At 50.1% G+C, this 560,528-nt stretch overlaps 22 protein-coding genes and 1 pseudogene across 43 annotated transcripts; 10 read left to right on the forward strand and 13 right to left on the reverse strand.

The window, feature by feature from the left end:
- Nucleotides 1–25,436: 25,436 nt before the first annotated feature.
- Nucleotides 25,437–43,214, forward strand: Map3k10 (mitogen-activated protein kinase kinase kinase 10). The gene is made up of 10 exons (XM_032894099.1): nucleotides 25,437–26,646; nucleotides 30,940–31,120; nucleotides 34,558–34,706; nucleotides 35,069–35,244; nucleotides 36,193–36,439; nucleotides 37,942–38,058; nucleotides 40,371–40,524; nucleotides 40,643–40,755; nucleotides 41,080–41,760; nucleotides 42,610–43,214. The coding sequence occupies exons 1-10, from the start codon at nucleotides 25,965–25,967 to the stop codon at nucleotides 42,930–42,932; spliced, it is 2,823 nt and encodes a 940-aa protein (XP_032749990.1). The 5' UTR covers nucleotides 25,437–25,964; the 3' UTR covers nucleotides 42,933–43,214.
- A 164-nt stretch (nucleotides 43,215–43,378) lies between these two features.
- Nucleotides 43,379–45,750, reverse strand: Ttc9b (tetratricopeptide repeat domain 9B). The gene is made up of 3 exons (XM_032894100.1): nucleotides 45,124–45,750; nucleotides 44,366–44,548; nucleotides 43,379–43,581 (listed from the first exon to the last, which is right to left on the reverse strand). The coding sequence occupies exons 1-3, from the start codon at nucleotides 45,542–45,544 to the stop codon at nucleotides 43,466–43,468; spliced, it is 720 nt and encodes a 239-aa protein (XP_032749991.1). The 5' UTR covers nucleotides 45,545–45,750; the 3' UTR covers nucleotides 43,379–43,465.
- Nucleotides 45,751–57,827: 12,077 nt separating this feature from the next.
- Nucleotides 57,828–108,298, reverse strand: Akt2 (AKT serine/threonine kinase 2). Of its 3 annotated transcripts, none has more exons than XM_032894102.1 (14): nucleotides 108,121–108,298; nucleotides 91,065–91,195; nucleotides 80,342–80,470; nucleotides 77,775–77,886; nucleotides 67,950–68,103; nucleotides 67,460–67,591; nucleotides 64,646–64,711; nucleotides 63,842–63,910; nucleotides 62,751–62,873; nucleotides 61,164–61,292; nucleotides 60,843–61,057; nucleotides 60,329–60,416; nucleotides 60,144–60,246; nucleotides 57,828–59,233 (listed from the first exon to the last, which is right to left on the reverse strand). In XM_032894102.1, the coding sequence occupies exons 2-14, from the start codon at nucleotides 91,108–91,110 to the stop codon at nucleotides 59,154–59,156; spliced, it is 1,446 nt and encodes a 481-aa protein (XP_032749993.1). In that variant the 5' UTR covers nucleotides 91,111–91,195; nucleotides 108,121–108,298; the 3' UTR covers nucleotides 57,828–59,153. The 3 variants fall into 3 exon arrangements, with proteins under 3 accessions (XP_032749993.1, XP_032749994.1, XP_032749992.1); XM_032894103.1 differs by lacking the exon at nucleotides 108,121–108,298 and adding an exon at nucleotides 93,974–94,094; XM_032894101.1 differs by lacking the exons at nucleotides 91,065–91,195; nucleotides 108,121–108,298 and adding an exon at nucleotides 80,556–80,645.
- Nucleotides 108,299–122,425: 14,127 nt separating this feature from the next.
- On the reverse strand, nucleotides 122,426–143,871 carry C2H19orf47 (chromosome 2 C19orf47 homolog). 2 transcript variants are annotated; one of them, XM_032894105.1, is made up of 10 exons: nucleotides 143,753–143,871; nucleotides 141,190–141,241; nucleotides 138,273–138,360; nucleotides 138,074–138,188; nucleotides 137,008–137,089; nucleotides 132,280–132,417; nucleotides 129,861–130,010; nucleotides 125,642–125,712; nucleotides 123,848–124,202; nucleotides 122,426–123,185 (listed from the first exon to the last, which is right to left on the reverse strand). In XM_032894105.1, the coding sequence occupies exons 1-10, from the start codon at nucleotides 143,795–143,797 to the stop codon at nucleotides 123,088–123,090; spliced, it is 1,194 nt and encodes a 397-aa protein (XP_032749996.1). In that variant the 5' UTR covers nucleotides 143,798–143,871; the 3' UTR covers nucleotides 122,426–123,087. The 2 variants fall into 2 exon arrangements, with proteins under 2 accessions (XP_032749996.1, XP_032749995.1); XM_032894104.1 differs by having other exon boundaries at nucleotides 122,913–124,202.
- Nucleotides 143,872–146,757: 2,886 nt separating this feature from the next.
- On the forward strand, nucleotides 146,758–169,564 carry Pld3 (phospholipase D family member 3). Of its 4 annotated transcripts, none has more exons than XM_032894106.1 (14): nucleotides 146,901–147,021; nucleotides 155,290–155,364; nucleotides 157,963–158,162; nucleotides 158,724–158,809; nucleotides 158,915–158,989; nucleotides 159,077–159,219; nucleotides 159,658–159,841; nucleotides 161,891–162,005; nucleotides 162,083–162,210; nucleotides 164,095–164,295; nucleotides 165,886–166,025; nucleotides 167,948–168,113; nucleotides 168,878–168,977; nucleotides 169,075–169,564. In XM_032894106.1, the coding sequence occupies exons 4-14, from the start codon at nucleotides 158,783–158,785 to the stop codon at nucleotides 169,260–169,262; spliced, it is 1,467 nt and encodes a 488-aa protein (XP_032749997.1). In that variant the 5' UTR covers nucleotides 146,901–147,021; nucleotides 155,290–155,364; nucleotides 157,963–158,162; nucleotides 158,724–158,782; the 3' UTR covers nucleotides 169,263–169,564. The 4 variants fall into 4 exon arrangements, with proteins under 4 accessions (XP_032750000.1, XP_032749997.1, XP_032750001.1 ...); XM_032894110.1 differs by having other exon boundaries at nucleotides 157,963–158,140; XM_032894108.1 differs by lacking the exon at nucleotides 146,901–147,021 and adding an exon at nucleotides 153,843–153,859.
- A 773-nt stretch (nucleotides 169,565–170,337) lies between these two features.
- Nucleotides 170,338–180,220, reverse strand: Hipk4 (homeodomain interacting protein kinase 4). The gene is made up of 4 exons (XM_032894111.1): nucleotides 179,535–180,220; nucleotides 173,102–173,458; nucleotides 171,671–172,519; nucleotides 170,338–170,819 (listed from the first exon to the last, which is right to left on the reverse strand). The coding sequence occupies exons 1-4, from the start codon at nucleotides 179,997–179,999 to the stop codon at nucleotides 170,640–170,642; spliced, it is 1,851 nt and encodes a 616-aa protein (XP_032750002.1). The 5' UTR covers nucleotides 180,000–180,220; the 3' UTR covers nucleotides 170,338–170,639.
- A 3,772-nt stretch (nucleotides 180,221–183,992) lies between these two features.
- On the reverse strand, nucleotides 183,993–199,200 carry Prx (periaxin). The gene is made up of 4 exons (XM_032894112.1): nucleotides 199,081–199,200; nucleotides 195,710–195,866; nucleotides 188,544–188,740; nucleotides 183,993–187,965 (listed from the first exon to the last, which is right to left on the reverse strand). Exons 1-4 carry the CDS (start codon nucleotides 199,105–199,107, stop codon nucleotides 184,195–184,197), a joined length of 4,152 nt encoding a protein of 1,383 aa, XP_032750003.1. The 5' UTR covers nucleotides 199,108–199,200; the 3' UTR covers nucleotides 183,993–184,194.
- LOC116892426 lies at nucleotides 190,234–190,540 on the reverse strand (annotated as a pseudogene).
- A 12,845-nt stretch (nucleotides 199,201–212,045) lies between the features above and the next one.
- On the reverse strand, nucleotides 212,046–215,458 carry Sertad1 (SERTA domain containing 1). Its single transcript, XM_032894113.1, has 2 exons — nucleotides 215,198–215,458; nucleotides 212,046–213,109 (listed from the first exon to the last, which is right to left on the reverse strand). Exon 2 carries the CDS (start codon nucleotides 213,104–213,106, stop codon nucleotides 212,396–212,398), a length of 711 nt encoding a protein of 236 aa, XP_032750004.1. The 5' UTR covers nucleotides 213,107–213,109; nucleotides 215,198–215,458; the 3' UTR covers nucleotides 212,046–212,395.
- Nucleotides 215,459–223,737: 8,279 nt separating this feature from the next.
- Nucleotides 223,738–227,841, reverse strand: Sertad3 (SERTA domain containing 3). Its single transcript, XM_032894114.1, has 2 exons — nucleotides 226,373–227,841; nucleotides 223,738–225,015 (listed from the first exon to the last, which is right to left on the reverse strand). Exon 2 carries the CDS (start codon nucleotides 225,010–225,012, stop codon nucleotides 224,419–224,421), a length of 594 nt encoding a protein of 197 aa, XP_032750005.1. The 5' UTR covers nucleotides 225,013–225,015; nucleotides 226,373–227,841; the 3' UTR covers nucleotides 223,738–224,418.
- Nucleotides 227,842–234,978: 7,137 nt separating this feature from the next.
- Blvrb (biliverdin reductase B) lies at nucleotides 234,979–252,726 on the reverse strand. Its single transcript, XM_032894115.1, has 5 exons — nucleotides 252,511–252,726; nucleotides 240,162–240,326; nucleotides 239,930–240,019; nucleotides 238,274–238,402; nucleotides 234,979–235,241 (listed from the first exon to the last, which is right to left on the reverse strand). Exons 1-5 carry the CDS (start codon nucleotides 252,587–252,589, stop codon nucleotides 235,084–235,086), a joined length of 621 nt encoding a protein of 206 aa, XP_032750006.1. The 5' UTR covers nucleotides 252,590–252,726; the 3' UTR covers nucleotides 234,979–235,083.
- A 1,447-nt stretch (nucleotides 252,727–254,173) lies between these two features.
- Nucleotides 254,174–345,508, forward strand: Sptbn4 (spectrin beta, non-erythrocytic 4). Of its 5 annotated transcripts, none has more exons than XM_032894117.1 (37): nucleotides 254,204–254,283; nucleotides 257,735–257,921; nucleotides 266,915–267,066; nucleotides 268,189–268,362; nucleotides 273,191–273,282; nucleotides 274,579–274,659; nucleotides 277,217–277,332; nucleotides 282,066–282,178; nucleotides 282,392–282,579; nucleotides 282,672–282,789; nucleotides 283,067–283,225; nucleotides 284,568–284,870; nucleotides 286,500–286,650; nucleotides 292,733–293,666; nucleotides 295,035–295,172; nucleotides 298,299–299,049; nucleotides 300,430–300,632; nucleotides 305,325–305,415; nucleotides 308,983–309,129; nucleotides 311,375–311,638; nucleotides 326,750–326,974; nucleotides 328,041–328,130; nucleotides 329,756–330,034; nucleotides 330,126–330,256; nucleotides 331,427–331,631; nucleotides 332,471–332,851; nucleotides 334,213–334,457; nucleotides 335,404–335,542; nucleotides 335,642–335,726; nucleotides 336,365–336,561; nucleotides 337,433–338,052; nucleotides 339,479–339,551; nucleotides 340,098–340,390; nucleotides 341,847–342,020; nucleotides 342,167–342,209; nucleotides 344,431–344,595; nucleotides 344,688–345,508. In XM_032894117.1, the coding sequence occupies exons 2-36, from the start codon at nucleotides 257,750–257,752 to the stop codon at nucleotides 344,587–344,589; spliced, it is 7,686 nt and encodes a 2,561-aa protein (XP_032750008.1). In that variant the 5' UTR covers nucleotides 254,204–254,283; nucleotides 257,735–257,749; the 3' UTR covers nucleotides 344,590–344,595; nucleotides 344,688–345,508. The 5 variants fall into 5 exon arrangements, with proteins under 5 accessions (XP_032750007.1, XP_032750008.1, XP_032750009.1 ...); XM_032894118.1 differs by having other exon boundaries at nucleotides 344,693–345,508; XM_032894116.1 differs by having other exon boundaries at nucleotides 254,174–254,283; nucleotides 344,431–345,508.
- A 356-nt stretch (nucleotides 345,509–345,864) lies between these two features.
- On the forward strand, nucleotides 345,865–359,093 carry Shkbp1 (SH3KBP1 binding protein 1). Its single transcript, XM_032894122.1, has 18 exons — nucleotides 345,865–346,012; nucleotides 346,240–346,293; nucleotides 346,422–346,467; nucleotides 346,570–346,643; nucleotides 347,089–347,147; nucleotides 347,411–347,491; nucleotides 348,718–348,879; nucleotides 349,431–349,521; nucleotides 349,614–349,804; nucleotides 350,530–350,645; nucleotides 352,134–352,221; nucleotides 352,307–352,423; nucleotides 353,544–353,714; nucleotides 356,280–356,435; nucleotides 356,866–356,962; nucleotides 357,870–358,048; nucleotides 358,465–358,579; nucleotides 358,677–359,093. Exons 1-18 carry the CDS (start codon nucleotides 345,927–345,929, stop codon nucleotides 358,906–358,908), a joined length of 2,115 nt encoding a protein of 704 aa, XP_032750013.1. The 5' UTR covers nucleotides 345,865–345,926; the 3' UTR covers nucleotides 358,909–359,093.
- A 2,633-nt stretch (nucleotides 359,094–361,726) lies between these two features.
- Nucleotides 361,727–395,791, forward strand: Ltbp4 (latent transforming growth factor beta binding protein 4). The gene is made up of 31 exons (XM_032894123.1): nucleotides 361,727–361,761; nucleotides 365,951–366,089; nucleotides 366,520–366,629; nucleotides 371,137–371,328; nucleotides 371,631–371,878; nucleotides 371,960–372,062; nucleotides 372,416–372,490; nucleotides 372,599–372,721; nucleotides 373,246–373,410; nucleotides 373,820–373,969; nucleotides 374,097–374,258; nucleotides 374,713–374,844; nucleotides 374,938–375,063; nucleotides 375,756–375,881; nucleotides 376,292–376,534; nucleotides 377,037–377,162; nucleotides 377,250–377,369; nucleotides 378,516–378,641; nucleotides 379,033–379,155; nucleotides 379,299–379,430; nucleotides 381,211–381,342; nucleotides 381,432–381,557; nucleotides 386,548–386,694; nucleotides 390,267–390,533; nucleotides 390,808–390,879; nucleotides 391,670–391,798; nucleotides 391,989–392,135; nucleotides 392,977–393,129; nucleotides 393,949–394,329; nucleotides 394,731–394,883; nucleotides 395,380–395,791. The coding sequence occupies exons 1-31, from the start codon at nucleotides 361,746–361,748 to the stop codon at nucleotides 395,532–395,534; spliced, it is 4,599 nt and encodes a 1,532-aa protein (XP_032750014.1). The 5' UTR covers nucleotides 361,727–361,745; the 3' UTR covers nucleotides 395,535–395,791.
- A 22,917-nt stretch (nucleotides 395,792–418,708) lies between these two features.
- Numbl (NUMB like endocytic adaptor protein) lies at nucleotides 418,709–443,390 on the reverse strand. Its single transcript, XM_032894125.1, has 10 exons — nucleotides 443,207–443,390; nucleotides 439,921–440,005; nucleotides 437,139–437,278; nucleotides 435,079–435,153; nucleotides 434,913–434,987; nucleotides 432,889–433,029; nucleotides 427,160–427,349; nucleotides 424,592–424,897; nucleotides 421,756–421,878; nucleotides 418,709–420,154 (listed from the first exon to the last, which is right to left on the reverse strand). Exons 1-10 carry the CDS (start codon nucleotides 443,228–443,230, stop codon nucleotides 419,475–419,477), a joined length of 1,839 nt encoding a protein of 612 aa, XP_032750016.1. The 5' UTR covers nucleotides 443,231–443,390; the 3' UTR covers nucleotides 418,709–419,474.
- Nucleotides 443,391–444,195: 805 nt separating this feature from the next.
- Nucleotides 444,196–467,370, reverse strand: Coq8b (coenzyme Q8B). Of its 2 annotated transcripts, XM_032894126.1 has the most exons (15): nucleotides 467,196–467,370; nucleotides 466,802–466,909; nucleotides 466,551–466,670; nucleotides 466,359–466,425; nucleotides 463,239–463,316; nucleotides 461,012–461,119; nucleotides 460,768–460,853; nucleotides 458,381–458,521; nucleotides 458,209–458,290; nucleotides 456,501–456,594; nucleotides 450,258–450,399; nucleotides 450,060–450,167; nucleotides 448,529–448,594; nucleotides 445,404–445,490; nucleotides 444,196–444,931 (listed from the first exon to the last, which is right to left on the reverse strand). In XM_032894126.1, the coding sequence occupies exons 2-15, from the start codon at nucleotides 466,904–466,906 to the stop codon at nucleotides 444,629–444,631; spliced, it is 1,587 nt and encodes a 528-aa protein (XP_032750017.1). In that variant the 5' UTR covers nucleotides 466,907–466,909; nucleotides 467,196–467,370; the 3' UTR covers nucleotides 444,196–444,628. The 2 variants fall into 2 exon arrangements, with proteins under 2 accessions (XP_032750017.1, XP_032750018.1); XM_032894127.1 differs by lacking the exons at nucleotides 466,359–466,425; nucleotides 466,551–466,670; nucleotides 466,802–466,909; nucleotides 467,196–467,370 and adding an exon at nucleotides 466,303–466,321 and having other exon boundaries at nucleotides 444,199–444,931.
- Nucleotides 467,371–470,681: 3,311 nt separating this feature from the next.
- On the forward strand, nucleotides 470,682–492,409 carry Itpkc (inositol-trisphosphate 3-kinase C). The gene is made up of 7 exons (XM_032894128.1): nucleotides 470,682–472,172; nucleotides 479,878–479,980; nucleotides 481,683–481,896; nucleotides 484,049–484,253; nucleotides 486,060–486,161; nucleotides 486,689–486,760; nucleotides 491,057–492,409. The coding sequence occupies exons 1-7, from the start codon at nucleotides 471,036–471,038 to the stop codon at nucleotides 491,258–491,260; spliced, it is 2,037 nt and encodes a 678-aa protein (XP_032750019.1). The 5' UTR covers nucleotides 470,682–471,035; the 3' UTR covers nucleotides 491,261–492,409.
- A 1,113-nt stretch (nucleotides 492,410–493,522) lies between these two features.
- Nucleotides 493,523–502,767, reverse strand: C2H19orf54 (chromosome 2 C19orf54 homolog). Of its 4 annotated transcripts, none has more exons than XM_032894130.1 (7): nucleotides 502,680–502,767; nucleotides 501,422–501,874; nucleotides 498,359–498,427; nucleotides 497,914–498,038; nucleotides 496,758–496,887; nucleotides 496,593–496,663; nucleotides 493,523–495,693 (listed from the first exon to the last, which is right to left on the reverse strand). In XM_032894130.1, exons 2-7 carry the CDS (start codon nucleotides 501,760–501,762, stop codon nucleotides 495,356–495,358), a joined length of 1,074 nt encoding a protein of 357 aa, XP_032750021.1. In that variant the 5' UTR covers nucleotides 501,763–501,874; nucleotides 502,680–502,767; the 3' UTR covers nucleotides 493,523–495,355. The 4 variants fall into 4 exon arrangements, with proteins under 4 accessions (XP_032750021.1, XP_032750020.1, XP_032750023.1 ...); XM_032894129.1 differs by lacking the exon at nucleotides 502,680–502,767 and adding an exon at nucleotides 502,147–502,536; XM_032894132.1 differs by lacking the exon at nucleotides 501,422–501,874 and having other exon boundaries at nucleotides 497,914–498,088; nucleotides 502,680–502,763.
- On the forward strand, nucleotides 498,007–511,648 carry Snrpa (small nuclear ribonucleoprotein polypeptide A). Of its 3 annotated transcripts, XM_032894135.1 has the most exons (8): nucleotides 498,007–498,109; nucleotides 502,643–502,799; nucleotides 503,236–503,330; nucleotides 505,763–505,935; nucleotides 506,957–507,133; nucleotides 509,223–509,396; nucleotides 509,794–509,882; nucleotides 511,274–511,648. In XM_032894135.1, the coding sequence occupies exons 3-8, from the start codon at nucleotides 503,258–503,260 to the stop codon at nucleotides 511,431–511,433; spliced, it is 846 nt and encodes a 281-aa protein (XP_032750026.1). In that variant the 5' UTR covers nucleotides 498,007–498,109; nucleotides 502,643–502,799; nucleotides 503,236–503,257; the 3' UTR covers nucleotides 511,434–511,648. The 3 variants fall into 3 exon arrangements, with proteins under 3 accessions (XP_032750026.1, XP_032750025.1, XP_032750027.1); XM_032894134.1 differs by lacking the exon at nucleotides 498,007–498,109 and having other exon boundaries at nucleotides 502,524–502,799; XM_032894136.1 differs by lacking the exon at nucleotides 498,007–498,109 and having other exon boundaries at nucleotides 502,628–502,799; nucleotides 503,239–503,330.
- A 5,447-nt stretch (nucleotides 511,649–517,095) lies between these two features.
- Mia (MIA SH3 domain containing) lies at nucleotides 517,096–519,353 on the forward strand. Its single transcript, XM_032896185.1, has 4 exons — nucleotides 517,096–517,758; nucleotides 517,844–517,977; nucleotides 518,541–518,651; nucleotides 519,163–519,353. Exons 1-4 carry the CDS (start codon nucleotides 517,479–517,481, stop codon nucleotides 519,184–519,186), a joined length of 549 nt encoding a protein of 182 aa, XP_032752076.1. The 5' UTR covers nucleotides 517,096–517,478; the 3' UTR covers nucleotides 519,187–519,353.
- Nucleotides 519,354–520,174: 821 nt separating this feature from the next.
- On the forward strand, nucleotides 520,175–534,118 carry Rab4b (RAB4B, member RAS oncogene family). 4 transcript variants are annotated; one of them, XM_032894144.1, is made up of 8 exons: nucleotides 520,175–520,353; nucleotides 522,291–522,371; nucleotides 522,603–522,717; nucleotides 525,403–525,465; nucleotides 525,555–525,709; nucleotides 527,158–527,253; nucleotides 527,355–527,485; nucleotides 534,011–534,118. In XM_032894144.1, the coding sequence occupies exons 1-7, from the start codon at nucleotides 520,338–520,340 to the stop codon at nucleotides 527,468–527,470; spliced, it is 642 nt and encodes a 213-aa protein (XP_032750035.1). In that variant the 5' UTR covers nucleotides 520,175–520,337; the 3' UTR covers nucleotides 527,471–527,485; nucleotides 534,011–534,118. The 4 variants fall into 4 exon arrangements, with proteins under 4 accessions (XP_032750035.1, XP_032750034.1, XP_032750033.1 ...); XM_032894143.1 differs by lacking the exon at nucleotides 534,011–534,118 and adding an exon at nucleotides 529,947–530,595; XM_032894142.1 differs by lacking the exon at nucleotides 534,011–534,118 and adding an exon at nucleotides 530,896–531,282 and having other exon boundaries at nucleotides 520,176–520,353.
- On the forward strand, nucleotides 532,913–541,123 carry Egln2 (egl-9 family hypoxia inducible factor 2). Of its 2 annotated transcripts, none has more exons than XM_032894139.1 (6): nucleotides 532,913–533,001; nucleotides 534,011–535,107; nucleotides 539,413–539,532; nucleotides 539,899–540,035; nucleotides 540,231–540,298; nucleotides 540,593–541,123. In XM_032894139.1, the coding sequence occupies exons 2-6, from the start codon at nucleotides 534,241–534,243 to the stop codon at nucleotides 540,646–540,648; spliced, it is 1,248 nt and encodes a 415-aa protein (XP_032750030.1). In that variant the 5' UTR covers nucleotides 532,913–533,001; nucleotides 534,011–534,240; the 3' UTR covers nucleotides 540,649–541,123. The 2 variants fall into 2 exon arrangements, with proteins under 2 accessions (XP_032750030.1, XP_032750031.1); XM_032894140.1 differs by lacking the exon at nucleotides 532,913–533,001 and adding an exon at nucleotides 533,216–533,373.
- LOC116892442 (cytochrome P450 2F3-like) lies at nucleotides 541,113–545,090 on the reverse strand. Of its 2 annotated transcripts, XM_032894137.1 has the most exons (9): nucleotides 544,631–545,090; nucleotides 544,202–544,364; nucleotides 543,735–543,884; nucleotides 543,326–543,486; nucleotides 542,413–542,589; nucleotides 542,197–542,338; nucleotides 541,903–542,090; nucleotides 541,492–541,633; nucleotides 541,113–541,399 (listed from the first exon to the last, which is right to left on the reverse strand). In XM_032894137.1, the coding sequence occupies exons 1-9, from the start codon at nucleotides 544,817–544,819 to the stop codon at nucleotides 541,218–541,220; spliced, it is 1,494 nt and encodes a 497-aa protein (XP_032750028.1). In that variant the 5' UTR covers nucleotides 544,820–545,090; the 3' UTR covers nucleotides 541,113–541,217. The 2 variants fall into 2 exon arrangements, with proteins under 2 accessions (XP_032750028.1, XP_032750029.1); XM_032894138.1 differs by lacking the exon at nucleotides 543,735–543,884.
- Nucleotides 545,091–560,528: the final 15,438 nt, after the last annotated feature.

Consider the following 560,528-nt stretch of genomic DNA (forward strand, 5'->3'; position numbering starts at 1 on the left):
TGATCAAGGCATGAGGCTCAACAGACCAAAGTGGAGTTCCTCATTCCATGTGACAAAGCCATGTTATGACTCTCCTCCAGGAGTTCATTTTCCTAGCTCCTTCCCTGAAACATAGCTCACTCTCTACGTGGCCCCAGGCTAATAGACTCCCTCCTTCCCACCCAGTGTCTTGGAATCAGAAACCCATCTACTAGCACACATTGTAGATTTCCTGATAGTCACATGGCATGGGGCGTCTCCCTGTAATAGGTATAGGAAGGGACCCTCGAAGCGCTGGCAGTGGTGACACATGCCTTAATCCCCGTGCCTGGGAGGCAGCATCAGGCTGATCTGAGTTCCAGACCAGCCTGGTCTACAAAGTGAGTGCCAACAGCCAGGGCTACACAGAGAAAACCTGTCTTGGAAAAAGAAACAAAAGAAGTTTCCTTCAATTGGCCAGGTGAGCCTGATTCTCCTACAGCGGCTGCCTCACTGGTCTCTCTGCAGATTTAATAACCCTTCTAATAAGCTTCTCCGGTTGCTTTTTAGAGATAGAGTTTCACTGGATAGCCCTGGCTATCCTGGACCTCACTTCGTAGACCAGGCTCACTTTGAAATCACACAGACCAACCTGCCTCTTCGTCCCAAGCCACCACCACCCCTGCATAATAAACTTAGTTTAAAAAGACAGTGTTCTTCCCTTAAACAGCAAACCTGCAACTTTTCAATAATGACATTAGCAGGGCGGGAGAGACAGCTCAGCAGCTGATCTTCCAGCAGACCTGAGGAGGACCCAAGTTCAACTCCCAAGACCTATGCTGGGCAACTTACATTGTGTACCATGCACCCGTAACTCCAGCCCTAGAGCGTCTGAATCTCCCTCTCTCTCCCTCTCCCTCTCCTTCTCCCTCTCCCTCTCCCTCTCCCTCTCCCTCTCCCTCTCCCTCTCCCTCTCCTTCCTTCCTTTCTCTCTCTCCTTCCCTCTCTCTCCTCCTCCTCTTTCCCTCCCTCCTCTCTCTCTCCTTCCCTACCTCCCCCTCTCTCTCTTTCTCTGCTTCAAGCTCACGCCTGCTTGCATGACTAGTGCTCACATGGAGGGCTGTCAGGCCTGACACAAATAAAAATAAAAAATGTCCTAAAAATTAAATTTTCTGAAAGCCTGGACTAGAGGATTTCCCCGCCCTAACCCCACCACCTTAGAGACAGCTCATGGTAGAGAGGAAGAACCACCTGCAAGGTGACATGAGCTACACGCTGCACAGCGGGCCTCAGCAACCAGCTCCCATGCTGCTGGGCTCTAAAGGGGGGTGGAGTGGTTAAAGATATAACCAGTTTGCCCTGGGAAGTTATAGAAACTTCTTTGGATACTTAATGAAAGTAAAACCCACCCCACCCAGTGAGCATTTTAAATTAAACATTTTACATTAAAATAGGTGAGGGGTTGGGGATTTAGCTCAGTGGTAGAGCGCTTGCCCTAGGGAAGGCAAGGCCTGGGTTCGATCCCCAGCTCCGAAAAAAAAAAAAAAAAAAAAAAAAAAAAAAAAAAAAAAAAACATAGGTAAGTCAGCTCTCTTCTTTCTCTTGCCCTGGGGGAATCGGACACAGCACTGGGCTGCTAGGGAGAGGGCTTCACTGGCTGAACTGAAGCCTCTGGCCCAGGACCTCACTGACTTCCAGGTGTGGGAACGACACCCTCTTATGGGATCCCTTAGGACCAGTCAAGCTCTCTGATGTCTGGGGATCTGGACAGTGTCTTTGAAGCAGAATCACCAGATAATCTGCTCCTGAATATTCGACCCACTGGACGAGAGAAAATAAAATGGACGAGAGAAACGTTTACTGCTTTGTCATTTTTAAATCTAGAAATCTGCTGTTGCACGTAATGGCCACCAGGTGGCAACAGGAGTCCAGGAATAAAAGCCAAGAGAAGGGGGTTCATTGTTGGCCAGTCGTACACAAGTCCATCTCTATCCACAAGTCCATCTCCATCCCGGTACAGATAACATCAAGCAAAAAAGACGGAGGTGGGGGTAGAAAACGATAAAGAGGAAGTGATTGTCAAGGTTTGTGTCTGTCTGCCTCCTGCCCACCCCCCCATTCCCAGAAGGGAGAAGGAAGAGCAGGGATTAGGGATGATCAAGATTTCGTTGTTTCTCATTGTTTCTAGGACTAGAGATCTCTGCTAGGAAGTTCCTCTGTCAGTTCAGCAGGCAAATCGTGGGAAAATGAAACAAAATTAAAAAGCAGTAACAAAGATAGCGCCACCACTGTTAAAGCAACATAAAGAAGACAGAAAGACAGCTAAGTAGACAAAGGTGTTTGCAGCCAAGCCTGACCACCTAACTTCCATTCCTGGCTCCAGGTGGAGCAGGAGAAAGCACAACCCAGGAAGTTACACACACACACACACACACACACACACACACACACACACACTTTTCTAAAAAGAGGATCCAGACTTGGTAGAACACACCCACCTGTAGTCTCAGTACTCAGAAAACAAAGCAAGGGAATCAGGAGTTTGAGGCCAGCCTGGGATAAGTAGACTCCATCTCTAAAAACTTCAAAGAAGGGCTGGAGAGGTGGCTCAGCGGTTAAGAGCACTGACTGCTCTACCAGAAGCCCTGAGTTCATTCCCAGCAACCACATGGTGGCTCACAACCATCTGTAATGGGATCTGATGCTCTCTTCTGGTGTGTCTGAAGACAGCGACCGTGTAGTGATGTATAATAAATAAATAAATTATTCTTAAAAAGCTTCAAAGAATACTAACAACAATATTAATAACAAACTTAAAGTAAAAATACAGAGAAACATGGAGAAACCCATGAAAAACCAGCAAGATAGCTGGGCCGTAGTGGCACACGACTTTTGCCCCAGCACTCTGGAGACAGAGGCCGGCACAGCCCTGAGTTTGAGGACAGCCTGGTCTACAGAGTGAGTTCCAGGACCTCCAGGGCTACATGGAGAAATCCTGTCTCAAAAAGAAAAAGTGAGCAAGATACATGAGAACTCACACACAGACATGCGAACACTCTGTGTATACGTATGCATAATGAAAAAGCACCTATTCCGCTGGTCATGGAAGTGCCTGCCATCCCAGCGTCCCGGAGCTGGGAAGACTGAAGTCAAACAGCCAGGAGGTCAGGGCCAACCTGAGCTATCTGTCTCAGAAACAAAGAAGAAAGGAAAGTGGGGCTGGAGAGATGGCAGTATTTAAGAGTGGGCACTGCTCTTACAGAAGACACTAGTTTGGATCCTGGCCCTCATATTGAATGGCACAACTTTCTGTCACCTCCTGGAAATCCTGTGCTATAACCTGGAATGTGTATGCAGAAACCCACACACAAACAAATGAAGACACACATAATTGAAAATAAAATTACAAGCCTTCTTTAGAGAGAAAGGCAGGCATATGCCTGTGGTAGGGCAGCGTATGCCATTAATCCTAGGCAGAGCTCTGTGAGGTTAAAGTCAGTCTACTCTACAGAGTGATTTCCAGGACAGCCAGGGATACATAGTGAGACCCTGCCTCAAAAGAAAAAAGGGGGTGTGGGGTGGAGACATCCTCATGAAGACGGGGCGGGAAGGAGGTATAGGATGGGGAACAGTCAGAGGATGATTCGGGAGGGGAATAAAATCTGGAGTTCAGAAACTTTTTTAATTTAATTTAAAAAAGAAAGGAAGAAAGAAAGAAAGGAAGGAAGGAGAAGGAATGACAAACAGTAAAGATTTCCCTGGTGATTGCCCAGAAAAAGTCCTAATGCTGGATGACACTGTTGGCAAAGCCATTGGAAGGCTTTCTTCATCCCGTCCTCCCTGCAACTCTAAGAGAAAGAAACACTGTGGTTGGAAGGCAGGGTTCAGAATTGGAGCACAAGCTTAGAATCCCTAGTGAGGGGCTGGGGGTGTGGCTCAGTGGTAGAGCCCCTGCCTAGAATCCCCCAGTGAGGGGCTGGGGCGTGGCTCAGTGGTAGAGCCCCTGCCCAGAATCCCCCAGTGAGGGGCTGGGGGCGTGGCTCAGTGGTAGAGCCCCTGCCTAGAATCCCCCAGGGAGGGGCTGGGGTTGTGGCTCAGTGGTAGAGCCCCTGCCTAGAATCCCCCAGTGAGAGGCTGGGGGCGTGGCTCAGTGGCAGAGCCCCTGCCTAGAATCCCCCAATGAGGGGCTGAGGGCGTGGCTCAGTGGTAGAGCCCCTGCCTAGAATCTCCCAGTGAGGGGCTGGGGGGGCGGCATGAGCAAGATCTTGATTTCCTTCCTTCCAATTCATGGGAGGGGAGGAATCTGAGGATGTTATGAGGGAAGTCAGTCTCTACTTGATTCTGGTGGAGAGAAGAGTGAGCTGGGTGAGCTAACAGGGAGGCATGTCTGGGTGGCTGGCAGATTCTATTTTTGACTTGGCCGTCGTTCTAAGTGGTTCACCTTAAAATAAAACAATTTGGGTTTTTGCTGAATTTCAGGAATTACTATTTTAAGAACTTCCTGGGTTTGCTTTAACCAAGAAAGATAGTGCTTAACTCTGCTTTTTACTTTTACTTCTTTTACATTTTTATTTTATGTGGAATTATGTTTCGCTTGTATGTATATATGTATGTATGCATGCATGTATGTATGTATTATGAGGGTGTCCAATACCCTGAAACAGGAGTTAAAGAGAGTTGTGAGCAGCCATGTGGGTGCTGGGAACTGAACCTGGTCCCCTGGAGGAGTGGCCGGTGTCTTTACCACTAAACCATCTCTCAGACCTTCGACTTGTTTGTTTTAAAAATGAAGATTTTTTTTTTTTTTCTTGAGTCAGGATCTCATAAACCACCTCAGGCAAATCTGGAACTCACTACGTAGTCCAGGCTAGTCTCTAACTTGCAGCAAATCTCCTGCCTCAGCCTGGCAAGTGCTGGGATTACAGGTGTGAGCCACCATACCTGGTAAAGGGTTTTACCACATGAAACCAGTTTCTAACAGATCGGAAGCAGGGATGTGCTGCTAGGAACCGCTCTTCACCGTCGGCCATCTCTCCAGCCTGCCGTGCAGCTTGGAATTACAAGGCAGGCTGTTTACTTTCTTGAGCTTCTCACATCCCAACCGTCTCAAAATGGCTTCTTTCCTTTTCCTTTTTTTTCTTTTTAAAAGATTTATTTCATGTATATAAGTACACTGTAGGGCTGGAGAGATGGCTCAGCGGTTAAGAGCACTGACTGCTCTTCCAAAGGTCCTGAGTTCAATTCCCAGCAACCACATGGTGGTGGCTCACAACCATCTGTAATGGGATCCAATGCCCTCTTCTGGACCTGTGGAAGAGCAGTCAGTGCTCTTAACCGCTGAGCCATCTCTGCAGCCCACGTGATTTCTTTTCATCTTGTGTCTGAAAAATTGCCATGTGTGTATATTGCACATTTTCCTTATCCGTTCCTCCTATGACAGGCGTGCTGGGTGGCTCCATAGTTTGACTTTTGTGAAGAGTACGAACTCCTGTGCCCTCATCATCCTCCAACCTCAGCATGGTTGTTCTCCTCTCCTTCCTCCCTCCCCCTGCCTCCCTCCCCTCCCCCCCCCTATTTAATCCCCCTCCCCCCCTCACCTCTTCTCCCTCCCATTCTCCCTCCCCATCTCCCCCTCCCTTCCTCCCCCCCCATCCCCCTCCCCCCCCTCTTCTCCCTCCCCTTCTCCCTCTCCCTCTCCCTCTCCATCTCCCCTCCCTTCCTCCCCCCCCTCATCCCCCCCCCCTCCCTCTTCTCCCCTCCCCTTCTCCCTCTCCCTCTCCCTTCCCTCTCCCTCCCCTCCTCCCCACTTCTCTGCACTCATCCTCTTTTGCCAGGGTCTCATTTATCTCAAACAAGCATCCAGCTGGCTATGTCGCCTACGATGACTTTGATCTGCTGATCCTCCTGCCTCCACCCCAGGGAGTACTGAGATCCCCCATGCCTACTAGGAAAAAAAAAAAAACACTTTTCATGCCACCTCTCCCCTTCCTGCCCTCCCTGACTCTTGCTGTCTTGCCTCTTCCTGTGCTCCTCAGAACATCCCTCAGGGTTAACCCACCCAAGGCTCCCCATTATGCAGAGTTGTCTCAGAAAGTCTGAGGTCTCCTCAGGTCACTGTCCTCAGACTCGCTCTCCAGTAAAGTACTGAAACAAAGGCTGGAGGTGTGGCTTTGTGCATGAGCCCTTTCCTGGCATGCACAAGACGGCCCCCAGGGCCCACAGTAGCAAAGAGCCCTCAGAATCTGCAGGACACCCTGCAAAGGGAAACCCAGAAGCATCAGCCGAGATGCAGCCAAGGTCTGGGCTGCTTACGTCCTTGTGCCAAACGAGGCTGTGATATGGACAGAGCTGGGCCTACTCCCACAGTCCCTGTGTCAAATCATAGCACCCTGTCCAGGTTAAATTAGTGTCTGAAATTACAGCCTTGGGGGCTGTGTTCGGCTGCCCCGTCTGCTGTACTGCAGCCCCACAGACTGGGCGGCTTCCTCAGCAGAAAGGCATTCTCTCACAGTTCTGAAGTAGACAGTCAAGGGGTCCTCAGGCTTGATGGCCCCTAGAGCTTCTCCTAGGACTGTAGATGGCTGTGTCACTGTTCCTTAGACAGACTCCTCCCTGCAGAGCCTTGGTTATGTTGTGAGTTAACAGCCAGCCTGGGCAACTTTAGGCTTACCCTGTCTCAAATGAAGATATTTTAAAAGCAGTCGGAAATGAAATCAGTAGCTTTTGTTCTACTCATTTGAAAGCAAACATACTAAACCTCCAGGGGATGTGGTCGAATGTTGCACAGACACATGAATACATATTAATATTTACGTTTAATATCAATAATGATGAACATAGCTGGGCATGGTGGTGCACACCTTTAATCTCAGCCCTGCCAGGCAGAGGCAGGTCAATCCTTGACTTCAAGGCCAGCCTGGTCTACAGAGGGAGTTCCAGGACAGCCAGGGCCACACAAAGAAACTCAGTCTCAAAAAATAAATAGATATTTGTGGTGTGTGTGTGTGTGTGTGTGTGTGTGTGTGTGTGTGTGTGTCCCAGGCACTGATGAATATATAAGAACTGATTTTTTTTTTTTTTTGAGACAGGGTTTCTCTGTGTAGCTCTGGCTGTCCTGGAACTCCTCTGTAGACCAGGCTGGCCTCAAACTCATAGAGATTCATCTGCCTCTGCCTCCTGAGTACTGGAATTCAAGGTCAGAATTCCAAAAATTAAACAACACAGCCACAATCCCACTCATCAATGAATGGGCCACTGAAATAAACAGACAATTCTGAAATGGAGAAACACAAATGACTGAAAATAGTTTCCAGATGTTCAACATCCTTAGGCATCTGGGAAATGCAAATATAAACCACATCAGGATTCTGTGGGACCTCAGTCAAAAGAGTTATGACAAAGGACCACAAAAACAACAAATGCCCGTGATGCTGTGGGAATTAAAAGGCCCTGGAGAGGGGAAAAGGACATGACCTAAGTCGTTGTGAAGAAATAAAAAAGTAATTTTAATAAACTAATAATAAAACAACCAGAGGAAATGATCATTAATGCGGAAAAGTTGGGTTTGAATTTTTGTTTTATTTTGTTTTGCTTTATGTTTTGTTGTTGTTGTAATGTAGGGGGAGAATACTGATGGACTCTTGGGTAGCCCATGCTAGCCTCACACTCACAATGCAGCTGAGGAATTTGAACCTGGGTATTTGTGATGAAAGGTAGGAGTTTCAAGGTTGCCCCGCTAGACAAAAGTTTAGGGGGTTGGGGATTTAGCTCAGCGGTAGAGCGCTTGCCTAGGAAGCGCAAGGCCCTGGGTTCCGTCCCCAGCTCCGGAAAAAAAAAAAGAGTGTCTGCTGCTCAGTCACGAGGACCAGCATTCAGATCCCACATGACGCATGCTTCCCAACCCTAAATAAAATAATATTAAAAAAAAAAAAAAAGTTTAGAGCAGAAGAAAGAAACTGGTCAGGCCCTGGAACTGCAATTACACCAGCCGGTTCAGCAACTCTCCCAGGAACTAGCTGACCATAAAGTTAGATTAAAATCTTAAAGAACAATCTTAAGAAACAGGAAGCTTCTCCCAGGAACTGGCTGGCCATAAAGTTAAAAAATTTTGAGAAACAGGAAGCTTCTCCTTGTGATTTTTCACTGGTATTCTCGACATTTTCCAATGATGCCATCCCTTCCCCCTTAGGTTGTGGTTTCTGTGGGGGTTTTTTCCTTTAAATACCCCTTTTCCCAGCCACTCAGGGTCGAAATCCTCTGCCTCTGTGTGGGATACGAGTCTCAATCCCAGTGCACTGGTTCCTATCAATAAAGCTCATGTTTTTACAGCAAGGACGGTCTCTCATGAGGTCTTGGGTGGTCACGTCATTCCGAGACGTGAGTGAGGGTCTTCCTGCCCTTGGGGTCTTTCATTTGGGCGCTCATTCAGGATCGGCAACCACCCTCATCTCCAAAGACCCACTTGGAGGTGAGATAGCGTCTGTGTCTTTGTGTTGTGTCTTTGTGTATCTGTGCCAGCTAAACTCTGGGTCTGTATTTGCTCACGAGTTCTGGTTTTGCAGTTGCTCTCGTCTCGGGTAGAGTAGGAGGCTCACATCTCAGGAGAGACGGCGGGTGTGAGTGGTAGATGTGCCAGGGGATCACCAACTGTGTTGCACTGGGAGACGTCCCAGGACATCTGGGGGAAGCCCAGGGATGCCTGAGAGATTCCCGTCTGGGTACCTTTTCAGAAATAGATAGAAGCTTTCCTCACCAAGCAAGAGACAGCCTCATTAGTCATCAAGAAGATATTGGAAGAAATCTTCCCCCAGTTTGGAGTTCCCAAGGTAATCATGTCAGATAATGTCCCCACTTTCCTTGCCAAGGTAAGCCAGGGTGTGGCCAAGTATTTAAAGATCGATTAAAAATTACATTGCATCTACAGACCTCAAAGTTCAGGACAGGTAGAGTGAATAAATAAAACTCTAAAAGAGACCCTGACCAAATTAACCATGGAGACTGGCGCAGACTGGGTGACACTCCTTCCCTCTTGCTCTCTTCAGAGCAAGAAATATCCCTTCCAGATTCAGCCTTACCCCCCCCCTGAGATCTTATATGGGGCCTCTACTCCTCTGAATATACTAGATGATGTTGTTAAACCAACATGTCATAGTAATAATGATTTGTATGCCAGGCTAAAAGACCTACAGGTGATACAGAAAGAAATCTGGTCACAGCTGACAGCAGCCTGTGCCCCAGGTACCCCTGAGACATCTCACCAGTTCCAGGTTGGAGACTTGGCTACATATGACAACACTGAGCCCAGACACTGAAGCCTCGCTGTAAAGGACCGTACCTGGTGCTGCTGACCACCCGGACAGCTGTCAAGTCTCAGCCCTCACCAGCCACGTACTAGCTGTTGGGGATGGAAGCTGGGACCTAGAGGGACACTCAGATTTTTAAAAGCTCCCTAGACTTGCACATCAGATAAGTGGTTACATCAGAGAAGTGACTGGGAGGTTGCTGTAATGCTCACTTGAGGAGTGTGCTTTAGAAACAAGAATTTCATGTTTGCCCTGGGTTCCATTGAGATAGGTTTCTCAATCATAGGCATGGGGGTAGGCTTGATTTCTATTGCAAATGGTGTAACATCCCCATACTATGAAGACATTACATACATTAGTACTCTTAACACTTCTTGGGACTGTGCCTCAGGGATCACAACCTGTATAAGTTTAGAAGTTCTAAAAGGCAGTCATGACTTTTGTGTTAGGTTCAGATAGTGTCCAGATTGGAATCCTGATGCTAAAGACTTAGTAAGACACAAAAGAGAGTTGAGAATTACTCTGACAAATATCTTAGGGCTGAGTTTAGGTGCTGCAAGGGCAGCTACAAGGACATCTGATGTTGCCCTACAACACAAGGCTTATGGAGGATTCAGAACTGCCATTGACTTAGACATAAAAAGAGTCCAAGAATCCCTAACCTCCCTCTCAGGGGTAGTCCTTCAGAATAGGAGAAGATTAGACCTGATATTCCTTAAAGAAGGAGGTCTGTGTGCTACACTAAAGGAAGAATGTTGTTTTTATGTAGAACATTAGGAGTAATTAAAGACTCCATGAGTAAACTTAGAGAAAGGTTAGACAAAAGAAGAAGAGACAGAAAAGAACAACAAGGATGGTTTGAGAGATGGTTTAACAGATCTCCATGGCTGACTACTTTAATTTCCTCATTAATAGGGCCCCTTTTGATTTTACTTTTGCTTCTTACATTCGGGCCATGCATCCTTAGTAAGTTAGTAGGTTTTATTAGAGAAAGAGTGAGTGCTGTGCAGATTTCGATGTTACGCCAACAATATCATGCTTTAGGAAGACAAGAAAATCAATATTATGAAGACACTGAAATTTAGTTCTATGATTAGAACTAGCCACTAGAAGAAGTGAGGAATGAAAGGTAGAAGTTTTAAGGTTGCCCCCCTAGACAAAAGTTTAGAGCAGAAGAAAGAAACCGGTCATGCCCTGGAACTGCAATTACACCAGCCGGTTCGGCAACTCTCTCCCAGAAACTAGCTGACCATAAAGTTAGATTAAAATCTTAAAGAACAGGGGTTGGGGATTTAGCTCAGTGGTAGAGCGCTTGCCTAGCAAGCGCAAGGCCCTGGGTTCGGTCCCCAGCTCCGAAAAAAAAAGAAAAGAAAAAAAAATCTTAAAGAACAATCTTGAGAAACAGGAAGCTTCTCCCAGGAGCTGGCAGACCATAAAGTTAAACAATCTTGAGAAACATGGAGTTTCTCCTTGTGATTTTTCACTGGTATTCTCGACATTTTCCAATGACCCCATCCCTACCCCCTTAGGTTGTAGTTTCTGTGTTTTTTTCCTTTAAATACCCCTTCTCCCAGCTACTTGGGGTTGAACTCCTCTGCCCTTTCGTGGGATACTAGTCTCAACCCCAGTGCACTGGTTCCTATCAATAAACCTCATGTTTTTACAGCAAGGACAGTCTCTCACGAGTTCTTGGGTGGTCACGTCATCCAGAGACTTGAGTGAGGGTCTCCCCACTCTGGGGGTCTTTCAGTGATTCTAAACACGTGCCAGCATAAGTAAGATATAGTAAGGAACTGCCTCAATGGGACATTAGTTGACTGCAAGAGCAAGAGAGCCTGAGTGCAGATCTTTAGACATAGTATTGGGGGGGGGCGTGTCTGTGAATTAACAGCTTGCCCAAAACTAGAGAGGCCAGGACGTTGAGTCCCCAGGGCTCCAAGGCCTGCCATTCTAGGCAAATCAGAGAGTTCCAGAGTCATCAAGTGACTGTGAGGTGGAAACTTAAGGGTTCTTGGAAAGTCAGTTGTGTAGGATGGTGTTTTGCTGGGCAAACACTCGAATATTTCGCTGAAGTGGACACAGGTAAAAGGCTAAGGCAGACTCATGAAGGAAAGTTTAGCTGAAGCAGACACAGGAGAGAGGATGCTCTGCTAAAGCAATTTCACCAATAGGTGAAAGGTGAAAGGTCCTTTCACCTTTCCCAGTGAAAGGACGTGTGATGAAGGAGTCTTCACTAACAACACTCATGTATTGATCAGCCTTGCATTGCATAGTTTAACTGCATTTGTTGGAACTCCATAGAGAGAAATGTGCCAAAAAAAAAAAATCCTTCTGTGGTGTGCCACGACCTCTTGCTGCTTCTGTGGACTTAGGCTGATTTGCAGAGTGATGTCAGCTGAGACAGACACATGTACTGAGGCAAGAACCAAGGAGGACCTGTGGTGTTTGTAGGGATATAAATAGGACTCAATGGAGTATGAGGAGGACTCACTTGCATAGCTAACTTTGCAATGCTTCTTGGTCTCCAGTCTTTGCTGATTTTTGTTTCACTGAGAAAGGCATAGCTGAGAACTTCTGGTGTCCTTGCTGGTCCTAATCTCTCCTGCTGACTCATGCTGATTCAGCTAAGGCCTGGCTGCTCCTGCTAGGTCATGCCACCGCTGAACTGAACTGCTGGTGTATACATGAAGTGTTTGTGAGTGGCTCAAGAGGCCGCTGCTGACCTTCAAACTGAAGCGCTGATTTCCTGACAATGCCAATGGGATTTGCTCCAAAGAACCATTTGTAAACAGGTCCATTCCCCCTGTATCATAAAAACCTTTCTTTCTCACTACCTCTGGTGGGTGGTGGGCTAGAAGGAGGTTAAATCATTTAAGAACCATCATTAAAAGTAGGCTTTGAAAAAAATTAAAGATACACGACTGTGTTAAAAATGAGAATGACTAAGGAAGACATCCAGTGTCATAGTCTGTCCTCCACAGGCAGATGCGTGCAGGCTCAGGTTGCACCCACACACAGGAAAGGGAAGGAAAGGAGAGGAAAGGAAAAGGAAAAGGAAAAGGAAAAGGAAAAGGAAAAGGAAAGGAGAGGGAGAGGGAGAGGAGAGGAGAGGAGGAGGGAGAGGAGAGGAGAGGAAGGGAAGGGAAGGGAAGGGAAGGGAAGGAAGGAAGGGAAGGAAGGAAGGGAAGGAAGGAAGGGGGGAAAAGGAAAATAAAGGAAAAATGTTACAGTAAAAATACTGCAGAAAAGATTTCAAATTGGGCATGGTGGAGCTGCCCAGCACTGGAGGGGCTGTGGGAAGAAGATTCTGGACTCCAAGGCAGCTTGGATGACAAGACTACCTCAAGGAAAGGAGTTGTTAGAGAAGTAGAACCCAGGAGTCCTGAATTGAAGTTCTAGGGCAGTACTGGTCACTGCTGCAGATTTCATGAGCCCTAGATACTGAGGAGATGCTAACTCAGTAAAGAGACATTTTTAATAAAAATCTATTTATTTACTTATTTTACATGTAGTTCTCTGCCTGCATATACCTTCAAGCCAGAAGAGGGCATTAGATCCCTTTAGATGGTCATGAGCCACCATGTGGTTGCTGGGAATTGAACTCAGGACCTCTGGAAGAACTGCTAGTGCTCTTAACCACTGAGCCATCTCATTTTTATACATCTGTTTTGTTTTGAGACATAGTCTCATGTAGTCCATGCTGTCCCAATATTTAGTACGTGGCTGAGGATTACTTCCGTTTTCATAACATGTTGTCCTCCTCCTCCTTCTCTGTCTTATTCTTATTCTTATTCTGAGACAGGATCTGGTTCCATAGCCTGGCTGTACTGGAACTATGTAAACCATGCTAGCCTCAAACTCACAGATAACTGTAGGCTTAGGTTTTTTTTTTTTTTTTGTTCTTTTTTTCGGAGCTGGGTACCGAACCCAGGGCCTTGTGCTTCCTAGGCAAGCGCTCTACCACTGAGCTAAATTCCCAATCCCATAGGCTTAGGTTTTTTTAAAACTACTTTTAATAACAGTTCTCAAACTCTTCAACCACCCACTGCTAGCCCGCTGTCCAAAGGTAGGGGAGTGGGATTGAAAGGTAGAAGTTTTAGGGTTGCCCCCTAGACAAAAGTTTAGAGCAGAAGAAGGAAACTGGTCAGGCCCTGGAACTGCAATTACACCAGCTGGTTTGGCAACTCTCTCCCAAGAACTAACTCACCATGAAGTTAGATTAAAATCTTAAAGAACAATTTTGAGAAACAAGAAGCTTCTCCCGAGAACTGGCAGACCATAAAGTTAAACAATCTTGAGAAACAGCGAGTTTCTCTTTGTGATTTTTTTCACTGGTATTCTCGACATTTTCCAATGACACCATCCCTACCCCCTTAGGTTGTAGTTTCTGTGGGGTTTTTTTTCCTTTAAATACCCCTTCTCCCAGCCACTCGGAGTCGAACTCCTCTACCCCTGCGTGGGATACGAGTCTCGACCCCAGTGCACTGGTTCCTATCAATAAACCTCGTGTAAATTACAGCAAGGAAGGTCTTACGTGAGTTCTTGGGGGGGGGGTCACATCATCCCGAGACTTGAGTGAAGGTCTCCCCTCTCTGGGGGTCTTTAATTTGGGGGCTTGTCCGGGATTTGTGACCACCCTCATCTCCAAAGACCCATTTGGAGGTGAGATAGCGTCTGTGTCTTTGTGTTGTGACTTTGTATATCCGTGCTGGCTAAACTCTGGGTCTGTATTTGCTCGAGAGTTCTGGTTTTGCAGTCGCTCTCGTCTCAGGTAGAATCGGAGGTGCGTGTCTCAGGAGGGACGGTGGATGTGAGTGGTAGACATACCAGGGGATCACTGACTGTGTTGCCCTGGGAGACATCCCAGGAGGTCTGGGGGAACCCCAGGGACGCCTGGGAGATTCCTGTCTGGGTACCAGTGAGGACATGGTAGTTCTGTAGTTCTCCTGGATTGTAGAAATCTGAACACCCTCCCAGCCATCTGTATTTCCAGAGTGGTCTTTGTCTGTGTGTCTTAAGTCTTTGTTTTGTGTTGCCACTGGACTGAAGTTAGGGCTAGAGCACACAACTTGTCAGTTGAGGTTAAGAAGGGACCATGGCAGACTTTTTGCTCTTCAGAGTGGCTGGCGTTTGATGTCGGCTGGCCTCCAGAGGGCACCTTTGACTTAACCATTATTTTCGATCTGCTCCCCTTCATCTGTCTGTGGTTGGGAAGGAATAGTGATGTGGAATCCGCTCCCCTTCATCTGTTTTTGGTGGGCTCATGGATGCTCCCGACTGAATCAGTTTGGTTTTGTGGTGATCTTGCGGTGGCCGCTTGTTTTTTGTTTTTGTGCACACTTCCGTTTTTGTCTGTTAATCTTTTGTCTTTCTGTGTGACTGAATGCTATTTGTCCCCTCTTCGGCAGACCTCTATTTTCTGGACTCTCTTCTTATTTTCTCACCATCCCACTTGAGATGCTTGTTAGTAGCTGTTACAGGTCCTCCTTACCACCAAGGAAATACAGAATCCTACTAGAGGCCAACAAAAAATGTTCCAGACATGGATGGAAGGCTCTCACTTCTGCCTGTTGACTTCAATATGCCTGAAGGTAGGGAGTGCCAGGTCTACCGTCAAACTCCAATGGTGGGTGTCTGAGGGTCTGGAAAATGCCCCACCAATCTGGTTAAGGTAAGGGAAACAGTCCAGGAGCAGACAAAATCCCCCTCAGCATTCTTAGAATGTTTGATGGAGGTTTTCTGTCAGTTCATGCCCTACAATCCTACAGCAGAAAAACAGAAGGCCACTGTTACTGTGGCCTTCATAGACCAGTCAGCTAAAGATATAAAGGAAACGTTGTAGAAACTTAAAGGGTTAAGCTAAGTCACTGAGAGAGTTAGTGTAAGTTACAGAGAAAGTTAAAAAAAAAAGGAAGACAAAAAGAGCAGAAAGGTAAAAAAAGAAAGACAGAAAGAAGAGGAAGCTAAAGAGCTAAAGAGAGATAAAAAAAAAAACAGTATATAAAACTTATACTGGCCACAGTAGTTAGAGAGACTAGGAAGATAGTACCTGGCAACAGAAGAGACTTCCTGGCTAAAGACCAGTGTGCCTATAGTAAGGAAAAAGGGCACTGGGTCAGGGACTGCCCCAGGATATAGGGGAAGCCCACCCAGTGTTTTGTGGATACAGGGCCCCAACACTCTGTGTTCCTACACCCCAGTGGGCCAGTGTCCATCAAAGACCTTGGGTACAGGGGGCTACCAGCAACAAACAATACTTATGGACTGCCCGAAGAACAGTGGACCTTGGCGTGGGCCGGGTAACCCACTAGTTCATGGTCATCCCTGACTGACCCTATCCCTTGCTCATGAGAAATTTGCTTTCCAAAATGGCTTGTGTGGGCTGAAATGGCTGGGTGAGGCCATGTGTATACATATCTGCAGACTGTGTATGTGGAGCTTAAGACCTGTCCCAGTGCAACAGTACCTGATTCTGGGAGATGTGTGGCTTAGTGCTGTTCTGCCTGGAACACATCGCTCCTGCCAGCCAGGCACTAACAATTATCACTCAATCCAGGACTTAAACTGTGGTAGAGTGGCTGGTGTCTTGCCTTTGAATAGAATGTCACAAAAGATGGGACCACTGGTCAGCTGACATGGACTAGATTCTCCACCAGTTGGGGATAATCTGGTCACCTTGCTTCCCGTTCCTGACCTGGAGCCACCAGGTCAAGTACTGGCAGAAGCCCCTGGGTGGAGGGAAGACCTCTGCGACTGACCGATTGACCCCTGCTGAAATCCAAGGCTACCTTGTCTACAGACAGGAACAGTTCTCTTCATCAAGGTCAGAAATGAGTGGGTGCTGTCATGGTGGACAACACAAATGTCATCTGGGATGGACAAACCTCTACCCCCCCGCACATCAGCGCTGCAGATGTCTTTGCCAGCTCTTGGGCATCCAAGATCATCAGGATGCCCTGATGAAGCCAGCAACTGTGAGTATTATTCATTGCCCAGGACATGAGGAGGGAAGAGATTCAGTGGCATGGGACAATAAAAAAAGCAGATCAAGTGGCTTTGAGAAATGGCTATACAGGAGCCTATCCTGGTTGGAGGCCTACAAGAGACAGCCACTGGGAACTGGGATCGGACTAAGGGATGGCCTCACTTAGAATGTACAACAGAAGAAAAGGCCCAAATTACTTAAAAGAGAAAGGACAATGGCACACTTGAGGGGAAAGTTATACTCCCCAAAGAACAAACAAAAGATTCACTTTGCCAAATACACAAATGGACTCCTTTAGGAGATAAAAAGTTTATCCAAATAGTTAAGATATATGTAATAGACTTTAAGATTTTAGCCAGAGAGACAGTAAAAAAATATAAGGTATGTCAGCAAGTAAATGCTTAACAAACAAACAGGACAAAAAGACCTAAGAAGTTTAGTGAGGAGTCAAGTAAAACTTCACTGAAAAAATATGGTTACAAATATCTCCTAGTGCTTGTAGATACCTTATCAGGAATAAATAGAAGCTTTTTCTACCAAACAAGAGATGGCCTCAATAGTCATCAAGAAGATACTGGAAGAAATCTTCCCCTGGTTTGGAGTGCCCAAAGTAATCGGGTCAGACAACGGCCCTGTTTTCGTTGTCAAGGTAAGCCAGGGTGTGGCCAGATATTTAGAGGTTGATTGAAAATTACATTGCCTCTACAGACCTCAAAGTTCAGGACAGGTAGAGTGAATAAATAAAACTCTAAAAGAGACCCTGACTAAATTGACCATGGAGACTGGCGCAGACTGGGTGGCTGGCACTCCTTCCCTCTTGCTCTCTTCAGAGCAAGAAATATCCCTTCCAGATTCAGCCTTACCCCCCTTGAGATATTATTTGGGGCCTCAGCTGGCCTCAGCTCCTCTGAAAATATTAGATGATGTTATTAAACCAACATGTCATAGTAATAATGATTTGTATGCCAGGCTAAAAGACCTACAGGTGATACAGAAAGAAGTCTGGTCATAGCTGACAGCAGACTACGCCCCTTTTGAGAGATCTCACAAGTTCCAGGTTGGAGACTCGGCTACATACGACAACACTGAGCCCAGACACTTGAGCCTCGCTGTAAAGGACCGTACCTGGTGCTGCTGACCACCTGAACAGCTGTCAAGTCTCAGCCCTCACCAGCCACGTACTCGCTGTTGGGGCTGAGAGCTGGGATCTTCAAAAAGCTCCCTAGACATGCATGTCAAATAAGTGGATACATCAGAGAAGTGACTGGTAGGGTTACTGTAATGCTCACTTGAGGAGTGTGCTTTAGAAACAAGAATTTCATGTTTGCCCTGGACTCCATTGAGATAGGTCCCCCAATTGCAGGTGTGGGGGTAGGCTTCATTTCTATTGTAAATGATGTAACATCCCCTTACTATGAAGACATTGCATATGTTAGTACTCCTAACACTTCTCGGGACTGTGCCTCAGGGATCACAACCTGTATAAGTTTAGAAGTTCTAAAAGGCAGTCATGACTTTTGTGTGTAGGTTCAGATAGTGTCCAGATTGGAATCCTGATGCTAAAGACTTAGTAAGACACACAAAAAAAGTTGAGAATTACTCTGACAAATATCTTAGGGCTAAGTTTACGTGCTGCAAGGGCAGCTACAAGGATATCTGCTGTTGCCCTACAACACAAAGCTTATGGAGAATTCAGGGCTGCCATTGACTTAGATATAAAAAGAGTAAAAAAGACTTTTTAGCTTACCTCCAAGAATCCCTAACCTCCCTCTCAGAGGTAGTCTTTCAGAATAGGAGAAGATTAGACCTGATATTCCTTAAAGAAGGAGGTCTGTGTACTACACTAAAGGAAGAATGTTGCCTCTATGTAGACCATTCAGGAGTAATTAAAGACTACATGAGTAAACTTAGAGAAAGGTTAGACAAAAGACAGAGAGACAGAGAAGGGCATCAGGGATGGTTCAAGAGCTGGTTTAGTAGATCTCTTTGGATGACTACTCTGATATCTTCCCTTATGGGACCCTTCTTAATTTTGCTTCTGTTTCTGATTATAGGTCTATGTGTGTTAAATAAACTAGTTACCGTCATTAGAAAAAGAGTAAGTGCTGTTCAGATTTTGATATTATGCCACCAATATAGTGCTTTACAAGGTCAAAAAAACCAATATTATAAAGATACTGAAATTTAGTTCTAGGATTAGAACTAGCCACTAGAAGAAGTGGGGAATGAAAGGTAGAAGTTTTAAGGTTGCCTCCCTAGACAAAAGTTTAGAGCAGAAGAAGGAAACCGGTCAAGCCCTGGAACTGCAATTATACCAGCTGGTTTGGCAACTCTCTCCCAAGTATTAACTGACCATAAAGTTAGATTAAAATCTTAAAGAACAATCTTGAGAAACAGAAAGCTTCTCCCAGGAACTGGCAGACCATACAGTTAAACAATCTTGAGAAACAGGGAGTTTCTCTTTGTGATTTTTCACTGGTATTCTCGACATTTTCCAATGACGCCACCCCTACCCCCTTAGGTTGTGGTTTCTGTCGTTTTTTCCTTTAAATACCCCTTCTTCCAGCCACTTGGGGTTGAACTCCTCTACCCCTGCGTGGGATACGAGTCTCGACCCCAGTCCACTGGTTTCTATCAATAAACCTCATGTAAATTACAGCAAGGACAGTCTTACGTGAGTTCTTGGGGTGTCGCGTCATCCCGAGTCTTGAGTGAGGGTCTCCCCACTCCTGGGGACTTTCAGGATGTGAACCTGTTTAGAAGTAATTCTTTAGGATAATTCCAATCTCAATTTGTCAGGATACCAGCAGTTTAGTAGTGTTGGGATAGCAAACATGAATCAGCAGCAGTGGCATGATCCAGCAGAAACCACCAGGCCTCCACTGAATCAGCATGTGTCAGCATGAATGATCAAGACCAGCCAGGATGCCAGGAATTCCCTGACTCTCTAAGCGAAGTGAAGATCAGCAAAGATGAAAACTCGAGACCAAAGAAGCGTTGCAAAGCCAGCTGTGCAAGTGTGCTATCATTGTCTGTTGAGTCCCATTTATACTTTCTCCAAACATCCCACATGCTCACACAGGGTGAGCCTGTCTTAGCAAAACACCATGTGAGTCTGTATGACCTGACATATCCAGAAACTTCCACTTCAGAGAACTTCCTGCCTCTGTCATGCACGTTGCTAGGATTAAAGGCATGCCCCAAGCCTGGCTGAACATCCGACCCTCCTGTCTCTACTTACCAAGTGCTGGGATGACAACCATGTGCCACCATGCCCAGTTTGAGAGATGATTTTATTTCTGAGTCTCTCCCTGCAGCAACATGAGCTGGAGGGACTGACACTCTATGAGTTGAAGTAAGAATGTACAATGGAAATCCTCAGCCAACCTGAAGAAAACTGAGGTCCACTGCAAACCAAGGAGACCATTGGACAGGAAAAACAGAGAGAAATTTGCTTAAAAGCCCTAGATTAGAAGGTGTGCCTACCCTAATCCTGTGATCGCCAAGATCCCACAGAACCTTCAAACCACATCGTAAGCTTGAGTTGTCACCAACCTGAGAGCTTCTAAATGGGCGCCCGTAGTTGGACTGCCAAATTGCAACAATTGGCTTGGGATATTTTAGAATATCATTTTTGTAACTAGCTAAAATTAAAAAACTTGTGGCAAAATAATTAAATGCTCCCCCTTCTCTCTCTGACAAGGTTTCTCCGTGTAGCCCTGGGTTTCCTGGAACTCACTCTGTAGATCTGGCTGGCTTCAAACTCATACAGAGATCTGCCTGTCTCTGCCTCCCAAGTGCTGGGATTAAAAGTGTGGGCCACCACGGCCTTCCATGCTTGTATCTCTAACACCTGGCAGCAGAAGGCAGGAGGATCGGTAGGCATTCAAGGTAGTCCTTTGCTACAAAGTGAGTTCAAGGCCAACCTGGCCTACACAACACTGCCTCATGAACTCCTCCAAAAGTATAAAGGGGGAGAAAAGTACAAATAGAGGCATAGCAGTAAATACAAAATCAGAGATACAATAGGTATTTTTCTAGGAAACCATTCAGGACTGGGTAACTGCTGCCTGTCTAGCCCGACATTTTATGCAGTTACAATTGTTGGAAGGAAACGTCCTCGTGTGCTGTTACTAGAAAGCTTTCTCGTGTTCCAGTTGGTTGCTGTGGTGTCCTTGGAAACCAATCACAATCCCAGCTGAGGTCAGTCAGAGCTGCTTTGTACAGTTGGCCACAATAAACTTGGACCTGAGCCCTCCCTGGGAGCTGGCACCCTACTTGGTAGGAAGAGACCTATACATGGGTAACGGACATCCCAGTTGACAAGTTGGAACATGAATGTTAGGCAAGTCCTACCACACTTGAATACCTCAACCATTGAGGACAGGATAAGTGTCGAATAAAGATATGTTCCATCCCAAAATCTGGATTGGTGGAATAACTTGGCACAGATGTTTCTAGCTTAAAAGCTCCGGAGGATTCTGCAGTCAGGATCCTGGGGCAGATGCTCATTAATTCTCCCTATCTGACTGAGATTGGTGTGCATATGGTTTGAGGGGTGACTCCTGGACCGCAACAGAAACTACAAATTAAAACAATTTGTTCCGAGAGAAAGAAATACATCTGGATAAATTGATAGCCACAGGTGGAGTTGGAATTGTAGGCAAAGACCTACCGGAAAGGTAGGAAAAGTTCAGCTACACAGAAATGAAGACTATGGGCCAGTTCCGTTTATTAGAAGGTATAGAGAGAAGGCTTAGTGTTTAAGAACAGTTGCTGCTCTCTTAGAGGACCTAGGCCTGGTTCCTAGCACCCTACCAGGCTACTAACAGTCATATGCGATTACAGTTCCAAGAGATCTAACATCCTCTTCTGACTTCCATGGACACCAGGCACATCTGTGAAGCGCATGCATATATGCAGAAAAATACTCACACACATAAAACAAATGTGCGAAACACCACTGAATAAAATGTCAGTACATCAAATCCAGTGATGATGGAGAGAGGAGACTGATTCAGATTCAACAGATCAAAGCCATAAACCCCAGAAATAATAGGTTAAAAGCTCCTAAAATGTAAACATCACTGACTGTGCTGGCTAGTGCCATGCCAACTTGACGCAAGCTATAGTTACCTGGAAAGAGGAACCTCAGTTGAGAAAATGCCTCCATATGATCTAGCTGTAAGTGCATGCCTTTAATCTCAGCATTTGGGAGGCAGAGGCAGCCAGATCTCTGAATTGGAGGCCAGCCTGATCTACAGAGCAGTTCTAGGACAGCCAGGGCTACACAGAGAAACCCTGCTCACCCCCCCCCAAAAAAAAGAAAGAAAAGAAAAAGGAAAAAAATAAATGAAAAATAAAAATAAAAAGAATCAGACTGAGCAAGCCATGAGGAGCAAGCCAGTAAGCAGCACCCCTCCATGGCCTCTGCGTCAGCTCCTGCCTCTGAGTTCCAGCCCTGTTTGAGTTTCTGCCTGGCTTCCTTCAGTGACGGACTACAGTGTGGAAGTGTGAGCACAATAAACTCTTTTCATCACAATTTGCTTTGGATCATGGCGTTTTGTTGCAGCAATAAAAACCCTAACTAAGACAATCTTCTCAACTAAAAAAGAAAAAACACAGGGATTGGGGATTTAGCTCAGTGGTAGAGCACTTGCCTAGCAAGCGCAAGGCCCTGGCTTTGGTCCTCAGCTCTGAAAAAAAAGGAATTTTCAAAAAAAATCATAAATTAAGAATAAAGCATCGGTTCTCAACATGTGGGTCTTGACCCCCTTGACAAACCCCTATCTCCAAAATATTTACAACATGATTTATAACAGTAGCAAAATTACAGTTATGAAATAGCAACGAAAATAATTTTATCACTGGGAGTCACCACAATGTGAGTAACTGTATTAAAGGATTATGACACTAGGAAGGCTGAGAACCACTGGAATAGAGCCTAATAAATTAAACAAAGAAAGGCTGGGGTGGAGCTTGATGGTTGAACACCTACCTAACTGTACCCCACTAGTGAGGGATGGTGAGTGTGGCTCAGTGGTAGAGCCCCTGCCTAGAATCCCCCAGTGAGGGGTTGGGGGCGTGGCTCAGTGGTAGAGCCCCTGCCTAGAATCTCCCAGTGAGGGGCTGGGGGCGTGGCTCAGTGGTAGAGCCCTGCCTAGAATCCCCCAGTGAGGGGCTGGGGGCGTGGCTCAGTGGCAGAGCCCTGCCTAGAACTCCTGCCTAGAACCCCCCAATGAGGGGCTGGGGTGTGACTCAGTGGTAGAGCCCCTGCCTAGAATCCCCCAGTGAGGGGCTGGGGTGTGGCTCAGTGGTAGAGCCCCTGCCCAGAATCCCCCAGTGAGGGGCTGGGGCGTGGCTCAGTGGTAGAGCCCCTGCCTAGAATCCCCAGTGAGGGGTTGGAGGTGGTGCTCAACAATAAAGCACTTGCCTAGAACTCATCAGAGAGGGTTGGGACTTGGTTCAGTAACAAAGCAAAGGAGCTCTATGGGATTGATTAATTCTATCCCTATCCACCCTATCCTCATGAAAACATCTGTGGTGGTTTGAATATGGTTGGCCCAGGGAGTGGCACTGTTAGGAGGTGTGGCCTTGTCGGAGGAAGTGTGTCACTGTGTGGGTGGGCTTTGAGACATTCCTCCTAGCTTCCTGAGGATGTTGAGTCTTTTCCTACCAGTTTTCAAAACAGAACTTTCAGCTCCTCCAGCACCATACCTGTCTGGACACTGCCATGCTTCCTGCCAGGATGATAATGGACTGAAACTCAGAGACTATAAACCAGCCCTAATTTTGTCCTTCATAAGAGTTGTCTTGGTAATGATGTCTCTTCACAGCAATGAAGACCCTAAGACCGCATCCGCTGAGAGCTAAAGCCAGGCAAAGTTTCTTTCCTCACTCAAGGCCAGGTCCCTGTTTGGAGAGAGCCTGTTCCAACCACCTACATGTTTAATTGACACCGAGTCATTCCTAAGGGGTTAACAAACAGACTAAAAATGTCAGCCTAACCCAAGCATGTTGGTTATTGTCCAATTTTCAGTAAGAAGTTAATGTCTTAAAGCATCATGGGCAAACACCTCACAGTTAAGGGCAAGTCTTAGTAATAAAAGATTTGTAGTGGGGCATGGTGGCCGAAACTTTAATCTCAGCAGAAGGTAGAAATAGGCAGATATCTTTAGTTTGAGGCCAGCCTGGTATACACAGCAATTTCCAGGCTAGCCAGGGCGCCGCACCTCTCTCTCTCTCTCTCTCTCTCTCTCTCTCTCTCTCTCTCTCTCTCTCTCTCTCTCCCTCTCCCCTCCCCTCTCCTCCTTTGTGTGTGTGAGTGTGTGTGTGTGTGTGTGTGTCCACACAAATACATTCAATGCTAACCAAACTGCACATGTAGAAGTTAAGAAGACAAGTTGCAAGAGTCAGTTCTCGGGGTTGGGGATTTAGCTGAGTGGTAGAGCGCTTGCCTAGGAAGCGCAAGGCCCTGGGTTCGGTCCCCAGCTCCGAAAAAAAGAACCAAAAAAAAAAAAAAAAAGTCAGTTCTCTTTCCACAAGTTCTGGGGGTCAAACTTCAGCTTGGCCATCTCATCAGTCAACAAGCATTCTTGATAGACCTCTAGTTTCCTTAAGTGGAGACCAGGAGATTTGTTAGTCAGCTACAGGAGTCATATCCGTTCCCGTGACCCTTCAGTGTCAGTGTCTCAGAGTCTGGCTATGAGAGTCCATAAAATTCTTCTCTTCCCTCCTCTCTCCAGAGTCTCAGACCATTCAGGAGCATCAAACTGGAAAGACCCAGAATTCCACCCCTTAATGTTTATACTTCTTGAATAAGCCACTGACATTACACACGACTCATTTTCTGCATTCTATATATGGAAAGGCAGCATTTACAAACATGGTGTTGAGGAAAAGTTAGAAAAATATATAGGCAGGTAGAGGCAGAAATGGCCTTCCTGCCAGGGTTGTTTTCCTTTCTTATGAGAAAGGTTGGAAGGACAAATGTTAGGCAAAATGTTAAGATGAGAGAACCCAGCACTCTTATAAAATGCTGAACACAGAGCCACAGAGCTCTTGTAAGGACTCCCAACTCAATGATAGGTCAGCCTGACTCAATAAAGCTACACACACACACACACACACACACACACACACACACACACACACACACACACACACCTTTGTCTTCTCGGACAGTTAGTCCTTTGCCTGTCCCACAAATGAACTTGACTATACCAGAATCTTAGTTACTGTAGGGGGAAGCAAAGATGGGTCAGTGCTAAAGAGCATATACTGCTTTTGCAGAGAACCTGAACTTGGGTCCCCAGCACCCACGTGGGTGGCTCACAGCCCCCTGTGACTGAAGTTCCAGGAGATCGGATGCTTTACACACACACACACACACACACACACACACACACACACACACACACAATTTAAAAATAAAACCAGTGGCAGTGTTTTGGTTTTTTTTTTTTATTTTAAACTGCTTTTGACTCTTGCTTTGCCATTTATAATTTAGCAATCTTGAATAAAGAGACTTCGTTTCTCTGGGTCACCTGTCATCTGAGCAAAGCCCCCTGCACCCCCCACCCCCCCAAACTGAAGCTCATTATAGGAGGCAGAAGAGTTTGAACAACTTCAGGCTGCAGTTGCCAGTGATCCCAGAGCTGATGACTCAAGCAAATGTGGCTATGAATTCTCCGAGACAGTACACTTCACCCTCCAGCTTGCCCCTGCTCATAGAGGACGCTCAAGCCTGCGCCCTAACTTGCACCAGTCACCCATTGCTCTCTGATGCAGGTGGTTTCAAGGAACGCGATGGTCCACGAACGAACTACATTTCCCAGCACTCACTTCCAGTCTGGGACCCGAGAGACTGTCCTGCGAACCTTGTCCGAAGCGCTTTAGGAGTACCGGTCCGTAATCTCCATTCATTCAGTTCCTATGTTTCTCTTGGCTAAACGAGTCAGCTACCGTGAACTCCAACATGAGCCGGGCTCCTGCAGGGCTTGTGGAAAGCGTTGGTTCATTCTCCCCCGATAGGAGATAGGGTCTAAGGACCCGGGTTCGTGTAGCCTGGGACGAACCCAAGGCCTCGTAGCTTGGGACTACAAGTCCCAGGCGGCATCGCGGCAGCGGCATCCACACGTCACTGGACACCGCCAAGAGCCCCGGGGGGGAGAGGGACTTAGGGGGCCGACCGGGAGCCGGCTGAGGAGGATGGGGGCCGCCCACCCGTTCCTCGCGTGAGGAGGCTGAGGGGCGCGCCACCCCATCCCGGGGGGGCCGCCCCCGGGGCTCCGCCATCCCCGCCCGGCCCTGTGGTCGTGGCTGGGGATGCGGAGCCGGGGGCCGCCGGTGGAGCTGCGCGGGGTGAGAGGCGCGGGGAGGGGCGGCCGCTTGCTGCCCTCGGCCTCGGCCTCCGCCGGCGGGCCCCGCTCAACGCGGCCCTCCTTGCGCCCTGACATCTTTGGGGACAGGTGAACCTATAGCCTCTCCTGCACAGCCAGATCCGAGGGAACGGTCCTGTCTTTTGAAAAAGGTGTATTTTAGGTTTTTTTTTTTTTTAATTCCTTCGCTTCAGTGGAGGCCCTCCCCCAAGCCATGGTCCTCAGGAGCCCCCCGGGGTCCGCAGGGACTGTCTCCCATCCCGGCCTCCCGGCTCCGTGCTCAGCATTCCGCGGGCAGCCTGCGTGAAGCGGCCTCCCGCAGCCCCCGGCCCCTCCCCCATGGAGGAGGAGGAGGGGGCGGCGGCCAGAGAGTGGGGCGCGACCCCCGCGGGGCCAGTGTGGACCGCCGTGTTCGACTACGAGGCGGTGGGCGACGAGGAGCTGACCCTGCGGAGAGGCGACCGCGTCCAGGTGCTTTCCCAGGACTGTGCGGTGTCTGGAGATGAGGGCTGGTGGACAGGGCAGCTGCCCAGCGGCCGTGTGGGCGTCTTCCCCAGCAACTACGTGGCCCCCGCTGCACCCGCCGCACCCACAGACCTCCAGCTGCCACAGGAGATCCCCTTTCACGAGCTGCAGCTGGAGGAGATCATCGGTGTGGGGGGCTTTGGCAAGGTCTACCGCGCCTTATGGCGTGGAGAGGAAGTAGCGGTCAAGGCCGCCCGGCTGGACCCTGAACGGGACCCAGCAGTGACAGCGGAGCAGGTGCGCCAGGAGGCCCGGCTCTTTGGAGCCCTGAAGCACCCCAACATCATTGCCCTGAGGGGCGCCTGCCTCAGCCCCCCAAACCTCTGCCTGGTGATGGAATATGCTCGGGGAGGTGCATTGAGCAGGGTACTGGCAGGTCGCCGGGTCCCCCCTCATGTGCTGGTCAACTGGGCTGTGCAGGTGGCACGGGGCATGAACTATCTGCACAATGATGCCCCTGTACCCATCATTCACCGGGACCTCAAGTCCATCAACAGTAAGTGGTATCCTCTCTCCCAAAACTCTTCCGCTGAACATTATGAGGCCAAGCCCAGGTGGTTGGAAAGAGCAAGGGACACCAGATGGCCCTGTGCATGGGGCAGGTAGGGGCTGCAAGGCCTTTCAAGGCCAGGTGAGGGGGGCTTTGGTTGTATTAAGAAGTAAAAGGAGGCTCAGAAAGGTTGGAAGACAGACTGTGTTTCGTGGTATAGTCACAGTGTGTCTATGATTGTGTATCCATGGCACTATGACAGTCCCTGTGTTCATTGCCACTTGCAGAGTCTGTCCTCATGATACCACCACCTGGTCATGGCATCAGAGTCTACCAGGCAGAGATAAACGGAAGCTGGCCTAGTTGGAGCCAGGCTTCCCAAGCCTTTCACCATTAACCTTTGTGATATTGTCAATGGTAGGGGGATCGTTCTGTGCACTTTACCTTGTTTAGTGGTCTTGGGACTCCACCCACAGAGGTCATTAGTACTCTGCAACCCTGCTCCCAACCATCAAAACCAAAAATGTCTCCAGACACTGCCTTAAATGCCCTGGGATAGGGATAGAATAGGGCAAATCAAAACTGCTCTTGAAATGCTGCTGGTTCCCCAGCAAACCGGAACAGATGAAGAAGGGGTTGGGAAGAGTGTGGCTGATGGAAGACGCTTCCAGGTTACTTTGCCAGTCACAGGTTCCACAAAGCTGACTCGTTGGTTGAGTCAGCCATGGGCCAAGTAGATGGGAAGGGTCCCTAGAAATCATACCTAAACCAAATGCATCTCAAGGCATTAGCAAATGTCAATGGACCCACTGGTAAGTTAGGCCCTCTCCAAGCATCAAGACACCATGGTTTCCCTGAGAGCCCTCATAGATGAACCATTGCTTTCTTTCTAGATGATTCTGGTATGTGCTAGATCATGCCGTGTGCTAGATACTTCTAGGTGTACATCTGGGCAGACTTTGCCTCCTTGGCTCTCCCATCCTTGGGGAGCCTCATTTCACATCTTTCATTTTCTTTTAAATTGATGGCCTCAGTCTTGCATTTGGTATTTACAAGGCCAGAGCACATGCATGGGCGCTCCACAGCAAATGAGGCCTGCACGTTCCTTGCCTTCAAGTGGGTCATTCTTAACCCAGGAATGTGAGACCCTCCCTTTGCCTTCAGTGCTTACCCCTTAGCCATTACCTGTTGGTTTACATTTTCATGTCTGTTTCCACTCAGCTGTTGTGTTTAAGCTCGTTACTAATTGCAAGCTTAGCCCCTAGAAGAGAGGGGCTGGGTGGTCTTCATCTTCTATGCCTGGCATTCATGCATTCCACAGAGAGAGTGACCAAGTACTGTTGGCCTTCCATGGCCTGTGCCCAGTCTGGGAGACTCAAAAAGATAGATGCAGGTGGTCCCTGCCTGTACAGATGCCCACATTCTAGTATTTATAAAATGCTGGGTGAGTAGAGGCAGGGCCACTGGCATGAGGGGATCCTAGGCCCTTCCTCACCCAGAGGATGCATAGAACATCTCTGACACAACCTACCTAAGGTGGCTGGGCTCTCAAGGCCTGGGCTTCCTCTGGGGCAGTCATGGACAAGGGCTCCTGCAACAGTTCCTACACCCCAGCCCAAGAAGTGCCTTGTCTGATGTCATTTGTTCTTTGCTTCAATAATTCTTGTTTTTTGAGATTAATTATTATTGGGGTTGGAAATACACATCACCATGCATGTGTGGAAGTCAGAGGAGTCATGCCTGTTCTTCCACCATGAGGGCTCTGGGATGGACTCAGATCATCAGGTTGTAAGTGCCTTTACCTGCTCAGCCATCCTGACAGCCTCTGGGTAATGGAGTTACAGATGTGTACTGCCATGCCTGACTCAGTTTAGTCATTCTTAAGCACCTACTGTGCTTCATCCTTGCTCTGGGGTCATGGAGGAGACTGGGACAGCTGGGTGTAGTGGCATGCCTCTGATCCCAGGATTAGGAAGCTGAGGCAAGAGGACTGCCGTAAGTTTGAGACCAGCCTCTGAGCTACATGAGTCCCAGGCTAGTTTGGGCAACCGTGTAAATCAGTCAGTCAGGGGCCAGTCTGATGGCTGTCTGGGCAAAGGCACTTGCTGCCCAGCCTGGCAACTTCAGTTTAATTCTGGGACATGTCTGGTACAACTCAAACACAAATACATACACACACACAAAATAGATAAACATATTTTTTTTAAAAAAAGAAGGGACAGGTGTGCTTTTGTAACCCTAATCCCAGCACTCAGGAGGCAGAGGCTGGCAGATCTGTGAGTTCAAGGCCAGTCTGGTCTACGTAGTGAGTTTCAGGACAGCCAGGGCTACCTAATGAGATTCTGTCCAAAAAAGAAAGAAAGAAAGAAAAAAGAAAAAGACCAGGAAGAAAACCCTACCCCTCACTAACATGTAGTTTATATATAGTAAATAAAAATAGATGGTTGATTGATCATTCTACCTATAGATATGGGATGATAGATACATATAGATATACAGGGTCCATAGGTAGAAGAAAGAAAGAGAGGGAAAAAGGAAAATAAATACCAGTTTTCAGACACTCCAAGGGAATTGTGGTGAATACGTTATATTCGATGGTCAAGAAAGGCAGCATCTGGGGCACAACAACTGAACATAAAGGAATCAACCTTACTAAGAGAGATAGGGAAAGCAGAGCGAGCGTGAGGCGGGAAGAGCGTGCCTCTGTGGAGAAATAGTAAAACTGGTGAACGTGGAGACTGGCATAGAATCGCAGTGCTTTGGGGGCTGCACCATGGAAATGGCTGCAGATTTGAGGTCAGACTGGACTACAGTGGGAGACGGTCTTTTCAAACCAGCAAAACCCAGGCCTGGAAGCTGGAGAGAGAGCTTTGCGGTTAGGAACACTAGCTACTCCTGCAGAGAACATGGCTAACATGACTTCAGTTCCCACCACCCGCATGGCGCCTCACAAACACCTGTGACTCCAGTTCCAGGGGATTCTATACATGATGTCTCCCTGGGCACCAGGCAGCACATATTGGACATGTAAACCTTCAGGCAAACGAATGCATATGTGGCCGAGGCTGTAGCATAGTCTTAAAGTGTGTCTCACATGCACGAGGCCTTGGGTCAATGCCCATTACTCAAACATGGCACAAACATTCAAAGCATCGACCCTCTCAGCATTAAGACATTGGGCAGGATGGCAAAGCTGGTTCAAGTCTTCACACTGTTATCAGGAGAGCCACATGATTTTCATCAGGTGACTTCTCTAAGACTTAGTGTGCTAGGCAATAAAATTATGAGTCCATTCCTAGAAAGGATGTAATCCCAATGTAGACACTAATCATCACTGGTATCATTGTTAGATGACCCACTGCCTCCAGTCAGCTAGAACTATGCTGTATGCTTGGTTGTATCAGTCAGTCTTGATCACAGTAATGCTGCATAACTGACCGTTCCCCAAACCCAGTGTGTGGGAACAGCTCCTTGTTACTGTCTGTGCTCTTATAGCTGGTGGGGAACAAAGTAATTTAGCAGGGCTTGGGTAGAGGGGATCTACTCCCAAGTGTCTACCATCTCCTTTGGACCAGCAGGCTACTTAAAGCACATTATCATGGTGGTGGCAGGAGTCCTAGAGGCCAAGATCGTGCCAGAGGCTTCTCACAGGCTAAGCTTTGAATTGGCCTGTCATGTTCATTTCATTCCTTCGGTTTAGAGACAAAGTCTTGCCTCCAATATATTATTCACTTGCCTCAGGCTGCCAAGTTCTGGGATTATAGGCATGTGCTTCCATGCCCAACTGTGTCTACCTTCTCCTTTAAAAGTATATGTGTGTGTGTGTGTGTGTGCATGTATATGTGTATGTAAGCACGGTTTCTGTGGAGTTCAGTAGAAAGCATCAGATCCTCTGGAGCTGAAGTTACATGTGGTTGTAAGCTGTCTGGTGAGGGTGATGAGAATACAATTCAAGTTGTCTGCAAGATCAGCACACACTTAATGGCCGAGCTGTCTCTCTATCCTCTTTTTCTTGGCCAGTATAAGTAACATGATTCTCCCAGAGTTAGAGCCCAGGGTTTCACCCTCTGCCTGGTTAGGGAAAAGAGCAGCCATGTGACTACCTGACAGAATGAAGACACAGGGAGGGGCAGTGTTGACTGTGTTGCAAAAGGCCACAAGAAGTCACTTCTGCTGACCAGGGCAGGAAGGAACTGTGCAGAATGGGGACCCATAACCTATTGAAGAGAAAGAGGAAGGCAGAGGCCTAGGGCACCAGCCTGTCAGGTCTTGATGACCCACCTTTCTTCCTACCCCCAGTCCTAATTCTGGAGGCCATTGAGAACCACAACCTCGCTGACACGGTGCTCAAGATCACAGACTTCGGCCTTGCCCGAGAGTGGCACAAGACGACCAAAATGAGTGCGGCTGGGACCTACGCCTGGATGGCTCCTGAGGTTATCCGCCTCTCCCTCTTCTCCAAAAGCAGCGATGTCTGGAGGTGCTGAGAGGCTGGCGGGTGTCCTCAGGGATAGGGAGAGGAAGGAGGTGCTGGCGGGAGGGACATCTGTGGGGGGATCCAGTGACCAAGCGGTTAAGTGTTCCTGGGGCTCAAACAGATCCTGAGTAAAAATTTGTACCTGAATAAAAAATTTCAGAAGGAAGAGATGCTAGCACTAAAGAAGGGCTTCTGAAGCATGGTCCACTGCAAAGTCATTGAATTGGGAAGTTGAGGACCTGGATGCAGCCATTCATTCCTCCAGCTACACAGATGTCTAGAGATACAACAGTCAGCAAACAGAGAACCCTTCCTGTTAGCATAGATCGTTATCTACTCAGGAGGCAGAGACAGGATGATTTCAAGTTCAAAACCTGCCTGAGCAACTTAGAGCTTGTTTCAAAATCAAAATAAGAGGTTAGTGGATGTAGCATAATGGTAGAGCACGGCCTGGAATCCATCCTCTAGCAAAGGGTTAGAGGCGTGGCTAAGTGGCAGAGCCCCTGCCTAGACTCCCCCAGTGAGGCAGGAGAAGAGCATCCACCTAAAGTTCCCCAGTGAGGGGTTGGGGCGTGGCTCATTGAGTGCATACTTGCATGGCTTGCTGTAGTTCCCTGAGTAAAATCCTCAGTAACACAAAATAAATAAAATCCCTACCATCACAGATAGTAACAAAAAAACTAAAAGAAAATTGTAAAATAGGGGGGCCGATTAGATCAGTAAAGTGTTTTCCATGAAGGTCATGATAGCCAGTTTAACCCGCAGCATCCACATAAAAGCTGGGTGTGGAGATGTGCTCGTGATCCCAGCAGCACCGAGGAGGCAGAGACAGGGATCCGGGCAACCTGCTGGCCAGCAGTCTAACCACAAGCTACAGATCCCAGAGAGAGAACCTGTCTTAAACAAAACCAAGGAACCTGGGTGTGGTCGCAGGTGCCACCTTTAATCCCAGCACTCGGGAGGCAGAGGCAGATAGATCTCAATGAAGCCAGCCTGGTCTACATAGTGAGTTCCAGTACAACAAAGGCTACACAGAGACTCTATATTAGAAACAAACAATAAAACCACACAATCCAAGTGGACAGATCCTGAGAACGACAGCTGAGGTTTACCCCTGGCCTCCATGTGCACACACATGTATATACACACTCATGCAAACAGGCGCGTGCCCGCGCATGCACACACACACACACACACACACCCCGACTTTTACACTATTGCTAGGTATGGTGGTATACACCTAGCATCAGACTACAGAGGCAGGCAGATGGAGCTGTGTAAGTGTAGAGCAGCCTGGTCTACACAGCCTTCAGTGGAATTCCAGATCAGTCAGGGATACATAGTGAGCCTCGGTGTGTGTTTGTTTGAAAAAAAAAAAAAAAAGGAAGAAAATTGTGAAATAATTGTAAGGATCAGGAAAGTATTTGTGCGTGAAAATAAATGAAGGTGGGATAGACAGGGAGGTACTTCCTAGTCCTAGAACCACTGTGTAAGCTGAGTTCTCAGTGACCAGGAGCCAGCTGAACAATTGGGGCACCACAAAGGAGGCACTGAGGTGAGCAGTTGGGTGTTACTCTTAGGTGTAGGGTGCCAACCACGCCCTCGTGTGCTCATTGACTGTCAGTCGCCAGCCAGGTTGCAAGTCGTTAAAGTCGCAAAGTAATGTTGAGGCAGAATAAATCAGACCAGAGTTCCCACTGGCTCTGTAGCATGGGCACTGTTTGGTGAAGGTCTCAAGTGATCATGTGTGTTGCTGAATCTTTTGGAAAACGCAGGTGATACAGTGACCCCACCTCATGGCTCCTTCCTGAATGTGTTCCCAAATAAGGTGGTGATGTTACAGGTCAGGACACTAAGTGCCATGTCTCCCTGCCGCCAGCTACCAGTAGCACTCCTCAGTCAGCGTAACAGTCAAACTGCCCCTGTAGGTTTCTAGGGACATGGGAGTGGAGGACATCATGCTACCTTCTTTTGAAAACCAGTAATCTTGGGCTGGAGAGATGGCTCAGCGGTTATGAACACTGACCACTCTTCCAGAGGTCCTAATTTCAATTCCCAGCAACCACATGGTGGCTCACAACCTTCTATAATGAGGCCTGGTGCCCTCTTCTGGTGTGCAGACATACAATCAGGCAGAACATTGTATACATAATAAATCAACATTAAAAAGAATATCTTGTCTGAGGAGAGTGACAGTGTACATACATAAAATAAATAAATCTTTAAAAAAAAAAACAAACAGTAATCTTCATGATCCAGAATGACTGCTTGAGCTCCAGGCTTCACGCCCACATTCCAACCAGAAAGGAGGAGGGGAGAGTGGGTATCCCTTGCCATTAAGGATGGCAAGATGGAATCATGCCAGCTCTTTCTACCTTGAAACTTTGTTGTAAGGATAACTAAGCCTGCCTAGCAGTGTCTGGCCTGGGGTAAGTACTAACACATGGGAAATAGTCCTAACTAGTATTGACAGGTAAGTACTGTGGGCACACAACTAAGGCATCAAGGAGGGCTTCCTGGCAGAGGGGGTACCCTCAGTTAGGACTTGAAGGACAAAGCTATAAAACACAAAGGAAGAGTGTTCTTGACAAAGGGGACAGGGTATACGAAGGAAGAGGCTGGGTGTTTAGAAGTGACACTGCAATGATCACTGAAGGAATGAAGGACTGCTCTCCCAGGCATGTACTCAGGAGGCAGAGGCAGAGGACCTGTAATTTGGGGTCAGTTGAGCATGGGCTATCTAGTGAGCTCCAGGTCCACCTTGGCTATGGTGAGACCATGTTGCGTTGGAGATGGAGGAAGAGGAGGAGGGGCTGCTGTTGCTGTTGATGCTATAGTCCAGTGTCTGAGTGCTTGCCTAGTGGGTATGTATGAGGTCCTAGATTCAGCCCTCAGCATTTATTAAGATCTGATTTTAGGGCTTACAAGATGGCTCAGTGGGTAAAAGTGTTTGCTGCCAAGGTTGACTACATCTGACTTTGTTCCCTGTGACCCACATGGTGGGAGAGAACACATTCCTGTGACTTACCTCAAACCTCCATGTGTGAGCCATGCCCCTGCTCCCACAATAAAGCAGTTTTTAAAAAGACAAAGAAGTGATGAGTTCATTAAAAAGGATGGCTCTGGGTGTGGTGATGCTCCCTTTGAAGTTCAGCACTCTGGAGGTTTAAGGCCAGGCTGTTTGACATAGTGAGCTCCAGGACAGCCAGTAGGCATTTCCCAATAGGCATTGACATTCCACTTTGACTTTGATTTGTCAGAAAAGTAGACAGAAGATGTCAGGAGACAACCCTGTCTACCTTTTGAAGAACAGGCCTGTGGAGGTCAAATCAGGCTCATGTGGGCTCACCAGCTAGGCTGAAGTAGGAGCAAGGGAGGGCTGGAGTACAGGTGAAGACTGGGGTGGGCTGTGGCATCACCCTCCCTCTCCCCGCCTGCAGCTTCGGGGTTCTTCTTTGGGAGCTGCTGACCGGGGAGGTCCCCTACCGAGAAATCGACGCCTTGGCCGTGGCTTACGGTGTGGCTATGAACAAGCTGACGCTACCCATCCCCTCCACGTGCCCCGAGCCCTTTGCCCGCCTACTGGAGGGTGAGCCAGGGCCCTGTGGAGAGGGTAGGCTCAGCTTTGGGGACAGGGTCCCTTGGGCCACACCTCTCCCCTTTATACCATCCTTGCATTCCAATGGGCCCAGGAATGGGGGAGAAGGCTCTGGAGCCCAAGCTGTCATCCCCACCATTGCCTCCATGGCTCCCATACCCATTTTCTGGCCAGACCCAGAGCTCCTGAGGGCATCTGATACTGGGGTTCCTGTCTGAACCTGGATCCCTCTGAGCAGGTCCTGGTGTTCCTTCCCATTATTTCCCTTGTTGACAGAAACGTAGCTGTGTCTTGCCTTGCTCTGAGCATGGATGCTGACCCTTGCCCCATTCTCCCTCCCCTCCTCACCCCAGAATGCTGGGACCCAGACCCTCATGGGCGACCAGATTTTGGCAGCATCTTGAAGCAGCTGGAGGTCATCGAGCAGTCAGCCCTGTTCCAGATGCCACTGGAGTCCTTCCACTCACTGCAGGAAGACTGGAAGCTGGAGATTCAGCATATGTTCGATGACCTTCGGACCAAGGAGAAGGTGAAGGCAGGAGACAAGGATGGGGTGGAGATCCTAGTTCTGATGCCTTGGGCAGTTCAGAATCCCTTTCCCTGAACCCTCCCCATCCTCCTTGGGTCCATGCAGGGTATTTTTGCATGTTAAGACAGCTCTCTGTTAGCGGACTGATAAGAAAAAGGCCCCCTGTGCTGAAGTACTTACAGGGGATACTGCATGCTATAAATGTTAGCATAAACTGAGAGGGTGGAAAAGGAAAGGAACAGACTTGCAAGGTGTAGGTGACTGACAACGAGAGGTAATGGGTAACAAGGGCACTGTTCTTTGCTTTGGGGCATGTCTGAAGTTTTCCACTACTCTTTGCTTTTGTGTATGCTTGTTTACCAAAGGACAGTTCACTTAACAAACAGAAGAGCTGAGAACTGGAATAGGACTAGGGGTGTAGAGGGCATGGAACGCTTGCCTAGCAGACTCAAAACCTTGGATTGTATCATAGCACAATATAAACCAGGCATGGTGTGGTACCTGTTGCTCTCCAGGGTGTAGTGAGTTGGAGGCCAGTCTAGGTTTCATAAGACCCTGTCTTAAAAACAGAAAGGAAAGAGAAAAAGCACCCTTTTGGGGTGCTAATTCAGTCCTTGCCATGGCATTCATCTTTTTTTCTTTAAGATTTATTTATTATATATAAGTATTCTGTAGCTGTAGGCATCAGATCTCTTTACAGATGGTTGTGAGCTACCATGTAGTTGCTGGGAATTGAACTCAGGGCCTCTGGAAGAGCAGTCAGTGCTCTTAACCACTGAGCCATCTCTCCAGTACCCCATGGCATTCATCTTAACTAGTAAAGCCCAAACTGGAGGGATGTGAACCCAAAGCCTGATGCCCACAAGACCCAATTGTCCTGGGACCATGGGCCGGGTCCCGCACCTAAGCCCTACCTCCGGGTCGGTCTGCCTGCCTCCCTCCCACCAGGAATTGCGCAGCCGCGAAGAAGAGCTGTTGCGGGCCGCGCAGGAGCAGCGTTTTCAGGAAGAGCAGCTGCGGCGGCGGGAGCAGGAGCTGGCGGAGCGAGAGATGGACATCGTAGAACGTGAACTGCACCTGCTCATGAGCCAGCTGAGCCAGGAGAAGCCCAGGGTCCGCAAACGCAAGGGCAACTTCAAACGCAGCCGCTTGCTCAAGCTACGGGAAGGCAGCAGCCACATCAGCCTGCCCTCCGGTACCTCCCAGTTCCCTGAGCGCCCCGAGAAACTTCTTGGGGGCGGGGTATGTCTCCATAGAGGGTTGCTTGATTCATTAGGACAATTATACGTGCTTGGCAAGATTGTTTTCCCACCGAGCTGCACTCTCGGCACCTTAAAGTTTTTTTCCTGTTGCAAGTGTATCCATCGCATAGAAAAGATGACCCATAAAGCCAGGAATGATAGCTCACATTTGTCATCCCAGCATCCACCCTGAGACATCCAGGGGACCACCACGAGCCCAAGGCCAGCCCGGGCCACCCTGGATACGGGTTAAGGCTGTCTCAGAAACAAAAGACTGGTTCCCTACCTGACACAGAAACCACAGCGCCAGGCTACCCACAGTACAGCCAGTGGAGATACAGCCACGTGCATAGCGTTAAGTATTCTGGCAGCCACGTTGAAACGTGAAAAAGAAGCCAGGTGCCATGGCACATGCCCATAATCCTATCACTTGGGAAGTGGGAGCAGGAGGATTAGAGTTCAAGGCCTTCTTCCTTGAATAAGAAAGACCAGGCTATATATCTCAAATCACGACACAAAAGAAACTGTGAGACAGTGGGTATGTTTTAATTAGCCCAATATGTCTATGTAAGCAATACTAAAAAAACAAAACAAAAAGCCACTAAAATATGTTCTTGTTTTTGCACTGAATCATTGAGATCCAGTGCGTTTTATATTTATAGCATATCTTGATATAGGTGTTAAATTTCCATGTCAGGCATGATGGTGCCTGCCTATAATGCCAGCACTGGGGAGGCAGAGGCAGATGGTCGATTTCTGGACAGCCTGGGATACAGAGGTCAGGGCAGTCTGAGCTACATAGTGAAACCTTACCTAGAAATAAAACAGGTAATGGGGCTGTGGCTCTGAGGGGGATAGGGGTACAGCTTGCTGGTCAAGCACTTGCCTAACGTCCTAACAGGTGCAGGGTACTGGGTTACTTTCCCCAGCACGCCCCCCAAAAGATGGGGTTTGGGGGGCTGGGCATGTAGTTCAGTGGTTGGGTACTTGCCTAGCATGCAGAGGCCTGACCTCTGACGCTGCAAATATTCATGTGTTTTTAGGTTTATACTAGGGTTTTATAGACGTTGAAGTAGACTCACCTGCCTAGTTTGTGTCCAGTGTCTTTAGTGCCTCCAACAACCAAATGTGGTATCTTCCTTACGTGTCATCAGGCGTGAATATTAAATTCCTCTCCCGAGGTTGCCCCAAGTGCCTCATGGTCACATGAAACTTAACTGCCACAGGGGTGGAGACTCAGGCCTGCATTCTTGGTCAAGCACAGTTTGGGCCCCTCTAAGTCTATTCGTCCAGGAAAAGCAAGACTCATTTCTAAGAGGGTTCTGGCAGCCCTGGTACATGATGGGTCTGGGGAGCACCTTTGAGATCCAGCTGCTGCCATCCCCGCTGTGCGGACAGCGGGGATCTCCCTTGCTTATCACAGTGCAGTACTTAGGATGCCTCCTTCTGCTTTCAGGATTTGAACACAAGATCACTGTCCAGGCCTCCCCCACCCTGGACAAGAGGAAAGGATCCGATGGGGCCAGCCCTCCTGCCAGCCCCAGCATCATTCCCCGGCTGAGGGCCATTCGCTGTGAGTACACAAGGCCCTCACAGTCAGTGGGCACACCTCAGCTCAGTGCTGGCATTCCTGGTGCTCAGCAAGGGCAACAGGTAACAAAACACAACAAGGTCATTTCCAGGAAGGGAATAGAAGGAAAGACGTTGGGGCTGGGGGTATGGATAGCTCAGTAGTAGGGCCTGTAATTGTGTTGTGTCCCCAGCACCAAAAATTGAGAGGTGGGGAGTATTAGGGTTCTCCAGAGAGATTGTATTGGTAGAATACATGGCCATGCTTTAAGACAGGTTGGTCACAGAGTTCAGACCCTGGGGTGTATGGTCCGTTCTGCAAGCTGGGAGCACAGAAAAGCTGCTGGCCTAATTCACACCCAAACCCAACTTCTGAGGACCTGGAGATGCTGGCTCCACAGGCAGGACCCCCGCCTTTGTTCTGTGTGAGCCTGGAGTAGACTGAGCAGCTTCTGCGAGCCCTCAGCCCAGGAACGTGGGTGTCACAAAAAGGCTGACACTACCCAGCCGGGGGCCTGAGGTGAGGTCTGCCAGTGCCCTTGGTAGTTGAGAGTGTGCATGCCCCTGACAGAAGGAACAGCAAAGACACGGCTAGGGAGAAGGGCAGCACGGTTCCAGCCCAGAGGCCAGCTCGGCACAGCAAAGAGGGATGGGATGTTTCATGGAAAGGGGGCCACAGGGCCAGAATATGCAGCCACGGAGACACGATCTGACTAATTTTTTTAAAACGTCATTATTTAACAAAAAAGGTTTTATTATTTATTTTTATGTCTTGGGTATGAGTGTTTTCCTATGACCACACAGTATGCATATAGAGTGCCTGAGGAACCTGAAGAGGGAGTCATATTCATTTTTTAAAGATTTATTTACTTATTATATATAAGTACACTGTAGCTGTCCTCAGACACACCAGAAGAGGGCATCAGATCCCATTACAGATGGTTGTGAGCCACCATGTGGTTGCTGGGATTTGAACTCAGGACCTCTGGGAGAGCAGTCAGTGCTCTTTACCCCTGAGCCATCTCTCCAGTCCCAGGGAGTCACCTTCTTTACAGATGGCTTTAAGCTGCCATGTGGGTGCTGACAACCAAATTCTGGGTCCTCTTCGAGAGCAGCCAGTGCTCTTAACCTCTGAGCTGTCTTTCCAGCCCATTACTTTTTAAAAAGTGTTTGGCAGTGCGCAAGGCCTCGTGGCATCATATATGTAAAGCACGCGCTCTATCGCTGAGCTTTGCCCCTGCCCTTGCTGCCATTTTGAGAGAGGGAGAGAGAGAGAATAGATGTGAGTGTGTGTGTGTGTGAGTGTGTGTATGTGTATAAATGTATGTGTGTGTAGATGGTATACATATGCCTATATCTGATTATGCATAGGGACTAGATGAAAAATAGGTGATTTACCTTAAAAGTTGACTTGAGAATAACGGAAGAAACCAGTTCATGCTGGATCAGCCCTTCTGTTTTTCCTGTATCCAGATCCTTGGGGGCTCACTTGAATGGGAGCTGTCTAAATGTGGTTGTTACCGGGGTGGAGAAATCTATACCATTTAAAGACGGGAAGTACAGGAGCACGGCACAGGCGCATTCTTTGGAGGTGTGTGTAGTCCGTGCGGCTGAGGGAGCAGAACTGCCGTCCACACACGGGGAGCACGCAGAGCCCAGTCCACATAAAATCCCAAACTACTAAACTTTTCCTTTACATGCCTGTCTCATGGTCTGCTGTAGCCCAGGGTGGTCTGCCACTGTGTAGCTAAGGATGACCTTGAACTCCTGGACTGCGGATCCTTCCCCCTCTACCTCCCTGTTTCCGAATTATAGGCATGTGCCTCAACCCAGAACCCAGGGATTCTAAGAGGCGAACACTAGAAGCTAACTTCCTCCTCAGCCTTTTGTTTTCATTTAAGTCTTACTTTGTCTTCCAGGTTAGAATGTAGCTCGTTATTTTTATTGCATTGGTAAATTAATGTGTATGCACGTGGATGGGTGCACTTGTGCAACGGATGCATGTGAAGGTCAGAGGACACCTTGGTGGGAGTTGTCTCTCCACATCAGGGTGCACTCGGAGCATGGAGGAACAGAGCCAACTCCAGAACTCAGGGCTGTGCTCATCAGAATGAAGCTGAAGGCTTAGGTAGGGGAGTGAGGATGCAGGGCTCTGGAGATGAATGCGAAAGCTTAAAGCGGGGCCTGTAGCTTTGCTGAGTTAAGCCACGCCCTGATAGCGGAGCACCTTAGAAGGGATTTACGTAGGAGTCGCTGTCAGACGGGCTCCTAGGCTGATAGGGGCTCCATGACTTGCTTATCACTTCTCTCCTGCAGTGACCCCCGTAGACTGTGGCAGCAGCGGTGGCAGTGGAACATGGAGCCGCAGTGGGCCACCAAAAAAGGAAGAACTGGTTGGGGGCAAGAAGAAAGGCAGGACGTGGGGTCCCAGTTCCACTTTACAAAAGGAGCGGGCCGGAGGAGAGGAGAGGTACGGGTGTATAGCTGCCCGCCCGCCCGCCTGCCCGCCCGCCCGCCCGCCTGCCCGCCCGCCTGCCCCTATACCGGCCTAGCCCTTGCCCTGACCCTATCTCCCTGTGCCCCTGCAGGCTCAAGGCCCTGGGGGAAGGAAGCAAACAGTGGTCCTCGAGCGCCCCCAACCTGGGCAAATCCCCTAAGCACACCCCCATGGCCCCAGGCTTCGCCAGCCTCAATGAGATGGGTAAGAGAATGGGGGTGCTCTGGGGAGTGATGGGGACAGGAGAAGTCCTGGCCGAGGGGACATCACCCCAGACCGAGGTGAGACGTGCCCAGAAGAGAGAGCAGCTACTGGCCTCAGATTGGCTCTCAATTTCAGAAGCAAGGCTCTGGAAGGAGAGACTTTTGGATGACAGTGGCACCTAGAGAAGGGGGCGGAGGGTTGCTATGATTGGAGGTCATTGGAGGAAATCCTTGCCACCAACTCTAGGGGAAGGGGAGGAAAGGAAAACCAGTTCCAGGTGAGGAGATAGAATGTCAGCTGAGTGACGGACCTCTCCGATTGCAGAAGAATTTGCGGAGGCAGATGAAGGCAACAACGTGCCCCCTTCCCCCTACTCCACCCCGTCCTACCTCAAGGTGCCTCTGCCCGCCGAGCCCTCTCCTTGTGCTCAGCCGCCTTGGGAGCCGCCGGCTGCGACCCCCTCCCGGCCGGGACACGGAGCTCGGAGGCGCTGTGATCTGGCTCTGCTGGGCTGCGCCACGCTGCTGAGTGCGGTGGGCCTGGGCGCCGACGTTGCCGAGGCACGGGCCGGGGATGGTGAGGAGCAGCGGGGCTGGCTGGACGGTCTCTTCTTCCCACGGCCCGGCCGCTTCCCTCGGGGTCTCAGCCCAACAGGGCGCCCAGGAGGTCGCCGCGAAGAGACAGCCCCAGGCTTTGGCCTGGCACCCTCGGCCACCCTGGTGTCTTTATCTTCTGTATCTGATTGCAACTCTACGCGCTCATTGCTGCGCTCTGACAGTGATGAGGCTGCCCCCACTGCGCCCTCCCCGCCGCCTTCTCCGCTCCCGCCCTCACCTAGCACCAATCCTCTTGTGGACGTAGAGCTGGAGAGCTTCAAGAAGGACCCCCGGCAGTCGCTCACGCCCACCCACGTCACTGCGGCCCACGCTGTGAGCCGTGGACACAGACGGACACCATCGGATGGGGCTCTGAGACAGCGGGAGCTTCCAGAGCTCACCAACCACGGTGAGTGGGGCCTGTACAAGCCACCTTTCACAGGCGACTGACCCGGGTCTTCTTCCGAGCATCCCCTGCCGTCATTGCGGGGTTGGGGGGCATTGTGGGGCTTGGGGATAAATTGGGAGGTGACTATAATGTCAGCAAAGACGGGGTAGGTGACTTGAGGGCAAGTGGAAGCATTGGTAGCTATCAGCACTGTCTCTGCTTTTTAGCCTGCAATATGGTCAGGATGGCGGCAGGGTCAGGAATTACTTGTGCCCTGCAGGCCCCGGGTTCTGGTTTACAGCAGCTGTGGTCAGGTTTGAATCTCTGCCCCAGCCAGGTGCTGCTTGGATCACTTCAGAGACAGGCAGGGGCTGGGAGTGGTGAGGAGCACACACTGTGAAGCAGTCCTGAGCATTAGCAGTTTGGGGCCAACCTGGGCCACACTCGGAGTTAGAGAGTAGTCTCGGCTACCTGAGGCTGCCCCTAAGATGGGAAACCGAGCTGGGTGCCGCTCCTTTGGTGGAGTGGTTGATCGTCTTAACGTGTTGGGTGTGATCCAACACCACATACAACTGGATGTTTTCACACCTACAATTCTGGAGTTCAAGGTCATCCTCCGCTACACGGGTTCCAGCTTGTCAGAGAAAATTTTAAAAGGTCATCTTCCAGAAGAATGGGCCATTGGAAACTGAGAGCTTGTTCAAGGTCCAAGTACAGGGCTGCTGATGGCTGTGGCCTTACTAGAAAACGGGGGCAGCAAGATCTGAGGATTTTATAAGAGCCAGTAACACCACTTTCCAAGGATGAGTGTTGGCGTAGAAATGGCCCCTTTACCCCAACCCTTCACCGCATGTGAACCTCTTTCCCCAGGTCCTCGAGATCCCTTGGACTTCCCTCGACTGCCCGACCCCCAGGCCCTGTTCCCTACCCGACGCCGGCCCCTGGAGTTCCCTGGCCGTCCCACCACCCTCACCTTTGCCCCAAGACCCCGGCCAGCTGCCAGCCGCCCCCGTCTGGACCCCTGGAAACTGGTCTCCTTTGGCCGAACACTCAGCATCTCGCCTCCAAGCAGGCCAGACACTCCAGAGAGCCCTGGGCCTCTCAGCGTGCAGCCCACGCTGCTGGACATGGACATGGAGGGTCAGAGCCAGGACAATACAGTGCCCCTGTGTGGGGCCTATGGCTCTCACTGAGACCTGCCCATCACCACCCGCCTGGGCAGCCATGAATGTAGCGCCCCAGGCCCCGCCACAGCCCACCATTTGCCAAGGTGGGGGAGGCCCTGGGCAGGATACTCACTCTATTTATTGGGGAAGGGGGGAGGGGAGGACACTTAAGTTATTCCTTTGTACCCCAGGTTGTGGAGCTCTGGGCCCAACCTGCTGTGGGGAGAGGGTGGGCAGGGATACTCAGGGACAGGACATTGTGGGGGATTTGGCACAAAACGCAGCATTAAAGGTAACCCCTGCCCCCTACCAAGCTTGGCTGTGTGTGCTTCCCCAGCCTCGGCTGACTTACCCCACAATGGGACACCTCTAAACCCTACTTTTCCTCCCTGGGCCTCTGGTTTTATGAGGAAGTGACACCAAGGTATAGATCTGCTCCTTCATCCCCACAATAAGACCACACAAAGGCGACACCAGTAGCAGGTGCTTTACCAGTAATCGGGTCAGGGGGAGTTGCCTGGTTAGGTTGGAGGGAATAAGGTGGAGGCTGCCCCTTGGCCTCAGCCCACGACATTCCGAGCTGGGCCTCCAGTGCCACTATCACTGTCTTCCCTCTGGAGGCTGCAACGGTTCATCTTCAGCTGAGTCAGCTGGATGTAGCGGAGAACATTGGTGTCTGCAGGGGAGGGATGGCAACATTATCTGGGTGTCCTGAGACAGCAGCTGATGTCCTCAGGACAGTCGGTGACTCCACTCCCAGCACCTCAGCTGTACCAGCCACCCCGAGACATTCACACCTCCTACCTCACACGTGCAGCAGCAGCAGCAGCGTTCTGTCAGGAGAGGCTCCTCTCACACCTCCACTCATCCCCAAGTGACAACTGTTCACACCAAACCACTTCACAGGAAAGCTAATCTTGCCTCTTCGCTCCCACAACTCTGCATCTAGCACCTGCTGTGTTCCCTCCTCATGGGCTTGGGTCATGTCTACACACACATGGACACGAGTCCCCTGGCTGGTTCCCCCCAAGGGCAGAGCAAGCATGAGTAGATGAGTGGAGGGCAAAAAGTGACTGAGGAGCTGAATGTGACCGGGAGGGAGCAGAGGAATATGGGTGTGGGGGAGAAGTAGTCAAAGCCATCATCGGTGAGTGGATAAGGGATAGGTCAATGTATTGGGGACGCAGTGTTTGTCTTGCATGCATGTGGCCCTGGGTTCAGTTTCCCAATGATGAGAATTGGTTGGGGAAATGTCAGAGGGACAAGGTGAGTACACCTTTGGGGAAAGTGGCTGGCTAATGGGTGCGTGTATGAGGAGTCTTAGGTAGCTAGAGAGAGCTCGTCCAGAGCTGGTAACAGCATTTCCCTGGGATAGCTTGACTCTGCCCTGGTCCTCCTGCCGTGGTTTCCTCTGCTCTAACCCCCTGCCCTGCCCAGCCCAGCCCAGCCCTGCCACTCACCTGTGGGCTCTCGGCTGCGGGCCTCCTGTAGGTAGCGCAGCGCACGCGCATAATCGCCCAGGTGGTAAAAGGCAATGCCGGCACGATAGGTGGCCTTGAAGTTGCCCTGCTGTTTCTCCAGCACCTTGAGACAGTACTCACGCACACGCTCATAGTTCACTAGCTCCGACTGCAGGAGGCAAGCTGTGGGGGTGCAGAGACCCTGTACCCTCAGACACAGCCTGCATTCCCTAGGATTCACATGACCTGGAATAACCCGGCCTCTTTCCCTAGGCCTAAGGGATTGCTCTGGCCACCAGGGGACACTAGTCAGCTAGCCCATTGGTATAAGATCTATTTGCGCCTCCTCTAGAGGGCGCAGGACAGACACGTCTGAAGCAATTAGCTGGAGGTTTCCCCAAGCAAATTACAGAAGTGAGGGTCCAAGAACGAAATAGCTAGTGCATGCTAAGCCTTTTAACCTTGGCTCATGCATGGCAGACCGGGGGAAAGAACGAGTCAGGGAAGTGGGGCTTGGAAGACCAAGTCAAGAGCCCATTATCCAAGCCCCTGATTCTTCCATCCAAGAAGCCCTGTTCATCTATTCCCAACTCCTGTCCTCATCAAGTTCTGAAGTCTTTTCCACCAGACCACAGCCCTGACTCCTTCTGCTTCCAGCCACCACCCCCAGGTCCTAAGGCCTCCTGATTGCCCCTCAACACCCACCTGTCTCACCCGTGTCCTCTGCGCCCCCACCCACATCCCCGACGGCCCCGTACCAGTGAGGGAGTCGTAACATTCAACCTCTGTGTTCTCCACCAGGCGCCGCTGCTCCTCGCTGAGGCGGGCGGGCCCCGGGCTGGTGGGGGGTCCCGGGGAGGGGGCGGGCAGACCGCCAGGGCGGGCCCCCTGAGCAGCCTTCAGCTGCAGCAGTGCCCGGTGGTACTTGCCAATGGCTTCTCGGAACTTCTTCTCTCGGTAGCAACGCTGACCCTCCGCCTTGAACGCCACGGCAGCCCGCAGGCTGCTGTCGAGCGCCGCGGCCAGGCCCCCAGACGGCTCTGGGGCAGGACCCGAGCGAGCAGAGCCATGGCGAGGCGCTGAGCCGGGGCCCGGCGGGGAAAGGGCGGGAGGCGGGCGCGGTGGAGGCTCCGGGGCAGCGCTGAGCATCAGCACCGGGGACAGCGCGCCGCGCTGCATTGTGGGAAACTCCTGCGGCCGCTGCAGCAGCTACCGCATCGCCCCCCGCGGGGCCGGTCCCCACCCTTTCTCCGCCCCCACATCTCTGGCTGCCGTCTCCGGCTGCCCCCTATGGGTCTAGAAAAACCCCTCCAAACTCTCCCTCGCTCACCCTCAAATCAGCCTAGGTCTGGTCGTTCTGGCGCCTCTCCCTTGTCCTCACAGTCCTTAACCTCCTACCCGCCTGCATGCTCTCCGGGAGATTTCTAGAAGAAAAAGGCTGAGCGGGCAGACATCAGTTTGGTGGAAAGCTGGTTTTCAGCCCACTAGTCATTTGGCACGTTGGATAAGAATACAGGATAGGGAGTCAAGCTGCCCAGATTCAGACACTAGTTTCTCAATACTCCATGATCCCCTCAAATTACCTATAATACTGTAGTGTGGGACAACAGTAAACACGTTGGAATAGATTCTTTATGTAACAAACAAATAGCCATTGCTCATTTTCTGTTCTGGGGGGTGATGGGTCATGGTAAAACAAACAAAAACAAGAGTCAAGCGGGGCGGCACCTGACTGTGATCACACTCGGGCATCTGAGGCAGGAGGGTGGAAAGTTAGAAGCTAACGTGGCGCTAAGGAGGAAATTCCAGACCAGTCATGGGCTACAAAGAAACGGTGGGTGTGGGAGAATGGAGTAAGGAGAAGGGAAGGAGAGAGAGGAAAAGAGAAGAATTATTTAGATTATAGCTACATCTCCTAGGTCCACAGTCTAGTGGGGAGACAGACCTGTGATAGCCCAAAGTGGGTGGTCCTGGGAAGCACAGGACAAGGACCATGGCTAAGATGGAGACGTCCAGAGGAGGCATCTGCCCTGGGTGAAGTGGGACTGGGGACTTCCTGGACGAAGGGCAACTCTGAAACCTGGCCATTCTGTCCTTTGCCTTCATTCACTTCCAGAAAAGCCAGTGAGGAGGTGACAGGGTCCCCACCAACAGCCCAGAGCCACCAGTACAATAAGGACAGCCAAGGAAATGTTGCTGGGCTGTGGTGGTGTAATCCCTGCACTCAGAAGACAGAGCCAGGGCTGGAGAGATGGCTCAGTAGTTAAGAGCCCTGACTGCTCTTCCAGAGGTCATGAGTTCAATCCCAGCAACCACATGGTGGCTTACAGCCTTCTTCTGGTGTGTCTAAGACAGCTACAATGACTTATATATAATAAATAAATAAATCTTAAAAAATGAAAAATGGAAAAAAAAGACAGAGGCAGACATAACTCTGTGGCTTCCAGGCCAGCCTGGTCTACAGAGTGAGACTCTGATTCCAAAAAGAGGGGGGAAAGGAAAGAAATCCTTTCATTATGGGCCAGCAACCTAGTTCAGTAGGTGAAGGCAGTAGCCATCCAAACCTGACTGTGTAAGTTCTGTGGAACCAGTTCCTGAAGGTCATCTGACCCCTTCCTACAGATACACGCGCATGCGCACACATAAGCGTGCACACAAATAAAAAGGTAAATTAAAAACCCTCTCAGAGTTTCTTTTCAAGATACTCATATGCAGGCAAAAAGAAACAAAACCACAACAACAAAAGGGCTGGGAGAGCTGGAGAGCTGGTTCTGTGGTTAAGAGCATGGCTGCTCTTCCAGAGGACTTGGGTTCAATTCCCAGCAACCACATGGCAGCTTACAGCCACCTGTAACTCCAGTTCAAGGGGCTCTGACACCTTCACAAGACATACATGCAGTCAAAGCACCAGTGCACAGAAAATAAAAATAGAAAATTTTAAAAAACACAACCTTGCTATTGGTCGAGGGCGACCTTGAACTTCAGATCCTCCTGTTTCTACTTTTCCAGGATTGGCATTACATATTACATATGTTGGGGTACAGATCCCCATGCCTGGAGTTTATGCAACACTAGGGAGCTGATCCAAGGCTTCACGTACCAACTAAACTATATTCCAGCCCTCAAACAGAAAAGACTTTCCCAGGCTGATGGCCTTCCCAGGTCTGCGTGTGTGGTGTTGGGTTTCTACAATCAGTTAAAAGTATCGAGTTAGGGGCTGAAGAGTGGCTCAGGGGTAGCTCCTGCTGCATTTGCAGAGCAGTTGAGTGCAGTCCCTAGAACCCACGTGCTGGCTGACAACCACAGGTAACCTCAGTCCCAGGGAATCCAATACTCTTTCCTGGTCTCCAAGAGCACCTGCATTTACATGGTGGACACAAACTCACTCAGACACACAAGAATAAATAAATCCTTTATAACATTAAATTATCCAAGAGTGCGACACATGCTTGCAACCCCAGAACCCAAGGAGCGAAGGCGGGAAAACTGAATTTGAGGCTAGCCTGGGCTACTTAGTAAGACCCTATATTATGTATATATGATGTATACATATATACATATATGATGTGTTCATACATGCATATTATTTTTTAAAGATTTATTACATATAAGTACACTGTAGCTGTCTTCAGACACACCAGAAGAGGGCATCAGATCCCATTACAGATGGTTGTGAGCCACCATGTGGTTGCTAGGATTTGAACTCAGGACCTCTGTAAGAACAGTCAGTGCTCTTAACTACTGAGCCATCTCTCCAGCCTGCATATTATTAGTGTTTATGGATGGGATCATAGATCTTCAGTTTTACAAAATTTGTGAAGCCAGCAATGCAGGTCGAGGCAGTGCTCTTCGTAAATAGGGCGGGCCCAGTTTATTCACCTGTCCCATCCTCAGCAGTTCCTTCCCACCTCTGAAAGGATTCCAGTTTGGGGACGGGGGTGAGGGGAGGTTTCCCGAAAGATCAGCCCTCGGGAAGCCCGCCAGTGCCCCCTGGCGGAAGAGGCTAGAATTTGGCTCTTCCTTTCTTCAAGAGATTTGCTGTGATTATCCAATCAGAGGAATAAGCAAGAAGCAACCAGTCAAAAACGAGTGCGGGACTGAAATTCCACCAATAAGGATGAAATTCGACCAGTAAGGCTCTCCAAATAAAATAAATACTTTTTGTTGAATTAAAAACTACCAAGGTACTTCGGGATTTTGTTTGTTTTGTTTTGTTTATTTTTGAGTCGGGCTGGGTCTCCGGGAGGTGTGGGATGCAGGATGTGAAGCAAGAGAGTGGTTGCCAAGCTTGGGCCGTGAGTACTTGAGAAAGGCAGAGGTGCGATGCGGGTCGCCGGAGGGGCGCGACTAGGAGCGCAACGCAGACCTCGGACAGCTCCAGGGGCTCCAGTTCCAGGGAACTCCCTGGAGAAAAACGAGAGAGTGAAACAGAAAAGGGAACTAGAGGTTTGAGCTAAAAAGACAGATTGATATAAATAAATCCCTGGAGTTGGGAGTGGCTGAGGCAGATTGGGACTAGAGGATACCAAGGAAGGGCTGTTGCACCTTATTCTTCTCTAAGGATGCGGCTAGAGGGAGCCAGAATCCAAGGGAAGGTAAAGTGGACACTCACCCTACCCTAAGTATAGGAAGAGAGGAGGGTTGAAGGAAGGTGGAACCACGCCCCCAGCCCCTCACCCGGGGATTCTAGGCAGGGGCTCTACCACTGAACCACGCCCCCAGCCCCTCACTGGGGGATTCTAGGCAGGGGCTCTACCACTGAGCCACGCCCCCAGCACCTCACCCGGGGATTCTAGGCAGGGGCTCTACCACTGAGCCACGCCCCCAGCCCCTCACTGGGGGATTCTAAGGAAAAGCACCCTGAGGCCAGGTTGAGAGTTCCCAGGAATGCACAAACATCCTCAGAGAAAGACAAATTAATTCCTAAAACTAATAAACAAAATACCTCATTTTTACCCACTCAGAAAAAAAATATGTGTTCTCTTCTCATAGATGATGAGGACAGTAACTAGGGAGGTACTACTCGGTGCCGGAGCACCAAGACACTCTGCCCTCTGCCAAGCCCGTCACCTGTGGAGCTCTGGGCCATGCCTGGAACTCACTCTGGATGCCAGGTTCAGAGCCACAGCTGCTTGGTGACCTGGTTCCTGTATTAGGCCGCGGTAGCCTCAGCCTCTAACAGGGACACCTTTGGAAAGTAAGCGGCAAAGAGAATCACCTGGGTGAGTTGCGGGAGACATTACACAAGGCCTCTACACACTCGCCCTGCCCACTGTGTGTGCGTCACGTCCCTACCCTTGAGCCCCTGGGAGCTGCTCCAGGCCAGCGCAGCCAGCAGCCTAAGGCAGAGCAGAGCGCCTAGGTGATACAGACAGAAACTGAAGCAACTGAAGATGGGGGCTCCACACGCAGAAGTCCTACCCAAGAGAAGGAGCCAGCAGAGGGAAGCAGACTGTGGATAGAGGGGGGAAGCATTACGGGAGCCTTAGACACCTCTGCTCTGGATTGGGGCGGATGGGTGTGGTCCTGGTCTGTAAAATGGGACCGTTGATATAAGTCTGCAAGTTGTAGATAAAACCTGCTTCTGTGTTCTAATGACCGGTTTGGCACAGTTATGTATTCATTTCCGTGCTTTCCTTTCTTTCTTTCTTTTTCTTTCTCTCTTTGGTATTTATTCTATGTGTATGGGTTTTTTGATTAAGTGTGTCTCTCTGTACCATGTGCGTTCCTGGTGCCCATGAAGACCACAAAAATGTTTTCTTGCATAGAATTAGAGACGGTTGTTACCACTTGTACTGGGAATCGAACTCAAGTCCTCTGGACAAGCAGCTCTTCACCGCTAAGCCAGTGCTCTCCAGCACACTCCCCTCTTAAAGACATGTCTTCATGCAATCCAGGATATTCCTGAACTCAACAATCGTCCTATCTCAGCCTCTCGAGTGCGTGAACTACCGCAGCTGGCTTCTACATCCTCTTTATCCACAGACGGGAGTTCTCTCAGGCCACTGAGCAAGAAGCAGCTCGCTCTACTCCAGAGGGATTATCTGATCTCGCTCTGCAGACTCTAAAAATGCCAGCTGGGCTCTGCGCCTAGGCCTCCTTCCCTGTTAAGAGGACACGCTGGTACCTACCTCATACAGATTTCTGGGGGTTCCACGAGAGTATTATGTACTTGCCACAGTGCTTAAGGCTAGGGCCTCACCCACCTCTCAAGGCCACCCTGGAAGCATCTCAGACCACAAACACACTTCTATTTTGCAGGCCAGAAACAGTCAGGTCCCACCCACAACTGCAGGTGGATTTGCACTCCGTGGGCGGATAGCAATGTCTTCCTCCCAAAAAATAAATTATTATATTCTAGTTAGCTCATGTAAAAGACACGCAATCCAGGTATTTTATCTAGAAGCTGTAAACCTAGATTGGGCAGGCTGGGAGCTAGTCTAACTTACATCCCAGCTTATGTCCCTTGTCACTTGCTGCTTCTCCTGGCCATGTGCTCATGGTCCATCTCCTCTCATGGTCACTTCCCCCCTCTCCATGTCCTTTTTTTTCTCTCCTTCTCCTATCTGCCACCTCCAGCCAGGTAATTGAAAACCTGCCTACCTCTATCTATCACCCAACCACAGGCTTTAGCCTTTTATCTACCAATTAACTTGGGGAGCAAGGCTTAACACAACAAAGGCTGCATCTGCTTGTCTTGGAGCAAGAAGATCTTGGGGTGCAGAATTTAACATTTGAATATAAGCAGCACCAGCCCAGCCTCCAGACCCTCCAGACCCAGGCACTCCTAGAGAGGAGCACAAGTGACCACCAGGGTCCCTGACAGGGACATGGGCCCAGCCCTCTCCCCTGTACACACACGAACCAGCAAGGCAGAGTCCTTGCAGGCATGCGCGGCACTTAGAGAAGAGCAAGAGCATCTTCACCCGCCACAGCCGGGCTCTCTTCTGAACTCCACCTCCTCCAGCAAGTTGGCTGGACCCTCTTCAACCATAATCTATTCAAGTCCCCACCTAGATGGAAAACCCTGGACTTTTTCCAGATAGTGTCCCTTCTTCTCTCTCCAGTGTGGAAGCTCCAGGGCCACCTGACCTCCTGGCATCTCCCCCTTGGTTTCCAGACTTTACCCTCAGCAGCCAAGCCTCTGTAGAATAAAACCCTCTTTGTGTTTACACTGAGTCCAGGATATCATTCTTCAGCGAATCACAGACCCTCAACCCTCACACCCTTATCTCCATGGAAACCACTGTCTATGCTAATTCTTTGCATTTATTCTCTCCAAATGCTTTTTTAGAAAGACAACAGCTTACTAGGTGTGGTGGTGCACACCTTTGATGCTAGAGATTGGGCGGTACAGGTGGATCTCGAAGTTTAAGGCCAGCTCAGTCCACATAGTAAATTCCAGGACAGCAGAGAGGCCCTGGGTCAAAAACAAACAAACCACAAACAAACACACACAGAGAAAGAACAAAAACAGTGGCTCTCTACCTAGCCCAGGCGGCTGGAACTTGACATTTCTGTTTACTTCTGAGCGCTGGAATTAGAAACACGCACCGACGTCTGCATACTCACTGACTTCTAACAGAAATGTGAGCGCCCCAGGTGGGCCTTTTTGTTATCCCACCCCCACCTCCTGACACACACCATCGCTATATTTCCAGTGCCTAGAATACTACCTGGCACATAGTAGGTCCCCCACAAGTGTTTCTTGAATGAATGGATGCACAGCCTGGACTTGATTTAAAGACAGTAGTTCCAGAGATGGTGGTGTTGGAACTGAACAGTCAAAAAAGAGAAAGGGCCAGGAATGCAAAGGGGAAACTATGCCAAGTTCCAGGGAAACTGATGCCCTCTTCTGGCCTCCATGGGTATGTACATGGGTGTACTACACACAGGTAAAACACTCACTCACATAACATACACATAATAAAGAACAAATTCTCTTAGAATTAAAGAACTCTTTTTTTCCCCCAAAAACAGGGTTTCTCTGTGTGGCCCTGTAGACCAGGCTAGCCTTAAACTCGGAGATTCACCTGCCTCTGCCTTCCAGGTGCTGGGAACGAATTCTGTTTTTTAAAGACTCAAAACCAGACTGAATTTAACCACTTAATCAAACTCTCTTGGGGGTGGGGATGTTAGGGGTGGGATCCGGGGCATTCCACGCTGTGAGCAGACTACTGTTGAGCCACACTTCCCGCCCCCTCAGTACTCGATTCCAGACAAATGCTCTAATGCCGAGTAGAGCTCCAGACAAGATAGGCTGCAGAATAACAGAACTGCCTGACCATAAATGCAGACCAGGAAGTGGGCCTGTGCCAAGCCCAAAGCAACAGTCTGCTCTGTCTGCTTTGTGCTGGGGATCAGATTTAGGTCCTCCAGCTGGCGAAGTGCTACAGTCCCAGCTCGAAACTTTGTAGCGATATTATTATTATTATTATTATTATTATTATTATTAGTAGTAGTAGTAGTAGTAGTAGTAGTAGTAGTAGTAGTAGTAGTAGTAGATTTTTAAAGACAGGTTTTCTTTTTGTATCCTTGGCTGTCTTGGAACTCACTCTATAGACCAGAGTGAATATGTCTGGCCTCGAACTCAGACATCCACCTGCCTCTGCCTCCTGAGTTCTGCAATTAATGGTGTGTGCTGACACTGCCTGGTTTTAAAAGACTTTTTTCCAGAGCATGGGTGTGTGCAGGTGTGTATTGTGCATCATGTGTGTTCCTGGTGTCTGTGGAGGTCAGAAGTCAGCATCCAAGCTCCTGCAACTGGAATTATAGATGGTTTTGAGCTGACAGCTACTCAGGAAGAGCGGTCAGTGAACTTGACCCCCGGAATATTTTGGGAAGTTTTGTTTTGATGTGTGTCAGTATGTGTTTGTGTGTATGTGCCTTTGTGTGTTTATATGAATTTCATATGTGAAGGCACCAGCAGAGGACAGAAGAGGGCATCGGTTCTCCTTAAGCCACCCTGTGTGGGTACTGGAAACCAAACCTGGGACTGAGCAAGCACAGCAAACGCTGCTAAGAACGCTCTCTGGCTCCCGGGATATTTTTAAAAGGCAAGGGCATTGCACACGACTAAGATTTGATAAAGGTGTGGAAAGGAAACAGGGTGACAACAGTGACTTTCTTTTCCTACCTTAGAGTGAAACAATGTTCTTGTCTCTGGACAAATACTGAAACGTGGAGAACCGAATGTGTCCAAGTGCGGGAGAACAAAGAACGGAGTGTTCTGTATCCTCCTGCAACCTTGGAGATTGAACCCAGAGCCTTGTTCACTCTGAACAAGTCCTCTACAGGGAACCACATCCCAGCATACGTGCTGTTTTTACTTCGGGATTCACAGAAAGCTCTATGATATCCAATCCCCCATCTTCCCCATTATTAACATATTGAGAAAAGCATAGATCTGTTACTAGCTAACCTGGCTTCACTCACCTTTCTCCCATGTGATGTCTATATTCTTGTTTGTCAACCTGACCACGTCTAGAATTGACGAAAATTCTAGTAGCTGGGTACACCAGTGAGGGGTTTTCTTCTCCTCCTCTTCTCTCCTTCCTTCCCTCCCTCCCTCCTCTTCCTCCTCCTACTCCAGATTTCCGAGACAGGGTTTCATTCTAGTTGTCCTGGAACTTGCTCTGCAAACTAGCATGGCCAGAAACCTGTTTTCCTGTGTTGGGGTTAAAAGTATGTCCACTGCCACCAGGTTTAATCTGGATCCTTCCGGTGGGAAGCTCCACCTTTAACCTAGACCATACCTCCGGCTAGCACCTATACAAAGGACATGCAAGAGGGAAGCTTTTGCTTTTTGCCCGCTTGCTCTCACTGTGGCCAGCCAGTTCATCCCTTCACTAGCAATAGAGCTGACTTCTTTAGGATTCCAGCATGTTCTGAAGAGCAGCTGAGACAGCCAGTCTTGTGGACTAAACAACTACTGGATTCTTGATTCTTGGCCCTTCTGTTGGTAGACAGCCATTGTTGAACTAGCTGGACCACAGTCTGTAAGCCATCCTAGTCTCAGTGTCTCAGTGTCTCTCTCTCTCTCTCTCTCTCTCTCTCTCTCTCTCTCTCTCTCACACACACACACACACACACACACACACACACACACACACAGACACCCCAGTTCAGTTCCTCTAGAGACATCCTTAATACACCCAAGCATCATCTTTCTGACCCTGGACTCCACCCAAGGGACTGTTGTGATCAGGGTTTCTCTTGGCTGTCAGGTTGTCCTTCCCCTGTTCAGTCATCAGTACTGGTCAGAAATCTGCCTGATCTTGGTTTCCCTCACTTGGCCTTGGTTACATATTTGGGAAGGGATGATGGCAGAGATAAAGCACTGTTTTAATGAACACACCAACACACTCTGCTGGCAAGACTGATGGCTAACACTGACTGATGAGGACACTGTCAGAAATGTTCATCAAATTTTTATTGCAGCCAGACACAATGGGGCACTGTGATATGGGAGGCAGAGGCAGGAAGATCGGGAGTTCTAGGTCATTTCAGGCTACTCGGTGATTTTAAGGCCATCCCGGTCTGCATGAGACCCTATCTCAAAAGTAAACAAATCCCACGGCTGTCGACTGGGCACAGCGATACAAGCCTGCGACCCTGCACACTGCAGGCAGAGGTGGGTGGACCTTGAGTTCCAGGCCAGTCTTTGCTACACTGCAACTACACTGCAAAACAGTCTCAGGTTCCCATTACAAGATACCTGACAAGGACAACTTAACAGGACTTAGCTCATGCCATTAGAGGTCTCACTCTGTGGCTGTATGGCCCATCACTGTGGGTCTGCAGCAGAAAGAACACAGTAGGAGAGCATGAAAAAAACAGAGCTGACTGCTTCCCAACAGCCAGGCAGCAGAAGGGGGCCATGACCGCTGACAGACCTCCTCCCTATACATTTCTATGGGCTATTTTTGGTGCTGGGCATCAAATCCACAGCTTTGTACGTGAACACACGTTGTCACTGATCTTCAACCTCAGTCCTACTTTTTGTGTGCACACATCTATGAAGGCTGAAGGGTATCTTCAATCATCTTTCATCTTATTAAAATTAATTCATGTGTACTGTCTTTGTGATGTGTATGCTGGGCACCATGGAGGCCAGAAAACAGCATCAGATCCTCCGCAACTGGAATTACAGATGGTTCTGAGCTGCCGTGTGGGAGATGGAAACGGGACCTAGTCCCTGAAGAGCAGCGAGTGCTCTACCTGCTGACCCATCCCTCCAGCCGCTCACTCTGTGACACAGGTCGCTTGCTGAACCTGGGACTCTATTGCTTAGCTGGAATGTCTGCCCAGCAAGGTCCAAAGATGCTCTGGTCCCCCTGTCTCCAGCGTTGGGATGATGAGCACAGGTCAGTTCTGCACCTCCATTAAGCAGGTTTTTATCTCTGTCTGTTCCAATGGGATGTCCAGAGAGCCAGAGGGCATCGGATCCCTTGGAGGTGGAGTCACAGTGGTTATGAGCTGCCCAGGACAATTCTGGTCTCCTGTAAGAGTTCTTAGCCACCAAGCCACACTTGGGGACTAAATTCACCTTCATGCCTGCATGGCACACACGTTGCCAACCGGGCCCCTGAACTGTGGGGGTTACTCCAAGCAGGTTCTGGAATGTTATGTTTTCTTCACTCCATCCCCATCTCTGAAGTCTGAGGAGGTCTCATCACATAGCCTAGGCTAGACTTAGCCTTGTAGTCCCTCTCGCTTTACCTCCCACACCACCCACCTGCCCCGTATTGGGTCTACAGGCATGACTATCACTCCTGACCAGTACCACTTCTCAGTTTCCCTTCAGACCAGAAAACACTCAAAACTAGCCAGCACATTCCAAGATCATGGGACGGAGGCCATACATTCCTAAGTACAAAGATGGCAAGATGGAGCCTTGTTTTTATTTCTTCTTCTTACAGCACTCATGATAGCAGTAAGGAAAGGGGGAAAGGAACCAGAAACCTAAGTAAGGTCTTAGTGATGGAAGGAACACGCCCATGCAGCCTTGTGAAGTAACTGGGAGCACAGGCCAGTGTCCCCTGATCCCCGAGAATACACTAGTGTTCTCCATTTCCCCAAGGACTCGGCAGACTGAGGTCATCTGCAAACCCCCTAAGGTATGTCGGCAAAAGGACATACCCAGGCTCGGCCTCAGCTGGCAAGAGTGAGAAATGTACAGAGGGCAAGGCCAAGGGTTCACGTCAAAGTCCACAGTGAAGCCGCCCCAGACCCTGATTCCTGATGCTTTTTTTTTTTTTTTTCTTTTTTTTTTTCAGAGCTGGGGACCCGAACCCAGGGCTTTATGCTTCCTAGGCAAGCGCTCTACCACTGAGCTAAATCCCCAACCCCTCCTGATGCTTTTATTAACACACAAACTGGGGAGAAAACAAAACCCTGTGAAACCTTTGCAGTGAGATCTAACCACTTCCAATGAAATGGGTCGTATGAAAACTCAAGGACGTGTGCTCACTACAGGGACAGCTATGGGCACCTCACATGGAGCTGCTGAAAACCTGAGGTAGGCAGGAATGTGTCCCGCTGGGAAATGAATCACACAAGGTGACATAAGAAACTCTTCCATCTGTAAGCAAGGGGCCGTGACCCGGGGGAATACAAAGCATTTCTTCTTTTTCTGGGCTTAAGAGGGAACCTAGGGTCCTTCTAATGCTAGAGCCAAACACTAGAGCGAGCTGTGACCCAGCCAAGTTTCACCTTCTCCACCAGAGCCACGGGGCCCTGCCCAGCCTGGACCTGTGTGTCTCCTCTGCAGCTGCGACAGATGTGTAAACCAGCCTTGGCTTTCCCACGGCCCATTCCCCAGCTCTCACGTCTCCATGGCTGCGGTGCCCCACTTCTAGGAAAACCTGGAATAAACCCCTGTGCACCAGATGGGTATTCTCTGTGTCTGGTACCTACCTGGGTATGGGAAAGGAGGAAGTAACCCAGTGAGCCCCACAACCCCTCAGAGGTTCAGCACAGGGTTCAGTTCTAGACCTGTGCAGCTGTAACCGAAGTTCAGATATTCCTGCTGGGAGTTAGCACAAGTGCTGTCAAGTCACGGATTTTATGATGGCATCTGGGGACATTAAGGCTTCCTTGTTCCACACAGAAACTGTTCTAGGGCTCAGAGGCCAAGTGAATGAACCACCCTTCATACTGCCACAGTACATGCTTCCTGTTTAGAGCCGCCCAGACATCACCTGCCTCAAATCCAGCAGCTTCTACGGGCCTGAGCCCATCCCTACCCAACAGAAACCACCCAGTCACCTTCCCCCTTCTCTGTAGTGCCACCCCCTCTCCCTGAAGCTGGGATCCACCACCCACTCCCCATGGCCATCTGTTCCTTCCCCATGGCTCCATGGACCCCAGAATGAGGCAGGGCAGGTGATAGACGGTGCCTGGTACTCTGCCACTCTAGTACCAGGATAGGAGAGGGTGGCTAAGGAAGTGTGGACTGGGCCCTGGTCTGAAATGAGTGTCTTTATTGCTTGTACCGTACAAATATGAGGAGTAAGGAAAGGCCAGTAGGGATGGGAGAAAACTCTCAGATAAACAGACACACATAAGAAGTAAAAAACAGATGACCCCTATAACCATCCCCGGCCACCCCACCCTACTGCCTTTCTGAAATCCACCTATTCTGGGGGTGTGGTGGGAGATCAAAACCAGGAAAACTCATTTCCAAACACCCAGAGATATTGAGGAGGGAGAGACAGGGCTAGAGCAGCAGGCAAATGGCTGCACTCGCTGCACCCCATGGGATTAGACGCTCAGGCTGGGGTGGGGCCTGAGCCACTCACACAAGTGCTGCAGACAGCTGTGGGCACCAGCATCCCAGAGCCTGAGATGCTCACTGCTAGGTCAGGGTGCACACCTGCACCCACAGCACTGACACAACTCTCAAACATTCACTTTAAGGCTCCAGAACAGGGGCTCTGGAGATGAGGCGGCCTCCACCCCACTGTGTATCAGAGACACCTGTCCCCATCTCTGTCCCCTCAGACCCCAGTCAAGTCCAAGGGGCCCAATACTGTCTCGGTGTGAGATGTGTAACAGCCAAGGTTGGCTTCCCTCTGCCCCAGGCAGAGAACGGAGCCATCCGAAGGGGCCCAGCGGGAGGCAAGGCTGGCTAGAAGGAAGCCCTGGTAAGGCACTGGGCTGTGGGCAGGAGGGCTGCCCCGGAACCTTCCTCCTGCTTTATGGAGACTCAAGAGAGCAGCTTGGGAGGAAGACGCAGTGCAGGAGGCAGCTCCTGCTCCTGGATTCCCCATGAGGATCCTAGGACTTGGCTCCATTTTCCATGGAACCAAACCAGATCCCTTAGTTTCCGAAGGCTTCTGCCTGTCCCTGGACATTATTGCTTTTCTGCCCCGGGTCGGGTGGCAGCAGACAGACTGCCCAGACGACAGCATAGAAGGCATCTGGGGTGCTGGGGTTGGGGCAACTTCTAGATGTGTCCTCCGCTGGTTTGCCTCCAAACCCAGATGACTCCATGACTCCCCACTTCACTCTCTTGGAGGCTGGTGATTAATAACCTCACTCTCCATCCTCCCAACGGCCTGTCCTTGGGCAGGTTCCCAGCACTCCTCTGGGAGCAGAGGGGAGGCCGGAGGAGAGGGCCGCCAGGACCACTAAGTCTGAGCAAGAACTGAAGAAGAAACTGGATATGGGATGAGGGGACAGGGAAGGGAACGCAAACCAAAGGCAAAATAAAGTTTTTTTTTTAAAAAGCCACCCAGGCAGTGGATGGCGGCCATGCTTGTGTCCTGTGGTGGCAGAGGGCTGCTCACTCTCGGATGCTGGCTGAGTAGGAGAACTGGGGGAAGTGTGTCCGCTGGTCCAGTTCCAGCGAGCCCAGGCTGTCATCTGTAGGATTGGATGGAGATGCATGGAGATGAAGGAGCAGCAGTCTTGCCACCCCCACCTCACTGGGAAAGTTCCCCAGAGAGGAGAGTGCTGGGAGCACAGGAAACCTGCATAGGAGAGGTGGGAGCGGCCGCCACAGCACTAGGGCCAAAGGCAAGCAGCATCTGGAGAGAGGTCTTAGCTATGGCGTCCTCCCCTGGCTGGGTCTTCTGCATGTTCTCCCCTCCCCAGCACTCTCTACCACCAGGTCTAGCCTGTCCTGTCCCTCCCATACTCACTTGCAGCTGAGGATTGACAATAGCCCTGGCATAAACAGAACCCTTACATGTGTTTCCATGCAGAGGTCTCCTCCATTTCCTGTGTGACCCCAGAACTTTCTATTTAACCGCATGCCCTCTTGCCTCTGCAGACCCCATCTGCCTACCCACAGCCTGTCCCTTTCCTGCAGGACTCTCTCACCGCTGGTTCCCAGAGGCTGCTCCTGCCAAGAACGTACTCTTGGCTGCCACGCTGCTGGGCCAGAGGGTGGGATCCCGAGGCCCAGCCTTGGGGTAGCTTCAGATCAAGAACACAGTCCGTCCAGATAGTGCTCTAGACCAAAGACAAGGACTGTCCCTAAATCCCAGAACACACTATAGCCACAGTCCTTGATCATCCTTACAGAAGCGGCAGGCCTTGCAAGCAGGGGAAGTTGCAGACACAATAAAGACAGCCAACCGGGGGTTGGGAATTTAGCTCAGTGGTAGAGCGCTTGCCTAGCAAACGCAAGGCCCTGGGTTCGGTCCCCAGCTCCAAAAAAAAAAAAAAAAAAAAAAAAAAAAAAAGACAGCCAACCAAGGTCCTCCTGGCAAGCAGAACTCAGAGCAGACCCCACTTCTCAGTCATCTAGTCAGGCCCATGAGATACTTACATCGGTCTGGGGGTGTGATTGTGATGGACTGGGCGGTGAATTCATCATCGAAGTACCTTGTGTCCACTTCTGAAGTGACCTGAGGTTTGAAGGGTGGCAGGAGCTGTGGGGAGGAACCTGGCGTCAGCACTGACAGTCACTCACCTGTGGGCAGGCGAGGCCTCTGCACAGGCGCGGGTGCTCACCTTCTTCTGTACCACATCCTGCCAGTTGATGCTGAGGAAGAACCGATGCTCCATGACCTCCTTTGCGTCACTGGGACCCCCACCGAGCCTGGGAGAGACAAGCATCACCAACCAGCCAGCACCCAAAACTGCAGGTCCTAGGAACCAGGCTCAAAGCAAAGGCAGGCATAGCCTAAGGGTCCAAGGCCTCTGCACGGCTTTTGGTTTGCCTGCCACAAACCTCCTTTCTGAGGGGACCTAGGACTGGGGAGCTCATGGCTTAGGTCAGAGGCAGGGAGAAAGCAATCTAGAACAAGTTAGCCTCACAGCTGGCCTCATCTTTATCCACGAGGAAGTGACAGGGTAGTGGGGCAGGCTTACAAGGCAGAAGCTCACACACTGGCTCAACCTTATATAGTCCTGCGACCCTAGCCTGGCCATAAGGAACGCTGTACTCCTGTGTCCCCGCAGAACAGGCAGTGCATCCTATGGGCCCATTGGGATTGCTCAGGGGACAACACGCTCCAGGTCACACCTCTGCTTAGGGTCCTTCTTGAGCAGTCCAGCCAGCAGGGACTTGGCCTCTGGCCCAAGCGTGCGTGGGAACCGGATCTCCTCCATGAGGATGAGCTCGAAGAGGCGCTCGTGGTCCTGGTTGTAGAAGGGCAGGCGGCCGCACATCATCTCGTACATGACCACGCCCAGCCCCCACCAGTCCACTGCACGCCCGTAGTCATTGTCCTCTAGCACCTGAGGGAGCAAAGATAAGTATCCGTGCAGGGGAAGCTAGAGTGGCCCCACCCCCTGGGCTCCCGCCACCCTGGCCTGCATGCTCCCAGTCCCCAGCCCAAGGCACCTCAGGCGCCAAGTACTCCGGGGTACCACAGAAGGTTTTCATGGTGGCCCCATCACTGATGCCCTCTTTGCACAAGCCAAAGTCAGTGATCTTGATGTGGCCATCTTTGTCCAGCATAAGGTTTTCCAGCTATTTAAAAAAGAAAAAGAAAAAAGAAAAAGCCAATACATGAGAGACAGATCCTCCCAGAGTTTCTTTTCCTCTAAAGCAGCAGTTCTCAACCTGTGGGTCTCGACCCAAATGACTCTTGGATAGGGGTCTCCTAAGAGCATGAGAAAAAAGTAGCAGCAACAATGATTCTGTAGTTAGGGCTCAGCACGGCATGAGGCACTGCACTCTAAAGGACAGGGCCACAGCACTGGGAAGGCTCAGAGCTGCTGCTGTAGAGGCAGCCGTTCGGGTGGCAAAGCTGCCCCATCAGGGACTGCTGGGGGACAGGGGCCACAGCACAGGTCTCATTGTGTAACCCTGGTGTCCTAGACCTCAGAGAATGCCTGCCTCTGTTGGGATTAAAGGCATTGCCATCTGGCCTAGCCTGGGCTTTAGTTTTTCTAAGGTTCAATATAAGTGGTACTATGTTCTCAGAATTTGGCTTTTTTTTTTTTTTTTTTTTTTTTTGAGCTGGGGATCGAACCAGGGCCTTGCGCTTGCTAGGCAAGCGCTCTACCACTGAGCTAAATCCCCAACCCTGGCTTGTTTTATGAGATAAGGTCACTCTGTAGCTAAAGCCAGCTTTAAACTCAGAGCAGTCCTCCTACCTCAGCCTCTCAAGTCTTAGAATTACAGGCATGAGCCTGAAGTTTTGTTTCTTCGGTTTTCGAGAAAGGGTCTTTCTGTGTAGCCCTGGCTGTCCTGGAACTCACTCTGTAGACCAGGCTGGCCTCAAACTCAAGAATTCACCTGCCCCTGCCTCCTGAGTGCTGGGATTGAAGGTGTGCAGCCCAATGAATGGCTCAGGTTTTTGTAGTTCTCAAGTGCATACTAGGAGACAGTATAGAGCACCTAACACACATGACCTCAACGAGGCCTCAGCATCCACCAGGCCAGGCCCCTGGGACCCTGGGAGCCCAGTTATTAACAACCCTTCCTTTACTTGGTTCTCTCAGGTCTGTGTGTTGTGCTGGGCATAGAAGCAGGGCCTCTGCACTCCACCCCCAAGCTTCATCCCACGCCCACCTAAGAAGGTTACCATCTGCTCTGGCCCCTTCCCCTCAATGGGACGCAGCCACAGCCACTGGGTAGCTTCTCTGCTACCCAGAGTTCCCCTGGAAAATGCCACAGCACGTGGTGCACACTCTTTGGCAGCAGGTACTGTGGGCAGCATGAGCGGTGCTGCTCTGAGCGTGTGCACACCTTCCTGGGTGAACACATGTCGCTGTGCACAAGGGCAGATGGCTGGCACATCGTCTTAGCATTACTGCCAAGTTATGCTCGGGATGGTACCGTGCCAACTGACAGCCCATCAGCAGCCAGGGTACTCACAGTTCTTCACTGTACAACTGTCTAAGGTGTGTGCCATGGGCTATCCCAGACCCTCAGTGCACTCCAGCCCTAGCTCTGACCCTTGACCCCAGACCATCCTCTCACCTTGATGTCGCGGTACACCACATCCCTCGAGTGCAAATACTCCAGAGCTGACACAATCTCTGCTCCATAAAAGCGTGCCCGATCCTCCGTGAAGACTCGCTCCCGAGAGAGGTGGAAAAACAGCTGCAAGGAGGCCAGGCCTTAGCACGGGTTACCAGACACCGCCCCTGCAGCTCCGTGCTATGCCCCAGAGCAGACGGGCCCCAGCAAGGAGAACCACGAAAAGAACAGCACAAGAAAAAAACACGGGAGAAAAGATGTAACCCAGTCTGATGGGACTCAAAAGCCTCAGCACTGAGGCTGGAGCACCAGAGCGGGAGTTCAAGGCCAGCCTTGGGTACACAAGACTGTTACAAAAAAGAGCTAAGGATGAGGCTGGTGTGTAATCCCAGTACAAGGGAGGTAGAAACAAGAGTATCAGGAATTCAAGGCCAACCTTAGCTACGGAATGAAAATGAGTTTGAGACCAGCCTGGGCTATCTGAATGAGATTCTGCCTAAAATTAAACAAACACATTAATTAATTAGCTATTAATAAGCAAGTAAGCAAGGGCTGGAGAGTAAGCAATAAGTGGTAGGTGCCATGAGAGAGCAGTGGAGATAGTGTGAGGAGATGGACAGTGTGTGTGTGTGTGTGTGTGTGTGTGTGTGTGTGTGTGTGTGTGTGTGTGAGAGAGAGAGAGAGAGAGAGAGAGAGAGAGAGAGAGAGAGAGAAGCAGTCAGTCAGTGACTGACAGAGGCACAGACTCCAGAGCCACAGGGGCCTAGACCCATGTGCTTTCTCAGGGATCCCCTAAGAACACATTCCTCTCACTGTCTGTCTACTACTACCCAGCAGCCTTTGCAGCTGGCTTTGAATACTGACCAGCAACATAGCAGCAGTGTGAACTTGGGTGAGTCATTCACTTAACCTCCCCCAGTCTGCCCTCCACCTTCAAAGTGATCTTGTACTACCTGCTTTGGGGGAGGAGGGGAGCACTTGATGACACTCAATAAACTCCCCCCACCTCCCGTCACGCACATCCCCACCTCACTTAGGTCTTCTCTGCCTCCCTCACCACTACCAGAAGTTGGCCAGGCGGCACAGCTCACCTCGCCCCCGTTGGCATACTCCATCACAAAGCACAGGCGGTCATGGGTCTGGAAGGCATACTTCAGGGCCTGTGAAGGAAACCAGAATACTGGGGCAGAACGAAAGCTACGCCAGCTGAAGGGTAGAGACCTGAACTGGCAAACCCTGCCCTACTAGGGTTCAAGTCCTCGGCATGTCCAGGGGAGGAGACATATTCTGACCACCTAGAGCTGTCTCACCAACTCTCCTCTGAAAGAGACGTCACACCCAGAGCTGTGCTCTGTGTCACAAACCTCTTGTCTGCTACGGCTCAGAGTGACAATGGGTTGGGTGCCAACTCCCAAGGAAGATGGACAAGTCGTCCGCCCACAGCAGCTCTCGAATGTGTTCTACGGAGCCCTACAGTGTTCCTCCCGAGCCCTGACAACTCCTCTGCTCACAAAAGCACAGCTCTGTGATTCCGTCTTCCACACTGAGGGATCACACAACACAGCACCGAACCCAGGACTTCATAGACACACACAGCCTCAAAGCTACCACTGAAATCTACTCAGCGGGAGTCAAAGCTGGGCCTGTGACAGCATATTTGTGACTGAGGTTTCTTAAAACCAAAGCCAATGCAGTCTTCTCACTTTGGCCAGCTGGGCTAAGCACCTCTTACTCCCAGAGACGGCCGCCAAGCAACCACCACCCAGCGTCCTGATGTTCAAGCAGTCTGGGAGCCCAGTGCTGCCCCGCTAGCCTGCCTGGCTTACAACAAAGCCATGCCTGTAACCGCTCTTTCCCAGAACTCTGCCCAAGGGTTGGAAGGAGAGGAAGCTCACTGTAAGGAAGGGGTGCCTGGTATTCTGCAGGACCCGGCTCTCCGTGACTGTGTGGGCGACTTCATCCTGTGGACAGAGAGTGCAGATAAGTGGCAGGGACACATGATAATCTGCGGTCACCAAGGAACAAAATCCTGATGAATCCTCCTCAAACTGGGAAACTAGAATGACAGGGTCAGAACAGGCCCTTTTCAGGCCCAAATGGCAGCCCAGACAAGGGGGATTTCAAAACCATAAGGTGAACAGCTGGTATGACTTCACAACAGAAAGCCTAGGCTAGCAGCACCTAAACCCAGGTCAACCACTAACATTCCACTACAGCTGGATTCCTCAATGACCCAAAGGCCTATGTGCTGATGATAGGATAGCGGTCCCCACCTACAGCATGCTCGGAAAGAGGGAGACTTTGGGGACAGAGTCTAATGGGAGGAAACTAGGTCGCTGTGCTTAAGCCCTTAAGAGAGACACTGGGAACCGAGGCCCTCTCTTCTCTCCTTTCCAGCCCTCCTTGCCATGTGCTCCCCCTGAAGATGTATAACGTCCTCACCGGCCTAACCACAGAAGACTGCATCTATGAACTCACACATAAAACAAGCACAACCTGTCCTCACTGCTAACTCTGCAATCTCGCCTGAAGCAGCTCTAGCTGCCCCCCAGAGGGGGAAGAAGCAGGCAGTCTGTGACCCCTCACCCCCGGGGACCACACCAACATAGCAACCCCAACTCTAGAGAGGGCTGGTGAAGGCTGTATATCTCAGCAGTACTTCTCAGGGCTCGCCCTGGCATCAGCATCAAAGGTAACTTGTAGAAATACAAATTCTCTGGGCCCATTCTGTCAGAAACTCAGGGTGAGCACATGGAGGAGGTCATGGGGGTGGGGGTAGAGCACTGTCTCAAAAGCTGAAGTTTAGTGTATGCTCTAGGGCAGGACCACAGGAGAGCTTCCAGACGCCGTTTGTTACCTCAACCTAGGCAAGGGCTTAAACTCAGGAGACACTAGGACTATCGCTCATTTCTGACTCTCACAAACGGGGAGGCTGTAAGTGCCCTCTGCGTGTGCAGCTGGGGTGTTGCTAAACTTCCCAGAACGCACAGCTGGCCCCATGGTAAGGGACCCCGGGGCCCACAGTACAGTGCTGAAGCTGACAAGCCCTATCCCTACGTAGCTTTGCTTCCTCTTGCAGAGGAACCAAGTGCAATTCCCAAGCACCCACGACAGGCCACTCATAATGGCCTGCCACTCCAGGGGTCTGACACTCTGCCCTTCACGAGCCACCCCTGAATCTCCTTTATCCTGAGCATGTTTCAGTCACTAAACCCATTCTTATGAAAAGGTCCCACTTACTTTGTGTAAGAATTTTACTATTAAGCTTATTACAAACCTTTCCTTCTGCTGGGCACAGCTTTAATCCCAGCCCTCAAGAGGAAGAGGCAAGTAGATCTCTGATCTCTGAGTTAGAAGCCAGCCTGAACTACAGAGTGAGTTCCAGGACAGCCAGTGCTACACAGAGAAACCCTGTCTTGAAAGACCAAAAAAGGAAAGAGAAAAGTTGTGTGTTAAAAACCAACCACAAGGGCTGGAGAGATGGCTCAGTGGTTAAGAGCACTGACTGCTCTTCCAGAGGTTCTGAGTTTAAATCCCAGCAACCACATGGTGGCTCACAGCCATCTGTAATGGGATCCGATGGCCTGTTCTGGCATGTCTGAAGACAGCTCACATACATAAAATAAATAAATCTTTAAAAAAACAAAAAACAAAAACAAAACAAAACGACAAGAACTACCTTGGCTGGGATCATATTCAGGGGCCCACTAGCTCAGTTAGCTCCCACCACTGAGCTTCCTCCCTGTCACATTCCCAGCTCAGCTCCTAACAGCAGCTGTTGGGTGAGGTCCAGGGCTCTCGGGGCTCAGGCCTTTCTCCTCAGACAGTGAATCTAGGAGACTGGTTCTTGGGACAGGATGTGTGGGAAAAAATAAGAAACGAGCATCAGATGGCAGGGGCAAATGTCCCAGGCCTGAAAGAGCTCCCAAGCATGGTCTAGCACTAGACAGTGGCACCAGACCTGAGGACACTCGAATATAACTCAGGGGCACACAGCTTGCAGAGCTTGCAGGGTAAATACAAAACCCTGGGCTCCATCCCCAGCAGACCTCCTCCTCACTCCTTAAAAAATGGCTATTGTCACCTTTTTTTTTTTCCTGGTTTTTTTTTTTTTGTTTGTTTGTTTTGTTTTGTTTTTTTTGAGATAGGGTTTCTCTGTGTAGCCCTGGCTGCCCAAGAACTCTCTCCATAGATCAGGCTGACGTCAAACTCAAGAGATCTGTCTGCCTCCTGAGTGCTGGGATTAAAGGTGTGCACCACCAGTAATCGGTGGCTGTTGTCATCTTGAGGCACTAGTGCTAGAATGGGGCCGTGTGCCTTTTGCCTAGCCATCAGGTACTGTACCCACCACTGAGCCTTTCTCATCCACTGCAGGCCACTGTTCCAGACTGAACACAAGGCCACAGCAGAAACAGATGGGCAAACACTTCAGCTTTTCCTGGAACAGGAGGATAGTAAAGTCTCCTCTGCTTTTAGTCCAGTAAAAGGTAGCCTGAGATAGCCTACTGTTAACCAATCAGCTTCCCCTGTGTGGTTCTCTTGCTGCGGCCTTCCAAACTCTCCTGCTCTGATGGGAGCCCTGCTTATAGAACTGAGGCTGCCTGCCCTACTTCACAAACCACAGCTAAAGACAACCAGGCCTAACCTAAAGCTGCTGCACTGTGACCTTTGGACTCCTGAAGGGCCTGCCCCAGCCTCCAGCGGCCCACCTTTGCAATGATGACCTCCTTCCGCAGGATCTTCATGGCATAATAGCGGCCAGTGGCCTTCTCTCGAACTAGAATGACTTTGCCGAAGGTGCCCTTGCCGAGGAGTTTGAGATAATCGAAGTCGTTCATGGTCTGTGGGTAGGGAGAGTGGAGAGCCCTTGGTATTTAGCACTTGACTCATGGAGCCAAACTCTAACAAGGAAGAGGAAACCAAAAGATGCCATGGCTCAAGGGCTTCTAGGTGGTGGGGGACACAGCAACTCTGTGTGCTGAAGCTGCAGGTAGGCCCAGGGGCTCCCGGCATGGACCTTCCAACTTCAATAGACCCAGAGCAGTTTGCCCTGGCACAGTTCCTCACCTCAAGGGCACAGGGCAGCCCCCCACAGCATCCACAACTAGAGGTCATCCTACATCGGGAAGCCATGAAGAGCCCCTGCTGAAGCCCGGCATGCTTTGTGGGAAGCCCCAGCCCCTGGCCCCCAGCACTTACCACTTTGGCCCGTGCCTTGCTGACCGCTACCTCCATCATCTCAGATGTGGAAGAGTCACTGGGGGAGCCACACTTGTAATCCATGGCATCCTCCCCGGGGCCCCGCTGCTTCAGACTGTTGGCTACCATCTGGATAGCCCGCATCCACTCTTCCCTGTACGAAACACACACAGGTCCTGAGAATCCCTCCCTGGCAACCATAGCCCCACTGCCCACAAAAGGCAAGCAGATGGCCAACTCCCTTCCAGCATTGATGAGACCCAAGGTCCTAACTGACACTGCTCAGGCTTGGTCTGCGGAGAAGGCAGTGGCATAAAGACAGACTATCCACGTTCTAGGGTACTCTGGCTGGTCAGGGAAGGGGTGGGGGGTGGGGCTTTGAAGTCAGGACACTGCGATGATCAAAGGAGGGAGAACATTTGTTTGAGGCCCTTGAGAGTACGCAAGGCACATGGCTTTGGGGAGGTAGGGTCAACCGGAGCTACCTGGAGTGCTTCAGAGCAAGTGGGACTCTCAGGCTAATAGGCTGCTGCTGCTGCTCTGTGAAGAGAGCCAAAGCAGCCAGAGATCACATGAGGCAAGGGCTGGCCAGCAGGACTCCCCCAGCACCCAGCCAGCCAGGCACGCAGAAGAGGAGCTCTGGAGAGGAAGTCAGTCCCAGCAGATGGGCTGGCTGGAGGACAGTAGCTACGTCTGGCACTCCGGGGTTAAAGTGGCTGTCTTGATCTTTTTGTGAGGTAGTACAAATCACCAGAGATCACATGTAGACATGAGGCTGCTTAACACACAGTTGCCACATCCCCCATTTCTGGCCTAGCAACACAGCAATTTTAACCTCTGTACTCTGCATGTGTATGTCTAGAAAAGGGCCTATGAACAATGCTCACTAAACCAAGAGTGTTCACCAAGGGCAGGAAACTCTGCTACAGCCGAGAACCAAGAAGATGCTGAGCGCTTCATGACACCCGCCAGCCCTGGCCTGCGGAAGTCTTGCCCCTCTGCTGGCAGGAAGACTGGAGCAAGGTCACACAAAGAGGAACAAATCCCACCCTGCTGGGCTACTCTGCTGTTTCCATGGGTACCAGGGAGAGCCACAATGAGTCCTGGAGTGCAAACTGATCCATGATGGGACACTGCTAGGACACAGGTCTTACAGTGAGCAACTGATCTTGATCCAACTGGATCCTGTCATTTCCTGGTATTATCTACAATGGCATGTATTCTATAAGGTTGGAGTAATGTTTTTGTACATTGCATATAAATTACCCTTATATTATTCAATGCTGATTTCTGTGCCAGCAGAGATGTGACTATAGGGCCAACTATAGGGCCATTACTGGGAAGCACACCCTGCCTTGGGAGTTTATAAACATTGTCCCTATCACCTTCTGATTGGTCAAACAAACAGCTGCATGGCTAATAGCTCGTCTGCAGACCTAAAGCAGTGCTTCTGGGCTGAAAGAGAGGGTTTCGGGTAGGACACAGATGTGAGGGTGGCTAGCAGAAGCAGACATGAAGAAGCGGGTGCCAGGACCAGACTAAGATGGACAGGTAATGCTCCAGCCATGTGGTGGGAGTAGGCTAAGTCGTGTTCTTAGGTTAGACTAGCCGAGATCGGCCCAGCTACAGTGCCCAAAGCTCATGATAAACACGGTAAGTCTGTATCTGTAGTCAGAGCTGGGGTGGGCACAGAAAGGTTGACCGGGTTCAGTGGTATCTTAGCAACAATGGAGCAAAGCAGCAGCATTTCACACAGGGATTCTGGGGCAGGACAGGCATGAGAGCACATATGTGAGATGCTCATATGCTCAAAGACTGAGACGGGTCTACACAGATGTGGGACAACCTAAAATACCCTACAGGAAGAGAGAACGGTGCCCAGCAGTGTAGGGGTCAGGCTCAGAGTTAACAATGGTCTCCTCACACAGGGCTCAGAAGGCACAAACCTTCCTGCAGCAGGTGGTGGGGGAAACGACTCTGGGACCCTGGCTGTCCCTGGATGAGGAACTGGGAAGCAGAGGACCAGGAGACAGACTCTAATAAATGCAGAAGACCCACTCCCCTCCCCATATCACGAAAGAGCAAACAGATTCAGTTTACAAAAACAATCACGGGATGGGGACAGGATGGGCTGCATCGGTGGCAGAGTACTTGGCTGGCATGCTAACAGCACAAACAACAGGCCCAGAGGCAAGAAACACTCATCGAGTTTGCTCCAAGCCTGGTCACTGGACTCTCAAATGACCTGTGGCCTTCCTTCCCCAGGGCCACTGGGCAAGAAAGTTCCTGCTCAGCTCCAGGCTTGCTGAAGCAAGCAGAAACCAAGCTTTGGGGTTCCTATTACTGTTAGGAGGGATCTGCCTTTTACCTGTGAAATCTCACTTTGTAAGAGAGATGTGTGACTTCCACACCATGCTCTCTGAGACAAAAGGCACAGACAAGCACTGGCACACAGCTCCTCCTCACTCAAGAGACCGGAGGCCCCCAAACCCTTCAAAGACAGGGACTCCCATCTGCTCATAGCAAGATGGCTGTCCTGGAACTCGCTCTGTAGACCAGGTTGGCCTCAAACTCACAGAGATCCCCCTGCCTCTGCCTCCCAAATGCTGGGATTAAAGGAGCATGCCTGCTCCTGCTTCTTCCTGCTCTCAATGTGGCATGCGACAGCACCTGTTTGGGTACTTGCTTACTAGGTATAAAAGGTGGCGTGGCGTAGTCTCTTCCCCTCCTAAGCTGACGCCTCCAGTTAGCATTTCTTACTTGGCTTTAACCTGTGCCCTTCTTGGATAAGTCATAGCCTAAAGCACAATCCCTGTAGTACAGGGGGTGGGGGAGTGGGGGTGGGGTTGGGGCACGCAGGACGGGGACAGCAATGACAACACATGCTGTGGTCTGCTTTATATGACCATAGTTATATACTTACATGATTTAAAATGCTGACTTTGAAACCAGCAAGAAGGCTCAGGGGATAAAGTCTCCAGCCATAAACCTGACTACTTGACTTCAACTAGGACTCACGTAGGAGAGGAGAGAGCAGACTCCCTCCCATAAGCTGTCCTCTGATACACACACGTGCTATGAGCTATGTGTGCTTCAATGCAATCTTTAAAAATGGGTTTGTTTTGTTTTTTGAGACAGGTTTCACTCTGTACCCCTGGCTACCCTGGAACTTTCTAACAGGCCTCAAACTCACAGAGATCTGCCTACCTCTACCTACAGGTGCTGGGTGAAAGATGTGTACTCCTACACCTGGCTAAAAAATGCTTTTAAGCATGATTTAGTATTATGATGGTAGACTAAAGATCACAGATCTAAGTGGTATGAATATATAAAAAGACTTTCATACACAGAGATTTGAGACTGTCACATGGCAAAACAGACTGCAGACCAAGACGCACAGTGTGCCTACTGCCTTTCTGACAGGAAGATAGAATATGACTCAAACGGTTGTTTCTGGTGACTTTGACACCAGCAGGGACAGTGCCTCCACTCTACATGCTCACCCCTTACAGCACCCTCTCCGGACCTCATAGCTCCAGCAGAGATACTGGCTCTGGAAGGTGTGACGACATGGGCAGGACCTGATCTACAGCACACACCAGGTTAGAGCACAGGAGCCTGCACCAGGTGGCAGGCTATGGCAATAGGCTCTCCCACCTCCTGACCAGGCACCAATCTGGTTCCAACTGGACCAAAGTTGCAAGGTTGCAGCACTCAGAATTCTAGAGAAAAAGTGAGGGCCTTGGTCCAGAACCCTCCTCAAGGGTTTGCAACATGGTGTCTGGGGCAGAGGGTGCTCCCACCCAGAGCTGGCACTCCCGTGCTCCCTTTCCCAAACAAGTCTCAGGGACAGCAAGCCCTTCCCAGCCAATAGACAGTATAAGAAAAGTAGCAGCCGTCAACAGCAGTGCCAGAGCCACAGAGCCACACCTGGCTGGTGGATGTTACACAGCCATTCCTCCCCGAGTCAGGGATGCAAGTGTCAATGTGAAGGAAGCTGATGACAGCCCAGGCCTCAATTCCTTGCTGGGGCTCAGGAAGATTAAAGGATAATGCTACCTTGAGAATGTTCACAGACCAAAGGACACCACTCACAGAGCCCTGGAGTAAAGCAAAGGACAGCTCCCCTGGGAAGCTGTGATTGAGGCCACTTTCTAGAGAAGACCTGCTCACTGAACACCACCACTGCCCCCTCCCATTGCAGAGACAGCTACTGTTACATCCCATGGAAAGGAGCCCTTGGCTCCCATCAGCCTGGGCATCTTGTTTTATATGTGGGAAGAATGAGGAACACAGAGGCTGACGAATGCCCACTGGGGAAGCAGAGGGGGCAACACTGACAAACCAGGCATTCCTGCCTTGCCCAGCCAGGAGCAGCTCCCCCATCTATGGTATTTTCCTGAACCTCTTCAACCTTCACCTGGCTTCTAGAGCCTGGGGAGAGACACCTGAGAGCTATGCTTCCTCAGGCTCGCACACTGCACCAGCTGGGAGCTGGAAGGCAGGACCCGGCCCTGTGGCTCTCAACAGTGCACCTTCTCCTGCAGGTCCCACTATGACTGACACTGGAGTCGGTAATGAAGACCACACTCGCCTGGTACACTGCTGACCATCTTCTAAGACCAGCGGGCTGCAAACCCTGTGAAGGGGTGGGGAGTTTGACTTCATACTTTTCTAGTCATGTGCTTCATCCACCTATTAAACTCTGCTGTGGTGGAGCAAAAGCACCACAGACGCTCCATGCAGTGACTGGCCGCACTCCAATATAACCTGATTTGCCCTGTCAGCCAGCAGAGCTGGACCTGCCAACCATACTGAGTCCCTGACTTCTGGTTCACAGGACAGACAGAGGCACAGGGAAACAAAGGAACTAAGTAGAACCAGTTAGCAAACAAAGCATCTAGCTTTTTTGTCAAGAATACCATTGCCTTGAGGAGAAAAAAAAAAAATAGAGACAAAGGAGAACTAGGTTGGAGTAAAGCAAAGATCAGTACGGCCTAGAGTGAATCCATGTTTAAAAACAACACTGTCAGGGGTGAGGGACAGCCTGGTAGGTGACATACTTGCCATGTAAGCACAAGAACCTGAGTGCAGACCCACAGCACTGTCATAAAAGGTCAGGCATCTGTACCCAGGGACGGGGGCTTATAGAACCAAGGGACAGAGACAGGAGGATCCTGGGGCTCACTGGGTTAGCCAGGCTAGCAGGAACAGCAACCTGCAGGCGCTCTACAGAGTGTACCTATGTGCGCGCACACACACACACACCCCCCGAACTAACTAGGAAAACTCAAGTATGCGTGGATATACAGAGGTTAGTGCATATATATTACTTACTGGCTTGGGACCAGAAGTGCTTCTAGCTTGGAGTTCTTTGGGTCTAGAATACTCATAGACTCTACTGTCTGGTCAGCTGCAGAGACAGCTACTGTCACACTGAATGGTAGAGCAGCCTGTTAGCCCAGGCGCCTTAATCTTATTCTAGACGTGGGGAGAGTGAGGAACAAAGAGGCTGTTCCAAGATCTGAAACATTTTGAGCACCATGAGGACACCATGTCCTCAGCTGTGGAGAACTCTGAACTTCAACCTGTACGATCACCTCCAGCATGACAGTGGCATTCCGAGGTTTTAGGAAAGGTACACAGCAGATGGCTGAGTGAAGAGGAAACCACTAATAAGTATGAGCAGAAACTCAAAATCTACCTTTAAATAATATAAAAGAAAGGCAGGAAGGCAGTGAGGCTCAGCAGTGAGGGTACTCCCCTTTAGATGCGATGACTCGACTCAACCCGGGGAGCCTGCATGGTAGAAGGGAAGAACCGGCTCGCCTTCCAGTTTAATCCCGACTTCCACATGCATGCACGTCACAGCGTGTACATATGTACCGTGCCCCAGTGCATGCATGAGCATACACGCATGCGCACACTAGATGTGGGTGCTGAGAGCTGAGCTGCAGAGGCTGGGTGGTTCCTGAGTGTTCTCTAAACTTCCCTGCATCAGAACACACGTGTGCTGGGCAGGGCAGGTGTCAGGTCCAAAGGGAACTCCAATCCTCCACATTCCGAAAGACAGAAGAGACATGGCTGTCTCTGCTGCCGAGTAGCATTCCGAATGGCATGCTGACCTCCAGGCTCCCTCGGCATCATGAGCACCTGTTACACATTTCAGAGCCCATCCTAGCTCCTCTCGCCTCCTCTCTACCCTAGGCTCCCCTACCCATTCTCCTAAACCCTGCTATTTCAGCTGCGGTCTTGTCTCTCCTCTCCACCTTGCTGCTCCTATGTTTTCCCCTCCTCCTCTTGTGCTCTTTTGCAATAGACCTCTTCCCCTTCTCCCCCTAACCCCCATGTACCACCTCCTTCTGTTCCTGGTTTCTCTCCTGGCCATGACCAGTCTACTGCTCTTCCAGATGCCTGGCTGTTCCCCCTCTTACCTACAATAAAAACCCTCCCCTTTTACAGGTGGCACACGCCTTTAATCCCAACACTCAAGGCATCCCTGAGTTTAACCTGGTCTACATGGTGAGACCCTATGGGGGTCGGGGGGAGGGCGTGCTGGCTAAATGGCTGCTAGGTCCCAGCTCCTGGGAAAGGCAAAAAAAGAGCCTGAAGCCCAGCGAGTGTGAGTCATGGCATCAGTCAGCATCTTCTCAGCAGTGCTTCCTGTCTCCCCACCCTGCAGTCCCTACACTCACACCTGGGCTGTGTGAACAGAGTGGAGGCTCAGCTGCCCCCTTCCTTGCTGTGTCTCTGGCTTTGCCTTCCTTTGGAATCTAGGGCTTGGTCTCCAGGGCAGGGCCATTCTCCCCATCAGCAGAGGGTACCAAGGAAAGAAAAGCATAAGCCGCCCAATCTTCATCCTGGTCTTAGCATGGCCCAATCTCTCTGCTATTGAGGACAAGTTGTCTTGTGAAAAGTAGAAATCAGATCTCACTGGCAGCGGTTAATGCCCTCTCCCAGGCCTGACCCAGTGAGTGCCAGGTACTGCTGCCCCAGGCTTCCTGTTTATCATCCTCTGAATCTCCTAACAACCCTGTGACAAACCCCAGTTTATTAAGCGCCTGCCAAGCCCTGCAGGGATCTCCACTGAGGGCCAAAGCTTTGGCTAGGCTTCCAGCTTTGAGCGCCTCTACTTCCCCTCTTCCAAACGCAGTCCTCGATTCTCTGGTAACACAGAACTCCTTGATATCCCCGAGACACAGGAGTTGTTTCACCTCTAGGTCTCTGCATATTCTGTTGAGTCCATGTCCTAGACCGTTCTCTTTCCTATTTCCGGAGCCAAGGTCTTGCCCATCCCTCCACCTCACCTAACACCCATGAACTAGCACCTATCAGCCTAGATCTACTTTTGCTGCCAGTCCATATTTGGTCCCCAGTTTTCAACTGGGTTACACCTGAGCTGGCCTGAGATGATAACTCGGTTCCCTGTGGTGAGACAAATGTATTTTTAACTTGGGGAGATATGCAACAATAACTATGTGTAGATCATGGTAGCATCTTGTGACATTGTTTTATGCAGGCTCTAAAACAGCACTGTACAAGAGGGACTGTCCCAAACAACTGGGAGGCAGAGGCAGGAGGATCAAAATTGATGACCAGCCTTAGCTACGTATTAAATCAAGGCCAATCTGGGCAACACAAGTTCCCATTTAAAAAAAGGTGAGGGCAGGTAAAGAAAATAAACATTCTTATTTCTCCACTGCTCCATCTGAAATGCTAAGCAGGTCTAGGCCAGCCTTCTTCAGGGTCCCCATAGGTACAGCTGAGCCTCTGCCTTCTAGACAACCACGAGGAGTGTTGCTCAAAGCCAAGTCCAAGAGGACAGAGTAGGAGAAAGAACATTTTCCACACTAGGAAGACCCGTCTACCACACAGACACATCAGTGAGGACAGCAGCCCCGCTCTAGCAGGGAAGAGAGAAAAACAAGCATTGAACAGACAAAGAACCTCAAGGGCAGGCTCACCCACACACGCAGAGCCTAACCCTGCTCGGACAGCTAAGAGTCGGAGCATTTGAGCACACACAGTTAGGGGTACTCTGAGACATCGGCTGACAGAAAACCTCTCGATACTAGAAATGTGGACTCCTGTGAGCCTTAGTCATAGCCCTAAGGATGCATTCTATGTGTTGTGAACCAAAAGCATACATGCTATGCCTCGCAGCAACATGCCGTATAATGAGCTCCAGGCTGGAAGCACGTCCCAGAGCCCATGTATGGCTGCTACAAAGCAATCAAAGAACACAGTGGCAGCAACAGCTACACTCTTACACCATTCAGTGAGAGCAGTCAGTTCAGAGTGGTACAACTCGACTCTGGGACACTGGGTGCCCAAGCTCCAGTTGCTCCTCCAGGGTACTGTGGTGGTTTGAATAGGAACGAACCCCATAGATTCCTGGATTAACGTGCTTGGCCCATAGAGAGTGGCACCATTAGGAGTGTGACTTTGTTGGAGTAGGAGTGACCTTGCTGGAGGAAGTGTGTTACTGTGGAGGCAGGCTTTGCAGTCCCCTATGCTCAAGCTAGGCCCAGTGTGGCACAGACGTCTCTTAGCTGCCTTAGGAACAAGAGGAGAACTCTCAGCTCTTCCAGCATCACATCTACCCGCAGGCTGCCATGCTTCCTGCTGTGACTGAGGATAATGGACTGAACCTCTGTACTGGTAGGCCAGCCCCAATTCAATGTTGTCCTGGATAAGAGTTGCTGTGGTCATGGTGTCTCTTCACAGTGATAGAAATCCTAAGAGAGGCACAAAGGAATTGCAACCTGAAGAGTTCGGGGAGTGGGGTTGGGGACAGAGATGGGGTAGCCATCATTTATTCAGACTGACCTTGATCTCATTCTGTAGCCTAGAAAGGCCTAGAACTGCATTTCTCCTGCCTTAGTCTGCTAAGTACTGATGTCCCAAGCATACACCACTATATTTGGCTCAAATTCCTTTTTGTAAGACAAGGTTTCATGTAGGCCATGCTGGCCTCCAACTTACTATGTCACCAAGGGCAAACCTCTTGTCTCATCTCCCTAGTGATGGGATTATAGGGATGTTACACGCCATGTTTATGTAGGACTGGAGAACTGAAGCCAGTCTCATGCGTTCTAGGCTAGACTCTTAGAACAGCTACATCTCTAGCCCCCTACACTGATCTTTGTAACTGACTCTCTGGACCAGTGCCCTTGAATCAATGAAAGTGCTTATGTGAAATGCAGCTGGTAAATCCACGTCATGAACAGGAAGAACTCCATTTTTTACCAGGACTCTGATATGCTCCCAGAGATGCAGAGTGTTCTTTGGGTTTTTTGTTTTTTGTTTTTTTTAATTTATATAAGTACACTGTCTGTCTTCAGACACCAGAAGAGGGCATTGGATCCCATTACAGATGGTTGTGAGCCACTGTGTGGTTGCTGGGATTTGAACTCAGGACCTCTGGAAGAGCAGTCAGTGTTCTTAACCACTGAGCCATCTCTCCAGCCCAAGTGGGGGCAGGGGTGGGGGTGGATCTTTAAACCAAGCATCCCAGCTCTTCTCAGCTCCACTTGGAAAGGTCCCATGCCAGAGGACTCCAGGTAAAGAATAGCATCCCAGGGGCTGGAAAGATGGCTCAGTGGTTAAAAGCACTGACTGCTAGAACTTCTAGAGGTCCTGAGTTCAATTCCCAGCAACTACATGATGACTCACAACCATCTGTAATGGTATGTCTGAAGATACGACAGTGTACTCATATAGGTAAAATAAAAATCGTAAGAATAGCATCCCAAAGGATTCTGTCCACCTACTCCTCTTGCCTTCATACTAGGCCTGTTCACTCTCAGGAAGGAGACCACTCACCTCTCATCTGGAGAGTCGACATGGAAGGTCCTCTCGATGACTGTGGTCCACTGCAGGCAGCGTATGACAAAGGTGTTGGGTCGTGGCCTCTCAGTCTTCATCAGCTGGCATTCTGTGGGTAGAGGCAGGCAAAGGGTGAGGGGATGGTCCTGCTGCCTACAGACCAAATTCACCAAGCCATCTCTTGTATGCCAACCCCTATACAAGACGATGCCAGGAACTGAGACAGTCCTGGCCCTGTCCTCGAGGTACAGGATGTCACAGTCTCCACCTGCTCTTCAAGGGCACAAAGAAACCCCAAGCTGTGGGAAGGACTACAGAGATGGGGCACAAGTGACAAGGACGAGGCTTTCACCAGCTCCTCCTCCACACAGCTCTACTTTCTTGCTTTCAGCCCATCCCACGGCTCCAGAGATGCAACTCAGGGTTTAAAGCACAATAGACAAAGGCTCTGCACTGAGGGCGGCTCAAGTTCGGGTTGTCCTTGAACTCACTTTGCAGTCCAGAAAGGCATTTCTGCTGCCTCAGCCTACAAAATACGGAAGTCCACCAGGTGGTGAAGGCCAAACTGGCAGCAGCGACTCAGGTGTCATGGCCACGGAGGAAAAGACAGAGAAGGTATTGATCCCAGAAGGCAAGCGGATGTTGTGGTTTGCCCTGGAGTTATCTGTATTTTGATGCTAATTCCGCTGCCTCAAGGACCTAGTTAGTACTCAGGACTCAGGCGACTTCACCAGAACCTTCTCCCCATTTAAGGGCAGGTACAGGATAGAAGGAGGCCTGTCATTGGAGGAGAAGGAAGGATGGGCGGGAGAAAAGTCTGAAGGAAGAGGAGGAGACTGGAACAGAAAGAGGGAGAGAGAGGGGGAGGTAGAGTAGCTGGTAGACAACATGGAAGGTGACGATAAGATTCCACTCTGTGTATTTACAGTTGTTATTAATGTTCTTAAGGGATGGATGGCACTGGGCTTTGTATGTTTAGGTGGGCAATTATATCTTATCAATTGGGTCTAAGGTTATTGTGTTGTGTGTTCTTTCATGTGTAGATTTAAGTGTAATGGAGTGTGGGGTGGCTGGTCTGGGCCACCACGGAGTTGGGATGTGTGTTTCTGGCATGGAGACCTGCCTTGGGCACTAGATAGGTAGAGAGATTGCAGACAGCTCAGAGAGAGGCCTTCGGCAGTGTGATAGGGGATGGAGCAAAGTGCGTGAGACGCAGCAGATATCTTCCAGCACCACGGTGCCGGACCTAGTGGGGTTAAAAGACAACCATACTTTTTTTATTTTTTATATTTTTACAACAACAAGGGGACATGGTTAGTAAGACACTGTGGTACAGTGCAAGGCAGGCCACAGGAGAAAGAAGCCTCAAGTCTGGAGAAGTGGATCAAGCTGGCCTGGCAGAACCCTGGAAATCACACTGAGGAATCCAGTCTGTCTTTGGGGCCATGGAAGGGATGTGTAGAGACTGAGACAAGTCCTTCTTGCTGAAGGCCAGAGACAGCACAGAGAGTTAACCAAGATTAATGGGGAGGGAAGGGCATTGGACTTCAGGGCAGGAAGAGGCATCTAGAGCCAGTCCCAGGTCACTGCCTGAGACCTAGGGTTAAACAGGATTGCCTCAGATGGAGATAGGGGAGAGAGGAGATGGTGGGCAGGGGACAGGAAGGTCAGCTTGGGATATGGTTAGGATGGGGGTCCTAGAGGCCACCCACAGAAAAATTTTCAAGATGCTGCTAGAGATAGGCTAGAGATCGAGTCAGAAGCTGGAGCTGGTAGCGGATGTGGCAGGGCCATGGGCGCAGGAAGAGAGATGCCAGGAAAAGGCTTTCTGCAGAAGGGGTGGACACCAGGCTGGGTTCCAGAGACTGCAAAGGTAGAAGTCAAAGCAGAAGCTGCAGCAAGGCCCTCAGAGTGAATGGGATCTGGGATAATGGAAACAGGGTAGTCTATGAGACATTCTCAGCAGCTATGACAAGAACATGGTATTGGGTTCATAATGGAGGAAGGAGACAAGAATACCAGGGGATTATTGGGCTTGTCAAGCTGGTCAAGAAAATACCAGGTCAGTAGCAGTTCACACCTTTAACTCCAGCAGTCAGGAAGCAGAGGCAGGCAGATCTCTTTTGAGTTTGAGGCCAGCCTAGTCTACAGAGTGAGTTCCGAGACAGCCAGGGTTACACGGTGAGACCCTACCTTAGAAAACCACAAGCACACAAAGAAAACACAAGGTTAGGTTCCACAGAGGGAAATGAGGACATATGGTAAGCCCTGGAGCAGATCAGTTAGATGCCAACACTTATTTGGTGAGTGGGACAGAGAGAGCAGGGAGGACTTTAGTAGAGCAGACAGGACACCAGCTAGAACCAGGGCCAAAGGGGTGAGGTGCATCCTGACTTCCCACTCTCCCGAGGACGGAAACACTCACTGACAATGAGCAGCAGCCAGAAAGGACAGAGTCAGATCTGAGGGTGAAAGCCTAAGGCAGGTCCCAGCTCAATCATAATTGTGTCCCATGTGTCCCTAATACCTGCCAGCAATGCTGGCATCCTGGCCCTGATACGCACCTGCTACAGAGAAATTGTTCAGGGGGGGTAGGGTCTGGTCGGGGGCCTCAGGTCTCTCTTTATACCCAATAAAAGATCCATCACTCTTCAGAAGGAAGTACCGGGGCCTCCAGGTCTTGATGTATTCACCTGAAATCAAGGCAGGAGGAGAAAGGTCAGGGCAAGGTTAAATAGTGTCCCAGCAGGCAGGCAGCCCAGGATGACAGTGACTCACAAGGGTACCACATTGGGAGGAAGGTAGATGAGAGGCTCTCCCAAGGGAACCTTGGAGGTAGCACCTGCTGACGCAGGCTGGGGCACTGCATCGGACCCAAGTGATCCACAGGTCATGCCTGGCAGAAAGTTACCTGCAACAGTGTCCCAGGGTAACACCATCTTAGCATATATGGCAGTAGCAAGCTACTGGTGCCAACGTGGATTGTCCTAAGGGATGCTTAGGGCTCTAAACACTCAAATCCCACAGGCTGATATTCATCAACACAGCCATGTAGGGGATCAGATGTCAAACACTGCCCGACCCTCGAAGCATCCCTTGATCCCTTTTGTTTCTCCTAACTGAATACTCAAGTCCCCTGCTTATGGTCACATACTCACATCCAACACTCTCCAATGACCAGTTAAAAGGTTGCTGAAAACTAAAATGGCATTTAAGCCAGGCATGGTGGCACATGCCTTTAATCCCAGCACTCAGGAAGCTGAGGTAGGCAGATCTCTGAGTCTAAGGCTAGCCTGGTCTACAGAGCGAGTTCCAGGACAGTCAGGGCTACGCAGAAAAACCCTGTCTTGAAACAGGTAAAAATAAATATAAAAAGTAAAACAACATGAAAAAGCATATTCCAGGTAAAAATAAATATAAAAAGTAAAACAACATGAAAAAGCATATTCCACATATACATATATCCAGAGCTACACTCTAACAGTCAAAGAAGGAAGAGAGGGCTGAGAAGACGGCTCGGAGTTAAGAGGGCTTGCTGCTGCCACCAGCATGAGAAGAAGAGTATGGGCCCCCAGGACTCTTACTGAGGTCAGGTACAGCTTCATGGATCCTGTAGCCTAACACTGGGGAAGGATGGGAGGCAGAGACAGGAGATGGCTGGGGTTTGCCGGCTGCCAGTCTTACCAAAACCCAGCAAGGTTCAGTAAGAGACCCTGTCTCAAAGAGTAAGACAGTGAGTGACAGAGCAGGACACCTGGTGACCTCTCTGCACACCTACACACACACACACACACACCCACACCCACACACACACCCACACGGTAAAAAGAACCGACTCCCAGAGTTGTCTTCTGACACAGACACCATGGCACGTTTTTTTTTTTTTTTTTTTTTTTTGGTTCTTTTTTTTTGAGCTGGGGATCGAACCCAGGGCCTTGCACTTCCTAGGCAAGCACTCTACCACTGAGCTAAATCCCCAACCCCATGGCACACGTTTATTTATTTTATGTTTTTAGTTTTAAAATTTCTTTATTCTATATGTGAACGTGAATTCTATGCCTGCATGGATATATCTACACCATGTGCATGCTAGGTCCCTGCAGAGGCCAGAAATCTCTTGGACTGGAGTTGCACATAGTTTTGGCCACAATGTAGATGCTTGGAATCCAATCTGGGTTCTCTGCAAGAACAAAGTACTCTCAGCCATTGAGCCATCTCCCCAGCCCAATAAGTGCTTTTTAAAAGGTGAAACAACCCAAATGCCCACTATTAACTTCCTGGACCCATATCATGTAAAGTGGAACCTTCTAGTTCTTTGGAAAGTTAGTTATGTCAAATGATGTTTGCTGGGGCACACAGGTAAAAGGATGTCCTGCTAAAGCAAACTTGTGAAAGAATGTTTTCCTGAAGCAGGCACAGGTGAAGGATGTTTTCATGTAATAAACACATGAAAGGACCGGAGATGAAGGAATATAAATGTGACCCCACAGACAGTGGGAGACCAGCAAGCACTGGGCATCGGTTTGCTCTGCTCTGTCTTGCTATTCTTTGACAACGACAGGCACGTATTGGTTCACCTTACATAGTGTTGTTGAGCTCAACTTGTGGTAACACCGCCATTGAGAGAACTCTGCCAAGAACTGCTCCTGAGGTTCCTGCAGCAGCTCGCTGCCTCCGTGGCCTCACCTCAGGCCAGCTGGTGAGCCTGGTGGTTTCTTCAGGATTGAACTACAGCTGCCTGGTGTCTGCCTGCTGAAAGACTGGACTGTAGCTACTGGTTCGTGCCTGGCATCTGCCCGCCCAGAGGCCTGGTCTGCAGCTGCTGAGTCGTATTTGGTGTTTGCTGTGGGACTGAACTGCCGCCCAAGAAGACAGAGCTCACCCCCAAAGAACCATTGCTGAACAGGTCCACTTCCCCCATATCCTAATAACGTCTCTCTTCCATTACCTCTGCTGGATGGTGGGCTAGAGGAGAGGTTGAACACTTATTAAAAGTAGGTTGCGGGGCTGGAGAGATGGCTCAGCGGTTAAGAGCACTGTCTGCTCTTCCAGAGGTCCTGAGTTCAATTCCCAGCAACCACATGGTGGCTCACAACCATCTATAATCAGGTCTGGTGCCCTCTTCTGGCCTGCAGGTGCATACATGCAGGCAGAAAGCTGTATGATGTATACATAATAAATAAATAAATGTTTAAAAAAAATTTAAAAAAAAAAAAGTAGGTTGCAAAAAATTTTTGCCTAAATGATGGGCTACTATTTGGTCAGAGAAAGAAATGACAGACTGCTGCTCCATTCTATGGATGCACACAACCAAAATTCTTCCATTCCAGTGTGGCTACACTGTGACGCTCATGGAAATTAGGAGTGTCATGCTTCTAATTTATGACATGTTTTCCTAAAATGACAAGAACCCTGCCTGACTGCCTATCTACCTATCTATATCTATCTATCATTCTATGCCCATTTATATAAAATGTCCAAAACTCTCTGGAGATAAAAGGCGGATTAGAGGTTGCCTGGGGTTGCCTGGAGATGGGACTGTGAGGAGCCAATGTGAGAAAGATTCCTTTCGGGTGGTAAAACTGTCTAAAACTGAAAGACCGGTATGAACTCACAGTTGCAATCGCAGCACTAGGAAGGCTGAGGAAGAAAGATTGCTGGAAGTTCCAGGGCCACCCTGGGCTACATAGGGAACTCCAGGGCTCCTAGTCTAGAGTGAGACCAAAAAGACCAAATAGTCTAAAACTGACTGCAATAACAGCTGTACTGAGACGGCAGAGGCAGGACAGCCTCAGGAATCTGAGGCCAGCCTGCACAACACAGGGACAGCTTGTTTCTGAAGAAACAGGAAAACTGTACATACGACCAAGTAAACATACGCTTCCGCTACCAGCCAGGGCCTCTGTCTTCCAGTCATTTGCTAAATGTCAAACACAAAGGAAAGGGGAAGATGGGAGGCACCAATATTTGTTCTCCAGGCCTTTCAGGAAATGCAGAGTTGCTCCTTGGCCACATGTATGGGAATATACAACAAAAGCGGTAGTGCAGACATCAAAGGCATGGATAGTATTCACAAAGGAACAGCCCACAAAAGTTACCATGGTAAAACTGGAAGCGTCCACAATGGCACCCAGCACACTGCTGGCACTGCTACAAACAAGCAAGCTCAGGGCAGGAGGGTTGCCAGGAGAATTAATGTGGGTATTGAGCATATGATGCACTCTAAAAGCTGACGGCTTCCTGAACCAAATGCAAGAAGATGATCAGAGAAAGAAGGAAGCCAAAAAGAGAGGTTCTGGGGTTCAATGGACATGCCAACCTGCTCCCCAACCCCACCCCAAAGGCCTATGGTGGAAAGGAGTCCAAACTGATGAACTCCCTATGCATTCAGCTTATTAGATATGAGATAAAAAGAAGATGACGCTAAACTGGAAAAATAAAAGTGGCTGAGCGTGTGGAGTCAGTCAGTGACTGCAGAGAGGTACCTGATGGAGTGCTGCACCTTCACCACTGCGTACTCAACTCCTGGGAACAGAATGGATCAATGTGACAAGGGCAATAAAAAAGGCTATGCTGCTGCCACTGTCACAAAGCAGAGACTGCAGGGTTCCCTGAGGACAGGAGCCATACCAGGATGTCCGTTTTCACCAATGCTAAGCAAAGTGATTATCTGTTGATGATGGACTGACCTCCATTCTACAAAGTAGTTGAACTGTCACTTAGTTCTAAGGACACACATTTTTTTTTTTTGACCAAAAATATAAAAGACATTCACACTGAAAAGGAAGAAGTAGTGAAATTATCTTTATTTGTGGGAAACAAGAGCCTACAAAGTAAAAACCACAGAAGAATCCAAACAAAGCGGGGATGTAGCTCGGCCGGTCCAGCACTTCCCTAGACGTAAGAAGCCTGGGTACCAGCCTCAGCACTACATCATCCAGGCATGGGGATGGAAGCAGGAAGACCAGGGGTTCACTATCATCCTCAGCCTCACAGCAAGTCCATGCATGGCTTTGGCTTACTTAGAATGGGGAGCCAGGGGGGAAGAGCATGGTGGCATGTGACTCAATGTCCCAGCTACTAAAGGCTGAGTGAGGTAGGAGAATTGTGTGAGGCAGTGTTCCAGGCCACCCTAGGCAACATAGCAAAATGCGGACAGCAACAATGGGAGCAACAGGAGGTTGTGACAGAGAGGGGAAGGGAAAAAGGCAGGCAGGCAGGCAGGCAGGCAGGCAGGCAGGCAGGCAGGCAGGCAGGCAGGCAGGCAGACTGGCAGACTCGCAGGCTAGCTGACCAGCCAGGTATAGTTGTGCACACCTGTAAGCCTAGCATAGAGAAGGCTAAGACAGGAGGATCACCATGAGCTCAAGGCCAGATGGTGGTATACCACTGAGCAGGAGGGGCTAAGGCAGTAAGATTACCAAGCATTAAAGGCTAACCAGGGCTACATGACAAGACCTTATTTCAAAAGCAAAGAAAACTGGGCATGATGGTCTATATCTGCCTCGAGTTCAAGGTCATTCTGGGCTACATGGTGAGTTCCAGGCAGGCCTGGACTGCATAACAAGAGATCTGGTTTAAAAACAACAACAAAAGCACAAAAACAAACCCCCAATAATCATGAGCGCCAATAGACACCACACAACTCAGGGGTGTTTCCAAACAACAAACCAAAAAGGAAATTAAGAACACAATTCTGGAGCTAGAGAGATAGCTCAGCAGTTAAAATGGGTTGTTCTTGCAAGACTTGGGTTCAGTTCCCAGCACCCACGTGGAGAAATACAACCACCAGTAACTCCAGTTCTTTTTCCTTTTTAAGAATTATTTACTTTATATGAGTACACTGTAGCTGTCTTCAGACACACCAGAAGAGGGCATCGGATCCCATTACAGATGGTTGTGAGCCACCATGTGGTTGCTGGGAATTGAACTCAGGTCCTCTGGAAGAGCAGTCAGTGCTCTTAGCCGCTGAGCCATCTCTCCAGCCCTTAACTCTAATTCTTGGGACACAGTACACTCTTCTGGCTTCTGTGGACATCAGGCACACTCATGGTGCACTTCTACTCATGCAGGCAAAATACATTTTAAAAGTGTGTGTGTGTGTGTGTAGGTAAGCACAGATAAAGTGTACACACACACACACACACACACACACACACACACACACACACACACACACACACACACACACAATTTTGGGGGGCTGGAGAGATGGCTCAGCAACTAAGATCACTGTCCGCTCTTCCAGAGAACCCGAGTTGGATTCCCAGCAACCACATGGCGTCTTACAATGGTATGAAACTGCAGTTCCGGGGGATCTGTAGGTACTGCATGTGCATAGCACACAGACATGCATGCAGCCACAATACCTATAAAAAATGAGTTAAGATTTTTGTTTGTTTTCTTGTTTTGTTTTCTGAGACAGAGTTTCTGTCCTGGATCTCAATTTGTAGGCCAGGCTAGGCTCAAACTCGAGAGATGCACCAGCCTCTGCTTCCCAACCGCTGAAATAAAGGCGTGTGCCACCACATACCAGCTGAATAAAAAGTTTTCAAAAAGAAACAAAAACTTAAAAATTCTATCCTGATTAGTTTCCTGTAAACATGACACAAGCTAGGGTCATCTGGGAAAACCAAACCTCAATTGAGAAAATGCTTCCATCAACTCTATGGGTCACGTTCTTAATTAATGATTGATGTAAGAGGGCCATACCACTAGGGGTTGTGTCCCCCCGGGCAGCTAGTCCTGGCTTGTGTGAAAACATAGGCTGTGGCAGGGCACGTCTTTAATCCCAGCACTTAGGAGGCAGAGGTGGCAGGCAGATCTCTGAGTTCCAGGCCAGCCAGGGCTGCACAGAGAGACCCCTGTAGAGATTTCCTAGCACCTAAACCTAGCCGGTGATAGGGTTGAGTCTTCCAATTCATGAATATTGGATGCCATGGAGTCTATTTAATTTCTCCTGTCAATTTAAAGATGATTATTGTGTGTGTGTGGGGGTGTGCATGCCATGGCACACAGGGAGAGGTCACAGAACAACATTTTGGAGTCAGTTCTTTCCTTCCACCTTCGTGCAGACTCTGAGGACTGGATCAGGCCATCAGGCTTCTGTGGTAAGCTATTCGCCCGGGAGCCCGTGTAGTGCAGTCTCCTGGGCCCTCCGTGTAGTGCGGCCTCCTCTTCCTTGGCTGAACCCGTCCTATGGATTTCATTTGTTTACTTGTGTGCGCCACCTCGCCCAGTGAAAAGCCAATTCCTAAATTCATGAGGAACTGCAAGGGACCCCAGAGCCAAGCTGAGCTCATTTGTTCAAAGACTCACATTTCTCAGTTTTAGAACTTACCACAGCTGCAGTCACTGCAACATCTGCGCACAGCCAAACATGCACCGCAGCAGGGCAGACACCACACCACAACAAAGCACTTCCAGCCCATGCATGCAGGGAGGGATACTGGGCCAGCTGGATTCCACCTCACTATTCAACACACACACAGTTCTAGTTTAAATCAATACTTATAGAATGCATAGGATTCCATCTTTGTCACCTCAGATTTAGTTGTAAGTGACACCAAAAGCCAAAGCTCCAAATTTCCTGCGTGACAGGATACTAACAGGAAGTGGAGACTACCCAAGAATAGACCTGTAAGCCATCCCCAGTGGAATGTTTATGTACGTTGCAGTGGTCATGGCGTCTCTTCACACAGTAAGACCCTAACTAAGACACGCACCTGAACACCTATTTGGCCATAAGAAGGAATAAGAGGCAGGAGAGATGGCCGTGGTTCAAAGTGCTTCCCACTCTTGCAGAGGACGCAGGTAGGGCTCCTAGAACCAGCTCTGGGCAGCCTGCAATCTCTGGTAACTGAAACTCTACAAGGTCTGACACCCTCTTCTGGCCTCCATGGGCACTCACATACACACGCATGCATGCAGACCCACAGACAACAGACACACATTAAAAAATAAACCTTAGGAAAAAAGGAACGCAGGATTGACACGAGGAATAAGACAGAAACGGTATGGCTCCAGTCTTGTGATGTGTCTGGAGCAGGTGAGTCCACAAGGACAGGAAGCAGCAATGGCTGCCAGGAGCTGGGCGCAAGAGGTGGCCTCAAGGACTGACTAGTGGACTCCAGGTTTCCTCCTGGATAATCAAGTGTTTTGGAACTTTAGAGAAACATGGTTACCATAAATGTATTAAATGTCACTCAATTATACAAGTTAAAAAAGTTTATTTCATATTATGGGAATTTCACCTTGATTGAAAAAAAAAGTTAGAAAAACTCGATCCAGGGCTGGGACTCGGAGCACTTGTTAACGTGTACAGGCCCTGCGCAGGACCCACAACACACCTTACTCTAAAGAGAGCAGCAACAAAACACCCGGAAAGCAGCAGCTACAGCTTGGGTGGGGCACGGCATGGGGTGCCGAAGACTGTCTTGCTGTTTCTTTATCTGGACACCCGTGGTATCGGCAAGGCTGAGCTAATGACCCTGGCACTTATCTGTGGTGTTTCACACTTTAGCAACAAGAAGCCTACAGGGAAAGGAAAAAAATTCTCATAATCTAATCCTTACAGTCAAATGAGAAAACAGAGTCAGAGAGCCTCACTGTCCTGGCAAGATCCATAGCTCTAGCTCTCTGGAATGGCTGGCACTAGAGTTCGGAGCTCACGCTCTGACCACTATGCCATCTGCCTCCACCTCCACGCCAGCAGGGGAGACAGAGTGTTCTGCTATAGGTGGTGGTGACGTGCTAAAGTCAAGTCACAAATAGGACCCGTGGCAGTCACAGCCTCCAGTCAGTCATATCCTCAGACCCTGCTGAGTATGAGGTAGCATACCGCAGGCCAGGTCTTGAGCACAGTCAAGTTCAGTATCAGAGGGCCAGGGTCCCACTTTAGCTCTGCACCCTTGTGCCAAGGCCTCTGGCAATCACTGTCACTGCTAGTCGACCCTGAGAGGGCATCCATGAAAACTCAACAACACAGGCTTGCCTGGGCACAGCCTGAGACCTGACAGACTGGGAATAACCAGTACAGTGACCAACCATTCTAACCACCAGGAGTGGGAATGGATTAGCACAGATGCCCTGTTATTCGGTGGCAACAGAGCCCTGGTTCTACCAGCCAGCCAGCACTCAGATGATCGCAGTGCACCTGTACGCACACATTGTGTATTCAAAGCAGGTGAGCCAGACAACAGACAAGCGCAGGCCAGGAGCCAAGTCAACTGAGCCCTTACCACAAAACCAGACATGAAGCCCTAGAAGGAGCCAGAGCCAAGACCTGTTTTGTCAGCTAAGTCTGGTCTACAGACAAGCCCCCACCACTCATCACCACTCTAGACACCTCCCCACATCCTAACACCTTAACCCAGGAAGTCTAGGGAACCTCCAGCCAAGGGACAGCAGTCCGACAGCCTGGCACACCCTAGCACAGCTGCCAGTACATGCGATCCCAATCACTCACTGGGCGGTCGCTTGCTGAGCACCTACCTGTATGTGAGACATTTCTTGAGGCAATGAAGACACCACAGTAAACATAACACATGACAGTCCTGCCCAAAGGGTTCTGACATCAGACACCTGGATTGTTGTTAACTCACCTTACAGACTCAGAACAACCATGTATAGTATAGCACACTCCTACAATCCTAGCACTAGGGAGGCTGAGGCAGGAGGATGTCAGAATGGAATGCTGACATCAGCCTGGGGTACCAAAGTAAAATCCCATTTCAAAATACCAAAAAGAAAGACCCAAGACAGGCAGCACAGCTTACCCAGTGTCACATCAAGGCCAAGTGGCAGAGCCAAGGTCAGAATCTGTCAGGTGTCCATATTTGGATGGCTGCACTTGACAGTCTCAAACTCAGGGCTCGCTCTGAAGGGCTGGGCTGCTGTGAAGGCAGCAGGAAATGGGGTTTCCTCTACTGTTCTGCTGGCCCTAAGCAGCATCCTGTTCCCTGTGACTGCTGGTGTCTGTGGCCAGGGATGGCAGGACAGGTTGACATCACCCTCTGTTATTCAAATGTGCCCCTCACTCCCCTCAGGATGCCCTGGTTTACCCCTGTTCTTCCAGGAAACCAACCCAACCACCAGACGCAGCATGGCTCCCTGCTGCAAGGCTCACAGCCTCCTTCCTCTTCGCTTGACTTTATTCCACAGCACAGACCATGCCGCCACTGGACACCAAGGCCTGCCTGGACACCTAATCTCCTCCAGGATGTGACATGTCACCACAAAGATGGGATCCTGCCTGGCTAGCTCACTCCTGTGTCTCCAGGATCTAGAGAGGCTCTCAGCACACAGGAGCCACTCTATGAATTAAGCACTGAGTGAATGAATGGAAGTGTCTGTGGACCAGCTTCCTCAGGCCTGGCACACGCGCACGCACACACGCGCGTGTGCGCGCACACACACACACACACACATACACACACACACACACACACATACACACACACACCCCTCCGAGGAGAAGGTCCCTGAAGGTCAACAGTGGCAAAGTCAACTCCTCAGTGCATTCTGCTTCCTTACCTGTTTCCCAATGTCACATGGCATCTGGTGCAAGGCACAGAGGACCCTGGGCTCTCAAGGTCTACTCTTCTTTATCTATGACCTCACCAGGGCCTCTGCTTCCTACCACACAACTAAGTCCCTGCTGGCTCTCAACACCTCAGGCTTCCGGTCACCTGTAAGGGCACGGCTGGCAGGGCTTATTGAGTCTGCTCTGCCCAGCTTTCACCTCACTCTGCTCCAGCTGCAGTGTTCCTAGAAACACCAAGCACAAGCAAGCCTCAGGGCTTTTGTCCTGTCTGCCCCTCCCCTGGGACACCTTTTTCAGGAGATTCTGTAGCTCTTTCTCAAGGTATCTCTCTCTGCAGGCTCTGCTCCCTGTCACCTCCTCAGAGTGCCTCCCCATGAGCCTGTCTCTCTACTCAGCCCCTTGACCTGATTCACATGGCACCTCTCACCACCTAACACTGTGCACCTCCATTTACTGTGTTACCACTCCCAGCAGAACATGGCCTCTATAAGGTCCCAGTATTTGATAAATAAATGTTGAATATCGCCTGGCTGAGTTCCGTGTGACTACTGTCTAGACATTGGTTTCTTTACCTATGAGATGGGAGCATGAATGAAATCTCCACACAGATGCAGAGCCTGAAACCTTATCTGGGCTCATTCAGGGTATCCAGCTAGGGCGACAGGGCTGGGGCACCGGGTGCTAGAAGAGAGCAGGACGCAAGGCGGAGATGCATAATCTGCTGAGTAAAAGTGAACCCTTACCACGTTTGTGGAGCCAGCCTTCTTTGATGACAGATACCTCATTCATGGTGGCAGCATTAACACGCTGTCACCTAGCTTGAGAGAGCTCAGGGCAGCAGGACATGCAGGAGGCTCCTCCGATACAGTATAGTCTACAAGAAACAAGAGAGGAGCTGTGAGGGTGGGAGGGATGCGCCCTGCCCCATCCTGGGTTCTGAGGCAAGCCCTTTGGCTCCGTAGCTTGCCAGACAGTGGGTATAGTCAGGGAGCCGGGGGGAGTTCTTCTCTTGGGGCCCAGTCCTGAGAAACACGGGGTCCTAAGAGTCAGATATGCCCAGGCTATACACCGAAGCTATTCTTTCCTTCCCACCTATGGCTGGACAGGAAGAGAACCAGGTAGCCACAGCTCCGCCCCCTGCCTCGCCCCAATGCCCCAGCACTGAGGTAACCGAGGATGAATCAGACATCCCTGGGCACCAGGGTGTGCTCAAAGCTACCAGCATCTGCCTACCCCCAAGACAGACTCATGCATGCACTCATTTCTTTCCAAATCAACCTGCCACAGTAAGCAAACTCCTGCTTCCCCCAAGTACAGCGACATCCATGGCACCCCCCAACCCCAGTGATCTCCGTGTTCCCACCAGAAGAGTCACGAAAATGCAAGTCTCAAAAGCTCTGGCAGCCTGGCGGAACCTCCTGCACATACTTGTATGGGGCCTAGAGTTGTCCTGGGGTTTGACCAAGGTCCTGGTTCCTTCTCCAAGACCTGCATCTGTCCTCAGGAACTAACAGCCAACAGACTAACAGACGCCGAAGCTGCTGCTGAGTTTCAAGTTCCCCGAGCAGAGGGGAGGAGGACGCCTGTGGTCAGTCGCCAGCTGGGCCCTTACCTGGAAGCCTGGGCCTGCACAGGGGCCATGGAGCCCAAAGTGCCTTATGCCTGCCTCTCCCAGCCCAGGGTTATTTGCGGACAGCAGGTCAGGAGCTACAGAGGCCCCTGGAGAAGTGGCAGCTGGCTCTAGGGACAGCATGGGCATCAGCTTTCTCTCGTGCCCCAGGGGAGCGGGTGGGCTGGACACAGTACTGCCTGGCATGTGACAGTGGCAGGCTGCCCAGGCCCTGGGCAAAAGGAAGGGAGGTAAGTGGGAGGAAGCAAAGGAAAGGCAAGGTGGCCAAAGACAGGGAGGGCAGGAGGGTGTGAACTCACAAGACGGACTCCAGGCTGAAGAGGAAATGACGGAGTGTGGGGCCAAACAGCAACAATGGGCTCCCCCAAACACAGGAGCCCTAAACATTCACCAAGGTCAGCCTCCCCACTCCCTCTCTAAGGCTGTTAAGGCTGGCTAGCAGGATCCTATTCCACATCCTCTGGGCCTTACCTCCCTGTCCCCGACTCAGTAGCCAAAGACCCTCAAAAATGCGTCAGTCTTAAGCCAAGCATGATGACGCATGGCTTTAATTTCAGAACTTGCAAGGCAGGCAGGCAGATCTCTGAGTTGGAGGCCAAACTGGTCTACAAAGTGAGTTCCAGGACAGCTAAACAAACAAACAAACAAACAAACAAACAAGGACTGTCCTTCCTCAACTCAAAATCATCCATGGCTTCCCAAGTCCTTGGCAAAAATGCCCAAGTCCCCAGTTTGGCACTCAAGGCTATACAGACCTGCCACCACTCTCATTCCTGCGCTGTCCACTCACCCACCCTGCACACTGTCTGCTCAGGCTCCTCCCCACTCAGGCCTTTCCCATGTTCCTCAGTCTTTTTCTCATCCTTTCATCTACATCTGACCTTGTCCTTCTATGTCCAAACCCTTCACAGCTCCCCAGTGCACTTAGGAAACAGAACAACACCCCCCGCCCCCATACCAACCAGGCCTCAGGAGTGGTTCCTGAACCAAGAAAGCAAGGGCATGTTATCAGGACAGTGACTGCCCAGCCCTCCGGCCTCTCTCCCTCCTTGGGGGCCTCAGTGAAGCAGTGCGTGCTCAGGTTTCAACCTCCAAGGCTGCAGTAGGTACAGCTATAGACCTTTCCGGCAAACTCCACCACACCCACCAATACTACTCAAGTGGGCCGCCCGCCCGGCACTGACACTGTCAAGCAATGAATGAGCTGATTCTCGCCAACAAGCCAAAGTTACAAACACCTGAACTCAGCCTCGCCCACCAATCTCCCCTGTGTGTGTCCTGGGTGCCAGATACTCAAGAACATCACTAAGACACAGCCATGGGCCTCACAAAACTCACATTCTGAAGGGAAGATAGAACCACCACCCCCAACACACACACACACACACACACACACACACACACACACACACACACACACACACACACACACGCCAATGTCAAGGGGGGGAGAGGTGCTGAGAATAATGAGGAGGAACTAGCAGGGAATGGGCTCTGGACAGTGCACAGAGCGTGTGAGCAAAGCCTCAGGAACCAAAGAGTGAACAGAGCAGTACACGGAAAGACTTTCAAACAGGAAAGTTGAAAATGGAAAAGCTCTATGGCGGGAGCAGGATGCAGAGAAAGCAAGAGACACTGCTCAGGGTCTAGGGTTAAGGCCCCCAAAACAAAACCTAAACTGTTCCCAGCTCTGGGTCAGTTGTGAATACTTCCTAGTGAGCTGGGTAGGGAGCGAATGAAGAGGCCAAAGCAATGGTGCCTCTTGGAGCCCTGAGACCCAGCAACCGTACTACAGCCCTAGAGTGAGCCTGCTGGTGTCTACTGCACAGCCCTCCCCACAGCTACTGCTGTTCACAGCCAGGTGAAGGCAGCCAGGTGTGGCTAAGAATGTCAGGGTTTCAGAGTTGAGGGCCACTGCCAGCCTGGCGGTCTCAGGCAGGGCAGTGGAGCTCCCAATACCCACGAGAGGAGCTATAGCATGCCCAAGTGAGAGCAGAGACTCAGCGAAGGGAAGCCATTTACCTTGGGTCTCCCAGCTGAGTGGTAGGGGCCCTGGCCACAGCTCCACACACCAGAGCCACTTTTTATAGTCTCGTTTCAGCAACTAAGAAGTCAGCAGCAGCTCAGGCAGTCAAGAGCAGGGGGAGGAATTGGAAGATCCCCTGCGTCCTGCCTGGCTCCAGCCGTCCTCCCACTAAGGGTGGCGCCTCAGCCGAGGTGTCTGTGACGCAGTCCTGCGGTGATGAAATTCCAGGCAGCACAGCCAAGCAGATGGCCTGTTCACTGAGGAGCTGCAGGCTGAGGACACTCAGAAGGGGCACGGAGACCTGCCTGTGGAACTCAAGAGCACATGGAGACCTGTCTGTCCTGACTGCCCTTCTGCAGCACACGGCAGGGAGCTACTGTCTCCATCGCACACTAGCTGCTGCTTCCCAGAATGTCCACACTGAGTGTGCAGAGGGCTGGAGCTGGGACCGCAGCTGGTGACTAAACGTGTGCCGCCTGGGAGGCAAGGTGAACAGAACAGGGTCCCTCAAAGGAAAGGCTGCCTAAACAAGAAACACACCAATCTCAGGAGTTAGGAAGACAGACGGTGATTGATACCACCTGCCTGGGAGAGCGAGACCTCAAAAACTCCCAATGCTAAGTGTGGCCTACTGTAGGAATGCAAAATGGTGAGGTCTACGTGAAAATTATCAGTAACAATTAAAAGTCAGTACTTGTCTACCCAAACCCAGGAATTTCCTTCCCAATGGCCACCCTTGCCCTCAGCACTTCTATGCCGTGTGTTCCTCTGAGCATATGGGCATTCTCAACACCACCGACTTGTATGAAAATGTTGTGAGCTGTAGACCAGCTAAGAGCAGACTGCAGCTACTGAAAAATAGATCCATCCCACCCTACCTGGCCCCCAGGGCCTGAATTCCACAGATACTGTCAATGCCACACTGTTTGTCTGAGTTTTCTTTCTGAGCAGTTCCTCCTCTAAGAGGTAAGGCCTGGATTGGCAAGGAGTGACAGAATTTGGAACAAAATGGGGTAGAGGCTTCCACTGTCACTGCCTCAGCAGGACTCTGGAGTGTCTGGAAGGAGCTCCTCACTAATGCTGCCACAGAGAAGTGCAGATCCCTGCCACGCTCCTGCCTGAGTCCATCTGTGAGTCTGGCAGAGAAAGCAGGCCATTGAGGGGTGAGAGGCCACAGACAGCTGCAGAGGGGAACTGAGCTCGTTCTGAGCTGTTTCCACATATGTTCAGCTCATGGGTTTTCTTTTCCTCCAGAAATGGGCACTCAAGCTAGGGTGTTGTGCATACTAGGCAAGCTCTCTATCCATCGATAAGCCATACCCAAACCTTCCTTCTAACTCCTAGAAGCACGGTCTCAAGTTATCTACACTGGCCCAGAACTTACTCTATAGCCCAAGAGGGACTGAATTTGCAATCCTCTTGGCTCTGCCTCTTGAGTAGATGGGCTTACAAGTCTGTGGAATTACAGCCATTCCATATTTTTATCAAGCACCCACTGTGTGCACAATACAGCAAGCCCAAGTTATAACTGGGTCCAGTGATAACTGGGACAGGCAAGAATCCCAGCTTTTCCCCTGCTGACTTAAGGGGTCTGGAAGGCTTCTCAAAGTGGTATGAGCAGAGCCTAGCCTGTGCCCTGTGGTTCCCTTCCCTAAAGAAGTAGGGGCCACTGAGGTGTTTTGTGTGTCTCAGAAGCTAAGCACCACTGGAATGGAAGGCCTCTGAAGAAATGAATGGGGCCGGTGCGTGCCTCACAAAAGGGTTTGAGAGAGGATAGAAGGGCTCTGGCTTTAGTGATCACAAGTCCCAAAGTGGAGGGCAGACCGATGTAGATAGTGTTGGGATCTACACAAATCTCACAGCCTAAGTCCAGAGAACCTTGTTTTGTAGAACTTAGTTTGTTCTCTAGGCTGCCCATCTAGGACAAGGTGGACCCTACTCTGCTCCTCTGGCCCATGAACTCTGCCGCTCAGGTCCTTGGTGTCATGTATTAATTACCTCTCATATCTGAACCAAGAGCTGTGATATCTGGCTTCTAAGGGACTTCTGAATACCACTGAGGATACAGTACATGAGCTAAACAGATGGAAAGACAGTGTTTTAAAGACAATTCTATATGCGTGCATATCCGTGTGTGTGGATAAATGCGGGTATGTGTGCACACTGTATGTAAAGGCCAGAGGACAGCCTTGCATACAGTGTTCAGGAACTGTCCACCTTCCTTTAAGACAGTCTCTCACTGGACTGGGGTTCACAGTGCACAGTGAACCCCAAGGATCTGCCTGTCTCTAGACCCCAAGCGCTGTCTTGGGATTGAGTTCAGGTCCTTCTATTTTACCAAGTGAACCATATACCTATCCCTAAAAACAACTTAAAACAATGTTACTGAGTGATACATTAGTCTGTGGTACCTATGCACTCAGCAACATTTTGGGGTGTGTGTGTGTGTGTGTGTGTGTGTGTGTGTGTGTGTGTGCGCGCGCGCACGCGCGCGCATGTGTTTAAACAACCTTAAAATGTAGCCCAGGCTGGCCCCAAACCTCAGTGCAGCCTTAGTCTTCTAGATGCTGGGATTACCACTGTCTGTACGCACATTTGGCTCTCAGCCACTGCGTAAACAGAGTAAATCTCACCAGTTGTACTTAGAAGCCTTTGGGGACCATCTCTAATCACCTCTCCTCCCTGCCCAGAGCTGACCACACATGTAAATTCACTCCTATAGCCAAGATACAGCAGAGCTGGGATTGAAGCCTAGGTCCTCCTTACCTTGGTCAGGCCTTCCTAGATGGGAAGGTGAAACAAGCACTTTTCTGGGGGAGGGGGAGACTCGTGCTTGGGCAGCCCAGAGACCCAAGTCGGGCTCTCCCACACCATCTCAACTCCCAAACTGGGATTCTTCTGTATGGTGAGTAGTAACATTTTGTGATAGAGTGCAAAGAAAGGCACCTTCTCAAATGCAGCAAACCACAAAGGGTCAAACAGAGCCATGTGGTCACAAGGGAGCACTATCAGCTGTTCCCTTGGGGGATGCACGCGTCCTCCCACTCTGGCCTTCAGTCCTCCTTGATCTCAGTACAGTTGCACAAGAGCGATCGGTCCCTCACCAGCAAGTATAGCTGGCCTGCCCTGAAAGATATTTCTGGTTTGGTTTCTTTTTCTGGGTCTCCTGTCCTTTGTCTCCTGCGTTTTAGCACCATGGCCCTTTGTATTTGGACATTTTCATTAGTTACAAGTTGTCTTCTGAATTCCATGTGCATAACATGCACATGTATGTATGCACACAGACACACACAGAAATACTGTGCCAAAGCTAGGCCTGGTGGCACAGGCCTATAATCCCAGATCACCTAAGGCTTCGGCCAGAAGAGTACAAGCTCCAGGCCTTCCCGTGTGACAGAGAGTTCAAGTCCTGCCTTAAACTTACTGAGACCCAGTCTCAAAATAAAAACCACCAAGAGAGTTAAGGGGAATGGCTCAGTAGTAGCATGCTTGCCTAGCATATGGGGGTCCTGGATCCCATCCCAGTTTAAGAAAAAAAGGGGGAGGGAAAGAAAGATTGCTATACATAGAATTTTCATGTATTTTAAAACAAGGTCTCATTATGTTAGATAGTCCGAACTGGCTTGAACACCTTAATTTAGTGAAGGCCTTTTAGAAAATCAGATACAAGGTCAGTGGAGATCCAGTTCCGAGCCTGAGTGCCCAAGGAGGCAGGTGCGTAAGTGTAGCACACACAGAAACAGGACTCAGAAAGAACGGTGCTAACAGAGCTCCAGGTGCAGGATCAAGGCGGCCTTGGGATCCAAACTGAAGGCTTCCTAAGCGGCAGCTGCAGTGGTCAGGTATCATTCTTCTCCCTCTGGTGGGTGGAGACACTGGGTATTTCTGAACTTATAAAAGTTTACCTACTCCACCTCCTTGGTGAAATGGTGGCTTTAAAAAGACTTGACTTTCTTCATCCGCACACATCCCCCACCCACCCATCTGTCCCCTGAAGTAGGTAGGATTGAAGGCAGGATGAAGGTGTGGGCAGCTGCCAGAGACTGGGACAAGAATAAGCCCAGAACAGATTTCCTTGTCTTCTCTACCACCTCCCCCAACACACGCACCTTCCCCTCACTGAACCCCCGGAAATCATGTCAAGTATTCTGGTCTGCCTAGCCATGCTCTCCAAAAAACCAAGGACACCAGCTGCACTCAGTGGGCCTCTACAAGCACAGCTGACAGTGCCCAGGGCCTCTCCCAGGCACACGTGAACCATACCGAGGCCCTTACCAAGGCTGTCAGAGACCACCTGCCTCAGCCCTGCCTCAGCCCTGCCTCAGCCCTGCTCTGAGCTGCAGCCTCACCAGACCAACACATGAAACCATCTCTTCTCTGGGTCCCTGGAAGAACCTGCTCTGACCAGGACCTTTGCATGCTGTTTTCCCAGCTAGGATGCTGCTGTTCACTGTGCTCTCTCAGCCCAACCCTCCATCTTCAGGGAAACCTTCCTTGATGGCTCCTCCCAAGATGAGAACATGACACTCAGCCTGCCCCTCCCCTCAGAAAATGGACCTCTTAGTTGCCTCTGGCAATATGGCCTCTGGGGACTCAGGATCTGAACAAGGTAGGGACAGAGTCTATCCTAGTCCGCACTGTTTCCAGCCCTAAGCACTACCCATCACAGGGCCAGATTTAGAACTTTAAATAATTCCAGGAGGCTAACAACTAGACCCAGAGCTTTTGTGCTCCAGACTCCCAGGTGGAGGTGAAAACAAACATCTCACATTCACTGGATCCCGAAAATGGTGTCCACCGTGCCAGCACTGGCACTAAGGATTTCTCTGTGACCAAACAGAACCCCTGCTGTGGGAGGAGAAGGCAAACTAAATAGGTAAATTATATAGCACATTCAAGGTGTCCAGAATCTTGGAGAAAGGCAGTATACATGAAAGAGAGAGGTCACAGAAAGGCTCACAGAGATGGTAACATCTGAGCAAAACTGTGACCCAGACAAGCCACAGGAAGAAGAGCATGGCTGGCAGGACCTGAGCTCTGAGGTGAGTGAGGCAGGCCTGGCATCTCTGAAGGCTTTGGTTCTCCCTGGGAAAGAGATGGAGACCTGTGGGCCTGAGACGGCAGGGTGAGGGCTGTATCCCAGCCTCGTTCCCACTGGTCCCAACACTCACACCGTGTGCCTCACTTGGGGACCATAGGAACCATATCTGATACAAAAGAAGTCAAGGTGGGAGGTAGAGCACCAACAGCTAGACAGCTAAAATACATAGAGTCCAAGAGACTAGACTTCTGCCATTGGACCCCAGACCTGCAACTCCCTCTGCCTTTGCTCCCAAAAGACTGAGCCATCGCTCTTCTCACATTGCTCCCTACCATACCAAGGCCAGTACTGTCTCAGACCCCTGCAGACATCAGCACACTTAGGCACACAAGCACATGCGCACCACAGCAGGCCTCTAACGGGCTGCCCGCTTCGTCATCACCACTCCTCCCCTGGTCTCCCACCTGTGCTCTAAGCAGCCTAGTGCTTGGAGGGTACCAGGAACAAACCAGCAGGGGCTTGTTTGCACGTTGCAAGTTATTTGGGGGAGTACTCCCAAAATGCTGGTACAAGCCAACATGAGTCCTGATGGGTAAGTGGTGCCACCTTCCCCATTATGCAGATAAGCAGGCCAAGGCCAGAACCTAAACTGGGAACACAAATCACAGAGGACAAGGCACTGAACCAGTGCAGGAAACATCTGTCCTTAAAGTAGAAGAAACCCACCCAACTTCTGCATTGGCAGAACGAGTGCAGGGAACACCTAGACACTGAACGCCTGAGCTGGAGTACTGAGGAGCCATGTTTCCCTTCCTAACTGTAATCACAGCGTAACTGTAATCAATCCATAACACCTGGAGCCTGAGGCGAGAGGAGGGTGGGCAGGGCTCTCTGGCCAAGAAGGCATCATGGTGCCTGACTAGAAGCCCCATCCATGCCCATCCCTCCTCCCAGGACACAGGCATGCGAGGTGGCAGGCCTCAGTGAATCTTCTTGTACCCCTTCCAGGGGGGCTACCTAGGGCTCTTCTGGACATCTGCTCCCTTGTCTGTAAGCTAGGACTAAGCACCACCAGGACTAAGACTGTGCTTATGTTACCACAAAGACAATTTTTCAGACAGGGTATGGTAACAGTCAGGAAACTGAAGCAGGGGCAATCTCTGTGGTTCTGTGAGAACCCCTTACTCAGGGAATTTTAGGCTAGCCGGGCCTATTTATTGAGACCCTGTCTTGAAAGAGACAGACAGATGTTTTTACATGCCTGTGCCATGGCACTCCTAATGAGGTATGCTCATTAAGGTGTACAGCTGGGGATGTGACTCGCCTGAGGAAAATGGCAGCTTTTATACAAAGCCCAATTGTGAGATCCAGGACCATCTGGAACCCTAGTAAGGGCCAGGGAAGTGGCTTATTAGCAGTGACTGGGGTCAGGATGAAATCCTAAAGATGACTCACAGCATGCCTATATTAAGTTTTTCTTTGTTTTTTTGAGATAGGGTTAATTCTGTATAATAACAGCCTCAGCTCTCCTGGGACTCTGTAGACCAACCAGGCTGCTCTTGAACTCAGAGATGTGCCTGCCTCTGCCTCCCAAGTGCTGGGATTAAAAGTGTGTGCCATCACAGCCTGCTAAGTTGTTGAAAATAAAATACCATGTAAATGAAAATGCATTAGCTGAAGAACAGAGACCACTCTAGGCACTCTCCAAGGCCTCTGGATCTGCACCCGCCAGCCTGGAGGCCCTAAGAGAGCCCATGTATAAAACAGATTATGGTCAGTTCTACGCCTTCCCATCTCCCACCCATTCAGGCCACTACCTGAACCCCATCCAGCCTCTCCTCATATGAAGCCCTGACTCCTCACTTCCAAGTTCTTGCCTTGTCTCCTTGACTACTCCTCAGCTCCAGCCACCCTAGCCAACTCTGCTGAGCTCAACCTCCCAACCTTGCCCAGCCTACCTACCCCTTCTGACTTCTCATCTCTCTCCTCAGAGCATCCTAAGACCAGTTCCCTTCCCAGACCATAGTGTGCTTAGACTGGGCGCTCTCCCAGGAACAAGAACCGTACATGGCATAGGAAGGGCTCAATAAAACTTACCGAGATAGTGGAATATAAAAATAAGCCAACCAGGCATTGCAGTACACATTTAATTCCAGCACTCAGAAGGCAAAGGCAGGTAAGTATTTCTGTGAGTCAGAGGCCAGCTTAGTCTACAGAGTAAGTTCCAGGCCTGACAGACAGACAGACAGACAGACACACAGAAGAGAGACAGACAGACAGACAGACAGACATATCAAGCTTGTTTTTATTGTTTCTACCAGGTATAATGATATACACCTGTAATGTCAAAATTTGGAAGAAAGAGATAGGTCCATCAACAAAACTTCATGATCAGCCAGGGTTATACAGGGAATTCCTGTCTCAGAACAAAACAAACAAAAACCTCACATAGCTAGGCATGATGGTATATGCCTGTAACATCAGCACTGGGAAGACTGAGCCAAGAGAACGATGAGTTTCAGATAGCCCAAGCTACACTACAAGATCCTGTCTCAAAAATCAGGGCTGAGAAAACGCTCAGAGGATAGAAGCATTTGCTCTGCAAGTACAAGAGTCGGGGCCGGAATCCCCAGCCACCACAGAAAAAGCCAGGCAGAGTGCTGGAGAGATGGTTCAGCAGTTAAAGAGCATTAGCTGCTCTTGCAAAGGTTCCCAGCACTCAGAGCAGTTCACAACCATTGTGACTCTAGTTCCAGGGGACCTGACCCTGTTTTCTGGCCGCCAAAGGCATAAGGCACACATATGGTACACAGAAAGATACGTAGGCAAAATACTTAGATACATAGAATTTCAAGTTTGCAACCCCAGCATTGAGGGGTAGGAACAAGAAGATTCTCCAGAGCTCACGGAGCAGCCAGCCTAGCTGAAACAGCAAGTTTCAGGTACAGTGAAAGATCTTGTCTCAAGGCAGTAAGGCAGCAAATTACAAAAGACCTGACATGGGCACCCAAAACACTCAAGTGAATGCACCACACACAACCAATGTATCATTGTGTGCCTCAGTGTCTCACCCACTAAGTGGAAGTAAGAGCCCTCCCCACGCCCCAGGATGCCAAACATGAACAGAGTGCTAGTGCACAGGGCACACACAGGAGCTCAATGTAAGCCAGCACCATAGCTTATCAGGGCCCAGGCTCCCAAAACTTCCACCCCGAACCCACTCCTCCAGTCCACAAGCACAGGCTGCTCACTCTAGAGTCCTTCTCTGCTCTCAGGTGCCACAAACCACAGCAGCAAGAGCCCAGTCATCAGGTACCTTCTCAACAGGCTGGTACTTTCTTACACACTAGCTTCCTGAAGCCTCCCATGACCCTGCAGCAACATTTCCAAGTTTAACTGAACAAATTCACCTCAGAGAATGAACCCAGATGCACAGAGCTCCACAGCAACCTCAAAATGCTAGAATCGGGGCTGGGGATTTAGCTCAGTGGTAGAGCGCTTACCTAGGAAGCGCAAGGCCCTGGGTTCGGTCCCCAGCTCCGGAAAAAAAAAAAAAGCTAGAATCAGGGCTCTCCCTCAGCGTTTAATCATAGCTGAGAAGGAGCCCTGATTCTGGGAAGAGATGAGCAGTGGCAGCTGCCCCATGGCTTTCAGGAAGCCATCGAGGTGGCAAATGGAGAAAGGCTTGGATTTCTGGCCTCACCCTCAGAAACAACATCTGTAGATGAGCTTCCTTGCTAGGCTGCTGAGCTCCAGGAACTTGCCGAAGGGACCTCGGACATGGAGTCTCTCCTTGGCCAGCCCAGCTTGCTGTTCTCGCACAGCCCACCCAGAGCACAGGCCGTCGTGGGTGCCGAGCTGCCGAGCTGGCAGTGGGTCCTGCCCCAAAGGACCAGGCTGAGATCCCACCCTGCAGTCCTCCCACACTAGCGTCCTCCCTCCCTCTTGGTCCTGCTCCTAGGCTGTCTCCCTGGGCTGGGCCTCTCACTGCTTGGCTGGCTGTCCATAAGAGTCTGCCACGGAACCACCCCATCATGCAGCCCGGAGGCCCAGAGGCTGAGGGCCTTTTGCACATAGCTCTGGGAAGCTAGAGAGGCCCACAGAAGGGCAATCCTGTGTTCTCCTGAGGCCTGACTGAGATCAACCACAGAAGATGCCTCTTCCCACCCCCCATCCCTGGGATCTGTGTAGACCCCCAAGAGGTTCACTCTCTCCAGACCAAGCCTTAGAAAACACCAGGGTGTTTTCTATGCCCTAAGTCTTAGAGATGAAGCCTGTAGGCCAGACTAAAAGATATTCTCATTTAGGCCACTGCTTAGTGGCCTTTGTGCTGACGGGACCCCTGGAGTAACCATACAAACATAGCATCCAATTCCCTTCTACTTGAGGGCCTCACACAGGCACTGGGGCTTTCAGGGGGGATTAGGGGACAGCCAGAGACAATTCCTTTCATCCTCAAGGTTTCCATCACGATACTCTAGGATGAGCCCCCATGTCAGTCTTATGGGAAGATTCGCCTTGACCTCTAATCAAAACCAAATAGGGTCATCCCGTTCCTTTCCCTAACTTCCATTTATCTTGCCCTGATAACACCAACCTTGACCTGCTATGCTGTCCTCATTCTACTAGAAGGTAAGGTCCAAGACCCTGTTCCATCCAGCCTTTGGAGCTAACTGGAGAAGTAGTAGGCAGACTGTGGCCAGGACCCTTCCTGTCAGTGTGACAGCCATTCACACCATTACTTAGCAACAGCATCTGGCTAGGCTATTGAGAGGTGCAGAGACAAGTCAGCCTATTGAGTCCCCACCTCGATCCCTAAATGGACCAGCCACGGCCCTGGGGAACACAGTGTGAAACCACAGAAGAGGGAGGCAACCAGTGAGTCTCCACCAAAGCAGTTGTAGGGCAGTTATTCTCTCAAGGGGGAAGTGGGAGGCCTGTGAAACAGTGCCTGGCCCTAGGCAGAAGCTTGAAAACCTCCAAGGCCAAAGTCACCACCCAACTGAGTGAATCCTCAGACTCCAAATTCCTTCCCAGGCTGAGGAAGCAGCACACACCCCATCCCCTGGCCACCAGCACTCACCCAATCATTCAGGCCTCTCCCTGTGGTACATCCCTACCCCTCATCAAGCCCATCCTCCTTCCACACCCCCACACTGTGGTCTCCCTGCTGCTCCCAGGCTGGCCTGTCTTACCCACATGCCTGTCCTGCCTTCCCTGCCACTACATCTAAAGAAGCTCCTGATGGCCTCCACAGCCTCACCCAAATTCACCACCTAACAGCTAACCCATTCCTTGCTTACCCTCCTGTTGGTCTCCTTCAGCTCCACAAAGGACTTCTGTTTTGTAAACAGGGCGTTACTATGTAGTCCTGGTTCATCTGGAACTTACTATGTAGATCAGACTGGCCTGGAACCCACAGAGTCCCACCAGAATCTGTCTCCTCAGTGCTGGGATCAAAGACATGCTGTACAGCATGGGACAGAACTGGGACCTTGTCAGTACCCTAGCATCTTCACCTGATGCAACATCCTGCCCACTGCCAGCCTTCCCACCACTCAGTGGCTGAGGGAGGGATTTAGAAAAAGCATACAAAACAAAGCCAAATCAGGAGTGTGGGAAGGATCTACAATTTGTACCGAGGTGCACTTGTTAGCTGACTTGACTGTGTATCACCTTGTCTCTACATCTGGGAAAGAAGCTAACATCAGCCCTACTTTCCTCCTGATGTCCTCTGACAAATCTCTACAAACCGGCTAGGGCCCAGAGTCCTAGCAGCAGTAAATGAATTACAATTTGCTGGGCCACACTGACCACACACCAGTCTATCACTTGTGTCAAACACAGAAGGGGCTGCAGTATCTGGCATTATCTTCCCTGGACCCAGGTAAGGCTTTGAGAAGGCTGAAGTACTCACACAAAGCCACAACTAGCACCTGGATGGCTGGATTTGAACTCAGTGCTTAGAACTGCACCATAGCCTTTTTGAAAATTGTATTTATTATTGTATGTGTGTGCATGTGAATTGGGGATATGCCGTGACATGCATGTGTATGACAGAGGACAATTGTGAAGTTGGTTCTTGCCTTCCCCCTTTATGTGGGTTCTGGGGACTGAACATAGGTTGCAAAGTCTGCATAGCAAATGTCTTAACCCACTGAGCCATCCTGTCAGCCCAACCTAACTCTTTACAGAAGCTGGGAACCAGGACACTGACTGTCCGGATGGAGACTGGACAGAGTTGGATGCCTAGGCACCTAACAGAACTAAAGTATGGGATGAATAAGGCAGGTCCCTGAGTCCTGACAGGGTCTGACAGAAGCATCCACTGAGACGTCCTTCCATGGCTTGGCTCCCAAGCTCTCTATCAGTTGTCACTGGCTCCTCCCAGCAGCTGAGGGGGGTGCCTTTCCCAGTCTCCTGCATGCAGGTGAACCCTGTGGCCCCAATCACACAGCCAGAAGGGCTCATCCTCATCCTGCCTCTAACTGGGGTCTAAAGCCATTGGGGTCACCCAATGGCTCTCTTGCTAGCTCCTCCTGTGCCCAGTACACATGTACTTGGGGCTAAAAAATGTCTAACTCAGTTCTGTCCCCAAGTTTCTCCAGAAAAACCTGAAATGCTACAACTGACAAGTACAGGAACATTCAAATCACCCCAGCCTGAGGAAGAAAGCAGATACCCAGAACCAGAGTCAAGTGGGCAGAGACCACTACAGCCTGGGACCTCTTGAACAGAGTATGGTACCAGGGCCTATGTAGTCTGCAGCTAAATTGCAGCCTGGCCTCCAAGGAGTCTGATGCAGACCTGCAAACAAGCACCTTCTCCTTCAGGCTTCAACTTCTGATTTCGCTTGAACAAAAGGAAATAAACACTATATAAAGCCACAAGCTTGGGCACAGAGTCTTTAGTCACACACAGAAGCCACCATGGTTGTGTCTTGGCTGCCTTACCTGTGACCTGGACAGAACATTCCCACCTCACCATTAAGTCTCTAGAAAGTAGACAGACCGATAGGTACGCAACTATAGTATCTGAGAGTTAAATGAAGCCATGTGCAAAAGACCCATCGCACCCCTAGGAAGATGGGAATACTCTCTATCCCGTGCTACCCACTATCACTTGAAATGGGGAGGCCCTGTAACTTGGTTTCCTCAATGAAAAAGGAGAACATGACAACAAAGTCTGCCTCTCCAGGATACAAGACATCCCTCACAGTGTGGGGCACACTGAATGCATTGAGTGAAGGTCAGCCATTGATTTCACAGTCATTACTGTTATTGCTCCTGTTAACTCTACCAGGCAAAATCTCTACAAGCTAATCTTGAGGACTAGAGAAGCACATCCCTGGTGGAGAAAAACCCTAGAGAACACCCACTGCCTGGACCTTTCTCTCTGGGAACCATGCCGCATTGAAGCCAGTCAGCATAGATACCAACGCTGTAGACCAATGGCTATTGTCTGTTCCCTTGACCATATCACCAGACTGGTCAGCTAGGTCAATCAGGGACTGCAGCCAATCCTCCAGGAAATTCAGACCTAGGACAAAGGTTACTGGGCAAGCCAAGATCACAAGCCTGCCTAAGGAGCAAGGACACTGGCCACACTTTTGGGGTTCCCTGCTTAGGAACCACAATGAGAAACTAGGTCTGTGAGGGACCTAAAATAGTCCCAAACACTATTAAGTAGCCTTTCTCCCTAGGCGAGATCAAGCCGGATGAAGTGCACGCCCCTCCAAGTCCCCGTGGCCTCTGCAGAGAGAACAGCTGGGAAAACAGCACTCAACCTCACCAAGAGGCCAACTGTTATCACTCAACCCGTAGGAGCGTAAACAGGACTCTAGATTGAGCTGGTAGCAGCCACGTGGCCAGGGATGGAGAACGTGGGCTGGGCTGATAAAGTCCCCTTCACATCCATGTCCACAACTACAAGCAGTACCGAAACTCTCAACCGCATCTCTGCGGAGGGAACAGTAAACAGGCTAAAAATCAGCCTGACCTGAACCCTATGTTTTTCTAACAGAGGAAGGCCTGCCACCAGGCCCCAAAAGTTCTCCGAATGAGAGAAACAGGGGCCCCAAATTCTGAGAATAAAGATGTCCCCCGTCACCTTGCTCTGGAGAGCGGTCCCTTAAAACACACCTTCGGCCCAAAAGGTGACAAGCAGGTCCAGAGGCACCTCTCCTAATCCAAGCCAGATAGGCCCTCCCTTTCTTAATAGGGAGCCAGACTAGAGATCAGAAAAACTTCAGTGACTTCTAAGACACATCTCCACCCCCGGAAGCAAAGAACTTGCCAAAGGATGTCCCACACACCTTAAAGAGAAATAATCTGAAAGGGTTCTGGCGCGGAGAGTGGAGAACAGACAACCCCGTGATAAAAAAGCAGCCTAGTAACGATCCCGTTTTCCCCAAAGTCATTAAGAAGTTCAATAAAGGGTGAGCTGAGTGTAAACGCCCACCCCTGCATATTACAGGAAGAGAGAAGCGCTTCTCGCCCACTCAGTATCACACCCCTAAAAGTACGCCCCTTAACACTCACTCGGGCCTCCCAGCTCCCTGTGCCTCAAATATGATAAACATCGCAGCCCTCCTCCCGACCCCGCTCTCCTCTAAGAACTAAAGACTGCTCTCTCGTGCCTACCCTGACCGCCCCAACGCGGCCACCCTGGGTATAAACCCCTCTCCAGAAGCTCCCATCCCTCTAAGTGCACCATAGGAACGGCTCCCAAAGCACCCAAGCGGCACAGCCCTCTACACTTGACACGGTGCGCGCCTCAAAAGCTGGACAGGCTGGCCCCTCAGAAAAGGAGCTGTCTCCCCCGATATCCCCCGAAGGCAGCCCCCTGCCCGCAAACTCAGAGTGAGCTCCCCCGCGCCGCCTCAGTGGTATGGACCGCGGCACCCGCCCCACGTCCCTTCGGGCTAGTCCCCCAGCCCCGCAGCAGCCGCCCCCACTCAGTTCCGGAAAGGGGGGGAGCCACCAGGTCCGTGGTCCCCGCCGGGCGGGCACCGGTGGTACGGCCCAGCGAGGCCCCACGGGGGGCCAGGACGCGACCATCGCGGAGGGGAGGGTGCTTGGGGACACGCGCTGGCGTACTCACCTGTCACCGGCGGCCGCCCAGCCTCTCCGGCGGGGCTCTACCCCCGCCCATCGCCACGCTGAGCTCGTTCCCGCTCCTTATTTATTAACTGGCGGCAGCAACGACGGCAGTGCTGGCGGCAGCGACGCCTTCTCAGAGTCAGGCCCAACGGCTCCCGCAGCGCGGCCCCCCCGCCCCCTCCCCCCAGCCCCCGCTCACAGCCCCCTCCCACCCGCTGGCCGGAAATACCGCCTTTTCCAGCCACAAACAGGAACTGACGTTGGTAGACCAAGGGAATGGCCTCAGAAAACATCAGACCGCAAGCGCAGGGACAAGGAGGAGGCAGACTACAGCAGCGCGCCTGCGTACCTTAGGCGACGCCCGTCACGTTAACTTTTTATTTTTTTAAGAGCCTCGTTCTGAGCTGAAGGGAGAGCGTCACACATGCGCAGTAGAACACCAACAAGTTGACTTTCCCCGAAGGCCCAAGTGATTACTTCCCGGCAGTCAAAGGGCTTTATTTACATACGCTTTGATCTTGCTTTACTCTTCTCTTTCCTGTGTTCCTACTTCCTAAACCAGCAGTTCTTAACCTGGGAGTTCTTAATCTGGGAGTCAACCTAACTCCTCAAAGGGGTTGCCTGCGACCATCACCATCGGAAAACTCAGATATTTACATTATGATCCATAAGAATAGCAAAATTACAGTTTTGAAGTGGCAACGAAAATAATTTTATGTTTTGGGGTCACCACATGAGGAACTGTATTAAAGAGTCGCAACATTAGGTAGGGTGAGAAACACTGTCCTAGACTTTTCATTTTATTATTGTTTGTTTTTTGAGATAGGATTTCACTGTGTAGCCCGGGCTATCCCAAACCTCGTCCTGTAGACCAGGCTGTCTTAAACTCAGAGAGTTGCCTGCCTCTGCCTCCTGAGCAGGATTAAAGGCCTGTGCAGCCACTGCCGGACTCCTAGATGCTAATAAAGACCCAAAACAGGACTTGGTAAAGGTTGAGCACAAAGCAGGGTATGGTGACAGGTCTGTTATTGCCTCACTCTGTAGTCTGGGGCAGAGAGATTACTGCAAGCAGGCTAGACCTTGTCTCAAAAAAAAAAAAAAAAAAAAAAAAAAAAAGGTGCACTCAACTCAAGCTTTGAGCCACATAACCTCACATTAGAATATCCACTTCTGTAACTATGGGCTGACTTCTGTATCCACATCTTCAAAACTGAAACAATCTTGGATTATCTTATGGAAACAGTTCTTATTGAACTGTGACTTCAAAATATTAATATCACCTGTACATGGTATATATCTAAATAAACGTGGGACTTATAATTTCTCGTATAGAGTAATTGGAGCCCATGTAGGACTAGAAAACCACAGGAAACTGCTACGGAAGGCGTACAGGTTGCACGCCTGTAACCCACCTCTACAGATCCCGAAGCAAGAGGACTAAGAATTCCATGGCAGATTGGGATTCATAGTAAGACCCTGCCTCGAAATGTCAAGGTTTCCATTAATTATTGAGGATGGGATTGATGCATGTGAGTGCAAATGCTTTGAGAAGCCAGAGAAGAGGGCATTAGCCTGGAGCTAGAGCTTTTGACCGCTGTAATTGGCCCTATGTGAGAGCTCAGAACTGGACTCAAGTCCTTGCATCATCACCATCATTCCCACCCCCCCCCACTCCTCCTCCTCCTCATCTCAAGGCTAATAGGTGGCTTAGCAGTTAAGAACACTCCCTGCTCCTCCACAGGACAAAAGTTCAGTTCCCAGCTCCCACATACCAGTTTTTGTTTGTCTGCTGTTTTTCTGTGAGCAGAGGGAATGTTTTAGTTTTGGGGAAAGCCAAGTAGCCCTGATTGGCCTTGAGCTCATAGAAATCCCCCTGTGCCCATGTAGGGCAAGCGCTAAGATTATAGGCAGGTACCACTGTATCCAGGGAGATGCTATTCCTAACATCTAATTTTACATTATCAGAAAGAGAATGAGGGACTCATGAGATGGCTCAGCGGGTATACACACCTGTTTGCCAAGCCTAATAACCTGAATTTAATTCTCGGGACTGATATGGTGGAAGGGGAGACCAGACTCCCTCAGAGTGTTCTCTGACCTCACATGTACACCATGGCACACAACATTAGTACAATATTGTACACAATATTAATGTACAATAAATCTTTAATCCCAACATTCAGGGGGCAGAGGCAAGCATTTCCCTGGAAGTTCCTGCCTAGCCAGGGCTACACTGAGATCCTGCCATGAATTAAGGACACTTGTTGTGATAGTACAGTGGTGAGTATCCCTGCTTTTCTCTTGGGAGACCAGAGTTCGATTCCCTGAGGGGAGGCTAGTACTTTGGGCTGGAGAGATGGCTCAGTGGTTAAGAACACTGACTGCTCTTCCAGAGGTCCTGAGTTTAATTTCCAGCAACCACATGGTGGCTCACAACCATCTGTAATGGGATCCAATGCTCTCTTCTGGTGTGTCTGAAGACAGCTACAATGTACTCATATAAATAAAGGAAATCTTAAAAAAACAACAACAAAAGCAAACAAACAAACAAAAAAAGTGATGCACTTGCAGATAACCTTGGTTCTGTTTCCAGCAACCACATACCAGTTTACAATTCTCTTCTGATCTTTGAGAGCGCCAAGCATGCTCATGGAGACAAAACAGTCAGACACCTAAATAAAACTAAGAAAGAGATTCCAGATTATTTTTAAGAGATAAAAACAGTTCTTCCTGTAAGCATTCTGAGGTGACCCGTGAAGATGGTTTGCTACTCTATTGACCCAGAAACTCCTACAAAATCATGCAAATCAAGAGGTTCAAATCTTCGTGCTCAGTTTAAGAACACTGGTGAAACAGCCAGGCTGTCAAGGGTATGCATGTCTGGGAAGTCACCAAGTGTCTGAAAAGTGTCACTATAAAGAAGCAGTGTGTGCCATCCATTCTGGTGGTATAATGGTGGAGTGTAGGTACTCCCAGGCCAAACAGTGGGGCTGGACACAGGGTCAGTGGCCAAAATAGAGTGCTGAATTTTTGCAGCACATGCTTACCAATGTGGAGAGTAGTCATGAACTTAGGAGTTAGATGTGGATTCTCTAGTCACGGAACATATCCAGGTGAACAACGTGCCTCAGACAGGGCGACAGATTTACAGAGCTCATGGCCAGATTAACCTGTACATGTGCTTCCCTTGACACTGTGCTATGATCCTCACTGTAAAGAAATAAATTGTCCCAAAGCCAGAAGAGGTTGCACAGAAAGAAAAAAAATGTGCAGCATGGGAATAAATTCAGCATAAAATAAATGCAGATAAAAGTAAAAAATTTTTACAAATTTAAAATAGTTGACAATAAAGTGTATCTTATGTAGTTCTAGCTGACCTGGAACTCAGTAAGTAGATCAGACTGGTCTTGAACTCAGAGATCTGCTTACTTCTGTCTCCCAAGTGCTGGGGCTAAAGGTGTGCACTATCGTGCCCCACCTGCTCACTAACTTTTGATAGTCCTCCTACCTCAGCAACTCGAGTTCTGTACCACTGCGCCCAGTTTTTAAAAACCAAAAGCAAAACGAACAAAAACTATATAGTGAGTTCCAGAGCAGCTAGTCCCACACGGTGAACTCTTCTCAAAAAGAGTCTTATGGATAGATAGCCTGTTGCAAACTCTGTCCCTCCCCCTAAAAAGAATTAACTGCTTACCCAGTAAGGAAATGTATTAGTTATAGTTATGCAACTTGCCACAAGATGGCACCATATGAGCTGGTCATTCCTACAGCAACCGGATAGCTTAGAACTTTTTCTATGGAAATTTAAGGTACATTTGTGGTGTTATTCTGAACATTTGCTGGATAAAAGAAAGGCCTTATATGACATCTAAACGATGTATGCGAAATGGGCATGGTATCCTGTCTCAAATACATGTTTGCACACACGCACCCTTTTCAAGAGCTGTGATCCTGCTCAGTTAGTAAATTGTTTGCCTAAGTCTGCACAAGGACCAGGGTTCTATCCCCAGTACCATATAAACTGGGTTTAGGAAGAGGAGGCAAGATCAAAAGTTCAAGACCAGTCTGGGCTACATTAAGACTGTCTTAAACAAAACAAAACCCTTCTAAGGATTATCAGGGAAACACAGAAAACTGCTACAGACCAGAGAGGCAGAAGCAGAGGGGTGAACTTCAGCTTCAGGTCAGATTTGACCACACAAATGTAACATGACACTGGCTAGAACGGAGAAAGCTGGGTGTGGCTACACACCTAGACTTCCAGAATTTGCAAAGGAAAGCAAAAGGATCAGCGGTCAAGGCTAACCGCCACTAATTACACAACAAATTCTGAAGCGCACCTGCCCTCCGGGAAATTCTACTGAAGACTGTGAAGACCACTAGAGGGAGTCAGAGAGGACATAAAGAACAAGTCACTTGAATGAATGCTGGGCTTTGATTTAGACCTACTTCATTGATACAGTGTAACAAATATTGTAACAGTTGGTACTTTGTACTGGTTTAAGAGACTAGCCAAGTTGGGGATTTAGCTCAGTGGTAGGGCGCTTGCCTAGCAAGCGCAAGGCCCTGGGTTCGGGCCCCAGCCCCAAAAAAAAAAAAAAAAAAAAAAAGAGACTAGCCAAAGGAAAACTGGGCGTGGGAGACAAGGTAACTCTGTAGTACCCTGGCAATTTTTTTTGGTAACTCTGAAGCTACTCAGACTGGGTATGCTGGCACAAAACTACTTCTAGCATGAGGTAAAACAAAGACTAAAAGACAGTTTCAAGGCCAACCCACCTTCTACACAATGAGACTCCATTTCAAAAAATATCAAAACAATAAAACTGGCAGGGGTGGCTCGGGGGTTAAGAGTATTTGTGGTGGGGTTGGGGATTTAGCTCAGTGGTAGAGTGCTTGCCTAGGAAGCGCAAGGCCCTGGGTTTGGTCCCCAGCTCCGAAAAAAAAGAACCAAATAAATAAATAAATAAATAAATAAATAAATAAATAGTATTTGTGGCTCCTGCAGAGGACCTAGGTTTGCTTCCCAGCTCATAACCATCTGAAACTCCAGCTCCAGGGGATAAAATGCCTTTGACCTTCATAGGCATTCATATATGTATACATACATACCAGTAATAAATAAATCCTTAAATAAAAAAAAATTTAACTAGGTATAGTAATCCCAGCCTGGGGCACAGGCATGCATACATCTTGTACATACACACCACACACCCACTCCCACCCACAATTCATTAAAACCTTTCGTTTGTTTTTCGAAACAGGGTTTCTCTGTGTAGCCCTGGCTGTCCTGGAACTTGCATTGTAGACCAGGCTGGCCATGAACTTCAAAGGTTCATTTGCCTCTGCCTCTTCAGTGCTGGGATTAAAGGCACGCACCACCACTGCCCAGTGAAATAATTAAGACTTAAACCAACACAAAAGAGCTGCAAATTAAGTAGAGGCAGGTTGATGGGGCAGTGGGCATCACAGTTAAAGGAATATCAAGGTCACTAGTGAAAACAATCTAGTTTGACAGATAAGAAGGAAGGACGGGACTCTAAACAAAGGACAAAGTCTATCTTAGCAGACTCCCAAGGAACTACCCCTTCAGTGGGACCTCATCCCAAGAAACTACCACCCCCCTCGGTGGGACCTCATGCCAAACCCTCCCCATAACTTCTCACCTCTGTGCTATTTATATCTGTGTAACTCCTCGAGCATTCAATTCTAACATACTGAATAATGGATAAAGACACCTTCTAAGAAGACAGCCCCCCTGGTCAGGGGAAGAGAAATGGTGGACCCAGACTTTGAAGGTGAAACACCAGAAGCAGGCGTGGCCGTTGCTGCCCTGCGCAGTTAGCCCTCCATTCTGCAGCATCTGATTTTGCTCACTTACCTACTTGAAACAAACTCGACTACCTGTTGGCTCCATCCGTGGGAACGCTCCTTTAAGGAGCGTGAGAACTGAGGCTGCAGCTGCCGTGGGGTTAGGAAGCAATGTAGGAGAAAATTCCTCTCTTCATCCACAACAATGGGGACACGCACACATAAATAAGGAAGAAGAGAGGGGGGAAAAAACCAAACAGCACTAACAGAAGCAGTTGCCTAGGACGCTGTCCTTCCCTGGCCCCTTGCCAGGTTTCAGATCTAAAGTGGAAGGGCTGGACTTGTAGCTCAGGTGGTAGAATGCATGCCTAGATGTATGAAGCCCTAGGTTTGATGCCCAGCGTCACGGAAATCAGGTGTGGTGGCGGCATGCCTAGAATCCCAACCATTCTGCTTGTGTCCGGACGATCAAGGAGTTCAAAGCTATGCTCTCTTACATGAGGTCTCAGAATATGATACCTGATTTAAAAGACAAACAACAACCAGGAAGGAAGGAAGGAAGGAAGGAAGGAAGGAAGGAAGGAAGGAAGGAAGGAAGGAAGGCAAGCTGTAATTTTGACATGGGGTAGGGGTTGCAAAGCTTGAAGCTCAAACCCAGTGTTGCCACGCTCAGTTCAGCCTTGTGAGGCTTCCAGTAGCTCAAACCTGACTGTGCCTCCAGAACAATGGCTCTCACCCTTCCTAACGCTGCGACCCTTTAACACAGCTCCTCATGCTGTGCTGACCCCAACCATAAAGTTATTTTCATTGCTACTTCATAACTGTAATGTTGCTATTAGGAATTGTAATGTAGCTTGCTTTTCTGATGGTCTTAGGCAAACCCTGTAAAAGGGTCATTTGACAACCCCTAAGGGGTCGTGGCCGGCAGGTTGAGAGCCACTGCTTCATAAGAAGCACAGAACCCAGAGCCCAGTTGGCCTTTTATGAATGTGAACATCTTTGTAGCAGTCCTATTACACACATTAAGAAACTACAGGGGTTGGGGATTTAGCTCAGTGGTAGAGCACTTGCCTAGCAAGTGCAAGGCCCTAGGTTGATCCCCAGCTCCAAAAAAAAAAATAAAAAAAAAAAAAAAACACAAACAAAAAAAAAAAAAAAAAAAAAAAAAAAAAAAAAAAAAAAAAAACACACACACACACACACACACACAGAGAGAGAGAGAGAGAGAGAGAGAGAGAGAGAGAGAGAGAGAGAGAGAGAGAGAGAGAGGAGAGAGAGAGAGAATATTGCCCCCTGTCTTTCTCCTCTCCTCTCCCCTCCCCCCTCATTTGTCTAGCAGTTTCCACCCAATTAAGAGAAAGTAAATATGACTCACTAGAGGAAGTTCCTGAAACTGATAGAATTCACAAGGCCCCTTGCCAGGATTAAAAGGCTGAGAAGACATGCCAGCTGAGGTGCCTAACAGTACAGAGAACTTCAGTAATTCAGATTTCAAGAGTTATCACCCATGCTGCAGTATTTTTGGGTCACCCATGCTCCTATAAGAAACCCCAATGAACTTCTTGGTTCACTAAATTGGGTGTTGTTGGAATCCTACTTTGGTCTGTCTCTGGGACCCCATCTGGGGTGAACAGACATTTGTTCCTATTGTGCCAGGAAAAGTGACGTAACACTGTATCATTTTTGGTTTTTCAAAACAGGGTCTCATTCACACTCACTCAGCCCAGGCTGATCCCAAACTCATAGCAATCTCACCGTGTTTGCCAACGCTGTGGCTATACCTATGAAATACCTTGCCTAGTTGGGTTATTTTGAGACAAGTTCTCTCCAAGTTGCCCACACTCAAGTTGAATAAAGAGTTGATAGTCAGGGAAAACATGGGTGTGAACCCTTTAACTGACAAATGTGAAAAGGTAGCCCCAGGACTCTTACATCACCAATATTTGTCAGCCTTTGAGGCTCAAATTTAACTGATCCTCTAACAGTCGACCTCATGGCCGGGGGGTAGGGGGTGGGGGGTGGGGGAGGACAGTCCTGAGAAGACTGCCTGACACTCAGTAGCTCCAGATATGACAGTGTGGCATCCCAGAACCCAACAAAAACAAAGAAGCAAGCCAGGCCTGGTGGTTAACTCTTAGAGTCACAGCCACTCGAGAAGCTTAAGAAAGGTATTGAAAAGTTCGAGGTCAGCCCATGCAACTTAGTGAGAGGTGACCTCAAAATGAAAAAATAAAAAAAAAAAAAACAACTCTTGAGAATCCACACCCACACTTGGGCATATGCTGTCCTCTTCTCAAGTGTCGGTCTCTGTGTTACTGCTCATACTGAAGTCATTTAAACCTTTCCCACTCACTCTGTGTAGGGCAGTCTGGCCACAAACTCAGTGGGATCCTCCTGCAGCTGTGCACTAAACTGCCTTAAAAGCTTCCCTTTAATATGTAGGTAGAAGAATGAATGTGCAGGTGTGTGTGTGTGTGTGTGTGTGTGTGTGTGTGTGTGTGTGTGTGTATGTATGCACGAGTAAGAGAGTATCCATCCACCTTGTATTTTCCACACAGAGTCTCTCATAGAGACCTGGGTTCACTGAGTAGGCTCAGCTAGCTGGTCAGTAGGCCTTTCCTAGATGGACCTGATTACCTCTCCAGTGCTCAGATAACAAGCATCTACCTTGCTGGCTTTTTAGATGGGTGCTAGGAATTGAACTCAGGTCCTCATGCTTAGGCGACAAGTATTTTTCCAGCTGAGCTATCTTCTGCTGCAAAAGTCTTTCTTTATTAACATTAAAAAGCAAAAAGGATTTATTCAAGGTGGCCATATTGAGAAAGGAACAAAGTGCTTGGATAGGCATGGTTGTGCCTGTCTTTAATCCCAGCACACGGGAGGCAGAGGCAGGAGGAAAGTTCAAGGTCAGCTCTATCTACTGAGTGAGTTCCAGGACAACCAGGGCTACAGAGGGATTCTGTCTCAAGAACTCTGAATAGGAAGGAAAAAGAAAAGAAAAGAGGAACTAAATGAGGGAGTAACACCACCGAGTCCACATTTCCAATCCTGAAATGAGGGTAAAGTTTAAAGAGAGGTAAGAGTGACACAAACAAAACAGCCAAGATGTGGTCCTGCGCCCACCACTGACTAACCCACGGTTTGAGCTGGTGCCACAAGGTGGTCTGCTAAGTTGTACATCTTCCTGGAGTCAAGGCAAATGCTTTTCCTGATAAACTCCAACTTTGCTTGAAAAGAAAAACCAGGCATAATGGCCTGTAATTCCGGCATACAGAAGTAGAGGCCTGCTTTAGCTACATAGCGGGTTGACATTAGCATAGGCTGTGCAGGAAGGAAGGAAGGAAGGAAGGAAGGAAGGAAGGAAGGAAGGAAGGAAGGAAGGAAGGAAGGAATAGAAGTTTTAAAGAGAGCTGAGGATAGCAGCGGGGAATCCAGGCAGTCAGAAGTCAGGGCTGCAGGCTAGGCATCAGAACGGCCAGAGACAAGGCCCTGTGATCTTGGGGCTTACAGGAAGGGCCGAGTCTGAGACTAAAGCCGGGGAGTTGCTGTAGGGGTTTGAGCCTGAGGAGCACCCAGCTCTAGGTGCTAGGCCTGACTGGGGAGGAGGAGAGCTTGGTAGCACAGCCAGGAGAAAGAGGAAGAGTCCACAGTAGTCAGGGTCACCCCGGGCCTGGCACCACTGAGCTCTGAAAGCAGTTGAATCAGGGAGGTGAAGGAACCAAGGAGCTAAGAGCAACAGAATAAAGAACAGATGAACAGACATCGTTCTTGACAGTGCTGGCTCAGTGACCCAGGTCTATAAAGGACGGAGGCTGAAGTCAAGGGCGTCTATGGCAGCGATGTGCCTGACAACAGCAGAGGAGCCGGGCTCTCGGGTTCATGGCTGTGCTTCAGGCAACAGTGTGACTGTACTCTTGTCACATTGAACACCGTGCCAAAGGACTTGCGTGTAGTTTTTAGCCAGTCCTGAAAACTTCCCTAGCTTGAAATGAGTTCCTGTTTGGAAGAAGGTGAATCAAAGTGACTCCCAGCTAAAACAGACCAGCATTTCCCACGAGCTGGGACCACAAACCACAATGGTTCATCCCTGTGCCACAGTGGCTTTAGTGGCAGTAAGTCCCAGGGCTGATCTCAGAGGCCAGGTTACCATGACATCATGGTACTCCTTGACTGAAGAGTGTGTGCTTGCCTACCATGTATGAAGCCCTGGGCCCAAACCCCAGTACCACAGGAAAGAAATTATGTAATATTAAGCCAGGCATGGTGGCACACTGCCTATAATCCCAGCCCTTGGGAGGTGAGCTCAGATGAACAGGAGTTCAAGGCCAGCCTCAGCCACTGCAATTCTTGTCCCTTTGATTATACCTGCAAATAATGAACGACCAGAGGCTAGGCAGGCCTATGAGGGAAGTTTTTTTGTTGTTTGTTTTTTCATTTTTGGATTTTCGAGATGGTTTCTCTGGATAGTGCTGGCTGTCCTGGAACTCACTCTGCAGACCAGGCTGGTCTTAACTCACAGAGATCCTTCTGCCTCCGCCTCCTAAGGGCTGGGAAGATAGGCATGCTCCACCACTACCCAGCCAAGGAATTTCTTTTTCTTTTTTTAAAGATTTATTTATTTTATGTATATGACTATACTGTCACTGTCTTCAGACACACCAGAAGAGGGCACCAGATCCCATTACAGGTAGTTGTGAGCCACCATGTGGTTGCTGGGATTTGAACTCAGGACCTCTGGAAGAGCAGTCAGCACTCTTAACCGCTGAGCCATCTTTCCAGCCCAACTTTTTTTTTCTTAATTAAACCATATGAAGTAGGAAGACCGATGTTTAAACTAGATCTTTTGAGGTAGGAAGATGAAGCTTTAATCTGGGCCATAGCCTCTGCCGGCATCCTTTACAAAGGACATGGGAGAAGCAAGCTTGATCTCTGCCTGCTTGCTCTCACTCTGCCTAGCAAGTCCATTCCTTCACTGTCGTTAGAGCTGACGTCTTTGGGATTCCAGTGTATACTGAAGACCAGCTGATGCTTCCAACCTTGTGGACTGAACAACTGCGGGATTCTTCTCTGACCCTTCCCTTGGACCTTCTGATGCTAGACAGCCACTATTGAGCTAGCTGAACCACATCATCCTAATAAACCCTAAAAACATATATTCATCCTATTAGTTCTGGATCATTACTCATAAAGTTACATAGCAACTCAGAGGCCAACTAGGCTCTTGAAAACCCTGTCTTAAAAACAATCAAAACAGGGGTTGGGGATTTAGCTCAGTGGTAGAGCGCTTGCCTAGCAAGTGCAAGGCCCTGGGTTCGGTCCCCAGCTCCGAAAAAAAGAAAAAAAAAAAAAAAAATCAAAACAAAACAACAGAAAGAGGGACTGCAGAGATGGTTCAGTGGGTAAGAGTGTTTTTGTAGAGGACCCAGCACCCATGTCGGGTGGTTCACAACTGCCTGTAACTGTGGTTCCAAGGGACCTGAAGCTGTCTTCTGGCCTGTGCAAACAGTATATTCACATAAGCAATCTCATACATAAACATACATATATACATAATTAAAAATAAATAAATTCCTTTCAAAATTGCCAAGAGAGATGACTCAGTGGGTAAAGGCCCTTGCCGGCAAACTTGACCAACTAAGTTTGAGGCCTACGACCCACGTGGTGGAAGAGAACTGATTAACGCAGTACACATTTGTCCTTTGGCTTGGCACCCCCCACCCAGAGAGGTGTGTGTGTGTGTGTGTATGGGGAGGGGGGAATAAAAATAAAAAACTCACAGCCTCCAAATAAAAAAACATTTAATGAAATGTGGTGGCTTACGCCTAGAATTCACACACTTAAGTCTAAGTCTTAGTAGGTGTGTGTGTGGTGGGGTAGCCTCCGTCTCAAAGTCAACTTCAGCTGCCAGGACAGCCTGGGCTACAGAATGAAACAAACAACAGAGTATGCATTAGGACAAGGTTTAAATAAAAGGGGATTTTAAAAGTGTGACAGGTCTTTTGAAACAACAGAGCTAGCCTTGTTAGCAAGTATGAGACCCTAGATTTGATCCCCATCATTAGAAGAAAAAGACAAAAAAGTTAACTCTGGAGCCCACGCCTGGCCCAGGCTGAATGGACAAGAACCAGACGCAGAAGAGCTGAGATCTGGGATCGACGCAAACACAGTGGGGGCGGGGGTATCAATGAAATAGTTCCTAATGATACTGTGCTATACTCACAGATTGGTGCCTCACCCAACTGTCATGAGAGAGGCTTCATCCAGCAACTGATGAGCAAATGCAGAGACTGGCGGCCAATCACCAGGCAGAGTCACAGGAATCCCACGGAAAAGGGGGAGGAAGGATTGTAGGAGCCAGAGGGGTGGAGGATACCATGAGAACACGGCCCACAGAATCAACTAAGCAGGGACTCACAGAAACTGAGGCAGCAAACACAGACATTCTATGGGCCTGAGCTCGGTTCTCTGCATATACCTTATGGTTATGTAGCTTGGTGTTCCTATGGGGCTCCTAACAGGGGGAGTAGGGGTTGCCTCTGATTCCTTTTGCCTGCTTTTGGGACCCTTTTTCTCCTACTGGGTTGACACAGCCAAGCTGATATGAGGGTTTGTTGTTTGTCTTCTTGTAATTATTTATGCCATATGGGGTGGTTGGGGTGGGAGGTCGACACCCTGCTCCCCTCTTTTAAGGGGAACAGAGGAGAGTGGATCTGGGGGAAAGGGAATATAGACCTGGAAAGAGTGGAAGGGAAACAGATCGGGATGTAATGTATAAGAAAAGGGAAAAAAAGGTTCCCTCTGAGTTCTCTCTTTATCTTTTACATAAAAACTTGTTTATATGTATATGTGTATATAATTTATACGCCTATGTGTATGGGTGTCTTGTCTACGTGAATGTGTATGCTTGGTGTCCTCATAAGCCAGAGGATGCCCTGGAACTATAGTTAAAGATGGTTGTGAGCCACATGTGGCTGCTGGGAACAGAACCTGGGTTCTGGAGGAGCAGCCAATGCTCTTAAGCACTGAGCTGCTTCCTCGGCCCCCAACTCTGAGACAGGGTTTCTTTGTGTTAAGAGCCCTGGCCATCTTGGAACTTGCTTTGTAGATGAGACTGGCCTGGAACTCAGAGATTCACCTGCTTCTGCGTCCTGAGTGCTGGGATTAAAGGCATTTGCCACCAGGCCTGGCTGTTTATTTTAGAGACAGGATCTGACTATGCAGCTCTAGCTGTTCTAGAACTCACTATGTAGACCAGGCTGGCCTCCAGCCCAGAAATTCTCCTGTCTCTGTTTCTAAGTACTGAAATTAAAGATGCATCTAGATGTGTATAAGAGACAGGTGAAATGCTCTAGTTCAAGGAATAAGAGAAGGCCTAATAGGGGTTGGGGATTTAGCTCAGTGGTAGAGCGCTTGCCTAGCAAGTGCAAGGCCCTGGGTTCGGTCCCCAGCTCCGAAGGAAAAAAAAAAAAAAAAGATTTATTATATATAAGTACACTATAGCTGCCCTCAGACACACCAGAAGAGGGCAGCGGATCCCATTACAGATGGTTTCAGGACCTCTGGAAGAACATCCAGTGCTCTTAACCACTGAGCCATCCCTCCAGCCCTGTTTTTTTGTTTTGTTTTGTTTTTGTTTTAATCTTTACATTTTTAAGGTAAGATCTTGCTGTATATTTCAGGCTGATTAGGCAGTCAGCCTCAGTCTCCATTGCACTCTCAGTCTAGGACCGCACACATGGCGAGCATGCTGGTGCCTCTAGGCTAAGTTATCAGAACCGCTCGCACCCTCCTCCTCCCATCCATTCTCCGTCTGTGCCAACAGCTCCTACTCCTATCCAGCAGCCATGAATTTTTCACAGCCAGCCGCCACCTTCCATGGCCCCACTCACGGTCTTTGCCTGTAGCTGTCCTTTTCTCAGAATGCTCTCCTGAACGCTAAAAATTGCCTCTTCTTATTCCCGATTCACCCAATGACATCACCTCAAAATCTGACCATACAACTGAAGTGGTCCTGGCCGGCCATGTCCCAGTGCTCTTCCTTGGGCAATATAATCTCATGTCATCTAAGGGGCCGTCAGCTGCTGGCTCACACCTATAAGTGTGCCGTTCCAGAGGAAGAAGCAAGAGAATCTTGAGTTCGAGGCCATCCTGTGCTATATAGTAACACATTGTCTCAAAAATGCGGGTGGGGGGTGTTAGTGGACGCTAATAAAATGTTCACATAAGGCCTGGACCTAGTCTCCTGCACGTGTAAAACCCTGACATTGTGGCACAGGCCTGTGATGTCAGACTCTCATGGAACAGATTAGAGGATTGGAAACTAATGCATGGGCTCAGTGGTTAAGGCATTTGCTGCTAACAGGGGACTTAAGTCTGGTTCACGAAGTCCGCAAAGGGGTTCACAACTATCCTTAAGTCTCGGGGTGTCCAACATCGTCTTCCAAGTCTCCATGGGCATCAGGCACTTATACGCCTAACACATACATAGAAACAAAATATTTATACACACAAAATAAATTTATTTGTAAAGAGAGACATTCCAAGTCTTCCTCAACTATATAGCAAGTAAAAAGAAAGCAAGAAATGAAAAAAGCAAGCTGGGTATGGCGGGAAAGCCTTTAATCCCAGCATTTGGGAGCTCAGGAGGCAGAGGCAGGCGGGTCCCGTCAGAGTTGAGGCCAGCCTGATCTACATAGCAAGTTCCAGGGAAGCTAGGGCTACATAGTGAGATCCTGTCTCAAAATTAAAAGCAAGCTACCAACAGGCAGAGTGGCAGAACAGTGTCATTGATGGGGAAGCCATAGTGACAGGCACTGCAGCTTGTAAGGGAGGAGATGGCTTCACCAAAGGACTGTCGTGATCATCCCCGTCAGCTCAGGACCTGGTGCTGGGGCGCAGCCCTTTACCAGTGCCCACCCCACACTGTGCTGGTGTGAACAACAAGCCTGTGACTCCCACTGAAGGAGGGGAAGGAAGCAAACAGTCTGAAAGTCACAAAAATATATTAAAACAGCAGTCATTTGTCCTCAGCACCTCACCTTCCCAATGTCTGCTGCCCACCACCCATCAGAGAAAAAGACAGCCAGGGCAGGGAAATGGAGGTGCCCCAGCTGCAGGCCAGGGTCTGGGGGAGTCCCTCCAGCCTGGGAATGGAAGGCAGCTAACAGTCTTTACAGGTTCGCCGCCACCGTCGACGAGGGGGCCGCTGGGAGGCCAGAGGCGCAGGAGGGTCGGGCACGATGCAGCGGACGGTCGGGCCTTGCCACAGGGACAGAAAACAGAAGAGAAATGAAAAGAGTGAAGAGAGGGAGAGTGACAGCACAGCAGGCAGGGAAGGGGTAGAAGAGGGAGGGAAGGCACGGGTGGGCTGAAGGAGTCCCTCCAGGTGACACCTTTGTGGTGGGGCAGTCACATCAGGAGGGCCTAAGGCAGCAGATGCTGCCATCAGGGTAGACCACGTGAAAGAGACAGGGCCCTTGGCTTTGGGAAGAGGTAGAAAAGGGGACTATGCCAAGGCCACAGTTACTGCACAGAGGACAGAGGTCGGGGAAGAAGGGAAGTCCCAGAGCAGGCAAAGTCAGGTCACAGGAACATCAAAGACCAAGGAAAATGCCTGTGTCCCCGAGTGCTTGGAACCAGCATAACCGCTGGCGAAAGCCAAGCCTTGTGCCATGTAGAGCTCAGAGGGAGGGCAGCTGAGCCTCACGGAAGGCCGGAAGGGACGGAAGCAGGAGCTGGCCCGCCATTCCATGCTGCACCCCACCCTGCGTGTGGCTAGAAAGTCCTTCGGCCCAGTCTTTTGAACACGCTCACAGTGCCCGCATGGTCCATCTGGGCACCAAGGCTCTCGCTGGAGCTGCTCCCCCGGGGCCCTACCAGAGTCCTCTTAATGGCGAACTTGACCTCAGTTGAGGACTTACTCTTGGTGCTGGTGACCTGGCTGTCCTGTGCCTCGGACACCACAGCAGCCTTGCCCAGTCTCTTAAGGATGCTGACTTTGGGCAGGGACTCTGGCTTCTTCTCTGGCCCAGGGCGAGAAGGAAGTGCCAGGCGCCGCAGCTTCGGAGTGGAGGCCGGTGTGGTTGCAGAGCTTGTGGCCTTGGCTTTGACAGTCAGTGCTGGCTGGGGACTGGCCTTGGTTGGGCCTCGTCCTAGTTTCTTCAGGACCCCAGCATACTGCAGGACAGAGCTACTGCTGCTGTCATTGTCACTGTCCCAGGCCAGCTCCTCATCCATCTCTGGGGTGGCCCCTAAGCGGCTGAAAACTCCTGTGGGCTGCAGAGGCAGAGAAAAGACAGTGGTGATTTACACACTCAGCATGCTACCTGCTTGGGCTGGCCTCTAAGAAGTCAGCTGACAGCTCAGTGACATCTATGTAATGGTGACAGCACCACTGGAGGGGATCAGAGGCCAGGGCACCAAAAGGAAGTCCTGACTATGCCAAGGCACTCAGGAAGGTTCTTTAGGAGAAACCACCGACCGTCGGAGCGCTGAAAGCTGAAGAACAGCGGCTCTGTGAAGACAGACAGAAACAGAAGTGCACTGCCAAGGTGGGTGGGCGGGCCTAGGGAAGGTCCCCAGGTCATTTCAGCTGTTTGCTTTCCCATGCCTTAGACAGACTTCAAAGCCTTATACAAAGCTGGAAAGTGCTCTACCACTGAGCCCCAGCCCAGCCCCAGCCCAGTCCTCCCTTAGCCACTGACTTAGCAGATAATTGGTGATCCTCAGACATTGCTCTCCGTCCTGTACCTCAGCCTAGGGTGACAGTGTTGGGGAAAAGCACAATGATCAGGTGACCCTGGCCCTGCCCTCCTGGAGTCATGGGCAATAGAGGAGGCAGCATCAGAAGTAACGCCTCTATTCTGTAAGCCCAGCAGTCAGGCGAGCTCTGTGGAGGACAGCATCTCCATGGATTTTCTTTTCCTTTACTTTTGAGACAGGGATTAGGCTGGTCTCAAACTTGAGATCCTCCTGCCTCATCTCCTGAGTGTTAGGATGACAGATGTGGGCCACCACGGCCGGCATGCAAAGGAGAGAAGCAGGCTGGAGGATAGGAGTCAGGAAAAATCAAATCGGGGACAATCAAGCCATGTCTTCTCAGAGATGCCAGGGATAGCCTCTGGGATTCAAACTCTGAAGTCAGGCCCTCCAGAAGGCAGCTGAGAAAAAAGCATGCCCTAGGTCCCTGAGACAGAAGTAACAGCCACACCCTTGAGGCATTCACATGGCTGGATCTCCAGTCCTCTGACCCTAAGTGTTACAGCACCACCATGGTAAGATTCTGGGAGATGAGCATGAGACTTGGAGGAAGCCATAGTGTCTACCAGGCTCGCCATGCCCCTCACGCCCCCGCCCCTTGCTCATATCCCACAGCCACACTATGAACTGGCACTATACAAATTCAGGAACTGAGGTACCCTGAGCTGGAGGTTGAAGGCAGGAGTTGCTGTAGTAGAAGATCTGAAACTAGTTGACACATGGGGGTAGGTTACAGAAAGAAATCTAGCTGTCAAATAGGCTGGGGCTGGGCTAAAAGTCAGCAGAGGAAAGAAAGACCAAGGGCAAATAGGGAAGCAGAGCCAAAAGAAAAACAGCGGTTCAAAACTCTGGAACACAGTGTAGATGGATACCTGGGGCACAGACGTGTGTGCGTTGGGAGGCACAGAGGGTACCAGCACTTGCACACACAAGCTGCTCCAGCAAGCCATACTCACCTTAGTCCCTGTGGTCGTGTCTGCTTTGGTCTCAGCACCAAGGCGATCAAACACAGATGTTCTGTGGAGACCTGGGAGGGAAGTGACATCATGAGGCAGCACCTGCCTGGTGGTCTCATGGGATCATGTCTAGGCTGACCACAGAGCGGATGCCAAGGAGGACTGTCACAGCAGGGACAGACCATGCTTGGCGCAGGCTTTGCATCTACACCATTAGCTCTGATCTTTACACAAACACACAGTGAGTGACAAGCCTGGGAAAGATCAATGTGGGCTAGTGTCACGTCAACTCAAAATAAGCTAAAGTCATTGAAGAGAAGGGAGCTTCAATGGAGAGAATGCCTCCATAACAGACAGGGTTACAGGAAAGCCTGTAGGCATTTTCCCAATGATTTATTTGATTTGATTTTTTTGGTTTTTCAAGACAGGCTTTCTCTGTGTAGCCTGGCTATCGTGGAAATCGCTGTGTAGACTAGGCTGGCCTCAAACTCAGAGATCTGCCTGCCTCTGCCTCCCAAGCTTAGGACTAAGGGTGTGCGCCACCCCTGTCCTGCTCTTCTTGTTTGTTGTTTTAAAACCTTAAAGATCATTTTCTTAATGATTCTTAGCGACTGATGGAGTAGGGACCACGAACACCAGGCTGGGGGACCTGGGCTCTAGAGGAGGACAGGCTGAGCAAGCCACGAGGAGCAAGTCAGTAAGCAGCACCCCTCCACGGCCTCTGCACCAGCTCCTGCCTTCAGGATCCTGCCCTGTGTGAGTTCCTGTCCTGATGGTCCTCAGTGATAAACAGGGATGTGGAAGTATAAATCAAATAAACCCTTTCCTCCCCAATGTGCTTTTGATTATGGCATTTCATCATAGCAATAGTAACCCTAACTAAAACAATGAAAATTGATCCCTGAAACCCATCATGCCTGTTTTGATGTGGAAGGGAAGGTGTTTCTTGTTTGAAGGTGAGTCTCACGTAGCTTAGGCTAACTGCACTCACTATGTAACTGAGGCTAGACCTGCAGCTGGGTGCTGTCACAGCCAGCTTTTAAATAGAATTCTAAAAACGTGCACTTGCAGCTTGCAACTGTGGGCATTTGGCAGGACGGGAAGAACCAGGACGAGTCCTCTACTAAATAAAATAAAACATACATTTCAGCCAGGTGGAGGTGGCGCATGCTATAGATCTCAGGCCTCAGGAGGCAGAGGCCTCCCGATCTCTGAGTTCAAGACCAGCCTGGCCTACTGAGGGAGTTTCAGAACTACAGCCAGGGCTACACTGGGAAACCCTGCCTCAACCAAAGGAAAAAAAAACCCTACACCACCAACACAGTGTTCACTGAAAGATAAGCTCAAAATACTATGGAAACAATCATTAAAAAAGAATAAGCCAGGGTTGGGGATTTAGCTCAGTGGTAGAGCACTTGCCTAGCAAGCACAAGGCCCTGGGTTCGGTCCTCAGCTCCATGAAAAAAAAAAAAGAAAAAGAAAAAGCCACCAGTCCAGGTGTGGTGGCACACACCTTTACCTCAGCACTTTGGAGGTGGAGGCAGGTGGATCTCTGTACATTAGTGGCCAACCTGGTCTACAGAGTGAGTTCCAGAACAGCCAGTGACCCTACTGATCCAGGCACAGTATACTGTGGTTGTAGGACATAGAGAACCCAAGCTGTAACGGACTAGAAAAACAAACCCCTCCTTCCTTGAAGGCTCGTTTCAGGTTGGAAGGCTCTGTAGGCCACCGGGGAGGAAAAGTCAGCAGTGCTATTACCAGCAGTGAGCCCTCAACACTGGAATATCAACCTGCCGGGCCAGATGTGCTCACTGGTGCAACGGTGGCCTGAAGGTATGAGGCTAACCAACTGCTCTCTGCTTAGACTTGAGGCCAACTCCGCAGGAGAAATACTGCCTGCTCCAGTAAACCTGGTCAAATGTCTGCGGCTTAGGAGGTCATCGGCCCTAAGAGAAAATTTAATACTGCCATTTTGCTACATGGACATGGCATCAAAGTATCTTCTAAATGATCACGTGTAGGGAGATGAGGGCTTCGAAGAGTACTTGCTGCTCTTGCAGGTTTGGTCCTTAGCAACCACACGGCAGCTCAGTCACTTATGACTGCCGACACCCTTGTCTGGCCTCTGCAGACTCTTACATGAGTGGAGAACATAAACTCACACATAAACAGAAATTAATTTTAAAGTGATTATATATATATATATATATATATATATATATATATATATGTTTTATATATACATATGTTTATATCCATAGGCTAGTGCTACTCTCAACTTGGTCAGAGAAGTTTCTTCTACAGTGGGCGGCAGTCACTGGACAGACTAACTGTCAAAGTGCCGAGTCAGTGTGTTTCAGTGCTCAGCCCTAAATCTACATCAACCTCTCAGGTTCAGGGGACACTGCAGAAGAGCGGGCAGAAAGGGCATGAGAGCTGGAGAAATGCTGTGAAATGCTACAATCAAAGGCTATCCACATAGGACTTTCAGATCAAGACAACACGATCAGTCAGGATTCTGCCTGGCAGCTCCAATAGGGCGAAATGGGGTGGGGGTGGGGGAGACATGAATGAATGAGATAGGGCTATGTTGGAGTTATCTGGCAAGAGTAAGAGGTTAGGGGGATGGAGAGATGGCTCAGCGGTTAAGAGCACTGACTGCTCTTCCAGAGGTCCTGAGTTCAACTCTCAGCAACCACATGGTGGCTCACAACCATCTGTAATGGGATCTGATGCCCTCTTCTGGTGTGTCTGAAGACAGCTACAGTGTGTTCATATACATAAAGTAAATAAATATAAAAAAAAAAGAGTAAGTGGTCAGTTTAGGGTAGATCCAATGAAAATAAAATGTATACAGTATGGAATTATCAAGGAAACGTGGCTAGAAAGATGGCTCAGCAGATAAGAACACTAGCTGGTCTTGTACAGGACCACAAGTTCGATTCCCAGCATACACATTTGCTTACAACCTTACACAACTCCGGTTCCAGGAACCCCAATGCCTTCTCCTGGCTTTCGAGGGTTGCTGCACATGTTATGCACATGAGCTCACATAATGGCACTTAGAAAAAGTAACCTTTCAAAGAATGTATTAGAAAATAAAAGACTAAAAATGAAAGAAAAACTCGTGACTGGAGGAAATCTTAAATCTATATCTAGAAGACAATGCTCTTTATGCCAAAACAAACAAACAAAGAAAGGACTGAGGCTGTACGTGGGTGGTAGAGTGCTACCCTAGTATGCCCAAGGTCATATTGCCAGCACCTCAAATACTGGCCAGGCGGTGGTGTAGTGTGCCTTTAACCCCAATACTCAGGAAGCAAAGGCAGCAGGGTCTCTTGAGTCTGAGACCTGCCTGATCTACACAGTGAGTTCCAGGACAGCCAGGACTATACAGAGAAACCCTGTCTCTAACCAATGAATAAGTAAATCCTGAAAGGAGGAAAAGGATTCTCTATGTGATGATATGTATATGCTCCGCCCAGGGGGTGGCACTATTAGAGGGTGTGGCCTGTTGGAGTAGGTGTGTCACAGTGGGTGTTGGCTTAAGACCCTCATCCTAGCTGCCTGGAAGCCAGTCTTCTCCTAGCAGCCTTCAGATGAAGATGTAGAACTCTCAGCTCCTCCTGCACCATGCCTGGACGCTGCCATGTTCCCATTTTGATGATAATGGATTGAACCTCTGAACGTGTAAGCCAGCCCCAATTAAATATTGTCCTTATAAGAGTTGCATTGGTCATGGTGTCTGTTCACAACAGTAAAACCCTAACTAAGACACTGAGGATATTCACAATGACCCACTCAGGTCCACCGATGCTGCTCTACAGACAGACAACAGCCATGGGTGTGGGGCCCAGGAAGGGATGTGCACTGTCGGGAAGTTGTAGCAGAACCAGCACAACGTTCTGAAATATTACCACCATAAAGCCGCTACCTCCACAGCCCTGGGATGAGCTTGGCTTTGCCTCATAGTACTGGTATCCACTGTGGTCCTGCCCTTGGCAAGGGATGGTTACTTACTTTCAAGGCCAGCAATGACTGTCCTTTTGTCCCTGCCCTCCAGGGACAAAGGAAGACATACAGCCAGCTTCACAAACTGAACGGCGGCAGAGCAGAGGTGAGGGCTCTCTCCCTCTGCGGTCCTGTTAGCAGCTCGGGCAGGACCATCAAGAGCAACCAGCTAAAAGGTTCCCATCTGCAGCCCACATAGCTGTACCTTTCGCTGCCTGCTGCTGCTCCAGGATCTTGCGGGTGCGGGGAGTGGTCCCCTTGGGCATGTGGATAATGTACTTCCCCTCCATCTCAGCTGTGACCCGCCGCCGCTTGGTGGGAACAACCAGGCTTTCCTCCTCCCTGTGGGCCAGAGCTGGTAAAGAGACATGGGGTCAGCTCCCTCAGGGATGGATGTTCTGAGCTTGGGGTGAGAGACACCTAGCTATGGTCAGGATAGTTTACTGTTTCTGTCTTCAATTCTGAGACAAGGTCTCACTATGTAGCCCAGGCTGGTCTCAACTCACAAGCTTCCTGCTTCGGCCCCTAGAGGGGTAGGCTTACGGGCACACAGCAGCTGCACACCAGTGTTTCTCACGTCCTTACGGGCGTGGCCAGCTCTTTCATGTGCACAGCTGCCCCCATTACCAGACTGGGCCACTGAGGACATTAGTCATCTGGTGTGACTAAACCACAAGATGTGCTTGGGATGTGAAAGCAGTGGTGACTTCCCAGACTCTCCGAGGTATGCCACACCCTGCCTGAATGGCTAAAATGTGGAACCCATGGGGGTGGATGGATCCTCGAATCCCATAGGCTGCCTTTAGAACTGTGGATGCCTGCACTTTTTGACTTTTTGTTTTGCGCGCTCACTTTTTAACCAGTCATCAAGGGCTGTACTTACTGGTTTGACATGGCACAGTATTAAATTATACTTTAAAATATACGTATTGGGGCTGGAGCAATGGTTCAGTGGTTAGAGGGTACTTCCTTCCAGAGGATGTGGGTTCGATTCCCAGCACCCACACAGCATCTGACTACCACCTGTAACTCCAGTTCCAAGGGATCAGATACCCTGTGTGGCATCTGCTGACACCAAGCATTCACAGATGCACAGACATTCCTGAGGCTGAAACACCCACACCGTGCACATAAACCATGTGAAAAATAATATAAACATGGCTCGGCAGCAAAGCTCTGACACTAGCCATGTCGCCAAGCCTCGGTTATAGTCCTTTTGTTTGTAAGGTAGCAGGGTCTTACAAACTAGTCTGGAACTTGTGTCTCTCCTGGCCGGGGCTCCCCATTACTAGATCAGCAAACAGCGTGATCTACCTACTTTATACTTCAGCTAAAGAATGCCCATCAGAGCGTCGGGAGGTAGGCGAGCCAGTCCCTCGTCTCAGCGGCACTGTCACTTCAGCTCTCTAGAAACCGCTTACCTTTCTGTTTTTCATTTTTGGTGTGCTGCAACTCTATATATAAACTAACTCTATATATAAACTAACTCTATATATAAACTAAGCCAACCTTTAATTCAGAATGATCCCCCTGCCTCAGCTTTCTGAATGTTGGACTTACATTGTGCCACCCTGCCTAACTTTATACATTTAAATACTTTTATGTTTATACATTTTTGTGGTGGGGATTGAACCCAGGGCTTAGTGCATGTTACTAGATAGATACTCAGACAGCCTGTGGTGGGGATTCCTGGGTAACCAGAACATGACGTCCGTCCCCCAGCCCCCGCCCGTTCCCATAGGTGCCTTGAGAAACTAGAAATTGGGAATGGGCTGAACACGGGAGAGCAGGAAAGCTGAGTCCCACCCCAGCTTTAAGTCCTGGGCAAACACCCAAGCAGAGCATGCGCAGGCTGAAGACTGCAGGCACGGAGGAGCTGACCAGGGCCGGGGCATGGACAGAGGAGCTGACCAGGGCCGGGGCATGGACAGAGGAGCTGACCAGGGCCAGGGCGCAGCTCAGTTGCGCACACATGCATTGGGTTCAACAGCCCTAGCACTGCACAAACAGGGTGTGGTGGTCCATGCCTGTGACCTGAATATGCACAAGGTAGGCAGGAGGAGCAGGAGTGCAGTCACTCTTGGCTATATAACAATCCCAAGGAGAAGTGGGACAGACAGGTCTCCAGTGCACCCCAGAGAGCTTCTCACTGTCCGGAATACTAGCACTGCCCTTCTAGAAACAGTACCGTGGGGCTGGAGAACAGCTCAGTGCTCAAGATCAAGAGCTGCTTTTGCAGAGGATCCAAGTTCAGCTCCCAGCTCCCACATCAGACAGCTCGCAATCTCCTATAACTTCAACTCCAGGGGATCCCACTCTCCTGGCCTCCAAGGTCTGTACACACATGCACACCCACATACAGACACATAATTTAGAAAATAAAAATAAATCTTTAAGTTAAATAAAACAGAGAAACAAAAATTAAAGCCCTCAGACTTGATCAAATTCAGAGATCAATGACTTTCTGGTGGTCTCTAGAGCACCTTGCCACATTTAGAAGCAACATACACGCATGTGCACACACACACACACACACACACACACACACACACACACACACACACACCCTCCGCTCACCCATGTTCCCCTGCAGCTCTGCCCAACACCTGCCCAGGTGCCCTCACCAGCAGCCTTGGCATTCTTCACGGCCACCTTGTTGGACACGGTGACGGAGATCTTGGAGGTGCTGTTGTCTGACCGCCTTGCAGGAGTGTGGGGTGGAGAGTCATGGTTCAGGCTGTTGGCGATCATTCGAGAAGCGGCTGTGGGAGGAAGGAAGGAAGGGAGTCCAGCTGTGCCCTCAAGAGAGAGATCTGGGAAATGGCGGTGAGGAGGAATCTGGAAGCACAGTCTGTGAGTTCTCAGCCCAGGGTGGGGAAGGACGGAAGGAAGGACAGCCACTGCCGCCCAGGGGTTGCTTTGCCCTCATGGCGGGTGTGCTCAGGAATCTGGAAGGCAGCTTTATCTTCCTGGAGCCAGCTTACCAACTCCTGAGAGAACTCTCTCCTGTCGGAGACCCCAGACCACCAGGACCCACGACACGCTTTTCCCTACAGTCCTTACGACTGCTCGACAGGATTTTCTTTTTGAAGACCTAACTCACTCTGGGCTGGTCTAGAACTCACATGACCCAGACTGACTAACTCACAGCAATTCCCCTGCTTCTGTCTCCAGAGTGTTGGCATTATATACATGAGCCACCATGTACAGTCTTGTTTCATTTTTCACAGTTATTTGTAATTGTAAGAGGCATTTAGGCCAGGCATGACGTAACACACCTTTAATCCAGGTACTCAGAAGGTAGAGGAAGATGGAACTCTGTAAACCCAGGGCTAGAATGGTCTACACGAGTTCTAGGCTAATCAGGGCAATATCTACAGAGTGAGACCTTGTCTAGTAAAGAAGGGAGGGGGGGAGGGAGGGAGGGAGGGAGGACAGAAAAAGGCATCCAGAAGGGTATTAAAATGTTATCGATGGGCACTTGAAAGACTGGCAAAGCTCATCTATGCTATTGGCAACCAGGGTTGTGGGTACCCTAAAAGGAGACAGTGGGTGGGAAAGGAGGAGGGGACTCTGGAAAGACACATTTGTCTCTGCTTTGGGTGCTGGCTGTCAGCTATCCTATACTGAATGCTATATCCTATACCAGCCTGCAAAGTCATTATGATCAAACACTTCTCCATTTCTGTTGTGGGCTTATTAGAGAAGTGAAGCCCGATTTCTACAACCTCCCTTCATCAACACCTTTGGGTGTGCCCTGCCAGCACTCTAAGTTCAGTCTTGTGACTTCATTTGGGTCAATGGCACAAGAGCACAGACTCAAGGCCCCCCAGTGCTGGGGCCTGTCCTCTACTGCTGTTTTTAAGAACCCTGTGACTCCACTGTCAGAACATGCCTATGCTAGCCTGCTGCATGACGGAAGGCACTACGTCACCTCTATTATTCCAGCTGGGATCAAGCCAGTAATCACATATGCAAATGAAGCCGTCCTTCAGCCTAAATACCATGGACCCACAAAGACCTGCTGAGCTAGACTAGAGCACAATGACCAGTTGATCCATCATAAAACTGTGAGAAGTAAACGTCTCTGATTGTTTATCTTTGTATGTGTGCACACGTGTGTGTGTGTGTGTGTGTGTGTGTGTGCGCGCGCGTGTGTGTGTGTGTGTCTATTTACCTGTCTTAGTGTTTTGTAAGCACTCCTTCCAACACTTTCTGAGTGGTTTAATAAAGAGCTGAACGAGCTATAGCGAAGCAGGAGAGAACAGGCAGGACTTCTGGGCAGAGATAGGAACTCTGGGAAAGTCAGAGGTGGGAGACTCACCAGTGAGACATGGAGACTCTGTCAGCTAGACAGAGAGACTGATGCAGGCCAGGATTGAGGGACAGGTAACTAACAGGCCATGTTCTAAGAGCTAGTTGAAAACACGTAAGCTGCTCTCTTGCCTTTCTGCTCTTGCTGTCCTCTCCCTCCTGCTCCCCTCTCCCCCTCCCACCTCCATGTGCTCATGGCTGACCTTTACTCCTCCTCTCTCTCTCTCTCTCTCTCTCTCTCTCTCTCTCTCTCTCTCTCTCTCTCTCTCCCCCCCCCCCCTCCTCCCTCTCCCTCTGCCTTTCTCTGTCTCTCCTACCCTCTCAGCTCGGCTCCCAAGGCCCTGAATAAACTCCACTCTATACTTAAACAAAGAAAGAAAGAAAAAGAAAACAAGTAAGCTAATGCTGAAAGCTTTCACGGTAAGTAAAGAGTCTCCAGCTTCTTTGTGTGAGAGGGGGCTCGTGTGCCACAGGACACACACAGAGGTCAGAGGGCACATTTTCGGAGTCAGTTCTTTCCCTTTAACTTCCATGGTTCTAGACAACCCAGGTTGCAAGGTTTCCATAGCAAGAGCCTTTGCCCACTGGGCAATCTCACCAGGCCCCTCCCCCCACAACCCTTTGTGAAGTAGGATCTCATTTATTCCCGGCTGGTTTCAAGCAACATTGATTTTTTTAAATAGATGTATTTACTTTTATTTAGGGTGGGGTGTCTATGTGTGTAACCCACATGCATACAGGTGCCTTAGGGCTGGAGTTACAGGCAGCTGTGAACTACTTGATCTGGGTGCTGGGAATTCAACTTGGATCCTTGGGAAGAGCAGGAAGTGTTCTTACCACTGAGCCATCTCCCCAGTGCCCTACTGTGAACTTCTAATCCTCTGGCTCCCGCTTTCCAAGTGCTGAGCCTGGAAGTGGGTATCACAGTGCTGAGATTGATTGGAGCTGAGGATGGAGCCCCAGGCCTCCTATAAACGAGGCAAGCACTCTGCCAACTGAGTTCCACCCCGCCCTGTCTGTTTTCTAAGACCCGGTCCGACGCTGCTGCAGGCCTTTAGGAGTTCGTGTGTACAGACTCATCTCCTGACGACCATCACGCATACATGTGGCGAGCCTAGAGCTCCTGCCCATCACCCAACCCCTGTTCCCAGCCGATGTCAGAGATCCTGTGGCCTTCTGGTGTCAGCTCCGGTAAGTGTCCTTCCATGGTCTACTCACTGCTAGAAACGTAAGAACTGGTCTCTTTTGGTTTTGCTTGGTGACTGTGCAGCTCTACATGATGCAAGCACCATGCTAAGGGCCTGGGCGACTTTGCACTCCATGGGAAGAAAGGCCATGATGTGCTTCATAGAAAACGTGTGTGGCTTACAAGCTGTGATCTGCAGTGAGTCACTGTGCTGCTGGTCAGCAAGTCACCCGCAGGCATATGGTAGGCATGATGTCCTTACGAAGGACACGGCGGCCACTGAGAGAGCTCACTGAGGACAAGCAGGACACTGGGTAAAGGTCCCAATCCCCAGGACCCAGTGGTGGAAGCAGAGCTGACTTCTACACACTGCCATTTAACCAACACTCATGCCAATGCACACAAGTACTCCCCAGACACTCACACACAGAATAAATAAATGTAAAGAAATTTTTTTCTCAAGTATGCTTAGTTTTTCGTCATCTTCACATAGGCCAGTGGCACTGAGGAAGTTAGGAAAAATATCTTCATCAGACTGGCCTGGGGACAAGTCTGTGGAGACATTTTCTTGCTTGATAACTGAAGTAGGAGAGCCCACCCCACTGTGGACAGCCCTATTCTTGGCAGGTGGTTGGTCCTGGGAGGGGACCATACCCAGATAGGGTACAATGCCTTTTAATCCCAGTGCTCAGAAGGCAGAAGACTCACCAGGCTACACAGTGAGACCCTATTTCAAGAAGGGAAAAGAGAAGAGAAGGTGGCTGAAGGTGGAGAGAAAGCCAAAGAGCAGCGCTCCTCCATGGCGGCTGCCTCAAGGCCCTGCCCAGGCTGAATAAACTCGTTCCTCCCCAAGCTGCTCTTGGTCATGCGTTCACTGCAGTAGAAAGCAGGGCAAGCCGGGCAGTGGTGGTGCTTGTCCTTAATCCCAGCGCTACGGAGGCAGAGGCTGGCAGATCTCAAGTTTGAGGCCAGCCCAGTCTACAGAACGGAGTCCAGAGCAGCTGGAGCTATACAGACAAACCCTGTCTCAAAAACCCCCAAAACCAACCAAACAAAAAAACCTAAAACCAAAAGCCAAACACTAGGACAGAGATTATGGGCAGCGCTGTAGCGTCGTGGAATGGCAGAGCGAAGGACAAGCAGCTGCCCAGGGTCTGCCTCCATCCCAGCACCACCAAAAGAAATAAATGAGGTGTGGTGATCCCACGGCAGCAAGATGCTAAGGCAGAAGGACAGTGGCTTCGAGGCCAGCCTGAGGTACATACATATGTTACATACACCTTTTTCTTTTTTAAAAAAAAAAAAAAAAAAAAAAAAAAAGAAGGGGTTGGGGATTTAGCTCAGTGGTAGAGCGCTTGCCTAGGAAGCGCAAGGCCCAGGGTTCGGGTCCCCAGCTCGAAAAAAGAACAAAAAAAAAAAAAAAAAAAAAAAAAAAAGAGGAAAAAAGGGAGAGAGAAGCCAGCTAAATAATTTACTGGATAAAGGAGCTTACAGCCAAGCCTGATGACCTGAGTTTGACCCCCAGATCTACATGGTAGAAAAAGAGAACCAAGCCCACAAAATGCCCTCTAACTTCCTCAGACATTCTGTCTTGTGAGACTAGACACACACACACACACACACACACACACACACACACACACACACACACACACAGAGAAATTATTAAAAACTATTACTATTATGAGTGAGAAGGAGCTATATGAACAGGCACTCCCCACCCCTTATTCTGTTCCTTACAGAGGGCCTCAATGGCTCTGCTTCCACCTCTGCAAGCTACAAGGTATTTGGGCTGGCTAATGTACTCCTTTCAGTGACAGGATACAAAGGAGACTGAACACACGTAACTCACCACTAGAAGCGCCACGGCGAAGCTCGCCCTGGAGGGGGCTGGGGCTGCACGGCACTGATGCAGTGGCCGCTTTGCACATGTCCTGCAAATGAGGGGTAGAGAGGTGAGCACAGAACAGGAGACCTAGAGAACTGAGCTGGGGGGGGGAGGGGCAGGAAGGAGGAGAGGGAGGGGGAGAGGGAGGGGGCAGATGCTTGCAGAGGCTACAGCTGTGAGATCCCTTGGGGCTGCAGTTAGTTACAGGCAGTTGTGAGCCTCCCAGCACTGGTGCTGGGAACTGAAGGTGGGTGGGTCCTTTAGAGAGCAGCCCGCTCTCTCCGTACTATTCTGCTCTGGGCTAAAAGGAAGAATCATGGGCTGTCTAGATAGCTCAGCAGGTAAAGACACTTGATGCCACTTGATGACTTGAGCTAAACCTTGGGACTTAAGAGGGTGGAAAAAGAAAACCAACTCCCAAAGTTATCTCCTCATATATAGGACCACACATCCACCACACATCTATCCAATATATATTTTAATTATCAATATAAAATAAAAAATATATGTACAACGTTTTGTTCATTGACCCTCCAGCTGAGTTGATGCCTCTAACATGAGAAAGTCCTTTTTGCAGGGTCCTGAATGAGGAACAGTTCAAGGCCTGTCTCTAGATGTTACTGTATGAATTCAGGGCATCCAGCAGCCACATTAGAAAGCTCTGGGACTGGTTGAGAGCCTGCTTCACTGAATAAGGTGATAGAGTGATTGAGGATCATTTCCAATACCAACCGCAGCCTCTACGTGTACACATACACTGTGAACATGCACCTTCCATCCATGTGTATACCACACATGTGTGCAGAATGGGGACAGAAACACAAAATTAAGGTTTGCCTCACAGCATAGGGAAGACAGAAAACAAGGCTCAGAGAAGTCAGACAAATGCCCGATGTCACACAGCAAAGAGCTGAACCTGCCTCTGCACACTGCACCTTCCTTGGCTGCCAGGCCTCCTACTGGCCTCATGACAGCCCCCCTCCAGCCCCACGCTTTCCCCAGGAAGTCAGAGGCACAGAAGAGCACCTACCTGCCGGTGCACCACCTTGGCATGCTTGAGGATGGCAATGATGTCACCCACGACGGTCACGCCCAGCTCATTCATGATTTCTTTATTAAGATCTAGCAGCATGCTCTTCTGGATCCTGTAGGGGAGGGTGGTGGTGAGGCCCATGCACCAAGCGCCCCCTCCCCCTGCCCAGTTTACCCTGTCCCATCGGCCTCCTTACCGATTGTCCACAAACATCACAGCGTAATTGACGGCAGGTCCCGGGGGAATGCCGGCCTCCTTGAAGAACTGGATCCACTCGGAAGTGGCTGGGGTTAGACAAGACGGTCATTCACAAGGAATCGCAGGCAGCAGTGGTGGCTTCCACAAATTAAAAGCCCTGCACTGTGAGCTCTCAACAGTCAATGGAGTAAGAATCCCTGACCACTTGTGAGTCTGCAGGCACTGAGTCCTCTAACTAGGACCTAAGAGGTTGGTTAACATGCCAGGGCACAAGGCTCCCAAGCTCTCTTCCGGCTTCCTCCTGTCCTGATGCCTTATCCCATGTACCTGGTCTGACAGCTCTCAGCACCCGGCAGTGGGGAGCCCAGGTCTGGGAGCCAGCCCACGGGCCTCAGCAGGGAGCGGCCTCACAGAGAAGCACACACTCACACACATCATTGGGAAGCTTGACTAGGTTCAACCCCGTCCCTGCCATTTGCAGTAGTGCGATACACCTACCCTGTACTTTCTGGGCACTCAGCACAGGCAGGTCCTAACCTGTTCCTAGCACCTGGGATGCCTTAGACCCTCAGGGCAGAAATAAGAATCCTGCCCTCACCTCGCTGAGGTTTCAATACTAAAACACCCATATCCTCAGGTCACTGGGCAGACTGAATCCAACAGTCTTTAATGGTTTGCTTAGTTTTTTTGTTTTTTTGTTTTGGAGACTAAGTCTAATAAAGCCTAGGCTGACCCCAAACTCACTATGTATCTAAAGATAATCTTGAACTCCTAATCCTTCTGTCTCCTCTTCCCCAGTGCTGGAATTACAGATGCGTGCTGCTCCCATGCGCAGCTTATGTGGTGGTGAGGACGGAAACTTGTGCAATTCAAGGCAAGCACTCTGCTAACCAAGCTCCCAGCTGCTTCCCTTGAATCTTTCCTTCCTTCCTTCCTTCCTTTTTTTTTTCTCCCAAAGAAAAGGTCTTAGCTGGCATGATAGTACACACCTTGGGAGGCAGAGGCAGGTGGGTCTCTGTGAGTTTGAGGCCAACCAAATCTACATATCAAGTTTGAAGACAGCCAGGGCTAAACCCTGTCTCAAAAAAAAAAAAAAAAAAAAAAAAAAAAAAAAAAAAAAGGGGGGTCTCATGTATCCTAGGCTTAAGTTCAACTCACTGGATATAATGACCTTGAACTCCTGATCCTCCTGCCTTACTGTGCTGAATCTCAAGCACGCACTACCTACAAAGGCCCTACAGGAGTTGCAGAATCTCTGCATCAGGCACATACCATCATGTCATGTATCATTGAGAAAAGGCAAATGTGTGACCAATTAAACTGTCATAAACTAGTGGGGATTAAGAAATTCTTGGGCCACAGGTGGTCACGGTGCCAGCTTTCAATCCCAGCACTCAGGAGGCTGAAGCTGTGGGTTTGAGGCCAGGACGGGTTACAGTATGGAGAACTAGAGTGAGACATTGTAGTCCCTAGTTAGAAATGTTACATCGCATAACAATGTATCTTAAAGTCAGGTGCACAACACCAGGAGAAATCTTCAAGAACACACACTGTGATGTGTTTCCCAGAACAAAGCCATGTCCCTTTCTGTCTGTCTGTCTGCAGTGCTAAGGATGGTTGTGCCTTTTGAGGATCAGTTAAGGCCTTTACTCTAGCTCCCAGCCACCTTCTCAGGTCCTGATGGAAGCATACCCCAAGTCCGTCACAGGTGAGTCCTGGGCAAATGTTCTACCACTTAGCTACAGAGATTTCAAGCCCTAAGCAATCTCTTGACAGTGACGCCCATAAACATGGGAAATGCTACACAGCACTAAAAAGACACTAGTTATACTTAGCCCCACTCCCAAACATCATGCTACACAAAGGCAGTCCATACACGGCCCATCTTGCAGGATTTGTTTATGTAAATTCAAAGCCCAGTCCTGCTAGATGCTGGCATTTTAGTTCCTCTTAATTCTGCGAAAATATGTTTTATGGATTTTCCACCATGTGACCTCTGTGCTTCAACAATCCCAAAAGACAGCTTAAAAAGAACTGGGGACCTGGGTGTGGCAGCACACGCCCACAGCCCAGTTCGCAGGAGTTTAAGGCAGGGATGCTGAAAGCAGCCTGGGTAACAGGCTATATCTCTCCCCACCCCAAAAACAAAAAGAAAGAGCAAGGAAGACTGACGGGAGCCAGGCTGACGGGAGCCAGGCTGACGGGAGCCTGCAATTTCAGCACGTGGAGGTGGAGGCAGGAAGGTAAAGAGTTCAAGGTCATTCCTGGCTCCAAGGAGTTTCAGGTTAGCCTGGGTTAGGATGTGGCTGGATCTCAGGACAGAAGACTGGAAGAATAATCTCAAGCTGTCTCCCGATAAGCACAACTAGCATGTGGTGAGGACAGTGCCCAGGATCTGCACGTGATAATCTCTTCAACCCAGGCTGTGGGATTATCATCTCCATCTCACAGCTGGAAGAACCAAGGCTCAGGGCTGGAGAGATGGCTCGGTGGTGAGAGCACTGGCTGCTCTTCTATGGGGCCAGGGGTCAATTCTCAGCACCTGTATTGCAGCTCATGACTCACTCTAAGTCTAGTTCTAAAGGATCTGACATCCTCACACAGACATACGCACAGGCAAAACACCAATGCACATAAAAATAAATAAATCTTTAAAATTTAAAGAAAAACTGAGGCTCTAGCAGGCCAGGTAGGGTGTGCACCCATAGACCTTACCGAGTTCTCCAGGCCATACTCCTAACTCAGGAGGCCCATCTGAATCTCGGGAAGAGAATAGACAGCCTTGCACAGGCTCCAGCCCCGCCCCCACCTCGGTAGTGCCCAGCTGTTCCTGCCTGTTACCAACCCTCCCCCTCTACCTCTCTAGACCCAAACCATACCATGGGCAGAAGGGACCTTGAGGGGAAACCACTCACCCATAGTCACTGAGACCATTGTCTCCCTGGCCTTGACCCTGCTTCCTGGAACCTGAAAGAGAGAAGGGAGAGGGCCCATCAGTCGCCCCAGAGAGCCTCAGGCTCCCGGTGCTGCCGGCCTGCCTGCCAGAGGAACATTCCTGAACTAGGGGGTCAGGACCCAAGAATAGCCTGAAGCAGCAGCTGGCAGGACGTGGTAAGCCTAGGGCAGGGCTGCTGCCATTACAGCTATCACTCTGCTGTGGAAGGAACTCAGAGATGGTGTCCTAGTTAGGGTTTCCATTGCTGTAATAAAATGCCATGACCAGAAGCAACCTCTAGAGAAAGGGGTTCATTTCATCCTGGAGGGAAGTCAGGGTAGGAACCTGGAGACTGGAGCTGACACAGAGGCCATGGAGGAGCGCTGTTTACTGGCGGGATTAGCCTGCTTCTTTATAACAGTAGGACCACCTGCCCAGGGGTGGCAACAACCAATGGGCTGGGACCCCCACATCCAACATCAATGAAGAAAATGCCTACAAGCTAATTTTAAGGAAGCATTTTCTCAATTGTGGCAAGTTGTAGCTATTCTACAACTATTTGTGGGTTCTTTTTCCCACTCTTTCCCCATTTGCAGCCACTAACACTAGACGGAAGAGAAATAAGGATAGAGGGGAGAGAGAGAAGAGAAAGAGATCCTTGAATCGGATTCCTTTCCTTTTGTTTCTTTGACCACAGCTACTAACAAACCATAACCAACCCATCTAAGCAACCGACGACACTGACCCCGCTCTCAGGACCTTCAAATGGATGTACCCTCTGAAAAGTTCCCAGAATTCCAAAGGTCACACAATGGCAGAAACTCTCTGCTGCTAGCAAAACCATGTCTCTGCTAGAGCACGAGGCAAATCACAGTCAGCTGCTCCAGACAGTTCAAAGCAGCCCCAAATCCCCACACTTGGAATTAAAAGGAAAGCACCGTCTTATAATATTTGCGTCTTTTAAAGAAGCCAAAACCCCGTAAGTTGACATAAAAGTACCAGCACAGATGGCAAATGCCCAAGCTCCTGTTCCTCACAGGATTAGTTGGAATAGTGGCCCCCAAAATGCCAGCACGTGGACCACTCATCGCTCTACGGCAACTTCCTGTCCAGGTTAGGCACAGCAGCACGCCTCTGCTGTCACACCACATAGGAAACTGAGGCCCGGGCCACAGTGTGAGGCCCTTCTTCTTTGTTTGTTTGTGTGCTTATAGTCCTAGCTGTCCTGGAACTTGCTACATAGACCAGGCTAGACTTCAGCTCACAGGGATTTGCCTGTCTCTGCCTCCCAAATGCTGGGATTAAAGGAGTACAGCACGAGAGTCAGTGTGAGGCCCTTTCTCATTAAGGGCCTTAATGTTCTGTCCACATTAAGACAGAAACCAGGTACAGTAGTGTATGACATCACAGCATTCAGGAGACTGAGGCAGGAGGTTTGCGAGTTTGAGGTCAGCCTGGGCTACATAAGGATCTGCATCAAACATAAAAGATTTAATTGGCATGGAACTCAGTAACAGAATTTTTGCCTAACACATACAAGGCTGTGTTGGTCCTCAGCAAAACAAACAAACAAACACATCAGATTTCCTGAGAACTTTCAATGTAGAAGATGATTATGAATACCAACGGGGACAAAACCATTGATCCTAGTCGAGGCAGAGGAGCCGGGGAAGGTGGGGGACAAGTACAACCTGGGAAGGGGGTTGGGAGCCCATTTTGAAAAGGCTGACCGGGGTTGGGGATTTAGCTCAGTGGTAGAGCACTTGCCTAGCAAGCGCAAGGCCCTGAGTTCAGTCCCCAACTCCAAAAAAAAAAAAAAAAAAAAAAAAAAAAAAAAGAAAAGGCTGACCTACGAAGACTGTAGTGTTAAGTAGAAACCTAGGGGAGGAAAAATCAGAGTGTGGCTCTTCAGAAAATATTCCATGAAAGGGGACACTAAGTCTAGTGCCCTAAGCCAGAAACTCCTGTCTAAGAAACAGACAGGGAGGGGATGGGTGAGAGAGATGGGGTACCAGACCCCAACAGGCTCCAAAGAAATGGAAAACCAATTTTCACTTAAATGAGCAACTGTTTAAAGGGGTTGAAGAACTGTGGAGGCCAGCCCAAGCTACATAATACGTTCAAGGCTAGCCTGGGCTATACAGCAAGACCTAGTCTCAAAAAGGTGGGTAGGGCTAGAGGCGTGCGTAATTCGGCTGGTAGAGTGCTTGTCTCGCATGCACAGGGCTCTGAGTTCAGTCCCCAGCACCATAAACACCAGGTACACGCACCCACAGTCCCAGCCCCTGGGAGGCAGAGGCAGGAGGACCAGAGAGAAGTTCAAGGCTATCCTTAGCTAGACGGCAAGCTCTGGATCTAACGCCAACAACAGTACAGTAGAGAGCCCTGAGACAGTCAGGACATGGCACATACCAAGCACCAAGAAGCCACCAGATCGGAGCATCACAAAGACGCCTTGCAATAGCCTCCCAGGGAAGACTGTTATTAGTCCCGTTCTCATCAATTGAAGTCACACGTGTCAAATGTCACACGTAGCAACTGACCTTTCTGAGATTTAAAAGCAGGTTCTCTCTGATTCTGAAGCCCATGGGGCAGGTCCTCGGGAGTGTTTACTCTGTGACAGGAACTGAGAACGCGCACATCTCGGTGGCTTTGTACGATGACCCTGAAGGAAAAAAGATGAGCAAGAAGAGGAAATAAAGTCAAAGACAAAGAGAATAGTAAGTCTAGGAACACACAGCAAGTAAGGGCAGGGCCGGGACTTGAACTCAGGTTAGTCCAAAGTGTGATGAATGGGGGACTGAGGCACTGCTCTGAGGCAGGCATAACCAGCCTATCCTTGGAAGTCCCTTGAGTCTCTTGAATTAGTCAAGCTGGCCACGAATTCACAAGTCTCCTGTCTCCACCTTTCAAGTGCCAAGCTTCCACTATCTTAAAAATCCATTTCCAGGGCGCCAGAGACACGACTCAGTGGTTAAGAGCATTTTTTTGCCTTTGTAGAGAATCCAGTTTAGTTTCCAGCACTCACAGAGCAAGGCACAGCCTCCTGTAACTCCAGTCCCAGGGGATCCAACACCCTGGGCTCCAAGTGCATCATCAGGTAAATATGCACAGGCGGTAAAGACGCACACACATAAACACGAAGGCATCGCTGTCTTTAAAGTTCATGTCCCCAGCTGGGGAGATGGCTCAGTCAGTACTGTGCATTAAGGTCTGAGTTCAAATCCCTACCACCCACTTTTAATAAAGCCAAGCACTGGGGAGGTGAAGACTGGAGGATCCCTGGAGCTTAGTGGCCAGCCTGTGTGCCCAAGCGGGTAAGCTCCAGGTTCCATGAGCAATCCTGACTTAAAAGATAAGGTAAGGAATAAAAGTAAGACAACCAACTTTGGCATCCACAGGTGTGTACCACATGCACACCCACATGAGCATATACACGAACATCGACTAATACTTTTAAAAGTCCCTCTCGGGCTGGAGAGATGGCTCAGCGGTTAAGAGCACCCGACTGCTCTTCCAGAGGTCATGAGTTCAATTCCCAGCAACCACATGGTGGCTCGCAACCATCTGTAAAAAGATCTGATGCCCTCTTCTGGTGTATCTGAAGACAGCTACAGTGTACTTATATATAATAAAATAAAATAAATCTTTAAAAGTCCCTCTCTTGCACTGACTTTCTGAATAGTGGAGGTTGACAAAATTAACATTTTAAAAATGACAGCTCTCAAAACTCAATTCAAGAAATACCATTTACAGAATCCACACGCTATGCCCTTAGAGGTCTTGAATCCAAAGCACAGTGCCTACAGGCTTAGAATCCCAGGACAGCCAAGGCTAAATCCTTCGGTCCTGTCTCAAAGAAGGCAAAGGAGAGGGTGGAAAGGTAGGAAGAAAGTGGGGAGGAGCCAAGCCCTGGTTCTGCCACTTCCTAACCCTGGCCTCAGGCAAGTAGCACTACTTTTCTGGGACTCACCCTCTTGAAGCCACTGCAGGATAATCCTGTTGCTGCTCACCGCGGCAGCAGGTACCTGCAATCTCAGCGACTGGAAGCTGAGGCTGGAACTCTGCGTTCCAGGTCAGTTGTGCTCCATGGATAGACTCTACCTCAAAGAGCCAAGGCTGGGAAGTTGCTCCATGGTGGAGCACTTGCCTAGCATGTGCCTAGCCTGGGTTCCAGACAGCAGGAGTTCCGTCTCCTGAACCTGCAGCCCACATGGAGGAAGAGAGAGAACTGACTCCCAGAAGTTTTCCCAATCTCCACACAGATGCACGGACAGGTGCATCAGCGGGGAAGAGCGTCCGAAGCGAGTAACTCTACTTTTCTTTGGGGTGAGGGTCGGGGGCCAGAGAGATGGGTAAGTAGGTAAAGGCCACCAGGCTGAGATGTCCTCTGACTTTACAGTGTGCAATAAAACGTGTCATTTAAAAACTTAAAAAAAAACCATATATTAGAGGGATTGAAAGAGCAAACCCAAAGTTCCTACAACTATGTTTGGCAGGTGTTCGTTACGTTAAATCTGGACTACGGTGTGACAGGGTGGGACAGTTGTAGACCTAGTCTCAGTTGCATGTAGATGTGAGTTGGAAACCAAAGATAGGTCTATTTAGCCAGCCTGCTGGCACGACGGCCCATGCCTTTAATCCCAGCACTGGGTAGAGGGGCAGAGGTAGGCAGACATCTATGAGTTCAAAGCCAACTTGGTCTATGCAATGAATTCCAAGGCAGAAAGAGCCACATACAGAGACCCTGCCTCAATAAATAAATAAATCCAGTATTTCAAGTTAAGGTTTCCTTCTCCTGGCAAGCAATGGTAGTCCCCCAATAGGGTAACAATATAAAATCCCCCCTTTAAGCTGAGAAACATGCTATTATTTTAAATCACTACTTCAGGATTCGGCATAGAGACAACAATCTTCCCGACTTTTTTTTTTTTTTTTCTTGCTTTCTCTGGGCTTCCCTCCTCTACTTTGTTGGAACTCTAGGTACAATCCCAATCCACTGAGCTGCGGCTATGCCAAAGACATTCATCAGAATCCACAGGACGAACCTATGAGCCTGAGACTATCAGTTTTCACTAAACAGAGGAAACTGGGGCTCAGAAAGGTAATGACATAGGCCGGGTTCCATAGTTAAATCTAGCCCGGCCATCTCCCGCGCGGGTATCCATCATCAGTGTAACGTGGATGGAAGAGTAATATGGGAAGCGCTGAGAGCAGCAGGTGTGTGCACGAGCTGACGTTCCATTACGCGGGTACTACGGTCAGCTTCGGGCCCCCATTGTACAGAAGAGGAAACTGAGGCTCAGAAAAAGAAATCGCTGATCTGATCGTAAATATGGGCTGCACTGGAACTCTAGACACCTCCCCCAAGCCACCCCGTAGCTCCATCCCTAACCTCCTCCGTCCCAGTCCCGCACCTCACCTGGCCCTCTGGGTCCGCACCCCCACGAGGTGCCTGCCCGCCCTCCGGGTCGCGCCAACTGACAGACACTCCTCCCTCTGCCTGGGCCGCCCGCCCCGGAAGTTCTGCCCTTGATACCGGAAGCCAGACTGAACCTCTCCCCCCGCCGCTCTAACCCTCCTAGCCGCCAACCAGATCGGGGGGGAGTGAGGGCGATGGCCATCACGTGACAACACGCAGCCTCCCAAGCCCCTCCCCGCCCCAAGCTACACCGCGTTCGCGCAGAACGCCGCCAATCAGAAACGATCAGGTCTAGCCTTTGCCCAGCCCGCAGTCTAGCGCGAATGCGCCTGCGCACAGGTGGGCAGGAAGGCGGGGCTAGGTTCTGGAGTAGAAGACTGTGACCTGCAGGTACTGTGCGATCTGGTGAGCAGCACCTCGGCTGCTCTCCCTGTGTCACCCTCTTGTCTGTAATGCATCTCTTCTATATCGTCCTTGACCCACTTAGGTACTCCCATTCCTTCTCTTAAATCATACCCCACTTAAATCGTCACCACCACCCGCTTCTGACGCCCGGACTTTCCTCACATCGCCTCTCCTTTAAAAAGTAATTTATTTTTGTTTCTAATATTGTGTATCTGTGAGATCACAATTTGCCAGAGGAGATCAGAAGACGTCTGATTCCATAGATTTGTAGTTACAAATGATTGTGAGCCACTCCCTGCGATTGCTGGGTTTTCTATTCAGGTCCTCTGGAAGAGCAATAAGGACTTTAAACTGCTGCACCATCTCCTCAGTAAAGCACTGTCCTCATTTTCATTTTCATTCCCCTTAAGCCCTGATTGGTCCTATATGCGCAGTTTTCTCTTTTTATGGGACAGGGTCTCTTTGTAACCCCAGTTCACGTCAGCTCGCGCATGCCCCTGCTGCTCCCAGTGCTCCCCTGGTTACTCCTCCATCTTTTTTAGCACTGATGATGGGTACCCGCGCGGGAGACTGGCATCCAGTTCACCAAGGCAACTCAGGTTGTCCTTGAATTTTTGATTCACTTGCTCAGCCTCCTGAATGCAACAATCACAAGCATGCTGAGTCAATCTCTCTGTCATTGTCGTCTTAGTCACTCACACATCTCTTTTGTTGTCATTTCCCCTTCATGAAACCCTCGTTTCCCCTAAATTTCTTCATACCAGTTATTCCTGTATTTCCTGTCTCCATCTTCCCTTAGATTACCCTCAAATTGCCCTGGTGTCTCCATCTCTCCCCTAACCTCTCTATATCCAGCATTCCCCACAAGCAGCCACCTAGCCATATAGCTTTTCCCCTCTGTGGCTACCTTTCACATATTTCCATCCTGTGGGACATTATAGCCTATGGTATCCCAGGGTCCCAACCTGTGGGAAACCCTGGCCACCAAATTATGCCTCTCCAATCCCTGCTTTTCCATCTGTAGAATTCACAGTAGCCACTAGTTTGTGTGTCTGTGAACTCAGTGTTAGGAGGTAAAACAAGAGGATTTCTAAGTCATCCTCTGGTATATTACAAGTTCGAGGCCAACCTGAGCTACATGAAACTCAAACAACAACAAAAGCACATGGGGACACTCGTACCAGGAAAACATGAAGATTCTAAGCATTTGTTCTTTTTTTTTTTTAAGATTTATTCATTTATTATATATAAGTACACTCTAGCTGTCTTCAGACACACCAGAAGAGGGCATCAGATCTCGTTACAGATGGTTTTGAACCACCATGTGGTTGCTTGGATTTGAACTCAGGACTCAGGACCTCTGGAAGAGCAGTCAGTGCTCTTAACCACTGAGCCATCCCTCCAGCCCCCAAGCATTTGTTCTTTTGTTCATTTGTTGCTGGAGCCTTGTGTAGCTTAGTCAGGCTTTGAATTCCATATCTAGCCAAAGATGGTCTTGAACTCTTGATCCTCTTGCCTTTGCTTATAGGCATTTGTAAAATGAATTATTGTGTTCTGGTTAGCCTGTGTAAAAGACACACAGTCCTGGCATTTTATTTACAAGCTGTAAGCCTAGATTGGGCAGGAACTGTTCTAACTTACATCTCCACCCTAAGTTCCATGTTACTTGCTGTTTCAATCTTGCTGGGGTTACTTTCAGGGTCTATTTCTCCTGACCACTTGTTCATGGTCCATCCCCTCTCCTGACCGCCTCCTCCTCCCTTTGGCTCCTTTTTCCTTCCTTTCTTTTCCTACCCTGGCCTCTCCTCAGACCTCTTGTTTGATCCTCAAGGGCCCCCTTTCTCTCCCTATTGCCCAGTTGCAGGCCCTAGTCTTTTATGAACCAATTAACTTTAAATTGGGAAGCAGGGTTTATATAGCATTGCTTGGTGTAACTGAGGATCACCTTGTCCGGGGCAAGATCTCGGGGGCCAGTGTTTAGCATATGGATACATATCGTAAAGGCACCAGACCAACCCCCAACCGGCCTTGGCCACCAAACTAGCCCTAATTAACTTGTAACACAGTTTACTGTGGCATTTGAGCTAATATTGTTACTTTGTTACTGACCATGTTGCCCTCACCTGGGACAGTCGTCACTATGTTGTAAGCTATGGGCCTGGGTGGATGGATCTGTGGGTAACACTTGGTGTGGGAGCATGAGGACCTGCGTTCAGGTCTCCTGTGTCCAGGTTTCCTGTGTCCAGGTAAAAAGTCACATGTGGTGGCGCATATCCACAGTCCGAGGACTGAGGAGGCAGAGATAGGAAGATCCTTGATTTATTTTTTTTTTTTAATGTTTGGAGTTGTGTTTTTTTTTTAATGTATATGGGTGTTTTGCACATATGTATGTCTGTGAACCACACATGTGCTTGAAAGAGGGTATTCAATGCCCTGAAACCACAATTATAGAAAATTGTGAGCCACCAGGTAGGCACTGGGAACTGAGCCCAGGTCCTCTGTGAAAGCAACCAGGACTTCTAATCACTAAGCCACCTTTCCAGCTCCAGATTCTTCAATCTCACCTGCCAGCTAACCTTGCCAAGTCGGTGAGCTCCAGGTTCAGTAAGAGATGCTGTCTTTAAAAAAAAAAAAAAAAAAAAAGAATGAGTCAGGCATATTTAATTCCAGCATTCAGAAGCAGAGGCATGGTCTATGAGTTCCAAGCCACCCTGGGCTACATAGCTATACCTAGTTCCAGGCCAGCCAAAGCTAGTGGGTAGGACCCTATCTCAATCTCAATATAATAATAATAATAATAATAATAATAATAATAATAATAATAAGTGAAGAGTAAACAAACACTTGAACTTGACCTCTAGCTTCCACACATGTACATACACAATCCTCACACATACATGAACCAACACATAACACACTGCACTGTCCCCAAGCCTGGCGTGCATTCATTCATTATTCTATAAGTCAGTGTGTTCATTGAGCCCACACTGCCACCTCAGCCACCCTGGGCTTTCCAAGTTGCCGACAGTCCTGCAACTTCGTGGTCGTGGACCCAAAACAGTGGCCTGGGACCTATGGGCAAGCTTGCTTCTTCCCTTAGTCCTTTTGTTTTGTTGGTTTGTGTGACCCTCGAGCCCCACAGTAAGAGCAGGGAGCTAGTGCTGTGGAAACTAAGGAGGGCTTGGGTAGGGGAGACTGTAGATCGGTTAGAACTAGTTCTCCCTGAACTTCTAGAATGGGGGTTGGGCTGTAGGCAGAGGTGGGAAGCAGGAACCTCTCCCCTTAGTCAAACCTCAGCAGGAAAGTGAGCATGTGTCATCAATCATCTTTAAGCCCAACACTAAGGGGACTGAGATGTCTAGATCCCTAGGGGTTCAAGGCCAGCCTGGTCTACCTAGGGAGTTCCAGGCCAACCAAGACTGTATAAAGAGTGGGACCTTGTCTCAAAACAAACAAAAATCAAACTTCTGTAGTGAAGAGTAACCATGGAGAGAGGTTACTTAGTCACCCAACTTGTGTTACGAAAGGCTTTTTAGTTTTGTTGTTGGTGTTTTAGGGTTTTGGTGTTTTGTTGTTGTTGTTTTGTTTTGTTTTGTTTTTTTTGGGGGGGATATCTCATGTAGCACAGGCTGGCCTTGAACTTAATTAGGGAGAATGACCTTGAACTTCAGATCCCCCTGCTTCCAGTTTCTTAGTGATGACATTATAGATGTGTGCCCCGAACATGGAGTCTGACCCAGGAGGATCAGGAGTTCACTTTTGCTACATAGTGAGTTTGAGGCCAACCTGGGCTATGTGAGACCCTGTCTTGAGAAAAGAAAGAAAAAAATGTTAAAGAAGAAGAAAAGAATGCACAAGTTACTTGATCACCATATTTCCTAAAGGTTTATTGAGTGTTCAACACTGTGCCAGGCACTGGTGTATGCACAGATAAGTGACCAGGGCACAAAGAATCCTTGATCTTATGAGGTCTATAGTCTAGATGGCATAAGAGACAATAAGCAAGTAAATTATTTGATAGGTTGGGGGGGTGCAGAATGCACCGTCAGTTTGTGGTTTCAGAGTCTAGTGTGATGTCAGGCACCTGTAATCCCACCAGCCCTTAGGAGATGGAGAAAGGAGGAGGCTCTGGAGCTCAAGGTCATTCTCAGCTACACAGTGAGTTCCAGGAAAGCCAGGGCTACACAGACACGAGAGAGAGAGAGAGAGAGAGAGAGAGAGAGAGAGAGAGAGAGAGAGAGAGAGAGAGAGGAGAGAGGGGCTCCTATGCACATATATATGTGGGATGCATGTATATATGTGGTGTCTTAGTTAGGTTTTACTGCTGTGAACAGTCAACTCTTATAAAAGAGAACATTTAGGGACTGGAGAGATGGCTCAGTGGTTAAGAGCCCCAACTGCTCTTCCAGAGGTCCTGAGTTCAATTCCCAGCAACCACATGGTGGCTCACAACCATCTGTAAAGAGATCTAATGCCCTTCTGGTGTATCTGAAGATAGCTACAGAGTACTTATATATAATAAATGAATAAATCTTTTAAAAAAAATGAGAGAGAGAACATTTAATTGGGGCTGGCTTACGGGTTCAGAGGTTCAGTCCATTATCATAAAGGAGGGAGCATGGCAGCATCCAGGCAGGCATGGTGCAGGAGGAGCTGAGAGTTCTACATCTGAAGGCTACTAGTAGAAGACTGACCTCCAGGCAGCTAAGATGTGGGTCTTAAAGCCCATGCCCAGAGTGACACCGTACTCCAACAAGGCCACTTCTACTCCATCAGGGCCACACCTTCTAATAGTGCTACTCCCTGGGCCGAGTATGTACAACCACTCCATGTGGTGATGCAGACTTGAAATCCCAGCCATCTAGAGACTGAAGCAGGAGGACCAAGAATTCTTGGCTGACCTGAGGTACAGAGACCCTGACTGACTAAAACAAAAAACCAAAAAGACTGTGTAGTTTTGCTGGTTTGAGGGGTTCTTGGGTTGGCTTCTGCATGTGGAAGTATTTGCATGTGTGTGCACATGCTCAAAGGCCAAAGAAGGGCATCCAACTGTGGCCTTCTTTGTCACGGTCTGCCTTTTCCCTTGAGACAAGTTCTCTCACAGAACCTTGAGCTCAGCTAGGCAAGCCCAACAACCCTACTGTCTGTCTTTCCAGTATGAGAGTTACAGGCGCCACACCCAGCTTTTATATCATTGCTGAAGATTCAAACACAGACCTTCAAGCTTGGGCTGCCAGCACACTTACCCACAGACCCATCTCTCCAGTCTCTGGTTTTGTTTTTGTTTTGTTTTGTTTTTCAGACCAAGTCTCAGTAGTTCAGACTGGCCTGGAACTCCTGATCCCCCTGCCTCATCTTCCCAGGAGCTGGGATAACAGCATTTTGTACTGTCTCAGGAGTAAAGCTTATTCAATAAAGTCATTGGACATATTTACTTGCGTGAGTAGATGGATGAACAGGGTACTGAGCAGGTGCCGGGGCGCAGGGGTGACTAAAACAGCCTAGCCCTGTCCCTAGAGGGCTCACAGCTCTAAACGAGTGAGGGAGAGCCATCAACAGGCAGGAACAGCCCAGAAAGGTTGGGGCTAAGATATTGGAAGTTCAGGTAGAGAACTGGGGATAGAATGAGAGGCCTGAGGTAGAGGACCCAAAAGCTGAATGTGTAGTCTCCTTCAAGAACTGTGTGACCGAGTGTGAAGGATGGTGAGGGAGTAAGCTGCCTTGCTCTCCTGGGGGAGATCTGGTCCAGAATTAAAGAGAAAAGGTTCCTGGAAAAGGAACAGATTTAGGAAAAATGCTAAGGAGAACCAGATACGTGGTGAATGGAACATGGTGGGGACAGTAGGCCATGAAACTTGCAGAGCTGGAGTTCAGGGGTGGAGTGGAAACTTAAGGGTTCTTTGGAAGGTCAGTAGTGCTGGATGGTATTTTGCTGGGGCAAACACGTGAAGGGATGCCCCGTTAAAGTGGACGCAGGTGAAAGACTAAGGCAAACTCATGGAGGAAAGTTTCACTGAAACAGACACAGGGGCTGGAGAGATGGCTCAGTGGTTAAGAGCACTGACTGCTCTTCCTGAGGTCCTGAGTTCAATTCCCAGCAACCACATGGTGGCTCACAACCACCTGTAATGAGATCTGATGCCCTCTTCTGGTGTGTCTGAAGACAGCTACAGTATACTTATGTAGAATAAATCTAAAAAAAAAAAAGAAAGAAAGAAAAGAAAAAGAAACAGACACTGGAGAAAGGATGTTCTGCATAAAACATGCATGATAAGGAATCTTTGTTAAGGACACACATGTACTGGTCCACCTTACATTGTTGGGACTCCATAGAAACACACCAAAAGCTTCTGGTGGTGTGCTGCAATTTCTTGCCGCATCAAAGGACTTGGGCTGATTAGCAGAGTGATGTCAGCTGAGACAAACAGGCGCTGAGACAAGACCCATGGAGGATGTGTGATGTTTGGAGGGATAAATAGGACTGGACGGACAGTGATGGAGGCTGAGCTAGGCTTGTGGTACAACTAGCTGTGCACAGCTCGTGGCTCTCACCTCTTTGCTGATCTTCTCTTCCCTGAGAGAGGCACAGCTGAGAACTTCTCCTGGTCCCATCTGCTGACTTGAGCAGAGGCTGAGGCCTGGCTGTCTCTGCTAGGTCGTGCTACCGAGGTCATGCCACCGAGGTCATGCCACCGATGCTGATTCGTGTTTGCTGCCCCACAGGACTGCTGGTGTATCTGTGAAGTGTCTGCAAGTGGATCGAGCTGCTGCAGCTGCTGCCTGCTAACGTAGGATCTGAACTGCCGATTTCCAAACAACACAGGTGGGAGTTGCTCCAAAGAACCTTTCTAGACAGGTCCACTTCACCCCCCAGCCAGTATCCTTTCTTTCCCACTACTGCTGGTAGGTGGTGGGCTAGAAGGGAGGTTAAAAATGTTTAAGAACCAGGCTGGAGAAATGGCTCAGCAGTTAAGAGCACCCGCTGCTCTTCTAGAGGTCCTGAGTTCAATTCCCAGCAACCACATGGTGGCTCACCACCATCTGTAATGGGATCTGATGCCCTCTTCTGGTGTGTCTGAAGACAGCTACAGTGTACTTATATATAATAAATGAATAAATCTTTTAAAAAAGTATTTAAGAACCATCATTAAAAATAGGATTTGAGGGGTTGGGGCTTTAGCTCAGTGGTAGAGTGCTTGCCTAGGAAGCGCAAGGCCCTGGGTTCGGTCCCCAGCTCCAAAAAAAAGAACCAAAAAAAAAAAAAATAGGATTTGAAAAAATTAAAGTTGCAAGGGGACATAGAAAACTGGAGACAAGGATTCAGACTCAGAGAGGGAAACTAAAGCTAGCAGTGGTCCACAGGGGCCAGGCAGGTTCCTATAGGACATTGTAACTTTTAAGTCTTCAAAGCCTACTTTTAATGATGGTTCTTAAGTGCTCTGTCCTCCCTTCTAGCCCACCACCCACCAGAAGTAGTAGGAAAGAAAGGATACAGGGGAAGTGGACCAGTTTAAGAAGGGTTTTGGGAGCAAATCCCATCTTCATAGTCAGGAAATCAGCAGGTCAGTTCACAGGTCAGCAGCAGCAGCTCAATCCACTCGCAAACACTTCATGGATACATCAGCAGTCCAGTTCTGTAGAGTCAGGTCAGCAAACACAGATCAAAGGCAGTGGCACGACCTGGCTCAACCCAGCAGAGACAGCCAGGCCTCAGCCAAATTGGCACAAGTCAACAGAACGCGGCAAGAAGGACAGTGGGGTGTCAGAAAGGTTTGAGCAGGAGTGGGATAGTTTAGAGTTTTGAGCTCTAGTTCAGAAGTCCTTATCATTCGTGATATACACACGCAGATGAATAAAGGTAATTTTAAAATTAAACAAATCTGCCAGCCAGGAGTGGCGGTGCATGCCCTTAATCTCTGAACTCGGGAGGCAGACAGATCTCTGTGAGTTCAAGGTCAGCCTGGTCTACAGAGTGAGTTCTGGGACAGCCAGGGCTATACAGAGAAACCATGTCTTGTAAAACAAAAAAGCAAAACAAACAGAAAAAAAAAATCACTGACTGCTTTTCCAGAGGACCAGGGTTCAATTCCTAGCACCCACATGGCAGTTCACAACTGTCTGTAACTCCAGTTCTAAGAGGAGTCCTCTTCTGGCTCCCGTGGGCACCAGGTACACATATGATACACAGACACCCATACATGTAAAATCATTTTTTTAAAACCCCATCCAGTTTTGTTTCCTCCTTGTCTGCAGACTGTGATGTCTCACCTGGATACAGACAGGACCACAGGCTAAGGAACTGGGAGCTGTTCTGTGGACAGGAAGAAGGTATGTTTCCTGCCTGGGGTGAACCCCATATATAAATGAAACTGGGCAAGAGGATCAACTGTGTTGATCATGCTGGAGCCTAATGGAGGAACTGGGCCTGGGAATACCTGCAGAGAGGCGGCATGGGCTGTGGAGTAATACCAGCCTCTGGCTGCTTCTGGTGACCTCAGTCATATTGTCCTGACCCCTGACACCCCGGGACAGGTCGGACTCCTGCTCCAGCTGAGGCTGCAGGTCTTAGGGAAACGGGATGGGGAAAGGGGACACCCCAACCAGGAGCCTGAGCCAAATCACACTTTAGTTACCATAGAATGATGGGCATTTGGATCCGCTCCAAAAGTGAAGGTTTTTTTCAGTGTGCTTCACGGCCTGAATTCAATCTGCTGGTCCTACCCAGTAAAAAGAGAATTGATTCTTGTGGGCTGCCCTCTGATGTCCACATGACACACACAGGATAAGTGTAAATAAAAACTAAAGAAATTAAATAAAAATAGTATTTAAAGTAATCTAACAGTTCTTTTTGAGATACAGGGTCTTTTGTAGCCCAGGCTGGACTCAGATTTCATCAGTTCTCTTGCGTCAAACTATCGAGTGCTGGAATAACAAGGGGGTGCAACCACGCCCTGCTAAATTAATTTTTTAAAAGATGTATTTATGCCTGGCCATAGCGATACATGCCTTTAATCCCAGTGCTCAGGGGGCATCTCTGAGTTCGAGGCCAGCCTAGTCTACAGAGTGAGTTCCAGGACAGCCAGGGCTCCAGAGAGAAATCCTGTCAACAAAAACAAAAACTGGTGCGTGTGAGTGTGTGTGTGTGAGTGTGTGTGTGTGTGTGTGTGTGGTGTGTGTGTGTGTGTGTGTGTGTGCGTGTGCGTGCGCGCACATAGGGCATCAGATTCTCAGGAGCTAGAGTTTACAAGTGATGTGGACATATTCTGTGGTGGCTGAGAACCAACTCAGCCCCCTCTGGAAGAGCAGTTTTATGTGCTGTTAACCACTGGCCCTGTCTCAAACTCTCTTACGTAGCTGATTTCATAAACTTGAGCTCCTGATGAACCCCTACCTTCACCTCCAGAGTGCCTGGATGACAGACTTATGCCATCACACCCCATTTCCAACTTTATATTCTTCAAGAAAACATTTCTCATCAAAGCCTTCAGAATGAATCATAGCCAACCGATTCTCTCTCCTCCCCTCCCCCACCCTGGAGTTCCACCCACTCTAAGGTGGAACTCTGTCTTCTGTGGGATTCTTCCCTTCAGCCTCAGTTAACCTTGGCCCTTGTCCTTGCCTCCTGGATCCTGGTGTTTTTCTTTTCTTTTCTGAGACAGCCTCTCTGCAGCCCAGGCTGGCCTGGATCTCATAGATATCCTTCTGCCTCAGTCTCCCTGTTATACAGGAAGAGGGGCTACAATAACAGCACTTTGGGGACTGAGACAGGAGGATTGTTGAAAGGCCAACCAGTCTGGGTTATACAGAGAGTTACAGACCAGTCTGGGACATAATATGAGACCTTGTGGAAAATTCACTACCCACTCAAAATAGTTAATAAGAAAGCAGGCTAGGGGTGAGGGTGGGGGCTGGAGATGGCTCAGTGACTGATCTTCGAGAGATCTTGAGTTCAAATCCCGGCAACCACATGGTGCTCACAACCATCTGTAATGGGATCTGATGCCCTCTTCTGGTGTGTCTAAAGAAAGGGACAGTGCACATATATGTAATAAATAAATCTTAAAAAAAAAAAAAAAAAGAAGAAAGAAAGAGAAAGCAAGCAAGCAGGCTGAGGACATAGCCCCTTGGTAGGGCATTTGCAGAGCCCTGGATCTAGGTAGACAACACACAAACCAAGAGAGCCATCCCTAGACAGCAACAGAGGGCTATTTGTGTGGTGCAATAGCACTGAGGCTCTGTACTTCCTCTGTGTTTGGGAGGAGAGTCATGAGAGGGGTCACCTGTTATTTCTCTAGCTTTAAATCTGTACAGTGCATCCACCTGGGTTCTATGAGATCCTGTCCCATAAGTCCTAAATAAATAAGTAGTTTACTTTTTAAAAAACGTCCTGCTTGGCTGGGGATTTAGCTCAGTGGTAGAGCGCTTACCTAGGAAGCGCAAGGCCCTGGGTTCGGTCCCCAGCTCCGAAAAAAAAAGAACCAAAAAAAAAAGTCCTGCTTGGATAGAATGAAATCCAGAAGCCTTGGATTTTTCTTTTTCAATTTTTAATCTCTAAAAATATAAATTGACTTAAAGGAAATACCGTCATCTCAACAGACTGCCAGAAAACCCACCACCTCCGTGGCCGTCCGTCCCCGACTGTTCTCCCTTCCCATTACGTGGGCTGTCTTTTTTTGAGCTTGCAGTTACATTATTCAATCTTGAACTCCCCATTTTATCTTCAAGCGTCTTCAAAGATTAATCTCATGATTTGTTTTTAACTAAGAGTCCGTGGTATAAAAATTCACATTTGTAGATCAGAAAAGGGATAAGAATTCCTTTTTCTCCGTGACTTCTCGATCTCTCTCTGGGTGTGGGGGGACGAGGAAACTGGGGTGGCGTACGGTGAAGCCCATCCCCCAGTGCTTCTCGCTCCACCCAAACCAGGTTACTCAGGACCACCCCTTCCCCTGTTGCGGGGAGTCAGCCGACGACGTGCACACTGCGCAGACGCCTCGCTGCAGTGGGCGTGATCCGTGGAGATCCCGCCCCTTCTTTCCTCCCGCCCCTACTCAGCTGCTCAGGCAGAAGCTGGGGCCCCACCGAAGTAGCAGCCAACGTCGGAGTAAGACCGGTGTCGTTTTAGGGTAGGGGGCTGGGAAGCGGGGGGCCGGGGGGTAGTATCGGGAGGCTGCGATGGCCCTGGGGCGTAAGCCTCAGATGTCTGGTCAGGTAGGTACCTGGGACTAGGCAGACGCTCCACCTGAAGCATTCCGTGAGTCATCCCAAGACAGAAAAACCAGGCACAGAGATTCGGGGCTCCCCGGGCCCCCAGCTAGGACTGTCTTTTTGGAATTACTTAGATTCGAGCTCAGCAGGAAACAAAAAGGGATGCTGATAGAGAGCAACGTGGGTACTAATGACGGACATGCTGGACGCTTTGAAAGGCGTCAGGACGATAGGACAGGAGTGGGGAAAAAAAGCAGAGGCGTTGGACCTCGAGAGGGATTTCAACATCCCTGCTGACCAGCGGACAGTTTCCTCCTTTTGGGGTGATGGGCACAGGGCCAAGGGCGCCCGTGATTATGGGGGAATAAAGAGGCTTTTAGTGGATCTCATAAGCCCAAAGACATCCCCTTTCTTCGATGCCCCTTAAAAGCCCAGAACGTCCCACACAGTGCCTGCTTTTTGTTTCCCCCAGTTTCCAGTCCCTGACACACCCACCTTGCCGCCTCCGTTCTGCAGAGGCCCCCAGCTGCCAGGCAATATGAAGCCTAAACTGATGTACCAGGAGGTAGGAGGACGGGATGCCTAGTGGGGAGGGTTTGGGTGTACTGAAGGGTAGGAGACCACCAAATCACCCTATTATTTCCACTCCCCGTCATCCCTGATCGCACAGCTGAAGGTCCCTGTGGAGGAACCTGCGGGAGAACTGCCCATGAATGAAATCGAGGCATGGAAGGCAGCAGAGAAGGTAGGACTAAGCTGCTCCCTGTGAACTATCTCAGACTGTAGTGACCACCTTGTATTGGCTGACAGCTTCCTTCCCCACCCTACGCAGAAAGCCCGCTGGGTCCTCCTTGTCCTTATCCTGGCGGTAGTGGGCTTCGGTGCCCTGATGACTCAGCTGTTTCTATGGGAATACGGGGACTTACATCTATTTGGCCCGAATCAGCGCCCAGCCCCCTGCTATGACCCCTGCGAGTAAGTGGAAGGGAAGTTGGATTATGGGTGGGAGGGGTCCTGCCAGCCCAGGGACACTAAGCCTGCAACCAGAGCACCAGGGTGCTTTGGTGCACCCAGTGCTGTGATGAGGGGATTTTGGTTGCCCACGTCCATGCCCACTCTACCCCCTCCTTTCTGTTTCCATGGCAGCCACAGCGTCATCATCCTTTATACAGGTCTGTGAACACATGGGCACAGTATCTCCCATCTACATCTGTGGATACATGGGCATGAGCGCACGGACACACACACATACACATACACACACACACACACACACACACATACACGCCCCTCCCACACCTCTAGACAGACCAGTGAGATACACAACCACATCTGGGGACCTGCAGAGTCCTTCTTTCTCGACCTGTCATCTCTGGCCTTCTGTGACTGACAGATATCCCCCCATACCTTCAGGGCGGTGCTGGTGGAGAGCATTCCTGAGGGGCTGGAGTTTCCCAATGCCACCACAAGCAACCCCTCCACCAGCCAGGCCTGGTTGGGCCTCCTTGCCGGTGCTCACAGCAGCCTGGACATCGCGTCCTTCTACTGGACTCTCACAAACAATGATACCCACACGAAAGAGCCCTCTGCCCAGCAGGTACCTGGAAGCCTCCCTTCTCACCCAACTCCCCACCCTCCCCCAGGGCTGAGAGAATGGTGGGACTGGGGGGGCGTGGCTCCCTGCCAACCTGGAGACAGATGGACACAGGTGTTTAGTGACAGCTGTCTTCATACACCCGTCTGGACTACGGATGACGTTTTTGTGTTCTGATTATCTGGAAGCCTCTGAATGTCCAGGAGCAACTTTGGTTATAAGGAATTAGGTTTGCAGACATCATCTTGAATCCTTCGCACAAAGAAGGAACAAGTTATAACCCAACCCAAGCCTGGTTGCCACCTCCCTTGCTGTGTGTGACCTTAGGGAGGTCCCCTCCCCTCCCAGACTTCCTTCACCTTATCTGAAAATTGCAAACATTGATCTGCAACACTGCTGAGCTCCTGTGAGGATGTAGTGAGTAATCTGTGCAAATTTAGTCCAGCGCCTGGCACAGACGCAGCCCTTTCGAAATGTTTATTGTTGCTGGGAAGCAGCGTTGGAGGCAGTGGTGGTGGTGGCCTCGGCACACACCTTTAATCCCAGTACTGGGGAGGCAGAGGCAGGCAGATCTCTGTGAGCTCCAGGCCAGCCTGGTTCACAGAGTGCATTCCAGAACAGCCAGGGACACACAGAAACCCTGCCTCGAGAAACCTAAAAAAGAAAAAGGAAGATGCTTGTTAAGCTTGGCGTGAGGGCGCTCATCTGAAATCCCAACAGTTTGGAAGCTTGAAGGGGTGTAGAGGAACAGATAGAGTTCCAGGCCATTCTGAGCTACATAGCAAGACCTCTCACAAGCAGGCAAGTACACATGCACATGCATGTGCACACACACATAGTTGCACATACACACATGCACATGCATGTACACACACAGTTGCACATGCACACATGCACATGCATGTGCACACAGTTGCACATGCACACATGCACATGCATGTACACACAGTTGCACATGCACACATGCACATGCATGTACACACACAGTTGCACATACACACACACACACGCACCATATAAGCTCATGCCTCTTGCAGGCTCCCACTGAAGGACATCAAAGCACAGATGCAAGCTGAGCCCTGTGCTGCAGGGTGATAGAGAGTCCCAGCTACTCAGAGGCTGAGGCAGGAGAGTCTCAAGTTCAAGTCCTGCTGTAGCTACAAATCAAGTTTGTCATCAGCACGAGCAGTATAAGGAGACCTTGTGTTATACGAAAGTAGGAAAGTGGGGGCTGGTAAGATGGCTGGCTCAGCAGGTAAAACTGCTTGCCACACGAGCCTGACTACCTGAGTTCAATCCCAGGAACCCACAGTAGGAGAGAACTGACCCCTGACCATTGTCCTCTGATGTCTACATGCACATGTATGCACACACGCATGCACACACACACGCCAATGTGCACACAGACATATACATACACACTCATATGCACACAGGCACACACACACACACACACACAATAATATCTTTATTAAGAAGGGGAGTGTGTATATAACTCTGGGCTAGAGCACTTACCTATTATATGCAAGACTCCGAGTTCCATCCCCAACACCGTACACACGTGTGTACACACACAAAGAAAGAAAGAAAGAGAGAAAGAAAGAAAGAAAGAAAGAAAGGTAGGTGAAGGGTTTTAGTATTGTAATCTATGAGTCCTCTAGTGTAAGGTGAAGCTTGTCCATCCTTAAAGATTTATTTATTTTTTCTATGTATACACTGTAGCTGTCATCAGACACACCAGAAGAGGGCATCAGATCTCTTTACAGATGGTTGTGAGCCACCATGTGGTTGCTGGGAATTGAACTCAGGACCTCTGGAAGAGCAGTCAATGTTTTTAACCGCTGAGCCATCTCTCCGACCCAGCCTGTTCATTCTTTTTTTTTTTTTTTTTTTCCGGAGCTGGGGACTGAACCCAGGGCCTTGCCCTTGCTAGGCAAGCGCTCTACCCCTGAGCCAAATCCCCAACCCCCAGCCTGTTCATTCTTATGGGGCACCTTGAGGGTGATATTAGAGCACTGGCTGGCCCAGCCTCTCAGCAGCTGTCTCCCTCAGGGTGAAGAGGTTCTTCAGCAGCTTCAGGCTCTGGCACCTCGAGGTGTAAAGGTTCGCATTGCTGTGAGCAAACCCAACGGACCTCTGGCTGATCTGCAGTCTCTGCTACAGAGTGGTAAGCTGGCAACAGCAGGGTTGGCGGGCCTGAGGCTGCCCAGGCTGGCCCCTGACTGCTGCCCCTGTTGACCACAGGTGCCCAGGTGCGCATGGTGGACATGCAGAAGCTGACCCATGGTGTCCTGCACACCAAGTTCTGGGTGGTGGACCAGACCCACTTTTACCTGGGCAGTGCCAACATGGACTGGCGGTCGCTGACCCAGGTCTGTCTATATCCTGCCCACATTCCTTGCCTCCTCCTGAACCTCCCCTATGTATCCCTACAGTTCAGTCCTCAACTGCCTTGTTCCTGCTGCAGCCTAGGGTTCCCCCTGGTCCTGTTAGCAGCTGCCCAGAGTACTCAAGGTCCCGTTCTCTCACCTGACCTTCATTGTACATTTCTTGTGTGTATTGGAAACCCACTTTTTTACCTGGGGGACTCTGAACACATTAGATAACAGGTAGGTTTCCTGAATATGCAGTTCCGTGTGGAGCCTGGCCTGCCATCAGGCTGCCACATCCCAGAGTGCTCCGGGCTGGGGTGAGATAACAGTCACCCTGCATCATGGGTGGGACCGGGGTCATGGGTAGGGTGTGGGTACCGGCAAAGATGAGGTACAAAACGGGGGTATAGGTGGAAAATGGGGAGGTAGAGATTTGAGAGGATGGTTAAGGATGGGATTAGAAAAGGTAGGCAGAGAGGGTAGAGTGGGAAGAAGAGGTGTAGACAGAGTACCCTGCTGGAGTGGGGATACTGGGAGTAAGCCAGGCCGGGATAGGGCTGTAAGTACATAGAGGTCAAAGTTGAGATGGAATGGAGATGTAAGTTGGGGGTTGGGGGCGTGTAGGCAGGAGCTTGAAGGTGAGGTTGGAAGCTGGCGAGGGCAGACGGGTCAACGATGGAACGGGGAGGTTGAGGCAGAGGATCTAGGGTGGACTAAGGAGCCTCAAGCAGAGGTGGGCTGGAGTGGGGGAACGCGGTGGGCTGACTGTAGGAGACATCTGATCCAACCTGGGGTCTTCGGGAGGCATCCCCGAAGGAAATAAGATAGCTTATCTGACGGACGCTTTGGCAGGTACTGCACAAGAGGGGCCGACTCTGGCAGTGCTGTGAAGGAAAGGAGGTGACTCTAATTTACCCCAATAAATCCTAGTCTCAACAATGGTTCAGGGATATGCTGAGGAAGTCTTCCCGTGTGCCTGTCTTCCTACCTGGCTTAATCTGAGGAGCCAACACCTGAGACTGAGCCGAAGCTGACTGGCACAGGGCAAGGCCTAGGAAACAGAGCTCACAGGACCCGGTGCTGCAGGCCCACCTCCCAATTCCTTAGGAGTCTGAGGCAAGGTGATTGAAAGTTCAAGGCCAGCCAGGAGAACTCAGTGAGACCTTGACTCAAAACAGCAGTTTTAAAGGGTAGGAGCTGTAGGTACCTCAGAAGTAAAGGACATATTTAGAGTCCCCTTGTAGGACTGGAGAGATGGCTCAGCGGCTGAGAGCACTGAATGTTCTTCCAAAGGTCCTGAGTTCAATTCCCAGCAACCACATGGTGACTCACAACCATCTGTAATGAGATCCGATGCCCTCTTCTGGTGTGTTTCAAGACAGCTACAGTGTACATGAATATATAAAATAAATAAATAAATTCTTTAGAATCCCCTGGTGAGGGCCTGGGCTATGGCTCAGTGGCAGTGTACCCTCCTGGGTAAGGTCCTAGTTTCTTTTTGTCCCCATGGGAGAGGTTTATTGGAGGAGAAAAGAATAAAGGGGGCGGAGGAGGAGGAAGAGGAGGAGGTGGAGGTGGAAGTGGAGGAGAGAGAGAGTAGAGAAGTAGAGGTCAGCCATGAGCACATGGGGTAGGGGAAGCAAGGGGACAGAGCAGGAGCAAGAAGGGAAGAACAAGGTACCCAGTACCACAAGAAAACAACAAGTTTATAGCTGTATGTTTAAGTTCTAGGATGTTAGCTCTTCAGAGTGGAGGTGCAGGACAGAGGGTCAGAGAGAGGAACTGACTGAGGACGTAAATAGAACTCGGGCATCCCTGCCGCCTGTGTGCACCGTCTGTGTGCACCGGGCCAGTATCCCCAGGCTCAGCACTGTCCTCCCACAGGTCAAGGAGCTGGGCGTGGTCATGTACAACTGCAGCTGCCTGGCTCGCGACCTCACCAAGATTTTTGAAGCCTATTGGTTCCTGGGCCAGGCAGGCAGCTCCATCCCTTCAACCTGGCCACGGCCCTTTGACACCCGGTACAACCAAGAAACACCGATGGAGATCTGCCTCAATGGCACCCCAGCTCTGGCCTACCTGGCGGTAAGTTGGGGGAAATGGAGGCTCACACCATTGCCTTTGTCCATAGTCATCACTGGCGACCTACATCTAACCTGCCTGTTGATTGTTGGGGAGGGAGCCTGAACTTTACTCTTGGTCAGTTTGCTTTGTCCAAAGCCTGGACAGCATCTCAAGCTCCCCCAGCATTGGATTAATCTGGAAAATGGATATCTGGGCATTTCCAACCTCTGTGTGAGGTGAGCCTGGGCTCAGATCCTCCCCACCCTTGGCGATGCCTGATACAGCCATGGGTAGCTCTTTCCATGTGTTCCTAGACTTAGTTTGAGACAGTCTCACGCATCCCGTGCTGGCCTTGATTATGTATCTGAGAATGACGTCAAACAATTTCAAAGGGGCTTTTTTTCTTTGTTTTGTTTGTTTTGGGTCTCACAATGTAGCCCTGGCTACCCTGGAACTCCCAGAAATCCATCTGCCTTTGCCACCTGTGCCCTGGAATTAAAAGTATGGGCTATCATTCTGAGTCTCCATTTTTTCAAAAAAATTTTTTTTATTGGCCAAGCATGATAGTACACACTTTTAATCCCAGCACTCAGGAGGATCTCTGTGAGTTCAAGGCCTGCCTGGTCTATACAGCAAATTCCAAGACAGCCAGGACTCTATAGAGATGCCGGAGGGTCAGGCAGGATGCAGGGAAGTGTGATCTTCGGTGCCCTTTGTAAGCAGTTTTTCCTAGAAATGAATGCTTCCCCTTTCCATGGCTACTTCTACTTTTAGAGTCCCAGTTTCCTTTGTGATCCAAGCAAAGGGACTATCATGACCCCTGACACATGAGGGCTTGCCTGGTCAGGGCTGATGTGACAGAAAAATATAAATGTGCAAAGGTCTCTGCCGGTTGCCTGAAGGACTCACTGAAACCCTAGCCATAGCCAGGCAAAGCGGCTCATGCCTGTAACTCTAGCCACAGATATATGGAGTCTGAAGGATCAGGACTTCAAGGTCATTCTAGCTATAGGGTAAGTTAGAGACCAAACTAGACTATATGAGATCCTGTCTCTGATAAAACCAAACAGCCACCCAGCCTCACTGTAGAAGCACGAGACCTGAGTTCAAACCCCCGAAGCTCACGTAAAGCCTGCGTAGAAGTGCAGGTCCGTAATCCCAGCACTCCTGTAGGTATGACAGCAAACAAAGAGATTTTGCCTCAGACAAGATGGGAGGCCAGGGCCAACACACACTGTGACACGTGTGCAATATGCAAGGACACATTTATCATACACACCGTACATCGTACATATGCATACATTAAGAAAGAAAAAGAATTTGCATTTTAAACAAGTCTCCAAGTTAAAAAAAAAAAAAGTGCTACTATTGCTGCTGGGTCAGGAACCACCTCAGAGTATGAATTCTGGAACCAAGCAGTCAATCCAGGCTGCACTGATTGGCTGTGTGACCCTAAGCAAGTAGCTTACCCTTTCTGAGCCTGTTTCCTCGCTTGCTTCCCTTTCACGGAGGCTGTTTTTAGTGAATTCCATAGGGCCTGCCTGCTTCATGATGAACTGTCCTTACTTGGAGTCCACCATGACACTGCCTCTGACTGTCCCCTCACCCTAGAGTGCACCCCCGCCACTGTGTCCAGGTGGCCGCACCCCAGACCTGAAGGCACTGCTCAGCGTGGTGGACAACGCCCGAAGCTTCATCTACATTGCAGTTATGAACTACCTGCCCACCATGGAGTTCTCCCATCCACGCAGGTACGCTGGGAAGGGGCAGGGCCCGGGACGGGGAGCCCCTGGGAGGGGAGGGGGCTCTGAGGGCAAGCAGGAGCCCCAGGCAGGAGAGCAGATACAAGAGAAGGTGCAGAGACAAGGGTCGTACCCACTGACAGAGCTCTTGTGTAAAATACTAAAGGTGCCAGGCTCAAGTCCCTAATGTCATCAAAAAGGAGTGGGGCACAGGGTGACTGAATGTGGGGTCAGAAATAAGCAGGAAGGCCGGGCGGGTAAAGTGCTCAGCGTGCATGTGTGAGGACCTGAGTTTGGATCCCCAGCACCTCAGAAAAAAGGTAGGTGTGACTAACACAGGAGAACGGAGACAGATGAATCCTGAAGGTCACTGGCCTGCCACCCTCGCTGAATTGGGGCATTCCATGTTCCTCGTTCAACCAGAGACCCTGTCTAAAAAATACGGTGGATTGGGGCTGGAGAGATGGCTCACCAGTTAAGAATGATTGCTGCCAGGGGTTGGGGATTTAGCTCAGTGGTAGAGCGCTTGCCTAGGAAGCGCAAGGCCCTGGGTTCTGTCCCCAGCTCTGAAAAAAATAAAAAAAAAAAGAATGGTTGCTACCTTGTTTGTTGCCCAAAACCTACGTTAGTTCCTAATACCCATGGCAGGTGGCTCAAACACGCATATGCACATGCATGTACATATGTGTGCGCGCGCGCACACACACACACACACACACACACACACACATACACGCACACGTACATGTGTAAGAGATGAGAGGAAATCGGGCATGGTGGTGCATGCTGTAACCCCATCTTTGGAAGGAGGACTCGAGGTGGGATGATGGAGACCAGACTTGGTTTGGGAACCCAAAATCCCTAAAGCTCAGAGTGAATGCTTCTGTTAGGGCAATGCACATACACACATGAGGGTGAAACACTCAGACACGTAGAATAAAAATACATGCGTCCTTTGGGGCTAGAGGTGGCTCAGCGGGAAGAGCACCTGCTGCTCCTTCAGAGGACATGAGTTTGACTCCCAGTCCCATGTCAAGTGGCTCACACCGTCTCTAACTTTATCCCCGGGTGATCTGATGCCTTTGTCTCTCCGGGGCATTAGTACTCACTCGCACATACCTACGTGCAAACACAGCTACACATAGTTAGAACAATGTTGTTACTTTTTTTGTTTTTGTTTTGCTTTGTTTGAGACAGGGTTGGGGGCTGGAGAGATGGCTCAGTGGTTAAGAGCACTGACTGCTCTTCCAGAGGTCCTGAGTTCAGTTCCCAGCAACCACATGGTGGCTCACAACCATCTGTAATGGGATCTGATGCCCTCTTCTGGTGTGTCTGAAGACAGCTACAGTGCATTCATATATATATATGTGTGTGTGTGTGTGTGTGTGTGTGTGTGTGTGTGTGTGTGTGTGTGTGTGTGTGTGTATGAGAAATAAATAAATCTTAAAAAAAAAAAAAAAAGAAGTTGAGATAGGGTATAGCCTTGCCTGAACTGGCTCTGTAAACCAGGCTGGCTTTGAATTCAGAGATCCTCCTACTTCTGCCTCCCAGGTGCTGGGATTAAAGAAACGAGCTACCACACCGAGCAATATTAAATTCTTTAAATAAAAAAAATCTTCTTGGGTTGGGGATTTAGCTCAGTGGTAGAGCGCTTGCCTAGCAAGCACAAGGCCCTGGGTTCAGTCCCCAGCTCCAAAAAAAAGAAAAAAGAAAAAAAATCTTAACAATTAATAAGAAAAACCAAGGACTGGCGGCACATGCTTTGAATCCCAGCACTCAGGAGGCAGAAGAAGATGGATCTCTGTAGACTTCGAGGACAGCCAGAGCAAATTCCAGGGCTACGCAGAGAAACCCTGTCTCAAAAGAAACAAAACGGAAATATTAGAAAGCGCTACCTCTTCCCCCTGAACCCCTCCCCTGTCGCCCCTCAGGTTCTGGCCAGCGATTGATGATGGACTACGACGGGCTGCGTATGAACGAGGCGTCAAAGTGCGCTTGCTCATCAGCTGCTGGGGACACTCCGAGCCGTCCATGCGGTCCTTCCTGCTCTCCCTGGCTGCCCTTCGTGACAACCATACCCACTCTGACATCCAGGTGGTAAGCACCCACCCCAGAGTACCCCTTCTCCACCGTCTGGGAACACACCCCCGGGAACCGTGAATGTTAGGACGACGATGACCCAGTGTGTGCAGCTGTGAGGGGAAACTGAATCATGCCTGGGGTGGGGGGTGGGGACAGACAGTTTATCATTGAGGTGGGGAGTCACAGGCAGAGGGGTGGGACAGGGTGAGACTGACACAGAGAAAGCACCTATCGTGTACTGGTGTTTAAGACCGACCTTCCGGTGAAGAGGTGGTGAGAGGTGGCTCAGAGGTTAAGAGCACTGACTGCTCTTCAGGGGGACCAGATTTTGGCTCTCATCACCCCATGTCTGACAGTTCAACTGCCTGTAAGTCCAGCTTCAAGGAATCCCATGTCCTCCTCTGGCCCCTGTGAGCAGAAGTGTGTACATACATTCTCTCTCTCTTTTCCCCTACACACAAATTTAACATTTTTAAAAATAAAACAGGAGGAGGGAGAAAGACAGAAGCAGAAACAGACTTTCTCTAGAAAAAGGGTTTCAGGGCGGAACAAGGGAACAAGAGCCATTACAGGTCTGGATCCCCACCCCCACCCCGCCTCAGCTGCTGTTTACTGAGGACCAGCTGCACCCATCCCTATTTCAGTCCAAGGATCCACCCATCCCAGGAAGCAGCCAAGTGCCCTTTGGAGATACCATTCACGTGCCTACCCTGCCACCCCAGAATTCTCAGAGCTACCCCTCCTGTACCTTGAGTCTCACCATCCTCCCATCCCTGCAGAAACTGTTTGTGGTCCCTGCGGATGAGGCCCAAGCTCGAATCCCCTATGCCCGCGTCAACCACAACAAGTACATGGTGACTGAACGCGCCACATACATTGGTAAGTGCCCCCGGTGCCATGGGCACATGGAAGAAGGGAAGGCCTAGGCACTAGGGCCTGGCCGCCCATCAGACCCTTACTCCACCCTTGCTCCCAGGAACCTCCAACTGGTCTGGAAGCTACTTCACAGAGACGGCAGGCACCTCCCTGTTGGTGACACAGAACGGGCACGGTGGCTTGCGCAGCCAGCTGGAGGCTGTTTTCCTGAGAGACTGGGAATCCCCGTACAGCCACAACCTTGACACCTCAGCCGACAGTGTGGGCAATGCCTGCCGCCTGCTTTGAGGCTCAGCTCGATGGACAGGCCAAAGCCTTCCGGGCCCCCCCTGGACTCAGCACTGGGTCCTGGTTGCTGTCCCTGTGCCCTTGCTTCTGTCTATCCCATTGTGGCTCTGTACTCTCTACTACACTCCTGTGGCTACCTCCACCTCCACTGGTCTGACACTCTGGCCCCTGTGGACTTAGCAGAGCTGGGGGAGGATCGGGCCCCAAAGAAGTGGGGGTGCATGCTGGGCCCAGACCTTTGGCCCACCCCACAAAGGGGCCCAGATTATAAGTAAATAATTGTCTGTATAGCCTGTGCTAAGTGAGTGGTATGAGATGGTATGTTCCTTAGGGGACGGGGCATGGGCTTCCGGTGGTGACGACTTAGCATGCAGTGCACACAAACGCGGGCATGAGTGTGCGGCCACACTGGCAAGCATGGGCTGAGCATGCGTAGAACCAGCATGCCTGTACTGAGCATGCTCGCTCCACAGAGCAATGTGAGCAGAACCACTGCTGTTGGGGGTGGGGATGGGGGAGGGGCAGGTGGCAGGTGGACTAACATATCTGAACACCAGAGCATGTGCATATGTGAACAACACAGCACGTGCGAGGTCTGAATTTATTCCCACCAGTGCGTTTACATGTAGCATGTCTGGAGCGTGAGCGACCAAGCATGCCCGGCCCGTCACAGACATAGAGGTCTAAGCCAGTGGCGCTTAGCAAACTCAAATGGACACACATCCAACAAAGAGAGCGTCCTGAGGGTAGATTCCCAAGGAGCCAGGCCCTTGCCTCACCCCCCTGCCTCCTCCCAACCCCCTGTTTTGAGACAAGGTCTCATCATAAGCCCAGACTGGTCTTAACCTTGTAATTCTCCTGCCTCAGTCTCCTGAGTGCTTGGAATTACAAACCCACGCCACCATACCAGTTTAATTTAGTGTATATAAGGAACAGGTTACAGGCAACAGCACAGTTTTTCCCTTACAGTGGCTGGGCCTCTGGCTTTTCTCCCACAGAGTGGGAGAGGTGGGCCCTGGGTGCCAGCTTGACCCAGTAGGGTGGTGCAGGTTACCCCAGTGGTAACAGGCAGGAGCAGGGTTTGGAACAGTTATTTATTGAAATACACAGAGGCAGGCAGGCCCGGGCACACGCATGGCCAATGGGGTGCAGCCTCTTCCCGACTCACTGGCCTCAGGGACTCGGGCCAGACCCTGACGACCTCCAACATTTAGGGTGGGATACAGACATGTGCCAGGGGCAGGGAAATAGGAACATTCTGGATTTCTATTTTTCTGTAAGAATAATCTGTAGGTTCAGAGGATGGCTCTAAGGTGCCATTTCAGATCAAAAGGGGGGACGCCAGCCCAGCCCAAGAAACGTTAGGGTGAGTCCCCATCAGTGGTGCCCTCCAACATGCTGCAGAAAGCTGGTGGTCCTGGGCGGCCCGTGTGGGTGGGGATGGCGAGCTGGAAGCCCTTGAGCTCGAGACCCCCGGATGCCCTCTAGGGTCCATTCTGGTTCATTTAGCCACTCTCCAGGACAGCCGCTGGGATCAAAGAGCTCAGGGCCTGACCTCTGTGGAGAGGAAGAGAAAAGAGCATCAGCAAGAGTTATGGGTACCTGCTGAGGTGTGTACCTGTCTACTGGGAGGGGTGAGCAGGCATGAAGGCCCTCACTCCATGGGTTGCAATAAGGTATTGGAGATGGAAGCCTGGGCAGACCAGGCAAATCCTCTGCCTCTGGACCACGCCCCCAGCCCCTCCCTGGGGGATTCTAAGCAGGGTCTCTACCACTGAGCCACGCCCCCAGCCCCCACTGGGGATTCTAGGCAGGGGCTCTACCACTGAGCCACGCCCCCAGCCCCCACTGGGGATTCTAGGCAGGGGCTCTACCATTGAGCCACAACTCCCAGGCCTTACCAAGGGACTCTAGCAGGGGCTCTACCACAAAATTATATCCCCAGTCCCTCACATTGGTATGCTGTGTGCCACTGAAGGAGAGTCCCCAGTCTCTCACTGGGCAAGGACTCCACTGCAGAGCTAAGTCTGTAGCATTTTTGGAGGGGAGGGAAACTTACTGTTTGCTTTTTGAGATAGGGTCTTGTTATGGCCCCAACTAGACTTGATCTTGAGATGAGCCTCCTGTTTCAGCTTCCTGGGATTACAGTGTACCATACCACCCAGCACCTCACCCATTCCTTAACAAGCCTGTCACTAGGTGTCTGTTTTCTGTCCCATCCTTAGCCTTGTCCAGTCCTGAGGGAATCGGTATGAGCAGAGCCTTGTCACCTCGTGCAGGAGGTCAGTGTCTACTGAATCTTAGGCCTGCGTTGAAATGACAAATGCTCTATCTGTAGGAAGCATGGCCCTGTCACCTGTGCGCCACCATTGACTAAATTCTGGGTGCCAGTCTGTGCACCCACTTACCTCAGCATCCATGGGCCTGTCTTTGATGCTGGGTCCATCTCCTTCCCGTTGTGGGATGGCAGACGGCTCTGTGGAAGTCGTGTGGCCTTCTCCTTCTTCCCAACCACTGCCCCTACAGGACCCAGCATCCTCAGGTGAGGCCTGGCTCAGTCGGATGAGGTTACTGAAGTTGGAGTCGGATTTGGAGCCTGCTGGGGCCTTGCGGGCCTTATGGCGGCCAGTCAAGCGGCTGCCGTAGAAGGCCAGGATAGGCTCCGGGCCCGAGTCGGGGACTCGATGGCTGGTAGTGGCTACTTTGAGTGGAGCCAGCATGTCAGAGACCATGTCGGCCCGCGTGTCGCTCCACAGCCCCCGGCGGGCCTCCTGCAGACTCAGGTCATCGAGCTGGTCGATGGCTCTCTGCATTCCGGGAGCCTTGTCCTCCCTGAAGAAGGACCCACTGCCGGTCACACCACCCAGGCCTGCAGTCTCCTCTTCCTCAGCCAGGCGGTAGTAGGGAGGCCCGTCCTCTGCGTTGGCTATGACAGGTGGGGGTGGCTTGCCGTCCACCTGCAGGGACAGCCTACAGCCTCGGAGGGACAGCTGGTAGTAGCGGGTGGCCTCGTGGGCACTACGCAGCTGCTGCATGGACACGAAGGGGTGGCGCAGGGCCGCGCTGGGACTGATGCGCTCGTGAGACTCCCATGTCAGCATGCGTTTGATCAGCTCCACCATGCTCTTGAGGTCCGCGTGTTCCGCCAGTGCCTCCCGGTCTGGAAAACTCAACCGATTCACAGCGCCGCCACCATTCACCGTCTCAATCTGGTCCAAGGATTTGAGCATGTACTTGCGGCGCTCCAGTGGGCGTACCTGGTGGGGTGTGGGAGACAAAGCCGAACATTTATCTGGACTCAGGGCTCCCAAAATCACCTGTTGTGGGAGCCAAATAGTATCGCCCTGGCTTCTGCGCATGATCTGACTGGAAGCTCTCTTGCTGCTTCAACTCTCCAGTCTTTCCTCTTGTACCAGATTTCTTTCTTTCTTTCTTTTCTTTTCTTTTTTTTTTTTTTTTTTTTTGGAGCTGGGGACCGAACCCAGGGCCTTCTGCTTGCTAGGCAAGCGCTCTACCACTGAGCCAAATCCCCAACCCTTTGTACCAGATTTCTAATTGTTCTTGATTTCTAATTAATCCTTAGCTCTCCTGCTGCTACAGGGAGTATGTGTGACCTAACTCCTGCTCCATACTTCACCTAGACCTTCAGTCCAGCCAGAGAGACATGGCCGTAACCTTCAGTTTGGCTGTCCCACCAGATTTGTGGGCCTACCCCAGTCTGACAACCAACTCTTAAGTTTCTGGTTCTCCACAGGGTCTAAACCTATATTGTTCCTATAGAGTATTCCCCCCCCTTCCCCCTGCACGAACTGTCTTCACTCTGCATGCTCCCCTCATACCTTGGTCTCAGCTAGGTAGTCAGCAGAGGACTTGAGCTGCCAGGGGTTGGTGGCATCGGGGTGGGGGTTACGCTTGAAGAAGTGGTGAGCCTTGCGGGCCGCATGCAGCAGATGGGGCTTGGGTAAGCCCTGGGTCTCACAGATGTAGCGCACCTGGTCATACTCATTGTTGCCTGGGTAGAGAGGCCAGCCCAGGTGTAACTCAGCCATGACACAGCCCAGAGACCACACGTCCACCTTCTCGCAGAATGGCAACCCCAAGAGGATCTCTGGGGCCCTGTAGAAGCGGGACTGGATGTAAGGCTCCTTCACATAGCGCACCTCACTGAATATGCTGGCCGAGCCAAAGTCGATCACCTGTGGAGGGCAGAGGGCATGCAACACAGGAGAGGTGGGCTGGCAGAGTGGATAAAATAGGCCCCTCCTGAGACTCATCCCTGTGTTTCTCCGTGTCTGCCTAGCTCTGAACCGTCCACACTTCCTTTCTTAGGAATGAGCCCGTCCCTGTCCTCTAGCTATTGCTTCTGGGTTAGGTGTCTCTATGTCTGATTCTCTGGGCTTGGATTTGTGGCTATAAGAGTTGGGACCCTCCCCCTGCCTGCAGTGCATCGTACACAGTAAGCAGGAATTCTCCCATATCCTCTATCCTCTGTTTGTTGGTTAGTTTTGAGATAGGGTCTCATGTAGCCCAGGCTGGCTTCAACCTGGTTATGTAGCCAAGGATACCCTTGAACTCCTGTTCTCCTTTCTCCAAGGGCTGGGGTTATAACAGTGCATCACCACACCCAGCTCCCAGCTATGATTTTTTTCTTTTTTTTTTTTTTTTCGGAGCTGGGGACCGAACCCAGGGCCTTGCGCTTGCTAGGCAAGTGCTCTACCACTGAGCTAAATCCCCAACCCCCCAGCTATGATTTTAACTTCATTTCACATAGTCTATTTTCTTTTTTTTTTTTTTTTTTAAGATTTATTTATCATATACAAGTACACTGTAGCTGTCTTCAGACACACCAGAAGAGGGCATCAGATCCCACTACAGATGATTGTGAGCCACCATGTGGTTGCTGGGAATTGAATTCAGGACCTCTGGAAGAGCAGTCCGTGCTCTTAACCTCTGAGCCATCTCTCCAGCCCACGTAGTCTATATTTCATTTAGGGGGGTTGTGTGTGTTGGGGGAGGGCTTATATGCATATGTGGGTGTCATCACCCATGTGTGCATGTATGGGGCAAAGGCCCTCTATCTTCCTCTTCCACTGTAACCGTACTTTTTGGGCAGGATCTCTCCAGGAACCTGAAACTCGGGTTCATCATTGGCCAGATGGCTGGGCGACTGAGCCCTCGGGATCCTCTGTCTACCCTTACAAGCCCTTGGTCCTGGGATTATAAAGACAAGCCCAGCTATTATGGGGTTGCTGGGGATCTGAATTTAGGATCTTCTGCTTGTGTTCAGCAAACACTTAACCAACTGGACCTGAGAGATGGCTCAGTGGTTAAGAGAGAGCACTGGCTGCTCTTGCAGAGGATCCAGGTTTGGTTCCCAGCACCCGCATGGCAGCTCGCACCTGTCTGTAACTCTAGCTCCAGGAGAGCCAAAGCCCTCTGGCCTTTTAGAACACCATACATCCATACACAGGCACTCACTCATAAAAAATAAAATAAATGGGGGTTGGGGATTTAGCTCAGTGGTAGAGTGCTTGCCTAGCAAGCAGAAGATCCTGGGTTCGGTCCCCAGCTCCAAAAAAAGAAAAGAAAAGAAATAAAATAAAATAAATGAAAAAAAATAGAATTCCAGTCTCATGATAAGAACTTTGTATTTCACTCAAGGTTTTGTTTCTTAGAGGCCTGGATCTAGTGCTTGGCACATTGTAGGGTTCAGGAAAGAATGGATGATAAATGAGTGGGCCTTTTAAAGATTTATTTATTTAATATAACACACACACACACACACACACACACACACACACACACACACACACACACACACACTGTCGCTGTCTTCAGATACACCAGAAAAGGGCATTAGATCCCATTACAGATGGTTGTGAGCCACCATGTGGATGCCAGGATTTGAACTCAGGACTGAGTAAGTGTTTTAGACCAGTCAGTATTTTCCTCCTTTGATTTGTGTGTCTGTCTTCCATGGTCCTGGAGATTGAACTTTAGGCCTCACGTATATGAGGTAAACATTCTACTACTGAGCTAGGCTCCCAACTTTTTTTTTTTTTTTTTGGTAAGAATCGTTTAGGTTTATTTTTATTTTTTGTGTGTTTTTGTGCCCTCAAGAATTCGTGCACATGAGTGTTGGAATCCTCGGAGACCAAATTAATCAGATGCCCCTGGAGCTGAAATTACAGGTAGTTGTGGACTGTCTAGTATGGATGCTGGGAAACCAACATGGGTCTTCTGCAAGAGCATTTGGGCAGTTAACCACCGAGCCCCTTTCCAGCCAGCTCTGGGCCTTTTAAACTTATTTAGTTAGGTGTTGTTTAGGTGTTTGGTTTTGCTTTGTTTTCTTTTGTTTTGAGACAGCCCTGGCTATCCTACAAATCACTCTATAGACCAGGCTAGCCTTGACTCACAGATACCTGCCTGTCTCCTGAGTGCTGGGATTAAAGGTGTGTGCCATCTCGCCTGGCATGGTTTGGTCTTTTGAGATAGGGTTTCATGTATCCCAGACTAGCTTCATACTCATTGTGTAGTCTCAGGTGACTATGAACTCCCCCCCTGCAGACTCCACGTATCCAGTACTGAGGTCACAGGTGAGTACCACCACTCTGGGCCTTTACTTTTAGGCTGAGGACTCTGGCCTTAGGTTTTTGAGGCAGGCCTCAAATTCATGATAGTCCTGCCTTAGAAGCGGGTATCCCTGAGCATCTGGGATTATAGGCACGTATCACCAGGCTCTGTCTCCCCTACACACACACACACACACACACACACACACACACACACACACACACACACACACATATATGTTTTTTTTCAAGACAGGGTTTCTCTGTGTAGTGCTGGCTGTCCTTAAACTCACTCTGTAGACCTGATTGGCCTAGAACTCAGAGATCCACCTGCCTCTGCCTCAATCTCCCAAGTGCTGGGATTAAAGCATGTGCCACCACCACTGGTGGCTCTCTCTCTCTCTCTCTCTCTCTCTCTCTCTCTCTCTCTCTCTCTGTCTTGTTCTCTCTCTAACTGCCTCTTCAGCTAATCTCTCACCTCCCAGTGTCTCTGTCTTTGTTTCTGTGTCATGGACTGTAAGGTTACCACCCTGAGAGCCAAGTCATCGAGGATGATCACCATCAGACACTGAAGGCCCTGAAAGGCCTTCGCCCTGTTACAGATTCTTGGTAATCCATGGGCCATGGGCAGGAGCCTGTCTTCCCCCTTGCCAGCAGGTGGCGCTCTGCCAGTCTCACTGTGAATCCCTGTGACTCACAGCTCCCCTCTCCTCTGCCTTGCATTTAGCCCCCCACCCACCTCCATGCACACAGGGCAATCGTGAAATGGTTATTAGTCTGGACTCAGCACCCGCTAGGGCTTCAGTGACACTGAGCGTAGACCCAGCGTTTGTGAGGTCCCTTCATTCTGAAAGAACTGGAGGGGTGCAAGGGACCCCCAGGTGCTGTGTGAGCCCCGTTAGGACTACAGAGATCTCTTCCTCTGGGCTCACTGTCCTGCCCATCTCTGCCTGTCTCTGTGACTCTAGCAGTGGGGTGCTGGGAGAGGCACAGTACAGGCAGCTTTGGTCCAGCCCTGCCCTTGGGTGATGCTGCCAGCTTAGTCATCACCAGTGTCTTGCTGACAGACAAGCAGGCAAAGAAGTGGGATCTAGGGGGGAGAGGGGACAGCTTAGGTGCCCACCCGGGGTCAGGAACAGAGGGTCAAACAACCTAGCTTGCATTTGTTTAGATCAGCAAGCTCTGGTTTAAGTTGTGTTCTCTCTTCCTCTCTCACACTTTTTAAAAAATGATTTATTTATTTTATCTATATGAATACAGTGAGCTGTCTTCAGACACCAGAAGAGGGCACACCATTACAGATGGTTGTGAGCCACCATGAAGTTGCTGGGATTTGAACTCAGGACCTCTGGAAGAGCAGTCAGTGCTCTTAACCACTGAGCCATTTCTCCAGCCCTCACTTTTTTTTGGACAGGGTCTCAAGTAGTACAGACAGACCTTGAAAGTGCAGGCTAGGATTGGGGATTTAGCTCAGTGGTAGAGCGCTTGCCTAGCAAGCACAAGGCCCTGGGTTCGGTCCTCAGCTCTGGAAAAAAAAAAATAAAGAAAGCGCAGGCTAGACTTGAACCTGTTTCACAGCCAAGGATGACCTTGAGTTTTTAATCCATCCATCTCCACCTGTGCAGTACTGGAATTATAGGTGTCTGCCACTATGCCCAGCTCTCCCTCATACTTCTTCCTTTTTAAACTTAATTTAAACTTTAATTAATTTAATTTCCTTTTTTTTTTAAAAAAAAAACCCATTATATATTATACTTATATTATATATAAGTACACTACAGCTGTCTTCAGACACATCAGAAGAGGGCATCAGATCCCATTACAGATGGTTGTGAGCCACCATGTGGTTGCTGGGAATTGAACTCAGGACCTCTGGAAGAGCAGTCAATGCTCTTAACCACTGAGCAACCTCTCCAGCCCTTCTCCTGCCCTCCAATTTAATTTCCTTTTTAAACTTTAATTTAGTGAGGGGGGATTTGCAAACACAGTGGTATATGTGTAGAGGTCAGAGGATAGCTTCTGGGGGTCAGGGAGTCAGTTCTGTGCTCCCACCATGTGGGTTCTGTCTACTGAACTCAAGTTCTTAGGCTTGGCAGAAAGCACCTTTACTGGCCGAGCCATCTTGCTAGCCCTTATTTGTCTAAACGTGTGTGTGTACATGTGCATATGCATGTGCACACATGTGTCATCACGTGTGCATCGGATGTCTTCTTGTATCACTCTCTGCCTCCACTGCTATTACAGATGTGCTGCCACAGCCGTCTTTTTATGGGGCAGCTAGGGGTCTGCACTGAGGTCCTCATGCTTGTTCAGTGGGGACTTTACTGTTTGAACATCTCCCCAGCCTCTCTCCCTCACACTACGATACCCATCGACCAATTCTGTTGTCTCTAGCTCTAAAATCTGCCCAGAATCCAAAACATTCCAGATACATCTTTTACCTGGGACTCCCACTTGGATCATTCCATCTACCTCCTTGGTCCTACTTCCCCCAAAAATGAGAACCTACGTCCGAGCACGTCCTTCTCCTCTGAATTCGTCTATAAGCTTAAGGATCTTCCATGAGTTTAAAGCCTGCCTGAAGCCTGCCTGGTCTCCATAGCAAATTTAAGGCAAGCCAAGGATACATTGTGAAACCATGTGTATATACAATATATACCATCCATATATATGTGTGTGTGTGTGTATGTGTGCGTGTGTGTATGCACACACATATATACATATATAACATATATACATATATCTGTGTGTATATATATGTATATTATATATGTATGTGTGTATGTATTTTTTTTCCAAAGTAAAACCACTCTTGACTGTGCCTATGAGGATTTGTACAACCCCACCCTACCTCCCTGACATCATTTTCTCCCTCTTGGCGCCCCCATCATTCTGCTTCTACTCCACAGGACTCCCTTGTGTGTTGCTAGAATACTTAAACATGCTCCTACCTCAGAGCCGTTGTACTGGCTGTTCCTTCTACCTGGAAACTCTTCCCTTCTTCCATGGCCTCTCTTCCCCTCAAGACTTCCCTCCCTGTCCACCACTTCCTGTGTCTGAGCAGTTCCCCACATCCTCTCTCCTGTTCTCTCTGTCCTCACATCCACAACACACTGTACTCCTTACCCTGCTCCTGTCTCCTCCACTACAATGCCAGTCCCACGAGGCCCAGACCTGAGGCAGAAGAGGTAAACTGAATGGAACAGGATTGGGGAGGCTCCAGGGCCCAGAGAGGAAGCACAGAAGACCCCCAGTCCTCAACAGAAAGGACCTCAGAGACGAGATGGAGAAGCCAGGCATGGTGGCGAATCCCTGAAATCCTGATACTAGGGAGGGAGAACCCACTCAAACTCCAGACCTGCCTGGATGCCATGAGAGCCTGTCTTCAAAAAACAAAACATGACAGTGTGAGCTGGCTGTGGTGACTTGGGTGGCTAGCACTTAGGTAGCAGAGACAGGGAGGGCAGGTAGGTCATGAGTTCAAGTCATCCTTAGCTACACAGTGGGTTCAAGGCTAGTCTGAGCCACATCAGCACTGTCTCAAAAACAAAACAAAACAAAGAACTGGGATGGGATATAGAAGATGGCTAGACAGCACCAAGGAGGGGCAGCTTGGGGTTCAGGAACTGACTGGGGAGACCCGCGTGTTAGCAGAGCATCCCAGGACTAAGCAAAGCCGTTCCCAGGCAGCCTCACTCACCTTTACCCTGAAGGGGCAGCGGGTCTGATCTACCAACATAATGTTTTCTGGCTTGAGGTCAGCATGGATGATGGCCAACTCCTTGAGCCGGGCCAGCGCTCTTAGGACCTGCAGTGTGACAGTTCGGATGTGCCTGGCAGGGAGGGGTGCGAAGTTGTTCTCTTTCTGGAACTCAAAGAGGTTTTGCTCCAATAGCTCAAAGACCAGGTAGAACTTGAGGGCATCATGGAAGAACTCAAGGAAGCGGATGACGTGGGCCTCGTCGGGGTCCAGGCCTCGTACACAGCGCAGCAGCTTCAACTCGTTCTTGATGATACGGCTTCGGTACGCGTCGTTCTTCAAGATCTTGATGGCCACCATTTCTCCTGTACTCCGACGCCAGCCCTTGGCCACCTCTCCAAAAGTGCCCTTGCCCAGGACTTCAATGATGTCGTAACAGTCAGTCTCTGACTGGATGGTGGCCATGGTGCCCTGGCTGCCAGTCACTACTCTGCCTTTACTCCTGAACGACTGGCTTGGTTGCCTAGACCTCCCAACCTGATGATCGCCCCTAGCTAGTCCTCCTAGTGGGGGAAAGATAACCACACTTCTGTCTCTCTCTATGAGTTCAGCCCCTGTCTCTCTGACGCCCCTTGACCCCCTTGGCCACACGGTGAGTCTACCAGGGGCTGCACCCCTCCCCCAAAGCCCTCTTGGCTTGGGATGAGGGGGCTCAGGCCCCCCTGAATGGCTTCCAGCGTTGCTGAGTGGCTTTGATTCTGTTGTTAGAGACCTGAGTCCCGGGCTGGAATGGAGGGGGTGGGGTGCCAGGCTGGGACCCCTCCCCCACCCGCTGACGGAATCCTGTAGGAGCTGACAGGGTGGACTCAGAGAGACTTTTTTAGTCGTTGACCTTGGGAGTTCAGAAATGGGACATGTGGGAATGAAGGAAGTTTGAGACTCTGTGTGTGTGTGTGTGTGTGTGTGTGTGTGTGTGTGTGTGTGTGTGTGTGTATAACATGGAGAGGATGTGTAGAGAGAGTAAGGTCCAGGTTGTAAGAGGCACTGAATGCAGGCTAAAAAGTTTCAACAGGACACTGGGGGGAGCCATGAAGGAGCTTTAAGCAAGGGAATGACCACTTGATCAGCATGCAGAAAAGCAAACTGGAGAAGGCAAGAAAGGAGGCCCCAGACCTCTCAAGGAGGCTAAGGCAGGACCCAGGCAGATGAGGCTAGTGAAGGGTTCAGGCACTGATGGGTAAGACCCTCGATGAGGCAGGAGCAGGCTGAGATACCAAAAAGGTTAGGTTTCTATGACAAGGTGTGTAGGGCAGTCCCTGAGGAGGTGACACGGACAAGGGACATTAGGTGCGAAGAGACACTGAGATCGGGTTCGGGAAATTGATGTTAAACAAAGGCAAAAACCTCTCCATTTCTCCCTGACTTGGTTTTTCTCTTCTATACATTTTCTATTCAAGACGTGGTTTGGTTTGGTTTGGTTTGAAGTCAGGGTCTTACTGTACAGCCCTGGCTGGCCTGGAACACACAGAGATCCACCTGCCTCTGCCTCCCAAGTACTGGATACACCAATCACACCTGGCCATTTTTTTTATTAAAATGTTTTAAATTATTTAATTTTATTTATTCACTTTACATCACCCTCACTGCCCCACCCCCAGGCCATAAAAAAAACAAAAACAAAAAAAACCAACTTTTCCTTTCTGTTTTAGATTTACTGTATTCTTTTGTGTGTATAGTGTTCACCTGTATGTATGTGTGTATGTATGTATGTATGTATGTATGTATGTATGTATGTATGTATGTATATGCACCAAGTGCACGCCTGATGCCCTCAAAGGTCAGAAGAGGACATCATATCCCCTGTGACTAGAGTTACAGATGGTTGTGAGCTTCAAGGTGGGTGCTGGAAATCCAAACCAGGTCCTCTGTAAGAGCAACAAGTGTTCTCATTTGTCTTTTTTGGAGACGGGGTTTCTCTGTGTAGTGTTGGCTGTCTTGGACCTCTGTAGACCTGGCTGGCCTCAAACTCAGAGAGCTCTGCCTGCCTCTACCTCCTGACGGCTGGGATTCAAGGTGAGCACAACCACTGCCCAGCAGGGAACCAAAGGTTTCTTTAGGGCTGGAGAGATGGCTCAGCGGTTAACTGTTCTTCCAGAGGTCCCAAGTTCAATTCCCCAGCCACCACGTGGTGGCTCGCAACCATCTGTAACAGGATCGATGCCCTCTTCTGGTGTGTCTGAAGACAGCTACAGCATGCTCGTATAAAATAAATAAATCTTGGGGTTGGGGATTTAGCTCAGTGGTGGCGCTTGCCTAGGCATGCGCAAGGCCCTGGGTTCGATCCCCAGCTCCAAAAAAAAAAAAAAAAAAAAAAAAAAAAAAAAAAAAAAAAATAAATAAATAAATAAATAAATCTTAGGTTTTTTAGAGCCCTTATGCTTAAGTCAGTCACTTGGGAGGCAGAGACCCTCAGAGACAGGATAGGAACTGCCATACACACATCTCCAGTATTTGGTGTATGACGTCATCACCAGAAGCTTCCGCAATGGCTGGCTCCCCCCAGGGAAATGGAGGGGTGCCTGGGAGCTCTGAGACTAGGTATGGAAACCATAGATGATGAAGCAGCTTGCCAGGCAGTGGTGGTGCACGCCCTAAATCCCAGAGCTCGGGAGGCAGATGCAGGCGGATCTCAGTGAGAGTTCCAGGGCATCCAGGGCTGAAAAGCCCTCTCTTGAAAAACCAAATAATAAAAATTAAAATAAAATGATGATGATGATGATGGTGGTGGTGGTGGTGATAAAGGTTGACATTTTGAATTGAAGTCAGAAGGGAAAGGAACACACTCGGGGGAGCTGAGGAAAGCTTGCTGGCAGTGAGCAACAACAACAACAAAAGAGCTGGTGTGGGAAGTCCAAATGCTGTGGGGGAGTCCCCCACAGGTGAGGAGAACGCCTGGCAAGTGTGGTGGAGACGAAGGACCAGTGACTTGAGTGAGGAGCAGGGGCTGGAGTGGGCGAGAGCCCCTGGCTTTCCTTTTCTGTAATGGAAGCTTGCAATCGCATGAGCGCGAGAGCGTGTGCGTGTGTTCGTGTGTGTGTGTGTGTGTGTGTGTGTGTGTGTGTGTGTGTGTGTGTGTGTGTGACACTTGGGCTGACCTGGAGCTGAGGCTCAGCGGCGTTGGCTGCTCTGGAGCCTGGGCCTGGTCCTAAAGGCAGCCAAGTATTTGAAGCTGAGGCTCTGAAACCTTGATTCCAAAGAAAGAACCAGGAGGAGCCTCTTGGGGTGGAGCCCTCAGTGCACAGGGCAGTCAAACCAGAAAGCCGGGAAAGGGAGCATGAAACCCGGCCTGGTGGCCTTAGTGGCATGAATCTGTAATCCTAGCTAGTCTCAGAAGGCTGAGGCAGGAGGATTGAAAGCAACGGTACAGAGTGAGATCAAAGCCAGCTCCGGGAACTTAGTGAAACTTGCAATTAAAGCTTATGGAGTCGGGTGTAGTTCGGTTGGTGGAGAACTTGTCTTGCCTGGCTGGGATCGTAAGCTGAGATCCCAGCACTATGTAAACCACGCGTGTGGGCACATTCCTCCAATCCCGTTCTTGGGAGCTAGAGGCAGGCGTGAGGATAAAACACTGAGGTCATCCATGGCTACAGAGTTTGAAATCTGTCTGGGTTATATGAGACTGTTTCAAAAAAAGAAAAAAGAAAAAGAAAAACGAACGAGCCAAGGGGACAGGGAGATGGCGCAGTAATTAGGAGCACTGGCTGCTCTTCCAGAGGACCTGGGTGCATCCTTGCACCCACATGGTGGCTCACAAGCATCTGGAATTTCAGGCTTCCGCAGGCACGAGGCATACATACATACAATGCACAGACCAAACACCCATACCCATAAAATAATAAATTAAAACTGTTTTTAGTGTAGTTCTGGGGTAGGACCCAGCGTACTTGAAAGCCCTGAAGCACAATTCCCAGAAGTAAAATGAAGTGTTGCTTATGGAAAGGGAAGACGGACAAGAGCTCACCTGCAGAGGACAACCGACTCTCCACAGAGGGTCCCTGCTGTCCCCTGCTGTGCTCTGCTGGGCTCTCTCTAAAGGTCCTTCACAAAGGCTTCTGGGAACTATGAAGGGCGGGCGTGGCAGATGCTTGCCAGCATTGAGAGGCCGAGGCTGCTAAATTTCTTTAAATTTATTTTATTTATTATGTATACAGCTTTCTGTCTGCAGGCTAGAAGTGAGCACCAGATGCCATCACGGATGGTTGTGAGCCACCATGTGGTTGCTGGGAATTGAACTCAGGACCTCTGGAAGAGCAGTCAGTGCTCTTAACCTCTGAGCCATCTCTCCAGCTTCCAAGGCTGCAAGATTTTAAGTTCAAGCTGAGCAAACAATGCATAAACCCTATGGGGGATCACGAAGAGACCTTGTGTCCCGCACACACAGGGACCAGGACACAGGGCAACTTTTGAATGATTTTATTCACAGAGCTTGGCATGATATACAGGCGCGCCAGCCAATGAGGTGGCACAGACCGCTCCTGCCTGAGTCAGCTGCCCACCTTCAAGCCCTCTGAGGATTAGTGCTAGTAATGTCACACACAAAATGGGGAGCAGGGATGGGGATGGGAAGACAAGAGGGGGAGTCCACAACTGTCCCAGGGCTTCAGATGGCAGCGGCCTGGGTCCCCTCAATCCTGGCGGAGCCTGGAGCTGCTGTTTCTGAAAATCCCACACTGGGCAGTCGGACCCTGAATCCACCTTCTTCCCGGTCCCTACTCCCGCTCCGGGCCTTGGGGCTTAAGGACACCCTAGGAAAGCGGAACTTGGGGGACTTCTCCCCAACTGGGGACTTGGAGGCCGCATCACCCTCCTGTCCCTTAGAGCCTTTAGAAGGGGAAGCCAAGCCTACACGAGGCAAGCGGACCCTGACCCGACCACGGCGACCGGAAGCCCCTTCCCCACTGCCTTCTTCCTCCTCCTCAGGACTGGGAGAGCCTTCTCCAGAGGCCGACTCACTTTGGCTGAAGCCCACTCGGGGTAGCCTGAGCTTTGGACTTTTAACCTTTTCTCCAGTTTCTATTCCTTCCTTGGCCCTCGCTAGACCAAACAGGGGCAGCCGCACCTTGAGTTTGTGCCCGCCATCCCCATCGCCCTCAACCACCTGGTACTCAGCGTGGCTACTCACTGGTGATGTGAGTTCTACGTCAGGCAATGAGATGTGGAAGGTGCGCTGGGCCTCAGGGCTCTGGGCCTCAGCACCCTCTCCTTTGCCTCCTGCCCCCAGTGTGGGCAACTTCAGCTTTAACCCGCCCTCGCTCTTGGCTGTTTCACCAGCCTGGGCTTCGTGGCCCAGCCCCACATCCAGCTCTAACTGGGGCACTGTCACTGTGGGCATCTTGAAGATGCCCTCACCCACTAACAGATCACCCCCTGCCACCTGGGTTCCCGGCAGCTCCAGCATCACCTGTGGCACCTGGATCCTAGAGCCTACTGTGCCCTCTGCAGATGGGGCTGCGATCTCAGGGCCTGCCTCCCCAAAGCTGGCCAGTTCCACCTGGGGCAAAGAGATACCTAATGCAGACACCCTCTGCGCCCCCTCCTGGCCCTCTGCAACCACCTGCCTAGTGGTGGACACCTGGAGGCCTGATGGCTTCACTCCACTGGCGACCTTTTCTGTCTCCTGAGCTCCTGGTGTGACCAGTTCCACCTCAGGGATCTTAAGCTGCCCAGCTATGGCTTCCAGCTTTTCTCCTGGGCTGACACGCCCATCCTGAATTTCTACTTCTTTTCCTCGGGACAGCCCAAAAGATGGCATCTTCAGCTTGGGCATCTTCACCTTCCCGTCCCAGCCCCAACCCTTCCCCTCCAGCTCAGCCTCCCCTGCCACCAGTACATCGGCTTCAGAGTCCCGGCCTTTCGCCCCAAACTTGGGCAGAGCAAATCTGGACCCTTTAGGCTTGCTCTCAGCTCCTGCTACCTCCACCTTGCCCGAGGGCAGTTGAGCATCCAGGCTGAGCTGTGGGATGGACAGATCGAGGGCAGGCAGCAACCCCGCTTCCCCAGCTCCCTTCGCGTCCACGTCAGTCCCTGCTCGAGCTCTGGGAAGCGAGATGGCAAACTTGGATACCTTCAGCTTGGTGGCTCGCCCAGGCCCCTCCGCCTCTGCCTTCACAGCTTTGGGCCCTGAAAGTCCAAATTTGGGCAGAGAGAACTTGGAAGTGGGTTTGACTTTCATCTCCACCATCTCCAGCTGCTCTTTCTCGACTTCAACCGTGGGCAGCTGAGGAGTGACAATCTCCACAGAGGGCACGCGGAAGCCCGCCTCTCCAGTCCCTACTGCCACCCTGGGGCCCTCTGGCTTCTCCACTTTGCCAGAGACAGCTTCTTGGACTTGTCCCTCCAGGCCCAGGGCCCCAGGCAAGTCGAGCTCCACAGAAGGGAGAGAGAGGGAAGGGACACCAACACGGGCCACCTCAGTGCCCACCTCTGGCTGCAGACAGGGAAGTATCAGGAGTTTGTCTGGAACCTCAATACCTGCCTCCTCAGGCTTGGCCACTTTCCCCAACTTGGGCACAGTCATCTTGGGCAACTTGAAGCTAAATTCGGTCTTTTCTGCCTGCTCCGCCCCTGCAGATTTCCTCTGTGCCTCAGGAACCTTGGGCAACTTCATCTCTGGCACTTTGGGAAGATGCACGTCTGGGACCTGTGGCACTTTGGGCAGCTGCAGTTCTGGAAGGGGGACATCAGGCACGGCCATCTCAGGCACTTTGGGGAGTTTTATTTCTGGAAGTTTAATGTCAGGCACTTTGGGCAGCTGAACTTCCGGGAGGCGAATGTCGGGCATGGTCATCTCAGGCACCTTCGGGAGCTTCAGCTCTGACACTTTGGGTAGCTGAACTTCTGGGAGGCGAACATCAGGTACGGCCATGTCCGGTATCTTCGGGAGCTTCACCTCAGACATTTTGGGCAGTTGCAGCTCTGGGAGGCGAACATCAGGCACGGTCATGTCCGGTATCTTCGGGAGCTTCACCTCGGACACTTTGGGTAGCTGAACTTCCGGGAGTCGTACATCAGGCACGGCCATCTCAGGCACCTTCGGGAGCTTCATGTCTGGGAGCTTCATCTCGGGAACTTTCGGGAGCTGTATATCTGGAAGGTGTACATCAGGCACGGCCATCTCAGGCACCTTCGGGAGCTTCATGTCTGGGAGCTTCATCTCGGGAACTTTCGGGAGCTGTATATCTGGAAGGTGTACATCAGGCACGGCCATCTCCGGGATCTTCGGAAGCTTCATTTCTGGGACTTTCATCTCGGGGACTTTGGGCAGCTTCACTTCCGGAAGGTGAACGTCGGGTACAGCCATCTCAGGGATCTTTGGAAGTTTCATGTCTGACATTTTGGGCAGCTGTACCTCGGGGAGTTGCACATCCGGAATGGCTGCCTCTGGCGCTTTCGGGAGTTTGATCTCAGGAACTTTGGGGAGCTTCACTTCAGGCCCTTTGGGTGCCTTGACCTCAGGCCCAGCTACGCTGATGCCGAAAGAGGGCATCTTGAGGGTGGGTAGCTTCAGCTTGCTCTCAGCAGCAGCTTCAGGGCCAGAGGGCCGGGATTCCAGGAGAGAAAGCCCAAAGGTGGGCATTCGAAGTCTGGGACCCTTTGCTTTGGCCTCAGGGCTGCCCTTGACTACCTTGGCTTCAGTAGCTTCCTTCCCTCGAACCCCAAAACGGGGGAAACTGAGACGGGGCATCTTGAGAGCCACTTCAGGTACCTCTCCCTGAGCCTCCACCTCTGCACCTGGCAAAGCCAGGTCCACCTCCACAGACGGAGCTGCCACATCCAGGGTGGGGACTTTGACCACTGCAGCCCCTTCCTGGGTATCTAGGCACGGAAGTGTGGGCAGAGTGGGTAAAGAGGGCAGGGTGGGGAGTTCCACTTGCGGGACCTGGATTCCTGTGGTGGGGGGCTCCACAGCCGGTGCAGCTGGGGCTCCTAGCCCAAGGGTTGGCAGGTGAAGGGCAAAGCCGCTGGCTGCCTCTGTTGATGGGGTTCCCTTGGGAACTGAGACCTTAGGGACACCCACCTCTGCGCTAGGCAGCCGAGGCCCAACTAGCTCTATCTGAGGGGCTGTGAATCCAGCCCCTGTGGCTACATCAGCCTCTGACTTGGCCTTCCTAGAGGGAGGAGCAGCAGCAGCCATTCGGGCTACCTGGGCCTCTTCAGCTACTTCTCGGACACGTAGCCGAGGCAGCTGGAGACGTCGTCGGGCAGGGGCAGCTGGGACAGGTCCCTTGACAGCATCGGCTTTAAGGCCCCGACGCAATCGGGAGAACTTGGGAAAAGAGAACTCGACGTCAACAGGGGCCAAATCTGCAGGGGTCCCCAGGGTCCCAGTCACCATCTTCTTCTTCTTCACAGGGGACAGACTCTGGATGTTCTGAGGAGAGAGGAGAGAGGCAGGAGGCTGTGGGACAGTGGGAGGCTGGGAGCAGACAGAAAAATAACCCACCTAGTATACCAGGCTGAGAGAAGTTTTGGGGTAGCGTATACGCCAAAACACATCCACCTTCCTGCCTGCCACTTCACCCCAGGAAGGCAATGAGAGTCATTGAGAATCTCACAGTGAGTGGACAGGGGTGTGGCAATGGGAACCCAAAAATTCCAGGCCCTTATTCTTATTGTAGAGATAAGGAAACTGGGACCCAGAGAGGTAAAACAAAAACAAAACCTTGGGTCACTTAGTAACCAACAGCCAGTTGGGCTAGAATCTGGCCTTCCAGGACTCCAAGAGCCCTAATGAGCCCAGGTTGCATGGTGGGGATGGGTGAGAACCACCTGCTGATTGACAGGAGTGGAGTTTAGGAGCAAAGACTAAAGGGAGAAGAGGGAATTAGTGTTGGGTTAGAGACATGACAGAGGGCCAAAGTGGGCCACGGTGGCAGGGAGTAGGGTTTACGGCGCAGCGACCGCGTCACTAGGGCTGTCCTGGACCGGGACCGGGCTAAGCACGCGTACCAGCTTGGCCACTTTGGCCCGCGGGCCCTTCATCTCGTATCCAGACACCGTCCCGGGCCGCAGTGCCAGGTCCCCGGTGGGCACAGTGCGCTTCAAGCAGAAGGAGACCTTGTAGGGCTCGGCACATTGCAGCAGGCGTAGTGCATCCTCATATTTGAAGTTCTCAAAGAACACACGGGCGCTCAGAAGTTGGTCCCCTGCAAGCGAGGTGGAGGTGAGCCTGGTTGAGTGTCTCCTGACTCCACCCACACTTGGGCCCGCCCACTTCCTAGGAGTCAGCCGGGAGAGGCCCAGGGCCAGATTTTGACCCCGTATATCATATATCATAGACCTTTAGTTTGAGAGAAGAAATTTCAGGCTCTAAGAGCGAAACTGGTCCCGTTGGCTTTAGCCCCGCCCATTTCCGGAAGGAACCAATCCACTCAGGCCACTTATGGTTGCCTCTCCACTTTCCTATTCCATCCTCATCATTCAAACAGAGGGTTCCTTGGGAGATCAGAATCAAAACAGATAGCATCCATGAGCACCCACAGGGGTTTCATGTAATTCAGTTCACTATACTGCCGAAGATGATCTTAAAGTCGTATCCACCTCAAGCGCTAAGATTACAAGCGTTTGCCACCACACCCAGCCATGAGTTATGAAGTTGATAACCTATATGGAGGTACCTTACTTCCTTCCCCATCTTCTTCTTCTTTTTTTTTATTAAAAAGAATTATTTATTTATTTTATGTATTATGAGTACACCATAGCTATCTTCAGACACACCAGAAGAGGGCATCAGATCCCATCACAGATGGTTGTGAGCCACCATGTGGTTGCTGGGATTTGAACTCAGGACCTTTGGAAGAGCAGTCAGTGCTCTTAACCACTGAGCCATCTCTCCAGCCCCCTTCCCTGTCTTCTTAAATATTTTTTTTTTCCCGGGGCTGGGGACCGAACCCAGGACCTTGCGCTTCCTAGGCAAACGCTCTACCACTGAGCCAAATCCCCAACCCCTTCCCTGTCTTCTTGAACTCATAAAAATACACTGTTGAAATCGGAGCTGTGGCTCTGCTACAAAGCACACTATCCTAGAACGAAGGATGCCCTGGGTTCAGCCTCCGGTCCTACACATCCATATGACAGACACAGGGACAGATTTGGACCTCGAATTGTCTTTGCCTAGACACACTGGCCTCGGTTTAACAGAGATCCTGCCTTTGCTTCCCATGTGCTGGGATTAAAGAAGTGTGTTGCCACACTTGCTCTCTCCCCTGCTTTTTTTTTTTTGGTTCTTTTTTTTCGGAGCTGGGGACCGAACCCAGGGCCTTGCACTTCCTAGGCAAGTGCTCTACCACTGAGCTAAATCCCCAACCCCCTCTCCCCTGCTTTTAATGTATGTCTGTGTGTATATATGCTTTAAGTGGATGCTCTCTGAGGCCAGAGTAAGACACCACATACCTTATAGCCAGAATTACTACTGGCTATGAGCTACCTGTCACGGGTTCTGAGCTCAGCACCCTTAACTGTGGAGCCATCTCTCCAGACTCCAGTAATTCTCTGTCTCTGTCTCTGTCTCTCTCTCTCTCTCTCTCCTGTCACACAGCTGCCTTTATTGTAAACAGTAGGTGGGACATGTAGCAGTGGTAAAAAATTAATTTACAAAAGAGGAGACTTGGTGAGCTGCCTGGTGGGAACCCTTGGAGACTCACACGTAGATGTCCACCCAGAGCAGGGGGAAGAGGGCTCCAAAGCCCATGAAGAGTGAGGCCACCAAGGAGATGAGGAGCTCTCTGTACATATCTCATGTGTACTTAATAGAGGTGACCTCGTAAAGGAAGAAGCATGTAATGGAGAACATGCCGATGGCCAGCAGTACCACAGTGAGGTGAGGGAAGACAGCTGGGTTCACTGGGCTGGTATACCTACTCATGGCCTCAAGCTCCATGTTGCCTCACACAGGATAAACCACCCATCCACCTGGTAATACTCTTTATTGTGTCTGTTTTAATGTGTATTTTATTCTTGTTTATGTGAGTGTGTGAGTGTGTGTGTAAGTATGTGTGAGTGTTTGTGTGAGCGTGTATGTGTATTTGTGTTTGTGTGAGTGTGTGTATGTGTGAGTGTGTTTATATGTATGTGGGAGTGTATGTGTATTTGTATGTGTGTATGTGTGTGTATGTGTATCAGTGTGAAAGTATGTGTGTATTCACATGTGTGTATGTGTTTGTATGTATGTATGTATGTGTGTGTGAATGTGTATGTGAGTATGAGTATTTGTGTTTGTATGTATATGTGGGTATATGTGTGTGTATGTGTGTGTTTGTGTGTGTATTTGTGTTTGCGTGTGTGAGAGAGAGTTTGTATGTGTGTATGCGTTTATGTGTTTGTGTGATTGTGTATGCGTGTGTTTGTATGTGTGTGTATTTGAATGAGTATGTATGTGTGTGAGTGTGTATATATATTTGTATATCTGTATGTGTCAATATGTGTTTGTATGTGTATATATGTGTGAGTGTGTATATTTGTGTATATGTGTATGTATGCTGGCTCCAACAGAAACCAGAGAGAGCTTCAGATTTGCTGGAACTGGAGTTATAAATAGTTGTGAGCTGTCCAACAAGGGTGTCAGAAACATACTTTGGTCCTCTGTTCAGCCAGTGTCTTAACCACTGAGCTATCTCTCCAGCCTTTTTTGTTTGTTTGTTTTTGCTTTCTGAAGCTTGGTTTCCCTGTGTAGCTCAGGCTGATCTTGATCTCTTTCTCACTATGACTCCAAGACTAGTCTCAAACTATCAATCCTCCTGCCTCGGCCTCCTGAGTACTAGGATTATAGTACCCCACTTGGGGAATTTTGGGAAGCTTAGTAAGATGTCAAACACCCACATTTATGCTTCCATCCTTGAATGTGCCCCTCTACACTTATAAGGGGTCCCCCAATCTCTGCAGGGAATTTTTTGGAGCACTATCCACCCAGATATTAAAACTGTGAATGTGCAAACTCATATAAACATTGTAATATTTGCATAAGACCTATATACATCTGCCCTGCATTTCCTGTACTTTAAATCATCTCTGGGTAAATTTTTGGAGTTTGATGATTATATTTTAGTGGAGTTGTTGGTTTGTTTGTTTGTTTTTAATGGATGAGCACTTTGCTTGCACGCATGTCTGTGCTCCATATGTACTCCTGATGCCTGGAGGCCCTAGGACTGGAGCCACAGACTTAATGTGAACTGCCATGTGGCCACTAGAAATAAGGGAGGCAGAGGCAGGCATAGCTCTGAGTTTGAGGCCAGCCTGATCTTCAGAGTGAGTTCCAGGACAGCCAGGACTACACAGACAAACCCTGTCTCAAAGGAAAAATCCTCCTCCCCGTCCTCCTCCTCCTCCTCCTCCTCCTCCTCCTCCTCCTCCTCCTCCTCCTCCTCCTCCTCCTCCTCCTCCCTCCTCCCCTCCTCCTCCTCCCTCCTCCTCCTCCTCCTCCTCCTCCTCCTTCCCCTCCTCCCCCCTCTGGAAGAGTAACCAGCACTCTTAAATGCTGAGACATCTCTTCAGTCTCAACTTTTTGGCTTTTTATTTTTTTTTTAACGTTGCTAGAGATTGAACCCAGGACCTTATGCATACTAAACTAATGTTCTACCATTGAGCCACAGCCCAAGGCTCTCACTTGTGAACTTTAGGCAAATGCTCTACCACTGGGCCAGAGCCCTGGTCCTCTTTTCTCTGTTTTTTGACAGGATGTTACTAAGTTGCAGAGGCAGACCTTGAACTTTTCATTCTCCTGCCTTGGACAATTTTAAATAACTGTTTGTTTGTTTGTTTGTTTGTTTGTTTGTGACAAAATCTCCCTGTGTGATCCAGGCTAGCCTTAAACTCAAGATTCTCCTGCTCCAGCCTCCCAAGGGCTGCTGGGATGACAGGCCAGCACCACCAACCCCAAATTACATATGATACAATGTAAAGGCTATATAAATAGTTGTTCTTTTGTGTTTTAAGATTTATTCTGGGGTTGGGGATTTAGCTCAGTGGTGGAGCACTTGCCTAGCAAGGGCAAGGCCCTGGGTTCGGTCCCCAGCTCCGGGGAAAAAAAAAAAAGATTTATTCTTACTTTGTGTGTTTGAATATTTTGCTTCCATGAATGATAGCACAGAGCCCAGAAGAGGGCATATGACCCCCCTGTAAGGGACAGTTGTGAGCCACAGTGTGGGTGCTGGGAACTGAACCCTGGTTCTCTGCATGACTAGCAAATGCTCTGAAATGCAGAGCCATATCTCTAACCCTTTAGGGAATAATGAAAGAAGAAAGTCCAGACATGTTCAGTATGGGCACTTCCCCCCAACACACACACAAATATTTTCAGTCTCTGATTGGCCCAATCCTCAGGTGGAGAATTCAGAGATGTGAAGAGTAGATTGTCTACCCAGGTGCCCTTGCACACCTCCAGCCAGTGTGCAAGAGACAGCTCTGACTTAAGACGTTTAATGGGTCTGCTGGTGCCCGCCTGCCATCCCAAACCTCATGAGGCTGAAGCAGAAGGAATCTAAGGCTTGCCTGGACCACATAGGGAGACTTTGCCTCAAGAAATAAAAACAAGAAAACAAGCTGGGCACCTCCCAGCACTTGGGAGGCAGAGGCAGAGGCAGATGGCTGTATCAAGTGAGTTCAAGGCTCTGATCTACAAAGCAGGTTCAGGATAACCAGGGCTACACAGAGAAAGGCTGTCTGGGAAAAATGTAACCAAACCAACCAAACAAACAAGAAACAACTAAGGCAGCTTTTTGCCAAGTTTCTATCATGTAGCACTGTGAAGCCCGGAAATTGTTCTTCTTTCTTTTCCATTTCTGTTTCTCTTGGACATGGCTCAGAGCTTGGGCATGCTTTCTCTGACACAGTGTTTTGTGTTTTCTTATTCTTACTCTGAGACTCCCCATCCCCCATGCCTGTAGCCAAGGGACTACTTAGTAACCCCCAATGCTTTCTTGGACCCTAACTTAAACTTGGACCCTGGCTTTCTCTCTTCTGCTCCCCCAACTCACCAATTGCTAAAACATACAGATTGCTGGTGTTGGCGTTTTTCTCCCCGTCCGTAATAAAATTGCCCTTGAGCTTTTAAAACAAAACAAAATAAAACAAACAAACAAAAAACACGCACAGTTTGTCTTTCTCCAAACAGGTATCAGCAGGCCATTCAATCCTCAGGTGAAACCTCCTCGGGGATTCCCCACAACCCACAAATTGGGGATGAAACCTAGCCTATCACCGAGATACAGCCCCACCTCAAAGTGATGCCTAGAAGCATCCCTGAGGCCTCCCTCTCTGGTACCCCATACCTAGTCCTGAATATCGGGGATTCAAATCCTTCCACCAAACCCATTATTAGGCCTGCCTGCCCATCACCTGTCAGAGGCTAACTGATCTTGCCCCCAATGCTGCCCCTTACATTTCAGTCCACTGTAAACAAAGCATCTCAACAACATGCATTTCTGCTTCTCTTCTGCCTATGTCCCAGAACGAAAGTCATAGCCCTTATGAGCCCTTCAAAATTGACCTTTCCCCTACCTTCTCACTAGTCTCACCCCACTATTCTGTAAGCTTCTTAAGTGTGGGGACCTTTCTGTGTTCCGTTCACCATTGTAGCCAAAGCCATAAGATGCTTAGTAAATAATTGTTATGGGCTCTTACTCTTTGCTCTCTTCTCTTCCCTGCTTCTTCCCCTTTGTCCCTTCTCTCCCTACCACACCCCTTTCCTCCACATGCTCATGGCCGGCCTTTACTTCTCCCCTCTTCTATTCTTCTTCTCTCATTAACCTCTCCACGTGGAAAAAAATATAATTGTTATGGAGCAGGGATGTACTTCATTGGTAGAGTGCTTGCCTAGAGCTCACCAATGAGAAGCCGGGAGCCCAGTTTATAGAGCATTAGCCTAGCAAGTCCCAAAAGCCCTGGATTCCATCCCCAGTGTGACACAAATGAACATAAACATTTTAAAAATAATTAATTAAAAAAGAATAATTGCTACAGGCAATGCATAAGCTGAAACAGCTTCATCCATATTTCTTAAAAACATCTTTCGTTTAATTAAGCTCCTCTCTCCATCTCAAGTTAACTCCACCCCTTTTTCCTCTCCCAATAACACACTAATTATCACTTACATAGTGCTTACTGTGTGACACTTATCTGTGTGCTGTTTTCAAAACCTGACTCATTTGAGCTACATAATAACCTCGTGAGGTCAGTGCTAATTATTCCCATTTAAAGATGAAAATATGGAGACACAGAAATATCACGAGGGTTCTCGGAGTCCAACACAGACAATGAACCGGCCCTAAATAATCATAGTGCCAGCTGGGCATGGTCACTCAGGCCTGTCATTCCAGCTACCCCGGAGGCTGAGGCAGAAGGATCAAAAGTTCAAGGTCAAGGGCTGGCAAGATGGCTCAGCAGTTAAAAAACGCTCTCTGCTCTTCCCGGAGGGTCTATCGCCCACTTGGCGGCGCACAGGGCATTCCGAGCCCTCTTCTGGCCTCCAGGGGTACAACAGATACATGATACACCGACATAGTTGGTGGTAAAACATCCATAAAAATAAAATAATAAAATAACTATTTTTTTAAGTCTAAAACCAGCCAGGATTACACAGGAAGTTCAAGGCCAACTTCAGCAACTTAGGAAGACTCAAAATTTTAAAAAGAAATTTGAAAGACGGATATAGGGGTACATTTGGTAGATGGAGTGAATTCTTCCTCGACAGTACAGAGAGTTCAGCGTGGGCCTGGGCTCCTTCCCGAGCCCCCAAAACAAATGAATGAGATATAATTCGGTGGTAGAGCGAGGACCTGGCATCTTGAGGAGCTAGACTCAGAAGAATAAGGAAAGCCTCACCACAACCCCTTAACCCCGCCTCCCAGCAAATAAGCACAACTTCAGTTTCACCCTGCCAGAACTCTAGGCAAATACCTAACCACACCCCAGCAGGTCAACCCTGACCCACCAGGCCTTCAGACTCCGCCCCACCCCCGCCACGCCCCCGCCACGCCCGGTACCCAAAGCAGATTCCTAACTCCGCCTCCGCAGACCAGTTCGCCCCGCCCTCCCCAAGCCACGCCCCCAGCACAGGGCCAAGGCAGATTCTTAACTCCGCCCCCATAGACCGGCTCCGCCTACATCCAGGCCACGCCTACCTTCCTGCAAACTGAGGCTCTTGGCGGCCGGTGAGTCCTCTCGCAGCTCGCGGACAAAGATTCCTTCTTTGCCGCCGCCTGCTACATTGAAGCCGCTGACCCCGGTCTGCGCCTCGGTCTCCACGATAATCTCCACCAACTCCGCTCGTCTCAGCTCCTGCAAGGGGCAGCAAGGGGTGGCCATGGAACTCCAGGACGGCAACTCGCCCAGAGCTCGCCATGGCGTTCCTTCCCTAGGTCCCGCGTTGTGGTTAAACCGCTCTCCCTTCCCGCTTGCTCTCCGGGAGGGTCAGGGTCCGGAAAAGCAACAGGCAGGGCGGGACTGGAAGAAGAGGGGGATGAGTGGGCGGGGCAAGATCATGGGCGGGACTGGGAGAGCCAAATAGGCGATTTTGAGAAACTTAATAGTTTTCCTGTCTTTCTTCCATTTCTTTCCTTTTATTTTTGAAACAGGGACTCCTGTAGCCCGGAATATCCATGAATACATCGTATTCACAGAGATCCACCTTCGAGTACTGGGATTAAAGGCATAAGACAAATGCCAATTCCAATATCCATATTCTAAAGACCATGTGGGGCTTTAATAACTACACAACAAGCCTAGGGATTTAACTCAGTTAAGTCCTAGCACGCATGAGATTCTGAGTTCCGTTCCCAACAAAAAAATTAAACAAACCAAAACAGAAAATATTCAACTTGATAGTAGTTATTCCTACAGAACAGAGGCATGCTTCTAATAAAGGGAGACACCCTTAAGCCATGCAGGATGGAAGAATGGGGTCTTGCCCCCTGTGGGCTTGAATATGTGTGAGAATGCTGTTGTGAACTCTCTAACTCCAAGACATGTATAACTCCCTCAGGAAAGGGAATCCAACGAAGGGGGGATGCGTGGGTAATGAATGGTGACCCAGGCAGAAGTGGCATCCGTGGTATTTACTGGCCTGGCTCTGAAACACGCTAGAGGGCTCACATCTGCTTCCCAGAAGGGGAAGCGAGAGGTCTGATTCTGTCTAGGAAACCACAAGATTTTGTGAGCACCTTGCACTTCTGGGCCTATTGATGTACTGCAGAGTTGGACGGTGTGAAAGGAATGTCTGATTGCAAACAGAGACCTGAACAAGCATAGATGAAAGAGAGTGAGTGCAAGGTATTTCGATGACCAGCCGACCAGCCAGGAGGAGCTTGCAGAGGGAAAATCAGGTCTAGACTAGATGGCCTGCTGCAGTGGCCCTGAAGGGACTAGAGCAGGGGAATATGGGAATGCCTTCTTGGAACAGTATGGTCCTTCCATTCCCTTCTAGGCAGCATCTCCATGTGTCTCCTCCATGTTTTTTGGGAAGCACAGGAAGGAAGTACAGCCAAGAAAGTTAAAGTAACTTACTTAATGCCTCAAAGCACGTTAAACAGCCAAGCTTTGTCATAGGCATCCCACCCCCACCCCAGGACTCTATAGGCCGTGAGTGACCCCCTTCCCTGTCACCCTCAGCCTTAGTGAGGCTCCTCTGTAAGTAGAGCATGGTACTCAGTAGACAAGTTTAAAACTGCTAACATTGAGTCCAAAAGCAATGGCAATGACTGAAGGTGTTCTCTTGGTACCAGGCTGTGCAGATGTCCAAAAAGTGAACCGTGGAGGTTCCCAGAGATGCGGACCCTTGCCCTTTCTCACCAGTGGGGAAGCTGGGGCTCCAAGAAGTTAGGTCACCTGCCTGGGGCTACACCTAAAGCGGTGGTAAAGGACTGGATTTGCCCTTGTGGTCCCCAAGTCCTTCACAGTGACTTCACACGTTCTCAGCTCTTCTCTGTAGTGGGTTTGATTCAGGGTCTTGCTCTGTGTTTCAGGTTGTCCTCTAACTCATAGTAGTCCCCCTGCCTCAGCTTCTTAAGTACAAGTTCTAGGATCATAAGCACGTATCCATGTCTGGTTATACTAATCTCTTCTGATAAAATATTTCTGTTGGGGTTGGGGGTTTAGCTCAGTGGTAGAGCGCTTGCCTAGCAAGCTCAAGGCCCTGGGTTGTCCCCAGCTCGAAAAAAAAAAAAAAAAAAAAAGAAAGAAAAAAAAGAAAAATATTTCTGTTGATTTTTTTGTTTTTGTTTTTGTTTCCAAGGCTGGGAGGGTCTTGAGGCTCTGGCTGACCTGAAACTCACTATGAGTACCAGACTGAATGTGTTCGAGATCCACCTGCCTCTGCCTCCCAAGAGCTAGGATTAAAAGCCTGTGCTATCACACCCAGGTATTTTTAAATTTATTTTAAAAGGATTTGGGAGCTGGGCAGAGGTACTCAGGAGGCAGAGGCAGGCAGTTCTCTGAGTTCTAGGCCAGCCTGGTCAACAGAGCAAGTTCCAGGACCTCCAAGGCTTCAAAGAGAAACCCTGTCATGAAAATAATTAAAAAAAAAAAAAAAAAGATTGGGTGGGGAGGGGGCAACAGAAAAACAAATGATTTTATGTGCATTGGCGTTTTGCCTGCATGTACATCTGTACACACCACATACATGCTTGGTGTCAGTGGAGGTCAGAGGAATATGTCAGATCTCTGGGGGTTTTCAACCCCCATTGGGTGCTGGAAATCAAAACGAATCCTCTAGACAAGCAGCCAGTGCTCTTAACCACTGAGTCATTTCTCCAGCCCCTGAACACCCCCCCCCTTTTTTTTAAAGTTTTGTTTAGGACTGGAGAGATAGTTCAGTGGTTAAGAGCACTGACTATTCTTCCAAAGGTCTTGAGTTCAATTCCCAGCAACCACATGGTGGCTCACAACCATCTGTAATGAGATCTGATGTCCTCTTCTGCTGTGTCTGAAGACAACTACAGTGTATTCATATACATAAATAAATCTTAAAACAAAAAACGTTTTGTTTACATTCATTTCTTTACGTATGTGTGCATGTGTGGAGGTCAAAGGAATCAATTTTAGGAACCGGGTCTTTTCCTCTACACCGTGTAGCTTCCAGAAGATTGAACTCAGATCATCAGACTTGGCAGTAGGCACCTTACCCACTGAGCCCATCTGACTGGCCCCTCTGCCCTCTGCTGGGTTTCATCACCATCAGTTCTGAGGATTGAATCCAAGGTCTTGTGCATGTTAGGGTACTCTACCCCCGAGTGACACTTTTCTTTTCTTTTCTTTTCTTTTTTTAATCTTTTGAAACAGGGCCTAAGTTGCCCAAGTTGACTTGGAACTTGAAAGCTAAAATGATAGGCATACATAACCACTCCTATCTGTAGGCCCCATGTTGTGCTGAACATTTGACATAGGTTAATTTCCCCCCTCACATTTACTATTTCCGGCTTCTAGGTGGAGATACAAGGGCCCTGAGAAGCTGGGACAGGGGCATGCCTTCTTGACACCCTAACCTGTGGACACCCACCTCAGCGCTGCGGCTCCTGGCCTCCATAGCTCTGCAGAGAGTCACCTGGGGCTCAGGCTCCTGTTTCCTCTCCTCCTTCTGCTGTAGGACCAGCTTCAGCTCCTCATGGAGCAGCTGCCGCTGAGCCTAGGAGGGCGAGGGGGGTACAAGATGGAGGCTTGAGGTGAGGAGGGATTGTGGGGTAGAGATGGGGCTTTGCCAGAGAAGTCAAGAGCAGGGACAGCATCAGGTGGATGGAGAGTAGGTTCTCTCACCGCTTCCTGGGTGATGGTCTTTTCTCCTGACAGGAGCCCCACTCGGGGTGATGTACAGCTGTAAGCCGGAATTTCACTCTTCCTTTGAGGTCTCGCTGCCTGCCAAGGAGAGACAAAGGGCGTGGGACACCAGACGGGCCCAGGGAAGACAGAGAGGGGTATGTGGAACCAGCCAGCTCTCACCTGAGGGTCAGTTCCAGCTACCTGGGCCTCCTGGGTCTGGGGCTCTAGGAAGAACACACACAGTAGTATTACCTCATATCCCCTGGTAGCTTCCTAAGAGTCTGACACTTCCTTGTGCTTGAGTGCCATATGGTCATTTCCAGGCCGGCCTGGAGAACATAGGGAGACCCTGTCTCAAAGCTTGAGGACCCAGTCCTTGCTTTGAGTTTGAGACAGGGTCTTAGGACATGTTAGCTTCAAATCCTCTATGTAGCTGCAGATGACTTTGAACAAACTCTCTTCCCTCCCACTTCAGCCTCCCAAAATACTGGGGTTACAGGCGACTGTCACTGCTTTTAGTTCACCAGACAGCCTACTTCTGAAAATATGCCCTCTCAGAGAGGCAGTGAAATCTGTACCTGTGTGGTACACACAACCCAAGAAGGCGGCTCAGAGAAGGAAGCCTCCAGCCAGGCCCTCCGGGGGACGTGGAGGAGGAGACTTTCTCTGAGCTTGGCCCCCACCTGGCATGCCAGCCCGCCAACCCCTGCCACACAGGAAAAGGTCAGGCATATGCGGCACATTCCCTCACACAATAGCCCATCTGCTGTGCCAGTCACATTCTGCCCCTGCCCACCCGCCCGCCCACCCACCGCCATACAATGGACCTTCATAGCTCACCACTGGGGCAAAGGGGCTCCGTTGGGAGAGTGCTGGCCCAGCATGCGCAAAGGTCCTGGGTTCCCTTTCCCAGCACTATCTAAACCAGGCCTGGTGGTAACAACTATAACCCCAGCACTTGGCAGGTAGAGGCAGGAGGATCAAACGTTTCAAGGCCATCCATAGCTCCCGAGGGCAACTACATGAAACGGGTCTATCACTTAGGCCACAATTGGCCAAACTAGACAAACCTCTTGACACATACACACATGCTGTAATCACACACATACACACCCCACCACTGGCCCCCAGTGTCTGAAGGCTCCTGTCACCAACTCCTAGGAATCTTAGATTCTATGTCAGAGCCCAGCCTCCCTTGTGAATCCTTTCAGCTCCTGCACACAAGCTGAAGACCTCTCCTAAGATGGCTTCCCTGTGAACCAGGCCCTGTGAAGGCAACCTGAAACTCACCCTACGGATGCTAGTTGTCACAGAGGCAGAAAGCAAGGCTCGGTGAGAAGTTTTCTGTCCAGGGTCACATAGCCAAGAGGAGGCAGAGTACAGGCCTGTGCCTTGGACCTCTGTTCTGTACCTAACTTGCAATGGCAAAACCTAATTTGCAGAGCCACTGGGAGAGAGTTGAGGTGGACAAGAGGAATCAACTCCAGAGGGACCTTGTCAGGGCCAGGCCTGGCCACGGGACCCTATCTTCCTGACAAGTAAAGGAAAGTTAAAGACAGAGTGTCGTAAACTGGGTGTGGTCAGAGACTCCTGTAACCAAACAGGATTATGAGTTACGATGTGGCCTAAGCTACATGAGACCCTGCCTCAAAAATACTAAATAAATACAGGAAGGCAGGAAGAATTATGGTTTATGTCCAGCCTGGGCTACATAACATGTTCTGGGTTCAACCTGGCCTATAGCATGTGACCATCTCAAAGAAAAAAATTACAAAAACAACGAAAGGGGCGGGGGCCTGGAGAGATGGCTCAGTGGTTAAGAGCACTGGTTCCCCTTCCAAAGGACCCGGGATCGATTCACAACACCCACATGACAGCTCACAACTGTCTGTATTAGGGGATCTGGCTGGCACCTTCCAACATACATGCAGGCAAAACACTAATGCACATAAGATAAAAATGAATGCATCTTTTTAAACAATGGGAGTCAATAAGGTTCTGTGGGACCTTGGCAGAGAAACTTGCCTGAATATAATGACAGATACCAAGGAGGATGATGAATGCCGCATTCTTGCTCTGGGACCAGGCAATGAGGCTACACTTAGAACCTGATACAGGGAAGCCTAGGCAGGACACGAGCAGCACAGTGTCCCCTTCTTCATCCCCCCCTCTTCATCTGTGCCTGGAACAGCTGCCCAGCCTCGGTTATATTTAGGCCTCTGAGCCCTTCCTGAGCCACATGCCCAGCTCCTGGGCAGGGGTGGGGGCAGCTTCCGAAGGAAATGTTCCCTCCGCAGGCACTCTTTGTTCTCAGACCTGCCCGTCCCACTAGGTAAGGAAGTGGGGGTCAGGCTTCCGGGGAGTCCCTGGTTTGTGTCACAGGAAGAGGGAATGAGGTTCTCTTGTTGAATTGTGGCCAGGCAGAGCCTTCTGGTTGTCGACAGCTCATTTCTGGAAACACTACCCTAGCATATGTATGAAATTCATCCAAAAATTTTCAAGGACCCCGTTTCTAAAACAAATTTACTATGTGTTAAGGTCGGGAAATGTAATGTCTTAGGCGGGAAGTGGTGATGAGCACCTTTAATCCCAGCCCCCAGGAGGCAAAAGCAGGCAAATTTCTGAGTTTGAGGCCACCTTGGCCTATAGAACCAGGGCTACACAGAGAAACCCTGTCTCAGAGAAAAACAAAACAAACAACAAAACAGAAAGGTAATGTCTTTTAATTAATGGTGGGCATTGAACCCAGGAGCTCATAGTTGCTGGCCAGACACCCTCCCACTGAGCTACCTCTGAACCCTCTACTTTATTTGGTGTTTGGGGGATACAAAGCCTAATGTACCCCAGGCTGGCCTCTGGCTCTCTATGGAACTGAGGGTGACTTTGAACTTTTGAGCCTCCTTCATCAACCTCCCTCCCTAGTGCTGGGATCACAGCTCAACCACAGCAGGTAATTATGAGACGCTGGATATCAAGCCCTGGGCCTCTCCCGTGGGAGGCAAAGCACTCTACCAACTGGTCTATGTTCTCCAACATAATCTGGCTGGCTTTCTTTCCCCCTTTCCCTTTAAGGCACAGTCACACTAAGTTGCCTAGGCTGGCCCCGAAGTTGGCTTAACAGGCTAACACCATCAGGCTCAGATCTATGTGTCTGTTTTAGGTGCCGTTCAAACCCTTAGTGTGGCTCGGAGGCAGATTCATCTGGGCCTTTCCGTGACCCAGCTAAGGGTTCTGCTCTTCTGACTCCCTCCTCTTAGGAGCTACTGTCCACCTTGTAAAGGTCCACTTAGACCTTCAGCTTCCTTCATCTATGATCTGCTGCCCTCAGCAGTGCCCAGCTCATCTGGGACCCTGGACACCATCTAAGGCCATGCAATGCAGCTGAGAGGAAGAGCCTAGGCAGTGTAGCCTGTGGCCCTTAGGTTGGTCCAGCTCCAGTGCATCTTAAGTCCGAGTACGCGGATAAAATCCTTGTCTTTGGGGCCTCAGTTTTCTCACCTGGAAGAAATATCCAATAAAAGTAGCTTCATGGGCATGGTGCCAGCTTGCAATCCCAACACTTGGGAAGCTGAGGTTAGAGGACTGTGAGTTGGAGGCCAGTCTGGAGTCTGTCTTACACACGCAAACACACACACACACACTCACACACACACACACACACACACACACACACCCCAACAGGTATTTTGACTATTCCTCTTTTTTTTCTTTTCTTTTTTTTTTTTTTTTTTTTAGAGCTGGGGACCCAACCCAGGGCCTTACACTTGCTGGCAAGTGCTCTACCACTGAGCTAAATCCCCAACCCCTTGACTATTCCTCATATGTGTAAGCACTCAGCTAATACAAACTAATTTCTGGCAACATCAGAGAGCAGAGAGGGGGCTACACATCTGTTTCTCAGATTAAGCCATCTTTGTACGTTGGAGACAAAGTCTCCTGGTGGTGCAGGCTGGCTACTCTGCTGCCTGTGTAAATGAGGGTGACCTTGAACTCTTGATCCTCCTGCCTCTCTCCACCTCTGTGTTATGTTGGGGTTACAGGCATGAACCATCATTACACCTGCCTTCTGTACCCAGCCTTTGTACCACCGCAGCCCCTAAGTTGCTTCCGACAGAAAGGGGACATTAAGTTGAGGCACCACTAAATTTTGAGTCCTGTCTCCACCAATGGGATCAATGCTACCTCTCCAGCATCCACGTTCAAAGACCAAGAACCCTTTCCCGGCAATTCACATACTCCACCGGTCATGCAAAGGGGACTCCAGCTGCCCATTTTACAGATGGGAAAGGGAAGAAGGGAAGACAAAGGTATAGCCTGAAGCTGCCCAGGCAGGTATAGTTGGACACACCAGAACTCATGAGACTAAAATCAGAGGCTTTCCAGGAGTCTATAGCCAGCCTGGGTTATATAGATAGAATCTGAAACCGTGTCTTGAAAAACACTAAAAGAAGGGCTACAGAAGAAGTAGACTGGACAGACAGAGCCTTGCCTAGCATGCATGTGGCCCTGGATTCATCTCCAGTACCACATGTATTCAGCACGCATGTATGTGCCTGTGATTCTGGCACTTGGGAGGTGAAAGCAGGGAGCCCAGAAGTTCAGAGTTATATTTAGCTACATAAATTGGAGCCCAGCCTGGGCCACAAGAGATCAAAGGAGCACCCTTCCCTCAAAATGGAAACACAGGATTTGAACCCAGAGCCTGGCTCTGAAGCCCATGAATTTAATTTGTATGTCAATCTCCCTTCCCAGACCTCCCAGAACCCTAGGTTGTGTTCCTAGGGTTGCTCGGCCCGTCCACTCCAGAGTGGCCAGAGGATTATTTCTTACCAGTGGGCCTCCAGACACCTCCAGAGTTCCGTGGTCTGTCTGTTCAGCCCCAGGCTTGGGCTGGGAGGGAAAAGGAATGGGAAGGAGGGGAAGAGGGGGGACCCTGGCCATTGGCTGTCCCGCTGTGATGTCACCCAAAGGGTGGGTGGTGGGGAAACAAACATCCCCTTCTCTGCACTACATCCATCTGCAAGGGGGTGGGGTTCTGCAAACACCAAGCTCTCCTTTGCCAGAGCCCAGACCTCCACCCCAGCCCGGTTCAAGAATCTGTGTGCCACCCCCATTCGGACACTCAGCCCCCCACCCCCATCATCTCTGGGCTCCTGGACCCAGGCCTAGCCCACATAGTCCCTGAGATTATCAAGACAACCTCTTACACTGTCTCCCTGAGAACCCGGATTCAGACCTCAGCTCAGGCGGTCCCGGCTATGGGAACTTCGGCAATCACAGAGAATCACTGGGCCTCAATTTCTTTCTCTTTGAAATAGGAGTAGTAAGAATGCTTACCTCTTGAAGGTTATAATGGAGTCAATGAGTTTTAAAATCTATGGTAGGCCCAGTGAGATGACTTAGCAGATGAAGGCCCTTGCCATTAAGCCCCAGGACCTGAATTCAGTCCCTTCAGCCATGTGTTGGAAAGTGAGAACAAACTCATGAGCGTTGCCCTTTGGCACACACACACACACACACACACACACACACACACACACACACACACACAGACATGCATACATGCACACAGGCACACACATGTGCACACACACACACAGAGGCATGCACGTACACACATGCACATACATGCACACATGCACACACACACAGAGGCATGCACACACACATGTGCATACATGTACACAGGCACACACATTACATGCACACACAGGCACAGAGGCATGCATGCACACACATGTACATACATGCATACATGCACACAGGCACACACAAACATGTACACAGGTGCACACACACACACACACACACACACAGACATGCCCTTACATATCCTATGATACATATGTACACACAGTAAATAAATGCACTTGGGGAAAAAAAGACTAAGGCAGGACCCAGCAGCTAGGGTCACTTATTGTTCTTCCAGAGGACCCAGTTGGCTTCCCATTCCCACCTCGGGTGGCTTACAGTCATCAGTGACTTCAGTTCCATGGAGCCAAATACCTCTGGTCTCACTCAGCAGGCGTCTATCTGCATTCTTGTGTCTCCGTGCAGACACTCTTACACATCATTGAAAATAATAAAAGCAAATCTTTGAAAAATAAAAAACAAAGATAAAAACAAGCCGGGCGGTGGGGACATGCACCTTTAATCCTGGCCCTCAGGAGGCAGAGTCAGGCAGATTTCCATGAGTTCAAGGCCGGCCTGATCTATGGAGCAAGTTCTACTTAAGATAGCTAAGGTTACTTAAAGAAACCCTGTCTTAGAAACAACAACAACAACAAAAACAAATAAACAAACAGACCAAAACCATTCACAAAAGTACATAAATAAACCACAAAGTAGGGTTTCTCTGTGTAGCCCTGGTTATCTTGGGACCTCCTTGGCTATATACTGAATCTGAGGCCAGGCTCATGGGCTAATGTCTTAAAAACACAGACAGCAACAACCAAAATGAGAGGACAGGATAGGCCTCTCCTGAGGGCGAAGGAGGCTTTGAACCTTTGCATGGTAGAACTCCTGTTTATTGTTCAACAAAATCACTGTTGCTGACACTCACTGTATTCCAAGTTCCGAGGCGTTTCGCCTCTGCCTTCGGGAGGGCCTGTTATGTTCAGTTCATAACTACCCGAGAAAGAGGAGGTGAAGCTGACCTCCAACCTCACTTCAGCCAGATCCCAAAGATGCCTTGCTCCCCTCTGGCCTTCCGATTCAGGGATAAGGAAACTGGAAGAGGGACGGTAACTTTCACAAGATCACACAGCAAGCAACTGTACCACACACTTCAAGCCAGTCCTGCCCAGCTCTCCAACCAATATCTCAAGGCCTTATTCCCACTCCACTGACCCCCTGGCCCAGCCCCCAGCCTGCCCTGACTCACCAGACCCTGGGGAGCGGCAGAGGAAACACAGATACCCCCACATGCCTCTGTCGCCCACAAGGCCGCTGCCTCAGATGCTCTCAGCTCTCTGAGCTGAGGCCTAGAGAGCTGGGGCCAGGCTGAGGCTGGGGGATTACCCCCAAAGCTACAGTCAGCAGCTTCTGCTCCATTGTCCATCCAGGACCAAGGGTTGCACACTGGCCCCTCACACTGGCTTGGGTGGTGTCTCTGTGGACCCTCCTGTCACCCCATATTGAGGGATCTGGATCTTTGCTGAGGGGATGGGGTCAGGAATGGGGTGGCAGGATCCTAGCATGCTGGGGCCACCCCCTTCCTCTGTGAAATGCCCCCTGCCCACTCTGAGCCACCAGGGAAGGCTGGAATGTGCTGAGCTCTGGGAAATGCCTTCCAGCTCTGGCAGGCACTGAGCAATAGGGTGTGGCCAGAACATAGCCAGCAGCATCCTGGAAATGTGGGGGGTGGCTGCTGCCAAGCGCAAGACCCTCACCTAACTATTCTGCTGTATCATGTAGTCATAGAAACGCTGTGCATTTACTCATTTGTGGGTTTATTCATCCAAGAAACGATTACAGCGGCAGAGACTTGTGAGCCCAGCATTTAGAAGGCGAAGGCAAGTAGATCTGGAGTTCGAGGTCATCTTCAGCTATATTCTGAGTTTAAGGTCAGCCTACATGAAACCTTGACTCAAAAACCTCAACGACAAGTGCAACAGCACACCAAAATTGAAGAAATTAAGACATGATCTCCCTTCCAGTGCTCAAAAACTGGAGCTCCCCTCCCACTGGGATAGGGTATCACGGTGTAGCCCTCGCTGTCCTGGAACTTAATATTTAAGCCAGTACGGCCTCAAATTCAGACACTCATCCATCTGCCTTTGGTTCTAGTGCTGGAAATAAAGGTATTGGCCACCAGGCGAGCTTTATCATCTCCCTCAAGGTTTTTTGTTTGGTTATTTTTGTTTGTTTTTCAAGGAAGGTTTTAAGCCTGGGAACAGTGGCGCAGGCCTTTAATCCTAGCACTCAGGAGGCAGAGGCAGGCAGATCTCTGTGAGTTCGAGGCCAACCTGCTCTACAGAGATTTTGGAGTGTCGGGGGTGGGGGGAACGTGAGGTGGGGAATTCAAGACAAGGTTTCTGTGTAGTCCTGGCTATCCTTGAACTCACTCTGTAGACCAGGCTGGCCTCAGACTCAGAGACCTAACTGCCTCTGCCTCCCAAGTGGTGGGATCAAATCTGTGCTAAACCTCCCAGCCCCCACAAGTTTTTTTTTGTTTGTTTATTTGTTTGCTTTCATTTTGTTTTTAAACTTTTATTTATGGTCTGGAGAGACGGTTCGGTAGTTAAGAGCAGTGAGGTCCTGAATCCAATTCCCAGCAACCACATGGTGGCTCACAACCATCTGTAATGGGATCCAGTGCCCTCTTCTGGTGTGTCTGAAGAGAGCTACAGAGTACTCATACATTAAATACATACATACATACATACATACATACATACATACAAACATACATAAATCTTGTTTTTAAAAAAAGGTTTTATTATGTATACAGTGCTCTGCCTGCTCATCAAGGACTTTGACCTTGTTTTGACCCCCAGGACCCACAGGGTTGAAGGCAAGAATCATTTTGAATTGTCCTCTGACATCCACATGTTCACCATGACACATACACACCCTCCCGAATAAATAAGTAAATGTCACAGAATAAAAAGACTTAGTGGCAGCTGTCATCTTTGTTGTTGGTTTGTTTTTTTGAGATAGCTTAGGCTTTCTTAGACTTCACTATGTAGCCCAGGCTAGCCTCAAGGCCACAGCAATCCTCCAGTTTCAGCCTTTGAAGTGCAAATTCTGCCACTAGAACCAAGAGCCACCCTATCTAGATGTTTATCTGTTTCTGAGTGAGGGCTTTGCTATGTAGCTCAGGCTGGCTTTGACCCTGTGACCCTTTTGTCTCAGCCTCCTGAGCTCTGGGATTATTGTGCTGGTAACTGTCAGTCCATCTTCCCTACAGTGGCCTAAATCTGTCCCTGGCTTGCTGTGACTTCTGAATGGTGTCTTTGTGTCTGTTTAGATCACGGTCCTTCATGTCTGTCCTTATTCCATGCCCATTTCCTCTTTTCTTGTCTTTCCAGCTCTGTGTCTTCCCCTCTCTCTGTTTTGTTTTCCCTACCCTACAGGGGTGTGGTCATGGGAAGCCGAGTTTATGAGGGTGGCACCAACCCAGGCCACCTCCATAAACACAGGACATCCTGTGGGACGGAAGGGATGTGGTGAGATAGAAGTGGCCCTTCTGGGACCACCCTCTCCTGACCCAGCCTGAGCCATCTTTCAGGCCCTTACCTCCCTCCACGACTCTCTTTGGAGTTCAGTCCCAGGGGTCCGAAGTCTTTCCCTTGGTTTTCATAGCCTCTTACACACGTGGTGTCTCTCCACAGGCTCAGCTCCAATCCCAGACCTACGTCTGGTACTTACTCTTCTCTATGGTCCTACAGTCTCCTCGAGTCATCATCCTACAGCTGGCCCCATAGGTGTCCTTGCTGTCCCTTCGGCACCCTCCCCTCCTATGACTGCTCCCCTCCTCCCTGGGGACTCTACCCTGGGCTCCATGTCCACTTGCAGCTGGTCACATCCAATAAGGAAATTATTGACTCCCTGCTGCTTTCACAGTCAGGTTCCTGCTTGTGCATGTGTGCCTGGCCCCTGTCTCCCTCTCTTCCTAGTTTCATTGAATTGGTGGCTTCCCTTCCTCATTCCAGCCCAGGCCAGCTACTTAGAGACCCCTGAAAATGTTAAGGTCTATTGTCTCTCAGCACTAGAGCAGCAACTCTCTAACTATTCCAATTTACAGAGAACTGGGTGGCTCAGAAAAGTTAGGTCACTTAGCCCCAGAGTGGCAAAGCTGGGGCTTAAACCCAGGTAGGAACCAGTGTGGTGGTGCAGGTCTGTAAGTCCAACTGGTTGAGAGGCTGAGGCATGAGGATTAAGAGTTCAGTGGCAGCCCAGACTACAAAGACTATTATATATCTCAAAATAAAAGATAAAGTGGAGATGCTGGAGAGATGGCTCAGCGGTTAAGAGCACTGACTACTCTCCCAGAGGTCCTGAGTTCAATTCCCAGCAACCACATGGTGTCTCACAAACCATCGGTAATGGGATCCGACGCCCTCTTCTGGTGTGTCTGAAGAGAGCAATAGTGTACTCACAAACAGAAAAAAAATAAGTCTTTAAAAATAAAATAAAGTGGGGTTGGGATTTAGCTCAGTGGTGGAGCGCTTGCCTAAAGCCCAAGGCCCTGGGTTGGTCCCAGCTCTGAAAAAAAAAAAAAAATAAAGCTTTTTTAAAAAAAAAAAAAGAAGAAAAAAAAAAGCAAAGTGGGGCGTGGTAACGCACACCATTAATTTTAGCACTTGGAGGCAGAGGGAGGTGGATCTCTGAGTTTGAGGCCAGCCTGGTCTACAGAGGGAGTTTTTGGATAGCTGGGGTTACGTAGAGAAAGCCTACCTTCAGAAAGCGGGAGGAGGGCGTGGGAGGCTGGGAGTATGGCCTAGTGGTACGGTGGTTATCTAGAGCATGTACAAAGCCCTAGGCTAGACCTCTAACACCACAATAAACAGATTAATAAGTAGACCTACGAGAGCCAGCTTTTAAGCATGTCTCTTCTTCCCCGCCCTTCGGTTGAAGCTCATCACTTCAACAATGTCTGTACCGTCGTCGTTACACACACACACACACACACACACACACACACACACACACACCCCGCTGGCTGATGCTCCCGATTTGCTCCCTGGCCCCGGCGCCTCTTAGCTCTAGTGGCCCAGGTTGCATGCTGTTCCTGTGCTCAGTTTTTAAGAGGTATGTCCCAGATACCACGCATTTACATCTCTGCAGATGAAGGTCAGATGCCTAGGGAAAGAGCTCACGTTCTGCTCAAAAGGCAAAGCGTCCGGACCGTCGTCCTGGTGCCTTTAGGATAAGTGTGCATCTGAGGTCCTATCCCTTTCTCCAGGCCTCTGACCTCAGGATGGCTGTGTGCACTCTGGTACAGCGATGTTCAGGTTCTACTCCAGAAGGACACGCCTCCTCGGCCAGCAGATTCCAGGGCCCACTGCATTCCAAGCTAAGTGCCAGCCCTGGCTGGTACTGGGACTTCTTTTCAGACAGCCTTTGTGTATTCAGGCTATGACACCCTGGGGTAGCTCCCCTCCGTAGGCATTCACCACCAACAGGAACTGTCCTCAGCCACCTCTTCTTCCCTCTTTATTTCAGTAGTTATGAACACCTACTGTGTACCTGAGCCTGTGTGAAAGGTACATCTTAGCTGGAGGCTGAGGCAGGTGCACTGACACGAGTTCAAGGTCTGTTTAGACTCCATTATGGACGCCCTGTCTCAAAAAGCAAACAGCCACCTGTGGTGGCACACACTTTTAATTCCAGCATTCTGGAGACAGAAGCAGGTGGCTCTCTATGTGTTCAAGGTCGTCCTGGTCTGTTTAGGGAGTTTCAGGACAGCCGCGAATACCAAAACAAACAAACAAACAAAGAAGTACAAAAAGACAAAAATCCGACCAACCAAAAGAAAAAAAAAACAATAACAAAGCATAATTAATACCTGGGGGGGTGGGGCGGGGCACAAAACAACAAGTCTGAGGCCAGCCTGGGCTACATAATAAATTCAAGGCCAGCCTTCTCGTATACATAGTGAAAGCCTATCTCAAAAACCACAGTTGCGCATGCCTGTAATCCCAGCTTGTAGGGAAGTAAAGGCAGAAGGATCAGGAGTTCAAAGCCAGCCTCCACTACAGAGTGAGCTAGACGCCAGCCTAGGATACAGAAGCCTCTTCTAAAAAAAGAAAAAGCGTGAGACCCTCGCTAGTATGATCAAGGTTACATCGTAGATTCCTAACCAGGCACAAGGGGGCGCCGCAGAGCTCAGCTTGGGCTCCTAAGGTCTCAGCCTCAGCAAGGGGCTGTCGATGTCCTGCGGTCTAGGCACAGGAGTCTCCAAGGCTTGGGTTCAGGAGCCAGGAGGATCCTTAACTTGGCACCAGCTAGCCTGAAGCCATGTCCATCCGCTTCTGTCGGTGGCCCGCCTCAGCCACTTCCAGAAATGGGCACAGCTTCCTCTGTTCCTCCAGGAAACCAAGCTCCGCCCACCCCTTCTGGGCCCCTGGGGCTGCGTGCAGCTCCCGCCTCTCCAGCTCCACCCCGGCCGGCCGCAGTCCTGGAGTTTCCGGCCCCTGGGGAGATCCTGGAGCGGCCCTCCGGTGTCACAGTCCCCAGATTCAGGACCCATCCTGCCCTTTGGGTGGCAGTCCAGCACCCGCCCCCCCCCGGCCCCGCCCCGGCTCCTCCCTTCCTACCCTCCCCACCATCCTTCCGCTCTTGGGGCCCTGCCCTGCCCTGCCCCCACGGCCGCCAGGAAGGACGCAGCCTGGGTCCCGTGCCAGAGCTGTGAGTGTGCGGCCCCTCCCAGCCGGGCCAGGAATGCAGCTGGACCGCGGGGGCGGCCGCAGACACCCGGCTCCGGCCAGGCCCAATGCGCTCAGGCAGGCAGGTGGCCCCGGCTTGCCCGGACCTGGAGAGCTTCTACGTGGAAAGCCAGCTGCCTGGCCCTTAAGGTCCTGCTTTCTCTCCACTAAACTTAGTGGTTTTATTTTGGGAGACCTCTTGAAAGCTCCTGCCCTTTGCTCAAAGATATATACCGGGAGTGCGTTTTATTCCACTATAACCGTGGGAGTGTCACGGGATTACAAGTTTGATGTTATTTCATCCCTGATCGGCACAGATGCAAAGAAGCACACAGACTTGGTATTTCCCAAAGCTGGTTTTAATTTCCAAAAACTATGAGGTCTCTTCCCACACTGGGGATAATAGGATGGGATAGCCCAGACTATTATCCCAGTCCAACCCCCAGCCTAGCCCAAACACCATTGCTGTCTCTGGGTCCCGTCATTTCACCACTGGGAGCTTATTTCTAACTCCCTCACTGGCCAAGACAGGTGGATGGATGTGAAGTTTCCAGGACTCAGCACTGTCTCTCCAAAGTGACCCTGGCTCTCCTCTGTGAGGGGAAGCCATCTCTGTCACGTCAAAGTGGATTGGTGTAACCACCAGGCTCAACTCAGATCCAAGTCAATCATCACTGGGTCTAAGGGTCAGCGCCCAGGTCCTGGTGGCCGTTCCAGTGCCTGTGTGCCTACTAGTACATCCATGAGGTAGTCCAGCTCAGCCTCATCCAACTCTGGAGTTTCCTCCTTGGCTGGGCCATTCTCAGGGCTAGGTTTGAGACCCTCAGAGGCTGGTAACCAAAGTTCACTGTCATACATGGAGGTATCAATGTCCTCAAACAAACCCTCCAGTCCATCGTCCAACAGACAGCCCGTGGCTGGGCCTAGCAAGTCCAAGGCACCCAGGTTGGGCAGGACACCCCCGACAGAGCGGCCTGGAGGCCCCTCGTCTGCTTGGGGTTGGGGGACCTGGTTCAGGTCCTCAATATGACTGAGATCTTCCAGGAGGCTGGCCATGGAGGCTGAGAGGCCGGCGTCTGAGCTAGACAGAAAGTTATCTGCCACAGAGGGGGCTGTGGGCTGAATGGGCTCAGGTGGCAGGACGGTCGTCGGCTCCATGGACGCCTGAATTCGTCTCAGTGTGTTCACCACAAGCACCAGGTGTCGGAGGTCTGGTTCGCTCTGCCGCAGGCTGTGGTGGAGCTTGACCACCGAGAGGTCAAAGAGAGAGCTAGAAGCCACTGTCGGCGGGGTCTGTGCCACTGCTGGGCGGCTTTGATCCAACCACCACGAGTCCACTGAGAGGGACTCCATTGTCTCTTCCTCCTCCCGCTTGCGCTTCAGACCTTTGCTCAGCATCCTCTGCAGGGAGGAAGGAGTCATTCGGTTACGGAAAGCCAATACGCACTTCACACCCAGCTCTCACAACTGCTGCCAGTGTGATCCTGACCAGTCAATTGACCTCCGAGGGCTAGGTTTCCTAAGCATATTTATTTCTAATGAGATAGGGTCTCATGGAACGCAGGCTGGCTTTGAACTTGCCAGGTAAGCCAACGTCTGCTTTTCCCTTCCCCATCTCCCCAGTGCTGGAATTACAGGCGTGTGCCACCATCCTTGGTATATTTGATGCTGGGGATGGAACTCTGGGCTTCTTGCATGTAAAACAGACATTCTACCAACTGAGCTATATCCTCAGCCCCCTCGGTGAACTCCTAAGATACAGATAGCATCTATGCTAGAAGTTGCTAACACAGATTAGAGTCAAAGAACAAAAACGTAGTCATTAGTACTTGAAATTTTACTTTTATTTTAAATTTTGTGTTTGTGTGTGTGCATGAAAGTGCAGATGCCCAGGAGTCCCTGGAACTGGTTTTAAAGTAATTGCAAGCCATCTGATGTGGGAACTGGGAACTGAACTCAGGTCCTTTGTAGGAATAGCAAGCTCTAAGCCCACATAATTAGGACTTATTTATAGGCACTTTTGGGTTTTATTCTTTTGAGACAGAGCCTCACAACTGTAGTCCAGGCTGGCCAGCCATTCCAGGCAATCCTCCTGTCTCCGTCTCACAAGGGTTAGGATAGTGTGTGTGCCACTCCTTGATTGCAAATGCAGTCATCAACACACAGAGTATCTGCTATATGCATGGGACATTAAATAATCAAATGTACAGAAACTGGTAGGAAGATGCCATCTTGGAGGTAGTCAAGGCAGGTCTTTCTAAGAAAGATACATTGAAGATGAACCCTGATGTATGCTGTGTAGGCTATGGAGAACCTAGGCCAGGCTTTCCTGAGAGGGCCAAAGGAAGACTGAGAGAGGTAAACCTGAACTGGGAAGGAAAAAAAAAAAAACAAACCACACACTAGGAGCAGGCGCAGAGTGACACAGTAGGAGTCCCGGTGGGGGTGGGGAGCAGGCAGAAGGAGGCGCGGGCAGGAGTAGGAGGAGGCTTGGATTTTCAGAGTGTCAGGACAGAGTCATGGAGGGTAGGGTCGAGGCAGGAAGATGAGTGGTGACATTAGTTGGCAATGTCTCTAGAGGATCCGGGGTAGCTGTTGCCTAGGGCAAGATTGGTGGTGGGGCAGCATCGGGTGTGTGTGTGTATGAAGGTTTGGGGATAGAAGTGGGCCCAAATTGCCTGCCTTCCGAGGCTGCAGCACTTGTTGGGGTGCTGACCGCTTGAATGTAAACCCTAAGATGTTAGCAATCATTCAAGGAAGCGGTGGATACCGAACTTATTGAGGAAAAAGAACCGATAAGGGAAACCCTGAAGGGCCGCAGGAGTTAAGTCATTGACAGAAGTTTGAAAATCCGTACTTTCTTCCAAGGTGAGAGGACTAGAGTTTGGAACCCCTAGCCCTATCTAACGGGGGCACAAAGACTGCAGGGTCTCAGTCCCGAGGACACTTGCCTAGATTTGGCAAGACAGTAAAAATCGAGTCTTTGCCCTTTTCGCTGAAGACCCGGGAGCCGGGAACCGCAGGAATTCAGCCCCCACCCCGACTCCGCCCCTCGAGTCCCGGCGCCCCCTAGCGGTACTCCGACCTGGGTTCCCCCGGGACTCCGGCCCCTCTGACCCCGGGATCCTTTAGATTCTCCAGGGTCCTGCCTGTCTCTCCCCGGCATAGCAAGCCGCGACCCCCGCGGGTCGCTCAGCTAGCCCGGCCTCCCCTCGCTTCCGGAAGGCAGTGGAGGCGGCTCCTCCCGAAGCGGCGGCGGCGGGGGCGGATGAGTCACGCAGCCGGAGCCAGGGAGCCGGCGCCTCCGCCCCCTTCTCGGGCTCCGACGTGATTCACCCAGCCCGGCCGGGCCGGGCGACACATACAGGCCCTAGCCCTCGATCTCGAACAGCTCTGGCGAACATCTACCTAGCTGAGGTATCGAACACGCTAAATATCCCGGTCGCCCGTACCCTCGTCTTTCCCTACCAGGCCCCTTCATTTACATACCCAGATCACTCCCGACCAATCAGAACGAAGAGGGAGCCACACGCAGCCAATCAGGAAGCGGCTGCCGTAGCATCGCTAGCTCGCTGGGCTCCGGCAACCGACACCTGGGACGGCAGGCGCAGTTCTGATTCGGGAGCACGACTCCAGACACTCGACAATCCCTAGTTCCCGCCCACTCGCGTGGCAGCCCCGCCCTCCAGCTCCGGGATCCGCTCTCGTTGGTGGTGGTGGGCGGAGCCTGTTCGGGGACGTTCCAGAAGGAGGGGGGAGCCTGTCTCTAAAGCGCATGCCCAGGAGGACTGCCTGAGCGAAGCGACAAACTCTGGTAGCGATTTCCCTTGTGGGGCGGTGACAGGTAGGGGTTTGGGCCTTTTTAAAGTACAGGCCTGTCACTTCATGGTGATTTTAGAAGACTGTATGACTTCTGGAAGAGGACCTGCCTCTTGAGAGTTACAAAATTAACAGTTTTCTCAGTAGGATTTACGATACCGGACTCAATCTACAGTGGGACAGCTGGATTCTGCTACTATTAAAGATGGGAGTAAGGTGGGGACGGAATGACACCAGGGTCACGTCCTGGGCATCAGTTCCGGAGTAGCTGTGTGACTTTGGGCAGTAGTTTAAGTCCCTGAAAATAATTTCCTGCGGGGCGTGGTTGTTCACACCCATAACACCAGCATGGAAAGACTTAAAGCAGGGGGATTGCTTTGAGTTTGAAGCCAGCCTGGATTTCAGAGTGAGATCCTGTCTTTAAAAAAGAAAGAAAGAAAACGACGAACTTTCGTTACTTTAGTTTTTGTGACAGTTTCACTAAGTTGCCCAAGTTAGCCTGGAAAACAGAACAGTCCTCAGCCTCTCAAGTGACTGGAACCACAGGCTTATGCCACGCCTAATAGTCTTTTTGGTTGTTTGGTTGTTTGGTTGGTTAGTTTGTTTTTAGTTTAGTTTTTGTGTATATGTATGTTTTTGTATGTTTTAGTTTGGGGTTTTCGTTTCGTGTGACAGGGTTTTTCTGGATAACAGCCATGGCTGTTCTGTAACTCGATCTATAGACCAGGCTGGCTTCTAACTCAGAGATTCACAATCCTCTGCCTCATGAGAACTGGGACTAAATGCCTGAGCTCCACAGCGGGCCTTCAGCTAGTCTTAAAATATGCCCAGAGAGGTACAGTTTAGTGAAAGAGTTCTCGCCTAACATCCCAGCATGTTAAGCACCGGAGCTCAATTGCAGCACTGAAAAAGTAAAATGAAATAAAATGGCCGGATGATTTACTAAGGTTAGGATATCAGGGGCTGGAGAGGTGGCTCAGTGGCTAAGAGTGCACAGGACCTGGCTCAGTTCCTGGTTCAGGTTCAGTTCGGCACCCACATGGCGGCTCACAACTGCCTGTGACTATAGTTTTAGGAGATCCAACACCCTATGCTGGCTTTCTCAGGCACCTGATACACATAGTACATAAACAGACAAGCAAGCACAAACACAAACAAACAGTAGAATGTTGGGCTGAGGAGATGGCACTCCTCAGCTGGGCTGTGGTTAAAGGCACTGGTGCTGCTGAGTGACAAGCTAAGGTCTGTCCCCAGGGCTACATGAAGAAACCCTGTCTTGAAAAACAAACAAGCAAACAAACGAACAAACCAAGGAGCTAGTCTGTGAAGCTGGAGAGGTGGGTCATCTGTTAAGAGCACTGTCTGCTCTTCCAGAAGACATGGGTTTGATTCCCAGCACCCACACAATAGTTCAACAACAATCTATAGTCCAGTTCTAGGGAGTCAGATGCCATATTCTGGCTTTTGTGGGTAACAGGCACCTAGGAGGCAGAGGTAGGTGGAACTACAGGCAAAACTACAGCCTGGTCTCCAGAATGAATTGTAGGACAGCCAGGACTGCACAAAGAAACCCTGTCTTAAAAAACAAAAAATAGGGGTTGGGGATTTAGCTCAGTGGTAGGGCGCTTGCCTAGCAAGTGCAGGGCCCTGGGTTGGGTCCTCAGCTCCGGGAAAAAAAAAGAAAAGAAAAGAAAAGAAATAATATCAAAAGAGAATAACAATTCCAATTGGAATCTGGAGGGATCCTGGTAGGTAAATGCATATGATTCTCTACACAGTCTATTTTCTTTTTTTTTTTTTTTTCGGAGCTGGGGATTGAACCCAGGGCCTTGCACTTGCTAGGCAAGCGCTCTACCATTGAGCTAAATCCCCAACCCCTACACAGTCTATTTTCACAGCCTAGCCAATAAGAGGCTCAGGAAGAGCTCAGCATGGTGGCACATTGCTGTCATTCCAGCCTGCACAAGGCAGAGGCAAGAGAATCATGAGTTCAAGGTTAGTGTGTGCTTTATAGCACAAAGATGTTTAATAATAATAATAATAATAATAATAATAATAATAACAACAACAAAAAAAACCCACAGCTAACAGCTCAAGTGGTTCACTACAGACCACATACTAAACAGCTAATGAGACCTGAGGAGATTTGAATATGCTTAGCCCAGGGAGTGGCATGTTTAGGAGATGTGGCCTTATGGGAGGAAGTGTGTCACTGTGGGGGTGAGCTTCTCCTGACTACCTAGAAGGCAGTCTTCCTTTGGCTGCCTTTATGCCAAGATGTAGAACTCTCAGCTCCTTCTGTAGCACCGTGTCTGCCCACATACTGCCATGTTCCCGCCTTGATGATACTGTACTGGGTTGCCTTGGTCACGGTATTTCTTCACAACAATGGAAACCCTAAAACAGAAGCCATTTATTTAATATATATCAATTGAGTGTGTCTTATGGATGGTCTGTATACAACAAACATAACAACCCTGCATAGGGTACATGGTTGTGTATTTTTTGGGTCAGGGGAGAGGGCAAAGACAGAAAGGAAACAGCTAAGTTGACTATCGTAGTCCTACTACCCAGGAAGCCGAGACACAGTTTAAAGTAAGCTCAGGCTAGACAGCTAGACTCTATCCCCCCCAACCCCCCCCAATAAAAATCCAAGATACACAAGGCAGTGATATCCCATGCCTTTAGCCTGGTCTACAGAGCTAGCTAGTTCCAGGACAGCTAGGGCTACACAGAGAAACTCTGTCTCAAAAAGAGAGGGCAGGGGAGGGAGAGAGAAAGAAAGAGAGAGAAAAGGAAAGAAACCTAAATAAAATAGTACTGGAGAGATGGCTAAGCCATTAAAGGCTGGACTCATAACCAAACGTCACTGTCTAAAGTAAAGCCAGGTGTGGTAACACTCCAACACTCCAGTAGTTCCAGTAGCTGGAGGTTCAGGAGTTAAAAGCTAGCTTCAGCTACAGTGGTTTGTTTTTTTTTTTTTAAAGCCCACCCCCCCAGCCCAAATAAAACAAATGAACAAACAAACAAATAAATATAAATAATAAAAGGTGTGCAATTGGGGTTGGGGATTTGGCTCAGTGGTAGAGCGCTTACCTAGGAAGCGCAAGGTCCTGGGTTCGGTCCCCAGCCCCGGAAAAAAAAAAAAAAAAAAAAAAAAAGGTGTGCAATTTGGAGTAGAGAATGAGGATGTCTCAAGTCATGACATTTGATGGCTTGCTTAATACAGGGTCTGTAGTCCAGGCTGGCCTAAAACTATGTTGTCGAGAATGATCTGTAAGCTCTGACCCTCTAGCATTTATCTTTCCAGTGCTAGGATATAAGACTAGGACAGTGGTTCTAATGCTGTGACCCTTTAATACATGCTGTGGTGACCCCCAGCCATAACAATTTCTTTCTTTTGTGGGGTTTGTTTTTTTGCTTGCTTGTTTGTTTGGTTGGTTGGTTTAGTCTTGTTTGGTATTTTAAAACAGGGTCTGTGTTGCCCTGGCTTTCCTGGAACTCACTCTGTAGACCAGGCTGGCTTTGAATTCAGAGATCCACCTGCCTCTGCCTTCCACAGCAAGCCTTGGGAGTAAAGGCATGAGCCAACACTGCCCTGCCCATAAAATTATTTTCGTTTCTACTTTATAACTGGAAGTTTGCTGCTGTTGTGAGTCATAATGTAAATATCTACTTTCTGATGGTTTTAGGTGACCCCCCCTCTTATGAAAGGGTCATTTGACCCCCAAAAGGGTTATGGATCCACAGGTTGAGAACGCCTGGACTAAGAAGTGACATTTAAGCAGAGACTTGTCAGCAACGTGACAGAGGAAGAATGCTGGGGAAGAATTCATAGCATAGAGTAGAGTCAGGGCAAGACCCTGAGGTGCTGTTTGTCAGAGAGGTAGGCCGGTCGAACTGGCCTGGGAACGCCCAGAGAGGAAGTAGGAGAAATTGCTACAAGTTTTAGACCTTTGTCCATGTTCAACAAAGTGAGATGACAAGACCCTTGAAGAGAAAGAAAGAAAAAAAGAAAGATGTGAGGAAGAGAGAAAAGAAAGGAAAAGAAAAGAATTTCTGCCTCTGATAAGTAACTTGTAACTTGAACAGGGTGGGATGGCAGAGTACTAGGGAGAGGGGCCTGCCACCAGGGTGGTCCGTGGGAGGTGACATTTTGGGGCAGGGGACTCACATTCAACGAGGTTGGGGGGAGGGAGAGGAGGAGGAGAGAGAGAGAGAGAGAGAGAGAGAGAGAGAGAGAGAGAGAGAGAGAGAGAGAGAGAGAGAGAGAGAGAGAGAAGGCTGGACCTTGAGAAATGAAACTAGAGGCTAAGCCACCGGGCTTGGCAGGCCAGGGAAAGGGGGAAACTTCGCCAGCCGGGGAGGGAGGCACAGAGGGAGGGAGGCACAGAGGGAGGGAGGATGATGGTCGGGGGAGTGTCCCGCCCTAGCCTGCCACCCCACCCGGCCCCTGGGGAGGGAGGAGGCGCCAGGCGGGCTGCAGGCCTCTGCTGCTGCTTCCTAGGTCTCCTGCCCGCTGGCCAGCACGTTCCGAGGGTGGGCAGGTGGGTGGGACTCGGCTTTAGGGCCACGCCCAGGACCTCGGCGGCCCATCCCCCACTGAAGTCCCGTTGGGGAGGGCGGGTTGGGGAAAGATGGACTCTGGCCTTTGGGGTTTGTCCCTCTGCAGGGCCAGCCTTTCCACTTCTGGGGCCAGTTCTTAATTAGGGAAGGAGCCAGGCCGCTCTGAGCCTCTGTATGTTCACCTGGAAATTGGGGGTTGTTTCTTAGATTGGCTGGTTGCTACTAGCAAGCTCCAGAATTATTCCTCTCCCTCCTCATCTTCCTTCTTTCTCACCTCCTCCTCCTCTGGTGTTTGTTTTTTGTTTTGTTTTTGTCTTAGTTTTTTTTTGTTTTCTGAACATGTTCTCTATGAGTAAACTAGACTTACTGGCCATCCTCCTGCCCATCTCCCAGGTGCTGGCATGACAAGGTTGGTGCCACCATGCCTGGCTTCTCTCACTTGCTTTAGGGAAGTAAAAAGACTTCCAAGAAAAAGGTGAGTCAGATCTCATTGCCTTTGCTGAACACCGCTTCCCTCTCTGCTGGAAGCAAAACTAAAGTCTTCCCAGTCGGACAGCCTCTAGCCCCTACATGATGGCCCTCACCCTCTGATCTCTCCTGATGTTCAGCCCCCTTGCTCATGCTGCTGCAGCAACACTGGCTGACAAGTTCTGTGCATGCTCTGACTTCAGGGCCTTTTGCACGGGTTGTTCCCCTAGCTTGGCTTATCCTTCACCGCTTGCAGGACTTTATCCGGATGGCACCCTGTCCATGAGCCCATCTTTGGTCACCTCATCTAAATAGTATCCCTGACTCCTCCCCAAACACTGTCTCTTCCCTTCTAGAACTCATGATCTTCCTGTTTCCAGTTTCCAGTACGCTTAACTGAAAGGCATACACCTTCACCCCAGCCCCAACCATTCAGATCTGGAGGTGTTGATTCCCCAAAGTAAGGGTGCATATCCAAAGAGGGGAGAGGGAGGCATGGCCATTTTACCCGGCCTGGAGTTCCTGGAGTTCATTTTTATGTTAACAATTTTTGTTTTTGTGCGTGTGTATGTTGTATTCATGTTTATATGTATAGGGTGCACAAACGTGTGTTTATATGCTGTGGAAGTCAGAAGTCAACACTGGATGTTTCCTCTATCAGTCTCCAGGGCCTTTCACTGACTGTGGGGCTCACTGACTGACTCTGGCTGATTTGGCTAGCCAGCTTGCTTTGAGGGTCCCCCATCTCTAGATCCTGAATGCTGGGACTAGAAGCGGCTGTCACACGGGGAGCCAAGTTCAGGTCTTTATGCTTGCATGACAAGTGTTTAACTCACAGAGCCATTTTCTCACCCCAGCGGTTTTTGAGCATCCAGCAGTGTCTAGCACCGGAGGTGGGGAGAGCACAACTGGGCAAAGTCCCACATAGTCCCTCCTCTGAGGGTGTCTGGTAGTGTTGGAGGCTAACCATGAACGGATAATAAGTAATCTGGGGTTGCACAGATGCTATTAAGAAAATCAAGCAGGGCTGGGATTTAGCTCAGTGGTAGAGCGCTTACCTAGGAAGCGCAAGGCCCTGGGTTCGGTCCCCAGCTCCGAAAAAAAACCAAAAAAAAAAAAAAAAAAATCAAGCAATCAAAAAAGCCAGGGGGGTGGGGATTTGGCTCAGTGGTAGAGCGCTTGCCTAGGAGGCACAAGGTCCTGAGTTCGGTCCCCAGCCCCAAAAAAAAAAAAAAAAAGAAAAAAAAAAAAAAGCCAAATGTGTGGGCTCAAGCCTTTAATCCCAGCCCATAGGAGGCAGAGGCAGGTGGATCTATGTGAGTGAGTTTGAGTCCAGCCTGGCCAATAGAGCCAGTGGCCTGTCTGTCTCTGACTCCCAAAGGTTGGGATTAAAGGTGGGTATCATCACACCTTGCATGGAAGCCATTTTGGGATACAGACTTTTTATAACTTTATTTATTTCATGTATATGAATCTGTAGCTGTCTTCAGACACACCAGAAGAAGGCATTGGATCCCATTTCAGATGGTTGTGAGCCACCATGTGGTTGCTGAGAATTGAACTCAGGACCTCTGGAAGAGCAGTCAGTGCTTTTAATCGTTGAGTCATCTCTCGAACCTAGGATACAGACTTTTTTCCCCCCGGAGCTAGGGACCGAACCCAGGGCCTGTGCTTGCTAGGCAAGCGCTCTACCACTGAGCAAAATCCCCAACCCTTTAAACTTTTTTTTAAAAAGATGTACTTATTTATTATATGAGTACACTGTAGCTGTCTTCAGACACACCAGAAGAAGGCATCAGATCTCATTACAGATGGTTGTGAGCCACCATGTGGTTGCTGGGATTTGAACTCAGGACTCTTGAAGAGCAGTCAGTCCTCTTAACCACTGAGCCATCTCTCCAGACCAGATACAGACTTTTTAAGACACTTTTTCAGTGTCCTCATCCTTCTTTGAATTGGTCTTACTTTCAGATAACCTGTGCACTTTCTTAGATACAAGGCCATGCCCCCACCTCACCCAAAGGCAGTATCTGTTGGAAAGCCAAGAAACCACAAAAACCCCCATCTTTGCCATGTAACCCTTCCAGAAAAGTCCCTAACGTAGGGTACATTCACTTGGGCATGGGCAGGACAATGACATGTGACACTCCTTCCCTGACCTCCCTTTTCCTTATCCTCACTCTTCACAGCCTCACTTTGGACCTCTCAAGCCAGAGGTGAATTCCTGAACCTGAACTTGGTGTGGCTTCCAAGAACAGTATCTTAGAGATTGGTGTTCACAGGTCCTCGAGGGTCTTTGGGCATTTTGCTTTCCTTTTGGGCCTCAAGAGCACATTCCAAAACAAATTTTAGGACTTTTCAGTTCCTAAGAGCTCCAGCCTGTGACACATGCTCCTCGCGCACACCCACTCCACGCACATATGACTGGCTTTCAGTCCACTGGAGAGGATCATAAACACTGTGGTAAACAGGGCTCTTATTGAGGCCCCACCACGGCAGCAGAGGGCCCGTGTGAGCTCTCCTAGTGAAGGGCTGAGAGCACTGCTCACCTGAAGGGTACTTGCCTAAAGTTCACTTGTAGGGAATTGCTTAGCAATAACGTGCCTAACATGCTTGTCCACCATGTTCTGGGCTGGCTAGTATTCAAACAGAAGACATAGCTGCAGGGATCAGCAGAGGTTGATTCTTACCTTTATTGTTCTTACCTCTTATTGTCTATTTTAGCAAGGTGCTGGTGTGTATCACTTGGGAGGCAGAGGCAATTGGACCTATCTCAGTGAGTTTAAGGATGGCTGGGACTACATTGTGAGACTGTTTCAAACAAAACGTTTTTTTTTTTGTTTGTTTGTTTTTTTTTGTTGTTTTTTTTCAGATAGGGGTCAACCCCAGGGCTTAGTATAAACTTAGCAAGACTTCATTCAACTCTGTAAGTTTGAGGTTTCCCCTATGCAAATGTAAAATATGACACAGTAACTATTTCTTTCTAATCCCGAGGATTAAAGGATTTAGTTTGCATAAAGTGGTTCTGACAGCATCCTTAAGCAAACCAGTAACTGTTACACTTTATACAATGTTACATTTATGTTACACTTGCCCCACTTTTGTTAAGGAAAGGATGTTAAGTATCCCAGAAACTTAGCAGGCTCTTGTACAGATCATCCAGAGATGTTTACAGATTTAATTACGATTCCAATCTTTCCAAAATGCTTTTATTAGAAAAAAAACAAAAACAAAAAACCGAACCAAACAAAAAACAAAAACAAAGAACAAAACAAGAACAACAACAAAAAAACCTCACTCAAAAAAAAAACAAAAAAAACAAAAAACAAAAAACAAACGCCACTACAAACCCCACCTCCTCTTTCTTCTTAAGTAGCACGGCTTGGAGCTGGTAGATTTCTGCCCTATTGCACAAGGTCCGGCCTGGTTATGAATCAGGAGGCTGCTGGGACTAGGGTCCTGCCAAGAGGCGGAGCCTGTCAAGAGGAGCCCGGCCCCTCCCCCTCCCTGGAGAGGCAGCCCACCCATCACCCTTTTTTATCTTCCCTGAGACCCTAGTGGTCATAAGGGCAGTGGGAACTGGAGGCAGAAGAAATGTGTAAGTGAGGAATCAAGACTCCCTGAGACAGAGTCTCCTTAAGGCATTTGGAAGAGATAAATTAATCCAGGAAGACACACCTTCACGGAAGGCTGTGGTAACCAGACACGCACACATGCAGGACAGTTTGTGGAATCCTGACATAGAAGGAAAGGAGGCCACACAGTTACTGTTGAGAGCCTCTGCCAAACACCCATACAAGAGTCCCATCTAAGGACCCAGCCCACTGAGGCTGCTGTCTGGAAGGACCCCATCAGTTTTAGGATCCCAGTATGATTTCCATGATGTGGTCCAATTCATTCCACTCCCAGGACCCTGGGCTACAGAAGAGGCCGTGAGGTGGCTCTGGAGGTGGAAGTGCAGTGTCCCTTTCCACCGCAGACGTATCAATGTCCAGAAAGAAGTCATCCAGGCCAGAGTCTCCCAGGTACTGGGAGCTCAGAGCTTCTAAGAACACAGGATCAGCCTGGGACATGATCTCATCGTGGGGACCTGGGGAGGCTGCTGGATTCAGAGGCGGTTCCAGCTCGTCCGTGGATGTATCCAGCTCCCTGAGGATAGAGCCAATGGTGGTAGACAGGGAGAAATCTTCTTCACCCAGGAAGAGCGGCTCTGGGGGCAGGGCTGGTGCTGGAGCTAGGCGAATGGCAGCCTGGAGCTGCTGGAGCGTGTTGTGGATAAGGACGTGCCTGCGGAGGCTGGGTGCTCTGGGGCCCAGGCTGCGCTGGACTTTGTCCAGAGAGATTCGGAGCAGGGCTTGCTGGTAGCTCCGAAGAGCAGTTGGACTCCAGTCCCACTTCTCATCCTTCTCCTCCTCTTCCAAATCAGAATGTTTCCTCTTTAAGCCTCCCATGTCCTGTGGGAAAAGGGAGTCGAGTCAGATACCTTGGGCTCCCACCTTTTCAAGTACGCCTGTGCAGCTATGCAAAGTGTGTGTGTGTGTGTGTGTGTGTGTGTGTGTGTGTGTGTGTGTGTGTGTGTGTGTGTGTGTGTATCAGAACCTCTAAAGTGCACACAGTCAGAATCCGACAAGGCTAAGAATGGGTGAATTAATACATGCGATGTGACTGAGAGAACAAGAAGCAGGTAGGGTTGTTGGGAGTGGGGGGCAGGACACAGGAGAAGCAGGCAGCAGTGAGGGTGGAGAGATGCCTGTAACTGTAACCTCTGTATTAAGGAGGCAGAGAGTTCAGAGTTCAAGGTCATCCTCAGCTACGTAGTGTCTGAAAAATAAAGGGAGCTTGAGAAATTGCTGGGTTGGGGATTTAGCTCAGTGGTAGAGCTTGCCCAGCAAGTGCAAGGCCCTGGTTGGTCCCAGCTCGAAAAAAAAAAAAAAAAAAAAAAAAAAGAAAAGAAAAGAGAAATTGCTGAGTGTTTATGAGCATTGGCTGCTCCTCTAGAGGACCCACATGGATGGGTCATAACTGCCTGAAATTCCACTTTGGCTTCTCTTGGGCTCCTTTGGCACCAAGCACACACGTAGTGCCCAGACAAACATGCAGGCTAAACACCCATACACATAAAATTAAAAATAGGAAAATATACAGAAAACAGTTTGCAGATGGTGTTCTATGCCATTAATTTCAGCACCCGGGAGGCAGAGGCAGAGGCAGGTAGAATTTTGTAAGTCAAGAGCAGTCTGGTGTACATACATAGCCAGTTTCAGGCCAGGCATAGTCACATGGTCAGACAAACCTTTCTCAGAAAAACAAAACCCCTAAAACAAATCACAAAAACACCTGAGCATAGCTTGAATATCACTTACTCGTAGGCACAATGTTGAATTGCCGCTATGGTAATCAATTTCAACATTTGGAAAGTGGAGATCTTAACTCTAGTCTCAATAGATCTTGATATTGTCTTTCAAGACACTGTGATCTTGGCAAGATCTGGTGTCACATCTCTGAACCTCAGGTTTTTGTTTTATTTTGGTTCTAATCTAGACAGGGTTTCTCTGTATAGTTCTGGAACTCCCTATGTGGATCAGGTTGACTTCAAACTCATATCGTACTTCCTTTTCCCCCCCTGACGGCTGGGATTAAATATGTGTGAGACCACGCTCAGTTGCGTGTTGAAAATTCTTTTTTTTCCCTTCTTTTTTCAAGAATATTTCTGTCCATACCTGCTTCCTTCAATTAAGTCTAGGACCTCTCAAAAGAGGGAGCCTTTCCCAAACTCCGACCCAAAGGAAAGCCAACTAGAACGAAACTAACCTCAAACTGCACCCTCTAGCGACCAGTCCAACCAAATCATCTCTTTTAGGCTCCGCCCTTCCCTGGTTCGCTAGACCAGAACCAAGAACACTTCAATGTATCCTCGGGGCCTTCTGGGAACTGTGGACCCAGAGCCGCCAGGTAGAGCTTCTGTTGTCGCGTTCGAACTACAATTCCCAGAAGGCCAAGCACACCCAAGAGGCTGGACAGACCCGCCCTCCATGAGCATGCGTACTGGAGCTCCAGCGGATGGGGGAAGGGAACCCGGACCTCCAGCAGCCCAGTGGCCGCCGAGCCCCGCCCTCTACTGCCTTCGGGGCGGTGAATCTGAGCTCCACGCCCCAGCGCCCCTCCCCCACCAGACTTCAGTCCGAAAACCTGCTTTCTCTGGGTCCCTATCACCCCAGAAAGTTCTGGACTCTTCCCCAAACTGTCCTCGGTGTGCAGAGACTCAAACCCCATCACATCGCCCAAAGACGATAAATAACTCTCGGGTACATAGTTCCGCTGGCGAAACTGGGTATCCCAATTCTGAGACCTTGTCCCGAACCTCTCCTAATTCGGCTGCACTTTCAAGTGACTCTGGGCTTTACTTTCCAAACTCCCAGCCCGGCTCCAAGACCCCGTCAGTAACTCTCTCCGGCATTCCCATCTCACGACCGCGTCTCAGAATCCAATGCTCAGTGCCTTTAGTTCCCGGGTCCCTCTAAATGCTTCACATCTTAGCCTTGAAACGCTCTCTTTCTCCAGAACACCGGTTCAACTCCAAACTCAGCCCGTTCTTCGAGACCCAAACTGTCCTACTCTCCGATTCGTGCCTCCAAAGTTCTTTCTCCGTTCTTCTGCTTCTCCAGACTCCAACTCCTTCTGAATAATACTGCTTCCCCTTCAGTACTGATGCTGGAATTCAGTCTCCAGCCTTCCACCTTCCAATGCCCATCAGTCACACCAATCTTTCTCCACTCGGGATACCCCGCTTCCGCCTACCACGGGAGCGCGCCCCCCTCCTCCTCTAACTCCAGGAAAATCTCACACAGGCGGCCACTCCTCACCTGGGCTGCCAGGGTCGCCACGACTACCTTTGACAAACCTGCAGCGTTGCGTCCCACCAGCGCTGGGTAGGAGTCCGGCTCACTTTCCCCGGGCCTCTGGGTCTGGCCCGGGGCCACTCGGCTCCTCCCCGGAGTCCAGTCGCAAGTCACGATTGGTTGGAATCCTGCCCGCCGCGGGGCGCCATTGGCTAAGAGGAGCCACGGATGCTAGGCCCCGACCATCACTGGGCCGGGTCCGGTTTAGGTTGGCTACTGGTCAGGGGGCGGGGTGGAGTCTCCATGGTGGAGGTGGTAACGCCGTCAGAACGGCTACTTTGGACCCAGCTATGTTTCTTACTCCTCTGTCTCACTGCAGACCCCTTATAGCAGACTCCACTGCGGAGTAATACGGGGTGACACCATTCTCCCCTCCCTTGCGGTTTTGCAGGGTGGGCAGCTGCTGGAGGCCACGCCCCCCGGAGTTCCGAAGGCTGGGTGAAACCGGAGGGCGGGGGAGGGGGCATGACGCACCAGGCAGCAGCCAATAGAATGATGCGGCTTGCGTTGCCTGAACGACCGCAGCCCTGCCCCTTAGCTGGCGGAGCTCTGCCTCCCCAACCCCAACTTGTTTTGTAGACGGAGCCTGTGCTTTCTCTAGAGGGGTCTGTGGCTTGTTTGGTGGGACTTCCAGGATCCCAGGCAATTCCATCCTTCTTCGTATTTGTCTGCCTGTTGCTGCTCACTCTTCATGGCTGCCCGCAGCTCTGGGAACAAACTCAAACTTACTTCTTTGTTTTAGTTTTGGGGGGTTATCATTTGAGCCTTCTGAACAAGCACCGTAGGACTGAGCTAAGATTTAAAAATTTGTTTTTTTGTTTCTGTTTTTGTTTTTTTTGTGTGGTTTCGTAGTGAAGGGTTGGCTTGCTTTTCACTCTTTGGTCTCTGGTACCCTCCTTCCTGTTTTCTAGGATTCGCTTTCGGGTTCTTTTTGATTCAGGCAGTCTCGTGAAGCTGGACTCCAGTGTAGACAATGCTGGTCTTAAAATTCTAATCATGTCTCGCTTCTATCTCCTCAATCCTGGAGTTGCAGGTGTGTCCCTTCAGGCTCGGAAATTTCCCCCTTTTGCTTAGTTTTTTTGTGGTGCTGGGAACGGAACACCGAGCTGGTGCTAGCCAAAGTCCTCTATCACTGAGATACACCACCAGCTATTTTTTTGTTTGTTTTCTGAGACAGGGTTTTGCTCTGTATCCTAAGCTGTTCTGGAATCTTGTACCTTCCTACTACGTTTTTCTGGTGCTAGGATTTAGGCATTCACCACCTTGCTTTCAGTTTTTCTAAGATGACTCCCAATACCTTCTAAGAAATAAACACAGGACTTTTCTCCCTTACCTTATCACAGGGGTCCAATACAAGGCAAACTATCAGCAGTGATGCAGCCAGACTCTAATAAATCATCTAGGTTTTGCTTTGCCTTGTTTAGTTTATTTATTTCTATGGTTTTTGTTTTGTTTTTGTTTTTGTTTTTGTTTTGAAACAGTGTTTTCTCTGCGTAGCTCTGGTTGTCCTGGAATTCACTCTGTAGACCAGTCTGCCCTTGAACTCGGTAGAGATCCATCTGACCTCTGTCCCACAAGTGCTGGAGTTAAAGTTGAGAGCCACCACCACTCTGTTGGTTTTTGCCTTTGTTTTTTTCTTTTCTTTTCTTTTTTTTTTTTTCTTTTTTTTTTCGGAGCTGGGGACCCGAACCCAGGGCCTTGGGTTTGCTAGGCAAGTTTGCCTTTGTTTTAAACGTTTATTTTACATGTGCGAGTGTTTGCCTGCATATATGTATGTACACCACATACATACCTGGTGTCTGCAAAAGTCAGAAGGCATCAGATCCCCTGGGAGAGTTACTGACAGTTGTGAGCCACCACGTAGGTTCCGTGAATGAAACCTGGGTCCTCTGTTGGTAATCGCCGAACCCTCTCTCCAGCTTTTTGCTTTTGCTTTCAAGTTGAGGTCTCATGTAGCCCAGGTTGGCCAGGAACTTACTTGTTTTAAAGATATCACTTATTTATTTTGTGTACCATGACATGCATGTAAGAGGTCAGTCAGATGACAATCTGAGAGAGTTCTTCCACCCCGTGGGAGCCAGGGCTTCAAGCCATTAGGCCTGGTGGCAAAGCACCTTACTCGATTTACCTCTACAGCCCTGGAAGGCTGGATGCATATGTAAATGATCTCAGACTCCTGATCCACCTTTCAAGGGCTAGGATGACAGTTGTTCCTTGCCATACCCAGATTCAGACCCAGGACAAACAGCTGAGGTGCATATTTAACATATCACAGCGGACTTGGCCTCCAGGTTCTCCCAGCATCCCTCAGTCCCTACCTAGCACACCCTGCCCTCTACCCCGAACTTCCAGGCCCAGGGGCTGGGTTTCCTCACCCCCAGAAGCTCTTCCCTATATCATCCAGACATTTTGTACTCTCTTTCTCTCTGTCTCTGTCTCTTTGTTTCTTCCTCTCCTCCCTTTCTCCCCACTCTCTTCCCCCTTCCCTCTGTCTCCCCATGGTGACTTATCTGGCCTCCTTCCTTGGGACCAGTGAATGCACCCGAGAGCAGCTTCCCTATAAACCTGCCTTTATATACTCTAATTTAGCTTGAATTGGCTCATTCACCGGGAGAGGATGATTTACCAGTTATTCTTTAAATTTTTTTTACCTTTATTTACTTTAATTTTGTATGTATGAATGTTTTGCTTGCATGCATGTCTGTACCACATGCATGCAGGGCCCACAGAGGCCAGATGTTAGATGCCCTTCCTAGGATTACAGTCAGTTGCCTCTCGGACCTCCCTACTCAAACCCCAAAGCTCTGCCTGCCCTCACCTGGACTAGGACCCTTGTGGACAAGCTCCAAGGCTACCTCTGCTTGGTCTGTAGTATATGGGTGCTGGGCCCAGAGCAAGTACGCAGTGAAAATCTGTCAAGTGCAGAGGCAATGTAGAGACAGAGAACTTGAGATGGCAGAAACAAAATCACACCACAGTTGGGGGCCAGCAAGATGGCTCAGTGGGGGAAGGGACTTGTCACTAAGACGGCACCTAGGGAAAGTAGAAGGCACTCCCACAAGCTGTCCTCTGACTGGTATGTGTATGTGACTTGAGTACAGGTACACACGACAAATAAATGCTCTTTAACACAAACGGAAACAAAACAAAATACAAAAATCCGCCTCCTGAACGGGATGTGGTAGCACATGCCTTTCATCCCCGCACTGGAGAGGCAGAGGCAGGCAGATCTCTGAGTTCCAGGCCAGCCTGGTCTACAGAGTGAGTTCCAGGCCAGCCTGGGCTACACAGAGAGAGCTGGTTCCTCCGTCTTCTCAACGCACCCCCCCAAAACCCACCACCACCAACACAACCTTCCCCCAATCAGCAAAAGCCCCATAGTGGCGTTCTGAACGCACACAGGGAGAAAACTCCAGACCCTCAGTAAAGACAAGTTTTCGCAGAGAAGAGAAGCAGCTTTGTCTAGGTTTGTGGCTGTTCTGGGTTGGAACCTGTCCGCCATCTTCCTGGGATTCACTGTGTGATACTGCACAGGATATCCCACTGGGTACAGGAGACAGAGTGGGTAAATGGGAAGAGGAGGGCGATGGGATGGGCAGTGTGTGCATGTGCCCCACCCCACTTGTTGGAAGGAGTGATTTTTTCCCCCTAGTACTAGGGATTGAATCCAGGGTTTTGTATGTGATAAGCACAGACTACACACTCTACCTCTGAGCTATATTCCCACCTGTTTTTCTATCTTTTTTTTTTTCGGAGCTGGGGACCGAACCCAGGGCCTTGTGCTTGCTAGGCAAGTGCTCTACCACTGAGCTAAATCCCCAACCCCTTTTCTATCTTTTGAGACAGGATCTTACCTATGTAGCCCTAGCTGTCCTGGAACTCTCTATGTAGATCAGGCTGGTCTTGAACTCAGAGATCTGCCTACTTTTGTCTCCTGAGTACTTGGATTAAAGGTCACAACACCCAGCATTCCTTTCTTTCTCCGCTCCCCCAATTGCATTTTAATTAAAAACTTATTTTGTTTTTGTTTTTGTTTTTTAGGTTTTGAGGTTGTGTTTCAAGACAGGCCTTCTCTGTGAATAGCTTTGGCTGTCGTAGAACTCACTCTGTAGCCAGGCTGGCCTCAAACGAGCAGAGATCCGCCTGCCTCTGGCTCCCAAGTGCTGGGGTCAAAGGCGAGTGAGCCAGCACCTCCCAGCAAAAGAAGATTCTGTGTCTCGGTGTTTTGCCCACATTCCTGCCTGCACTACTTGGCTGTCTGGAGCACAGAAGACTTTGGATCCCCTGGGAAGGAAGCCGTGAGCCGCCATGGCATGAGTACGAGCCACAGTAGTGTTCTCGAACACTGAGCCGTCTCTGCAGTTCCTATTTTCCTCAAGACTGCTTCTCAGCCCATCAAGGCCGGCCTCACCGCGCTCTGTAGCTCATGTTCCTTCTTCCTTCCACCTGCCTGTCTGGACTCCCGAGGACGTGGGATTACAAGGCCTGTGTCACATGAACTGCCAGTGTAGGGAACTTCCCCTCCTTCTCCATCCTAACCTGGCAATCCTCCAATGCCCCTGTGTCAGTAACACCGAACTGGCTGCCCTTCTAGAGGCCCCAGGTTCAATTCCCAGCACCCACAGGTTGATTCAAAACGATCTATAAACCGAGTTCCGGGAGATTGATCATCCTCTGACCTCACTGGGTACCAGGCATGCACAGACATACATCACTTTACAGTCTGAGTTTCCTCCTGCCCCACACAGACTATTAACCCAGGATCCAGAGGGAGGTCCTGCTTCTTCAATCCCTCCCAAATCCCTGCTGTGGTCCTGCTCTTCTAAGGCTTCGTGTCCAGAAGCTTTAGAAAATAAAACCTAAGCAGACACAATTCACACCTGTAATTCTAGTGCTTGGGAACTGTGCTAGACAGGTCAGGCCATCCTCGGCCACATAAATAGAGTTGGAAGACAGCCTGGGCTGTATGAGACCTTGTTTCAAAAAACAAAAACAGGGCTGGAGAGGTGGCTCAGAGGTAAAGAGCACTGACTGCTCCCCCAGAGGTCCTGAGTTCAATTCCCAGCAACCACATGGTGGCTCACAACCATCTGTAATGAGATCTGATGCCCTTTTCTGGTGTGTCTGAAGACAGCTACAATGTATTCACATACTAAATCTTTTGAAAAAAACAAAAACAAAACCCCAAAACTCAATAAAACCAAAGAGATGACATAGAGGTTAAAAGCACTGGCTGCTCTTCTGGAGGTCCCAGGTTCAATTCCCAGCACCTGTGGGGGTTTTTTTGGTGGTGGTGGGGAGTGTAATGGCTCTTTGGATTAGGTTTGATTATTTATTTAGTGTATATGAGTATACCGTCACTGTCTTCAGACACACCAGAAGAGGGCATCAGATCTCATTACAGATGGTTGTGAGCCACCATGTGGTTGCTGGGAATTGAGCTCAGGACCTCTGGAGTGCTTTACCTCTGAGCCATCTCTCCAGCCCCTTTAATACTACATAGTCTACATAGCCTACACTGGACTCAAAGTTATGCTAGTCATCCTGCCTCAGCAGTATGAGTGCTGGGATTGCACTTGTAAGTCACCAGGGCCAGCAAAGCTTGGCTTGTTCTAAAATACTTAACCACATTACATTTATTCATTTGGGGCAAACACATAGCACGGCACATATGTTGAAGTCAGAAGACAATTTACAGGAGTTGGTTCACTCTTTCTTGCATGTGGGACCTGGGGATTGAACTCAAGTCCTTAGTCTTGGCGGCAAGCCCCCGTAACTGCTGAGCCATCCTGTCAGTGCTGAGATCAGCCTTTTTACAACGACTGGACAATTCAGCCTCCGCAGACCTCCTTAGCTCTGGCCATCTCTACTTCACTTTAATGGCTGTATTAATATGGTGGTGGTGTTATTTCCTGTTATTAAAGCATGGCCTGGGACTGATGATCCTCCTGCCTCCCTCCTCCAAGTGCCGGGGTTACACGCCTGGCGTGTAGTATTGTCATTAACTGCAAGGGACACGGTTTAGTTGGTCAAAGGAGCCATATGCTTTTCTGTCCCTTGCTCGCGTTTCTTAGCCAGGAATGCTGCCCTACTCTAGACCCTTCCTTAGGCACACTCTTACTAATCCGGGCTTCAGGTTGGATATACATCCGTCTTCCACCAAGCTCAAGGCGTGTTGGGTGACTGAACTGCATCCGGCCTGAGCCTCGAAGCTCTGGCTGAGCTGGGGTGTCTCAGCAGGGTCATAGCTATCATTCCCGCTGCTCTGTGAGAGCTAGGAAACCTGAGGCATGGGTTACCTTGGTCATCACTGGGGCCCCAACGCAGGGACTGGCATAGACCAAAAAAAAAACCAAAAACAAAACCCCAAAACACTCTTACTGAATAAGTAAAAGAAGAAATACTCAAAACATCCAATCCAGAGAAACACTGACATTTTCACAGTGTTTCACAGTGTAGTAGGACAAGCCTACAATTCCAGGTACTCAGAAGCTGAAGCAGGAGTGCAAACGCTATTTTTATGCTCCTGATGTAACTGTCATCCCCTAGGCTGACCGCCTCTGTCTGCTGACCTAGGCCTAGTCCTGGAAGCTTCCAGTCTCTGTATGACGTCATCTGGGCCTAGACACTCGCTGCTGACTAAGACCGCCCTTTCCTGTTCCTTCTGCTCCCTGGATGGCAGAACTCAGCTGCTCTGCCTCACCTCCTCTGACCTAGTCAGTCTGGCATCTCTGGGCCTCTCCTGGACTGCTCTGTCTGTCCTCAAACTATCTCTGGCCATCTGTCCTAGTCCTCTGGCTCCTCCTCATTCTCTGGCTCCTTCTGTCTTCATCTGTGTCCACCTTGTTCTCTCTGCAACCTGCACGGTCCCAGTCAAACTGCCTCTCTCTCTCTCTCTCCATCTCTGCGCTGCTCTCTTACGTAGCGTCCCTTTCCTCTCTCTCTCCTCATGAGAACTGGGCAGATCCTGTTGGGTCAAATCTTTCTCTGATTCATCACTTCGTCTGCTATTCAACTAGATATCACTTTCAAACACGGGTGCTTCCTTCTACAAACTAATTTTACTTTCATTATTTGGGATTAAAACTGTGTGCTGAGGGCTCAGCCACACCACAACTGTAAACACGTATTTTCAGTAAATAACACAATCTTGGGGTTCACCGTGTGATCAAATATCCCGCAACACAGGTAGATCAATAATTCAAAGCCAGCTTGGGCAAATTAGCAAGACCTCTAAGTTGTTTGTTTGTTTGTTTGTTTTTTTTATGTTTTTTAAAGAGGGTTGCCGAGAGGGCTCAGAGGCTAAAGGTGATTGTTGTTAATCCTATTGACCTGAGTTCAAATCTCAGGACCTTCATGGAGAGAAAACTGAAACCTTCAAATTGTCTTCTGACCTCGACATAGGCACCATAGCATTCTATTCCCATCCCTAGATAAGTAAATCAATCAACTTTAGAGGGTTCACCCAGCATGTGTGTAAGACCTCCCCCCCCAAAAAAAACATACACAGACAGAGGGAAATTAGGATTAGGTTTTCTGAAAGAATTTGAAGCTCTTGGCTATAAATTGATTGATCCCTCCATGTGTGCCATTTCTCAGGATGGGACCCTCCCAGCCAGGGTCCTAGTCATACTGGTGGGAGGGGTAGGTCTTTTGTCCGTCATACTCGTGGGTGGTGAGGCACCGTAGCATGAAGTGGCCCAGGTCATGCTTGGATATGACCCTCGAGGGCCCTCGTCCATCCAGGGTCACTGTGTAGGCCCCGGTTAGTGGTTGGTCCCCTGTGAGAAAAAGACATTGGGAATGACTGGCCATCCTTTTTAGTTTTTCTTTCCTTCTTTTTAACTTTTTAAGTTTTATATATGATGCATGTCTGTGTTTTGTGTGTTGTGGTGGTGGGGGTTGAGTGGGGTGGGAGCTTCACATATTAGCTCATTAAATAACTTTTTTATTGAGACTGAGGCTTGCTATGTCACCTAGGATGGCCTCAATCATGTGGTCTGGGATGACAGGTATGTACCACAATGTCTGGAATCTCTCTCTCTCTCTCTCTCTCTCTCTCTCTCTCTCTCACCTCTCTCTCTCCTCTCTCTCTCTCTCTCTCCCTCTCTCTCTCTTAAGATTTATTTATTTCATGTTGTCTTGAGTAGACTGTAGCTGTCTTTGGACACCACGAGAACAGGGTATTGGATCTCCACTACAGATGGTTGTGAGCCACCATGTGGTTGCTGGGAATTGAACTCAGGACCTCTGGGAGAGCAGTCAGTGCTCTTAACCACTGAGCCATCTCTCCAGCCCTATCTGGTGTCTCTTGAGCCTCTTTTTCCTACCAGCCCAGCTGTATCAATGCGAGGAAGCGCTGGACACACAGGGAGGCCATATGTAGCTGTGCTGTCGGATCAGCTGCATCTTCCTCCAGACTCCTTGTCACTACAGTCTCTGTCACCTTCTAAATGCACAGGTCAAGCAGTCCCCATGCAAGAGCTACCTTTTGAGTCTTGCCAACTTCCGGTATCAGGAAACAGGGATAATAAATGAGGGTGGTTTTGGGCTGGAGAGATGGCTTGGTGCTGAAAAGCGCTTACTGCTCCTTCAGAAGAATCGAGTTTGGTTCCCAGCACCCATAGCAGGCATCCCAGGACTGCCCATAACGCTAAGGGAGCTCCCAACCTATGAGTCTCCGTCCCGTTGACAAACCCTATCTCCAACAATACTTACATTACAATCCATAACTGTAGCAAATTACGGTTATGAAGTAGCAAGAAAAATAATTTTATGTGGGCTAGAGAGATGGCTCAGCGGTTAAGAGCACTGACTGCTCTCCCAGAGGTCCTGAGTTCAATTCCCAGCAACCACATGGTGGCTCACAACCATCTGTCATGGGATCTGATGCCCTCTTCTGGTGTGCCTGAAGACAGTGACAGTGTACTCACATACATAAAATAAATAAATAAATCTTTGAAAAAAATTTTATGGTTGGAGGTCACCACAACATGAGGAAGTGTATCAAAGGGTCACCACATTAGGAAGGTTAGAAACCGGTGCTCTAGGGACTAAGGAATCCAACACTTGGCTTCCCCAGGCTTCTGCACTAATGAATACATACCCACACATATACACATAGTTAAAAATAATAAAAATAAAAAAAAATTTTTTTGAGGCAGGATTTCTATGTAGCCCTGGCTGTCCTAGAACTCTGTCTGTAGACCAGGCTGGCTTTGAATTCACAAAGATCTGCCTGCCTCTGCCTCCTAAGTGCTGAGATTAAAAGCATGTATCACCACCGGCCAGCTAAGAATGAATCTTAAAAAAAAAAAAAAGATAGGGAAAGGAGGAAGAGACAGGAGGGAGGGAGAGAAGCCATGGCAGGACATTATGGCAGACAGGATCTCATCTGATCCTGTGCTAAGGATCCTCTGGCCTCGGCCTCCCAGGGACTAAGATCACAGGCAGAAGCCACCAGGCCCAGTCTAATTACAATTACTCTCAAAGTAACTGTACTGGTCCTACAAGGGGTGACCTCTTCTGCATCTAGTAAACAAACATGATTTTCCTTTGGGTGCCTTTACAAGAGAAATAAACAGATGTTAAATTAAAAAAAAAATATGGGGTTGGGGATTTAGCTCAGTGGTAGAGCGCTTGCCTAGGAAGCGCAAGGCCCTGGGTTCGGACCCCAGCCCGGAAAAAAAAGAACCAAAAAAAAAAAAAAAAAAAATAGAGGGTTTCAAAAAACCCTCTTCTCTCCTCCTTAGGCACTGCACAAACTTGGTGCATAGACAAAAATGCACGCAAAACACCATACACATAAAATAAAATAAAAATTAAATGAAAACAACAATTAAAACCGGCCAAACAAACCAAACAAACCAGGTGTGGCGCAGAACATTTGTAATTCTAGAATTGGGAGGTGGGGTCGGGGGGATCGGAAGTTCAAGGTCATCCTTAGCTACACTGGAAGTTCAAGGTCAGCCTGGGCTACGTGAGGCAGAAGATGAGATGAGGCTAAGAAGGACAGAAATGTATTTGCTACTTTTCTTTCTGCTTTGGATTTTGGGAACGTCTTCTCGAACCCTAGGCCAGCCTAGAACTGGTAATTGCTCTGCCTTGGCTCCAGATTCTGGAGCATCACGTACCCTTGCCTTCCACCTCTGAGGAAGGTGCTTTTCAATTATCATCTTACTTATAAAATTAAATCGTTTTTCTTAAAAATTAAATTGTTGTTGGGGTTGGGGATTTAGCTCAGTGGTAGAGCGCTGTCTAGCAAGCGCAAAGGCCCTGGGTTCGATCTCAGCCCAGAAAAAAACATTAAATTGTTGGGCTCAGTGGATGGGAGCACTGACTGCTCTCCCAGAGGTCCTGAGTTCAATTCCCAGCAACCACATGGTGGCTCACAACCATCTGTAATAGGATCTGATGCCCTCTTCTGGTTTGTGTGAGGACAGCTACAGCGGACTCTCATATAAATAAGATAAATCTAAAATTAAAATAAAATTAAATTGTTTTACTTAGTTGTTGAGGAGAGAGTCACACGACACAGCTCATCTGTGGAGACCGAAGGACAACTTTGAGGAGGGCTCTTCTCCTCTTCTACCAGGTGGGTCTCAGAATTGATCTCAGGTCCTAGGGATCAACAGGCCTTTGCCCACTGAGCCATCTTACCAGCCCATAGTTTTCCCTTCTATGGGTGTGCATCTGCATATGAACCCAGTGCTGCCAGTTTTAGAGGAGCCGGGGAAGACTGGGCCAAGCTCTCGGATGGAGAACATGCTGGTGGTGATATCGTCGCCCCGCCCGCACTCCGCGTCCCACTCACCAATGTGTGGGGGCATTACAGCCACGTACTTCAGTCCCGACTCCTCCAGAATCTTATGCATCCGGATGTGGTCATCGGTCACGTTCTGTAGGCTTGGGGGCACCTTGCTCGGATCCCAGAGTAGGAAGGCTAGTGGGAATAGACACAGGGCAGGGTTAGCCTGGGCTGAGCATAATTAGGTGGCTTACCATTGCCTGCCAGCCGTGAAGGCAGGTCCCAGCACTCGGAGCCATGCCACCAAGCCTGACAACATGGAAGCCACATGGTGGGAGGAGACACCTGACTCCTGCCAAGTTGTCCTCTGACCTCCGTATGCACGTCCTCCACACACTCACAACAAACACGTTTAAAAACTGGTATGTGTGATATGTGTGCCCGTGCACGCACTGCGTGGGAAGGGCTGAGGTCGATGTTGGGTTCCTTCAAGGGCCCTTCTTTGTAGTTTTTGAGACAAAGGCGTTCTCTGCATCTGGAGCTCAGCAATTTAGCTGGGCTCCTGACCAGCGAGCCCCAGACATCTTCCTGTTTCTACCTCTTTAGAGCTAGGATTACAGGAATAACGCTATGCATGGCTTTTAATGAGGGTGCTGAGGACCCCGATTCAGCCCCCATGGTTGCACTGTAAGCTCTCTGCCAACCGACTTTTGACAGAGCCACTGCTCCAGTAAGAACTGAGAATCTCGGAGGTGTGAGTAAGGGTGTCTTAGCGATTAAGAGCGCTTACTGCTCTTACAGAGGATCTGGGTTCGATTCCCAGCCCCTATGTGGTGGCTCACAACTTCCTATTACTCCAGTTCCAGGGGATCTTCTAGCTACAGTGGCCACCAGGCACAAATATGGTATGCAGACTAACATGTGGGCAATGCACTCATACATATATAAATAAAACAATTTAAAAAATATGTATTTAATGTATGTGAATGCTGTATCTGCATACACACCCGCAGGCCAGAAGAGGGCATCGAAATTGCTATTATTAATTCCTTCCAGATTACTAAGGATTACTTCAATACTGTGGATGGAACCTAGGACTCTGTACAAGCCGGAAGGTGTTCTACCACTGAGCCACGCCCCCAGCCCCTCACTGGGGGATTCTAGGCAGGGGCTCTACCACTGAGCCACGCCCCCAGCCCCTCACTGGGGGATTCTAGGCAGGGGCTCTACCACTGAGCCACGCCCCCAGCCCCTCACTAGGGGATTCTAGGCAGGGGCTCTACTGCTGAGCCACATCCCAGGCCCCCAGGAACTTTTGTTTAATGTCAGTTTCTCTAAACATAACTGGGGAAGGCAGCGAGTTGAGTTGGCGGTTACCAAAGCTGCGTCACATTCTCTGTGAGGTGTTTCCCACCTCTTGGCTATGATTTTCTTCCCAGGCTTGTCCACTGCCATCCCTGATATTTCCGTAGTGCCTTTTCTATCTTGGCTCTGCTTATCTGGGAGGTCAGTTCAACCACGGATCTGTTTGTCATCTCACTTCTATCTATGAGCCCTGTGGGTGCAGAATCCAGGGCACACTGCTACGTTAGCCATTGGTGCTCAATGAATGTCTGATAACTTGGGATAGCTTTAATGCCATATTTCAGAGGACTGGGGGCTGCTTGTTCAGTACTCACCCCCTTCCCAGTTCAGCCCCACTTCCATGACCCCACCACCCACCCGAGGTGCAGGCCACGACCTTGTCCACTCCATGTGCCTTCATGGCTGCCACAATGTTCCGGGTGCCCTCGGACATTACTGTAGTAGGACCTTAGAGGAGACAGAGAGTGGCTGTCACTGGCAGGTGGCGGTGGCGGCGGTGGCAGGGGTGGCAAGGGTGGGGCTGGGGGCGGGGGTGGTGCTGGAGGCCGAGGTGCAGGGAGGGGCCGAGGGCAAAGGGGGGGCTCAGTACTGAGGTCGTTGCCAGTGCCCAGTAGCACGATGACGGCATCCTGTCCAGCCACAGTCTTGTCCACATCGGCCGCCTGTCGAACATCTCCCACCACCACGTGGGCTGGCTGGGGCCCCTCTGACGGCAGCCTGCTGGAGTCCCGAACCAGCACCGTCACCTCGTAACCTGTGGACAAAGAGGAATAGAAAGGCAGGTCAGCGGACTCGAGGGCGACTGTTCAGGACCCTACAGGGTGTTGTGAACCCTTAAACCTATTTTCTTCCCAGGGTTCTCCTTTCCCAGCCCTATTCCTGGGCAATGACCCTCAGGCTGGCAAATTAACAGCTGATATCTAGCTAGCTCTTAAAATAGGGCATACCTTCCTGCTGGCTCACAAATTATCTGAATGTAGGTCTCCATGGAACTACCCCTGATTATCCCTCCCCACCGCCCAGGAAGGAATTGGTTAATCCCTGGCATAGCACTTGCTCTATAGTCCCCCGTCCATGAGGAAAGTGAGGGACCAAACTCTCAGAGACTGAATGAAGCTGGGATTAGTCCCCATCCTTAGTCCAGGGTATCACTAGTGTTCACTGACGATAAAAACCCCTGTGGTTTCAAAGGCCAGTGACTCAGCTACTCAGAAGGCAGAGGTATGGGCTGGAACCTTCTGAGTAATTAGCGAGACTTTGTCTCAAAGAAAACTTTGAAAGAAAGGATTAAGGGAGGCTGGGGGGGGTGGCTCAGTGGTAGAGCCCCTGCCTAGAATCCCCCAGTGAGGGGCTGAGTGGTTGAGCCCCTGCTTAGAATCCCCAAAGTGCTTGTCTAGCATAACTGAGGCCTTGAGTTTCACCCCTTAACTTGAAAAAAAAATTGATGAAAAACAACTAAAAGTCATCAAATCAATCAATCAATAAATCAGTAAAAACTTTGCAGTCACTGTTTGCACCTGTCACAGGGATTTGTCTCTTAGTCTGAAGATGATACAGAAAAAGCAAAAATAGAAGAGTGTCCGTACCTCTGGGTACTGCCTACACCAATTTCACAAGTAAATGATGGGAGACTTTTACATTCTGATACAGTGATGAAGATGTTGCTGCCGATACTAAATAACCCCTGGGGGAAGCAGGAACAGAAACTAGGGAGTCCCTGAGATGAAATAAGTCCTCCACTCTAAGTTCTACCTAGTCTTCGCCCACCTCTTTTAACTTTAATCTTGTATTTATTGGCTCTTTGAGACACAGTCTCGTGTATTCCAGACTGGCCTCAGACTCCTGTTCGTCCGACTCCACCTCCCGCGTGCTAGTGTGGGAGGAGCGTGCTCTCTAGCTGATGGGGCCCAGGGCCTCATGCGCACTAAGTGTTCTACCAGCCAAGCTGCATCCACAGCTCACTTTAATTTTCATGATGAAGCTGGATCTCGAGGTTTTGCTCAGGCTAGACTTTAACTCCCTATAGCCCATGCTGGCCTGAAACTTAAGGACGGTCCCGCCTCAGCCTCCTGGGTAGCTGCAGTGACAGGCCTGCGGCACTGCACCGGACATTCATAACATTCTATAAATGTTGTAAATAACATTTCTGCAATTAACACACACTGTGTCCCAGATACCAATCTGGGAGAGATCCTTTAATCCTCAAATCAACTCTGGTTTGGGATCCCAGCCCTACTGTAAGAGTTAGCTTCGTGATGACCTGGGCAAACCGCTTCATCTCTCTAGCCTTTAGGTCCTATGCTGGTACCATTGGTAAGATGACACTGAAAATATCTCTCCATGTTTTTGTTTCTGTCTCCTTTCTTTCCTTTCCGTTCCTCGCCCTTATCTTTTCCCCTCCCCTCGAAAATTCTCCCCCTCTCCTACTCTCCCCCCTCCCTTCTCCTTCTCTTCCTCCCCCTTTAGTTTTTCCCTCCTCTTCCTCACTCTCATGTAGCCCAGGCTAGCCTTAAACTCACAATATAGCTGAGGATAACTTTGAACACATGAATTCTTATGTTACATGAGGCTTTGTCTCAAATGAAAACAAAACCAGTATTTAACAACTGTAACTAGGGCACTGAATGTAAAAGATTCAAGTGGAAGCCCTACCTCACAAAATATACAAAATTTAACCCAAGGGCCAGTGAGGTGGCTCAGTCAGTAAAGGTGATTGCTGCCAAGCCTGACCATCTGAGTTCGATCCTGGGATGCACATGATACAGGGAGAGAACCAACACCCTGGAGTTGTTCTTCCCACCCGGCAAGCAAGCCCCTGGGATCCACCTAGGCTCATGCTAGGGTCACAATACACATAATAAAAATGTCAAAAGTTTTTTTTTAAATTAATCCAAATGGTCAAAGACATAAATAAGAGAAGACTATCACTTATTGGAAGAAAATATAAGAACACATCTTGATGGCTACATGTTAGAAGATGGGTTCTGGGGCTGGAGAGATGGCTCAGCGGTTAAGAGCACCCGACTGCTCTTCCAGAGGTCATGAGTTCAATTCCCAGCAACCACATGGTGGCTCACAACCATCTGTAAAGAGATCTGATGCCCTCTTCTGGTGTATCTGAAGACAGCTACAGTGTACTTATATGTAATAAAAAAATAAATCTTTAAAAAAAAAAAAAAAAAGAAGATGGGTTCTTAGCTATGACATCAGAAGCACAAGGAAAAGCAAAACCAGATGATGGGGCTTCATCAAAATTGAAGACGCATGGCTGTGCGAACATGCTGACGCCGCTACTCCCAGCAGTTGGAATTCAGTGAGTCTATGGCCAGTCTGGTCTCTAGTGAGACCTTGTTTCAAAAAATCAAAAAACCTCACAAACTTTTGGTGCTTCAGAGGACGCCAACGTGCCGAGCAGAAAAAAAGGACAGAGCTGCGGAAAAGGCATTTGCTACAGCAGCGTGGATTCTACACCCAGGTTCCGCGGGAAAAGTCAGGAGTGAGAGGATGGAAAGGGTGACACTGGAAAAGAAAAGGCACGTGGTGGTGCGCACTTGTAATCTCAGAGCTGAGGCAGAGTCAGGCGGGTCCCAGGGGCTTGCTGACCCGGCAGCCCAGCCTGCTCAGTCACCTGTCCCGGTGAGATGGTCCCTGAGGAATGATAGACTTCCACAGAAATATGCGCCCTCCCCCACCCCCACTTGACCACGCCCCCAAATGTAAAAAAGGAAAGGAAAGCAGGTGGGCCTGGTAGCACACACCTGTATTCCCGAACTCTGGTGGCAAAGGCAGGAGAATCAAGAACTCGGGGACAAGCTTTGCCACAGAGCAACTGAGGTCAGCTACAGAAAACCACATCTCCAAAAAAGTAAATAAAATTAAATTAAAAAGGAAGAAAGAGGGGCTGGAGAGATGGCTCAGTGGTTAAGAGCACTGACTGCTCTTCCAGAGGTGGTCCTGAGTTCAATTCCCAGCAACCACACGGTGGCTCACAACCATCTGCGATGAGATCAGATGCCCTTCTCTTGTGTGTGTGAAGACAGCTACAGTACTAACATACATTAAATAAATATTTAAAAAAAAAAAAGGAAGAAAGGAAGGAAGGAAGGAAGGAAGGAAGGAAGGAAGGAAAAGGCAAAAGGGCTGGCAAGATGGCTCAGTGGGTAGAGGCATTGAAGATCCAACAAGGCTACCCAGGACCAAACTAAAGTTGTCCTCTGACCTCCATAAGCACACACACACACACACACACACACACACACACACACACACACACACACACACTAAACAAGTAACATGTAATAAAAAATAAGTAAAAAGAAAAGAGAGTATGATAGTATAGTCCCACACATGGGAGGCAGGAAGATTATCTCAAATTAGAGGTCACTCTGGTCCACACAGTGTGTAAGGACAGCCAGGACTACAGAGCTACCCAGCAAAACCTGTTACCTGCCATAATGCCTATAATTCTAACAACTATGAGGAAGATGAAAGAGGTCAGGAGTTCAAGGCCAACCTGAGTTACATGAGAACTGGATTCAAAAAACCAAAGCCCATCCACTGACCAAACAACCAACCTACACGTAAGAGATCGCTTCACACCTGTCAAGGTGATGTAATGAGAAAAGCTTGGGGCTGGAGAGATGGCTCAGTGGTTAAGAGCACTGACCGCTCTTCCAGAGGTCCTGAGTTCAAATCCCAGCAACCACATGGTGGCTCCCAACCATCTGTAATGGGGTCTGATGCCCTCTTCTGGTGTCTGAAGACAGCAAGTGTACTCATATACACAAAATAAATAAATAAATCTTTAGAAAGAAAGAAAAAGCCTGGTGTCAGGGTTGGCACGCTGGTGGGGAGGAGCCCCTCCCTTCTCATGCAGTGCTGAGGTAACCCTAAATGATGTGACTACTTTGGAGAAAATTCTGGCAATTTTTCTTTCTCTCTCTCTCTCTCTCTCTCTCTCTCTCTCTCTCTCTCTCTCTCTCTCTCTCTCTCTCTTTTCTTTTTTTCGGAGCTGGGGACCGAACCCAGGGCCTTGCACTTGCTAGGCAAGCGCTCTACCACTGAGCTAAATCCCCACCCCTCTCTCTCTTTTTTATAAAAAGATTTATTTACTTATTTTATGTATATGAGTACACTGTAGCAGTCTTCAGACCAGAAGAGGGCGTCAAATCCCATTACAGATGGTTGTGAGCCACCATGTGGATGCTGGGAATCGAACTCGGGACCTCTGGAAGAGCAGTCAGTGCTCTTAACCACTGAGCCAAGGCTCCAGCTCCTCTGTGGCAGTTTTTCAAAAGATTACACACAGCTTGATCATGTGACCCACCGGTTCTGCCACCAGATAACAGACTGAGGGAAGCAAAAACATGTTTTCACTCCCAAATTTTTACACGTACAATGGTACTATCAGTCTTCATAACATCTACCAACTGTTTAAACCCACATACATGCATAACGCAGTAGCATTTGACAATTAAAAAACAAAGAGATTGATGAATGTTCCAAAAATTTGAGGAAGAACAAAATATATGTATATATAGCTATGTGAAAGAGACCAAGTCATGCCGGGTGTGGTGACTGGCGATGGTCTGTAATCTCAGTGGTCGGGAAGCCAAGGCGGAATGATCAGGAGTTCAAAGCCAATCTGGGTTAGTATGTGAGACTTTGCCTTAAAAACAAACTAGGGTTGGGGAGAGATGGTTAGGAACACTTGTTGACCTTGTAGAGGATCTAGGTTTGAGTCTCAGCACCTACACGACAGCTCACAACTGTAACTCCAATCCCAGGGGATCTGATGCCTTTTCCTGCCTCTGTGGGCACCAGGTGGGCAAAATATCCATATATATTAAGATAAAATATTTTTACAATATTTTAATTATTTATTAATTTTTTGGCAGGGTGGAGGTGTGGGGGAGGGGACCGACAGGGTCTCTTTATATAGCCCTTGCTATTCTGGAGCTCTTTATGTAGACCAGACTGGCCCTTGAACTCAGAGATCTGTCTGTTTCTGCCTCTGCGACACCATGATTATCCTTGATCTTATTTATTTATATATTTTTTTAAGTTTTAGAAGCTGGCAAGAAGGCAAACAAACTATCCACAGTGAGCTGGCTCAGTGGTCAAGAGCACTGGCTGCTCTTACATATGTGGACCAGAGTTCAGTACCCAGGTCAGGAGCTGTAACTGTAACCAACTCCAGCGTCAGGGGTCTGCTACCTCTGACCCCTGTCAATCACCTGCATAACCCATACATAGACTCATGTACATAGTTAAAAATGCTACAGAGAAATATTAGAAAGACATGAACTTAAAAAAAAGAACATTAAAAAAGCTCAAGAATCTAAAAATATAAAAATTTAAGAGGTTTAGAATCTCAGCCACAAAATGCTTGCATATGCAAGGCATTCGATTTGAATCCCACATAGAAAAAGCAAAACTAAACAACAACAACAACAACAATGCATAAAAACCAAGCTATACTAAAACAAATGAATCCAAAGCCCCAGTCCTGAAACAAGCAGTGAGGGCTTGCTATCGTGATTATGCCTTTTATATTTATATTTAATTTTTTTTGAGACGGGCTTCATATAACCCAACTTGGCTTTGAGCTCATTGTAGAGGTGAGGGCGATGGGTCTGGGTCTCCAGCTCCCACATCCAGAGTGCTGGGGCGACAGGCTTTAATCTCCATGCCAAATTTTAACTCATTTTTAAAAGAGATGTATTGATTTATTTAATGTACATGAGCATGCTGTCACTGGCATACCAGACAGTTGAGAGCCACCATGTGCTGGGAGCTAAACTCCTGACCTCTGCAAGAGCAGCCAGTGCTCTTAAATGCTGAGCCATTTCTCCAGCCCTTAACTCATTAAAAAGATTTTATTTACTTAAATTTTTGTTTCTTGTTAATTATGTGTTTGTGCATTCGAGGGCAGGTGTGTGTCTGTGCATTTAGGGCAGTTGCCCGTGGAGACCAAAGGTGCCGGAGTTATAAGATAGTCTGATGTCGGTGCTGGGAATTGAACTCAGGTCCTCTACAAGAGCAACAAGGGCTCTCAACCACTAAGCCATCTCGTCAGACCCCAGTTAACTTATTATTGTTATTGTTATTATTATTGTTATTATTGCTGTTGTTATTTTAAGAAAGAGTCTCACACTGTAGCTTAGAGTGGACTGGAGTTTACTGTGCAGCCCAGGCAGACCTTGAGCTTATAGCAATCCTCCTGCTTCAACCTCTCAACTGCTGGGATGATAGGCATGCGCCATCAGCAATGACTTGTGATGCTTTTTAATCATCTCAGGATTTATTTTCTTGTGCGACCTCACCCAGAGTCTTCTTTTCATCCCTGCCTGGGTCCTCCCTGGACTCCAGGGCCCTGTCCTGCCCCCTGGAAACCCAGTCTCGAGAGTAGCCTCTCCCTGTCCAGGTCCTTCCTGGTCCCTGCATTCCTTGCAGTAAAACTCCCACTGCTCAGGGCAGTGCCTTTCTGGGCTCCTCTGGCTTCTCCTCTCAGAGACACCATCTCCTTCGCCTACTGTACTTCATCCGATTCCTCAGTTTACCTTACTGTTTCCGACTTCTCGGCCTTTGCTCCTGGTGTGTGCGCTCTGCGTCCGACTCTTCCACCCTCTTCCCCTGGATCTCTAAATCGCCTTTCTTTGCTCCATCCTGACTCTCTGCTGACCTAGGAATAACTGATAGCCCCGGGAATCTTGGGGCTCACATTTGCTTCCCGCCTCCCTCACACCTCATAAACAAAGGCTCAGCTCCCTGCCCCCATGTTCCTGAGTTTGAAGATGGCCCTGTGAGGGGTTGGGGATTTAGCTCAGTGGTGAGGCGCTTGCCTAGGAAGCCCAAGGCCCTGGGTTCGGCCCCCAGCCCCGAAAAAAAAAACCAAAAAAAAAAAAAAAAAAAAAGAAGATGGCCCTGTGACTACTGAAGAAGGAGCCTCCGGAAGCTCATTTGCGGCCCGGCCTAGACAGCAGCTTCTGATGCTCAACCTTGATCCCAGCACTCAGGAGGCAGAGGCCAGTGGATCTCTGAGTTCAAAGCCAGTTCAAAGTTCAGTTCCAGGCTTACCAGGGCTACACAGGGAGACACTGTTTCAAACAAAACAAACAAAAAACCAAGCAAACCACACAATTCAGGCTGAAATTAAAAGGGCCACACGCAGGCGCTGAAGAGATGGCTCAGTGGTTAAGCTCACTTGCTATGCTATCAGAAGATCTGGTTTTGACTCTCAGGACCCACAGGGTGGCTGCTTACAACTGTCTACACGGCCATTTTTTCAGGGGATCTGGCCTCCTTTTCTGGCTTCCATGGCCACCAGATATAAAAGGGGTGCACAGACAAAACATACATTAAAAAAAGGATAGAAAATAAAATAAAAAGAGGCAAGAAGCACACGCAGCTAGAAGCTACCAGACAGCACACACTCAGATCTTTTTTTTTTTTTTTTTGGTTCTTTTTTTTTTCGAGCTGGGACCGAACCCAGGGCCTGCGCTTCCTAGGTAAGCGCTCTACCACTGAGCTAAATCCCCAGCCCCACACACTCAGATCTTATCTTTCTCCCATGACAGCTTCTGTGAGATGATTAAATACAGGCTTTTATCTTTTGCATTTATTTACATTATTTTTAATATTTTACATGTATTTTACCACGTGTGCATCTGTAAATTGTGTATGGACAACTTGTGGGAAGTCAGTTCTCTTATTCTACTCATGTGGATCCTGGGGATCGAACTCAGGTCATCAGGCTTGGCAGCAAGCACCTTTACCCACTAAGCCACCCTAAAATGTGTGGTGATTTTTTTTTCCTTTAACAATATCATCTATCACTAACAATTTGTTCATGGGTTTTTGTATTTATTTATTGGCCAGGGTGTCACGCTGTAGCCCAGATTATCATGGAATTCACTATGTAACTCAGGCTGGCCTTAGGAAGTGGTGTTCCTATTGTCTGCCTCCTAAGTGCTGGGAATACAGGTGTCAAACATCTGGTCAGGCTTTCTGTTAAGTTTTTAGTTTTAAATAAACTCAGCTATAGAGAGATTGCAAGCTTCTCTCAGCCTGCTTCCTCTTTTTACTTATGTACATAGCATGTGATGTGTAGAATTTATATATTTGCATAGAAATACATTCATACATGTACAAATCTGTCTCTTCCTTTCTCTTCCTGTTTGAGAATAAGTTGCAAAGTTCATTCCTTTTAAGCTTTTCTTTTTTTTTTTTAAAAAAGATTTATTTTATTTATATGAATACACTGTAGCTGTCTTCAGACACATCAGAAGAGGGATGGTTGTGAGCCACCATGTGGTTGCTGGGAATCGAACTCAGGACCTCTGGAAGAGCAGGTCGGTGCTCTTAACCACTGAGCCATCTCTCCAGCCCCCCTTTTAAGTTTTTCTTTTCCTTCCTTCCTTTTTATTTTTTGGAGACAAAATATCACCCAAAACAGGCTGGCCTTGAACTATGTTTTCCAGAACATGCTGCAAGCTGAACTTCCACTCTTCCAAGAGTTTTTTTTTTGTTGTTTTTGTTTTGTTTTGTTTTGTTTTTTTGTTTCTTTTTTTTTTTTTTTTTTTTTTTTTTTTTTTTTTTTTTATTTTTTTTTTTTTTTTTTTTTTTTTTTTTTGTTTTATTTTTTAAATCTTTTTTTCTTTTTTTTTCCGGAGCTGGGGACCGAACCCAGGGCCTTGCGCTCGCTAGGCAAGCGCTCTACCGCTGAGCTAAATCCCCAACCCCGTTTTTTTAAATCTTAACACTCGATACAAAATTTCACTGCTTGACCCAGTACAGGTACATCCATGTATCCAACCAACATCCGGCATGCTGTAAGCACCCTGACAGGAAGGCAGATGATAACCAGATTGCTTGAAACAGTGGACCCCCACCCCCACCCCAAAATTGCAACTTCCCCAAATGTCTCATGCTGGCAGGAGGAGGAGCCTGGGGCCCTGTGCCAACCAGAAGAGGAAGAGATTTCATGGTTCTGACAACTCGTCAGACCTCTTCAGAGGACCCAGGGCAACGTGATGATGCCGGTGATGACTGCACCTTGAGCAAGAGGGACTGCTTATGTATGGCTGCCCCTTGTCTTCTATTTAAATGTACACCTTCAGTCAAGACCTAGAAAGATGAGTCTGAGTATCGGAGGAGCTTCCCAACATGCCTACCTTAAATTTATCTCCTTTTTGTGCTCTCACTATTAATTTTTCTCATTCATTAATTATCCTACTGAAGGTAGGTGGTTGAACCCGGCTGCCAGGGCCTAGGCTCAGACTCTATCCACTCCAGCGGCATCATACATTTTGATCCTTTGTGACCAACTTAAAACAGTCCAGAACTCACACTGACCCCTTCGAAAAGTCCTAGATTGTAACAATTTTACAAAGTACCTACTTTGAAGAAAGGAAAACTGAGGCAGGATTAGGTAACTAGCCGTGAGCACACAGTTAGTGGGTAGAGAAAGCCAGAGCTACATTCAAGACTGGGCTATAATCTATCAGAGTTTACTTGGCCAAGGAGTATAGGCACCCACCATACATGAGCCTTGGTTCTAAGCACTTTCTACATTGTAAGTCACTTAATCAGTGTCTCAAGGCACCCCTCCTCCCTTTTGAGATATGGTTTCTCTGTGTATCTCTGGCGGTCCTGGAACTTATTCTGTAGACCACACTGGGCTTGAACTCACAGCGATTCATCTGCCTCTGTCTCCAAAGTACTGGGATTAAACACTTGCACCACCACCTCACAGCTAGCAATCTGTTTATCTATTACTCTTTTTTTTTTTTTTCCGGAGCTGGGGACCGAACCTAGGGCCTTGCGCTTGCTAGGCAAGCGCTATACCACTGAGCTAAATCCCCAACCCCTATCTATTACTCTTATTTATCTGTGTGCATGTATGGAAGTCAGAGGTCAAGTTTTCTGAGCTGCGTCTCTCTTTCTGGGGAATCAATTCAGTTTGTCAGGTACCTTTACCCACTGACCCATATGTCTAGCCTGCAACTATTGCTTCAGTATTGGTCTTCTTTTCTCTTTCTTGTATTTATTTTACAGATATTTAGGTCTCTAACAGTAAATGACAAAACATTTGGCCACATCACTGTGGTATGTGGTAGACCTGGCTACTTAAATGTGCAGGATGTGGGGAGGGGACACCCTTACAGAAGACGGGGAGGGGGATGGAATAGGGGACTTATGTCCAGGAAACCAGGAAAGGGAATAACTTTTGAAATTAAAAAAAATCCAATAAAAATTTTCAAAAAAAAAAATGTACAGGATGACCCCAGAGTTCATGTTTATCAGACCCTTGGCCCTACGGAATGACATTGAGGAAATAAAATCCAAGCCCTTCCTGGCCACCTGTTTTCCTTGGTTGTACAAGGGGCCTTGGGCATGCCAGGCAATGGGGCCTACTGAGTCACGCCCCCCTCAGGCCTCTTCTAACAAGTGGTTTCTAGGCAGGTGCCTCATCTCTGAGAGCTATATCGCCTGCTCCCTCCCTGCCTCTTATTTTTCTTTTTTTTTTTTCCTCTTCCTGTTTCTGTTAGAGGCTTTTCTGAACCGCGAGGAGAAACAGGCCAGGCCAGGCCTCCCGAAATTCCTGCGTGCAGTTCCGCCTGTGACCAGCAGGGTGAGCCATCGGTAAACAGTGGTATTGGGGATTAAGGTATTTAACAGGATACTCCACAAGTGCATGGTGACACAGCACTTCTCAACTTCTCTCTTCCCTTCCCTCTTCCTCCCTAGAAATGATTTATCAGCAGCTTGCTTCTGTTTTGTTGTTTTGACATAGGGTCTAAGGTAGCCCATGATGGCCTTGAACTTGCTGCGTAGCCAAGTTTTGATATCCTGAGTCGCCTACGTCTGCCTCTCCAGTGGTGGGGGAAATTACTGGAGCACACCACTACAGCCAGACTATAGTTTGGTTTTCACCAGGAGATTCAGGGCTCTCTCCTTTGCCATGAATTAAGGGCCTCACTAAGTCCCTGGGGAGGACAGCCCATGGGGGGAGCGTGGGGGATGGAGGTGGAGGTGAGAAATGGAACTTTTAGAAGACCTCACCCAAAGCAGGCGTTGGGCTGGGAATCCAAATGTACTGGGCTGCTGGTGGCCTCCACCCTTTTGGGTCACTCTGATAGTCAGTATCTTAGGAATCGCCAAGGCTAGCAAGGGTGTGTGTGGCCCTTTATCTGGAACTTTCAGGTCTGGTCCAAAGTTAACTTCTAGGCCAAGGAGCCAGGGGATGCTGGGGGATCCTGCGCCCTCCTCCAGGGCAGCCCCAAAGCTTTAGTTCAATGGCCTTCCGAAAACTACAGTTCTTAGACTGACCCTGTCTTCTAGTGTGATCCCTTCCATTCTCTTCGAAGTAACATGCTGCCTAACCTTTGCGATTTTCTGTTCCAGTGACCAAACTATAAGCCTGTGGACGTTTTTTTGTGGATTTTTTTTTTTTTTTTTTGGCGTGCTCAAGAGCATGAACCAGAGTTCAAATCCTGGCACAGTCCTCTCAGTTTTCTTATGTGTCAAGTGGGTAACACACTAGTTTCCATTCCAAATGAGGCTCACCAGGATTTTAACACGTGGAGGGAGATGGCCCGGGTGGCTGTGTGCCAAGCTGGTACTGGCTCAGAAAACCCTTTCAGGGTGTGCTAACTAGGACCACCACCACAGTCACAGCATTTCATAATAGCCCCTGGTTTGCATATAACTGTCAGAGGAGTCCTCCAGGTTCCCGAGGTTAATTCCTTTATGCCTTGGACTCACATAAAGCTTAATCTCAGAGTCCTCTATTTCTGCCCCCCCCCCCCCGACCACTTGTTGGCCCACAGGCTGGGGCACACACCGCCTCGTGTGGTCTTCACTGGGCCCCAGAACGAACTTTCCCAGAGCTCCGCCCCGTGCTCATGACTTCCCCCACCCTCCCCGGCTCCTGCCTGCTTGCACCGCCTGCGCCAGTGTGGTGAGCCCGGTCCTTCCGGTGGCACCGAAGATCGCGATCTTCTTGACAGTCATGTTGCAGGGTCCAGGGCCGGAAAAGCTGAGAACTCCGAGGACGCGCGGGAACCCAGTAGCTGCAAGGTGGGGCGCGCAGCGGGTTCTCCTCCACACAGAAGGAGGGGGCGGGGCCAGACGACGTTCCCACCTCCGACTCGACCCCCTAATTTGAGTTCAAAGGGCGGGACCGAGCCAACCACGCCTCCTGCTGGGAAATGCGTGAGTGGGCGGAGCAGGAGTCAAATTGCATTTCAAGACCCCCTTTTCCGATAGGCGATTAGAAGTAGAAGCCATGCCCCTATCTAGGGAAGGGAGTGGGCGGTGCTAGGGCAGTTTGTCACTCAGCGCTCAGCCTATTAGAGACAGCCACCCCCCTAGAAGGCGGGGCCGGCCGGGGCATTACGCCTACCGCATTACGCCCACCGCGCTCTCCTTGCTCACGCCCCCTTACAGACGCTAAGGCTGAGTACTCGCCTCCACCAAAGCCTCCTCCCAACAAGCTAGAGGTGTGTGTGGGGTGATTCTGTGCCTGCGTGACCCTCAGTGACACAAGGGACAGCATGGTTGTGGGCGACACTCTGTTTCATTCCTTGTGTTGCAATGTGAGTTGTGTATAGAGATCGTTGATGTTGTTATTTGGCGTCCGTGGGTGCTACTGTGAGGGTATTCAGCCTGTGCGATATGGTACGAGTGTGCGGTATGTGTGAGGTAAGCTGTAGGGAGTGTGAGACTTTCGGATTGGGAAGGTTCGGGACTCCACATGGGTGTGTGATAATATGATCCCATTTATGTGTGGCTGTGTGTGTGTGACATTTACTGAGATTCTTTTTGTGTCTTGTTGAGGCTCTGATATATGGGTGTGTAGCAACACAGGGTGTGTCATCTTTTGTGCCTAGGCGACTGGTGGGACGTTTTAAGCCTGTAAGACTGTGTGATTGTGAACTTTGTGTTGTGTGAGTGTAGACACTCTATGGCACCTTGGAGGCGTGTGACATGTGTGACTGTATGTGCCATTGGTGGTGGTGGCTGTATCTAAGTGGGTCACAGTGTGTGGTTCTGCAGAGCACTATTCCATCCCGGGACACTGTTCAAGTGACTTCATATGACCCTCATTGTGGTGGTGGCTGTATATGAGTTATCAATGTATGACCCTGCAGGGCGCTGTTTACTGTATTGGTGACTACATGTGACACTACTGGTGATATATGAGTGTCACTGTTGGTGGTGGCTATATCTGAGTGTGTGTCACAGTGAATGACCCTGCAGGCACATTCCAAAGAGGAAAACACTACAAATGACTGCGTGTGACAGACGGTTCGAAGGTTTGACCCTGACTGACCCCGTACGAAGGAGTGACACCGTGAGAGTGTGAATGTGGAGAGAGTGTGTGTGACGTTGCCAGGGGCCCGGTGTGTGAGTGGCAGTGTGGGAGTGTGTGACGCTGCCTCGAGCGCTCGCGAGCGCGGCTGTGCATCACACGCGTGGCCCGGTGTGTGACAGCGCGGGCGGCGGGGCGGCGTGCGGGAGGGGTCCCGGGGGCGTGCGGAGCGGCTGCGGCGCGTGGGGGGGCGCGACGGCGGCGGCGCATGCGGATCTGGCCGAGCGGCGGGCCGGCGGGCCAACAGAGCCGGGCCCGCCTGGCGACGAACGCCCGCAGGGAGGGCGGTGCTGCGCGGCGAGCATCCGGGACCGCATCGGCGGCCGGCGCCCAGGTGAGCGGCGGTGCGGACGGCGGCCCCTCCCCAGCATCTCCCCACCTAGCCCAGCATCCTCCCCCGCAAGCTGGCGGGCCTGAGCCCCCGGGTCTGTTTAGCCGGGTGGAGGCTTGCGATCCCAGGAGCCCCTCTTCCCCACCTAGCTCAGCCTCTGAACCAGGCGTGGGTCACCCCAAGGCCTTGTCCTTCCCAGGCCCCCCTCCTCCGCACGGTGACTGGACCACAGTGGCAGAGAGGCGCGGCTTTGGAAGGGTTAAAGCCTCGGATCCCACTCGCAGCTCAGCTCCCCACCGGCCCTTGCTGGAGCGAGCAGGACCCCTTTCCCTATGCACCCCGGAAAGGCCAGAGCTGCAAGCTGGGCCGGGCAGAGAGCTCGCCAAGTGCTAAGCGCCTCCTCTGGCCCAAGTCTTGGCCTCCAATGGGGAAACAGTTGTGACCACCCATTAGTAGGGAAGGAAATCAAAGCACAGCGAAACCAAGTTAACCATTCAAGGTTTCCACACCGCCAGAATAAAGCATTGAACCCATCACTTTTTTGACTCTTGACCAGCTCCCCGGACTTGCTAAGATAGGAGACCAAAGAGGGGAAAGTCAGAGCTGGGTGTCTGTGCGTGTCACTGGTGGAGCACATGGAAGAGTGAGGCTCTGGAGGGAATTCCAGACACTGTGAGAAGAATAGCATAAGGAGAGCTTTGTACAGAGGGCTTCGTGTGTACCAGACTCCGCGGTTGCTGAGTGAGCAACTCAGTTCATTTCCAGACACCCTTAGGGTTTTCACAGATGAGGACCAGACAGGGCAAGTGACTTGCCGAGGTCACACAGGTAGTCGTAGGTCACCATGTGGTCACTTACAGCGTTCTAGGAAAGCTGAGAAGAGTGGTGATTTTAGGGTGCCCACCTAAAGGAATAATCTCCACTACTATTGGCCACAATTTACCACCTACTGAGCACATTAAACTCTCCTGAGTTTGAAGCTGTCTGGGTCTTTTGAAAAGAAATGTATTATTCCTCTTTAACAGTCTTAAGAGTAGGACTGGGGTGTATATGTGGGGGTCGCGTTGGAGACATATTTGATGTCGCCTACCCCCTAAAATAGGTATTTACAACATACCATGATTGGAAAGGCAGACAATACATCAGTCAGCTGTTGTTACTGGAGTGCTGGGTAACAAATGGTCCCTCCCAACTCACTGGCTTAAGACACTAAGCATTTACTTAGCTGTAAAGTCAAGAGCTTAATAATTTAGGGTAGACCTGATTGTTCAGTTCTTCAGGCCTCATCTGGGCATACTCAAGTTTTAGGGGTGTCATAGCAAATGGGGGGTATCATTAGCTGCTGTAGCTGTCTTTGGCTGGAGAGTTCATGGCCCTGGACCTACTCTTGTCTAGTGTTACACTTAGCCCAAGCAATCTCCTTTATCTAAGGCTCAGGACTGGGTGGCCAGTTCCTCCCACTCAACTCTGCCTAGTCCAAGCAAGTCAGGGTCAGAAGGCCAGGGTCAAGGAGAAAGATATATCCCTGGGCACCCAGAGATCTTTCTTCCCTAGGGCGTTGGAGAACAAAAGAGTTACACAGCAAAGGGTGGCACCTACAGGGGTGAATATTTGAGAAGGTTGATTAGCTCAGTTTGAGTGCCAGATGCTGAATTAGCTGTATAACTCACGCGAGTGAGTGAATTCCTCCGTGTCTCAGTGTTCACTTCTGTAAAATGGGCCAATGATAACTGATCACTAAGGGATCCACTACATGAGTGCGTATAAAATCCTGAGCAAGGCAAGGGCTCAGATATGTTCACTCTCGCCATTACTGCTGCATTGTGGAGTCGTGCGAAGCTGTGTTATCATTCGCTGAAGAATACAGTGACTGTTTGGTGAGCTGTAGCAGGCTCTAAGTTGGGTTCATTACAGTTGCTCTCTGAAGTGGCCAGGCTGAATGTCATGATTTTGGTGGCTTTAAAAAAAAGATTTATTCATCATAGCATTTAATGATCTATGGTTTATTTTACGTTACATGTGTTTTCTTGTTTGAGTTTATGTGAACCATGTGTGTGCACAGGAGCTCATTGAAATTACAGTTTTGAGCTACCATGTGGGTGCTGGGTCCTCTGCAAAAGCAATGAGTGTTCTTAGCCACTAACCCTCCCCCTCCTCTGAAAGAGCACCCAGGAGGCAGCAGCAGGCAGATTTCTCTGAGTTCAAGACCAGCCTGATCTACATCGTGAGTTCCAGGTCAGACAGGGCTACACAGAGAAACCTGGCAGGGGTGAGAAAGAAGAAAGCAGCAGGGTCTCCTGTAGCCTGGGCTGGTCCTGAACTTGCTGTGTGGCTGAGGCTTGTGCTCATCCTCCTGCCTCTGCCTTCCCCGTGCTGAGCTGGGATTAAACGCATCAGCCACTAGACCTGCTTGTGCGCGTGTCCATGAAAGTTTATGTGCCCGTGCACATGCACAAGTCAGACATCAACACCGGGTGTCTCCCTCTCTCACCCTCCAGCTTCGTTCTTTTTAAAGACAGGGTCTCTCCTAGAACCCGGCCCCACTGTCTGGCTGGACTGGCTGTCCAGTGAGCCCCTAGGACGCATGTGTCTCCATTCTGGTCACTACTAGTGAGCTTTTCAGAGATGTACACCACTGTGTCCCGCTGTTCACATGGGTGCCAGCGATCTGAACTCGGGGCATCATGTTTGTGCTGTAGGCATTTTACTGACATTCCCAGATGATTGATGATTGATACGATGATGATGATGATGATGATAATGACGTCGACGACAATAATTGAGGCTAGGTCTCACTATATGGTCCTAGTTAGCCTGAAACTTGCTATGTAAGTCAGGCTGGCCTCCAACTCACAAACATTTGCCTGCCTCTGCTTTCTGAATGGCTGGGATTAAAGGCGTGTGCCACCATGCCTAGTCTGGCTAATAATAATAATAATAATAATAATAGTAGTAGTAGTAGTAGTAGTAGTAGTAGTAGTAGTAATAATATTGCGGTCGTGTGCATGTTATTTTGGGCCACGCCCTTTCCATGGCCGGAAGCTCACAGATTATTTGCCTGGCTGGTGAACCCCAGGGGTCTGCCTGTTTCTACTTCCCCAGTGCTGGGATTACAAGCTTGCACCACTCTATCTCTGTGGGTTCTGGGAACTGAATTCAGGTCACTGTGCTTCTGAGTTAAGCACACTGCCCACTGAGCTGTATCCCTAGTTCCTATTATTTGAAAAAAAAAAATCTTTTTGAAGACAAAATTTAGCTAAAAGTAGCCTAGGCTAGCCTGAAACTCATGATCTTCCTGCCTCAGCCTCCAAAACTATGGAATCACAGGCTTCGCCCCATCACGATCGGTGTTTTAAGTCAGACTGAGACAGGGAACATGGGCGCTCACTGTGAAAATTGGGTCCTCTGAGCTCAGGCCGATTCTCTAAACTAATCTTTCTCTCCTCGCTTCCAGGCCCTGCCTTCCCCAATGGCACAAGTACCAGGGGAAGTGGACAACATGGAGGGCCCGGCAGCCTCCAACAACAACAACCCTGCAGCCCGCTGGGAGAGCCCAGATCGGGGCTGGGACCGGGAGCCTCCCGCAGCCGCCAACGCTGCCGCTTCGCTCTTCGAGTGCTCGAGGATCAAGGCCTTAGCAGGTATCTGGAAAAGAGGCTTGGTATCTGGAGGGACGTAGGGCGGAGAGAGAGCACCTCTCTCTCTCTCTCTCTCTCTCTCTCTCTCTCTCTCTCTCTCTCTCTCTCTCTCTCTCTCTCTCTCTCTCTCTGATGGCTGGCTGGGAGTCCGGAGGAGTGGATCCTGGACTGAAGTTCTTTGACTAGTTCTACAAGTGAACTTCCCACTGAGAAGAGGCTGTTCTGTATCTGTGGTGCCCAGTGGCCACCGCTCCGCTATGTGGCTAGCGAACGCTCCAAGTGTGGCCAGTGTTCCTTGCTTTAAATTTTACTTAGTTCTGTTTTGAATTAAAATACTGAGACGGGACTTGGGACTGCTGGGCGAGGAAGCTCGGGTGCACAACTTTCAAAACGCACAATTCCAGAACGTTTGTTGTTGTGTTTTTGTTTGTTTGTTTGGTTGGTTGGTTAGTTGGTTGGTTTGGTTCGGTTTGGTTTTTTTTCCGAGACAGAATCTCTCTGTGTGGCTCTGGGTGTTTTGGAACTCACTCTGTAGACCAGGTTGGCCTTCAAATCAAGATCTACCCTGGCTCTCCTAGAGTTTGATTTGTAGTCAAGGATGGCCTTCGAACTCACAGAGACCTATCTGCCTCTCTGCCTTCCAAGTCCTGGGATTAAAGGCCTGCACCACCACTGCCTGGCCTTGATTTTTTTTTTTATTTCTATTCATTTATTTTTAAGTAGTTTTGTGAGAAAGATTTATTTATTTATTAACTGTCACTCTCTTCAGACACACCAGAAGAGGGCATCAGACCCCATTACAGATGGTTGTGAGCCACCATGTGGTTGCTGGGAATTGAACTCAGGACCTCTGGAAGAGCAGTGAGGGCTCTTAACCGCTGAGCTATCTCTCCAGCCCTGATATTTTAATTTTTAAAGACAAAATCTCTCGGACTGTTCTGGAACTTGCTGTGTAGGCCAAGCTTGCTACCTGACTCAGAGAAGTACCTGCCTCTGCCCTGATTAAATCCTTGCAAAGACCGGTGGCACACCCCAGCCCTCATTTTTTCTTTCTGAGGCAAGCTCTGACGGTATAGCCCAGAACTTTATGACATTCCTCCTGCCTCAACTGTTCAAGCTGTGGAGCTTGCCCTGAAGTGCCAAATGGTTGGATTTTAGGACTTTAGAAAAGATCATTTATATTTAAATAAATAGTGTATTTTCTGTAATTATGAGCAGGTGTGTGTTTGCTGCCTGTGGCATGTGCATGTAAGCACAGCAGCACAGCTCCCTCAGAGGCCAGAGGCGGTGGGTCCTTTGGACTGGAGTTACAGGTGGTTGTGTGCTCCCTGGGGTGGGTGCTGGGAACTGAACCTAGGTCCTCTGGTAGAGGAGCTGTGTGTTCTCAACTACTGAGGCATCTCCTCAACTCCTCTCCAGACTCCTTGTTTACATTTTTGTTCTATTAACTCATGTGTCCCTCTGTCTGTCTGCACATGGGATGGCATTCCATCATGTGGATTCCAGAGATGAGGTCAGGTTACCTGAGTTGGTGGCAGTCATCTTTACACATTAAAGCTTCTCGCTGGCTCAAGACATTGATGTGTGTGTGTGTGTGTGTGTGTGTGTGTGTGTGTGTTGCATTTTCTTCCACGAGGAAGGTGTGAACAGTGTCTGTCCCTCCTCCCTAAGGTCTCAGTGACAAGCTGAGGTATGTGGCTATCAAGCTCACCTTCGGGCACCAGTGAGTGTGCTTGTGCACAGAGCATAGATGAGTGGGGACTTCGGCAGTGTGGGTGCGCCATTCCTGAGGCCCCCTGGAAAGGTTCCCCCTGCCTTAGTCTTCCCTGGCTTGTATTCTCTAGCCCCTCTATCAGCAATGCACAGTTAGGGCAGGGTTGTGTTCATTTTGTGTTATGGAACAGCTGGATAATTGGGTAGGCGTCCCAGATTGCTCCCTGACCCTTCTGTGAGGGACGTCAGCAGTCAAGTTGACACCTCAACTCCCAAACCTCTGCAACCCTGTGTGTATTTTAATTTTAAATATAAAAAACTTTGTGTGCACTAGGTGGTAGCGGTACATGCCTTTAATTCTAGCACTCAGAGACAGAGGCAGGCAGATCTCTGAGTTGGAGGCCAGCCTGGTCTACAGAGAGTTCAAGAACTACAAAACAAAACAAAACAACAACTAAAACAAAACAAAACAACAACTAAAACAAAACAAAACAAAACAACAACTAAAACTCCCCAACCAAAACACGTTTATGTGTGTGCATGTTTGTGAGCAGTGTGCGTGCATGCAGTTCCCCCAGAGACCTGAAGAGGGCGTTTGGACGTCTTCCTTTATTGTCTTTGAGGGATCTTGTCTCTGACCCTGGGCTTAACGATTTTTCTGAGCTTGACTTGAACCCAAAAACTCTAGTAATCCGTTTCTGGTCATCTCTGAGCTGGGGTCAAAGGCCCAGATAGGATACCTGACTCATTATGAGCATACTGGCGTCCAAACTTGAGGTTCTGCCTGATACTGTGCAAGCAAGGGTGATGGCTCCTAACTACCAAGCCACTGTTTTCTGCTTGTTTTGCATTGTGTGTGCTTGAGTACATGTACAGGTGTTCTTGCCATGGCATGCATGGCAGACTTGCACCAGACTTGCACAAGCAAGCGCCTTTACCCACCGCGCTATCTTACAAGCCTCCTGAGTACTGGGATTGCAGACGTGTGTCACCATATGCCTAATGACAGTGTCGTGCTTCGCATTTAGGCTGGTTTCAAATTCTCAGTGTTTCTGCTCAGCTTCCTGACTACTAGGATCACAGACATTTATTTCTCTCTCTCTCTCTCTCTCTCTCTCTCTCTCTCTCTCTTTCTCTCTCTCTCTCTAAAGATTTATTTATTTTATGTATATGAGTACACTATAGCTGGACACACCAGCAGAGGACATCAGATCCCATTACAGATGGTTGTGAGCCACCATGTGGTTGCTGGGAATTGAACTCAGGACCTCTGGAAGAGCAGTCAGTGCTCTTAGCCACTGAGCCAACGCTCCAGCCCTGCACTCTCTTATGTCTTTGGCTTATTAGCTCAGTATGAAGCATGTGAGTTTCAGCCATGATGTCCTAGACTCCCAGTTCCTTTCCTTGTCATCTAATATTCCACAGTGGAGACATACCACAGCCTACCCATTCACCTGTTGCTGTGCTTTTGAGTTGCTTCAGGTTGGGACTGTTGCAAATGGTGATTCTGTCAACTTCTAGCTAAATTTTTGGGTGGGGCATACACATTTCTGAGTGGCCAAGATCCACTGCTGGGAGTGAACCTCTTACATCATAGAGTGTATATATTACTCACCTTTGTGTCTCTGTGACCGAAACACCAAATACAGACAACCTAAGGGCACGCGCTCTTTCCACAGTTTTAGTTCGTAGTGGTAGGGACGCTGTGGTGAAGCAGGGGTCCGTGAGGCAGGGGCTCTTTACATCTCGGTAGATGAGAAACAGATGAAGTAAATAGGAAATAGTTAACCTTCCATTCCACACATGACGACTTATTTATACCAGCCTCCTCCCGGAGCCTTCAAAAGAGGATCATTAAAAACAACGAGGAAACACACAAACAAAACAAAACAAAAGGAGGGAAGGAAAAGAAAACAAGTGCACTAACTGGGGAACCAAGTGTTTAAAAAACTAAGAGACATTTCAGGATCAAGCTCTAGCAGTGTATATCTGATTTAGTGGAAATGGTCCGTTTCTTTGTTCTGCTTTGTTTTGTTCTTTTTAAAACCGTTTTCCATTCCCATCAGGATTGTGTGAATGATTATGGCCAGGCCTGGGTCTATACCACAGCACTCTCAGAACGTGGATTGTAGAGGCAGGAGGGTCAGGAGATCAAGGTCAGCTTTGGCTACATAGTTTGAGGATAGCTTGGTCCACATGAACCAAACTTTGTGTATCGCATGTGGGGGCCAGAGGTTGACATCTCATGTCTCCCCCACTTGTTCTTTGTCTCATTTTTTTGGGATAGGGTCTCTCAGTGAACCCAGAACTTGCCAATTTGGCTCAACTGGTTGGCCAGTCCACCTGACATCCGCAGTGTTGGGGTTATAGGTACACACTGAAAAGCCTAGCCTTGTTTTTTTTTCTTCCTGAGACAGGGTTTCTCTGTGTAGCCCTCGCTGTCCTAGAACTCACTCTGTAGATCGGGCAGGTCTTGAACTCAGATCTTCTTGCCTCTCCCAAGTAAGGGCCTAACTTTTTTTTTTTTAAAGATTTATTTTATGTATAAGAGTACACTGTCACTGTCTTCAGACACAGCAGACGAGGGCATCAGATCCCATTACAGATGGTTGTGAGCCACCATGTGGTTGCTGGGGATTGAACTCAGGACCTCTGGAAGAGCAGTCAGTGTTCTTAACCTCTGAGCCATCTCTCCAGCCCAGGGCCCAACTTAGGTTCTGCTGTATCAACTTCAGGTCTTTGTGCATGTGTGCATGTATGTATGAGCAAATGCTTTAACGAGCCTCCCCCTCAAACTCTTATCATAGATTTCAAGCATGAGGATGTGAGAGCTGAGAGATGCTAGGGGAAGAATCATGCATAACAAAGCCTGGGTACGGGCCCACAAAGACAACTGTTAAAGTCTTATCCATGAAGTCGTTGAATGAGGTCTGGTAGTTCAGGCCTGGAATCCCATGTATTGGGAAGCAGAGGCAGGAGGATTAGGAATTCAAGGTCATCCTTAGCTCCATAGCAAGTTTAGGGCAGTCCTGAACTATAGGAGATGCTGCGTTACAAATGGGCTGGAGAGATGGCTCAGCTGTTTATAACACTTTATGCTTTTGTAGAGGACCGGTGTTCATTTCCAATCACGCATACTGTGTAGCTTACAACCTTCTGTAATTCCAGGATCAGGGAATCTGGCGCCCTGTTCTGGCCTCTGCAGCATCAGGCACGCATGCAGTGCACTTACACTCAAGCGAGTAAGACAGTCATACGCATAAAAAGAAATAGATATAAAAAAGAAAAGGAAAGCCAGTGCGGTGGTGCATACCTTTAAGCCCACCGCTCAAGAGGTGGAAGCAAGCAGATCTGTAAGTTTGAGGCCAGCCTGGTCTACAAAGAGAGTTCCAGAATCTCAAAACACAAAACAAAGCAAAGCAGGCTGCATGTGGTGGCGCACGCTGCTCATCACAGCAACAGGTAGATCTCCGTGAGTTCAGGACCAGCCAGGGCTACAAACAAACAAACAAACAAACAAAAACAGAAAGCCAAACAACAACAACAAAGCAAGAAGAAAAACTCATCTTTGATCTGGGAGTAATAGTACAAGCCCGCAATAACAGCACCCGGGAAGTTGAGGTAGAAGCACAGGAAGTTCAAACCTTGCCTGGGTGGCAAAATTAGTCCAAAGTCAATCTGCACTACTTATCGTGACTTTCCAAAATAAAAAGTAAAATGAAAGGCTAGGGGCGTGGCTCAGTGGTAGATTCCCCTGCCTAGAATCCCCCAGTGAGGGGCTGGGGGCGTGGTCAGTGGTAGAGTCCCTGCCTAGAATCCCCCAGTAAGGGGCTGGGGGCGTGGCTCAGTGGTAGAGCCCCTGCCTAGAATCCCCCAGTGAGGGGCTGGGGGCGTGGTCAGTGGTTGAGCCCCTGCCTAGAATCCCCCAGTGTGGGTCTGGGGGCGTGGCTCAGTGGTAGAGCCCCTGCCTAGAAGCCCCAAGTGAGGAGCTGTGGGTGTGATCAGTGATAGAGCCCCTGCCTAGAATCCCCCAGTGAGGGGCTGGGGGTGTGGTCAGTGGTAGAGTCCCTGCCTAGCTAGTTTAGGCCTTAAATTCAGTCGCCAGTATTATGAAAAGAAAAAGAAAATGTGTTTTAGGGTAAAAGGTGATTATTGGCAGGTTTCATATGGTGGAAAAAGGAAATAAATTGCAAATACATTTTATTTTTCTGACCTATCAGGAAACTTTAAATTGTGATTAATATTATTTGGGGATGTAACCGTATGTGCTAAGCTGCTGTAACAAACAGAGCCAACTGCACATGATGTGAAGGGTTCTGAAGCTTGTTCCTCCCTTCTGGATAGTCCTGAAGAGAGCAGCCCACGCCAGGAAGACTCCAAGGGACACTCAGTGAGCTCCTTTCTGTCCTGTGCTTTGCGGCCTGTGGCTTTCTAGCTTGTAGGAGTTGGGGAAGGAAGGGGAAAGCCAAGATGCAACTTTTTTTTAGACTTTTAGTTATAAAATATAGACTCATTGGAACTTAAAACGAGGGAACCAACAGGAAGTGATCAATAGCTGTATTTATAATGCGCCCAGGGCACTTGGGAAGCAGGGCAAGAGGACTTCCCTGAATCGGTGGGCAGTGTCAGTCTCAGAAAACCAAGCACAGGGATGGAGAAGTGGTTCAGCAGTTAAGAGCCTTGGTTGCCGTTTCTGGGGGCCTGGGTTTGACTCTCAACATCTGTATGACAGCTCACAATTATCTATAACTCCAATTCCATGGGACCTACCCCCTCTTTTGATCTCTGCAGGCATCAGATATGCACATGGTACAGTCATATACATACCTGTAGCCAAAGCAGTTATGTGCATAAAATTGAAAAAAATTCATTTTAAAAATTAAATATGCAGATATTCAGCATTGTTACCGTGTTACTCAGGAACTCCACACCTAATCGTATCATGTTCTCACCGTATTTGATGTGTCTCTTTCTTCATGTCCATGAGCCAGAATATCAAGTGGAAAATTCCAGAAACAATAATTACGTTATAGTATACATTTTATTATACCGCATTATTTTCCTATTCCACCCAATTAATTAATTTATCTTGCTTCGTTTGTTTGTTTGCTTTGAGACAGTCTCTCTCTAAATCCCTGACCATCCTGGAACTTGTTCTGTAGGCTAGGCTGGTCTCTAACTCATAGAAATCCACCCACCTCTGCCTGCCAAGAGCTGGGATTAAAGGCCACTGCTTGTGGTTGGTAGGGCGAGGCTGAAACTGTGTTTGAGTCTGGCCTTGAACTTCTAACCCTTTCCACTCTGCATCCCGCATTGTGGTACAGATACAGGTCATTGTACCAGTCTGCACATTCACGTCTTAAAGCTTTTTGGTTTTAAGCTAGGCGTGGTGGTCCATGCTTATGATCCTGGTCGGGAAAGACTGAGGCAGGAGGATGGTGAATTCCAGGCCAGTCCATGCTATAAAGTAAGAACCTATGTCAGTAGGTGGATAAATCAGTAAATATCAGATATTTGAGGTATAGCTCATATTGTAAGATGCTACGTGAAGAAAAAAAAAAAAGCATCTAGGCATAGTGTACACACTTGTCATTCCTGAATTTGAGAGGCAGGAAGAGGGAGAATTTAAGGCCAGCCTCAAAGCAAGTTCAAAGCTAACATGTGACAAAAAGTTAAAACAAAAAAAAAAAAAAACAAAAAAAAAAAAAGAAAAAAGAAGAAAGATAGAAAGAAAGAAAGAAAGAAAGAAAGAAAGAAAGAAAAGTCAAAGAAATGGCTCAGTGGTCCAGTGTGTGGTGCTAACCCGAGTTCAACCTCTGGGATTCAAATCTCACTTGGTGGAGGGAAAGCACTGACTCCCGCATGGTGTCTAACGAGTTCTCCACAGGAGGGTGTGGCACACGCGTTCCAGCACTTGTGGTCCCCACCCCCCCCCAAAAAAAAGGGAGAAAGAAAGAAGGAATGGAGGGAAGGAGGGACAAGGAGAGGGGTGGAGAAATGCCTTGTGGGTAATGGTGCTTGCTACAAAAGCCACATGACCTAATTTTGATCCCAGACCCACAGTGGAAGGAACTTGTCCTCTGATCCATAGTCTATGCTTCGTCCAATAAAAAATAAGGAGGGAGAGAGTTAGCTAGAATTATACCATGCATGCACCCACAGATAGACCTTAAAGATCTTGCTGTGAGCAGTGAAGCAGAAAGTGAACTTTCTCCCCCTGCTCACCCACTTGGGAGCTGTGTTTGTGGATATTGATGAAGAAGTGGCTTTGAACATTGATGTCTTCGGGGGCTTCACGGGTCTCCCCTCTGCCTCCTCCTCCAGCTCCTCCAGCTGTCAGCTGCCACTGTATTTTTTCTTTATATAATTGACTAGGCAAACGCTCTACCCCTGAGCTAAGTCTCCAACCACTGCCATCTTACTTTTTTTTTTTTTTTTTTGGTTCTTTTTTTTTTCGAGCTGGGGACCCAACCCAGGGCCTTGAGCTTCCTAGGCAAGCGCTCTTCCACTGAGCTAAATCCCCATCCCCTTACTTTTTTTTTTTTTTAAGATTTATTTATTTATTATATAAGTACACTGTAGCTGTCCTCAGACACACCAGAAGAGGGCATCAGACCCCATTACAGATGGTGGTGAGCCACCCTGTGGTTGCTGGGAATTGAACTCAGGACCTCTGGAAGAGCAGTCAGTGCTCATAACCCCTGAGCCATCTCTCCAGCCCCGCCATCTTACTTTTAACCCCAAACAACTCCCCAATAAATCTCCCTCTCCTGTCTTTTACAGCTTCTGCCTTGGTCCAGCCTCATTTGTGCTCTCCTGGGTCCCTTCTCCAATCTTACCGAGCCTCTGTCCTTCTTGCCCCCTTTGATGAGCCCTCCATATAGGGCCAAATGAAAGCCGTAGAATGCATTCTTCTTGACCCTCCTCATCCTTAACTCCAGCTTGGCTCCACAATGTCCATGTGTGTACCAGCTCCACTTACTAGTGAGACTTCTGTGCCACTACGATACCAGTAGAGTCGTTACTCAGTCATTGCAAGGATGAATGAATGACGTCAGTTAGGACAGCAAGCTAGGAAGGTTTCCTGTGGGAAGGTATCCTAGGAAAACTGTATAGAACAGGTGTGTCGTCACTAGGCATGTAGCATCAGGTAGTGGGAGGCATCCAGGCAGGAGGAGGTACCTGGGCCAAGTCTTGGGCCAGCAGAAGAGTGGAGGGTGGTGGCGGGGACGCTAGAAGCAGATGAGGGACTCCTGGGAAGGCTCAGTTTTTGTTTGTTCCAGATGAACGAGAGGCTGTGCAGAAGAAAACCTTCACCAAATGGGTGAATTCGCACCTCGCTCGCGTGGGCTGCCACATCGGAGACCTGTATGCAGACCTGCGGGATGGCTTTGTCCTCACCCGGCTCCTGGAAGTGCTGTCGGGGGAGCAGCTGGTGAGAGAGCCTTGATGGCTGGGGAATAAGGGCTGGATTCTAATCAGGGTCCTGGCTGAGGGAGGGGTAGAGAGCCCTAATTGTGTATAAATGGTCCCCTTATTCAGTTTTTGTGGGGGCGGGGTCCAGTTGAAGAGGAGGGCTATTATGGGGGTGGAGCCCCATTGGAGAGGCGGGGCTTTCTGGAATAGGTGGGGTTCATGCAGGGGCGGGATGAAGGGTGTGTCTGTTGGAGGGGCAGAGCTCTAGAGGGAGAAGATGCTGTGTGGGAAGGTTAAGGAGGGGTGGAGCTGGCAGTGTAGAGAAGAGCTTAGAAGAGAAGGTTGGGGGATGGCAAGGGGCAAGCAGGAAGCCCTTGGATGCGGGGAGTCAGTTGATGGAGTGACGTAGGGAATCGCATCTGTGGGGCAGTCTAGGTTGGTAGGGCGAGATTTAGTAGGTCATGGTGTCTCGTGGCAAAGGCAGAATTGTACGAGATTGTCTTGTTTGGGTTGTGACTGTATTTTGTGAATCCACATCTCAAGCAGTGTGATTATGATGGGCAGCAAACGAGTCATTGAAGGAGAATTCAGCACTCCCGGAGTGGTGAGGGGCACAGCTATGTAGGAACAAAGCCCAGTGTCAGGAACTGAGCAGTCAGCAAGAAAGAGGAAGGGTACTATAGTAAGGCCCAAAAGGAGGGGGCGGGGCTTCACGTTGATGGGCGTGGCCAAATAAAGAGCTTGAGTAAATCGCCAAGAGATAGATTTTCCTTGAAAGAACTAGTAGTGGGGTTGGGGATTTAGTTCAGTGGTAGAGCGCTTGCCTAGCAAGTGCAAGGCCCTGGGTTCGGTCCCCAGCTCCGAGAAAAAAAAAAAAAAAAAAAAAAAACTAGTAGTGAAAATAAGTAAGGGCTCATGGAAGGAGGGGGAATGTGAGATCATATTTTACCTTGCAGCCCGGGCTAGCTTGTTTGACACTCACTCTGTAGTTCAGGCTGGCCCTGAACCCGCGGAGGTGATAGAATTGGGTCCTGAGTCTTGGATGAGATTGAAGGGGCGTGGCCTTGGCCGTGAGAGAGGCAGAGCCGAGGGCTCCTCGCTCTTGGCCAGGTCCCATCACTCAATGCCCCTGCTGCCCTAGCCGAGGCCCACTCGCGGCCGCATGCGGATCCACTCGCTGGAGAACGTGGACAAGGCTCTGCAGTTCCTGAAGGAGCAACGCGTGCACCTGGAGAACGTGGGGTCACATGACATCGTGGATGGGAACCACCGACTGACACTGGGGCTGGTCTGGACCATCATCCTGCGCTTCCAGGTGACCCTTGATGACCCCTGCACAGCCCGCTGCCCATGGTGGGGACCTTAGGATGGCGCCCTCTACTCACTCCTTCCTTCCCCGGATTTTCCTCCCATGTTCCAGGAACTCTGTGAGTAGGTGGTGAGATGTTAAAATATAATTGTGATCTCCCTCACCGCTGTAACCATATCTACCCTGTACACGTCCGCACTGTTCTAAACGCCGACATTTAATACACACAGAGCCCTTAGATTACGTAGAATTAGTTTCCTCACTTTACCAATGAGGAAACGGGTGGATTTTAAAGATTATTTAAAGATTACAATTTCTGTGGGGGGGGAGGGGGGAAGGGAGTCCATGTATGTTAGAGCATTCGTGTGGATGCCAAAGGACAACTGTCAGGGTTCAGTTCTGTCCTCCCACAGTATAGGTTTTGAGGTTGAACTCTTGGGGTCCTCAGGCTTAATAGCAGGCGCCTCTATCTGATATACCATCTCAGCAGGACAGGGTTTCTCTGAGTAGTCCTGGCTGTCCTGGAACTCGCTCTGTAGACCAGGCTCGGAGATCCAGAGATCCATCTACCCCAAAGTGCCACCGCTGCCTAGCTTTTTTTTTTTTTTAGTTTCGAATTTTGAGACAGGCTCACAGGCTCGCTTCAAACTCTCTGGGATCCTGGGATCCTTGGGACCTCAGCTTCCCAAGAAGTCCAGGCTTTCATTTCCACATGCAGCAGTGTGATGGGCTTAATTTTCTGAGTTACATGGAGCTGGGTATTGGAGCTTGGGCTCAGATCGGGCAATCTTGCTCTGCTACGGAAACGAACAGACAAATTTCCGGCTTCTGTGGAGCTCACACTCTGATAAGGGAGACTGACAATAAACAAATGCGGGGAGACTGCAGACGCGTAGGGAGAAAAGAACATTTACAGGCAGAGGAAAGATGACCTGCTTATAGGTCCTGGGTTGGGGAGGTCCAGGGCTGAAGAGAACTTTGTTTTTAAGGCTTTACAGGGACAAAGGAATCTATGCAGGAAAGATCGTTTTAAAGCAGTTTAAGGGATATAAAATATCACATTAGCGTCACTGAGATTTTGGTGAGAAAATGGCTGGGATGGTGATGACTGAATTACATACAAGAATGGAGGGTGTGCCCGCAATGGGGCTCAGCGGTAAAGCACCTGCCTAGTGTGCACGGGGCCCAATCCCAGGAGAAGGGGGCAGAAGTTGCAAAGATAATGAAGTGGGACTGGCTTTGCATGCTGGAAGTACCAACAAACACAGAGCTTAGGGACCATGGGGCAAGCAGGAGGAGAGAGAGATGCCCTTAGAGGGATTAGCAAGACTGAGAGACATGAGTTTGGCAATTTCAAGTTTATTTTGTCTGGTATGGAAAGACTACAGATGCTTTTCTTTTTCTTTATTTCTGCTTCTTTCTTTCTTTTTCCTTTCCTTTTCTTTCTTTCTTCTTTAGCTGGCCTCCAACTCTCCAGTTAGCTGAGAATGACCTTGAACTCTGACCCCCCCTGCTCCCATCTCCCAGGTGCTGAGATAGCGGGAGTGTGACACCACACCGAGTTTAGAGATTTTCTACCTCCAATAATTTATTTATTTATTTGATTCATCTACAAACCGCTCACAGCCCACCCTCCTTCTTCGCCTCCCAGAGGTTGTTTTTATTTTTGCTTTTTATTTTTTAGGATCTATTTATTTAATGTATGTGAGTACACTGTTGCTATCTTCAGACACACCAGAAGAGGGCATCAGATCCCATTACAGATGGTTGTGAGCCACCATGTGGTTGCTGGGAATTGAACTCAGGACCTCTGGGAGAGCAGTCAGTGCTCTTAACCGCTGAGCCATCTCTCCAGCCCCAGGGACTGTTTTTCAATGGGAATACAATCAGTGACAGGACTCTTACCCAGCATGCACAGGTTCCATCTCCAGTGTTATGAAAGTGGGGGGCAGCCAGATCAGGACCAGGGTGGGATATGGGAAGAGAAGGCCGACAGGGAGAAAACCAAAACCAAACCAAACCACAAAGCTAACAACAGAAAGGAAGGCAGATAGGAAAGACACTCGAGAGGGGGGTAGCCAAGCAGTGGGGGAGGGGAGGGGCAGGCAGAGTTGCTGAGGTGGGGACACAGAGCAGTGGTTTGAGGACAGGGAGGGTGAGGGAGGATAGTGGGCTTGGGGAAAGCCCAGAAGGCAGTTTAGGATATTACAGGTCTAGGGCATAGATTGGGGGGACACATCTAGAACCCCACTGGGTCTAGGAACAGAGCTCTGGGAACAGACTGGGACCGGAGACAAATGTGAATGTCACTATCATCCACATGGCTGTGGAATGGGCAGATAAGTAATGTGGGTAAGTTCTTGGGAGGATCTTGGGTCTCTTCACTGGAGTGCACATGCCAAAGCCAGTTCTTTAAACATTTCATTGTATTTATGAACATTTATCTTAGGTTTACTCACTCTACGTTACGTATGTGAATACATATGTATATTGAGTGTACATATATGAATATGTATCCATACATGTGCATTTATACATATGTATTCATATAATTTCATATAATACACATGAGTATATTTTTATATATTAATGAACTGTATATGTGAGGTTGTGAGCCACCATGTGGATGTTGGAAATCGATCCCAGGACCTCTGCAAGAGCAACAAATACTCTTGGTTCTTTTTTTTTTTTTTTTTTTTTTTTTTTTTTTTTGGAGCTGGGGACCGAACCCAGGGCCTTGCACTTCCTAGGCAAGCGCTCTACCACTGAGCTAAATCCCCAACCAAACAAGGAACACCAGAAGAGGGCACCAGACCTCATTACAGATGGTTGTGAGCCACCATGTGGTTGCTGGGATTTGAACTCAGGACCTCTGGAAGAGCAGTCAGTGCCCTTAACCGCTGAGCCACCTCTCCAGCCTCAAATACTCTTAACAGCTGAGCCATTTCTCCACCCCTATTATATTTATTCTAAAATTATGTGTCTCTATGTGGCTGCGCATATGTAAATGCAGGTACTCTTAGAGACCAGAGGTGTTGAATCTCCATGGAGCTGGAGTTATAAGCAGCTGTGAGCTACCCGAAATGCATGCTGGGACCTGAACTTTGATCCTCAGTAAGAGTGGTCTGCACTCTTAATTGCTGAGGTATCCTTCCAGCCTCTGTCAAAGCTAGTTCTTGAGCCAGGATCCAGTCCTCAAATATCCCCCTGAGGATAGACTCTAGCATCTATTCTTGATTTATCCTTGGAAGCTTTCTTTATTCCAGGTTGTGCAGACAGGAGGACCCCTAGGGCTTGCTAACCACATAGTTTAATCCAAATGGATGGATTTCAGATTTAATGAGAGACCCTGTCTCAAAAAATAAACTGGAACTTGATAAAGAAAAAATCCTGATAGAGACATACGATGCAGGCACACAAAGCTGCAGACACATGTTCACACTTGAACATACATACATACATACATACATGCACAAAAAATTGTTTAGACACTCCTTCTTTGGAGCCCTTCTCATTCTTGGAAGCCCCGCCCCCCACTCCCTGTTAATTTTTCCATAGTAACTCTATTTGCTCTACTTAAAGAAAATGTACTTGGGTGAGACAGTGCACATGTGACACACTTCCCAGCTCACAGCCATCAGTTAACTGCAGCTCTAGGGGATCTTCTGCCCTCTTCTGGCCTCTCCAGGCATTGCACTCATATGTATGCACATACGCAAACACAGATGCACATACATATACATTAAAAGAAGATGTTGTTGTTGTTGCTGTTTGAGATAGGGTCTCATTCTGCAACCCAGGTTGGCCTGGAACTTGTGATCCTCCTGCCTCAGCATTCCAAGAGCTGAGAACACAGAAAGTGATATTTGTATAAATGTCTGAAGGAAAGTTGAGTCTTTTTAGGATAGAGAAGAAGGATGTTCCAAGCAGAGGGAACAGCCAGTGGCAGAGTGCGTTGATGAGAGCAGAGTCAGAGACTTTGTGAAAGCAAGGCTGGAGGCTTTCCCTTTACCCTTAGTGAAGCAGAGTCATAGTGGTACTACCTGGTGGTACCAGGCCTTTAATTCCAAGTGCTCAGGAGGCTGAGGCAGGAGGATCATAAATGTAAGGTCTGTCTATGCAATGAAGGAAGTTCAGGGTTAACTTAGATAACTCAGCTAGATACTGTCTCAAAACTGAGAATGGAAAAGGGCTTGCCTAGTAACAGGCTGGGGGCGTGGCTCAGTGGTAGAGCCCTGCCTAGAATCCTCCAGTGAGAGGTTGGGGATGTGGCTCAGTGGTAGAGCCCCTGCCTAGAATCCCCCAGTGAGGGGCTGGGGGCGTGGCTCAGTGGTAGAGCCCCTGCCTAGAATCCCCCAGTGAGGGGCTGGGGGTGTGGCTCAGTGGTAGAGCCCCTGCCTAGAATCCCTCAGTGAGGGGCTGGGGGTGTGGCTCAGTGGTAGAGCCCCTGCCTAGAATCCCCCAGTGAGGGGCTGGGGGTGTGGCTCAGTGGTAGAATGGTTGCTTAGCATATGGGAGGCAAGCGATGCAACTTAGGAATTCCCACTGTCCCTTTGCACCACATGGTGGGCTGACTGTGCAGGGAGATTACCATGAAGACCACCACACTGACCTACACGAAAGAGGATAATGTTTGAATCAAGGACGTTTCCTATAAACTGTGTGCAGGCTTCAGGGAAATAAGACCTGAGCTGACCTCTTCCTCCTCAGCTTATGGGTGTGTCAGCACAGGACAGGACTATCCCAGTATGGATCACAGTCCTGAATCCTGCAAGTTTCCCCTTGTACCCACTGGGAAGGGGAAGTGCTTGACCTCATGCTTGTCTCCTCACAGATTCAAGTCATCAAGATTGAGACAGAAGACAACAGAGAGACCCGCTCGGCCAAGGACGCTCTGCTCCTGTGGTGCCAGATGAAGACAGCTGGGTGAGCGCCCCCTCCTCACAGGCAGGTGGGCCTGCAGCCTTGGGCTTCCTCCCAGAACAGCAGCTTAAGGAGGAGCACATGCTCTTTGTCATTTTTTGTCCCAGACACTGGTAAATGAAATAGGTCTCTGACCTTAGTGAACAAACCTTTCAAAGAATTTCAAAAAACACATTCCAAGGCAAAGCTACCAGAGACCTTAGGGAGTCGTGCGGAGGAGCTGGTGGCTTAGCTCAGCTCAGGATTCTGGGTTTGATCCTAGTGCTGCCGAGACAAAACGAAATCCCCCAAACAGTAACGCTGACAGAGATGGCTGTCCCTTGCCTGTTCTGTCCCTCTGCTTCCACCTCCTCCAATCCTGCCCCTCGGGATATTTAACAAGCACCTATGTGTAGCCCCCGTCCCCCAAGTCCAAGCCCTGGCCAGCTTAAGTGAAGCCGGAGCCAGCTTGCCCCTGTCAGTGGTCACCCTCCATCTAGGGCCTGCAGCCTGGGCAGTGAGAGTCAAGGTCCTCCTTGTGGTTGAGAGGGTGGGGTGGGTACAGGCTGGACTGTGGTCTCCTTAGATGCCCAGCTTGGTGGGGAGGGACATGGCACATACTCCAGTGCCCCATGGAGAACAGGGGTGGGGGAGCGGGAGAACAGATGGGAGGGGTGGGCTTTGTATGCCTTATCCTTCTGGGGCTGTCTGGGGAAGCCATCTGTCTCTCGTGTCAGGCTTTACCTCAGTCAGCTTCATACCTCTCACCGCCCTCCACTTCCTTCCTCTTTCTCTCCTGCCTCCCTGTCCCTCCGCTCCACTTTCTCAGCGTCTCTCTGTCTCTGCCTCCTCCTTCCTCTTTCTTTCCCCCTCACCTCCTATTTTATCCCCATTTGCTTCCTTTCTTCGTGTATCTCTCTTCTTCCATCCATCTTATCTCTCTTATCTGTCCATCCATCCATCCATCCATCCATCCGTCCATCCCTGAGTTATTTTTAAATGATTTTATTTTTCATTTTAATGATTTTTATTTATTTTTGTTCTATGTGCATTGGTGTCTGTCTGCATATATGTCTGTGTGACGGTGTCAAATCACTTGGAGCTGGATAGCAGACAGATGTAAGCTGTCATGTGGGTGCTGGGAATTGAACTCTGGTCCTCTGGGTAAAACAGCCAATGCTCTTAAACCGCTGAGCCATCTCACCAGCCCCCACACCCTCCAATCTTTTACACGCGTAAGATATCCACTTTTCTTTTTCTCACCCCTGTTCTTCTCTTCGGACTCATCTCTGTCTTTGTCTCTTCCTTTCCTACACCCAGTTACCCTGAGGTAAACATCCAGAATTTCACTACTAGCTGGAGAGATGGCCTGGCCTTCAATGCCCTCATCCATCGTCACAGGTATCAGCCTGCCCTGCCCTCTACCCCCACATCCCTGAGGCCACACACTTGTACACACACACACACACACACACACACACACACACACTTGTACACACACACACAAACACAAATACACACACACCATGAATGCACATAGATACACACACATACTTGTACACACACACATAAACACACACTTGTACACACACAAACACACAGACACACACTTGTACACACAAACACACAGACACACACTTATACACACACACATGAATGACACAGAAAACTTCTCTCTTCCCCTTTACTCCTTCATTGCACTTATTTCCCATTGGACACATGTCTTTCACTACTTCTCAGAGGTACACATACCCACACAGACTCTTGTCCAGGCCACAAACTGGTATACACATGCACCTTGCACATGTATGTGTCTACACATTCAATACCCATGCATATCTACCTCCAAAGTAGGGAACTCCTTCCTTTTAATACGCTTTTTATTGAAACACTAACCAAAATCAGTTTTGGGCATCTTGCCAAGGTCCTCCTATGTGGTTGAGACTCTCAGGTCACACCCATCACTAGAGAAGTCAGGGCAGGAACACAAGGCAGGAACTGAAGCAGAGGCTACGGAGGAATGCTGCTTACTGGCTTGCTCCCCATGGTTTGCTCTGCTTCTTTTCTTATGTAACTGAGGACCACCTACTAAGGGATGGAACCACCCACAGTGGGCCTGGACCTTCCGCCATCAATCATTAATCAAGAAAATAAGTTCACTCTGATGGTTGCATTTTCTTAACTGAGGTTGCCACTTCCCAAATGACTCTAGCTTGTGTCAAGTTGGCAAAAAAACCAGTCAGCAGCACACACAGATTCCTGGTCTGCCTGGTATTCACCAGTGAGGGGCTGGGAGTGTGGCTCAATGGTAGAGCCTTTTCCCTGCATGTGGGAGGCCCATTGACATGCACAGCCAGGATGGAGGACCTATTCCTGGGGGATTGTCTGCTTTGGAATATACTCAGGGCCTCTACATCCCCCAGAGCCCTGCTTCCCAGATCTCTGCACACTCATGTCGCTATACCCCTTGCACTAAACAGGCTGAAGGTTGAGTGTCCAGAAAAAGGGCACCCACATCATAACTTTCCAAATGGCAGATTGGGGAAAACTGGAGCCAGGTGTGGCCAAAGCCAGGGCCCAGTTTTTCCTGCCACATGCATTTTTACTCACAGTCGCCAGTCTCGCACAAACACCTCCTCCGTAAAAAACCCACAAGCTGGGACTAGGTCATGTTTGCCTCCAGGCTGCATTTACAAAATGTCTTCTATATCCCAAGTACCATCCGGTGCTCTCCGTGAGGCTATTTACTATTCACTGATCAGATATGCATGCAGTCTATCCACATACATACTCTGAGCACGACAAGATACACACACACACATACATGCACGTACACATACACACACATGTGCACACACACAAATAGACACACACATATACATACCTGAGCAGACACACATGCATCATCTACACACAGCCCAGATGCTACCTATTGCTTTATGTAAATACACCAGAAGATCCAGGGATGGTGGCGCATGCCTTTAGTCCCGGCACTTAGGAGGCAGGGGTAGGCGGATCACCGTGAATTCAAGCCAGTCTGGGCTACACAGCAAGTTCCAGGAGAACCAGAGCTGCAAAGGAAGACACAGTCTCAAAAATACAAACAAACAACAAACAAACGGGAAGTTTCTTTAATGCTGAGCCTGATGGCCCGAGTTTGACTTTCAGAATCCATACAGTGGAAGGAGAATTGACTCCCGGAGCTGTCCTCTGACCCCCACACAAGCACCATGGCGTGCACATGCTCCTCCTCAATAAACGAACGAAGGTTAAAGAGTCAGGTAAATATAGCTGGGCAGTGCTGGGGCACGCATGCTCTCACTCCTCTCACTCGGGAGGCAGAGGCAGGCAGAATTCGAGGATAGCCTGGTTTACACAGGAAGGTCCAGGATAGCCATTGAGTCAGGGCTATACAGAGAAACCTTGTCTTGAAAACCAAAACGAAAACCAAAACAAAACAAGAGAGAAAGACACCCAGGTAGACATCTGTGTAGCACAGATACATTCGGACTGACCATGAGACAGTATGCACGAATTCACCCAAGTACACATTGTACACAAGTACATGTACCCTGACTACTATGGAATGCTGTGTCCAAATAGATCCAAGTAGATATGTGGACACCGTGTGCACACGCGCTCCCATGCGACACATGGATGTACATATTGCCAGACAATCCCACGGACTTACACAGTCAGGCACCATGTGAGCTCTGATCACACGTGGACAGAGCTGCTTGTCTGTGCACACAGTGATACATACACATGAATACATGTTTACACACGTCCTAACAACGCATGACCAGGCACATGCCTGCCTAGGCTGTAGCACACACACCTTTCCTCCTTGGCTGGGTCGTACCCCTCCCCTGGGAGGGACTCAGGTGAGGCCGTCTTTCCACCGCTTGCACTGGCTCTGGGGCCTGCCTGCTGCCTGCTGCTCTGTGCCCCTGCCCAGGCCTGATCTTGTGGACCTCAGCAAACTTACCAAGTCCAACGCCAACTACAACCTGCAGAGAGCTTTCCGCACAGCCGAGCAGCACCTGGGGCTAGCACGTCTGCTGGACCCCGAAGGTGAGCCCCATCTGGTCCTGTCTGAATCCCGCCCAACTCCACTGTGAAAATACATCCATCTCACCCAGTACCACACAGAGCCCATAGTCATTCCAAATCCCACCTCACTCCCCAAGCCGCCCTCATCTCCATCCCCCCCCTTCCCAGCCTGCATCCTCCTGTCTCCATCCTCAGCCACACCCCCACCTTATCCAGTGGAACCCTTCTCCTCACCTTTGATTTCATCCACAAGCCCCATTTTCTCTCCAGCCCCAGCTTTAAACCCAGTGCCCTCTCCAGTCCTCAACTAGGTCTCCACCGATAACCACAACATCACCTCTAACTTCATTCCTGTTTTTTTGGTTTGTTTTGGTACTAGGCATTGAAGCTAGGACCTGGCACTTGTTAGGCAAAACCTCTACCACTGAGTCAATGCCCAAACCCCTCACAGGTGGAACTTACAGCAGGGGCTCCACCACTGAGCCACACCCACAGCCCCTCATTGGGGGATTCTAGGCAGGGGCTCCACCACTGAGCCACGCCCCCAGCCCCTCATTGGGGGATTCTAGGCAGGGGCTCCACCACTGAGCCACGCCCCCAGCCCCTCATTGGGGGATTCTAGGCAGGGGCTCTACCACTGAGCCACACCCCCAGCCCCTCACTGGGGGATTCTAGGCAGGGGCTCTACCACTGAGCCACACCCCCAGCCCCTCACTGGGGGATTCTAGGCAGGGGCTCTACCACTGAGCCCCGCCCCCAGCCCCTCACTGGGGGATTCTAGGCAGGGGTTCTACCACTGAGCCACGCCCCCAGCCCCTCACTGGGGGAGTCCTGGCAGGGGCTCTGCCATGGATCTATATCCCAGTTTTCTATTTACTCTTTTCTTTTGGCACAGAGTCCTTGAGCTTGCCGTCCTCTTGCCTCAGCCTTCCACATGTCTGAGGTAATAGGCCTGCCCTACCAGGACTGGCTCTTACCTCTACTCCTCTCTCCCTATCCTCACGGCCTCATGTCTACCCTGGCTACTCTGTCTACCTCCACTTGCAGTGCCTTCCCATTGTCTGTCCAGCCCAGCCCAGCCCCTCACTCCATCCTCTGTGGCCATCCTCAGTGTTCCCTGGCACTGCGGGTCCCCACCTCTGAGATGACCGCATCTTCCTTTTCTGAGCACAGACTGCATAACCGCGTAGCCGGGTGGTTCCCACAGTTGTTCCTGTTCACTCTCACACGAATCACACCGAAGAGCTGTTTTTGTTTAGTTTTGCAGTCCTGGGTATCGAACCTAGGGACTTGCACATGCTTATCAAGTGTTCTAACCCAGAATACCATCCCAGCCTGACAACGCTGGCTTTTTTTTTTTTTTTTTTTGAGACAGGGTTTCTCTGTGTGACCCTGGCTGTCCTGGAACTGAGAGATCTGTCTGCCTCTGCTCCCTTAGTGCTGGGACTAAAGGCATGAGACACTAAACCTGACTTCAGCTACGTTTTAACGAGATGTAAATGAAATCCCAGTTTTATTTTTCTCTTGCTCTAATTAAATCCTCTGGAAAGATGCAACTCAGTGGAGAAAGGGTTTAATTTAGCTCAGGGTTCCAGGTCACAGCCCATCACTGTGGGGAAGTCAAGGCCGCGGGGACTTACAGCAGCCAGTCACATCGTAGCCACAAAGGAAAGAGAAATGCATGGCTGTGTGCTCGCTTGTTTGTTTGAACTCAGCTACGTTTCTCCACTTAGACTCAATTAAGACCGTCCCTCACAGACACGCAGGTCCCCGATCCAAACTGACCATCACACCCACCATACACTGCAGAGCGGTAAACGTGGTCTCAGCCCATCCGTGCTGCCTCTGACAGCTGCGCTCAGCCTGAACACAGTAGATGTTGGTGGGCGTCAGTTTCATGAGGCAGTGGAGAGTAATGTGGGCTGGATTGAGTGGGACGCGGCCAGCACCTGGGAGGCTGGGTCAAGAGGTCGAGGAGTTCAAAGCTAGCCCCATGCAGACTTTGTCTCAGCAATAAAACCAGACAGCTGTTTGCTATGTATGTTTTAAGTAACATCAGAATCTATTGAGTGCCATGTTTGTGGCTACTTATCCTTTTTTAAAAACAAAGAATTTTGTTTCCTTTGTGTGTGTGTGTGTGTGTGTGTGTGTGTGTGTGTGTGTGTGTGTGTTGCCTACAGAGCCAGAAACATTCGATCCTGTGGGGCTGGAGTTACAGGCGGCTGTGAGCTGTCCTGGGTGGGTGCTAGGAACTGAACTCCAGTCTTGTGCAAGAGCACTACCCCTCTTACCTGCTAAGCCATCTCTCTTGTCCTCTAGCTCCTCTTTCCTTATGTTATTGAGCCAGGGCCTACGTAGCTCTGGCTGACCTCTAACTGTGTAGCCAAGGTTGGCCTTGAACCCTGCCCTTCCTGCCCCCACCACCTGAGGGCTAGGCATGCAGGTGATGTGCAGTTCTTTTTAAGTTTTTCCATGTCCCTGGGAGGCAGGGATGGAGAACTGTCGTCATGTCAACCGTGGGACAGACTGGGACTCAGAGAGGTTCGGGCCATTCCCTAAGAGCATACAGTAAGTAAGATGTTACACTGAGATTCAGACCTTTGGAGCCTGAGTCCTTAAAGCCACACCGCACACCTCAGGGGGCGGAGCGTGTGCTTGGCCTCCTTGGTAAACGTAAGCATTCCCTGAGTTGCAGCTGAGTGCGGGGCATGGCAGGGACTGAAGGAAAAGGACATATCTTGATATCTTCACAGAACTCAGGGACTGATGTGGTTACAATTTAAACCCATGTCCTGGTGCCTTCAAGAAGGAACTGATAAATGGTTATGAGGACAGCATGGAGCTTGGTAGTTGGTCACTTGTCCTTGCCTTGCATGTACAGAGCCCTGGGTTCAAACACACACACACACACACACGCACACACATGCACACACATGCACACACAGAGACAGACACACACATATACATAAACATAGATACATACAAATACACAGACATAAACAGTAAACACACACACAGACACACACACGTACACGCACAGACAGAGACAGAGACAGACACACACACACATGTACATACACATAGACACATACAAATACACAGACATACACAGCAAACACACACACAGACACACATACAAATACACAGACACTGAAAGATATATACACAGAGACACACAGATACACATACACAAACACACATACACAGACACAGACACAAAACCATATAGATAGTGACAGACACACATGGAGACACAGACACAGATAAATACACAGACACACATACAAATATACAGACATGCACATAGACATACACACGTACAAATACACACATAGCAACATAGACACACACACATACTAATATATAAACCCACACATAGACACACACAGACACATATAATACATGCAGATACACACACACACACACACACACACACACACACACACACTTGATATTATGAGACAGAATGATGAAAGAAACTGAGTTACGGAATGAAGATCCAGGTAGGGGTAAGAGGCCCATGTAAGGAAATTTGAGTTGAGGAGTGAGAGTTACGCTAGGTAGAAAGAAAGGATATATAGGAGGTCTGAGGTGGTAGCCATCGATAGGACGGCGTTCAGAAGTAATTACAGGGCCAGTGAGATAGCTCGACCCCTAAAGGTGCTGGCACTGGGCATGGCAGCGTGAGTTTGACCCAGAGCCCCACACTGCAGAGGAAGAGAACCAGCTCCTCATGACAATCACATACTTTACTGTAGTTAAAAAGGAATAATTATTGTTAATTTATCTGTGGGTGTCTGTCTGACTCTGCTTGACCCCATGAATTAGAAGATCCCCACTGGGCAGATTAAAAAAACAATAACAAAATCAGGCCTCCTCCCTAGAAGGTGGATCTTGGGAGATAGAAGCAGATGGATACCTGTAAGTTCAAGTCTATCCTGGTCTACAAAGCAAGTTCTAGACTCAGTGGTTAAGAGAACTAACTGCTCTTCCAGAGACCCAGGTTCTGTTTATTCCCAGCTCCCAAATAATGGCTCACAACTGTCTGTAACGTTAGTCATAGGGCACCCAGCGCCCTCTTCTGGCCTCCGAGAGCACTGCATGACACGTGATACACAGACATATATGTAGGTAGAACACCCATAAAAATGGAGTTTAAATTTTTAAGAAAAAAATAGCCAGACAATGGTGGTGCACACCTTTAATACTAGCACTCGGGAGGCAGGTAGATCTCTGAGTTCGAGGCCAGTCTGAACTACAGAGGGAGTTCCAGGACAGCCAGAGCTACACAGAGAAATCCTGTATTGAAAGCTCCCCACCTCCCCTCGTTATTTTAAGAAAAAAGAAACAAAAAGGAAGAAAAGAAAAGGAAGGAAAGAAAAGAAAGAGAAAATCAGGAAGAAAGAGATGGTTCAGTGGCTAAGAGCACTGACTGCTCTTGGGGAGGACCTGGGGTTCAGGTCCCAGCACCCACATGGTGGCTCCCAACCATCTGTAACTGCAGCTCCAGGGGTTCTGGCGCCCTCTTCTGGTCTCTAATGGCACTGCATGCACACAGCGCACAGACACATGCAGGCAGAACACCTAAACACAAAAAATGGTAAAACAAAACAAAAAACTTTTTAATTATAAAAAGAAATTAAAAAGAAAAGAAAAGAACAAAACCCCGGCCCGTGAGGAGTAGAAAGGTTGCTTTGGCTAAGGCCAAACAGTCAGAGACTTCATCATGCTCCTTGAACTCCCTCCCCCACCAGACGTGAACATGGAGGCCCCAGACGAGAAGTCCATCATCACCTACGTGGTCTCCTTCTACCACTACTTCTCCAAGATGAAGGCTCTGGCTGTGGAGGGAAAACGGATTGGGAAGGTAGGGGGGAGCCTAGGAGCGGGGAGGGTGGAGACCTCAGGAATCGCCCACGGGTCTAAGAGAGAAATCTCTATACTGCTGCTCAGGGCCATCAGAGGTGTCCCCCACCCCACCCCACCCGCCTTACACCGGAACCAGACTCCCCACACTGTGGACTTGGAGATTTCTCCCGAGCGCAATGAGGCCGACTCTCCGTTTTTTGTGCTGGGTCAGGTCCTGGACCAGGTGTTGGAGGTGGACAAGATCATAGAGCGCTACGAGGAGCTGGCGGCGGAGCTGCTGGCCTGGATCCACCGCACCGTGGACCTCATCAGCAACCAAAAGTTTGCCAACTCATTGAGTGGGGTGCAGCAGCAGCTGCAGGCTTTCACTGCCTACTGTACGCTGGAGAAGCCCGTCAAGTGAGACTCGGCTCAGCAGCGGAGGGGTGGGGACGGACCGAGGGGTGGGGATGCACGTGGGTGACGGAGACCCTGAACTCATGTCTCCTCAGGTTTCAGGAGAAGGGGAACCTGGAGGTGCTACTCTTCAGCATCCAAAGCAAACTGCGCGCCCACAACCGGCGCCTCTTTGTGCCTCGGGAAGGCTGTGGCATCTGGGATATTGACAAGGTGATTGAGGTTGGGGACAGGGGAGAGACAAGATGGCATGATGACATTGTATATAGGTCCCCGTTATAGAAGTATGGACTGAACGTTTATTTTGCTTGTCTTCCAGTGGTAGACTTATGAAGAGGCAGGTTTTTTGGGGGATTTTTGGGTTTTGGCTTTTTCCTAATTTGCTTGGAGGTGTCATCTATGCCATGAGTAGCCTCAGACAGGAAAGCCAGGATCATGAAACAGGGCACAGTTGTTAAAAATCTAAGTTCCTCCTCTTGTCTTCCTCCAGGCGTGGGGTGAGCTGGAGAAGGCAGAGCATGAGCGAGAGGCAGCCCTCAGAGCCGAGCTCATCCGACAGGAGAAGTTGGAACTCTTGGCTCAAAGATTTGACCACAAGGTGGCCATGAGGGAGAGCTGGCTAAATGAGAACCAGCGCCTGGTCTCTCAGGTACAAGGTTGGGCTTGGGCAGGGTAGGGGCTGGGGTGATGTGGGCGTGGGCGCGTGAGGGTGGGGGATGGGTATGTAAGGGGGTGGAGGTGTGAGGTGGGGGAATGGGCTTGTGAGGGGGAGGGGCTGGGACTGTGTGGGACTGGGCATGTGAGGGGGTAGGACTGAGGAATGGGCATGTGATGGTGTGAGGGTGGGGGTGGGGTGTGAAGTGGTGGGGATGTGAGATGGAGGATGGGGATGTGAGGGTGGGGGTGGGGGGTGGGGTTTGGGGTTGGGCATGTGAGGGGTGTGGGGTGTGTGGTGGGGGGGGGAAGGGGGATGGGGATGTGAGGGGTGGGGGTGGGGGTGGGGTGGGGAATGGGCATGTGAGGGTGGGGGTGGGGGTGGGGTGGGGATGGGCATGTGAGGGGTGGAGGGAGTGGGGTGGGGTGTGGGGTGGGTGGATGGGGATGTGAGGGTGGGGGTCGGGTGGGGGGATGAGGGTGGGGGCTGGGGGGGGAGTAAGAAGATCTCATTGCACAGAGGCTCAAAATGGAGACTATGTAACACAGAAGGTTGGTTTAGTCTTTTAAATGACAAAAGAGGATAAGGGGAACCGGTCTAAGTTTCAGTTAGCAGTTAACAGAGGTAACAGAGTGAGGTTGGTCTCCAGAGTGGCAGGGAGTAGTGAAGTGAGGATGGAGACTGTGTCTGGTATCCAGGGTAACACAGGAAGATAGAATTGGTCTCCTAAGTAACAGAACAGTGGTAAATCTGGTCCCTGGTCTCCAGGCAAAGGCAAAGCTGAGGCTGTTTTCTGGTAACAGATTGACAGGCAGAGCTCTAACAGAGGAGACTAAGATTGGTCTCCGGAAAACTGGGGAAGGTGGGATGGTTTCTAGAGTAACAAGGGAGGATGGGGGCTGGTCTCCAGGGTAAGTAAAAAAGGTGTTCTGTTGTCTAGAGAAACTGTGATGGGTCTGGTTTCCAAGGTAGCAGGAGAAGGTAGGATTGATTTCTAGGGTAACTGGAGGTGGGTGGGACTGGTCTCCAAGGTAACAAGGGAAGATGAGACTGGTTTCTAAGGTAACTGAATACGGCGCAGCTAATCTCCAAGGTAACAGGTGGGACTGATTTTTCAGGATAACCAGGGAGGGTGGGGTTGGTCTCCAGGTTAACAGGGAAAGGTGGACTGATGTCCAAGGTAACTGGGGAAGTGGGGCTGGTCTCTAGGGGTGAAGGAGCCTGTAGGCTTGCTCTGTGATGGTGAGGGGAGAGTTTCTACAGTCATTCAGAGTCAAAGCAACAGGAGGACTTGCTGAGGCAGCATGGTAAGTGTCTGTGGCTTGCAACTGCCCAGGACAACTTCGGATATGAGCTGCCGGCAGTAGAGGCAGCCATGAAGAAGCACGAAGCCATCGAGGCAGACATCGCGGCCTACGAGGAGCGGGTTCAGGGTGTGGCGGAGCTAGCCCAGGCATTGGCAGCTGAAGGCTACTATGATGCCCGGCGGGTGGCAGCCCAGCGTGACAGCGTCCTCCGCCAGTGGGCCCTGCTGACTGGGCTGGTAGGTGCCCGGCGGACCCGGCTTGAGCAGAATCTGGCCCTGCAGAAGGTCTTCCAGGAGATGGTCTACATGGTGGACTGGATGGAGGAAATGCAGGTGAGGACCAGATGAGGGCCTCAGTGCAGGGGGTGTTTGCGGGACAGGGAAGGGTGCGGTTCTGAGGGTTGACACGGATAGAGAGACGTGGGAAGGAAGAGACACAGAGAGATAAAACCCCAGGTGGATGGAGATGTAGCTCAGTAGGTAGAGTGTCCGCCTACCCTGGATTCCACTTCCCACAGCACAGAAACCGGGATGGTAGTGCACACCAGGAGTCCCAGCACTCAGGAGTTAGAGGGAGGAGGATCTGGAGTTCAAGGTCAGCCTCCGCTGCATAGAGAGTTCAGGTCTAGCCTGAGCCGATGAGACCCTGGCTTAAAAGAAAGTCTCAGCAGGTAAAGTGTTTTCTATCAAGCCGGGTGACCTGACTTCAATCTCCAAACTCCCCCAAACTATTCTCTGACATGGTGCAAATGAGCACGTGTGTGCCTGTGCACACACAGTAGAGAAGTGAGCAAAGGTAGTGAAAATAAAGGCAGGGCAGGTGAAACGGTGTAGTAGGTAAGGTCATGGTCACTTGCCCTGACAGCCCTGGAACCCATGTGGAAGGGGACACATTATGTCACAGAGTTGACTTTTGACCTTCACACACATGGTTTGACATGAATGCCCACCTCCGTATCACACACACACACATACACACACATACATTCATATACACTCTCTCTCTCACACACACACACTCACACACACATGCAAACACACACACATATGCACATAGACATGTGCATGCATACATACTCTTTCACACACACACTCACACATGCACACTGTCACATACATGCACCCCTCACACACTCACACAATACACTGATACACATTCACACACACTCATTCATACACACTCATACAACACACTCATATACACACTCACACACATTCACACACACATACACTATACATACTCGCACATTCATTCACACACACACACCTATACATACACACTCTCACATGCACCTCCATACTCACTCATAGACACAACTCACACACACACAATTCATTCACATATACTCATACACACATCCACACACTTATATACCCATACTCACTGATGCACAATCATTCACACACTCACTCATATATATGCACATCTACAAACATGTACTCACACACATACACTGATACACACTCATTTACACACACTCACACATACTCACTCATACACACACTCCCTCACATACAGACCTTATCACACATACACTCACACATATATACTAACACACACGTATTCATACACAATCACTCACACTCACACATACACTCACACACTCACACATACACTCCCACACTCACACACATTCAGACACACACACACTCAGACACAAATTAAAGGAGAAAGGCAAATCTGTGGCTACAGGAAAAACCCCTGGGTAGATCAGTTTGAAAAGAGATATGTACCAGAGCTCGATGGACAGAGAGAGAGAGAGAGAGAGAGAGAGAGAGAGAGAGAGAGAGAGAGAGAGAGGGTAAAACAACTGTGGAGACGCTGACACAGAGATGCAGGTTGACGGGCACAGGGAGGCCATGACAGATGACCACTGTGTCCCTCATCAAAGGCTGCGGTGGTGTGGGGAGAGGGGAGTGGCCCCGGGCAATGCCTGTGGTGAGCTCAGTGTCTCTTGACAGACTCAGCTGCTGTCTCGGGAATGTGGGCAGCACCTGGTGGAGGCTGATGACCTGCTGCAGAAGCATGGGCTACTGGAGGGCGACATCGCAGCCCAGAGCGAGCGGGTGGAGGCCCTCAATGCTGCAGCCCTGAGATTCTCCCAGCTGCAGGGTGAGTCTGGAGAATGGAGGCAGTGAGTCTGTCACGGTGGATGCACGAGAGGCAAAGAGGACTCGTGAGAGATGGATGGATGGAGGAAGGAAGAATGGAAGGGAGACAGGAAGGGAGAAAGGAAGGAACAAACTCCTTGTTTTTGTAGGCATCTAAGTAGAGTCTAGGCTTCCACTCAGTTGGGAAGATCATGCGGGCACCAATGCCAAGTGGAAAGCTAGACCAGCAAATTTTGTCCTGCTTTGAGATTATACAGGAATAATCTCTCACTTGTTTTGAATACTAATGTACAAAACTTTTCCCATCTTAATCTCTCTCTCTTTTTTTACATTTTTATTGCAAATTTTTAATTTACATTTTAAACGTTATTCCCTTTCCCAGCCTCCCAGATGTAAGCCCCCTATCCAATCCCCCTCCCCTTCTTCTATAAGGGTGTTCCCCTCCCTGTCTATCCTCCCTTTCCTCCCCGCCCCCCACATTCCCCTACACTGGGGGTCCAATCTTGGCAAGACCAAGGGCTTCTGCTTCCATTGGTACCCAACAAGGCCACTTAATCTCAGTTAACACCATAAATAGCAACATCAGATGTGCACTTATGGGGGTGTAGCTCAGGTACAGAGGGCTTGACTGTGGGACTAGGGGTGTGGTCACTGGTAGAGCCCCTGCCTAGAATCCCCCAGTGAGGGGCTGGGGGCGTGGCTCAGTGGTAGAGCCCCTGCCTAGAATCCCCCAGTGAGGGGCTGGTGGCGTGGCTCAGTGTAGAGCACAAGCCTATCATGTTTAGTGCCGTTTCCTGTCTCCGACATTAGAAATTATAATAGCTCACAGCATCGTGTGAAACAATACATGGTTAAGAGTTGCTCAGCAACAAGCTGTAGATACTCAACCCAATTGGCCTAAAGAATCTAAAGGAGGAGGCGCAGAGCTGCATTCACAGCACTTGGAACACTGAAGCAGGGGGATTGCTGTGAGTTTGAGAGCATCCTGGGCTATATGAGACTCTGTTATATTGACAAAAGAAAAGAAGAAGAAAGAAAATGAAAATAAAGATGAGGTGATGTGGTTATGGTGTCTGTGATCCCAGGATCCAGGAGATGGAGTCAGAAGGATCAGGAGGTCAAGGCTTGCCTGCACAGGGAGCTCAGGGTCAGCCTATGCCCCAGGAGGCCCTGTCTGATTGCTTTTTTAAAGGAATCAAGAGGAACTGATTGCAAGTATAATCAAAATGGTTAGGAAGTGGTGACTTCAGGCCAGGCTGCATCCAGGAATGGTTTAGTGATGTTCCTCAGTCTGTGTTTGCATACAGTGTCAGGCAGTCCCTCCATATATGGCATTGTGTCAGCCTTGTGTCTACACCCCAGCCTTACAGACCCAAGAAACAGTTCCCTTTCTCCCAATGTTTCTGGCAGAAGGAGAAAGCAGCTTTCTTTTTAAGATTTATTTATTTAATGTATATGAGCACACTGTAGCTGTCCTCAGACACACCAGAAGAGGGCATCAGATCCCGTTACAGATGGTTGTGAGCCACCATGTGGTTGTTGGGAATTGAACTCAGGACCTCTGGAAGAGCAGTCAGTGCTCTTAGTCGCTGAGCCATCTCTCCAGCCTGAGAAAGCAGTTTTTGGTCTCCTACATGTTCTGCCCCATTGCTCAGCCTGTGATGATTCTTGTCATCCAGGATCTAATTGGCCACACCCATATGCCACGCCCACCTCAGGACCAAGAGTGGGGTCAGCATGCTGTGAAGACAGGACTGAGAAAATCAGGAGGGTTGGACACTAAAGCAGAGCGTGGATGCTGACAAGCAAAACCCACACAGGCCCTAAAAGGTTCCCCTTTCCTGGGGTCACTGCCCTCCCACCAAATTTCATCAGGAATCCCTCTGTGGGTTTTCTTTTTCTTTTCTTTTTTTTTTTTTAAAGTTTTTTTTTTTAATTTATTTTATGTAATATGAATACACTGTAACTCTCTTCAGACACACCAGAAGAGGGCATCAGGCCCCATTACAGATGGCTGTGAGACACCATGTGGTTGCTGGGAATTGAACTCAGGACCTTTGGAAGAGCAGTCAGTGCTCTTAACCGCTGAGCCATCTCTCCAGCTCCTGTGGGTTTTCTTCTAATGGGACTTGCTGGGTGTTTGAATGCATAGATGTCCAAGAGCTATCTCACAGTATTGACAGAGTCTTTGGGTTTGGGGTCCTGGCCTTTGGACAAGGCTGGCAAAGACTCTGCTGCTGAGCTCCTATACGGGGTTTTTTTGTTTTTTTGGTTTTTTTTTTGTTTTGTTTTTTGTTTTTGTTTTTGTTTTGTTTTGTTTTGTTTTGTTTTGTTTTGCATAGGAATTGGGCTTAGGTTAGGTGACCTGGGCGTGATTCAGTGAACTGTGTTTTTCTATGAGAAAATGCCTGATAAGCAAATTCAGGATAGAGGAATTGAGATCAAGTCACTGTGGCATGGAGAGCATGGCAGCAGGAGGGCAGCTGGCCACAGTGGGTCATGGTGTGAAAGCAGAAGGAGATGGATGTCAGGCCCCACCCTGCACCCTTTTCATTCAGTCCTGGATCCCAGTCTGTCCTAGGGATGATGCCACCTGACATTCAGGGTAGGCTGTTAGTGACTTTTTTTTTGCAGTTTCTCTCATCGCCCAGCTAGCTCCCAAATAACTGAGACGGGACTATATTTTTAATGAACAAGCTTTAGGGCACAACAACTGAGCAGTATTAATCTATTTTAATCTTCTATGATAATCTATCTCCCGGTCCATCCCCAAAACACTTGCATTTTATGACTTTCTCTGCTCCAGCTGTTTTCTCATAATGTCTCCTGGACTCTTTCCCTGTGGCTGATCCCCCTGGCTAAATCCCCCTCTTCCCCCGCCACTCTCCATCCCCAGCCTGGGAGGAAGTCCAGCCCTATTCTCTCCCCTACTCAGTCATTGGCTGATCAGCTAGCTTTACTGACCAATCAGGGAGTAATTGGGGAGCAATGTTTACACCACCATTTTGACAGGGGATTCCTAGAATAAGGATTGCAGCCAGATATGGGGGCACAGAAACCAGCATTTGAATAATAAAAGGATGATCTTTATACAGTGCACAACAATATTATGTGGACAGTAGGCCTTCCCTCCGCAGTTAAACATCTCTGAAATACCCTCCTAGAAAACCTGGGTTTGCCTCCTAAAGGTTGACCATCACAAGGCACGTCAATGACTAAACGTTTTTAAAACCTTTTTTGAAGATTTATGTATGTGTATGAGTTTGCCGGCATGTATGTATGTGCACCTCATACACGCCAGGTGCCCTTAGAAGTCAGAAGAAAGGCATCAGGTCCCCTCAACTGGGGTTATGGATGATTGTGAGCTATCAATTAGGTGCTGGGTGGCATTGAACCAGGAACTTCTGTAGCAAGTGCTCTTGCCCACTGAGCCGTCTCATCCCTCTAGCCCCCGGTGACTGGTGCCTTAACCATTCTCACCTATGTAGGAGTAGCAGGTAGAGGCTTTTGCTGTTAACAAGAGTGGTCATTTGCGTTGGCTGGCTGAGTGGATGTGAGCAGGGGTTACTGTGTTTTACACAGCCACCATGTTTGGTCTATACCCAGAGAGGCTTGTGAGTTCGCTTGGTTTTGTTCTCCTACACTGTGGGCATGGAATGGCCTTGTCTGATTGTGTTTCTCCAGCTGTCTGATGCTAGTCAGCTAGATTTGCATGCTGACAGACTTTTCTTCTTTTGATGAGAAAACTGAAGCCCAGACCATAGAGCTTGCAAGATAATGGGGGAGTTTCTCTCTCTCTCTCTTTTTTTTTTTTTTGCTAGGACTATGCTACCTCCTAGAGTAAATTTGGGCTGGGGATGAGGCTAAACAGGTAGGTCAGTTCTGGCCTATGGTGTGGGAGGCTCTGGTTCAGCCCTTTGCACCAGCGCAGTGTGTTGGTGAACAGCTGACTGTAAAACTTGCATTTGGAAGATGGATTCGGAAGGCAGGAGTTTAAGGTCATCTTTGGCTGAACAGAATTCAAAGCATTTGGAGCTCAGAAAAGAAAGAAAGAAAAGGAAATAAAGGAAAAGAGAATAGAAAGAGCGAGAACCATTAAGGCTCCATTAGGCTGCATTTCTTCCCCGCTGCAGGGGTGCCTGGCCGTCCACACGCCCGCGCTCAGGGAAGGTGAAACGCAGTCTAAGATAGGGTTTCTATCCCGCGTTTCTCTGGGGAAACTGGCTTAGTTCCAAGTGAGTGCCAAGGTACAGAGGAGCTGGAAGAGAGGCCTACGAGAGATTTAGGCAAGGCTCTATGTGACAAAGGCCTCCCCTAACCAGCGCGGCCTGCGGCGGTCTTTGATGACGGAGGCCGTCCTTGCTTGTCCGAACTATTTTATTCATGGCGGATGAGGATGCATACATCTTACTCAGGGCGAACCAGACATTAAATACCTTTTGCAAGAAGGGATGCCCAGGAAGGGAAGTTCATTGGCTAAACACTCAGGGCCTCTAGATACCTCATTAGCATGAAGAATTCTAGGTTTTTATGGTACGTGACCTGTTGACAGGGTCCGTGACTTGGTCACGTGCCCCAGGACAGAAACCTTGTCAGAAGTTGATTCTTATATCTACCATTCTTGATTATGAGATTTACCAGGATTTTAAAAACCTGTTCGACCTTACCAGTTCTTCTGTCTTGTGGCACAGTTCCACTTGCCCCACCCCCTCCCAGGAGGCTGTAGAGAATCTGTCCAGGAGGCCTTCTCTGTCCTCTTCTTGGGACACTCCTGAAATGGCCAGTAGCACTGAGGATATAAGCAAAGGGCCAGTGTGAACTGTGTTGTCATGGTGATGATGTACTACTGATCCAGAACGTGATTTCTTTTTTATTTAAAATTCATTTATTTATTAAGTATTCAATGTTCTGCCTACATGTATGCCTGCACGCCGGAAGAGGGCACCAGATCTCATTACAGATGGTTGTGAGCCACCATGTGGTTGCTGGGAATTGAACTCAGGACCTTTGGAACAGCAGCCAGTGCTCTTAACCACTGAGCCATCTCTCCAGCTCCAGAACATGATTTCTTGATCAGCCCTGCCTCATTTTTTAGTACTGGGGATTGGACCTATGGCTTTGGCCATGCTAAGCAGGCGGTCTACTGTTTAGCTGGCCCCCAGCTGCTCACAGCTGGCCTCTGACCTGATATTTTAATGCTGAGCTATGGGCTTGTCTTTTTTATGTTTTATCCTCTTTTTATTTTATTTTATTTTGACACAGGGCCTCACTAACTTTCTCGGGGCTAGCATTGAACTCACTCTGTAACTCAGGCAGTTCCCTGATTAGCTGGGCTACTTGGCTTATTATTAAAGGTTAGTGTGTGTGTGTGTGTGTGTGTGTGTGTGTGTGTGTGTGTGCGTACCTGTGTGAGAACGGGTGCCCGTGGAGGCCAGAATAGGTATTGAATACCATCTAGCTGGAGTTACAGTCAGTTGTGGGTCAGCACATGGGTTCTGGGAATCCAACTCAGGTCCTCTGGAAGAGTGGCCAAGGCTCTTAATGGCTAAGCCATTTTTCCAGCCCCGCTTTAAGGTTTCAGACAGAGACCTTGCTATGACGTCCAGGTTGGCCTCAAACATGCAATCCTGCTACCTCCACCTCCCAAGCTCTGGGATTACAGGCGCGTGCTACTGACTACATTAGCTCCATCGAAGAGAAGCTGACTGTGATCTGTTAAATAAATGTCACAGTTATGTACTTACGGATTAGGGACCTAGGTGAAAGTCGTAACATTTGAGGAATAAAGTTTATGGGACAGACACGGTGGGGCCTGCCTTTCATCCCAGCATTTGAGAGGCAAGTCGCCCCCTTCACTGTGTAATGGTGTGGAAATGTATTAATGAAGGAGACGGCCCTTACCTGCCCGCAGGGAACAGTTAACCTAGAGGAAGACTAAACCGGTGGTGGTGTTCCATGGAAGGAAGGCTGAGGTAGATGGTGAGGAGGAAAGTGCTTGCTCTAAGTTTGTGGTGTCAGGGAAGCCTGAGGAGGGAGTGGCACGGGCTGGCATCTCTTCCTACCCTCTTCTTCCCCTGTCCCAGGCTACCAGCCCTGCGACCCTCAGGTCATTTGCAACCGTGTGAACCACGTGCACGGTTGTCTGTCGGAGCTGCAGGAGCAGGCAGCGCGGCGGCGCGCGGAGCTGGAAGCCTCTCGGAGCTTGTGGGCGCTGCTGCAGGAGCTGGAGGAGGCGGAGAGCTGGGCACGGGACAAGGAGCGCCTCCTAGAGGCCACGAGCGGCAGTGGTGGCGCGGCGGGCACGGCGGGAGGCGCGCACGACCTGTCCAGCACCGCTCGCTTGCTGGCGCAGCACAAGATCTTGCAGGGCGAGCTGGGCGGCCGGCGGGCGCTGCTGCAGCAGGCGCTGCGACGTGGAGAGGAGCTGGCTGCGGCGGGCGGCTCCGTGGGCCCCGGCGCCGAGCCCTTGCACTTGGCTGGTCTGGCGGAGCGCGCGGCTAGCGCTCGGCGCCGCTGGCAGAGACTGGAAGAGGCGGCTGCGCGCCGGGAACGGAGGCTGCAGGAGGCACGGGCGTTGCACCAGTTTGGCGCCGACCTGGACGGGCTCCTGGACTGGCTTCGCGACGCGTATCGTCTGGCAGCCGCCGGAGATTTCGGTCACGACGAAGCGTCCAGCCGTCGCCTGGCGCGCCAGCACCGAGCTCTCACCGGGGAGGTGGAAGCGCACCGTGGCCCTGTGGGTGGCCTGAGGCGTCAGCTGGCGACACTGGGAGGAGCCAGTGGCGCCGGGCCGCTGGTGGTGGCGCTGCAGGTGCGCGTGGTGGAAGCAGAACAGTTGTTCGCGGAGGTGACCGAGGTGGCCGCGCTGAGACGACAGTGGCTTCGGGACGCGCTCGCTGTGTACCGCATGTTTGGAGAGGTGCATGCCTGCGAGTTGTGGATAGGAGAGAAAGAGCAGTGGCTGCTGGCCATGCGTGTGCCCGACTCCCTCGACGACGTTGAGGTGGTGCAGCACCGGTGAGCGCACCCGTGGAAGCCCCCCAGGGTCCCTTGCTCACCCTCCCCACTTCTCATGCTTTGGCTCACCGGTTCTCATGGGGGCAATCCCAGCTTTCTCCTTCACTTTGGGCTTTATCGGCTTCACACTCTGGACCTCGATTTGCCCATCTGTCAAATGGAGTAGGCATCATTCATTGTCCATGTCTCAAGCTTATGGTGAGCAGGAAATGAGTTCACAGATGTGAGACACCTCGCAAATACTTGCTGGGTGCAGAACCTCTGGAAACCATTTTCTGCCGTTACGCACTTTATATTCACAGAACACATATGGACCCAAGTTTTCTACAGGCCCCTCCAACCTGGGCCATGCATGAGACTCCCGTTAAGACAGATGTCATCTCCCTAGACAGTGAGGTGGCTCCCACCACAGGCAGGCAGATCGATGTGAATTGGAGGCCAGCCTGGTCTACATAGTGACTTGCAAGACAGCTAGGGCTACATAGTGAGACCTTGTCTCAAAAATCCTGGCCCGACATATATATGTAGAGGGCAGGTTGAAGGACATGACAGTGGCAGCTGGAGACACAGAGAAGCAGCTAAGTTGGGGGACAGAGCAGGAGGCTGATTTGATACAGACCATGTGGGATCATGGTCTGGGGCAGTCATCCAGGGGTCAGAGGTCTGGGCCTTGGAGTTGTTCGGAGCTGTCCCTGAGCTGCGGATTCAGAGGGAGACTAACTAGGAGGGAGACTAACTAGGAGGGAGGTGTGAAGGGCAGTGTGAGTCAGTAGGTGTGAGAGCGCCATGGATGTTTACAGCTGCCCATAAGGTTGAAGACAGATTGAGACTGGACACGGAGATGGGGTGTCATGTGTTCAGAGGAGAAGCTCCAGGCTGTGAGAATGGACGCTGCGACCCAGGGACAGTGTGATAGCAGGTCTAAAGGACAAAGGTGGGATGTTGAACAATCTAACCTTACAGAGACCCATAGAAAAACTGGTCAGGGTTGCATGCATTTCTGAGTTCAAAGTCATCCCCAGCTACTTGAGGAGTTTGAGGTCAGCCTTGGGCTGCATGTGCTACACCAGGCTTCACTACCACCAGCCACAAAACCAAAACAAGCAATAATAAAACAGACAGACAGACAGACCAAAACGAACAAGCAAAAAACCCAAAAGAAAACAAACAAAATAAAACAAAACAAAAAAAAGCCAAAGAAAACAAACAAACAAACAAAACAAAAAACCAACAAAAGAGTAAGAAAGAAAGGGAGAGGGATTCCTGCAAAGGAACTTGAGAAATGGCATAGGGACCTACAACTAAAGAAGCAAACTGGCTCTGGAGAGTCCAGACCTCTGACTTCTCCACCCTCTTCCTCTTCTGCAGATTTGAAAGTCTGGACCAGGAAATGAACAGCCTAATGGGCCGAGTCTTGGATGTGAACCAAACGGTTCAGGAGTTGGTGGAAGGAGGTCACCCCAGCTCCGATGAGGTGCGCTCCTGCCAGGACCATCTCAACAGCAGGTGGGTGGGTCCTGGTGCAGGAAGTTCTTCCTGTTGGCGCCTTCTCTCTCCACTGCACTGCGAAAGCCAGAGGTGTGCGATTTCAGCCCTCCTGAGGTGTTAATGGGCACTTTGTACATCAGGAAAATCTTTATTTGAAAGATATCTTTAATTGCGTGTTTAGTGTGTGTGTGTGTGTGTGTGTGTGTGTGTGTGTGTGCGCGTGCGCACGCATTGGATGCTGTACCTGTAGAGGTCAGAAGAACGTGTTGGATACCATGGACCTGGAGTTACAGGTGATTGTAAGCTGCCCAGTGTGGGTGCTGGGGATGCCTCTAGGCTCCTTTGTGAGAGTAATCCGAGTTCGTAACCACTGAGCCATCAGTCTCAACGACAACTTGAGAAGAAGGTGCATACACCCAGTGTTGGTGGTGATGGGCTGAGGATGCAGCCGGTTTTGTTGGCTGTTCACTGGTTTGTCCAGAAAGAATTTATGTGGTGCTATTACTGGCCAGGAGTTTTCTGATGCATTTTATCTTGTTTCAGGTGTCTTATTTATGTGTCTATGACTGGTTTCTTCAGACAAGGACTGCTGTTGCTCAGGCTGGCCTTGAACTCACTAGCTGAGGATGTCCTTGAACACACTTTTTTTTTTTTTCTTTTTTTCGGAGCTGGGGACTGAACCCAGGGCCTTGTGCTTGCTAGGCAAGCACTCTACCACTGAGCTAAATCCCCAACCCCGAACACACTTTTTTTAAGGTTTATTTATTTATTATATGTAAGTACACTGTAGCTGACTTCAGACACACCAGAAGAGGGCATCAGATCCCATTACAGATGGTTGTGAGCCACCATGTGGTTGCTGGGAATTGAACTCAGGACCTCTGGGAGAGCAGTCAGTGCTCTTAACCCCTGAGCCATCTCCCCAGCCTGTTCTTGAACTCTTGATCTTCTTGCTCTACCTCCCAGATACCTGTGCCACCATACCTGCTCCATTCTTAAGTTATCTATTTATCATCTATCTCCTATCTATCTATCTATCTATCTATCTATCTATCTATCTATCTATCTATCTATCTAAGTCAGAGTTTCACTATGTAACCCTGGCTGTCCTGGAACTTGCTGTGTAGACCAGGCTGGCCTCACTTCGAACTCAGAGATCTGCCTGCCTCTGCCTCCCAAGGGTGTGATTAAGATGTGTTCCGCCATGTCCTGCTTCCTTGTTACTTCTAAGAGAAGGTCTCCTGTAATCTAGACTTGTCTTGAACTTTCTGTATGACAAGGCTGGACTCTGTCTCCCACGTACTAGGATTACAGGAGTGTACCATCATGACGGGATTCCTAAGTACTTTATAATTACTCTTTTATCTCCCGCTCGGTTTCCACAGTGGAGCCTTCAGAAAAATTAGATTCTTTCTCCTCCCTGCCCTCTGTGTGTGCATGCACACAAGTGTGCGTGTGTGTATATGTGTTGTGCATGTGGAGCTCAGAAGCCAACTGCAGTCCTCAGTTTCTCCTCTACCATCATCTGGATCCCAGGGTCAGAGCTCAGGTCACCAGACTTGGTGGCAAATGCCATCTTCACCCCCTAAGCTCTCTTTCAGCCCCAGAATATACAGAGCACAGAATCATTTAAAAATAAATGACAAGTTGCTATCTTCCCTTCCGAAACACTACCAGAAGTCCTGCCAGTGTGGGAAGGAAGGGCTGGGGCATGAAGACAGGAATCCTCAGAATTAAAGTTCAGTCCAGCCCGGGTGGTATGGGGGGGGGGGCTGGGGCAGAAGGAACTGGAGCCCAGGGTTTCAAGGCCAGCCTTCGCAACTTAGCAAGATCCTGCCTCAAAACCCAGAAGTATACCTGTATCCAATCCCACCTTTGAAGAGAAAGAAGCAGAAGGATCACAAGTTTTGGGCTAGCCTGGGCTACATACTAGGAGCTATCTAAAAAGGGATGGGGTGGGCTGAAGAGATGGTTCAGTTCTGTTTCTGGCACTCACATGGTGGCTCACAACCCTTGTAACTCCAGTTCCAGGGGATCCAATGCTGTCTTCTAACCTCTGTGAGTACCAGGCTGGCATGGGGGCACACATACACCTGCAGGTGAAATGAGCTCAGACATTAAAAAAAATTTTTTTAGCTGAAGAGATGGCTCAGTGGTTAAGAGCACTGACTGCTCTTCCAGAGGTCCTGAGTTCAAATCCCAGCAACCACATGGTGGCTCACAACCATCTGTAATGAGATCTGGTGCTCTCTTCTGACCCACAGGCATACATGCAAGAATATGGCTGTATACCTAATAAATAAATCTTTAAAAGTAGTTAAAAAACAAACAAACAAAATACCCCATCTATTTTATCTTGCAAATGTGAGAACCAGAGAAGGCTTGGCAGTCCCCTGTCATGTCAGCCCTTGAGAAGCTAGCCAGATAGCCAGTATTGGAGAGCTATAGGGACAGAGACCCTGGCTCAAGAAACAAAAGGGAGAGTGCTTTAGGGAGACCGTGCTATCAACCTCAAGCCTCCACAAGCTGACTCACATGTATGTGCACCAGGACACACAAGCATACACACCACCCATGTGCAAAAATCAAACCTGAATAAATAAAACACCAAGGATGCGTTGGCATAATTAATTCTTTTTCATGCTCCTGGGCAAGTGCTGTATTATTGATCTACATTCCAGACACTAAAATATAGGCGCTTTTTTTTTCCCATAATAGAATACACTGGAAAGATCAAACCCCTCCCGCAAAGATGGCTTGAACTCCAGGCAATCCTCCTGTCTCAGCCTCAGCCCATGGAGTGCAGGCGTGCACTACTCCACACAGTTGTGATTCTCTGGACTGTGTGCCTTAAGCAGGCAGCTGGGCTCTGCTGTCTGTTTTCGGTCTTCAGCCGCTAATAAATTCTGAAAGATAGTGGGTTGACAAACAGAATCCTAATATTATTAGGAAGACAATTTGGTAGCGCTGGAGCGATACACTGGGAGTTGCGCTCTAAGCGCTGTCCAGGGTGGAATCCTATTGATTAAGGCACAAACTGGGACTCTCCCAGGTCCCGAGGCATTTGAGCGTCCAAGACCTGGATTTTACCCTGGGTGTGCGGACCCTCCACATCCAATCACCCTCTTTCCCGTCCCGGAACAGGTGGAACCGCATCGTGGAGCTGGTAGAACAGCGCAAAGAGGAGATGAGCGCCGTACTGCTGGTGGAGAACCATGTACTGGAGGTGGCCGAGGTGCGCGCCCAGGTGCGCGAGAAGCGGAGGGCCGTGGAGAGCGCGCCCCGGGCGGGCGGAGCCCTGCAGTGGCGCCTGAGTGGCCTGGAGGCGGCCCTACAGGCTCTGGAGCCGCGACAGGCCGCGCTTCTGGAGGAGGCGGCGCTGTTGGCGGAACGCTTCCCGGCACAGGCGACGCGCCTGCACCAGGGCGCCGAGGAGCTGGGAGCGGAGTGGGGTGCACTGGCTGGAGCGGCTCAGGCTTGCGGAGAGGCGGTGGCGGCGGCAGGTCGCCTGCAACGTTTCCTGCGCGATTTGGATACTTTCCTGGACTGGCTGGTGCGTGCGCAGGAGGCAGCGGGCGCCGTCGAGGGGCCTCTGCCGCGTAGCCTGGAGGAGGCGGACGGGCTGCTGGCGCGCCATGCCGCACTCAAGGAGGAGGTGGATCAGCGCGAGGAGGACTACGCGCGCATCGTAGCTGCCAGTGAGGCGTTGCTGGCGTCCGACGGTGCCGAGCTGGGCCCCGGTCTGGCGCTAGACGAATGGCTGCCGCATCTCGAGGTTGGCTGGCACAAACTGCTCGGCTTGTGGGAGGAGCGCAGGGAGGCGCTGGTCCAGGCGCACGTCTATCAGCTCTTCCTGAGAGACCTGTGCCAGGCGCTCGCGGTGCTGCGCAACCAGGTGCCTGATGACTGGCTGGGCTGCGGGCTGCGGGGGGTTGGGGAAAGGGGCACAGACTTGCTTAGACGTATTTCCGGGGATCCCTAGATCCTGCTTTATTTGAGATGGGGGAAGGGAATTAAAGGAGCAGTAGTTTATTCGGAAAATTGAGGTGGGTGACAGAGTTAGAAGGTTATGTTGAGTGGTGTGGGTTTATGGAGCCGATAGATCTAGCTGTCGTCTATCATCTATCATTGATTTATCTACCATACATCTACCTATCATCTATCACCTATCTGTCTATCTATCTATCTATCTATCAAGACAGGGCCTTTGTATGCTGTCTTGGCTGTGCTGAAACTCGATATGTAGATTAGGCTGGCCTTGGATTCACAGAGATCCTCCTGCCTCTGCCTCATGAGTGCTAGGATGAAAGGCATGCGCCACCATAGCCACATAGTGGCATAGGCGGCACAGTTTTTACTTAAAATTTTTTATTTTTATTTGTTTTGCCCGTGTGTATTCACGAATAAAATGCATTTAGAGTCCTGAGAGGCCAGAAGAGGGCACCAGATCCTTTGGGATTGGAGCTACAAACAGTTATGAGCCACCGCGTGGGTGCTGGGAATCGAACCCAGGTCCTTTGGAAGAGCATGTTGCCTGTGCTCTTCATACTCGAGCCATCTCTCCAGCTCCTTATCTTTTATTTATTTTTTTTCTTTTCTTTTTTTTGGAGCTGGGGACCGAACCCAGGGCCTTGCACTTGCTAGGCAAGCGCTCTACCACTGAGCCAAATCCCCCAACCCCAATATCTTTTATTTTTAAAGAATTTGTTTTTATCATATTTAGTTGTGTACACGTTCCCAAGAAAGCCAAGGCGCCGGGGCCACCGGAGCTGCTCGTTGTGGATGTAGGTGTTAGAAACCCGACTCAGGGTTTCTGCACGAGCCGTAAATGCTCTGAACCAATGAGCCACGCATCCGGCCCTTGCTTTATGGAGACAGGGTCTCACTCCGTATCCCTCGCTGGCCTGGATCTCTCTGTATAGATCAGGCTGGCCTTGAACTCTCACAGATCTTCCTGCCTCCTCTTCACCAAGTTCTGGGGTTAAAGGTGTGCGCTACCATACTCTGCTTGGGTTCAGTGATTTATTAGAGGTGAATTGGTGGACGATGCACGCTTGCGGTGGTTTATGGGGATTGGGGGTTATCTGGAAGGAGCTAGCAAGAGAGGATAATTGATAGATTTGGCAGAGTGGGTAGAGACCTGGGGGAAATCTGGAAGGACGGACTGCTAAAAAGAGGGACCAGCAAGAGTAATGGCCCTGAGGCGGAATTGTGCCTGACGCCAACTGGCATCCTGGGGTGGAGCCGAGCTGACCTGTATCCCTTTCGTTCCCAGGAGGTGGCGCTGTCTGGCGCTGAACTCCCTTGCACGGTGGAGTCGGTAGAAGAGGCCATGAAAAGGCACCGGGATTTCCTCACCACGATGGAGCTGAACCAGCAAAAGATGCAGGTGGCGGTTCAAGCTGCAGAGGGCCTGCTGCGGCAAGGCAACGCCTACGGGGAGCAGGCGCAGGAGGCAGTGGCTCGGCTGCTAGAGAAGTAGGTCCCCAGTTCCAAAGCCACAGAGGAGTGGGGAAGGGATACCCAGATCTTTTCTCCCATCCCTATTTTCAGCTTCTCTGCCTTTTCTCGTTTCAATTTAATTCCTTATTTCTTTATTTAATCTATGTTTTTTGGGCACAGGGTCTCTTGTAGCTTGTAGGCCAGGTTGGCCTGGGATTTTTTCCATCCATCCATCCATCCATCCATCCATCCATCCATCCATCCATCTATCGTGTGTGTGTGTGTGTGTGTGTGTGTGTGTGTGTGTGTGTCTGTCTGTCTGTCTGTCTGTCTGTCCGTCCAACAGCTCAGGTATGGAGGTCAAAGTCAGAGGGTAACTGGAGGGAGTTAGTCTTCTCCTACTGCATTAGTATGAGGATCAAACTGGTCTTTTCAGGTTTGGCAGCCGGTGCTGATACTTCCTGAGTTATGTCACCTGACCCAACCTGGAACTTTTTTAGTAGCTTGGGATGATCTCAAACTTCTAATCCCCCTGCCTCCACCTCATCATGGGACTACAGACACCCACCATTATGCCCTCTCCTCTTCCTTCTTCAACAGGGTCTATGTAGCTTAGGCTGATGTCAAAATCAAAGCAATCCTCCAGCCTCAGGCTCTTTTTTTTTTTTTAAGAATTTTTATTTATTTATTTATTTATTTATTTATTTATTTATTTATTATGTATATATCATACAGCTTTCTGCCTGCATGTATGCCTGCAGGCCAGAAGAGGGCACCAGACCTGATTATAGATGGTTGTGAGCCACCATGTGGTTGCTGGGAATTGAACTCAGGACCTCTGGAAGAGCAGACAGTGCTCTTAACCGCTGAGCCATCTCTCCGACCCCTGCCTCAGGCTCTTAAACAATAGGATTACAGATGTGCCCCATTGTTCCTAGCTCTAATGTATTTTTTGTGGGGGTTTGATGTAAGTGGCTACTTTGTGAGCCAGCAGGAGGTAGCCGGTTCACTAAAAAGTACAGAGTTTGAACACCGAGAATCTCCATCCTCTGGTCTGACTAAAGGGACTGAATTTGGGTGACAGCAAACCCACAGGACCCTAAATCGCCTCCCCCCCAGATCCCACAGTTAAAGGCCACACCAAGATATGTTCCAGCTTTCCCCAGGAGGTGCTCCTGCCTCTTGTCATGTTGGTCGACAAACATGTTGACTAGCATCAGAGCCAGGACAAGAAAAGTTCAGGGGTCTATGGGAGCCTACAGGAAATGTGTGCCCCAGTTTTGAGCTGAGTGACACAAGGTTGGAGACAGGTCTAATCCCTGAACCTCTCCAGCCCCCAATATTTACCTGACAGGGGACACATTGCCACCCTGCGGGATGGGTAGACAAAGCTATGCCGTTGATATTTTGGTTCTCCCATCCCTCTGCCTTGCTGTGAGAAAATCCTTGGCAAAAACAAGTTGAAAGGGGAAAGTTTTATTTTGGCCCATGGTGTCGGGGATCTGACTGTCCCAGGGGCAGTGCCTGATGGAGCCAGAGCAGGTCGTGTCATGGAAGGTGAGGAGGCAGCAGTGGAAAAGGAACTGCTAGGACTTTACCACATGGATGCCTGATGCCAGAGAAGGCCAGAAGAGAACACCGGAGCCTTTTGGAACTGGTTTTCCAGGTGGTTGTGAGCTGCCATGTAAGTGCTGGGAACCGAACCCGAATCCCCTGCAAGGAGAACAAATGTCCTTAACCAACCAAGCATCTCTCCTCCTTTTGCTTGGATTTTGGGCTTCTTTGCTTTTGTTTTTGTTTTGAGTCTCATGTGGCCCGGACTGGCCTGGAATTCACTATATAGCTAAGGCTGATTCTTCTGCCTCTATCTCCCATGACCTCATCTGGAGTGTGCTGGAGACGGAACCCACCGCTTTGTGCGTGCTGGGCAAGCACCCTGTCAAAGCAGCTACACCCCTTGGCCAAGTAACTTTCCTTAGCTACGTTTTCATATGAGGCTTGGTAAGGGAATTGTTTTGTGGCCAGGAAGTTGTCCCTGTAGCTTCTTCTTTTCTTTTCTTTTCTTTTTTTTTTTTTTTTTTCGGAGCTGGGGACCAAACCCAGGGCCTTGCGATTGCTAGGCAAGCGCTCTACCACTGAGCTAAATCCCCAACCCCTTCTTCTTCTTTTCTTAAAAGATTTATGTATTTATTTTATGTATACATTGTTGCTGACCTCAGACACACCAGAAGAGGGCATCAGATCCCATTACAGATGGTTGTGAGCCACCATGTGGTTGCTGGGAATTGAACTCAGGACCTCTGGAAGATCAGTCGGTCCTCTTAACCACTGAGCCATCTCTCCAGCCCAGCCCCTTAGATTCTTAACCTCACAGAAAAGAAGACTTTCCTATATCCCTTGCTTGAAACTCACACAGTCTGCCTTGTACAGACCCTGTGGAGATGCAGGTTTATTTCTGAGGAATTTCCTGTTTCCTGGCTTCTGGTGAGAGGGCAGGAAGTAGCTGTCTTTGGCTTGCTCTTCTTAGGCTTCTCCTGCTCCTCGTTTGCTGCTCCACCTCTGAGTCTCTCCAGATGTAGCTCCTGTGTGCCATCTCTTTGCTCCCATGTATCCATCTATTTCTATGTCTGTTTCCTGTTCTTTCTCTCCTTCACGTTCCCTTCAGAGAAAGATGCTATGTGTATCTCTAATGGCCCCTCCCTTGACAGTAGCCCAGGCTGGCCTCAAACTCCTGACCCTCTGACCTAAGAACTGGGTATATAGCATGTGCCAACATACCCCTTTCCCCTACTCTTTCCCAGACTTTATGTTTGTTTCCTCTCTTGGCTCTCTCTGTCTCTCTAGACGCAATCCTGCGTTCATTTGTTTTTACATTCATTCAAAAAGGATGTACTGAGCCGTCACTGTATGCCAAGGAGCTCATGGCTGTGAGCAAAACAGACAAAAACAAACAACAGACAGAAACTCCTCTCAGGCTGGGGAAATATCCTGTGGGAAAAAATGCTCCAGGCACAAGCACGAGGACCTGAGTTTTACCTCTAGCACCTACATAAAGAGCAGAGCAGTGGTAACACCATCTTTAATCTCACACTTGGGAGGCAGAGGCAGGAGGAGCCTGGAGGCTCTGCCATCAGCCAGCTGAGCCAAGATGGTGAACTCCAGGTCAAAATGAGAGGAAGAGTCTCAAAAAACAAAGATGGAGATCAAGGGGTTGGGGATTTAGCTCAGTGGTAGAGCGCTTGCCTAGGAAGTGCAAGGCCCCCAGCTCCGAAAAAAAAAAAAAGGAAAAAAAAAAAAAAAAGATGGAGATCAAAAGAGGAAGGCACTAAAGATTGACTTCTGACCTGCATACATGTGCACACCCACACACAAACAATACTCCTTGTCTCAGTGAAGGTGACACTGCAGTGGAGGGGATACACGTGATGAGGAATGCACACAACACGGGATACAGTGCCAAGGACAAAGTTAAAGGACGAAAGAAAACCAGAAACTCTCAGGGAGTCATTAAGAAAGACCAGGCAAAGCTCGCTGGCAATTATGCCAGAGGTTCTCAACCTGTGGGTCGCGACCCCTTGAGGAGCCGCCCTTTCATATGGGGCATACATTATGAAGTAGCCAAGAAAATAATTTTATGGTTGGGGGTTACCATAACATGTTAAAGGGTCCCAGTGTTAGGAAAGTTGAGAATCACTGAACTAGACCTTGGGAAGAGTCATTGCCAAGGTCCAAAGGCAAGAGGTGCTGTTCAAGTCACACCCAGAAGAACAGCAGAGTCTTGATTAGGAGGGGAAAAGAAGGATGGAGAAAAACACATAGTAAGGAGTGTGCATGTGTGTGTGTGTGTGTGTGTGTGTGTGTGTGTGTGGTGTAGAGAGGGCCTAGAAGATCAGAAAAGTCTTGGAGGCTGGGAAAGACAGTCTCATAAATAAATTACATTTATTTTGTGTTTGTGTGTATAAATGCCACAGTTCATGTGTGACAACCAGAAGACAGTATGTGGGAGTATGTCCTCTCTTTCCATCATGTGGGTCCCAAAGACTGAACTAATATCACAGCAATTACACACCAAACTATTACAGACCAACAGGCTCATCCTCGCTCTCTTCCCCTTTGCCTGGATTCTGGAGCTGGAGGATGGCAGGATAGGCATGCATATAAGATGAGCTGCCACTTCTATTGAGCCACACCTCTAACCCCTCACTAACGAATTCTAGGCAGGAGCTCTATCATGAGCCTTAGCCTCCCCTCACTGGGGGATTCTAGGCAGGGGCTCTACCACTGAGCCACACCCCCAGCCCCTCACTGGGGGATTCTAGGCAGGGGCTCTACCACTGAGCTAAATCCCCAACCCTTCCAGCTCGATTTCTTTTTTTTTTTTGTTCTTTTTTTCGGAGCTGGCGACCGAACCCAGGGCCTTGCGCTTCCTAGGCAAGCGCTCTACCACTGAGCTAAATCCCCAACCCCTCCAGCTCGATTTCTAAGCATCTTTTTATCTGTTTGTGTGTTACATGTGCATGTTATGTGTGTGTTATTGTTATGTCTCTGTGCCTCTTTCTTTGCCTATCTCCTACCCCTCCTCTTCCAGTTCCTTTTCTTCTCTCTCCCTTCTCTGGAGCCCTGTCCTATCAATGTTTCCTAGGTCTTCCCTTTCCCCTGCTCTACTGAGCTCCTTCCAGCACTCTCATCCATGCCCCAGCCTCTCTCCAGCTTTTTTCTTCTCCTTAGGAGCCAAGAAAATCAGCTGAGGGCCCAGCAGTGGATGCAAAAACTCCTGGACCAGCTTGTGCTGCAGCACTTTCTTAGAGATTGTCATGAGGTAGGTCCCCCAGCTTTGTTGATTTCTGATGGGGAGGGGTGTGCGGTGTGTGTTTGTGCGCGTGTGGGACGTCCCGTCTAAGTGGGTCGAGGAACATTGCTCCCTGGATGCCACCAGGGGGCGCTAGGAGTCCTGTGCCAGAGCGCATGCCTGCCAGGTCTCTGTCAGCCCACGTGGGCTCCAGGGAGACGGGAGGGGCCCTGGGCTCCCCTGGCAACCGCTGAGTTCGCGCCTACGGTTCCTAGGGGAGGAGCGCTGATCTCACCTTTCTCTAGAGATGAGTGAAGCTAGGAGAGAGGCGGAGGACTGGGGGTGGGGGTTGGGGAGTGGATGGAGCAATGGCTAGGAGTACTCCTTCTTCAGTCACAGATGGGCCGAACTAGGTATTCGCTTTTATTTGGTTTAGTTAGTTATGGTGCTAGGGACCGGACTTCAGGACTTGAGCTCCAGGCAAGCGCTACATCCCCAGACGCTTAACAACTAGGAATCAAGTCCCTTCTCCTACACACCTCGGGGATCACAGCTGATAAGAGATGGTCCAGACTCCCTTCTGTATTGAAATTCTGAAACCCTCCCTCTTGAATTGTATTCCAAAAGAACTCGATGGACCGCTAAAACCCCACAGACGGTTCCTAGAGATGCCCTGGCCCCAATCTCCCAATCTGTATCACTCGGGACTAGACTCTATGAAGACTGGTACCTGTTTCTTCCAGAAGGTTCAGGAACCAAGTCCTTGGCCTTCCTTCCCAACTGAAGATGGTTTGACTGCACAGTGAACGTCCATGGCATACTAGTCTCCCTACATACGAAGTAGACACAGGCCTCCAAACCTCTCCACCATCACCCTAGGTAATGAGGGAGCCCATTAGCAATGGGTCCCTGTTGGCCCTCCTCATTGGCGGTGATTCTGGACAGTATCACAGATGTTCCAAGCTGCTCCTGCCCTAACCTCTCTCCTCTTGTGGTAGTCAGAAACCGGAGCCTCTCTGGGTTAACCATAACCCAGGAAGCTCTCCAGCCCCGCTAACCATACATAGTCCACATCCTCACTTAGTTAGGAGCCAGGGACTCGGACCCCCTCCTGTCCTTAGGAAAGGACTTGACCCAATAGCAAAGATCTGAGATGGAGCTGAAGGTCCCCATCCTGGAAGCTCAGAGAAGGTGGTAATTCCTCCCCCAACTCCGACTAGGGCCCCCCGCAAAGGAGGCGGGCCTGGAGGCAGGCAGGGGGCGCGCGCGGGCGGGCGCGTGGCCGCGGCGCGGGGGCGAGGGAGGGGCGCGCCCGCGAAAGCTTCTGCCGTTGCCGCTGCCGCCGCCGCCGCCGCCGTCGCAGTGGAGGGGCGAGTGCTTGCCCGCCCGCTGCAGGAACGCTCCTCCAACGCCGCCGCCGCCGCAGGTCTCAGGGGCGCCGGGGATGAGGGGAAAGAAGAGAGGGGAGGGGCCTGCGCGTGCCCTCGCGGACACGCGCGGGGGAGGGGGCTCGTGCGCGTGCTCGCCATCCGGGCCCGCGGGAGGGAGGGGCGGGGGCGGCGCGGGGGCGGGCCTGGACCCCCGCCCTGGGGGAGGGACGAACCCGGGAACTGTCCGCGGTGCTGGAGCCGCAGGGAGAGGGGGGCAGGGAGGGGAGCTAGCCTAGGCTAGTCTGCATTTGCTGTAGAGTGAAGCAGGGGGTCCCAACCTTCCTATGAGGGGATCAAATTTGCCCTGGTCTTGAGGAGTTCCCAGATCTTTAGGGCTTTGCGTTTTCGGTTCCTGCGGGGTCCGTAGCAGCCTCAGATGACAGGGTGGTGGTGAATCACTTGGGGGGGGGGCGAGGGCTCTGCATAGGGATATGTGATCTAAGTCCGAGGGGCTCTGACTTTTCGGGAGGTTTTTCTTGGTTGTGGGGAGAGTCTTGCCTAGCACTGAGTGGCCAGAGTGGCAGTCCCTTTTAAGGGGCTTTACCTAGAGGATGCGTATCACCTCCGTTAGGGCTTCTGCCTTCACTGTAGGACTCCAGTTGCTGCGCGTTCATCCCTGTGTAGGGAGTTGGGGGATTCAGTGGTTGACTTTGCGCGTATGTGTATGTGAGAAGCTGTCCTGGCCTCCTGAGGAGCACATGCTCTGGGGACGTGGGGTGGGGTGGGGTTTGGCCGGCTCGAGATTTGTCCTTGAATATGACTGCATTTACCTCCCGGGACCGCGGAGTTCGGGCCTTTTTTTTTTTTTTTTTTTTTTTTCCAGGAGGGAGGAGGAGGAGGATCTTGTGACTGGAGAGGGAGGAGCAAACTCTCCCAGGTTCAGGCTTTGGTAGAGAGGAGATTGCGGCTTGGGGAACAAGTCTTGTTTAATAGGCACTTCCCCCTCCTCAAGTGCTAGAGATAGGACAGGATTCCAGAACTTTTTCATGCAAAGCAAGCAACCACTCTATCGATCCCTGAGCGCAACCCTCACTCCTGTGGAGGAGGGGGCTCAGGAAACAGCCCATGCTGGCTGCTGCATAGCGTAAAGGAGATACTTTCACGGCTTGTATTTTGGATGACCTTAGCTTGGGAGAGGTGCTGGATCAGGAGGTTTTGGTCTGATCCACATTGGGAATCCTGAATTTCGGGAGGAGATTGGTTCTAGGAATCAGAAGGCAGCCTGTTGCTCATATTTTGGGTGTTGGCTGGTCATAATTTGGGGTAACTGTGTTCTTAGTCACAGAAGCTGCATTTAGGTCTCATTAGAATTTCTGAGCCCAGGGGGATGGGTCTTCTCTAGCTTGGAGGCCTAATTTGCAGGAAGCTAAATGTGGAAATTGTCTGGAGGTTTTGGGGAATGTTGGTCTGACAGTGGGGTGCTGGAGCTAGATTTAGGCTTATTCAACCCATAGACTAGGTTAAGGATTTTAAAACAAAATTAAATTAACAGGGTCCTCCTCTCCGGCCAGACTGGCCACAAACTCACTATCCTGTCTCCCATCCTCCTCCCCAATGTTGGGATGGCAGGCATGCACCTCCCATTCAATATTGAGAGTTGAAGGTTTGATCCATAATAGGGGGGTCACTAGTCTTCTCCTTTAAAACATTTTTTACTTTTACAACACTTATCTCACTCATCTTACATGTAGATAACTTTGGGTGTCCTAACCATGGTGCATGTCAGGGGGTCAGAGGTCAACTTTCAGGAGTCAGTTCTCTCCTTCCAGCATGTCGGTCTCCAGAGACTGAGCTCGGGTGTTCAGGCCTGGGAGCAAGTGCCTTACCCGCTGAGCCAGGGTCTCAGTTTCACTATGGGCAGGTGTTTGAAGAGTTCGTTTAAGGGGTCAACTTGACCCACAGTGTGAGGAGGTGGGTCCAGGCCTCCGACTTTGGTTTCTTGTGCATAGCTGAGGCTGGCAGAGCCCAAGGATTTGGTACTGGGGGACCACACAGTCATCTTTTACCCAGGAAAGAGCTTGAGAGTCCTCTCTCATCAGTCTTATTTGCATAGATTTCCCATCCCCGCTCTTGTGGGCCAAGAGCCTGACCTGGGAGTTCTTGAGGGGTGTTGCGAGGCTGTGCCAGATGGGGACAGTCCTGAGCCCTCTTACTCTGCCCTGCACAGCTGGATGGCTGGATCCACGAGAAGATGCTGATGGCTCGTGATGGCACCCGAGAAGACAGCCACAAGCTGCACAAGAGATGGCTCCGGCACCAGGCGTTCATGGCTGAGCTGGCTCAGAATAAGGAGTGGCTGGAGAAGATAGAAAGGGTGAGGAAGATGAAGGGTCCTCTGCCCTCTGGGAGACACACCCTCACTTCTGATCCCCTCACTGTCTTCCTTGTGGGCTAGCCATCCCTCCACTGCTTCAAACTTGTACAATGTCTGCCAGCTTCTAGCTAAGTGACTTGAAGTAGCTACTGAACCTGGGGTCTCAGTTTGCCCCATCTGTACAATGGTCATCCTCTCTTCCAATTGCTGCTCATTCTCCTGTTTATTGATGTACCTTCTACCTTATAAACTCTTCCACACTTTCCTTCACAGCATCTAAGCCATTTAATACGGAAGCCTTAGACATGAGCTATGGAAGCCTTGGGCTCAAGTAAAATTTAGCTTTTTTTTTTTTTCAGTCCTAGTTTCAGGGTCTCTAACCAGCTGTGATATCTTAGAGAACTGTGTTGACCTCCTGAACCCTTTTGTTTCTTCTCCCCCCCCCGTTTGGTTTTGGAGGCAATGTTTCTCTGTGTAGCCCTGGTTTCCCCAGATCTCACTCTACAGACCAGGCTGGCCTCAAACTCACAGAGATCCACCTGTCTCTGTCTCCTGAGAGCTGGGACTAAAGGTGTGCACCACCACTGCCCAGCTTGTAGTCCTCCTCCTCCCCCTCCTCTTCCTTCAGTTTTTGAGACACAGTCTTGCTGTGTAGCCCAGGCTGGCCTTAAAGCCAAGATCTCCTCTCAGGCTCGTTAGCATTGGATTACAGTCTTACATCACCACGTGCAGCTCTCCCATAACCCTGCCGAGTAGAAATAAGCGAAAAGCTGTAGCCTCCTCTCTGGGTTTCTGTGCACACAACATGTGTTAGAGAGCCAGGTACCATGTGTGTGTGTGACATAAGACCAGGCATTTGTGGGGTGTTTCCCTGGTCCTGCAAATTGAACTCAGACCTTCATGTATGCTAGGGAAGTGATCTGCTGCCTAGCTACGTCAGACCAGCTTTTCTCCCCTCCCTACCTCCTTTCCTTCTTTCTTTTCTTTCTTTTTCCCTTCCTTCTTTCTTTTTTGATATTGTAATTATTATTTTTCATTACTGGAAGTGGAATTCAGGACCTTGGATATACCAGGCTAGCCCTCCACCATATTCCCAGCCCTTAATTGTTTTTAAATTTTTACTTTTTTGTTTTTTTTGAGGCAGCATCTTACGTAGCCCAGGGTCTTTGAGGCCCAGGTTGACCTTAGACTCCCTGGTTAGCTGAAGATGACCTTGGACTGCTGGTCCTCCTGCCTCCACTTCCCGCTTCGGAAGACAGGCATGCACCACCACGCCTGGCTTTCCTCTTATTTACCTATTTTTATTACTTTGGTTTGTTGAGACAGAGTCTCACTGTGTAGACTGGGCTGGCCTCCAACTTCTAGTGCTCCCCTGCTTCTACATCAGAGGTGAGCCACAGTGCCTAGTTTGGTGTCATTATTTTTATTTCTTTTTTCGTTTATTTTTCTTTTTTTTTTTTTTTTTTTTTTTTTTTAGACAGGGTATCATTATGTCATCTCGGTTAGCTTGGAATTCTATGTAGGCCAGGCTAGCCTCAAAGCCACAGAGATCCTCCTGCCTCTGCCTCCCAGGTACAGAGATTAGAAGCATGTGCCTATTACTTCTAACATTTCATAAATGTAGCCCTGGGTTCTGAAGGCAATTGACTTCCATTTTGGAAGGGCCTACCCGGGTACTTGCTTTTAAGGATCAAATTCCCCTTATTCTGGGTGAACTGTAGCCGAGGGCACCCCCACTTTTCTACTCAAACAGAGACACTCATGTTAGCCTTTTACTCTGAAATGATATCGTTGGTAACCTTTAAAGAGCAGTACGTAGCAAAACCAGTCTTCTGGACCCGAGCTTAATGGAGATTCATTCTCTCCTTGCCTCTCTCTTCCCCTCCCCTTCCCTCTTCTCCCTTCCCCTTCCCTGCCTTCTCCTCCTTGCTTCTCTCCCCTTTTCTCTCCTTCTCCCATACCCTCTCTCCTCTCCCTCTTCTTTCTCATGGTCCTACTGTGTGCACATATCTCATTGTTCATCACTCTGTGACCGTCTCTCTTTCCCATTTCCTTCCTGTATTTGTTTGGGTCTCTTTGCCTCCCCTACCCACCCCGTCTGTCTGTTTTCTTGGTTCCATTTCTGTCTCTAACTCCCTGCTCTGTCTCTCCCTGTGTCTCTCCTGTTGCCACGGAACCTCTGTCTGTTTCTATTGCCCATCTCCTTCTCTTCTTTCCGTCTCCGACCTTCCATCCCTCTGGCCAGGAGGGCCAGCAACTGATGCAGGAGAAACCGGAGCTGGCAGCTTCTGTGCGCAAGAAATTAGGTGAGATCCGGCAGTGCTGGGCGGAGCTGGAGAGCACCACACAGGCCAAGGCGCGCCAGCTCTTCGAGGCCAGCAAGGCGGACCAGCTGGTGCAGAGCTTCGCGGAGCTGGACAAGAGGCTGCTCCACATGGAAAGCCAGTTGCAGGACGTAGACCCCGGTGGAGACCTGGCCACCGTCAACAGCCAGCTCAAGAAGTTACAGGTATGACTGCTGACCTGCTGAGGGGTCTCCCCTGTGGCAGAGCGGAACAGCTCACATCCAACCCTCTTGGGTATTTCAACCTGAGGCTGTCCAACAGAGTCACTGGAAGCAGCCTCCACCTTAGGGTTGGGGGCACACAGGACAGAGGGGACCTAGAGTGAAATAAGCAATATAGACATTTTCTCAGGATGTTGGTATTCTTTCTGTGTGGAGAATGAAAGGCCCAGAGGTAGGAGAACAGCTCTGGCCAGAGTAACAGTGGAGTATTTTCTCTTCTGGTCCCGGGCTCAGTGCTCACTGATTCCTGCAGTAACCTCAGGAAACAGCTGTTATTACCCCCACCTTACCAGTGAGAAAATCGCACAAAAAGCAAAGTGTCTGACCCAAAGATGCACAGCGGCCAGCTTCCGCCTTCCCCAACCAAGGGCCCCGAAAGAGCATCCTTGTGTCCACCTAGGCCCCATGGCTAGCTCTGCAGCTGTTTAGTGTCCAGGCCTTGAAGGTCTCTGTGGCATGTTGGTGTGGGGTGTGGATGAAGCCTCCGTATTCCTCCAAGGTGGAATGGCCCCTGTCTTTAAGTGCCAGGGGTGGCATTTGATTGGCTGATCATAAATGGGGCTGTGGAAAGAGAATTTCCCCAACTAATGGTAGGGGCTGGATTCGAACCCAGACCCTTCGAGTCTTTGCTGCTCCTTGGATGGAATTCTTACAAGGTTTTTTCCTGTAAAGTGATCAGCGTGCTAGGTGGAAATTTAAATAAATGAATAAAGAAGTAAAATACATCAATTGACAATGCAGATCAGTTGGGAGAGTGCTAGTCTGGATTTGATTCCCAGCCCTGCGTAAACCAGAGTATTAACTTACAGGCCTGTAATCCCAGCACTTTAGAAGTGGAAGCATGGGGACATACTTGGCCTCAGCCAATTCCTGACTAACCTGGGCTACAGGAGACCTTGTCTCAAACCACCACCAACAAAATTAGACCTTAAAAATAATTAGACTCTGTGGCTCAGTGGTAGAGCCCCTGCCCAGAATCCTCCAGTGAGGGACTGGGGGCGTGGCTCAGTGGTAGAGCCCCTGCCCAGAATCCTCCAGTGAGGGACTGGGGGCGTGGCTCAGTGGTAGAGCCCCTGCCTAGAATCTCCCAGTGAGGGGCTGGGGGCGTGGCTCAGTGGTAGTGTACTTGCTTGATGCCTTCAAAGACCTAAACATAGAACAACAACAACAAAGGACTTACAATGAAAGACTAGTAAGAAAAGCATGGTTACATAAGCATACAGATCTTTTTAAAAGCTCTGCTTATGTCAATTAGGCCTGTCACCATTAACCATATGAAAAGTGAGAAATTTCAATATTTATTGATTCTTTGAAATGGATACTAAGTCTATCACAAATTATCCTTAGTAACTCTCTTTTATAAAGAACAACTCCGGGCTGGAGAGATGCCTCAGCTAATAGAGTCATGTGCTGCCATGACAACTGTGAGTTTGGTTCCTGGGATCCACATGGTAGAACTGACTCCCATAACATTGTCCTTCCACCTGCACACACACGCACTCACGCATGCACACACGCATGCACACGCACATGCACGCACACACACACGCATGCACGCACACACACACTCACGCACATGCACACGCACGCACGTGCTCACATATACTAAATAAAAGAAAGAAAGAATGGATGAGATGGGTGGATTTTTTTATACAGAAAAAGTGGGCTGAAGAACTGGCTCAGCAAAATGTTTGCTGCTCAAGCATGAGAATCCATGTTTGATCCACATAAAACAGCTAGGCCCAGCCGTGCACACTGTAATCTCAGTGCGGGTCAGGTGACAGTAGGAGGCTCCCTCGGGGGTGCTAGCCAGTCGCTCTGGCTGATTCCAGAGTCACTGAGACCCTACCTCAAGCAAATGAAGAGGAAGGCGACTGAGGGAGATACCCTTGACATTGACCTCTGACCTCCAGGTGCACACAGGCAGGTGAGCACTCATACATGTGTATACACAGCCACCACACGTGCACATGCACACACACACACACACACATGCACACACACACACACACAAATGATATATAGATAAGTAAAAAGGACAATATTTAAATGTGAGTAGAAGCTGTTTTTGTTTTCGTAGCTCTTCCTGGTGAGAGACAGAGAGGGGCTTCTCACACTTGCCTCTGCAAAGCTGGTCTCTGAAAAATCTTGTACTGTAAAGAATCACAGGGCTGGAGAGATGGCTCAGCGGTTAAGAGCACTGACTGCTCTTCCAGAGGTCCTGAGTTCAAATCCCAGCAAACACATGGTGGCTCACAACCATCTGTAATGGGCTCTGACGCCCTCTTCTGGTGTGTCTGAAGACAGCTACAGTGTACACATAAAATAAATAAACCTTAAAAAAAAAAAAAAGAATGACAGTAATATAGGCTAATAGCACTGTGGCAGGCAGACAAACGCATATATAGGTAGAAAGATAGAGGTATGTATGTATAGATAGATAGATAGACAGACAGACAGACAGACAGACAGACTGATTCTATGGGTTGATGGCTGGCTGGATAGATACATAGACAGACAGACAAACTGATACTGTGGGTGAATGGATGGAATGGATGATAGATGATAGACAGACAGACAGTAGCTTCTTGTAGCCTAGGCCAGTTTTGAACTTGCTGTGTAGCTAAGAATAACCTTGATTTCTGAGCCTTTACTCTTTGCCACCCAGGTACTGGTTCTACGAGCAGAAGCTGTCACAGTTTGCTTAGACAGCGCTGGAAATCAAACCCACATTCGACCAGCAGAGTCACATCCTCAGCCCACCCCTTACTATTTCTTTTATAAAAATAGCTTGCCTCAAGCTTTGTAAGGGTTCCAGAAGTCCCCAGGCCTGACCATACGCTGAGACCCCAAATCCTTTAGTAGGTGCCCACAGGAAAGCCCTTTCAGGTCCATGTTTGGGTGTTGATTTGGATTTTGTTTTGTTTTCTGTTTGTTTTTTTGAAGCAGGGTCTCACTATACAGTCAGGCAGGAATCACACCCCAGGCAATCCTCGTGTGCGGGTAGAGATTATTGATTGTACCACCATGCCTGGGTTTGAATGCCCTTCTGCTTTCCTGCTGAGTCACACTGGGGAAGCAGCTGCACCATATGCCTCCTTCCTGCAATGGAAGGACCCTGTGCTGGTCACCATCAAGGGGCAGAGCCTGGAGCTGGGCTGCCTGCAGAGCTGAGACTCAGTGCTGCTCAGGGTGGCCCAGGGATATTATTCATCTCTCTTTGCCTCAGTTTCCCCTTTGCTAAAGTAGACATACTGATGACACTGCCTCCCCTCCACTGTGAAGACGAAAAGGTGAAACTCATAAGGTATCTGCAGACTGACTGCCCCTTCACAGCTGAGAGTTAAAGTGTGTGGGCGTTCTCTTGGTGGCCTACACCTGTAGGCTGGGATTTGGGAGGCGGAGGAAGGAAGACCAGGAGATCAAAGCCATCTCTGCTACAGAGTGGGTTTCAAGCCAGTCTGGGTAGAAATTGATCAATTGTTTAATAGGTCAATAGGTTAATAGGTCAATTGATTAATAGGTCAATAGGAGGTTGGAACAAGGGAAAGTAATAGATTGAGATTATGACTGAAGTACACATGTGTGACTGTATGAAATATGCATGTATACACATGTATATGCATTTGAAAGTATAGCAAAACCCATTGTTTTGATTCTTTGCATGGTGTATGTGTGTGCATGTATATGCGTGTGTATTTGTGTGTGTGTGAGTGTGTATGTGTGTAGAGGCCAGAGGTCAAAGGCTGTCCATTTTTTGTTTTGTTTTATTTTTAAAACTTGTTTATTTTTAATCATGTGCATGTGTCTCTGTATGAATCTGCCGGCCGTGTCTGTGGATGCCTATGGGGGCAGGAGGTATCGGATCCCCTGGAGCTGCAGTTACAGATTGCTCAGCCATCTGACATGTGAACAACACTGGGAATTGAACTCCGGTCCTCGGGAAGAGCAGTGCATGTGCTTAGCCACTGAACTATCTCTCCAGCCCGTTTTTGTTCTTATGAGACGGGGCCTCTCACTCACTCTACCTGGGGCTCACCAAGTTCACTAGACTGGCTGGTCCTTGGCTGATCCTTGAGCTCCAAGGATCCTCCTGCCTCTGCCTCCCCATTGCTAAGATTATTAGCCCACACTGCTGTGCCCACCTTCTTTTGGAGAAAACTGGTCATTTGAATTCAGGTCCTCATGCATGTGCGGCAAGCAGTTCCCTGACTGAGCCATCTCTGCTAACCCAAAACCAGCATTTTTATGGGTTTTTTATTTGTTTGTTTGTTTATTTATTTATGTACTTATTTTAGACAGGGTCTCACATGTAGCCCTGGCGGGGCTGGAATTCACTATGTAGACCCGGCTGGCCTCAAACTCATAAAGATTCACTTGTCTTTGTCTCTCCAGTGCTAGGGTTAAGAGTGTGGGTCATCATGCCTGACACTAAAACATTTTTAAATTAAAAAAAAAAGTTATTTTGGGGGCTGGGGCCCAGTATATTCAATATATAAGATTTCATCCTCAACACTGTGAAATCAAACAAACAAATACAAAACATGTCCGGGGGTTGGGGATTTAGCTCAGTGGTAGAGCGCTTGCCTAGCAAGCGCAAGGCCCTGGGTTCGGTCCCCAGCTCTGAAAAAAAGAACCAAAAAAAAAAAAAAAACATGTCCAGGAGTGGAGGTGATGCACCCCTGTAGTCACTGCACTTTGGAGGTGCAAAGGAGGAGTGCATGGTCGTCCTCGGCTACAGAGTGAGGTCAGGGCCAGCCACAGCTCTGTGAGGCCCTGTCTCAAAACGACAGAAAGCTATGAAAGAGTCAGCAGTAATGACACAAATCCTAGCACTTGCGAGGCTGAGGCAGGAGAATGCCTGTAAGTTTAGCCTAGGCTACATGATTTCCCTGATTCAAAAACAAAAATGAGAAGTGAGAGAAAAAAACGCCCCGGGTTAGTTTCCTCTCCGACTTTAATTACATTATTTGATGACAATTAGTTCACGTCTCTGTTCAGACCCCACTGGGGACATCTACTCGTCATGTGGCTTTTTATAAATGCATTTAGGGGTAGCATATGGCGCTAACCCTAGACACTCTGGGCTCTCTTTGGTGCCTGAGTGCTTCTGGTGACGATGCTGCCTCCCAACAGCAGAGCTGTTTCCCGAGCCCTGGCCGAGGCCAGCACTGCCACACTTGGAGTCTGCAGTGGTGGGCCTTCGCCTTGAAGCAAGCTGTGCTCATGTCCTTGCTGGCCACGCCTGATGGAGTATGACCTGCTGGGGGTGGTGGCACACACCTGCAGTCCCAGCGCTTTAGGAAGTAGAGACAGATGGATCAGGGGCTCAAGATCAGCCTTGGCTATGTAGGAAACGGAGCCCAGCCTGGGCTCCATGAGACCCTACCTCAAACAACACCAAAACAAAACAAAATCAGAGACAGGCCAGGTGTGGCGGTGCACAGCTTTAATCCCAGCACTCAGGAGGAAGAGGCAGTGAATTCGAGGCTAGCCTGGTCTATAAAGCAAGTTCAGGACAGCTTGGAGATACACAGTAAGGCTGAAAGGTTGAAAACAGGAGAAAATACAGAGAAAATACAGAACAGGACGCCGGGGCTCCTTCCCCATCAGGGGGCGCTAGAGACGGATGTGGGCTCTGGCCTCCAGATGGAGCCCAGCTGGGCCTCCCGAGAGGGTGGGAGGCACCTCCCAGAGTCTTGCTGTTCCCTGGGCCCTGCCTGGGAGCTGAGCACAGGGTGTCTGACAGAGGGAGGGCCAGAGCTTGGCATGAATACTGGGGAACCTCTCGCTCTCCTCTCTCTGTTGCTCCCCACCCCAAACCCCCACCCTGTTCCCTGCCCCCCCTACCTGCACCGTTCTGCTCGGTCTCTGAATTTTCCATCTCTGCCAGGCATGGTGGCTCATACCTGGAATCTTAGCACTTGGGAGGCTGAGCAAAGAAGAGTGCCAGGAGCTGGAGGCTAGCCTGGGCTACGTAATGAGTTTCAGAGCAGCCTGGGCTACATGAGGCCGTGTCTCAAAAACAAGACAAAAACAAATAAACAAAACAGCTCCATTCGTTGCCCCCTCTTGACCTCGCGTTGCCTTTGTGTCCCCTCCTCAGCCACCGCAGCGGCAGGCACGTCTCCTCCCAGGACTGGGCCACGTGACCCAGAGTCCTTTTTCAGAGCCTCTTGCCTAACTGTCCTTTCTGGTCGAGACCAGATGGTAGAGTGCTAGCCCTCAGGGGCCTAGCCAGCTGGTCTGGCTCAGCTATTTAGGCTCCTGCTGTCCTGCCGCTGTCAGGGATAAGCAGGGGACATGCAGTGTGGGCATTGCTGCTACATAGCCACATCCCTAAGGACCCCCTCACCAAGCTCATTTCCTGTGCAGGGCTCTCCCACCCAGGGACACCCACCCCTCACCCCTTCCCTCACCCACTGTTTCTGCCACTAGCACAGCATGGCTGAAGGCAAGAGTCCTGGTTCCTGCTTTAGATACTCCAGGATTCAAGCCTCCACTCTACCACAGTGACCAAGGCATGGGTCACATTGTCCGAATATGAAAAGCGTGGTGAGCATCTGGGCCTTTGGTCTTGTGGTGCTGAGTTCAAATTCTGCCTCCTGCGGGTTTTACTCTGGGCTTCCGTTTCTGAAACTGGGAGCTGGGACGGGAGCACAGTGGATCCAAGTAGGAAGGAGCCGAGGAGGGTGAGGGCTTGAGGTCCAGGTTACGGTGTCGGAGAAAACCCTGTCCCTTCTTCCTTCTGTCGCATCTATTTTCTATCCTTTTAAAAATGATTTATCTATTTCCATTTTGCATTGGTCTTTTGCCTTCGTGTATGTCTGGGTGAGGATGTCTGATCCCCTGCAACTGGAGTTGTGAGATACCATATGGGTGCTAGGAATTGAACCTGGGTCCTCTGGAAGACAGCTCTCCCGCCTCTTCTTTCTTCTTTTGATAAAGCAACGTACTAGGTAGCTCCAGATGGCTTGAGACTCAATGTGCTGATCAAGTTGGCCTTGAACACAGAGACCCACAGCCCTCTGCCTCCAGAGAGCTGACATTGCTGTGTCCTCCTCCTGCCCCTCCTGCCCCTCCTGCCCCTCCTGCCCCTCCTGCTTCTCCTGCTCCTCCTGCTCCTCCTCTTTCTCTTCCTTTTCCTGTTCATTCTCTTCCTGCTCCCTCTCCTCCTTCTTTTCTTCCTCTTCTTCCTCACCCTCTCTTCCTCCTCCTCTTTTTCCTCCAGTTGCTTTTGAGCTACCTGATGTGAGTCCTGGGAACTGAGCTCTGGCCCTCTGCAAAAGCAGTGAGAGCTGCTAACTGCTGAGCCACGCCTCCAGCCCCCTCCCTCCCTCCCTCCCTTCCTTCCTTCTTTCTTTGAACTTTAATGGCTTTTGGGAAAATGATATAATATATATACCATAAGATGCAGATTTCTATCCCTCCACCCCTTTTTTTTTTTTTTGAAAAAAAAAATTTTTTTCTTAAAAACAGTTTTCTCCTTGCACTGTAGGATCTGGGAATTAGAATCAGACCATTTACCCACTAGGCTATCTCAACCCACCCTTCTTTTTTCTTGAGACTGTAGCCCAGGCTATACAGCCCATGTGCTGGGATTGTAGGTGTGTACCACCCACGTCCAGCTGAATTTGCAGTTTTTTAAAAGGACTTTATTTTATGTATGTGAGTACACTGCAGCTGTCTTCAGACACACCAGAAGAGGGCATCAGATCCCATTACAGATGGTTGGGAGCCACCATGTGGTTGCTGGGAATTGAACTCAGGACCTCTGGAAGAGCAGTCAGTGCTCTTAACCAACAAACTATCTCTCCAGCCCCCTGCAATTATTTTTTTAATGAGGAAAAACTCCGATCATACTTTTGTGTCTAATGATCCTTGTAATTTCAGGATAGGATCCTTGTAACGCATCTCGGTTGGTGGAGGGCCTGCCTAACATGCATAGAACCCTAGCATCAATCTCCAGCACCCCAAAAACTGCATGCCTGGAGATGATGCAAGAGGGCTGGAGAGATGGCTCAGAGGTTAAGAGCACTGGATCTTCAATCAGAAGACTTGGGTTCTATTCCCAGCACTTACATGGCAGCTCACAACTGTCTGTAACTCCAGTTCCAGTTGATTCAACAGCTTCACATTAGACATAAACGTAGGCAAAACACATGTGCATATGAAAGAGAGAGGGGGAGAGGGATAGAGAGTCTGGTGTTCAAGATCATCCTTAGTTACATAAAGAGTTTGAGACCAGCTTGGGCTATGTGGGGTCGCATGCGAGCAAGCCAAGGGCTAGTATACTTGGAACCATTCACCATCCTTCACAGATAAAAGGGGTCTAACAACTAAGTATTCAGAGTATATGGGAGAGAGAAATGTCAGCTCCATCTCTGGCCATGGGGTCACTGGCTGGTGTTGAAGGGCTCTCGGCAGGAAGCTGGAGCTTACCCATATCATTTCAGGCTGCCTTTGTAAAGTTTGGTGTATGTGTGCAAGTGTGAATTTCTGCATGCATGTGTCTGAGACAGTCGCTTTATCATATTATATGATATATACGATATAGTCACTGTCATATTATATGTGTTTGTGTGTGTGATAGATACATGCATGCATACATGCATACATACATACATACATACATACATAGAGATGGGAATGCACATGTGCCATGGGAAGCATGTGGAAGTCAGAGGATGACCTCAGGTGTCAGTCCCAGGTTCAATTCTCAGCACCCACATGGCAGCTTACAACATCTGTGAATCCAGTTGCGATGGATCTGACCCCCTCACACAGTTGCACGTAAAAAAAAATTTGAATAAATTATTTTTAAAAATTACCAGCGAGGGGCTTTCGCAGCAGTAAATCAATTGACTGATCGGTTAATGCAATTAAAATAACTTTTTTTTTTTTTTTTTTTGGTTCTTTTTTCGAGCTGGGGACCAACCCAGGGCCTTGCGCTTCCCTAGGCAAGCACTCTACCACTGAGCTAAATCCCCAGCCCCTAAAATAACTTTTTATGACAGGGTCTTACCATGTAGCTCTGACTGGCCTTGAACTCACAAAGATCCACCTGCCTCTGCCTCCTGAGTGCTAGGATTAAAGGCGTGTACGGATATGCCTGCAAAATACATGCATCTTTAAGAACTATATTCTAAAGGTCAAAGGACAAAGGGGTGACTGGGAGGGGCAGGGAGGGGGATGAGAAATCAATAAGTAAAAGAAGCTTTAAAAAAAAAAAAAGACAGAAAGCGAGGAGGAGAAGGGGAAGAAAGGAGTGTTAGCTCTCGAGCCGAGGCTTGTGTCGCAGTGTTTTGCTTTAATCTGTTACCTCTTAGTTTTATTATTGCTCTGTTTTCTTCTCTGTCGTCTGTTTGGAATCAGACAAGCACTGTGTAAGCACATTTTTGGTGAAATATCTCATTAACCTAGAAATCATCAGTAAAAACCTAAAGTCTCCCCCTCCCGCCCACTCCCAGCCCGGTGCTCTCAAAGGAAGCTCAATGCTCCGTTACAATGTATCCTTCCAGACCTTTCTTTCTCTGTGAATCTCCGAGTGTGTCCCGTATGGGTACATGTTTTCCTTAGCGTCTTCATTTTATTTGGTTTTCATGCTTAATTTAAATTTTTGAATAAATAAAATTTCATGGTTCAGACATCAAAAACCATATGAAGAAATTCTATGTGCAAATCTCCCCCAGCCCTGTTCTTCATTCTGTGGGTTCGCATCCCTCCAGTAGGTGACATCTGTTGTGAATTTCTTGTTTACTCCAGGGGCTTTTTATCCATGTGCAATTCACTACAAACACATATCATATGGAGGGCTCCAAATTGCTTTTTCCTCTGCTCAGTCACTCCTGGCTATTACTGCACACTCTGGAAGGTTTCTTTAACTATTTCTTCCTTGTATTATTAGCTTTGAGACAGAGTCTCATGTAGCCAAGGCTGGCCTCAAACCTGCTGTGTAGATGAGGATGGGCTACTGATCTTCATCCCCTCAAGGCTGGAGTGACAGATGTATGTCACCTTACCTTTTATCTGTGTGTGTGTGTGTGTGTGTCCCTGTGTGTTCTTGTCTGTGTGTTCTTGAGTGTGTTTCTGTGTCTTTTTCTGTGTGTGTGTTGTGTCCCTGTGTTGTTTTTGTGTGTGTGTCCCTGTGTGTGTGTGTGTCCTTGTGTGTGTGTATCCCTGTGTGGGGGTGTTCCTAGTGTGTGTGTCCCTGTGTGTGTGTGTATCCCTGTGTGGGTGTGTCCCTGTGTGTGTCCCTGTGTGTGTCCCTGTGTGTGTTTCTGTGTGTGTGTCCTGTGTGTGTGTCCCTGTGTGTGTGTGTGTGTCCCTGTGTGTGTGTCCCTGTGTGTGTTTCTGTGTGTGTGTCCTGTGTGTGTTTCTGTGTCTTTTTCTGTGTGTGTGTGTCCCTGTGTTGTTTTTGTGTGTGTGTCCCTGTGTGTGTGTGTATCCTTGTGTGTGTGTATCCCTGTGTGGGGGTGTTCCTATAGTGTGTGTGTCCCTGTTTGTGTGTCCCTGTGTGTGTTTCTGTGTGTGTTTCTGTGTGTGTGTGTCCCTGTGTGTGTTTCTGTGTGTGTGTGTGTCCCTGTGTGTGTTTCTGTGTGTGTGTCCTGTGTGTGTTTCTGTGTGTGTGTCCCTGTGTTGTTTTTGTGTGTGTGTCCCTGTGTGTGTGTGTGTGTCCTTGTGTGTGTGTATCCCTGTGTGGGGGTGTTCCTATAGTGTGTGTGTCCCTGTGTGTGTTTCTGTGTGTGTGTGTGTGTGTGTCCCTATGTGTAAGCACAGGTGTATGTTTGCCACGGCAAACATGTGGAGGTCAGAGGATCGCTCAGGTGTTGTCCTCGCCCTCCACCTGTGTCAGGCAGACCTATGCTCTTACTGCTCTGTACACCCGGCTTGCTGGGCCACAAGCTCCCCAGGGTCCTCTGATCTCCAACTCCCATCCCTCTTTAGGAGCACTGGGTTTACAAATATGCACTACTGTGCCCAGCTTTACATGGGTTCAGGGGCTTCAAACTCAGGGCCATTCTTTGTGCTGAGCCATATCCACTTTTCTTATTTTATTTGTGGTGGTGCAGTGAGTTCAGATGCCCATGGAGGCCAGAGGTGTTCTAGGCCCTTAAGGCTGGAGTTACAGGTGCCTGTGATTCACCTATCATGGGACTGGGGAACCAAACTCTATCCTCTGGGAAAAAAAATCAGAATGCACACTTAACCACTGAGCTGTCCAGCACCCACCGTCTCATTCTTAATGGACCCTGAGGTTGTTTCCAATTTTCCTCTCCTTGTAAACTCTGCTAGAGGGAACCTGCGGGCAAACTTCTCTGGGTATAGGTGCCATGTCTCTTGAGATCTGTGCACTGTTTGCTTCGGGGGAAGCTGCCAGATTGGCCTATAAAAGGACCTGCCCATTCATTCACACAGCGCCTGGTGGCGGCTGAGTGTCCCCGTCCTTGCCAACAGGACATATTATTCAGTTTTTACACTCGGCTAAAAAAGGATGTCATCTATTAATTTACACATTTCCTGCCCATCAATGGCACTAGGCATCTTCTTACACATTTCCTCTCGTGTCTGCTGCCCATTTTCACCTACTGGCCATTTCTGTCTGGGACAGTTTTCCTCATTTCTCTCATTTGTTTTTCAATATTAAAAAAAAAAAACCCCTGCACATGTGTGCAACCTACTGTTGCAAGCAGGCATTGTACCTGAGGAGCCAGGGAGGAAGCTGAATCCCTGGGACTTGGGGTTGCAGACGGGTGTGAGCCACCGTGTGGATGCTGGGGGTCGGATCCAGCTCTTCTGGAGGAGCAGCCATTGCTTCTAACCACTGAGCCACCTCTCCACTCCGGCGGACAGTGTGCTTTCATCCATTGCACACATCAGACGATAGGCCTACTGCGTGCCAGACACTGTTCCAGACACCTCGTATAGAGCATAGAGCAGGCCTGGCGGTGCCCAGGACGCTCACATTCTAGAAGCCGGGCAGTAATTTGAGAACCACAGGAGTGAGGACCATTCTTCACATCAGGGCGTGCAGCTGGAGTCCCGGCTGAGGGAGGCAGGAGGAGGAGGATCACCCACCAGCTCCTGGCCAGTCAGGGGTACAGAGAAGCAAGGCTTTGTAATTACCTGCTCACGGCTGGCTACTGTTACAAAGAGAAGGGAGCAGAGGAGGTGTGAGGATGTGTGGAGGGAACCTCTGAGTGGTTAATTTTTATTTTATTTAAGTTTTGTTTTTTGTTTTCTGAGACAAGGTTTCTTTATGTAACAGCCCTGGCTGTCCTGGAACTCCCTTTGCAGAACAGGCTAACCTCAACTCTTAGAGATCTGCCTGCCTCTGCCTTCCGAGTGCCGGAATTAAAGGTGTGCACCACCATGCCTGGTGGGTTTGGTTTTTTTTAAGATTTATTTATATATAAGTACACTGTAGCTGTCTTCAGACACACCAGAAGAGGGCATCAGATCCTATTAAAGATGGTTGTGAGCCACCATGTGGGTGCTGGGGTTTGAACTCAGGACCTCTGGAAGATCAGTCGGTGCTCTTAACCTCTGAGCCATCTCTCCCGCCCTCTCTCCAAGTGTTTTAAAGGAACTAGCTTTACTCTGTCATGGTGATGCCCCAGAATTTGAGAGGTGAAGGAAAAGATCATCTTGGCTAGATAGTGAGTTTGAAGCCTGCCTCAGCTACTTGAAAATCTGCCTTAGAGAATGGGGGGAGGGGGAGGGACGGAAAGGGGGAGGAGGCCAGAAAGGTGATTCAACTGCCCTTGTATAGGACCCAGGCTCAGTTCTCAAGACACATGTGGTGATTCACGATGTCTGTCTTAGTTACTATTGTATTTCTGTGATAAGACATCATGGCCAGGGCAACTTATAAAAATCAAGCATTTATTGGGGGAGGGGGCACTCCTGGTTCAAAGGGTAGTAGGGGCCATGATTATAATGAGGGGATCCTGGCAGCAGGCAAGCAGGCAGATATGGTACTGAGGGTTTACAACTGATCCATAAGCAGGGCAGAGAAAAGGTCTGATGTGTGCTTTTGAAATCCCAAAGCCACCCCTAGTGATATAGCTCCTCCAGCAAGGACACACCTCCTAATCCTTCCCAAACAGTTCTACCAACTGAGGACTGAGTATTCAAGTAATATGAACCTAAAGGGGCCATTCTCAATTCAAATCACACTGTCTGCAACTCCAGTTCTAGGGGATCCAATGCTCTGTTCTCTCCTACAAGGGTAACACACACCCCACACACCACACCCCACACACCACACACCACACCCACACCCCCACCACACACACACACACTCACACACACACACCACACACACACACACACCACACCACACACACCACACACACACACACACACACACACACACACACACACACACACACACACACACCACACACACACACACACACACACACACACACACACACACACACACACACACACACACACACACGGATGTACAGACAAAGTCCTCACACAAAAAATAATTTTCAAAAGACTGCTCTTCTAGAAGATAAAATTTTGGTTTCAGTACCCACATGCACAGCTACCTGTAACTCCAGTTCTAGGGGATCCAACACCCTCTTCTGACCTCCATTGTTACCTGTACACATGTGGTACACACAGAGAAATACACATACAAATAAATAAAAATATAAATAAATCTTAAGAAGAGATGTGTTGGGCTGGAGAAATGGCTCAGGGGTTAAGAGCAATGAGTGCTCTTCCAGAGGTCCTGAGTTCAATTCCCAGCAGCCACATGGTGGTTCACAACCATCTGTAATGGGATCTGATGCCCTCTTCTGGTGTGTGTGAAGTCAGCTACAGTGTACTCATATATAATAAATAAATAAATCTGAGAGAGAGAGAGAGAGAGAGAGAGAGAGAGAGAGAGAGAGAGAGAGAGAGAGATCGGTCAGTCTTAATGTCTTAATGGGTAAGGGCACTTGTCACCAAGCCTGATGACCTGAGTTTGATCCCTAGGCCACACAGTAGAAAGAGGGAATCAGCTTTTGCAAGTTGTCCCCTGACAGGCCCCTGTGTGTCATGCATGGCACATACACGCACGCATGCCTTCACACACAAGTAAGTGTAAACAATTTTTTAAAATAATGACTTCCTGTTCAAATGCCTTTGAAATGTCTCTTTCATTAGTCATTCGCCTTCTGGTGCTTTGTGACATCAGGGTCAGTGCAGACATTGTCTTAATGTGGCCAGATTTAGAACTATTTGCCTTAGTGACTTTTATTCTCGGAAAGCCCCTCCCTAAGACTCTCAAAGCATCTGGGCAGCTTTTCTTCTCCTAATTTACGGGTTTATTCATTCCATTTAAGCCTTTAACCCATATGTAACCGTTTTCAACACAAAGTTCAAGGAAAGGATCCAGGTGAATCGATAGTTGTTTGGCCTGTGCCCAGTAATTGATCTTGGGGGATTTCAAATGACATTTAAGATATATTAACTCTCCAGTGTACTTAGCCTTTAAAAAAAAAAGACAGGTTTTCATGTAGCCCAGGCTGACCTTGAACTCCTGATTCTCCTGTTCTGTCTCCTGAATGCTGGGGAATGGAAGGCTGGATGTTCTGCAAGCCAAGCGAGCCCTATCTCAAAGAGCTACACCCCAGCCTCCAGCTTGCTGCAGCTTTGTGTTTGGTTTTATATCTGACAAGATTGATTCATTAGTCAAATTACTTCTCCGGGCCTCAACTCCCTCCTACCTGAAATAGAGAGTCATTCAACCTCAATGAATAGCTCATTTTCGTTGTGGGAGGGGTGGTCCTTTGAGCTTCCGTGAGAATGTAACTTTTAAGCTGAAATCTTATTGACAAGGAAGGACAATACCTGGCAGAGGACTCCACCCACCACCACCCCAAGGCAAAAAGTCCCAAGGTAGGGGTTGGTAAGAAGCCCTGTGTGTTCATGCTGGGAGAGTGTGGTACTTCCGGCGAGCACCGAACAGGGGAGAGTGAAAGGATCTGCTCACAGGAGTGCCTGGTCACCATAGGAAGAGTGGGACTTCTGACCATACCCCTGTCCCCACAGTCCATGGAGTCTCAGGTGGAGGAGTGGTGTCGAGAGGTGGGCGAGCTGCAGGCGCAGACAGCGGCGCTTCCACTGGAGCAGGCGAGCAAGGAACTGGTGGGCGAGCGGCAGAGCGCGGTGGGAGAGCGCCTGGTGCGCCTGCTGGAGCCTTTGCAGGAGCGTCGCCGCTTGCTGCTGGCATCCAAGGAGCTGCATCAGGTGGCACACGACCTGGATGACGAACTGGTGAGGCGGGACATAGGAGCCTGGGGCCAGGACTCGAGAATGGGGCGGGACTTAAGGCCAGGGATTGATTCCGGTCCACAGAGGGTGACTGTAACCCAGGTTGCACCAGGGTCAGAGTCAGATGGATTCTTTGGTCCTTTTCTCTTCTGCATTCCTTTATTCTAGCCACCCATCCATTTGCTCATGAAATTCTTTTTCTTCTCTTTTTCTTTCTTTTCTTTTTTTCCCCCCTTTGGCTGTTTAAGACAGTCTCACGAGGTTCAGGCTGTCTTGAAACCGGCTCTGTAGCCGAAGGTGGCTTTGCACTTTTCTTTTTTTTTTTTTTTTTTTTTTTTTTTCACGGTTCCATGTGGTGAGATTTAATGGGGGAAATGAGACAAGAGGAAGGGGCAAGAGAAAGAAGAGAAAAAGCTCTTTTCTTGATTCTCCTGTCTCCACCTCCCAAGCGCTGAGGTTGTGACTGTGCCCAGCACACCTGGCCATGGATTTTCATTTTCATGCATTGGTCTTGATCCCTGAAGTCATTCCTTTCCATTCATCTTCCCAGATACTCATTGCTCAGTCACCTATCCACTAACTCATTTGTTTACTCTCTACTCATTCTTGGCCAAACCAGACTAGAGGATCTAGGGCCAGCAGGTATCCAAAGGCAACTGTTTTCTGTTGCTTTACATACAGGGCTCAGGCCTCTCCCTAGACAGTGACACCCTTACCCCACTCCCACCCCACCCCCGCCTTAGGGTGGCTGAGGCCAGAATGGTGGCTCTGAGGAGCTGTAACAGTTCCAAGAAGCTCAAAGTGGGCGGGGCTTCCTGGAAGCCAGGATTGAGGAAGGATGGGGTGAGGACGGTGGGAAGGAAACTCCAGGAAGCAGGACCGGTGTTGGAGGCCAAAGCTAAGCAGGAGTTTGCCCTAAGAGCAGAGAGCAGGATGGTAGAGTGTCACACAAGAAGAGTCTGCTTAGGTGAAAAGGGGCACTGGTGCGTGTAAAGGGTCCAGAGGCCAGTTGGGAGGCAGCCGGCCTTGGGTGCCTTTTCTCCCTGACCCTCCCCTATGTTCTCTCCAGGCATGGGTTCAAGAGCGGCTGCCGCTGGCCATGCTGACAGAGCGAGGCACTGGCTTGCAGGCGGTCCAGCAGCACATCAAAAAGAACCAGGTGAGCTGAGCCAGGCGAGGGAGTGAGATGGGGCCTGTGCAGATGTGAGTGTTAGAAAAGAGGTCAGTCAGTCAGTTAAATACTTAGCTAAGTAGATGAGAGAGAGACACGGGGGGTGGGGTGTCTCTTGTACTCAACAAGTATATCACTAGCAGGTAGATCCATGTGCATCTAGAGACTGCCATGAGTCTCCACTTCATTTCTGTGGTTGTTCCTGAGTTAACTTTGTTCTTAGGTCACTGTCTCCTCTTTAGGACTCCTCTAGAGGACTTCTCCCTCTCAAAAATGCCTCAGGAAGTCAGTCAGGTGATGGTTCAGTAGGTAAAGGCCTAGAATTCTCCAGTGAACAGTTGGGGGCGTGGCTCAGTGGTAGAGCCCCTGCCTAGAATCCCCCAGTGAGGGGCTGGGGGCGTGGCTCAGTGGTAGAGCCTCTGCCTAGAATCTCCAGTGAGGGGCTGGGGGCGTGGCTCAGTGGTAGAGCCACTGCCTAGAATCCCCCAGTGAGGGGCTGGGGGCGTGGCTCAGTGTTAGAGCCCCTGCCTAGAATCCCCCAGTGAGGGGCTGGGGGTGTGGCTCAGTGGTAGAGCCTCTGCCTAGAATCCCCCAGTGAGGGGCTGGGGGCGTGGCTCAGTGGTAGAGCTCTGCCTGGAATCCCCCAGTGAGGGACTCGGGGTGTGGCTCAATAGTAGAGTGCTTTCTTAGCCTTCCAAAGGTCCTAGGTTCATTTTCCAGTTCTAGAGGTAATAAAAGATGGTTGTGGGGAGAATGGAGAGAAACAGCAAGCAAACCCTTAATCCTTTTGGGGTAGGAGCATGGGATTTGAACCCCTTGAAAAGTCTCTGGAACTCTAACTCAGTCTCTATGCACTAATACTTAGCTTACCCAGAGCAATGCTTCCAAAGCCCCAGGGGACAAACCCTTTCATAAAAGCCCCTAACAGCCCAATACAGGCTTAATCCTGGCACTCGGGAGGCAGAGACAGGTGTATCTGAGTTTGAGATCAGCCTGGTCTACAGAACAAGTTCCAGGACAGCCAGTGTGACCTTGAATTTACTCAGGAAGGCTCTGACCTTCGACCTTGCAACCCTTGCCTCAGCCTCCTGAGAACTTGGGGTTGCAGGCCTGCACCACTGGGATTCACTACCCAGTTGATGGCTCTTAACCGAGGAACCATCTCTCCAGCCCTGTCCTGTGTTCTGGTGTGCATGGGTATGGGGCCCATTTTCCACCATAAACTGCCAATAGATCCTCAGCTGGGGTGTGGTGCCTGAGCCTCTCCCCCACCCTGCCGCACTTTCAGTACCCGGATCATGTGCAGGACTTATATAGGACAGATGCTGTAAGTCCAGGAAGACAGCATCTCCCAGCAGCCCTCCGAAAGGGCCCCGTCTAACATCTCCAAACTTGACAGTACAGTCTTTAGAGCCAGCCTCCAGTTTTCTCATTGATTGCACTTCGTTTGTCAGGGCCGGGTTTCCCACTTCCAACACTGGGATATGAGTGAGTGCTACACCGCCAGTGGCAGGAGATCTGAGAGTGTCCTTTTTAGTTCAGCGGCCCAGCCAGCCGCAGAGAGGATTGGGTAGAGTCTCTGATCTCCTCTCCACCCGATGCCTCATCCGCAGGGCCTGAGGCGGGAGATCCAGGCTCACGGGCCGCGCTTGGAGGAGGTGCTGGAGCGCGCGGGCGTGCTGGCCTCGTTGCGCAGCCCAGAGGCTGAGGCGGTGCGCCGCGGCCAGGAGCAGCTGCAGAGCGCTTGGACCGGACTGCGGGAAGCGGCCGAACGGCGGCAGCAGACGCTGGACGCCGCCTTCCAGGTGGAACAGTACTACTTTGACGTGGCTGAGGTGGAGGCATGGCTGGGCGAGCAGGAGCTGCTCATGATGAGTGAGGACAAGGGCAAGGTGCGCCCGGAACAGGGGTTCGGGGGTTCTGGGACGCCGGAGACAGGGGCCCGTCCTCTGCAAACTCATCACAGGTGCCTTGTGCCCCCAGGATGAACAAAGCACTCTGCAGCTGCTCAAGAAGCATCTGCAACTGGAGCAGGGAGTGGAGAACTATGAAGAAAGCATTGCCCAGCTGTCGCGCCAGTGCCGGGCGCTACTGGAAATGGGACACCCGGACAGGTGGGAGGGTGGGACGGGACCAAACAGGGCAGGGACAAGGCCATTTCGGAGGGAAGGGTCCATCTATGGCTAGGATTGAGGTAGGAGTACTAGACCTAGGCTTGATGGAACATTCATTTATTCCCAGCACTCAGGAGGCTGAGGCAAGGGGATTGCTGCAAATTGAGGCCAGTGTGGTTAATAGAGTTCCAGCCCAGAAAGGGTTACATAGCAAGAGCTTGTTTGAGAGACAGACAGACAGACACACACACACACACAGAGAGAGAGAGAGAGAGAGAGAGAGAGAGAGAGAGAGAGAGAGAGAGAGAGAGTTTGGGAGGACTGAAAAACCTGGAGTGCTGAGATCAGATTGTGGGTGGGGCTGAGCCTTCCAGGCACATCTGGATCATGTAACCTCACGGAATCTAGGAGGCTTGGCTCGGGAGTGGGAAAGGACTACAGATCAAGACCTAAGTCCAGAAGCCTAGAGGTTAAAGCTGAAGGTGGACCTTTTGGTTGAACCATGAGGGAGGCAGTTAGGAACCCTGCCCACAATCATTGGGCAACAGCAAGAGGCCAAAGGATGAATTAACAAAGCCATTAAGAGATGCGGTGGGGGGGCAGGGGGCAGGGGGTTGGGGATTTAGCTCAGTGGTAGAGCGCTTGCCTAGGGAAGCGCAAGGCCCTGGGTTCGGTCCCCAGCTCGAAAAAAAGAACCAAAAAAAAAATTAATTAAAAAAAAAAAAAAAGAGATGCGGGTACAGCTGGATGGGGATGAGTGTATCCAGTTGTGGAAGCAGCCCTGAGGGACCAGAAGTTCCAGTTATCCTTGTCTACACAGAGAAATGGAGGCCAACCTGGGGCAAATTATATATATAATTATATATAATATATATAATAAATTATATATATATATTCATTAATGGTGGATTGGGCGCTTAGCTTAGTACAATGTTAGTTATCAGCACTGTGTTACTATATTATTTTTAGTATCACATTGTTGCTATAGCAGTGAGCTCCAGGCTGGCTCTGTGTGAGACTTTAAAAAAACAGCCCCACCAAGGGGAATCTTAAGAGATAGGACCCTGGCAAAGATTCAGGAGGAAACAGTCCTGTCTTAGGAGGGGGAGGTTACAGGTGCTCCCAGAAGTCTCAGAGGGCTCTCTCTTATTCCCCTATCTCCACCATCAGTGAGCAGATCAGCCGTCGACAGTCCCAGGTGGATCGCCTCTATGTGGCGCTCAAGGAGCTGGGTGAAGAGCGCAGGGTGAGCCTGGAACAGCAGTACTGGCTATACCAGCTCAGCCGCCAGGTGGACGAGCTGGAACACTGGATAGCCGAGAAGGAGGTGGTAGCTGGCTCACCAGAGCTGGGCCAGGACTTTGAACATGTGTCGGTGAGGATTCTTACAAATGCCATGCCTTAGTTACTTTTCTGTTGTGATGGCAAAACACTGGGACCAAGACGATTAATGAAAGAAAATGTTTAGTTGGACTTAGAGTTTCAGAGGGTTGGAGTCCATGATGGATAGGGTGGCAGGAACAGCTAAGAGTTCACATTTTGATCCAAAAGGCAGAGAGAGGCACTCAGGGAGTGATCCAAGTCTTTTGAAACCTCAAAGTCTGTCCACAGTGACACACCTTCTCCAATCAGGCCACACCTCCTAATCCTTCCCAAACAGTTCCACCAACTGGAGACCAAGTATTCAAACATATAATCCTAAAGGGGCCATGATTGTTCAAACCCCCACATACCAACAGTACTAGCAGCTACTGTGTATGTAGGTCTCCGAGCTTCCTTTCTAATTATCCCACCTCATGCCTTGAACCCCATGTATTCATATATTCTAAAGCACTTGTGGCACCTGAGAAGGTGAGAGCAGGTGGAGTTTCAGTTATCTTTGGCTGCATAGTAGGTTTTGGGCAGCCTTGGCAATCTAAGACCCTGTCTCACACACACACACACACACACACACACACACACACACACACACACACACACACACACACACAAACCCAGGCATGGTACACTTGATGCCTAGCATGGTGTTAGTTATTAATACTATATATCATATTTTTAACATTATATTATTGCCACAAAATGGCCAAGAACTATTAGATATTATTTTATTATAGGGATGATTCTTATTACCATTTGTACCTGTCACATTGTAACAGGTTGGAGGGGCACTGTCACCCACTTTCTCCCCCCCCCCATCTCATGCCCCGATCCCAGGTGCTACAGGAGAAATTCTCAGAGTTTGCCAGTGAGACAGGAACCGCAGGGCGGGAGCGGCTGGCAGCAGTCAACCAGATGGTGGACGAGCTGATTGAGTGTGGCCACACAGCAGCGGCCACCATGGCTGAGTGGAAGGACGGGCTGAACGAGGCCTGGGCTGAACTGCTGGAGCTCATGGGCACTCGGGCCCAGCTGCTTGCTGCCTCTCGGGAGCTGCATAAGTTCTTCAGCGATGCCCGAGAGCTTCAAGGGCAGATCGAGGAGAAGCGGAGGAGGCTGCCCCGCCTGACGGCACCACCTGAGCCCAGACCCAGCGCGAGCTCCATGCAGCGGACCCTGCGAGCCTTTGAGCACGACCTACAGCTCCTCGTGTCGCAGGTGGGGTGGTGAGTGGGAGGGCAGACCACTGAGCAAACAACTGCCTTGGAGTCGGCAGGCAGGCAGTGGACAGAGAGCAGCTTGGGGACAAGAGGAAACGGCACAGTAAAAGCGGACTGGTTGTGCCGTGCCAAGAAATCCAGTCGAGATGGGGTGGGGATGCTGAAACTTATTATTTTAAAAAGTTTAAAAATGATTTATTTATTTTATATATGAGTACACTGTCGCTGTCTTCAGACACACCAGAAGAGGGCATCTGATCCCATTAAAGATAGTTGTGAGCCACCATGTGGTTGCTGGGATTTGAACTCAGGACCTCTGGAAGAGCAGTCAGTGCTCTTAACCACTGAGCCATCTCTCCAGTCCTTACAGTTTTTTGTTTGTTTGTTTTTTGTTTTGCTTTTGTTTTTTTCTAAAATCTCATTGTGAAATTCTGGTTGTTTTGAGACATGTTATGTAGACCAGGCTGGCCTGCCTCTATCAGAAACGATCTAAGCTGGGCAAGGTAGCTTATGCCTGAAACCTTAGCACTTGGGAGGCTGAGACAGGAGGCTTGTCAAGAGTTCAAGGCCAGCCTGAGCTACAGAGTGTGACCTTGTGTCAAAAACAAGTTTTTTCCGATGGCCTACCAGATGTAACTTCGTACTTCCTGTAATCCCAGGAAGATCTGGAGTTTGAGGTTAACCTTGAGTACACAGTGAGACCTTGTCTCAAAAAAAATTTTTTTTTTGAATACTTATTTGGAAACTGGTAGGAAACTAGTAGTCGTGATATAAACGGAATAGAAAAAAAAATTCATCAAATGGACATCAGGGTGGAAAGAGGGCTCCTGGGAATATGGGAGGGCTCTGAGAGAAGGGAAAGGTGAATCAGTAGATGGACCTGGCAGATAGAGTTCTCAGAAGAAAAGCCAGAGCACTGGTAAGTCCGGAAAGGACCAGGCAGCAAGGCCTAAGGGTGGTAATGAGTCTTTCAGAAGTCTGCGAGTCTTAGGAGTCTTGGGGAAGAAAGGAGGCGGAGCCTTGACCACACCGGTGGGGAAAAGTCCAAAGAGAGGGATCTGGATTGTGGAGGGGAAGAGAGGAGACGCTGGGCCAAAGGGGCGGGGTAAAGGGAGGAGCCTGAGTTATAGGAGCAGGGGAAGGAGAAAAGAATGGTTGGGGATTTAGCTCAGTGGTAGAGCGCTTGCCTAGCAAGCGCAAGGCCCTGGGTTCGGTCCCCAGCTCCGGAAAAAAAAAAAAATGACCCTAGACCACTGAGATGGGAAAGAGGTGATGGTGGAGGCTGAGTCAAGTAAGATGAATAAGAGGGCGGAGCCTGTGCCAGCGCAGGACCGGTGCATGACCTGGCTTGTCCCTCAGGTGCGGCAGCTGCAGGAAGGGGCGGCCCAGTTGCGGACTGTGTACGCGGGCGAGCACGCAGAGGCCATCGCCAGCCGTGAGCAGGAGGTGTTGCAGGGCTGGAAGGAGCTGCTGGCAGCCTGTGAGGATGCTCGTCTGCACGTCAGCTCCACGGCTGACGCCCTGCGCTTCCACAGCCAGGCCCGAGACTTGCTCTCCTGGATGGACGGCATCGCGGGCCAGATCGGGGCAGCTGACAAACCCAGGTGCTCCTTAACCCACTTCCGGACCCCCAACAACCCCTTCGCGACAGGAAACCTGAGTGGCCCGACAGCTCCCCTGCCACGTACTGTTGTGGATGCATACTTAGTGTCCCGCACAATAGTTCTGGGTCCAGCAGAAGCCAGACCTGAGCTCGGCCTGGTGGCACAGGCCTCTCAACCCAGACACTCAGGAAGCTGAGGCAGGAGAAAGAGTTCGGTGCAAGTGTGAGGTAACTTAGCAAGACCCTGCCTACCGCAAACAAAAGATCCGAGGCTGTAGCTCAGCTGGTAGTGTTTGCTTGGCATGCAGGAGGCCCTGTGTCGAATCCCCGGTGTGGAATAAAAGCCAGGTCTGGTGGCGCACGATTGCCATCCCAACACTGAGAGGGTAGAGGGAGAGAGATCAGTGTCACCCTTCACTACATAAAGAGTTTGAGGACAGTTGCGCTACATGAGACCTCACATAAAATATTAAAAACACAACATTTTTTTTCAAGTTTTTAAAAACTAGACGCAGAGGTGCACAACTGTCATCTCCACCCTTGGCGGGGTAAGACGAAAGCAGGAATACCAGGGGCTCAGGGTCATCTTTAGCTACATAGCATGTTCCAGGCCTGCGTGTGCCACAGGAGACCCTGTTGGAAGAAGAGAGAAGGAAGGAAAGGAAGGAAGGAAGGAGGGAAGGAAGGGAGGAAGGAAGGAAGGAAGGAAGGAAGGAAGGAAGGAAGGAAGGAAGACTTGAAATCCTAGATGTGCTGAAGCAAAAGTATGGCACTGAATTTAGGAAGACCCTGGCCCCTCAGAACTTGGCCAGTCAAGGTTGCCGTCCTGAAACGCTGTAGAACACCAGTGTCAAGGATCTGTGCTCAGCGGGAGCTGCGTCTAAGGGTCAGGCTGACAGTGCTGCATGCAGCTTAGGTCCCTGTCCCCTGTCGCCTGCCCACTACAGGGATGTATCATCCGTGGAGGTGCTTATGAACTACCACCAGGGCCTGAAGACAGAATTGGAGGCTCGTGTGCCTGAGCTGACAGCCTGCCAGGAGCTGGGGCGTTCTCTATTACTCAACAAAAGTGCCATGGCTGATGAGGTGGGGGAGAAACATGGGGGTGGTCGGGAGGGGTCCTTCTCTGCTCCTACCTTTTGTATACCCCGGTTCCTTGCTCACCAACGACCCACACATCCCCAGATCCAGGCACAGCTGGACAAGCTGGGAAGCCGGAAGGAGGAGGTGTCGGAGAAATGGGACCGGCACTGGGAGTGGCTGCAGCAGAGTGAGTAAGGGCCTAGATCAGGGGACCCAAGAAGCATATTTCAGAATGTCCAGCCAAGGGCAGAGGGTCACAAGTGACATGAGCATGCTTTGCACACAACCTTGGGTCTTCAGAACCAATCCGGAGGGCAGATCACTGGGGGGTATCTTTAGAAATATCCCCAGAGACTGTGTGTGTGTGTGTGTGTGTGTGTGTGTGTGTGTGTGTGTGTGTGTGGCCCAGCTGATAGAGTGCTTGCTTACATGCATGAAGCCCTGGGCTCCATCTAGAACCTCATAAAACTGAATGTGGTGGCGCCTTCCTATTGCCCCATGACACCCTGTTTCAAAGAGACAAGACAGCCCCTGTTCCTACAATCCTGAGGGATTGCTCAGCAAGTAAAGTCACTTGGTGCCGAGCCTGATGACCAGAGTTTGGTTCTTGTCACCTCCTTGGTGAAAGGGGAGACCTAGATCCCATATAAGCATCATCATACACACAATAAATTCAATGTATATTTTAAAACAGCCTAGTCTCCAATACTCTTAAGGCTGGACTGGGAGTAGCCCAAGGGTATGGGAGGCTAGAGAACCATAGCCCTCGCTCTAGGGAAAGATCTGAGGCTCTCCTAGTGCCTCATCTCGTGTGCCTGCCCCCAGTGCTGGAGGTACACCAGTTTGCTCAGGAGGCCGTGGTGGCTGATGCCTGGCTGACAGCTCAGGAGCCGCTCCTGCAGAGCCGGGAGCTGGGCAGCAGTGTGGATGAGGTGGAGCAGCTTATCCGGCGACACGAGGCCTTCCGAAAAGCGGCTGCGGCGTGGGAGGAGAGGTTCAGCTCTCTGCGGCGCTTGACCACGGTCAGACCCCAGATCCTGCTTCCTACCCACCGTCCTACTATATTTCACTGACACAGCAGCTCTGAGTGCCCAGAGCTTTGGGCAGAAATAGGCATAGATCCTTACTGGGCTCCAAGTGAAAGGCAGAAAAGACCTGTAATTGAGAGTTCACAGCCCAGAGGGGGCCAAGATTTTTGATGAAAAAGGGTGCGGCTGGGGAGATGAGATGGGGGATGGGGTGGGGTCGGGGTGAAGTCTGGGTTTCCAGAAGCCCCTTTTGCAAAACAGAGGTCTGGTCTTGAGGAGTCCAATAGGAAGCTTGAAGAGTAATGTGAATGACAGGCCCTGTTGAGGGAGACTCTTAGGAAGACGCCATGCCGGTGGGGATCAGAGAAGCACCCAGAGAAGTTTAGTTGTCAGATGTGGTGGCACACATCAGTTCTCCCAGCAGTTTGGGTGGTGGAGGCAGGAGGATCAGAAGTTAGTTCAAAGTCACTCTCAGTAATATCGAGTTTGGAGCCAGTCTGGGCTACGTGAAACCCTGTCTCCTATGTAGCTCCCCATCACAGACCTCCACAAAACAAAGACCAAAGAAAAGAGAGGACGGGAGCTGGACGGGAGCTGGACCGGAGGGGAGGGGAGGGGAGGGGAGGGACAGAAACAGACAGAAGCAAAGACAGAGAACGAGATCCCTACACCTCTACAAAAATCAACGGGTGTTTGTGGAAAGAATAGGAATTAAGGTCTTTGCTAAGAATGAGCAGTGGCTAAAAATCCTGTTTCCAAGTGGAACTAAGTCGAGCAGAAGGGGGAACGCCCAGCACCTTCGCTAACCGTTCCCTCACTCCGCCTCATTCCCCAGACTGACCTGACCTGACCTTTCTACCCCCAGATCGAGAAACTCAAGGCAGAACAGAGTAAGCAGCCACCCACCCCATTGCTGGGGCGCAAGTTCTTTGGGGACCCCACAGAGCTGGCGGCCAAGGCAGCACCCTTGCTGCGTCCAGGGGGCTATGACAGGGGCCTGGAGCCTTTGGCCCGCAGGGCCTCGGACACGCTGTCAGCGGAGGTGCGGACCCGGGTTGGTTATGTGCGCCAAGAGCTCAAGCCCGAGCGTCTCCAGCCGCGCATTGACCGGCTGCCGGAGACCTCGGGGAAGGTAGAACCCGCGGCCCCAACAGCCGCAGCGTTGGACACGACGGACACCCCTGGAACTCCGGCGGTGACGGAGCAGGTCCGGCCCCGGCCCGAGCGCCAGGAGTTAGCGGATCGTGCGGAGGAGCTGCCACGGAGACGAAGATCAGAACGCCAGGAATCCACGGATCAACCCGAGGAGGCAGCGCGGAGGCGGCGGCCTGAGCGCCAGGAGTCCGCGGACCACGAGGGGCCTCACAGCCTTACTCTGGGTCGCTATGAGCAGATGGAGAGGCGGAGGGAGCGGCGGGAGCGGCGGATAGAACGACAGGAGTCTAGCGAGCAGGAGACTCCCACCAGAGGAGAGCTGGTCAAAGGGTAAGGACCTCTGTGGCCAAGATGTTAGAGAAGGGGAAAGCGGAGGCAGAGGCCAGAGGGCCAGGATCAATGAGGGAAACAGCCTTAGCATCAGGCAGTGAAGACTCGAAATATTTAGGGCTGGGAGGGGAAGCCCAGGGAACTTGGGGGCTCAGGGGGCTGTATGGAGAAAGACAACAGGATGTTTAAAAGCCTGAGGCCACCAGCTTGCTCTGCTTAAAACTCAAAGGGCCTGGTGATGTAAGTGTGGCCCCAGCACTGAGGAGTGAAGGACTGGATCCCAGGCCACCTGCAATACATTCTGAGCACCAGGGCTACCTTTGAGAGTCTGACTCTAAAGCGAACAAGCTATGCTGGCCTGGTGTGGTGCCCTGGGCTCCCATCATTTGGAAGGTAGAGGCAAGAGAAGCGGGAGGCCAGGGGGCAAGCTGGGCTGCATGAAACCCTGACTCTTATGTACGTGTGTATACATATGCATATTTATACACACACACACACACACATATATCAGTGGTGACTCACGCTTTTAATCCCAGCACTCAGGAGGCAGAAGCAGGTGAATCTGTGAGTTTGAGGCCAGCCTGGTCTACAGAGTGAGTTCCAGGATGGCTAGGGCTACACAGAGAAACAGTGTCTTGAAAAGCTATGTATGTATGTATGTATGTATGTATGTATGTATTTAGCTGCCTCTGCCTCCCAAGCATTGGGATTAAAGGCAGGCACCACCATACCCGGCTCCTTTGAAAACTTTTTTTTTTTTAAGATTTATTCATGTATTATATATAAGTACACTGTAGCTGTCTTCAGACACACCAGAAGAAGGCATCGGATCTCTTTACAGACGGTTGTGAGCCACCATGTGGTTGCTGGGAATTGAACTCAGGACCTCGGGAAGAGTAGTCGGGTGCTCTTAACCACTGAGCCATCTCTCCAGCCCCTTTGAAAACTTTTTTAAAAAAAGATTTATTATTTTTTACTTTATATGTGTGTAAAGAAGAGATAGTGGTTAAGAGCACTTACTGCTCTTCAGAGGACCTACCTTTGGTTCCCAGCACCCACACTGACTGCCTCACAACCTCTTAGAAGTGCAGCTTCAGGGGACTCCAATGCCTTTCTCTGGCCTCTGAGGGCACTAGGGCCACATGCAGTGCACATACAAACATGGGGGGCAAACATTCATACACACGGATGACCCTAAAAAATTAAAAATATTTTAAAAGGTGAAACAGATTTTTAAAAAATCTCGAAGAAGGGAGGGATTGGGTTATACATTGAGAAGCTGAGTCAGGAACTCCCACAGTATCCAAGGCACACAGATGTGTGAGAGCGGCAGGGGCCTGGTTGGGAGGCTCCTCTGTCCAGCCAAGACAAAGCAGTAGCAAAAGGCCCAGGATCCCACTCGGGTCTTTTGTCTCCACTTCTCCAGGAAGGCCACCCTGGCTGACATCGTGGAGCAGCTTCAGGAGAAAGAGGCAGGCCCAGGCCTCCCTGCTGCGGTGGTGAGTTGGACTTGGGATGGGTGGGCATAGAAGCCCTCTTAGTGGCCAGGATCTCAGAGGCAGCCATTACCCAGGCCCATCCTTCCTCCTGGACCTTGCGGTCAACAGAGGCCCCATACTCTGCCTTAGAAAGGTGGAGCCTCAGACCCAGGAGTCTTATTTCTCTCTCTCTCCACCCACGCACACATAGTGAACTCTAACCCCCTTCCCCCATCTATTTTAGACTCCATATTTCTCCAGGCTTGTGGGGTGCCCATTTTCTTATTAGTCACACAAGATTCTTCATATAGAAATTCGATGCACCTTTCACCTCCTTAGACCCTGTTCCTAACCTTCCAATTTCCAGAATTCCAAAGCCTAAATTCGAATGACCCGTTATCAAAACCTATAGGGTTCTCTCATCCCTAAGGGTCCTCCCATGTTACTCTCTAAGATAGGTGACCCTAGAGACGGACGGTACCCCAAGGCCCTCAGACTCCCTGAAACAGGATGCTCCCCTAGTCATCATGCACAGTACCCCTCTCCCCCCTCCCTTCATTCACACAGCCGTCGCTGCCTCAGCCTCGCGAGCTTCCCCCTGGTCGCCTGCCCAACGGGCTTGAGCCGCCCGAGCGGACACCTCGGCCCGATCGGCCGCGGGCACGGGACCGGCCCAAGCCCCGCCGGAGGCCACGGCCTCGAGAGGGTGGTGAGGGCGGGGGAAGCCGGCGCTCGCGCTCCGCCCCTGCTCAGGGAGGCTCCGCCCCCGCGCCTCCACCTCCGCCCACTCACACAGTGCAGCACGAGGGCTTCCTGCTGCGCAAGCGCGAGCTCGACGCTAACCGCAAGTCGTCCAACCGGTGAGCGCGTGGGCGGGGCTTTGGATGGCTTGGGCGCCTGCTCTGGGTATTTAATGAATGAGTAGCTGGGCCGGAGGAGGGGCGGGACTCAAGTTCAAAGCCTCCAATCCGTGAAGTGGAGATGCGTGGCCAGGGTTTTGAGTGTCCAATACCGAAGTGTCTGGAGCTGAGACGGGAGCATGACAGAAGTACCCCAACCTTAATAAATTGGGATTCAGTCTCAGCAGCCACCCCAGGTGGCAAAGCAGCAAACTGGAAGTAGGGTCTACTCTAGATGATTCCAATGGGATGTGACTTGGAACCTCAAGATTGCATCCAATCAGTGATCGAGGTGGATCCCCCGCACCAGGCAACCTCCAGCCATTACATTTTCAGTGGGGGTCTGAAAAGGAACAGAGCCCAAACTGAGGACCTAGTGGATTGCTGGAACTTACCTCAGTTATCCAGACAAGGAGCTTTTTCTTAAACTGTCTATATTTATTTATGTTGGGGTGAAAGTTGTGTGTGAAGGTCAGAGGACAACTGGTGGGAATCGGTTCTCTTCTGCTCTGTGGGTTAACCTGGGATCAGACTTCGGTTGTCAGGCTTGGCTGCAAGTGCCTTGTTTGCTGAGCCTTCTCCACAGGCCTACCCACCACGTGTGTACCGGCCTGTGTTTACTTTTGGAGTGAGTCCATCTTGTCCTTTTCTAATATATTTTTTCCCAACTGAGATGCGGGGACAGGTAGAGCCAAGGCCCAAGACATGAACATGACAGGTTCAGACTTGGCTGGTGGGGATCATAGTGTTTCTTCTTGCCCCCCTCCCCCCATAACAAGGCGGCAATGAATAGGGGACAACTTTTGTATGTTATTTTCCCATCTGAGACTTCTTCCAAGATTGGGGCTTTGGCTGGGAGACCAGATCTTCTTATTCCAAACTATAGAGCAGTAAATCATCCTGGAAGGGACTTGGTGAATGGTGGGGAAATGAGAAACAATGAATGAAGCAAGGGTGATGGAAGGTAATGTGTGGGAAAATGAGACCAATGAATGAAGCGAGGGCCTGTGAGGAATCAGGACTGGGGATCAAGCCCGTGGTCTTAGCTTTACTATGGAGACATACTTCCCACTCCTCACTAGTGAATTCTGGACAGGGCTCTACCTCCTGCTAAGCTCTATCCCTGGCCTCGAAGCTTGTCTCTTGCTTTTGGGAAGCCAATGTGGGATGAGGTAAGGAAGGGTAAGGAAGGTCTAGCCTGGGCAAACTCTTGATTCTTGGGAGCCTGGCCACATCTCCCAGAACAGGAACTGCCTTATAGAAGAACAGCCTGGCATGTGGCTAAGTAGCCAGGACAAAGGACCAGAGGTAGGAAGGTCCAGAGTAGCAAGACCCAGCATAGACTCTGATGGTAATGAGGTAGCATTCCCAAGCAGAGTTCTGTAATTCCGCCTTAATCACCATGTCGTCACCCCAGGTCGTGGGTGAACCTGTACTGTGTGCTCAGCAAGGGGGAGCTGGGCTTCTACAAGGACTCCAAAGGCCCAGCATCAGGGGGCACGCATGGCGGGGAGCCACTGCTCAGCCTGCACAAAGCCACCAGCGAGGTGGCTAGTGACTACAAGAAAAAGAAGCATGTCTTCAAGCTCCAGTGAGTCCCTCCCCTGGGAGGAAGGGAGGGGTCCCAGCATTGCTCCATTTCCTCTGTGTGGACTCTTGGTTCCCTTGAAAGACGACGGGTGGTGGGGGAGAGGGGTTGGGTCGCTCAAGGTACCTGAAGTCCTGTGTCTCCTGCAGAACCCAGGATGGCAGCGAGTTCTTGCTCCAGGCTAAAGATGAGGTAAGATCTGGTCCTTCCACCCCACAGGTTGATCTCTAAGTGGCTTAGCTTCTTGGGTGGTTCCTGAATCAAAGTAATGGGGCTATAGAAAGAACCATGGAGGGGTTGGGGATTTAGCTCAGTGGTAGAGCGCTTGCCTAGGAAGCGCAAGGCCCTGGTTTCGGTCCCCAGCTCCGGGGGGTGGGGGGAGAAGAACCGAGGAAGCCAGGCCTATCAGGGTTGTGACAGGAAAGCAGCGAGAGCCCCAAGGAGCTTAATGAGTCAGGGGTCATGGGGGTGCGGGTGGGGGTATCCAGGGCAGGTGCTTGCTAGCCATGATAACTAGGTCTATCTTCTTTGCCATGGCCAGTCAGAAGGCCAGAAAGAGGATGGGTGTAAATTTAAAAAGGAGTGATCAAGGTTGAGAGAGTATGATTACCTTCTGTAATCTTAGCTCATGGGAGGTAGAGGCAAGAGGGTCTAGAGGCAATCCTGGGGTGTATACTGAATTTGAGGCCACCCTGGGCTACCCTGTCTTAAAAAAGGGAGGTATGTGATCCTCATAGACATAACCCAGAGGACAGAATTGCAAAGGCTTAAGACAGACAATTGCAGGGGGACAGCTGAAGTGAGGTAAATGGTCCCAGAACGGTCCCTTGCAGTCAAATTCTCGATATTAGGGGCTGTTCAGGGGAGGATTTTATCCTGAGTGTGCTGGGGCATGGGTAGTGGGCAAGTCACGGTTTTGGGCTAAAGAGAATGGATGTGATGTACAACAAATATTTTCTTCTTGGAGCTAGAGAAACGGTTCAGTGATGAAGAGAGGTGTTGTTCAAGCCTGAAATGATTTGGATTCCAGCATCCATATTAAAAAATTTATTTTAATTAAAAAAAAGACAGGCATGGCTGCCCATGGACTTACATAATCCCTTAGTTGTAGGGGTAAACAAAGACTGGAGGTTCACAGGCATTTGTTGGTGAGCCCAGCTCCAGGTTCACTGGGAGACCCTGTCTGGAGGAAATTAGGCTGGGAGTCATAGATACAGCAAGACATATGGGTCCTCTTCTGGCCTCCATACGTGTGCATGATACATGCCCCAACATACAGTCTCATCCACCGCACAAAGAATTGTTGAGTTCGTTGTTTTGTTTTTGCTTTTTGTTGTTGTCGTCGTTATTTTTTAACTTGTCTGTTTAGTTTATTTATTTCATGTATAAGTACACTGTCACCATCTTCAAACACCAGAAGAGGGCATCAGATCCCATTACAGATGGTTGTGAGCCACCATGTGGTTGCTGGGAATTGAACTCAGAACCTTTGGAAGAGCAGTCGGTGCTCTAAACCACTGAGCCATCTCTCCGGCCCTGTTGTTATTTTTGAGACTCTGTGTAGCCCTGGCTGTCCTGGAAATTCTCTGTAGACCAAGCTAGCGTCAAACTCAGAGATCTGCCTGCCCCTGCCTCCCAAGCGCTGGGATTAAAGGCAGACACCACCATACCCGGCTCCTTTGAAAAAATGTTTTTAAAAAGATTTATTATTTTTTATGTGTGTTTTATATGTGTGTTTGCCTGCATGCATACATTTGTACTGCATGGCTGCCTGGTTATTCCATCAAGGCCAGAAGATGTAGCCCCTGAAACGAGACTCACACATAGTTGTGAACCTCCATATGGGTACCTGGTTCTCCGGAAGGGCAGCCAGTGCTCTTAATCACGGATCCATCTTTGTAGTCCATTTTACTTGTGTGCACGCATTGATGAATGCATGTGTCGCGGTGCGTGTACTGCGCCTTGGGTGTGGAGGGGGAAGACTCTTCCTGAGTCAGTGAGGGTGCTGGTAATGGGGGACTCATTGTTCATTAGGCTCCAACATGCCTTAATTCACTGGGCCCTCTTGCTGGTCCAACTCATCTCAGGGTTTTGTAAAAATGAAGTAAGTCGGTATGCGGAGACTAATTAGCACGGGACTTGGTGCCAGGACTCGGCAAGCTCTGGCTCAGTACTTCATTGGCTTTGTTTATCTCTGCCTTTGGGGTGGGGATAATCTCTGCTTTATAGATAAGCCTATTGGTTCTGTTTAAGCGAATCCATCCACAGAAGTGCTTAGAGAGTCTGGTGCACACAACTGTTCTTTTATCCTAACTGTCAGGATCATACCGATGACAGAGGAAGGTGAAGCTAGGGAGGGCGGTGTGGTTGAGATTCACTTCCAAATACGGACTTGTCCTGCTTCTTCCGCCAGGAGGAGATGAACGGCTGGCTGGAGGCTGTGGCTAACTCCGTGGCAGAACACGCCGAGATCGCCCGATGGGGCCAGACACTACCTACCACATCATCCACAGATGAGGGCAACCCCAAGCGTGAGGGCGGGGAGCGTAGGGCCAGCGGGCGCCGGAAGTGATCCCAGGTACCCTTCCCCCTCCCCCCCTTGGAGTCTGACAAGTCTCCTTGCCCCTCCTCTCTGCACTGTGGACACAAAGACACCTTCTCATCCGCAAGGGCAGGAATATGGCTGCGGATGTGCCACGGTGGGCCTGAAATAGAAGGGACTTCTGCACTCCAAGAAGTGGTGGTAGGGGATTGCTGTCCCTATTAGCCATATCTCGGTCCCTTCCTGCTCGTCAACCCCACCCCAGGTGCTGGGGCTCCATTCTTTTTATGCAATAACTGAGCTTGATGGGGACGGGCAGGGAGCCAGTTGAGCCAAGCCCCCTGCCTAATCGTCAGATCCTGCCCCAAGAACTGGAGTGGCGCGGGATCTAGGAGGTGGGGATTTGTTGGCCTCCTCTCCGCCCTAAGGATGGACAATGGGGGCGCTGGTGAGGTCCCCTGGACCATCCAGGGTGCTAGGGGGTGGGGAGGGGACACACTCCCTCCCTGCCTTTACCTCACTTCCAATGCTGCCTTGATCTGTCTGGGAAGAGGGAGGAAAGGGGCCCTTAGCCCCTGTACTCCGCCATCTCAGAGCCATGCGGTTAATTCTTGACTTAGTTTATTTTTGCAAAAACCTAGACCTCCCTCTCCTTTCCCCCGCCCCGCATCCGCGAAGGCTTTTAATAGGAGGGGAGTCAAAGTTCAAAACTGTCTTCCTCTCCCCTCCCCGATTTCAGCTGTAAATGCCACTTCCCGAGGGGAGGGGGGTGGGGAAGCCCTCCCCCTGCATGCTTCTGGCTGGAGCACCTCCCTGGGAGTCGGGAGATCAGGGTTACAGGCAACCTCAGTGGCTGCTTGGAGACGCCGTCAGGGCCTGGGGTGCGGGGCGGTGTGGCAGGCGCACACTGTATGTACCTATAATAAACCCTTTTGGCTTTGATGGTCTACGCTGGTTTGTTCGCATATCTGAGATAGGATTGGAGGGTGGGCTGGTGGGGGACGAGGCTGCGAAGACAGTCTCCTAGACATTACATATACCTAAGCATTGGTATAGACTCATTTCAAGATCTTCGCACGTATTTTTCAACGAATCGCCTACACTCGTTAAATAGTATACCCAAATAAGGGAACCTAGAAAAAAAGGGGACGTTACAAAACCACCTCCAAAGGATCCCCAAGGTGCGCCCCGTCGAAGCCAGGAAAGACCGCCCCTCTTTAAAGAGTCAGAGAACGTAAATGCGATGAGCGAGCTCTCTGTCCAATCGTCGGTGGAGCCTGGAGTCTTTAGGCCAATGAGCAAGAGGCAGGGGCGGGGTCTGTGCACACCCGGAAGTGGGTGCAAGCCGGCCGGCTTGCCGGGGGGCTATGGCTGTCCCGACGACTGCAGCGGAGGGGGTCCCGAGTCGGGGAGCGCCCGGGGAAGTGATTCATCTGAACGTAGGGGGCAAGCGGTGAGTTTGGGAGACCCCCGAGGCCCCATCCTCCGGGACCGAGGCGGGATGCCCGCCTCTTCTGGGGGCGGGGGTGGTAGTCCTTGTCCATTAAGAGTTGCTCCGCCTCAAGCTGGAGGCTTGGCACTTGAATAAAAGAAATGCCAAAGGAGAATGCGTGAACCCCACGAGAGGAGGCAGCAGTCCTTACCTCCCCTTCTGTTTCCTCTCCTTACCTCATCGCCCAGGTTCAGCACCTCTCGCCAGACGCTTACCTGGATCCCAGACTCCTTCTTTTCCAGGTGATTAGGAGAGCCAGTCTGGGGCGAGGGTAGGAGGGGATAAAGGAGAGGGTGTGGGGAGACCCATTTCTACACTACTATCTCTACAACTCGGCCCGTGACACCTCCTCGGTTTCCCCTTCCTTTAGTCTTTTGAGCGGACGCATCTCAACCCTGAAAGATGAGACCGGAGCCGTGAGTAGGGCTAGATCAAAATTGGGACGCCGGTGGGAGGAGGGACAAGAGCTCCTACTTCAGGTCTTTTCCATGACCCCCACCCTCCACCCCACCATGCAGATCTTCATCGACCGGGACCCCACCGTCTTTGCCCCCATCCTCAATTTCCTGAGGACCAAAGAGTTAGACCCCAGGTTGGTATGCGTAAATGGGTGATTTCTGCCACCTTATAGAATCTCTCCTCGGAAAGTAATTTTGCTCCATTCTATTAGAATTATTGATCATGTTATATTCCCTCTCTTCAAATATATGCACACATTTGTACCATTCCAACATCCTTGTTATCTAGATTTTTTAAAAAAAAAAAGCAAAGTATTTTATGTATTTGTTTGTTGGCTTGAGATAAGGCCTTGCTCTGTAGCCCTGGTTGCCTAGATCTCAATCCAGACCAGGCCAGCCTCTATCTCTCTTGTCCTGGACTGGTGGGCATCCACCCTCAACCTCCCTAGAGTCTTATGCCTGTCAAACCTTAGCGAGGCTTCAGTATTCTCTGTGCAGTTTCTAAACCTTTCTCCTCACGGTGCACCGCCCACCCGTATGCCCTAGATTTTTTACGCCTAAGTCTCTTCTGTTACCCAGGGGTGTCCATGGTTCCAGCCTCCTCCATGAAGCCCAATTCTATGGGCTCACTCCACTGGGTAAGTGATCAGAGTCCTGTGCCCCACCCCCTGCCCCCAGTCAGTACCCTCAGTTATTTCCTGAGCATTCTTTACCTCTGTGACTCTCACTGTCAAAAAGACTGTTTGTTGAGTTAAAGCTAAGAGCACTAGATTTGGGTCTGGCCCTGAAGGGGGTTTGGAAGAGGGTAGTTTTGTGGAGAGACCGATGAGGAAGGGGGCAAGGGTCTGCCTTAGTTTCCCTCAAGATGAAGTTTGTGAGTCCTTCCTTCCTTCCCTTGCAGTTCGTCGCCTGCAGGTAAGGGAAGAGTTGGATCGATCTTCCTGCGGAAATGTCCTCTTCAATGGTTATCTACCTCCTCCAGGTGGGCGCTCCCAATAGATGCTGGGGGAGATTGGGTTAAAGACTACATTTCCCAAAAAAAAAAAAAGACTACATTTCCCATAAAGCTTTGACCCTTAGGTATTTGGAGCCCTGGGGGTGCAATGGGAGTTGTAGTTCTTTTTTCAGAAGTTTGGAAAGGAAATAGGAAACAGCATTTTCCGTGGAGCTGTGCAACAGCCAGTTCTCTTTAGAGCTCAGAAACATCCTCGAGAGCTTGACGGGAGTTGTAGTCTGCGTTTTCTTAAGTTTCATCCCATTTTTTTGGAAAAAAATAAATTTAAACTTTACCATACTAACTTTATTGAATTCTACTTTTATGGGGTGGAGGTTCTATGATACAGAGTCTCATAGCCCTGGTTGTCCTGGAACTCACTATATAGACCAAGCTGGCCTCGAACTCATAGAGATCCACCTGCCTCTGTCTAAGCCTTTAAGATTAAAGATGTACACCCCCATACTCAGCCATCCACATTATTATTATTATTATTTTTTTTTTTTTTGGTTCTTTTTTTCGGAGCTGGGGACCGAACCCAGGGCCTTGCGCTTCCTAGGTAAGCGCTCTACCACTGAGCTAAATCCCCAGCCCCCCACATTATTTTCTGAGGCAAGGTCAGAGCAAACCTGGAATTCACTGATTGGCTAGGCTGGCTTGCCAACAAAGTATGAGGACCCACCTTCCTACCTCTAAGGGTGTGGGGGTCCAAAACTTAGTCCTTAGGCTTTTATAGCAAACGCTTTACCCGCTGATTCACCTCTGTAGCCCCAGTGCTAGAGTTTGCACCCAGGTGCTGTAGCGTGAATCTCCCCCCGCCCCAAACCCTGACTGGTGAATTTTACACGGGTGTTCTACAATGCACACAGCTTTTCCCTGGTAACATCAGGGAACAGGTTCATAGTCCAGCTCTATCCAGCCTAGCCTTGAACTTGCAACTTGCACTTCCAGCTTTCCAAATAGCTGGGATTACAGATCTGCCTGCTAGGCCTGGCCAAATTAGCAAACACTGAAGAGGCGTCAACACCATAGCAGCACCAAACCAGGTCTTTCCCAGGCTTCTGGGTCATTGAAGGCTGCATCCTGGCACCACGGAACACCTTCCCCAGGACACTATGCCCCACACTGGGTATCCATGCCTGTCACGGTTTAAGAGTTCATAGACTACCCACCATGATTTTAATTATGGTGCCTGGCTCTTCCCCTCACTTTAGTGTTCCCAGTGAAGCGGAGAAACCGGCACAGCCTGGTGGGGCCCCAGCAAATAGGGGGACGCCCAGCCCCTGTTCGACGGAGCAACACGATGCCCCCCAACTTGGGTAATGCAGGGCTGCTAGGCCGAATGCTGGATGAGAGAGCACCTCCATCCCCATCAGGTGAGTTCGAGCCTGGCTTAGTGCCTCTCCATATCCCTAGCTTGCTTTCTCATTTTCCTCTCTCTCTCTTTCTTTCTTTCTTTCTTTCTTTCTTTCTTTCTTTCTTTCTTTCAGATCTTATTCTGGGCTGGGCTGGCCTGGAGCTCAAAGCAATTCAGTCCTCCTGCCTCAACCTCCTGAGTGCTAGAATTATGAGTATAAACTCAATGTTTGCTCCTCAACTTCTTATTTTTATTTGATGATTTAGTTTTTAATTATCATCAGTGTGTGTGTGTGCATTGCGAACACAGAACACAGCGTACTTGTCAAAGGACACTGTGTGAGTTTTGGAGAACAAACCTGGGTTGTCAGGCCTGTGCCAGAACTGCTCTTGTATGCTGAACCAACTCCCCGGAGCCCAGCCCTCTCTTTACGTTCTGTTTTGAGACAGGGTCTCACTAAGTGTCCCAGACAGACTACATCACCAGATGTAGCTTATGTTTCTGTCCTTTAGGAGGTCAGGGCCATTGGGCCCCTGTGACCCTGCTCTGGTCTCTTCTCTAACCCCCAAGGCCAACCAGAGGAACCAGGGATGGTGCGGCTGGTGTGTGGTCACCACAACTGGATTGCTGTGGCGTATACCCACTTTCTCGTCTGTTATAGGTGCTGAGGGTGGGGATGAGGGAGTGGGAGGCTCTGCCCCTGTGGGTAGGGTGCTCTGAGGCGAGGGTTGCTGATGTCCCTCAATCCCACAGGCTGAAGGAAGCCTCTGGTTGGCAGCTTGCATTCTCCAGCCCACGCCTGGACTGGCCCATTGAGCGCCTGGCTCTCACAGCTCGGGTGCTCGGCGGTGTTCCAGGCGAGCATGACAAGATGGTGGCTGCAGCCACAGGCAGCGAGATCCTTCTGTGGGCGCTACAGGCACAAGGTGGTGGCTCTGAGATAGGTATGTCTCCTGGACTTTTCTAGAGCTCTGTAGAATCCTGTAACCTGTTAAAATAGCCCAACCCCTGAAACTCAGAAACCCTGGGGGAGAATGGGAATTCTGTGCGGAGTCAGTCTTTTTGCCTTGTGAGACAATGTTTCAGACCTTCAGAATTCTGAATGTTTCATTGTTTCATTTTGCCTTAGACAAGGTATTACCATGTAGTCCAAGCTACCTTGAATTCCAAGTCTTCCTGCCCTCAACTCCTGAATACTGGATTACAGCCACCATACCCAGTTAACACACTGACTATATTTTATTTTATTATATATTTATTTATGTGTCTGGAGAGAAAGGAACATGTGTGAAATCATGGATTTAATCCCAGTACCATATAACTTGGGTATTGTGATACATAGCTGTTGTCCAGTACACAGAAGGTGGGGGCCAGCCTGGGCTACATGAGACTCTGACTCAAAACAATAGCAACAAAAATTAGCCTTTAGTTGTCATAACCCTTTGTTCCAATAGAAGGGTGTAGGCCTTTTTGGCAGCCTCAGCTGGTTAGAATTCTACTGGCCATTACAGTCCCACATCCATCAGAGATCCCGTGTAATTCCTGGACTCCTCTTTGCCATGGATCCTGTTTCCCCATACAACCCATGGCCCTAGGGCTCCTTGCTGCCCCTCCCCAGCCCTGCCGTGGGGTTCTAGCCTCCTGTTGAGCGCCCCCTTGCTGCCTTCAGGTGTCTTCCACCTGGGTGTGCCTGTGGAAGCCTTGTTCTTTGTTGGGAACCAACTCATTGCCACAAGCCACACAGGGCGCATCGGTGTCTGGAACGCCGTGACCAAGCACTGGCAGGTGAGTCTGGGCCAGCCTGGCTCCCTCTTGCCAAGTGTCTAGACTGTACAGGCCCAGGGTTCCTTCCTACTTCACCCCACCTAGAGAAAGAACAAGAGAACCCTAAAGTAGACGTGGGATAAAAGTCCGTAGAAGGTCCAGGAGGCCTTCCTGTAGGAGTGGCTGAAGAACCAACATGAAGGATGGGCGGGTTTGGAAGACAGTGGGGTTCTTCAAGCAGATGTAGAGATGGCAGGATGCAAGATGGATGTGCCTGTGCTCATCACTCCAGCCAGCCCAGGCCATATCTAGAATGTGAAGGAAAAACATGGAATTGGAGCGTGTTCGTCCTACAAAAGTATACTGGGAGAGGGACAGATGCACAGAAACAAGCACCGAGAGAGAAACAGGAAAAACCAGTGAAGGTAGGACACAGAGGCAAAGCAGACGGAGCAAAGTCAGAGCCATGAAGCCAGGCCTATAACCCAAGCTATTCAAGAGGCTGGGGTAAGAGGAGTCAATTCAAGGCCAACCTGAGCTACAGAGTAAGCCTGGGCAGCTTAGTGATATTCACATCAAAATGAGGAGGAGAGAGAGAGAGGAAGGGGTAGGGGGAGGGAGAGAGGAAGAGAGCGAGAGCGAGAGCGAGAGAAAGAGAGAGAGAGAGAGAGAGAACAGCAAAGGCTGTAACTTAATGGTAGAGCCCCTGCCTAAAATCCCCAGTGAGGGGCTAGGGGTGTGGCTCAGTAGTAGAGCCCCTGCCTAGAATCCCCCAGTGAGGGGGGGCTGGGGGCGTGGCTCAGTGGTAGAGCCCCTGCCTAGAATCCCCCAGGGAAAAGACCCTGTGCTAAACAAGATACTAAAGACACACACACACACACACACACACACACGCACGCACACACCTACAATCCCAGTACATGGGATGTAAGGAAGGATCATCAATACTTCAAGGGCAGAGCAATTTGGGCTATTTATCTAGCAGATTCCATATCCACCTGAGCTACATGGGGCCAGGGGTCAAAATTCAACAAAAATGGGTCTGGAGAGATGGTTCAGCAGTTAAGAACAGGCATAGCTCCTTCTGATGTCTCACGTTCCATTCCCAACACCCACATCAGGTGGCTCACAACCACCTATGACTGCAGCTCCAGTAGCTCTGACAACTCTGACCTCTGTGGGCACACACACTCACGTGCACACATGCTCACGAGCACACACTAGTGCACAGATACTCACACGTGATCTTAGAAAATAGTTTTTAAAACTCAACAAAGACAGAAGAAGGGAGCCAAGGAAATGGTCCAAGACAGAGAGGAAGGTGCATAGGCCAGTTATGTAGGTGGCCACTGGTGAGGTTGGAAGGGGTAGGCTCAGGCCCAGGTAGCCTGACCAGGCTGGGCGCACAGAAATGGGCACTGTGGAAGGTAGGGATGCCAGGCATGGGCGACAGAGTGAGACCTTGTGTGGAAACATAGCTAAATTGGTGCTGCCTCTTTCCTGCCCCAGGTCCAGGAGGTCCAGCCTATCACAAGTTATGATGCAGCCGGCTCCTTCCTCCTCCTGGGCTGCAGCAATGGCTCCATCTATTACGTAGGTAAGTAGTGTCCATCTGCAGTGTGAGGGGTGGGTTGGGGCAGGAGCCTCAGGTGCATCCACTCCACCCCTGCCTGCCCATCCAGATGTGCAGAAATTCCCCCTGCGCATGAAGGACAATGACCTCCTTGTCAGTGAGCTCTACCGAGACCCAGCAGAAGATGGGGTCACCGCCCTCAGCGTCTACCTCACCCCCAAGACCAGTAAGTTGTGACAAAGTTTCTTTCCCTTCTGTGGCTAGCCATAGTGGTGTGTCTGGGGGTAGGGTGGGGGGGATTCCTGCAACATTTGCTTTTGTTTGGCTTTATTTAGTCCTCTTAGGTGCTGGCTGCTGCTGGCCTCTCCATGACAAACCCGTTAGTTAATTTTTGTGTCAGGACATGACATTTGCGTAATTCATTAAAAAAAACTGGATACACGCCACAGAGTAGATAATTCCATGTTCAAGGAGCCTTGGTGTTTTTTTTTTTTTCTCTCTTCTTTTTCTTTATGGGGAGGACAGGATCTTTCTTTGTAGCCCAGGCTAGCCTCTTAATTACCAAACAGCTCGTCCTTCTGCTTCAGGCTCACGGGTGCTGGGATCACAAGCTAGCCCCTCAGTTCTTCTCTGTCTCCTAGATTTAACATCCATTCACGTTCCTATATGGGACACGAACGTATTTGCCATGACCACTGTTCCAAGTGCTGGAGCTGTATTCTACCTGTGTTCTTTAGGATGCTCTGTTAAGTTTCTGGGAATCTCTCCAACACTCGGAAGACAGAGGCAGGGGGTCTCTGTGAGTCTGAAGCCAGTCTGGTTCACATAGTGAATTCCAGGCCAGCCAGGGCTACAATAATGAGACCCTGACTGCAAAAAGAAAAACAAATTTCTGAGAATTTCAAAAACGCAAAGTTTGTCAGTGGAGTCCCCGAGGCACCCGATGTGGGCCCTCGCCTTATCTCTGTTTATATGTCATTCTGGAAATTTTTTAAAAAGAGAGATTCAGTTATCTATTTTTTATGCGTATGAGTGTTTTGCTGCATGTGTGTAAGTACACCGTGTACATGCTTGGTGACCGAAGAGTCTAAAAGAAGGGATTTTATTCCCTGGACCTGGAGTTACAGACAGCTGTGAGCTGCCATGCGGGTGCTGAGAATTGAACCTGGGTCCTCTGGAAGAGCAGCAAATGTTCTTAGTCACTGAGCCCTCTCTGCACCCCTCCCACATTTCTTCCCAGTGTCAGATTCTCTGCGTGTCTGTCCTTCCTTCCCTCCTTCTCTCCCCCTCTTTACCCTGATTCCGTTTCCATAACTGACCTTCTCCTTGTTGTTGGCCCTCCCCAGGTGACAGTGGGAACTGGATTGAGATTGCCTATGGCACCAGCTCCGGAGTGGTGCGGGTCATTGTCCAGCACCCCGAGACGGTGGGCTCGGGGCCCCAGCTCTTCCAGACCTTCAGTGTACACCGCAGCCCTGTCACCAAGATCATGCTGTCAGAGAAGCACCTCATCTCTGGTGGGTCCCCCTGCAGGAGGGCCAGCTTTGGGCGTGTGGGGAGAGTTGTGTGAGAGACAGTGGTGGTGCTGTGAGGTAACAGGAGACCGGCAAGGGTAGCCTCAGAATGGAGGAAACACAGCCACTCAGCGGGGATCCCAGCGCTCAGTGGGCTAAGGCAGGAGAATCAGTTCCAGTTCAAGGCCAGCCCGAGGGACAGGGTAAGACCTTGTGCAGAAACGTATCCACGCTGGTAAAGTGCTAAGGAAGCACTGAGTTTGAATCCCAGCACCAAAGCTGTAATCCTAGCTCTCTTGGGGAGCGGAGGCAGGAGGATCAGAATGTTAAGGTCGTCCTCAGCGACAGAGTGATCTTGAGGCCATCAGGCTACATGAGAACCTGTCTCTAAAAAGTTAAAAGTAGCAAAGCTTATGGTCAGGGAACTTTGCAGGGAGGTGAGAAGATAACCCATCCACTAAGCAATTATTGAGCGTCTACTGTGTACCAGGTGTGGGGCATAGTGGGAGATAACAAGTCAGGTCAATTCTGTTTCCGGGGGAACTAATTCTCTAGGTGAAGCTACAAATGGTAGATAGATAAATAGACATGGTGGGGTAATCAGCGTGTGTCTCACATACAAGGCGCCCCCCACGTCAATCCCTCAGCCCTAGAAAGCAAGGAAAATAAACCAAGCACTGTGGTATACACCTGAGATCTAGCACTAGGAATGCTAATGCACCAGACTGCTGAGGTCAAGGCCAGCCTGGGCTACAGAGGGTAGGGACCTGAGTTCGGATCCCCACCACGTGATGCAAAAGCCAGGCACAGGGGTGCACTTCTGTCAACACAAAGCCAAGAAAGGGATGAAGGAGTGGCCAGATTGGTGAGTTCCAGATTCCGAGAGAGACCCTGTCTCAAACGACAGGTTGGAGGGGACTGGAGAGATGGCTGTGCAGTTAACAGCACTGACTACCCTTCCACAGAACCCAAGTTCGACTCCCAGCACCCACATGGGAACTCATAACCATCTGTGACCTCCAGTCCCCAAGGATCTGACATTGTCTTCTGGCCTTCATATGAGCCCCTGTACCTCTCACAGAGGAGACCAGAAAGTTCAGTGGTAGAGCACACCCACAGCTGTGAAAGGCCCTTGGGTTGACCCTTACCCTATGATTAATTATTTATTATAATTATTAATTATAATTAATTAATAAGCAAACAAACCATCGCCAAATAGTATTCAGGCCATGAGTAAATATGAAGTGGTTGCCAGGTGTGAGGGCTCCCATCTTTAATCCCAGCACTCAGGAGGCGGAAGTGAGCAGACCGCTGTGAGTTGGAGGGCAACCTGGTCTACATAGAAACTTCCAGGAGAGCCAAGGCTATGTAAAGAGACCCTGTCTCAAAACAAAACAAATCAAAGTTTTAAAAAAGTGTTGTGTATCTGTGTCTACCCTGCAGAGGGTAGAAGAGGATGCCGGTCTCCCTGGAGATGGGTCACAGATGGTTGTGAGCCACTAAAGTGTGCCATCACTAAGAATAGCAAGTTCTCTAAACCACTCTCTAGAACCCTCCATCTTGTTCGTTTAAATGTATTTTTATTTTGTTGTGTTGGTGTTTTGGCATTGGATCCCCCGGAACTAGAGTTACAGACATCTGTGCGCTGCTACATGAGTTCCGGGAATTGAACTTGGGACCTCTGGAAGAGCAGCCAGTGGTCTTAACCGCTGAGCCATCTCTCCAGCCCCCCTCCATCTTGTTTTGTAAGGCAGAGTCTTTTACTGGGATCTGGGGATCGCCCATTATGCTAGGGTGCTTGGCCAGGGAGCCCTCCGGGACCTGACCATCCCCACCTCTCCAGAGCAGGGGTGGCGAGCACAAGCACACACCTCCACACTCAGATCCTGCCCATCTGACAGATACTTTAACAACTGGGCCGTTGCCTCAGCCTCTGGGGCTTTTGCTGAGATAAGGTCTTGCTGTATAGCCCAGGCTAGCCTTGAGTTTAGGATCTTTTGGATTCAGCCTTCCAAACACTGGGATTACAGGCCTGTACCACCACACCTCTGGTTTCACATTCAAGTGTGTGAGGGTCGTTGAAGGGGGCCGAATTCAGAGCAAGCCTGTCTGAGGGCAAGGACCTTAGAGCAGAAATATGATGGACCAATGGTACAGACCGACAGGGACAAGCTTTCCAATCCGAGGAAACGGACAGTGCAAAGGAACCAATGGGGAGAAGGGGAGGAGTTAAATGCAGAATAGGGGCGTGGTCGGTGTCAGATGTGGACGTCCTTGCTTTGGCCGGGATTGTGGGATTTGGCGCTAGCGGCCCGGACAGGATCAGGAAGAGATAGATGAGATGAAAGGATCCTAGGCGGGTCGTGAACAGGTAAACATAGGGTCACACTCAAATCGCTTCAGGGGCAGAGCCAGCAGGATCTTATGAAGCTCCAGCTAAGAGAATTCCTGAAATTGTCTTGACACCTCTGAAAGGGCCCATGCTGTGGTGGGGGTTGGAGGGGACGTGTCAGAAGTGCACTGGCACCTTGGTCACGCCTGACCTGCCGCTATCTCTCTGTTCCTTAGTGTGTGCCGACAACAACCATGTTCGGACGTGGTCTGTGACCCGCTTTCGAGGCATGATCTCCACCCAGCCTGGTTCCACTCCACTGGCATCCTTCAAGATCCTGGCACTCGAATCGGCCGATGGGCTCGGTGGCTGCAGTGCTGGCAATGACATTGGTACCCGCTGATTCCCGGCCCTTGACTCCTCCCACAGACCTATGCCCGTGGGATCCCACTGGCCTCTGAAGACCTCTGCTTGCCTAGTTAGCTGTTCTGTTGCCCTCCAGCCGCACTGACTTCTGACCCTTGTTCACCACCATCTTGGCTTCCCCCATCTCCTGTTCACCTCTGTACTGGCAGCCGACACCATTCTGTCTGGCCATTGATTCCCACTGACCAACACTGGTCAGGTTACCATCTTCTGCTAGGTCTGAATGCAGCTGGTCTTTGTGAGGCCCCTAGCTCTCTCTGCCTCTGCCCAACTGCAGTATCCCGGAAGCAGGGTCTAGGTCTGGGAGTTGGCTCAGCTATGGAGAAATGCTAGTGCTGTGCGATCTGAAGGCCCTGTGAGCCCTGACTAGCCCTTACCCTGCCCCTGCCTGCCCAGGTCCCTATGGTGAGCGGGATGACCAGCAGGTGTTCATCCAGAAGGTGGTACCAAATGCCAGCCAGCTGTTTGTGCGTCTCTCCTCCACCGGGCAGCGGTGAGTACTGTCCCAACGAAGAGGCAGGACCATAGAGGAGACCGGAAAGGGGTCCACCCAATGGCTCCTGAAGGAGCAGAGGCTACAGGGTGAATTGCCTCTGGGTTATATGTGTGCAAGGGACACTGGAAAAACCTCAGGTCACTGTGCTGGACCTAAGATAGCCCAGGAAATTGAGTGGGGAAAGGGGTACAGGCAGAGTGTCAGGGTGGGATGGGGTGCAGGCAGAGTGTCAGGGTGGGATGGGGTACAGGCAAAGGGTTGAGGAAGGTTCAGGTTGCTTGCATGAGGTGTGAGGTGGGCACACGGGAGGCTATGAGAGTCCAGAGCAGGTGTCAGGGGAAAGGAGACCTGGGAACATTGCTTAGAGAGTGGGCTCTACAAAGAAACCCAAAGCTAAACAGGAACAAATGGAAGAAGAGAGGGAGAGCGTGTGTCTGGTAAGGACAGGGCATGTGCCAAGACCAGGAAGAACTACACAGAGTAATACAGTACAGTGAGTGCCTAGCATGCATGAAGCCTTGGGTTTGATCTGCAGTAGTGAATAAACAGAGTGGGGTACATCCCCGTAACCCTAGTACTCTGGAGGTAGAAGCAGGAGGATCAGAAGTTCAAGGCCATCCTCAGCTACCTGTGAGTTGCAGGCCAGCCTGGGCTACGTGAGATCCTGTCCCCAAACAAACCGGATGGGCACGGATAAGGAGGGGGGGATAAGGGGAGGGGGGGATAAGGGAGGGGTGAATAAAGGAGGGGTGGACAGGGGAGGGTGGGTAAAGGGGGGTAGATAAGAGGGGGGTGGATAAGGAGGGACAGGACCTGAATACTCACTCAGTGGTGGAGACTGACTGGGGAAGGGTATAAGGAGAGGGACCAGGCTGAGTGACCTCTGACCCCTTGCACCCCACAGGGTGTGTTCTGTACGCTCAGTGGATGGCTCCGCTACGACTGCCTTCACGGTGTTGGAGTGTGAGGGCTCCAGGCGGTTGGGCTCCAGACCCAGACGCTACCTGCTCACCGGCCAAGCCAATGGCAGCCTGGCCATGTGGGACCTGACCACTGCCATGGACGGCCTGGGCCAAACCCCTGGTATTCCCTGCCTCACTTGAATCCTGTCCCAGGCCCCACCGTCCCCATGATTTCCCTTCCCAGGCCTCTGCCCACTGGGTCCTTTCCCCCCAACCTCCTTTTCAAGATTTATGTCTTCATACACACCAGAAGAGGACATCAGATCCTATTACAAATGGACAGATGGTTGTGAGCCACCATGTGGGTGCTGGGAATCAAACTCAGGACCTCTAGAAGAGCAGCCAATGCTCTTAACCTCTGAGCCATCTCTCCAGCCCCTGGTCCTTTCTTATTACTACTGCTTTTCCCCTTTCCTCTCATAACCTGACCCCAACCCGTCTATCTCTGCATTCTTTTTTCTCTCCTACGTCCAGTTGCTCTTGACCTGTGACCCCTTCCCCACCTTATCCCTGACTGCACTTCTTTGTCACCCCCAGCAGGCGGCCTGACCGAAGAAGAGCTGATGGACCAACTGGAGCAGTGTGAACTGAGCCCATTGACTTCTTCTCGGGCCTCTTTTCCCAGCCCCTCACCCAGAACCTCTCTTACCAGGTAACTGTAATTCCACTTCCCTCTTTGTGCAATGGAAACAGCAATGGCGACGCTGGGGGGACACTGCCCTGTGACACTGAATTTCCCTCCCTCACAGTCTCCACTCAGCCTCCAGCAACACCTCCCTGTGTGGCCACAGAGGGAGCCCCAGCCCACCGCAGGCAGAGGCCCGGAGCCGCGGGGCAGGAAGCTTCGTGGATCGGTTTAAAGAACTGGCAAGGGGTGCACCGGAGCTCCGAGGGCCACCAACACCAGCCCCTCGACCCTCCACCAGTCTTGGGAATCCCCTGATACTTCCCAAAAACACACTTAACGAAACTTCCTTTTGATTCTAGCCACGACCGGCTGTGCCTTCTTGTGGACTGGTCCCAGGGGACTCGGGACTAGGGGGAGGGGGGGCTTCCTGTTGGAGCCAGGAACTCTTTAGTGTGATCTTGGTCGCCAAGTTCCCGCCTCTCTTCTTTTCTAAAAGCCAAAGCCACTGTCTCTAATAAAATCCTCACTGCCAACTGTTTATAGGCTTTTTTTTTGTTTTGTTTTGTTTGGGGGAGGGGAGGAGTTGCTGTCCAGGGAAGAGATAGAGCTGTGGGGACCAATAATTAGGCTCCACTGTAAATTCCAAAACGTCGCACCAGCTGCGATGGCCCACACCTTTAACCCCCAGCACTGGGGAGGCAGAGGCAGGTGGGTTTTTGTGGCTTAGAGGTCAGCCTGGTCTACATAGTGAGTTCCAGCACAGTTAGGGCTATGTAGAGTGTATCAGTGACCACTGTCTCAAAACAAACAAACAAATAAGAAACGAACAAAGGGAAATCAGAAACATCTGCCTTCTGGTTTAAGCAGAGAACGTATTGGCTTACCCTCTGGCTTCAGGCAGGATCCGAGAGTTCAAAGAATGGTTTTCTACCTCCTGCCTTAGTTTCCTTCTGGGACACTTCATCTGCAGTCAAGATGATCCCGAAAGACCCCTTACTGTTCTTTCCTTCTGGCAGCCAAAAACCAAAAAGCCAGGACTGGGCTAAGTGTGCTGACGCCTGTAAGGCACCGGCACTCCAGAAGCTGAAACAGGAGAATCTAAGATATAAAGATGGCTAACAACTCCACAGGGTCTGTGACACCCCCCTCCCCCAGGGAACGAAGGTCCGAGCTTGAGAGGAATAGGTTAGGCGAGCCTCTGCGCATGTGTGAAGGATTGTCTAGATTAGCTTCATTACATGGGCAGACACCACGGCTGGCATTCCAGACACAGTGATGAGGAGAGTTGACTGAGTATCGGTGTTCGTTGCTCTGGGCTTCCTGATGGTGTATACAACATGACCATGATTTATTATGTATTGTTTACTATATGTTCTGCCTGCGCGTACGCCTGCAGGCCAGAAGATCCCAGTACAGATGGTTGTGAACCACCATGTGGTTGCTGGGAATTGAACTCAGGACCTCTGGAAGAGCAGTCAGTGCTTTTAACCTCTGAACTATCTCTCCAGACCCTAAGTCCTTCTTTAAGTTGTTTTTACCAGGTACTTTTCATAGCAAGAAACAAGAAACTAATACACAAATTAAGAGGCCAGTGTGATTTAAGTGTGGTGGTAACAACTTTAATCCCAGCACCTAGGAGGCACAGCCAGGTGGATCTCCCTAAATTCAAGGCCAGTCTGGTCTACATAGAGAAGTCCAGGACAACCAGAGTTACACAGAGTCAGTATCAGAAAAAAAAAAAAGTTTAGGCTAGCCTTGGCTCAACAAAGAAACCTTGTTACAAAACAAACAAACAAATAAACAAACAAACAAAAATCTTGGGATTCCTGGGCTTGAACTGAATCAGGCAACCATTCCTGAATCAGTCACTGTGGTCAGCATGATGATTTCCACAGTTCTAACCCACGCCATGAGCCCTCATAAGCTAGAAGGAGGGGTCAGCTCCATGTGAGCAAAGAGGAGGACAAGTTCCAAGAGCACTGGCCTGGCATTCTGGTGTATGCCTTTCTGCTCAGCACGTGGGAGGCAGAGAGGCAGAGAGACTGAGAGGCAGAGAGACAGAGAGGCAGAGGCAGGTGGATCTTTCCCAGTACAAGGGTAGCCTGATCTACATGATAAGTTTCAGGCTAGCCAGAGTGGCACAGTGTGAAAAATCTGGTCTCAAAAACCAAACCAAACCAACCAAACAAACAACCTGCTGACGCTTTACTAGGAATGAATTAGAGAAAGCAGAAATAAACCCAGACTGTCCGAGATGCAAAGAGGAGAAAAAAAACGTTCTCATCCCCAGAAATCCATGTCATGGTGGGAGGATCAGGAGTTCAAGGTCATCCTCGGATACATAGCGAGTTTGAGGGTTACGTGAAACACTCCTCAAAACAACAACAACAACAACAATGACAACGACAAAAATCAAACCAACCAAACAAACAAACAAACAAAAAACCCCCAAAACCCAAAACCCAAAACAAACCAAAGTGGCATAGAATTTAGGATTGCCAGAGCACTCAGGATCCAAGTGGTAGGGCTAAAGGGCGAGTGACCTGGGTGTTCCGGAATGTCTATGAGCCCCAAACTAATTTTTTTTTACATGCCAGGACAGTCAGAACACTACGTCCTGGGGGATGTGTGAACGGTAGGGATTCTGAAGAGGACGTAGGAGACCGAACGTCAGAAAAATCTAGACTGTGGGGGTGCTTCATAGTGATCCCAGATCTAAAACACCGAGGTCATTTTTTTTCTATGCCAAAGAACCCAGGTTCTAGAACAGTTATGATTCTTGAAGAAACAGGGTGTATTGTTAAATTGAAGTGGTTTTCAATACTGGAGAAAAAAAAATAGTGTATGGGAGAAAGGACAATGTGGAGAAGCTTCTGGAGTGCTATGACCCAGAGCTCCAGAGGGTTATAAAGTGCTGAGATCCTACTAGAATCCGGGGGATAACATAAATAAGAAATGAAGAGAAAACTCTCTGCTGATCACTTATGAGGAAACGGGAAAAAAAAAAAAGGAAAAAAAATAAGAAACGAAAAACGGGAGACTCCAAATTCAAGGGGGAAGGGCAGCCAGTTTCATCCCTGCCATCCCCGGAAGTTGCAGTGGTGAGCCAGAGGCTGTTGCCTAGCAACGAGCATTGACGATGCCCTGGATCCTGGGCAGAAGGGAGAAATTTCGGCAGCACCCCCAGCAAATGCTCCAGCCACAGGGTAGGATGTGGGGAGTGGGGAGACAAGTGAGGGACACGGTGCCCCATAGGGCCTTGTGAGCAGGGCCTTGGAGGGGAGGGGGCACACAAAGAGAGAGGCATAAGCACAGTTAATGGGCAAAACTGGGCAACTCCACCATTGCTCTAGGTCAGCCCACGAATAGCCGCGAATGAGCCCTGACTGCCAACAGTACTGCTCCTGGGGCTCGTATAACCCTGGACAGTGGGTAGGCCCTGATTTCTGGGTGTCAGCGTGGGATGGAGGCGTGCATTGCTGTAGGTGGCAGTAATGGTGTGAAGGGGCTGTGCGAGGGAGTCTTCCGTGTGGCTCATCGCAAGCAGGGATGGGGTGTGTGCCCTGTATACCTTCCAGGGGAAAGAACTGGATGCTGCGAATCTGGAACGTTCCCTGTTCTTAGTCTGAGGAGGTTGGAACAGTTAGGGTCTAAGGCCCAGTTACCTTTTACGGTTGGAACCTCACAGTGTCTGGGGGCGGGGCTAATGCTTTAGTCAACAAAGCTGTCTGGTGTATGGTGGGCACATGCAGTCCTCAAACATGGGAGGAACAGAAGTCCAAGAACAATTCCAAGCAAACTCGAGGCGGGGGTGGGGGTGGGGTACAAAACGATCGAACTGTTGAGAGATGATGTTCCAAACCCAGAAGTGGAACATCACGGGAAGAGCGGGGTTTGGGATTCTAAGGGAGAGTTTATTCCATTTCTCGCTGCTGGAAGCACTAGAGGTTTGTGAAGCGGAGGAAACAGGGCGGGAACTTGAGGTTCTGTTTGATTACGGGTCCTTGCTATGCACCCAAGGTGGCTTAGAATTTGCTATTAGAGCAAGCCGACCTGGAGCTTGCCTGGTTCTCCCTCCCTAGTGCTGACTTTAGGGGACTTACATGACCATGCCAGGTTGGAGCTCACGTCTCTAGTTAAGGGAAGGGGTTGGGCCGAGACCCTCTGAGTTTGGAGGTTGTGGGCAAGGCTTGAAGCCTGGAGCCCACTAAACGGGGGCAGCTGGGCTTAGTGTCTCCTGTGGCCTGTGCTTCCCCTTGCCCAGAAAGGGGAGATTAGAGGTCTCTAATAACAAAGGCTTATTACTTTAAGTTTGTAAGGGTTGTTGGGGGAGACTTTTAGGAGTCAGGCAGGGAGGGGCTTCTGGTGTCTTCTAGGGACCAAGGCAGAGAAGGGTGTGGGAGGGGCAGAGCCGTGGAGTCCTCTGGGAGCTGTCTGGTCAAGGGCGTAGCCTGGATTCACAGAAGGGTAGAACTTGTGAAAGACAAGTTTTTGCAGATGCTGAGGCTAAAACAATGGACAGGACCATCTTTCTGGAAGGCTTGATGTGGGCCACAGAGATGGCACCTGGTTCGGGGGTAAGATCAGCACTTCAATACTAAATTCTGGTTACTTCAAGATTTGGCGTGGCTGAGGAAGAAGGAGGGTCTCATTATGTAGCCCAGGCTGGCCTGAAACTCACTCTGGGGAGTGACACCACGATTGACTCATCAGCAGAGTCTGGTCTCTGGGAAGAGGGTACTGGGGAATCTATCAGATCCATTAGACAGACAGCTACATTCTGACAGAGCCGCCAGCACTGAGCGAGGGGTGAGGTCTGCTAGCGGAAATCCAGCTGAGAGAACCTGGGCCCCCTGCACATCCATCTCGTGGTAACCACTTGTGTCACTTGGGGCCTCTACTCAAGAGAGACTGGGGCAGTCAGTACTTGGCTCCTAAAATCCTCCCACCTCCAGGAGAACTCCCCGCTCGGGCAACCCCGCCCGGCACCTGTCCGTCTAGCCCCTCCCATGTCGCCTACCGATTGGCCTCACCCGGAGCGCTGACAGTGCAGGGCTCTGATTGGCGGGAAGTTTCACAGCCCCAGGCTAGCACGGTGGAGAAAGTGAGTCGGCCTCTGGCAGGGGCGGGGGTAGGGGGCGGGACCGGGGCCAGGCCGATCCGGACCCACTGGACACATTGCCCTCCCGGAGCCGGACTCTGCACCCGACACGATGCGCCGGCCTGGCCTCGGCTGCCACTGCCCCCTCCTCCTCCTGCTGCTGCTCCCAGCCGCCACATCTGCTAGCGGCCCCAGTTCCAGCCCTATCCAGGCCGTCGAGGACGCGGTGGTCCCGGGCCACCAGGCCGGGTAAGCCCACTGCAGCCTCTTCTTCCTCATGCTGCACCCAGTAAGTCTGGTGGTCCGGCAGGAGCAAGACCTTCAGGTTTAGGAGACTACAAAGCAACTGCTCTTGGTAGGAGGATGAGGCCAAAGCTCTTGGAGCTACTAGGAGCCCCTACTTTGCAGTCGTTAGAATTCGAGGTGCGCTGAGAAAGTGAAGCGGAGGTCCTTCCAGGATGGTGGTACGGGTGGATAGGCTCCAGCCAACCCCCGAGTTTATTGGGGGAAGAGATACCGGGTAAGACTTCGAGTTTTCTTAGAATAACAGAGATGGGTGGGGCCCTTGAACTAGCCTTCAGCTCCCTAGGTTTCTTGAGTATTTTTTAAAAAGGTGCTGGAAGGCCGTGCGTGGTAAGATCTTAAAGAAAAGTTGCCGTGTTCTGGGTTTCTAGGGGCTCTGGATTGATTGGAAAAGACTTCTGGATTCTTCTAATAGGTTAGGAAGACGCAAATAGGTTCCTGGAAAGGGGTTGGGGGGAAACCTGTGCAGGGAGATCCTCGGGTTTTTTGATGCTTCTAAGTTTTCTGAGATCAGAGCTCATCAGGGTTGAATGAATTACCAGTGATTTGGTGGTAAGATCCAGGATAGTTTATAAATTTCCGTGTTTATAGGCCCCTATCTCGTCTGCGGATGACAGGACGAGAGGAGATGATCTGCCTAGCACCCCAGCCCTGCTCCTGGCAGCTCTGCGCTCCGTTACAAAGGCCGTGGGCTCCGCTCCCGCTCCCCGCCTGGGTCTCTGGGAATGCGTTTAGTAACCCGAGCCGCGCCGGGGGCGGGGCTGGGAAGGGGTTAACCTGGAGGAAAAGCGGGAGGGATGACGACAGGATTCGAGGGTCTCGGAGGCTTCCCCGGGGCAGCCTGCGCCCCCTCTAAGCCTCACTCATCTAGAAAGGATTCGGGCATTGCATTTCCTTTCTCGGCAACGTCTAAAATTTTTCTCTCTGGGCCTGGACGTGCACCATCATCCCTCACCCCCCTTTAATTTGGGGATAATGGACTTGTCTGGGGGGCCCCAGGGTTTCCGACGCTCTGGCAGTACCGCTGAAGGGTCGCCGCTGAGACCCTGTGGCGCGGAGACATATCCGGAAAAGACCCTTTCCTCTCTGACATTGAAGTTCAAGGACCAGGAGACACTGGTCCGAGGACGTACATCCTAGAAAGGCGGGAATTGGATAGAAGTCAAGCCTCAGGATTCCCAATCCTGGATTTCGGTATCCCTACCACCTCAGCACTGTGCTGGACCCGAAGTCTAAGGCGACACCGCAGTGCACAGCCGCCGAGGTCTGTGTATGTGGCGTCACCTACCGGCCAATTTTGGGATAGCGTCTGAGCCCCAACTCTCGGCGAAGTAGTGGGCGGAGTTCTAGATCCCAGACAGTCCTGGCTTGTAGGTTCACTTAGACCTCTCCTTTGAAAGTTTCTTGAAATGATTTTAAGCCTGGCGTGGTGGCTTTCGTATGTAACTTTAGCTTTAGAGGAGAATGAAGCAAGGAGAATTGTTCGGAGTCTGAGGGCTGCCTGGGCTACACAGTACAATGTAGAGCAGCCAGGCTTGACCTCGTCTCAGAATGAGTCTGAGGCCAACCAGAGCTACAGAATGAGAATCTGTCGGTGGTGATGGTGATAGCAATTTCATAAGTTATGAAAGATAAGCCTTTACTCCTGAGAGTCTAAGCCAGTCTGCCTCCTCTAGTTGCATAGGCATGCCTCACGTGAAGTTATCTACCTGCTTGAAATTCCCTTGAGTCTTGGTTTCTCCTCTGTTCTCCAGCCCGCCCCCCTCCTTTGTTCTGAGACCTGAACAGTTCTACCCTCCTGTTACAGTGCTGCTGCCTGTCGCTGCTGCTTAGCCCAGACACCTAGGAGTAGCCGCTGCACCCGAGGTGCGTTCTTCCAGGTGGGGTATGGGTGAGGGATGAGAGGACTCTTTCCCCAGCCTCATCCAAATTGAACAGCTAGATAGAGGCTCAGCCCCGCTTCTCTACTGAATCCCTGATTGTCTCTGAAGCTTCCTGCAGGATCCGGAGCTGCCCACCCGGCAGGTGTACAGATCAACAGGGGTGCCTGACCCCAACACCTTCGGTGCCCAGCCCCAGCCGCAGTCCGGTGGAGAAGAGACAGGTATCCCTCAACTGGCAGCCACTGACGTAAGCATATAATTCCTTCCCTTCCAACACACACACACACACACACACACACACACACACACACACACACACACACACACACACACTGGTCTTTCACTATTAACCCATTGCCTATGTTTCTTTTTATTCTTTTCCTTGCCTGTCTGAATCATTGGGTCTTTGCTTCTTGATCCATTTCTGTCTCCATGCCCCACCCACTTTTTCCTTCCCATCCATCTCATATCGCCTCTCTTTCCATACTTTTTTTTTTTAACTTCCATAGTCTTTTCCCTGAACGTATTTTTTTCTAAAGATATTCCAAGCCTTGCTCCCCATAAAAGGGCTGGGGGCAATGTTGGGCAAACCCACTCCTGGCTTAGGAGGCTTTTTTCTTGAGGTGAGGAGGCCAATTTAATAGTGGTGACAGCCTCTTCTACCCCCTTCCGCCTAGTTTGCAGGAGGCCCGAGCTCTGCTGAGGCAAAGGCGGCCCCGAGGGCCTTGGGCCCGGGCATTGCTGAAAAGAAGGCCCCCACATCGCGCCCCTGCCGGCCAGGCCCGGGGTAAGAACATCCGCCCTTCCTCCGTGTAGGGGGTGGAGGGGGGTGGTTCCGGGCCAGATAAAGCCGTCTGGTTCCCACGGTGTTGCCGCCGCCTACCAGTCCCCCATTGTAACTGTCCACCCCACTCCCCAAGACGCGGCCACCTCTAGGGACCCCTGCGTCCGGCAGTACGAGGTGAGCCAGGGACAGAACTAGACGCAGGCCAAAGGCGCTGACCCATCGGGGTGGGGCCGGGAAGCCAGGCGTCCGGGCTCCCGTGGCTGAAGAGGGGGGCAACTCGCCCAGCAGAGAGCGAGGCTGAACCAGCCCAGACAACAAAAGCGATTGTGCGGGTTGGCGCCTGCCCGGGCACAAAATGCCCAAGATTGCGGGACGGCTGGGGGCCAAAGGCCTTTCCCTCTTACGTGCCAGACCCTCCCTTGGCCCTGCTCTTATCCAGCCTGGTACCCCAGACTAGAACACTCTATAGACTCAACCACCCTCAGAAGCCCTCTCCTGCTGTGTGGCCTTCAGCCCAGATGCATCCCCCTCCTTCCTAAAGTTTTCCAGATGTGAGCCCCAGGCCAGATGTGAGGACCCCCACCCACAGTCTGAGCCTACCCCATATCTTTATGCGTCCTGACCTCTCCCACCAGGTGTAGAGAGTCTTGGTGTGATGTGGTGTCTTCAGGTGTAAGCCCCTCAGTCTCCTCTCCAGAATTCAGCTCCTCTAATTCCTTTATGTGCCCCGTGCACTGACCCTTCTCCTCACCCACAGATGTGCCATCTCGCTGCCCACATGGGCCATTCTTGTCCTTTATCTAAATGAAGCTTCTTTTCCCCGTGTGCCTCGTCAGAGGATCAGCCTTTAGCTGGTTCCCCAAATGCGGCCCCCATTACGCTAATAGATTTCCTCTCAATGGATTCAACTCTCTCTGGGGGCAAACCCGCCCGCCCCCACCTGTTCCTTTCCCTGCTACTCCCCTAAAGGCCCCATCCACTTGTTGGAACACGGGTGGGAGCAGAGGGGGCGCCCTCCCCTTCCCCCTGCGAGTCTAGCGCCCAGCCTTCGCGCCTCTGGCTAAGCGCCCAGCCCCACGCGCCCCCGCGCGGCCGCCCGGGAGGGAGCGATGGGGAGGGGGGGAGGCAGGGCAGCCGCCCCCCCCGCGGGCGGGCAGGGCGAGCGGGCAGGCGCGGCCGGGCCCCTCGGGCGGGCTGGGGCGGCGGCGCGGTGGAGCGCGGCGCTGCAGCCATGGCGGGCGGCGCGCGCTGCTCTGGGTGTCGCTATTGGTGCTGCTGGCGCAGCTGGGGCCGCAGCCCGGACTGGGCCGACCCCGAGAGCGTCTTCGCGTGCGCTTCACCCCCGCCGTGTGCGGCCTGCGTTGCATCCACGGGCCCACTGGCTCCCGCTGTACCCCGACCTGCGCGCCCCGCAACACCACCAGCGTGGACAGCGGCGCGCCCGGCGGGGCGGCCCCGGGGGGACCCGGCTTCCGCGCCTGTGAGTGCGGGATGGTGCTCCCAAGGGAGGAGTGCCCGGAGGGAGGACCCCGGAGACAATGCCTTAGGGAGCTGGAGCCCAGATTCCATGTACAGAAACGCTGGGGAGTTCGTAGGGTCTTTGAGGAAGGGGGCTCTAAATTCCTGGTTTGGGGAGTGGATCCCCAGGGCGCTGATTTCAGGAGCAATGAGTGTTTTCGGGAACCTGTAGTGTCCCACAGGAACGGACTGGGACTAGCTTTCATCCCTTTCAGTAAGGCGAGGATCTTAGAATTGAGGGATCTGGGAACTTTTGAGATGGGGCCCAAAATCGGAGATTGTGCGTGGTGGGTCACCGGAGAGTGTTTCAGAGTCGCATGGGGGCGAAGGGGGTGATAACTCAAGTTTCTGGGTCTGTCTTTGAGTGTGGGGAAGACTAGCTTGTGATGAAGAGCTAAGCGGGAGGGGACCCAGGAAAGACGGGGTTTCTTTCGGCAAGACCTGAATTACAGCGGTTCCACGTGCGACCGATATCCAGATAGGAGGCCTGAGGAAAGGGCGCCCCCTGGGGGAGGAGGGGGCCGGCTTGCACTTCAGCTTCCTCTGGACAAGGGGAGCATTCTGGGGTTCAGGTGAGGTCGGGAGGGCGCGCCACCTGCTAGCCCAAAGTGTGGGCATGGACTGGGGGTTCTGGTTTTCTTTGCTTCCCACCCCTTACGCCCTCCAGAATGGGGAGTGGGGCCCCTGGCGCCGAGAACTCGCCCAGGCTGGCCCCCAGCCAGCCCAACCCGGCCGGCGTGAGCTCATCTCCCGCCCGAGCCCCCGCCCGCTACCACTCCCTCTCTCCGCCCCTTCCTCCCTCCTTCACTCTCTCCCGGCCCAGCCCCAACTCGCCCGTGCCAGGCGCCGTGCCCAGACGGGTGCCAAGCCCCTGGAGGCACAAGGAGGAACATGTGAAGGCGGGCTGACCTCGGCAAGACCCCTGTGTCCTTAGCTCCCTGTTCTTCCAACGATGTGGGACATGAAGTTAGTTTTGCCCATTTAGAAGTAAGCCCTCTGCTATGGGCACCCTGAGCTGGGAGTCTGTATTCAAGCCAAGAGCAGGCAGTGAAATGACTTAAGAGACTAAGAAATGCCCCTAAACTTGGTGGCTTCCTCCCATCCGAGACACTTCGGTTTCTGCAATCTTGCTTCTCTATCAAGCCCTTCTTAAGCTCTGCTATTTAAAGAACCCCATTAAGTTACCTGGAGTCCAGGTTTAACGTTCCTGACAGGGGATCCGGGTGTTTTGGCCACCGGATCCAAAGGTCCCTCTCCACCCCGGGTCAAACACTCCAGGAACTCCTCCAGCGAAGTTCCTTTTCCCTCTTCCGAGGTATTCCTCCGAGATGCGCCCCTCCCAGGAGAATTCTAATATTGTCACCCAGCGGCTTTTCACTTACCCTGAAACAGTCGAGCATAAGCCTTAAGTGGAGATAATTCCCCCTCCAACATCGCTCCCCATTTTTTCCCACATAACCTCATTTTTTTTTTTTCTTCTATTTCTAACGTGGCCTTCCCAGACCTATCCACAGAGGACCCTTAATCAAGACTCAGGGCAGCCAGATCTTTGGCTAGGGAGGAATAAGACTTTCCACCGATTCTAAGGTCCCGGCATCTTAACCTGCTAGAAACTATCAGACTCCACTTCTCCCTGTCCTTCGCTCCCTCACATGGGCCACACCCCCGCCTTCAGAAAGTACCAGAGTCCTGTTTTCTAGGCAACTCTCCGAAAGGACTTGAAAGACTCTTGGTTGAGAGCCTAGATTTGCTCTGAGCTAGCCTCACCCTGCCTCCTAGAAAACTTAGGTCGTCTTTGAACCTCAGAGCACTGCCTCCATGCTCAAACCTTCCAAGGACGCCTGTCCCCAGATTCGTCTAGACTGAAGTGGATCCTCTGTGCTTCCTTTTGTACAGTTGTGGCTCAGAAAAATCACACACACACCTCCCCGGACAGCCCGGGCTGTCTGCTCCCTCCTTCTCCTGAGCGCAGCTGTCTCCAGCTGTTTTCGGCAGCCCCAGGGGAGGAAGGGAGGGGGGGTGCCCTCGAAAGACACGTCCGGCCTCCTTTGGCTCAGCAGTCCGGGGCTCCCCAAGGGTCCGGAATGCGGGGACGACGCCCTGCCCCCGCTGCACCCCTTTCTTTGTTTACCCCGCCGCACAGCTGGCAGTGCCCCGCCCAGAGGTGGCCAGGGGCCCAGAGAGGGCGCGCAGAGGGGAGTACAGGCGCGTCCCCGCTAGTTGCCCCGCCCGGTGCTACCGGAGGTGGGGAGGGAAGGCTGCGTGAAGCGGGCGGGGCTAAGATGCCTAGCTCGCCCAGGAGTGGGAGGAGCGTGAGTCAGGGCAAATCAGAGGGAGGAAAGTGAGTGGGCGGGAGGGGCTAGGCTATCAGGTACCTGGGTTAGGCGGAGCTTACAAAGTCAGGTAGAAGGCCATGTGGGCGGGACTAAAGAGGAGTGCCTGGCCAATGGGAAAAGCCTGGACATTTTGGATTCCTGCTGAGATAGAAAGGGGAAATGTTGGTTTGCTGTTGAGCGAAGGTAATCCAGTGGGCGGGGATAGCACTGTCTGGGCGGGGCTGGAACACCCGAACTCAGCCAGAAAATGGGAAAGTGAATGAAGGTGGAGGGAGGAGGCAGAGTGAGCCCATCTAGTAGGCGGGACTATGCGATAGCTGCGCAACCTGACCCACAAGTGGTAGTCAGCCAGATTTGGGGAAGGTTGTTGTGGTGGCATACTGCTATAATCCCCAAAATTAGGAATCGGAGGCAGGAGTCAAGAGTAAAGCATCGGCTATATAGTGAGTTTCGAGGCTAGCCTGTGCTTCATTAGCCCCTATCTTAAAACAAAAGCAAACAAAAGGAAAAAGACAACTACTATGGAGAGATGTAAGATGATGTATCTTGAGGCCCTCGCTACAGCGCTGGGGACTGAGTCAGTTAGCTGAGCTAACTGTCTGCCAGGCACAGTACTGATTTTTTTTTTTTTTGTATCCTTGCTTTCTTCTCAGTTCTATGTCCCTTGATCTGTCACAACGGTGGTGTGTGTGTGAAGCCTGACCGCTGCCTTTGCCCCCCGGACTTCGCTGGCAAATTCTGCCAATTGCATTCTTCGGGGGCCCGGCCCCCGGCCCCAGCCGTGCCGGGCCTTACCCGTTCGGTTTACACAATGCCACTAGCCAATCACCGCGATGATGAACACGGTGAGGAGAATTTAGCCAAAAGGCCTGTGATCCTGCTTTCCTCAGGAACCTGACCATTCTCTAACCACGTTTGCTGCCTTCTCTGCTACCCTCCCAAGCCCGATTTGGTGGCTTCCACCTGTAATCCCACCACTTGGGATGCAGAGGCAGGTGTATCACTGAAACTTGCAGACCGCATTACATTACCACGACACCCCACTCCCCAATATCAAGCACCCCTACTCGGCTCACCTCTCCAATCTACTCCTAGCAAGTCAGAGCTCGTGTAGATATAGCCCATTGTCCGTCTTGCCTCTGCTCAGGCGTAGCATCGATGGTGAGTGTGCACGTGGAGCACCCTCAGGAGGCATCGGTGGTGGTGCACCAGGTGGAACGTGTGTCTGGCCCCTGGGAGGAGGCGAACTCTGAAGCCCTAGCCAGGGCTGAAGCGGCAGCACGGGCCGAGGCGGCGGCGCCCTACACAGTGCTGGCACAGAGCGCGCCACGCGAGGACGGCTACTCAGACGCCTCCGGCTTTGGTTACTGTTTCAGGGAACTGCGCGGAAGCGAAGTGAGACGAGGCCCGCGGGTGGGGGGTAAGCCCCTAAAGCATGCCGCCACGCGGGGGCGCGCTCACGCTTCACTTCTACAGTGTGCATCGCCGCTGCCGGGACTCCGGACGCAGGAAGTATGCTGCCGAGGGGAGGGCTTGGCCTGGGGTGTTCATGATTGTCACCCGTGCGCGGAACACTTGGGTAAGAAGCCTTGGGTTGTCCCCAAACCTCGCCTCTTCTCCTTCGGGCCCAGATAAACCCTAGTCACAAATTCTAGCTATATCTACCTACCTTGGGGTTGGTCATGTCTATCTAGGTTTTTCTATACCGTTGAGTTCATTTACCCTATTTCCAAATTTGATCACTTTACAAATGGCTTTTGTGCCTTTGACTCATCCGTGCATCCGACCTTACTTCTGAGCCAGTGGAGGGGCTGACTCTGTACTTCAGACCACACTTCACTCCTTTTAGTCCCTCCCATTTCATCTCTCATCAAAACTGCCTGGTTATCTCTCTGCCAACCTGTCCGTGCCCGATCCCTCCTTTCTCCACAGGGAACTCCAACCGAGTGAATGGCCCAAATGGGCCTTGTCCAACCGGATTCGAAAGAGTTAATGGGTCCTGTGTAGGTAGGCACAGCAGGGGACGGCGGGGAATGGGAGGCCTTGTCTTTCAAGGCTGGGCTGCCAGGGACTTAGTAGTCCCAGACTGGCCAAAAACTTCCTCAACTATTGCAGATGTGGATGAGTGCGCCACAGGTGGGCGTTGCCAACACGGAGAGTGTGCCAACACTCGTGGCGGGTACACGTGTGTATGTCCGGATGGTTTCCTCCTAGACTCTTCCCGCAGCAGCTGCATCTGTGAGCCACCAGGAAAGGGGGAGGGGCTCTGAAGCTGGCTCCTAAATTGCTCATGACCTTAGAAAAACATCCCAGAATATTTCTTAATTTTTAATTCCCTCAGATACTCCAAACCCTTCTAGACTTTCAGATCCCCCTTGGGTTTATTCTGGACCTTAGGTTCTCTGTGCTGATTTCAGATGCTCCACTTCCAGCCTTCTAACCTCTCAGCCAAGCCCCTCATAAGGACTCCCAGAATCTTGAGTTCCTTTAAGACCTCCAAATTCTCTCGACCTCTTGACCTCTAGATAGCGTTCAGATTCTTATATTCAGACTCTCATTTATGCCTTACTGAACCCTGGGCGCTCTCGGGTCTCTCTCAGACCTCCCTAAATGCCCCTCCCACTTAGTAAATCCTCTCCGAGGGGCCATTCAATCACACACACACACACACACACACACACACACACACACACACACACACACACACACAGAACCGCTGTACTTCCCACCACACCCTGAAGAATTTCCTCCCACTCCCCCAGCCCAACACGTGATCTCGGAGGCAAAGGGGCCCTGCTACCGAGTGCTCCAAGATGGCGGATGCTCGCTGCCCATTCTTCGAAATATCACCAAACAGATCTGCTGCTGTAGCCGCGTGGGCAAGGCGTGGGGCCGAGGCTGCCAGCTCTGTCCACCTTATGGTTCAGGTGAGCAAATCTTTCCAACCCATCCCTTCTTAACAGATATACACAGACCAGAGTCATAGGCCATGCTCTCCACCTCTAAAGTTCAGCGGCTTCAAACCCGGCAGTGCCTTGGCCACACTCCCAACACTTCATCAGTCCTGGGCTTCTCTTTAGCCACGCCCATCCCTGAGACCTCAAAGCTATGCTGACCAGAGAACTCTGCCACCATCCCTAAAGAGGAAAACTCTCCCAGCTCCACCATTGGCTTCTGAAATATCTAATTCTTTGGTCGGTACACTACTCCATCCAGCATATGAGCCAGACTCCTGACACTATCTCAGTTCAAGCTCTGTTCCCAGCCAAGGCCTACTCACAACTCACAAGATTGCATTTGGTCTCCTCTCCCGCCCTCTCCTTGCCTCGTTCCCAGAGGGTTTTCGGGAGATCTGTCCAGCTGGCCCTGGTTACCACTATTCAGCTTCTGACCTCCGCTACAACACCAGACCCCTAAACCCGGATCCACCTCGAGTGACTTTCAATCAGCCACGTGCTCCACCTGTCACCCTTAGGCCACCCACAGGTGAGCTGAAACCCGGATTGGGGGGGGGTGCCATTTCCCAGGTGCTGCTTGAAGCAGATAGGAAGCCAAGGGGAGGAGCGAACACATCCAAATTTAGATCCCCACACAGGTGCTCGCTCTTTACCAGGCTTTCTGCCCACTCGTCGACCTGAGCCCCGTCCTGACCCTGGGCCACAGTCTGAACCCCGGCCTCGGCCTGAACCCCGGCCTCGGCCTGAACCCCAGCCTCGGCCTGAATTTCCCCTGCCCAGCATCCCTGCTTGGACCGGTCCAGAGATTCCTGAATCAGGTGCCAAAGGAATCTGAGGGTGGTAGCCGACATACTGTGAATTTCTGTAGGGAAAGGCTTCAAAGTGAAGGTGTTGGGAAGGATGAGAAAGATAAGGAAGATGGGGGAGAGATAAGAATTTGAAGGTTTGGGTAGTGGTTCCTTCCCTCAGGTACTAGAGTCATAGTTGGGCTCCAGTTCTCTGTTAAATGAGCAGTTACACCCTGAGGCACCAGTTCCTATAAAATTAGCATCATGGGAGGCTTCCAGAAAATGCCTTCAGTGGTACGGGGTACGTGAGTGTCTTTGAGGGTGGATTCAGGCAGAGTTGACGAGGCTTTCAGAGTAAACGACAACATGATCTCCAAGATTAGACTTGGGGAGGGGACACTCGTGAAAGTGTCTTAGAGAGACTAAGGGGTAGACGGGATGAAAAGTTCAGCCTTGTAGGAACCTGACTGACTGGCTCCTCCAGGTACCTCTTCCAGCATGTGCCAGCGAAATCCCCAGGTTTGTGGTCCTGGACGCTGCGTTTCTCGGCCAGGCGGCTACACCTGTGCCTGCGACCCAGGTTTCCGGCTCGGCCCCCAGGGCACTCGCTGTATTGGTGAGCTGGGCAGTGGGGATTCCGTGGAGTCGGGGCTCAGATGGAGGGTCCTCTCTCTGGCCAGCATGTAACTAGCCGGCTCTGTGCCCTCAGACGTAGATGAATGTCGCCGCGTCCCTACACCCTGTGCTCCTGGACGCTGCGAGAATACACCAGGCAGCTTTCGCTGCGTGTGCGGCACCGGCTTCAGAGCAGGCCCACGGGCTACAGAGTGTTTGGGTGAGAATACCGCCCCTCCAGGCCCCAGGCTCCATCTCTGCTCAAGTCTTTTCTTTGCAGAACTGCTCATGGCTGCCAATTCCTTCGCCTCCTCACGCCAGTCCAGCTCCACCACACCACGTCCTGCCTTGGCCAAGATCAGCTAGACCCCACCCCTACTCTGCACCTAACCTGGCCTTTCCTTTCCCGGTGGCCTAGCTTTTGCCCCAGCTCTGCTCTCACTAGCTCCGCCCTCCCTATCCTAGACTAGCTCCCGCCCCCCAGGCCCCGTCTGAGTTCTACAATTTCTGCAGTTAATCTGACAGCGACCCCTGATTCCACTCTAGCTCTCACCTCAAACTACCCTTTCCTTCTCTGGCTCCGATCCTGCCTTCCTTTTCTTCCTTTGATCTACAAAGATTCCTTTTCCGCCCTTGTCCAGGTCCTGCCCTCCCCAAATTTGCTCCCTCCCACAATCTTGCTTTCAGCTTGGGTCCCAACTAGCCCTTGTACTAACCTCTGGATTCGATCTCCGCCGTTGCTTTAAGCCTACTCATCCTAGCTCCGCCTACTTCTTTGGTCCCGCCCTAGACTAGTTCTCGTCCTAGCTTTGCCCCACCTTCGTCCTGCCTTCTGCCACTGCTCCCCTGGCCACTCACCCCCTCAGGGACTGAGCGTCTGCCCCAGTTCTAGCCTCTGGATTCTGTCCACAGATGTGGACGAGTGCCGCCGAGTGCCGCCGCCGTGTGACCGCGGGCGCTGCGAGAACACACCAGGAAGTTTCCTATGTGTGTGTCCCGCCGGGTACCAGGCAGCACCGCACGGAGCCAGCTGCCAGGGTGAGGGACTGGGAGGGGACAGAAAGAACGAGGCTATAAGGTGAGGGGTTGATAGCTAGCGGTGAGGTTGGAGAAGCTGAGCAATGGAACAAAGAACGGCTTACTAATGGGGTACATAGACCAGGATCCGAGGCCAAATGTAGTGAGCTGGATCTGATGGAGAGGCCAAGGGATGCAAAACAGAAGGGAGGGCTTAGGTAATGGAGAATGGAAAAGCAGATGGGGAAGGGCTAGAGATGTAATTGGGAAGTGGGGCTGAATTGTGGAAGACAATTGTAGCCCAATTCATGGGGATCCAAGAGGCAGAATTCCAGGAACCAAACAGAGTCAGAATGAAGCTCAGGCCGAATGTAGCATGGTGTGGAGGGTGAATCACACCTGACATCCCGGGATTTGCTTGTTCCATGCAGATGTCGATGAATGCACCCAGAGCCCAGGCCTCTGTGGCCGCGGGGCCTGCGAAAACCTGCCCGGCTCTTTCCGCTGTGTTTGCCCGGCTGGCTTCCGCGGCTCGGCGTGTGAAGAAGATGTGGACGAATGTGCCCAGCAGCCTCCGCCCTGCGGGCCAGGCCGCTGCGACAACACCTTGGGTTCATTCCACTGTGCCTGTCCAGCTGGCTTCCGCTCCCGAGGGCCAGGGGCCCCCTGCCAAGGTGAGGGTGCTGGACCCAAGCCTGCAGCACTGTGGCTTGCTGTGGGAGATGGAGAGAGAGACATTACTTGGGAGAGGAGAGGCCTTGGGATGGGGCTCAGTGACAGAGGCTGAATGAGCAGAGCACTGAGAAACCTGGGAAGGTCTGGCTGAATTCTGTCTTCTTTTCCAACTGAGAGCGGACCCCCTCACATAGTGTCTTTGAACTAATAATCTCCCTGCGTCTGCTTCCTGTGTGCTAGTATTAAGGTGTCCAGCTAAAATCAATGCCTGTCCATCCTCCCATTTAAACTTGGGTCCCAGGGATCAAACTCTGGCCACTAGCTAGGCTTGGTGCAGGTGCCTGAGGCAGGAGGATTGGTGTGAGTTTAAGGCCAGTCTGGGCTACAGTGTGAGATCTTGTCTCAAGTAAACAAAAACTGGAGCTTTGGGGTAGGTGGGAGGGGATAGCAGTGGGAGGAGCCCAGACTTACTCAGCAGCTTGATTGGCCCCTTCTGCCCAGATGTGGACGAATGTGCCCGGAGCCCCTCACCTTGTGCCTATGGCCGCTGTGAAAACACGGAAGGGAGCTTCAAGTGTGTCTGCCCTACAGGCTTCCAACCCAACGCTGCGGGCTCCGAGTGCGAGGGTGAGGCCGGGGAGGGAGGGAGGAGTGTGGATGGGTAAGGAAGCCTGGGGCCACGTCCTTAAGACCATTCTCTCCCCCACTTCTCAGATGTGGATGAGTGTGAGAACCACTTGGCCTGTCCTGGGCAGGAGTGTGTGAACTCACCAGGCTCCTTCCAGTGCCGGGCCTGCCCTGTTGGCTACCACCTTCACCGTGGCAGATGCACTGGTGAGATCAGGCCTCGCTGGGACCTGGGACCTTAACCCTGTTACCCAGATTTTGACCCTTGTTCTGATCCATGACCCTGACTTGACCCATAATTTGGAATCTCGACTTCAGTCCCTTTACATGGACCATGGCTCCCAAGTTTGACTCTTGCTTCATGCCCCACCAGACCTGAAGTTCCCCGATTTGACCATATTCCTGACCATGGGTGAGACGACTCCTCCTGACTCTGTAGCCTAGAAACATGGATTCCGCTGGAGCATTTTAGGGCTAACCATAACCCTTCCTGACAATCACTGACCTTGCCTCTCAGCAAAAATACATTTCTGGGCCTAAGTGTGGCCCATGACCCGAAGTTTTATTTTACCATTTTATCTTAGCCAAAATAAACACCAAAAACACCCACACTCCTGACCAGCTTTGCTCTGGTTCACTATCCATCCGCTTCCCTTCTCAGAATCTCTTCCCTGGAGCTTAATTGGGGGCATGGTCCTTGACCCCAACACTCACCCCTGACATCAGTCTGTAACCTCTGACTCTAGCTGACTTTGACACATTTGTTCAGCAGAATCTTATCCAACAATCTAGTTCATAGTATCCCAACTCATCCCTTAACCCAGTTTCCGATCCCCAGTGCCAATCTAGAGTCTCTTCTCCTGATGCCAAGAATCCCGGTAGAGGGAGTCTCAGATACCCAGGTCCATAGAACTTCTTAATCCTGGAGTATTCTGTCCTTCATTCAAGACCCTGTCCAATCATTCATACCAACCCTTCTGCTCCAGTGAACCCTTTCTGAGCCCCTAACCCACTCCCACAGATGTGGACGAATGCAATTCCGGCACCCCTTGTGGTCTCCATGGCCAGTGCACGAATGCCCAAGGCTCCTTCCACTGCAGCTGCTCGACAGGTTACCGGGCACCATCTGGTCGACCCGGGCCCTGTGCAGGTAAACTAGCTGACCAGTGGGAGAGTCTGGGAGTAGTGCCTGAATTCTTGAGCAAAGCCCATTAGAGATGTAAAATGAACTAAAAAAGGAATTTTCAGAGAGACTTAGCCTTCAAGGTTGCAACTTGGGTATCAGGGTTACAACATTGTAGGCAGGGTTTACTTCAGGGGCCCACAGCACAATCCTGACTCTTGTGTACTTAGATATAAATGAGTGTCTGGAAGGCGACTTCTGCTTCCCCCATGGAGAGTGCCTCAACACCGACGGCTCCTTTACCTGTACCTGTGCCCCTGGCTATCGGCCTGGACCTCGTGGAGCATCTTGTCTGGGTCAGTCCCCAGGTCATATCCGAGTATGGAAAAAGTGTGGTTACAGCAGGAAAAGGAGGAGCAAGGGGAAAAGGGCAGAAAGGGGACTCTGGATTTTTTGAGGGTTTAAGGGGAATCTACCTGGACCACTGGGGGTGAAGCTTTTGAGAGGCCTGGAGGCGGCAGGATGTGTCAGGAAACATTGGACGCTGACAGCTGGAATAGTGACTGGAAAGGACCTCCGACTGGAGGTGGGGCTTGCAAGAAAAAGTGGGTCCTGAACAGATTGGGTGGGGTCTTCCTTTGAGGCTTTGGAACTTGGAGGGTTGGGATGGGGGAAGTGAAGGGGTGTGGCCTGAGGTGTTAGGCAGAGGAGGAGGTGGGTCTGGGTTTCGGATGCCCTGTCCTGCAGACGTGGACGAGTGCAGTGAGGAGGATCTTTGCCAGAGCGGCATCTGTACCAACACTGACGGCTCCTTCGAATGCATCTGTCCTCCTGGACACCGTGCTGGCCCTGACCTTGCCTCCTGCCTTGGTAAGAGGCCTCTTCCCTCGCCCCCTTCCTGTTTCCTCCCCCACCCTTTCCTTATTTACCCTCTCCTCCACTTCCTCCGGACCCTCCTGCTCCCTCTTTGTCTCACCTGTTTCCTTCATATGACCTCCCTGCCTGGTTCTCAGACATTGACGAGTGTCGTGAACGGGGACCTGCCCTGTGCGGGTCTCAGCGCTGTGAAAATTCTCCTGGCTCCTACCGCTGTGTGCGGGACTGCGATCCAGGTTACCACCCTGGCCCCGAGGGCACCTGTGATGGTAAGATGGATCTCCTAAAACCTGTGACAGGTTATGGAAGCCCGCTCCCCTGGGAATGAGGAGAGAGATGCTCTGTCTCAAAACCCTGGAAGGAGAGGTTCTATGGCTCATGCTTCCCTTCCCCCGTCAATGTTCTCTGGGGAAAATTAGCCCCTACTGGATGCATGTGTTTTCTTACGTGGGTGGGGCTTTCCTGTCAGGAATCAGGGCAAGCTAGAGGCCCTCCCCTTACTGAAGCATTTTAATATATTTAGAGGGAAGGGGTGCGGGATGTATCAGTATTTTCTGTAACCCATGAGACAAAACCATCATAGCCTGCATTTCCCTTCCTAGTGGCTAAGCCTCTGACTCATGAAAATCTCACTTCGTAAGAACTTAATGATTAATAACAGGAAGGTCAATGAGCAGCCGCTGGTGCCAGACATTGAGGGCACAGCAGGAAAGGGCCAAACAAAACCCCTGCCTTCACTGCGCTAGTACGGGGCGTGTGAGGGTAAGGTAAATAAATTCAGAGCTCATTCCACAGATAACTTTGAGACCCTTTCTGTATGTAAGGCCCTGTGATGTCTTGGCAGGCAGAAATCCCTATTGGTGTGAGGTTCACTGAAGGGTAATCACTGTCTGCACACTGGTGATTTTATACATAAAATGTCGGGTTGATGTTTTGTTGAGACAATGTCTGCTATGTGCACCAGGCTGCCCCACCTTCCTAGTGCCGATTTCTAGTCATACACCAGAGCACCTGTCTCTGACTCCCAAGTGCTGCATTCCAAGGATATGCCACCATGCCCAGCTTAAAGTCAAGGTTTAATAAAGAGGATATAAGACTGAGAATGTCCCTCGTTTGGTAGGATCCTTACCTCAAATGTATGATGCCCTAGGTTAGACACTAGATAAATGCATAAACTGAGTGCTGTCCTGTGATCTTAGTATTTGGGAGGTGGAAGCTAGAAGATCAGAAGTTTAGGGCCATCCTTGGCTAGATAGCAAGCGTGAGGCCAGCCTAAGCTACATGAGACCCTAAATTAAAAAAGATGCTCACTTTAAAAGGAGAATAATAGTTGTAGTGGCATCTGTCTCCACAATCCCAGTAAGTGGGAGGTGGAGGCAAGAGGAAGAATTTAAGGTTATCCTTGGCTACATGGGATTCAAGGCCAGCCTTGTCTACATGAGATCCTGTCTCTAAGACAACACAAAATGTAAAATTGAAAAACAAGTTGGGCATGGAGGGTTATGGCTTTAGTTTCAGATCTCCAAGGGGAGAGGCAGGAAGGTCTCTTGATTTTGAAGCTAGCCTGGTCTACAGCATGAGTTCCAGGTAAAATAGGGCTGTATAGTCTCAAAAAAAAAAAAAAAAAAAAAAAGAGAGAAAGAAGTGAAGGAGTAAGGAGGACAGGAGTGGATGCAAATATGCTACTCATGAGAAATTCTCAACAACAACAAGAGCAAGAAAAGGAAGAAAAATAGATGAGCAGATGTGACAGGTCAGTGTGGCAGGTCATTGGGACAAAAGGCTCGACTTTGATGTGTCTGTGAATGAGGAAAAGGCGCTATGCAACACACAGAGTTGTGGAGACATATCTAGCAGAGAGGAGTGTGAGTGAAGACCCTGAGGGGCCCAGGGATTTCTCAATCTTAGTGACCGGAAGTGGCATTAGCAACCCCCCCATCTCAGGACTTTAACACCCCCCCCATCTCAGGCCTTTAACAACCCCCCCATTTCAGGCCTTTAACACTCCCCATCTCAGGCCTTTAACACCCCACCCCCGCTCTGTTGCAGACGTGGACGAGTGCCGAGAATATGGCTCTGCGATTTGCGGCGCCCAGCGCTGTGAGAACACCCCTGGCTCCTACCGATGCACGCCAGCCTGCGACCCTGGCTATCAACCTACTCCAGGGGGCGGGTGCCAGGGTGGGTGTTCACAGGGTAGTAGCGGGGAAGGGGGAAGGGGTGAGAGGTTTAGAAATGACCTTATTGAAACGGCCTGCTGGTGCTTGCAGATGTGGATGAGTGCCGGAACCGGTCTTTCTGCGGTGCCCATGCTATGTGCCAGAATCTGCCTGGCTCCTTCCAGTGTGTCTGTGACCAAGGCTATGAGGGGGCACGGGACGGGCGTCACTGCGTGGGTAAGGGATCAGAAGGGGAGTGGGTTGCTCCAGCCCTACCCTTCTCTGCTTTCCTGGAGAAATAGAAGTTCTAGAGTTGAAGAATTAGTCCTTGGAACCTAAGTGTTCTGTTTCAGGAACCGAGAGACATAACCAGTTAAAACTCCCGTAGAGTCAGACATGGTAGGTCACTCCTATAATGCCAACATTTGGGAGGCAGAAACAAGAAGATTGTTATGAGTTCGAGGCCATCCTGAGCTACATGGCAAGTTCCAGGCTAGCCTAGGTGACAGTATGGCCCCCATCTCCAAACAGAAAGATCAAGTGATCTTACCCAATTAGGTTTTGCTTTTCTGTTTTGGTTTAGGTTAAGATTTATTCATTTTATTTTGTGGGTACCATGTTGGATGCCCTGGAACTGGAGTTATAGACTGATGTGAGCCACCATGGGGGTGGTGGGAATTGAACCCTGGGTCATCTACAAGAACAGGAAGGGCTCTGAACCACTGAGCTATCTCTCCAGACCCTCTGTTAGTGTAGCTAACTTGTTTTGTTTTGTTTTGGAGACAGGGTTTTTCTGTGTAGCCCTGGCTGTCCTAGAACTCACTCTGTAGACCAGGCTGGCTTCAGACTCAGGGATCTGCCTCTGCCTCTGTGTCCCAAGGTGTGCACCACCATTGTCCAACTTAAGTTAGGAGAGAGAGGGGGGGGAGAGACAGAGAGAGACAGAGAGACAGAGACAGAGACAGAGAGACAGAGACAGAGAGAGAGAGTTAAATTTTTTTCTCTCAATGAAATTACATCCCAAATCCTTTTAGTTGTTTTTTGACCATCTTCTTCAGGGGGATGGGTCTTGTGCCTTGAACTCACTGTGTAGACATGAATGGCCTCCAATTTTTAATCCTCCTGCCTCCACTTCTGAAGTGCTGAGATAACAGGTGTGTGTCATCACACCCAGCTCCAGTCCAAATTTTACATTTTATTTTTGAAACAGGGACCCTAGATTGCCAAGGTTGACCTTGAACTCCCTTTGCAGCCGAGACAGGCCTTGGATATCTGAAACTCCTGCCCTGACCTCCCTAGTCACTAGGATCGCAGCTCTAGACCACCAGCTCTGACAGGACAGTTCTGCACATGGCAAATGGAGAGAATCATGGGCTGCACCCCTCCAGCTCATGCTGTAACCATACAAGCGCTGTAACCATACAAGCACCCCACCATCACTGCTACGGCCGTCACGGTTATAATTTTAGTATACTGAACCCCTTGTTTGCCCACCTACGAATGCATCTAGGGGTTTGCACAGATTTGTGGGGTTTTTTGAATGGTTATTTTGAGAAAAGAATCTCATTCTAGCACTGGCTGGTTCTGACCTCACAGCATAGATAGGCTGGCCTTCAGCTCGCAGTGATCCTCCTGCCTTTGTCTCTTGAGTGTTGGAATTCACTGTCCAGAGCCAGCCTTCATTCTGCACATCGTTAATTAGAGCTCACTATGTCTTCACAACTATTTTAATTAGAGACCTGGAGGACAGAGAACAACCTGTTCGAGTCGGTTCTCTCCTTCCAACATGAGTCCCTGGGGATCAAGCTCAGGTCATTAGGCTTGGCAGTAATATACCTTCCCTGTCATCTCACACAGGCAAACACAGACTTTATTATTTACCTTTTATTGGGGGTGGGGAGGGGAAATAAGGGTTGAGACAGGTTCCTACTATGCAGCCCAGACTGGCCGTAACGAACAATTCTCAATGGCTCTACTTGTTTTTGTTGTTTTGTTTGCGCTCTCTCTCTCTCTCTCTCTCTCTCTCTCTCTCTCTCTCTCTCTCTCACTTGTTCTTGTTTACTTGTTCTCTCATTCTCTTGCTCTCTCTCGTTCACTTGTTCTTGCTCACTTGCGCTCTCTCTCTCTGGCTGGCTCACTCGCTCTCTTATTCTCTTGCTCTCTTTCACTCTCTGTCATTCCTTCCCTGTCATTCCCGCCCTTTCCCTTCCTGTCCCTCCCTCTCCCTCCTCCCCTTTTCTTGCACTTTTCGTGAGGATGGAACCTGGGGTCTATGTATGCTAGTTAAGCCTTCTACCACTGAGCCACATCGCCCACAGCCTTTATTCCTGAAAAGAAAACTAAGGAGTCATAGGAAGGGGACGGAGTTAATAGCATGTGTTGTTATTTCAGAGGACCTGTGTTTGACTCCTAGCACCCGTGTCAGGAGGCTCACAACCACCTCTAACTTATGCTCTGAGGGGTCTGTCACCTCTGGCCTCTGAGGGTACCCGCACTCACATACACAAACCTACACATAGATACATACATCTGTACTTGATTTAAGAATAATATATATCTGGGTGTTGGTGGCACACATCTTTAATTCCAGCACTTGGCAGGCAGAGGCAGGTAAATCTATGAGTGAAGCCAGCCTGGTCTACAGTGAGTTCCAAGACAACCAGGTCTATACAGAGAAACCCTGAATATACATATATTTCTCAAATGTGTATGTGTATGTGTACCTGATGGCCTTGGAGGAAGGGCTATCAGATCCTCAGAAGTGGATTTATGGACTGTTGTGAGCTGCCAACTGGGTTCTGGGAATGAACTTGGGTCTTCAGAAAACAAGTGCTCTTAACCACAGAGTCCTTTCTCCTACCCCTAAATTGTGCTTACATGTGTGTTCTTACCATGTACCTGTCTGGCCAGAAACTCGTTGTGTAGATCAGGCTAACTTCACAGAGATCTTCCTGTTTCAGCATCCTGAGTGCTGGGATTAAACACTTGTGCCACTATGCCCAGGAAAATACTTATTTGTTTTAGTTTTCTTTTTTTCTTTTTTCTTTTTTCTTTTTTTTTTTTCAGAGTTGGGGACTAAACCCAGGGCCTTGCACTTGCTAGGCAAGCGCTCTACCACTGAGCTAAATCCCCAACCCCTGTTTTAGTTTTCAAGACAGGGTTTCTCTGTGTAGTCCTGGCTGTCCTGGAACTCACTCTGTAGACCAGGCTGGCCTTGAACTCAGTGATCGGCCTACCTCTGCCTACTGAGTGCTGGGATTAAAGGTGCGCACCACCGCTGTCTAGCTAAAATACATAAATTTTTAAATGTACTTGCTGCTCACGCAGAGAATCAGGTTCGGTTCCCAGCACCCACAAAGTGATTCACAATTGTTTGTAATTTCTGTTCCAAAATATATGGTGTCCTCTTCTGACCTCTGAGGGCACCAGGCACTCATGTAGTGCACATACATACATGGAGGCAGACACACACGCGCGCGCGCACACACACACACACACACACAGACACACACAGAGACACACACACACACAAACAAAGCAGCTAAGAGGATCGGGAGGAGTTAAAATGGCAGAGCCAAGAACTGCAGCAAAGCTTTCTTCCTCTGCTGGGTTTGTTTTTAGGCCATGACAGGTGGCCCAGCTCTGGGCTCGCAGCCTCAGACTGGCAGCTGTACAGCTAAGGAGGAGACCCAGGAAGTCTCAAGACTGGCTTTGATTGGCGCGATGAGGTCATTGCCTGCCTCTGACCCGCAGAATCGCAGTAACCTGATTCGTTCTGCCCCAGTGGAGACTTGGCTGTACCCACGATGCATGGGGCAGACTTGGAAGCTCAGGGAATTCCCAAGGGAAAGTTAGGGTTTCTAACTAGAAGAGAGGTAGACAACAGGGTCTGGGCTGTTGAGAAATAATGATGTTAGGGGATGGAGAGTCGGTTCAGCAGTTAAGAATACTTGCTGTCCTTCAGAGGAACTGAGTTTAATTCTCAGTATTCACATGGTGGCTCATAGTCATCTATAATCTAGTTCTAGGGGCTCAGCGCTTTCTCCTGGTCTCCATTGGAACCATGTACACGGCACACATATGAACATAGGCAAAAACATCTTTTTTTTTTTATATTTATTTATTATGTATACAACATACAGCTTTCTGCCTGCATGTATGCCTGCAGGCCAGAAGAGGGCATCGGATCCCATTACAGAGGGTTGTGAGCCACCATGTGGTTGCTGGGAATTGAACTCAGGACCTCTGGAAGAGCAGTCAATGCTCTTAACCACTGAGCCAACTCTCCAGCCCACAAAAACATTTTTTAAAATTTTACATTGCGAGCCAGGTAAAATGGTGCATGTTTCTAATGCAAGCCCCTAGGACACTGAAGCAGGGGAATTGCTACAAGTCTGAGGGTAGCCTGGACTATACAGAATGTTCTGAGTCATCCTAGATTAAAGATTAAAACTGTTGTTTCTCTTTCTTTTCCTTTTTTTTTGTGACTAAGAATTGTTTTAATTTGTTTTTTGTTTTTAAGATTTATTTATTATATGACAGTATAATATATATTATATTATAATATTTATTATATAACAGTACACTGTTGCTGTCTTCAGACACACCAGAAGAGGGCACCAGATCTCATTACAGATGGTTGTGAGCCACCATGTGGTTGCTGGGATTTGAACTCAGGACCTCTGGAAGAGCAGTCGGGTGCTCTTAACCACTGAGCCATCTCTCCAGCCCCCTTTTAATGAAATAATGACCACGGAAAGCTGGCAGTGGTGGTGCACACCTATAATCCTGACACTCAGAAGGCAGAAGCAGGAGGATAGGCACAAGTTCAAGACCAGCCTGGTCTACATAGTGAGCCAGGGCTACACAGTGAGATCTACCTGCAAAGACATATACCTATAGAGATATATACAAATAGATATCTATTATATTAAAGGTTTATTTTTATTTCATTATGTTATTATATGTGTCTAGTGTTTATCTGTACCACACCCACGCAGTACCTGTAGGTACCAGAAGAGAACATCAGATCTCCAGGAACTGAGTTACAGTTGTCACCCAGTGGGTGCTGAGAATTAATCTCAGGTCCTCTGCAGGAGCAGCCAGTGTACTTAACCACTGAGCCAGCTCTCCAGCCCCATCTGTTAGATTCGAAATCTTGGGCTTTTCCAACCACAGAAGTTTTTTAACATGGACACCCTCCTCTCACTGTGTTTCCTGCTCACAGATGTGAATGAGTGTGAGACACTGCAGGGTGTCTGTGGCTCCGCACTGTGTGAAAATGTTGAGGGCTCCTTCCTGTGTGTCTGCCCCACCAGCCCTGAGGAGTTCGATCCCATGACTGGACGCTGTGTTCCCCCTCGGACTCCTGCAGGTAAGATTCATATGTCTATGTCTACTTAACAAAGGCCTGCTGAGCCTGTAGGAAAATTATGTGGCTCAACCGTGTATGTGTGTGTGTGTGTGTGTGTGTATGCATGCGTGTGTATGTGTGTATATGTATGTGTGTGTCTGCATGTGTGTGTATGCCTGTGTGTGTGCATGTGTATGCATATGTGTATGCATGTGTATGTGTGTGTGTGAGTGTGTGTATGTGTGTATGTGTGTGAGTGTGTGTATGTGTGTGTGTGTATACGTGTGTGTGTATGCGTGTGTGTGTGTGTATGCATGTGTGTGTGTGCACGCGCACACGTGTGCATGTGTGCGCCTTTTGATATGGTCCATCAGTTTAATGCTATTACTTTATTTTTTAATTTTTTCATATGCTCCTTGAGGTTTTAAATTATTTCAGCTTTTTTTTTAAATTTTTTTTTTTTCGGAGCTGAGGACCGAACCCAGGGCCTTGCACTTGCTAGTCAATTCTACCACTGAGCTAAATCCCCAACTCCTATTTCAGCTTTTTAAAGGGTTGGTTCTATTAGGTCTATTTTATTTTTGTGTGTGGTGATTTTGCTAGTTATGAATCATGACATAAATATCTGATATACAATGTATCTGACATGTGACCCCCCCCAAAAAAAAAGAAGTCACAGCCTACAGGTTGAGAACCACTGCTGGTTATTTCGCCAGCTGTTTTTTGTTTTTGTTTTGTTCCCAATAGGCAGCCCAGGCTGGCCACAAACTCCATGTAGCCGAGATGACTTTGAGCATCTGATCCTCCTGCCTTTACTATCTAAGTGCTAGGATCGTAGGCATGCGCTACGGTGCCTGGCTTATGTGTGCTAAGAATCAATCCCTGGGCTTCATGCATGCCAGGCAACACCCTACCAACCAAACCACAGCCCCAACCCTAAATGCTATTGCTTTAAACAAACACCCTCAGAACACACATGATGGATGACACGGACAACAGGCAAGTGCTCTACACTGACTTCAGGCTCCAGCCTGTGGCATGGACATGAGATTTGTTCAAGAGCATTAAGGCCTGCTAGATTCCTTCACTTGTCACACAGAGGCCAGGGAACATGCACAGCCCTTGCTGCACACTGGGAACACAGTAAGCAGAGAGGCTTAGCCCTGATCTGACGGTCCCCAAATCCAACGGAGAGCTAAGCCAGGTACCATAAAGCCTGTGGCTGCTCAGAAGCCGAGGTGAGGCTGAAAGTTAAAGGCCACAAAGTGAGTTCAGTGACCATCTGGGCCATTTATTAAGGCCTTCCTTGTCTCAAGTCAAGAGAAAAAGATAGCCAGGTGTGTACAGTTAGGTGGTGGAGTGATTGTCTAGATACCACTAGTAAAAGACTCAGCTGTGGAAGAATTACCTAGAATCCCCCAGTGAGGGGCTGGGGGCGTGTCTCAGTGGTAGAGCCCCTGCCTGGAATCCCCCAGTGAGGGGCTGGGGGCGTGGCTCAGTGGTAGAGCTCCTGCCTGGAATCCCCCAATGAGGGGCTGGGGGCGTGACTCAGTGGTAGAACCCCTGCCTAGAATCCCCCAGTGAGGGACTGGGGGCTTGGCTCAGTGGTAGAGCTCCTGCCTGGAATTCCCCAGTGAGGGGCTGGGGGCGTGGCTCAGCAATAAAGATCTTCCTGGTATACACAAGGCCCTGTAATCAATCCATGGTAGCTTAAAGGAAAAAAATCTAATGAATAGACAGAGACATCTCTAGTTATCCAGAGAAATCTGGACTAGCTGGGAGGACCCGAGACCAAAGGGAGCTGTAGGGGCAAAGGAGATGCCCAGGCCGGCATGAGAAGAGGCTTTGGGGGCTTCCGAAAGGGTCCATGTCTGAACTAAGTAGGGTGAACAAACACAAGTAACTAAGTGTGTGAGGAGGGCATGGTGTAGTTGTGACCGGCAAGCTACGTAAGGGAGCAAGGGTTTACTCTGGCTCATGATTTGATGGAGTAGTCCACCTATGGGGAATGCATGGTAGCAGGACTGTGAGGCTTCTAGCTCAATGACCCTGGACTAGAAAGCAAGGATAGCGGAACTCAGGGTTCAGTTTTTTCCTTCTCTCCTTTTTATTCAGTCCAGAGTTCTATCCCATGGGAGGCTGCCATGGGTCTTCTAGAAACCTTTCCTGGAAAAGCCCTCACAGACATACCTAGAAGGTGTGCTTCACTAATGCTCTGGGTAGTTGCTTTGGAAGTTGGACTTTTCCTCAGGGCTTGTAGCACCATGGACCAGTTTCCATCAAGAAAGAGTTTGACATTTTCCTAGGGATGCTGTGTGAAAGTGCTGAGTGGACGAGTCGAAGTAGGAGAGGACAAAGCTGGACCCAACCAGGGTCCTTGAGTGGGGAGGGACAGCGTAACCTCGGGCTTTTACGCCTGTGCCTCTATTCCCAAAATAATGACTCTGAGACTTAATTACTTATGAATAAATGCCATAAGCTTTGGCTCACTCCTGCTAGCTTGTAACTCAATTATCCTGTTTAAACTAGTCTACATCTGTCATAAAGCTAGTTACCTCTCGGTTTCCTCCGCGAATCTTCCTGCCTCTATCTCCCAGCGTTCCAATCTCTCTGTAAGGAACGCCCACCTTCTGCTTCCTGCCTTTTGCTGATACGCCATTAGCTTTTTATTGACAGGTGGTGCTTCCACACAGTGCACAAGAGATTCTCACTACAGAACAGTGAGTGGGAGAAACATCTAAGAGACACGTTGGCAAGCTGCGAGGATGCCCGGCCGGGAATGGTTTGATCTAGTCTGGGACGTGCTGGGTGTGAAGACCCAGAGGGTCACATGGAAAGCACAGAAAATCACCTGGGTTCCCACTTGTCCCATAGCTGAGGGGACACCTGGAAAGGAGGAGACTGTGAAGCAAACAAAGGTCACCAAAGTGATAGGAGAGGTCGAGTGGCCAAAACGAAGCAGGGCATGGTGACTCACACCTGTAACCCCAGAACTTAGAGGGTGAGGCAGGAGGATCTCTGAGTTTCTGGCTGTACGATAATACTGATTTTAAAAAAATCAGTTTGAAGCCTAGTGGTAGTGCATGTCTTTAATCCTAGCACTCGGGAGGCAGAGGCAGGCTGATCTCCGAGTTCAAGGCTAGCCTGGCCTACAGAATGAGTTGCAGGACAACCAGGGCTACACACTACACAAGGAAACCCTCTCTCTCTCAAAAAAAAAAAAAAAAAAAAAAAAGGAAAGGAAAGAAAAAGAAAAGAACCAATAAAACAAAAACAAACCCTATCTACATAATATACATAAAAATGATATGTGGTTGTTTAGGTTATAAAATCCTTGCCTAGCATTCATGTGGCTCTAGGTTTGGTTTGTAATGGTGCACACTTAAATCCTAGCTTGCTTAGTGGAGGCAGGAGAATCAGGAGTTCGAAGTCATCCTGAGCTACACGAGACTTTCTCTGTCCCCTGTCTCCAAAAGTGTGTGGTCATGTTCAGCTACTGATGGCTGGTACCCTCTGAGCCTGTTTTCCCCATCACTGACTTGGAAGAATGGGAGAGTGGATGAATACCCTGCTAAAGTCTTTTGTTTCTTCAGGCACGTTCCCAGGCTCGCAGCCCCAAGCACCTGGCAGCCCCAGTCTTCCAGCCAGGCCTCCCGCCCCTCCCCCACCTCGAAGACCCAGTCCTCCCAGGCAGGGTCCCGTGAGCAGTGGGCGTCGTGAGTGCTACTTTGACACGGCAGCTCCAGATGCGTGTGACAATATCTTGGCTCGAAACGTGACGTGGCAGGAGTGCTGCTGTACTGTGGGAGAAGGCTGGGGCAGCGGATGCCGCATCCAGCAGTGCCCGGGCACGGAGACAGGTGGGCGTGGCCTGCGGGGAGACTAGGGCTCAAGCTCTTAGTGTAGATAGAGGGTATGGAGCCTGGAAAGGGGATATGTTTAGACCTAGGAATTGATTACTGATGCTGCCAGGACAAGAGTGAGCCATCAGCCACCAGGTGGGCACCAGTGGGCGTGAAGCTGAGAAGTGGGTGCTAAGGGCCTGGGCTTTAGTGCCTGGTAGGGGTATAACCAGTGGGCTCAGGCCGGGACTGAGGCTTGGGTTTCTGGGTTCATCTGTCCTTCTATGTACAGCTGAATACCAGTCATTGTGTCCTCACGGCCGGGGCTACCTAGTGCCCAGTGGAGACCTGAGTGCCCGGAGAGGTAAGACTTCAACTCCCACCCACCCTCAGCCCCTAGGCCCAGCTCTGTCTCACCCTGCCTCTATTTCTTCCTGTTGCTTGCTTTCTCATCTGTTTATTTTGGGGAGTGTATCTCACTAGTAGTCCAGACCAGCCTCAAACTTGTGAACCACTCGATGTCTTGCTATCTTTCCTTCTCTCCCTTCTTTCTTCTTCTTTTTTTTTTCTTTTTGGAGCTGGGGACCGAACCCAGGGCCTTGCGCTTGCTAGGCAAGCGCTCTACCACTGAGCTAAATCCCCAACCCCGTGTTTTGTTTTTTTTAAGACAAGGTTTCTTTGTGTAGCCCTGGCTGTCTTGGAACTCACTCGGTAGACCAGGCTGGCCTTGAACTCAGAGATCCACCTGCCCAGGGCTCCCTAGTGCTGAGATCCATGGTGTGTGCCACTACTGCCTGTTATTCCTTTCTTTTCTCTCCTCATTATTAATTTGTGTTTTTGGCTACAGAGTCAAGTAGCCCAGGCTTGCCAAGAAGTTGCTAGGCAGCAAGGCTAACCTTGAACTCCTGTTGTTGCTATTTCCACCTCTTGACTGCTGGGATTTCATGCATGCTCCAACATACCCGGCTCCCTTTTCTGTCTCTCACTTATAAGGTCTCCTCCTCAACCTGCTCTCTGGTTCCAGTTTTCCTTGCCTCAACTTCCGGGTACCATTGTAGTACCTTCTCCTGTCGTGACCGGCTATCCCACACTGCCCTCATGTTCTTCAGATCAAACCCAGCCCTGCCCTCACCTCTCTCCACCTTGTCCTGCAGATGTGGATGAATGCCAGCTCTTCCAGGACCAGGTGTGCAAGAGCGGAGTGTGTGTGAACACTGCCCCAGGCTACTCTTGCTATTGCAACAACGGCTTCTACTATCATGCGCACAGGCTGGAATGCGTTGGTATGAGCCCTGCCTTCCCCACCCCCAACTCTGGCCAGGCCAGCCTCCCAAATAGGAATGCGGCCAACCCAGCAGGAAGTCCTTCTGAAGTCTAGACTTTATCCATCACTCTGTGAGCTGGGGAAATGTGAAAGGCAGTTCATCCTGGTAAACGCCTCCCCCGCCCTCCCCCACCTCCATGCTTTCCTAGATAATGACGAATGTGCCGACGAGGAGCCCGCTTGTGAAGGTGGCCGCTGCGTGAACACCGTGGGCTCTTACCACTGTACCTGCGAGCCCCCACTGGTGCTGGACGGCTCCCGGCGACGCTGCGTCTCCAACGAGAGCCAGAGCCTTGGTAACTCCTCCCATGGTCCCGCCCAGCCCCACCCCCCTTCCCAGCCAATAGATCCCTAAACTTAGCTTCTTCCTTCACGTGCCTTAGGTCTTGCAGTCTCCAAGGTCCCTAGAGCCTGGACCCGGCTCAGAATCTGACTTTTTGCTTGTTTGGGATTTTTTGTTTGTTTGTTTGGTTGGTTTTTTGTTTGTTTTTTGAGACAGCAAACTCATACTTCTGCCTCCAGGGCTCTGGGATTAAATCTCTGAGCCACAATGTCTGGCCCAAATTGTTTTATTCTTCGTTTTTTCCCCCCATTTCGTAGTACAGTCTGGCCTGAAACTCACAGAAATTCTGTCTCAGCTTTCTAATTGCTGGGATTACAGGTATAAGATTACAGGGGTTACTGCCCTTTTGAGGTAACCTGGCCTGGAGGTTAAACGAGAAAGTTTTAGTGTCCATATTTCATTTTCTTTCCCTGTATACCCACCCACATACATTCTCATGCCCTAGGTTCTTCTCCTTTTTTACATGCAGATTCTTACTATGTAGCCCAGGCTAGCCTAAACTTACTGGAACTCTTGCCTCAGCTTCTCAATTACTGGGATTTCCAGCCTGCTCTACCACTCCCACTCTTTTGGGTTTTTTTTTTTTTTTTTTTTTTTTTTTTTCTTCCTTCAAGAGATGGATGAAGGAGGACAAGCCTGATACCCTTCCCACCCACCCCCCCAACAAAACCCCTAATCTAATACCCAGGGAAGAGAAGTAACTGCCCCATTTTACAGAACCCTCTGGAGACCGACCAGAGTTGGGCCTGTGTGAGAGGCTCATGTGCCCCGATGCATCCTGTCATTGCCTATAGATGACAATCTGGGAGTGTGCTGGCAGGAAGTCGGGCCTGATCTCGTCTGCAGTCGCCCACGACTAGACCGGCAGGCCACCTACACAGAGTGCTGCTGTCTCTATGGTGAAGCCTGGGGTATGGACTGTGCTCTCTGTCCTGCCCAGGACTCAGGTACTGTACAGCCCTATACTGTCCCCCAAAGGACCTCTTGCTGTCCTTACATGTATTGCAACCCATCCCAAAACCTTGGCCACAATTCTACAGACTTCTAAGTGCCAGCAACTAAAATCTCAAGGCCTGAATCACCAGCTCCCATAGGTGCAGCCCCATCAGCTCTGAGGTCTCGCATCTTAATTCAATTCCTTGATTCTAGACCCACAAGACATAACCTGTGAGATTCCCCCCACTCCAAACTCTGGTCCCCTAGATCCCAACAACAGTTGCCCACGTGCACTAGTCTGTCCTGTAGACTCTGGTAAAGCACTAACAGCTGCTAACACTCATTGACTTGGGCACCCTAAACACCAGTACAAAGACTCAAGGATCTCTGGTCGCTCCTTTTAGCTCTGTATGAACAAGAGCCCAAAACCCCAGTCTTGATTCCCCCAGATCCCAGAGAGTCAAGCTCCTCCCAGGCACCTTTGACCCCTTAAGTCCCAGTGTTTAACCAGCCCATTGATTCTCCAGCCACAAAACATCGTTGTCTCATTTCTTCAGGTTCCTAGCCCTATCTCCCATGGTTCTCCCAAATTCCATTACCTTAGGCTGATTCTTAGCTGGAGTCTGAAGATGCTCAATCCTGTCTCAATCCCAGAATCAGCCTTGACTGTCAGTTGTGCTTGCAAATGCCCAGCTCCTTGCTTTCTAGCTCTGCCCCCTCTTCAGCCCCTCCCCCTCCAAGCCTCTTAGCGCATCAGTCTCTTCTGTTGCCCGGGGACTGGTCCATGAATCGTGGGTCCTGATCGTGGTTGCCTTGGCTCCTGTTTGCAGATGATTTTGAGGCTCTTTGCAATGTGCTGCGCCCACCTGCCTATGGCCCGCCACGCCCGGGTGGCTTTGGACTTCCTTATGAATATGGCCCAGATATAGGCCCACCTTATCAGAGTCTCCCCTATGGGCCAGATCTGTATCCACCACCTGTGCTACCCTATGACCCCTACCCACCCCCACCTGGACCTTTTGCTCGCCGGGAGGCCCCTTATGGTGCCCCGCCCTTCGAAATGCCGGACTTTGAGGATGATGGTGACCCCTATGGCGAGTCTGAGGCTCCTGACCCACCAAGCCGAGGCACTGGTTGGCCGTATCGGTCCAGAGACACCCGTGGCTCCTTCCCAGAGCCTGAGGAATCCTCTGAGCGTGGAAGCTATACAGGTGAGCAGTTCGGCCAGAGACCAAAGCGGACAGACCAAAACCAAAGCAAAAACAAAACAAAACAAAAACACAAGAAGAGATATGCTGAGAGAAAAGGTAGAAGGTAATACAAGAGCACCTGGAAAGCCGGAGTGTTGGTGACTCATGCCTGTAATCCCAGCACTTGAGAGGCAAAGGCAGGGTCTTACTCCAAGTTCGACGCCAGCCCAGGATGTATAGCAAACGTAGGGGAACTGAACAAGGTAAACTATTTTTACCACAGCGCCCCCTGCAGTCTGGGGGTGGGAAAGGCAGATTAGGATGAGACTCACCCAGCCTGAGAAGCCAGGAGCAAAGGCAGAATGAGACAAAGCGACCTAAGGCAGAGGTTTCCAGTCGCCAGGTACCTCTGTTCTCTGCAGGAGCCTTGTCTGAGCCCTATGAGGGCCTAGAGGCCGAGGAGTGTGGTATCCTGGATGGCTGCGCCCACGGCCGCTGTGTACGTGTTCCAGAAGGCTTCACCTGTGATTGTTTCGACGGCTACCGCCTGGACATCACCCGCATGTCCTGCGTCGGTGAGGAAGGGAAGGAAAGAGAAGGGTAAAACAAAAGCGAATTTGGCCAGATGGTGATCAGGAACCTCCAAGAAAGGACCTCATTACAGACAGGGGCCAGACCATCGGCGAGGGAGTAAATTAACTCTTGCTCAGGGGTGGCGCTTGACTGAACAAAATGGGGTCAGAGTGCCTGAGAAGTCGGGTTCCTGTGAGTGGCGGAGGTGGGTTTGGGAATATGAAAGGAATCCTGCAGATGTTATTTGTGTTTAGGGTGAAACCGAGGGCTTGATGCATGCTAGGCGAGTGGTCTACCACTGAGCCGTGCATCTTGGCTTGCAAGATAGAGGGAGACGTTATACCACCCGCTTAGGCTCACACAGCCAGGAGGTAGCAAGTGATAAGCTGCATACCACAGGAGAGACTCTGCATCCATGATCCTCTACCTCAAAAGACTGAGAGGAGATGGCCTCATTCCTGGACATGAGTTAACAGTCTTTCTATCCACTCCCCCCAGACATCAACGAGTGTGACGAGGCTGAGGCAACCTCCCCACTCTGCGTCAATGCGCGCTGTGTCAACACTGATGGTTCCTTCCGCTGTGTTTGCCGTCCGGGATTTGCACCCACGCACCAGCCACATCACTGTGCGCCTGCTCGACCCCGGGCCTGAGCAGCTGCGTGCGCCTAGCCTCCCATTATAACTGAGCACTAGGAGCTTCCAGAGTGCACCTAGCCTCCCTCTAGTCTGCATGTGTGTGAGGATGTCAGACAGTCTCGATGTAGGATGGACAGACACAGAGGGGTGCCTTCTATGGCACCAGTTCATCATGCCTAGCCCCTCCCACCAGTGCCCTGGGCCTGTCCTGGGTTCCCTGACACATTTCTTGTCCTTTTATACAATTTTCAATTAAACCACCTATTTTGTACTTTCGGCCTCAGCCTTTTTCTCTTTCTCAAAAGCTGGCTCCCCTGTGTGCTGAGTCACTCCTCGGAACGCGCCACTCCTGACGCCAAGACTGACTCTGACTTTCCATCACTCTCATCGAGTCTAGCTTTGTCCCTCTTGGCCTCTGGTCTTTGTTTCCTCTCCCGTCCCTGTTTCGTCTTTTTCTCTGGTGATTCTCCTATCTTCCTGCTTTGTATCTCTGCTCCTTTGCTTTCCGCTTGTCCTTTCTGTTGTTCTCTTTCTAACCTTTAAGCCAATCATGCTTCAGAATTGTCGAGGTTTTCTGTTGTTCAGTTTTGTTTCTTTTAAGAGGTTGTTATGTAGCCTAACCTGGACTTGAACTTCTGATTCTCCTGTCCTCAGCCTCCCAAGTTCTACGATTACAGGGCCCAGTGTAGGTTTTGTTGTTTACCAAACTTTACCAGTGCCTACGGTTCCTTCGCCTCCATCTGCTGTTCAGGATTTGCACCTGCGCACCTGCCACATCACTATGCGCATGCGCAACTCCGGAGCCTGCGCACCTGGCTTGGCCTCCCACTATACCTGTGCACTGGGAGCTTCCAGAGCTCGCCTGCCTCTGCAAGTGGGGGGAGGCTGTGTTCTGTTCCCTTCAGGATAACAGATCCGCAAACACCAACTACCGTATGTGAAGAGGACTGTGAGTATTCACAGGCCCTCAAGACTCCATGTTGTCTACAGTGGGGCCGGCATCACACAACTTTACTAAATGCTATTGAATTATACACTTCAATGGAGGGCTGTATGAATTATAATTCAATGAAGCTGGGAAACTGAAATTTAAAAAGAATGAGGGAAGGGCCCAATGAGTGTCTGCTGAGAAGCCAGCAATGAAAGGCTGGGGATATAAATTAGTAGTGAAGCACATGCCTGGAATCCTCTAGGGAGGGGGTTAGGGGTGTAGCCAGAGGTAGAGCCCCTGCCTAGAATCCCCAGTGAGGGGCTGGGGGCGTGGCTCAGTGGTAGAGCCCCTGCCTAGAATCCCCCAGTGAGGGGCTGGGGGAGTGGCTCAGTGGTAGAGCCCCTGCCTAGAATCCCCAGAGAGGGGCTGGGAGTTCAGTGGTTGAGTACTTGCTTAGTTGCAGAAGGCCCCTCATTCCTGCCAATAGAGGGTTAAAAAAAAACTCGAATAAGTAATCTGTCCAAAGTTGGTCAAGTTTTTACACCCTTCCTATCCCTCCACCCCCAGCTCCCCTCAGGGAAGCTAACCCAACACTAACCTCTTGCATGCAACCCATAACTACGTTCATAGAGTCTGGATCTGGGTTGAGAACCCAAACAGACTAACCAACCCTGAGGGGTGGCCAATAGGCTGGGTTCTTGAAGGGCTGAGATGTCAATGACGTGGAAATGCACAAGATAAAGTGGAAGATGTGCTCTCCAGTGTGCGGCAGCAGCGTTGCAAAAGCCTAGGAGAGGAAGGAGGGAGCTGCCGTCCCGATGTAAGATAACTAAATTAATTAATTAATGAAAATAAAGCCCAGCGGCTAGAACGGCAAATAGCTCTTAGATGCCTTTCATATGGTATGCCACCAAATTCTATGTTAGACAGCTCTGGCTGACATTTTGATTATAAGAAGAAGAAGGGAGAAAGAGGAGGAAAGAGGGAAGAGGGAAAGAGATGATTTTTTTTTTTTTTTTGGATCCCTTTGGGAATCTATGGAAAGCTCTAGATAGTCAAAGTGGAAGGAAAAAAGTGACTTTGTACATTTGTGCGTGCCCAGGAGTAGTTGGCCAACACATAACAGACTCCAGGTTTCTTTTATGAGCTTTTTTTTCATTCTGGTAGTTTCTGTCTTAGTGGTTTTTATTTGGTTTTGTTTGTTTACTTGCTTGTTTGTTTTTGAGAGAACATGAAGTTGGGTGGGCAGAGGTGAGAAGGATCTGGGAGGAGTTGGGGGAAGGGAAAATATATTGCCTAAAAAAAAGGTAGAAAAATTCCATTGCGGATGTAGACAATTTAAGCATGTTCCTGATATCCCTTTCCCGCCTCCCCCCGACCCCCGTCAACCACCTTGCTCTACAGGTGTGGCTGGAAGGGGGAATGGGGAGGCCAACAGGGCTGGAAGGTTTTATGATTGGTTTTTAGTAGTACCACACACATCCTCGCATCCCCACTGTGCCTAGAGGCTAAGCCAAGAATCTAGTTTTGTTTTATTTTGTTTCGTCCTTAAATCCCCCCACATTACTCCCCAGCCTGGCTCTAGGATTTTTGGCACTGACCAGGATCAATGCGTTCTCTTCTGGAATGTCCAAAGAAATCATCCAGTCACCAAGCTCGCGTGACAAGCGCTCCAGCGCCCCCTGATTGACACCGCGTGCCGGTGCAGTCAACGCCAGAGGCGCCCCCTAGTGGTCAATGCTCATATAGTTACCCTCGAAGAGGAGCAGGGTTCCTGAGGTGTTAACAGACAGGCCTAAATAATGTGTATTGAAAGAGGGCTGACGGTATTGTTATCCGTTCATAACCCGAACATTCAGGAGTTTGGAGAGGTTGGGGCAGAAGGATTGTCAGGCGTTTGAGGGTAATCTAGGCTATGTACTGAGTCCCTGCCAACCTGAGCTACATTGTGGGACCCTGTCTACTTCCTTCCCACCCAAAAGCAAGAAAACAGATATAAACCAACATATGAATCCTTGGCACAAAGACACAGTTCTTTAGTCCCAACTTCTCTGGAAGCTGAGGCAGGAGGATCATTTGAGCCTCAACGTTTAAAACTGACTTGGCTTACACAGCTAAATCCTATCTTATAGAACTGAGTTCAAAAGTAGACAGGCTGGGTTCCTGGATGTCCACACTGCTGGCAGAATCATTCAACCCTGGGTATTATTCAAGGAGTTAATGTTTTTTTTCTGAGACAGATTTCTCTGTGTAGCCCTGGCTGTCCCAGAACTCTGTAGAACATAATGACCTCGAACTCAGGATCTGCCTGCCTCTAGCTCCGAGTGCCAGGATTAAAGGCATGTGCTTCCACCACCCAATTTAAGGAGTTAACGTTTTGATGTTCATTCTGAAGAGTCTCTATTGTAGTCACATAGGCAATATTCTATTTTTCTTAAAAGACTCATTTTGTTTTTACATGTGTGGATGTGTCTCTGTGGGTGTCACACGTGTGCCCATGGAAGCCAGAAGAGGGCATCAGAAACCCCAGAGCGGGAGTTATTACAGGCAGTTGTGGGCGGTGGCCCTAACATGGATCCTGGGACTCAAACTCAGGTCATCTGGGAGAGAAGCAAGCTCTTACTGCTGAGCCATCTCTCCAGCCACTGGGTAATACTCTCAATCGGTGCACAGCTGTTGCCTGGCGGGCTGTGAAAGCGGGCTGTTGGATGAGGACTATGGTTTTATAAATAACTTCAAATTTGTTCCTAGAAACTACATTCTTTTTTCCATGCTGGGCTTGAACCCAGGAGCTTAGCGCAGCAAACACTCTCCCATTGAATCCCAACCCCAGCACAGTATGTCCCCCACCCCATCCCCTATCCCTCCTTTTGGAGACAGAGTCTCACTGTGTAACCCCAACTAGCCTGGAACTTAGGCTGTGTATCCCAGGATGGCCTTGAACTCACAGAGACCCTTCTGCCTATAGGACTGTAGACCTGTGGTGGAATTAAAGCACGCACCACGACTCCCAGATGACTATCTTCCCAAAGGTGCTGGAAGGACTGGAGACGTAGCTCAGAGACAGAGTGTTTGCCTGGTGTGCGGGGAGCACTGTGTTTGATACTGGGCATCACACAAACCGGGCGTTGGCACATGACAAGCATCCCTACGGGACAATTAGAAGCTCCAAATCAACCAAGTGGTGGCGGTGCATGCCTTTAATCCCAGCGCTTGGGAGACTGAGGCAGAAGGATTGCCATATGTTGGAGGTCAGTCTGGGCTAGATAACAGATTCAAGGCTAGCCTGGGTTACAGAGTGGGAGATGGCTTCAGTCCCCCACTTCAGAAATGTGTAGGACTTAAAAGCGAAGGGAGGGGGAGGTGGCTCAGCAGTGACTGCGCTTGCTCTAGCTTGGTTCCTGCAGCATAACTTCCTGACTGAAGGGAACTAGGGGAGGAAAGGATTTAGTTGTCTTACCTATCCTGATTACAGTCCATTATTGCCGGAGGTCAGGGCAAAAGCTCAAGCAGGAACCTGGAGGTAGGAACTGAAGAAGAGGACATGGAGGGATGCTTCTTCCTGCCTTGCTCTTCCTGGCTTGCTCAGCCTGCTTTCTTATAAACCTCAGGACCACCTACGCCACACCACCTCTAGTGGGCCAGTCCCTCCCACATCAACCGTCGTCTTAGAGTTTCCATTGCTGTGAACAGACACCATGACCAAGGCAACTCTTATAGAGGACAACATTTAATTGGGCTGGCTTACAGGTTCTGGGGTTCAGTCCAGTGTCATCATGGAGGGGAGCATGGCAGCATCCAGGCAGGCATGGTGCAGGAGGAGCTGAGAGTTCTGCATCTTCATCTGAAGGCGGCAGGAGAAGTCTGGCTTCCAGGCAGCTATGAGGAGGATCTCAAAGTCCATCCCTACAGTGACACGCTTCCTCCAGAAAAGCCACACCTCCTGTTAGTGCTACTCCTTGGGCAAGCATATTCAAATCAACACAATCATCCTCCTCTTCCTCCTCCTCCACCTCCTCCTTCTTTTTCATCATCATCATCATCATCAATAACAACAAAAGCAAAAACAAAAAACCCCACAAACTTTTCCTCAGGCTAATCTAATGGAGGATCTAATCTCAATTGAAGATCCATCTTCCCAAATGATTCTAGTTTGTGTCAAATCGACTAAAAACAACCAGGGTTGGGGATTTAGCTCAGCGGTAGAGCACTTGCCTAGCAAGCGCAAGGCCCTGGGTTCGGTCCCCAGCACCGAAAAAAAGAAAAACAAAACAAAACAAAACAAAAACAAAAAAAAAAAAACAACCTCCTGCCTCAAAACACTATTCAGCATGCAGCTCACCCAGAGCACCTGACATCAACACTTACATCACTTACATCAGGTGCTCACTTCCACCTGTCACCCTAACTCCAGCTCTGACACCTTCTTCTGGCATCTATGGGCAGATGCACACCCGTGGAAAACACACACACACACACACACACACACACAATAAATAAAACTGATTAGAAAAGAAAGTTGACAATAAAAGAAAGAAGCAAAGATGTGCATAGATAGAAGGTAGATAGATCGGGGTTGAGGATTTAGCTCAGTGGTAGAGCACTTGCCTAGCAAGCGCAAGGCCCTGGGTTCGGTCCCCAGCTCTGAAAAAAAGAAAAAAAAAGAAGGTAGATAGATCAATAGATCCATCAATAGATAGATAGATAGATAGATAGATAGATAGATAGATAGATAGATAGATGGATAGATGATTGATAGACACATAATGGCACATCCAAGTAATCCTAGCACTTGGAAGGTGGAAACAGGAGAATCACGATGTGGCCATCCTTGGCTACATACCAAGTGGGAGGCCAGCCTAGGCTACATGAGACTATATCAAAAAAAGAAAGTACTCCGTAAGGATAGAAGATATTCACAAGCCGACATTCCACTTGGATCAAGTCCTCTCTGTTTAAACCCCCCCACCCACCCATGGCTCCATCTCACCAATGGTCAGAGCCAAAGTAGCCATAAGCCCCAGCCATCTGTTCCTTGTGTCCCTCTGACCTTCCCACACTCCTCTCTGTGCTCACCTGTCTCCAGCCACGGGAATATAAATTACAAGGCACGTTCTCACCTCAGGATCTTTATGCCAGCTGCTTCCAGCCAGCGAAGACTTCCCTCCACTCCCCAGGGGAATGTAAATTGAAAACAGTGTCGTGTGCGTGTGCGTCCATGTGCACGGGGGTCTCACTGAACCCCGTGCCACAGTGAGAACAACCCAGAGCAACACACAACAACCTGGATGATTTCAGTGTTGAAAGGGGAAAAAGCCAACAGGGAAAACGAACTTCCGGATTCTGTAAACATAAAATGCAAACGGAAGCAACCAATCTATGCTGTCAGAAATCAGAGCGAGGGGTAGCAAGAAAAGACACTGTCACTGTGCCCGAGGACCCGAGCCCTATCCCTGGGACTTCCGAAGTAGGAGAAATGTGACTCTATGCGCTCAGACGCACACCTCCCTCCCATCCCGCACCCCAATAAAGCAACGAATGTAATAATAAAAGAGGTCACAGGGTTGGGGATTTAGCTCAGTGGTAGAGCGCTTGCCTAGGAAGCGCAAGGCCCTGGGTTCGATCCCAGCTCCGAAAAAAAAAAAAAAAAAAAAAAAAAAAAAGAGGTCACAGTGCCCGTGACCTTGGAGGAAGGGGAGTGGATTAAGAGGACGCTGGAGGACCCCTGAGGGCTGGGAATGGGTTTTTTGGTATGCAAGCTTGGACGCCAGGGGCAGTTAGTTGGTGTGATCTATATTTGCGACGTGTTCTTTCGCTCCACCTCTGTGCTCCCACCAGCGTGGAAGCAGACTGTTCTCAGGCCCCAGCCTCCAAGCTCCCATTACGAAGGGCCTTGCTGGCCTGTTCCCAGGTTGCTCAGTGTTTATCCCAGTGCATGTTCCAGACAGTTTCTTGGAGGTCTGGGCGGTGGGCGGGCGAACTCTGGCATTGCCAGGAGAGGATGGGGTTTCCCTGCACCGCTCGGCATTAGTTCTCATTATGGGAGGGACACTTTATAGGCTGAAGCTCTGAGTTTTCTCACTGCACCCACTCCCAGGCTCTTTCTCTCCACAACGGGGGCAGGGGGGAGGGGGACGAGGGGGAGGGGGACGGGGGGACTCTCACAATTATTTACATGAAGTTCTGTTTTATTAACCCATAATCAAAAGACCCAACTTCAAATTGTGAGTTTTCCATAAGTTGTAAACAAACAAGAGTGCATCTTTTTTTGTACTGTAATGTAGGTCTTGGTGCACAGCGAGGCGGCTCGGTGAGCTTTCTCTCAAGCCTGATGATTTGTTGTTGATGCCCTGCACTCCTGGTGGAATGAGAGAACTTGTTCCTGCAAGTTGTCCCCTGACCTCATACTTGCTCTGAGGCGTGTGCGTGCACACACACACACACACACACACACACACACACACACACACACACACACACACACACTTAAAATATAAAATAGAAGTCTTTTGCTCCCTGTCAGGACTTTGTATATATGAGGTTCAAGAAGTAAAAATGTTCAGTCTTCAATTCTTTCTTGGCTACGAGTGTTTCTAATTTCCCAGTTATTTCAGGGAATGATTTCTTCCTGTAAGAAAGCGAGGTGCTTGGCAACCTCTGGGTTACCACTGGAGATATTAGAAGGTGTGGTCAAGTTTAGGAAAAAAGCCCTCATTCCCTGTAGCTGGACAGGAATCCCTCTGGATAGGAATGCATCTCAGAGAAGATGGGGTTGCGATGTAGACCAGGAGCCAGGCACTGAGGGGCACAGCTACAAGACAGACAGGCCTGGATCCCACAGTCTGAAAAAGGAAGAAAAGTTTGAATGGTACTGAAGCTAGAAAGCAAATAATTTAAAGACTAGGGATGTAGGTCAGTGGTAGAGCCCCTGCCTAGAATCCCACAGTGAGGGGCTGGGGGCGTGGCTCAGTGGTAGAGCCCCTGCCTAGAATCCCCCAATGAGGGGCTGAGGGTGTGGCTCAGTGGTAGAGCCCCTGCCTAGAATCCCCCAATGAGGGGCTGAGGGTGTGGCTCAGTGGTAGAGCCCCTGCCTAGAATTCCCCAGTGAGGGACTGGGGGCGTGGCAAAGTGCTTGCCTAAAAAGCACATAGTCCTGGGAACCATCTTCAGCCTTGTGAGAAAAATAAAATAAAATAACCGAAGAGCTGTGTGTTGTCACAGACTTTCAGTGTCCATACTAAGGCTGAGGCAGGAGGATTTCTGAAAGTTTGAGGTGAGCTTGGGCGACCTAAGTTCCCAGCCAACCTGAGCCAGACACCAAGATGCTGTCTCATACTGAAGCCGGGCGGCTGGAGGAGGACCCCAGCACTCATAGGGTGACTCACAAACATCTTCAAAGGATACATCGCCATCTTCTGGCCTCTGTGGACACTGCATAACACGGTGCACAGACACACGTAAAAACACCATGCATATAAAACAAAATTAAAAAATGCTCCCCTCCAAATACAAACAAACAAACAAACAACTTACATAGGTGCGGTAGGTCACACCTGTAATTCTGGTGGGAAGATGTGGAAGCAGGGGGCTCAGGAGTTTCAAGGTCAGAGCAATTCGCATATCTGCTTGGGCTTCCTATCAGTTGGTCAAAACGGCAGAGGAGAGGGAGGGGCCGAGAGGGCTGGCTACTTAGTGGGTGAAGTCCTAGATGCCTGGACCGATTGACGATTCCACCTTAGGCCTATAAATGAAGACTGGAACAGAGGGCGGATGGACGGCTGCCACGACTTGGAGCTTTCTGAATGCCCTTCCCATCTCTCAGGGTTGCAGTCACACACGCAGCCAAGTTCATCTTTTTCTACCGTATAAATGAGGAAAGTGAGGTTTAGCAAGCACGAGGCCCAAGCCAGGCAGTGGTGGTGCACACCTCTAATCCCAGCACTCAGGGGGCAGAGGCAGGTGGATCTCTGATTTTAAGGCCAGCTTGGTCTACAGAGTGAGTTCCAGGACAGCCAGGGCTACATAGAGAGACCCTGTCTCCAAAAAGAAAAAAAAAGTACAAGGCCCAAGCTAGAGAGCCAGCCAGGGCCTGGGCCTAGAGCTGGGTTCTGTTTTCTTCGATGATTAAGAAAAGTATTTTTAAATTATTTTATGTGAGTACACTATTACTTTCTTCAGATGCACCAGAAGAGGGCATCAGATCTCACTACAGATGGTTGTGAGCCACCATGTGGTTGCTGGGAATTGAACTCAGGACCTCTGGAAGAGCAGAGCGGCTGAGCCATCTCCAGCCCCTTCTTTGATTTTAAGACAAGCCTCACTCTGCACCCTAGAAGTGCCTGGAACTCACACTAATCCTCCTGCTTCAAGAATGTTGGGATCAAAGGCATGAGCTGCCACATGGTCTCCAGTTTTTGGAATTCAGATAAGGAATATAAAAATCTAACTGCAGAGATGTGAAAAACCAACCCAAATATATCTGACTACAAATGGGGACAGTTTAAGAGGACAGTGACGATGCTTTGTGAGGCAGCTCAGAATTCCTGGAAAATGGCGTGCATACACACACACACACACACACACACACACACACACACACACACACACACACAAAGTTAATATATAGCAGAATGAAAAAATGCACAGCCCACCAGATGACTTACAGGGTTAAGGCACTTGCTACCAAGCCTAACATTGGGAGTTCAAACCCAGGAACCCCACTAGCTTGAAGGAGAGAGTCAACTCTCACAAGTTAGGCTGTGACATGGGATACACACACGCATGCACACACACATACTCACATACACACACAGATGTAATAAGTTTTAAATGGATGATAAAAATCAGAACCCAACATGAGTGTACCCTGTACAAATCCAAATTCAAACCAAATAATTGTGAGTTTGTTTCTGAGGCAACCAGGACGGGCTCTTAGATAATACTAAAACCTTCTTGCCAGTTTGGTTCGAATTCGTGGTTATGCAAGGGAACGTGTCCTTCTCCCCTCCCTCCCCCATCCCTCCTCTTTCTCTCTGTTTTATTTATCCATTTATTTGTGTTTTGTTTTCTTGAGTCCAGGTTGCTTAGACTCTCAAGTATTCTTCTTTGGCTCCCTGAGTGCTCAGATTTGTCTCTAGACAGTCCTTGTATCTTAGTCAGTGTTCTATGGCTGTGAAGAGACACCAAGACCAGGACAACTCTTATTAAAAAAAAAAAAAAAAAAAAAAAAAAAAAAAGCATTTGCTTCCTGTTTCAGAGGGTTAAAGACTAAATTCTGATTCACAAGCAGAGAAGTTGGGCCTGGTGTGGGCTTTCAAAGCCTTAAAGCCCTCCCCACCATGACACACTTCCTGCAACAAGGCCATACCTACTCTAACAAAGCCACACCCCTCGTCCTTCTAATCCTTTTAAACGGTTTCACTTCATGGTGACAAAGCATTCAAATATGAGCCCGTGAGTTCATATATAAATACATTGTATGTAAAGATAGAAATAGAGTTGGGGATTTAGCTCAGTGGTAGAGCGCTTGCCTAGCAAGCACAAGGCCCTGGGTTCAGTTCCCAGCTCCGAAAAAAAGAAAAAAAAAGATAGAAATAGGAGAGTGGGCCATGAGTGGTCATTTAGAAGTACATTACATGCTTGATCTCCCAAGTATCACTCTAAGATAGATGGGGGAGAGAAAGGGGAAGGGAGGGAGAGAGAGAGGGAGACAGGGGAGAGAGAGAGAGAGAGAGAGAGAGAGAGAGAGAGAGAGAGAGAGAGGAGAGAGAGGAGGAGGGAGGAGAGGAGAGGAGAGGAGAGGAGAGGAGAGGAGAGGAGAGGAGAGAGAGGAGAAGGTATTAGATCCCCTGGAATTGGAGTTACAGAGGGTTATGATCCACCATGTGGATGCTAGGAACTGAACCTGGATCTTTTGCAAGAGCGCCACATCTTCAGCCTTATCAACCCAACATTTGGGAGGCAGAGGCAGGCAGATCTTTGAGTTCAAGGCCAGCCTGGTCTACAGACAGAGCTCCAGGACATCCAGGGCTGCACGGAGAAACCCTGTCTCGAAACAAACAAACAAACAAACAAACAAACAGTGTCTATTTATTCTTGAGTGTCAGTGGGCGCGTGTGTCTGCCACGGTTCTCGTGTGCGCTGGTGGTTAGAGCACAACTTTCAGGGGTTGGCTCTGGCTTCCCATCTTGCCAAGGCAGAGTCTCTCTTCTCTCCACTGCTGTGCTGTATACTGCAGCCTAGCTGATATGGTAGCTCGTGGCTCTAAACCCGGCACAGAGAAACCCTGTCTTGAAAAAAACAAAAGCAAACAAGCAAAAAAGAACACTTGGATATCAGATGCACACACGTGCACACATATTCAAAGATGTAGCAGACATATAGATAGGAGGCCGAGGCAGGATGCCCATGAGTTCTAGGCCAACTTGAGCAAGGTACCACCATCTAGAAAAAATAAGACAAGGGCCTGGAAGATGGTAAAATATTGATGGTTCTTGAATTGAGGTTGGGAAAAGCGTATTTATATATTTATAGTTTGTTTGGAATTTTGTTTTGTTTTGTTTTTTTTACATTCTCTGTATAGACTTGGCTGTCCCGGAACTTGCTCTGTAGACCAGACTCAGAGATCTGCCTGCCTCTGCCTCACAAGTGCTGGGATTAAAGATATGTACCACCATGACGTGGCTTTTGTTTGGAAGTTTTTATGATGTAAGTTTTAAAAATTGAAAATAGGGGACTGGAGAGATGGCCCAGTGGTTAGGAGCACTGGCTGATCTTCTAGACGACCTGGGTTCAATTCCCAGCACCTACATAAGAAACTCATAACTGTCTGTAATTCCAGTTCCATGGGGATCTGACACCCTCACACAGGCATATGTGCAGGCAGAACATCAATGTACATGAAATACATTATTTAAAAAAATAGAAAATAGGATCTGGAGAGAGCTCGAGGCTCTGCTGTGCACTGAGTCTGAGCCGCAGGCCCTCCCTTTGGTGGTCCATTATAACCCTGTGCTGTGGGGACCAGTGCAACTCTGGGGCTGCCAGCCTTGCCTAAGTGAAGAGTTCCAGTCGGGGGCTGGGGAGGAGACCCTTGTCTCAAACAGCAACAAATCAGGGTGGGGCCAGAGAGCCGGCTTAGCTGGCTAAGGTGCCTGCTTCCAAGTCTACTAATCTGAGTTTGATTCCTGACATCCACATGACAGAACAAGAGACAGAGCCCCCTGCAGGTTACTCTGTGACCTCCACATGTGCCCCTGTGAAACACAATGCTCCCTTCCTCCATACACTCACATTCACACACACACACACACACACACACACACACACACACACACACACACACACACAGATATAAAAAAAGAAAAACAAGCAAGATGGATGACTCCTGAGGAATGACACCCAGCACTGTCCTGTCTCCACATACATGTGTACATGCATGTCCCCCGACATGAGTACACCTACATAGACAGGCACATCCCCATAAAACCCACAGAGAAGGAAAAAGAAAACCAGAGAAAAGGAAGGGCTTGTAACTTGGCGGTGGTGTGCTTGCCTAGCATTCACAAACCTTGGGTTTAATCCTCGACACTCCGGAGAGTAAAATAAAGTACGGGGTATTCGTTGTTCGGAAAATTACAGAAAACTGTGGGGCATGCCAGTGTATGCTTGAGGTTTCTACACTTGGGAGGCTGAAACAGGAGGGTCATGAGTTCAAGTCTAGCCTAGGCTACATATTAATTTGGGTCTAGCCTGGGTTACAAAAAAGTGCTGTCTCAGAAAGAAGGGGGGCGAGGGGGTAAGAAAAGACAGAAGGAAAGAAAGATGAAAGGCCTGATGGCTCCCCAGCCTACACCACTGCTGTCCTTAGTATTTTGAATATTTTAGTATCCTTTGGTTCATTCTTTTCTATGTGACCCTCTTATGCTCGTATATGTGTGTTTTTACATAACTACATGATCAAATTGTTTATACAGCCCTACATTTTCCCCCTTCTTAAAATGTAAGCTTTTCCCCGCTTAAAACGTCTCTGTATAAACACAATCTCCAACGTTTGCTCTCTGTTTACTCAACAGGGCAGCGTTGCCAGACATTGAGGCCGTCCCCAATTTCCTCCCATTATAAATAACGCCCCCATGCACATCCTGGTGTGTCCCAGAGGTGGGATTCCTGGGCCAAAGGGTGCGGATGCATTGGCAGAGGACGATCAAAAACTCGGCAGACTCTGCCTGACCCCGCGCTAAGGTGACCTCATACAGTTAAAGTGAGATTACACTGCTGTTTGTTATTTCCACGTTGGATTTGTGACTCAGAGGCTAGAGAGGATGTCTTTTTCTGTTCTGGATGTACTCAGCTGTGAGAAGCAGAAACCCATTCACACTGGCTCACGTCAAAGCGAGCTGCATGTGTCAGCAAGTGAAGCCAGCACAAGCTGGCTCTTCCCTGTCAGGAGAGACACACAGATACAGCCTTTAATTTTCAGTTATGTGCATAGGTCTGTGGGTCTTCCAGATGTCAATTCCCAGCACCCACATAGCCTACCATTTCGGGATTCCAGCATATACAGAAGCCCAGCTGAAACACCCAACCTTGTGAGACTGAGCAGCGACTAGACTCTTGGGCGTTCTGTTCACAGCTAGCCATTGCTGAACTAGTTGGATTGAAGCCTGTAAGCCATTTCAATAAATTCCATATATGTATATGTATGCATGTATGCATATATATGCATATATATGCACATATATACATATATATGTATATATAGAGAGTTGTTCTATAGGTTCTGTGACTCTAGAGAACTCTAATATAGATTTGCTCACAATTGTTTTTTTTTTTTAAAGATTTATTTATTATCTATAAATACACTGTAGCTGTCATCAGACACACCAGAAGAGGGCATCAGATCCCATTACAGATGGTTGTGAGCCACCATGTGGTTGCTGGGATTTGAACTCAGGACCTCTGGAAGAGCAGTCAGTGCTCTCTTAACCTCTAAGCCATCTCTCCAGCCCATGTACATTTTCATATGAAACTTTTTGCTAAACTTTTGTGATACTCAAAAAAAAAAAAAAAAAAAAAAAAGAAAGAAAAAAGAAAGAGAGAGAGAAAGAAAGAAAGAAATACAGCATGCGACACTAACGGACTACACTTTGTCCCAGGAAACCCACCTCTGGGACACACCAGAGTGCACATGGGACACACGGGAGCAACGGGAGCAGATAATAATTGACCAGTAGGCAGCCCCACCCAGCCTGGCCATGTTACAGAAAGCTAGGGTTTGAGGGTGCCAAGGTGACCAAGTAGCCTAAGGTGCCAGACTCAAGAAAAGTATTGTTCAAACTGAGTGTGATGGCACACATCTGCAATTCTGTCATCGAGTCACCGAGGCAGAGCACCTGCCAAAAGTTAGAGGCCACACTGGGCTATACAGTGATTACCAGGTTCAGCCAGAGCTACACAGAGAGACCCTACCTTAGGAGAATAAATAAAGCCATGATTCGTGTAATGTTTAGTCTTGTCAGTTTAGTGGGATTAAAACTTTCAAAGTGGTGTGTGTGTGTGTGTCTGTGTATCTGTGTGTCTATGTGTGTATGTGGATATGTGTGTATGTGTGTGTGTATGTGTGTGTGTCTCTGTGTGTGTATGTGTGTGTGTATGTGTGTGTGTCTCTGTGTGTGTATGTGTGTGTGTGTTGTTGATCAGAGGACAACTTAAGGAATTGTTTCTCTCCTTCCCACCACTGCTTAGGTCATGGTCCCCAGGGGTTGAACTCACATCATCCAGCTTGGCTGAAAGCACCTTTACCTGAGCCATCTCACTGGCCCTTCATGGGATTTAGAATCAAGCCTTTGGGCTAACTGTAATAAGGTTAATTCAGTCAAAATGACCCTAAATATGAATGGTACCACATTCCATACAGAGGGGTCCCAGATGGAATAAAATGGAAGTGAGCCTCTCAGAACCAGCATTCAAGTCTCTCCCTGAGCTCGGCCACCACGCCTTCTCCCCAAGGCTGGCTCGCGCTCTTTCAAGTCCACTCCCCCTTAAGTTATTCTGTCAGATAGTCATCATGCCAAGGAGAAACACACGGGAAACATGAAGACTATGAGATCTCACCCCGCTACTGCCATACAACATCATCCAGTTTAAAAAGGAGGGCTGGAGAGAGGGCTTGGTGGTTACAGACACCGGCTGCTCTTCCAGAGGACCCAAGTTCAGTTCCCAGCACCCACATGGTGGCCTACAACCATCTGTACCCTCAGTTCTGGGGGAACCAGTGTCCTCTGCTGGCCTTCCTGTATACCAGGCAAGCATGTGTTACATGCATGTGCACGCACTTGAAAGTAAAATACCCACATCAAGCAAACAAAACTCCCCCAGGCTTATGAATAAGGCTCTGGGAAGATGGCTCAGCAGTCAGGAGTATGTATGGCTGCTGCAGAGGACCCAAGTTAGGCTCCCAGAACCCAAGTCAGGCTGATCACATTGCTGGAACCCCAGCTCCAGGTCTTCTGTAACTGTGCTTCTGGCTACCTAGGGTTCTTTTACCTACCGCCCTACTCCACCCTTACCTTCCCAACCCCCCAACACTAGACACGAAAGAGAGACATCGATATCGTTAGACTACTTCCTGCTGATTAGGGCCATCGAGTTCTTTGGGGCAAGTCCAATCTCCACCACCAGGATGTCTCTCCAACCAGCGATCCAGCAACCCAGCAATCCAGTTGTAGGTTTAGATTTTTCAAAACATATTTTAATAAGGGTTCTTAAACGCTTTAACCTCCCTTCTAGCCCACTGACCAAAGATAGGGGAGAAAGATAGGACACGGGGGATGTCGACCTGTTTAGAAATGTTTCTCTGGGGCGATTCCAATCTTCGTGGTCAGGATATCATCAGTCAGTCCAATCAGCAAACAGCAAACACAAGTCAGTAGCAGTGGTCTAACCCAGGAGAAACCAAGGAAGTGGCAGAAAGCGGCCGGAATGCCATGAACTCTCTATGAAGTCATGATAAGAAAAAGACCAGCAAAGCATTGCAAGGCGAACCACTGCAAGACTGTCATTCCCTCTCTGTTGGGTTCTACTTACACTCTTTCCAAACATCACGTGTCCTCTCAAGTGTCTGCCTCAGAAAAACATGTCTGCCTCAGCAACACATCCTCTCACAAGACAGCTTCCAGGAAAAAAAAAAAATCACACCAGTCACGTGATACAACTGAATCTGGAATTCATCCAGAAATCCAACAATCCAGCAGTCTGGCAACAGCAGCAGCAGCAGCCGGTGCAGCCTCCCGGGGCGCTGGCGTTTTCTCCACCCTCTCCAGAGTTCCCAGAATCCCAAACATAAATTATCTTCAGCTGGCAAAATCGTGCCCTTGCCAGAGCATGAGACAAATCATAGTCAGCTGCTGTGGACGATCTGAAGCAGCCGCCACAGCTGGGGTTGAAACAAAATGTAGTCACATAACTGCGTGTTTAAAGAACCCCAAATTCCTCCTCCAGGGATCTGACACATGTGGCCTCTAAGGGCGCCTGCACTTACATGCAAACACGCGCACACACACACACACACACACACACACACACACACACACACACAGTAATTAGAAATAGAAATATTGGACTCCTTATGTATTGATCCTGCTCCAAACCCCTCAAATGCCATTGCAGCTCTCTCCCAGCGACCCTGGTGTCTCTTCTAGGATTTAGTAACCTTTTCTGATTGCTCTGTCTCCAGAGAATGGTTGCTTCACAGATGGCTTAGGTAGACTTGGGGAAGCAGAAAAGCTGATGGCAGTGGTTTCAACTGTAAAGCTACTTTGTATCTGAAAAAGGCAGTGGGGCTGACGGTGGCCAGTGCTGACACGAATCACTCGGCTATGTCACCCAAAGACAACATTCATTTTCATCCAGGAGATTCTCCGGAGGTGGCAGCCACCAGCTGCAACCCACAGGGCCTTTTGTTTTTTTATTTAAAGATTGTTTTTTTTTACTTTATGTGTATGAATGTTTTGCCTGCATTTATGTCGGTGCACCTCATGCATCCCTGAGGCCTGAAGAGACCAGAAGAGGGCGCCAGATCTCCCAGAACTGGAGTTAGGGTTGGTTGGGAGCTGTTATGTGGATGCTGGGAACCAAACCCAGGCCCTCTGTGCAAGAGCAACTAACTTGCACTCTTACTGCAGAGCCATCCCGGACCCCACCTCTCACTCTGCTTCCCAAACCTTTTAAAGGAGCTTTTCGATTGGATTTCTCACCCAGGTATGGATAAAAATTGGTTCTGGTTGGACCAATTGTCACATGCCCATGGGTTCGGTAATATCCCAGGCTACAGAGTAGTACATTGTCTCACAAAAAGCAACCCCCCCCCCCGGGTTGGGGATTTAGCTCAGTGGTAGAGCGCTTGCCTAGGAAGCTCAAGGCCCTGGGTTCGGTCCCCAGCTCCGAAAAAAAGAACAACAACAACAACAACAACAACAACAACAACAACAACAAAAAAAAAAACCCGGGGTTGGGGATTTAGCTCAGGGGAAGAACCCTGCCCTAGCGGGAGCAAGGCCCTGGGTTAAATCCCCAGCCCCAAAAAAAAAAAAAAAACCAAAAAAAAAAAAAAAAAAAAACCCAAAAAACCAAAACCCAAAACAAACCAACAAAACCTTGGTAGAGTGCTTGCCTAGCATGCACAAAGTTTTGGGTTCAAGCCTCAGCATCCCATAAGTCCCCGTCACTAGAGAGGTGGAAGTGGGGAGATCAGGAAGGTAAGTCAGTCCCCGCCACATGGTTTGAGACCAGCCTGAACTGTATGGGACCCTGTTTCAGAAAAGAAAGGAAGGAAGGAGGGGATGAAGGGACAGGAAGTGGGGAGGAGCACTCGAGGAGTGGGCTGAGGGAGATGCATGCCCACACTCCAGTCTAGCCTCTCTGACCCAGCTTCCTAGAGGAGGAAGTGTGTGCTCCTGGCCACCTGCACGCCTGGGCCTTCAGGGACGTGGTTGGAGCCACTCTGAGCCGACATGCCCAGAGAGGGACCGTGTCCATCCACTTGTTTCCCCACAAACATGTCCCTCTGCCACCTGTCCCAGGCAGATCTCAGCAGATCCTGCTTAGACCTGAACTTACTACTGTCCTGCTGACCTTTTTTCCCCAAGTTTCTGTTAAAATCAATTTATTCTGTTTTCAGTGCCCTCTATTGCAATAGTGTGTGTGTGTGTGTGTGTGTGTGTGTGTGTGTGTGTGTGTGGTTTCTGCTTTGTTTTTGTTTTTCTGTTTGTTTTGCTGAAATTTTTGTTATTTTGTTGTCATTTCCCCTTGTTTTGCCTTTTTTTCTTTTCCTTTCATTCATACGAATTTTATAAATTATATATATACATACGCATATATAGTGTGTGTGTTTGTGTGTGTGTGAGAGAGAGAGAGAGAGACAGAGACAGAGAGAGAGAGAGAGAGAGAGAGAGAGAGAGAGAGAGAGAGCACATCACAGAGCATGTGTGGAGGTTAGAGGACAAGTTTTGGAAGTCTGATCTCTTCTTCCACCATGTGGCTGTGAGAAGGGAATAGGACCCAGATTTTCAGGTTTGCCGGAGTGACCTTTATCCTTTGAGCCATGTTACCAGCCCAAAATAATGTTTTTTAAGTGAATGATGAGAGGGAGTGAGTGGACAAATTTTCTCCACTAGTTCTTTTCAATGTGACTTTGAGTTATTACTACTCTGTGTGTGTGTGTGTGCGTGTATGTGTGTGTGTGTGTGTGTGTGTATGTGCGTGTGTGTGTGCGTCATGGTGCACACATGGGGTCAGAGAACTGTAACTCTAATACTTTTCAAACACCTGTTTTTTAATGATGGTTCTTAAATGCTTTAACCTCCCTTTAAGCCCACTACCAACCAGAGGTAGTAGGAAAGAAAGGATACAGGGGGGGAAATGGATCTGTTTAGAAAGGTTCTTTGGATCGACTCCCCTCTGTGTTGTCAGGACATCAGCAGTTCAGTTCACAGGTCAGCAGCGGCAGCTCGATCCACTCACACACACTTCATGGATGCACCAACAGTTCAGTTCAGAAGAGTTGGGTTAGCAACAGCCTGTGACATGACCGAGCTTAGACAGACAGGCCTTAGCCTTGGTTTGAGTCAGCAGGAGGGACCAGGAAGAAAACCATGAGGAAGGCCAGGAGAAGTTCTCTGCTGTGCCTCTGTCAGGGAAGCAAAGATCAGCAAAGACGTGAGACCCACCAGTGTTGCACAGCCAGCTGTACCAGCAAGCCAAGCTCTGTCTCCGTCACTGTCTGCCAAGTCCTATTTATCCCTCCAAACAGCACACGTCCTCCACGGATCTTGACTGAGCAGTTGCGTCTGTCTCAGCTGACATCACTCTGCCAATCTGCTGTGGAAGCGGCAAGAAATTGCAGCACACCGCCAGAAGTTTTTCGGTGCGTTTCTCTCTATGGCGTAACAAATGCAGCTCAACTACACAATGTAAGGTGGCCCAACACAGGATGTTAGCAAAGAATCCTTCATCACGTGTCCTTTCACGTGCCTCTCTCCTGTGTCTGCATCAGTGAAACATTCCTTCCTGAGCCTGCCTTAGCCTTTCACATCTGTGTCCACTTCAGCGAAATGTTCGAGTGTTTGCCCAGCAAAACACCATCCGACACAACTGACTTTCCAAAGAACCCTTAAGTTTCCACTTCAGAGGACAGTCCTCGGGAGTTGATTGTGGGACTCAGGGTGTTGCACGTGTGCAGCGAGCATGTCTTACTAGCGAGTCAGGCCCTCAACTGGACTTCTGAGTTCCCTCAGGGTAGGTTCTGTGTCACAGCAAAAACCTTAGCATGCAAAAGAAGTATTTCCCCAACCTGGGGGTGTGTGCACAGAGGAGGGATGGAGGTGGAACAGGTATCAGTGAGTGGGTGGACAGATACTTTTGTAGTGACCTTAATATTCTAAAATAGAATCCGTGGTGATGGATGTAAAATCACCACTGAGCATTAGCTCATCTAAAATGTGAACTTTGGGGCTCGAGAGATGGCTCAGTGGTTAAGAGCACTGACTACTCTTCCAGAGGTCCTGAGTTCAAATCCTAGCAACCACATGGTGGCTCACAACCATCTGTAATGAGATCTGATGCCCTCTTCTGGTGTGTCTGAAGACAGCGACAGTGTACTTATATATAATAAATAAATCTTTAAAAAAATAAAATAAAATGTGAACTTTATGTCTTGTTCTAGATTTATTTATTTAAAATATATGAGTACACTGTCACTATCTTCAGACACAACAGAAGAGGCCATTGGATCCCATGACAGACGGTTGTGAGCCTCCGTGTGGTTGCTGGGAATTGAACTCAGGACCTCTGGGAGAGCATTTAATGCTCTTAACCACCGAGCCATCTCTCCAGCTCCCAGATGTATTGATTTTTATTTTATGTGTATGGGTGTTCTGCCTATATCTGTCTGTGCGTCGTGTATGTGCAGTGCCTGTAGAGACCAGAAGAGGGCAGTGGATGGCCTAGAACTGGATGGAGTTACAGCTGCGCCGTGGGTGTTGGGTTTTGAATGGATCTCTGAAAGAGCAGCCAGTACTCTTAAGCTCCTAGCTATCTCACCACACCCACACCCCACCCCCAAGTAGATTATATCTTAATAAAGCTGCTGGATAAAATAAAATCTGTGAGGCGATAGGGATACTCCTTGGCAGAGTCAAGGGTCGGGAGTGGGGAGTTAGAGTGGGATGGGATAAGGAAACAGTCAGGGGGTGGGATAGGAGCCCAATCAGAGTGTGGGGGAAGCAGGCAGAGAGCTGGGAGTAGGGTGGGGTCCTGCAAAACCATAGGCAGTCGAATGGAGGTGTGTGTGTGAAAGCCTGGCACGGAACGGGCACACACAGGCAGGATGGGGTGAAGGCAGAATGTAGGCTGGGAAAAGGGGGTAACAAAGATCATAAGATGGAATGGTAGGTGCGAGCAAGAAGGTGGGGGTGAGGCACAGGCAGAGAAGAGTCCCGGCCTCATTTGGCAGGCCCAGGCTGACACGCGATTTTATAGGAGTCCAGCAGAATCGCCAGATCCGAACTGGGGGAGTCAAAGAAGACTTCCCAGAGGAGCAAGCGGCCGAGCCAAGGCCTGAGGGATAACGTTCCTTCTGGCTCTGACGACAGTTGTTTTTTCCAAAAATGATGTTCTGCCTCCCAGTCCTTTTGAGTGTTAAGTCCTTTGCTAAGCCAGCCCTCAGGCCATTCCATCGCTGCGCAGCCAAGGTCACTAGGGGGCGCTGTCCCACCGCGCTCCACCCTCTGCCCTACTATGCGCTATCGCGAGTGCAGGATAGGCGGCTCTCACAGCTAGGGTGTCTGCGTTGGCCGTGGCTGCCCATAGGAACCAGTCGCCTGCAGCATAGGGAGGAGTCTAGATTCTCCCAGCTTGAATGAGAATAAACGACTGAACAAGGACCCTGGGTGCTGCTACTGGGAAAGGGGCACACAAAGACCGGGCTCCACAGAGGGTGGGGAGCCTAGGTAGCGCTAAGTAGGAGGTATCAAAGCGGGCAGAAAGGATGTCCCACCAAATGATGTCATCAGACGTCTTATCCGGGTCTCCTAGTTTGTTTGTTTGTTTGTTTGTTTATTTATTTATTCACAGACAGGGTATCATTGTGTAGCCCTGACTGGCCTTTTAACTCAATGATCCTCCTGCTTCAACCTCTGGAGTGCTGGGACTATAATTGTATGCCACACCAAGCTTTTTCCTGGGTCCATTCCGAGGGAACCCAAGCCTGTGGAAAGGAGGTGGGGGTGAGGGGACTGGACTGTGAGTTCTGTGCAGGAAGGGCAGGAACTCCATGCAGGCCATGGGAGAGAAACTGGTCCAGGGTGTGTGTGTGTGGGGAGGGGTGGGAGTAATGAGGGGTAGGGAGGTCCTGATGAGATGCCCCTCTGTGGAGCTACCCCTGGTACCCTCCACCTTTCATGTGCAGGGCTGTTGAAGGGCAGTGCTGAGAAAGACTTCCATGGTAGCAGGAAAATGGCTGTGCAAAAATCAGTCCGGGGTTTCCACTGAGCAAAGGCTTGAGGGTGCCCCATCTCTAGCAGAGCCCTCTAGCCCTGCCTGGGGTCTGTCTGCATCTGGTTCTGGAGTGAGCTCTTGATGCCAGACCCCAGTCTGTTTCTACCTGGCGTCAAGGCTGGCCAGAGGCTGCCTTTGAGTCCTAGCCTCTCTGTTCTCCCCAGTCAGGCGTGTGCACCCCGTCCCCCACTAACACCATTAACTAATAGGAACAGAATACCGGGTTGCACAAAACCACGTTGTTTTAAGGAAGCATAAAATATAGTTGGATATGTAGTTATCTATTTTCTTCTTGCAGCACTGGGGACAGAACCAGAGCCCCGTTTATCACTGAGCCACAGTCCCAATATTTGGTGTGTGTGTGTGTGTTCGTGTGTGTACGTGGGTGTGTAGAGCTTTGGTGCTTCGTGTTTCATCTGATCAAATTAGCTCTGTATCTTAGGATGACCTTGAACTCCTGATTCTCTTGCTAGCTTCCAAGCCACCAGGCTCAGCAGCCCAGTCATTTTTTTAAAAGGCCTCTTAGATTATGTTCAGGGACCTAAACAATAACTCTGGGGTTTAAAATGCCAGTGGATAACAAGCATGGTAGTGCACACCTCTAATCCCAGCACTACAGACAGGGAGGCTGGTTGATCTGAGCTCTAGGCCAGCGTGGGATACATAGACCCTGTCTCTCAAAACAAACAAAAGGAAAAACAAGACACACCCAGGAACTGCCAGGGGAAACTTTGGCCCGAGTTTTGGAAAGTGCAACCGACAGGCTTTTCCCAGTGTGGTCCAAGATAGGCTATGATGAACCACTTGGAATGTTGATCTCAGACCAATTAACAGTAACTCACAGTGTGTCTTTCTGATTGCTTGGTTCAGAGTCTGTTAATAATTAAGAACGTGATGATTAATTCTGGGCTCCCTCTATCCCTCTATCCACACAACAGACACTGATCACTAAACCATGACTCAGAGGTCATATTTGAAGCTCAAGGAGATGTTTAAAGTGACAGAAGGGGACAGACTTTCTTCCTTTGACACAGGGTCACATGTAGTCCAGGATGGCCCTCATGTTATGGCAGCCGAGACCCACCATGAGCTCGGGATCTCCCTGCTTCCAGGCCCCCAATGCCCGGATCAGACAGGGATGACCACGCAGTGGGAGAGGCCCCACAACAGGCTCCTCTCTCATACACGCACCTTGATTTCCCAGTGGCCACCATTATAGTCTTCCTTTATTGGCTGTCCTTGTATAATACAAATCTGCAAGTTTAGATACAAAAAAAATCTGGAAATAAAAGATAGAAAAGTACCCGCCAGGCAACGCCCTTCTTCTTCTCCTGGGACCCCTCCCCAGCGGGCACCGACATGAGGTAACAGAGCGTCTTCATCCTTCCCCCCTCCCCCTCTCCTGGGCCCCCAATCGGGCCCCACCCCGTGAGACCTTGACCCTCCGGAAGACTCGCCCCCGAGTGGGGGAGGGGGCAGGGCAAGCACAGCATTGGCAGTGAACACAGCGTGGGCAAAATGGAAGCCCTTAGCTTGTGCTGTGTGTACGGGGCAAGGAGAGAGAGAGGATGAGCCCGGCTCGAAGTGGGCCCAGGAGTGCCCCTAAGCGGGCATCCCTCCTCCATCCTGCCCAACACTGGAAAGTGGAAGGGCACAACAGAAACTGGGGAAAGTAGCTTGAACAGAGGGCATTCCGTGACTAGGGCTGGAGAAGGGGCATCGCCAGCCTAAGTCCGGCAGTGAAATGGTTCCCTTAGCCAGGCTGGGTCCATCCCTGAATTCCATCTTGGCAAAATCTAGGCATCACAATATTGGTTTGTGTAGTGGTTTGTGAGGGTTGGTGGAGAGAAGGGCTTAGAGGGAGAGTTGAGGGGCGCAGCTCAGGGAGCAACACCAGGGAAGAGGCTGGGCCTCCCCTCCTGAGTGTGGTACACCTGGGTCTGATGGAGTGGGGGGCAGGGCAATTTGGGCTACAGTTCAATCTCGAAGGTCTTCTGCAAGTCACCAGAGAAGGGGTTGGAGGGTTTCTCCACAGCGGGCTTGCCTTCTAAAGCTGCCCACTGGGCCTCAAAGGGGTCCAACTCAGGGGCAGGGGCAGGCGCTGGCTCTGGGGGCCAGGGAGCCCCGTTAGGGCGTGGACGGGCCTGGCCCCCAGGGGCACTGGGCGCGGTAGGTGGGGGGAAGGCCCCGGCTTTTCCAAGCAGTGTGGCAGGTTGGGGCTGGAGCTGAGCAGCTGAGCAGAAGGCGTTGGCCACCATCTGTGAAGGTGTGATGCCCACCACAGGCACCCGGGGCATGGGTGGGTAACCCAGGCCTGGGTAGGCGGGCACAAACGGAGGCTGCATGTGTGTGGGTGGCAGGAACACAGCCACCTGGGCAGCTGCAGTGTCAAAGGGCCCCACTGGGGCGGAGAAGGGTTGAAGGGGGGGGGCCATGGTGGGCATTGGTGGCACGGAGGTGGCTTGTTGCTGTTGTTGCTGTTGTTGCTGCTGCTGCTGCTGCTGCTGCTGCTGCTGCTGCTGCTGCTGTTGGGCCTTAGCCACCTGGGACACTTCCTCCAACCATCGCTCAGCCTCCGACGGTGTCCGCTTGTGCCCGGGCTGGAAGGCCGTTGCAGCAGGTACAGAGGGCTCACCCCAGGCAGACGTCCCTGGAAAGGGGAATGAAGGTCACAGGTTGCCATAAAGAATCTCAGGCTAGGGGCTGGAGAGATGGCTCAGAGGTTAAGAGCACTGTCTGCTCTTCCAGAGGTCCTGAGTTCAATTCCCAGCAACCACATTGTGCCTACAACCACCTATAATCAGGTCTGGTGCCCTCTTCTGGCCTGTAGTTGCATACATGCAGGCAGAAAGCTGTATGATGTATACATAATTTAAAAAAAAAAAAAAAAAAAGAATCTCAGGCTAGGAGTCAGGGCGGCATGGGAATCCGAGCCCAGGGTCTACGAGGACAGTCTCTGAATCCAAGCCCTCACCCGCTGTCCTGTCCTTGGGCAGGACTGAACTCATAACAGGTTTGCAGCGGGGACACCGTGCAGTTCTGAGTCTCGACAGCCCTTGGTGAAAATGTGTAACCGGGTCAATGCTTGACGCCCACACAGCCCTCTGCCCTTCACTGGGCAGTGCTGTGTCCGATGTTAAACATTCTAAATGCCACCTTCATTCCAGTATTTCTTTTCAAAAGAACCTACTTATTTATATTTTATATGCACTGGGATTTTTGCCTGCATGTATGTCCCGGTGTTGGATGACCTGGAACTAAAGTTAAAGACAGTTATGAGCTGCCATGTGGGTGCTGGGACTTGAACCCAGGTCCTCTGGAAGAGTAGGCAGTGCACTTAGCTGCCAAGCCATTTCTTCAGCCTCCGTTCTAGTGTTTCTAGTATTATTTTCAGAGGCTGAGACTCTGTGACAGCACATGAATTCCTCAGACTGCACTAACGCAGGAAGATCCTACTGCCTCAAGTTTGTACTTTGCTAAGGTTCTGGGGTTGCTTTCTTTTTAAAAAAGAATTAGGGTTGGAGATTTAGCTCAGGGGTAGAGCGCTTGCCTAGGAAGCGCAAGGCCCTGGGTTCGGTCCCCAGCTCCGAAAAAAAAAAAAAAAGAACCTAAAAAAGAATTATTTATTTTATGTATATAAGTAAACTGTCGCTGTCTTCAGACACACCAGAAGAGGGCATCAGATCTCATTACAGGTGGTTGTGAGCCACCATGTGGTTGCTGGGATTTGAACTCATGACCTCTGTAAGAGCAGTCAGTGCTCTTAACCGCTGAGCCACCTCTCCGGGGGGGGTCACATATTTAATGTTTAAGATTTTGAGAAACTCCAGTGGTTGGGGAAATCCATGGCTCTCAGGTGACCTGCTGCCGTTCAATGGTCTTGTAGCTCTGAGGCCATCCCTTGGCTCTAAAATGATCTGACAGCAGGAGACAACACTGGGTGTCTGGGTTGATCTTCACTCCGGGATGGTCCCACAGCTCTAAGTCTGTCATTCTAAAGTGACTTGTGGATCTACGACAAACTTTAAGAGGATTTCTAATTCTACATAGATCCCACAGTCCCAAGGCAGTAGTGGTTCTGTAGCCGTCCCACAGCTCTGACACAATCCACAGGTCAAAGGTTCAAAGGGCAAACCCTGGGACATCCCAGATCCCTAGGATTTCCAAGATGGCTGTTCACAGGCAAAGGAATGCAAGAGAGCTGGAGAGTGACTGCTCGGGGTGGGGGAGAGGACTGTGGGCGGGGCTTACCTGTTGTGGCAGACGGTGGCCCTGGCGCTGGTGCTCCGGCACTGGCGAAAGACGAGCTGATTTGTGTGCACAGGGCACTGATGCCGTCACTGTCACTGGTACCAGGAGGCTCCATCTCAGGCACTGTGGGGTCACAGAACAGTAGAGGTGAGCAAACAGGCTTTGCCACAACCCCACCTTTACTCCGGCTCTCAAGGACACCCGTGTGACCTAGACTCCTTCTCTTCTAGAGGTATGTAGGTCACCAGGCGACCACAGTCACTAAAATAACTGTGCACAGGGATGTGTGTGACAGTGCGGTGAAACGGTAAAAGCCAGTATGTGGCATCTGGTAACTGATGGTCATGGGAATCCCAAACCAGGATCTCAGGATCTAAGCGACTCCAAGCTGGAGAGACTCTGGAAACTATTGACAATGTGCATTAATTAAATAGTGCACTCTGCCACACGTACGGCAGGGGCTTGAACCCAAGGAATGGATTCTGGCCGCGCTGATGCTCACTGGCTGGGGATAGATCCTGCTATGTGGTGGAGGAATGGGCCCCTGGCCGCCTCACCTGGCCCGGCCTAACACATGCACCATCACGGTGGGGATGAAATTATGCCCCCAAGGCAGGAGACCTAGAACAGGCATGGTGGTCTCAGGAGTCTTGGAGGAACAAAGACGCCATGCAAGTCAGCCACAGACCGACATGTATGATGTGCAACAGACCTCTGTCGTGTCTTCGAGGGCACAGGTGCATGTGAAGTGGGGACCCACGTGGTGGCCTGTGTAGCTTCTTGATCAATGTCTACGACAATTACATGAACACGTGCAGGTTCAGGAGTGTGGGGGCCCTTGAGCGTCTACCTAGGCTATGCAGATGTGTGTTTGTGTGAATCTGCACGGAGCAGGGTTCTGGGCTTTTGTGAAGGTGAGAGTGTGGCATTTTAAGTGTGGAAATCTGGGCACGTGACTTCCGAGTGCATACTCTGGTGAGACGTCAGAGTGCGCGTGAGTTCTGCGCAAATGCGACTGAGCTTGTGACTTCCGGTGTCTGTGTCGTGCATGGCAGCATGTGAATCTTCTGTGCGGCCATTCATTCTCAAGTGAGAGTGTGCAGCCGGCCACAGGACTGTACGGCTCCAAACTGAGCTTGGGAAACCATCTCAAGCACATGCATGACAACTGTGTGTGTGTCTGATGTCAGGTTGTGTGTGGACAGCAAATGTGCAGGTGTGTGACAGCCAAGGACATGGGACACGAGTCATTCTCAGCATGCACTGTCATCCGCTCTCAACCCGATGGAAATGAGTCAGCACTCACACACACACACACACACACACACACACACACACACACACACACCCATCTCCACAGCCGTCCCACAGGTGGCATGTGGGATTAGTGGCAAGGGTCAGACTCATGGCTTTCAAGACCTTTGCACAGCCCTCTTGTCTGCTTCCCTAAGGCAACAGCATGGCATTGTACCAAGTCTTTCATCTCCCTGGCCCACAGCACACATTTCTTTCACAGACATGATCTTGCTAGGTAGCTCAGGCTGGCCTTGAAATCATGACCCTTCCGCCTTTGGAGTGCTGGAATACTGTCCCAGCATACTTCACTCAGATATTGCTTTTAGATTACAGCAAAGAACACCTCTTTTCTTTCCCTGGCCCATGACAGACATCAATAATCAAACATAATGCTCCCCACCATCCCACCTCCAGTGTGCTCTTTGCTTACTGTGCCCATTACTTGGGCAGATCTTGCAATTCCATTGTTCAAATTCTGGAAGGCTCTTTTAGGCAAACACAGAACAGAACATATTGTAGCTTTCTTTTCTGCTTGGCCCATGGCAAATTTGCTAATGAATTGTGTAGCCCACTACCTGACTCCTTAGGGCCTCTCTGTTCATAGCACAAATCAGGATATTACAACGTATGCTATCCCTCTACTCTCCCTGACCAAGGCAGACATTGTTAATCTATTCCAATCCTCTCTTTTCCTGAGCCAGAGCGATCCTTTTAACATTCATTTGATACATGTTATAGATCTATCGACCAAATGTTTGGAAGGATCACTAAATGATGGTGCTTTCATCCCCCCCCAAAATTACATCCATGTTGCCTCCCCACCTCATTTATTTATTTATTTATTTATTTTTTATTTATTTATTTTTTTTGGTTCTTTTTTTTGGAGCTGGGGACCGAACCTAGGGCCTTGCGCTTCCTAGGCAAGCGCTCTACCACTGAGCTAAATCCCCAACCCCACCTCTTTTTTTAAAAAGATTTATTTATATTATATATTTATTTATTTATATTATATATTTATTATTTATTATTATTTATTTATTACTTATTATTATTATTATATATTTATATATCTGCATGTACACCTACATGCCAGAAGAGGGCACCAGATCACATTACAGAGGGTGTGAGCCACCCTGTGGTTGCTGACATTTGAACTCAGGACCTCTGGAAGAGTGCCCTGTGCTCTTAACCGCTGAGCCATCTTTCCCTTGCCCATGGTAGACTTGCCTGCCCAAAGCAGTTAAAACCTGTGCCACCTCTCCTGCTTCCCTTAATAACAGCAGACATTATTAGCTGATCTCGACTGTACTACATTTCTATCCTTTACCCAGGGCAGACATGACTTACCAATCATGATTTGTGCTAGCGCTCTTCTATTTTTTTGTTCATGGCCGACACTGTTAATGATCAGATGGTTCCACGTTTAACCCTTTGCCCCCAGCAGACAGTACTAATCCATCACAGTGTATACCACATCCCTCCTCAATCCCTAGCCCCTATCAGATAGTGCTGATTGATTTTGATGCTCCCCAGGGCTCACCTGTGCCCTTCACCTGGAAGTCTGTACGGCGCTGCAGTGTGGATGGCAGCTCATTCAACCGTAGGCTCAGCTGACGTTTGAAAGGTGAGTTCTTCTGGCTGAGGGCAGGAAACCCACGAAAGGAGCCTTGGCGAACCAGCTGTTCCAGAGGTGCATGGCGCCGGGGAATGGCAGCAGCAGTGGTGCCTGCAGCCACTGGGGTACCCGCCTCTCCCTTCTCGCCAGGGGATGTAGTGGCCGGTGTCGGAGAAACGTGCCCAGGCTGGGCAGGGCCAGGAGCCACAGCAGGAGCAGCTGCTGCTTCTGCTAAAGACACAAGGGACACATTTGCTAACTTCCTTAATTAAGGCATCGAAACCAGGCCCAACAGGCCTTGTGGTATATAGTGCTGGGGATGGAACCCATTGGGTATCATTGTGTTTACTAGCTGAGCAGTCTATGCTAAGCTACAGCTAAGACCCAGACTGGTGGACTCTAAGAACGCTCTTTGCTTTTTGTTTTTGTTTTTGTTTTTTGTTTTTTTTTGTTTCTTTTCTTTTTTTTTTTTTTTTGAGCTGGGGACAGAACCCAGGGCCTTGCGCTTCCTAGGCAAGCGCTCTACCACTGAGCTAAATCCCCAACCCCACGCTCCTTGCTTTTACTTTCTCCCCTAACTCCTACTGGGACAGGGTTTCTCTGTGCAGGCCTGGCTGTCCTGGAACTCACCCTGTAGACCTGGACAGCCTTGAACTCAGAGATCCCCCTGCTTCTGCCTCTGCTGGGATTAGAGTGCACCACCAGTACCTGGCTAAGAAAGTATTATAACACTGAGCCCTAGCCCCAGCCCCTCACTGGGGGATTCTAGGCAGGGGCTCTACCACTGAGCCACGCCCCCAGCCCCTCACTGGGGGATTCTAGGCAGGGGCTCTACCACTGAGCCATGCCCCCAGCCCCTCACTGGGGGACTCTAGGCAGGGCTCTACCACTGAGCCACACCCCCAGCCCCTCACTGGGGGATCCTACGGAAGTACCCCACCACTGAACTACAATTCGGCCCCACCTGGCCCTCTTAGTCACACCCCAGTGTTACCTTGTCACCCCACACATCCTGTCCTCAAAACAGGATGGTCACGACCCTGAAAAGTTCATGATTCCCACCAAGCCAAGACCACTTTCTCAGGAGTCCACTGAGGTATCATCCTCTGCCTGACCCTCCATCTCCCTCGGCTGCTCTCATTCCCCCGTGGCCACTCTCTCCTTTCCTAATAATTTACATTCACTTGGCACATGAACATCTACATGACAAGGCCCAGGAGGTGTGCAAGCATTAGCTCATCCCATCACACAGCCATTCACGTGGTCAAGACTGCCACCATTTTACAGATAGGAAAGCTGAGGGGACTTATTGACGTCATCTTGGAGACAGCCTGCCCTTCCCCTCTTCTGCCGGCTTTGACTGGTGACGCTAGACTTGGCTTGGCTCACTTTATCCTTTCCAAATCTTTCCAGTCCGTTCTAACCCCTCAGCCTGGGTTCTCACCACCCTGGGATTGCTCCCTGCCCTCTGCCAAACCTTGGGAACTCTACACTTCAAAATGTAGGCTCTTCAAGAGCAGGTCCCTTTCCTCCCACAAATACACACTGCCTGCCTTCAAACCTGAGCCTCGCCACAACTGCAGCCTGGGTACCCCAGTTACTCTGGAGCTTCTATTCATCTTCATGAGGTAAAAGGCCTAGCCTGGAGCTATGGTGGCATCTTGGGACAGGAAACAGGAAATACCTCCTTCCCATCTCAGTGTTCTGCTACTTCCAAGTCCCCTGCCCTCTCTGGGCTCCTGTGTCCCTGGGCTACCTCCCCAAGGCCTCCCTGAAAGGTCAGTGAAGGCAGAATTGAGTTCGGTGTTTCAGATAAGCAGCTCTGTGTGTGACAGGCTCTGAGCCAGGCTAGGTGGGCTAATCATGAAAGATGGGCCTCAGGCCAGGAGCTACCTGGTAACGCCATGATCGTGAGAGTTAGCAAGGGAGACCTCACTGTAAACCTCCTTCTGGCTGTGCAAACAGTGAAGTGCTTTTTACAGTGCTGAGTCCCTGGAAATCAGAACCGCTTTTGCATACAGTTCCCTTCGTAAATAAAGAGGCATACTGCAACAGTTGTGGCATCTGGTAACAGCCTTCATGCCTTTTTAAAGGGTTATAACTTTTTTTAATCTTTATTGTTATTTTATTTTATGTGCACCATGTGTGTGCAGTGTCCTGGAAGGTACTGGACACCCTGGGACTGGAGATAGAAATACTTGTGAGCCCATATGTGTACGTTGGAAATTGAACCTGGGTCCGAGAGACAGAGGCTCCAAAGAGACCCTAGAGCTGCTTCATTGACGCCCTGACTTAGACGACATGTGCTATGGTGAGCACTCCCCGCGCACCCCCCCACCTCCATCTACCCGCAGAATGTCGTCCCAAGAATTCCTAAAATTGAGATTTGCTCTGCAAATGTTACCAACCTTGGCCACTGCCGCCCTAACTACTGCTCCTCTGCAGGGAACCCTAAATGCGCATCTGCGCCCCCTGCTGGCGCACAGCACCCACCTTTCTTCTTGTCCCCAGCCTCGCGCTCCGCAGGCCGCCCGCCACCGGACAGGCGGAAGGAGCCCTCGCGGGCAAAGCTGGTGCGACTGGCATCGAAGGCGGCGGTGACTCCGCACTCTTTCTCCCGTCGCTGCTTCCTCTCCAGGCAGGCAGCGAACGCGCAGCCCACAGCGTGGCTCAGCCTCTCACCCTGCAGGAGAGGTGGCCTGGTTAGAAATGTTGCCCAGACATGGGTGGGGTGGGGTGGGGTGGGGTGGGAATGTCCACCCCCTGCAGGTTGGATGTCTACAGCCAGGGGACCCCAGCTGAATCCCTGAGAGGCAGAGGCAGGCAGATCTCTGTGAGTTTGAGGTCAGCCTGGTCTACATAGCTAGTTCCAGGAGAGCCTGGGCTACATGGTGAGCCTCTGTCTCAACAAACAAAACAAAACAAAAACCAATCCCCTTCCCCCAAAAGAAATAAAACCAAACTAAAGTATAAAGTGTGACCCTTAGCCTCTACAAGCATTTGTACACACACACACACACACACACACACACACACACACACACACACCACAAATATAACCACAGAGGTACAACGTACCTATGCGGGAAATGCGGGAAATACAAAACACAGCTAAAAAGAAACTAAAAACTGCCTCCAGTACGATATCCTGTGTTCCTAGACCAGGAGACTTAATGTGGGCAAGACAATAACATTCCCCAGAGTAAGCTGCAACTAATAAAATCTGTCAAAACCCAGTAGTGAGTACACATGGAGCGACCCATGGCTCCAGCTACGTATGTCGCAGAAGATGGCCTTGTCGGACATCAGTAGGAGGAGAAGCCTTGGTCCTGTGAAGGCTCCATGGCCCAGTGTAGGGAATGCCAGGGCGGGGAGGTGGGAGGGAGTGGGTGGGTGGGTGGGTGGGGAGCACCCTCCTGGAGGCAGGGGGGAGGGGATGGACGGGATGGGTGTGTTTCTGGAGGGGAAACCAGGAAAGCAGATAACATTTGAAATGTAAATAAAAAATCCAATAAAAGATAAAACAGAGCCCAATGGTGTCTTTACAGAAATGGAAAGGCTGATTTGGAAATTCACACGGAATTCTGACGGATCTAGAGTAGCCAGGCCAATCTTGAAGATAAGCTGCCAGGTGTGGTGCGTGCCTTCAATCTCAGCATTTGGGAGGCAGAGGCAGGAGGATCTCTGTGAGGTTAAGGCCAGCCTGGTCTATGGAATGAGACCCTGTCTAAACCAACGAGCAAACAAAAAACAAAACTCAAAATCTATCTACATATAGACTCTGTCGGGTTGGGGATTTAGCTCAGTGGTAGAGCGCTTGCCTAGGAAGCGCAAGGCCCTGGGTTCGGTCCCCAGCTCCGAAAAAAAGAAAAAAAAAAAAGACTCTGTCTATATCTACATATCTACATTTGTATCTTTATCTCTATATAAATCTACCTATATATCTTCATATATAATAGAAAGACAGGGTCTTAATAGTTAGCCCAGAGTGGCCTGGAAGTCACTATGTAGCTCAGGGTGGTTTTATAGTCCCGAGTCTCCTGAACCATTCTCAGTCTCACTGTGCAATTCAAAGGGGCCAATTTTATATGTTTGACTTTTTAAAAAAAACTTAAAAAGTTAAGCTGAAGAAGTTCTAAGAATTTCATTATTAATATTTTAAAAATCTGCTGTATCTGGTGCTTTATGCCTGAAATCCCAGCATCTGTGCAAGGCTATCTTCAGCTACGTAGAGCATTTGAGGCCAGCCTGGGCTACATGAGACTCTCTTTAAAACTCAAAAGCAGGCTTCTTGCTGAGTCCCACCAACATGGTGTTCAGGCGTTCCGTGGAGGTTGGCCGAGTGGCCTGCGTCTCCTTTGGGCCCCATGCTGAAAAGCTGGTCGCCGTTGTAGATGTTATTGATCAGCACAGGGCTTTAGTGGACAGACCCTGCACCCAGGTGAGGAGACGGGCCATCCCTTCCAAATGCATGCAGCCCCCTGACTTCATCCTCAGGTTCCCACACAGTGCCCGCCAGAAGCATGGACGAAAGGCTTGGGAGAAGGCAGGTATCAATGCAAAATGGGCAGCCACGCGATGGGCCAAGAAAATTGATGCCAGAGAAAGGAAAACCAAGATGACAGACTTTGATAGCTTCAGAGTCACGAAGGCAAAGAAAATGAGGGACGGAACAATCAAGACTGAAGTGAAGAAACTTCAAAGAGCTGCTCTCCTGAAAACCTCTCCCAAAAACACAGCTGTTGAAAAGGCTGCCATTGCAGTAGCAGCCTCAGCAGTGGCTACTAGAGCTAAGGTCCCATTGAAGAAGGCGACAGGACCAGGCCAGGAGCCTGCAGCCCAGAAAGAGCCTGCTCTAAAGGCAGCTGGCAAGAAAGCGTGAGGCTGTGCAAAGAATAAAGGTTCTTTTTGACACGGTGGTAAATCTCAGGTGTGGACTCTAAGCTTGTCACCGAGTGGGTAGTGGAAGACTTTGGGAATGCAGACAGATCAGCTACATAAACTCTACCCAAGCCTTGGTACTTAGCATACGGCCGGAGCCCAACTGACCCTTTATACACTGCACCATGACGATTACTACCACGGGACTGACGCTTGTACAGATAAATGTATTTCCTGCTAACAGGTAGAATTCCATCAAAAACAAAACAAAACCCCTCAAAAGCAGGGCTGGAGGGATGGCTCAGTGGTTAAGAGCGGCTGATCTTCCAGAGGACCTGGGTTCCATTCCTGGCACCCACAAGACAGCTCACAACTGTCTAAACTTCAGTTCCAGGAGATCTGGTGCCCTCTTCTGGACTCTGCAGGCACTGCAATGCACATGTGGCACAGATGTGCAGGCAGGCAAAAATAGCCATATACATAAAATAAAAATAAATTTACAAAAGAAAAAAAAAACCAACCTCAGAAGCAAGTGGGGCATGTTCTACAGATACAGATGGCCTGAGTTTGAATCCTAGTACCCACGTAAAAGCCAGGCCTGGCTCCTATAATCACAACACTGAGGGCCACTGAGGGGCGGAGACAGGTGGGTTCTGAAAACTTGCTTGGCAGCCAGCCTAGCCAATCAGCAAACTTCTGGTTCAGTGAGAGACCCCCGAATCAAGGAAATGAGGAAGAGAACAGAGGAACGTTATCAAAACTGAAGGCCACAACCTGTGCCCCAGATGAGGTCCGGCTGCCTGTCCTCAAGCCAACGAAAAGAGTCAAATTAAGTGGCAAGCAGAAAGAAAATGTATTTCATGTGGCCGCACTCAGAGGAGGGGACTGAGTGGCCATGTTGAGAACTTGGCTGTGTGTGACCACAATGAACCCAGAAGAAGCCACTGCAGCTACCCCCGGAGTAGAGATGTCGCTGTGCCCAACATCCCACACAGCCAGGTGGCTGGACACTGAATCTGCACCACCAACCACAGGCAGTCAGCATAGTTCCCAAAAATAGCTACAGCGGATCTCTCACCCTCGTGCTCTTCCAGAACTTCTCAGTCCCTCGTCAGAAGTGGAGGCTGTGTCCGCCCCCTTCACCTGAAAGATCTCTGAGGCTCACTGGGCACACAGTTCCACGAGGGCCAGGTTAGGTGATATCAAGACGATGCCGGAAAAGGCCAATGTCAAGACCACGTCCAAATGGCCACACAGCACACTCGTGTCCAGTCCTTTCCCTCCACCCTCGTTTTCTTGCTTGAGAGCCTTCAGGTCTCCTCTGACATCCATGCTTGAAAGATTTATGGAGAGGTGCTCTGATAGCCTGGATGGGGGTGACACTGACCCAGCCAATCTCCCGATGTATAAATACCTATGCGGCATAATGGAATGAGAGACCCTGGAACCAGGACAGCTAGACTTTCCTCAAATTCTTTTTTTTTTTTCTTTTCTTTTTTTCAGAGCTGGGGACCGAACCCAGGGCCTTGCGCTTGCTAGGCAAGCGCTCTACCACTGAGCCAAATCCCCAACCCCTTTCCTCAAATTCTTAAAACACCCACAGCGAGGGCTGATGCACAGGCTTGTGGCTCTGCAAGCTTGGGGATGAATGCCTTCTGTAATCCTAAATTTTAGCACACACACACAAGAGGACCAAAAGTTTGAGGGCAAGGGCTAGTGAGATGGCTCAGTGGTTAAGAGCACTGTCTGCTCTTGCTCAGGACCTAGGTTCAGTTCCCATCAGCAGCTCTCAACTGTCAGTGGCTCCAGGCCTAGGGATCTGACGCCCTCTTCTGGCCTCTACAGGTATCTGCAGGCACATGGTGTACATACACACAATTAGGCCTGTAAGTGCACATACGAGTGCACATACACTATAAATTCTGATAAGAGAGTGATGAGAACGGATATTTTTTTCTTGGTGTTTGATGTGCCTGTACTGAGCTACTCACATCCCAGAACTCTCAGCAGAGATGAATCAATTTCCTTCTGTGGTTTTTGTCTTGTCTTGTCTTTGTCGTCCTCTCCTCCTCCTCCTCCTCCTCCTCCTCCTCCCTCCTCCTCCTCCTCCTCCTCCTCCTCCTCTTCTTGTTCTTGTTCTTCTTGTTCTTCTTCTTGTTCTTCTTGTTCTTCTTCTTCTTCTTCTTGTTCTTCTTGTTCTTGTTCTTGTTCTTTGTTGTTGTTGTTCTTCTTCTTCTTCTTCTTCTTCTTCTTCTTCTTCTTCTTCCTCCTCCTCCTCCTCTTCCTCTTCCTCTCTCTCTCTCTCTCTCTCTCTCTCTCTCTCAACAGGGTTTCTCTATGTAGCCCTTGCTGTCCTGGAACTCGCTCTGTAGACCAGGCTGTCCTTGAACTGAAGATCTGCTCTGCCCAAGTGCTGGGATTACAGGTGTCTCTTATACACATCTAGATGTGTATAAGAGACAGGTGTGTGTGTGTGTGTGTGTGTGTGTGTGTGTGCCACTTCCACCTAGCTGTTGTCTTTTAGGGCAAGGTTTCACTGTGCAGTTTTGGATAGCTTGGAGCTCACTGTGTAGATCCCAGGCTGGCTTCAAACTCATAGAGATCCATCTGTCTCAGCCTCCAGAGTGCTGGCATTAAAGGTACCAGCATAACCTGCAGACACTCCCTTCTTGAGGTGTGTTGTGGTTTGAGTAAGCTTGGCCCATGGGAAGTGGCACTATTAGGAGGTAAGGCCTTGTTGGAGGAAGTGTGTCACTGTGGGGTGGGCTCTGAGATCCTGTGCTTAAGCTTCACCCAGTGTGGATGGGAGGCCCCTCCTGACTGACTGCAGAAGACAGTTTTCTGGCTGCCTTCAGATCAAGATGTAGAACTCCTATCTCCTCCAGCACCATGTCTGCCTACATTGTAGCTGCATGCTTCCCACCATGATGATAATGGACTGAACCTCTGAAACAGTAAGCCATCCCTCATTAAATGTTGTCCTTTATAAGAGTTGCCTTGGTTGGGGCTGGAGAGATGGCTCAGTGGTTAAGAGCACTGACTGTTCTTCCAGAGGACCTGAGTTCAAATCCCAGCAAACACATGGTGGCTCACAACCATCTGTAATGAGGTCTGATGTCCTTTTCTGGTGTGTCTGAAGACAGTGACAGTGTACTTATATATAATAAATAAATAAATAAATCTTTAAAAAAAAAAAAAGAGTTGCCTTGGTCATGGTGTCTCTTCCCAGCAATGAGACCCAAACAAAGGTAAGATGAGAAGACCAGGTACAGAGAGGCCCAGGACTTGTCCCCCAGGGCATGCTGATGAGGGCAAGAACCCCAGCTGTTTGGAGTACTCACAGAGTCCTTGAGGGCCAGGAAGCAGTGGCAGATCCAGCGGCGTGTGGTGCCGTCACGGCATATGTAGGAGAAAGCCTTGTCCAGGTTGCGGTCAGGAGCACAGAAGGACACCTTCTCGATGGTCTGGTCTACCAGCAGGTCCTAGGAAGGGTTGAGGACACAGGCAGTGAAAACCATCTCTCCTGTCTGCAGTCAAGACATGACCTCATCCAGAGTCAAATGTGGACCCAGATGTCACGGAGATAGCCAAAGGCCAGTCTGCCCCAGGGTCATGATTCAGTCCCTTGGAGCCATGTGAGATGGAGGACATAGCCCAGAGGTACAGCCAGGCTAAAAGGAAAAAGACTCAATGGCTTGCAGGGGCCAGGAAGAGGCACTTATTCACCTAGCCGAGGGATTTCTGCAGGAAGAATTAACTAGGTAAGAAGGGAGGAAGGATGACCTGTGCAAAGGAAACTGAACACCCACAGCGTGTACTGGGCAACGCCTGGAAGGTGAATCTGTAAGTGTCTAGAGCCAGGGAAGGCAAAGGGAACAAACAGATACCCAGGCCTGTCAGTGATAGGCCCTGCTACTAGTGGCCTCCCTCCCCTGCATTAGAAAAAGACCCAGACCCTGGGTCCCAGTGACCTTGTCTAAACACAAAACAGGGCTGAGGATGTTGTGGTCGGTGGTTTGAATAGGAATGGCCCCCTTAGACTCCTGTGTTTGAAAGCCTGGCCTATGGGAGTGGCACTACCAGGAGGTGTGGCCTTGTTGGAGGAAGTGTATCACTGTGGAAGCAGGATTTGAGGTGGCCCCAGGTATGGGCTATGCTCAAGCTACATCAGTGAGGAACACAGTCTCCTTCTGCTGCTTTCAGGTCAAGATGTAGAACTCTCAGGTCCTCTAGCACCACACCTGCCTCCATGCAGCCGTGCTTCCTGCCACGATGACAATGGACTGAACCTCTGAACTGTAAGCCAGTCCCAATGAAATGGTGTCCTTTATAAGAGTTGGTCATGGTGTCTCTGCACGGCAGGAAAACCCTACCTGTAACAGATGTGTTCGAGAGGTAAAGTACTTGCCTAGTGAAATGCTTGCCTATATGAAACGCTCTGCTGTATCAACACTGCATGAACCAGGCGTGGGGAGGGAAATGCCCCGACCCCAGCACTTGGAAAGTATAGGCAAGAGGACCTAAGTTCAAGACCATCTCTGGCAAAATAAGGAGTTTGAAGCCAACCAGGGCTATGCCAGACCTTGTCTCAATAAAACAAAAACCCCAAAATATCTAACAAGCCACATTTGTTATTTGTTAGTACGCCAAGCCTTTTTCCTTTTCTTTTGGTCAGCATGAAGCCCAGACCAGCTTTGGACTTGGAATCCTCCTGCCTCAACCTCCCTAGGGCTAGAATCACACATATGTACTACCACACGCCAGCTCCTAGCAGAGATGTGTGTTTCTTCTCCCCTTTTCAACTGTGCATCCGGGTACATGTGTGTGTGCACGCGTACGGAGGGTCAAGGTTGAACCTGGTAATCACCCTCAGGCACTCTTCCATCTCAATCATTGAGACAGGGTCTCTCAATCACACCCAGAGCTCACTGATGTGAGTTTCTGGGACTCTGAGCTCGCTTCCTCATGCCTGCTTTAACCACTGCACAATCCTTGCTGGCCTATTTTAAACAGTTCATACCACAGACTTTCTGATTTGATGATAGGGTCCTTTTTTTTTTTTTTTTTTTTAAGATGAGGCAACAGGAGCCCAGAGGGGTTAAATCTTGTGCCCAGGGTTTCCCAGTTGGTGAGGGGGTGGCTGGGATTGGCGCTGAGGTGGCTGCTCCAGTTCGCGCACTCATCCCACCCACTCTCTGAAGCAGCTTGCAAATAACCACAGCCCTCGTTCCTGAATTAGGACTGTGCAGCCAGCCAGGCCGATGCAGGCACACATGGCCGAGTCTCGAGGGCCCCCTTGGGAGGAGCATCCCATGGCTGGTAGCAGGTGGGAAGCCTCCCTCCACCCCACATACAGGCCTCCTACCTTGGTCTTGTCATCCACCACTCGGAGCCCATCAGCCGACACCCACAGGACAGACTTCACGGACTTCCGGCCCATCTGGGATGGGGGCAGGGAACAGGGGGGCCTGATCAGGACCGGCTCTTTCAAACCGCCCTTGCCCACTCCCCGGATCCAGCCCCTCACTCACCGCCTTCAGCTTCTTCACTGCGTCTTCACAAACGTGCATCCCCCGGGACTCCTCCACTTCCACGTGGCCCAGGTACTTGGGTGGAGGAAGGGAAGGAATGGGAGACACAGAGTGATCAGTCGTTGCTGGCGTCACTCAGCAGCCCATACCTGGGGCCTCCGTTCTCAGCCAGTCAGATGTATTCACTCATTCTCTCTGCACCTCCCATCCACAAGGGAGGAGCTCCATTCCTAGTCCAGACACACAGCTGAGAAAAACATACAGGGATCTGTGTCCCGCCTGATTGCTAGGCCTTCACACACCGCTCCTGGCCTTCTGAGGGCCAGTATGTCTGTGTCCCTGCACACGTGGTACAGGCCACAAGGCTGTTCTAACCTACTCTGACAGCAGCTCACAAGATCACAGGCCAGTACTGGAAGTGTAGCTCAGTGGTGACTGCTCACCTAGTATGCACAAGGCTTAATCCCTATTGTGCACATATGAACACACACACACACTCATACACACACACACACACACTCATACACACACACACACAGAGAGAGAGAGAGAGAGAGAGAGAGAGAGAGAGAGAGAGAGAGAGAGAGAAAATCAGTGTGCAGGTGTAATGACTCTCTCCAGAATTTCCAGTGAGACTAAGCCCTGTCCATTGCCCAGAGTTGCAATTTTAACTTTGCTGGTTTTTCCTCATACCCGCCCCTCCTCATACTAGGGATGGAACCCAAAGCCTTACACATATTAGATAAGCAAGCATTCTACCAACAAGCCATATCCTCAGCCTTCCGTGGGAGATTCTACGCAGGGGCTCTACCACTGAGCCACGACCCCAGCCCCTCATTGGGGGATTCTAGGCAGTGGCTCTACCACTGAGCCCCGCCCCCAGCCCCTCACTGGGGGATTCTAGGCAGTGGCTCTACCACTGAGCCCTGCCCCCAGCCCCTCACTGGGGGATTCTAGGCAGTGGCTCTACCACTGAGCCCTGCCCCCAGCCCCTCACTGGGGGATTCTAGACAGGGGCTCTACCACTGAGCCACGCCCCCAGCCCTTCACTCAGAGATTCTAGGCAAGTGTGTCCTACTAAGCCTAATCCCCCAGACTTGCTGTACAAAAGTGATAAGACCTTCCCACTTAACAGATGCCATATAGAATAAATAAATAAGGATTTATTTATTCTATATGAGTACAGCTGTCTTCAGACACACCAAAAGAGGGCATCGGATCCCATCACAGATGGTTGTGAGCCACCATGTGGTTGCTGGGAATTTGAACTCAGGACCTCTGGAAGAGCAGTTGGTGCTCTTAACCACTGAGCCGTCTCTCCAGCCCAACAGATGGCCTCTTATTAACTGGCACTTTGCGTACTCTCATCAGCACTACCTACCAGTCCCTGACACATGAACCCCTCACAAAAATCAGGTTGAGGACCCTAGCCTTAGTGTCCAAGATGAGAAGGGTTGAAGCCCACACGTCAGGCCCAGAATCCAATTGTCTCCCCTGGGAGAGCAGACATGTTGTCAACCAGAATGCCTACTGCAATTGCAAACACTGACAATGTTTTAGGACTTCTAGTGCAGGTTATCTGTGAACCCCTGAAGAACTGGGTGACTGCTCTTCACCCCTCAAGATTATCTCCCAAGAAATATCTTTCTGGTATACAACACCAGTTAGGAGTGCTGAACAGCACGGGAGGAGTTTGAGTTCAGGCCCTCCTGAGCTACAGAGTAAGTTCAGGGCCATCCTGGACAGCTTAATGATCCAGAGCCTCAAATAGAAAAAGGAGGGCTGTGGGGTGGGGAGTGTAGCTCTGTGGCTAATGTGCTCCCCTGCATGCGGGGCCTCGAGTTCCGATTCCACGAAAGTGAGTAGGGCATGCTCTACCATGTCACCACGGAAGTGTGCTTAGTACCAACGATGGGAGGTCTGGAGATCACAGCACACACAGCTCACACAGCCCCACAGTACAGATCTGAGAATGCTTCTGCGCGGCGCCCCAGGACCAGCAGGCACACAGGTAGGTACAAAGCAGGTGATGCAGTTTCCCACCCACCCGGTGCACTCACCCTAACGGGGAAGCTGCATGTGCCCTTCCGCACCGCATCCTCATCTGCCTGCCACTGGTGTGGGCGTGACGCCTCAGGCACATAGGCTGGCTTCCTCCGCCGCAGACTCTGCCGTAACTTGTTCATGGTGCCCGCCCCGTCTAGTGACATAGGATAGGGGTATGGATCAAAGATGGAGGTCAGAAGGTATGGGGGTGGGTGGATGAGGTGATAGCACTGAGGACTTGCTAGAGGAACAGGTATTGGGGTGAGTAGCTCCAGTCAGTGGATATTGGTTATGTAGTGGTCCAGAGTTGTGCATTCAGAGCATCAGAATCATGTGGCCAAGGGGCACGGAGACGGGGGCAGGTTAGCAGGAATCGTCAGTCATGGGCTTTAGGGGTTTTAGCCGTCCAGGGTTTGACTGGGAAGAATGGCAAAGATCCAAAGGAGGAGATTTCACGAAAGTGGAGTTTAAGGACGTAGGGGTCAAGGGTCATAAAGTCATGGGTGTTGTGGGTATGAGGGTCAGGGAAGAAAGTATTCAGAGGTAAGGACATGTGGCTAGGTGGTAGTGCGCTTGCCTAGCATGCAAGCGACCAACTCCAAGAAGAGAGGGAGGGAGGGAGGGAGGGAGACAGAGGCAGAGAGAGTGTAACATATGTGCAGGCCTCTGACTGCTCCGTACAGATGAAGCAAGGCCTCAGGGGTGGTGTGTGTATGGCGGGGAGCTGTATAAAGAACGCTTATGGGAATCATCGCTCATGTCCTTCGTGCGCTGCGGTTGTTGTCTGTGATACAAATCCGTGCAGATTTCTGCTGAAGGGCATTCATGTGTGAGTGGCCGTGAGTATGCAGTGGTGCACGCTATGTGTCTGAGTGGCCGTGCGTATGCACTAGTGCGTGCTGTGTCTCTGTCTTGTTCTGCCTACGAGCGTATTTCCGTGCCTGCTGCCTTGGATAGACTGCAGAGCTGCATCTATGGCTGTTTTCCACAGAGAAGGTGTAACTATTGTCCTTTATGGCTGTTGTCTAGGACATAATTGTAAGATGGTGCCTATGTCCAAGAGGGCAGCCGTTAATGAGCCTCTGTGTGGGTGACTTTTGCTTTCTCAGTTGAGCCTGCTGGTTATTTTACTCTTTAGATCTGTATGTATGTATGTATGTATGTATGTATGTATGTATGTATGTGTGATATATATATCATATATATGTGGATATATGGTTGTTTTTTCTTTCTTTCTAAGTCTTTATTTCATGTATGTGAGTACACTGTAGCTGTCTTCAGTCACACCAGAAGAGGGCATCAGATCCCATTACAGATGGTTGTGAGCCACCATGTGGTTGCTGGGAATTGAACTCAGGACCTCTGGAAGAACATTCAGTGCTCTTAACCTTCGAGCCATCTCTCCTGCACCCTCCCCCCCCCCCTTTTTTTTTTTTTTTTTTTTTTGGTTTTTCAAAATAGGGTTTCCCTGTGTAGCCCTGGCTGTCCTGGAACTCACTCTGTAGACCAGGCTGGCCTTGAACTCAGAGATCTGCCTGCTTCTGCCCCCCAAGTACCGGGATCAAAGGCGTGTGCCACCACTCCCTAGCCTCACTGTATATTTAGTAAACTCACTCATTCAAAACCAAAGGCAGGGCTATCCCAGGTCATTCTCTGGGCTGGGAGTATGTCTGCCAAGCAATGCTGCGACCATGAGGGTGTTAGCTGGACCGAGCACAGTCATCAGTGTGGCTTCTGACCGAGTGAGCGGCTGCTGTCTGTGCGAGTGCTGAGCACTGTTTGTCAGCTGTATGCAAGAGGGTAGCTTTTTGGGGTTCTCAGGTGCTGTCGGTGAGGCTGTCTACCAAAGTGTGGCTGTCAGGACTGAAGTCACAGCTCTGGTGGCAAAGTGTGTGCCTAACATGCAGTAAGCTCTGAGCTCTACCTCCAGCCCTGCGTAAACAAGGCATGGCGGTGCGTGCCTGCCGTTCGAGCACTCGGGAGAGGTGGAGGCAAGAGTATCGGTTCAAGGCCATCCTCGGTAACAGTTCGAAGCCAGCCTGGGAAAAGGGAGGCACTGCTGTCTGACCCCGTGAGTCCACGCATAGTGGGTGGTAACTTCTTATTCTTCTTCCTCCTCTTCCTCCTCTTCTATTTCAAAACAGCATCTTACCATGTACGATGGCTGGCTTAGAAGTCACGATGGAGACCAGGCTGATAACAAACTCAGGAGAGCGGTGCCTACCTCTGCCTCCTGGCTGTTGGGATTACTGGCAAGCACCAACATTTCACAGCTTTAGAGGCGGGTCTCATGCCTCAGCCTCCCAAGCGCTAGGTTTGCAGGGCTGTGCCATCATATCCGGTCACGCACATCTCTGGAGTGCGTATCTAAGAATGGGCGTAGACTCAGTGCCGGTGGTTGCCTGCGTGAATCTGGGAGGGTCTCTAGATATGTCCACGTGAGCATGTGTCTCTGTATGAGTGTGAATAAGTGGCCACTTAGCGCATCTGGGAGCACTTGACAGTGCATTTTGACAAGTGTGTGAAGAGCATCTGTATGTGCAAATCCACGGATACATGAGGCTCTGCGTGTGTGTATCTGCAAGAGTTTGACCTGTACGCAATCACTGTTGTCGGGGAGGCTGTCGGTGTTTGTAGGTGAGAGTTTAGAATGTGACTGTGACTGAGGGGGCTTTGACAGTCACCAAGTATGGGAGAAAGCCTGTGTGGCAGTGCTTGGCAGCTCCTCCGGTCATACCGGTAATGACCACGATCCATGTACAATGCCCCCTGTCCTTTGTCAAGCTGGCCACTCACCTGACTCCGTCCTGAAGGTTTCAGGGGGCCCCGAGGCCCCACAGGGGGCTGGGGGCAAATGCTGATCAGGTCTCCTGGGTCCGCCCTGCTCAAGGGAGTGAGACAATGAGAAGTTTGTTGGGGCGGGGGATTTGGTCCCCTCTTCAGCCCCCTCCATCTCAGGCTCCCTAGTAGGAAACCCGGTAGTCATAGCAACTGTTACTAGGGAGACCAGCCACCTGGTTTTAAGTGCCCAGGAAGGAGTAGGTGTGTTGGGGGACACTGATCAGGGGCCCTCAACACCCAAGGCGATGATGTGAAGTGAGTGTCTTTGCCCTCTAGTCCAGGATTATACACAAACATATGGCCATACACACCCGACATCCAACTTCTTGGCCCTTAGTCACAGTTCAGCACACTTTACCACACAGACATCATAAGAGCTATGTACCTCAGCTCACAAGGTACAACTGCCACGAACCATTTGGCCTCCTCGAGTTCGTGTTCACTGACATACATAGTTCTACAGCGGTCATTTGTCCACACGCTTGCAGTGCGCCTCAGCCCGCCATCCACACCTACTCCTACCAACAGCTGATACTGTCCACTCATTCTCTTAGCTACGTACGACGACTTGGGCCACGCACCACACACCCCGGGGTTATACCTGTTCAGCTATACTTCATGTACTTCATGGCAGCTGTGTCTCCTCAGACAGCCACCCCGAGAAACACATCCTGAGTGGCCATCTATTTGGTCACCCATAAGCATTCGGTCACACAGTGACACAATCTCATCTGCATAGGGCCCCATGCCTACCTGGTCTTAATAACCTCCCCCTCCCATCCCAGCACACACAGTGGTAGCTGCACAGGGACCATTCAACCTCAGACCACAGCAGGCACACCAACACACCTTTTCTGACGCCACACATTCCGAGTCACACATAATATAGTGACACACTATTTGGTTGTTATAGCCATGGCAGAGTCCTCTGTGACAACCATGCTGTGTCTACACCAGTCTCTATACACAGCCACATAGTACAGATGCTAATGGTCACCGTCTGAACGTTACAGACATAGCACAGAAGCAGCCAAAGAGAGGAGGGGAGGAGGAAGGAGGGCTGCCCTCGGACAGCCACATACATTCCAGAAACAGTTGTGTATGCAGTCACTCAGCGTCAGTGCCCACGGTGCCCGGCCATCTGTCATGTTGGTGTCCCACACACAGCACTACCACGTCACCCTATCACAGAGAAACAGTCTCCATGAGGATTCGTGTCACGTAGACGAGAATGTGGCCACGTATAATCAATCACTACCACACGTGGACAGATCTACAAAGTCACAGCCCCACTAATGCTCAGAATCTCACATAGACACTTAAAACACATGGTTCAGTTCCCCACACCGCAAGTACGCAGTTGGGTGTACACATAGATGGAATGGCCCAGACACAGCATTTATAGCATCATAGCATTTATCGAGGAAAACATGGTCCCAGACACCGCCATGTGCACAGTCATGACATCACCAAATCACAGACGCATACATACACGCACACACTTTTACAGTCCAGGGCTCCAGCATGGAGTCACCCAGGGTAACAGACAAGTGGGTCACATGTACACACAGAAGAAACACAAGCTGGTCCCATACACACTCAGTGCACACAGGCAACATCCATAACTTGAGCTTCACACAATTAACCTTTTGCAATGGACAAGAGTTTCAGATAAGAAGTCAAATTCGCAACTCAAATCACACACACGAGGCTGTCATGCACACTCAGTGTCACACAGCTAGGTGGACAGTCACTTATGCAACCCCAGTCACATACACAGACATGGCGAAGGACACCCGACCACCATCATACACACAGCCATCCCATAGACCCGGTCCCATAGACACAATGTGACTTCAAATACAATGGCAGTCGCACACCGAGTTGCACCGAACGCAGTACAAAATCAGACATAAGCACAACATTGTGTCACACATGGCCAGAGTCACAGGCACAGTTCTACTTACACACAGTCACAGTTCCACTCACATCTTCAGTCGGCTACACATAAGACCAACCTCAAACCCAACACAGATGTCGACACATACCAAGACCATACATACACACAGGGTCTCACAAAAGACATATGTATCTATCTAAACACAGTCTAAAAAGTACAGGAGCCTGCACAGTGAAGGGCTGCCATCATATCCACGGTCACACACACACACACACACACACACACACACACACACACCAAACACCACCACATCCAACCACAAGCATGCAGGCAGACAACGCAGGATACCTCATCCTTGCCAGTTGTAATGCAAGCACACACACAGCTACAGTCACACAAACACCAGGTCACACTTCTAGCCACATCCCCAACCCTTGCACACACACACACTCACACACACACACCAACCACACACAAAGCCGCTGGTCACCACAGAGGCTGCAGACAGGTTTCCACCCGTCTCTGGGGAGCCGCCCCCAGCCCAGGCTGAATCCTGGAGTCTGGGGGGCAAGGGAAAGCTGAGCATTGTCTCCGGGTGGGGCCTCTTAGACACTGAGCAGCCCTAGGGACAAAAGGGGTGGCCTAGGAGACCAATGTCTTGAGACCCCTGACTAAGCATGGGGTGGAGGTGGGGGTAGGGGAATGCCTGAAATTCTCCTTATTTTATTCACGCTGGGGTGGAGTTTCAGACACAGGGACCTTGTTCTGAGAAGGGGATTTGCCTGGGACACCGCCCAAGGGCTTGGGGGGACAGGCTGGATCCAGGACCCCTGGGAGTAGACAGTACTTGGAAACCGCCCCCCCCATCCCCCAGAGCGTTAGCCTTCGCAGCTCTATCCAGGGACCTCATCTTCAAGACATCGCCCAAGGGGGTGTTGTGCTCACAGAAACCCTCTGTCAGGGAAGAGTACTGATTTTGTCTGGAATCGGCTCAGTTAAGGCCTTAGCTTGATAAAGGGGACTGTGTCCCGGACCCTCAACGCCAAACCTTGCCCAGGGAGTTGTACCTAGAATTTATGTAGCCCTGTCCTTGATTTGGGGGGAATCTGTATTCCAGGATTCCTATTTTCAGGGCCTTCGCAGAGATGGCCTGTGCTGGACCAGACCCCAGTCTGGCAGGTTTGGGATTGACGCGAACCTGTTCCCGGACCCCCACCCAGGACCACCCTCTCCAGCCTTGGCATCTTCTCTCCATCCGGGCGCTGCTGCCGCCTCCCACCCTCCGCCACATCAGCAGCGGCGCCGCCCCCGGCCCGAGCCCCCCGAGCCCGCCCTTCTCACGCTGGCCGCCGCGCTGCGGGACATCCAGGGCCCGGGCGCCCCCGCCTCCCGCGGCCCCGGTTGGGCCCGGCTACCCGAGTGCTGCTGCTGCTGTGGTGGCGGCGGCTCGATCTGACGCGGGCCGGGCCCGGGGCCGACGGCTGGTGCGGGATGCAAGCGCGCGAGCCAGCTCGGCTCCCGGGAGGATTCCGTTCCGGGGGCGGGGGAGCATCCCTCCCTCGGCGCCCCGCCCCGACCCCGCCCATTGGCCCGCCGCCTGCTGTATATGCAAAATGTAACCCCGCCCTCCCGAAGACCACGCCCACACAAACACTACCCGGTCTCCTCCCGAGCAAAGACCGACCTGCCCCGCCCCTTGGCCTGGCCTTGCGGGAACCTGCACGCATCCCTAGAGGAGTGCCTCTGTGGTTCAGGCGCAGGTTCTATTTGCTTCCATAACCCCTGACCTCAGATCCCCTATGGTTCTGCTTCTGAAGAATTGCTTTGGGAGGCGCCTTGACGTCCTCAAATCTTGCTTAACCCCACGGTTCTCCCAGCCCGGCGGGGGCGGGCAGAAGCGGTGACGAGGCACTTTTTGCAGGCGAGGGGAGGGGATGGGAAGGAAAAGAAACAGACCCTGGAGTCCTGGAGGGAGATCACTCTGGCTTGCGGGAAAAGGGCATTGGGTTAAACCAGGACTCCGCTGCACCCTTACCCCTGTCCTGTAGGTTTGGCAAAGCAGCTGGTAGGGGCATTAGGGCCCATTAGCAAAGGCGAGGTTGTCAGGGACAGGAGGGAGCCTGAAGCCGGGGGTGGGGGGGTGGGGTATGTGATAGGAGGGTACTTCTCAGCTGCCACGGCCCTTGGAGCAGGTGGTCAGCACGTGGGGGGGGGCGGAGGAGGTTCCCCGCAACAGATGGTCCTAAACAAGAGGGGGGGGGTGTCTGGCCATCTGCACCTGGAGCTGCCTGTGAGCTCCTCCCCCTTAGCACAGAGAGAAAAGAGCTGGGGGGAGGGAAAGGGTGCCTTTATTCGGAGGGAAGGATCAGCACCCACCCCCATCCTCCAATACACAGGCTGGAACCCGGGAAGAAGGCAGCTGGTAGAGGAGCAAGGGAGGCAAAGGTGAGGACCGCCTCCAATAGCTATCTCCCCTTTTGCCTGCTGATCCTGGAAGACCTGGGGCCGAGGGGCACCTCCTCCACATGCGAGTGGACCCTATGGAGAGGCCAAGGGCTCACTTAGTTGGTGGCAGGATTCTGCTGACTCTCAGCCTCAGAATTTAAGGATGCTCACTTTGGATCAGGGAGCTAACTCCAGGGGTACGAAGATCCAAGGCAAAAAACTAAGCTCTGGGACTAGGACAGAGGAGGGGACCGCCCGCTGTGGAGCTGGTCTCCCCCGCTGGAATCTGTCATGGTGGGTCGGCAGGGAGGTCCCTAGTCAGGAGGCTGCTGGCAGTGGCAATGTCTGGCGACTGGCCCAGTAGCGGTGGTAGGTATCTTGGAAGAGGTCCCGGCAGGCGATGTGGGCGTGGAGACGGGCACAGGCTAAGAAAGCCCCAGCTAGCTTGCGGTGTAGAGCATAGGTCTCCTCAGGCGGTGGGCGAAGCCGGTGCCGAAGCAACACGGGGATGAGGCCCTGTATTCGGCGAGCAGTCTCTCCAGCCCCGAAGTCATAGGAGCCTGAAGCAGCAAAGGGCTCCCCAAGGATCATCACTGCCTCGACGTGGGCGTCAGAGAATGCCTAGGGTGGGGATGGCAGATGCATCCAGACGGACATAATGTCCTCTGATTACTTCTGAAGAGGCAAGCTGCAAGGGCTGGGGCGTGACTCACTGGTAGAGCTTGCCTAGAATCCACCAGTGAGGGGCTGGGAGGAGTGGCTCAGTGGTGGAAGGTTTGCATTGCTGGCCCAAGATGCCCTAAGAGTAGTAAGTAGTCGCCCCTTATCCACAGCATGCCCCCTGTCTCCTAGAGCTCCACCTTTCTACAGGCAAGTAACCCCTGTATTTCTCAAATAGCACTTCCCATCCCCCTCCCCCAAGGGGGCTCCTCAGAATAAGCTAGTGTAGTCAGTAACCTCACTGCCCAGGGGTAGAAGTCTCTACCTACCCCCACCCCCTCCTTTCTCCAGTTGCTCAGTCCCGAAACAAATTAGCCCCCTAAAGAAAACAGCCACAAACACACCAGCCCCCTTCTGCTCAGTGGTAACCAACCTTGGTTTCAAAGCCTGTAAGGAATTTGAGGTCCTGGGATTTCTGGAGAACTCGATCTCTGTCCCCATCTGCTGCAGCCTTCACCACCTGGAATGTCAGAGGACAAAGACCAGCGTGGGTCAAGGGAGGCTCTGGGGTTCTTGCTTTTGCTTTGGAGCGGAGTCTGATACAGCCTACACTATCTTGAACTCACTGTGTAGCTGAGGATAACCACGAACTCACTCCTGACCTTCCTGCCCCCACCAGTTGGGAGCTGAAGGATTAGGGGTCTGTACCACCACACCAGCCTACAAGGGAGGTTCTAGACAATAGGAAATACCAGCCTGAAGGGTACAGCAGTACATAGCTACAATCCTAGTATTCAGGAGGCAGGGACATGATTATGAGTTCAAAGCCAGCCTGGACTACCAAGGAACACTGCTAAAAAGGGGAGGAGGAAGGGAGGGAAGTGGGGAGGGGATACTTTGCCCAACTCTGTCCCTGCTCTATCTCCCTCAGGAGAGCCTGCAGGAGGTCAGGGGCTCTGCCATCCATTGAGAAGCTGCCACATGGGTGGCCCAGAGGAGAGTGTCTCATCTGTTGATGGTTCCAGACACTAGACAAGGATGGACCAGCATCCTAGGTTGCCTGAGGGCTATCTTCCCCATTGGTCTTTGAGCCTCTTGGGTGAATCCCAGCTGGGTGCAGTGGCAGCTCTGGTCTAGAGACAAGGCACTGAGGATGCTGGCTGTAGAGCTCAGTTCCTGTCCAGTTCTGCAGAGGGAGGCATCGAAGCACCTGTACCAGCTCCCCTGGCTTTAGAGGACTCTAGATAAACTGTAGCTGGCCTCTGCCTTCTCGTCTGTGAAATGGGTTCTGTGGGAGTAAGGAGCTTTGGTTCTGTGTGGGGTCACTGTGTGGGGCTCAGCACTGTGCCTGCAGAGAAAGTATCTGTCACTGGGTGCCAGGGTCCCTGTGCAGAAGAGGTGGGCTCAGAGCAGGGAGAGTAACCTGTCCAGCCTTGACCCACTGCACCACCCTCTGGGAGGGTGGCCTTAATTCCTCTATAGCTCCCTCTGCCTGTGACTTGTCTGGTCATCCATTATGGCTCCATATTAATGGGGTGGCCCTCCTTTTCTTTCTCCCTTTCTTTCTTTAAAGGCAGGGCAGCTAACAGAGGTGCTGACAAGTCAGATGACCTGAATTTGTTCCTCAGGTCCCATAGGTCCCATGTGGGGTAAAGAGAACTGATTCTTGCAGATTTTCCTGTGACCTCCCCATGTGTCCCCACAGTGCATGAGGGTATGTGTGTACACATGTACACACACACACGCGCACAAATACAAACAAGCAAACAAATAGGGTCTCGATATGAAACCCAGGCTGGCCTTGAACTCATGATTCTCCTGTCCTGATTGAGCTCCCAACTACGCTGATTATAGGCCACCACATCCATCCAACAGGTTTGTTTGTTTCTGTTTTAATTGGAAAAAGTTTAGGTGGCCCAAGTTTTGGGCAGGCAATGTTGATGAGAAATAAGATGGTTCAAGTGCTTGTGGAGGCCTTGGCTTTGTGCCTCAAATGGCCTGTGTGGGTGAGTGTGGAGTGTGGGCGTGGTGGTGTATGCCACTGAATTCGTCCTTGTCAACAGCTAGGGGTGGTCTTAAAAGTTCTCAGGCCAGAGCCTTCAGCCTTGTCTCACATTTTTCTCCTCTGTCTTCAAGGCCATTTGCACTGTGGCCCTATGTCTGTGGGGTCTCCCTCCCAGCGGGCTCCTCTGTAACTTCTCACAGCTCCCCTGAGGTCAGTCCTCAGTCTTGAGGGTCTTTGCTACTCAGGGGAAATTTTTCAACTCCATTGTTTCTCTTCTCCTCAAGCCCTTCCTGAAGCACCTCAGGAGGTAAAAGTGCCTACTGCAGAGGGCCCCAAGGCAGGACCCAGGATGTCTTGGCTCCACCCAACTCCTGGACAGAGAAAGGCTCTTGATGTCCTGCTTGCTGAATTGAGCCCTTATGGGTGCTGGTTTGGTGTGGTGGTTTAGATGAGCATGGCTGCATAGGCTCATATGGTTGAATACTGATCACCTGGTCCCCAGTTGGTGGAACTGTTTGGGAAGGACCAGGAGGTGTGGCCTTGTTGAAGGAGGTGTGCTACTGGGGCATGACTCCGAGGCTTCAAAAGCCCACACCAGGCTGGGTTAGCTCTTTCTGCCTTCTGCTTGGAGATCAAACAGGAGCTCTTTGTCTATTGCTACAATGCCACACCTGGGTCCTGCCATGCTCCTGCCTTCATCATGGTCATGGTCACGGTCACCCTCTGGAACTATGAGCAAGACTGTGACTGAGATTCCGGTCCTCTAGGGCCAACAAGTGCTCTTAACCACTGAGCCATCTCTCCAGCCCTAAAATGACCATTTCTCCTCAGAAGCACTACCATGTAGAAAGGATTTTCCTAGTTCCCTCTGTGGTCCTTTGAGAATGGTCCCCACAGACCCATATATTTGATGCTAAGTCACCAGAGAATGGAATTCTTTGAAGGGCTTCAAAGATTAAGAGGTGTTGTCAGAGTAGGTGTGGCCTTGTTGGAAGTATGTCACAGGGAAGGGTGGGGTGTGGGTTTTGATGTGTCTGTCTGTCTGTCTGTCCCTGTGGATCAGGATGTAGCTCAATCACACCTGCTTGCCACCATGCTTCCTGCCTTGACAATGGACTAAGCCCTGAAACAGTAGGCGAGACCCCAGCTAAATGCTTTCTTTTGTAAGACTTGCCTTGGTCATGTCTCTTCACAGCAATGGAAACACTAACTAAGACACTGTCTACTGTCATGGGACACAGACTGGGCTGTGATGGGGAGACAACTACCACAACTGTCACTAGCATCATCCAGAATAGAGCGGGGCACCGAGGGGCTGTCAGAGAATGTCGGATGGATGGAAGCCAAGCTGTGTGGACACGTGGGGTGGTCTGTGCAGCTGCTGCCACTGACTCACTTGGGAGGAAGAAGGGAAGGACAGAGGAGGTGAGGAGCATTCCCTGAATGGTCCAGCTTCCTGTGAGGTGCAGCATGCCCAGGCCCTGTACTGTGGGTTTGCTTCTCCTGTCCTCCCTACCTGGCTTGAGCCCTGACCCTTCAGGATTTATGCTCACCTCAATGTAATGGTCCGTGAACTCTGTTCCAAAGGCCCGGCTTGCACCAAAGTCCAGTAGAGTCACCTGGGAACAACGGAGGACGGGAAGGTGGGGAGCTGTTAGCATCCCCACTGCCAACTGCAGCGGCCAGGATGCTTTTTCCTCTCTCCTGCCAGCCCCACCCCTGCTACTGAGCCACACCTCTACACCCTCATTGGTGACCACAGGCAAATACCATATCAACCACCCACTTGTACAATCTAGGCCGGTCTGATCTTTAGTGCTAACCTTCTTTTGTTTTTGGTTTTTTTTTTTTTCCTTTTAAAACCAGGTTTCATGACAATCCAGGCTGCCTCTGCCTCTGGGGTACTAGGATTAAAAGTGGGTACTGCCATGCCTAGCTTATTTGGCTTTAATGTAAGTCTTGGGCCCATAACATACCCCAGAGAATGACATCTGAGAAATTAAATGAATACCCACAAATCCTACTAACCAGCTTAAAATACCACCCCACAGAGGTTTATTCCTCCCTCACCCCCAGGACCCTCTCCAAAGTCACTACTTGTCAGGAACTAATAGCATTAAATCATTTCCTCAGTACTGCAGATGGCTCAGTGGTTAAGAGCGCTGACTGGTCTTTCAGAGGACTCTGGTTCAATTCCCACTACCCACATAGTGGCTGACAACTGTCTGTAATTACAGTTCCAGGGGATCCAACACCCTCTCCTGGTCTCCTGGTCACTGCATACACATGGTGCACACACACCTATGCAAAGTACCCATACACAGAAAATACTAAAACAGTGATTTTAAAAATTAAAATTTCCTGAAATTCCCACGCATGTCTTCCACACCGATATGAAGGCACAGAACACATCTGGCAACAGCTCCATAACTTAAAGTTCTGTGTATTCAGAGAAGCCAGGCCTGGAGATAAATGTCTGCAATTCCAGGTGAAACAGGAATAGGAATTTGGCACCAGCTACATAGCGAGACCCTGCTCCCCAAAACCTTCCCATAGCGTTTACTGTAATTGTCCTGTAATTTCTACTTTGGACCTACATGGCTCGTAGTTTCCCTATCATGGTGTTAGTTCTGGTTCATCTCTTTGGTCCATTTATATTTTTTAAAAAGATTCATTATATGTGGATGGATGTTCTGCCTGCATGCATTTCTGTGCACCACTTGATGCCTGATGCTACCGATGTAGAAGGGGGTACTGGAATACCCTGGAACTGGAGTTACAGATAGTTGTGAGCCACTGTGCGGATGCTGGGAAGTGACTCACGTCCCTCTGTAAGGTAACCACTGAGCCATCCCTCCAGCCCCCCTTTTTCCATTTGGTATGTATTATGTTATTATGTATTATATTATGTGCGGCACATGTGTAGAGGGCAGATGACACTCCTCCCATCACCCTCCTGGGGACTGACGTTAGGGTTGTCGGGCTTGGTAGCATCTTTACCCAGAAAGCCACCGCTGGCCCTTGGCAAAATGCTTTTCATAGCAGCTAGCCAATGTACCCTGATCCACATCATAAAGAACCAACCTTGTGGCTGGAGGCGTCATACAGGAAGTTGGCCCAGTTGGGATCTGTTTGCATGAATCTGAACTCAAACAGCTCCCGCAGACAGAGCCTCAGGAGCTGGAAGCAAATCTGGAGGAAGAAGAAGACGCCAGTGAGGTCCTGGCCAGGAGAGTGAGTGAGTGCCTGGCTCCTCCTGGTCCCGTTCCACAAGGGATGTACCTGATTCCGGATGTCCTGGCTCAGGCCCTGGCACTGGTCTAGAGGGATTCCCCCAGCCAGCTCCATGCCCAGCACCCGTGTGGTGCATAACTCCTCTACCACAGCTGGTACTCGGAAGAAGGGGTCATCAGCCATGAGCTTCCTGGGACGGAAAAAGGGCAAGGAATGAGAGACTTCCTGCTTTAGAGCCCAGAGGCTTGGTTTGAATTGACCATTTTACTGAAAGTCCTTCAGGCCATCTTGCTCTAGGCTTTCCTTCCCGAACTCCCCCACTCCCCTTCTCTGGCCTGGCTTCCTTGGGTGACAGCTAATATCTGGCTGGACTGGCATTGAACAGACATTGTAGCACTGTGTAGTCTATTAACTGGGTGTGGCTGGAAACCCAGTTACCACGTCACTCGCACTAACCCTTCCCTGACCTTCTTCTGGTTACTTGATGATGAGCTCAGAGTATTTAGTTCACACATCACTTAAAAAAAAATAACTATTTTATGGCCAGTGAGATGCCTTAGAGGATAAAGGCATTTGTCCCAAAGCATGTGACCTGAGTTAGATCCCAGGGCCCACAGAGTCTTTTTTTTTTTTTTTTTTTTTTTTTTTTTTGGTTCTTTTTTTTTTGGAGCTGGGGACCAACCCAGGGCCTTGCGCTTCCTAGGCAAGCGCTCTACCACTGAGCTAAATCCCCAACCCGGGCCCACAGAGTCTTAAAAGTTGTCCTCTGACTTCCACATGTGTGCTACAGCACTTGTACACTGCGTGTACACACATGTACACACACACACACACACACAAAGTAATAAATATTACACATTCTTTATTAAAGAGTCCTTACTTTATGGCTCTACAGTGATAACCACTGGTCACTCCTTGGGACCACTAAAGAATCCTATTCCAACATTTCAGTTACTCGTGGTAAACCTTGGTCTAAATATATTAAATGGAGAACTCTAAGCTGTACACGGTAGTGTGTGTCCATAAGCCTGGCATTGAGTGTGGAGGAACGAGTCTGGGCCTCAGGCCCAGCTCCTGTGACACAGCACGTTCCAGGCCAGCCATGCTGCATAAGATTCTGTTTCAAAAAGCAATCAAGAGAACAGGGGCCAGGGGAAGGCGATCTGGAGAGGTGGCTCAGTGGTTAAGAGCACTGGCTGCTCTTCCAGAGGATCTGGGTTCTGTTCCCAACACCCATAATGGTGGCTCGCAACCTGTTAACTCCAATTCCAGGGGATCTGATGACCTCTTCTGGCCTCTGAGGGCACTGCATGTACAAGGTACACACACATACAAGCAAAAAAATCCATATAATAAAAAGAAACCTCAATTTTTTTTTTTTAAAAAAGGAAAATTCCAGAAGTAAATTAAAAAATTTGAAACCGAATACCACTCTGAGCAGTATGATAAATCCACCTCCATCCTGTTCGGAACATGAATCCTCTCCTCGTCCAGGATATGCATGGCACACACGGTCTAATACACTTCCCTTCTAAGAGTGCTTAGCCATTTCAGCATCATAACTGTTACAATATTACATTGGCAGTGTCCAAGTCACCTTGAATTTACTTAATAATGGTCCCAAAGCAAGAGCAGGAATGCTGGCTTCTCAGATATGCCAGTGAAGGGCTAAAACGCCTTTTCTTCTTTTTCTAAAATGTTTTGTCTTTCAATTCCTATGTATTAGTTATACACAGTGGGTTTCATTGTGGCATTTCCACACACACCACGTACACACTGGCACACGCACGGGATGTATTTTAGTCACCTTCCCTCGTCTCCCCCATACCTGCTGGTCCCCACTTCACGATTCATCCTTCTACTTTCTTGTCTTTTAAAAATGAGCGTTGTAGGGGTTGGGGATTTGGCTCAGTGATAGAGCGCTTGCCTAGGAAGCGCAAGGTCCTGGGTTCGGTCCCCAGCCCCGGAAAAAAAAAAAAAAAAGAAAAAAATGAGCGTTGTTAGGGCTGCTTACAGGAGGATGATGACTGGCTAATTTTTTCTTTCATTGTTTTTACATTTATTAAGTGCTTGTGCGTGCGTGCGTGCGTGCGTGCGTGCGTGCGTGCGTGCGACCGGGGACAACCCTGTGGGCATCAGTTCTCTCTTTTCACTCTCTGGGTCCTGGGGATCCTGTCCAGACCGTTGGGTCGAGTGGCAAGCTCTTTAACTGAGGAGCCATCACCAGCCCAGAGTGGTACCTTTAAGCGAGAAGGTAAAATGCCCAGGTTCAATGAAGAGAATAAAGAAAGCCACGGTCCATCAAGATTCTTAGTGAGAACAAATCTGTGCGTGAAATCATGGTGAAGGAAGAAGGAATCTGTGCCAGTTTTACCACAAACTGCAAGAGTTATGCCCACCGTGCGTGACGAATGCTTGGGTAAAGTGACTGAGGCACCCTGTGAAATGGAGCAGTGAAATTGCAGTCCTGCTCGAGAAGACTGAGGCAGGAGGATGACAGTCTGAACAAAGGTGGAAAGGTATTCATCTCGTGGGCAGACGCCTGGAACACGTCTTCCTAGTGGCATATGCTTGCTGCAGCAGGGAACATGTCTAGCCTGTGAGGGTGATCCCACCACAGGCACTCACAGGGGAAAAGTCTACCAGGATGGGGAACTAACTGGGTTTCAGGCATCCACTGGGGGCATCTAGGAATGTGTCCCCTGTACATATAGGAGGGCCCTGGACTCTAGACAGTGGTAGATAAATTGGAGGCTCCTTCTCTGACCCAGATGTGGTGGTGCACACCCGTAGTCCCAGCAACTGGGAGCTGAGGCCGAAGCACATGCATGGCACACAGGGTACAGGGTGTATCACACTCCACTCCACTTCAGCAGACTGACTGTTGCACTGTTATGGTGGCAGTGTTTCCTGTCATGTAATAGTCTGCCATTAAAACTCAGGTGTGGTGGTACACATCTGAACCTGAGAGGTAGAGTTCAAGGGTATCCTCAGCTACATAGGGAGTTTGAGGCCAGCCCAGGCTACATGGCATTCTATCCTCAAAACCACAGGGCCAAGGAGACAGCTCCATTAGAAAAGGGCTTACCTGGGATCGGTCCCCAGCTCCGAAAAAAAGAAAAAAAAAAAAAAAAAAAAAGAGCTTACCACATAAGCATGAGGAATCATGTTTTACCACCAGATCCTACAAAAGTCAAGAGGGGCACACTTTTGTAATCCCAGCCATGGGGCTTGATGGCCATCCAGTCTCGTCTGTCCAGTTCTGGGCTAGAGAGAGGTTCTGTCTCAAAGAACAGATGGACACCCACGTAAGGCTGTTCTCTGGCCTCCACAGGCCTCCCACAGCAGGTGAAGAAGTTGAGTGGGGGCAGACAGGTGGGCAGGCAGGCATAGGAAGGTTTTGGGGGATCCTGGGACAAGGGCGTCAGATCCTGAACAGGGTTGCTCTGGCCTGTCACCAAGTGTCACTCTGCCTTGCGGGGTCCCACTTCAGGTTGGTATGTAGTCCTAGTTATGAGGTCTCTGGTACTGGCTCGACTTCTCCAAGGCCAGGCCTGTACTAAGCACTAATCAGCACACCTCCCCTAGGAGAGCACTCTCCTGAGGCTACTGAATGGAATCAGGCCACACAGCCTTGCAAGGGCTGACCCGAGACTGAAGTCCACAGTCATCAGGGCCCAGGACACATGCCTTGTGTGACTGCTGTCTGGACTGCCTCCTCCCTGTCACCCAGCTTGCCATGCTGGGAGACACAGCCGACTTGTGAGCTCTGGGGTCTGTTTGTTGGTTTGTTTTGCTTTTTTGAGATGGTGTCTCATGTAGCCCAGGCTGACCTCAAACTCAGCTACATTCCTGAGGATGACCTTGAACTTCTGGCTTCTACCTCTTGAGTGCTAGGATTACAGGCACGAACCTCCAGACCAGGCTTACGGGGTGCTGAGGATCAGCCTCAGAGCGTGATTGATGTATCAGAGTGTGATTGATGTATCAGAGTGTGATTGATGTATCAGAGCGTGATTGATGTATGCTACGCCAACACCAAGGAAGCTACACCCTCAGACTTGAGTTGTCCTTAATTGTTGTGCACGACCACAACCCCCAGGTGTAGCCACACTGTTCTCTATTAGCTATAGTCTGTTCATGCGCCCTGCCATAAACTACTCCAGCATCAAGACTCTGATGTGGTGGCCCATGCATATAATCCTAGCAGTGGAGAGGTAGAGGCAGCAGAGTCAGGACAATGCTAGCACAGTCACATAGTGAGTTTGAGACCAGCTGGGGCCATAAATTGAGATCCTATCTCAAAAAAAAAAAAAAAAAAAAAAAAAAAAAAGAAAAGAGGGGTGGGGAGGAGTTGGCTGGTGGCTCAGCGGCAGTGGGGGAGCATGTTTGCTGTTCTTCGAGAGGGCTCAAATTCCATTCCCAGCACCCAGATTGGGTGGCTCACAACTGCCTGTAATTCCAGTTCCAGGGGAGTCCAAAGTCTCACATATATTTAGTCTCACAAAATTATAAAAAATTTTAAGAGAGAGCGATCTAACCAGTAGTATCAAAAACACCATAAAAGCCAGGTACAGGGCACACCTGTAATCCCAGCACTTGGGAGGCAGAGTCAGAATGATGCAAGTTCGAGGCCAGCCAGGGATGCATGGTGAGATCCTGTCTCAAAACAAGAACCCCACCGCAACTTACTTATCCACCCTGCTGAACAGATCTCAGACTTGGGTTTCCAGGTTGGGACTTGCACACATTGGTGCTCTGAGCAGTCTAGAGAACTCTGATGGCATACAGCAGTATAAACGTCCATACCGAATTTATCACGGAGGGCAGTGGCGGGGTCGCTGGGTATGCGAACATAGAGGTTCTTTTGGGGGTGGAGGACGTGGCTCAGCTGGTAAGCTGTTTGCCACACAGCATAAGGATTTGAATTTGATCCCCAGAGTCATGTAAAACAGCCGTGAAAGGCAGCAAGTACAGTAATTCTAGCACCAAGGCGGTGGACACGGGAGGACCCCGGGGTTTGCTGGCTAGCCAGTCTAGCAAAACCAGAGTTCTAGGTTCAGCAAGAGATGATATCTCAAAAAATAAGGTTGAGGGGCATGAGAGTCAGCTCTAGTGTAAAGCTCTGGCTGCTCTTCCAGAGGACACAGGTTCGATTCCCAGCACCCATGGTGGTTCACAGCCATCTATAAATTCAACACCCTCTTCTGGTCTCTGTGGGTACTGCATGCATGTGGTGCACAGACATATATGCAGGCAAAAAAAAAAAAATCAATACACAAACTAAAGCTCTCTTGCTCTTGCCCTCTTCCCCTTTGTCCCTTCTGCCCCACTCCCCTCCCCTTCCCTCCTTCCATGCCCATGGCCCTCTACTCTTCCCTTCTTCTACTCTTCTCTCATTAAACCTTTCCACGTGGGAAAAAAAAAACTAAAAAAATGGGGGTAGGGTGGGGTGGAGAGATAGCTCAGTGGTTAGAGCACTGACTGCTCTCCCAGAGGTCCTGAGTTCAAATCCCAGCAACCACATGGTGGCTCACAACCATCTGAAATGGGATCTGATGCCCTCTTCTGGTGTGTCTGAAGACAGCAACAGTGTACTCATATATATAAAATAAAGACAACATTTTCTTTTTTCTTTTTTTTTTTTTCAGAATTTTTGGGGGTTTTTGTTATTGTTATTTTTTTTGTTGTTGTTCTTTTTTTCGGAGCTGGGGACCGAACCCAGGGCCTTGCACTTCCTAGGCAAGTGCTCTACCACTGAGCTAAATCCCCAACCCCTTGTTATTGTTATTTTGAAACAGGGTTTCACCATGTAGCCATGTAGCCCGGGCTGATCCAGAACTCCCTAATGTAGATGAGGCTGGGCTTGAACTCACAGAAATCCACTTGCTTCTGATTGCCAAGTGGTGTATATCTCCATATTTGGTTTAAATATAAAATGTAAAAGTAAATTAAGGTTGAGCTGGCATGCGGACATATGCTCTTGGGGGACATAGGCAGTTCAAGAGCTACAGAGTGAGACCATAACTTCCCAGATGTTAACACTATTTTTCTGTCTGGAGCCGGTGTTCTCCTGCCCTACCATGCAGAAGGCTGACCCCTCCTCAGTTAGCAGCCAAGCCCCTTTGTGAGACCACAGCAGATGTGCATTTGACAGAGGCCATGCAAGGATAAGGAAGTCTGCCGTTCCATACAAGGACACTGACTGCCAGAGCTGGAGAGCACCACATCCATCCCAGCCCAGGAGAGAGGGAAGGAGTCCCTCAGGAGCTTGCAGGGGTGTCAGCTTACTTGAAGGTCTGGGCACAGGCGGCTTCTCTGCGGTAGTCACATTCCCAAGCCAGCTCTTGCTGCAAGGTCTGCAGGCTCTGCTCAGCAAACAGGCCTGGGAGGGGAGAGGGCAAGCCAGGGTGGCTGAGAATGGCTGCCTGTTCCCAGCCTGAACCCTCGGGCTACAAACCTGTGTCCTCTCTGGTCCTCATACACTTCTAAGTCTCTCACTGTCCCACGCACCTTTGTCTAGACTTCTACCCACACCCCCACCCCTCTTTTTTTTTTTTTTTTTTTAAGATTTATTTTATTGTAGAGCGCTTGCCTAGCGGGCGCAAGGCCCTGGGTTCGGTCCCCAGCTCCGAAAAAAAAAAAAAGATTTATTTTATTGATATGCGTACACTGTCACTGTCTTCAGACACACAGGAAGAGGGCATCGGATCCCATTACAGATGGTTGTGAGCCACCACATGGGTGCTGGGATTTGAACTCAGGACCTCAGGAAGAGCAGTCAGTGCTCTTAACCGCTGAGCCATCTCTCCAGCCCATCCCCACCCCTCTTTTATTCCTTTTCTTTTTCTTTTTCTTTTTTCTTTTTGTTTTTAAGGGCAGGCTCTTATGTAGTCCAGACTGGCCTCCAACTCAGTAAGTAGCCAAGGCTGGCCTTGATCTCCTGATCCTCCTGCTTCTGCCTGCCAAATCCGGGATCACAGACTTACCACAACATTTATTTGGCTTAGCATTTGAGATAGAGTCTCTCTGACCCCAACTTTTGGCACTCTTCCTGTCTCAGATTGCCCAGTGCTAAGGTTATAAGCGTGAGGGCTGGAGAGATGGCTCAGTGGTTAAGAACACTGACTGATCTTCCAGAGGTCCTGAGTTCAAATCCCAGCAACCATATGGTGGCTCACAACCATCTGTAATGAGATCTGATGCCCTCTTCTGGTGTGTCTGAAGACAACGACAGTGTACTTATGACAAGTAAATGAATAAATAAATCTTTAAAAAAAAAAGTGTGAGCCTCCAGACCCAGTTTACCCACCACATCTAAGATTCATCTTCTCTCTGTCTTTCCCAGAGCTGTGGTCTCTGTCTCCTGGGCTTGGCTCTGTCACAAGAACTGTTCCAGCCTCAAGCCTGAAGCAGCTCTTTTCACTGGCCAGTTAGCTAAGGATAACCTTGAACTTCTGATCTTCCCCTCCTGAGCACTGGGGTCCCTTGTGTACTACCACACCCTATTTGGTATCAGAGATCAACCCTGGGTCTCGCACTTGCCAGACAAGCACTCTACCCAGCTCTATCTGCAGCCATCCTCACCTCTCGACTCTGCCCGCCCTCCCACTGCCCGCTGCCTCTCACCTGGCCGCCAGGCCTGCCTCTACTTCCTTTCTTCCCACTAACACACCTTGCTCTGTCTTCACGTGACCCAACACAGACATGCTGCCTACCAAGTTGTCTCCTCTGCTTCTATGGTTCCCCTGCATACTGTACACCTGTCTGTCTGTCTGTCTGTCTGTCTGCCTGCCTGCCTACCTGCCTGTGATTTGATCTGGGCTTGTTTCTTTGGCGCTATGTCACACACTCACTCTCTCTGGATTTCCCCTGCTCGGCATCCTCCTGTCCCCGTGTGAGGTATGTACACTTACAGTGCTGTCTGTCCTCAGTCTGGCCCCACCTCCTCTCTTTAAGCATCCCTCCCTCAGGGTGGGGGCACCAGGGGGCACCTCACCCTCTGGTAGTCCCACACTCATCTTGAGCAGGGCCAGCAGGTTCTGCACGTCACTCTGGATGCTCTCGGCAACACCTGGGTACTGTCAGGAGGGAGGAGGGGGGTCAGGAGTCACCCATGCCTTGGGGACAGGATGTTGCCCACCCCCAGCCCTGCCCACCCCCTTCCTCACCTGGATCTTCACAGCCACCTCAGTCCCGTCCTTCAGCACGCCTTGGTGTACCTGCCCGATGGAGGCAGCAGCAAAGGGCACCTCCTCCAGGGAGGTCACCTTGTCTTGCCAGTCCTTGCCTAGCTCCTCTTCTAGAACTTTCTGAAAGGAGCACACATGACAGTCACCATTATGATTCCTGGCAGCTGACTCCATTCCTCGTACTGGTGTGCTGCGTTAGTTAGGGAGTGTGTTGTGTCAACAACCCTGGGGTTCACTCTTGGCTGATAGATTGTTTTACAGATGTGGAAACTGAGGCCTAGGTGACCAGCCAGGTGTGTTGAGGATATTCGATCCTACTGTGAACTTCGACATTGTCCAGTTGTGGTGAGGCTCAGCCTTGGCACACACCTTTAATCCCTCTGGCTGGAATACAGACAGGCCCTTAGTACACACCTTCACTCTCAAACAGTGAAGGTAAAGTTAGTTGGTAGAAAGACGCACACGTTTGAAAGTGATGTCTAATTGAGTGGCAGACAAAGTGACGAATCAGAGAAAGATGTGACAGAATAGGATACGCCCAACTCTCACAAGAAGAGAGAGGAAAGAGAAGCTACTTAAGGGAGAGACAGACAGTGCAGAAGAGCACAGAACAGGAATACACTGAAATTCATGGAGAGCAGTGCAGTAGAATGGAGAGAGAGAGAGAGTGGAGCAGCACAGAGAGGGAGGAGGAGGCAGTTTTACTGGGAGAGTTTTATATCGAGATTGAAGAGAGAATTAGAAAAGATTGTTAAGAATTAGAGGCCAATGGAGCCTGGATGGCTCAGTGGTTAAGAGCACTGACTGCTCTTCCAGAGGTCCTGAGTTCAATTCCCAGCAACCACATGGTGGCTCACAACCATCTGTAATGAGATCTGATGTCCTCTTCTGGTGTTTTTGAAAACAGCTACAGTGTAATCATATAAAATAAAATAAATAAATCTTAAAAAAAAATAATGAGAGGCCAAGCAGAGCAATTCAGAAGCTGAGAGAAAGCCCGATTGAATAAATCAGCTGGGAGAGGAGTTTGAACAGAACAGCTGAGTTGAACCAGCCAGCCAGAGTTCAGAAAAGAGTAGAAAGGGTCAGAGCTTATTAAGTAGCAAGTCTGGGAGGTTCAACATTTTAGGCCTAGATTAGATGGTACCGAGGCTTAAGCTTCCAGGACTAGGCCTAGGTTAGCAGACGGAGGCAGAAAGCCTCTCAGACAACAACAGGAGAATAAAAGTTACAGTTACACAGGTGCCATTGTTTCATGTTGTCTTTGAGTGGAGGAAATCAACGTGGCTTTAATTAGGAAAAGGAGAACGAACTCCTAAGACTCAAGAGGAGTCCCACTGAAGGAATAACTACTTTGGCTCTGTTTGTTTTTTGAGGCAGGGTCTCACTGTGAGGTCCTGGATTGGCTGGAATATACTGTATAGACCAGGCTGGCTCCAAACTCACAAGACATCCACCTTCCACGGCCTCCTGAGGGCTGGTATTAGAGATATGCAGCAGCAGCCCAGGGAGGTTGTTAATGAAGACTGGTACTATTCCTTGGTAGAGTCTCAGATTATTAAGGCATTAAAAAAAAAACCGGGGGTTGGGGATTTAGCTCAGTGGTAGAGCGCTTGCCTAGGAAGCACAAGGCCCTGGGTTCGGTCCCCAGCTCCGAAAAAAAGAACCAAAAAAAACCCCAAAAAACCGGGGTTGGGGATTTAGCTCAGTGGGGTTGGGGATTTAGCTCAGTGGTAGAGCGCTTGCCTAGCAAGCACAAGGCCCTGGGTTTGGTCCCCAGCTCTGAAAAAAAAGAAAAGAAAAAAAAACAAAAACAAAAACAAAAACAAAAACAAAAAAACCAACCCGACACGATGAAGAGGGCTTCCTTTGGGTTCTGGCAAGTTTACAGAGTGGCTCAGAGGGCCATGGTGACTACCTGGGTCACGCATGTGGCAAGGGGCAGAGCCCGGATGGAAGGCAGGGAGGGAGCTGGAGCCTAGGTCTTTATACAGTTACAGAACAGCTGTCTTCTTAGTACCAGGCTCCATGGCATCCTGTTTAAGGATAGCGTCTCCTTCAATTTTGCTTGTTTGTCTGAGGTAGGATCTAAGGTAGCCCAGGCTAGCCTTGGATTCTCTATGTAGCTTGGGGTACCGTTGAGCTCCTGATCCTACTGCTTCTGTCACCGACTGCTGAGACTATACAGGTGTGTGTCATATGTCCTAGCATGACCTTAATCACAGCTCAAACTTACATGTTACTCGCGTGTGTCAGACAGGGAGTGACTGGGACAGGTCTAGGGACTTTACGTAATAGAGACTGTTTTGCAGATTACACGCTGAGCTACGTACGTATGTCACCATCCATCCAAACCGGATGCTCACCATCATCTGCCAGCGGGGCATAAAGTCAGCACTCTGCCGGACCCTCTCGAAGACTCGCTGAAGCTGGGGGCTGATGAGGCTGTTGTCTTGGGAGACAGTGGGATGAGGGGATTAGTGAGGAGGATGAGGAGAGGTCCCACACGAACACCTGAAATCAGGGGGTGCTGCTGGCTGGGTGGGGTGGGGTGGGGATGAGGTCATAGGTCAGGATGAGGTCATAGGTCAGGATGAGGTCATGCTGTACCCTGGATGCTGAGCATTTGGCCGATCTTGAGGGCAGCTCCCCGGACTGTACATAAGGTCTGTACGATCCTCTCAGCATTGGCCTCGGTAAGGAAAGGACTGGAGCCCTCTACGGCGAGAAGCGAGCGTCAGTATTATATGCACAGAAAGAGCCTTCCTATGTACCCTTGGCTGACAGAACTCTGTGTAGACCAGGCTGGCCTCAAACTCTTAGAATCCTATGCGCCTCTGCCTCCTGAGTGTTGGGATTAAATGTGTGCATGGGAAACTTTACACCATTTCCAATTTAACTTTTTTATCTTAAAAACTTACAATGTGGCCCAGGCCCAGGATAGCCTCAAACTCAGAGAAAATCCTCCTGCCTCTGCTTCCTGAGTACTGACATTACAGGCCAAAAGAAAAAAAAAAGAAAAAAAAAAGGAAGCCGGGCATGGAGGATTCATACCCGAAATGAAATCCCAGCAATCAGTAGGCAAGAGGCAGAGATGGATATCTCTAAGTTAAAGACTAGCCTGGGCTACAGAAGACCCTGCCTCAAAAAAAAAAAAAAAATCCCAAAAAACCAAAAAATCTGTTAATCACTATTACCACCACTGCACAGCCACCAGGGGACTAACATAAAAATGCTGACATCAAGTGCTGGCAAATTTGGAGTAGCAACTTGAACTCATGTCTGATGAGAATGTGCCAGCACAGCCCTCTGACAAAGAGGCGATTCCTAGAAAAGCACATTTCCACAACAGCGCGGTTCCTCCTCCAGGTGTGAACTCGAGGGAGAGACAGAGTGACTACACAGCTCTGAACACACACTTGCCACATGGGCACACCTGCTGGCAGAGTTGAACCACAGAAGTCAGATGTGCTCACAGCGGAGGGAGGGAGGGGACACCCCTAACCGCAGCACTTCAGCAGCCTGAGCGAAAGGACCAGAAGTTCAAGATCTTTAGTCTTAGAACTCTGCAGGTGGAGCTTTGTGAGTTCAAGACCAGCCTGGTCAGTATCGTAAGTTCTAGGACAGCCAGGGTTACCCACAGAGTCTCAGGAAGTAAGTATATAAGTAAGTAAATAAAAAATAAAAAAAATTTTTTTTTTTTTTTTTTTTTTTTTTGGTTCTTTTTTTTTTGAGCTGGGGACCGAACCCAGGGCCTTGCGCTTCCTAGGCAAGCGCTATACCACTGGGTTAAATCCCCAACCCCAAAAAAAAAAAATTATTTTAAGGAGTTAAATTTGTACGTATAACCTCTCTAATAAAGTATTAATAAACAAAAGCCACATAAATGCTGTCTTCAGAGCGCTCCCTGTATTTCGAGGCACTGGAGCTTGAACTGGATACATGTATGAGTTTATACACACTGGGTAGGTACCACTGAGCAGCCCAGACTTGGTGAGTCTTCAAAAAATTTAGTCGCAAACCAGGCTTATTGGCACATGCCTTTAATCCCAATACTTGGAAGGCAGAGGAAGATAGAGCTCTGTGAGTTTGAGGCTAGCCTGGTCTACAGAGTGAGTTCCAGGACAGTTAGGGCTATTTAGAGAGGTATCTTAAAAAAAAAAAAAAATCTTTCCTATCTTTTAAAAATAGCAAACCCTTTTTTATTTTGAAGTGAGGTTTCACCAAGTTACCTAGGCTTGCTTTGTAGCCAGGCCAGACTTGATGTCTAGAACATCTCAATTGTTTTAAGATTTATTTATTTATTTTTAGCTAGGTGTGGTGGTGTACAACTTTAATCCCCCAGCACTTGGGAGGCAGAGGCAGGCAGACCTCTGAAATTGAGACCAGCCTGGTCTACAGCGCAAGTTCCAGAACAGCCGGGGCTACAGAGAGACTCTATCCAAAAACCAAACACTCTTTATTATTTATATTTATGTGTCTGTGCATATGTGCATGTGAGCCTGTGTATGCATGAATGCACTTCATGCATGCATAAAATCTGGAGTGGCCAGAAGAGGGCGCTGGATTCCCTGCAGCTGGAGTTCTAGGCATTGTGAGCCACCTGGTGTGTGTCCTGGGAACTAGTCAGTACGTGACTTCTGTGTGCCAAACAATTGACTTTACACACACACACACACACACACACACACACACACACACACACACACACACACACACACACACACACACACACACACACACACACACACACACACTCACTTGTAAGCAAAACCCTACTACAACCCAAGCCCTCAAGGCCAGGAGCTAAATGAACCCAGATGATATCACTACTCACCGTGCTGCAGACTTCCACCTGGCAGGGACTTCTTGGTCACCTCGGCCAGTGCTCCCAGGCCCAAGCCCACAGCCAGCCCTGAAGAGCAAGAGAGGAAGCTGAGAGCCTGCTCATCCGGGATCCTCTCATAGACTCTCACTTCTGCTTCATGCTGTCTAGAGACCCTCTGTTGCTCAGTTTGTAGGCAAGCACCCTCCTAACTGAGCTGCATCCCGGTTTTTTCTTTTCTTTTGGTACTCTGGATGGAACACAGGGTCTCACGTGCTACCCAAACTCTACATCCTAGCATCTTTAAAAATAATTAAGACAGTGTTTTACTTAGTTGGTCAGCATGGCCTGGAACTAGCTATGTGGTTTAAGTTAGCCTTGAAATTGTAACCCTGCTGAAGCTTTCCTAATAGCTAGGGCTACTATCAGAGATGACTCACATTTAACCCTTCCTTTCTTCTGACATGCGTTATGTAGCCCAGGCTAGCCTTAAACTCATTGTTACCTGAACGCCTGCTATTTGTACCTCTCAAGTACTGAGATTTTAGGCATATGTCACCATTTCCACCCTTAATATTCTATCCATTATATATATATATATATATATTTATATATATTTACTTATGGTTCTGGGGGTAGAACCCAGGGCCTCAGGAATGTCAGATGCGTTCTGTCTTCTCAGCCTTTCTCTTTATGTCCAGAACACGTATCTTCCATGCCTTCCTCTCACTGAAATCTGGTATAACCGACCTGGCCTCTTCTTCATTCTCTCCTTAATTTTCTCTTCTGTTTCCATTCTCCTCGTGTATACTTTTTGGAGACAAGCTCTTGCTGTGAAGCCCTGGCTAGCTTGGAACTGGCTATGTAGACCAGGTTGGCCTAGAACTCAGAGACCTGCCTGCTTCTGCCCAAGTGCTGGGATCAAAGGCCTGTGCCACCACTCCAGACTTTGATTCTTTTACTGTCGCCATCTCTAGTTTACAGCTGGCATTTGCCAACCATGCAGTGTGCACCTGTGTTACGGCCAGTGTGCCTCAAGTGTTTGTCACCGTCTGACCCCCACCTCCAGCATAGCTGCAGCCATTTTGTTCCACTCCTGCCAGCTATATTTCATGCTGTTGCTGTAACATGCCTGCCAGTCACTGACACAGAGAAGGGACTTGGCTCAGAAGTGACATGCTGACCACATACCCCGTTGTGTTCTGTATGAGCTTTGCTAATCTTAAGAAATTCCACAAAGCTTTACGTAAGACCTATCAAATCAGAGGTCAATATGAAGAACTGTTATGTCTAAAGTATCTTTGAGTCAGGGCTGACCATTGGGCAGTACTTCCTGCACTTGCAATATGAACTCACTGTGGTTGTTTTCCTTTATAAGCTGACGGAAAAAGATATCCGTTGTCATAGTTCAGATAATTCTGAGCTATGTCCCTGGTCTGACCAGTATCAGCATGTGTGTCCAATGATCTTTTTTTTTTTTTCTTTTTCTTTTTCTTTTTTTTTCCGGAGCTGGGGACCGAACCCAGGGCCTTGCGCTCGCTAGGCAAGCGCTCTACCACTGAGCTAAATCCCCAACCCGCAATGATCTTCTTAAGAAGATCAGTGTTCATAGTTTGTGTGGCGATTCCTGAACCAACAGTGTTGAGGCATTTCATTCTCACGCCTCTGTGAAACGTGTTTGACAGGAAAGCTCACATCTTGCAGAAAGAGAAACTGAGGCTCAGAGAAGTTACATAAACTGCCCAGTCATAAAATGAGGATGTCCCTCTCCTCCGAAACCCTGGGCGTACCGCTGCCCAGGTTCTACCCAGAGCACGCGATTGCACTTATCTTTGGTACCTTTAACTGTGATGAAGGAGACCTCTACCCTGCAATAACCAAGAGACACCAGGGCCTGTTATCCCAACACCAGGAAGGCAGAGTCAGAATCAGGGCCTTGATGCCAGGTTACAGGAGACATCACCACAGAAAGCATTTGTGTGCTGGAGCATGTTGGGAGTGTGTGGTGGCACAAGCCTTTAATCCCAGCACTCGGGAGGCGAGGCAGGCAGATCTCTGAGTTCCAGGCCAGTCTGGTTTCGAGCCAGCTAGGGCTGCATGGTGAGACTCTGCTTCAAAAACAAACCATATGTGTATAAACACATTCAATATTTACTTAAATTTCCTTTTTTTTTTTTTTTTTTTCTTTTTTTTTTGGGCTGGGGACCAACCCAGGGCCTTCCCTAGGCAAGCGCTCTACCACTGAGCTAAATCCCCAACCCCGTGCTTAAATGTTCTTATATGCTTTTTTTTTCCCTCTTTCTTTCCCTAGACAAAGGTTATTGATGCCAGGTTGGTCTTGAATTTGTGGGTGGAAGCAGTCCTACAGTAACCTATCAGGCAGCTGGGCCTGCAGCCATGCACCACCAGTCTTGGTGGTTCAATCTTTTGGCCCTTTCCTCTTTCTCTCTCCCTCCTTCTTTTCCTCTCTCTCCTTTAAATAGGGTCTCATCTAGTGCAGGTGGCCTCAAACTCACTCTGTTATGAGTACATTATTGCTGTCTTCAGACACACCAGAAGAGGGGATCGGATCCCATTACAGATGGTCGTGAGCCACCATGTAGTTGCTGGGATTTGAACTCAGGACCTTGGGAAGAGCAGTCAGTGCTCCTAACCGCTGAGCCATCTCTCCAGCCCTCAAACTCACTCTGTAGCCAGTAATGACCTTGAACACTTGCTCTTCCCGTTCCTTCCTACCCATACCCCGATTGCTGAAATTACAGGTGGGTGTCCTGGCTGCCTCCTTTCCTTTTTGAAGGGTTGGTTGCAACACATTACTTTTATTTCATACATGTTTAATCAATCCTGCTGCGGGACCTAAAGTCCAGTCACCTCACCTTTCAGCGCCCTCTCCTCCATCAACAGAAGAAATAAACACATGCCTTACAAGGCCTTGCTCACTACAGCTTCTCAGTAAACAAACGTTCCCGTTTACATTCTTCTTTTTCTGCGGTTTGCAGGTGTTTGCCTCCACCCCTCTTCCCTTGTCTTTCTCTCTCCTAACCCTCTCTTTGATTCACCCTTTCCCTTGCTTCACCTGTAAATGTTGTTTCTGATTTAGGTCACACGAAGATCTCTGCGTGCCACACCTACCCCCAAAGCTGGCCAAGCGACTGATGCGGGAGGCAGGCACCTTGCGTTCACGAGAGCGATCACTCAGCTGAGAAAGAGGAGAGGTGTGAGGTAGGGAAGGGGACAGAATGGCTGAAAAGCCCTGCTGACCTGCTGCCACCTTCTTCAGTGCATCATGGGGGAGGGGAGGGGTCACACAGGAAGCAATGATACCTGGGGCCGGGGTGCCTTCCTGAGCCTGGCCTCCCGGGCCCTACGAATTTCATCTTCAGTTAGGCCTCTTCCGGGCTGGTCTTGATGAACCCTTTGGGTCAAACAATCCCTACATGGCCCCTGTAGAGAAGTGGATTTTAATAGAGTGAAGGTTTAGTCCTCCTTTTTTTGATCCATTTCCATCATTCCCGCCCCGCCGCCAAGCTTCCCTCAACCTCTCTTCCTTGGAGGTCCCCTCTCCAGCCTCTTACCCACCAGTGGGGCCTAAGTCTCAGGGCCCCCGCACAGGGCAGACGAACAGCCCTGCCCAGCGGTCCACAGGTCGTGCGCAGCATAGCTCCTAGCTCCAGCCACATTGCCTAAGAAATAATGATTACAGGACTGGGCCTCCTGTTTTGCGCCCATGTTTGAAAGCTCCCCACCTTCATATCTTCTCCCCTTTTAATTGATTTCCAAGTTTCTCCTAGTTAACCCCCCCACAAACACACACGTTGCTAAGAACTCATGTTTTCCCTAAGCGCCTCCCCAAATCCCCCAAAAACCCTCGCTGTTGCTAAGCTTCTCTCCCATTGCTAGCCGTCCACAGATTGTCCAGGACTACTCTCTACTTCTCAGCGCCCCTCTCGTTGCTAGGCATCGCCTTACCTTGGACTGTTAAGCATCCACAATTCCTATGCTGCCCCCTCCTCCCAACACCCCGTTACAACCCCGTTACGGGGCACCTCCCCCGGTTGCTAAGCACCCACTCCACCAGGTTTAGGCTCCAGGTCTAGCACGCGCTGGGCCTCTTAAGCTTCCGGGAACGTCCGCACACCCGCCCCCTTTGAGCAGCTAGCCAATGGTAGCACAGCACCTCGCGGACGGTTACAAAGAAAAAAAAACCACCCGACTGAGGAGGCGTGGCAAGGGGGTGGAACCCAGGCGAAGGCTCTGTGGGTCTTCTGCGTCGGTCGGCGTGCACGTGAGCTCTTTAGATGGACCGACAGTCTTACTGACAGAATCTCTCTACCCTCCTCTCTGCTCCCCTCTCTCTGTCTCTCCCGGTCTCTCTCCCTCCCTCCCTCCCTTTCCCCTCGCTCATTCTCATTCCTCTCCTCCCCCTCTCTCCCGGCTCTCTCTATTGTAGGCTATGAGGAAGTCCTGATCCTCTTGTCTCCACTTCCCACCTGCTGAAAATTGCAGGTCTGTACCGTTACATGCACTTACATTTCCGCCTGGCAAGCTCAAAATCTATCCTGTGTATTGGGTCACCCCCCCACTCCCACCCCGCCGCCTTGGATTCACAAATCCAGGGCCTTGTGCGTTCCATGGAAGATTCTCAACCACTGAGCCATACCCTCCGAACAAACATTTCCCTTGCACACGCAGCCTATCCACTTTGCACCAACACCCACGCCCTGGCACCCAGCCTCCTTCCTTGCACATATAAATCCACTGCCTTGCTTGTGAACTGTTTTCTGCTCAGGCCTTCACCATAGCTCCCCTTGGCGGCATACTGGGCCCGCGTTCCCTCCTGCACCCTATTCTCCATTCCCCGCCCACTTAGGAGATGGCCCTCAGTGGGAGCCCTCTGAAGGCCTGACATTTCCCAGAACATATTCGGTGAAGATTCCCAGCGCTGAGTCAGGAGCCTTGGCACAGAAGAAAATTGACTCACTCCTCTCGTTGTCTAGAATAGAAACAGCTGGTGGCTGGGACATCTTTCCCACAACTAAAGAGAGGGAGAAGCGCAGATGTGTTCCTCACAGCACCCTACTGTCGCTGTCTAGCCCCACCCCCTTTGTCGGGAATTAGGCCTCCTTGCGTCTGTCCCTTTACTGAGTGACCTCAGAAGAGCCCTCCTCCTCCTCCGGACCTCCTGTTCTCTAATTTGTATGATGTATGAGGTGGGTTCCCGTATCTGACTTCTCATTAGCCTATGAAGCGATGACTCATCCTGGAGCCTTGGGCCTGTGCTCAATGTCCCTCCTTATGCGTGACTCAATTTCAAGCACCTCCAGTCCTCTTCCAAAGGTGAGGGAGGGTCTAACTCTGGAGCAGCAGGCTACTTGCCATATGGGACAGGTTGAAAAATCACCTCAGATGATAATCCCACAGGGGCCATGGCTCACAGTGGCCTTGTACCACAAACTTCATGTACTTGAGTTCATTGCAGACCAAAACAAAGGCAAGGAAAGGGTGGAACTTGAACTCAAAGCCCTTCCTGATAAACTGAGATCATGAAGGTGACCATGGTGGTGCATGTCTATAAGACCAGCATTTGGAAGACAGAGGCAGGAAAAGAATTTAAACTTACCCTTGGTTTTGAGGCTAGCCTGGGCTACATGAGACCCTATCTCTCTCTCTCTCTTTTTTTTTTTCCAACCCCGAGATCCTATCTCAAAATAAATAAAAGAGGAAACAATGGAGCTAGAGGTATATCTCAGTGACACAACATGTGTGAGCATTAAGAAACAAAGAGGCACTGGGAGGTGGTGGCACACACCTTTAATCCCAGCACTTGGGAGGCAGAGGCAGGAGGATCTCTGTGAGTTCCAGGACAGCCAAGAATATAGAGAAACCCTGTCTCAAAAATCAAAACAACCAACAAACAAGGAGCTGGAGAGGGGGCTCAGCTGTTCCGAATGCTTGCTTGCTTTTCTTTCAAAGGATCTGAGGTCAGTTCCTAGCGTCTACCTGGGAAGCTTAAACCATCTGTAACTCCAACTCCAGATCTGATATGATACCCCCTTCTGCACACACATACACATAAGTAATTAAGGAACAAACCAACCCTGAGGTATGAGGTAGTGTTAGAGTCTAGAACATAAGTCCTCTAGACATGAGCTCATTTTTATTTACTTATTTAGAAATCCAAGGTCCTGTGCCCATGCCCTGCCACAAAAGCAAATCCCCAGGCTCGGCTTTTCTAAGATAGGCTCAAACTATGTAGGCCAGGTTGGTGTTGGGATAGTGAGACACAAGAATATCTTTTGTCTGCCTCCTGTGCAATAGGATTATAGGAGTGCGCCATCGCCCAGGTTTTAGACAAGAGATTTCTTCACAGTTTTAAACATTGGAATTCTTTTCTGAAAAGGACTTACCTATTTATTTTTATTATTATTCGAGACAGGGTTTCTATAGGTAGCTCTCGCAGACCTGGAACTGACATAAATTCAGAGACCTGAGTACTGGGGAGTACTGAGTAAAGGTGTGAGCCACCATGCCAGCCGTAAAAAGATTTAATTGTATGTGTGTGGGTAATTTTATATATGCAAGTATGTCTGTGGTCGCTGTGCATGCCCAGAAGAAACCGGAAGAGAGTGTTCAACGCTCTAGAACTGAAGTTACAGATGATTGTGATCCCCCCACACATAGTGCTGGAAAACAAACTCCCAATTCTTCACAAGAGTAACTAATGTCTCTCAACTGCAGATCCATCTCTCCAGCCCTGGAATTGTTGTTGTTTTGTTTTAGTTGTTTTTCAAAACATGGTTTCTCGGTGCAATAGAACCTGGCTGTCTTAGAACTCACTTTGTGGACCAGGCTGGCCTTGAACTCACAGAGGTCCGCATGCCTTTGACTCCTTAGTGCAGTAATTAAAGATGTGGGGCACATACCCGGCTAGCCCCAAAACTCTTTGAAAACAAACATACATTTATTTATGCACAAATGTTGCACTATGCAGTCTTGGGATTGAACTCAGGTCATCAGGCTTGGCATTTAATTCTCAGTCGTTTAATTCTCCTCCTCTTTTATGTGTATTGGGAAGGAGGGGTGTTTGAGATGGGGGTCTATGTAGTCCAGGCTGGCCTAGAACTCACACAATTCCGCTAGCCTCTGTCTCCAGAGTGCTGGTGTTAAAAGCTGTACCATCATGTTCTGTCTCCTCTGGGTGCTTGGGTATGAATACCCCTGACTAGGAACTGGTTATGGAGCGAAGGATGACCTTGAACTCCTGAACCTCCAACTTCCATCTCCCAAGTGTTGGGATTACAGGTTTTACCACCGTGCCCACCTAGACATCAGGTTTCTCACGGGAAATTTAGAGGAAGGGAAAGACACTGAAGGTAACTGCTTGAGAAGTGACTGCGGAAGCACTCAAACTAATGCCTGTGGGGACGTCTCAAGTCCACCTTGTCTCTGAATGTTGAATGAGTGCGTGGTTGAACTGATTACTGGGGTAGAGTAAGTGATGTAGGGAAAAGTCGCGGGGGCGCACGACCTAGACCCCGGGTCAGACCCAGAAACCTAGTGTTCTTTCCCAGCGAGACACGCGGTGCCAACCGAAGCTCCGCCCCACACTCGTCATTCGTCACATCCGGCGGGGGCCGTGTTTTGGGCTTTCCCTGGGAGGTGGAGTATCGGTTAACCCCTGCATATCCGAGCGGCCTGGAGCTCGGCGGGCCGGAACCCACGAGTTGGGGCTCCCCAGCCACACCCCTCGTAGGATTTAAAGGGGAAGGAGGGGCCGGACGGGCCGGAGCCCGAGCCGAGGGAGCGGGTATGAGGCGCTGCCCGTGCCGGGGGAGCCTGAGCGAGGCGGAGGCTGGCGCACTGCCTGCCGAGGCCCGCATGGGGCTGGAGGCGCTGCGAGGTGGGCGGCGGCGACAGCCGGGATTGCAGCGCCCTGGGCCGGGAGCAGGTGGCCCGACGGGACGGCCAGAGGGGGGCGGTCCCCGGGCCTGGATCGAGGGGTTCAGCCTGCACTCTGAGGCGGAGAGGACCGACTTTGGGCCTGCGCCGTGTCCGGACGGTCCACAGGCAGAACCCTGTGGAGACGAACACGAGGAGTGCGAAGCAGCTGGCCTAGGAGTTGGGTCGGAGAAGTCCAGCCAAAATAAGGAGCTAGACGGGTCCAACCTCCAGACACATCCAAAACTGAGCAGCCCCCTGGCTGAGATGGAGATGGCCGGTTCCTGGACAGATGGCTTTCGAACTGATCTTCACAGACCTGACCTCCAGGCTCGGCCAAAGAGAGCCAGCCTCTGTACCCAACCAGGGTTTGATGAATCCTGGACCGAACTGGACAGATCCGAGCTGTGGCAGACTCTACCAGAGAGGGACAAGCCCTGGGTTGATCACCTCCGGACCCACCAAGACATGTCCAAACTCCAAAATCACCCAGCCTGCCCCTCTCCAGAACCAAGTGCTGGTACCTCCTGCAAAGAATTGTGCGCAGATGGTTCCAGGACACCACATGACACCGACGGCTTCTGGATAGAGTCCCAAACTGATGGCTCCCTCATAGGACCTAGTACTCAGACAGCCTGCAGACAGCCTGCAAACGATGGTTTTTCAGCACAGGACACTGACGGTACTTTGATTCAACCTGGCACTGATGATGGTCCCTGGGCTAATAGCGTTTTGGAGAAGTCCAATGGAGATGATCCATTAATGGAACCAGAGCCCAGAGACTTGGTGACTAACCTGTGCTCCCACCTGGAGTGCAGCTCCCTGTGTCCTGTGCCCCGCCTTATCATCACCTCAGAGTCTCCTGAGCCTGGGGCCCAGCCGTTGGGACCCCAAACCCGGATTGAGGGGGGCACTGGCGGCTTCTCTTCTGCCTCCTCTTTTGACGAATCTGAGGATGACTTGGTGGCTGGGGGCGGAGGTACCAGCGATCCTGAGGACAGATCTGGAGTGAGTAGGACCCATTTTTCCCCAGAGCGTGCCTCACCACCCCACGTCTCGTGCCCTTCCATCCTTTTGACTTGGCTTAGAAAGCGCTCTTGCAGGCTACCCTTCCCTACCTGCCAGCAATTACATCTCTAGCTCTCTCTTCCCTTCACTGGTCATCTCCCCGTGACAGTCAGGCCGCTAACCCATTTCGTGAACCCCCTACTCTTTGCCCTTTCATTTCCAGCTTTCCCTTTCCCCCTCTGTCTGTTCTTGGAAGCTTTCCCCAGTGGAGGATGGATCACTGACTCACTCAATCATGCCCAGGGACCTCTGAGACGTACCAGTGTGTGAGTCTAGGTGGGCACATAATTTTACATAGAAGGTCTGTGAATTCTGTTGAATCCTCTGGAGGGGGCCTGGTACCAAGCTCTTAAGAATAGCACCAGTAAGGGGTTGGAGAGATGGCTCAGTGGTTAAGAGCACTGGCTGTTCCATCCAAATGGACCCAGGTTCAAATCCTAGCACCCACATGGCAGTCCACAACTGTCTGTAACTCCAGTTCCAGGGGATCTGACACCCTCACACAGACACACATGGAGGCAAAACACCAATTTTTTTTAAAAATATAATACCACTAGATAGAAGGAATGCACATACATTCTCAAATCTATTGATTGAGCCCTTGGCCTATCTGCCCCCCTCCCCCCCCAAGCTGGGGACCGAACCCAGGGCCTTGCACTTCCTAGGCAAGCGCTCTACCACTGAGCTAAATCCCCAACCCCTCCACTCTCTTTTTCTTTTCTTTTCTTTTTTTTTTTTCTTTATTCTTCTGCGGCCCATCCTGGCCCAAAATTTACTATTTTACTGAGTCTGGCCTTGCACTGATCATCCAGCCTCTGGGATTACAGACATACATGTTTTACTATGCCGCATCCCCCTCCCCACCCCCCATAAGATAGATTTGCTGTGTAGGCCATGCTGGCCTGGAGACTAGACTCCAGCTTGCTAAGATCACCCTGCCTCTGCCTTCCAGGAATTACAGACAGGGGTGTGTCACCATGCCACACTCGTTTGTCCGTAGGAAGCAAGGCTGGCTTTCCACCTGCGGCCATCCTGATGCCGTAAGCCTTTTTAAAAAGGATGCATTTATTTAATTTTTTTTACTTAGATTTATTTATTTTATGTATATGTATGTTTTGCCTGCCTGTATAAATGTGTACTATCTGCATGGGTGCCTGCTGCCCGGGAAGGTCTGCAGAGGGAGTCAGAAGTTACAGATGGTGCGAGCCACGGTTTAAGTGCTGGGAACCGCTAACAGTTTTGCTACCTTGAGCTTTCTTTTTTTTTAATTTTTTTTATTGATTTTTATTTATATGAGTATACTGTAGCTGTCTTCAGACTCACCAGAAGAGGGTACCAGATCTCATTACAGATGGTTGTGAGCCACCATGTTGTTGCTGGGAATTGAACTCAGGACCTCTGGGAGAGCAGTCAGTGCTCTTAATCACTGAGCCATCTCTCCAGCCCCTACCTCGAGCTTTCCAAAGGCTGGGATGGCAGGTCTGAGCCGACAGGTCCAGCTGCCCCCAGCTTTCTTTGACTATTGAGAGGTGGGTGGGGGCTGCAGAGATAGCTCAGCAGTTAATGAATGGGCTGCTCTTGCAGAAGACCAGAGTTGGACTTCCAGCACTGTGGGGCTGCTCCCGACTGCCTGTGACAACACTTCCAGGGGATCCAAGGCCTCTGACCTTTGAGGGTACTTGCAGTCACACAGACCTGCCCACACCCACACACACATAATTAAAAATACAATCTTAAAAAAAAAGTTCAGAGGGCAAAAATGCTCAAGGATCCTCACCCCAGCCAAGTACCTACCATGTACCCAGGCTGGCCTTGAACCTATGATAAGGATCTTACTGCCTCGGTCCTCCCAAGTGCTGGGATTACAGTCATGAGCCGACAGACTGACTAGCTCTAGTTTTTCTCTAGATGCTCACAGGGCAAGATGCTCAGGGATCCTCAGCCTATCCAGGTACCCACCCAATCTCCTGGACTCCTCTGCTCCCCACGGGGCCCCTTCGAACTCCTGTTTACATATTCCACCTTCGCCCCCAGCCTGGGTGCGGCTCTCCCATGGTGAATCAGAGGAGCAAGCAGGGCAGGTTCAGGGAGGGAGGGGCAGAGCAGACACAGGTGTGGAAAAGAGCCTCAGGTGGGGTGCAGAGTCCATCTGGTTGCCAGCTTGTCTGTGGAGTCCTCCTACTGGTCTCCGGGCCCTGGAATCTACCTTGATTCCCCCCCTTAGCTTGTGTACCTCCCTCGGAGACGTGTTCACACATGTGGTCCCAGCTGTGAGAAACAGACCTGCCCAAGCGTGTTCATGCCCACACAAAAGCGCCAACCCTCCAGGGCTTTGTGCCATGACTCTTCACCGTGCCTGCCCTCTCAGCTTGACGTCTCTGCACAGCTGAGTTGGAGCTGAAGGAGAGCAACAACAGCGCTGATGACTGTGACTGTCACAGGCACTCTGCGCTGCTTGTCACTCCTCAGGGCAGTCCTGTGACACACTGCTGTCCTTTCTTACAGATGAAATCAGGGCACAGGAGATGGGATCACTCATCCTCTCCAAGGACGTCACACACTTAAGGTTTAACCCCCCACGAGCCACGTGGCGGTGCACACCTTTAATCCCATAGGCAGAGGCAGGTGGCTCTGGTCTACACAGTGAATCCTAGGCCAGCCCTAGCCATGACACAGCTAGACCCTGTCTATAAACAAACAAAAAAATTTAACCCCTAGGCTTGGTGCTGTGACTCACCTGTAATCCCAGCAGAATGAGAGGCTGAAGCAAAAGATTAACCTAAATTTGAAATGTGCCTGAGCGGCAATATGACCCCCCTACCCCCGCCCCCGCCCCCAGATAGGGATGTTCAAACCCTTTCAAATACCAGAAACTGAAGGGGCCTGCCTAGATACCTAGGTGCCTTCTCTTCCCCCCGTCTTTCTGCTTCTCTCCTCTTGTCTGTCTGTCTTTCAGACTTGCTAAGTATTCTTGTTAGGAGGTGCAGACAGGCTTGGAGCTTGCTGTGTAGATGTAGCCCTGGCTGGCCTTGAACTTAACGGCAGCACTGTTGCCTCGGCCTCTTGAATGCTGGGGTGACAACCGTGCTCCCCCATGCTGTGGTACTTTATTTTTTTTTGCTTCACCGTTTCTATTTATTTATGTATTTATTATGCTTATTTAGTGTGTGGATAGTGTGTGGATGTGCGCGTGCCACAGTGTGCCCATGAAAGTCACTGGACAAGTGGGGGAAGTTATTTCTCTCCTTGCACCATGTGGGGTCCAGGAATCAAACTCAGATTGTCTGGTTTAGCAGCAAGTGCCTTTATCTGCTGAGCCGTCTCTCCACCTGTGCTTTTGTCTGCATGCCTACACACATGTGTGTGCCCGTGTCTGTATGTGCTCGGGCATGCATGTGTGTGCACACACGTGTGTGTGTGTGTGTGTGCGCGCTCGCGTGTGTTATTGAACCTGAAGAACTGAATGGACCTAGGACCACCTTGTGCATGCTGGGCAGGCACTGTACTACTGAGCTCTGACGACAGTCCTCTTTTGCCTTGCTTACTTTGAGACAGGTTTTTCCGACATTGCCCAGGCCTTGAACTTGGTATGTGTTCCTAGCAGGCTTGGATTTACCTTCTTCCTGACTCAGTCAGCATCCCTTTCTTCTCTTTCTATAACCATTTGGTTTTTTGTTTTTGTTTGTTTGTTTGGCTTCTCTGTGTAGCCCTGACCTGAAACTCTATAAACCAGGTGACCTCAAAATCTGCCTGCCTCTGCATCGGAGTGACCGAAGGCGTGCACTGCGGCCGCCCAGCCCAGCTGTTTTGATACTGGGTCTCACTCTGTGGTCTAGGATGGCCAAGAGCATTTGGTCTTCCTGCCTCTGCCTCCCTAGTGGAGTGTGCCTTTGAGTCCGGCCATACTGGGAGATTAGCACTCTCGGCTCACTTTTGTTTTATAGGTGGGGAAACTGAGGCACAGAAAGGCATCTTGTGCTTGGTACTGGCTAAGTAAAAGCCACAATTGTTGACTTAGTTCTAGCTTGAGTTTCAAACTTTCCATTTTAAGCCCTCCGGCCTGGGGGGGTCTCGCTGACCTGCCCGCCTTCTTCCCAGTCCTCTTCATCTTTCCAGAAGTCATGCTATGCCAAAACTTCCTGAAACCATCAGCGTCAAGGCTGTGTTCATACCTCTTGTCTTCAGGCCTCGGCTGGCCACCCTCTGCTGTCCCGACCGTCCTGCTGCGAAGCCTGAGTGCACACTGTCCTGGCTCCTTGCTTTCTTGCCTGCACATGTTCCTGTGGCTGACAGTCCCTCACTTCCTACTCTTTATTTAATTCTGAAATCACATCTGACCATAGTGGCCTAGCTGTGTGCCCTTCCCTCCTGTTTGTTTTTATAACAAGGTCTCATAGCACTGGTTGGCCTTGAACTGTACTGTGTAGCTTAAGGTGACCTTGAACTCCTAATCCTCCACCTACAGGCTACACTGCCTGGCCTTTCTTCTTCTGTCCTTCCTTTTTGTCATCCTCTTATAAACAGTAATTGTTTCCTAAGCTCCTGTACTTTGCTGGAGATACTGGTGATCAAATCACGACTCTTTATATATGATCTTCTGACCCAGGATCTTACTGTGTTGTCCTCTCTGGCCTGGAAAGTCCATGTAAGCCAGATTGATCTGGAACTCACAGAGATCCGCCTTCCTCAAGACACGATTCTTCCAGGCTGGTGGGGCCACAGATGAATCTCCACAGCTTGAGAGGGCAGGGCTGGGGTGAGAGAAGCTTAGGGTTGTGAGAATCCATAGTATAGTTAGGCAGATCTAAGGTATCAAAGAGAGGGTCCTAGAAGAGGGGGCAGGTAAGCTGAGACTGATAAACTATTCCCCGAAAGCCCAGATTAAGATAAAGGACTGGGGCCGTGGCTCAGTGGCAGAGTCCCTGCCTAGAATCCCCCAGTGAGGGGCTGGGGGCGTGGCTCAGTGGTAGAGCCCCTGCCTAGAATCCCCCAGTGAGGGGCTAGGGGCGTGGCTCAGTGGCAGAGCCCCTGCCTAGAATCCCCCACTGAGGGGCTGGGGGTGTGACTCAGTGGTAGAGCCCCTGCCTAGAATCCCTCAGTGAGGGGCTGGGGGCGTGGCTCAGTGGTAGAGCCCTTGTGCTGAGGGCATGCTGGAGGTTTGGGGTACCATCTTCAGTATTGGTGAATGAGAGAGATGTAGGGGCAGGTGTTTATGATAAAACCAGTGTGTGGGGGACACCTGCTGTATCAGAGCAGGTACTAAGACCTACTTGTAGCCTAACAAGTCCACTTCCCTGCATAAGCTCCAGTCCAGCTGGAATGCAGTGAGTAAGCCCCAGGGAAATGGGGTCAGAAACCCCAGAACCAGAAACCGGGCACGGTGCCTGGTGATATTAGGCCAGTGCTTCACCTCTGAATCTGTTTCCTCCCCTGTGACACAGACAACCATCTTCCTGGGGCTGTTTTTAGGATTAAATAGGGTATGGCACACAGTCTTTGTCACGGTGCCTGGAATGTTCCAGGTGCTTAGTAAACAGGAACCTTGATTAATCATCTCCTCCCCATGGGAGAAAAGAGCCCTTCCTGGATCCCATGCTGTCCAACACCCTGACTCCCTGCTTAGCATCTGGCTCCCTGCAGCTTGCTGTCTGCTGGGGAGCTGGGAGAAAACATGCCCTTGACCCTGGGGGCAACGCGGGGTGAGCACACCGCTCCCTTCTCTGCATGTGACCCACTCTCACAGCTCATGCTAAGGGCCACCCTGTGCCTGGGATGAGTGTGTGTGTGCAGGCACTCACACATGCCTGAGTCAGACGTGAAGCAGCATGATTAACCCTGCTCTGTATTTGTTCCTTTATAGTACTGGCATGAGGTCCAGAGTCTGCCGCTGTGCCCCAGCCCTTCCCTGGTTTTCTATTACACACACACCCCCACCCCAACTCTTCCCCTCCCTTCCATCTCTCCTTTTCTTTCTGCTGTTCTTCGTAGCCTTCTACCATTCACTGTGTTCCAGTCCCATGGCAGCTCCTGGGGGTTGGCTCTGCCCTTCCACCATGTGGGTTCTGGGGACTGAACGCAGGCTTCAGTTGGGCCTTTTACCCCTGAACCAGCCTGCCCTGGCCTTAATGTTCGCTACCGAGATGCTCACCTGTTTCCATATTTTCTTCTTTCTTTTTCTTTTTTTTTTTTAAATTAGGAGTTTATGGGTCGGGCTTGATGGCACTCACCTTTAATCCCAGCATTCAGAGGCAGGCAGATCTCTGAGATCTAGAGCAGCCAGAGCTACACAGAGAAACCCCGTCTCAAAAAACCAAACCAACCAAAAGTCAAGATTGATTGGTCTCACTGTGTCACTGTGAGCAGCTCTGTGGGTGCTATACAGAGCAGGCTGGCCATGATTCATACAGATCCACCTGCCTCTGTCTCCTCAGTGCTGGGATCAAAGGTGTGCGCCACAATGCTCTGCCTAAGACTATTTTTAAAAGTGATTTTCATATGTGTGTGTGGGGGGGGTTGAATACCAGTCTCTTACCCGAGGAGGCCAGGAAAGGCTGTGGGATCCTCTGGAGCGGGAGTTACAGAACTCCCCAGCTCTCTGTGAACTGCCCCAGAGGGTACCAGATGTGGGTGACTGGAGCCCTTTGTAAGAGCAGATATATTTACCCTCTGAGCTATCTCTCTAGCCCCTCTGTATTTCTCTTACGTCTCCTTGTTAGTCAGTAGATGAAGGTCTGCTGGAGTGGGACTGGAGAGATGGCTCAGGGTTCAGACCGCTGGTTCTTACAGGGGACCTGAATTTAGTTCCCAGCACCCACATGATAGTGTACAACCACCCATAAACTCCAGTTTCAGGGAAGTCAATGCTTTCTTCTGGCCTGCGGGCCCCAGGTATGCATACATGTACATACATGTACATACATCTAAGTAAAGCTTCGATACATATGAATAAATCCAATTTTTTTTTAAATAAAAAGATCTGCTATACGAACAAATTGTCCCCAAACATGAATGACTTGGAGCAACAGCAAAAGTTTTGCTCATACTACGTGACAGATTAGCTATGGCTGGGGTGTCCTGCTCTGTGCTGTCTGCCTTTAGGGACCAAGGCCCATTCCTGCCCAGCTCCTTACCCCCAACAGGGAACTGAAAAGGGAGCTTCTGAACTGGTCTGCAGCTTCCGCCTGTAAGTGACACTTCCAGTCACAGTTCACTAGTAGAGCAAGTCAGTAACCCCAGTTCAGGAGGGAACGAGCTGCCCGAAGGGGGACAAACCAGGGCCCTTGGCAACCAGCACTTTATCACTCTCCATCACCTATGTCACCTCTCTCTCTCTGGTGGGCCTCCGTTCCTCCACTCCATCTCTATGGTTTGCTCCAGACCTGACCTTACTGAGAGGCAGGAGGTTTGGCTTCTGTGCTTTGTGCCTGGGTTTAGGGCAATACTGAATTTTGGTTGTTGCTATAGTAACCAGACCTTCCTCCTATGACAAACACGTGGAGACAGACTCTTCCCCACTGGGTAGTCTCATCATCACTGCACTAAGTGGGGTTCCGTCGCTCCCACCAGAGGGACCCTGCTCCTAGGAGGCCACCAGGACAGTAATTCCCTGGCCTTGATCTATACCTCATGCTCACCCTCCCTGCAGAGCAAGCCCTGGAAGAAGCTGAAGACAGTTCTGAAGTACTCGCCTTTCGTGGTCTCCTTCCATAAGCACTACTACCCCTGGGTCCAGCTTTCCGGACATGCTGGTGAGACTGGGGGACTTGGTTGACAGATCGTCAGGGCCTGGCATAGGTGTGTGACCTAGGAAAGTCCTGCACTGTATACTTCAGTACTGGCTTGGTGACAGTCCCCACCTATGGGGCTGCTATGAGAAACATTTAGATCTAGTAATACTTTATTTATTTATTTTGCGATAGGATCCATATAGCCCTCGCCAGCCTAGAACTCACTCTGTAGACCAGGCTGGCCTTGATTTCACAAAGATCCACCTGCCTTTGCCCTCTGAGCGCTGAGATCTGCTGGTCGGTTGAGTCTCGGCTTCAGAGTGGGTGGGTACTCCTCACATCCACCTTATTTATGGGTGACCCTAGCCGAGCTGGGATTCAGTTCTCCACGTTAATGTAGAACAAATCTTGCTGCCCTTGCAGGATTAAGGAAGAGTTGAAAGCAAAACATGGAGAGAGTGGGACAGGCAGGTGAGAAAGACAGCGACCAGTCCTGGGAGTCTTTATGTCTCCTGCATGGCGGATGCTCAGTAAACCAAAGCCAAATGGTTTTGTCCTGTGACTCAGTTGGAAGAAAAACAGGGCTTACCACATAGCCTTTGTGTGTGTTTCATCACACAGCAAGATGGTAGGTAGAGCAGAAAACACGGTTGCCAGCATCCTTGACGAGTGTAAGCTGAGTGCTGAGCGTGGGCGCACAGCTTCTTCTTCACTGTCATTTGCTTGTTTGTGTGAGGCAGGGTCTCACTGTGTCGTCCTCACTGGCCTGGGACAGACACACTGGAGACCCGTGGCTTCAAACTCACCAGAGCTCAGACTCCCGTCTCTGCTTCCTAAATGCTGGGCTTAAAGGATTGCATCACCAAGCCTGGTTTGGCAAACATTTATAGTCCCATCACTTGGAAGGCTGAGGCAGGGGGATCGTCAACTCAGAGGCCAGCCTGGGCTACAGAGCAAGACCTTATGTCAACAAAGTAAAACTATCCTTTTGCCTTATAAAAGAAAAGAAAAGAAAAGAAAAATTTGTAATTCTGTTTTAGCCAGGTCCGTGTTCCAGGTAATGTCAGAATTATGAATTTATTTATTTTATACCTAGAGTGTTGCCATACAATCCAGGTTTGCCTTGAATTCACCGTGTATACTGGACTGGGCACAAACTTGTGTCTGTCTTCTTGTCTAAACCCTCTAATTTCTGGAACTAGAGGCTGAAGCCACTGTTTCTAGCAAAAATTAATTTAAATAAACCCAAGTGGCTTTCCTCTGGGGAATCATATGAGGGTCTGTTGTAGATAGTTATGTTGTTAAGTGAGATGTCACAGTTACCTCAGAGGACAAGAGCACCCATTAAAATTACAAAACGGGGCTGGCAAGATGGCTAGCTGAGTAAAGGCATTTTCTGTGCAAGTGGGATAGCCTGAGCTATTCCTAGAATCCACACAGAGTAGAAGTAGGCCCATTTAAAACCAGGTGTGAGCTGGACGGTAGGAGCCCATGACCTTAGTCCCAGCACTGGGTGGCAGGAGGGTTTTTATAAGTTTAAGGCCAGCTGTCTCAAAACAAACAAACAAGATACTCTAAGAGCAATACCCCAGAGAGGGAGGGAGAGAGTGTTGGTGGAGACAATGGACTGCATGACAGAATGACATGGCTGCTGTCTGGTATTGCAGGGAAATAGTCAATGTCAGGTCAGGCTCTGACCTCTCCTGGGTCTTGCTTCCCACAGGGAACTTCCAGGCTGGTGAGGATGGCCGGATTCTGAAACGTTTCTGCCAATGTGAGCAGCGCAGCCTGGAGCTGCTGATGGGAGACCCCCTGCGGCCTTTCGTGCCCACTTATTATGGCACGGTGCAGCGGGATGGCCAGGCCTTCAACCAGATGGAAGACCTCCTGGCCGACTTCGAGGGCCCCTCTATCATGGACTGCAAGATGGGCAGCAGGTAGGACTGGGGCAGCCATGGGGCAGTCAGAGGAAGTGGTGAACGGTTATGAAACTAGAGCCAAGTGAATCCAGAGTAGCTGCATCAGTTTGTGCTCTTGTCAGTGATCCATAAGGGTTCCAGGTGTGCCGGCCTGCTGCAAGGGCTCCAGGTGTGCCAGGGTTCCAGGTGTGCCAGGGTTCCAGGTGTGCCAGGGTTCCAGGTGTGCCATCTGCTGCGGGGGCCGAGGTGGGGGGTCAGGTGTGCCACCGGCCTGCTGTACCTTCTTGGTATTCTTGGTTCTATCTTGATATCACCTGTTTCATTAATTTTTTTGATTAGTTGTTTAAATATTCTGGATACACACACGCACGCACGCACTATAATATGTGAATATTTTCTAACTTCTTTCTTTCACTTTTCCTGGAATGAGGACTAAACTCATGACCTTGCATTTGCCATGTCATTAATTAAGAACTTAATACCATTAACTCTAATACAGAATCTGGTGTTTTTTTCCCCTTGGAATCTCTCCCAGTTGTGGGGGTGTGGGGTGTGGGGTCTTGCTTTCTCTTAATAAACTAACATTGTTTCCTCTTTGAAAATAATTCTGGGGATGGGAAGACGGCTTACTGTTTACGGGTGCTGGCTGCTCTTCCAGAGGACCTGGGTTCCCAGCACCCATGTAGTGATCATCGTACCTTGTAACCCCAGATCCGAGGGAGTCAAATGCCTGCTCCTGGCCTCTGAGGGCTCCTTTATGTACAACGTGATGCTTATGTATCCACACAGACTCACACGTGTAATGAGTTAAAATACGTAAAAATAAATAAATCTTACCTTTATAGTGAGTTCCAGACGGGGCTGGCGGGCTACATAGGAGACCCTGTCTCAAAGTTCAGTAGAAATTAAGAATCTGGAGCCTGTGAGATGGCTCATTGGGTAAAAACTCAGGGCATCCAGCCTGACAGCCTGAGTCCCACCCCCGTGACCCCATATGGTGGAAAAGGGCTGCTACAGACTGTCTGTCCCCTACCTCTTTGTAAGCATGTTTCCTCTGCCAGTAAATGAACACATGGTTTCAGAAACCTGAAGTTCAAAATTTACTGTGAAATTGGAAGCTTCATTCAATAATTCTAAAATCTGAAAACTTCAAAGTCAGAAGCACCTTTAGTTCCAAGTTTTATTTCCTTTTGTTTACTTGTTTATTTAATTGTATGTGTAGGGGTGTTTTGCCTGATGCATGTTGGTGCACCACATGTGTCCTTAGTGCCCAAGGAATTCAGAAGAGGGCATTAGATCACCTGGAACTGGAATTACAGACAGTTGTAAACTGCTGTGTGGGTGCTGGGAATTTTTTTAAATTATGTGAGCAAATTTTGTGCCAGAATAGAGTGTTAGAATCCTTGGGACTAGAGTTACAGACACTTGTGAGCCACTTTCTGATGCTGGGATTGGAACTTAGGTCATCGGAAAGAGCGGTGTTCCTAACCACTCAGCCATCTCTCCAGCTCCTGGTCCCAGGTATTTCAGGTAAGTAGTGGCCAAGCACCCAGGAGCTGAAGTACTTTCTGTTTTGTCAAACGTTGTTTGCCTATTATTGTTATTGATGGCCTTGTGTTTGAAGAAGCTCTCAGCCCGAATGTGGTGGTGTGTGCCCTTAATCCCAGCACTCGGGAGGCAGAGTCAAGAGGATCTCTGAGTTCAAGGCCTACAGAGTGAGTGTTAGGACAGCCAGGGCTGTACTAGAAAAACCTATGTCAAGGAAAAAAGAAAGAAAAAAAAAAAAGTCTTTGCTTACTGTCTTGTTTATTGTTTAAATTTTTATAGTTTATTAGGTTTTTGTTTTGAGACAGATCTATATAGATATATAGAATATGAACATACTCCCTTTCCTGAGCCCTCCCTTTTATGTGTCCCATCCTCCCTGGGCTCCACTCCTGGTCTTCCCTCCCTCATGGAGTATAGCAGCTGGAAGAAACTTTTATGTTTTTATTTTGTAAATTAAATATACTGGCTAGCCTTGAACTCACAGGGGTCCACCAGCCTCTGTCCTCCAATTGTTGGGATCAAACGCTTGCACCTCCATTCCCAGCAAAATATGTCAGTCAGGAAGTGTGAGCCCTGCAGCTCTATGCTTAACGGTTTTCTTTGGTCTATCCTGTGCGCTCAGGACATACCTGGAAGAGGAGCTGGTGAAGGCCCGGGAACGACCCAAACCCCGGAAAGATATGTATGAGAAGATGGTGGCAGTGGACCCAGGGGCTCCCACCCCAGAGGAGCACGCTCAGGGTGCGGTCACTAAGCCCCGATACATGCAGTGGAGGGAGACCCTGAGTTCAACGTCCACCCTGGGCTTCCGGATTGAAGGCATCAAGGTGAGAGCCAGGAGCTGTCAGGTTTGTTTTGACACTCAAGAGTTCTGGGACTGGAGCAGTGGGCTGACTTCTTATGGGGTGTTCGTGGCAGGGGATGCTAGAACGAAGCAGACCCATGTTTGCTGGTCCAGTTAGCTGGTCTAGGGAAGGCTTCTCACTCCTGCATCTAGCAGAGGCGAGGTTTATCTGTGTACTAGAACATACTCCCTTTCCTGAGCCCTGCCTTTTGTGTGTCCCAGCCTCCCTGGGCTCCTCGCCTGGTCCTCCTCTCTCCGTCATGGAGGATAGCACTGGAAGGATCTTTTTTTTTTTGGTTCTTTTTTTCGGAGCTGGGGACTGAACCCAGGGCCTTGCGCTTCCTAGGCAAGCGCTCTACCACTGAGCTAAATCCCCAACCCCTGGAAGGATTCTTTTTTTTTTTTTTTTTTTTTTTTTTTATTATTAACTTGAATATTTCTTATATACATTTCGAGTGTTATTCCCTTTCCCGGTTTCCGGGCAAACATCCCCCTCCCCCCTCCCCTTCCTTATGGGTGTTCCCCTCCCCACCCTCCCCCTATTGCCGCCCTCCCCCCAACTGTCTAGTTCACTGGGGTTCAGTCTTAGCAGGACCCAGGGCTTCCTCTTCCACTGGTGCTCTTACTAGGATATTCATTGCTACCTATGAGGTCAGAGTCCAGGGTCAGTCCATGTATAGTCTTTAGGTAGTGGCTTAGTCCCTGGAAGCTCTGGTTGCTTGGCATTGTTGTACATATGGGGTCTCGAGCCCCTTCAAGCTCTTCCAGTTCTTTCTCTGATTCCTTCAACGGGGTCCTCTGGAAGGATCTTTTATGTTTGTATTTTGTAAATTAAATATACTTAGAAAAGCTGGATGTGGTAGCTTAGATCTTTCATCCCCCTGAAGACTGCGAATTCAATCTGAGTTACAGCGAGAGTTCAGGACCAACCTAGGCAGCTTAGAGATAGCTTGTCTGGGGGAAGGGGTGGGGTGGGGGAGTTAAAAAAATAAAAAGAGCTGGGAGATGTAGCTCAGTGTCAGAGGGCTCGCTGGGCGTGTGTGAGGCTTCAGGTTCAATTCTCAGTAGCACTAAACAAACAAATAATAAAAAACTAAATAAACATTAGGGCAGTAGTATATCAATAGAGCACATGCCTAGCATGTATGAGGAGACCACTGGTACAGTATCCCCACCCCACATCTGTTTGAATAATTAATCACATAGTCAATAAGTTTAAATAGCCAGGTGTGGTGGCTCATGTCTGAAATCCTAGCACTTGGGAGGCTGAAGCAGGAGACCAGGAGTTTGAATTCAGCTTAAGCATAAAGAACCACATGCCTAGCCTCAGGTACCCCACACCAGCTCTAGGCAGTAGATACACAGATGTTCCCATTTTCCAGATGAGGCATCGGAGGCTGAGGCAGGGAATAGGACTTGTTTAAGCTGAATGAGGCAATGCACTTGGGAAATAGAGGCAGAGGATCAGGAGTTCAAGGCCAGCCTTAGCTATGGGTAGTGAATTGTTGGTGAGCCTCAGATACACGGGACCCTGTCTCAAAAAGAGACAGATTTGCTTAAGCCCACACTGTAGCAGAATCATGATTGGAGCCAGAACCTGACCCCCTACCAGCCATAACTGTGTGTTAGATGTGGAAGGAAGCTTACAGCAAAGTGTGATGGGGCTGGGTTGAGTTGGGCTGGGTGGGCAGACGGTTTCCCTGAGTGGGGCTCATCAGGAAGGCCCACAGGTTGCCCAGTGCTGGAGGTGACACGGCACACCTGACAGCACTTCCATTTTGTTTTGCAGAAGGCCGATGGGACCTGCAACACCAACTTCAAGAAGACACAGGCTCTGGAGCAGGTGACAAAGGTGTTGGAAGACTTTGTGAATGGGGACGTTGGAATCCTAGTAAGTGAACACTTGAATCCTAAAATGTAGCAAGAGACAGCCACCGTCTGTTGTTGCTTCCTGGCTTTGGGCTGTGCCAGGCTGGGCTACCCTGGCCAGCTTTGTTCACAGTCTGCCATTGGCTGGTGGCTTGGCTAAGAGTAGCTTTTACGTCTGCCTTGGTTCACAGCCTTGTTCAGGCCTTGGGTGTCTGTGTGTTAGACAATATGGCAGGCTAGCTTGTGCTGTCCTCACCTCGGGAACAGGAAGCTAACAGCGTAGCAACATTCTGTTGGCCAAAATAGACCAAGGCCCCACTCGGGGGAAGGGGAACCTGACGCTGCCTCCCATGGAGGAGCTGTGGGACAGGTGGGATTCCTGCCATCCGCTTTGCTCTTGTGGGTACTACCTTATGGCTCCACCCCAGGGCCACTTCTTCCCGCCATTTCCTTGCTTCCTTTTATTTCATCTTGACTGGCCGTCTAGGCTGTCAGGGTGAGGTCTTGGGTTTCTGTGCTAATGAGAGACCCCCTCTCTCTCTCACTCAGAGAAAGTACGTGGCGCGACTGGAGGACCTTCGAGACACTCTGGAGAAGTCTCCCTTCTTCAAGACCCACGAGGTGCGAGTCCTGGGTACCAGTAGGTGTCTGTGGGCTCCAGTGTAGGGCTTAGCAGAGGGGATTCAGGACAGGAGGAAGTGGGAGCATGGATTCAAGCCAGATGGTCTGGGATGTGGCTGGTGCTGCTGTTTGACCTTAGACTTGCCTTCTTGGGCCTCAGTTTCCTTTATTATTTCCAGGGCTGGGAGTCAAAACCAGAGCCTCTCATTCACTGTGCTGAACACATCCAGTCCTTGTTTTTTCTTTGTGAGAGAGGCATGTTTTTTTGACAGCACATCCCATGTAGCCCAGGGTGGCTCATACGATCTTCCTGTCTTTAGCCTCCCACATGCAGGGATTACAGGGGACAGCACCACACCCAGCCTTCTGGACCCAGCTGGTTTCATCTGCTCAGACAAGAGCAGGGGTGGTGGCACCCCACTCGCAGGACAGCTGAGGGCTGAGAGGCACAAGAAGGCAACCTTCAGGGTGTACAGAGGCAGTCCCATCACTACTCCTGGGTCTTAGAATTACTTTATGACTAGTAATGACGTGTCTCCAGTACTGCCGTGTTGGGTGGTTCTCGTCTTTTCCTTCTCCTAGCCTGTCTCTCATGTTGGTCCTTTTTTTTTTCATTTGTATGTTTTGTTTTCTATTAATTATTTGTAATGGGTATGGGCTTGTGCACACTTGGAGCACTGAGGACACCGTGAGAAAGCACATGCAAGTCCACGAGATAGAACTGGGGTCCCCAGGCTTGGCAGCAAGTGCCCCACCCACTGTGCCGTTCGTTTTGTGGGTTTCATTTAGCCTAGGCTGGCCCAGAACTCCTGATCCTCCTGCCTCAGCCTTCACAAGCATTAGGGCTATAGTTGTCACTATGCTTGCTGTCACCCTCTCTCTCTTAGGAGGCTTGGGTCGTCTGAGGCTGTTTGCAGGTCACAGCAGTGATGGTCTCAGCCCCTCCCGCTGCCCCTAGCCCTTTCCTTTTCCTCAGTGGCAGCTCTGACTTTCCTAGGAAGCTCTGCGCTGGAAGCCTTGCTATTCAAGCTGAACAAGTCTCAATCCCAGCTGTGCTTCTCCTCAGCCTCCTCAGCCCAGGCAGCCCCCACGGAGGCCTCAGTGTCCATGGCACCTGTAGTTTGACAGCAGCAGCCGTGTGGGCACAGATGGAGGTTAATGAATAGACTATCTATTAGAGCCCAGCCCACAGTAAGCCATCAGAGGATGCCAGCTGTCATCCTCAGTTGCTTTGGTCAAATGTCACCATTGTCCCTCTTGCTATCTCAGGCTTTATGAGGAAGTAGAGGTCTCTCCTCTCCTAGTGTTTGGTTTTGCCTGCCTAGTATCTTACTTCCATTTAAAATACACAGCAGTAGGCGTTTGCAGTTTCCCTCCCTTGACAGCTGGAGAGACATAGCAGTCTTGGATGCTTGCCATATGGTGACTTCTGCAACTGGCTGCTGTCTATCTCTATTTTCTGTTTAGTAGGGGATATGAACTCAGGATCTCATGTCTGCTAGGCAAGTGCTCTACCTCTGAACTACATACCTTCCTCACACTCTCCACTTTTATTAAAGACAGGGTCTCGGGGCTGGAGAGATGGCTCAGCGGATAAGAGCACTTGACTGCTCTTCCAGAGGTCCTGAGTTCAGTTCCCAGCAACCACATGGTGGCTCACAACCATCTGTAATGGAATCTTTTCTGCTGTGTCTGAAGACAGATACAATATACATATATACATACATACATACATACATACATACATATATATATATATATGTATGTATGTATATATGTATGACAGGGTCTCATGTAACCCAGGCTGTCCTGGAACTTGCTATGTAGCTGAGGATGACGTTGTACTTTTGATCATCCTACCTCTACTTCCTGGGTGTGGCATAATTGGTGTGTGTTAATGCTTATAGGCAGACACTCTACTGATTGAGTTATAGCCCCAACTTTTCACCTTTTTAAAAAAATATTATTTATTTAATGTATATGAGTACACTGTAGCTGTCTTCAGACACCAGAAGAGGGCATCAGATCCCATTACAGATGGTTCTGAGCCACCATGTGGTTGCTGGGAATTGAACTCAGGACCTCTGGAAGAGCAGTCAGTGCTCTTAACCACTGAGCCATCTCTCCAGTCCCTCACCTGTTATTTTTGTTAGACAGGGTTTTACTGTGTATCTTTGGCTGGTCTAGAACTCACTAATAGACCAGGTTAACTTCTGTAGGTTTTTTCTTTTTTTTTTTTTTTTTTTTTTTTTTTTTTTTTTGGAGCTGGGGACCGAACCCAGGGCCTTGCGCTTGCTAGGCAAGCGCTCTACCACTGAGCTAAATCCCCAACCCCACTTCTGTAGGTTTTTATTTTGAGACAGGATTTAAGTTACCCATGCTACTCAAGGGACCAAGCCAGCTCAGTCAGTCAACAGGTTCTGGGGGGTGAGGGGTTTAAGGGGGGGCGAGGATTAAAAAGAAAAAGACAATTAAACAACACTGTAGATGCATAACCTCACCAGTTCTGAGACTGAAGTGGTAATTACATGTAGATAATAAGGTCAGATCTAGGTTAAGGAACAAGCAAGGTAATAAAGTCCCATGATCACTGTTTCTAGGTGCTTATCAGGATGACCAAGGTATCTGAGCCTACTTCCTTGTCCTAGCCCAAAGTCAAATTCTTGCCTGAAGCCGACTTCTTTGTTCTATCCCAAAATCAGACTCCTGCCCGAGCTTACTTCTGTCCTGGCCCAAGGTCAAATTCCAGCCAAGTTCCTAGCAGTGGCCCCCAAAGCTCTCCACACTTTCTGTTGTCTAAACTACAGGCCTTGGACTTTTAATCCTCCTGCCTCGGGTTAAGGCCTGTAATCACAAGGTCTAGCAGCATGTGGCTCTCCAGATAGGCACCTGGAGGTTAGAGGACAACATAGGAGAAATTTCTCTTTTTCCACCATGTGGGGCCCAAAAATCAAACTTCCTTAGGTCATCAGGTTTGGTGGCAGGTGCCTTTATGTGCTAAGCCATCCCACTGGCCCCTCTGCTCACTTCATAGCCCAGGTTAGCCTTGAGCTCATACACATTCCTGCCTCTGCCTCTGAGTGCTGGAATTAAGATGTGTATCACCGTGGCTGGCTTAGTGACTTTCTTTTGAGGCAAGTTTACTCTGTCAGCCTCGGCAGGCCTGGAACTCACTGTGCAGCTCAGGTTGACCTGAGCTTGTGGCTGTCCATCTGCCTCCCCAATGCTTAGATTGGGGATGTACCACACCTGCTCATCAATGATGGCCTCTGCAACAGCAGAGCTCCACTGCAGTCCCCACCGAGGAGTGCTCCACTGCAGCCCCCACCGAGGAGTGCTCCAGGCAGACACTGGGAGCACTTTAGGAGCCTGTGGCTTGTAGAGTGCTTCTGGTGACCCCAGGAGGTACAGGGTTACCGACTTCCCCATTCTACAGACAGGGCACCAAGGCTGGAGGAAGGAAGCCACTTGCCTAACATTATCAGCCACCGTCCAGTAGGCCTAAGAAACCACTGTCCTAATCTAGAGAAGTTCTCCAAGTCTTGTGTTGAGTCTGAGTTCACTGACTCAGGGCTGGGACTACATTTAAGTTTGTGCAAAGTGGATTAAAAATGACCAGCAAATAGCCCAGTGTGCTGCTGGCTCACACCGTTAGTGACAAAGAGGAAGCAGGAGGGCTGGGAGGCAGGCTGGCCTGTACGAGGACACCCTGTTAACACAAATAAACCAAAAGAGGAGCCAGGCATCTTGGAACATGACTATAATCTCAGCACGTAGGAGGTAGAGGCAGGAGGATCTGGAGTTCAAGGACAGCCTTGGCTGTCTAGGTAGCTCAGGACCATCTGGGACTAAAACCCCATCAAACAAAAAAAATGAGGGATAGAAAACAAAGGTGACAGGGGCTAGGGATGTAGCTCTGCTGTGAACTCCTTAGTTTATTGGAGTCTCTGGATCATTCTCTGGGCGCGTGTGCCTGCACACACACACACACACACACACACACACACACACACACACACACACACGATCATTGTAACATTCATTGTGTATTTGTTGAGTTTTAGGAACCCTTTGAAATGCTTTGTGGTCATTACATGTAAATTATATAATTATTCTCAGTTTGTATATTTAGAAACAGTCATAGAGAGGGTAAAATAGTTGCCCAAGCATCAGAGTCAGGAATTGAACTCAAGTAGCCTCATTCCAGAGTTTCTGCTGTCCACCACCCTGCTTTAGTGCTCAGTGGGGATACTTTGGCTAGTGCTCGCTCTAACTGCTTTTCTCTGTCTGCTGCAGGTAGTGGGCAGTTCCCTGCTCTTTGTGCATGACCACACCGGCCTGGCCAAGGTTTGGATGATTGACTTCGGCAAGACAGTGGCCCTGCCTGACCACCAGATGCTCAGTCACAGGCTGCCTTGGGCTGAGGGCAACCGTGAAGATGGCTACCTCTGGGGTTTGGACAATTTGATCTGCCTCTTTCAGGGCCTGGCCCAGAGCTGACGTCATCTGCCGCTGCTAGGCTCACTTGGGAGGATAGCGAGTGTCTGGCTGGAAGGTGTTGTCTGGCCTGAGGCTGCTGATGGAAGATAAGGTGCCTCAAGGTGTCACCAGACCAGTATGGTCTGAGGAGCTCGAGGGTCTCTGGCAGCACTGGGCTCCCTTAGGTTATGGGAAACAAGACAGGTGGAGGCATTGAGTTAGCAGAATGTGAATGGGGAATCCTGATCAGCTAGGAAAGCATCTAAGGGAGTACCAGAGGCCACAGCTGGAAGAATGAACATTTCCCTGAGTCGGCTCTGAGCCTAGAGCCGACAGGTTGGCTTTGTTCCCCAGAGGACCAGGCATCATTTGTGAAGACTACAGGAGCTACTTGTCCACCTGGGCCAGCGACAGCCCCATCCTAGTGCGGAGAGGAGGGTGTGGCCTCCTGGGATACTTGCTGAGGCTGCCCAAGGCCTAATGTTCCTGTGGGGCCAGCTTGCCCTCCTTGCCAGGACAGAAGATTCCTCTCTGTTCCTTTGTGGACTTTGAGCTACTGCAGACCCAGAACGCAGCCATATCCACTGGGCCAGCACTGTGACCATCTTCCTTCCTTGGTGCACCAGCTCCAGCCTCAGCACCTCCTCCTCCTGTCCCTGACACCTGGGCTCTTGTCTTAGCAAAGTCCAGTGACAGGAAGGAGTTTCTGAGGCAAGGGAGGAGGCTTCTCCTTGGGAAAGAGTCAGCCTTGCCTCACTGTGTAAGTGCCCTGACTCACACACAGAATGACGTGCCAGGTTGCCCAGAAGCACAAGTGGGTGGGGCTCTTGGCCCTAACCTTGGACTACCTGGTTCTAACCAAAGACTCTAGACCTCTAGGGTGGGGTAGATAGAAAGCACCCTGCCCCTGTGCCCCAGCACTGCTCCAGAACCTTGGCTTCCTGGCCCACACCGATGGGCTGGCAAGGACAGGAACCTACCTCTTCTCTAAGCTGAAGCCCTAAGGTCGTCCAAGGCCGGCTGACATGTCTTCCTTTTTTACTGACTGACTTTTAGATATATATTTATACGAGGTAGTTAGCTGGGGTGGTGGTGTCAGGGAATCGAGGCAAAATGACCTTACTGTACCTCCTGCCTACAATAGCACCCCAATAAACAGGACAAAGTCAATGTTGTGGATATTTCTGGGCACCTGGGTATGTGGCATCTGAGAGTCATACTCTGGACCTTCATGCTGGAGTAACAAGCACCTTGGGAAAGTGAGCAGGCTGAGGAGGGTCACCACTCATCCAAGACTCAGAAATGCCATTATTTCTTGTTAGACTTAAGACTGATCACTGGGTGGTGGTGCATGCTTTTAACCCTAGCACTAGGGGACTGGGGTGGGGGCATAGGAGGAGGCAAAGGCAGGTGGATCTCTTGAGTTCCAGGCCAGCTTGGTCTAAGAGTGAGTTCTAGGATAGCCAGGGCTACACAAAGAAAGTTTTGAAAACACACACCTAAGATTTGTAGTGTGTGTGTGTGTGTGTGTGTGTGTGTGTGTGTGCACGCTGCACGTATTTGGCCTAAGGAGGCCAGAAGAGGGCACTGGACCCCCCTGCCCTCAGAGCTAAAGTTACAGCTCTACCTGCCTCACTTGGGTTCTGGATCCAAACTTAACAGGAGCAGAAAGTGCTCCTAATTGCTGAGCCATCTCCCCAACCTTTTTTCCCCCTTTCTTTAAAGATAGGATCTCCGTGCAGCTTGGGTTGGTCTGGAACTTGAGGTCCTCTTGTGTAGCCTCCAGAGTGCTGGGATGACAGCGTGTGCCCTGACAGTCGCTGTACAGCGCTCCTAGAATGTGACCTTTTGCTGGTGTTGGGAGCACTGCAGCCACCCAGGCTTGTGTGCTCTCTTCTGGGCAGGTGCACCAGGTGCCTGTCACTTTCTGTGCTGAAGAGCTGATGCACTCGAAGAGACACACAGTGCCTACGACTTACTTAAGAGTCTTGTATAGATAGCTCAAGTTGGCCCTGACCTTGTCATGTAGTTGGTGATGAGCTTGAACTGCTATGTGGCTTCTATGTCCCAAATTACAGGCCAGCACCACTATCCCAGCTTTCGACAGGATGTGGCATGTTCGAGGTTAACCTGGACTGTATAACAAACCTGACAAAATCTGTCTTTAAAAAAAAAAAAAAAGACCCAACAAACATCATATTCTTCTCTTATGTGAGAGGGGGCATCCTGGGGACTCTTTGAAGAGGAAATGATATTGGAACTAAGATGGAGAAGTTGGGGGAGTAAGGGTTAAAAAATCTTTTTATTTGCATTTCTGTGAATGTGCATGTACCACAGCAAATGGAGGTGAGGAGGGAACCTGTGGGAACCAGTTCCTGCTCTGCCCTGGGTCATCAGGCTCCACAAGCACCCTTAGCCACTAAGCCATCTGCCAGCTCAAGGAGAGCGGCCATCAGTCAGCTCAAGGCTGGCACTGGCACCTGCAGTCTCTATCTGAAAGGCCACCATAGCAGTCAGGTAGCCTGCATGTGCCAAGGAGAAGGAAGGTTAATTCCTGTCTGTGAATGGGAATGGGGACAAGCAGTGTGTCCAGGCTCTTGAAGGTGCTTGGTGAACTCAGTGTCTTAAAAAGTGCCCCCAAAGATAGACCAGTGGATGTCACATTCAGGTGGAAGGGCCATGACTAGGGTCTGAGTTACCAAGAGTCTTCTAGGGTGGGCATGTAGGATCATGCAGGAGGAAAAGACAGGCAGATCTCTGTGAGGTTGAGGCCAACCTGGTCTACTACCTAGGGAGTTGTAGGTCATCCAGGGCTACATAGTAAGACTGCTGTTTTGCTTTTGGGATTACTATGCCTCCCTGACTGGCCTAGAGGTTGTTATGTAGACCAGGCTGGTTCCAAATTCAGTTATCGCTACCTCTACCTCAGAGGTTCTCAACCTTCCCAATCCTGCAACCCTTTAATAAATTTCATGTTGTGGTGACCCCAGCCATCAGATTATTTTCAGCATTATTTCATAGCTATAATCTTTCTACTGTTATGAATCATAAAGTGAATATATTTTCTCGAATGGTCTTAGGCAACCCTGTGAAAGGATCTTTTGACACCCAAAGGCGTCATGACTCAGTAGTAAGAATTTTTGTTCCTTTGAAAAACACAGAAATATTATGGGAATATGTTTTCATTTTAATCCCAGCTGTGGAATATGGGGCTGCTCCAGACTGTCCACAGCAGCTGACTGGCCTCACATTCTAGCAGGGGTGTGATTTTACCATTTGCAAATTGTTTCTGAGACTGTGACCTTTGGAGATCTGGGGACTTTTCAGAAGGTACATACATGTCCAGGGCCTGAGAGCTGAGGGGCTGCTGGTTGTGGTTTGTTAAGTACTTGTGTGCAAAGAAGAAACAAGAAGAAATCAGAGCGGCTGGAGAGACAGCTCAGCGGTTAAGAGCACCGACTTCTCTTCCAGAGGTCCTGAGTTCAATTCCCAGCAACCACATGGTGGCTCACAGCCATCTGTAATGGGATCTGATGCCCTCTTCTGGTGTGTCTGAAGACAGCTACAGTGTATGCGTAACATAAAATAAATAATTCTTTCTAAAAAAGAGAGAAATTAGATATCCTGACAGCAAAGATCAAACTTGCCCCAAGGAACCTGCCGCCCCTCATCTGCAGGCAGCAGTTGAAGGAGGGTGACGTCCCCTTTTCCCTGTCTATGGTTAGGGTTGAAAGGTGGAAGAACCAACAGTAGTAAGTCTGGCTGCATGACGCACAGGTTGAGAACCACTGCTCTACCTTCTGAGTGCTGGGTGTAGACGTATGTGCTACCACCCCCAAGGCAGAGATCATGCTTTAAAAACCAAAAATCCTCCACAAAAACAAGTTTCCCTTAGCCAAAGGAATGCTCGATCATGGAGGTAATTAGTTTAGACTTTGGACAGTGGTGAAGCTTGTGACTCCATATATGGGGTGATGTTGTGAAAGACTTCTGGTCTTCAAGATACTCACTATAGGCAGATGGAACGAGCTGGACTGAAAATGCCACATAAAGGGATGGAGCTGAAGCATTCTAATGTTGATGGAGAGAAGTTAAAAGCAGGTGTCCCGGCCCCAGCTAGTGGCTCCCCTCCTGTGGTCTGAGCAGCAGGGCCTGGCCACAGAGGCCAGCCTGTACCCCACCAGCAGGTACCACGTACACCCGTCCATCGGCAGCCCTTGCGGGTGAGAAGTCTGTCAGCTGCAGGTTGCTATCCCGGACTTGGCTGTAGTCCCACAGCTGGTAATGCCAACTCTTGCCCTGCTTGGAGAGAAGGAAGATGGCACTTGGGGAGCTTTCCTCTGGGAAGGATGGTGGTTGGTGGGGTGCACCAGGCACTGGGTGGAAGAGGCCTGGCAACTCAGAGTCTTCAATGTAGCCAGGGCTGGGCACATTCTGCACACCTATCAGGACCCCTGGGGGACAGGAAGAGGATGTGAGTTGCCTAGGTTACAGTAGGTGCCTGGGTAACTCTCTAGTCCAGGTGCTGCTTGGCTACCACAAGGTTAGCAGGGCTCTGTGGGTACACAGCAGGGCCTCTGGCTCCGGTATCTGAAGTCTGCCTCTTATGGCACATTGAAGATGGAGACAGCATTATAAGGAAAAGAACCCAATGTCTCCAGCTGCCCCAGAAAGAGCCCCCAACAGGCCACTCAAGGCCAGCCTCACATCTGGAAGCCCGGACTGATGTACACAACCTGCCCTCCTTCCAGGCAGGTGAGAGGACCAAAGTGCTGGTGACAGACATGCATGCAGAATTAACTGTATTCTGTGGGAGCCAATGCTGACTAGGCGGCTGTACGAGGAGGCAGCATTGCCTCATTACTGTTTGTGTGTGTGATCCCTCTAGGTTTAAGTGTGGGGCCCTGGCCTACAATCTGTGGTGCTATTTAGCTGGTGGAACCGTGCTGGAGGAAGGGCATCACTGGGGTGGGGCTGAGGTGCAAGCTACACTTCTAGGTGGTACTCTCCGTTTCCTGATCTCCCAAGAACTAAGGACCTCTGTGCCCTAGGCTCCTGCCATCATAGGCAGAGCCATCAGCTACCATGTCTTTCCCCCTGAACTGTGAGCTGCAGAAACCTCTCAAGTTGCTTCTGTGAGAAAAGCTAATACACTTCCCCTAACTCCTTCACTTCCACATCGGGACAAGCCCGGAGATGGGAAGAAACTTAGGCAGAACTAAGAGTCTGAAGAGGCAGGAGCTGGGCTACTCCTGGAGCTCTTTATTCCTCAGTCTGGATCTGAGCTGTTCTGGGGACTCTTAATTGGTAGACATTTGAGGGACTTGATGCCTGCTGGGGGACAACGACCTACCTGCACTCACAGCCCAGTGGGCCTTATGGCCTTTCTTTTGACATGGCTCATGGTTGAAATCCTCATCATAGCTAGGACTGGTGTTAAGGTCCAAACTGTGTTGTGGCCCTGGGTGCCACCCTTCACCATCCCTACCCCACTCCCTCCCAGGCCATCCCAGGATGCGGGATGAGCAGGGGATGTCCGGTGATGAGGTGCTGTAGAACTCGATCTCTGTTGGGACCACCCAGGCCACCACAAAGGAGCTCAGCCTGACAGCCCAAAGTCTCCTGGGCCAGTTTGGCCATGTCAGCCACTGGAGAAGGAAGAGAAAAAGAGGGAGGGAGAGAGTGTGAATAAATAAGTCCATAAATATATGAATGAGAGTCATTTTGAAAGAGCTTATCATTGGTGTGAGTGCAGAAAATGAGGTGCAAGCAGGGTCTGATGCCATAGGTCTGTAATCCCAGTGATTTCAGATGTTGAATTAGGAGCATCAGTTGTTCAGTGTTGGCCTGAGCTACCCAGTGAGTTCTAGACCAGGCTGAGCAATTTGGTGAGCCCATTGCTCAAAAGAAAAAAAAAATGAATGAAATACATTGACACAGTTGGAAACAGGGCTCAGTGGTAGCACCCCTGGCTAGAATCCCCCAGTGAGGGGCTGGGAGTGTGGCTCAGTGGTAGAGCCCTTGCCTAGCAAGCATTATGTTTCTGACTTCAATTCCAGTAGTACAAAATACAAAAGCAAAGATAAGATACACAAACATGGTCAGATGCTTAACCACTTAACCGTGATTGGTTTTCTCTGCCAACAATATAGCCAATTCAAGCCAAATTAAAGTATAAAGGCAAGTTTATTGGGGGCAGCTCTTAGGCAGGTCCACTGGTGCCAAGGAACAAGGCCAGGGAAGTTGCCAAGCAGACAGAGACAGAGGAGAAGGGGGAAGAAGAGCACAAGTATGCACAGAGTGAGAGAAAAGCAGAGGGGTCAGGGAGGATCAAAATGTCTGGATTATGTAGTGAGAGCCTCTGGGAGAGGAAGTCCAGCCCCTGGGCTAGAAAGTTCAGGTAGGAACTGAGGAATGCTGGGAGAACCTGAAGGCACCTTGGCAGTTAGCTTGTCTGGGTCTGACACCCAACAAACTATAGAGACAGTGAGAGAGGGGAGTTTAGGATTAGGCAGTCTGGACTGACTTGTCCTGGTAACATCTTCAGTCTATTACTGCAAGGGGGTGAGCCAGGCGATGGGAATGAGACCTCCCCGCTCAACCTGAGTGCCTCAGCTGGCCTCATGTCACCCTAGAGGAGAGACAGGGCTGGAGGGATTTCCCAGCCAACTCACCAGAGAACATTTCTCCCTGTGCTGTGTAGCCTCTCTCCTTGGCCACCTGCACTAGTCTCTCCAAGGAGATGCTGCCAGGTGTTGAAAGAAGAGCTCCTGCCATCCACAAGGCCACCAGGCCACACCTGGGAGAGAGGCCATTCTGTAGCATGCCCGAAGTATTTCCTGAATTCCCCTGACCCAGAGGAAGGGAGAGGTATGCTGTCTAGAAAACTATGCCAGATGGGGAGAATAGGTGGGAGTTAAACCTGGGAACCTAGGGAACGAACACACACACACACACACACACACACACACACACACACACACACACACACACACACACACACACATCCTGATGTGGAGAATACCCTGCGGATCTGTATCTCCCTCCCTTCCTGGGATGCCTGGGCTTGGGGGTGCTTGGCTGTGGGAGCCCTCTCAAATCCAGGCGGTGGGTACTTACTGAGGGCCTTCCTGGATGAGCGACGGCAGGTCAGCACAAAAGAGGATCCACTGCAGGTCCCTTCGAAACCTGAGGGAGAGCAACGGGTAAGTCACAAGGGGACAGCTCTGAGGACACCCCCTGGACACTGAGCTGTCCTAAGGCCTTAGGGCTACTCCTGTCTGGGCAGCTCACTTCCTTCTCCCCTGCTGAAGCTGTAAACCCTCTACCCCCTCTAAGCCTCAGTTTCTTCATCTGGTGGTGGTGGTGGGACCACCATTTTTGATGTTTCTAGCAGCTTCCCTCAGGTCTTGAAAGACAAAGAGCAGACAAAGGACCTATGCAACCAGGAGTCATAATTATTTATCTGAAGAGATTTCTAGAAGGTGGTATTTTTTTTTTTTTTTTTTTTTTTTCTTTTTTTTTTTTTCGAGCTGGGGATCGAACCCAGGGCCTTGCGCTTCCTAGGTAAGCGCTCTACCGCTGAGCTAAATCCCAGCCCCAGGTGGTATGTTTTATACCCAAATGTTTCTTGTTTCTTTTTGTAGACATTTTTTTCCCAAATGTAGCCTAGGTTAGCCTCCAACCAGTGGCAACTTTTCTGCCTTAGTTTCCCCAGTTTGGGGATTAAAAGAATGCTCCCTGATTATTCTCCCCATCAGATATAAGGGGTAAGGGCATAATGGCTCAGTGGATAAAAGTGCCTACTGCTAAACCCGACAACCTGAGTTCAATTCCTCAGACCCACATGTTGGAAGGACGCACGCACACACAATAGATTTAACTCAGCCTGAGTAAAACCAAGAGATCACCTTAAGGAATCTGAGTAGGCCTGCAGAGCTCTGCTGAGGCAGCCACATGGTTTCAGTGATCTCAGAGAGCTGCAGTAATTATTTATCTACCCCGCCTTAGATCATTCAGTTCTGAGATAAAAGACACAAAACCTTTATATTTATACTAAGGCTTAATCAGCACTAGAGCTGGGCTGATAGCCACCTTCTTATCAATATCTACTTCCGTATCAATAACCCCGAGTTATAACATGCTATGTTCCATCTGGGCAGCTCTTAACTCAAATTGGTCAGCCATGTTTTCAGGATTCACCTACTCTATGGCGTCCTCCCTCCACCATCTTCTTCCTCCTCATGGTTCCTGCCTCAGACCCCCAAGCCTGGGAATCAAAACCTCACCTATCTCTCTTCTGCCCAGCTACAGGCTGTGGGCATCTTTATTCACCAATCAGGGATGACCTGGAGGCAAGGTCACATAGCATCCCTAGGTGTACAGGAGCATCTGTTCTTCCCTGAGGCAACCAGGGCCAGTATTTAAGTATTACAGTATGTGGTGACAGAGGAAATCTCAACAGTTTTAAATTAAGGAACAAGGTTTGCACAACAAAGATTGGTAAATGGGAGGAGAATTCACTCGTAGGTCTAAGCTTTCATACAGAATTCAGCACTACATTCACAGCAACAGACCAAGCCTCAACATGGGTCCCTCAGGCCATATGCCTGTTTTGTCCATTCCAAGGCCAGTGAGAGGGCAAGCCAGGTGTGGCGACGGGGATGCTCACACATGAGGGATACACAAAGCTCCAGGCTCTCGGTTTAAGATAACGCTAACGCCTGACCACGGCAGTGTGCTTAGAAGCACCAAGTCCTCTCCTTGAGTTCAAATGGAGACCTGTCCCTTCTTTGTAAAGAGGCCGAGAGGGAGCTTCAGCTTTCTTCGTAGGTGCCCATGGCGGAAGTGCTGGATCCTTTAGAGCTGGTGCTACGGTTTTAAGCCACATTGTGTGGGTTCTGAGGACCCAACTCAGATTCTCTGCAAGAGCAGCAAGTGCTCTTAGCCAGACTCAACTTTCAGTCCTTCTAAAAGGCCTGACTTTGTCATCCAGGACTTCCTCAACAGTTACAGTTCCATCCCAGGAAGTTGCTGAGAACAACAAATATTTAAAAACTCAGCCAACCATGGTGACTCATGCCTGTAATACCAGCACTTTGGAAGGAGAGGCAGGACTGCCATGAGTCTCGGGCCAGAGACCCCCGTCTCCTCCTTCTCCACCACCACCAATTCTAGCAGTAGTGGTGTATACCTATAATCTCCTGATGTGGAGGAAGAAAGAACAAGGTATCCTCAGCTACATAGCAAATTTGAGGTCAGCCTGGGCTACATGGGATCCTATCTCAAACAAAAACAAACAGCAGCCCAAGAAATAAAGCAAAATAAACAAATCCTTTATCGTAGTGTCTAACACATATTACATTTGTGGTGTGATAGGTTCTTTGCACTCAATTTTCATGATGGCGGCTGGGCTACATGGTGTGTGTACCTTATAAATGTGGATGGAGAGCTTAAGAACCCCCTTTCCATCCTTCCAAGTCAGGGTCTCACTATGTAGCTCAGGCTGGCTTTGACCTCATCTCCTGCTTGGCTTCCTGAGCTCTGGGATTATAGGCATGCATCATTATGTCAGGAACTAAGAGTTTTTTTTATCAATTTGGACAAGGGACTGTGGTCTCTTCTCTATCCTCTTCCCTTACTGCCCGTGTCCCTGGGTGCACCACTCTCTCCCTGGAACCTTTGACTTTCATTCTTCAAAGCAGCTTTCCTCTCCCAGCGAAGCCATTCCCTGGCTCACCAGACCTCAGGACAGTGCAAATCCCTCCATCCAACTCGCCACACTCCGTGTGCTGCTGCTGACCTGTGTTCCCAGCTCCCCTTTGCTAGTTCTTTGCAAAGTCTTTACTCTTCATCTGCACCAGTGCTGTCTGCTCTCATGGCACCGTCTTGTTCACCAGCATTGGTAGCTGCTGCTCTTCCGGAAGCCAAGGCTGAGACCTGTCCTTCGGGTCCCATTATAACTCTGGCTACTCTGGGAGTCAGTCACTGGCTTCTGCTCAGAACCAGGCATGAGCAGAAGCTGTTCTCTCTCGCTGGAGGCCAACCACTGAAGAGCTAAGCAGGGGCCTATCTGGCTGTTTGAGATGGAGGAAATGGGCAAGCAAAGAGCAGCGTGGCTATGGTGATTTGTAAACAGGGGGCTGTCTGAGATCTGGGCTGGCAGGGGGGTGGTGACCCTACCTGTCCTTGTGCAGCTTCAGGAGTCTCTTTACATCAACTTTGCCTTTTGGAGCTGGGCCAGCCTTCTCCAAGGCCTCCTTCAGGAGCCGGCTGTTCTTCAGGCCGTAGACATGAGGGAGAGCAGCCTCCACAGCAGAGGGTGGAGGGGGTGGGAGAGGGGGTGGTGGAGGGGGCGGGGGCGGAGGTGGGGGTGGAACAGAAGCCTGGAGACTACAAGGAGGAGATGGTAAAGCTAAGTCCGGGGGATTTGGGGGTAAAGGAGGTGGAATGTTGGTGTCTTGGGTCTCATGAATTATTGGGGGGATTATGGGTTTTAGGGGGAAAGAGCATTGAGAAGTCATTTGGGGTCTTCAGGAAGAATGAGAAAGAGGATCCTCCTAAATCTCTCAAGGATGGAGATTTTCAGTTTTTAAAAGAACTGGATGAGAGATATTCAGGCCTGCACATTAAGACCTGTAGAAAAAAAATAATTAAAACTAGAACTGATTGCAGAATATGGTGCCTGACCAGTTGGTCTGGGAGAACCTGGGTTAGTATTTGAAACAGTGGAAAGAGAAACTGAGCTAAATCAAATGAAGAAGGCTGTGCTATGGGGCTGAGGCTACATTAGAAGGGAAATTTTGTAGGCGTCATCTCAGCAGCCGTAGCTAAGCTAGTTTTGGTCACTTCTGTAATAAGGAGGTTCAGATCTGTTGTGAGGTGTCCAAAGGATGAGACTGGCCTACCTCACATCCCGGGCCTGAGTTTGAATCCTTGCATCTGAGCTAGGGTCAAGAGGTTAAAAAAAGACACGTGGGTGGGAAAACAACCTAATGGTGGGCAGGGTCAAGGAACCAGCCAGGAAGCATGAGAGTTGCAGCAGCTCAGGGATCAAAGGCCGACTAAGTTGGTAAATACCGCTCCACTAGAGAATGGAACCTAGGAATTTACAGAGGCCCCTCCCCGGGAGGAAATGGCGTCACCCTGCCAGCCTCCAAGTGTCCTTTCCCATCCCACGTGGTAGAACTCGCAACAGCACAACGCGCCTTGAAGGTCACGTGATACTGGCGGAAGGGGAAGAGGTGTGGCTCCCGAAAGGCAGTCTCCAGAATAGCACTGGAGCTCTAACCACGTCCCAATTGGCCAAAAGCTCGTACTCTTCTCTGATTGGTCCGTCCCCTCTCGGCAAGGGGGAGGAGCTTATCGTTAAGGCGGGAACTCAAGCGTTCCTTTCCTGGGCAGGCACTGAGGCCCGGGAAGAGACTTATTCTGAACTTACGGAGTTTGCGGGCTGTGATTAGCTCGCGGAAGGGGGTAGCCGGAACCAGGGAAGAAAGAAGCTGTGTGTCTTTGCAGCGTAGCTTGGCGGGCGCTGTCGGCCTGAGCGACGGCTTAGGTGGTGAGTTCCCGCGGGTGTAGACGCCGCTCGGCGCCGGGGAAGCGGGTGGAGCACTTGGGGAGGCCTCTCTTTTGAGAGACTAGGATGTTCCGAGTCGATCTCTACATTCTTAACTGGCTCCGACATCCGGGTTCTTTTTTCTCCCGGGTCGCCGTTCGCGCACGTGGACTAATGGGAAGAGCCGCTCCGTGTGCTCCGCCTGCCGGGGCTCGTAGTGCATTCTGGGATTCGTAGTTAATCTCTAGATCTTCCTTAACACGCGGGCTGGAGACGCGGAGTCCTAGGCTGGCTTTGTTGCTAAGCTGTGCCATCCTCCCCCAATTCCGGTCTTACTCTACTCCCTCCTGGAAGAAAGCTCCCTGAGCAGAGCCCACCAGTCCTTTAGAACAAAGAACTTGGGAAACGTAGGCCTAATCGCTTTTTCCTCCTCCTTAAGCAGTACCTGAACATCTCACACCATGGCAGTTCCCGAGACCCGTCCCAACCACACTATTTATATCAACAATCTCAATGAGAAGATCAAGAAAGATGGTGAGTTCTTGGGGTAGCCTGACTCAATGCGATCTTCACAAGAGTTGACCCCTTTTCACCTCTAGCACCCACGTTTCTTTTTCAGTTTTCCCCATTCAGTCTGTTAAGAGTTGACTTTGGCCTTTGTACCTACTGGTTCCTTGGTTTCAACAGGCGTTTTACACTCTGCCCTTTGATTTGCGCATTGTTAGTGATCTTCAAGGTTTTAGCTCACAGGTCCCTTCTTCCAGGATTGCTCTCTTCATCGGTCTGTTCTCGTGAGACTACCTCTGTCCACAAACCTCGGGGTGGTGGTCTCAGTGATTGGCTACAGTGCAGATAACACGCAGAAGCGATGGGCAGTGAATGGCTCTGTAATGGAGGTACAGGACTGTTATCCCAGCAGGTAGGAGATTGAGGCAGGTGGATCTTGAGTTCCAGACCACCCTGGGCTACATAGTCAGACTCTGACTCCAAAAGGATCGAGGAATGCCACTAGTGTTAGTCTTGTCTAGCGTGAGTAAGGATCTGGTTTAAGTCTCAGCAACTAAGAAGATCAGCATGGCCTGGAGAGGTGACCCAGTGGTTAAACACCCCTCCCTGGTCATCCAGAGGATCCAGTTTTGATTCCTAGCACTCAAGGAAGGTTTGTAACTGTCTGTGACTTCCGTTCCCAGGGATATGACATCCTCTTCTGGCTTCTGCAGGCAAAATACCCACATATTAAAAAAAATTTAGAAAACTTTTTTCATTTTTTTTTTTTAAGATTTATTCATTTATTATATATAAGTGCACTGTAGATGTCTTCAGACACACCAGAAGAGGGCATCGGATCCCATTACAGATGGTTGTGAGCCACCATGTGGTTGCTGGGAATTGAACTCAGGACCTCTGGAAGAGCAGTCGGTGTTCTTAACTGCTGAGCCATCTCTCCAGCCCCAAAACTTTTTTTTTTAATACTTATTTTATTTATCGTATATAAGTACCCCATAGATGTCTTCAGACACACCAACCAGAAGAGGGCATCAGATGGTTGTGAGCCACCATGTGGTTGCTGGAATGAACTCAGAACCTCTGGAAAAGCAGTCAGTGCTCTTAGCCACTGAGCCATCTCTCCAGCCCTAGAAAACTATTTTTAAACAAAAATCCCGGCCAATTCAGTTTTTCTCTGGAAGGTAAGGCCCAGGGGTAGAAAGTTTACCTTTCTGCAAAGACTGAATCCCAGCACACATCTTTAAAAAACTAAACACAAGTAACTATATATACATAGTTGGTATGTGTCTATAAATGGATGTGTGTGTGGGTGGGTGGTCAGGATGGCTCTAGGGAGGCCTTCCTCCTTCCACTGTGAGTTCCTGAGGTCACGCTCAGGCTGTGAAGCTTGTGAAGTAGATGGATGCTCTACCACCCTTGCACTGGCCCCTTTGTGCGTGCTTTTTGGAAGGAGCACTGAGAAGCTGAGGAAGGGTCATAGTTCTTATGACCAACTAGAGAAAATTGTCCGGGGAGGACCAGAAAGATGGTTCAGCTGGTACGCATGCTTGCCAGTAAGCCTATCTTTCCCGGGTCCCACAATAAATAACTTCAGGTACCTGATGCTCCTGCCTCCAGCTCCTGATCCAGGAAATCCAGTGTTGAGATTCCGTCCGGGGTGGTGCCAGCATGTCCAACCCACAGGCTGGTAGCTGTTAGTGAGCGGTGGTCAGTAAGTGAACTTGAGACATGAACAGCAGGAGACAGGATAAGAAGAAGGAGATAAGGGGGCGTCTAGACAGACCAGTTGGAGAGGGCCTCCTGGAGGCTGCAAACTTGTGGGAGACTTTGTGGCTCGGAGAGGGCAGTCATGGGATGTCAGGAAAAGGACATCCCACTCAGAGTTCAAAGGCGGAGGAGTCGCAGAGACTGGGAGGTCCTGCTTGTGATCAGAGACTGAAACAGGAGGATTGCCCAGAGTGTCAACTGCAGAATTGGGGTGTGCCTTGAATAAGTAAGTGAATGAATGAAAGGACTGGGAGGTTAGCTTAGCTGGAGTGAAAGAAGTGTTTGTTATTTGAACAGCAAGTTCGTAGCGGGTATACAGCAGTCCACACCTTGTAGAGCAGTGGACGTGTCCTTTGAGTGGTTCTTGGCTGTTTCTGTTACTGTACGCTCTTGAGCTGTAGCATTTCTGGGTATTCTGTCAATCGCCCGGTGGCCCGGCCCCTCATTTGGGCTGTCCTTTTTGTGTTTTTCTTCCTCCACCTCCATGCCAGAGTTTCTCAGTGTAGCCAGCCCTGGCTGTCCTGGACTTAGACCAGGCTGGCCTCAGATTGTCAGGGATCTGCTTGCATGTGCGTCCTGAGTGCTGGGATTAAGGCATGCCTGGCTGGGCTGTCCATCTTCTAAGGATAGTGCAAGTGTAGGACATTGAACCCAGGCATTTTGTCACAGTGTCTTGTCTTCCCTGAATGCAGAGCTCAAGAAGTCCCTGTATGCCATCTTCTCCCAGTTTGGCCAGATCCTGGATATCCTGGTGTCTCGGAGCCTGAAGATGAGGGGCCAGGCCTTCGTCATCTTTAAGGAGGTCAGCAGTGCCACCAACGCCCTGCGTTCCATGCAGGGCTTCCCTTTCTACGACAAGCCCATGGTGAGTATCTTGAATGTGAAGTTTGCGCGTTGTGTGTTGTGTGGGAGACTGGGCGGGCGTGGACCTCCTGTGGCCTGTAGTGTTCTAAGGATGCTACTTTCTCTTGCTGTTCCCCTACATCCTGTGTTCCTTATACGGGGGCTGTGGGACCACAGAGTGATCAAGTAGCTGAGTGTGGTGGCTTATGCCTACATGCAGGAGGCTGAGGCAGGAGAATTGCCAAGAGTTTTGACTCAACCTGGACTGCAGAGTTGGAGCCTGTCTAAAATACTCCATAAATATGGTGGAATCAAAGTGAGCAAAGGATTCTGACTACCTTTCTTCCGCACCTGCAGATGTCCTATGACTGCAGCCTCTTGCCTGTACTGCCAAGCTCCACTGGAAGCCTTGTTCTAGCCACCACCTTTGCTTGTCCCCCTCCACCCACCCAGCCTTTTCTCCACATCTGAGTTCTCCTGAGAGCTCCCGTCCCTCCTTACAACACTGTCTTTCAGCTTCCTAGGAAAGCACAAAGGGTTCCCCTTGTCCTTGTGACCTCCCCTCCTCACTTCCTCTGATCCCCATGTAGCTAGGCAGGAGTGGAGCCCAGCCTCCTGCCTTCGTCTCATGAGCAGCTAGGATCCCAGGCCAACCTTTCTCCTTTAGCTTCCTGGCTGTTCCCTTGCTAGGTCCTCCATGTGTCCACAGGGTTCTCACCCCTTCCTTTTGTGTGTCTGCTTTTCCTGACCATTGTATCTGAAAAGTTTACTTTGTAATACTCCAGGTCCGCTTCTGAGCAGGGGCGACCAGGCCAGACTGAGCTCCTGTTGTAGCTTACAGTTATAGCTGCTTCTAGGCGCTTAGACTTACTAACTTTCTACAATAATTCTGTCAAGTGGAAGATATCCCCATTTTACAGATGAGGAAGTTGTCACCAAGCAGTCTCTAACATTTTTTAGCAAGCTCCTTTTGATGTGTCATTTTGAACCCTAACAGTTTCCCCTGATTTCTATACCCTTGACCTTTCTGCTCTGATTGGTAGCGTATCCAGTACGCAAAGACCGACTCGGACATCATTGCCAAAATGAAGGGCACCTTTGTGGAGAGAGATCGCAAACGTGAGAAGAGGAAGCCCAAGAGTCAGGAGACACCTGCTGCCAAAAAGGCTGTTCAGGGTGGGGCAGCTGCCCCTGTGGTTGGCGCTGTCCAGCCTGTACCGGTAAGTGCAGAAAAGTGTCCCTCCCACTCCTTCAGTCACATGGCTTCATGTGGGGGTAGAGTGAGCACGTTGTCCCATTGAGTTGGGTGAGCCATATGGATGGAACAGGCCTCTCTTCCCCTGCATACACTTGATTGTTTTTGAAGGTCTGTCTGCTAGTTTTCTTCTTTTGAGTTTGGTTTTGTTTTGTGTATCTTTACTTCAGTGTGTGTTTGTATGTTTATGTTTGTGCATGCTCATGCTCAGTCCATGTCTCTATAGAAAGTAAAAGTTTACCAGCCTATCATCCGTCCAGTCCCTAGTGCTGTAAGCAGAAGGAGGAATGAGGAGACAGTTGTTCTCTGTTGAGGAAAGAGATCACAGAGTAAATGCAGAGGTAAAACCGCCTTTGCTGGGTAGGAGGCAGAGCGCCTGCACATGGTCTAGGCAGACGTGACCGTGATGCTGTCTCTGCTGGTAAAAGTGCTGGCCAAGGAAGTCCTGGGATCCCGTGGAAGGAGGAGGGAACCCTCTCAGTTGTCCAGTGCTGAAGACAGCTTCTGGAGTTCAGGCCTCCAAGACGGCCTATGGGTAGAGGGATGGCTCGTGAGACATGACAGTCCAGCCTGGTAGGGAATCTTTGCACTTCTGATGCCCTGCCTAGGGCTAGGTATGCCTAGTTCCCATAAGGTTCTGGGTTCAACTCCCAGCACTTGAAAGAAGGGAAATTAACCTTGTACTATGTCAGGGTTAATGTGTGCCCTTGCGGGTGGTGTCGAGACTGGGAGGTTAAGGTTATTCTGGTCTGTTTTGAGAACATTAATTCAAGCTGACTCATGGGCCCAAGTGTGACAGCTGACCCAATAGGAAGCGGGGCATCATTCTGCAATGGACTCCAGAAACACTGCATAAAGGAAAGGACAGCTGAAGTGTGGTGCCTCCTTCCGTCTCCGTCGAATGGTTCTTAGGCTGAGTCATTTTGTAGCTAGTGGTGGTAGATGTGTCTTTGGCTTGGCCCAGTGATCACTTCTGTTCTCAACCTTTCTTCCGTCTTGATTTATTTTCATTATTAAGTTACATTTTTGCTTATTGTCTGTGCTTATGAGTGTTTATGCCCATGCACATGAGCGGAAGTCAGAGGACAACTTGTGGCCAATTTTCTTCTACTCTACTGGATCCTGGAGGTTGAACTTGTGTTGTCAGCTTGGAGGCTGGTGCCTGCTGAACCACCTTTTTTGTTTTTAGTTTACATTAAAGTGTTGTTTTTGATACATGTATATTTTAATACATACAAAATAAGTACATGTGGGTGTTTTGTTTTTATTGTATACGTGTGTGTGCGCCTCGGATCCCCTGGATCTGGAATTGGTAACAGTTGTGATCTGTCCTCTGTATGCTGGTCCTCTGAAAGAAGTCAGAACTGCTGAGCCACCTCTTGCCTTTTTTTTTTCTTCTTTTGTTTAAACATGTAATTTTTGGGCCACATGTGCTACACACCTTAAGTCCCAGCACAAGGCAGGCATGTATGTCCTTGTGGGTACAAGGCCAGTCAGGCTACGTGGTAAGAACTTTCTAAGTTTGTGACTGTATGTGCACTTGAGTGTGGTCCCTGTGGAGGCCCGAAGAGGGCACTGGATCCTCTGGAGCTGGAAACATAGGGTGACATGAACTGCTATGTGGGTGCTGGGACCCATGCTCTCTTGACCATTGAGTCATCTTCAGCCTCCCTCCAATGTCTTTACATACATCTGGACCAAGTTTGGCCTTAGTAATTATGCCTCTTTTTTTCCCCCTTCAAAAAGCTCTCTGTGGTTTAGCATTCATCCTTGAACTTCAGCTTTTCGTTCTTGGCAGCTCAATTGAGGTGTTGTTTTTCATCTTTTCTTTTTTTTTTTTTTTAATTCTTTTTTTCGGAGCTGGGGACCGAACCCAGGGCCTTGCGCTTCCTAGGCAAGCGCTCTACCACTGAGCTAAATCCCCAACCCTTTCATCTTTTCAAGTGTGGGTCTTTCTCTTTCTGTCTTATCTCAGTGGCTCCGTTGTGCTGTGGGCACTGTGACCTTGCCTTCCATTATCCCTGTGACATCACTGCTACTTGTTTTCTCCACAGGGCATGCCACCGATGACTCAGGCACCCCGCATCATGCACCACATGCCAGGACAGCCTCCCTACATGCCACCACCTGGCATGATCCCGCCACCAGGCCTCGCTCCTGGCCAGATCCCTCCTGGGGCAATGCCCCCACAGCAGCTCATGCCTGGGCAGATGCCACCTGCCCAGCCTGTAAGTGTCCCTACCCCACCACAAGGTCTCCTAAGCATAATCTTCCAGGAGAAGTAGAGCGGTTACATGGGCTTCTAGGTCAGTCAGGTGGCGCTGCAGCTGAGCTCTTGTGTGGTGACCCGACCTGGGACAGAGGGAAGTTGGTTTATGAATTGGTCTGGGAGAGCAGGGTGCAGCTAAGACACTGTCCGCATCCAGGTTAGTGCATGTACTCAGGTCTAGTACAGTAGTGCAAAAGCTCAAAGGTCTCTGCTGCCTTGGGCCTTTGGTCTCTGGGCAGAGAAAGATGAGAATGTGTGTGTTGGAGGAACATGTGGTGAAAGAGGGTGGTGAGCAGAGTGCAGTGCTCGGCATCCCTTTCAGTACCCCCGACCATGGGCTCCCCTCTTTCCCACAGCTCTCGGAGAATCCACCCAATCACATCCTGTTCCTCACCAATCTGCCTGAGGAGACCAACGAGCTCATGCTCTCCATGCTCTTCAACCAGTAAGTGGGGCTTCCTGCTGGGTGGGCAGGTCTAGGTGTTTGGTGCCCAACGCCTGAAGGTGTGAAGTGGGATAGGAAGGTGGTGCATATGGACACGCAGTGCTGTGGGCATCTGTGCGCAGGTCGTTCGGGTCCCGGGCTGCCTTTGCTGAGTCAGTGTCCTTACAGGTACAGAGCAAGGGAAAAGTGAAAGAGCAGTAACATGTCGAGGCAACCTGTTCAAAAAATGGCATGGGCACTCGGGACAGGAGGACCTCCGTGCCCTGCCAGTGTGATGGAACCTGCAGGCCTTGAGTAGAGGGACTGCAGAGAAGGGCTGTTTGCCTAGTCTTCGGGTTTCTAAGAACACCTCTTCCAGAAATGTCTGGTCAGGCTGGGGGTGTTAGTGGTGGTGGTGTATACACATAATCTCAGTACGTGGTTGAAACAGGAGGCTTGAGTTGAGGATCATTTTCTGCTGTGTAGCCTAGGCTATGTGAGACCCTTGGTAGGAGCGTTACTTGATCTATGTATGAGGCTGTCAGCCTTGTCTGGTATGGAGGGATAGTCAGCCCTGGGATGGGGAAAGTTTGTTTGCGACCTTACTCTCCCCCTCTTTTTTTTAAAAGACTTTCTTAGTTTTACTTTATGCATTTGTCTGTGTGTGGCTATGTGCCAGAATTGTGGGATATCCCTGAGCTCGAATTTTAGGCAGTTTTGAGCTGTCTGACATTGGTGCTGGAAACTGAGCTTGGGTTCTGCAAGATCAGTTCTTGATCTTAACTGCTGAGCCCTACCTGCAGCCCCTCCCTTCTTGTTTGTGATGGAAACAGATAGTTTATTAGGTAAACATGGACACCGTCTTCTTATGGCCAGGAGCTGGTGATCCTCCTGCCTCCACCTCCAATGGAAGTCTGACCTTCCATACCTGGTGTGGATGATTCTTTAGAATTATGCTGAAGGAAGTTTGAGAGACCAAATAAAGCTGGAAGCAGGACAGTTGATACACCACCTCCACAAAACACTGTGTGTTTGTGAGACTGCTTGCTCCTGGGAAAAGATGTCCATTTCCCTGGAGGAAGTGAGGGAGTTCAACAGTCATGATGGCATCTTGTAATCCTGGTGCTCAGCCTGAGGATCTGAGGTCCAGCCTGAGTTACTTAAATAGGGACCCTGTCTCAACAAAGCAAAAACCAGAGACTAAGAGTAGGGATTGGTGACCGTTTGTGGGACTGAGGGTGGACTTTAATGTTGTTTACGGTGGAGGTTCTGCATGTATTTTGTCCACGTAATCCTTTGGGTTTGTGTTGTGCATTATGGGAAGCTTAGCCTCTCTGGTCTCTGTCACTGGTGCCAAAATATTAGGGGAAAGGTGAGGTGGGTCTCTGAGGTCTGTTATTCCCTCCTCCCAGGTTCCCTGGCTTCAAGGAGGTGCGTCTGGTCCCTGGGCGCCATGACATTGCCTTCGTGGAGTTTGACAATGAAGTGCAGGCTGGGGCAGCACGAGATGCCCTGCAAGGCTTCAAGATCACACAGAACAATGCAATGAAGATCTCTTTTGCCAAGAAGTAGCACCTTTCCCTACGGAGTGCCCCAGTCCCCATTCTGGGGCTGCCCCTTCCCCCTCCCTTGGCTCAGTCCCTGAAGGTAAGTCCCCCTTGGGGGCCTTCTCAGAGCCGTGAGTGAGTGTGCGTCTGCCACACAGCATTGTACCCAGGGTCTCCCCAGACATTGCACCTGGCGCTGTTGGGTTGTGATTAAAGTGAGTTTTTAGGTTTGGTTTTTCACCAGTCTTGTCCGCTTTATTTTCTTGCCTAACTTGGTTCCCTCCACATCAAGAGTTTGGATCTTGTGGCTTCTGTGGGTTCACAATCTAAGAAAATACTCGGGAGTGGAGCAGTATTAAACGCGTCTGAGGTCTCAAATCATGGAATGCAGGAAGAAGAGCACCGTGTATAATTGGGCGGGTTGCGTGCCGCAGGCTGCTGCTGCATGCTTCTGCTTTTGCACTCTGCAGTAAAGAGGAGAGGCAGTGAAGACTGTCCCCAAGGCGTTGGGTGAGGAGGACAAAGCTGCTTACATCACCAAGGGACTCTCTTGTTATTGTAGCCAGGGGAGAGGAAACCTCCCTCTCCACATTGGCCTGGTGGCTGTGTCACATGGATGCTGTGGCCAGCTCCTCTGGTTTGCAGTCACCCAGTGGTCAGTTAGTGTCCTCAATGTGAGCTTTGTTATCTTTCTGTGTGAAAAGGAATCCTCTATTAATGCCACAATCATAGTATTCCCAGTGTCCCCGCAGACAGCATCAGGCACTTAGCTGACACTCGGTAGTAGATTCAGTATATACTGAATAAAACTTAGAAGTGAAAATCAACTTGCTAGCTTGGCCTTTGGTCTTACCCAGACGGCTGAGAGCAGGGTTGTTGCCTGGAGTTCCCTGGCAGCCTGAGCTGCTGTGGTGGGTACTGGAGAGTGAGGAGCAGTTAGGGCGATGAAGGTAAAGTCCTGATAAGGTGTCCTAGGGTGGAGCGCTTAGGCTCCCCTGGTGCAGGGGAGTTTAGTCTCATCTTTACCCAGGATTCTAAGACTAACCCGTGACCTGGCCAGCTCAGAGGCCAGGGTCCCCTAAGCCACCTATCTGACCTTGTCAAGTGGCTGAACTGGGGTCAGTTTTCTCTTCATCGAGGCCGAGAATGAGAGTCAGAGCGCTGCAGTGCAGAGTGGCCGGGGAGCCCAGAGCTGCCGCGGAGCCCAGAGCTGCCGCGGAGCCCAGAGCTGCCGCAGCAGCTGTCAGTGTAAAGATCCTGAGGTGGGAGAACTGCGTGCCTGAGCACAAGGGGAGCTCCACCATACGGGCGCCTTGTGCTCCTCTGGTAACATGGCGGCCTCTGAGAGCTACTGTGGTCATGTGTTATCTTGAGTGGATTGTGGTTAGTCCCCGACCTCTAACGTGACTCTGGTCGTGGTGTGTGTCTGTCTGTCTGTCTTTGTCTTGGCTGTCCTGGAACTCTATAGACTGAGGTGGTCTTGAACTCTGCTTCCCAAGTGCTGGGATTAATGTGTATGCCACCACCGCCCAGCCTGTTAAGCCCCCTTGTTTTGAACTGGTGACCCACTTCAGAAACTACCAGAGCATTACTGACTGAATCCAGAGTTCAGACACCTGCAGTACTTTTTCCCATCTTCATTTTTTTTGAGGTGGGGTCTTAGGCTGCCCACCTAGCCTCAACTGGTAGCCTGAACTGACTGACACCCATCCCCCATGACTGGAGATGTTTATAAGCATCTCCCCTCACCTCCAGTCTCTTCATCTCAGCCGAGCACCCATCACATGTAATGGCTGTGACTTAGCAGCTGGAGGTGTGATAGTAAACTAGCGACTCTTTTTTTTCACACTTTCGCAGTCTTATTTCCATATTTTTTCCCTCTTGCAGAAAGCACAAAACTTCTTGGGTAATATACTGCCCTGCCTCCTTTTGGGGTGGGGTGGGGTGGAGGATGGAGAGATGGCCCAGCAGCTAAAATCACCTGAGATGACTTGCTCTATCAGAGGTCTCAGGTTTGGTCCTGGTGCCCACTTTAGGTCACAGCTGCCTTAAACTCCAGTCCCAGGGCGATCTGCTGCCCTCCTCTGGCCTTCACGGGCAACTGCACTCATGCACACATACCCATCCCCTACCTACCTACCTACCTACCTACACATAAATAAATAAACTCTTAAAAACATTTTTTTCCCTGATGTGGTCTGTGCATTCTAGGTTGATTTCACATTCACAGTCCTGCCTCCATGCTGGAACTGTAGGTGTTAACAGCTCACTTGACTCTTCCCCGTCTGTGAGTAGCCAGTATCATTGGAACTGTGCTTTGAGTCCTAAGGGACTCCTGAGGAACAATAAGGGTGACTTGGACACAGCGGTGGGTGAGGGATGGTAGGTGGTTGGCATACATAATTTGGGTCCGCTGGACAAAAATTTGCTGGAACGGAAGTGGGTGAGATTTCAGTGCAGTGTTCAAAATAACAGTTTATAACTAAAAAATGATACCTAGAAGTTTATTTAACATTTCCAGACCAGAAGTCAAAGGGTGAATAAAAACTGTGAAGCAGGCTGGAGAGGTGGCTCAGCGGTTAAGAACACTGACTGCTCTTCTGGAGGTCCTGAGTTCAAATCCCAGCAACCACATGGTGGCTCACAACCATCTGTAATGCGATCTTATGCCCTCTGCTGGTGTGTCTGAAGACAGCTACAGTGTACTCATAAAATAAATGGGTTTTTTTGCTTTTTTTTTTTTTTTTTTTTTTTTTTTTGTAAAAAAGGATGGTGAAGGATTTCTAGATAATGAGATGCTATATGCATTAAAGGCAAAGTCTTGTTGGCTTTGGGGTGTGGTAAGAGCTGGGAGGGCTGGGGTTAAGAGGGAGTTAGATTCTCAGCACCCACGCGTCAGTTCAGAACTTTTTCTCCACTCTAAAGGGATCCAAGAGCATCTACACAGCATGCATTCAGACAAAACCCCTGTATATTCACAAGAAACTAGAGAGGGAAAAGGTCCTGTGTCAGCCCTCCTGCAGGTCACCCCCCCCCCATAGTCCACAGTCAGTGCAGACATCCATCCATAGTGTCTACAAGCAATTGGACGCTTCAGCGTTTGCTGGGGCTTGGGGTAGCCCTTCCTCAAGTCCAAGCGTCAGATAAAATCTCCACATGGTGTGTGTGTGGCCTGTTGATTGCAGCCTCAGACTTCAAGTCAGACACAGCTCCAAGATTTCTGACCCACCAAAAACCTAATGGTAATGTTTTGGTGTTGTGGGCACGAAACTGAAGTTCTCATGTGTCAGGTAAGTATTTTGGCACCGAGTACATTAGAAGCACTGAGTGGGCTTAAGTAAATTGTGTTTTGGGGAATAGAGTCATTTCTGCAATGAGACAATATGGTGAGTGTGCTTTCTAAATGCCTGCCTGTTTATTTTTACTGCCGGAATCTCAGTTCTACCCATGTCATACAGATGAGATATCCTTTGTCTCCAAACTGCTTTTAATACCAAGCATACAGTTCCCTATATTGGAAGCTTATTTTTCAATTTTAGGTTTATAGGCATGAGTATTTTGCCTTCATGTATGTATATGTACCATGTGAAAACTCAGAGGTCAGAAGAGCATCAGATCCCCTAGAACTGGTGTTACAGATGGTTGTGAGCCCCCACCATATTGGTGTTAGGAACTTAATCTGGGTCCTCTGCAAGAGCTGCAAGTGTTAACCACTGAGCCATCTCTCCAGCCCGTGAGGTTTTATTTTTTGAGACAAGCATATTAATTTGAAGTCACTGTAACTGAGGGAGACTTTGAACTTCTGTCTTCTTATCTCCGCATAGATAGTTGTGGGATTATATACTATTATAGTGTATACACTGCTGTACACAGGTTATTTACTGCTGTGGGTGGACCCCAGGGCCCAGTGGATGCCAGGCCAAAGACTATGAATTGAGCTACATCCTCAGCCCCCTATTGATTGGTTAGTTGTCTCCCAGAGCCTTCAGATTTTCACTCCTTGATGAATCTCCACAGTGCTAAGATTTGGAACTAGGATTTACAGTGAAGTATCTACCACCAAAAGAAACACTTTTATGTATTCTAAATTGGGAAATTAAAACATTAGGACAACATGCTATCTCACGTTCTCTTCTACCAGCTTCATTTATTTATCAACTTGTGGACAAAGCTTTTCAAGGGAATCTCCACATCCTACGCTCTTATTTTACACTGGTCTTGAACCCAGGACTTTGTGCATACTAGACAAGCTCCATCCTGGGCCCTTTGTCACATATTTTAGTTATGAATTATCATACATTACTTTTTGGCTTGGGAATTGAATTCAAGACTTATCAGGTATTCAACCACTATGTGCCTGTTCTATTGCTATGAAGAGGCACCAGAACTAGAGTAAAAAGGAAAGCATTTACTTGAGGTCTTGCTTATAGTTTAAGAGCATTAGTTCATGGTGATTATGACAGCATGGCAGTAGGTAGGCATGATGCTAAAGCAATGGCTGAGCTTAAATCTGACAAGATGAGGCAGTGAGAGAGAGAGAGGGAGGGTGGGGTGTGTGTGTGTGTGTCTGGGCCTGTCTTGGGCTTTTCAAACTTAAAAGCTCACACAGCTCTATCAACAAGGCCACACCTCCCAATCCTTCTTAAACAGGTCTACCAACTGGGAACCAAACACTCAAATCTATCAGCCTATTGAGGCCACTCTCAAACTACCACAACCAGTAAGCCATAGTTTCAGCCTCAGTCTGCTGTTTGCACCTTGTGAGGTCATTAAACATGCTCTTTAGGCCTCTGTTCCTTGCATATCTGTTGATGGACAGATCCTTCTGAGAGCCATGTCAGGTCAGGAAACCGTGATAACTAAGAGACCTTGAGATAAATCTTGTTCCTCTTCCTAGTTCATTTACCACAGCATACATTCTTTAGCTCAACTTTGTGAACTGGGCTTGTTAGGGCCACTCCTGAGGCAATGCAGACCATCTTCGATACATTATGTGTACATATGACTATATATACGATTTTTATACTTACACATACACACACATACACATACACAATCACACACATACACATACATAAACACATACACATAACACATCACACACATACACACATATACATCACACATATAGACATCACACATATACATACACATCACGTACACGTCACACACATACACACTTCACACACATACACATCACATACATAAACACACACATCACACACATACACACACATACACATTATACACATACATATCACATACACATCACACATACACACACATCACACATACACACACACACACACACACACACGATTTGCTGAGGCAGGTTGATCTCTTAGGAATCTGTGGTCTATATAGGGAATTCCAGGCAGCTAGGGTTATGTAGTAGGACCCTGTCACAAGAAAAGGGTGGGCCGGAAAGATGGCTCAGCAGTTAAGAGCAGAGCACTGGCGGGTCTTCCAGATGACCCAGGTTTGATTCCTAGCACTTAGTTCTGTAGTTCCAGTTCCAAAAGACCCAATGCCCTCTTCTGGCCTTCAAAAATACCAGATATACATTCTGCAGATCAATCATATAAAACAAAACAAAGCCAAAAAATCCCACCAATAACAACAACACTTGATAGGTATATTCTGTTTGCTTTCATTGCTCTCTCTATAGATGAGGGAGTTGAAGCTCAGAAGCTAGAACAGCTTAGCTCCCAGGGAGGAAGTAGCCTGTGAATGCACAGTGAGCCAGGTGGGACAGTGCCTAGCCTGAGGCCAGACATTGAGTGTTTGCTCAGTGCCTGGGAAACATGGCTGCCACCACAAATCAAAGAACTGCCTTGTTCCCAGACCCCAGTACAGGAAATTCCAGGGTGGCTTTCCAATACTGGCTTCTCAGGCTCAGTCTCTGGAGGGTCCAGGTACCTAAAATGACTTGAAGGTGGAATCAGATAGTCCCCATTGCATATCTGGGTCTCTGGTTACCCAGGGGGTGGCTGCTACTTGGAGTCACCTGGATTGCTTTGGGCTCAAGTGGGCATTTTCTTTGGCCCATAGCCCTTACCCTCTCTCTGAAATGGTACCGGCTGGAGAACAACCTTGGGGAGTGGGTGGGGGTAAAATTTGGTTCGGGGCGGAGACAGGATCAAGAACACTGGTTTCTTTGATATTCAGCCCAGAGGGAGGGCAGGAGGAGCCTGGAGGCTCCTCACTTGGTCATTTGAAGTCCATGATGGTGTGCTCCCCAGTGCTCCTTGGTATCGTCATCTTGTCTGTTTTTTCAGGGCTCAGCAGGGCTGATCGAGCCATGCCCAAACTGGCTGACCGGAAGCTGTGTGCAGATGAGGAGTGTAGCCGTAAGAGACAGGGGACAAGGGGAGGGGGCTGAAGGCTTGGACTGTTAGTCTGTTTTGAAGTTGCCATTCCCTTCTCCCTCCCCAGATCCTATCTCCATGGCTGTGGCCCTTCAGGACTACGTGGCCCCTGATTGCCGCTTCTTGACTATATACAGGGGCCAAGTGGTGTATGTCTTCTCCAAGTTGAAAGGCCGTGGGCGGCTTTTCTGGGGAGGCAGTGTGAGTCTTTGGGGAGTGATCGTGGGAAGGGTATGGGGTTGGGCTGAGTGTAAAACCTGTTTTCCCTCTGATGGGAAAATTTGGGGAGAGAGGAAAACAGGATTTGAGGGAGGAAGGACATTTTATCACTTGTTGCATTTTGCTGTCTTCAGACACACCAGAAGAGGGCATCAGATCCCATTACAGATGTTGGTGAGCCATCATGTGGTTGCTGGGAATTGAACTCAGGACCTCGGAAAGAACAGTCAGTGCTCTTAACCTCTGAGCAATCTCTCCAGCCCCACTTACTGCATATTTTACTTTAGAAATTACAGGGAAGCTTGGTGCCAAAGCTCTTTTTCAGACCTGAGATACAAGAGTGAACAATTCTAAGGGGCAGGCAACCAGCAAGGCATTCAAAGTCCCAGCAAACACAGCATTGTGAGGATTAGTTATGGTGGCTACATTTTATCCATGAGCAAATGGCATTTAAGCCGAGATTCAAGTCAGAGAGGAGATTGTACACAGGCATTCAGCAGGCATAAGTGCCATTTCCCTAGATGGACTTTTAACATCTCCTCCAGGTGCAGGGAGATTACTATGGAGACCTGGCAGCCCGCCTGGGCTATTTCCCCAGTAGCATTGTCCGGGAGGACCTGACTCTGAAACCTGGCAAAGTCGATATGAAGACAGATGTGAGTGTCTTGGGGTGGAGGTGGGAGGAGGAGGAGGATGGTGGTTCCTTCGTTTTCTTACCTGTCTATGAGAAGTAATTATTTTTGTTGTAGTTATGAATAGTATGTATTTTTTTTCTTGAGACAGAGTATATATCCAGGCTGGCCTCAAAATCACTAGCCTCCAGTTTCAACCTCCCGAGGGCTGCTGAGTTTACTGGCCTTGCCCAATGCTGAGTGATTTCTAATTGGGAAATGACAGAAGGTTCAGGACTCAAAGTTAATTTGTTTGTTTCTGGGTGGTCAAGCCTAGTCCTTGCAGCTAGAACTTTTGTTAGAACGGCTAGATGCATTGCAGTGTGATCACTGGTTGGTTTTCTTTCTTTCTTTCTTTCTTTCTTTCTTTCTTTCTTTCTTTCTTTCTTTCTTTCTTTCTTTCTTTTTTAAGATTTATTTATTTATATGAGTGTTCTATTTGTATGTATGCCTTCATGACAGAAGACTGGTTGGTTTTCTATCTACTCTTTTTCAGAAATGGGATTTCTACTGTCAATGAGCTCAACCCACCGATGTTATCCCTGCAGTTACCCTTCCGGTTTTGTGCAAATACAGCAGCCAACTGCAAAGTGTTTTGTCTCTTTGGTTTTTGGGGTGGGCATGTACAAAGAATGTTTCACGGGTTCCTGAACCTAGCCAATTAAAGCCCTGAATGTTGTAACGTCAGTAGTTACTAGGCAGAGTTTCACTTTGCATGCCCTTTGCTCCAAGGTAAGGTTTGGAACCCCCCACCCCGGGCACCCAAAGCAGGGGAATAAACAGTACAATATACGTATGCTTTCCTCCCTTTAGAAAGGAGTTGTACTATTGGTCTGAGCCAATTAGATCCCAAGAAGCGCATAGATGGCACAGACCTTTTTCTTTCCTTCCTTCCTTTTTCCTTTTTCTTTCTTTTCTTTTCTCTTCTTTCTTTCTTTCTTTCTTTTTTTTTTTTTTGAGACATGTTTCTCTATGTAGCCCCTGACTGTTCTGAAACTCATTATGTAGATCAGGCTGGCCTCGAACTCAGCGATGCCTCTGCCTCTGCCTCTGCCTCCTGAGTACTGGGGTTGAAAGCATTCGCTACCATGCCCGACCAGCAGAGGCTTTCTTGTAGATTGGGGATCAGTGTGCGCGTGTCCTCTCAGCTTTCCTCTTTCCGGCCTGTGGGGTTAGAATTTAAACCAAGCAGCCTGAGACCGTTCTTCCAACTCTGTCCATCCTGCCCTTGCTCCTTCTTAGCATTCGTGTCCCCGCCCTAATGCCTACGTCTAACCAATCCGGAGTCTCGTCTCTGCTCCCCGATTTTTGACCAAATCCGTTCCTCCGTCCGGCGCAGTATCTCTGCCTCCGCCCTCTCCTACTTGCTCCACCAATCGCTCTTCTATGTCACGCCCCTTTTGACTCAGCCCCTCTCATGCTGCCAATCCGCGCTGCTTGTCCCGCCCACTGTCTCCTGAATCCACCAATCCCTGTGTTGGGCGAGCGTGGCCTGGTATCCGCAGCTCCAGAGGCTCGCGCGGGAGTTGGGGGGGGTGAAGGCGGAAGTGGCGGCGCCGGGTCCAGGAGTGGAAAGGAGCTGAGGCTGCAGCCCGAGTGGAGCGGCTGCCAGCCGGGGAACAGGCGCGGCCGCGGCGCCATATTGCGGCCCTCAGCGGTCGCCACCGAGCCATGGCTGAGACCTACGGTGAGGATAGTGGGCCGAAGCGGGGGGCTGGGCCCTTAGTGGATGTGGATGTGGAAGTGGGGCGGGGCTTTCTGTTCAGGTGGGCGGGGTCTGCCGGGATACGGGGCAGGGCTAAGTGAGTCTGGGGCTGAGTTTAATCGATTTGGGTGGAGCTTGAAGAGACCGCTTTACGGATTAAAAAGATCTAGGCGGGATTTGAGGGACCTAGTCGTGGTGGATTAGGGTAGGGGGTAGGCCTTGAAGAGGGAAGCAAGTCTTCCTGGGCGGAGCGTGCGTGGATAGGGCGGGGCTAACTAGCAAGGGTCGGGTTTTATGGACTCCAGAGAGAGCTTCACACAGATGCTGTGGACCCTGCACGCTGTGGGGTTGATCTGGTTTGAAAGGGCTGGAATGATGTTCCTGAGTTATAGATTTGAAATTTAGCGCCAAGGGATGCGGCTGAAGTTTAAGGATAGAGGCCAGGGGTTCTGGACAGAGGATGGGTAGAAGAGGTTCAGAGTTAGGCAGTCAATATGGATGCACACTATCAGGTGGGTAGAGGGAGGTTGGAGGGCAGTAGAAAGCTCTGACAACAATCAGAGACAGCTCCATTCATTCAACGCTCATAGAAAAGCCAAAGAGTCTGGTGCACAGTTACCTTGGGAGGTAACCGGGTTAGGAAATAGGGCCAATGTCAAAGGCCTTGACAGAGTGAACGGATGAGAGGGTGGTAGGAGAAGTGAAGAGGAATGGAGTCCAGCTTTGATTCTTGTTGAAATGGCTTTTGAATTGCACCAGCTAAAGTCTTGCATTGTGAAGACCTTTGGTTTGGATTTGTATCTTAGCTGTGCCTAGCTGTGTGGTCTTGGGTAGGTCAGTTACCTCTTTGGCTTCATTTTCCTAGTCTGGAAAGTAGAAGAACTTAGTATACTTCCTTCTCTCTTCAAAAAAATTTTTTTTAATGTATACATTTTTTTTAATGAGTACACTGGAGCAGTCTTAAGACACACCAGAAGAGGGCATCGGATCCCATTACAGATGGTTGTGAGACACCTTGGGGTTGCTGGGAATTGAACTCAGGACCTCTGGAAGAGCAGTCAGTGCTCTTAACCACTGAGCCAACTCTCCAGCCCCTTTAGAGCTTTTTTATGATTTCATTTATGATTCAATGAGCTGATAACATTCATAACAGTCTTTAGGACTGTGATGGGCATCTATGGTAAACACTATATAAGAATAATCTTGTGTGCTCTAACCCTCACATTTGGGAAACTGAGGCAGGAGGACTGCTTCAAGTTAGAGGTCAGCAAAGTAATACTCTTTAGAAAGAAAGAAACAGGGAGTGTGCTGGCACATCCTGTACTACCAGCAGTGGGAATGCTGAGGCAGGAGGATTGGAGTTCAAGACCAGATAGTGCTACACAATGAGTCCCTGAGTGGGAAAAGAACGAAAGAAATACAGGGGATGGCAGCACACTCTTTTAGAGTCTGAGGCAGGATGAGTGTGGAGTTTGAGGACGGCTAGGTCAGTCTGGACTACATAGTGAAACTTTGTTTGGAACATCAATGATAATAATGAAGGAAGGAGTCATCTCCAGCCCAGTAGGGGTGCGCACCTCTAATCACAGCACTCAGGCTGGTGGAAGAGGCAGGGCAACCTTTGAGTTTCAGGGCAGCCTGGCATACAGAGTAAGTTCCAGGACAGACAGGGCTACACAGAGAAACCCTGTCTCAAAAGAAAAAAAAAAATCATCTTGGGCTAGGTTGGCTAGCATGCAGCATGTCCTGAGTTCTATCCGCAGCACTGTAGACTTTAAAAAAAAAAGGTTCCCCCCCCTCTCTCTTTTTAATGCATGGCTGTATTTCTACTTTTGTGCATCTTTCCTTCTGACTTTGTTTCTTCTCTTACTCCCTTTGTCTTTCTCTCCCTCTGGATATCTTTGGTGCCATCTGCTCAGACTTCCTCTTCAAATTCCTGGTGATTGGCAGTGCCGGAACTGGCAAATCATGTCTCCTCCATCAGTTTATTGAGAATAAGTGTGAGTTTCTGGCGGGACCCTGGGCCATTGGGCAGCAGGCGGGGCAGGTGGCAGGTGCCACTGGATAAAGCTAGTGCTATAGGTTTTGCCTCTGGCTTGGTCTGGGTGGTCTTTGCTAAGTTCTCTGCCAACCCAGCAGTGAGAAATTGGGGTACAGAAATGGAGGAGGTCTGCATGGTGGGGGGATTCCAGGAGCCCCTGCACTGCCTCCCGTTTCCCTCCTACTCTCAGTCAAACAGGACTCCAACCACACTATTGGCGTGGAGTTTGGATCCAGGGTTGTCAACGTTGGGGGGAAGACTGTGAAGCTACAGATTTGGGATACTGCTGGCCAGGAGCGGTTTCGGTAGGTAGCCTTGGTTCCCAAGGAGGAAAGACGGGAGGGAGGGACGGAGGGATGGAGGGAGGGAGGGAGGGAGGGAGAGGAAGGTGTGTAGAGCCCCTCAGAGATGAAGTAAGAGCAAAGAGATGCGGAGCAGGGCAGGCAGATGGAGAGAGAGGAGGGGGAGGGAGAGAGCAAGCACACTGTTCACAGGGTATATCTGAGGAGGGAAAAGGCTGAATGTGGTGGTCTGTAATCCTAAATACACAGGCAGCCGAAGCAGGGGTACTACTGTGAGGGAGGCCAGTCTGGGTGACATTGAAAATGAAGAAAAGGTTGGAGTTGTAGGTTAGGGGGAGAGCACTGTTCTCTCACACAGAGAGAGGGAGAGGGAAAGGGAGAGAGAGAGAGGGAGAGGGAGAGGGGAGAGAAGGGAAGCTTTGCATGTGGTAGTGCTCAGATCTAGATCCCCTGCCTAGAATCCCCCAGTGAGGGGCTGGGGGCGTGGCTCAGTGGTAGAGCCCCTGCCTAGAATCCCCCAGTGAGAGGCTGTGGACATGGCTCAGTGGTAGAGCCCCTGCCTAGAATCCCCCAGTGAGGGGCTGGGGTGTGGCTCAGTGGTAGAGCCCCTGCCTAGAATCCCCCAATGAGGGGCTGGGGTGTGGCTCAGTGGTACAGCCCCTGCCTAGAATCCCCCAGTGAGGGGCTGGGGGCGTGGCTCAGTGGTAGAGCCCCTGCCTAGAATCCCCCAGTGAGGGACTGGGGGCGTGGCTCAGTGGTAGAGACCCTGCCTAACTTGTGCAAGACCCTTGATACCTTCTCCAGGACCAGTAAGAAGAAGAAAAAGAAGGGTGTGAATAAGGAGTAGAGTTTTATCTCTTAATTAATTACTTAATTAATTGTGTATGTACACATGTGTGCAGGAGTCCCCAGAGATCAGGTATCAGGTGCCATGGGACTAGAATAACAGGTAGTTGTGATCTGCTATTTTGGTGCTGAATAATGGAGCCCATGTCCTCTCCAAGAGCAGTAAGGGTTGTTAACCAACCAGTGAGCCATCTCTCCAGCCCCAAGGAGTAGCATTTAAAGAGGGATCTTTACAGATGGACACTGAAGCCTCAAGGAGCTACAGCCTCTGAGGGAAAGAGAGACCTAGAGAGAGGAAGATAATACATGCAATCAAGGAGGGAATGGGCGCAGAAGGAGCAGGTCAGAAGCAGGGCTGGGAAGGGCTGGTGAGGTATAGCTGAGGAGAAGGACAGGGCAGTGTATTGCATAGTGAAGATGTGAAAGCTAGGGTACCTAGTAGGTCTGCAGAAATAGAAAGCCTGACAGTGAGAAACAGAGCAGGAGGGAGGGACGGAGTTAGAGGGAAAGAGGGAGAAGAAGAAGAAGAAGAAGAAGAAGAAGAAGAAGAAGAAGAAGAAGAAGAAGAAGAAGAAGAAGAAGAAGAAGAAGAAGAAGTAGAAGAAGAAGAAGAAGAAGAAGAGAGAGAGAGAGAGAGAGAGAATGAGACAGACAGATAGACAGAGAGAATGAGAATATTCAGCTCATGGAGAATCAGCACATAGGAGCTATTAAGTCGTGTAGATTGACTATGTGAGGTATGTAGAGAGGCAGAGAGAGGGTGAAGGAGACAGGCATGTAGGGATCCAAATTGGTGACACAGGGAGTTGGCCACAAAGGAAAGGAGGCCTGCATCTGACAGTGGCGGTGGGGAGGGGGTGTCACCCAGGAAAGGAGGCCTGCATCTGACAGCAGGGGTTTATGGGGGACACCCAGGAAAGGAGGCTGCATCTGACAGTGGGGGTGGGGTGGGGGGACACCAGGAAAGGAGGCCTGCATCTGACAGCGGGAGGGACAAATAGAAGTTGCATAGCACTTGGTCAGGACAGGCATAGATGGGAGATAATCAGAAAATGCTCACCGAGTGAATGAATGAGAAGGAAGGCAAAAGTGAGCATGGGAGAGGCACAGGAAGACTGACAGACAGGAGAGAAGAGCATGGGAAATTAAGCTGGTGAGTTGGTGGATGCCTGTAATCTCAGTTCCTTGAAAGGCTAAGGCAGGAAGATTGGAACTTTAGGAGAAAGCCTCGCAGATGGCTCAGCGGTAAAGTGCTTGCTGCCATCTGAGGACTTAAGTCTGAGCCCCTGAACCCACATGGTGAAAGGAGAGAAGCGATTCCTGTAAGCGTCCTCTGACCTCCACACACAGCTGTAGAACACATACACTCCCCACACCTACGTAAAAGAAACAGTTAAATAAGAAAGTACCAGGCTCGACTAGGATACAATGGATTGGAGTCAGCCGGGTAAGATAGCATGACCTTGAATTAAGCCAAAATAAAGGGTCAGAATGTAGCTCTGTGTAGAGCACTTACCTAGCATGTGCCAGGCCCTTGGCTCCAATCCCAAGCACCCCTGGGTGTGGTGGCTGAGGCAGGGGAGTTGTCTTAATCGTGAGGCCAGCTACTTAATTTCAAGCCAACTTGGACTGTAGAGTCAGACTCTCAAAAAGCCAACCCAAATAATAATTGAGAAGGACTCTGAGGCCGAGAAACGTATCTCCAGCAGACGGACGCCAGGTTTTAGGGAATGGGCCAACAGTAAAGGGGGGCCTCCGAACCACTAGCCTCTCTCCACAGAGGGGGGCAATCCCGGGGCAGATCCCAGCCTTGGGGGTGACCGGGTCCTCCTGGCCTCACAGGTCGGTGACACGGAGTTATTACCGAGGGGCAGCTGGAGCCCTGCTGGTGTACGACATCACCAGGTGGGTGCAGGGCCTGGGTGGCATGGGAGAGGCTGGGCATGGGTGGTCCCACTCCTGTGCTGCCTCCCTCTTCCGTCTGTTCTTCACAGCCGGGAGACATACAACTCGCTAGCTGCTTGGCTGACCGATGCCCGGACGCTGGCCAGCCCCAACATCGTGGTCATCCTCTGTGGCAACAAGAAGGACCTGGATCCCGAGCGTGAGGTCACTTTCCTAGAGGCTTCCCGCTTTGCTCAGGAGAATGGTGAGGGCTCTGCTATGGTCAGGCGATGGGTGGAGGGATGGCCAGTCCTCTGTAGCCCATGTGCCTCTTAGCTTTCTCTGGATGGTTGTACCTTAAACACGGAGGCTTCAGCAGGCCCGCTTTACTCTAAGCTCTGAGTCAGGGGACTGCCGTGGTCTTCAGGTTCAGCTGGAAGGGGGGTGAACAGCCCTCGAGCCTAGGGGTCTGCCCATCCCACCCTTAGCTCTCCCTGGCACAGAGTAGATGCTGATAAGCTCCCACCACCATGGGAGGCAGCATAAAGCAGTGGTTTAAAGCAGGAACCGCAGACTCAGGTGACCGTAGAGATAGATGGACCCCTTCGTAAATCAAGGGGATGAGCCAGGTTGGGACTAAGGGGCAGCAGGCACTGAGCTTAGGAGAGGACAGAAACTGACCTGCCCTGTCAGAAGTTTTGCCAGCCTGGCTCGGGGCGTGCTCCATGGTAGATCTCTTCCTTAGAATCCACCAGCGAAGGGCTGGGAGGTGTGGCTCAGCCTAGCATGGCTGGGGTCCTGTTTTCCATCCCCAGCAGCAGGATGCTAGGTGGAGGTGGAGGCAGGAGCATGAGGAAAGGTTATTAGAAACCCATCTGAAGACGCGGGCTGTCTAGACTGCTCACATCTGCTGACTTGGGGTCTGTCTACTGTCTGTTAGGATGGAGCTTTGTGTAGCCTAGGCTTGCCTCATGCTCTCTGCACCCGAGGATAACCTTGAATTCCTAATTCTCCTGCCTCTCTGGTGGTGCTGGGATTGCAGGCGTGAACTACTGTGCCCAGGTTGTGTGGTGTTATGAGTCAGCTGTGCACATCTGCAGCTCTGTTTAAAACCTTATTACTCATCTATTTGTTTGTCTTTTTGAGGCTAGCTTTAGACTGTGTTGCCTAGGCTGACCCCGTAGTCCTGACCCTGTCTCTCTGCCCCCTCAGGATTGCAGAGGGTGAACAAGCGTACCCTACTCATGCCCTCCTGCTTTTCAGACCCCAAGTTTAGAAGAGGTTTTGCTGCCAGGCAGATGCGGGTTTGAATCCCGAGTACAGCTTGTCCTGTCATATGACCTCTGGTGGGCTTGGGGCTGTACTCAGTGAGTCTGGGGACAAACTCCTGAGGCTCACAGTGCTGTGCTAGAGGCAGGGAGGCAAATCCATTTGCTGACAGTGACATCAGAGAGAAGACTCTGTAAAGACAGGGGAGGCACAGGAGGCTGGGGGAGCCCAGAGGGGCCTCCTGATTCAGGCTGGGTCCTCAGGAGGGGACCAAGGGAATGAGTCTCAAAGGAAGAGCTGAGTGAGTGTGAGGTAGGAAGGCAGCATTCCCTGCAGGGGAATCTTGTGTTATGGCCCAAGTTGAAGGCAAACATGGATAGAGCTTTTGAAGGGGCCCAGAGTTGGAGCGGAGGGTGGGACTTGATGGAGGCCCTGCCTCTCCAGAGCTGATGTTCCTGGAGACCAGCGCTCTCACGGGTGAAAACGTGGAAGAAGCTTTCCTGAAGTGCGCACGCACCATCCTCAACAAGATCGACTCAGGTGAGGCCCACCTGCTTCCTGTGAGAGGTGGGGTGGGGGTGGGGTGAAAGGCCGGCCCCATGGGCTCTGAGGAACATGCCTGACCTCTCCCCCTCCCGCAGGTGAACTAGATCCGGAGAGGATGGGCTCAGGCATTCAGTATGGTGACATATCTCTTCGTCAGCTGCGGCAGCCTCGCAGTGCCCAGGCCGTGGCCCCTCAGCCCTGTGGCTGCTGAGACGTGCAGAGCCAGGTGGGATGCTAGGGGCTCAGGAGACAAACGAGGGGTGGGACACAGAAAAGCCTCCAAGACTTGGAAAATGCGACAAGAGAAACTGACAAAGAAAGGGACAAAAGCCCATGAACCAAAGGAGCCATCTTCCCAGCCCTGGGAACCCATGGGCCTCTGCACCCCCCGACCTCTACCAGCCTCAGCCTAAACCTGACCCTTTAATCATGGTTCTCACTGCTGCAGTGAACCTCTGTTGTGTGCTAAGCCCTGGTGAAGCCTCTGGGGAGGCAGCAGTGGGTAAAACAGACCAAACCAACTAAACAAAAATTCTTGTTTGCGAGGTACCTTCCCTGTCTTGGGAGAAGACAGACCACAGACAAAGAAGCACTTACATGAATGACATAGTAGTTAGGGGGAAAGAGCTGACAAAAAGCAGTCTAAGGAAGAAATGCCCCTTTAAACAGGGCACTGGAGAAGATGACATTTGAGCAAAAATGTAGAGCAGGGAAGCAGAGAGAGCAGTGAAACCAGTAAGTGCAGAGGCCCCGTCCTGCATGGTGTGGCCAGCCAGAGTGGGGTATGTGTGTGCACCAGGGTACAGCATGGCCGGGGGACTGAGCAGTGAGTACTGGCAGCCCTGGGGCAGTCTCTCATTTATCCCTGCATGCTATGGTACTCATAGGGAATTACTGAGCAGAAGAGGGAGAGGATCCGGCTCCCTGCATCACACGGCTCCTGTGCCTGGATAGGAGGAGGAGAGTGCGGAGTGGGGGGTGTGGGGAGAATTGCTGGGTGCCAATGAAGGAGCTGCTGGGGACTGCTGTGAGGAGAGGGTGGGGGACTAGGGATACAGTTCAAGTGATAGAGCGCTCACCTAGCATGCATGCACTCAGACCGGTGGTCATGGTGGTAGTGTGCATTCAGGAAGTGGCCTGAGCTATGGCGTGAGTTGGAGGCCAGCCTGGGCTACATAAGACCCTGTTGGGGATAAAGGAGAAACAGGCATACAGCCAGGGGGCAAGTAGAGGTGGGTGCTGAGAAGTGGCTGTTTCTTTCTTCTCTGTTCTCTCTCCAGGATTGCTCCCTTTAGTAGCAGTCAGGGGCTCTGTCTAAAGCTCAGATCTGACCATGGCTCCTGGGGTCCGTGGGGCTGAGCTGAAGCTGCTGGGCCTGGTGTGGTACTTGACTCTCTGCGGGGCCTGGGCCCTGTCACCCTGCCCTCAGGGGCCCTTACACCGTTCCCTACTCCTGTGACTGTTGCAGTCACAGAAAGTTCTTTCTGTTTCTCTGGCTCTTTTTTTTTTTCCAGGCCATGTTTTCTTCCCCTTTGCCCTGGTAACCTCCTCCCAGGAGCTTTGTTGGTTTTTCCATGCATGGTCCAGACTCCAGGACAGACCTGTAGGACCCTGCAGGGTTTGGTCCCCTCCCCACCTCTGTGACTGTAGGTGTCCTTGCTAATTCTCCCCTCCCGGCCACTGACATGTCTCGGTGGCTGTGGGGAAAAGTCCTTAGGCTTGGATATGTCTTGCAGGTAGAGGCAGCATGGTTCTTGATGGAGTGCCTGTGGGATTTGGAAGTGAGAAAAGTCCAGGGTGAGCCCTTTAGCCAGTGGTCTTCCTTCTCGGCCTCTGCCCTTGCTGGTCTGAACCTGTTTCCTCCTCTGTAGAATGGCTTAGTTGTGGTCCCTGATGAGTGTGGGGGAACATGGATGAATGAACATTTGCTGGAAGTTGCAGCTAGAGTGCTTCTGCCCATCGTAAAGACCCTGGGAGATTACGTGTGCTGGCTCTGTAGCTCTCTGTAGTAGGCCGGTTGCCCCACATGCTGGTGGCCTTCCTAGGGGCAGTCCTAGCACCACAAAATACCAAAGCAAAGCAAAGCAAAGGAACATTTGGCTGTGTGGACAGAGACAGGTGTGCACCTCGGAACTCAGCGCAGAGCTTTTTCCCAGAGTTTGCCCTCAGTGGGTCACGTCCAGCCAGTGCTCGTACAGTCTCTAGCCAGTAAGTCATATACTGTCTAACATAGTCATACCTATAGAGAAAACTTTTGGTCTTTTTCTTTTTAAAAAATTTCCTTTGGTGTTTTTTTGGGGGTGGTGGTGGTGGTCTGCTGTGTAGCTCAGGCTAATACAGAACTTGCTATATAGCCTAGGATAGCCTCAGACTCACATCAACCCTCTTGCCTTAGCCTTTTAAGTGCTGAGATTGTAAGTTTCTACCACCATACCTGGTTACCAGCAAGTCTTTTATAATTTTTGAGACAGGTTTTCTTTACATAGCCTTGACTGTCTGGACTCGCTCTGTAAACCAGGCTGGCCTTGAACTCACAGAGATCCACATGCCTCTGCCTCCCCAGTGCAGGGATGACAGGTGTGTGATCAAGTCTAGCCTGATAATTTCTTTTATTCTAAAAAGTTTATAAGAATACATCCCCCTCTGCCCTTTCCTTTTTCTCTTTTTTCTTTTTCCTTTTTTTCCAGAGACATGTAGCCCAGACTGGCCTCAGACTTACTGTGTAGTCACAGGTGACCTTGGATTTCGGATTCTTTGTCTTTCACCTCCCAAGTATTGGAATTCCAGAACTACCCCCAGTGCATTTATGGGGCGCTGAGGATGGAACCAAGGGCCCATGTAGGCCAAGCAAGCGTGATCAACTCAGCTACAATTTTCTTTCCTTTATTTTCCTTCCTATCTTTCTTTCCCCCTCGACTATGTAGCACAGGCTTGTAATGAGGCCTCTAATTTACTTCTAAGTGCTGGGATTATAAGCGTGAACCACCACATTCTCTGATTTGCCTTCACTTGGACAAAAAGTTAATCAGGGTCTACCAACACTTCCCTCTCTCAAAATCGTGCCCAGTAGAGTAAGTCGGGAAGCTTTGCAGCATATAGCCCAGGATTTCCTTAGGTAATTTCTAGAAACGTCTAGGTAATGCTGTAGGCAGTGAAAGTAGTGGCCACTATTCTGCTCTGTCTCTCCTGTTTGAGAAGCATTGGAATGAGGCCCAACCTGGACCCTTAGGGGGAAAAAGGACACAGAATTTACAAACACGGAGGCATGTTTTAGTTACCTCTTTTTTCTTCTTTCATGATTTGTGCTTTTGAGACAGGATCTCACTTTGTAGCTCAGGTAGGCCTTAAGCTCCCCATCCTCCTGCCTGCACCTCTCTAGTCCTGGAATACCATGTGTGAGTCGCCACCTGGCAGGGGTCGTGGTAGTTAGGTACTAAAATGCTCCTTTACAGATGCAAACCAATAGAAATAGGTTCAAAGCGTGAATCCCCCATATAACCTGCAGAGGGGCAATAAAGTCAGGCAGTGCACAGACTGGAAAAAGGAGATCCAGGCAGGCACAGGTCAGGAAGATACCTAGCAATGATCTGACTTGAGGACCGGACCCCTCCAGGTCACAATACCCTTTTCTTTCAGCTCACCTGTTCTTCTGGACCAGCCCTGCTCGAAGGCTGGGGCTCAGAACCAGGCCCCAAGAGGCCAGGCCCCAATCTGCCCCAGTCCCAGAAAAGTTACTCCATCACCCATCCCCCTCCCCTGGCCTGCTGGGGCCTGGCTTTGGGGCAAGATTGAGCCACAGGGGAAATGGGACCCCATACCTGCTGCTGCTTCCTCTGTCTTGGCTAACTCTAGTCCCTCTCCCCGAGCCCCTAACCATACCTGAAGAACTCCCAAAGCTTGAGACCAGGGCCAATTGGCCCCAACGTCCTGCCTGGCCCCGCTGTTGCAAGTCTGTGTTATTTATTACCTGGAGGCCTGTTCCATCCTGTCCCGGTCCTCCATAAAGCATTGTTTACACCTGTGTTCCGGCCTCTGTCATTCTGAGATGAGGAGTCAGAAGCGGACTCTAGTGGAAGTTATGAATGGGCCTTGCATGAGGAACCATGTTTCTGGGTGGGATTTGGTTTGTGGATCTATTGGGGTACATCCTGGCTCACAAACTCACTGAGGACAGTGTTTGTCTTTGGTTTTTTCTACATGCCCTCCCCCCTTTTTTGACACAGAGGCTTGTTATAGCCTAGACTAACCTGGAATTTGAGGTGTCCCTGCCTCAGTCTCCCATGCGCTAGGATTGCAGGTGTGCCCATGTCCATACGTACTTCATGGTTCGTCAGAGCTGGTGTGTGCAGCAATGACGTGTCTGTGTGTGAATGCATGAATCCTTCCAGGACTTGTACATGGGGCAGTGTCAGTGGAATGTGTGATGCTGTGGCATGTGAGTAGTCTCTGGCCTGGTGACTGTTGGTGAGGCTGCTGCCGTGTGCAACATCAAGACCAGGGAACTGGGGACTCTTAAGGCTGCCTCCATGATGTGTCTGGTTTGACTCAGGGTATGCCTCAAGTCTGCAAACTAGGACGGTGGCTTACTGTGTGTTCCTAGAACACGTGCTCCTGATACTTGTTTCCTTGTGTGTGTCTGTGTGCCTGCGAACATGAACATTCTTCTCCATGTGCCACTGGAGTTCTTGTGCAACCCAGACTCCTGGTCACACTTGATGATCTTATCTCTTGTACCCCGATGTCTTTATATGGCCTTCTGAAGACAGGTGCAGCCCCCCCAGGACAGCTTCAGGGGCTCTCCCAAAAGGTCGGCGAGTATCCGACCCCATTGATTGCCCACTTGGTAGGCCCAGGAGTCGGTGGAAAGGGTGGGGCATTCAAATAACCGTATCCACACAGCCCTCCCAGAAATGGTGTTATAAATGTCAGGAGTAGCTTAGTGGGAGAGCACTTGCATCGCACGTGGGAAGCTCTGAATTCAGACCCCAGCACTACATAAACAAAAAAATCCACCCGGGCTAGAGAGGAGCTGGGTTTTGCAAATGTCTTCTCTGTGAGTCTGTCCCAGGTCGCTTTAATCTGACTCCCACAGTTGCCCTGAGGGAGAAGCAAGGAGCGGGTCATGCAAATAGTACACATTTGTTCGTTTGTTCTACCCGGTTTCGCTTCTCTAAGGACATCCCGTACTCACCGTTATTTTTTTTAAGTGCTTATGTAAATTACTGACGTAGGAATTTACATACACTTTCCAACTAACTGCGCAGTCATTTCTCAATATCCTCTTGGGTTGTGTGCAGGAACGGCCCATGTAAATGATATATTTGCATAGCAAATGCCAAGAACCCAGCTGCTAGCCGTTCTCTGACACTTTTGGCTCTGAGGGGTGGGCCTTTCTGTGTGAAACTGCTCATTCGTACCCCCTCCAAGGGGCCGTCTTAAGAACTCACAGAACGCCTTTTCCTGAACCTGCGTGTTTGCTTTCGCGTGGAAGGGGCGGGGCACGTAATGCAAATGAGCCTCGCGTCCGGGACCAGCTCACTTTTTTCTCCGGTAGGGTGTTCTAAGCCTCCTGTCACTGTGCGGTTCGCGCACGCGCAGTCTCCTCGGCCTGGCCGCGGTCACGTGCCCACCGGGCGAGGCGGGGGCGGGGCGTCGCGGGCGGTGGGGGGCGGGGTATGGCGCGCTGTGAAGCGCAGGGCGGCTGGCACAAACGGCGGCGCCGAGGCCGGAGGAAAAAGCTCGGTGAGGGGGTCTCGCGAAGTGAAAGACCTGGGGAGGAGAAGGAACCAGAGGTCCGGTGGCCGGACGCGGGCGACTGGGCCGGAGGCAGGAGGCGGGAGCGCGCGCGGGCGGCAGCGACCCTGCGCTAGGGGGGTTGGGGGTGGGGAGGGAAGCGCGCTCCCGGCGGGGCGGACCATCGAGGGCGGCGGGAGCGCGCAGTAACCACTGAGGGGAGGGGCTGGGCGGACGCGGTCCCGCCTCAGTCGCCCGCGGCGTCCGGCGGCCCTTGGGTCACGGCGGAGGGGTTTGGGGAGGGTGGCAGTCCGGTTGGACCCTCCTCTCGGGCTCCCTTCCGTCAGTCCGTCCGTCTGGCAGGACCTCCCTTCCGGCTGGGTGTGTGTCGGGCCCCAGTAGGCTTCCTCCCGTAGGGCACAGGTCGACCCCACCGGCCCTCCCGCTCCCCTGCGGTCTTGTTTTTCTCCCTGTTCTCTTTGTCCCTGGACTCCCGGTTTTCCCCGCCTGTCCTGGCTCGTGGCCTTCCACCCAGGCGATCTGGTTCCCGTGAATGTCGCGCGGTGGCATTGCCCGCTGGTTCCCCACAACCCCGACTTTACCCTAGATTCCACATTCCCGTTTTCTGTGTCATCCTCCCTCCTTATCTCTGAGTTTCTATAGAAACCTCTGGCAGGTACCTCGTATTTCCCACTTGTCACCGTTGCTTTTCTTCCTCAGATCTCTCTATCTCTCCCTGTTGCCTTCCTCTTTGGGCCGTCCACGCAGTGTTCTCTGCACTTTTCCTTTATTACTCTTTCTGCCAGACATTCCCTTTCAACCCTCTCAAATTCCCAAGATATATGCCCCTATGTCTCAGCGTGTGTGTGTGTGTGTGTGTGTGTGTGTGTGTGTGTGTGTGTGTTTGCGTGTGTGTTTGCTGTGGCCCTGTCTGTCATCTGCTTACCGCTGGTACCATTCCCAGCCCTTCCCACCTGCTTGTCTCTGACTCTTAAGTTCTTCCTTTTCTCTCTTCCAGCCACCCCCATCAATCCTTTCTCAAGCTCCTAGGGACAACTGTGGACTTGGGGATCAGCGAGCACCCCCAGAGCACTAAAGGAGCCCCTGCTGCCTGCCCTGCCTCACCCTGCCCCACACGAGGCCCAGCGGCCCCGGGCTGCATCAAGTGGAGGAGGAGGAGGCGGAGGAGGGTGGCACCATGGGCCCGGGCCGTGCCCTCCATGCCCGGGGGATGAAGACACTGCTGCCATGGACAGCCCGTGCCAGCCGCAGGCCCTGAATCAAGCTCTCCCTCAGTTGCCAGGGTCTGTGTCAGAGTCCTTGGAGCCTAGCCGAGCCAGGATGGGGGTGGAGAGTTACCTGCCCTGCCCTCTGCTCCCCTCCTACCACCGTTCAGGAGCATCTGGGGAAGCCTCGGCTGGCAACGGGACCCCCAGAACCACAGCCACTGCTACTACTACCACTGCCAGTCCCCTGCGGGAGGGCTTTGGTGGGCAGGATGGTGGTGAGCTGTGGCCACTGCAGAGTGAAGGTGCTGCTGCGCTGGTCACCAAGGAGTGCCAGCGACTGGCGGCCCAGGGTGCCCGACCTGAGGCCCCCAAACGGAAGTGGGCCAAGGATGGTGGGGATGCCCCTTCACCCAGCAAGCGACCGTGGGCCAGGCAAGAGAACCAGGAGGCCAAGGGGGAAAGTGGTGTGGGCTGTGACAGCGGTGGCGGCAGCAGCAACAGCACTACCCATAGCAGTGGCGAGGCAAGTGCTAGGCTGAGGGAGGAAGCCCAGCCCTCTGCACCTGAGCGCCTGGCCCTGGACTATATTGTGCCTTGCATGCGGTACTATGGTATCTGCGTCAAGGACAACTTCTTGGGGGCAGTACTGGGTGGCCGTGTGCTGGCTGAGGTGGAAGCCCTGAAGTGGGGCGGGCGTCTACGTGATGGGCAACTAGTGAGCCAGCGGGCGATCCCACCGCGCAGCATTCGTGGGGACCAGATTGCCTGGGTAGAAGGCCATGAGCCAGGCTGCCGGAGCATTGGTGCCCTCATGGCTCATGTGGACGCAGTAATCCGCCACTGTGCAGGGCGGCTGGGCAACTACGTCATCAATGGGCGCACCAAGGTAAGGCACTTTTCCGGTGAGTGCCTGATGCTTTGGCATGCGGGTCTGGAGGCAAGCCTCTGGGGTTGTGTAGTAGTGTGTAGGCAGCTCCACCAGAGAGGCTACAGTTACCTCCCTCTAGACTTTGATTTTTGTACCTGAAATAGGAGCTCAGCCTGGGGTGGCAGTGGTCCTTGACCTTGGCAGACCAAGAGCCCCTGACTGTCGTAACCCTCCTTAGACCAAGAGTAGTTCAGCTGTCATGCAGGAGCAGAAGTCTGGCGTTGTCGTGGTAGCCTAGGCTGAGGATGGGTGCTGCCTGTGTAGTTGAGCACCTAGCCTGGCCTCCATCCTGCCCTGGAGCCTACTCTTGGCATCTGCACCAAGAACCGCTTCCCAATGGGGTGACACTGGGTGACAGTGTGCTGGCCCAGGTAGAACACTTGTCAGCATCTTTCCCACTCCTCCCTGCCCCAGTCCCTGTTCTTTGTCCTCTGTCCGTTTGTCACTTCCTGCCTGCATTTCTCTGATCTCTTTCCTTGACCCTCCGCCTTTATATTTTTCTCCTCCATTCCTCCTTGTTGCAGAACAGTAGTTCCTAATGTTTTTGAAGTCAAGGCTTTTCAGGTAAATCTGCTGAAACCCATAGACCTCAGGAAAGGCATGCGTTTGGTCGGAGTTTGTGGGCAGTTGTCAGGGTCTCATAGGCCTCCAGCGGTTCATTCAAGAACCAGGGGTCAGGCGCCCTGACTGAACAGTGACCCCTCATGCCTTTCTGGTCTGTGACCATATCCATTTTCTTCATGGAAGAGTGTGTGAGCCTGCGGCTCGGTGTCATTTGAATACAGTCCGTTGAGAGTACCTGCTGCTGGCCAACAGTGGTTCCTGGCTGGTGATCTTAGTAGGCTGTGTTCTGCCCTGTGAGCGGGAGGCTGTGTTCCCAGTGGTGCCTCCCTTCTCTGTGGGGTCCTGTCTTAAGTTCTGCCTCAATACAGCTTTCTTTTCAGGCTGGAACTGGCTTGGGGACCATGGTTCCCCACCTCCCACCCCCGGCCCAGGCCTATTTCCTCCCCACCCCAGCTGGAACTAGTCCTACTTCCATCTCCCTCCTGTTACATGAGAGCTGAAGAGCCAGAGCTGGCCCCTCCCTGGGTTGGCTTCTGTGCAGGCAAGATCGGTGTTGCTTCCCCGGCTCAGCAGCTCTGCAGGAGGGAAGTCAGGAGGGACACAGGAGAGCTCAGTGCCCAGAGACTGGGCACATCTCTGTAACCTCAGGGTGGGAAAGCTGGGCCAGGTGCCTGGCTACTCAAGCAGTCTGGGAAAGCAATGTAAAGGAATAAGTTGTTTTCCCCTGGGGCCTGCTCCCACCTGTGTTATTGACAGGACCTGAGCTAGGCCTGCAGAGGGGTAAGAGTCAGGTTCTTCTAAGTGGCTCTTACCCCTCAGGAGGGAAGAACAGGTCAGATTGGTGGGGAGGAAGAGCTAGCTAGCCCCAGCACTCTACACAGCAACTCCATGTTCTCCCATTTACAAAGGAAGGGCCACATGGAGCCTTCCTTCCTGTGCTCTAGAGAGACTATGGGGTGTTGAGGTGATCTGAGGCAGTGGCAGTGAGGACACTGACCAGAAGCGTGGCCTTGGCCAGCAGTAACCTAGCCTAGGTCATCTGTGAGCAGAGCTCTTCCTCTGCCTTTCCCTTCCCTTCTCTCTCTGTCTCTTCTCTGTGGACTTTGTAGTTGGAGGAGTTGACTCTGGCATCAAAGATGAGCAGAGGTACCCCAGGGAGGGTCCAGCGGGTTTGGTTTGCCCCTTTAGGAGCAGCTTGGAGGCAGGGCCTGCTGTCTGGCCGAGTCACTGGCTTCTGATATGGCATGTGTGGCATGTAGGGTCTTTGGCACATTATTACTGTAGTGGTGATTCCAGGATCCTGGAGAGTAAGTTCCTTTGTCACTCTACTGCTATCCCTGTGGTTGAAGCTTTTCCTCAAGGGGGCGCTGTTCAGGGTAGCTCTTTGATATTGCAGGTAGAACCCTGGGTACCCTGGCTTTACCAAGAGCTGCCTGGACAGCCACCCAGATGCTTGAGTCCTGAGCAATAGTGTTGTTAGATAAGCCCACCAGAGACCACCACACGGACACACTTAAAGCCAAAAAGGAAGTCTTTATTGCTGGCTGTCAGCTGTGTGGGAACTTGCCCAGATCATGCAGCCCCCAGCTTTTCAACTGTTTGTCTTTTCTGCACAAAAAAGCATATTCTGGTTGGCACGTATCAGTTAGCAAGCAGCAGAGCTACAGAAGCCAAAACAGAAGAGCAAGGTTGGTTCATTTAGAGACTTTCCTGGAACTGTGATCTATATCTTTGTTCCCGTTTTAACAGGTATTGGGGAATTATGTGCTAGGTTCTAAGTTCAGGACAGTGCCTCTAACATGCCAGTTGTGCTAAGGCCTAGGGACCTGTTAAAATAACACAGGCAGGGTTGCAGGCTTTGAGGTGGGGAGAAGGTGGGTGTTTTGAGGCTTGAAGCAGAGGGAGGGTCAGGACTTGCAGGTTGATGGTCTTGTTGCCTTTGCTGGGAAGTTACACTTTTCTGGTGTGTGGTGCTGTGTGGTGACTGGTTAGAAGCAGTGCAGCATGCCTGCTGTCCCCATCAGCTCCAAGAACCTGCTTGAGCCCTGATGGGATTCCCAGCTCAGGAGGCCTTGCCCATCTCTGATGAGTGACTCATCGATTCCAAGCCACTAGGCCACAGGCACGTGCTTTCCTCCCAGTGAGTGATTGCTTGGAGTGCCATCCCATCTGTGGAAGCCATGCAGAGAAGACTTTCTCTCCTGAGCTCAGAGGCCAGGGGTTTCCCCCGGAGGCCTTCTCACTTACTGTACCCTGGTACTAAAGCTCATTACTGCTGTGCAGCCTTCTCTAAGGCTCTTTCCCAAAGGAGTGTCTGTGCTGGATCTGGTGTAGAGATGGGGTGCAGAGAGGACTTCAGTGTCCACAGTGGGATGAACCCTGGGATTAGCAGGTAGAGAAGATCCTTGAGAGAAGGATGTAGGGCTGAATTAACCTCCATGGAGTGCTGGGTAAGCCTCCTGTTTCAGCAGCAAACATTGCTGTGTCTGATTATGAGTGTTTTTCTATGGCTGTCTTGCTGGGCTAGGCTGGACCCAAAAGTACAGCTGTACGTTGTCCAGGAGCCCCAGCTTGCAGAGAAGTACCTGAGCAGCGGGGTCAAGACAGATGGTTGCTGAATGGGCAAAGAACGAAGGATTGTCATGCTAACTACTCCAGTTTGCTTACTATGAACTCCCAACTCCTGTGCAGGGTGACTCTGACTTGAGTAACTTTTCAGCTTGTGCTTCAGTTCTCTGTCCTGTCGTAGCAGACACTGTGTCTTTGCAGATGCTCATAATCTAGTTCAGCTCTCAACATCCTGTGAAGTGCTGTGACCTGAAGTGGGGAACTTAATGGACTTCCCCAGTGCCACAGCTCATTTGGTGGCAGGGACTTGACCCTGCAGATTGGGTCTGCAGAGGTGACTGGGCCTTGCCCTGTTAGCTCCCTGGTAACAAGGATGCTCAGGCCCTGGCTTTCTGGTTAAGAGCCAGGGACATCTAGAACCCTAGACAGACCTGTGCCCACAGAGATGAAGCCCAGTGGAGGCTTGCCTCTGAGATAGTGTCAGAGGAGTCAATGGAAGCCCATTTTACAGGGGGTTGGTTGAGGCCTATTGCAGCTTTGGGCTGGCAGCAGAACGCTTGGAGCTGGAATTCTAGGTCAGGTTTCTGTCCCGTGTACATGGGACAGATCAGGTAGCTGGAACTGTAGTCAAGTGTGGGCAAGTCAGCTTGACTCCACATTAGAATTACCTGAGGAAACCTTGAAAAACAATCTAGGCTGTACCTTCTTCAAACCCTAACAACTTTTAACTTAAAGAAGGCTCCAGACTCAGGGAACCTCCATATCTCAAAACTTATTAGGAGAGTCTGTGCTCACCGAGTACTTGGAGCTGGACTGCTTAGTGCTGGATCACAGGTGTGCACCTTGCAGCACTACCCATGGCTAAGGTAGCATCTCTAAAAGCACAGCCCTCATTTACACACTGACGCCCTCTGCTTCTGGGGTGGGGGTGGCAGCGTGGGTTGTTGAGGGCAGAGCTTAGATTTCTGCGCTTGAGGATGGAATCTGGCTAAATTAGGAAAAAGTTCTCTTGGACTGGAACTCCTATAACCTAAGATGATAAAGGACAGACCTGGGGCAGAAATGGTTAGCCTGCTTCCTCAAGGTGTCCCTGCCTGGTCTCAGTAAACCACCTTCCTCCGTTTCTACCAGGCCATGGTGGCGTGCTACCCAGGCAATGGGCTCGGGTACGTGAGGCATGTTGACAATCCCCACGGCGATGGGCGCTGCATCACCTGTATCTATTACCTGAATCAGAACTGGGATGTTAAGGTAGGCTGTGGGGGTTGGGATGTCTGCTTATGTTCCAGCTGGGATCCTGCCCTCCACTCCTCAGCTCACAGGGCAGTGAGATCTGCAGGCTCCTCTTTAGCTGACTGTGTGCCCTCCCCCTCTTCCGGGAATGGTGCCGTCCGCTTAGCCCCACCCAGACTTGTACATTCTCCCCCTTTTCCTGTCTTTAGTAGCTTCCTGCCCATCTCCATGGCAGTGTAGACTCTGGGCTGTCATTCTTTTTAAGTGCCTGAGTGGTGGGAGGGAGTGCCGTGTGCTGTGTGCTGGTGCTGCGCCCCCTGGTGGGCACGCGGGTGCAGTATAAGACAGAGGCTTCACCAGTAGCCTCATCTGGCCTGCCCCCAGGTGCATGGCGGCCTGCTGCAGATCTTCCCTGAGGGTCGGCCAGTGGTAGCCAACATCGAGCCACTCTTTGACCGGTTGCTCATTTTCTGGTCTGACCGACGGAATCCACATGAGGTGAAGCCAGCCTATGCCACCAGGTATGACCTGTACTTTAGGGATGTGTCCAGCTGCTTCCCCTGTGCCAAACATTTCTTAGATTGTCCCCAGTCCCCAGAGTTGACAAGGGAGTGATGAGATGCTGAGAGGGCCTGAGTGGGGCCTGAAAGGGTGGAGGTGTCACCAGAGGTGGCTCTAGAACTGCAGAAACTCATTCTGACTGCCCAATTTCCCAGGTACGCCATCACTGTCTGGTATTTTGATGCCAAGGAGCGGGCAGCAGCCAGAGACAAGTATCAGCTAGGTACCTGCTTTCTTCCTTTGTCCTTCCTAGTCCCTGTGCTGCCAGGGCCTTAGCCCTTTTTATCCCCTGGTGCTGAAAGTGGTTCCCAGGGCCTTTGCCGCAGCAGGCCGGCACTGCCGCAGCCCACTCGCCCAGCCACTCTGCATCCCGTATACCCAGTTCTTGCCTACTTCCCTGGCATCTCCAGCCGAGCCCCATTGTTTCCTTAATGCTCTCCCCATCGTCCCAGGTTTCTTTCGGTTTCTTTGTCCCTTCCTAGTGATTCACAGTTTCTCGTCTTCCTCTCATCCTCAGCATCGGGACAGAAAGGTGTTCAAGTACCCGTGTCACAGCCAGCTACACCTACCTAATGGCCAGCCCCAGAGCTGCATGGGCCAGCAGCTCCTGCCTTGAGGGGAGCCTCAGTGCCCGCCCCTTCCCTGACACTGCTGCTGCTTCTGGCTTGCCTCTGGATGTGTGGTGTGGAGGGCACTGAGTGTCACTGAGGAGCAACAAGGAGAGGCCTCTGCTGCCCCGTGAGCAGTAGCCAGTATGGCTGGTGGCCTATGTCCTGCCATGTCTGGTCCATTGCGTGTTGAGCTGAGGGGAGGCAGGATTTGGGGTTGAGGTGAGTCATGGCCTCTTGCTGGCAAAGGTCTGTTGGGGAGGGGGGGTCATCTCACCCCCTCCCCACTCCTCCAGCCTGGAATGTGAAGTGGCTCCCCAACCCCCTTGCTGTGGCACTTTATGGACTGGGCTGCCACTGTTTGCAGAGTACAGTGCCATGAGGAACATGGGTATGGAGGTCCTGCCAGCCAAGAAATAAAAGTTTACCTCAGAGCTGCACACACTTGTATTCCTCTCCGTAAAGAGATTCACACGTACAGTTAGGGCAGTGAGGATATCAAGGCCACTGAGATCAGAATACTGAAGCCCAACCTCAGCGGGCCACCAAGCGGAGCTGGAAGGCTGGGGGCACATTGCCTAGACCAGTGCACTGTGGAGTAAGGTCGATGTCGGCAGGACTTCCCACAGGGAGCAGGGAGAACTTCTGCAGGATAGCCGTCAGGAAGAGGAAGATCTCAGAGCGGGCTAGGCCAGCACCCAGGCACATCCGCTTTCCTGTGGATGTGGGTGCAGGTGTGGGGTGAGCAAGCACCTCTTGCCAGTCCCCCAGTGTTAGCCACCCAGCTCCCCTCCTTCCCAGCCCAAACCTGGGGCAAAGGGCATGAAGGCGTCGTTGTTCTGGAACTCGCCCTGGTCATCCAGGAAATTGGTGGGATTGAAGTGGTCAGGGTCCTTGAATTGGGTGGGATCCCGATGTGCAGACACAAGCAAGGGAATGATGAAGGTGCCCTGGAGGACACAGAGACGTGAGTGCTGGCACCTCACCCAGACCCTTTGCCCTGGAGGACACAGACGTGAGTGCTGGCTCCTCACCCAGACCCTTTCTGTTGCTGTTGGCACCTAACGCAGGGCCTGCAGGTGCTGGGCAAGTGCTCTCACATAGCTGCACCCCAGCCCCTAAGGTGATAGTTGGAGCCTGGGAGAGGAGCCCCCAAGGTACTGATAGTGTCAGCCCTTCCCCTTCCCCCCAGTGCAGAGTTCCCAGGCTCCCTGTGCACCTTGTGCAGGAAATGGTTCCTGAGGTTTACGTCTCGGGTGAGGGCCCGAGGCAGTCCCAGTGGTAGCACGCTGATGAAGCGCTGGATCTCATGCAGCACCGCATTGGTGTAGGGCAGGCGGGCACGGTCTGCTAGGCTAGGGGCACGGGTCCGGCCTACAGTGGCATCCAGCTCCTCTTGCACCTTGGCTGAGGTCATTGGAGGCTGTGGGTTGTGCTTTACTGAGATCCCACCCCAGCCACTCTCTCTTCACTTAGGGTGAGGGGAGGGGAGGGGTGTACCCAGTTCTCAAACCTGCCACCTCAGGGTACTTGAGCATAATGAGGAGCCCATAACGCAGAGTGGTGCTTGTGGTCTCCGTGCCACCAAAGAAAAGATTGTGAGTAGTCATCACCAGCGTCTCATCCTGGAAATGGCTTTCCGGGTCCTGATGTTCCTGGGGACAGACAGGTGGTCTGATGCCTGCTGGTTGACAGGGTGGGTACCATTAAGGGTGGCAGGGACTGGTACCTTATCCATTTGTTCGAGGAAACAATCAATGAAGTCACGGGGCTCCCCAGTCTGTCGCGACTGCCGGTGCCACTGAATTTGCTCAGAGATGAAGAGCCGGAGCTCTTGGAAATTTTTGAAGATTCGGTGGTGGGGACCAGGGATCCAGTCCATGAAGGATGGGAACATGTTGTATGTCTGGAGAGACAAGGTTCTTTTCTTTTTAAAAAGATGGTCTTACTATCCATGGCTAACCTGGAACTCTATATGTAGACCAGGCTGGCCTCAAATTAGAGCTCCTCCTGCTTCTGCCTTCACAGTACTGGGTTCGAAGGCCTGTGCCACCATACCCTGCTGAAATAGTTTTGTTTTTTTTAAAAAAAGATTTATTCATTTATTATATATAAGTACACTGTAGCTGTCTTCAGATACACCAGAAGAGGGCATCGGATCTCTTTACAGATGGTTGTGAGCCACCATGTGGTTGCTGGGAATTGAACTCAGGACCTCTGGAAGAGTAGTCGGGTGCTCTTAACCGCTGAGCCATCTCTCCAGCCCTTTTTTTTTTTTAAGAGTTTTTTTTTTTTTTAAAGATTTATTTATTATATGTAAGTACACTGTTGCTGTCTTCAGACACACCAGAAGAGAGCATTGGATCTCATTACAGATGGTGTGAGCCACCATGTGGTTGCTGGGATTTGAACTCAGGACCTCTGGAAGAGCAGTCAGTGCTCTTAACCTCTGAGCCATCTCTCCAGCCCCTGAAATAGAAACCTGGTCAAGGCCACGGTTTCTCAGTAGGGAAATTAAATCAGGACTTTGTGGGTTGTAGAACTTTGCCATTAAATCCACAGCCACTGTAGGTAGGGCTGTGCCCCTGGGATTTGACAGAAGGCTGCATGTAAAATGGAGAAATTAGAGCCCATCTTCTCACCTCACCCCATCGGGAACTCATGATACGGAAATTGTCACTGAAGAGGTCCAGGAGCCTCAGGAACTCTGGGTCTCCATAGTTGTAGCGCTTTCCGAAGACCACAGTACAAATGACATTGGATACAGCGTTGTCCAGTAGCTGCCGAGGGTCAAATGGAGCTCCTGGGGGTGAGAGCAGCTCTGAGTAATAAAGTTGTGGTTCCCCCAAAAGTAACCACTTTAGTAAGATCTGCAGAGGAGAGAGACCCCCACCCTCAAATCTCTGAATAAGATGGTTTGACAACCTCACACACAAGCGGTGGTCCCTCCTCCACATAGCTCCGTTGGATTTGCATTATACCCAAAGTGGTGGCAGTCCATCAGTCATTCCCCCCAAACCAGGTACTTATGCTTTCCCTGTCAGACCGCACCCATGGTGGCTTGAAATTCGTCCAGCACACATGCCGTCTCCTCCAGGATGCGCTCCTCAATGGTACTCGTACCCACGCCAAACTCCTTCAGTGCTCCAAGTGCAAAGTTGCGAAGCGTGCGCCAACGCGGCCCATTAGAAAACACTATGCCTACAGTGGGAACCAAAACTCAAGAGTTGGCCACACTGGGTCTAGTAGCTTCCTTACCATTCTAAGAATGGCTTCTTACTGCTTTGCGCTTCCCAGATCATGAGCCAACCACCTCAGCTGAGACCGCACACACAGCCTGACCTCATCTTTGCTGATAGGATCCCTGACCAGCTCTTAGGCTGCTATTGGTTGCGCTGTGACCCTCCATGGACCACAAGCCTAACAGTTCGCCCTCATTAGCATCATTCTTTGTTAGGCCCCGCCCATTTGCACAGTTGAGTGGTCTAGTACTCAGTTCCACCCACCCTGGACCTCACCATTTCCGTGGGTGAAGCGTTCGAAGACAGCCATAGACCCGCGGCCAGAGAAAGCATCTGCCTGCAGTACTAATGCATCCCGCAGCGCCGCATAGCCGCTCAGCACCACTGCAGGGCGCGGGCCCAGCCACACGGTGAACACTGGGCCCCAGCGTCTGGAGAGCTATGGGAAGTGCCATATGGGAAGAGACCTCAGCGCTCTCTTCTTCCTCAGACCCAAAAGTTTCCACCTCACCCCCTCATTCCACAGGTCTAGGAGTTCTAAACCGCCTCTCCCTTTACAGACCCTTGGGGTCTAAAACTAGCTCTTAGACACAGGGGTCCAGGCCTCACTGTCCTTCCTCAGACACAGGGGTCTAGGCTCCCAATCCTGTCTCTTCAGTGAAGTAGGATTTCTACCCTCTCTTCCCAGCCCACAGTAGGAGCTACCTCCATGAGCACACGGTCCAAGTGTCCAGACTGTAGCTGCAACAAGTTCCCCAGCAAGGGAAGCGGTGCAGGCCCAGGGGGCAAGTCTTTCTGCATCCGAGCTCGAGCTCGGTGGGCCAACCAGCCCCACGACATAAGCATTAGCGTTAGAATCAGCAGCAGCAGAAGCGTTGCCTCACAGGTGACCATCCTGTCTGAGGTCCTGCACGCTGTGGTAGCAGTTTAGTTGGCAGGGAAATTTAAGGCGGAGAAAAGCAGGGCGGAGACTAGTGTGGGAGGTGCAAGAGTTTGGGGCCTCTCTGTTCCCTGAATGCCTAACCCCACGTCTCCACTAGCAGCTCTCCTTAAATCTACTCTCCCTGAGGCTGTGTGTGCTCACACACGCGCGCACGGATCCCCCTAAGTCCCCTGTTCTTGTAGACCTGTTCTCAGTCCCCCAGCTGTTTCCGGGGGACTGCTCTGGACAGTACCTTTGAATGCCAGACAGGCGTACCTCCTGCTTCCGGAATACACTCCTGACTCTTAAAGACACCGCTGACAAACAACATTGGCCTGGCACTCCTGGGCTCTGTGCCTTTGGTTCCTGGGAACTCACACCCCGGACTTTAGCACTTCTGTTACTTTTTTTTTTTTTTTTTTTTTTTTTTTTCCGGATCTGGGGACCGAACCCAGGGCCTTGTGCTTCCTAGGCAAGCGCCCTACCACTGAGCTAAATCCCCAACCCTCCCCCCCTTTTTTTTTATAAATAACTTTTATTTTATTGTATAGGCGCTTTACCTACCTGTAAACCTAGGCACCATGTGTGTTCCTAGTGCTCAGGGAGGCCAGAGGAGGGCATCTGATCTCCTGAACCGGGAGTGACAAAAGATCCCAAGAGGCAGTGTGGGTGTTGGGAGTTGAACCTGGGTCCTCTGGAAGAACAGTCGGTGCTGTGAATCACCAAGCCACTCTCCACTCCCCCTTAAAAAGACTGGGTCTTGTCAGGTGGTACCAACCTACACCTTTAATCCTAACACTCAGGAGGCGAAGGCAGGAGGGTCTCTGAGTTCAAGGCCAGCCTGGTCTACGGAGTGAGTCCCAGAACAGCCAGGGCTGCACAGAGAAACCCTGTCTTGGGGAGAGAAAAAAAAAAAAAAGCGAGTGTACTTCACCCACCATGCCTGGCTCCTTCCACTGCTCCTGGAAGCTTGTATGCTGTCTGTCCATGTACCTGGCCTCCCTAATGCTTGCTGCTCTTCCTGGTGCTTCCCAGCCTTGTAGCTCGTGGATGTCTCCTCACATGCATCTCTGCTTACACCTTGCCCCAGACTCAGGTCAGCTCTGTCCCCAGGCTCTGGTTTTCATGCCCTGTCAAGGTCCCAAGTCTGTTACTATACTGCCTGTTCTCCACGGCCCTCAGGACGGACCCCTATCTGAGACCACCAGGTCAAGACAACGGATGGATCTCCCCATTCCCCTCCTTGCTCTAGGGGCACTGGCTGGAGGGGCCCACTCAGGGTGTGGCTGTCAGTTCTTAAGGACAGGCTGTTCGGGAATGTGGTCCACCTTCCTGCCCCTCCCTTGCCTGTTGGATCTAGTTTTCCTGCCTGGCTGAGAGCCCAGACCTGGGGGTAAGGTAGGGGGCCCTGGAAGAGGCTGGAGTTGATTGGTTTCTGGGAGTGTCTCAGCATCCCCTTCTGTTTCTTCTCTCAGTCTCCCTCCAACCTCTGGGTTCCTCCCTCTGTTATCTGTACCTGCTTTTTCCTTCCTGTTACCCTCTGCCTCTGTCTTCATTCTCTCTCTCTTCTTCTCCTTCACACCCCTCACCCCCATCCCCAACACCACTCTTTCCCCTCTCTGTACGTCTCTAGGTCTGAAGTTTTATTTTTATTTTATGTGTGTGAGCGTTTTGCTTGCATGTGTATCTCTGTGAACCATGTGCGTGCCTGGTGTCTGGGGAGGCCAGAAGAGGTCGTCACATCCCGTGGAGCTGTAGATATGGATGACTGTAAGCCGACACGTGGACGCCAGGGGCTCGGACCTGAGGTCTATAAGAACAAGTGCTCTTAACTCCTGAGTCGTGTCTCCAGCACCCCCCACCCACCCAGCCACTCAGCCACCCCCTTTCAAAGACAGGGTCTCAGGCCTTCCAGGCTGGTCTGGTCTGCAACAACTGGTCTGCCAAGGGTCACTTGGGACTCCTGATCCTTCTGCTTCGACCTCCTAAGTGCTGGGCTTACCGTCGTGTGTCAGCAGAGCTTTTTATTCAGAGCCGGGTAATGGTACCCCAGGAGCCTGCGTGTCAGCTAGGCAAGGGCTGTGCTGACTGACCAGCAGCCCCAGCCCTGGTCTCCACCTCCCCATCTGTCCTCCATCAGGTCTCCGTAGCATCCTCCTCCTCCCCGTCTGCATTCTCTGTGCAGGAACTTGGTGACACAGGGCTTCGGAACAACAGCCTCACTCAGAGGGGCAACTGCTCCGGAGAGTGAGACGTTCTTGCCCAGCCCACTAGTAGGCTCCCCAGATTAGAGTCTAGGTTTCCCTCCCACTTCCTGTCCCTCTTTTCACTGTATTGGGCTGTACCCTGAAACGCCAGCTTTCGAAGCCCAGGATCTTTTTTTTTTTTTTTACATTAAATTTAATTTTTTTACTTATTCACTTTACATCCCACTCACTGCCCCCTCCCAATCACCCCTTCCCACAATCCTTCCCCCTTCGTTCCTCCTCCTCCTCCTCTGATCAGGTAGGGTCCCCAGGTTCCCCCCCCACCCTGGTGCTTTAAGTCTCTTTGAGGGTTGGTTCTTCCTCCCTCATTGATGCCAGACAGGGCAGCCCACCTAGAAGAACATATCCCACGTACAGGCGACAGCTTTTGGGACAGCCCCTGATCCTGTTGTTCCGGACCCACATGGAGGCCGGAACAAGCTGCACATCTGTTACATATGAGCAGGGAGGCCTAGGTCCATCCGGAGTCTGTTCTTTTGTTGGTGGTTCAGACTCTGAGAGTTCCAAGGGTCCAGGTTAGTTGACTCTGTTCATCTTCCTGTGGAGTCCCTGTCCCCTTCGGGGCCTGCAATCCTTCCTCCTATTCTTCATACTTATTTATTTTTAAACCCTCTGTTTGTATTCGAAATCGTTCTAATTTATTTTTTAAATCAATTTTTATTAGCATATGTTGTACATATTAACAGGTTTCTTTATGACATTTTCATATATATATATATATATATATATATATTCATACATACTGTCTTAGTCAGGGTTTCTATTCCTGCACAAACATCATGACCAAAAAGCAAGTTGGGGAGGAAAAGGTTTATTCAGCTCACACTTCCACACTTCTGTTCATCACTGGAACTCAAGCAGGGCAGGAACTTGGAGGCAGGAGCTGACACAGAGGCCATGGAGGGGCGCTGCTTACTGGCTTGCTTCCCCTGGCTTGCTCAGCTTGCTCTCTTATAGAACCCAAGACTACAGCCCAGGGATGGCACCACCCACAAGGGTCCCTCCTCCCTTGATCACTAATTGAGAAAATGCCTTACATTTGGATCTCATGGAGGCATTTCCCCAAGGGAGGCTCCTTTCTCTGTGATAACTCCAGCTTGCGTCAAGTTGATATATAGAACCAGCCTGTACACACACACACACACGTACATACTTACATATATACATACATACATATAAACATACGCACACACACACACACACACAGAGTACATTTTGATCATATCCTTTTATTCCTTCACGTCTCTCACCCTCACTGATCCCTGTTCTCTTCCTAGCTAGTCCTCCCATTTTACTGCCCATTCATTCATTCATTCATTCATTCATTTTGGTCAACCCGTGAGTCTCCTGTAGATCTTCAGGGAGCGGCAGGGCCCGTGAACTCCTACCCCTTCAAAAGCAGGGATTTTTTTTCCAGACAATTAAAAAAAAGTGTTGGCTGTGCTCATGTGTGTACACGTGTGTGAGGGTGTGTATGAGTGGAAACCAGAGGCTCATGTTGGGTGTCTCTTCTCCATTGCTTTTTTTTTTTTTTTTTTTTTTTTGAGACATTTTCTTTCATTGAACCTTCCAGACTCAGCTGAATGAGTTGGTTATCAACAGGGATGCCCTGTCTCTGCTTCCTTGGCACTGGGGTTTTATAGGCATTTACCACCGTGCCTAGCTCTTCTCTTTCTTTTAAAGATTTATTTATTTATTCATTTATTTATTGTATGAATACACTGTAGCTGACTTCAGACACACCAGAAGAGGGCATCTGATCCCATTACAGATGGTTGTGAGCCACCATGTGGTTGCTGGGATTTGAACTCAGGACCTCTGGAAGAGCAGTCAGTGCTCTTAACCACTGAGCCATCTCTCCGGCCCACGTGCCTAGCTTTTACATGGGTGCTGGGGATGGAATTCATATCCTCATGCTTACACAGCTAATTTACAGACTGACCCATCTCCCTAGAACTGATCTTGACCGTTTTGGGGGCAGGAGGTGGGTTCAAGACAGGGTTTCTCTGTGTAGCCCTGGCTGTCCTGGAACTCACTCTGAAGACCAGGCTGGCCTTGAACGCAAAGATCCACCTGCCTCTGCCTCCTGGGTGCTGGGATTAAAAGTATGCACCATCACCACCTTTTTTATAGTCTTGACCATTTTTTAAAAGATTTATTTATTTATTTAATGTATAGGAGTACACTGTAGCTTCAGACACACCAGATCTCATTACAGATGGTTGTGAGTCACCATGTGGTTGCTGGGAGTTGAACTCAGGACCTCTGGAAGAGCAGTCGGAGCTCTTAACCACTGAGCTATCTCTCCGGCCCCAGTCTTGACCATTTTTGAAAGCTTTTTTTTTTTTTGGGGGGGGGATGGGAGTCTGACTGTGTAATGCAGCCTGGCCTTCAGTTCTCCATCCTCCTGCTGTAGCCTTTCGAGTGCTGCGATCACAGGTAGGTGCCACCATGCCAGGTGTGTGTTGTCCATTTCTGTACCTCAAGCAGCTAAAAGAACATGCCGTGAGACTAAGCCTCTTGTTGCCCCTGATGCTAGCTCATTGCTTGGCTTCAGCCCACCTGTGTTCCTTCCCTTCCCCTCTCAAGCCTCCGTCTGTTTCAGTTACTTTTCTGTTTCTGTGATATGACAACATGACAGGAGGGTTTATTGGGGCTTAGGGTTCCAAAAGGACAGTAATCCGTCTTTGTAGGGAAGCACGGCAGCAAGCAGCAACATGGCACCTGGAGCAGGTGCTGAGAGCACAGGGCTTGAACTGCAAGCAGGAATGGAGAGCTCACTGGGACTGGTGCCAGTCTCTGAACACCCAAAGCCCACGCCCAGTGGCATGCTCACTCCAGCAAGGCCCTCACCGCCTAAACTTTCCCCACTGCCACCACAAGTGGAGAAGCTAAACACGCAGATGCTGGAGACTATGGGGAACATCTCCTCCAAACCCCCACACCAGGCTGTGGTCTTTCTTAGAAGACGGTCTCTGTTTTTAGAATGTCTGTGGCTCCCTCTCCGTGGGCACACCCCTCGCCACCTCACCCCACCCCGTCTCCCTTTTTCCTCACACCTTTCTTTGCCCACTGGCTGCCCTTTCTCCTCAGCTCACACCCAGTGTGACAGGGCAGCTGTGTGGGGAGTGTTTTTGGCAGAGTCCAGTAAGGTTGTCGCGCCTCGCTAAGCCCTTAGCTGAAGGGGAGGCCAAGCTGGATGTTTAAGATGTTAACTGCTAAGTCTGCAGATCTTTAGATTGGCTGAACCCAGGCTTTCTGGTCCCCTTCATAACCCTTTGTAATAATCCTTAGTGTTTTCTTCCCACACTGAGGATACAGCCTCAGGTTTTGAACTTCCCCTCACCCCGAAGGGTTCATGGGGCTGGGGATGTGGCTCAGTGGTTAAGAACAAAGGACCCAGGTTTGGTCCCCAGCATCTGCCTGGTGGCTCGCAACTGCCTGTGACTCTAGTTTCACGGGGGTCGGACGCCCTCTTCTCCCCTCTGTAGGCAGCAGATATGCACGCGGTGAACATAAATACATGCAGGCAAAATAGTCATGATACATAAAATAAATTATTTTGGGAGAATTTTTTTAATTTAATGTGTGAGTACACGGTCGTGGTCTTCAGACACACCAGGAGAGGGCATCAGACCCCATAACAGATGGCTGTGAGTCACCATGTGGTTGCTGAGAATTGAACTCAGGACCTCTGGAAGAGCAGTCAGCGCCCCTAACCCCTGAGGCATCTCTCCAGCCCTAAAATAAATCTTGAAACTATTTATTTTTATTATGTTTAAATTATGTGTGTGTTCCTGTGTGTGCATATGAGTGCAGATGATCAGAGAGCTCAAAAGAGGGCACCAGACCCCCAGAGCTGGAGTTACAGGCAGTTTTGAGCCATGGGACATGATGGCTGGGGAACAAACTAAGGTCTTTTGAAAAAGCAGCAAGTGCTTTTAATCTTCAAACCACCTCTCCAGCCTGCACCGCGTGCTTTCTAAGCAAGTGCTGTCATAGGTGCATCGTCTGCAACCGCCATGCCACGGAACTACTGCAGATCTCATCGGTGGATTCTGGACGCATCCCCCACCCTTCTAATTAGTTTTTTTTCATTGCTGTGACCAAATACCTAACATGAAGTCATTTAAGAAAGAAAGGCCAGAAAAGGGCATAGAAGCAGATTCCTGGAGCTGGAGTTACAGGAGGTTGGGAGCCGTCCGATGTGGGTGCTGGGAACCAAACTTAGTCCTCTGCAAGAGCGGCAGGCGCTCTTTTTTTTTTTGGTTCTTTTTTTTGGAGCTGGGGACCGAACCCAGGGCCTTGCGCTTCCTAGGCAAGCGCTCTACCACTGAGCTAAATCCCAAACCCCGCGGCAGGCGCTCTTAACTGTCGAGCCATCCTCCAGCCCCTAGACACATCTTTAAGTCAGAATGTTCTGCGTCCGGTCCCTGACGTCTCCTCTTTACCTCACAGTGTAAAATACATTGAGTTCATCCCCCAAAGTCCCTCTAACCTTAGCAGCTTCAGAACTCTTCAAAAGTCCACTTCCTCCTCCTTTTGTTTTGGGATGGGTTCTCTCCTTGACTGACCTGTTATTCACAGGAATCTGCCTGTCTCTGCCTGTCTCTGCCTCCAGAGAGCAGGGATTAAAGGTGTGCGCCGCAGTGACTGGCCAAGACTCAGTCTTCAACTAAAGCACCTATAAAATAAAAATTTAGAAAGCTGGATCTGGGGGTCTGGCCTTTAGAATGTGGACCCCCCAGGACCCACATAGATGCTTGGTGGATGTGGGGTCCATGTGTAACTCGGTGCTCAGAAGGTGGAGATGAGGACCCCAGAGCAAGCTGGCTAACTAGACTAAACCACTAAGCTCTCGGTTAAACCGAGAGACCCTGCCGCAATGAATAAAGTGGCTCGTGGTTGAGGAGACCTCCCAGTGTCGACTTGGGCCTCCACACTCATGTATAGACGCACGTGAAAACGTGCGTACACATACATGCACAGCACATGCAGGTGCATGCCAAAAATATTTAAAAAAAACCCATTATATACTTTCAATATACAATGGCATATATTAGACACTCGCCATTTGGGGTGGGGAAATGAGGGCATTAATGAGAGGAGGCTGGACCAAAGCAACACCCGAACCCATCGGGAAAACCACTAAGCCCCGAAGCACCGTGTTTGGAATTCAGAGCGGTGGTTCTCAACCTATGGGTCGTGACCCACACAGGGCCTACGTATCAGATGTTTACATTTTGATTCATAACGACAAAATTATAGTTATGAAGTAGCGATGAAGTGATTTTACGACTGGGGTGGGTCACGACAGCCTGAGGAACCGTATTGAAGGATCGCAGCGTTAGGAAGGTTGAGAACCGCTGGCTTAGGGCTTGCGGCAGGGTCATGTGGGCTCTGAGAGCTTGGTAGTCCTGTTCCTCTAGTTCTGTTCCCTGCCGCAGGCTGTACTCCGCGGCTGCAGCTCTCCTCCCTGGGTCCTGTGTGTCTTCAGTCTCCCAGGGATGCCACAGCCACTCAGGATTCTTTCTCAGTCTCATGTGGCGTCTCCTGGGGCCTCTTGGTGGGGACTTTCAAGTTCTGCTGCCAGATCCAGATATTGTCTTAGGGTCTCTATTGTTGGGACAAAGCACGGTGACCAAAAACAACTTAGGGAAAAAAGGGTTTGTTTCAGCTTAGAACTCTCGGGTCACACTCCATCGTTGGGGAAGTCTGGGAAGCAGCTGAAACAGAGGTCGTAAGAGGAATGCTGCTTACTGGCTTGCCCTCCATGCTCAGCCTGTCTTCTTATACGCCCCGCCCCCCCAGGACCACCTGCTCAGGGGTGTAACCATCCACAGTAGGCTGGGCCCCCTCACATCAGTCAGTAATTAAGAAAACGCCCACAGGCCAATCTGATGGAGGCAGTCCCTCAGTCAAGCTTCCCCTTTCCCAGATAAGTCCACCTTGTGTCAAGCGGATACGATTCTACCCACCCTTTCCAACAGCAGTAGTGGCTTCTGTGGGTCTGGGAAGCTGAACCTGGCGAAAGGCTGGTCAAGGCAGTTGCTACAAAGCAGGGAACCCTTTGAATGGCTTTCTCAGTACTCAGCCTCTCTCCTTTCAAACGAATTAGTATTTGCTCAGATCAGAGCCTTCTGTGGGTGGGGTTTTGTATCCAGGACACTGTCAGGAAGAGCACAAGGTGAAGAAGGTGAGGATTTTGTTTTTCTTTTTAAAAAATAATTTATTTTTATGTACACTGGTGTTTGTCTGCACGTATGTCTGGGTGAGGGTATCAGGTCCCCTGGAACTGGAGTTACAGATGGTTGTGAGCTGCCGTGTGGGTGCTGAGGTTTGAACTCAGGACCTCTGGATGAGTAGTCAGTACTCTTAACCACTGAGCCCTCTCTCCAGCCTTGGGAGTTTGTTAGCTCTAATCTCTTTAAGAATTACCAATGAAGGGTTGGGGATTTAGCTCAGTGGTAGGCGCTTGCCTAGCAAGCGCAAGGCCCTGGGTTCGGTCCCCAGCTCTGAAAAAAAGAACCAAAAAAAAAAAAAAAAAAGAATTACCAATGCTGAGCTGGAGAGATGGCTCAGTGGTTAAGAGCACTGACTGCTCTTCCAGAGGTCATGAGTTCAATTCCCAGCAACCACATGGTGGCTCACAACCATCTGTAATGAGATCTGGTGCCCTCTTCTGGCCTGCAGTCACATATGCAGGCAGAATGCTGTACATAAAAATACACGAATAAAAAAAAAAAAAAAAAAAGAATTACCAATGCTTTGTCTGCACCCTCCTTGTTGGGGACTATAAACTCTCTTTCTTTTCTTCTGCCAAACTGCACATTTCCCCATATATTTTAGTTCTTCACACTGTAGATGTGAGTGAACGCAGTCCTCACGCTACAGCTGATGCTAATGCTAGCTTAGAATTTCCTTCAGTAAAGTAGTGAATTACTTTAAAAAACAATAGATACGTATTCACTCATTTGTTTGTTTCGAGACAGGGTCTTGCTGTGTAGACCGCACTGGCCTTGAGCTTAGAGATCACGCGCCTCAGCCTCCTGATTGCTGAGATTAAAGGCATGAGCCACTTGGCTGTTTTTATTTTTATTTATTGGTATGTTTGTGTGTCTGTGAGCATGTGTGTCACGTGTGTGCAGTGCCTGATGTGGCCAGGAGAGGGCATTAGAACCCTTGCAGCTGGAGCCACAGGAGGTCAGCTGTGCGACTCGGGTGCTGGGAACGGAACTTGGGTCCTCTGCAGGATCAGTACACCCCCTTAGCCACTGAGTCATCTCTCTAGCCCAAGTCTATTACTTTTCAATTCAGCCTCCTCCAAACATTTAAGGTCTGGGTAGAATCCAGTTAGATTCTTAGATGGAATGGGTCTTAGGTAGGCTTATGATGACTGATGAAACACCGTGACCAAGAGCAACCTGGGAAGGAAAGGGTTTCTTTGGCTTACGTATCCAGACTCCCAGTTCACTGAGGAAAGTAAGGCAGGAACTCAAACTGAGTGGGGGCCTGGAAGGAGAAGCTGATGCAGAGGCCACGGGAGGGGTGCTTCGTACTGGCTTGCTCCTCATGGCTTGCTCAGCCTCTTATAGAACTTATAGAACTCAGGACTGCCAGCCCAGGCATGGCAACACACACTCTGGGTTGGGCCCTCCTCCATCAATCACTAGTTAAGGAAATGCCCTGCAGGCTTGCCTACCACCAAACCTTACAGAGACATTTTCTCAACGAAGGCCCCTCCTCTCAGATGACTTTAGCCCGGGTCAAAGTACCCAGCACAGGATATATGTAACCAATGGTTTCCAGCCCAATCCTCAATAGATGCCCAGTTCCCCTCTAAAACAAAAACAGACCGTTAGAAACTGCTTTCACTGGAGTGCACCCACTCTCAGGTTGGCCTACAATGTAAGCAGGGATGGGAACTTGGCCTCGCTGCTGCCCTCACGTCTGTCATGTCTGCCTGCAACACGATACTGTTTTCTTTCAGCTTTCCTCAGGAGTTAACTTGGCATCCTTGCCGCACAGATCATCCTTCAAGGGACAGTGATTGTTCATGAGGGCGAGGCTGCACCTGGGATGGCAGTGATCATTTTGTAGGTGTCAGAGCCCTCGGGTCAAGGATGGCAGAGACACGGACTTCTTTAGAGCCGCCTTGCAGAGTGAGGACTGAAGCAGCCAGGAGCTAGACCACACCCTGACCGTATTTAGCCTAAAGCTAAGGTCAGTCCCGATGAATGGGAACCGGCCCAGGGAACACCGATGTCTCTGTTTCTTTCTTTTCCCATGTGTGGCCACACTATGTAAACCTGTCACTTTTCCTATTGCCTCTCTAATTGGCCTGTTGTGGAAGAGCAGATGAGCCTCGATTTTTTACGTGTATGTGTTTGTTCATTTGTTTGTTTGAGACAGGGCCTCACTATGTAGACCAGGCTGGACTGCTAGAGATCCACTTGCCCCTGTCTCCTGAGTTCTGGGGTTAAAGGCTGTGCCTTTAATAGTTTCCCAGCACCCACACGGCAGCTCACAGCCATCCATGACTCTAGTTCCAGAGGCCCTAACGGTCTTTCCTGACCTCCACGGGAAGCGGGCATACGTGCCGTGCACAGGCATGCCGAGGCGGAACACTCAAACAGAAAACAAAATAAATATAATAAAAGCAAAGCAAACAACCAATCCAAACTTTGTGAGCCTGGCATCCATCCTTGTCCTCATCTTTTTCAGCAGTCTTTTTGGTCTTTTTTTGATCTTTCAAACTCCTTCCAAGATGGCCACCTCCACATTTCCACAAACCTGTCCACGAGGTCATCGAGCTACATGTCCTTGAGTCACAGCGTCGGCAGTGCTCTGTGTGACTCTTTCTCCCTTTTTTATTTCTTGTTCCTGTGACCAGACATCTGGAGGAAGCAGGTTGAGGAAGAAAGGGGCTTTGCCCTGGATAGAATGACAAGCAAGTGGGGAGAGAACAGGACCCAAACAGGCCTCAAGTCTTAAAGCTAAGACTAGCACAAGCCAGACGGTGGCGGCTCACACCTTTAATCCCAGCACTCCAGAAGCAGAGGCAGTGGATCTCTGAGTTTGAGGCCAGCGAGTTCCAGTCTGGTGTATAGAGTGAGTTCTAGGACAGTCAGAGCTACACAGAGAAAACAAAACAAAACACACAGCCCCAAACAAAAAACATTTCAGCGTTCTCGCAGGGAGGGGGCGATGGCCGTTGGTCAGATCATTTTCCTCTGTCCTTGGTGAGCCAATGGCCCGAATGACCTCAGATCAGAATGTGTTTCTCCTAGCCCAGGTTGTTGGCAACGGGGCTTGATCCACAGTTTGAGGGATGCGGTCCATCATGGTGGGAACGTGATGTAAGCTGTCACCTTGCCTTCACAGGCAGGAAGCAGGGAGACATGAATGCTGGGACCCTGTTCATTTTCTTTCCCCTATGTTCGGTGTAGGACCCCAGCCTGTGGGGATGCTCTGTGTGCCTCCTGGGTGATCATAAATCTCATCAAGTTGACAATTGTGGTTTGAATGTGAAACGTCCCTCAGGGGCTTAAGTATTCGAATATTTAGCTGCTGACTGGTGGTGGTGCTGTGTGGGAAGGTGGTGGAGCCTTGCTGGAGGGAGTGGGTCACTGGGGGAGGCCGAGGTTTTCTAGCCTGGCCCCATTTTCTGTTTGTTCTTTGCTTCTTGACTGATGACGTATTATCAATAGCCAGATCCCCACTCTGGCCACCATGCCTTTCCACCCAGGACAGAACGTATCCCCTCAAACTGTAAGCCGGAAGAAACCCTCTCTCCCTTTAGTTGCTTCTTGGTGAATAATTAATACTACAACCAAGATTTGGTGATGATGACTATTACACCAGAGCCTGGCATGGTGGCACGTGCCTTCCACCCCACCACCCAGGAGGCAGAGGCAGACAGATATCTATGAGTTTAAGGCTAGCCAGGACTACAGTGAAACCTTTTCTCAAAAACAAAACAAAACAAAACAAAACAAAACAAAACAAAACAAAACAAAACAAAAACAACTAAATAAAGATTACAGGGTACTGGAGAGATGGCTCAGCACTTTAGAGCACTGACTATGCCTCTAGAGGTCCTGAGTTCAAGTCCCAGCAACCACATGGTGGCTCACAACCATCTGTAATGGGATCTGATGCCCTCTTCTGGTGTGTCTGAAGGCAGCGGCAGTGTACTCATATAAAATAAACACTTTTAAAAAATTACAAATGTTAGCTATATTTCCCTTAGTCTCCTGTCGTGTGAGTATGTCTGTCTGAAAGAGGGGCAGGGACAGCCCTACGTAAAAGCCTGCTCTCATGTTTTGGAGAAGAAAAAGAGAGACCTGGGTCCTGGATGACTAAGACTTGGCTCAGTAATATACTCTTCTTTTTGCACCTCCCTGCCCCTCTACAAAACCTTTTGTGTCCTCGAGCTCTTCAAGATGGTGCTTTGAGGCAACTTCTTCACTTCTTCCTGATATTGCTGGCCCTTGAATGAACTTGTCTCCTACCACTAGATTTCTCCTGAATATCGGCCCTGGCGTGCTAGGCAGTCAGATTTCTATTTCCAGGATAGCAGACTTTGGTAACCAAGGTTTCTCTCTTCTGCTCCTGTGACTTCTTGTCTCCGCCTTTGTAGTGTCCCCCCCCAACTCCCAGGTGAAGTGGAAGTTTCTGGTTTCCATGGAGACCCAGTTGTGTCATGTGATGTTTTTCTGTCTTATAAGAGGATGCTTTGCTGAGGCCGACACTTGAGAGGGAGTGTAGTGTTTGAAAGAGCGTAGATACAACCTCGCGGAGAGCGAGACGCACTCTGGCATTGCTTTGCCATGCCCAACAGGGCTCTTTGTCGATCTTTGCTTGTCATGGTTCTGTAGCACTCCGGAGAACTTCCCGTGGTGTCCCGGCTGCTACTTGTCCCTTCCCTGGACTTGTGCTGACTGGGGGAACCTTGTGTGGAGCCTCTGCTACTGAGTATCGTGTTTGGTGCTTTGGACTGGACTGCTGCTATTCTGACAACAAAGATTGGAATCACCCCAAAGAGCTGCTTCTAGACAGGTTCACATCCCCTGTTGCCTCTCAACCTTTCTCTCTCCCTACCTCTGGTAGGTGGGCTAGAAAGGAGGTTGAAGTGTTTAAGAGCCCTAATTAAAGGAGGTTTTGAAAAAAAATCTAAGCTTACCCTCAGAGGTACCTAAAGCCTGCATAAACCAGACAAATGCTTTATTACTTAGTGACCCAGCTCCTCACTGATAAACTCTTGGCAAGTTCTCTAAGTCATGTCTGGGCCCCCACTGGTAAATTTTGGCTAAGTGTTCTTCCATGGAGACACATCCCTAGCTGATCTTATGCAATCACTAAGCCCTCTTTCCAGCCCCTCACTGCTGGCTTTCAGGCAAGTGATTTACCACTGAGTCATGCCCCCAGCCCCTCACTGGGGGATTCTAGGCAGGGGCTCTACCACTGAGCCACACCCCAGCCCCTCACTGGGGGATTCTAGGCAGGGGCTCTACCACTGAGCCATGCCCCCAGTCCCTCACTGGGGGATTCTAGGCAGGGGCTCTACCACTGAGCCACACCCCCAGGCCCCTCACTGGGGGATTCTAGGCAGGGGCTCTACCACTGAGCCACGCCCCCAGCCCCTCACTGGGGGATTCTAGGCAGGGGCTCTACCACTGAGCCATACCCCCTGCCCCTCACTGAGGGATTCTAGGCAGATGCTCAGCTTTTTGGTTTGTTTGTTTGTTTTTGCTTTTTGTTTTGAGACAGGATCTCACTAAGTTGCCCAGTCTGGCCCAGTCTGGCCATGAACTTACGATGATGGTGCCTCAGCCTCCCAAGTATCTGGGACTGTAGGCTTTCACCAACAGAGCTGACTTCCGAGACTGAGCCTCTCACGACTGTAGCCCACACTGACTTTGAGATCAGAACCACTTGCTCCTGCTTCCCCAGTGCTGAGATTCTGGACCTGTATCACCACGCCCCACTTTCTTTTAGTTATCCCCATGTATTTCTCTTTGTCATCTGTTCCCAGACCTCTTCATGCCTGTTCAGGTTCTGAAGCAGACTCTGTGATCGCCCTGTAGGGATTAAGAAATCAATGCCTCACGTCAGGATTATCTATAGCCCTGGCCTAGGCTGTCGTCAGGCTCTGCAGAGCATGTCCTGACTTCTGATGGCTTTGGGGAGACTCTCCAAGGTAGGCCTCTTCACCTCAGCGCTGCCTGTGTGTGGCTGGGAGCCAGACACACTGTGCCTGCAGCGTGAGAGAAAAGCTACCGTCAGCAGAATGTCACATTGTTAGGGTCTGTGCTAAGCTTTGATGCTTCATGCCTGTGGCTGCATCCCCACCCTCCAGGGAGAAATTGCAGATCAAAGGGGTTGGCTTGTGAGGGGATGGGGAGTGAGAGTCTGCCTTCCTGCTCTTCACCGCCTCCATACGTGGTTCTTTCTTCTCTTCTTTTTATTCTCTCATACCCTACATCCAGACCACAGTTTCCCCTTCCTCTGCCCCCTCAGTCCCTCCCCCGACCCCGATCCACATCTCCTCCATTTTCCTTCAAAACACAGAGAAGTTCCTCCACCGATATCAAGTGAGCACCGCATAACAAGTTACGATAAGCCTAGGTGCAAACACTTACGTCAAGGCTGGGTGAGGCAACCCAGTGGTATGAAAAGGGTCCCAAGCACAGGCAAAGCAGCCAGAGACAGCTTCCATCTTCAACTCCCAACGTAGGGAGTCTCACAAGAATACCAGGCTACTCAACTGAAACATGTATGCATGCGGAGGACCTTGCTCAGACCCGTACGGGTTTGCTCTTCTCTTTTCTCTTTCCCTGTCTTTTTGTCGCTGCTGTTGTCTCTAGCACTAGGACTTGAACTCAGAGCATTGCACATGCTAGGCAGGGGCTCTACCACTGAGCCACGCCCCCAGCCCCTCACTGGGGGATTCTAGGCAGGGGCTCTACCACTGAGCCACGCCCCCAGCCCCTCACTGGGGGATTCTAGGCAGGGGCTCTGCCACTGAGCCACGCCCCCAGCCCCTCACTGGGGGATTCTAGGCAGGGGCTCTACCACTGAGCCACGCCCCCAGTCCCTCACTGGGGGATTCTAGGCAGGGGCTCTGCCACTGAGCCAGGTCCCCAACCTCCTATTGGTGGATTCTTGGCAAGTTCTGTACTGTTGAACAGTATTTCAAGCCTCCTCTCCTCCCTCCCCTCATTCCCTAGCCCCCCGCTCCCATCCTCCCTTCCTTCCCCCCTCCCCGCATGGGGGTAGGGGGCCAGGATCTAATTGTGTAGGCTTGGTTGGTCTAGAACTCACTATGTAGAGTATGCTGGCCTTGAATTCACCTGCCTGTGTCTGCCTCTCAAACTCTGGGATTAGAGATGTGTGGGCCACCACACCGAAC

Source organism: Rattus rattus, chromosome 2 (genome assembly GCF_011064425.1).
Source record: "Rattus rattus isolate New Zealand chromosome 2, Rrattus_CSIRO_v1, whole genome shotgun sequence".
Lineage (NCBI taxonomy): Eukaryota > Metazoa > Chordata > Mammalia > Rodentia > Muridae > Rattus > Rattus rattus.

Bases quoted from the DNA above. Each gene is read 5' to 3' on its own strand.
- Map3k10 (XM_032894099.1), top strand. From the start codon at position 25,965: ATGGAGGAGGAGGAGGGGGCGGCGGCCAGAGAGTGGGGCGCGACCCCC. The intron at 34,707-35,068 runs GTGAGCCAGGGC...TCCTCACCCCAG, and splicing joins CTTTGCCCGCCTACTGGAGG to AATGCTGGGACCCAGACCCT. The intron at 36,440-37,941 runs GTACCTCCCAGT...TTCTGCTTTCAG, and splicing joins CCACATCAGCCTGCCCTCCG to GATTTGAACACAAGATCACT.
- Ttc9b (XM_032894100.1), bottom strand. From the start codon at position 45,544: ATGCAGCGCGGCGCGCTGTCCCCGGTGCTGATGCTCAGCGCTGCCCCG. The intron at 44,549-45,123 runs GTACGGGGCCGT...GCACCCCCACAG, and splicing joins ATGTTACGACTCCCTCACTG to CTTGCCTCCTGCAGTCGGAG. The intron at 43,582-44,365 runs GTGAGTGGCAGG...CCTCCCCTGCAG, and splicing joins CCGCAGCCGAGAGCCCACAG to ACACCAATGTTCTCCGCTAC.
- Akt2 (XM_032894102.1), bottom strand. From the start codon at position 91,110: ATGAATGAGGTATCTGTCATCAAAGAAGGCTGGCTCCACAAACGTG. The intron at 77,887-80,341 runs GTGCGTATCAGG...CTCTACCCACAG, and splicing joins GAACAATTTCTCTGTAGCAG to AATGCCAGCTGATGAAGACT. The intron at 61,293-62,750 runs GTGAGAGGATGG...TTTTTTAAATAG, and splicing joins TGGTGTACCGCGACATCAAG to CTGGAAAACCTTATGCTGGA.
- C2H19orf47 (XM_032894104.1), bottom strand. From the start codon at position 143,797: ATGGGCTTCAGAATCAGAGAGAACCTGCTTTTAAATCTCAGAAAG. The intron at 138,361-141,189 runs GTGAGTGGTTTC...GTCTAACCCCAG, and splicing joins AATGGTCTCAGTGACTATGG to CCACTTCCGAGTGGATCCAG. The intron at 132,418-137,007 runs GTGAGTTACGTG...TTCCTCCCACAG, and splicing joins TCGCCGTGGCGCTTCTAGTG to CCGCTTCTCGAATGATCGCC.
- Pld3 (XM_032894109.1), top strand. From the start codon at position 158,783: ATGAAGCCTAAACTGATGTACCAGGAG. The intron at 158,990-159,076 runs GTAGGACTAAGC...CACCCTACGCAG, and splicing joins CATGGAAGGCAGCAGAGAAG to AAAGCCCGCTGGGTCCTCCT. The intron at 166,026-167,947 runs GTACGCTGGGAA...GTCGCCCCTCAG, and splicing joins GAGTTCTCCCATCCACGCAG to GTTCTGGCCAGCGATTGATG.
- Hipk4 (XM_032894111.1), bottom strand. From the start codon at position 179,999: ATGGCCACCATCCAGTCAGAGACTGACTGTTACGACATCATTGAAGTC. The intron at 173,459-179,534 runs GTGAGTGAGGCT...TGCCCTCCACAG, and splicing joins GCTGCCCCTTCAGGGTAAAG to GTGATCGACTTTGGCTCGGC. The intron at 172,520-173,101 runs GTATGAGGGGAG...ACACCCCACCAG, and splicing joins ACTACCTAGCTGAGACCAAG to GTACGCCCACTGGAGCGCCG.
- Prx (XM_032894112.1), bottom strand. From the start codon at position 199,107: ATGGAGGCCAGGAGCCGCAGCGCTGAG. The intron at 195,867-199,080 runs GTGGGTGTCCAC...TGCCCCTTGCAG, and splicing joins CCAGGAGCCGCAGCGCTGAG to GAGCTGAGACGAGCGGAGTT. The intron at 187,966-188,543 runs GTACGCGTGCTT...CTCTCTCCTCAG, and splicing joins GGGCCAAAGTGGCCAAGCTG to AACATCCAGAGTCTGTCCCC.
- Sertad1 (XM_032894113.1), bottom strand. From the start codon at position 213,106: ATGCTGAGCAAAGGTCTGAAGCGCAAGCGGGAGGAGGAAGAGACAATG.
- Sertad3 (XM_032894114.1), bottom strand. From the start codon at position 225,012: ATGGGAGGCTTAAAGAGGAAACATTCTGATTTGGAAGAGGAGGAGAAG.
- Blvrb (XM_032894115.1), bottom strand. From the start codon at position 252,589: ATGACTGTCAAGAAGATCGCGATCTTCGGTGCCACCGGAAGGACCGGG. The intron at 238,403-239,929 runs GTGGGTGGTGGG...TATTCCCACTAG, and splicing joins GGTCGTGGCCTGCACCTCGG to CCTTCCTACTCTGGGATCCG. The intron at 235,242-238,273 runs GTGAGTGGGACG...TTTTTCTCACAG, and splicing joins TGTAATGCCCCCACACATTG to GGGACCAACCACTAACCGGG.
- Sptbn4 (XM_032894116.1), top strand. From the start codon at position 257,750: ATGGCACAAGTACCAGGGGAAGTGGACAACATGGAGGGCCCGGCAGCC. The intron at 300,633-305,324 runs GTAGGTCCCCAG...TCTTCTCCTTAG, and splicing joins GTGGCTCGGCTGCTAGAGAA to GAGCCAAGAAAATCAGCTGA. The intron at 330,035-330,125 runs GTGCGCCCGGAA...TTGTGCCCCCAG, and splicing joins TGAGTGAGGACAAGGGCAAG to GATGAACAAAGCACTCTGCA.
- Shkbp1 (XM_032894122.1), top strand. From the start codon at position 345,927: ATGGCTGTCCCGACGACTGCAGCGGAGGGGGTCCCGAGTCGGGGAGCG. The intron at 353,715-356,279 runs GTGGGTCCCCCT...TCTGTTCCTTAG, and splicing joins AGAGAAGCACCTCATCTCTG to TGTGTGCCGACAACAACCAT. The intron at 356,436-356,865 runs GTACCCGCTGAT...CTGCCTGCCCAG, and splicing joins CAGTGCTGGCAATGACATTG to GTCCCTATGGTGAGCGGGAT.
- Ltbp4 (XM_032894123.1), top strand. The intron at 390,534-390,807 runs GTGGGCGTGGCC...TTCTATGTACAG, and splicing joins GTGCCCGGGCACGGAGACAG to CTGAATACCAGTCATTGTGT. The intron at 394,330-394,730 runs GTGAGCAGTTCG...TGTTCTCTGCAG, and splicing joins TGAGCGTGGAAGCTATACAG to GAGCCTTGTCTGAGCCCTAT.
- Numbl (XM_032894125.1), bottom strand. From the start codon at position 443,230: ATGTCCCGCAGCGCGGCGGCCAGC. The intron at 437,279-439,920 runs GTGAGTGGCCAG...CTATGTCACTAG, and splicing joins AACCTTCAGGACGGAGTCAG to ACGGGGCGGGCACCATGAAC. The intron at 433,030-434,912 runs GTAGGAGGCCTG...AACCCTTCCTAG, and splicing joins TGGTGGATGACAAGACCAAG to GACCTGCTGGTAGACCAGAC.
- Coq8b (XM_032894126.1), bottom strand. From the start codon at position 466,906: ATGTGGCTGGAGCTAGGAGCTATGCTGCGCACGACCTGTGGACCGCTG. The intron at 461,120-463,238 runs GTGAGTAGTGAT...TTCTCGCCGTAG, and splicing joins AGGTGGAAGTCTGCAGCACG to AGGGCTCCAGTCCTTTCCTT. The intron at 456,595-458,208 runs GTGAGGTGCCCC...CTCCCCTCCCAG, and splicing joins GAGTGTGGGACTACCAGAGG to GCCTGTTTGCTGAGCAGAGC.
- Itpkc (XM_032894128.1), top strand. From the start codon at position 471,036: ATGAGGCGCTGCCCGTGCCGGGGGAGCCTGAGCGAGGCGGAGGCTGGC. The intron at 479,981-481,682 runs GTGAGACTGGGG...TGCTTCCCACAG, and splicing joins CCAGCTTTCCGGACATGCTG to GGAACTTCCAGGCTGGTGAG. The intron at 486,761-491,056 runs GTGCGAGTCCTG...TGTCTGCTGCAG, and splicing joins CCTTCTTCAAGACCCACGAG to GTAGTGGGCAGTTCCCTGCT.
- C2H19orf54 (XM_032894130.1), bottom strand. From the start codon at position 501,762: ATGACTTCTCAATGCTCTTTCCCCCTAAAACCCATAATCCCCCCAATA. The intron at 498,428-501,421 runs GTAGGGTCACCA...GCTCTCCCTCAG, and splicing joins CTGAAGCTGCACAAGGACAG to GTTTCGAAGGGACCTGCAGT. The intron at 496,888-497,913 runs GTGAGTTGGCTG...TTCCTTCTCCAG, and splicing joins ACAGGGAGAAATGTTCTCTG to TGGCTGACATGGCCAAACTG.
- Snrpa (XM_032894135.1), top strand. From the start codon at position 503,258: ATGGCAGTTCCCGAGACCCGTCCCAACCACACTATTTATATCAACAAT. The intron at 507,134-509,222 runs GTAAGTGCAGAA...TTTTCTCCACAG, and splicing joins GCGCTGTCCAGCCTGTACCG to GGCATGCCACCGATGACTCA. The intron at 509,883-511,273 runs GTAAGTGGGGCT...CCCTCCTCCCAG, and splicing joins CTCTCCATGCTCTTCAACCA to GTTCCCTGGCTTCAAGGAGG.
- Mia (XM_032896185.1), top strand. From the start codon at position 517,479: ATGGTACCGGCTGGAGAACAACCTTGGGGAGTGGGTGGGGGTAAAATT. The intron at 517,759-517,843 runs GTAAGAGACAGG...CTCCCTCCCCAG, and splicing joins TGCAGATGAGGAGTGTAGCC to ATCCTATCTCCATGGCTGTG. The intron at 517,978-518,540 runs GTGAGTCTTTGG...CATCTCCTCCAG, and splicing joins GGCTTTTCTGGGGAGGCAGT to GTGCAGGGAGATTACTATGG.
- Rab4b (XM_032894144.1), top strand. The intron at 522,718-525,402 runs GTAGGTAGCCTT...CTGGCCTCACAG, and splicing joins GCTGGCCAGGAGCGGTTTCG to GTCGGTGACACGGAGTTATT. The intron at 525,710-527,157 runs GTGAGGGCTCTG...CTGCCTCTCCAG, and splicing joins CCGCTTTGCTCAGGAGAATG to AGCTGATGTTCCTGGAGACC.
- Egln2 (XM_032894139.1), top strand. From the start codon at position 534,241: ATGGACAGCCCGTGCCAGCCGCAGGCCCTGAATCAAGCTCTCCCTCAG. The intron at 540,036-540,230 runs GTATGACCTGTA...CCAATTTCCCAG, and splicing joins AAGCCAGCCTATGCCACCAG to GTACGCCATCACTGTCTGGT. The intron at 540,299-540,592 runs GTACCTGCTTTC...TCTCATCCTCAG, and splicing joins CAGAGACAAGTATCAGCTAG to CATCGGGACAGAAAGGTGTT.
- LOC116892442 (XM_032894137.1), bottom strand. From the start codon at position 544,819: ATGGTCACCTGTGAGGCAACGCTTCTGCTGCTGCTGATTCTAACGCTA. The intron at 544,365-544,630 runs GTAGCTCCTACT...CACTTCCCATAG, and splicing joins TGGACCGTGTGCTCATGGAG to CTCTCCAGACGCTGGGGCCC. The intron at 541,634-541,902 runs GTGCACAGGGAG...TGTGTCCTCCAG, and splicing joins GGAACCATTTCCTGCACAAG to GGCACCTTCATCATTCCCTT.